The following is a 460,875-nucleotide window of genomic DNA, read 5'->3' as shown; positions in this document are numbered from 1 at the left end:
CAACCACAATGGAGGGGTATCTGTTGAGAGGCCAGACAAACGTGTCGTTCCTGAAGAGGGGCAGCAACCTTTTCTGTAGTTGCAGGGGCAACAGTCTGGATGATTGACTGATCTAGCCTTGTAACAATAACCAAAACGGCCTTGCTGTGCTGGTACTGCGAACGGCTGAAAGCAAGGGGAAACTATGGCCGTAATTTTTCCCGAGGGCATGCAGCTTTACTGTATGATTAAATGATGATGGCGTCCTCTTGGGTAAAATATTCTGGAGGTAAAATAGTCCCCCATTCGGAACTCTGGGTGGAAACTACTGAAGAGGATGTCGTTATCAGGAAAAAGAAAACTGGCGTTCTACGAATCGGAGCGTGGAATGTCAGATCCCTTAATCGTTCAGGTAGGTTACAAAATTTAAAAAGGGAAATGGATAGGTTAAAATTAGATATAGTGGGCATTAGTGAAGTTCGGTGGCAGGAGGAACAAGACTTTTGATCAGGTGACTACAAGGTTATAAACACAAAATCAAATAGGGGTAATGCAGGAGTAGGTTTAATAATGAATAGGTATATAGGAATGCGGGTAAGCTACTACAAACAGCATAGTGAACGCATTATTGTGGCCAAGATAGATACGAAGCCCATACCTACTACAGTAGTACAAGTTTATATGCCAACTACCTTTGCAGATGACGAAGAAACTGAAGAAATTTACGATGAAATAAAAGAAATTATTCAGATAGTGAAGGGTGACGAAAATTTAATAGTCATGGGTGACTGGAATTCGGTAGTAGGAAAAAGGAGGGAAGGAAACGTATTAGGTGAATATGGACTGGGGCAAAGAAATGATAGAGGAATCCGCCTGGTAGAATTTTGCACAGAACACACCTTAATCATAGCTAACACTTGGTTCAAGAATCATAAAAGAAGGCTGAATACATGGAAGAAGCCAGGAGATACTGACAGGTTTCAGATAGGTTATATAATGCTAAGACAGAGATTTAGGAACCAGGTTTTAAATTGTAAGACATTTCCAGGGGCAGATGTGGACTATGACCACAATCTATTGGTTATGGCCTGTAGATTAAAACTAAGGAAACTGCAAAAAAGTGGGAATTTAAGGAGATGGGACCTGGATAACTAAAAGAACCAGATGTTGTACAGAGTTTCAGGGAGAGCATAAGGGAACAATTGACAGGAATGGGGAAAAGAAATACAGTAGAAGAAGAATGGGTAGCTTTGAGGGATGAAGTAGTGAAGGCAGGAGAGGATCAAGTAGGTAAAAAGACGAGGGCTAGTAGAAATCCTTGGGTGAAGGAAAAAATATTGAATTTAATTGATGAAAGGAGAAAATATAAAAATGCAGTAAATGAAGCAGGCAAAAAGGAATACAAACGTCTCAAAAAAGGGATCGACAGGAAGTGCAAAATGGATAAGCAGGGATGGCTAGAGGACAAATGTAAGGACGTAGAGGCTTATCTCAGTAGGGGTAAGGTAGATACTGCCTATAGGAAAATTAAAGAGACCTTTTAGAGAAAAGAGAGCTACTTGTATGAATATCAAGAGCTCAGATGGGAACCCAGTTCTAAGCAAAGAAGGGAAAGCAGAAAGGTGGAAGGAGTATATAGAGGGTCTATACAAGGGCGATGTACTTGAGGACAATATTATGGAATTGGAAGAGGATGTAGATGAAGATGAAATGGGAGATACGATACTGCGTGAAGAGTTTGACAGAGCACTGAAAGACCTGAGTCGAAACAAGGCTCCTGGAGTAGACAACATTCCATTGGAACTACTGACGGCCTTGGGAGAGCAAGTCATGACAAAACTCTACCATCTGGTGAGCAAGATGTATGAAACAGGCGAAATACCCTCAGACTTCAAGAAGAATATAATAATTCCAATCCCAAAGAAATCAGGTATTGACAGATGTGAAAATTACCTAAATATCAGTTTAATAAGTCTCAGCTGCAAAATACTAACGCGAATTCTTTACAGACGAATGGAAAAAGTAGTAGAAGCCGACCTCAGGGAAGATCAGTTTGGATTCTGTAGAAATGTTGGAACACATGAGGCAATACTGACCCTACGACTTATCTTAGAAGCTAGATTAAGGAAGGGCAAACCTACGTTTCTAGCATTTGTACACTTAGAGAAAGCTTTTGACAATGTTGATTGGAATACTCTGTTTCAAATTCTGAAGGACGCAGGGATAAAATACAGGGAGTGAAACGCTATTTACAATTTGTGCAGAAACCAGATAGCAGTCATAAGAGTCGAGGGACATGAAAGGGAAGCAGTGGTTGTAAAGGGAGTGAGACAGGGTTGTAGTCTTTCCCTGATGTTATTCAATCTGTATATTGAGCAAGCAGTGAAGGAAACAAAAGAAAAATTCGGAGTAGGTATTAAAATCCATGGAGAAGAAATCAAAATGTTGAGGTTCGCCGATGACATTGTAATTCTGTCAGAGACAGCAAAGGACTTCGAAGAGCTGTTGAACGGAATGGATAGTGTCTTGAAAGGAGGATATAATATGAACACCAACAAAAGCAAAACGAGGATAATGGAATGTAGTCGAATTAAGTCGGGTGATGCTGAGGGAATTAGATTAGGAAATGAGACACTTAAAGTAGTAAAGGAGTTTTGCTATTTGGGGAGCAAAATAACTGATGGTGGTCGAAGTAGAGAGGATATAAAATGTAGAATGGCAATGGCAAGGAAAGCGTTTCTGAAGAAGAGAAATTTGCTAACATCGAGTATAGATTTAAGTGTCAGGAAGTCATTTCTGAAAGTATTTGTATGGAGTGTAGCCATGTATGGAAGTGAAACATGGACGATAAATAGTTTGGACGGGAAGAGACTAGAAGGTTTCGAAATGTGGTGCTATAGAAGAATGCTGAAGATTAGATGGGTAGATCACATAACTAATGAGGAGGTACTGAATAGGATGGGGGAGAAGAGAAGTTTGTGGCACAACTTGACCAGAAGAAGGGATCGGTTGGTAGGACATGTTCTGAGACATCAAGGGATCACAAATTTAGTATTGGAGGGCAGTGTGGAGGGTAAAAATCGTAGAGGGAGACCAAGAGATGACTACACTAAGCAGATTCTGAAGGATGTAGGTTGCAGTAGGTACTGGGAGATGAAGAAGCTTGCACAAGATAGAGTAGCATGGAGGGCTGCATCCAACCAGGCTCAGGACTGAAGACCACAACAACAACAACAACAATTTTTTTGACAGATGTAGACTTCTTCAACTTCTTAAGAAATGATTCAACTTATATAAAAAGTTTAAAAACTGTAAGCTTTAAAAATACAGACCCAACAAAAGTTTCTTAAACTTTGTTTTTCATTATTAAAAATCTATTAAATATTTGTCTTGTGAATCAGGACCAAGAAAATCTGACTAATGCATGTGCCAAATTTAAATTTGACAACAAACATTTTTGTTGAAAAACCCAGAGTATAACAAGTTAAATGTGATATTTGCAAAAATTGTTTTAAACATTCTATTATTATAGAACATTTGTGAAGTTTAAAACATAATAATGGAATTCTAATAACAAATAGCGTTATAGGGATGAACATCATGATCTTTAAAATTATGAGGATATGGATGTAGATATTTGAGAAGAGACTGAAAAATCACTCTCGCTTTTCTATGACTGAAAAGAAAATTGAAGTTACCATAAAATCATAAAAGATTAGATATATGTAAATACATCATTTTTAAAAGTTTCCCACATGAAAACGAAAAATTTTCCTCTTAATTCAGAAATTATCAGTTAATATTCTATGCTGAACATCATAAATTAAATTCTTTTTTCCATAAAAAACATATAAGCTTAAGTATCATTAAAAGTATTGCATAACATCGTAGTAGTTTTTTGTAATGCTATAACAATTTTCTTCGATTTATATTTATAACATTTATATGATAATCTGTAATAAAACGATATTTACTGTATTAAAATTGCGTTACTTTTTCAAAACTACGAAATGAATTATATGCTTTTGAAAAGTCATTTGGTAGATATAAATTTAAGATTTCTAGAGGAAAATTTCATTTCTCCTATTTTTTTGATAAATAGTTTTTAGTTTAACACTATCTAATAATGATGAATTAACTAACTGATAAATGTTCGTTTTTTTAATCAGAAACTGAAAAGAGACATTTCAGACTGTAATGAATTAAAACAGTTCCTTGTATCTCATTCAATATTATTTTTAGTGCACAAACCAGTGATTTCTATAGATTGTAATTCATGGTAAACTACTGGTATTTTACAATTTTTTATCTTTCTTGTTCTAATTCAAGTTCATATTTTGGTTTACATTTAGATAAAAAAGTCTCATATTTCTAAAGGCAAAGGAACTTAATTATTACATTATTACATTAATTATTATTAATTATTATTATTATATTATAATTATTATATTATTATATTTATATTATTATATTATTATATTATAATTATTATTATATTATAATTATTATTAATTATTATTAATTATTACATTAATTTACAACTATTGTGTATAGTTTCTCCCATAGCTATTTCATCAGCAAGAGATGAAGTCGATCACATAAAAACAAATGAAGAAATAAAGATGTTCTATTATTGATATAATTTGGTTTCCTTTCTTTATAGGAACAAAGCAAATGATTCTCGAAAATTGTTATCAATTAATTTTTTTATTAAGTTTACCAACATATATAGGGTAATCTACACTGTGACTACCTATAATTTCAAAACTTACATGTAAATTGGCATGAGTAACATGACCTCATCCATCACCAATATTTATATTATTTTCTGTGTCCTTTTAAACACATTATTTTTGGACTCTCCATTGCCTGGAAATGAATAAAGTTGATGGTTCTCAATTTTGTTCATATAGAAAGATTAAAATTTTGTAATCTTTTAATTTAAACGAATAAATTATTTAATTTAATTTTTTTAATAAAAATATTAAAAGTAATTAATCTGTGAGTGTCACCTAAAGCAGACTGTAATCTGCGACTATTTCATATCTAAATTAACTGTTACAGTAGCACCATTAAAATCAAACAAGGTACCATTTTAATTACTAATATTTAGTTCCAATTCCTGAATTTGTATATCATGAATTGGAACAAATAAAGGATATATTGCTTCATAAATTACAGGATCATTAAATTTTTGATTATATTTAAGAGAAGTTTCTTGATGAAAATATTTATCTTTTTCTACAAACATCCCAACAGGTAAATTAAATTTTCTATTTGTTACCTGGAACTGAACAAATTTCAGTAAGTTATTGGTGATAGTCTTTTATTAGCTTAAATAATTTGATTGTAGAGCCTTAAACTTACCTAACACTATAACTTATATCTATGTGTAATGTAACTTCGTTGTCAATGATAACTGTGTTTAAAATGTCATCTTCTTATAAATTTTTCTAAACTTTTTAAGCTGTATTGAGCAATAGAAATAATTATAGATCCTCCATCACAATACAGTTTAATGCTTTTTCCATTAACATTTCAGGTTGAAAAAGTTGTATAAAAACCAACTACTGCAACATTTTTGTAACTACCTCCTGTAGAAACTGATAACCGTTTTTTAGAACTGATTATTACCTTTTAATTGAAATAAGTAGCTGATTTTATATCAACGAAAATCATTTAATTGTATGTAAACTGATTGGGAGCCAAAAATTAGAATTCCAGAAAAGAAATAAAAAAATGAACATTGTAAACGTTTCCAAATTCTATTGGATGTGCTATAATTGCACCAAGTGGCTGTGGTAAAACAACATTAATGACTGATAATTACACTTTAGCTCTGGTATGGTCAAATAGGAATAAAAATAATCATTTATTTATACATTGTAAAATTTTAATTCAATCCAAATATCTAGAATTTATAATAATGTCTAAAGGAAAAGAAAATGGGTAATGTAGACAGTTTTCAACATTGTTAGTATTAGTGAAAATAATGATGCAATTATACCACTGGATTAATTTTAAAATTTGCTTTTCTATCTGTCATATAGTATATGTTATTGGATCATATGTTATATGATTTATGTTGCTACATATTGAACTCTTTTCCTAGCCACCCACAGGTTTATTCATGGATAATAAAGGTCATTTTTCTCTCTAGTATTGTAGGTATGGATCTCACTGTTCTTGTGAAATTATGATGAATTTCATTATCAAATATATGTATCGTTATAGTACAGTAAAATTCCTATCTTGTTGAAGATGCAACTGAATGACATTCATGTGTGAACACTACATATTATTCTTACTGCTCGCTTTTGTTCGATCACTACTTTCTCTCTAAGTGGTGAGATACCCCAGAAAATCTTTCCATATGTCTTTATCGAGAGTAAATAAACAGAATATCTCATAAGATTAATTCATTTGTTTCCATGATCAGCAATAATATGAAGAGCATAAGTAGCTGAATTTGCTTGTTTGAGAACCTCAGTAATACGCTTCTGCCAGTTCACGATTTCATCAACATGTGCATCTACGAATTTGGACCATTCTACGCCTTTTTACTTTACTTACTTATATGCAGCATGAATTGCTGATACGACTCTGTTCTTTGTACAGAGCTGAGAATAGTGTGTATTCTCAAAATTTAAGAAAGAGTTCATTTTCTGAGAACCATTTAATAATTCTGCGGAAAAGTCATTTGCAATTTCTCTTGTTGCTTTCTCTCTAATACAGTCTGCAAAAAGTCCATTTCTGCTTGTTGAATGTTAAGTTTAAGGTCATTGACGTTTATGGAAGGAATAGGGGCGAACACAAAATTTAACCCTGTGGGACTCACATTGTGATTTCTATATAGTCACAAATATTTTCTACCTTTCCATCACTATTTGACTAATTCACCATAACTTTTTGCGTTGTTCTTGTCTAGTATTATTCAAAGCAGGTGTACCATAAAACTTGAGCTTTTCTAAGAGAGTAACATGATCTACGTATTCAAGTGCCACAAGTGATGTGGGGTCGGCCATGATGACATAGATGTAGTTCACAGTTTTCATGGTGCTATTGATCAGCATGACAAGTTCCATGAAAGCTTAGGTATATGTTCCCAATGGGAAATTGCTTACATCATCCTGTATCTAAGGCGTTGTACATGCTTTGAGCAGTGGTATGCTTAGATGTTAGCATATCTAGATACGACTATTGGCCTAGTGTAACAATAAACTTAATTCAAATGACTGGGGTGCACATTACCTTGATCCATGGTCTTCACACACAGGAAGTGATGAGTTTTATGGTTAGGAAGTCTTAAATCATTTCATGTTTCTAGATTTCCAGAAGGTTCTTGACATTGTTCCATACAAACAGCCTCTCATCATATTGCGTGATTTTCAAGTATCCTCTCAGTTGGATTCGTGGTTTGCTACCAGGAACGTCATAATTCGCAATAATTCTGTAGGTCGGAAACTGAAACGATCTAACATTATAGCCTGTTTTAAGTGCAGAACTGTGTCCTCAGAAGTGTGTGTGTTTATGTTCTCTCTTACCAATACCCTCCTGGTACTGTCCTAAACACTAGAAAAATTCTTCAGAACTGATAGTGTAGTTGATTTATGTAAAATGCTTCGAACTCCTTTGATCTGGTGATCCACCATGCATAAAAATATCCTTTTCTTGTTCTTCTTAACTGTCTGCTATTACATCACAACACTTTAAAATCCACTACAACACACCGACAAGGGGTGCTAACCTCCTCGACATCTGTGCATCTGGAGAAATCCTGTGCACTTGGATGAGTGCAGACTCGGCAATCTCCATTCGTTCACGAGACGAGGAATGTAGTGATCTACTTCTGGTCAGCTGTAGATTAAATCAGTAACAGCGCTGCTCGGCGGGTTGGTTAAAGACAGTGTGAGGGGGTCTTTCAGTCTCTAATTTTATCCTAAGAATGCGAGAATGTCCTGTGACTCCCATCAACATAGATACTGATCGTAAATAACGCACAATGCTCGTGGTGTTAGAAATATGTAGATCGCTGTCTGGTATACTTTGATGATGTATGTGTTCAAGAACTAACAATCAATGGACGTACTGCACAGCCATCTATCTACAAACGCAATGACACTCGCAAAGTAGAGGAGAGACAGTTAGCGATGATACTGCAATTGTGAAGCATGTTGCCACATCATTGGTTGGTGTTGAAATTACTGTAAAATTGCTAAAATCATTCGCACTATCAACTGTTATGCTTATTATTACAGTACATCGATGGTGTCTTTTCCACCGTATCCGTCCACTGGTATGCTGTTGAATGCTGCATAATGATCGACTGGCATCGCTTTTTTCAGATGGAGAAACAGTCTTGGTGGAGGGCAACACCTTCTGGATGTGGCTAGCACCGAAACAGTGATCACATACATTACTGCAGTATGAGGAATCAATCAAAACGAAACACAGAGTCATCAGCTATACCATCACTGTGACAGTCGAGTTTAAAGATAGAGGTCGTCAATGACCTTCGGACAGCAGTTTGGAAACGCTCCACAGCACGGCAAAACTCATCCAGTTTCCTTATGTTGTAACTGTCTTTAATTTAAAATCATCCAGTATGTGTGTGTGTGTGTGTGTCTAGTGGTAGCAGCAGCAACAACATGATTTACACCGTGCGACGTTAGTTTTCTGTGAGAGGCAACGGATCAGAACATGTAAATGTCAGTTTAGAACCTGACGCAGACCTCGAAGTCGTGGCAGTAAAATCAAAATGTATGGCACTATACAAAGCGTGTTACAGCAGAAAAAAACAATGTTTCAAACAACGACACAGGGAGCCTCTCTTGGGACTGACAGATAATCTGAGGGATACGGTTATCTTTCTATAGTACGGGCATTGACACTTTACTCTGGTCTGTGCAAGCGACTTCTATCACTGGTCGCCAGCTCCAATGGATCAATACCTTTATTTTTAATAGGACTGCCACGTGTGCTCATTGCCAACACACATATGGTATTATTTTTAGATATATGGGAAGAGAGAGATGCGCTAAAAATCTTGTCGAGTTCTTTATCGGTTGAAGTTAGCTGAGATTTTATAGTTTGTAAAATTTCTATGTTGAATGGTATGGAATAACGATAATAGAATATTGGGATGATAGACGTGAGTGGACCCTGAGGGACGCGGATCTGCTTCAGACTGCAGTACCTGTTTGATGTTGAGTCTTCCTAATTTTCCCAACAAGAAATACTTCCGTAACTGTGCATACTGTCTTTATACTATTTTGTGTTGCAGGAGCGGGTTTCCTTTGGCCCTGACCTTACGCATCATACACTGTTGGCGGAGCTCTGACAACATGTCCCCATTTCCATTGAATGGTCAAAACATGGTCCTGTCAACTAACTCAGCTTAGCCTAGCTTAGCCTGTTTCTACATGGACTGCAGAATCAGGTGAATATAGCTCTTTCCAACTTCTGCTGAGTTCCGACTTAAATTGGAATGATCCCATGCGCAAAGCTGCAGGCTGGCAGTGCAGAGTCTAAGGTGCAGTTGCAAGATGCATAGGGACTATCTAAAATTCTACTGTAGCAGATAGGTTCGAAAAAGTTGACTCGTTTCAGGATATGAGTGTGCCAGAAATATGATACACTAGTGGCTGACTTCTCCATATGATTCAACGCAGGTATGTGGTTGGATGGAAAGAGTTGATTCCAAATCAAAGACAGAATTTCTACCGGAAAGTGTAGCATTAGAGATCTGAAAAGCTAGTGTACATTTTCTGAATCAAAAATCGCCATAGCGCAATGGATATATCGCAGGACCTCTGACATGGCATTGAGACAGAATGCGTTACAAATAGTGGAGAAATATCGAGCGCAGCATGAGATAGTCACAAATACCGGCTTCATACGGCGTTCCTTAGTCGAATCACTTTCTAAATTCGGTGATTTTATTACGAGCTTAAACGTGTCGGCGACGTGTAACTGCACTGTTGGTTTGATAATATACACTCTGGCGATCACCGTCTATATTCAGCGTCACGGTATTTGTCTGTAAAAACCACTTCATATAGTTACGAAAAGGGGGCCGCTATACTTTTGACTACTTCCGAGGTCATCGATTTTTGAGAAAAACAAAAGGGCATGCATCCAGGCTTGCCACTTTACAATCAGTCCTAAAACCATATTGCTTTTCTGTTATGAATTTGTTTTTTTGTAAAATGAACAGATAGCTGAGAAAGAGTAACCATTTCAAAAACGTAACTAAAGATAGGAATAAGTGATACTGGGCAGTAGTCTAAAGCCTCTTATGCACTCCCTTCATATGCACTGGCTTAATAATACTTTTTTGTCTACTACTAGGATAAACGTTTCCCTAATACTACAGTTTATGACATAGGTTAGTGCTTTAGCTATTTTTATCCATTTCTTTAACTACAGCATTTGACATCCCATGCAATCCAGTTGTGTGTTTGTTCTTTAATGTGATGATTATCTTGCTTCTTTAATTTTCATTAATCTCATTCGATTTTTCCATCTAATCCAACTGAGTGTTTGTTCTTTAATGTGAGTATTATCTTGCTTATTTAATTAACATTAACCTCCTCCAATTCAAAATTCCACTGTTTGACTGATGTGAGTCAGTATTTCTTGGTGCATGTCTGTAGTGAGTTTTGGATTTCCTGTTGGTAGTATGAAATATTTATTAAATAGGCTGCATACTGCTTGTGTATCTGTTATAACATTACCATCCTGTGTGATGCATAAGAGTTTTCTATCCTTAGTTATAGACGTTTTTCGATACTTATTCATCAGTTTCCCTGAAGCCTACCTTACATTAGTTGACAGTGATTTTACATTGCCTTGGACCTGTTTTCTAAGGTTTGAAAGTTCTGTTTCGAAGTTACTTTCTGCTGTGTTAATAAAGATGCAGTCTTGTTGATCTGTACATCTAGATCATGAATATTCTGGCTAAGTGTAACAAGGGTGGTTGGAAGTCTGTGCCACTATTTCTTCCACCCTGAGTGTGATGGCCCTGTTTGTATTTCTTTAATTGGCTCTGAGCACTATGGGACTTAACATCTATGGTCATCAGTCTTTCTTTAATTGGACAGCAAGAGTCAAAGTATTTCAGTAACATAGTGTTAAACTCATTCAGTTTGTTATCTCACCCTTCTGCATAGTAGATTGTATCCCATCTTTTCTCAGTTAGATTAATTTTAAGGGAGTTGATGTTACTGTTGTTGAAAGCTCGTTTTTTTTCAAAAGTTTTTATTATTCTTTTAGGAGCTGATTTTCTGTATTCTACATTTTGTGCAAGGTGGTCTGAGTAATGAAAGACTATGTTACTATACTTAACAAGATTGTTAATAACTGCATAATCTATCCTGGTGAGCTAGGATCTGGGACCTTGGTGTCCTTGAAACTATTTTTCTAAGATTGTATGAAGTTAATATATATCTATAAGTTTCATGTTAGCTATGCTACACTAGTTTGCGTCAGTGTTAAGGTCTGCAAGTAAAGTAAGGTCACTGGGACCAGACTGCCTAATGATGACACTGAAAATTTTGAGAAAATAGAGTATGTCTGCACAATGTGTTCTAACCAGTTTGAATCACCTAAAACTTATACCGCAAATATTGCTAAAATGAAAAATGCTATTGGTGTGCAGTTTTCACAGAATGAATTGGTAGTCAGGGGTTTGTTCCATTAGCCAGTCAACAGATTGTAATAACAGTTAGGAAGCGTATTTTTTGTGGAAACATACTCTTTTTTAAATGGAACAATGCCTGTTGACTTTAACAAACTAAAATTAGGGTAAATCAGAATGTCAGTGGTATTTGGCGCTGTATTCTAGTGCAAGTTGTTTACGTATTTTGAGAAGTTCCAGCACTGACATTTGTACAATACTTGTGGTGGCACACACTAAAGAACAAGACAAGTCTGTATGCTAGCTATGTGGATTCTGACTATTAACGAGATAGCTGACCATCACAGATTGTGTTCAAAATGAACCGTAGCAGTGGTAATTTACACTTCAAGTCTGGTATGGAATGACTGCTGCACATGTGCTAGCATTTCAGCGGAGATGTCTGTACAGACTACAGTAATACATTGTGGCATATCATAGGGTGTAGTTGGTATGTCCTTGTAGGCAGTATCTTACAGCTTTCCCCACAGAAAAAAGTCTACAGGCGTCAGATCCAGGGAATGAGCCAGCCAAGGTACAGGTCCTCTACATCGAATCCAAAGATTTGGAAACAATTGGTGAAGACATCCGTAGTACTTCGTGATCAATGGGCCAGACAACCATCGTGTTGGTACTACAGGTTCCTCCTAATCTGCAGAGGAACGTCTTCTAGCATCTGTTAAAGATAGTCTGTTAGGAAACTGTGATACTTGTACTCATTCAGTGTTCAGCTTGTGAAGAATGGGCCTATGAACTTATGGTTCATTATATCACACCACATGTTTACACTGCCTGGACACTGACATTCCATCTGATGAAGGCAATGGGGACTGTCGACAGGCCAATAGCGCATGTTTTGGCGATTTACTTGAGAAAGATTGGTAAATGCAGCTACATCACTAAACAAGATACTCGATATATCTGGAGCATCCTGTCTTAGTGCCAATGTACTGAAGTTAACACGATTCTCATAATCGTCTCCACACAGCTCTTGATCGAGAGAGATGTGATAGGGACGGAAACTATGTCGATGGAAAATGTGTGGGACTCATGCCACTTCATCATGTGATTGCACGGGAGCTAACTTGCGAATTAACTGCAATGGCAGCAAGAACATTAATTTCCTCTTCTTCAGTCGTCACATGTTTACTTTTGTTATGTTGTCTCGGTGTTACACTGTCACACTCACGTAACTGGTTGAAGAGATTCCTAAATAATCGCCAAGATGGTTGATGTCTATTGGGTTATCTTGCTGCATACACTGTACAAGAACAAACTGCATTCTTCCTACACTCTCCATATACCACGAGCATGGCTACCTTTCCTGCATTGGAAAATGTCATCGTCCATTCGTGACCTACTGCTTGGACTGTCACACACTAACTGACTAGCAGGTGAAGGAACACACAAGCTGTAAGCAAACATAACAACATCGTGTCTACCAACTATGCAGGTTGTAAGGCACAAACAAGGGTCAGTGTGGAAACTTTTCATAATACGATATCTCGTAAACGACTGGCACTAGAATCCTGCAACAGACATCACTGACATTCTAATTTACCATACTTTGACTTTGTTAATGTCAACAGGCATTGTTACATTTTCAACGGTGTATGTTTGTACAAAAAACACATTTTAAGTGTCATTACAATCTGTTTATTGGCTAACAATACAAGCCCCTGACTATCTATCCATTCCATGAAAACCGCACGTGAATAACACTTCCAATTTCCGCAATATTTATGGTGCAAGTCATATAGTCCTCTGCTATTTTATGTTTTCTACATTGACTCCATGCTCTTTTACTTGGATGCCAATACCATTTATTTCTAATCTTCCCTTTTCACTACACTGCTTCATAAGTGCAAGTCTCTTAAATTGAATATGTTCACTGAGAAAGATTGCCACACCACCACCCTTATGCTGTTTTCTACAATAACTGTTTGCCAGTACATAACCATCTGGCTTGCCCTAGCTAATTTAATTATGTTTTAGGCCATGTTCAGTTAATACTATCTGCTACTTCGCTTTGGAGTTCGTCTTGCTCTCACTGAAACTCGTGATGCAACTCTTTTACTTGTGCATGCAGCAGCAGAAGCATTTGAAAGCTCTTGAAGTGAGTAACACAAGCTACTGCTCACAATCTAATACCGTTAACAACACATTACCGATTTCTGCCAAACGATTTAGGTCCTAACACAGGTATATGTGATGCCATTTCCCTTTGAAATAAATTACAGTTACTTGCCATAAGTTATTGTCAATCACTGAATTGGTGAGTGATTTGCATAGCTGTGTTTCTGTCTGCAGCTAAAAGAATAGATGACCCATGCCCATGGAAATTGACTTTGCTTGTGATGCCTCCATTGGGTTACTGTACAGGTAAGGTATACACACAGTGGCACATGAAAATCTTTGTGAGTCACCAAGCTTGGAGATAAAGTGTGCCTGAAGCACCCATGATTTGGCTGTAATGAAGTACTATGAAATAAGGTATTGTCAGCAACGGCACCCATACAATAGTTTGTAGGGGGGAGGAGGCTAAGCCTAGGTTGTAAAGCGTATTTTTAATATTTAGGGAGACGGATGGTGACTTGTAAGTAACTATAAAAAACGTTTCAGTTCTGACTCTATTAAAAACCTCCAAAGTAATGACTTTTAAATCATTTTATTGAAAGAAAAAAATACCAGACTTCATTATATTTTTAAATTTCCCTGAGAGTTAGGGAGGCCCACAGTCGCCTCTTTTGCTCTGGCATGGTCACACTTGGTGTCGTTCCTATCCTATACCTGCCACTCTAATCACCAGTACGATGTCTGACGAAATTCCAGTCATCTGAAACACTCAACTACTGTATTCCATTCACTGTGGTAATAAGACAATTTCTTCTCAAGACAGTAGCTATCTCCAAGTTGCTTCATAATTGTAAAACACTGAGTACTTTTGCTAGGGTTACCGTATTCTGAAACTCCAAAATAAGGACATCCTCAACAGGACTGACCAATAGGTTTTTAGGACGATTCTATTCTCGATCTCAGTACGACAGTGGAATAAGAAACACATTGCTGATGTCATATCATACACTGGCTGGAAAGATGATTTCGATTTTGATCTGATGACACCATACGCCATCTGGGGGATAGTGGATGTACTGACAATGGTTTCAACATTTTCCACCAACAGATAGCGTAGTGACATAGCTGCCAGATGTCTGTTTGTATCTACCCTTTAATAGGGAATGCTCACAATCAAAAGGCTCAAAGTGGTGCAGATGTGTGAAGCAAGCAGGCAACCATGCCATGGAGATGTACTCATGTTTCTTACAGCCAAATGTAGCTTAGGGAGGATACACTGTATATGTTACATCTATCATTACCACTTGAAAATGTTCAATGATGTACTTTAATATTAGCACTTTACAACAGTTAATATACTGGTAACATATATTAACTGTAAGCTATTATTTTTTTGTTTTCTACTTCAGTTTCACTGTAGTCTAAGCTCAAGTTTGCAATACTAATTGTGTTTTCTTCTCATATTCACGTTATATCACAATATATAGTTCTTGCGAATTCAGTTTACTTTTAACATTTATGATTATATCATCTCAGCTCTAATTTTTTTTTGTTATTTTTTTTACTTTGTTAAATTTGTCTTGTTCCATTTCCCTACAATTCTTTTGTCTACCGTGTGAACGAAATACGAGTAAATAAACAAAATAAAGGAGAATCTCTAGATTGACCTAACACCTGATCCAAACACATTTGGGGCCCAAATTTGTAGCGATCTCCTGTTCACACATTTCGATTTGTCTTCGAAGATGTCGTTTGCGGCCACAGATTTGAACCATTTTGCTCAAACGTCCAACTTTCAGGTTTTCGTACACGTTATATATGAGCGAATCTCCTATCCTCACGCTACGATTTGTCTGCCAAGATGTGCTGTTGCAGACATTTACGAAGACAGATTGTTTTGTGTGCACGTACCTAGTAATTCTTTATCCTTTGATTTTTGTGGACATGTTGGCAGTCCTGAAACAATATTGGCGCCATAAAGTTGATTGTTGTGATAGTTAAGATTGCTAGTGCGTTTAAGGGAATTTTGGGGGAAACAAAGGTAATTGCAATGCAGAGGAAAAATTCCATTTGTTAAATTCCATTAAGTATTAACCTTAGCTCCAGAGTAGTGATGATAAATTTAATACCAATTCAAAAGGATTGGGTGCACATTACTGTAGTTGTAAATGGTATATTTTGTCTTTACTGATATAAATATGGTACAATCTAAGACGTAATGTGGAACAGTAGAAAGCTCGATTACGCAAATTTCGTAGCGTAAATTACGGTTGTGCGAATATGTTGATTGGTGAAGCACATTTGGTTGTGTTGGAGCTTTAGCATTTGCGTACCGAAGTGTAACGATAGAAGCGATGTGTATTTACAGTTTGTTTATTACCATTTACCAAGTTTTCAGTTTTAGTGACATTATGCACAAATATTGTTGTGGTGCAACCGCTGGTAACTATTACTTCTGAAAGATGGAAAATTTATTCCGTATTTTGCCAAGCCATATCGCCGACCATTCATGTCTAGAATCATGTGTACACTATAGTTTTAGATTGCAGGCGTTATGTAGCGATTAATATCAACACTAAGTTACGCTTCAGATTACAGTAACAGTAGCTGGTGCTGTAGCGTCTTGTTGATGGAGCCACCACAGCTCTTGTAGCTAGACTCATGTAAATACTAAAGTTTTAGATTGCAGACGTTATGTAGCAATTAATACCAACAGTAAGTAACGCTTCAGATTTCACTAACAGTAGATGGTGCAGTAGCGTCTTGTTGATGGAGCCACCACAGCTCTTGTAGTCCAGTATGTTTTTTAGTGACATATAATAAAAAAATATTACCATACTAGAGCACGTGTTCCCTACTTTTGGTCACATAACTTATTTGCTATAAGGGACGTAAATGTTAATGACTGAGTGCACTGATTATTTAGCTTCGCATTAATTAAAGAGGTACTGACATCATAGAGGGACATTGCTGAATCGTCCGATTCCACCCATCTGCTTTGCCCCATGACGTCATCAGTGTAGCGGAAATGGCTAATTCCAACGTATACAAAATGTCGACAATGTCAATAAACCCGAATAAAAATAAAAATGACACGATAACGTCTCACTCCAAAATTAAATGAAACTAAATGGACAAAAGCAGAAATTAGTGGTTGATGGTTGGGACAAGGTAAATAATATAAAAAAACACCGCACCATCCCAAAACAAATTACCGAGGGAGGTGGTGCAGTGGTTAGCACACTGGACTCGAATTCGGGAGGACGACGGTTCAATCCTGCGTCTGGCATTGGGCAAATGCAGTGATGGTTCCTTTGACAGGGTATGGCTGACTTTCTTCCCCATCCTTACCTAATCTGATGATAACGATGATCTCACTGTTTGGTCTCTTGCACAAAAATGCCAAACACACAATCAAAAAATAACCTTTATCTGTCATTGAAAAGACATCCACAATCCACTTTACCACACCAACTACCTAAACTCAAAACCACCTTAGCACAATGATAGTCAAAACTCAAATGAACCCGACCACACAAGTGCATTTCATCATGTCCACATCCACCACCACCACCAAACACAGCAACATGACATCTACAAACACAGCCAACTCAAAAACTCTGGGCCATAATTACATCACACACCACAGCATTATGGAATCAAGCAGACGTGTGGAATCGGACAGTTCCATTGATCCATAGAGGAAAGCATTTTAGTTTATTACAGTTAGCATGTGAAAATTTATTACATGTATCATGTGAGTATGAAAAAAAGTATTTGCAGTGATCCAAATTTATCAGCCTGACTTTATGATTTTAATTGAGATTGTTTTTAGTAATAGCATGTTTCTAGGTGAAATTGACATTTGTATACAATATATGCCCATAATATCGATTGTCAATTACCTGGTGTTTGTATTGTAAATTTACCCTTCAGTTTTAATTTTTATGATGAAAAGTGTGTTCAATGTGGCAAAGTGTGTTTGTTTTTAAATATGGCATGGATTTAATTGTTAGCCTACGCTGCAGGTAATTCTGTTACTAAAATCATCATCTGACTTACATTCCTTTGCTGTGCCACCTGACAGCCAAATTACCACTTTTCAGCCTACCCTAGACCTCAGGCTATGCTATGGTTGGTTGGTTAGTTTTGTGTTCCATGGATCACTTTGCACGAAAGATTGTAATGGTGTGGAATGAGTCATTTTACTTTCACGTCCCAAATTAAGTTTTACATATGGTCACACGTTTCTGAGGCTTTTTTTTTTTTAAAGGAAAAAAAAATGTGCTGATGTTGTGAGTTAGTAAGTCCTGCCCACAAGCTTCTACACATTACAGTAATAGAAATTTTTCCACAGAATAGAAGGAGTTGTCAAGGATAAACTTTCTCAGTTTGTTTTCATATTTTACTTTGCTGTCTGCCAGACATTTTATATCACTGGTAAATGATCAAAAATTTTTCTTGCAGAATTGTGCAGCCCTTTTTGTGCTAAAGACTACCTAATGTGGAGTAATGAATGTCATTTTTCCATTTGGTATTCTAATTATGTACATCATTGTTCCTTCTGAACTGTAGTGGATTATTTATGCCAAACTTCATGAGGGAATAAATATACTGTGAAGCAGTAGTTAGAATGCCAAACTCTGTAAACAAATGTCTACAATATTATAGTGGGTGAACACCACGTATTATTCTTACAGCACATTCTTTCGCAGTGAAGCATTTCTTTCTTAAAGATGATTTACCCCTGAACACTAATTCCATATGACATTATTGAATTTAAATATGCAAAATATATCAGTTTACTGATTTATCTCACCTGAAGATTTATGTGATTCTAAGTGTCAGTTGTGGCAGAACTAAGTTGTTTTAGGAATTCCAAAATCTGACGTTCTCATCAGTATGAACAGATAAGAGTTTTTAAGTTTTCACCCTATTTATTATTTGCTCGCCGTATGTTACACTTATTATAGAGGGAGACCAAGAGATGAATACACTAAGCAGATTCAGAAGGATGTAGGTTGCAGTAGGTACTGGGAGATGAAGGAGCTTGCACAGGATAGACTAGCATGGAGAGCTGCATCAAACCAGTCTCACCACTGAAGACCACAACAACAACAACATGATTTCTTCCTCGTTAGAATTATGTCTCCAGACTATATTGGTTGAATTACCAACAGATAACTTTGTGGATTCTTGTGTTTTCATATAACATCAGTTGGTTGGCTATACCATCAGTCCCATGAAACTTCAGTTTATCTAGGAGAATAGTAATTCACACAGTCAGATGCCTTAGATAGGCCGCAGAGAATACTGAACAGTGCTATTTTATTATTTAATGCTTGTACAATCTGATGAGTGAACATGTCAATGGCATTCTCAGCAGAGCAACCCTTCTGATGCCAAAACTGTATTTGCTGAGGGAATTGCATCATCAGCAGAACAAATGATTTTTATTTCTTCATCCCTCATTCTATAACTAGTCTCATCTAATACCTCTTTATCACCTCATCCTTGACTATATTAAAAAAGAGCGAAATCAGAGAGTCACCTGTCTAATACTGCCATAAACTGGAATGCAGCTAGTTCTGGAACCAGAATTCAACTGAATGTAGTTCTTGAAGTAAATGTCATCAATGTTATTATGTAGGAATGAATACCTCGATTGTAGAGCAGGCTTACCACGCCCATTGACTAAATCCTATCGAAAGCAATCACTAAGTCAATAAAACAAAAGTAAGCTGATCTGTTGTGTTCAATGGACTTCTCTACAACCTGTGTAAGAATAAACACTGCATCTGTGCATGCCCTACCAGATCTATAGGCTAACCAACTGCTCCTATGGAAGGGGCATAAGGTTTTCATTTTTTATTACTTATTATTTTTTGTATAAATTTAAGAACGTAGTAGATTGATCCCTCTGCAAATGGATGGGCCTTTCTTATCTCCTCTTTTGTACTTGATAATGGTAATACGAGTTCTCCATTCATTTGGAATTTTGTTGTGAACTATATTATTGTTAACTAACTTGATGAATTGTTAAGTTATTGGATACTTCATTCTATCTTTCCACGGAGACTTCCTATGTTGTAACAGGCTTACCGCTTCTTGTACCTTTGTGTACAAAACAGTACCATCAACATTTACTTTTATGCTGATCTCTTAAGTAGTTCCAATTTCTGGTAGATTTTTACCTTTAGATGACTTTATTAAATGTTCAACCCATGATTTGTCATTTATTTCATTCACTTTCAAAATTTCATTTAATTCATTCATCTGCTGACTTCTCATTTAAAAATTTTGGTATATTGTTTGTTAAATAAATAAACACTCCCAGTGATAACCACAGCTTGTAGACCACAATTTTTGGGATCTTGATTTCATTTGTTGCTGCATGTTCCATATGAAAAATATTAAATGATTTCCTGTTTTCAGCTGATAACGTATCGGAGATCAGTGCAACATGTTTTACAATTACCAGTTACTGTGTTATGCCAAGAAGGGGAAATTCTCTGTCATATGGCTTGCAGGAAATCATAAAAAACTGTCTCAAAAACAGATTATGAGTGTAAATATTGAAGTATCATGGTAAATTACGTTCTTTCTACAGATTTTTTTGTAGATAATTTTGTAGTGTTGTGACATAAATGTATGTTATCATAGAATGAACATAGTTAAACATTTTGTATCATAATGCTGTAATTTGTGGTTCCTTCTGCCTCACCTCTATGCATGGAAATAATATTATATTTTACCTAAGTAAGTAAACACACCACTTTCAGACAACTGATCATAGTATTTTCAGACAACATTTTTGATTCCTTTTTAAACATTTTAAACTACCTTTTGTTAAACAGATAAATCTTCCAGTGATAACTACAGAAGTTACTGTTTTTCCAGCTGCTGTTTTTTGATATTGTATTGTGCTCAGTAAACCTTTGACTTCAATTGAAGACTCTGTCTCAATGTTCATTCTAGTCAGTTACATGTTATACTGATTATTTCCGTGATACAATGTAAAGACTGGGAATGAGTCAGTTTGTGTTCTATTAAACATAATTTACTCTATGCCCAAGAATTTACATTCATGTTCAGAAAAAAACAACACACCTTTAGGACTTTCATATTCACAGGACATGTACATTAGTATGTTCTGCAGAAATAATTAGCATTTTGGTCACCTCAGTTCAGCACGTGTCCTCTTGCTTAGTAGGCACAGGGTCCGCAATGGGCCCTGATGACTTGTTCCATGTATGATGGCATTGACGCCTATAAGGTGCAAATGGCATCCTGTGGTATCCATCCTGCATCCATGCTGCATTCACCTGGTTCCAAAGTTCATCTGTGGTGGTTGTCGGAGACAAGTCTGGTGATCTGGCAGGTCAGGACAAAAGGCTGACGTCCTGTGACACCAAGAAGGCATGTGTTCGTGCAGCAACATGTGGTCATGCATTGCCTTGCTGAAAAATGGCATTTGCATTGTTGTGCAGAAAGAGTATGATCGTGGGTCACAGGATTTGATTCACTTAGGTCACACTGGTCACTGTGTCCTGGATATGCACCAGCTGTGAATTGTGGTTGTACCCAATAGCACCCCACACCATAAGGCCTTGAGTTGGCACTGTATGTCTTGTGTGAATGCAATCACTGTGATGCTGCTCCCCCTGCATAGGGAGAATCAAAATGCAGCCATCATTTTCAAACAAACAGAACCTGGATTCTTCCAAAAATACAATCTGATTTCATTCTTATCCCCAGTGATGTTGTTCCATACACCGTTGGTGTCTAGCATGTTTCTGCACAGTCATCAAAGGTCGGTGGAGAAGTGGATGACGTGCACTTAACTAATGCCGCAATAAACGATGATTGACTGTCACCTCTGATAGTGTACGTGGTGTGTTCCACTGTTGGTCCAGAGCTGAGAAGATCACAGATCCGTCCTGCAATGCCGTTTGGATGAGGTGTCAGTCTACTAGGGGGGTGGTCTGTGTGGGGTGATCTGACCCTTTTAATCGTGTTCTATGGCCTTCTGTGAACCATTCTGCATACACACATTGCACTGCCAAAACTCTTTGTTTCACATTAGCAGCAATTTCTTGGATGGACGCATCACATTCTCTTATGCCAATAACGCGCCCTCTTTTAGACACACTGATTTGATGGTATGGTTTGTGCAAACATCTGCGAGACCTCCTATATATATGCTCAAGTAATACTGATCCATTACCTTTGCTTTGTAGCGACAACAAGTGCAACAGGCACATTTTACTGGTAGGTGGTGTTGCACCGTGATATTGATGTTGACATTGGATCCACAAGCTGACACGATTCAAATGCTAATCATTTCTTCAGAACATACCAAGGTATATGAACTGTGAATATGAACATCCTATCTCTTGTTGTTCAACGTTCTGAAAATTAGTGTATATGATGATGACAAGTGCATCAATTTAATAATGGCAGTAGTGACTTTTGTGACTCACTTTTCTAAGGCAACATTTAGTTGTTACACTTCAGTGAGTACACTGCAACATGAAACAAAAATCTGTAAGTTTATAATAAATTAAAATAACTGTCTTGAGCCACAAGAGAAATAAAGGATTCATACCAGTAATTTACTGTACGTGCAGGTTAAACTGAATATAGGGCCATTGCAATATAATAACAAAGATGTAGTGACTGATATAATGTGGTAGAAACCAATTATATTGTGGTGGAAACCACTGTATAGTTAAGTTATCATCTGTAGTTGTCAAAGCATAACTTCTGTTACCTATTTCACAAATAGATGTTTTTGACGTGTAAAGTAGTAAAATCAGAGAATGAGAGTGAGCTCATGGATGCTCTGGCTTAATTGACCAGCTACTTGCTCTCATTTAAATCGGCTAGCTGTTGGCTAGAGATGCATCGGTTTCCTTGCTGCCAGCACCCTCACCTGCCTGAGATGGAGTGAGACTTATCAGTAATTCTGTATCTTCCATTGACATGTCTGGTGGGGTTATAAGCGCCCCTCCCCCCCCCCCCCCCACTCTTGAATTGACATAAAGGCTCAAAACAGGACATACTTCTATGGCTGAGGATGGTGATGTGGCCATGGATGATTGCTTCAGGAAACCCCTGTGATCAATCTGAGTGACGTTTTTGCCACCAGATGATGGTGGACTTGGAACTAGAGGCTCCAGATAACGCATGGGAGCTGCAGAAGCAGTCTGTGCAAATGCTAGGGCTTCTAGGCCTGGTGTTTCATCCTTTGGATTGATGTCCATGGGATCCCGTGTTGTAGGTGGACTGAAAGGACAAGACACCTGTCATCTGTTGTGAGCTGGTGTAATGGGTGGTGTGGGTGTCCTCTGTACAATGGAGAATCTGACTTGGGCCTCACAACCAAAGCTGACTGGGGTGGTTGTGCAGCATCGTGCATGCAGTAACCAACAGAATCAGCTGTTGTCCTTGTTGTGCTGCAGATACAGTTCAGGGTCAACCTGAAATTGAAATGGTGTTGGTTCCTCTTTGGCTCACTCACACAGTGGGAAGAGAAGATCCAGCAGTGTCTGATGAGGATGCCCATCCAGTAATTCTGCTGGGCTATGACCATGTATGGGTGGCAACATGTAAGAAGCTAAAAAGACATTAAAAGTTGAGTCTGACATAGTTGACCCCAGAGCTTTTGCCATATGTGTTTCAAAAGTGGAAATGAAACATTTTGCTAAGATATTAGAACTACATGAAAAGGAAAGTCATTAAAGGCTTAATGTTGCTGAGAGTGCAGAATCACTGAAATGACATTGATTTCATGAACTAAGGTCTGTTTTCCACAACCGAGGTGTTCCTTCAATGGCTAAAATTTTTGCGACATGCCAACTGCCATTGATGTTGTCCGCTGCAATCTGGCAATGTAAGGAAAATGAAAAAAAAAAAAAAAATGAGTCCACATTGTTCTAAGTAAGAAGCTGTCAAATTCCTTGTGGAGGTGGTCCCATGACTGAGTGGATGCCTGCCATTGAGAATAAGACTGTGTGTGTGTGTGTGTGTGTGTGTGTGTGTGTGACAGAGAGAGAGAGAGAGAGAGAGAGAGAGAGAGAGAGAGAGAGAGAGAGAGAGAGAGGGGGGGAGGAGATGGAGGAGGAGGGGGGAATTGATGTTCTTGGCCCCTCTGTACAGCATCTGTGTGTGACCTTCTTGCGTTAGTAGCAGGATACATTGATGGATTTGAAGTTCGTGATGCGAAATTAAGAAGCAGTGGAGGCCAGGTGGTGCTGTGGGTGACAACTTGGTCATATCGGAGGACTCTCTAAAGAAGTGGGCCATGCCTGGATGCTGCTACAACATCTCTAGAGTGGAGTGGAATGCCTTCTAAGTATTGTTCTATTTGGGTGTCCATCTGCGGACCGACTGTTTCCTGTGTGTCAGAGTCTGGGTCTGAGCCCAAGATGACTGCATTTAAATGTACAGTGGTGTATAGAGTATTGATAGTTGGATAAATACAAGACCTACCAATGCAGGTGATGGATAATGCATTCTGGGAGCTTAGCCTTGGGCCTGAACATCAGTAATAATTGCTTGTGATCCATATTAAAGAGAACCTTTTTCTTTTTTGGGGGGGGATATAAGTTGTGCATGCTGAAAATGGTAGTCGGTGTGCTTTCTCAATTAGAGAGCAATGATCCTGTCCCTGATTTAATGCTTTGGACATAAATGTTGTAAGATTTTTAAGTACCATTGGTAAGCTTATGAGACAGGATGGCCTCCAATGCCATCAGGTTAGGCATTCATAATCAGTCAGAGCTAATAGTAAATGAGGCTGATATGTCATTAACCAGGATACAGTCTGAAATCATGATTCCATGTTTTGAAAAGCCTTCTGTCAAGTGGTTGACCAAGGAAAGGGATTACTCATTTGAAATAATTCAATTGGTAGGTAAGAGAAGCTACTTGGGTTTTGTATTGCCACCAAAAGGAAAACCCATTGGTTAAAAGAGACAGGGGAAAGCACTAGTTGCTCTTCCAATTTGTCTGGTTTGAATTAACTTCATCTTGGAGCGCCAGTGGAGTTTGACACACTTTGAAAAAAGTAGCATGACAGAGGGGTCAACATTATGTGCGCATGAAAGTTCAAAGGCATCCTAACCCCTGTACTCACCCTTTACTTGTATATAGCTCCTCTGCTGAAACTGGCTGAAAAGTTGGTGTTGAAATTAAGCTGTTGTCAAGAATACAGTCGACACCAAGATTACTGTTCAAACACTTTAATTGCACTTTGATTTGCTGAATGAGCTAATGTTTATGGCTAGTTTGGATCTCATCTATTTTAATTTATGCACAGATAAATGGATTGCCACGTACTACATTCGGGTGATGTCATATAATATTGCTCGAGTGCAGTAACATAACACTGAAGTAACTATTAACAAAAGTTCATGTATGACAAATATGTAATTAATGCAGTCACTGTATGAAATTTTTAAAACAATGTTGTGAATGTTGAATGTAGTTTATTCTTCTCATGACGTACAGTTACAAATCAAAGATTTTTGTACTGGAGACACGTTAAATTACTTTAAAAAAATAAAATTATAATAATTAACATATTTCAGCACACTTTTTTGCATTTTTACACATGAACAATTTAACAAGAACATATATAACACTTATGGTCATTTTGCAGCTTGCAATAAAATTTATACAATATATTATCAATTTATTATAGAATACATAATTGTTTCTTTTCTTTTCAAATTGCCAAACTGTCCTGCATGAATTCTTCAATCGAGTAATAACATTTTTCCACTAGTGTATTAAATAACAATCTTTTTAGTGTGTCAAACTCCATATTTAACAGATTTGTGTTATTATTTAATTTATTGTAAATTTTTAATCCCATGTACAATGGTGTTTGAGCATAAAGTTTTAAATTATGAGAGGGAAGTTTGAAACTGTGTCTGTGATGAGCCCTGTAATTGTGGTTTAAATGAAAATTCTCAGGTGAGTTTTGATTTTTATATATGAAAATAAAAATTTCATAGGTGTACAGAGCGGGAATGGTTAGTATTTTTAATTTTTTAGATAATGGGTGAAATTGTATTCTTTTTTTGGACTAAAGACATGTTTCTTAAGATTCTGTTTTGAAGTGTAAGTAATCTCGGGCTGTTCGTAGAGTTTCCCCAGAAAATTATTCCGTATCGAATTATAGTCTCAAAGTAGCTGTGGTAGACTGTCTTCCTGGTGTCCATAAGGGTGGAACCAGATAAGACATTCATCGCATAAGCTAGGCTGTTTAGTTTGTTTGCTAATAAGTCTACATGTGCCTTCCAATTTAAATTTTTGTCAAGATTTAGACCTAGAAATTTTAAATAAGTTGCTTCACTCATTTCCTGATCGCTGTGCACTGTTTTTATGGCAGATGCTGATGATGTTTTAGCACTGAACTGCACTAATTGTGTTTTTGTGACATTGAGTTTTAATCCATTTTGCTGAAACCATAATTCTAGGTTTCCCATTATATTTTCCACAGTATCATGAATAACAGTCAAATCAGTATGAACTCTATGTGCACAGTAAGTAACTATTGGAAACAACACAGTTCTTGGCCTGATCCTATTGTCACAGTAAACATTAGCTATTATTGAAGTTACTTATTTCTATATCTTCTTCATCTGTACTATTAGGAAGTCAATAGGTCATATGTTTACCGATGAATAAAGACGTTGAAATCGGAAAGTACTCATATTTGGTAACTAACAGCAATTTTTATTTCATGATGTCCAGTAGTGGATCACCTATACAGAAATATTTGGACTGATCAAAACTGATTCACCGGTACCAAAGAAAAAGTCAGTGACACTTCCTATAATTCTGACTGTAACAGTTTTCCTAGGCACTACTAGACGAACACTGTCTATAGTATTATTAATCTGAATTGGCGCAGGATGCCACCCGATACCTGTCACCTCTACAATATGCCCTTTACGAAAACATTGGGGGCATTCTGCTTTGTAATAAAGACATTAACAGCATGCATGGAATATAAAATGGTCTGGAAGCTAGATAACAAATGCTAGAGAAATGCTGATACTGGTGCCTCAGAACTACAAGGGGCGGTGAGCTGCCGGTGAAGATATGTTTATCAAATTAGGTTTTGACATGGAAATACATTCCACTGAGTCTTTTCTTGCCAGAGCCATAGTAGAAGTATCAAAACCAGAATAAAACATCAGCTGTGCAGCCTGTGGGATATCAAATGCTCATTCTATGCATAACACTGCTCCTAGAGAATGGTCCAGTTGTCATAAAGCCCATAGGACATGTCTTTATCAGGGGCCAGATGGATTACCACATGTCAGATTAAAGTTTCAGAGTATGGTTGTCAACATGTGCATGTAAAGTTGGACTTTCTTCTTAAACATTGAAGATCGGTAGTCCAGAGTATACTTTTCGGAATCTTATTTGCAATGATTCAAAACTTTAATGGGCTTTTGATAAATGAACTGTGGCAGAAAAATGTTATAAGCATAAGGGAAAAAGTATCTGATGGGCAGCACCAATGGGTCCAACAGTGAAGAAAAACTTTTGCAGTAAGTAATACGACTGAGGATTGGTTGACGACAAAATTGCCTACAGATGTTCCGGACATTTCACATCACTTCTTTGAAAATGCATCACTAACCATTTCTGGAACACTTCCAGGTCCTCAAGTACATCATTGAATGGTTGAAAGGCTGGAATAGCCAGCGATGGCTATGGCTGTTGGACCATAAAAATTATCAAATGCTTTATGAGTTTCTGACGTTAATCAAGTAATTAGCGCCACAGTTCAAAATAATTCACATCCGTGGTACTCGGGTCTAGATACGAAAGTAATGGCCTTGTTGCCAATTTTGTTGCTTGCTTTTTTTAAGGCAATAGTTATTTATTATACTGAGACAAGTACAATACAAAATGGAACAAAATTCTGTAAGTTCTCAATAAAAGGAAATAATTGTCCTGAAACACAAGAAAAATGTAGAATTTACTCAACTAATTTGCAGTACACACAGTAAAACTGAATACAGGCCAGTGTCCCTATAGTAACACAGGTGTAGTGATACAGATGGACAGTGGTGGAAACCACCACAATAGCTAAGGTGGTTAGCTTGGCTGAATAATTATGCCACACTGTAGGTGCTGAACCATAACTTCACTCTAAAAATCTCACACAGACACGTTTGACTTATACAACAGTAAGAGCGGTACACTTCTTTACAAGCCAGAATCCATAAATATAGTAATGGTAGCACCCGGCGAACTTCCAGTTGAATCGGGAAACAGCATTGGCTGATTCACAGAGAATGAGAGCAAGCACGTGGCCACCCGGGCTTAATTTGGCTAGCTAGCTGATCTTGTGATAGTTGACCACAGATACTGCATTTTCCTTTCTCGCAGCAACCTTGTCAATCATAGATGTAATGACACTTATTGATAGTCCTATGCCTTCCATTCAATGCCTGGGACAGCTCTAAGATATGCTTTGTTCTTTAGCATGAAGTTGGAGTTATGATCGAAACGGAAAGTTTCTCTGGAGGGAATTGCAAGGATTTATGAAGTTTGGGTAGCCCACACAACAAATTCAGAACTTTTAGTTGAGTTGGAGTCGCAGTAACCCCTTGTTGCTGCAGGAAAAGACCACTTTTCATGAAATATGTGTTTCAAGGATACATTAAAATGCTGATCCCAACTGTATGGCATTCCAGATACACAGATATGTATTCAAAATAACACCCAATTATACATTCTCAAGAAAATAGTTCAATTCTGTGACAAATGCCCATCTGCACACTTCATGTCATGGAGGGACTTTTAATAGTTCCTTGGCAGTTAAGTTTTCACACAAAATGGCTTTCACTTTTTTCCAAAGTTTAAAGAATACCCGAGTAAGTAGATGTACAGATGGTGAGATTCAAGAGGCAATGATAAAATCATTACAAGAATCTATCATATATTTCTGGAACACTAGAATAAGATAACTGATATTCCGTCACTCAGAGTGTATGAGCTTTAGTGTTAATTATCTATGAAACCAACTACAATGACATCTTGTTGCTTTTGCAGTCTTCAGTCCAAAGACAGTTTCAACCCCCTTCCCCCACTTCCCTCCAGCATTAAGTTGGTGATCCCTTGTCTCAGAATGTGTTCCTATCACTTGATTCCTTCTTCTAGTCAGGTTGTGCCAATAGATTTATTTTCTCCCCAGTTCTATTCAGTATCTCCTCATTAGTTGAGTGAGATACCCGGAACTCATCTGCTACTTTAAGTGTCTCGTTTCCTAATCTTATTCCCTCAGCATCACCTGATTTAATTCAACTGCACTCCATTATGCTTTTTCAGCTTGTGTTGATACTCATTTTATACCCTCCTTTCAAGACACTGTCCATTATATTCAACTGCTCTTCCAACTGCTGTTTGGTTTCTGTACAAGTTGCAAAGCCTTTTGCTCCCTATGTTTTGCCCCTTCTGCCTTCATAACTTAAAGATAGTATTCCAGTAAGTACTGTCAAAAGCTTTCTCTGAGTCTACAAATGCTATAAATGTAGGTTTGCCTTTGCTTAACCTATCTTTTAAGAAAAGTCATAGAGTTAGTACTGCCTTTCAAGCTCGTACATTTCTCTGGAATCCATGCAGATCTTTCTTGAGATGAGCCTTTACCAGTTTTTCCATTCTTTGTAAAGAATTCATGTTAGTATTTTGCAGGTATGACTCATTAAACTGATAGTTAGGTAGTTTTCACACCTGCCAACACTTGCTTTCTTTGGAATTGGAATTATTATATTCTTCTTGAAGCCTGAGGGTATGTCACCCATCCCATACATCTTGCACACCAAATGGAATAGCTTTGTCACACCTGTCTCTCCCAAGGTTATCAGTTGTTCTGACGGAATGTTGTCTACTCCTGGGACCTTGTTTCGACTTACGTTTTTCAGTGCTGTGTCAAATTTTTTTCACAGTAGCATATCTTCCATCTCATCTTCACCTAGTTCCTCTTCCCATCTCTCTAGTATTGCCTGCAAGTACAATTCCCTTGTAGAGATCCTCTATGTACTCCCTACACTTTTCAGCTTTCCCTTCTTTGTATAGGAGTGGTTTACCATCTGAGCTCTTTATATTCATACAGCTACTTGTCGTTTCTCCCAAGGCCACTTCAATTTTCCTGTAGTTAGTATCTATCTTTCCCCTAGCGATATGTGCTGCTAAATCCTTACATTTGTCCTCTAGCCATTCCTGCTTAAGAGGGGATGTAGAAGAAAATGGATGTGTTTGATCATGGCACTGTTGAAAACTTTCACAACACATGCTGTCACACAAGAAACATTTTCACAAAAATTACCTTACTTACAACATTCATACTGTGGTAGGTGATTCTTAGTAAACAGACAAGCAAACATGTGGAACAGTTTTTAATATCAGTTTTAGAGCTCTCACAATTTATTTTAAAAATTTATGCGTATGAAACTTAGCAATTTCAATTTCACAGAAAAGTAAATAATTTTGACAGAAATACACTTAGAAAAAATTTGTACCCCAGGAAGTTGTGTTATATTATGAACAAAGTCTGCAGAAAATTTCACTTTTCTATCTCCAATGATTCAGTGGAAAATGTTCCTTATACACTGAAAAATGAAAGTTTCAGGAAATGCACATAAAAGATTTTATAAGGATTTACACCATAAACTAGTACCTTAATGTTGACCATAACCATACATTTGGTCTTCTTGCTCTTTGTGTACCTGTTTCCTTTTTATCTGATGTTTCTGGCATGCCCTTTTGGCTATATGCTTCACAGACTGTTCAGGAAGTACAACACGCACAGTACCTATCTTCTTCAATAGCTTCTCAGTGATGCAACCTGCAACAAACCCTAGTCCAGTAATGGTACTTATTCTTCCAATGTTACCATCATTAAGCACCAGACATGCATCATATATGGCAATTTTAACAACAGTAGAGGAGCTAAATGTTGTTTTTGGGCATCTCTTCCAAATGAGACTATTCAAGCTCTCATTTGGGTTTTGTGTTCCACCATGGATGAGCTAGAAATTATAATGTTGGCTTTATGTTGTTTAAGACTGCCTCAGGAAGACTGTATTTATGTGAATAGGTTTTGTTTTCTGCTTTCACCTGCTTATATTTGCTCCAGGATATATCACACAATTCATGCACTGGCTTCTCATCAGTTGACAACTTGTGAAAAAATATTGCCCACACAGCGTTCTGCATTGCCTTCAAATCTCCAGTGTTTTGCCTTATTGCTTTGCCATAATATATTTGCAAATTGTGGATCTCTTTGTCAGTCAGGCATTGTGGCCCACCCATTGGCTATCCATCTTTGAGTTTTACACCTTTTTGTTCTTGTTTCAGTTTCAGAAGTCTCTCGCCCATCCTCTTCTGAATGTGCATGACACACACTAGCTTTCCAGTGTTACATTCATTTCCATAAGGCTTGCTTTCTACAACAGATTTGAAAGCACTAGAGTCTTCATCACCAAGATAGTTCACATATCTAACTCCATGCCTCATTTCACTCTGATGAAAGATTAATTTCATTCCTGCTGGCTCCTGCCACCACTAGAACCATCATAATTGTTGCTGCAAATTATGTATTTTGTTTGCCATTCTCTCTCTTCCTCCTCATTGTCTAACATCTTCCTCTGTGCACAAATAGAGCAGTATTTGGACATCACCTGCAAATCCAAAACTTTTCCTGTATCAACATTTATAACTGATGAAACACCATGTAGGGAGGTGTGGCCCCTTCTCATCCATGTGCTATCACACGAAACACATAGATCTGTAGAAGGCAAAGTGTCATTTACTTCTGTCTGAATGTCTTTGTTAAATGAAACTGCCTCGTTCACTTCTGCTCACAAACTGCTGTTGCATTCTGTTACCAAGGTGTTCAGAAGATGATTGTTTAGTGTTGAATACGAGGCTGATGGAGATGGCATATTCATTATTGCACAAAACAAATTGCTATTTTCCCTTCCAACACCAACACATCTCATCCCATAGCAGAATCTTATGTTGGCTTCATACACCCAATTCTTAGCAGTTGATGTTTTGAATTGAATGTCAGTTTGACAGCTGTCACAGACAGGTGCATATTACACACAATACTATGTCTGTCATTGCTATCATATGATCTTAAAGACTTATTGCCACAGTTACCACATGCACATGAATTTCTAATAAAAGAACACATAATTTCTAAATCAGTTGTTTTAAAACTACTATTCACTTAGTCGTTAGTGGACTGAAATTCTACACCAGTTCCAAGTGTCTTCTGTGAACTGCTCATTGTCTTAGTTTAACAATTATCTTCCGCTGAATTATGTTGACTCACATGTATTCACATGTAAATGGCGAAATTTAGCCACTTTCTTAAACACTTTACCACTATATCTTGGCATTTTAAATGGTAAATCATACAAAAAAGCTTGAACACAATCATAATTCTCTCACTAACAGCAGAACTGAAATGTTTATATTTCTGCACCACATACCAGACAATAACAGCTGCCAAAGATACCTAGTGGAAGGCAAAGATAACATAACGTAAACGGGTCCACAGCATTCTATACTCTTCCGAAGCTTTTATGACAGCAGGAAGTAATAAAACATCGTAAAGAAGAGAGAGTGTCGTGTAGAAAAATGGGCACAGTGATGTGCAGAGATTGGAACAAGACTGCTTTTTTATCATTTGTAGTTCAAATTAATCTGTGAAAATTGGAGACAGTATTTCTGACATGCTACAGAACTACCTGACGTCAAAATTGTTTTGATCATTTTTGATCAATTTTGCCTACATCCCCCCTTAACCATTTTGCACTTTCTGTTGGTCTCATTTTTTATATGTTTATACTCCCTTGCGTCTGCTTCATGAATTGCATTTTTGTGTTCTCTCATTTCAATAATTAAATTCAGTATGTCCTGTGATACCCAAAGATTTCTACTAAGCCTTGTCTTTTTATCTATTTTATCCTCTGATGCCTTCACTGTTTCATCGCTCAAAGCTTCCCCTTCATCTTCTACTGCATTCCTTTCCTCTTTTCTTGTCAATCGTTGCCTAATACTCCCTCTGAAACTCTCAACAACCTCTGGTTCTTTCAAGCTATCCAAGTTTCATCTCATTGATTTCCTACCTTTTTCAGTTTTAATCTACTGTTCATAACCAACAAATTGTGCTCAGCATTCACATCTTTCCCTGGAAATGTCTTTCAATTTTAAATCTGGTTTCAAAATGTCTGTCTTACCATTATACAGGATGAGTCACAAACTATTACCACCAAAAATAACTCCAAAGGTATGATAGGAGCTGAAAAGTTTGTGGGGGAAAACTACTTATTTTCTGATAGTGGCTATCAAGGCAAATCCAATTATGTGTAACAGTAAGGTCTTTGAAAGTCAACAAAGGTCAAAAAGGTGGCATGGACGTCCATTTACAGAAGATGTTCGAAGTGATGACCATTTGTATCAGTGCAGTGCTGCAATATTCTTATCATGGACTGAGTGATATTCCTTATCACATCGGCACTTATTGAAGCACATGCTCTGACAATTCTCTCTCGCATACCTTCAGGTGTAGTTGGAACGTCTTTATAAACAACGTCGTTTATGGATCCCCACAAGAAAAAATCCAGAGGTATCAAGTCTGGCAAATGAGCCAGCCACGACACATCTCCTCCACATCCAATCCAATAATTTGGGAATTGTCTCTGCAACTCATTTCTAGCCATCAGCAAAAAATGTGCTGGACACCCATCATGTTGATACCACATTCTGTTCTTTGTTCCTCAAGGTATTTTTTCCAGATCTAAAGTTTCTTGCAGGAGTATGGTGAACTTCCTACCATTAAGATTTCCTTCGATGAAATAGAGGCCTATAATTCTGTCCTCCAGAATCCCACACCATACATTCATGAACCTCAGTTTTTGGTGTGCAACTTGCTGCAGCCAACATGGATTTTCAGTTGCCCAATAATGCTTGTTATGCAGATTAACATTTTTGTGGTTCGTGAATGTAGCCAAACCAAATTAATATATGTGTTGTCCCTCTGAATCTGAAGTTCAGCCCATCAGCAAAAGTCAACACAACTCATACAATCCTTACCATTTAATTCTTTGTGGTGACTGATATGGTAAGGATGATACTTATGGCAATGCAGAAGACAAGCAACACTACTCTGGCTCAAGCCAGATTCCCTTGCGATTTGACGCAAATTGGCACAAGGATCTCGAACCACAGTGGCAAGAGTACCAATTTCAGTTTCCTTGTTGGTAAGTTTCCTTTGCCAGATATGTTTCCGATGCATTAAAGATCCAATTGTGTTCAGTTTATCATGCAAATATTTGAATTTCTGACGTGTAGGGTGAGTACATTGAGGATATCTTTCAGTGTATAAGTCTATAGGTCTCACTGAATTTCGTTGTCATTCTCCATAGATGGGAAGCATATCGGCTTGTTCTTCGAAGGAATACATCACTCACATTTCCTTGATTCAATGATACTAGTCTTACAATTCCTATTAGTGTTGTATTGCAAAACTGTCAAACGTTGTATACATGTCAATGGCACTTTAGATGGATATGCTGTATTCAGCGAATATTTACTATTTACATGATACATGGGAGAGAATTGTCAGAGCATGTGCTTTGATAAGTGCCAAAGTGATAAGGAATACTACTTAATCCATGATAAGAAGATTGCAACACTGCACTGATACCAAAGGTCATCACTTCGAACACCTTCTGTAAATGGATGTTCATGCCACCTATTTGACCTTTGTTGACCTTCAAAGACCTTACTTGTACACATCATTGGATTTGTCTCGATAGCCGCTGTCAGAAAATAATTATTTAACTATAGCATCCCATTAAAAAAAAAAAAAAAATAAAACAAAGTTGACCTTCATATCTCTGATGGGACCCCACCAAGCAACAAAAAACCAACGTCATATTATGGCCCCCATTGTCCCATGCAACATTTGTCCCACGAACTTTTCAGCTACTATCATACTTTCAGAGCTATTATAGGTGCTAATTGTTAGTGACTCACCCTGTATAATCAGTTTGAAACCTTCCAGTGTCTCTTCCACATGTACAGCCCTCTTTGATGAGTCTTAAACCAAGTCTTTGCAATGATTAAATTATGCTCTGTGTAAAATTCTACCAGGCAACTTCTTTCATTCCTTTCTGCCAGTCCATATTAACCTACAGTTTTTTTTCTCTTCCTTTCCCTAACCAAATTACAGCTGTAGTTTCCCCTTGGTTTCAGCTGTTTGCAGTACCAGCACATGATCATTTTGTGTCGATGTTACAAGGCCAGATCAGTCAGTCATCCAGATTGTAGTACCTGCAACTTCTGAAAAGGCCAATGCCCTCTGCAGGAGCAACATGTGTGTCGAGCCTCTCAACAGATACCACTCCATTTTGGTTGAACCTATGGTATAGCTATTTGTATCGCTTAGATACACAAGCCTCCCACCAATGGCAAGGTCCATGAAAAATTTGAAAATATAACATTTCAGAAATATTTTCTCTACTGTGTTTAATGTCTGACTTGACCTTATTATTGTCTGTAGAACACCATATTCAGAAAATTTTGATCATATGTTATGTAGTGGTGCAGTTTCCATGCTAAACTGTAGGTCATCCTATAACAGTCCATATGGCCGAGTAAAGCAAGGGCGTACCACTCTCAGTAACATTTTGCCCAGAAAGCACTTTTGTGTCGAACTAACCATTGTGAGATGTCCAACTTCACTTTTTCGTTTCTTACAGAAATTTCTGTTTTAAGTTGACCTTGTAGCTACTTCATGTTTAAAATCAGTTATTCCAAATTGTGCCTTCTGTTTTTTTTTCAGTGTGGAAATTATACAAACAGTGAAGACATCTAGTAGAAACAAAAATGAACGTTTTTCCTTATATTTGTCATCCGTTCTCATGAATGGCTTGTGCATAATAAAGAACAGACAATGTGAACTGCTGCTTGGTAATTAATTAGTTATCTTTCCTAGTCTCCCTGTAGTTACATGATTCGTAGTTTGTGTTACTGATGTCATAATTACTGACTATTCTTTTACAGACCAAGTGAAGGACTGGTTTATGTTTCAAGTGGCTGCAAAAACATTGCATGAAGAGTAAGTCAATGATTGATGTAAGCTTGTAAAATTAGACTGATAAAAGTGTAAGTGATCACAAATTTTGCTATAATTGAGGCATAACAGAGTTTAATAATTTTATTTTTGGTCTTATCAGTAAGGAAGAGTTTATGTATGTCATCTGGCACTTATTAATGAAAGTAAAATCACATGGATATCAAATAAAATTCATAACAAAAAATATTTGTGGCACGACTGGAGATTTTTTGGCAGGAAAGCATGTTACCTTGGGTGGAGAGTCATCGGCAGATGTAGACATAACTTTAGGCATGCCATGGGGTATTGTGTTGGGACCACTGCTGTTATACACTCATTAAGGATAATACTGATAGATAGTGAAACAATACTCTGGTGGACGGTTTGTGGGTTTAAATCACCTCGGGGTATGACCATGCGGTGCATTTGACCTGCGGTCATTGCACGGTGGCAGCAGTCCACAAACACAGAGGTGTGTTGATGCATGTCAGAGTACGGTGCAGCGAGTAAGTGTACAGGCGTTTTCAGACATGCTAATGGTGACTGTGTGTTGAAAATGGTTCAAAGAACACATATTGATGACGTTATGAACGGTAGAATACTAGGGTGGCTGGAGGCTGGTAAAACACAGCAGGTCATAGCACGGCCCCTCCTTGTGCCACAAAGTGTGATCTCACGATTACGGCAATGATTCCAGTAGACAGGAAACGAGTCCAGACGCTGCAGTACGGGATGTCCACAGTGTACAACACCACAAGAAGACCGATATCTCAACATTAGTGCCCACAGACGGCCATGGAGCACGCAGGTAGCCTTGCTCAGGACGTTACCACAGCAACTGGAACAGTTGTCTCCAGACACACAATCTACAGATGACTGAACAGACATGGTTTATTTGCCTGGAGACCTGCAAGGTGCATTCCATTGACCTCTGGTCACAGGAGATCTTGTAAAGCCTGATGTCAAGAACACAGTACATGACCATTGGAACAGTGGTCCTAGGCTATGTTCATGGACGAGTCCAGGTATAATCTGAAGAGTGATTCTCGCCGCGTTTCAATCTGGAACCAGGAACCAGATACCAACCCCTTAATGTCCTTGAAAGGGACCTGTATGGAGGTTGTGGTTTGATGGTGTGGGGTAGGATTATGATTGGTGCACGTACACCCCTGCATGTCTTTGACAGAGGAACTGTAACAGGTCAGGTGTATCAGGATGTGATTTTGCACCAGTGCTTCCACCTTTGCAGGGGTGCAGTGGGTCCCACCTTCCTCCTGATGGATGATAAAGCATGGCCCCACCGAGCTGCCATCGTGTACCTTGAAACAGAAGATATTAGGCAAATGGAGTGGCCTGCCTGTTCTCCAGACCTAAACCACATCGAGCACATCTGGGATGCTCTCGGTCAACGTATCGCTGCATGTCTTCAAACCCCTATGACACTTCAGGAGCTCCAACGGCACTGGTGCAAGAATGGAAGGCTATACCCCTGCAGCTGCTCGACTACGTGATCCAGAGTATGCCAACCCGTTGTGCAGCCTGTGTACGTGTGCATGGTGATAATATCCCATATTGATGTTGGGGGACATGTGCAGGAAACAGTGGCATTTTGTAGCACACGTGTTTCGGGACGGTGTTCTCAACTTATCACCAATACTGTGGTCTTACAGATCTGTGTCGTGTGTGCTCCCTATGTGCCTATGCTATTAGCGCCAGTTTTGTGTAGTGCCACATTGTGTGGCACCACATTCTGCAATTATCCTTAATTTATGAGTATGAGTGTATATTAATGACTGACAAAGTTAACAGTAACCTCACATTTTTAGCAGATGGTGCCGTTATCTGTAATGAAGTAATGCCTGAAAAAATTTGCACAAATATTCAATCAGATCTTGATAAGATGTCAAAGTTGTGTGAATATGAGAAACTTGCTTTATAGGTACAGAGATGTAAAATTATGCACTTCACAGAATGAAAAAAAAGTTGTATCCTATGGTGACAGTATTGGTGAGTTGCAGTTGGAATCATTCAACTCATACAATTACCAAGGCTTGACAATCTGGAGGAATAGGAAATGGAAAAAGCACATATGCTCAGTCATAGGTGAGCAGGTGGAGACTTCTGTTCATTGGTAGAATATTAGGTAAATGCGATCAGCCAACGAAGTTGATTGTAGACAAGACACTCATATGACCCATTCTGGAATATTGCATGAGTGTGTGAGACCAATACCAAGCATAACTAATGGGATGTTTAATGTATTCAGAGAAGGGCAGTTGAAACAGTCTCAAGTTTGTTTGACAGTTGGCAGAGTGTCACAGAGATGCTCTAAAACTTAATCTGACAGATGCTTGGAAATAGACACCAACTATCCTGCCTATTTACAACATTTGAGGAACTAACCTTAAGTGAGGTATTTTAGTTGGATTGTGTTAAAACCCCACCATATCACTCCCATAGTTACTGCAAAGGCAAGAAAAGACCAATTACGGGACACAGATTTTTGTTTAAGTAATAATTATTCTCACATTCCGTACATGAATGGAATGAGAAGAAGCCCTAATTAGTAGAAAAATGACTAGTACACTCCGTAATGCACTTCAGTGGTTTGCAGACTATAGATGTATATGTAAATATAGAATTGAAAAGTGGATATGGGAATTTGAGATAGACTGGATTTTTTTTTTTTGTTCTGTAAATGATGAATTGCAACATCACTACTAAATCAAAAGCATTGCTGTGCCCTATGCTGACTGCTGGCACTGTTAGAACAGATACCAAATATGCTTAACCCATAGACACATGGAGTAAACCAACAAAAATGATGGAATACAATGCCATCAGTGCTGCCATACAAAGTGTGAGTACAGTTCAAAAATTCAAATGTGTGTGAAATATTATGGGACGTAACTGCTAAGGTCATCAGTCCCAAAGCTCACACACTACTTAACCTAAATTATTCTAAAGGACAAACACACACACTCATGCCTAAGGGAGGACTCGAACCTCCGCCAGGACCAGCCGCACAGTCCATGACTGCAGCGGTGAGTACAGTTTTTGGTCTATCAGGGAACCATTCAAGATCCACCTGTGTGAAAGAAACTCCTACAAATAATATGTGATAGTAAAGATGTACAATGATAAATGGATGAATGCCTGAATGCCTGCTCTGATCATATGTACTATGCAATAGGTTTTTAATACTCCACTTTTTGCAATATGATCTGATTAAATATCCAGCTTTAGACTTAGTGGGATGCTTGTGTGGAAAATACATGTTTAAAATTTGCTTGTTAGTGCTGTATATTGTGAAAGTATATGTTGGTAAGTGATGCAAAGAAAAACAAAACTAGAGGAATAAAAGGTATTAATTTTTCTCTATGAAATTGTCATTTGATGCTCCCACTGCCTTCCATCACCATGGAAGCTACAAGAAAATAAATGTGACAGATCCCAAACTCATATGAAGGATGGAAGATTTGAGTCCACCAATCTATTAAGGTGGGATCATTACAGATGCTTAGCCTGCCATGAGCAGCAGTATTGATTTAGTAATCAAGAAGCTCAATTGGCTGAAGGAAGAAGCCGAGGAAACAGGACTACAGATTTACTTTCACAAAACAAACTACATGTCTTATCCAGTGATGGACCAGAATGATCACATATTATGGTAAGATTACTCAGGTCAATAAATCTAAATACTTAGGTGAGGTGATCCAGTAGATTAGGCTAGAATGAAAATGATCAGTAGTAAGAAACCAAAAGTAAATTTGACCTATTATCTGACAAAACAATTCTGTGGTAAGAAGTTATTCAGTTTTGGAGCCAAGTTTTCAAACCAGAAGGTCCCATACACATTAAATACTTTGACATAATGCTTAGGAACTAATCAGCCATTTGAGAAAAATGAGTATGCAGGATACTGGAAGATTACTATAATAATAATAATAATAAATTTCAAGAATACAAGAAAGAAAATGAATTTTTTGCTATGCAGTGTAATGCCTGGTGTTTTGAAACTTACTTGCAAATGAAAACTGGACTGAGACTTGAACCAAGACTCTTTCCTTTCACAGGAAATTTTCTTACTGACTGAAGTACCCAGGTACAATCTCTGACCTGCTCTCACTGCTCTTCTTCCGCCAGTATCTTTCTCATATCATCCAGGCTTCACGGAAGTTCTCATACGTACCTTGCAGGACTAGCTCTCTTGGAAGGAAAGATATTGTAGAGAAATGGTTTACCACACTCTTGGAGATTATTTCCAGAATGAATTTTTCCGTCTACAGTGGAGTGTGCACTGTTTTGAAACTTCCTGTCTGCACATTTTTTAGTCTCACATTGACAAACTGGGAAAATTACTATTCATTATCAGAAATGATACTAAATTTACTGCAAAATCAGCTAAGGATCTCTGAAAACTACTGAACACAGATAGTTTGTAAGCACAAAAATTATGTTGTATCAGATTTGTTAGAAGATCTTCACATAATAAGGATCACTGAGCATAATGTAGTTATATCAGAAACGATCACCAAGGCATATAATACTACTACAAATAATTATAAAATTTACATGTTCCAAGAAATTCATAGACAGGCACAACGAATTGGAGCTCAAACATTTAATTGTGAGAGGGTTTAATGCAGAGACATATGTTTGGCCATAAGTTTTAAGGGTATAGAGTTGTAATATCAAGCAAGTTAGCACATGAGTAAAGTATACAGGGTGCACATAAAGTCCGGGAACACTTTCAAAGTATTTATTGCACAAGAACTAAACATTGTGCAGATGTCATACATAATTGCATTTTGAAAAGAACCTCTGAAAGTTTTTTTTACAGACATTTGATATGCGAACTATGAGTGACCTGGCAGACATCAATATGGTAATCAGATTTTTACCATATCTGTCCCAGCATAGGTTCGTTGACTGTGGCAGTCGCTTCCCCTATTCTCTCCCAGAGCTCTGGTGCTTCATGTGGTAGAGGCGGTACATACACCAGACCTTCAATGTATCCCCACAGAAAAAAAGTCCCACGGAGTGAGATCTGGTGATCGGGGAGGCCATTTCATGAAACAGCTGTCCCTTCTCTAACACGGCCGAGCCATCGATGTGGCAGCTCCATGTTCAGGTAACCACAAATTTCATGATGAAAATGGGGTGGAGCCCCATCCTGCTGAAAGATGAATGGAGAGTCCGTTTGAATTTGAGGCATCAGCCATTGCTGCAACATGTCCAAGCAGGAATATCCAGTGTCGGTGCTCTTGGTGAAGAAGAATGGACAATACAGTTTTCGATGTGATAAGGAGCAAGAAGCATTTACCTTTGGGGAATCATGCCCAAATTGAATGCATTCATGTGGATGCTTTGTACCCCAGATTCGACAGTTGTGCCCCCCATTAGTGTGGAAAGTGGCTTCGTAGCTAAAAATTAAGCAATTAACAATGCCATCCACATCCTCATTCAATTGTTGCAACTGCAAACAGATTTCAAAATGCTCATCTTTGTTGTCATCATTGAGCTTCTGCACTAGCTCCAATTTGAATGGTTTCATATAAAATTTCTGTTGCAGCACTTTCCACACTGTCATTAGAGCCATTTCGAGTTCATGGGATGCATGACACACTGATTTCTTTGGGCTCCTTATGAATGTCGCTCGTACGCACTCCACATTCACTTCACTCACACTGGGACGTCCGCTGCTCTTTCCCAGGCAAAAGCAACCCGTCGTAAAGAATTTGTTGTGCCAGTGCTAAATGGCCTTCCTTGTTGGTGGCTTCTTACCGTTCTTGGTTCTAAACATCCATTGAAAAGCTGTAGCACACTTGTTTTTGTCGAACTCAAACATACAGAAAGCACACTCCGCACCTGAACTCACCATGTTTGTGACTAGCACTGACGATCATCAAATTACCAAATTACGCTGTTGCGGTATACATGAAAAAAAAAACTTTCAGGGTTTCTCTTCAAAATGACATATGTATGATATCTGTACAATGTTTGGTTCTTGTGCAATAATAACTGAAAGTCTTCCCGGACTTTATGTACACCCTGTATTATTTAGCTTGGTAAAAATTAGTTTTTTGCAAAGGAAGAGGTCAATGTTTGCTATGTTCAATGCAATTTACTAAAGCTTGGTTGTGAAAGCTCTACCAAAGATGATATTTAAGGGGCCTACAAAGACAGTTTTAAAAGGAAAAAAAACCTCAATACAAATTTTATAAGAAAGTAAATCAGTGTTGATCCTTTCATAGATGTTTAGTTTTCTGTAAGTCACTTTTTTTTTGCTTTAAGAAGAGTATATCTCTAAATTTATTTCCTCTTTTAATAATCTGATGTTCAGGAGTAATGGCCCATTTAGTGTTAATTTCTGTTATGGTTCATGTCCATTGAAAACATCTTCTTGAACTTCTTCCTGTGTTCAGTTACTGAGTAGTCACCTTTGCTTCCAGCCTAAATCAAATGTTAAGTTTTAATAGTATTATTGCAGTAATGAGCTCTGAAACGAACTTGGCAAACTCTGTAGAAAACAGTGCAGCTGACTGCAAAGGTTTTTGTGATGAAATTATCCAGTAAATTCTTTTTGGTTTATGAGGATTTTGCAGCTTTTAACAGGATACTGAAGTACATTTGTTTTCCAAGTGTTCAAGCAAATAAAATGTGTGTTGCACCATGCTGAAGACATAGCTGGCCTAAGGGTACCATGAAATAAAAATGTTCCCTGTGTTAGTGGCAATAAGGCAATAATTATGTGAAAACATGCCATTTGTATGGTTTTAGAGCATGATAATGTCTCAATTAATATACTACATTAAGTGGCTGATGATGTTCCCATTCAAGCAATGCCAAAATACTTGTATTCATTTAAGAGGATATAAAATTTAAGACTTGTAATAGCAGGAATAACTTTGCTGAATAAGTGAAATGTCAGAAAATACATTGCTTTCAATAAATTTGATATAGTGTCTAATTTGCACAGTCCACAACCACCAATCACAAATCTCCTACAACTGACCCCAGTCAGATGCTAATTAGTGAAACAGGAAATTACCTTAGTAGGACAAGATTCGTGTGACTTCACTCTGCATTGTTGCCAAATTTATTCAAGATGGCGGCGTGTAGACTTGGCAGCAGCGCATGGCGTCATCCAAGATGACGGCTTTTGTCGAGAAAATAGGCCAATATGGCTACGCCCACTATCCTAACCCCCAGAAAAAAATGTCAGGAATTTTGAATTTTGGCGGGAAAATAGATCAATATTGCTACGTCCACTAACCTAACGCTCCAGAAAAAATTGGCGCCAAATTCAAATTCCAACAAGATAATGCATACAAAACCGTACTTGTCTTTGTTATTATTCATTGTCATTGATTATCATTTATTAACATTCATTATCATTTATTATTATTTATATCATGCACGTGTGTATGCAGTCCAACTGTGTTAGTTCAAACGTCTGCCACCAGAGAGCGCCGCTGTGACGTCATTCAAGATAGGCGGATTTTGGCGGCAAGAAAGCCGATTGGGCTACCTCCACTAACCTAACCCTCCAGAAATAATTTGCGCCAAATTCTAATTCCAACACGATAATGGCTGCAAATACCATACTCATCTTTATTATTATTCATTATTATTTATTATCATTCATCATTTATTATTATTGGTTTATCTCCACTAGAAAATTGCGCCATGTTCAGACTCCAACACTAAAATGTCTCGAGAATTGTACTTATATTTTTTATTATTTATTATCATTTGTTATTATTTATTCAAGATGTCCGATTTTTGTGGCGAGACAGCTATTTGTGTTACATCCATAACAAAAATCTATCACAAGTTCAAATCCCAACACCATAATCGATCACACGTACAAAATAGTCCACATCCTATGAACTTTCGCACTCACTTATCTTTTTTCACTGTTAACCTATCAAAATCGCATCAAATAATAAAGTGCACTCATAGTAACCTAAGTGACATCCTTTGATTTTGCAGGGGGAAAGGGACTGAAGTCTTTATTTCAAGTAGTACGGTCATCACTTGTTCTCCAACACAATCAGTACACATCTTCGAGATTGCAGCAACATCTGGTGGAGTCGCCACGACATCCGCGGTCCAACCGAATTAGTTCAAATCGTCGCCACCCCCTGTCCCCACCAGCCAGCGCGCGGGAGCTGGCCTGTGCTAGCCGCTAGACCAGTGATCGCTCCCACGTCGTAAACATGCAAAGTTCTCAACTCAAATTCCTATTCAAACAAAAGTAAGAACTCTCTCAATATAGCACCCTCCTACCTGCAAGTGAATCTAACTCAAACTTCTCAACTCAAACCCCTGTCTACAGAAAATAAGAACTCACTCAAATTCTATATTGGCCCTCAAATACTTAACCTTCTCTTTATTCACACAAAATTCTCTCTTTACCAAGAAAAAAAATGCTAACAATATTCATCTCCAGACTTTCTAAATCATTTCCCTCAGCTCTTACTAATGCCATTCTTAATACCACAACCTCCAATTACACTTATATAACATACTTTTTAATAATAAATGCTGTCTGTGACATCACAAAGACATGTAGCTGTTAACATGTGATTGTTACACTGGCTCTGAAGCCAGTTTATTTGCTGTGTTTACAGACTGAAGACATGTGACTTCATCATGATCTTTACAGTCTTACTAATTGCTCCATTATTCCATTTTCAAGTATGTCTAGAGTGATGTGATGTCCATATTGAATCATTAGTGGACTGTTTTGTAACCATCACTGCTTTATTAAGATCGTAAATGATGCCAAGATGTTGAAATTAAATGTTAGTTATGATGTGACAGCAGTCTGACAGTTCCAGTCTTACGATGCTCTAGCATCTGTCTGTATGTGTGTGTGTGTGTGTGTGTGTGTGTGTGTGTGTGTGTGAGAGAGAGAGAGAGAGAGAGAGAGAGAGGTGCTCATAGCAAAAGGAAAATGGGGCAGTTGGTATTATTCGAAAGAGCTGAAACATATATTGATAAGTAATGGTGGTGTCCTGGTATTACAAAAAACAAAAAAGAAAATAATTTGTGTCTAAAAATGACAAAAAATAAAAAAAGCAATACTGAAATGAAAAGCCTTTTTCATGTTGCATCTCACCATGTGCTGTTTTGCACACAGACTGATAACTGAGGCACTTATTGGAAGAAGAACCTATCCAAACTAATGAACTAAAACGAGTTATACTTCCATGTGACACAGCTATTTCTGTAATAGAACTGCTGAGAAGGAGAACACTAGTAGTTTACTCACATGGACAATGAATTGCACTGTACTTTTCCAGGAACACAATTGAGGAAATTTTGAAGCTAGCTGTATAAGAGAAAATATTACTTATTTGGAGGAATATAGATACTCAGTTTTCCCTTGCTCCATTTGTGAGTGAAACAGTAAGGGAAATGATTAGTAGTGGTACAACATGCCATTCGCCATGCACCGTACGGTGGCTTACAGTGTAGGTGCAACCACAACGAAGGGGTATCTGTTGAGAGGCCAGACAAACGTGTGGTTCCTGAAGAGGGGCAGCAGCCTTTTCAGTAGTTGCAGGGGTAGCAGTCTGGATGATTGACGGATCTGACCTTGCAACACTGACCAAAACGGCCTTGCTGTGCTGTTACTGCGAACGGCTGAAAGCAAGGGGAAACTACAGCCGTAATTTTTCCCGAGGGCATGCAGCTTTACTGTATGGTTAAATGATGATGGTGTTCTCTTGGGTAAAATATTCCGGAGGTAAAATAGTCCCCCATTCGGATCTTCGGGCGGGGACTACTCAAGAGGACGTCATTATCAGGAGAAAGAAAACTGACATTCTACAGATCGGAGCGTGGAATGTCAGATCACTTAATCTGGCAGGTAGGTTAGAAAATTTAAAAAGGGAAATGGATAGGTTAAAGTTAGATATAGTGGGAATTAGTAAAGTTTGGTGGCAGGAGGAATAAGACTTTTGGTCAGGTGAATACAGGGTTATAAATACTAAATCAAATAGGGGTAATGCAGTAGTAAGTTTAATAATGAATAAAAAAAATAGGAATGCGGGTAAGCTACTACAAATAGCATAGTGAACGCATTATTGTGGCTAAGATAGACACGAAGCCCACGCCTACTACAGTAGTACAAGTTTATATGCCAACTAGCTCTGCAGATGATGAAGAAATTGAAGAAATGTATGATGGAATAAAGGAAATTATTGGGATTGTGGAGGGAGACGAAAATTTAATAGTCATGGGTGACTGGAATTCGTCAGTAGGAAAAGGGAGAGAAGGAAACATAGTGGGTGAATATGGATTGGGGCTAAGAAATGAAAGAGGAAGCTGTCTATCAGAATTTTGCACAGAGCAGAACTTAATCATAGCTAACACTTGGTTCAAGAATCATAAAAGAAGGTTGTATACATGGAAGAATCCTGGAGATACTAGAAGGTATCAGATAGATTCTAGAATGGTAAGACAGACATTTAGGAACCATGTTTTAAATTGTAAGACATTTCCAGGGGCAGATGTGGACTCTGACCACAATCTATTGGTTATGAACTGTAGATTAAAACTGAGGAAACTGCAAAAAGGTGGGAATTTAAGGAGATGGGACCTGGATAAACTGAAAGAACCAGAGGTTGTTCAAAGTTTCAGGGAAAGCATAAAGGAACAATTGTCAAGAATGAGGGAAAGAAATACAGTAGAAGAAGAATGGGTAGCTCTGAGGGTTGAAGTAGAGATGGAAGCAGAGGATCAAGTAGGTAAAAAGACGAGGGCTGCTAGAAATCCTTGGGTAACAGAAGAAATATTGAATTTAATTGATGAAAGGAGAAAATATAAAAACGCAGTAAATGAAGCAGGCAAAAAGGAATATAAGCGTCTCAAAAATGAGATCGACAGGAAGTGCAAAATGGCTAAGCAGGTATGGCTAGAGGGCAAATGTAAGGATGTAGAGGCTTATCTCACTAGGGGTCAGATAGATACTGCCTACAGGAAAATTAAAGAGAGCTTTGGAGAAAAGAGAACCACTCGTATGAATATCAAGAGCTTAGAGGGAAACCCAGTTCTAAGCAAAGAAGGGAAAGCAGAAAGGTGGAAGGAGTATATAGAGGGTCTATACAAGGGCGATGTACTTGAGGACAATATTATGGAATTGGAAGTGGATGTAGATGAAGATGAAATGGGAGATATGATACTGCGCGAAGAGTTTGACAGAGCACTGAAAGACCTGAGTCGAAACAAGGCCCCGGGAGTATACAACATTCCATTGGAACTACTGATGGCCTTGGGAGAACCAGTCCTGACAAAACTCTACCATCTGGTGACCAAGATGCATGAGACAGGCAGAATACCGTCAGACTTCAAGAAGAATATAATAATTCCAATCCCAAAGAAAGAAGGTGTTGACAGATGTGAAAATTACCGAACTATCAGTTTAATAAGTCACAGCTGCAAAATACTAACGCGAATTCTTTACAGACGAATGGAAAAATTGGTAAAAGCTGACCTCGGCAAAGATCAGTTTGGATTCTGCAGAAATGTTGGAACACGCGAGGCAATACTGACCCTACAACTTCTTTTAGAAGCTAGATTAAGAAAAGGCAAACCTACATTTCTAGTTTTTGTAGACTTAGAGAAAGCTTTTGACACTGTTGACTGGAATACTCTCTTTCAAATTCTAAAGGTGGCAGGGAGCGAAAGGCTATTTACAATTTGTACAGAAACCAGATGGCAGTTATAATAGACGAGCGGCATGAAAGGGAAGCAGTGGATGGGAAGCGAGTGAGACAGGGTTGTAGCCTGTCCCCGATGTTATTCAATCTGTATATTGGACAAGCAGTAACGGACACAAAAGAAAAATTCGGAGTAGGTATTAAAGTCCATGGAGAAGAAATAAAAACGTTGAGGTTTGCCGATGACATTGTAATTCTGTCAGAGACAGCAAAGGACTTGGAAGAGCAGTTGAATGGAATGGACAGTGTATTGAAAGGAGGATATAAGATGAACATCAACAAAAGCAAAACAAGGATTATGGAATGTAGTCGAATTAAGTCGGGCGATGCTGAGGGAATTAGATTAGGAAGTGAGACACTTAAAGTAGTAAAGGAGTTTTGCTATTTGGGGAGCAAAATAACTGTTGATGGTCGAAGTAGAGAGGATATAAAATGTAGACTGGCAATGGCAAGGATAGTGTTTCTGAAGAAGTGAAATTTGTTAACATCGAATATAGATTTAAGTGTCAGGAAATCGTTTCTGAAAGTATTTGTATGGAGTGTAGTCATGTATGGAAGTGAAACGTGGACGATAAATAGTTTAGACAAGAAGAGAATAGAAGCATTCAAAATGTGGTGCTACAGAAGAATGCTGTGGATTAGATGGGTAGATCACATAACTAATGAGGAGGTATTGAATAGATTTGGGGAGAAGAGCAGTTTGTGGCACAACTTGACAAGAAGAAAGGACCGGTTGGTAGGACATGTTCTGAGGCATCAAGGAATCACAAATTTAGCATTGGAGGGCAGTGTGAAGGGTAAAAATTGTAGAGGGAGACCAAGAGATGAATACACTAAGCAGATTCAGAAGGATGTAGGTTGCAGTAAGTACTGGGTGATGAAGAAGATTGCACAGGATAGAGTAGCATGGAGAGCTGCATCAAACCAGTCTCAGGACTGAAGACAACAACAACAACAGTGTGATGTATGTAGAAACAGATAAAGAAGAACCAAGTAAAAAATCTGTACAGGGTCACTGAAATGAGGATTACAAGTTTCAAAGATCGTACTTATCTAAATCCAATATTAATAGTAGGTCAGCATACACAGTGCATTGCTTAGGCATCCCAATTGTAATGTTAGATACGTAAGAAAAAAATGATATAGTTTGAAAGAAAAAATCGTAGCCTGTAAAAGGGAAAGGAAAGTGCCATAAGCTATGTGATGCAGTTTTCCATGTTAGATATCCTTCATGCCATGTTAGTTAAATAATCAATTACATCAAATACCAAGACAAAATATGCTATATCCTGTATATTAGATGTTCTGCAGAAGTCTTGAGGCACAAAGTGAAGACATTTCTAAGTCTAACTTGAGGGTATTGATTGTAACCTGGACCTATAGATAGATGTTTAAGACACATATGTAGAGTGGAAAAGCTAACTGGTCTAAGTGTTAGAATTGGTTGGTTGCCACTTTTTTCCTATTGTACTCTGCATTCTGATGTCAGTACAGAACTATATGATTGAAGTAGAAAGTCATATTCATTTTCATCCTATAAGGCACCAAAAGATGGTGCCACCACTATGTGCAGAGGTACTTTGCACTAACAAGATCTAAGTGCCAGAGCATGAACGAATGCCAGCTTTTGTATGAAATCTATCTTGAACTGTAATGTGGTTTTCTGCTCTTTCAGTTTATTATTTTACTAAGATCTGTATGTTTTGTAACATGGATGTCAAAGCTTTTAGTTCATCAGAAAGTGTGAAAAAGAAACAGAAAAGAAAGCTTGTGCAAGAATTCAAAGTTGTTGCGAAATCCTACATTACTTAAGAAACTGTCAATAAGAAAGTGGCAATATGAGATGGCTTCCTAAATGTCAGGAGTCCTGAGTATCTTACACCTCACAAGTTAAAGCCATAACCTTTGTGTGTAGTGTGACAATTGCGCAGTCAGTTGGAGAGCAGAATCATTGTGTGTTACATATTTGTCACTAATGGTTCCTTTGATACCATAAAACACAGGTTTCTTATGGGTGAATTCAGTGGTATAACTTTTGCTCTGATTAAGAAACATCCAAAATGTTCTGAAGTTCCAAATGTGGAAGGCCTTAAAAATATCATTATTTCTGCTAGGCCAGCTCTGCCCCACAAGGTTATAAATATGGCAGGAAAAACTTCATGAATTTGATAGTGCTTCAAGAAAATACATCTTGAGGATTACTATTAACCCTGATTCATGGTTGTGTATCGGAGAAGTGAATCCAGGAGTCTATATGAAGGAAAGCTATAGTGACCTCCTGCAAGGGGAGAAGAAGTTCATTCTGATACAAGAGATCACTGTCCATCATGTGAAATCAACAGAATTTTTGTGCTTCTGTAATATGATGGGGCGATACTGTACAAAGGAAAAGGATATTCACACTATGCTCAAATTTTTGAGCAAAGAGAAAAAGAAATTTTAATGCATTCAAAGTGCCTAACAACTTATTTAAGACCTGAATTTAGATAACATTGGACAATTCAACATGGATGCAGATATTAATTACATTGAAAAATTATAAAAAGTTCCATTGGATCTAGTTATCTAAATGTTGTTGCAGTACCTGACAAATATACAGACATATAAATATATGCAGATGTATTTAATGAGGATAGGACAGGTGGTCTCCTTTGGCTGTGCTGAAGGTTTCAGGTTGGTATTTTCAAAACCTATAAAAAATCAAAATCAGAATGGCCTTCCAATCCTGAGGCCAGTGTCATAACAAATGCACTACCACATTTGGTATATTACCTAGTGTACAATGCTGTATTATTTATACTGGCTTTATTGTATGTGTAATAAAATTAAAGAATTGTGGTCATAAGAAATACTTTTGAGACAGTAAACCCTCAAATGACTGGCATTTGTCTATTTATGAGGAAGAGATTTGGCAGATGTTAATAAAGTATGAGTAATTTGAAAATAGAACTGATGGGTATCAAACAAACATTCATCTAATTTTTGTCATGTTTTGATGTCTACTACAGCCACTCTGTATGTTCCTAATTTAGTATATTATTAATTAAATTATTATACGAATAGCGATGATGTTGTTATGAAAGCCAATGGCTTCTGAGATTGCATAATTTACTGATAATGCTTTTTTCAAATAGTAATGTAAGATAGTTTCTGAAGCTGTTGGTAATATTTGTTCTTTGTGTTACAGCTTGTCTGTTCGTTGGACTATCAGTATGGATAAGCGGCGTAAGTAATTCAAGATTCTTCACAGTTTTGCAAGACACTTTTATTCTCTAGTCATCATTTTCTTAAAAAATTACGTTATCAGAAAGTAGTACTAGAATATTATTTATTTTTTGTTTTGAAATATGGTTATAGCTATAATTTTTAAAAAAGAGAGCTGCATATAACTCCCACATGGAGACTGTGTAGAACAAATGAAGCATTAAAATCACCATCTTAATGTTTCTCTATTTCTTAGTAGTCCAGTCTTGAAACTTTTTGTACTGATGGGGAATGCCCACCATAATAGATCAAATTGAAAAACTGTAATGTTTAAAGTAAGCTGATTTGTTATCAGCTCCATTTCTATCTTTACTTCCTTTATCATCTCTTGCTATCACCCTTGCATACACATATTGTTTCTGTCATTTGTGTTCCTTATCCTTGGCACCAAATGTTGTGAACTGCATTCCGTTTTCCTCACTGTGTACAAATGTTTGTGTTTAAAAAAAGGTTTCAGTTGTATGTGTTGGAAGTGACTGTGTAATATTCATTAGATTTTAACTGAAATGTAGTAAATTGAGAAGAAACAAGTGTTTCTATGGTTTTATTGTGAAATCAGGACAGACTTTTGTTTCATTGTAAAATAAACATTTCCATTTTTTTATGTGTCAAAATATGGTTTCAAAGGGACCAAACGGAAGAAGAGAGAAATTGAGGAAGTAAGTGCTGACTTCGTAGCACAAGCACTTCGTGAACTACAGTCATATCCTTCTCTATCCCCATCACACTATCCTCAGCAAGTGGAACCAGAAATATCACTACAGCCAGAACGAACGCCAATAGTACCAACAGCACAGGTAACTACAGATGTTCCTTTCTATAATGTAATGAAAGCTTTGAAGTGTATGTCACAGAGCTTTAGCTGGCATTTAGTGTGTTTCTAAGCTTTGTGGACTTGTTAACTTACGGGGATGCAGATGATTCCAAACACTGGAACAGCTAATGGGTAAATACTTGCTATTCTCATAGTCATGTATCCTAGAAGTATAACCTTTAATGCCACTGATCATATAAACCAATCTGGTTCTGAACTTTATATAATTATTTGACAAGTATTAGCTTTAGGAAGCACATTCTTCTGAAACATTGGTTTCTGTTAAAGAGCTGAAACATTGGAGACATTGTTTCCTGTTTGTGAATGTAATTAGAGTATGTTTCTTAAAGGAGTTTACAAAGTTTTTCTTCAGTGCAAGCTATTTAACTTTTATAATATGCCTTGTAGTACACCATGCAGGTGCTCTGGCAATCCACTGAATGGATTGTCTAGTTGCTTTATATTTTCTTGTTGTATTTACTATGCAACACCATGAAACACCAAATGTTGTGTTATGAAAGTTGAACCACTGCCAAAACAATTTAAAATACTGAAGAGCCTAAAGTCAGTTGATTATTCTGCAGGGAATTGTGTGTGTGTGTGTGTGTGTGTGTGTATGTGTATGTGTGTGTGTGTGTGTGTGTATTGTGGAAGTTTGCATGTACAGATCTGTCAGTTCAGTGTGTTTCAGTGTATTCTGACCTTTGTGTGTAGGAATGTGTCATTTGATTTCGGTTCAAGATATTAATATTTCTTCCATTGCTCAGCAGGCCTCCATAATCTACATCTTCATATATAATTCACAAACCACTGTGAAGTGCATAACTGAGGGTACTTACAGTTGGACCACTTATTACATCTTGCTCGTGTCTCATTCACGTATCGAGTGAGGGAAGAATGTTGTGTTTTGCATGACAGATGTTTTCGGAATTCATGCTGGCTTCCACGGTGAAGGTTATTCCATTCAAGATATCTCATTATGTTTGAAATCAGAATATGCTATAAGTTGGATGTGAAGAGTATTGGACAGTAATTTTGTGGATCACTTCTGCAACCCTTCTTCTTTCTCCCAATTACTGGGCGCAGTATTATGTTCGAGAGACTATGGTATTTTAGGCTATAGTTAAAATAGAGGCTAATTCAGAAAAATGTAAACATCAGCTCATATCAGCAACAGAGCACCGGTCTATGCCAGCTGCAAAATGCATTGAATTTGCCATTAACAATTTTTTTTAAATGAGTTGTAAAGTCCAATTTCAATGTAAAGTGTGTCAGAATCATAACTTTATTGTTTCATTACACACAAACTTCTGTCATTGATGTAATGTACAGGAGACTTGTCAAGCACCAACAGTGGATTATATAATGTGATAATTTACAATATTTTAAAAACATATAATGTTATTGAGACAGATTTCAGGAGGGAATGTTAAATTGAAAATGTGCAAAAAAGTTCAGAAATTTGTCAAAGTTTTCATAACTTTGTTTCAATGTTTAACCAGCTAGATTATTAGTTTCGTCTGTGAAGAAAAACGTTCATGTGTTCTTTCAAATAACTATGTACTGATTTGCCATTATCACTTGCTTCATTCCCATTAAAGATAGATTCAAGTTGATGTGTCTCAGAAACCATCAAGGAAAGAATATATGTTTATATTTCGTCTATTGATGACACTTCTTAGCTTAAGCTTGCTCAATAAAGAGTTTAGTCATGTGTGTCATCTAAGCTTTTAGCAATATCGGGTGTGTACAGGCACCATGGAATGAGGTAGATCATCTGTTTTCATAAGTAAGACATGTCAAACATACTCCTCATGTCAAATGAGTCAAAAAAGACAGACATACTGTGAACAAAGTGTTCAGCCATATAGGCTTACCATCAGCAGCAGCAGTAGTCCCAGTAGAAGAAATTCAGGTTAGAATTACTACATAAATATGAAAGTGACAAATGAGAAACATGAGGAAAAGGCTGAAAATTGCTTCCGTACAAGCACATCAGTGTGGGTCATTTGTGAGTCAGCTCAGAATTAAGACTAGGCAGGGAATTGTGTAGACTGAGAATTCGGAGGAAAGGGGCATGGGACAAACTGTTAGGCGCAGTTCTTATTGTTGTGGTATATATGCGATATGATACACAGTGCCACATGCAATACAATGCAGAAGCAACTCGCATTGGTGGAGTGCATAGAAATGTAGCTGAAGGAACTTAACTGGCTCTTCTAGGATGACAGTGACACAACACGATACAATTATCTGTGCAACACTAAGTTGTGGTTACTCCATGAAAATGTACCATAAGGTACACACAGAGAGAAATTTCAAGTCATCTGATGTGCCTAAAAATATGTTTTACGTAGATGAAACAATCAATGCCACATCTGTCTCTGTAGTTATATCTCAGTGAAATATTTACTTTTCATGTAAAAAAATTGAAATCATCTATTTTGGGATTCACGCATATTGTCTACTGTGCAGTCTTCCTAATTCAATGATAAGGAAACTGTGGTAGAAAATGATTTTGTGCATCTTATAGTCTGGTATCACAGCTTGATATTGAACTGGTTTTCTTTTTGCTATTGCCCATAGTTATTGCAATACTTTGAAATTAAGTAAAACAGCGGAAATTTTGAAAAGTCTGCAGTAAAAAATGTAGTCAGTGACCAGTTTATGTTTGGTGAATTTAGGTCATTCAATGCTGTGTATCATATGTAGCTACCATATTGAAATAGTTTTTAATTCTGTAAGGAGAGCCATTCCTCTTTCTGGTCTTGAGTAAATATGCGAAGTATTTGGAATTTGTCCACAACGAGGCTAAGAGAGGCATGTCACATGTGAGGCTACTGCCACCTGCTGTGTTTTGTTGCTTGTCGTATCGCTCGTGCAGGAACATGAGCGCCGCATGGACAACCATCACGTCACGTGATCCGTATTGCAACATGTCAACCACATATCATATTGCCTCTATTGACGGATGTTCTGTAATGTTTTGGGGTGTTTTATTTAACAGGAAAGAGTCATTTGGTTAGTATGAGACACATGTTTATTTGGAACAGCTTCATTGAGCTGCTGGGCAACCAAGGTTTGTTACTTGCTTATTATCTTTACATTTACTGTAAGAATTTTGCAAAAGGCAATGCACAATAGAGTAGTTTCCTATTCTTCTGAGCAGTATCTGCTTAATTAGATGTGTCAAAGGACCTGATTTCCCTCATCTTGACATTGTAAATAAATATTAACAGATACATTGATTTGTTTTAAAAAATGAGTTATTTCATGACCTTGCAATGTATTCTATCCTGCATAGAATAGAGGAAGGCAACGATAAAAAACTGTAGACATAGATTATGTTTGGGAACTTACCAAAGACTGTTAATTGTTAAATGAATCATTGCATTATGGAATTGGAGATAAGACATCCCATTTGTTTTATAATTAGGTAGGAAGTGGGTTGGAATAAATAGATCTACACTACTACATAACAGGAAATGAATTTGAACTCAAATTTAGGTGGTTCGAATGACGGGTGTGGGAGGGTAGATTTGAGTTGCCGTGCAGTACACTGAGCATTTTCAAGATACCATACTAATGCTACTTCTTTTTTTTGATACATTATGACCTGCCTTCAACTGAAGGGCATAACTTGAAAGCAGTTTAGCTAGCAGGTGTTAAAAGCATATTTTGTTACAGAATGAGGTCAGTAACTGAATAATCTACCAGTTTGTATTCAAGAAAGAAGGAACACCTGATTTATAGAAGTAAACAAACTCTTACTTTGGAATAAAAACCAGTACATTCATTTTCTCACACACAGTTCTGTACACACCATCAGTTAGCTCTCCTACTATGGTAACATAACTAATGATACTAAAGATACCAGACCTCTGGGACTAAGAAGACTAGCTGCTCTTGTGGAAAGGTCAATGCACAATGGACAAAAAAATTAGTCATTTTCAAGAGACATTAACACTATTTAACACCACCTCTAGTCTTGCTAATAGCCTCAGTTTGATGTGGAAGAGAGTCCACATAAGTTTCTTGAGGTATGCCACATACAGCTGAAACCATTCATTGAAGATTAGATACTATAGAGCTACCATTTTGCAGGAATGTTGATAGCTACATTTCCTCTGATGTTCTAAATCGTCGTACGCATTTTCTATGCAATTTAGATAGAATGATTTAGTGGGCAAGTAAAGGTGTGATTGGGTGTTGAGCACTCGTCAGACCATTAAATTATGGGTGCAGCTATGTGGACATGGCTGCTTTTATCTCAGAATACAGAATTGTCCACAGCAGGCGTTACAAGGACAACACTCTACTATCCTGTAATCCTCCGGGTCTCAGTTTCACTAGCTTTCTGTCCCACACACACCTCCATCCCTGACCCAGGACCCTAACTTGACTCATCTTGCACCCACACTCTCTTCCCTCCAGTCACTCTTCCTCTATTCTCTCCCCTCCCAATCCATTACTCCACGTCATCAGCATTGTGCACTGCATGAACTCACTGGAGCTGCATTCTTATTCTGTGCACTTGATATCTCTCCCTCCCAGTCATCAGCCACCTTCCTCAACCCTCCCTCCCACCCCTATCTTCTTTTTTCCCCCTCTCCCATCAGCCAGATGCAACCCTCACCCTAGTCGAGCTGCAGAATTGCATTTACAACACAGTTTAATCAGCTATGCAATACAGGTGTGTGTGTGTGTGTGTGTGTGTGTGTGTTCACAAGTTCTCAATCCCATGTGCCTTTAGATGACTCAATACCTATACTGTTCAGTAAGCTGTTAGCTTTACCCCTTGAATTATTTACAACCCACTAGGGTGTTCCATTCCATATTAATTAGTTTTTCATATTCATCATATGTTGTGTTGGTAGTTTGTTGTTATTTGTCATTTATATCACCTTTTTTAAATATGCACTGTACAACAAAATGAAAGGATCACTTTTTCAGAACCCCATAATTGTCTCCCATTGCAATGCATAAGTTTGAAATTTGGCTCAAAGATGCCTAGAATTGTTCTCTGTGAAGGTACAAAAGCATGGTGCCAACATTCGCCCCAATTCTGCCCATGCCAGCATGCACATACCACACGACGAGAAGGTTGTCACACCCCCTCTTACCCACATTTTACCACTCCTTTTGTCACCTCAGCAATGGAGGTCAGAACTGTGACACCCAGCAGTGGAAATACACGGTCTTCTTATGGGTGGCCGAGGAAAAATTTCAAACACATGGCCTCTTGGAATCAACAGCAAAAGGCCTCAGGGGGCATTTAGTATGTCAATGAAAACACCTCTTTCCATAGATTGTTGATTCCTACACATTTTGCAGTTGCAAACGACATTTTGCAGTGGAATAAGTGAGAACACAATGTTCTTGACAATGTTTGACTCTGCTGCCACCTGCAGAGAGTTTCAACGCTGCTCTAAGGACATTGTGGGTTACAACCCCACTGAATGTGATGTGACCACGTTGGAGTGAAGTGCAACTTCATTTTTTGCTCCAGTATACTGGGTGGAACCGCTAGAAGCTGTTGAAAACCATTCAATGAAATCTGAATGTGACTGAAACAGAAATACATTCTTATGCTTTTTCATTCCTCATTTTTCACGCCCTACTATGGAGAGATCATGTGGTGGTGTAACATTAACCCTAGGATGCCTAAGGAGGGGGTTCGTTGAACCTACAATTTTTTTATGTCCCCTGCTTTTGCCCAAGTAACTTTCATACTACACATTCCCTTTGAGTTATTGTTTGTTGGCTATTTTATGAAACGTTAGTGTCAATATATTTTATAGAAAATTCCTGCTTTGAAAGAAAAAATAAATAAACTTATTATGGGTCCAACACCCCCCCCCCCCCCCCCTTAGGCTTCTATGCTATAGAAAATTTCCCTTAGTAGGATTTCGTATTTTTCATCTCTACAACAATGCATGTTAGTTTATTGTTGGTTGGTATTCTTGATATTCAAAACAATCGGTTTACTTTCAGAGGAAGTGATTGTTGCTGTCAGTCAGCTGTTATTTATCTTGTAAACTTGCAGTGAGTTAGTGCAGTTCCCAACATGTTGGCCTCCAGTAACTTTGGTGTCATAAACAGCAAAAACGAAACCAAGTAAAAACTTACTGATGTTGTCAACAATGCACCAAGATAAGGGCACTGTTAGAGGAGAGAAGAATAAAACTGAGATAAATGCGTATTGTAATTCCACTAAACGTGTCATTGATACCATTGATCAAATGGCGCGTATGTACACCTGCAAGAGGGGAACAAGGAGAAGGCCTCTATCTGTATTTTACTCTCTCATCGACATTTGTGCTATCAATGCAACCACCATATTCATGCAGCAACATCCAAGATGGAATGAAAAGAAACACAACAACAAACGGAAACTTTATCTTCTGCAAGCTGGGATGGAACTAGTGAAATTGCAGGTAGAAGAAAGAAGTGCCAATGCAAGAGGGTTATCTAACCAAATTGTTCAGTCAATGGAGACTATTCTACAAAAGAAAATCAAAGAAGTGACAACAGAAGCACATCAGCCTCCTGCAGGGAAATGTCGGTGCTATATTTGTGTAAGAAAAGCTAAAACAAAGAAGCAGAAGTACAGCAATCTAAGTAATCAAAAACAGTATTTTGGACAGTGTCATAAACATGTGTGTAACACACATTCAGAAAAAATTGAGAAGTGTTTCTCTTGCTTTGAAGTTGAGAACTCAGAGTAGTCTATTGTATATGAACACATCTGCATTTTGTATCGTAATATGTCACTTTTTTTATTTACTCAATCCAATATTTATAACAATTAACAACATTTATAAACCGATGCCTTAGTTAAAATACATAAACCATTTTAAAAGTTGTAATTTTTCCTCAGTAAACTTATTTAATACCTGTGGGCTCGCCGAACCCCCCCTTAGGCATCCAAGTTAGAAAAAAAGGCTTGGGTGTCCTAGGGTTAAGATGTGTGTGAATAAAATGCAAAGGGTCTCTCAGTGCCAACCACGCACCTTAGTTAAACACCTGTCAGGAACTTGGACACACATTCTGCCTTGCGGCTGCTCTAGCGCCTGAAAAAACACCACCTGAGTGGTGCTGAAGGGGTTGCCTAACCCTCAGGCATTAGAGCAGCCATGAGGCTGAATGTGTGTCAAAGTTTCTGACAGATACATGTGTAATATGCTCAACTAAGGTGCATCAGTGGCATGGAGGGTCTTGCCAAACTGAGGGTGGGGCTTCAAGGGCTCTTTGCCATTTTATTCATGCACGTCATAATGTTGCTCTCCCCTGTGACATGCCATAGGAGGGCACAAAAAAAGGAAGGATGAAAAAGCATATGAACCCTTTGTTGCTTCAGATCACATTCAGATTTCGTTAGATCACATTCAGATTTCGTTGAATGGTTTTTAATGTTCCATAGTGATCCCAAGCTGTACAGCAGAGTAAAAATTGTGGTTGCTCTACACTCCAAAGGAGTCAGATCACATTCAAGGGGGTTGCAGCCCAGTGATGTTCTTAAAATCAGGTTGAAATACCCAGGGGGTGGCAGCAGATCCTAATTTTTTGAGGAATGTCATCCTGTTGCTCATTGCACTGCGAACTGTCGTTTTTGAGTGCAAAATGTGTGGGAATCAATGGCTGAAGTGAAAGGGTGATTTCACTGATGCTCTCTGTGCTACCATCTGAGGCCTTTCCCTGGTGATTCTGAGTGGTGGTGTGTCTTAAATTTTTCCTTGGCCACCCATGAGGAAATTGTATGACATCAACTCTGGTTCTCACAGTTCTAACCTCCATTGCTGAGTCATCAACAAAAGTGATGAAATATGGGTAAGAGGAGGTGTGAAGACCTTCCTGTGATGTGACACATGCATGGTGGCTCTAAGCAAAATTGTGGTGATATTTAGTGTAAATAAGACATCATTAACCCATCTTATAGCTCTCATGAACATCTGAGATGTTCCTTTTTTTTTTTGCATTTGTTAAGGAGACCTTATTGTTTGAAGCGTCACCGAGACCGAGGGTGATGTTGCAGGGTGCCACGCTTTTGCACTATTACAGAGGAAGATTGTAGGCTTCTTTGAGCAAAATTTCAGACTTATAGTTTGGAGTGAGAGACAATGATAGGGTTTCAAACAAGTAATCGTGTACTTTTGATGTGCAGCGTAGGTATTACCAGAGCTTTTCTCAAGTCATCATGAATTTTGCAGTGTTGCCAGCACATATTAAATAAGTGCAACACTCCTATTTCAGTTGTTCTGTTTTTATTCTATGCAAAGCACATGCATTTCAGTTTTCCATGGTCTTAAGTTTATTTTATAGTTTTGTAATTGTTATGTCAGTGACACTTTTCTCTACTGGTTTTGAATCTGTTTCCTCCAAAATGTTGTTATCAAACTATAACATTTCATAATACTAAATCCAGTGGACCGCCAGTATTAAATTTAGGTTTAACTGTTTCCTTTTCTTCTTCTGTGAAATGATTCATTATTTTGTGTCGTCATTTATTGTTTACATACATCATTCTCTATTGTTTACATACATCATTCTCTATTAGACTAAAAATTTGTCCCTTGACTCCTCATGTACAATTTGTATAATATATTTTGAAAAATTCCGTTTTTGCTTATATAGGTTGTTAGAAAAATGCATTCCAAATTTTGAGAGGGGCCAGTTTTTACCAGAACAACACAAAAATTGCCAGTAAACATGGGCTGTGGATTGCATACATTAAGATGTTTGAGCACTTGTTCATCTTTGTTACTGTGAAACATTTTTCTATTGCAAGCTCTTTGTTATTACAAATCACTGACAAAATGCAGTAAACAAATGAGGACATATTCGTCTGTTATTGTCCACAGAGCGAGCTCTTGCGATCTGTGGTACTCCACTGTATAATGAGTAACATTCTAAGTTCATTGCTCCTTTGAGCTTCTTTTTACTTAATATCAATTCTTTTCCTTCTTCACACTTCTACATAGTCCTGTTGCTTACAAGGAGAGGGAGCCATATTTAATGTTTCAGAAATATCAAGATACACGTCCTTGTTCAATCTTGGCCTGTTACCAGTGGATCAGTCCAGTTTATTTTTTGTATTTGTGACTTCTGATAATATGAAGTATTGTGAGAACATTACCAGTGTCCTTTAAAGGGTAAGTCTAATACCTTGAGCCCCCAGTTTTGTCCAAGGCATCTTTTTGGGAACCTGCTTCCTTGACTCTTCAGCACATAGTACTGTTGAGACATTATTCTTTTCTGTTGTTATGATTGTTGGCATATTTTCTCTTAGTGAGTGCTTGTTTTCTCTTAGTGGGTGCTACCATGTGGAACCAGATGGACCCAGTTCTACTGTTTTTTGTATTTTTTTAAATTTTTAAATGATGCTGGTACTCCTCCCCCTCTGCTTTCATCATCTCTTGTATAATGGGGTCCCAGCTTTGGACCAGCAGTGGCTCAGTTTTTCTTTTGAATATCCTGTATTTGACACTGTGTTTGTTGTCTTCACACCAGTTACTAATTGTCTACCTAGAAAGTCCCAAGGTCTTCATAGCTGCTCTGAAGAAGCTGCAAATGTTTCTAGTCATATGACCATTATTTCATTATTTTTATTTAATTAAGAAGGAACATTTTTTCCCCAAATCAAAGATGTGAAGACAGCTTTAGTACTGTCCCATGACTCCTCATGTACAATTCGTGTAATATATTGTGTAAAATTCCATTTTTTCTTATACAGGTTGTTAAAATAAAAGTATTCCATGTTTCGAGAGGGGGTAGTATGTACCAAAACAACACAAAAATTGCCAGTAAACATGGGCTCCAGAATGCATATGTTAGGAGATTTGAGCACTTGTTTATCTCGATTGCTGTGAAACATGTTTTCTACTGCAATCTCTTTGTTATTACGAACAACCTATAGAATGCAGTAAACAAATGAAGACACATTCCTCTGTTATTGTCCATGGATACAGGATGCAATAAACATCTGTTAGTGTTATCTGTGTCTTATATGACTTTATAAGTGAGTACTGTTTGTGTGCTCTCTTTTATATTCTGGAGTGTACAATATGTTTATTTTGCTGATGTACACCCATTTTGCCATATGGATGAAGAATACTATGATAAATCTCCCTGTTTTGATTCTAATTCAACAAGTTATTTTTTTTTTCGGGTAAGAGAAGGCCTTCAGTGCCTACTGAGGTGGCAGTGTTATAGTGGGGAAATTTTATTTTTGCTTTCTTGGCTCTTGCTGTTAAAGCCTGTCTATCAAGTCGATTCAGCTAGATCCATTAACCAACATGTTAAGATTTTGTGACATAATTGGTTGCAGTTTGGTCCCATAGTCCTTATCACAAATTTACATAATTGGTTGCTCCATACCTGGTGTCGAATTTGGTTTGTGTTACCTCTGATGTCTACGTTACTTTTGTCTTTTCAAAAGCTGTTAGATCATCTATGACTATAGGTGCTACAAGGAGTAACTGTAGATGCTATAAGAAATACTAAGAAAGATAGGTAAATGTTTTTGCCTTGCAATACCACCTGTAAATTAATGATAGAATATCTAAGCAGTCAACAACATGGAGGAGTTTACTGTTAAAATTCTGAGAGTATATGTTTCAAGAAGATTTGGACATAATATAACTTCCTCCCACATACGTGTCACAAAATGACGACAATGATGAGAAAATCTGACAAATTAGAGCTCGTACAGAGGCTTATTGACAACCATTCTTCCCACAGGCTGTTTGAAAATGGAACAGGAAAGAGGGCAATGATTGAGGTACCAGAAACGTACTCCACCACACACACCCAAAGGTGGATTGAGGAGTGTGAATGAAGATCTACAAGTAGGATGTCTGTAATCCTGTTAGTTTATCCATGTCTTTCAGAACATCAGTGTGTTTTGTCATCATGGATATTTCATTCACAAATGCTTAGCAGTCTATTAACACTCGGTTGTATTTAGTGCCGGTGCCCAATGATTTTAAACAGAACCCTTGTTTTTTTTAACGTCCTATGCCATTTGCCAATAGTACTTTTTTGCATCGCTATGCCCACCTAGGGAATGTAATTTCACATATTTAAGGGGAGGTTTACTATCTTTTGCTTAAAAATTGATTTTTTTAAAAAATTGCATTTTTGGATCCACAAAAGTGTTTGGAATCCACCCCTGAAACGGGTTGTCTGAATACGGAACGGAAATGTTTGTTATTCACGGTTGAACAGAAAAATGCACCTGCATGAAAATGGACTTGTACTGGAGCTTGGGAGAAAACACACAAAATTCCGCGTGTGTTTGGAAATTAACGCCCAAGCATTTGCATTGTGGTGCGAAGACTGTGGAGATTGCGACTTTCTTGGCAGTGAGCAGCTTCAACGAAGGGTATTCAGTAATTATGAAGACCATGACAATGATGGACGTCACCCTGGGACTCTATTCAACGCAGCTCGCCAAGCATTTGGATGACCACCGGATTCAGGTGGCCGAAAACCGCTTGTTACTGGCCGTGTGAAAAGTTCTGGAGCAGTGCAGGATGGCCCAGATCAAGCAGAACGCCCTCTGTGAGTAAGAGGAAGGATTAGTTTATGGACATGGAATAGCATGTTGAATGTAAGTTGCACAATATTGCATTTATATGTAGTCAAAATTTCAAACGCGTTTTTCTCTAAATGACTTTTTTTTATCGCAAGGTATGATAACTTCAAATTTACTAAAACGATTGTCATGATTCCTTGTTTCCGATGAAGCTAACTAAATTGTCTAGGTGTTTTTCCGCTTTTATTCCGATCCATCAACTATAAATATTTTTACTTGGCCAACGAAGTCAAAAAATCGATGAAAAAAAACAACTTTTTTTAAATGGGTGCCTTTTTGTTTCCTGTGGTCCGAATAACATAAGCGAGGTACAACGCCAAAAGAATTTTATATACTTCGCTAACATCAACTCAATTTTGATTCCAGACAAGCCGGCTGATCTGTGACATACTGCGCGTGGAGGTCTACATCGAAATTTTGTTTCGTTCTGACAGCACTTCCGCCTTTGCTCTTCAACATTTCCAGTTGAAAAAATTCTAGTTTGTAGAGGAAATATCAATAAACATTTTGACCTCAGACAAAAATTCTCAAAGAACATGATTTTTTCGGGCCAAAGATAGTAAACCTCCCCTTAACTGATGACTTTGTTCTCTTCTGTTCCCAAAGCCTCTTCATCTTCTTTTGTTCTTCTGTCCAGATTCTGATGGGTCTCGATTTGTTTGCATATTGATAATTCTTGACGAATACAGATCTATCCAGTACTGTATCACCTATGATACCAAGTTACTGAAGATCTCTTGGGTTTCAAGTAACCAGAGGTTCTTAATTTTCAGTGAGATAACAATACTGAGAATTCCTTTAGTCAGTCTGTCACAATTAATTCTGTGAATGTAACAGAAAAATTTTAATCATTTCTTCCTGCAAATGTGGGGGATTTTTTCAGTATGGTATTATAATTCCTGAGATTTCCTTTTCAGTCAGATTCTACATCTTCAGACTGGACCAAATTCTTCCCTTAGAATTATTCTACCTTGCTTTTTTTTGTGTGTCTTGGTTAGTGATCTGTCTCCAATTAACTAGGGTAGGGGGTGCATGTACTGTTTGTGGTTTGATTATTGTGTTCTAACGTAGTTTTTCCTTGCAGGACACTGATTTTTATTATATCTGTTCCATGTGCTTCTGTAGGCTTCTGTAATGTTAGAGAGTTACACTCTGTCTGCTTGTGATTTAACCCTGATGGTTTGATGATTTGTTCTTGGTATCTGAATTTAAGAGGCTACTTTGCTGAATTGGTTTACATAGGTTGTCCAATATTATTTTGATTATGGACTTTCATTGTTGAACATTAAATTTTTCTTTCAAAATAATTCTGGATCTATTATGCTGTCTTTACTGATCTTATGTCACTGGCACACAGATCCATCTGAATAAAAATTAAATAAACAAATAAAACATATCAGTCTATCTTCTTAGACGCAAATGCTATATGAACCAGGCTAAAACTGTGACAGTTTGGATGGTTCAAATGGATCTGAGCACTATGGGACTTAACATCTGAGGTCATCAGTCCCCTAGAACTTAGAACTACTTAAAGCTAACTAACCTAAGGACATCACACACATCAATGCCCGAGGCAGGATTCAAACCTGCGACCGTCGCGGTCGCGTGGTTCCGGACTGAGCGCCTGAACCGCTATGTGACAGTTTGACTCTAGGAACACTATGAAGAAATCACATATCTTGACTGGCCTATATTACCCAATGAAAATCTTTGGGACAGATGGAGACAAGGCTGACAACATCCATGCAAAATGGCTGACCTAAATAAATTGTTTATGAATGGTGTCTCCTACAAAACTAACTTTTCCTAGGACATTCAGAAAAAAAAGTGTATCAAAGTTTTTAGGAAGGTTACTATGCTATAATAAAAGTGTGGTGGCTCACTGGACTACCACCTAGGCATCAGGCACTGGTTAATGTCTCCGATAGCAGCTGATAGGTGGAGACAGGGTAGATGAGTGACAGCCCATGGTGACTGCGTGGGCGCATTCAGTGGCACCTCCCACACGCACCTTTGTAGGCAACTGCCACACGGTGCTCACTCTCATTCAGCTCTGGCTCTATGTGCAATTCATTTCATCACTGAACTGTTTGTAACTGTTCTTGCCTTTTGGCACACTGAACATTGTACTCATTTGTTCAACCTTTACTAATGGTAAAAAAATACACTTGTTCCAGCAGTGACAGTGTGATTTTATGTTGTGAGTTGCAACATAATTGGCAATTAACGTGGGTATTTTTCATATTTGTTTTGCAACTATGGACCCTGCGCCTCAGGGTACCTTGCTTGGTGTGTTGATGGAAGTCGTACTCCAAAAATTTTTTCAACAGCAGTTAGAGGGACAGAAATGACTGGAAGCCTTGCAGTAAGAGACACAAATGGCAAGAGGCCTTGTTGTCCAAACTACTCTCTTAGTAGTCAGCTGCGAATTCATTACTGTTCTCACCATACTACCAGCCAGCGGATCAGTGGGAGGCATGTGAGAAATACCTCCAACAGCATTTTGCTGTGTTCCAGTCAATGGATCCAGCTGTGGTCAAATCCCTTTTCCTGTGCAAATTGACCCCTCTCACGGAAGCAGCTCACATGACCTTTGATAAATTTGTGTTCCTTGTTATATACCAATTTTTGCCACCAATGCCATGTCATTGCATTCTGTGTAGAGTTTTGTCAGTGTTGTAAACAATCTAACCAACCATATTGTGCCTCGACAGCTGAGCTGCAGAGCTCAGTAGGAAATGCTGTTTTGTGATTCCTGTACGTAAGGAATTGTATGCTGAAATCATGATTTGGAACACAATTATTTGGGGGGCTCCGAATAAGGAAGTGCATCAGAAAGCTCTAAAATTTGAAGACCCTTCTTTGGAGGACATTCTACAGTTAGCCCAATCCTTTGAAGTTTACCGAGGCACGAGCCGTCAATCAGATTTTGGGGAGAAGGTGGTGACCATCGCTTCAAACCTGGAAGAGGAATTTGACCTAGCAAACCATAAAGAGCAAACACGGCTGCCCTCTGGCTCAGTCTCCTCTTAAAAAAGGTAAGCAATTTAGACTCCCCAACTGGCAGTTGTTTCTGTCATGCCATAAATGTTTTTGAAAACATGTCAGAGATGACTAACCTGCTAAGTGGGTGCAGTGCAAGGCATTCTGGAAGGAAGGACATCTCACGTCAGTCTGTCATGCTCGACATAAACAGCATGCACCATGTCAGAACTGACTGAGCATTAATGTGATTTTGTCAGAATGCTCCAACCTAGGCATGTCCCCTCAGAAACTACTCATGACACTCACTCTTTAAGATAAACAAGTTCAGCTACAGGTCGGTATAGGCACCTATGCACCTCTGTTAAACTTCCAGCTGGAAGCACCTCCCCTGCAATCCACAGCTCACTGCTTGGTGGTATATAACAACCAAAACAACACACTTGAAGGACAAATCATGATCGTGCAATCGCACAAACAGGTCATATGCCACCTTGCCTTCCTTGTGGTTCACAACACGGATACAGAGAATCTTTTCAGCCTCGAGGCTTTTTCAGATTTCGGATTTGTCATCAAGGACTCCACCAACCTAGTCTCGGAATGAATGCTGTTTCAAGAATTGGATGACTTCAGAGATTGATGCGTATCCCATTCTGATAATGTATGAACTTTTCTCTGCACTTGAGGGGGTTGGGAGTGGGGGAGGGGCAGAATTATTGTACTAAGATATGCACCAATCCAAAGCAAATCGATGACCACAAATGTCTTTCTTCTGGGCACCAAAAGCATGGACATGGAACTTTATGGAGGATGTGTAAGGGCTTTCCAATGAAACTTCTATAGCGGGTCCACATGTTACCAAAGTTGTTTCAACTACACCGCAAAAGTTTCATTGGGGAGCCCTTACACGTCCTCCATAAAGCACCAATCCCTCCCCATGTGATTTCCAAATTTTTTGTGCCCTTGAAGAAAGTCACTCAGACATTCATGACAGTTGATTTGCTTTGGACAAAGAGGTGCACACCTGGATTCAATCATGGCTCCATAAACAACTGCAAACATTTTCCATGGAGGCACTTACCATCTTGTCTCATAGTGGGATAAAAGTATTAACAATTATGGCAATTTTTTCCATTTTGTTTCGTTTCCATTTGACTGCTCCTTATAAAAAACTAAGTAATGCACAATGTACGTCCTTAATGTACTTTTTATGTTTCTGGTATGATTAAGTGCATATTGGATAATACAGTAGGCCACAGTGTAATTCAGAAGTCGATTTCAGTTAAATTTATTTTTCTTATGCTAAATTTTTAATAATGTATTTTCAGGACATTACATTTTCTTACATACTATACAGATTTTCATTTCATAAACATGTAATATTTTCTGTGTTGTTATTACAAAAAGTTTTTGTTTAGTAGTAGAAAGTCAGTTTCGCATAAGATATCATTCAACTTTCAATTCCATTTTTAACCATCTTTGGTGTAAACAAAGATAGATACTTCACATGGTGTAGCACTTACAAAATTCATGTAATTTCTAGAGTAAAATCGGATTAGAAACTCCATTTCCAACTCCTGGGGAAGAAAGAAACAGTATGGGTTTTGCAAGAAGTCAGATTCATTCTTTAATAATATTTGTAGAAGTTACAGGTATAATTGCTGCAGACATATTAAGTAAATCACACTATGTATTGTTGAAAGAATTCTCTACTCTTCCTTTGAAACTATACTTTCTTAAAGCTTTGTGTGCACTCCTAGCTCTTGATTTCGTGCTTAATTGTTTTGGAGCTATGTATTAGTTCAGCCTGTTTCTACTTCACTAATCTTACAATCTCACTCTCAGCAGACGACAAATCTGTTGCTTTCTATTTCCAACATGTACAAATAGGTGTTTGTCCTTCTTAAGTGAGACATAACATGAGCTTCTCACAAACAGTGTGAATGACATACATTGTCCATAATATTTCCCTATACACAGAATGTAGATGATATTACTTGTACCTACTTTGCGCAAGTGTGCTGAAATGGTAATCATTTCCATATCCAACCATGATGTGAATTTCATGTCAGTTTGATGTGTGTTGCATACCATATTCAGTATGTAGTTATTTTAGTGACCAGCAGTCTATTTATCAGTCCATAACCTTCTGTTACTTGTGTGTTTAAAAACACTGACAAGTTACTGCGCCATCAAAACAATACTAGTAAATCAATAATTTTCCTAGTTAGGAGTCACAGTTACGTATAATTGTCTAACTGATAAATCATCCGGCATTCGACTGGTACATCATTTCCTTTTGTGCACTGCTGCAGTTTCAGCTTAGTAGTGATTTTCAAGTGATTCATTATTATCCTTTCAAAATTAATTACATTGTAAGCTATAAAACACATCAAGAACACAGGACTCTAACTTCAGTGCAACCTGTAGGGTGTATCAGGTCTCCAAAGCCAACATCAGTCCAACTTTCACATCTGGTAAAGTTACACACATATCTCATTGTTGACACAAAACTTTGATAACATGTTTTTCCCACTTACTCATGTGCACTGTTTAGTGAGGCACATGAAAAATAGAGTTTTTATTTTTGTTAAATTCTTATTCTTCTACACTTGTTGCAGACCCAGGAAAAGGCTATATTAATGAGCCTTGTGCATGAAGATGATGATGAAATTATGCAGAAATTAGACAAAATATTTGGCCAGCAAGAAGTTACAGAAGAGGAACAGAGGTAATAGTTTTCAGGATAATCTGAAAATAGAGATTGAATACAATCTCTGCGCATTCTCTGCATTTCTCATGTATATTTTTTTATAAATATCAGATGAGAAAGATTAAGGAGGGAATAAATGATTTTTACAGTCTGGAACTTGTTTGACCAGTAACTTTTTTAAAAAATAGTGGCTAACATAGAAACTTTGTAGTAGCACAAAACCACTGAAACAAATATGATCGCCGGCTAGAGTGGCCGAGCGGTTCTAGACGCTACAGTTTGGAACTGCGCCACCGCTATGGTCGCAGGTTCGAATCCTGCCTCGGGCATGGATGTGTGTTCTAAGTTCTAGGAGACTGATGACCTCAGAAGTTAAGTCCCATAGCGCTCAGAGCCATTTTAACCATTTGAACAAATATGATCGTGGAGGGGCTGTGATTGACACATTGGACAGTCATATTCTGATTTAGTTGACGTAAACTACTTCAAGGCAATGTCCAGATGTTTCCACAATCATTAAATGTTCATTTGAGCTAGTGCTTGATTGATTAGTCACAGAGAGTATGAGTGCATTAATCTCTAAATTTTGTTCCATTTTTCCTTTTAGCTTTGAAAAGATAATAAAAAATAGGCACCAAGAGAGTTCCATAAGTGATCTTCATAAATTTTTTTTCCAAAAATCGTGTATTAATCAAACTCCGCCACTTGTCTTCAGTACATTTCATTTTATTAGTTCCGCTGAACACTTGTGGAATCTATTGTTGAGTACTGCTTGAATACTGTGGAACCCAACAGGTGAGATTAAAGGAAGACATCAACGCCATTTAAAGAGACATGCTGTGAGATTTGTTATCAGTAGTTTCGCTCAACACAAGTGTGCTATGGATATGCTCAATGAGCTCATGGGACTCTGTGGATGGAAGGTGTTCTTTTCGTCAAACACTATTGAGGAAGTTTATCCCTTTCCACACCAGCCCACACAATTCTGTGGGGTTGGTTTTATTTTTGTTTGCTGACATGGCTTCCCAGACATGCTTCCAACTGGCCTGAAGTGGTAGTGGAAGTCTCATGATACACACTTCGCTTGTTATTGTTTCAGGTCAGAGCCAATAGATGGGAGACGGTATGTTCAAACTTTATAGAGTCGAATGCATCATGTATTTGTCAGATTAGTAGCTAATATTTTCTGTTATTTACATTCTTTTAACCTGTAGTTGCAGGTGTGTGTTTGATATTATATATACAGTAAACAGCTAATGATAAAAATCATAATCTAATGTTCTTGTGTAACATGGGTCTCTACTGATCATGTCCTTACAAACTGATTATGCTCATTTTACTTCTCGCTTTCATACAATAATAAGTCCTGATGTACATTAGTTGTTTGTATATACGGGTTTAACAAACAGTCAGATTCATTCTCTGTTGGAGGATTTGAACCTGAGTGGAATGTCATCTGACAAATGAAGAGTTTGCTTCCTCTTCAACAAAAAATTGTTGAGTTTGAAGATGAAAATAATGATAATTTCATCTCTGATGATATGTGTGAGGTACAGAACACCACAAATTGTCTGGAAACAAAATCCAGACCAGTGATCTATGGAGAAACGAATTTTACACGCATAGACACCACAAATAGATTACATTTTTGTGTAGATCACTAGCAGATAAGTGTAATTTGAATTATCCACTCCACATCTCATTTACAACCTGTCTTAGCATCGACAGGAAGTGCAAAATGGCTAAGCAGGCATGTCTAAGAGGACAAATGTAAGAATGTAGAGGCTTATCTCACTAGGGGTAAGATAGATACTGCCTACAGGAAAATTAGAGAGACCTTTGGAGAAAAGAGAACCACTTGTATTAATATCAAGAGCTCAGGTGGAAACCCAGTTCTAAGCAAAGAAGGGAAAGGAGAAATGTGGAAGGAGTATAGAGAGGGTCTATACAAGGGTGATTACTTGAGGGCAATGTTATAGAAATGGAAGAGGATGTAGATGAAGATGAAGTGAGAGATATGATACTGCGTGAAGAGTTTGATAGAGCACTGAAAGACCTGAGTCGAAACAAGGCCCCGGGAGTAGACAATATTCCATTAGAACTACTGACAGCCTTGGGAGAGCCAGTTCTGACAAAACTCTACCATCTGGTGAGCAAAATGTATGAGACAGGCGAAATACCCTCAGACTTCAAGAAGAATTATAATAATTCCAATCCTAAAGAAAGCAGGCGTTGACAGATGTGAAAATTACTGAACTATCAGTTTAATAAGTCATGGCTGCAAAATACTAACGCGAATTCTTTACAGACAAATGGAAAAACTGGTAGAAGCCGACCTTGGGGAAGATCAATTTGGATTCCGTAGAAATATGGGAACACGTGAGGCAATACTGACCCTACGACTTATTTTAGAAGCTAGATTAAGAAAAGGCAAACCTACATTTCTAGCTTTTGTAGACTAAGAGAAAGCTTTTGACAATGTTAACTGGAATACTCTTTTCAAATTCTGAAAGTGGCAGGGGTAAAATACAGGGAGCAAAAGGCTATTTACAATTTGTACAGAAACCAGATGGCAGTTATAAGAGTCAAAGGACATGAAAGGGAAGCAGTGGTTGGGAAGGGAGTGAGACTGGGTTGCAGCCTCTCCCCAATGTTGTTCAATCTGTATATTGAGCAAGCAGTAAAGGAAACAAAAGAAAAATTCGTAGTAGGTATTAAAATCCATGAAGAAGAAATAAAAACTTTAAGGTTTGCCGACGACATTGTAATTCTGTCAGAGACAGCAAAGGACTTTGAAGAGCAGTTGAATGGAATGGACAGTGTTTTGAAAGGAGGATATAAGATGAACATCAACAAAAGCAAAACGAGGATAATGGAATGTAGTCGAGTTAAGTCGGGTGATGCTGATGGAATTAGATTAGGAAATGAGACACTTAAAGTAGTAAAGGAGTTTTGCTATTTGGGGAGCAAAATAACTGATGATTGTCGAAGTAGAGAGGATATAAAATGTAGACTGGCAGGGCAAGGAAAGCGTTTCTGAAGAAGAGAAATTTGTTAATATCGAGTATAGATTTAAGTGTCAGGAAATCGTTTCTGAAAGTATTTGTATGGAGTGTAGCCATGTATGGAAGTGAAACATGGACGATAAATGGTTTAGACAAGAAGAGAATAGAAGCTTTCAAAATGTGGTGCTACAGAAGAATGCTGAAGATTAGATGGGTAGATCACATAACTAATGAGGAGGTACTGAATAGGGTTGGGGAGAAGAGGAGTTTGTGGCACAACTCGGCTAGAAGAAGGGATCGGTTGGTAGGACATGTTCTGAGGCATCAAGGGATCACCAATTTAGTATTGGAGGGTGGCGTGGATGGTAAAAATCGTATAGGCAGACCAAGAGATGAATACACTAAGCAGATATAGAAGGATATAGGCGGCAGTAGGTACTGGGAGATGAAGAAGATTGCACAGAATAGAGTAGCATGGGGATCTGCATCAAACCAGTCTCAGGACTGAAGACCACAACAACAACAACAACAACAACAACATAGCATCATGCTCTTTATTTCAGAAAACCTTTGTCAGTTCAGAGTCCTGCTCAGTATTTCTCTGAATATTTCAGTGAAACATTTTTTGAAGTTGTTGCAAAGGGCACAGACATGTACTGCTTTGCAAAGAAGGTCAACTCATTAGATGCAACAGCTTGAAAAATTGAACTGTTTTTGGAAATTAATTTAATTATGTGTTCCGTAAGATATCCTAGGCTACCCACGCACTGGCAAAAGTTTATTTCTTTTGGTGTAATTAGTGACAGTCTGTCTGGGAACGACTTTCTAGCCCTAAGTTACAACATACATTTTGTAGGACTGTAGCACCACTTCAGGAGGCCCAAATGAATAGACTCTGAAAAATTCAGCCAATAATTGACACAGTATGAGGTGCATTCAAGTTCTAAGACCTCCGATTTTTTTTCTCCGGACTGGAAAGAGATAGAAACATGTGCATTGTTTTAAAATGAGGCCGCGTTCATTGTCAATACATCCCAGAGATGGCAGCACCGTACGGCAGATGGAATTTTACCACCAGGGGCGAGAATGAAAACTGTTTTAAATACTTAAAATGGTGACGTTTTCCTTACTTGAACAACGTGCAATCACTCGTTTTCTGAATTTGCGTGGTGTGAAACCAATTGAAATTCATCGACAGTTTAAGGAGACGTGGTGATGGAGTTATGGATGTGTCAAAAGTGCATTTGTGGGTGAGACAGTTTAATGAAGATAGAACATCGTGTGACAACAAACCGAAACAACCTCGGGCTCGCACAAGCCGGTCTGACGACATGATCGAGAAAGTGGAGAGAATTATTTTGGGGGATCGCCGAATGACTGTTGAACAGATCGCCTCCAGAGTTGGCATTTCTGTGGATTCTGTGCACAAAATCCTGCATGACGACCTGAAAATGTGAAAAGTGTCATCCAGGTGGGTGCCATGAATGCTGACGGAAAACCACATAGCTGGCCGTGTGGCATGTTGCCAAGCAATGTTGACGCGCAACGACAGCATGAATGGGCCTTTCTTTTCGTCGGTTGTGACAACGGATGAGACGTGGATGCCATTTTTCAATCCAGAAACAAAGCGCCGCCACCAAAAAAATTTCGGGTAACTGCCAGTGCTGATAAAATGATGGTGTCCATGTTCTGGGACAGCGAGGGCGTAATCCTTACCCTTTGCATTCCAAAGGGCACTACGGTAACAGGTGCATCCTACAAAAATATTTTGAAGAACAAATTCCTTCCTGCACTGCAACAAAAATGCCCGGGAAGGGCTGCGTGTGTGCTGTTTCACCAAGACAACGCACCCACACATCGAGCTAACATTACACAACAGTTTCTTCGTGATAACAACTTTGAAGTGATTTCTCATGCTCCCTACTCACCTGACCCAGCTCCTAGTGACTTTTGGCTTTTTCCAACAATGAAAGACACTCTCTGTGGCCGCACATTCACCAGCCGTGCTGCTATTGCCTCAGCGATTTTCCAGTGGTCAAAACAGACTCCTAAAGAAGCCTTCGCCGCTGCCATGGAATCATGGCGTCAGTGTTGTGAAAAATGTGTATGTCTGCAGGGCGATTACGTCGATAAGTAACGCCAGTTTCATTGATTTTGGATGAGTAGTTAATTAGAAAAAAAAATCGGATTCCTTAGAACTTGAATGCATGTCGTAAGAAAGAGGCACCACTCTTTGCCCTGCACCATCAATTATTACATTGTAGATGAGCAATTGATACAGTTTACAGGTCGCATTTGAGGTCAACTGCAGAACAATTCTACTGCCACCAATGTACATTTCGCGTGAGGACCATGAAGGCAAGATATCAGAAATTAAGGATCGTGTGGAGTCCTAGCTGGGCAATGGATCCACTTTCTCCAGTGTGGATTTACAAATACGTCCAATCCCCTGTGGGAGTATCAGAGAACCAACATGAAGGGAAATGGACAGGGACTGTAGATAGGTGGCACTTGATGGGAGTGTGGATCGGCCATGAGGCATGCTGAGATAGTCCGTGTAGCTGCGATAATACTGTGTTCCAGATGGTGCAGTGGTTGATGCACCTGCCTAGTATGCAGGAGATCCTGGGTTGAAATCCTGGTCCGGTACATATTTTCACTCATCGCTGCTGATTCTGTGTAACGTCCTGATGCAGCTGACAGATCCCTCCCTTTCCTTTTCTTTCTCCCCCTCTACACCTCCAATTTACATATCGTGTAGAGGCATATAGACTGTCATTTTTCCTTTGATCTACATTTCTGCAATAGTTCTTCTCAAAAAGAGTGCTATCTCCCCTCTACTGATTCATATTTAAGTTCACGAAACACCTCCATAATGTCTGATTGAATCTATTGGTAACAAATCTAGCAGCATACCCCGGAATTGCTTCGATGTCTTCCTTAAATTGACCTAATGGGCATCCCAACCACTCAAGCAGTTCTCAAGAATAGGTCACACCAGCTTTGCAACATTATGCATAGATATTTATTCAACATGACTGTGTTAAAGAGCACAGTACTAATACGGTATACAAATATTATGGGTTTTTTTTTCCCTACTCATCTTCATTAACTTACATTTTTCTACTTTTAGAGCAAGCTGTCATTCATCACACGATCTAGAAATTCTGTCTAAGTCATCTTGTACCCTCCTACAATCACTTGATGGTGCTACCTTCCTGTACACCACAATGTTACCAGCAAATAAGCATAAATTGCTAGTCACCCTGTCCATCAGATCATTTATGTATAGAGGTGATAAGAGAGGTCCTGCAGATGATTCTCTTGTTTCTGATGAATACTCACAGTTGCAGACAGCATCCTGGGTTTTAGTACTCAAAAGGTCTTGCATGTTTGTTGGTATTCGGTTGCCTCTGTCTCCTAATTGATCTATTAATGTGGGTTCATTTTTCTGATATAACCCAGCAGTACAGTTGGACCCTGAGGCATATGGTGATCACGATTATTTATTTAGCTATGGATGTCTGAATATAGCATGGAAATTGCAGAGAGCTCATTTTTTGCTGATACACTGTTGGTTGTGTCACACAGGGTGTCTACGACCCGGGACAACCGGGAGATCCGGGAAAAACCCAGGAATTTTTTCATCCGGGAGAAAACTGGGAAAAACCCGGGAATTGTTTAGAATACTGCAGCAACAAAACATGAACGAGAGAATAAAAAAAAAAAAACGAAAATAAAACTTAAGTTGCAAAGGAAATGCGCCGTATACAACAACAAAACACAGTGCTCATACAAGCGTCTGCCAACAACAGAGTGTGTCAAAGTCTTTAGGAAGACTATGCAATGCTTCATAACAACAAATAGCCACCGATGAGTGTAACGTGACAACTGTTTAAATTAGATTTGTTTGAGCAGTTGCTGGCGGTCTCTTGCGCATGTGCAGTTGAGTCGCGTATGAGTAATACCTTCCGCTTCTGGTTACAGAAGTGTGGCTGGGCGCCACTACCTAGTAGTGCCCTGGTTCAGAAATATAGTAAATCTGGGGCTGATGCACAGAGCAGTTTAAGTTGTGGTGGGGAGGTGCGTCGTCTCCACGTGACCTGTGTTTACGATCAGTGATTTTGATGTTTCATCTTCATTTATTGATCTCACATTAATTGAAAACACAACGGATTTCTGTGGCCAGGAGCTACCAGATAAATTAAAATACGTTTGCACAATTACGGAAGGCAAAAATATGATAAGTTTCAGATTTTATTTCCACCTTTCTGACAGCCAAGCATTAATCACCTTGCAGAACAACTAAGTTATTTTTGTCAGTTTTCTAAAGAAATTTGGCTCTTATTAATCTTTTCTGCTGGCAGTCAATTTATTCGAAACAAAGTGTTAACTTTCACACTATTGGCTGCTTTCAACTGTTCGCTGCATTTCAAGCGCACGTGTTGCATTATGCCATAATAAAGAACCAAACATGAGATAATACAGTACTGTTACTCCAAGAAAATTGACATCCGAATCTGGACATACGAATGTGCACTTTAAGCCGAATTATGCATTTTAGTATGGTTCACGAAATTCCGATGCTCTTGAAGTATCCTCTGATGTCTTGTTTCTTTTATGACGTAATGTAAGATCTTTTAATGTTTTACATGTCCGAACATATGGGCTTCCTTCATCATTGTAGCTGTGCAAGCGCGGTGACACCTGCTATCTGGCGCTCTTGCAACTGCTGAAACGAACCTATTTCTAACAGGTCGCGAGAAAATATTGCGAATGGTGGTTTGAAAAGCGTTACACTCAAAGCAAATTTCCTTTTATGCAAGATGAGCTATGTACGAGAATGTACAATGAATTTCTTAAATCACTAACTGTTCGACTCTCATTAAAAAAATTAACTCTCTGAGGACACCAATTTTGAGCCCAGAAGATCAGACATTACCTTGTTATTATGGTTTATTATGGTTATTAAAAATTTTACTGGCACATTTGTGTGATGTATCTTAAAGTGTAACACGCACAAAGAAGATCAACATTATATGTGGACGCTTAGCTTCTATTCTAGCTTATTAATCTTAGAGACCAATATTATATGTGAATGCTATATATATTAATTTAAACCATTACCTTTTCTTACTTGAATGTTCGCACTATTAAGAGTGATCTTGTTATTGGCTGACTACATCACGTGTCATAAGCTGTCATCGGCTGGCGAGTTCACGTGACACGAGCTATGACTGGCATACAAAAGGGCATCGCAATCTCGATTTCAATGCTCCGCAAAGTGACATGTGGTGTTTGGTGGAATTTAAATTTATACCTTCGTAATATGAAAATATGCAGCGTACATGTTGCTGCACATCAAAGGTTTTTCAAAACATATTTTTCCCCTTTGAGTTTAGTTTTCTAAAGTGCTGGGAAATTCTACATTGGTATATAAAACCACAAACATACACAGGATTGATGACTTTTACAGTGTTGAGGAAGAGTATACTGTCACGTAACACGGAAAAAGTGTATTTTCACCAGGGGAGAAAGTGTATTTTTAACCGGGAAATCCAGGAAAAATCCGGGAATTTTTTTTCCTTGTCCCCATATACACCCTGGTCACATAATTGGCTTATTAACTTAATTCCACCTGAAAAGGCATCAATGGCCCAGTGGTACTAACTGACAGCCACATTATCCTCAGCCCATAGGCATCACTGGATCTGGATGTGGAGGAGCACGTGGGAAGCACACTGCTCTCCCAGCAGTTGCCAGTTTTTGTGACCAGAGTCGCTACTTCTCAATGAAGTAGCTCCTCAGTTGGTCTTGCAAGTGCTGTGTGCACACTGCTTGCCAATAACACTCTGCGGACCCCGACGGTCACCCGTCATAGTGCTAGCCAACACCAACAGCACTTAACTTTGATGATCTGATGGGAACCAGTGTGACCACTGTATAAAGGCCATTGACAATTGGCTTGTTAATCAGTGTTAATTTTTTCATACAGAACACTAGACATCCACTAATATAGGTATAGTAAGTAGCATGTGGCAATGGCAAATATTTATTTAGTTCTTCATGACAAAATAGCTCTGAGTCTGTAAAACATGCAATTAAATTACCTCTATCTCATTATTGAGGGGTTCTCTGGGATGAAGACATAAATGAAATGCATTGAGATACAGTGAATCGGATGTTTTAAATTTTTTTTTTAAATATTAACATCATTTGTAGACAGGACTTTTAGTATGACCTCAGCTAAGTTTTCGGACTTGTGTCCCAGGTTTGGTAAAAACATAAGGAAACTTTCAACAGGTAAACCATTCTCATTCACATATCTTAATATGAAAGCTAATTGATCAATATGTGAAATGTCTGCAGTAGAATCTACTATTATCGAGAAATATTTGGCCTGTTTTATTTCGCTTATGATAATTATTTTTATTCATTCAGAAAAAAAGCTCTATTATTTCATCACAGACTGTTGAAGAAAGATAATTTGTATACCACTGCCCTGGATTTCCATATCGTTGAATGTGCCCTGCGAGAAAAGGATCAGACTTGGCTATAAGTTCAAGAAACATCATAAATTGACCATTATGCAATGAACGGAATTCTTTCAATGTGTTCACTTAGGGGAAGTCCACGACTTGTTAGCTTGTTCACTACTGCAAACACCCTTTTCAACACACTGCGCCAGTACATTTTTTTCTGTCTCAATGCATGACTCAAAATGGTTATATCTTGTTCGAAGTGAATTTTTTCTTACCATTAGTAGGAATTACGGCCTTACCTCCAAACAATTTACATGATGCACATAAAACAGCACCAGTGCTACAGGAGTATACTAGAAAATCATGGAAAGTTGATCAACCACTTAAAAGTTTACAGTAAAATTCATTTTTGTTCAAATATAGGGTTTTGTCGCCTATTGATCTACTTGAATTAGAAAAATCACTGTTACAACTTTGATTAACACGATGTTCTAAGAGAATGTTGATTGTTGATTCACTGACACACTATTCTGCAGGATCATCACTAACGAGGTTTTTTCTTTTTGTAATGTCTGACTCGACACTTAGTTTTTCGTGAAACTCGAAATCAGCAATAATTCTTTTCTTCATTTTTAACTTTTTGTTTCATCTGTATTTACTTCTTTTACAACAGCTGCAGCGCCAGAAATATCATCTGTACTACTTGAACTCGAAGCCAAACCAGTAACATTTTTTGGGAAATATTTATATACTCTGCCAAGCGTTTTTAGATCATTGGCTTCTTGTTGTTGCTTTCCTTCAGTAATTTCCGAAATGCTGCCCCACTTAATTTTGCACGTTTGCTTTTTTCACTGTTATTCATGTTAATGCACTTACAAAATTGTCAACCAACAGTCAAAACAAAAGAAAAAAATTTGTAAAAGGAAAGAAAGAAAGATTGTATCCAGTTCCAATCGTACTACAGTGCACATGAGCACAAAGCTTTTTACTTTAAACATGGCACATGACCTTAAAGATTTTTCCTTTAAACAGACTAACTCGGTTACTCGAAGTAACAGTGCTGTCTAAGAACGAAAATGCAGAACATTTCATTGCCGCCTGTCCCTCTGTTGTCAGTAAATTCCATTTTTTGGCTTCTGTTTCCCACATTGCCGGAATTTTAGCTGCGGCGCAAATATGTTCTGAATATTCTTGACACTGTCTTTCTAATTTAAAAAGCAAATAGTTTTTGCAGTATCTTGCAGTGAGATGTGCTGGATTGTCTCATATCCCACTTATTCTTATAAAATTTTAGTGGTTTCTGTGGGTAGAGAAGACATACTACAAAGTTTAAGTAGTCGTGTTGGCAGTTGATGTGGTGTGTTATCATTTGTGTGAACACTGCTGTTATCAGAATGAGATTTTCACTCTGCAGTGGAGTATGTGCTGATATGAAACTTCCTGGCAGATTAAAACTGTGTGCCGGACCAAGGCTTGAACTCGGGACCTACATGCAAATGCGCCTTTTGCTCCAACACAAAATAAAAATAACCTTTCCTTGAAGAAAAAAAGCTCAGTTAAGAAGTTTAATAAATAAATTTGCAATGCCCCATACTATTTGATTGCACAGAGTGGGGACTTTGATATCGTGCAGGCTGGAGCACAAAAAATGAGACAAACAAAAGTTGGTTTCTTCTTTTTTTGCTAAAAAAAGTAACTAAGTAAATAAATAAAATTTTTAAACTGTTGTGAAGTTTATTTCACACATATTCTGCTTATGTTCTTTTTGTACAAACATGTGTTTAAAAATGTAAAACATTCCCAGTCTCAACATGTTTTGTTAAACGGGTGTCATTAAATTAAAGCTCAGATATTGAAAACCACAGAGCTTTCACATTAATTACAGTAATTGTAGGTTGACTTAAAACTTTGCTGTAATCTCTACAAGAAATTTAACTAAAGATGAGTTTTGCATACTGAGGCCCAAAAATGTTACAGTATTTAAGAAACGGCTGATTAGTTTATCACAGCTTTTCAGGGGTCTCAGTATTTCCATGGGGAAAATATGGTGGGGTTAAGTACAAGCCAAAAACATTCCCAGAATAATAACATTTCAAACATTGTATTGTAGATTGCTGTTCTGACAGCTTACTTCAAAATATTTTGAACAATCATGAAGATGATACCAGACAGAAACCCTGTATAAATTACCATTCAGTCACCAAGTAAACTATGTACATTTCCAAGTTTGTATTGTCAAATTTCATTCTTGAGGCTTATTTAAACTAGCAAGTTGTTTAACAATATTAAAAGTTTTTGTTGTTTGAAAGTGCAATTATTTTAAAATGTAAAAGGTTAAAATGAGTACAGAGCAAAAAATGCCGCCCCCCTTAAGGTGCCGCCCCGAGGCCCATGCTTAGTTGGCCTATATGTAAATCTGTCACTGGTAATGGGAGGCTCAGTATATGGAGTTTTGTCAATAGATACTTACTGGGTTAAATTTTGGCAGCTTACAATCATTATTCAACACCGTAACATGTGGCAAAATGAAGTTGAACCTGTTTGACATAACGGAAAGGGGTAGTTCTGTCTCTATATATCCCTTGTAATGTTGATTCAAGAAAATGAAAGCATTGAAGGATTATGGTGAAAGGAATGGTGTGCATTTTCAGTTTGCACAATCACACTTGAAGAAGGTGGGACAGCAACTGCAGATCATTATGCTGGAGCATGATTTTTAAGACTCCTGATAGAATCTAAAAGAAGCAGCCATACTTGGGGCTTTGTGGAATGTTTTCCACCACAGTGGGTAGTGAGGACATTCGTGTTTCTGGAAAATCCTCAAGTTATATCAATCCATGTACTCCTTATGGGTGTTATCCATGTCACTCTTTCCAGAAGTGGAAGATATCTCTTGTAGCTATTGTTTTCAGCCTTGAAAGCAGCTGCACTTGCATCTGAAGTACGAAGTATTACAGAACAGCCTTCTTCTTCTTCTACTTCTTGCGTTACAGCCTCTGTAGGACTATGGGTAGCCCCTTCGTGGACTGCATTTTTCTCTTCTTTTCCCAGAACCTCTTCATTCTTTCTCTTCTTCTCTCCCACTCTTCTTCCGAGATCTTCAGTTTCCGTTTCTCCTGTCGGCTCCATTGGTGACACTCTAATCTTTTTCTGTATTCTTCTGTCAGTGATCTCCGGTATATTGGTCAGTATATATTTGTTCTTCCAATTTTCTTTCCTTCGACCTTGATCTCCAATTCCAACCAGTACTTCTGAAGTTCAACAACCCACTTGGTTCCTGTCTTTCCCCTTGTCCTCCCTGTTGTTTCCCACACTCTCTTCGTCATTCTGTCCTTACTCGACCTAACTACATGTCCAGCAAACCTTGCCTTTTTGCATCTGATTTCCCCGGATATTGTTCTCGTGTTCCAGTACAATTCTTCCGTAGGTCTTTGCCTCCACCTCTTTTGAGATATAGTATTTTTCTCAGGATTTTTCTCTCTTCTTTCCCTAGTTGTTCTGCCCCATTTCTTCCTAGTGTCATCATTTCAGCAGCATATAATACTGCTTTCCTCACCATTGCCTTGTAGTGGCTTATCTTTGCCTCTGTGGATATATTCTTTTTATTTTATATCTCTCTCGTGATGCAGAAGGCTGACCTCATCTTCTTGTGTAGAAAGCTTGTCTGCAAGATTACAGTTATGGTTTGAACAGATATACAAACATGGGTTGAAGAAAGATAATTTTGAAATAACATGAAGCTGTGTTCATGAAAAAGCAGCAACCCATTATAGTTTCCCAATACTTTCAGTATGATCGTTATGTTATCAGTGCACTCTTATTATAGCTGAGACAGTGTATGAATGAAAATAAAAGTGTTGTCCAAGAAGAAGTGAATGGTGTCTGCCATTTTTATAATAGAGAAGGCAGTGAAAAAATGGAATGTTCTAGGTGATGTTAAAAGTTATAGGCATAAAATGAGGAAATATGTAAACTATTGTACTTGTAGGAGAATTAATAAGATAGGAAGAAATAAGAAGTAATTTTTTATAAACTTTCCTAATGTGACTTCATTACATTTTTTTATCCATTGTGCTAAATGGAACTATTGGGTATTCAGCTGTATTTATTAATGATATATTTTAGACATGTGCCGGACAACTGTCTCTATTTTTAATGTGTATATGTACAGCTTCACAGTTAGGTAATTCTGAAATTTATAACAAATCGTACATCTTAACAGCAGAAACAAAGACAGCTGATTGGAATATGTCACACATATGTTATAATTAATGTCATTAGGCATCACAAATAGACTAATTAGGAAGTATCAAATCTTACTTTCTTGTTTACCTGATAACTGTAATGACTCCAGTTTAGTATCATCTATATTACTATGATTTCAGTATCTTTCTTTTTCTTTTCTGATCAGATTACCAATTGGCGAAGGCTTGCTTGTTCCACGTGAAACAGATAATGCAGCAGACCTGGAAGCCCAGGTAAGGACTGTCTTGAAGTATTTTATTATTTTAGTTGATTGTCACAATGAGCATATGGAGTGTGACATATAATGATTGCAGCAGAGTGTTAGAGAAAAACTTACAAAATTTTGAACTTCCATTTTAACTATGTTCCACTGATTTAACATTCATAAAGTAGAGATACCTTATAAACTTCTTTGACTTTTTTTGTTTTCCGGTTTTTTCACTTTCGTTTCTCCATATCATATATTTATCCACACTTACATCAAGGGAAATTCTGGCAGAATTTCCCTTTTGTTTTAGAAAATTTAGTATTATAATGATATTCCCAGTTGAATTTTTTAACTTTCTCTGAATGTATTACAATCCTCGTCATCTGTTTTGAGTGACCACTAATTTGTGAAATTAAGTCATACGTTTTAGCAGATGTGGCATATGTTTTTCATCATTTTTTAAAGTGTTTCACAAGAAGAGCCTTATCATTTACCAGCAAGTCTATTTTAATTATCCGGGCTGTTATGTTGTGGTCGGTTGATGAATTCTGTGTCGATTCCCAAGGTTTCGTCTCCGACTGTGGGAGACATCTTCAAGGGGGTCCGTAGCTCGATAGAAGGTCCAACACACCCACTGACTCGCTACTGACTGCCGCTAAATTCCGTGTCTGGCGATCCCGCACCTCGGCGTGACGTCACGTGTTTTGAAAACGTCAGTGCAATTGGCCGCTGTCCATCGCCATCAATCGCAGTTGCCATCACCCAGTAGTGGATGGGTGGTACATATCTTCTTTAACACCGGCATCCATATACCGCTTAATATCACGCCCTCCTCCTTTCGGTTGAAATTATTTGGGTGTTTAGCGATTTCAATTGCCTCCCTGTAGAGCCTTTCGTAATATCCGCTTGTGGCCGCTAGTACTTGCATCTCCTCAAAAGGAATACTGTGGTTCCCTGGCTGGAAAGCATGCTCCGAAACAGCTGATCATTCCACTCCAGCTTTTTCCAATGGTTGGCGAGCGTCCTTGGCAGGCTTAAGGTATTCCTCGATCTTCCTGGTGGGCTTGTAAATTACGGTAATATTCCGCTTTGTCAGGATCCTCCCTAGTCTTTTCGTTACATTTTTAACAAACAGCAGGAAAACCTCAGATTTTGCAGTAGCCTGTACGTCAGTATGATTTCTGCGTGGCTACCTCAACGCACATTTTATTTCGGTGGACGAATATCCGTTCTTCATTAGTGCGCTGTGGAGATGTTCCATCCCAGCATCGAGCAACTCAGGTTCCCAAATATTTCTAGCTCTGTCCGATAACGTCTTGTGGGTGGTGGTTCGAATCCCGAATTGAGAGACTACTGCATGATACCATGGGGAAGCGTATGTTGACAACATCTAGTAGACAGAAGAATTTTGATAATTTGCTACCTAATCAGACTGTTTGGCATTTAGACGTTTCCCAGACCATTATCAATTTGTCGTTATCCGTGCTTGTCAAGGGAGGAAATTTTGCTGTTAGTCCATGTTTTGTGTCCACGGAAGAAATTATAGCCAGTGTAGAAGCAGGAATTCCCAGTGTGGATTCTGTAACAGCTGAAGAAATCCGTATAGAAACAGTGAGAATATTAGCCAATGCAAAACTGCCGAAAAGTAATATAACTGTGAGTGAGAGAAGAACTTTAAAACTCATGAATGAGGAAGATAGTATTTTGGTTCTCCCAGCTGACAAAGGAAGTACAACTGTGGTTATGGATGTGGCCGACTATCAGAGTAAAATTACTGATCTACTGGATCCGCAAGCATATAGGAAGCTTAATAAGGACCCCACTAACAACGTTCTCAGAACTGTGTCGCGAATAATAAAAAAGTCCTCCATTGAAGAGAGTGTACAGAAAGGTCTGTGCAATTCGAATGCGCTACCACCGAGGCTTTATGGATTGCCCAAAATTCATAGAGAAAATGTGCCGTTAAGACCCATACTATGTGCCATTGGTTTGCCCACCTACTCGTTAGCCAAGTTTTTGACTATGCTGTTAAAACCACATGTGGGCCGTTAGGACTCTTGTATAACGAATTCGACACATTTCATCAGCAGATTAAATGGCATAGTGGTCCTGCCAGAGGACATATTGGTCAGCTTCGATGTGGTATTGCTGTTTACCATGGTTCCACTTAATGATGTATTGGAACAGCTGGATCGAATTTTTCCTGCCGATATTTCAGAACTGTTACTGTTGTTTGACGACCACATGCTTCAAGTGGAATGAACAGTTTTATGCGTAAACAGATGGCGTGGCTATCGGAAGCCCACTAAGCCCCGTAATTGCAAACTTCTTTATGGAGAAATTCGAAGAACAGGCCTTAGGTACTGTCAGCAAAAAACCAAATGTATGGTTCCGATATGTGGATGACACGTTTGTGCTGTGGAGACATGGTAGGGAGGAACTAAGCCGGTTCCACGAACATCTGAACAGTATAAATTCGAGAATTCAATTTACAATGGAAGAGGAGGTAGATGGCAAATTACATTTCCTCAATGTGCTTGTTTTTAGAAATGAAAATGGTAGTTTGGGTCACTCAGTATACCGCAAACCCATGCACACGGACCGTTATTTGCACCGGGATTCGAACCACCACCCACAACAGAAGCGGGCTGTTATCAAGACGTTAGCAGACAGAGCTAGAAATATTTGTGAACCTGAGTTGTTCGATTCTGAGATGGAACATCTCCACAACGCACTAATGAAGAACAGATATTAGTCCGCCGAAATAAAACGTGCGTTGAGGCAGCCACGCAGAAATCATACTGACGTACAGGCTACTGCAAAATCTAAGGTTTTCCTGCCGTTTGTTAAAAATGTAACGGAAAGAATAGGGAGGATCTTGACAAAGTGGTATATTACCGCAATTTACAAGCCCGCCAGGAAGATAAAGGAATACCTTAAGCCTGCCAAGGATGCTCGCAAACCATTGGAAAAAGCTGGAGTGTATAGAATCCCATGCAGCTGTGGTGATGTTTATGTGGGTACTTCTAAAAGAACTGTTTCTAAACGTTTGGAAGAGCACAAGGGAAACTGTAGAAAAGGAGAAACGGAACGATCAGCTGTTGTGGAGCATGCTTTCCAGCCAGGGAACCACAGTATTCCTTTCGAGGAGACGCAAGTACTAGCGGCCACAAGCGGATATTACAAAAGGCCAATTGCAATGACATTTTCAAAACACGTGACGTCATGCCGAGGCGCGGGAGCGCGCGGATACGGAATTTAGCGGCAGTCAGTAGCGAGCCAGTGGGTGTGTTGGACCTTCCATCGAGCTACGGACCACCTTGAAGATGTCTCCTGCAGTCGGAGACGAAATGTTGTGAATTGACACAGAATTCATCAACCTACCACGGCATAACAGCCCGGATAATTATAATAGACATGACATTTCCCGCCGTGAAAGTCTACATTTTAATATTTACCAGCAAGGTCACGAGTATTGTATCAATGTGTTGGGTAACATTTGTAACTAGTTCATGTTTTATTTATTTGTTTGTCCTAAACTAATGTGCATAAATCATATCTTGTGACATACAGAAAAGTCAAAATTAAAAGCATTGGGAGGAGTAAACAATTACTGTATGGTGGAAGTATTTAGCAATAGACAGGCATGTAAACAAGACCGAGCATGTAGTTATTATGTGGCAGAACGAACTGCAGACCTGGCCAGGGCTGCAGCATCGTCGTGTTTAAGTCTAAGAAACAGGAAGGGGAGTAATAGCATACGTTTCAATAGTCATACAAGATGAGTGCTGTCTCATGCCAATGCTGTACATAACACAAAAATTAAACATTGATTGGCACTTTCGTTTGAAAATATACTAGGGCACAGCAGATTTCTAGCCAAGAAACTTTATATGGATAGCAACAAAGAGTAGGAAAAAATGAGTCTTGCTGCTACATAGTGGGTCACAAGTATTGTGAAGTTAAGTGCTAGTCTTAGCCAGAGGACAGAGGGAATCTGTGTGAAGATGTTGACAAGAGGACCAACATATCATAGTAGGTGGAGCAGGGAACAGCTTTCCTAAAGACAGAAATTATAGCATTAGGATGCAGTTAAACATACAAGTGTCAGTTTTGTGGAGGTTCTGCAGTGCCATGACCAGCCTTTGGTTAACACTGCTGTGAGCCATGTGAACAAAAGAGTTGAGCACAATGCTGCTGACTGAAATGAAATTGCACATGAGTGCAGTGCCTATTGCTACAGTTCGGAGGTGGGTATATGATAAACAAGGCCTTCACATGAATATCAATCTGCTGCAATATTCTTGAAAATATTCTCAGTTCGAATGTAATAGATTTCTTTGAGACAGAAAAGGTTCTGTCCACAATTCAGCACGATTTAGAATGCATTGCTCATGTGAAAGTCAGCTGCCCATTTCTCACGTGATATACTGTGAACTACAGGGGAAGAGCAATAGGCAGATTCCATATTTCTAGATTTCTGGAAAGCATTTAACAGGATGCCCCATTGCAGGCTGTTAACGAAGATGTGAGTGTATGGAGTAGGTTCACAGTTATGTTAGTGGCTCGAAGACTTCTTAAGTTATAGAATCCAGTATGTTGTCCTCGATGTTGAATGTTCATCACAGGCTAGGGAATCATCAGGACTGCCCTAGGGCAGGAATTTGTGGTTATTCGCTGGTGTTGCTGTGGTGTATGGAAAGGTATTGAAGTTCAGTGATGGTAGGAGAATACAAGATGACTTACACAAAATTTCTTGTTGGTGTGATGAATCGCAGCTAGCTCTAAATGGGGGAAAATGTAAGTTAATGAAGATGAGTGGGAAAAAGAAACTCGTAATGTTCGCATGCAGCATTAGTAAGGCACTGCTTGACACAGTCATGTTGTTTAAATATCTAGGCATAATGTTGCAAAGTGGTATGAAATGGAACAAGTATGTGAGGACTGTGGTAGGGAAGGCAAATGGTTGACTTAAGTTATTTTGGAGAATTTTAGAAAAGTGTGGTTCATCTGTAAAGGAGACTGCATATAGGATGCTGCTGTGACCAATCTTGAGTACTGCTTGAATGTTTGGGATCTGCAACAGCTTGGATTAAAGGAAGACATCACAGCAATTCAGAGAGAGGTTGCTGGATTTGCTACTGCTACCTTTGAACAATAAGCAGTTATTACAGAGATGTTTTGGGAATACAAATCAGAATCCCTGGTGAGAAGGCGGCGTTCCTTGCGAGGAACACTACTGAGAAAATCTGCGGACTGGTCTTTGAAGCTGACTGCAGAATGACTGTACTGCCGCTAACATACATTTCTCGTAAGGACCATGAAGGTAAGATAAAAGAAATTAGAGCTCTCGGAGAGAGCTTGTCTTCACCGTATTTGCAAGTCGAACAGGGAAGGAAATGACTAGTAGTGGTAAAGTGTACCCTCTGCTATGCAGCTTTCAGTGGCTTGCTGAGTGTGTATATAGGCTACACTCACACAAAGTGAGATCCCTGTGCTTACTGGTTTCCGAGATGTACTTTTTTATGTCAGAGTCAAGATTCGGGCACATTGATGTGAAATAAGCTAAAATAACAGAATATCCCTACAAAGAATAAACAGAAAAGTAATGTTAGCATATTTAATCAGAATATTAGAGGACTGAGTAACAAAATGGTTCAAAGGCTCTGAGCACTATGGGGCTTAACTTCTAAGGTCATCAGTCCCCTGGAACTTAGAACTACTTAAAGCTAACTAACCTAAGGACATCACACACATCCATGCCTGAGGCAGGATTTAAACCTGCGACTGTAGCGGTCACGCGGTTCCAGACTGTAGCGCCTAGAACCGCTTGGCCACCCGGGCCGGCGACTGAGTAACAAAGTAAAAGAGTTTCTTGTCTGCTTAGAAAATTTGGACAGCTCTGTAAAGATAGACATCCCATGGCTATCCAAGAACCGCATAACCACAGGGTTAGAAAAGTTAAATATGAAGAATTATGCTCTAGCATCTTACTCATGTAGAACTAATATGGAAAAAAGGTGGAGTTATTATGTGCATTGAGACAGAACACAAGTTCCGAAACACTGAGAGAAGTAGATTTAGTAGTGATCAGCATGTACAAGTGTATGCTTGTGGATTAATACTGAAAAATAGTTTACTTCTAATTGTAACTTATTAGATCTCCACTGGGAAATTCTGAACTGTTTATGAGAAATTTGGATTCCTTACTATGCTGTGTGTAAGACAACAGCAAGCAATTAATTGTCTGTTGTGATTTCAGTGTAGATTTTCTAAAGGATTTTGATAGGAAAAGTGACCTGGAAGCCTAATTTGTATCCTACAATTTAATCTCAGTAATTAACTTTCTAACACAGGTGGATAAGGACATTGGGCCCCTACTTCTTCTTCATTTATACTCCGCAAGCCACCCAACGGTGTGTGGCGGAGGGCACTTTGCGTGCCACTGTCATTATCTCCCTTTCCTGTTCCAGTCGCGTATGGTTCGCGGGAAGAACGACTGTCTGAAAGTTGATGATGTTTTCTTTGCTGAATCTCAGACAAGAAAATAACTGTATTACCAGTAACAAATGCTCTCTCTTATTATGATGCACAGTTAGGATTAATAATATGGTGCCTTGCAATATGCCTGAGTGAATATCATGTTAATTAGTGACTCCAAAACAATTGTTTTTTAAAATAGTTTACAAGAGGATGAAATTTGTAATAAGCGGAATGCTGACACAAAATTTAATCTGTTCCATAATGAATTCATATCATTATTTGAAAATAGCTATCCAAATAAGCTAATCTTAAAATAGCAGTAAACAGCCATCTAAAATCATCGTTCACTAGAGGTATTGAAGTATCTTGTGAAAGGAGAAGGGAAATGTATCTTTTGGTAACAAGTAAAGATCCTGCAATAATTGCACACTACAAAAACTATTCAAAATTATTAATAAACTTTATTGCAGAATCAAGGAACATGCTTATTATATCAGAAATTAGTATATGGAATGTAGCGATATGTGAAGACAACTGTTGAAAGAACACGATAACATCACTACCGAATTAAATGGAAGGGCTATAAATGGTGAGTCAGAGGTAGCCAATGTGTTTAATTATCATTTCTTAAATCTAGTAGAAAATACAGTAACAAATAGCTCCAGAGAAAAATCACAGCATTATGTTGTAAAATCAACTATTGTAAAAGACAGTCATACGGATGTATCACCGACATCTCCCTCTGAAATTAAGGAAATAAATATTCTGTCAAAACTAAAAGTTCATATTGAGTTGATGGTGTTTCCAACAGAGAAATATAATAATCCTTGTCTTATCTGAAATACGCAATGCAACACATAGTAAAGCATTTCTCCAGAGAGACTGAAATATTCCATTGCTAAACCCTTCTACAAGAAAGGTGATAGGAGAGGTGCCAATAACTAATGACCTTCAGAATGAGATTTTCACTCTGCAGCGGAATGTGCAGTGATATGAAGCTTCCTAGCAGATTAAAACTGTATGCCGGACCGAGACTCGAACTCGGGAACTTCGCCTTTCGCAGGCAAGCGCTCTACCAGCTGAGCTACCCAAGCACGCCTTATGACCCGTTCTCACAGCTTCAATTCTGCCAGTACCTCATCTCCTATCTTCCAAACTTCACAGAAGCTCTTCTGCGAACCTAGGCAGAACTGAAGTTGTGAGAATGGGTCATGAGTCGTGTTTGGGTAGCTCAGATGGTAGAGCGCTTGCCTGTGAAAGGCAAAGTTCCCGAATTCGAGTTTCTGTCTGGCACTCAGTTTTAATCTGCCAGGAAGTTTCATATCACGCACACTCCACTGCAGAGTGAAAATCTCATTCCGGAAATATCCCCCAGGCTGAGGCCAAGCCACGTCTCTGCACTATCCTTTCTTCCATGAGTACTAGTTCTGAAGCTGTGAGGACGAGTTGTGAGTTGTGCTTGGGTAGCACAGATGGTAGAGTGCTTGCCTGCAAAAGGCAAAGTTCCCAAGCTCTAGTCTCGGTCAGGCACACAGTTTTAATGTGCCAGGAAGTTTCAACTAACGATCTGTTTCACTACTTTCCAAAATTTTTGAGATGTGATGATTTCTATAATAGTATCTCATCTTATTTGGATTTATGAAGATTTTCTCTGCTGAGAATGCCATGTACAGTCATGCTCAAAACTATCCAAACGACCTGAATTGCATTTCGCCTGATTCGCATGCAACCCACATAATGCAGCTGTCTAGCAGGTACTCTAATCGCTCCTTGGTGCAGTCGTTTGGCTATTGAAAATGGTTCCAACAAGTCAAGTAATGCTACGATAGTACAAATATCAGGGAACACCTTGTCACAGGTAAGAATGTCCTTAAGGCTTGTACGCTCACATTTATTACAATAAATGACATACCTGAAATGTTACCACTCTCATTATTATGTCAGATAGGTAATGCACGTAATAAGTTGGTCGTATTCATGATTTCCTCTTCAAAATAACATACCGTACTTATTATTTAACACAAAAAGACATTAATAATTTAAGTTATTCACGAGCAGCTAGTTGAGAATATGTATCAACTTCTAATGACACGACGAACCGTCTCGTTCTGCATATGGATTCAAACCCAGGTCATGCAGACTAAGCAAAGATTTCTTGACTGATGCAAACTAACAGTCATTCCTGATTAGGCATACAGAGTGATATACCTCAATTTCAGACAGTAGCAATTAGTAAATACCAACATTAAATTTCCTACTCCGCACCTGTTGCCCTGTTAACGAACTAAGAGAGATGTTAAATGTTGCTTCTTAACAAGTAACTTCCTTGAAATGCCATGTGGTAAACCTTTGTGTTGGACAGGGATTTGAACACAGAACCTAATAAGATAGATATTGAAGCACAATAAACGGTGACATATTGCATTTTCTTGGCAGTAGCTAGATGTTTTAACTGAAATAACTTGACGAAACATTAATTTTTTCCTTCCCAGGACTCCAACCCAACACCTATCGTTGTTATATTCTAGAGAAAAAGAATGGTAAATATGGGTTTGTTGCACCAGCAGCGACATGTGAGCATGTTTGAACTAGAATTAATATGACGAAGAGTTCAGTGCTGACTGGGAATAGAGCTCCACACATATCGTTGTTGACTACACAAAAAGAGACGTCAGCTACCAAATTTTTCTTCACCAGCAGCTCGGAATAACATCTTGAACTTACAGTGATCTCGCAAATAGTTCTGTGTCTCATTGGAAGTCAAAAATGTCAAACATCGAAATTATTATCCACCAGCAGATAGGTGTTCTCATGGTAGAGCTTGATAATACATAATTAAATCTTTAGTGCCGGGCCAGGATTCGAACCCATTCACACGCAATATGTGGAGATGTTGAGGAATCTGCACTTTTGACAAACAACAATTTGTAGCCGAGCTGTATTGTCACGAAGGGAACAAATTCTGCATTAAGGGTGGTCTGAGTTGCATTCCCAGATCAGAACCAATTTTATCGACATACAGAAGCTCACATAAAAGATTGAATAAGTGTCCTGTGTACTGTAGGTCTCTAGAAGAGCGAAGCATTCCAAAGGATTGGAAAAGGGCACAGGTCATCCCTGTTTTCAAGAAGGGACGTCAAACAGATGTGCAGAACTATAGACCTATATCTCTAACGTCGATCAGTTGTAGAATTTTGGAACACGTATTATGTTCGAGTATAATGTCTTTTCTGGAGACTAGAAATCTACTCTGTAGGAATCAGCATGGGTTTTGAAAAAGACGGTCGTGTGAAACCCAGCTCGCGCTATTCGTCCACGAGACTCAGAGGGCCTTAGACACGGGTTCACAGGTAGATGCCGTGTTTCTTGACTTCCGCAAGGCGTTTGACACAGTTCCCACAGTCGTTTAATGAACAAAGTAAGAGCATACGGACTATCAGATCAATTGTGTGATTGGATTGAGGAGTTCCTAGATAACAGAACGCAGCATGTCATTCTCAATGGAGAGAAGTCTTCCGAAGTAAGAGTGATTTCAGGTGTGCCGCAGGGGAGTGTCATAGGACCGTTGCTATTCACAATATACATAAATGACCTGGAGGATGACATCGGAAGTTCACTGAGGCTTTTTGCAGATGATGCTGTGGTGTATCGAGAGGTTGCAACAATGGAAAATTGTACTGAAATGCAGGAGGATCTGCAGCGAATTGACGCATGGTGCACGGAATGGCAATTGAATCTCAATGTAGACAAGTGTAATGTGATGCAAATACATAGAAAGATAGGTCCCTTATCATTTAGCTACAAAATAGCAGGTCAGCAACTGGAAGCAGTTAATTCCATAAATTATCTGGGAGTACTCATTAGGAGTGATTTAAAATGGAATGATCATATAAAGTTGATCATCAGTAAAGCAGATGTCAGACTGAGATTCATTGGAAGAATCCTAAGGAAATGCAATCCGACAACAAAGGAAGTAGGTTACAGTATGCTTGTTCGCCCAATGCTTGAATACTGCTCAGCAGTGTGGGATCCCCACCAGGTAGGGTTGATAGAAGAGATAGAGAAGATCCAACGGAGAGCAGCGCGCTTCGTTACAGGATCATTTAGTAATTGCGAAAGCGTTACGGAGATGATAGATAAACTCCAGTGGAAGACTCTGCAGGAACGACGATCAGTAGCTCGGTACGGGCTTTTGTTAAAGTTTCGCGAACGTACCTTCACCAAAGAGTCAATCAGTATATTGCTCCCTCCTACATATATCTCGCGAAGAGACCATGAGGATAAAATCAGAGAGATTAGAGCCCACACAGAAGCATACCGACAATCCTTCTTTCCGCGTACAATACGAGACTGGAATAGAAGGGAGAACCGATAGAGGTACTCAGGGTACCCTCCGCCACACACCGTCAGGTGGCTTGCGGAGTATGGATGTAGATGGATGTAGATAGATGTACATAGCGTTTGTTTCGTCACTAAAAATAAATAACCAGTATAAGAAAGCTTACTGGTAATAAGAGTTTCTATATGTGGCTTAACCTAACGTCTACTTGGTAGAGAAGGAATATCATTTTTAAAGTGAATTTCAGACCACAATGCCATTATATCTTCTTCACTTGTCTTAGCCAGAAGAGAATGGAATCTGTTTCTCCCTATAAAAATCACTGACCAAAGTTGGAACCGAACGCAGACCATAGATTTATGAACCTATCATACTACCAACAGACCACCAAATCCTCTGCTCAGGGGCTCATTTTTCTATCCTAACGCTGTTGTGCCACACTGGCTGAGAATTCGGACACACAGGCTCCCTGTATCAATTTGCAGCATGTTCAGTAAATTCATTTACTTGGTTGACCGAATCACCATGAACTAGCTGCCTCTGCTACCCAGTGCATACATTCAACTTTATTCTGTAATCACCAAAATAAAATGACGTAACTGCCACCTACACAGAACTGCCAACAGTGTAGGATGCAGAAATTTAAATAGGAAGTGTTCCTTTCCACTTGAGCTATCTGTTTGTTGAAAACAAAGAAAAGGTATAACTGTTTGTATCTCGTAAGTATTGACCTGGCCATATGCATTATCCCACAGCGCTGTGGAATGCAGAAGTTCTGGAAGAATTGTTGTTGACTTCTGGAGCTGTCATAGCCATGTGTCAGCTAGTAGTGTAATGCCAAGTATCACGCGTGGTAGATAAGATGTCTCGAGTACATTCACTGCTATATTTTTTAAAACGCAATTCTGCTGTCTGCTAAAGTTATCAATCTAATGGAACTTGTAACATAATTCCCTTCACTTCTCAGCCCAAAATAGTCGCATGTGGGAAAAGGGCTAACTTCTGCAACATTTTATTCTTTTCATGTTTAATAGACAACCAGGCAGCAGACGCATCTCGAAACTTTTGTATTATGAATGGGGAGAGCGCATCGTGCCAAAATACGTCGGAAAAGTATTTTCTACATTAGCTGTCATCTGGTAGTGGCATTTTATTCTTCTTCAAACCTTGTTTGACAGCTTTAACTCAGAACAAGTTTTCTACAATCAATAAACCGCATGTGCATTTTCAGACTGTTATAGATAACATCAGAGAATTCGCATACATCGTTAATGATTAATTTCTCTCTCATGATTACTATTGTTTTAACAACACTTAAGGAAACCTTACGAAAATTGCGAGCTGTATTATAAGAAATGTAATAAAACTACCCACGATAACCTTACCACGAAAGTCTGTTTTAATAAAACTGAATATCTGTACACGAGCGTGCCCTTATCTACTACTCACTTAGATTTTGATTGGGTCTGTGTTTCATTGGTATGCTGTGTCATACTGAAGAGGTATGCAAATGTGGCATTTCATAAATAAAGTTATGTATTCCTAGAAACCCAAAATTTGCTTGTCAGCAGTGGAAAGAGGCATTACCTGTTGTGCATCTTTGTAAGTTTTTCACTATTGCACTATGGGCAAGTATTTTCTTATCGATGTTACATCTGACTGTTTGTAGCTCTTTCACAGAAGGGATAAAAACGCTACACTCAGTGAGACTGGAACTGCGAACCATAACAGACACTTTTTCACAGGTCAGCACGTTACCATAGAGCTGACACAGAAGTATGTGTCTTAGCTTCCTTTTACGAGATCAATAGTGGCTAGAACTCGTAAACTGCTATTTAAAAGACAAGATTAGTTGCGATATCCACGTGCAACGACTTTCCTCCTGGGCTGAAAACCATAAATTTACAATCTTTTGTTACACCTCAAGCGGTAATAACTCAGATTATTCAATGGAAATGACGGGTAAAATCAAGTGAATTTTGAAGCTTAATTCTGTGCACACCAGGAAGTAACTCGTCGATCACAGAGTTGCCAAACAAACATTGCCTTGTTGCCAAATCTCAGTTACAATACCAGCAGGAAGAAGACGAACCGATGTGATCTTATAGCGGGCTGGGAAGTGACCAAAACTGGTGTCTCCAAGTCACGGCTGCGACATTAAAAACGTACGTTAATTTTCACTAACAGACCGGTGTGCATATCGGACGTATTTTGGCACGATGCAAACATGAAAAGAATAAAATGTTGCAGAAGTTAGCCCTTTTCTCACATGCGACTATTTTGGGCTGAGAAGTGAAGGGAATTATGTTACAAGTTCCATTAGATTGATAACTTTAGCAGACAGCAGAATTGCGTTTTAAAAAATATAGCAGTGAATGTACTCAAACTCGAGACATCTTATCTACCACGTGTGATACTTGGCATTACACTACTAGCTGACACATGGCTATGACAGCTCCAGAAGTCAACAACAATTCTTCCAGAACTTCTGCATTCCACAGCGCTGTGGGATAATGCATATGGCCAGGTCAATACTTACGAGATACAAACAGTTATACCTTTTCTTTGTTTTCAACAAACAGATAGCTCAAGTGGAAAGGAACACTTCCTATTTAAATTTCTGCATCCTACACTGTTGGCAGTTCTGTGTAGGTGGCAGTTACGTCATTTTATTTTGGTGATTACAAAATAAAGTTGAATGTATGCACTGGGTAGCAGAGGCAGCTAGTTCATGGTGATTCGGTCAACCAAGTAAATGAATTTACTGAACATGCTGCAAATTGATACAGGGAGCCTGTGTGTCTGAATTCTCAGCCAGTGTGGCACAACAGCGTTAGGATAGAAAAATGAGCCCCTGAGCAGAGGATTTGGTAGTCTGTTAGTCATATGATAGGTTCATAAATCTATGGTCTGCGTTCGGTTCCAACTTCGGTCCGTGATTTTTATAGGGAGAAACAGATTCCATTCTATTCTGGCTAAGACAAGTGAAGAAGATATAATGGCATTGTGGTCTGAAATTCACTTTAAAAATGATGTTCCTTTTCTACCAAGTAGACGTTAGGTTAAGCCACATATAGAAACTCTTATTACCAGTAAGCTTTCTTATACTGGTTATTTATTTTTAGTGACGAAACAAACGCTATGTAGGCTAACAGGACACTTATTCCATCTTTTATGTGAGCTTCTGTATGTCGATAAAATTGGTTCTGATCTGGGAATGCAACTCAGACCGCCCTTAATGCAGAATTTGTTCCCTTCGTGACAATACAGCTCGGCTACAAATTGTTGTTTGTTCAAAAGTGCAGATTCCTCAACATCTCCACATATTGCGTGTGAATGGGTTTGAATTCTGGCCGGGCACTAAAGATTTAATTATGTATTATCAAGCTCTATCTGCTGGTGGATAACAATTTCGATGTTTGACATTTTTGACTTCCAATGAGACACAGAACTATTTGCGAGATCACTGTAAGTTCAAGATGTTATTCCGAGCTGCTGGTGGAGAAAAATTTGGTAGCTGACGTTTCTTTGTGTGTAGTCAACAACGATATGTGTGGAGCTCTATTCCCAGTCAGCACTGAACTCTTCGTCATATTATTTCTAGTTCAAACATGCTCACATGTCGCTGCTGGTGCAACAACCCATATTTAACATTCATTTTCTCTAGAATATAACAACGATAGGTGTTGGGTTGGAGTCCTGGGAAGGAAAAAATTAATGTTTCGTCTCGTCATTTCAGTTAAAACATCTAGCTACTGCTGAGAAAATGCGATGTCACAGTTGATTGTGCTTCGATATCTCTCTTATTAGGTTCTGGGATCGAATCCCTGTCCAACACAAAGGTTTACCACACAGCATTTCAAGGAAGTTACTTGTTAAGAAGCAATATTTAACATCTCTCGTAGTTTGTTAACAGGGACAACAGATGCTGGGTAGGAATTCGCGTCCGTTAAAAATGTTTACGTTATGTAATTTAAAGTTGATATTTGCTAACTGTTACTGTCTAAAATCGAGGTATATCACTCTCTCTATGTCTAATTAGGAATGACTGTTAGTTTGTGTCAGTCATGAACTCATTGCTTAGTCTGTATGACCTGGGTTTGAATCCATATGCAGAACGAGCCGGTTCGTCATGTCATTTGAAGTTCATACATATTCTCAACTAGCTGCCCGTGAATAACTTAAATTTTTAATGTCATTTTGTGTTAAATAATAAGTACGGTATGTTATTTTGAAGAGGAAATCATGAATACGACCAACTTACTACGTGCATTACCTATCTGACATAATAATGAGAGTGGTAACATTTCAGGTATGTCATTTATTGTAATAAATGTGAGCGTACAAGCCTTAAGGACAGTCTTACCTGTGATAAGGTGTTCCCTGATATTTGTAGTATCGTAGTATTACTTTACATCTTGAGTTATTGCGATACAGAGCAGTGTTTTCTAGTGGTGACTTGTTGGATGCATTTTCAGTAGTCAAACGACTGTACCAAGGAGCGATTAGAGGACGTGCTAGACAGCTGCATTATGTGGGTTGCATGCGAATCAGGTGAAGTGCAATTCAGGTTGTTCAGATACTTTTGAGCACGACTGTACATGTTCACTCACCAAATTTTAAAAAACATAAATAACAAAATTGCACCAGTTGGTATTTTCTGTTATTATCTAAGGTATTTAACTGTATGAATCACAACATCCTCCTAGAGAAACTGAGGTTTTATGGAATTGATGGTATAGCCAAGCAGTGGATAATGTTATATTTAACCAAAAGAATGCAGAAAACTGTACCTAGTAAATCAACCAATGTCATTGAGGGAGATGCTTATGACAGGGGAGAAATCACATGTGGTTTTCCCCAAGGTTCATCCATTTTAGCTCTTCCATTATTCCTTATATGTGTAAAGACACTGGGTACTGTAATCCGTCCAGGCCCCAGCTCTCAGCTGATACACTTCTATTGAGTGGCAAGTTAATTGTTTATCTTTTCCTGGGTTTTTCTTATAGTGTATTTCTTAAAGTTTGTGCATGTTTTTCTGTTTAACCTCATATTTTTGTAAGTGTCAATTCATTTAGTCTGTAGCGCAGTTTTCATTTCTTCTGAACAGCCAGTTACATAGCTCGTTGACACATCAGCATTCATTGATGACACAACAATAGGGTGGCAAGTTGCAAATCTAGCATTCTGTCTACCTTAACAGTTTACTTCTCCAGTTAGACTTGCTATGATGGGTAGGATGCATGCATGCTGTGTGCGGACGCAGGAGGAAGTGGTTGCAGTTTGTGAACAACTGAAAGCACTTTTGGCTACTGTCAGTCACCTTCAGGCTGCTGCCTTGGGGTGCAGTACAGGCAGAAAATCTGGCACGTTGCACGGTTGTTGGTTGATATGTGCATGGGCTCTGCTACCAGACATCTGGCGGTGGATCTTGTGGTGGATCTGCCTTTGCAGCAGGGTGAGTGGCGAGTGGTAACGCATTCAGGTCACTTGAGGCAGAGGGCAAATGTAGAGACTGGCCATCTGGCCTGTTCACCCTGTGAGTGGACATGTGGCCACTGCTTCATCAGGGTTTGAGCAGGTACATGAGCAGCTCCAATGTTTAGCACATTATGGAGCCCGGTAGACAGATAGCATTCAGGGCTGGAAAGAAAGCCAATGTGCACTTGGTATGTCTGTCGGAGGGCCTCATATAAGATGTGGAGGTAGCCCTGCCTGCAGCTATCGAGTATGCAGGGTACAGTTGTCTGCAAGTTGTGGCTCACGTTGGTATTGATGACATCTGGGTTCTAAGGCCATCCTCAGTTCATACAGGTGACTGACGGAGGTGGTGTAGGCTGCTGTCATTGCATGTGGGGTACAAGCACAGCTCGCAATTTACGGCATTGTTCCTAGAGTTGATTGGGGTCTTTTGGTTTGGAGCTGAGTGATGGGTCTCAACAAAACACTTTGTTGACTCTGTGATGGTCTTGGCTGCAGATTTCAAGACCTGCTTTATCGAGTGGGGATTTGTGGGACTCCCCTTGTTATGTCGGAGGTGCATTACATAAAGCAAGCAGCTGCTTGGGTAGCAGAGTACTTGTGGATTGGACATGAAGGTTTTTTAGGCTCCAGGGTAGTTTGAGGTACTCTGATGAACACTCACCAGTTGCTCCACAGGAAGGGAAGTCAGACTGCATCCAGAGTAAAGACACTTTGACTTGCAAAATTTTATCGGTAAATTGTTGAAGTATTCGTAAAAAAGTTCTTGATGAAACCCAAAGTGGAAATCTCAGAGATATTTAGCGAGTCATGGAATGTGTATTGCAAAGACAGTTTATAGGCTATAGGAGGTGGAGTCTTCATTGCATATGATAAAAATATTTTCTCTATTGAGGTCGAAGTTGAGTATGACAGTAAAGGTATCTGGTCGCGTATAACAGATGTAGTAGAACCAAGTATAATTGCATGTTTCTACTGGCCACCCTACTCTTCTGTGACAGTTCTAGAGACATTCAAAGAAAGTCTATTGTCAGTAGTGCATAAATATCCAAATCATGCAATAACATTAACATACTGATTAAAGATCGGAAAGTCTGTAAATTCAATGTGGGGGTAAGGACAAACAGTCATGTGAATTGAACATGTGTTCTGAAAAACTGTCTTGAACAGCTAGTTTAGCAGCCTACACACAGTGGAGATAGCTTTGACCCGCTTTGACCTTGTAGTTACAAATAGGTCTGACTTTATTGAAACATCTATTTAGAAACAGGGATTAGCGATAATGATGTCATTATAGCAACTGTGTTCATGAAAGTTACGAAAATGCTGAGGAAGCAGAGGCTGTTGCACTCTTGGTCCAAAGGAGAACGCACCCATAACGACAAGCAAAGATAAGTAGAGATTCATGTGTGTGTGAAAAGATGTTCGCGAAGCATGCAACAACTGACACCGTCATACCTTAGCGAAAGATCTGTCAGAGAACCTGAGAAAATTCAGGTCCTATGTAAAATCACTAAGTGAGTCTAAGGCTTCTGTGAGTCTAAGGCTTCTATTGATTCCCTCGTTGCCAGTCTGGTGTTGCACTTGAAGATAACAAAATAAAAGCCAAAGTTTTACATTCTATGTTCAATAAATTGCTCACGCAGACAAATTGTACAAACATACCATCATTTGACCATTGGACTGACTCGCGAATTGAAGACATAGTGATAAGCATCCCTGACATAGAGAAACAACTGAAAGACGTGAAAGCAAATAAGTCTCCAGGTCTGGATGGAATCCCAGTTTGGTTTTACAAAGAGTAGCTTGCATTTATCGCAAATCACTCACCCAGTACCAAGTTCCAAGTGATTGTAAAAAGGCGCAGGTGATTCCTGTATATATGAAGGGTAAAAGAACAAACCCACAAAATTACAGACCAATATCCCTAATGTGGGTTTGGTGCAGAATTCTTGAACATATTCTCAGCTTGAATGTAATAAATTTTCTGCAGACTGAGAAGCTTAAGTCCATAAATCAGCATGGTTTTAGGAAGCACTTGCATGTGTGAAACTCGACTTGCCCTTTTCTCACATGATATACTATGAACTATGAATGAAGGGCAATAGCAGCACTTCAGGACCATCTGACCGCTGTGTCATCCTCAGTTGAGGATGCGGACAGGATAGGTGTGCGGTCAGCACACTGCTCTCCCGGTCATTATGATGGTTTTCTTTGACCCGATCCACTACTATTCGGCCGAATAGCTCCTTAGTTGGCATTATGAGGCTGAGTGCACCCCGAAAAGGGCAATAGGCAGATGCCATATTTCAAGATTTTCAGAAAGCATTTAACACAGTGCCCCACTGCAGCCTGTTAACGGAAGTACGAGTGTGTGGAATAAGTTCATAGGTATGTGAATGGCTCAGACACTTCTTAAGTAATATTTTTCATATGTTTATTTATTAGCCGTCAATGGTGAATGTTCATCGTAGATGAGGATATCATCAGGAGTGACCCAAGGAAACGTGATAGGATTGCTGTTATTCTGTATACATAAATGATTTGGCGGACAGGGTGGGCAGCAATCTGCGGTTGTATGCTGATGATTCTGTGGTCAGCAGTAAGTTGTTGTCATAGAGTGACTGTAGGGGGATAGAAGATGACTTACACAAAATTTCTAGTTGGTATGGTGAATGGCAGCTAGCTCTAAATGTAGAAAAATGTTAGTTAATGCAGATGAGTAGGAAAAAGAAATCCATAATATTTGTATACAGCATACGTAGTGCCCTGCTTCACACAGGTACATAATTTACATATCTATGGATAATGCTGCAAAGTGATTTGAAATGGAACGAGCATGTGAGGATTGTGGTAGGGAAAGTGTGACTTGTTCTTTATTACTGCTCGACTGTTTGGGATTTGTACCAGGTTGGATTGAAGGAAGACATCAAAACAATTCAGAGGCAGGTTGCTAGATTTGTTACTGATATGTTCGAACAATATGTAAGTGTTATGAAGATGGTTTGGGAGCTCAAATGAGAATTCCTGGAGGGAAGGTGATACTCTTTTCAAGGAACTCAGTTGAGAAAATTTAGAGAGCTGGCCCTTGAAGCTGACCGTGAAGATAAGATACGAGAAATTAGGGCCCATATGGAGGCATATAGACAGTCATTTTTCCATTGCTTCATTTGCCAGTGGAACAGGAAAGGAAATGACTTGTAGTGGTACAGAGTACCCTCTGCCATGTGCCGTACTGTAATTTGCAGAGTACCTATGTAAATGTAGACAAACAGCAACAGAAGAAATGGTAAACAATGTTCTTAACAGTGTTGTTGGCTGATTTACTGTGAATGATGGCACTCAAATTTAAAAAGACATGACTTATTCAGTTCTGCACATCTAGTGGTGCGGCACCAATAATAAGTGTAATTCATTGGTTTACTGTGAATGATGCCACATAATTTTAGAAAGACATGACATATTTAGTTCTGCATGTCTAGAGGTACGGCACCAGTGATAAGTGTAACTCATGGTGAGGAAATAATAAATAGGGTGGAAACTCCAAAAATTTTAGGTATCCTTATTGATGGGAATTTAAGCTGGAAAAACACTTTGTGGAACTCCTAAAACAACTTATTTCAGCCACATTTGCGGTTTGAACAATTGCAAATCTTGGCAAGAGCCAAGAATCATTGCAAATCTTTGTAAGACAAACAAGATAGATGGAAAAAGTAAGTAAACTATTCATTATTTCAAAAGTAACCACCACAGTGGTTAATACATTTATTTCACAGTGAAACAAGACAGTGAGCGTCTTCAAGGGAAAATGTTTGCAGTTACCTATGGAACCATGATTGTACGCAGGCGTGCACTTTTTCTTCCAAAGCAAATTGATGACCAGGAATGTCTTTCTTCAGGGGACTGTATGGAGGATGTATAAGAGCTTGCCATTGCAACTAATGCTGCTTAGTTGAAATAATAGGTATACCAGCTCCCAGAAAGTCATGATGCCCTTCTTCTGTGACTGCTAGGACCCTCTGCCCATTGACTTCCTGGAACACTGTGACACAATTAACCTAAAGTGGTATGTGGACACATTGCAAAAATAGAAACGTGCGTTCAAGCCCAGATACCCAGAACTGTTGACAGGTGGCATCAATCTGTTGCTGGATAAAGCCTGCTCACATGTTTCTGGGGTTGTTCAGACTATGTTGCAGAAGCTTCAATGGGAAGCCCTTACACATACTCCTTACAGTCCCAATCTCTCTCCATGCAATTTCCATATTATTAGAACACTGAAAAAAAAAGTGGCTGTCCATTTGATTTGGATGAAGGGGTGCATGAATCGATACAACCACTGCGCTGTAGGCAACTAGAAATATTTGACCATCTTGTCTCAGAGTGGGACAAATTTACTAACAGTTATGTCAATTACTTTTGAAATAATAATCAATTTACTTACTTATTTCCATCTTTCTCTTTTACATTTATTTTACTGACCCTTATATTTTACATATTTTCATTCAATAATGCCATTTGGACTAGTGTTTCAGAGCAACTCATCTTTAAGAAAGAAAGTCTTCATTGCTCAAAAATGTGCTGTAAGGATTGTACCATATATATCCAATTATAAGATGAGGGTTTTACCAAATTTGTCATTCGAAAAATACAGGGTCATCTTACATTTGCAGATTGAACATTCTAACATTGTTTAATAGAGTATTTAGGGGGTCATCATATATTTACCAATGAAGCTTTGGCTACTGAGGTCACATGCAAATATATTTTGAAGGATTCAGAAGGGCAGGCATGGGCAGATGATATGTCATTCTAACAGTCTTAAGATTTTCTGATACACTGAAGCGTGCGATACAATATAGATTTTGCTCGACCAATCATGTGACGTTTGACTTGCGTGTTACTGATACCAAAGATAAGCAAGAAACTTTGGACTAGCCACTACAACAATCTATTGAGCTACTTAAAATTTGACAATTTTGTGAAACACAGGAGGAAATACCATACAATTTTACCACTTTACAAACTCTTGTTGTATTTGAACAGGTTTGCAATAAAAGTTCTCATACATGTATGGATACCATATGCAAACATTAACATTGCTTTTTAAAAGAAGGTAACATTCAAGAGCAAAAATGGTGTCTTGGAAAAAAAAGAAAGAAGAAAAAAAGTAGTACTTGATTCAGAATCCAGAAAAGTATTTTATTTGGTTATGGGAGACTGTAATGGTTTAGTAAGTGGGTTGTAAATTAGAAATTCAGTTGCTATTCATGTATTAGAACATCAGGAAAATTTTTGCCAGCTTTTAATCAGCTTTAGAACATGATGGAGACATTAAGATAAAGCAGGGAAAAAAACTATTCCAGAATGAAATTTGTAACAAATGAAATAAGTAATATTGAACAGATTGTAATTATTATTGCAAGAGTAAATTAATGTGTCAAGGTTATTACTTGCTGTTGTTACATATGAGTTGCACAGTGGAAGATATTGCAATCTGTGTTTCACAGTTACTCAAGCATAGCAGAAGGATTGTAAGGGAACATTGATACCACCTTGGCTGAGACTTAATAATGAGTGAGCAGCTGTTTATGTTGTGTCGCCAACCATGGAAACCTATACCATGTACTTTGGCTTTTTATGAATGTCTACTATGTTTAAACTGCAGTGTGTCAGCTGGTTCTACACAACCAATGAAAGAGTTACAGGCGGGCGATATGTTCAGAAGCAAGAGATATTATAGCATTCTCATGTCAGTATAGAAGTGAAATTTGATAGGTATTTAAAGAGAAAAAAGGAAAACCATGTGTGTTATCAGGTCCCATCATAATCATAGCCTCAGAAATTGCAACATATTTGGAAGAAACAATCAAATATTTGTGACAAAAATTTTACAGCTGTGCTATTAAGAAGATGATTCTTAAACGCAGTCACACCTCAGATGTAAGGTAGAAAAAACCATAAATAAATATAAACTGTTTCTTTTTGTTTACTTTATTTCTCCTTGTATTATCAAAATGGACAATCAATAAATGGCATAAGTTTAGAATAGGTATAATGTTAACTTTTTAGACAGATACTTTGTCAATAAACAGTTTCCAATTATGATTAGTCAGAATATGTTAAAAATAAATTTTCACAAGGACACTTTTTTAAAAAAAGTGGTTGGGCTCATCTTATATTCAGCATTTTCATAAAATTGGGTAAATACGATAAGTGGTGCTCACCAACGATCATTTTGTTGACACCAGTATAAGGAGTTGGGCATTTTGACTACTGCTTTAACTTCACAGAATATGTATTCCCTAATGAAGTTAGTTGTAAATAAGCCACTGCAATTCAAAATGTACAATGATGTACATATTACAATACCAGAAGAAAAAAATGATATTCATTACTCCACATTAAGGTTGCACATAGAACAAAAAAGGGTGCATAATGCTGCAATTAAAATTTTTGATGACTTTCCCAGTGATATAAAATGTCTGACAGACAGCAAAGTAAAATCTGAAAACAAATTGAAAAAGTTTCTTTGTGACAACTCCCTCCATTCTGTAGAAGAATTTATATTATTGTAATACCTAAGAGGTGATGGATGGGCGATACTAACTCATATCTGTTTATTGAAAAATCAATTTTTGATGTGAATGTAGAATAACTTGTTCCACAACATTACTATTGATCATGCAAATGGTCTATGGAACATCAAACTAACTAACTAAATAAATAACTCATTGAACACTATCACTTCAATAACATTAATTCACAGTATAATGTGTAAGAAGCCACATGTTTCATGTTAATATGCCACTGATCACTTTAATTCTGATGTTTCGACTTTTCATACAAATTTACTGTAGTATGCCTTTTTTGAAACTGTGAGCTCTTTCACATATGGTGACATGTTTATTGGGGCACCTTTGAAATGCAAATACCATAGAGATTTAATTTTATTTATTTATTTTCATATCCCTTGATGCGAGTGTATTGCTAGGACGTGTCAGATTATTACTGTAATAACCGTATCTAAATCATCATAAAGCTTACAAACTAAATGATATATAAACAGATACATGAGGTTCAGGTGTTAAAACAATAACATAGATTATAGTAGTAATAGTGATTACACAGACAGATTATCAGGCTTACATTCTAATACATATAAAAAGCATTATGTCATCAATTGATACGCCAGTACTACATAGTCAGTTCTTGTAGGAATGCTTAAAATTAAACACCGTGTACTAATTGTTACACACTGTCAACAAATTCTTGTAAAGAATAGAAAGAACTATTCAAAAGATAAAGTTTCAGCTGTTTTATGAATTTAGTATATACCCAATGACTTATTGAACATGATATAGAAGTTTATTGTATACTTTTATGCTTGAATAATGTACTCCTTTCTGTACCATGCTGAAATTTTTTATATCTTTGTGAAGATCATGTTTACTTCTTGTATCATGATCATGATATTCACTGTCTGTTTTGTAAATTGTACGATTATTGTTCACAAAGCACATCCGTGAAAAAATTACTGAGATGGCATGGTGATTATCATGAGTGGTTTCAATAAGTTTCTACAAGAGCATCTGGGGTTCCCCATAGCCATAATTTCGATGACTCTTTTCTGTGCAATAAAGAATTTTTTTGCTCGTGCCTGGTTACCCTCAAATATGATCCCATATGTCATAAGTGAATGTAAATATCCTAGGTATTCAGCTTTAATTGTTTCCAAATGACGAACAGACAAAACTGAGCGAATGGCAAATGCTACTGAATTCAGTCTTTTACATAGGTCATTGATGTGAACTGGCCAGTTTAGATTGCTGTTCGTGTGTAGACTCAACTCTCAATATTTCTTTGTCACCTCATTTTATTTCAATATTTTACTATTTTTCATTTGCCATTTGAAACAGAATGAATTGAGCCTTCTCAACGTCGAGTGATGGAACATTTGAAGGGAACCAATCTAGAACGTCTTTCAAACAGTGGTCGCAGTGTTGTCTAGGTTGCAATTGAGTGTTTTGTCAGTTATAATAGTTGTGCCATCAGCAAACAGGGTGAAGTATGTGTTTTGTGTCATACGGCATGGCAGACCATTGATCAAGATGCGGAAAAGTAGGGTACCAAGCACCGAGCTCTGTGGCACTCCACATTTTACTGTGCTCCAGTCAGAGCAGGCAGGTAGTTTCCATTACAGAATTGTTCAATACTAACTGCCTTCTGTGGTCTAGATATGACTCAAGCCACATTGTCGCTTTACCATTTAATCCATAGTGCTCAGCCATCATATGTAGAATTTTGTGATCTACACCGTCGAATGCTTTAGACAGACCACAGAAGATTCCAAGTGGTGACATTTTATTGTTTACAAATTCAAGGAGTTGGCTGACAAATGAGAAAATGGCGTCTTCAGTTGAAGTATCCTTTTGAAATCCAAACTGATTTTTATTAAGGATATTGTTTTTATTAAGATTTTCTAAAGAGTTTCCTTGCTAGCGTTGAAGTTCTGTGCAATAAAAGCTGTGAAGTCTTCAGCAAAGTTTGCATTTGTGTGTATTGTTCATAATATCGCAGGAATTGCTACCTAATAATGCACTGAGCTGTGTTTGCACTGGTGTATTTATTGTATACATTTGTTTCTTATTCCTTAGGGTTTGGATTGGAATTCCATTCCACTCAGCGTTGTATCTCTATTGCTGTAATATGCGCACCATTGGTTTACTCAACTTATAACACTTTACGTGTCACCTTTCTCTTTCTCACTGTCAATAACTTTAATCTCATTAACAGCAAGCTGCCATGGCTTTCAAGAAGGCATTTTCCACTGTCACTTTTTATGGACTGTGAGAAAACAACACCCACTGCCTTGAACTGGGAAGATGGGGAAGGGCAAGGAGGATTGAAGGACATGAGATTGAGGTCTGGGGGAAATAGGGGTACCAAGTGAATGATGTAAATGTGGCTCCAGCTGTCCCACCCTGGTGCAGGTAGGAGATGTTGCATGTGGTACACAGCAAAATAAACAGCTTGTGTTAAGGGAGGGGGAACAAAGTGGATCGTGATGCTGTACTAAATGTATTTTCTGAAATTTGAAGCAGTTTGTGACACACTTTATCATCCAGAGAAATATATTGGGCCTGTTGTTAATGAAAAGAACTGAAATTTTCAGATTCAGTGAATCAAGAGGGAGGAATCAGTAACTACAAAGTTACTATAGTATCACTGATAACTATTGTCAAGTGAAAAGCTGAGAAAGGTAGTAACACAGTATTGATTAAGATGTGTGATTTGAAAGTCGTTATAAACAATGAGAGTAGTTAGCAGCAACCATTCAGCTCTGTAAAGGAGAATGTGGAGTATCTCTGGCATTAATTCAGATTTATTATAGGCAATATGCTGGGTTAATTTATGATAGGTAGTCGCTTACAATATTCAGTATCTGACTTTGAGACGTATTAAAAGAAATATTGTGATATTTTTGAAAGATTTACAATGAAGTTGTCATTTCACATGATTTTGGAGACTTCTGACCTGCCAGCTATGAAGCCAAGTTCAGATTTTATGACTGTTCATACCACATTCAATTTATTTGTGTTGTTCAGAATGAATTTTTTTGTGTACCATTTCTTTTACTTCCTTTATAATCTTCATGAATACAGTGTTATATTCTTTAACTTAAGTTCTCAAAGTATACATTTGTACTTCATCGCAGTTCATTGTGACCAGTATGTTTTAGTGCTCAACATTTTTATACCACTTTGTTATTTTTTATGGCAGATGGAAGGGGAAATATGTCATTAAAAACATTTCCAAGAAATCGGTCAGTCATTTTAGAAATTGTACTGCAATGCTTCACTGGCCAATTTACAATAGAATAAGTTCATAGCTCCTTTACTGAACTGTTGTTTAAGGCATAGATTTCTAATTCCTTGTTCATTTCTTCTCGGTATACCCAAAACAGTGATGAATGATCAGAAATCCCTAAATCAAAGCAGAACTTTGTTTAATTGTCAAAAGCATATTCAAAATTATATTCTTAAACCAGCTCAGTAAATTCTTCTTATTCCCTGCATCCATTTATTACAGTTATTTTAAAATGGGCAACTATAACAACTCTCATCTTTTCATCCAGCTATTTAAACTCCATAGCCTGTTAAAGGCTGTGTGCAGTATATTTGACCTTTATGCTTGTTCGTCTATAAATATACTCTGTAGTAGAGTGTATGCTGATTTGGAACTTCCTGGCAGATTAAATCTATGTGCTGGACTAAGACTTGAACTCAGGCCCTTTGCCTTTTGTGTGCAGGTGCTCTACTGACTAAGATACCCAAGCAGTACTCATAACCTGTCCTCACAGCTGTACTTCCACCAATACCTCATATCATACCTTCCAGACTCGACAGAAGTTTTCCTGTGAACCTTGCAGGACTAGCATGCCTGAAAGAAAGTATATTGTGGAGACATGGCTTAGCCACAGCCTGGGCTCTTCATTCACTCTGCAGCAGTGTGTGTGCTGGAAACTTCCTGTGAGGTTCGCAGGAGAACTTCTGTGAAGCTTGTATTGTAGGAAATGGTGTACTGGCAGATGTAAAGCTGTTGAGGATGGGTCTTGAGGCATGCTTGGGCAGCTCAGCCAGTAGAACACATGCCCGCAAAAGGCAAAGGTTCTGAGTTTTGATTCTTTATTTTAATCTGCCAGGGAGTTTCATACTTGTTTATTGGTTTTGCATGCTATGTATTATGTACAGTATTGACTGCCATGACAGATTCTGTCATTGTAATGAAATTCGTAATAATGTATGCGCCCACATTTTTGTGGTTATGTTTCATAATTATATCTGTATTTTCATCAGCACATAGATCTACTGTGGAACGTTGATTTTCCATTCTCCTATTTTACATTTTTCTCGATTCTACACCATAAATTTGTAGGCCTTGTGAAAAACCCATAAGATCAATGCTCAAAGTACCCTGTTTTTACATTTGTTTCTAGTATTTTTTACTCAATTCTATGTTCTTACTCGACGTCTCGCTGAACTTTGTTCTGGTTTCTTCCTACTGACTGAATGAGTAATAAGTGGCACAAAAGACAGATGGTTTCCGCCATGGCTGATGGCAGAGTTAAGGGAATATTTCAAGCTGTTGCGGAGAGGGGAGCCAAGGGAAAGGAAATACTGATGTAATCCATGATCGACATTGCCAACACTACGTGCAACTTTTAGCTTCACTACTCGATGATGGGTCGAGTACAGTTCACAGGAACAGTTTCCAGGAACTGATGTAATCATGATGTGGTAGCACTGTAAAGGCAACCAGGAACAAAGCTATCAATTTGTCAATTGCCGTAGCATCAATTTATGGGTATGTTACTGACAGGAAAATCTCAGTTGTAGCAAGAACTCTTTGGGGAATATGTTTGTAGTTGTGTAATGTGGAAAATGTTTGCGACATGGAAGAATATGAATGTTATTGCTCATTGTTTCACTTGCAGCAATTTAAGCTTTCCTCTTAGGTTCCTGCCTAACCACACACTCGGGAATTGCCACATATTTGGAAATAAACAGCAAAGTATTTGTGACAAGGAGCAATATGAATTTTATTGCTGCTTGTTTCACTTGCATGAATGCAAGCTGTCCTCATAGGTTTGTGCCTAACCCCACTCTTGGAAATCACAACACATTTGAAAATAAACAGGAAAATATTTGTTTCATCATTTGTTGTCGAACGAGACATAAATGTTCAACAACATTGAATATTGTAGAACATGTTGTATTACGATCATAATGAAGGTGATAACTAGGCTAAGTTGAAAAACATATTGGCATTTAGTGAGTTGCGTACGTATAACCTCTAAAGCAGCTACCCAAGATTTTAGCCATTACACTACAGCTTACTCACCTGAATTTTGTATTGTGCATCAGTTATCATAAATTCTCTTGAAGTCTTACATCGTTGATGCTACATTAATTGACATTTAATGATAATTGTGATGTATTTGTGGTATGGTACTTTGAATGCACCGTTGCTGTAAAACAGCAAACTGCACTCTTATGTCACACACTACAAAGGAAATAAAAAGTTGAACTACACACAGGGGGCATTCGCAAGCACTCGCAAAAGTTGGTAGTCGAAAGCCCACTAGTGACCTCACCACAGCAAAAAGTAATAAGTGGCATCAGCAAAAACTAGTGTGAAGTGGCGTCCACACTGCCACTGGAAATATGTTTCTGTTGGAAACATTATTTCCTACAGCGTTTCACCTCTATTTCTGACTTTGTTTCTTGTCTCTGTTTCTGTCCACACTGGCAGCGAACATTTTTCAGTGTATTTACATTATCGGCAACACTGTTCGTTGTATTGTTTTTGTGTTATCTGCCACATCATGTCTAGAGATGAGAAAACTGTAATATGTGCTGCTGCATTATTATTTCTTGAAAGTTCAAGCAAACAAAATGCAAGACATCATCATTGTCACTCATTCTTTTTTTATTTATTTATCGTGGCTTGTGACGTAAAGGTCATAACTACCTCTCAGTGTGGTTCATAGTTTCACAGAATAAAGTTGCATTTATCAAAGAATTTCATAATTGGTTTTAATACTATGATATTATTTTGATGGAGAGTGTGTATCGTAGTTGGTAATGGTTGATAAAATCAGATTAGTTGTTGTATGAAATCGATTTGTTCGTTTGCATACAGTTGTCATCTTTGGTGAGTGAAAACATACTATAGAAAGACTGGTGGGAAAAACTTGTTACATATTGGAACTGATTGTGGAAGACAGCTCTAGTTTCTGTAAATTCACTTGGGTATCATCTAATGATTTTGAATTTCTAGAAAATATATCATCACTGTTCCTTTAAAAAAATATACAAATTTCAGGAAAGCAGTTACAACCCTTAAAAATCTAGTGGTAAAGGCTCTTTCAATACGCTTGGTTGGATATGTTGCATTGGTAACCGGCTGGTGTGACTGTTTACCCCGTAACTTTGGTGGTACTGATCAATCACGTCTTCTACAAAACTGCCTGGCCAACAAATCCTCCAAGCAATTGTATTTTCGTATCCTCTAATATACTCTAAAAGAGTCAAATTTATGCGGTCTCTCAATTTTGTGATACATTTCTTGTACCCCATAACTTTGGTGGTACTGATCAATCACGTCTTCCACAAATCTCCCTGGCCAACAAATCCTCCAAGCATCTGTATTTTCATGGGTTGTCCTGAATAGAATCTTGTTATATATTTTATAAAACTTCAGCAATTTATCATTTATTTTTGCCCCCTGTTTTTGTTTATTGATTTCCATACATTATCTCCATTTTGGTGTCTTCTCATATTCTTATTGACTGACCTAAGTGCAACAGGCATGAAACTCCATCCCACAAACTGACATCCGGCACCTGTACAACACAATATATGCACATTTGCAATGGCTTATCTCATGCTTACATTAACATGTGAACTTGCAGTGTTAATCACTTAAATATTCTACCTAGACAAATGTACTCCAGAAATTATTTTTCGGTTTTGCAATTTTTCTGTCAGTGCATTTAGAATGTTTTATTATAATAATAATTAATTGTTTCATTATAATTGTGTAATAAATTGTTCATTCAGTGAATAGTAGTGCTTTAGGATAAAGTTCAAGAATTTACAATTATTAAATATATTTTAAAAAGGCATACGTCCTAAAATCTGAGAAGTTCATGTGTTTGCATTTAATTGAAGAACTATAATAGCAGCAAACTCTGATAGTTTTGATAACGTCCTCTCTCTCTCTCTCTCTCTCTCTCTCTCTCTCTCTCTCTCACACACACACACACACACACACACACACACACACACACACACTCTCACTCCCTCCCTCCCTCCCTCCCTCCCTCCCTCCCTCCCTCCCTCCCTCTCTCTCTCTCTCTCTCTCTCTCTCTCTCTCTCGCTGTCTTGCTGGTTCTGTTTGTGGATTTACAAACCATGTTGGATTTGTTGTTGATATCAGGTGCAGTCAGTTTGTGTATGGGTGCCTTTATGTGGCTGGAATGTTACTGGTCTGGCTGGAAACTCATCAACCATCCACATGGTCAAACCTACACAGAAACAGTTGAAAAGTATCCTGAGTTAAGAGTTGAGAAAATAGGGACTATTTGAAAATGTAAATATTTCTGATAATATTTTGGGGAGTATTCAAGACGTGTGCGTGCGCCAATCCCCCCCTTGCATCCACAACTGATTGCTTCCCATTGATTAATGAATTGTTGAATATGCATGAAGCATCTCCTTATATGTAGTAACTTTGCATATTATTTGTAATGAATAGTGAATTTGATTAATGATGCTAATAATTAATATTGATGTGCAAATAGAAGTGTTATGCTTAGATTTCTGTTATACAGGGATTGCCAAGAAGGACAACAGATAAGGCACAGAGTATGGAAGTTGTTCGGCACACGGAAACACCACCAGCAGTAGCAATATTTACTGATGTGCAGCAGCTATTAATGACAGAAGATCAGAGGTCTTCTTCCATATCATTAGTTCAGCCACCTGCACCACTTTTGCAAATACCTGAAGCTGAAGAACATTTAGCCATCCAGTCTCTTGAAGAATCAGTTCCAGCACCAGCTGATGGTGCCCTTGCTGTAAGTTGTGATGACTTATACAATTTATGGCTTTGTAGTTTACAGATATGCTGTAACAAACATTTTTGCTACAAAAAAATAATTTCCAGCTGTGTGTAATCAAGACGTCATGGTTACATTTAATAAATGCCATTACTATTGAATTTTGGATATTGAAAAGCACTAGTTTGAGTTAGTGAGTAGAAAGTGGAATTGGGCGCAACATTGTCACTGTTTGTTTATTAACATTTTAGGACTCAGTGGTATGACAAAGTGTGTGAGTCACTGAATTTTGCATTTGGGAGTCTAAAATACCAGGCTGATTGACGCGATTGAAGTTTTCTATAGCTCCCTTAAATTATACCTGTCAAATTTGATATAAAAGCCTTCAGGGTCAATGTTAACAACTGAGCAAAAACTCCATTTGCAATGATCAAAATATTGATGAGTTGTGAATCTGCAGTCTTCCTTCCTCTGGTATTTGGGAAGTGAATACATTGATGGATGCTAATAAAGTGGAACATTGCCAAAAATGAATATTGTTTATACTTAGTTGACCAGATGTCCTGAGGTGCTTTTATTCCATTTGAGGTAACGACACCTCTTTGTAGGTTATTTTGCAGTGTTAAATATTATTTATTATACTGATTTTGCTTTATTTGTTTGACTTTCATTGAAACACTATTCTGTGGTTTACTTTATAATTTAACTTGCATAAGATCATAAGTCTACAAGAAATCATGTATATTTTGAAATTCTCATTTGTTTTGTTCTCCACTGGATGTTGATTTCAGATCAACATTGGAGTAAACAGGGAGCATACTTTCAGTTTTGATATAAAACCTAGATTTGCTCTTTAACATGATCTCTATTCATTATCTCATCCTAATTTTGAAGTGAATCGTTATTGTGTGATCGCACTAATTTTAACTATTGTGTGTGTGAGTTGCGTTTGCATGAGTGTGTGTGTTGTGTGTGTGTATGTGTCTGTCTGTTGCATATTTTTGACAGTCTTGTTGGCCACAAGCTTATTCTGTGACAGTCTTTTTGTTGTGCTATCTTGACTCAGCATCTCCACTGTATGGTGAGTAGCAACACCTAACCTAGTGCTGTTTTCCATTGTTACTATTTTCTAATGCGTTACTATGTTCAATGTCTGTCCTCCTTTCCCAATTTTCCTGTGTTTCTCTTGTTGCCTTACAAACCACACTGCATACTCTACTTATGAGCCACACTGTATCAACCACCTCAGCCACACACAAGAGATGGCTATAAGACCATGCTGATTGTTGGTGTGGCGTCTTCTGTCCCACATTACTCCCTCTGATATCATTAAGCCTATACCTTCAAACTGATCACTCTCCCTGCTTCATTCTTCCATGTTTTTGTGTGTTATTTCCCCACCTTTTTGTTGCCACATGATGTATCTCAAGCTACGACCCCCCCCCCCCCCCCTTCTCCATTCTATCCCAGTTCACACCCATTAATTTCACCTCATCCAGTCACATCTGCTGTCCCCCTTCTTCACACTTATGCAACCTCAGACCTGATACTCACAGTGAAATATATATTTTTTGTATAATTTATACCCTTCATTTGATCTTATTGTAACTTCACACTTCACACCAATTTTAGTGAGTTTTCACCTTCGCTATCAATAACTCTTTTGTTTCTCCCGTTTTTCATTTATTTCATTCTTCATGTGATTTTTCCCATGTATTTGGGTGTATTTTTGAGAATTTTTTTGGATGTAATTCTACATTATTTACACAATTTTTCGCATTTTTTCCAGCACCAAGGATCCTTGCTCCTTCCATCTGCATCAATACAGAAAAGTTTCCTTATCCCTAGCCAGAACCCAGTCCCATATACTGTTCCTGCTTTGTTACTTGGCTCATGCAATCCTCTGAAATAGCCTTACCATAAAATTACCCATCTCCGGCTACCATCCCTCCTTTGACAGTGACCTCCATCTGTTCAGATTCTGCCAATCCTTTGCTCTCACCAATATAGTCCTGTAAAAGCATATCAATCAAGCCTAAACGTCCTTGCAATACCTTCTCTCCATCTGTAAAATTCTCCTGCTATGAATCCCAAATTCCTAGAAGCCATAATACAAATTGAAACTCTTATCCTCCAGGAACTAGAGCAACATATACAATGTCACCTCAAAAACTCTTTACCCTGTTCACTTCTTACTCCCACTTCATAGTACCACTGTTCACCACCTCTACAGCAACCTCCAAACCTCCCCCACATCCCCTCATAGCTAACAAACCCTGTCTCGCAGACCTACTACATTTACCACACCCTCCAAAACTCCCTCCCACCACCACACAAGAATCCAGAACCTAAATAGACACAGAACACTGTCATGAAACTTTCCTCCAAAAATAGTTCAGATGACTGTGAGCACTACGGGACTTAACATCTGAGGTCATCAGTCCCCTATAACTTAGAACTACTTAAACCTAACTAATCTAAGGACATCACACACATCCATGCCCGAGGCAGGATTCGAACCTGTGACCATATCGGTCGTGTGGTTCCAGACTGAAGCGCCTAGAACCGCTTGGCCACACTGGCCGGCCAACTTTCCTCCAGAAGCCTTAGCCCCACAGAAATATCAGTCCTTTCCAAAGGCCTCACCTTTTTCTGCACACCATAATTCAACCATGCAGGACTTTTTAAAGAGCTTCTCTCCTTCTCATGGTCCCTACAGTGGAAACACTTTTTAGCCACCAACCCTACCAATCACACTCAACCAGGGACCATGTTGAACCCTGCCTGACTCAGTTCACCCTCCATCCAACCGTAATCCACGCCCAGTGCCCCCAAATCACCCCCTGTTAACTTTCTATCCCTCAGCTTGTAAACTAACAGAAAGAATTGAAGTCCACCATCTGAAAACTGTTCCCAACCTTATAATCCTACCTGCGGACAAAGGCTCCACCACTGTTGTTTTGAACCGCAAGGATTACCTGGTAGTAGGAGTCCACCAGCTGTCAGATACATCCACATACAAACCTTGCCACAGTGACCCCATTCCAGAAATCCAGCAGGATCAACAGTCTATCTTCAAATTCTTAGGCCCATCCCTGAATGTCTCCCCAGAGTTCAATTCTTTGATCACCCCTACCACTCCCCGCACTCCTACATAAATCTAACCACCCAGGACACCCCATTGTGTCCAGTTACTGTGCCCCCACTGAGAGAATCTCTGCTGTCATATACAGACACCTTCAGCCTATTACCCAGATCCTAACCTCCTGTATAAAGGATACTAACCATTTCCTCCACTGACTCTCCACAGTTCCTGTCCTTCTACCACACGGTGCCCTGCTTGTCACTATTGACGCCACCTCCCTTTTCACTAACATCCCTAATACCCATAGTCTTACTGCTATTGAACACTGCCTTTCTCTACACCCGACAGATTCCAAACCAACAACCTGATTCCTAGTCGCCGTGACCAATCATATCCTCATGTACAACTACGTCTCCTTTGAAAGCATTACCTACAAACAAATCCGGGGTATGGCTGTGGGCACCCGCATGGCACTATCCTATGCCAACTCTTTCATGGGCCATCTAGAGGAATCCTTCCTAAACCCCAGAATCCTAAACCCCTCACCTGGTTCAGATTCATTGATGACATCTTTGCGATATCGATCAAGGGTGAGGACACCCTATCCACATTCCTCCAGAACCTCTAGAGCTTCTCCCCCATTTGCTTCACCTGGTCCTTCTCAACCCAACAAACCACCTTCCTAGATGTTGAGCTCCACCTCAAGGATGGCCACATCAGTACCTCTGTCCATATGAAATGTACTAACCATGAGCAATACCTCCACTTCGACAGCTGCCACCCATTCTATACCAAGAAGTTCCTTCCATGCAGCCAAGCCACCCATGGTTGTCGCATCTGCAGTGATGAGCAGTCCCTCTTGAAATATACCATGGCTCTCACTGAGGCCTTCACAGACCATAATTATCTTCCCATCCTTGTACAAAAACAAATCTCTCGTGCCTTATCTTTCCAGTCTCCCATCATTTCCCAAAGTCTCACCGTCATACACAGAGGAGCAGTCTTCTTGTAACGCAGGACTGGAGCAACTGAATTACATTCTCTGCCAGGGTTTCGACTACCTCTCATCCTGCATGCTATCCTTCCCACGCCTCTCACAGTGGTATTCTGTCATTTGTGAACCTACACAATATACTCGTCCATCCCTATCTAACCCCTGCTCCCAACCCCTTATCTCACGGCTCATATCCCTGTAATAGACTTAGATGCAAGATCTGTCCCGTAAATCCTCCCACCACCACCTACTCCAGTCCAGTCACAAACATCACCTATCCCATCAAAGGCAGCGCTAAATGTGAAACCAGTCATGTGATCTACAGCCTAAGCTGCAACCACTGTGCTGCATTAAATGTGGGCATGACAACCAACAAGTTGTCTGTCCACATGAATGATCACTGACAAACTGTGGTCGAGAAACAAATTGACCACCCTGCTGCTGAGCACATTGCCCAACATGACATCCTTCATTTCAATGACTGCTTCACAGCCTGTGCCATATGGACCACCAGTTTTCTGAATTGTGCAGGTGGGAACTAGCCCTGCAATATAGCCTATGCTCCCATAACCCTCCTGGTGTCATCCTTTGTTGGTCATTGTCCTTACCCACCCAGCCCCTTCCCTGTTCCCATTCCAGCACTACACAGCCTTCATTCCACCATTGCACCCAGTCTTTTTACTTCTCCCCTTTTCTGCTAACCCCCCCCCCCCCCCCCCCCGCCCCCCCCCCCGTGCACACTGACTAACCTCTGGACTGCATCTAGGTGCCCTACTCTCTTTCCACCTAGTCCTGCCTGCTCCCCAGCAGCACTTCACTGTCCCTCACCCCTACTGTGCTATGCCTCTGTCTTCCCACACCAGCCTCCTCCTTTTCCCCACCCAGTTGCCTCTTCAGTCATGCACTGCTGCTGCTTGCAGCGTGGCTTCAGCTGCCAGAGACTGCAGTCATGTGTGTGAATTGCATTTGCGTGAATATGTGTGTGTGTGTGTGTGTGTGTGTGTGTGTGTGTGTGTGTGTGTGTCGTTTATTTTTGACAAAGGCCTCGTTGGCGAAAAGAGTATTCTGTGACAGTCTTTTTGTTGTGCCTGTCGTGACTAAGCATCTCTGCTGTGTAGTAACTTTCCTTTTCATAATATTATTACATTCAATTGCTTAGGAGGATCTAGGAGGATCTTAAAAGAAGAAAGTATCTTTAAATAAAGTATCTGTGACCTGTATGAAACCAAGCAAAAGCTTGACCTATGTGTACAAATAATAAGCACTGGTATATGCAAAAGGGCACCATTAGCTATGATGTACTGAAGCATTGCTGCCACATAGTAAGATTATTTTAACCATCATCAGGAACACACAGATGTATGGTCTATCATGATTGTCTTGCAGCTTCAGTTCTAATTTGAGTTCCTTATAGTTTAGGATATGTGCAATTTCTCATACCTGTGGGATTGTCCATGGTGTTAACCTCATTGAAAATCTGCCACTTCTGTCACAGGGTGTCATTCATCAATGTTCAAAGAAAATAATCCCTTTTGCCTTTATTTATCAGCCTTATAGCCATGTTAAATGTGCTGGAAAAGACAAACACCGATTTGCTTATCACTGTAGGTACATGACACAGACATTAGGTCTCACATGACAGATGATTTGTTTGCTGTCTTGTTAGTGAAAAATAAGTTACCCTGTTTTATTGTCAGTGAATGAGTGAAGAGAAAACACACTGTTCTTTTTGCGTTATTGTGTTAGAAAGTTTCAAAATTATCACCCAAGTGATTAAAGTACTTGTTTAAAGGTTAAAGAAGTTTTACACTCTCTGATGATAGGATGTGGCACCAAGCAGAGTGAGTCACTTCACCATTTTGACTGGTGATAGGATGTGGCACCAAGCAGAGTGAGTCACTTCACCATTTTGACTTGCACCTCAGCGGCAGAGGAAAATTCTCTACTTAGTATATGATTTTTCATTTTCCTTTTGGATAGAACACTGAGGTGCCAAGTCTGGAAATAATTACCAGTGTCTTGTGTGCACCATGTCCCTTAGGATGCTGGCAACAACAGACTGCATTCTTTTGTAACAATCACGTGAGTTGTGTAAACAAACCACAAGTGTCATGAAATGCAGGAACATGTATGCGCAAAGAGACAGTTCCATCATCTTTCCCGTGGTCACAGTTGTATTAACAAATTTTATGTTTTGGTAATTTTATATGTTTAAGTTTCAAATTTTGTCTTTAGGTCATGGATTTAAAGAAGTGCAACCACATCTGATTGTTTGTAATGATTACTAACAACAGCAACACAATGCTCTGATTTCTGCAGCACCTTAACTGTATCCTCCTACACTATTTATTTGATGCTATTGACAGTCTGACATTGGTGGATGGCCACTGTGATTTTTGTATTACACATCTGTTGCCTCTCTTCAGGTCCTTCTCAACATTTCAGTGTTTTTTAAGATACATACTACTTCACCATCTAAAAGTTTGTTGGCATACTTCCAAGAAAGGCATATCATACCAACAACCAGGCTATTCTGTTATTTCAGAAGCATCCAGTAAGTAGTGGAAGGACTTACAGAGTTGTCTTACAACCAGCATTCAGTAACCGTCAGAATTAAAAATTGGTGCATTTGTGACTAATGTATATTTACACAACTAATGTATATTTACACTCATAATATGAATACAACAACAAAGTTATTTGGACTTGGATCCGAAGTACCTGGTTCCAACACACCGATAGTCACTGATGTTGCACATGACAGAGTTCCCACAAAGGTGGTGTCATTGTAGCCATATTGGTGGTGAGTGGTAGTGTTCGAGGACAGTCAAGAAGAGAGGTCTCAGCAAGATAGAAGCTCATAGGTGGTCATGATGGGCCATTGGTGTAGCCAACATTGGCCCAGCATAGACAACTTGGACAAGATACAGCCGACATGTTTCCAAGATTGTTTTGAATGTGCTGCAGAAGTTTCAGAATGTGTTGCAGAAGTTTAAGTGAGAAGCCCTTATACTTCCTGCACACACTCCTGATCTCTCTCAGTCCAGTTTCCATAGGAAGATAGTAGTGGTCATTGATTTGCTTCAGACAAAGAGGTGTACACCTGGGTGAAATCACATTTTCATACCCTAAAGCCACCACTGGTGTTGAGCATTGTTAATGATCAGTTGTGATGAAGAATTATTAACATTGTGTGTTATATGTAAACCACATTTATTGTGGTGATGTGAAAATTATAACAGTTGCAGTGGTAGAGAACAGAAAAAGATAATTTCAATTTCATTTTGTTGCAGTATCAGTGTCAAGGGGCAGTTAAATTTTGTTCAGATACTCTGTAAGTGATGTCCAGCTTTTTTACAGAATGACCGAAATACTAATTTTCTTTCACTGTAGCTGATTAATCTCTAGCTATCTTCAATACGGACATAATACTTGTCAAACTTTTCATCATATAGTTTCTTCCAACCGGATTCAATACTTTTAACATTCAACATTCTTTCACAAAACAGGTCATGCTATAACCATAGCTTAACACAGACTTTCTTGCCACATGGTTACAACATACAACCAAAGACTGACCTATGTTGGAAATGATTTTTTCAAAGAAGTTACAGTCATAGATTCTGAGGCATTAATTTTGTACGTTAGCAAAATAGAGTCTCATGTATTATTGTAAAATATAACTTCTGTTGACATTAATAATTATTATTATCTGATTTTGTTTAAGTTGAACATAAAAATAGCTGAATGACAATTTTTTAATGCTCATATTTTCATATAGGAAGCATGCTGAATATATCCATAATTATCCAGTAGGATAAAGATATAGAAATAATGAATAAATAAAATAAAATTCAGCATCACAGCGAAAACTGAGAATTATGTATCAACAAAAAGTGGTACTGAGCGATTCATTAACAGCAAGACCAGCATTGATAAGAGTCAATTTGGAAGAGAGAAAATTACCCTTGGATTGTTACAGTAGGCAACCTCAAACTTTCTTCCATGAAGGCATTGAGTGTCTTATCTCACAATGTGATAAATGTATTAAAAGCAGTAGTGATTACTTTTGAAATAATAAACATTTTACTTACCTTTTTCCATCTGTCTGATTTTCATTTGTCTGCCCCTTATTTATGAACACAAATAAAATTAAAACTTCACTGAGCAGACTCAAATAGATATGAGGCAATGTTGCAAACAATGTATGCCCAAAAACAAGTTTTCAGTGTGTAGTTAAAAATTCGATGTTTTCACTTATAGGATTACTCTCCTGTGGAAACATACTGAAAATGATTGTTGCTGGATACAGCACACTTTTTGAGTAATATTTAAAAGATGTAACAATGAAGTCAAACAATGGAAAATCAGGAATGGAATAACAATATGAAAAAAGATTTTGAACAGATATATTTTAACAATAATTAACTACATGACAGAATAAATATTTTGTAATGTCAGTGGGAGAATTTTCAGTTCCTATATCAAAAGTCTACAGAAAGTTTATAGAGAGGTCTATTTGCATAGAAATATACAGTGGTGACTGCTGTGTAAGGACACAAGTGCACGTGAGCACTCTTGACTTTCGACACTGTGCAGATTTATTGGTTATTTTTCTTTGAGTCCTGTTGAATGTAACGTAGATGCCGCAGGCTGAAAGATACGGCACTTAAATCTAGCATGCTACTGCTCTTCTAGACTCTGTGAAGCTTGGGCTTTAGGGTTGCGAGCACACCTTCAGTTGTGTACACCTTAAGGAGCTTTCACCCACATGCAACTTGCGTGAAGTAATTGCCTTATGGGCCAAATACATATGGATTTGGTAAACAATGTGCATGGTTGTTGATGTGCACTGCTAGCCCTTGCCACTCAACTAGAAGTTTACGTCAGTGCCACCAGGTGGTAGCACACTGCGGCAGACTTTTATCCCCATTCACTTGGCATGCATCTTGCTACATGATAGCATACTCCTCAGATATGTTAATTCACTCACTGTATAATGTAGTAAAATTAGATCGGACATCAGTATATGTTAAAGTTGTACTGTATGTTGAAGTTGTACTGGCAGTAAACCTATTTTGTGGGTTTCTGAAAGAGTTATAGGATTTCGTTATTGCCCCAAACTGTGCTTAATTATGTACAAAACAACAAAATTCCACAAAAACAATTCTTTCTTTTGTCAGATAAGTTATGCATCTTATTATTATTGCCATTCTTATTGTTATTGGCAGTGGCTGCAAGTGTATAAACTTGTTGATAAGTGTAACTGTTATATAGCAGGTGCTATTAATTTCACACTCTCAGATTTATCTGAATCTAAAAATTTGTGAACATCCAAATTGTATACTCTAAGCTGCCACTGGAAATATGTCTTTTAAATTTCATTTTCTCTGAGAAGTATGTGTGGATATGGCTTTAATCTCCTTCAGATTTAAGCATATAATCATGTGTATTAAAATGTAACAGAAAAGTAAGCCAGAATATTTGTGTTCCTACAAACATCTTAGTGTAATTTTCTTTGATAAATCTTTGAACTGCCGAAGTTAGTGCAAGGGGCACAGCAGCATGTTTATGGCTCAGGAGTTAACATTAGGTGTCCTTATTGTGTGCAGTGATGAAAAGCAAGAGTGTATTTCACATTAACTTACACTGAAGAGCCAAAGAATTGACACCATGAATCCTGCAAAGTTGTCCCTAAATCCAAAGAGTATGAGGGGGTGGAGATATCTTCTGAACAGAATGTTGCATGGCATCCCATATATGGTCAATAATGTTCGTGTCTGGGGAGTTTGGTGGCCAACGGAAGTGTTTAAACTCAGAGAAGTGTTCCTGGAGCTACTGTCTAGCAATTCTGAACTTGTGGGATGTTGCACTGTCCTGCTGGAATTGCCCATATTTGTCGGAATGCACAATGGATATGAATGGATGCAGGTGATCAGACAGGATGCTTACATATGTGTCACCTGTCAGAGTCATATCTTGACATATCAGGGGTTCCATATCACTCCAACTGCACATGCCCCACACCATTACAGAGCCTCGACCAGTTTGAACAGTCTCCTGCTAACATGAAGGGTCCATGCATACATGAGGTTGTCTCCATTTCTGTACACGTCCATCCACTCAATACAATTTGAAATGAGACTCACCTGACTAGGCAACATGTTTCCAACCATCAACAGTCCAATGTCGGTGTTGATGGGCCCAGGTGAGAGGTAAAGCTTTGGGTCGTGCAGTCACCAAGGTACACGACTGAGCCTTTGGCTCGAAAAGCTCCAATAGGTAATGTTTTGTTGAATGGTTTGCATGCTGACACTTGTTCATGGCCCAGCATTGAAATCTGCAGCAGTTTGCAGTAGGGTTACACTTCTGTCACATTAAACAATTCTTTTCAGTCGTCTTTGGTCCCGTTCTTCCATGATCTTTTTCTGGCCGGAGCAATGTTGAAGATTGATATTTTACTTGATTCCTAATATTTATGGTACACACATGAAATGGTCGTATGGGAAAATCCCCGCTTCATTGCTGCGAAGGAGATGCTATGTCCCATCGCTCGTGTACCGACTATAACACCACATTCAAATCACTTAAATCTTGGTAACCTGCCATTGTAGCAGCAGTAACCGATCTAACAACTGCGTCAGACACTTGTTGTCTTATATAGGCATTGCTGACCACAGTGCCATATTCTGCCATTACAAATCTCTGTATTCGATAACACATGCCTATACCAGTTTCTTTGGCTCTTCAGTGTACCTGAATCTAGTTGTGTGTAAATGAAAGAACATAGTGAAATAGGGACCAACTGAAAGAGGCAATGCAGTTGGGACACTGACCTCATATTCTTGAGAATGGAGTTCACTCTGTCTGGCCATCCTTAGGGGTTTTCTGTGATTTTTATATATCATTTCAGGCAAATGATGGGCTGATTCCTTTATTTAGGCCATGGCCGACCTATTCTCACAAACAAATAGTTATGTATTCTGTGTGTATGTATATTTTTAAGCTATTTTTTTATTACAATGAAAAATCAGGTATAATTGTAAGATGATCCCTAGATGAATAAATAAATGAACAAAAATGTCATCTATTGTTGACAAAGATCTTGATGGCTGAAAGCTTATTTTCTCACAGTCTATTTGTTGTACCTATCTGCGTCTCAGCATCTCCACTATATGGTAGAGAAGCAACTATCTTTTTCATAATACTGTTAAGTGCTTGGACACATACATTTCATCATTGATGGTTACTATCATTTGTCTTGGTTTTTATTCACAGACTAAGGTGTAGTTTCCACTTGCTTAGCAATTTGAATTACCATTGTTTTCCTTTTTGCGTGTTGATTGGATATGGAATTGTTATTAGTGTAGATGCTACCAAAATACCTGCACATCATATTAAATTGTGCACAGTCATCTTTGGTAGATTGCCACAATGACTTAGTTGTGTTATTATTTATCAAGAAAAGTTTCATCATCCATTAAGTAGTAAGCATTTAATAGGGTGTATCAGATAATCAGAATAACTTCAACCAGAATTTGAATTAACGTGCTAAATAAGAAGAAAGTTCGCCAGTGGGCAAAAATTATGAATGAACTTCATATGTAACCTATTATGTGGCTACAGTGAATAAATTTTTGTAGTAGACTATCTGATGCTCTATATTCGAATAATGCTAGTGCCTCTAGTACAACTGCTAATGCTAACTTTGGGGTAGGGCCATTTGAAATCGTCAGAAACTGAAAATTGAGCTTTTTGAAACATTTAATTACATTGCTTTAAGTTATTGCTTGACTGAAGAGCAAAGAGCAGCTGCAAGGAAAATACAAGACAGTTGTAGAAGAGTGGATGACCATCAGAGCTTATGATTCATTCCTTACGAGAATGTCACTAATGCTGCCTAAGTTGGTTAATTCAGACACAACATTTCAGTTATGACTTTCAGGCACTTGTGTTATGTACAGAGTATAAACACTGGCAGTCTTGGTCTTCATCGTTATGCTGAGGAAAGGCACTTTTTTCTCTGGTCAGATGATCACCTGCTACATTAGCTATGGCCAGACTATGACTCACCCCTCGCCTCTTACAGTAGTACTGGAGACTACAAAGAGGAGCAAATGACTCGTCAACTCAAAGTTACTAGTCAGTTTATTGGATCTGCTGACCAGGTCTCATTTTTATATACCATCAACCATGTGAAGTCCACTGCTGGGTGAACTCTTGTTCTTGACAACAACTGAGTTGTCAGGAAAAAACATAAACGGAAGGCTAAACTGGGTTGGTCTGCTGTTGATAAAAATAAATAGAGTTTTCTGAACTAAGAAACTTCTAATGGGTTTCAAATGGAAAGTTTACAAATACTGTGTGTCACCAGATTTGGCTTACTGCAGTGAGACAACAAATAAAAAACTGTGGGCTGCTCATTGTGGAATGAGGAGATGCATATAAGGAACTCTCTGTTCTAAGACTTTGGAAAGTAGTTAAGAATGTCAGGTAAAAGAATACAGTGGAAAACATTATCAGGATTTCAATGAAAATTATGTGGACAGGATGTGTAGCCAGACAAATTGATGGTATCTGAACCAAGGAAGTTCTTTGTTTGCTGGAGACCTTTCATTAGTCTTCAACCATACATTGAGGTGACAAGTGATGGGATACCTCCTAATGTAGTGTTGGATCTCGTTTTCTGTGGCATAGTGCATGAACTCGACGTGGCATGTACTCAACAAGTTTTTTAAAGTCCCCTGCAGAAATATTGAGTCATACTGCTTCTGTAGCCACTCATAATTGCGAAAGTATTGCCGTTGTAGGATTTTGTGCATGAACTGACATCTTGATTATGGCCCATAAATGTTCAATGGGATTCATGCCGGGCAATCTGGATGACCAAACCGATTTTCTTGAATTGTCCAGAATGTTCTTCAAACAAGTCATCTGTGGCCCGGTGACATGGAACATTGGTTTTGTGAACATGAAGTCCACGAATGGCTGAAAATGGTCTCCAAGCAGCAGAACATAACCATTTCCAGTCAATGATTGGTTCAGTTGGACCAGAGGACCCAGTACGTTGCATTTAAACATTTAGCCTAACATAACCAGAGGTCCCAGTTCATTCCATGTAAATACAGCCCACACCATTATGGAGCCACCACCACCTTCACAACTGGGTTCCATGGCTTCGTGGGGTCTGCACCACACTTGACTCCTACCATCAGCTCTTACCAACTGAAATCAGAGTCATCTGACCAGGACATGGTTTTCTCGTTGTCTAGGGTCCAACAAAATGATCATGAGCCCAGGAGAGGCTCTGCAGGTGATGTTGTACAGTTAGCAAAGGCACTCATGTTGGTTGCTGCTGCCATTGCCCATTAATGCCAAATTTCGCCACACTATCCTAATAGATATGTTTGTCATACATCCCACTTAACTGTGGTTATTTCTCGCAGTGTTGCTTGTCTGTTAGCATTGACAACTACACAAAAACCACTGCTCTCAGTCATTAAGTGAAGAGGCTGTCAGCCACTGCATTGTCCATGGTGAGGGGTAATGGCTGAGATGTAGTTTTGGCACACTCTTCACACCGTTGAACCCGGAATATTGAATTCCCCAATTTCCAAAATGGGATGTCCCATGCATCTAGCTCCAACTACCATTCCATGTTTAAAGTCTGTCAATTCCTGTTGTGCGACCATATTCACGTCGGAAAACTTTTCACATAAATCAACTGAGTACAAATGACAGCTCCTCCAGTTCACTGCCCTTTTATACCTCATGTGCACAATACTACTGCCATTTGTATATGTGCATATCACTATACAACCTCAGTGTATGCATCCATGTTGGTCCTCCACATTTTCTAATGTCAGCTACCTATCTGACACTAGGTCATCATATTGGTGTTTCCTTCTGTCTTGGAATCTAGTACAGTATTTTCTTGGTCTAACTACCATCAATTTAATTATTTTACCCTTGGTGGCCTGAGAACTTTGGGGCAGATTTTGAAAATATCACTAGGGAAGAAAACTGCAACCAAGCATATGAGGGAAAGTTTTACATTATATAAAACATAGAGGTCTGCTTCATTGACATGTGGCATGTTGAACCTTCATCTAGACTGAGGACAACATCGCAAGCACATGTTTATGTTTCTTATGTTCACATCTGTACCAAACAGCAAGTTGTTGCAGTGATGAAGTACTTCTACAGCTATTGTGTGTTCGACTGCAAAATGCAGTTACGAGGTCTGTTCAAAAAATCTACACTTATCTTTTACTTATTGTGCATGGTCTCCTTCAAAATACTCTCCTCCACAATTGATACTCTGCTTCCAACACCATTTCCACTTCCAGGGGCAGTCTTGGTACGCCTCTTTCTGGAGGGTATGAAGCGCCAAGTGCGAATTTTCTGTTATCTCATCTATGATTGCAAATCTTCATCCTATCAACTTGGTTCTCAACTCCGAAAATAAAAAAAAAATGTCTGCAGTTGCCAGGTCTGGAGAGTATGGAAGATGAGCAGCACAGTGATTTCTGTTTTTGTGCAATAGTCACACACCAACAGGGATGAATGTGTGGGTGTGTTATCATGGAGCAAGACCCATGTTTTGTATTGCCACATTTCAGCCCATTTCCTCCTCACAATTTCTTGCAGGTGTTGAACGCTTCTCGATAGTACTATCAATTAAAAGTTTGTTTCTGTGGCATGAATTCATGATGTACTAATCCTTCAGTCATAGAAAACCATCAGTATGGCTTTGACATTTGTCCTGATATTTTTGGTCTTGAAAAACCTTTCGCGACCCATTGTGAAGATCGAACCTTGGTCTCAACATCATAACCATAGACCCACGTCATATCGCCAGTTCTGATTCTATTCTTATTTGCATGATCCAAAAGCTCTTCACAGATGGCGAGGTGAAGTTTTTTATGGTCTTGACTTATGAACTGTGAGATGAACTTGGCGGCAGCATGATGCATTCAGAGAAGCTGTCAGGATTTCATGACATGATCCAACTGAAATGTTACATTATTTTGCAAGCTCTTGGACAGTCAGTCTTCGATTGGCATGCACAATTTCATTAACATTCCTGACATGAGCATCGTTGGTAGTTGTTGAAGGGTGTTGTGAATGAGGGTCATCTTTAACTTCCGTCCAACCATTTTTAAACCGTTCATCACCGTACACTTTATGCATCATTTTGTGTGTGTCTGTAAAAGTTTTCTTGAGTTTCACACCAAATTTAGTCCAGAAGCATTGCTCATCTAACTATGCCATCTCGAGATTTGCGAACTGTGTGACACAATGTTCTACTCAATACAGCACTGAATAATAACTAACAGACATACAACAATGAAACTTCTGACAGTTATACATTAAGCACAGGCATGTGGAGGGATGCCAACCACATTTCACTCCAACACACCATTGGTGCAAAATTACAGATTTTTTGAACAGTCTGTGTATTTCTATTCTTAGGGCACAGACAATGCAGTGGTGTTTGTGTAGAGTAGTAAGTGCTAACAGACAAACAACATTGCATAAAATAACTGCAGAAATCAATGTGGGACATATGATGAACATATGCGTTAGGACAGTGTGGCGAAATTTGGCATTAATGGACTATTCCAGCAGGAGACTGACGTGAGTGCCTTTGCTAAAAGCACAATGTCACCTGCAGTGCATTTCCTGGGCTCATGCCGATATTGGCTGGACACAAGATTACTGGAAAATAGTGGAATGGTCAGATGAGTCCTGGTGTCAGTTGTTAAGAGCTGATGGGAGAGTTCGAGTGTGGTGCAGACCCCACGAAGCCATGGACCCAGGTTGTCAACAAGGGACTGTGAAAGCTGGTGGTGGGCTGTCCTTGAATCCAGATAATCAAATAATGTATAGATGAAATGGCTATCAGGCACATTTTAAATTTGGTTTTGAATTTCTATGGGTGCTTGTTGAAGCTGTGCTCCATAATACAGAACCACATACTGAACTACTGACCAAGTGGTAAAACCTACATTTAAAATAACACCTCAGCTGAAACTCATTTTTATTGTTAACAACAAATAACATTAAGAAGTAAATGCACTGCGAAGTGTGTGCAGGAATTGCAAACCTTTTCAATAGTTTAGGTTAGACCAACAGTCTTCAGACTTCAAATACAAACTTATAAGATCTCAAGATTTTTGAAAAATAGCTTAATTGTGACTATAAATAGAATACACACTTAACTTGGATGAGTTTCATGAAGTCAAAAAGCAGTTGTTTAATTTCACTAGACAGCTATCCAAATATTAATTTCAGTTTAGATATTTGATAATAATTGTAAGTTGTAACTTACATTTCTGACCATTAAAAGTACAGCTCCACAAAGGCAGCATGCAGCAAACGTGAAATTGGCAGAAAGTGTACTACATGCTCGGATATGGAAATTATTAGCGATTCAGTGCAATGACATGAGGTCTGTAGGAGTAATGCCATTTACATCTGTTTTTAAGGAAAGACTATGCAGTAGGTTTCTTTCTGGAATTTACATTTGAATTTCTTTGTGAGGGAGGAGAAGGTAGTGTTATTCTTCATGTAAGAAAAAGTAATGTCTTTCAGAATGAGTCAGAATTCGACAGTGGCAAGAACTTTGCCTGCAGAGATCACTCTTTGTTGCTCTACAGCATTGCTCTCTGTGCTGGTCAGTGTCCAATGACTGTTGCATGAATTTGGAATCAGTGGGTTAAGAAAGCCATACTCAGTGCCATGCCGGGTATCAGTACCCTTGCAGGACTAGCACCAGCGATGACATGCTTATTGTTTTCTCAGTCATACAGGATCATTATGTACCTTGAATCAGGAAATGGCATTATTTGCAATAACAAATATCCACACAAAGAGTGCAACATGTCTGGAGGACCATGAACTGTCAGCATGGCTACCATTGTTGAAGCTTCACTTTATTTGTCAGCAGAGTCATGCTGACAGGGGTAGGAATAGTATGGCAGTGTCTTTTCAAATGAGTCTTGGTTTTATATAAAGGACGATGATGGAGACCCCGAGGAGGACAAGCATTCATATTAGTAGTAAGGACTCAGCGCCTTCTGCAATGATACGGGGTGCCATTGGCTACACAGCTCAATACCCTTCAGTTCACATAAATGTTGGTTTCGACTGCAGGCATAAGGTGTGTACACACTTCTCATGCTCGCCAGACTTGTGTTCGTCAGACTCATCTAACAGGAGACTTGTCTAACTCACACTTGTGTTGCTTCTGCCTTTGTCCACGGTACCCCAGTTGCTTGCCGGGCTGTGACTCATGGCGATCCGTTTGATACTTGCAGTCATGATCAGTACCAGCTTCCTAATTTAAAAATGGACAAAGTGGTTATAGTAAGTGCCAGCTTCCTTGTGACATTCCTGTTAGTTCAGGAACAAGATAGAAGGAGACCCAACAAAGACCCAAGGAAACACAGGTGGTGGATGACTACAGTTTTCAGAAGCAGAAAACGATGTAGTGGGAGTGATTTAATGGCTGACTTGGATGTTGAAAACAAACATTTCTAGACTTTGCCGTATGTCTGCATCTGATAAATTTGGCAGGACTGAAGAGAGCAAAGGCTGACAGCAAACTTCGGAAAGCTATACCAGTTACTGAGCAGTTGGCACTTATGCTCAGATACCTAGCAATGGACAACTCCTACTGCAGCCTCGTTTTTTATTTAAAGTCTCCAAACAGGTGATATCAAACATTGTTCCTGGCCCTTGGAGTGTATGCAGCTCTTGCTTGCTTCACTTTGCTTTACTTTTTTTGGATTTTGTTTGTGGTATTTGTGGATATTGTTCATAAGTATTTGTGAATGTGATAGTAAAATCATCGGTTCACTCCATTTTAAAAGAAAAACTGGTGTCCATAACACAGGGGGGGGGGGGAATGAAGACCAAACTGGACGAGTGCAGAGAACTGACTGATCTAGGCTTGTCTCCATCTATACCACTAACACAGCTTGCCATGCATCCCTTTGATGTATTGACAACAGGCGGAGCCAGACAAGCCATAGGCACTGGCAGCTTGTTAACCCATCTTGTGGATAGTCCTCGGAGCCTGTAAGGCTCGTGAGTCTCACAAGCACATGAGTCACACGAGTAGTGTGGACACACCTTTACGAATCTGAAATGTTACGGCTGGTGGGTGTATCCTATTTTCGAGGTCTCTGTGTAATTACATTTCAGCAACAGCTCATGCTGTTCTGATCTATCTCAATACAGAGGGTGTTGAACTGTTGTCCACGCCAACACATTCTTCAGATATCTCCCCATTTGAACGTGTCCGGTCATGGGTTTCTGAGATACTGGCATGCCACCACTTGCAAGCCACTATGATTGTAGAACTCAGGTATGAAGTTACAACAGCATGGAATGTCACCCAAACTCAGTTTTGACTCAATGTCCAGCTGGTGTTGCTGTCAGAAGTGGCAGCTCTGTGTATTAAATTTTATACCCTGTACACTCCTAAATAACCTACAAAGTTAATCACATATTCTTCCTGCTTACCTTAAATGTGCAGTAAGAAAAATTTTGTTATTTAGTGTTGTTCCTGGTGTTGCAATTTTAATTGCAGGCAGTGTACTTTGCCTCATATGGTTTGGCAAATGAGTATTGAGTAGGATCAGATTGGAGAAAAATACTGAGGCAGTGTGTCTTGTGTACAATACTAAAGAAATATACATAGAAAGAAACTGAAGGAAATATTCCTTGAGATGAGACGAGAATGTTGATAATTTAGACTTAATGACAACTATCACATTTTAGTATCTTACCAGTAAACCCCTGCTTCTTTAAAGAATTGAACTCCCCTGTGTAAAACAGCTTCAAACATGTGATTACTTTACAAATGATTTAATGTGCTAAATATGTGACGTTAAGCATGTAAGCGAGAAATGTTTAGATATGGTTTGAAATTATACTTGAAGTTTGGTGGATGCCACTAAATGCTCTTATGCTCAAATACTGGATGGATAAAGTCCTTACATTTGCCTGTCATCAGTTATGCTGCGTCAGAAGATTGAGTTGTTTGGGGGAAGAGACCAAACAGTTAGGTCATTGGTCTCATTGGATTAGGGAAGGACTGGGAAGGAAGTCAGCCATGCCCTTTCAAAGGAACCATCCCGGCATTTACCTGGAGCGATCTAGCGAAATCACGGAAAACCTGAGTCAGAATGGCCTGACGCGGGATTGAACCGTCGTCCTCCCGAATGCGAGTCCAGTGTGCTAACCACTGTGCCACCTCACTCGGTCTGCCTCAGAAGAAATTCGGTTTCTAATTGTAATACTTGCCTTACTGTGTTAAACTTTTGGCATAAGATTATACATCTTAATGAGTAAACTACGACATGCATTTTCAATTTTTAAATTCAGCCACTAATTACACAGAGTATTGAAAATCAAATTCTTGTTGCCCCTGGAAACTGTTAGATAGGCAACATACAACTGGTGATAAAAAACATACATCATTAGTAACAAACTTTCATTTTTAAATGGTTAATACATGTTATTGAAACTGGCTACTCATTTCAGTTGTTGTTTGTTGCAGTGCATTGAATGTAATTATGCTCACTTATTGAGTACATCTCTTCGTTCTTTGTCGTTGTAAAGTCTGTGTATTATTTACTCTTACTTTCAACAGTTATAGTGGCAGTACAAATCACTCGAAGATAGTGTTGAAGGAAGAGTGACATACAGGTGTCAATAATAAGTAGCAGGATAATCAGAAAAAAAACTATGAAATTGCCATAAAAATGTGATAGTGGAAATTGATGGCCCTTTGAGAGGAACTGTAAAAAAAAAAAAAGTATGATGCTGGTTTCAGAAAGTCAACATCATTGGCTAAGATGGAATTTTTAAACATCCCATTGCCAAAAACTCTACTACTTTGAAGGACAAGCAATATTTTGATTATAAAACATTCAGTCTTGTGTTTGTGTCAGTTCAGTGGATGGAAAATTAGGGAAGACTGAAGAGTCTTGACTCTGAATTGTCAATTTTTTGTAATGAGGTACTGAGACATAGTATCACATTGTAACATCAACTACATACCTGAAAGCAGGGTCGTCAATGAAATACAACACTTAGCACTGGAAGCACATTTATAACAAACTACCATTGTATAACCAGCACAGAACTGAACCGCCGAATGGAGAGTGCTGCTATTGAATATTCCAGAATAACAAACATTAGAACTTTCTAGAGTCTTTCAGAAATGATAAATATTACATAACAAATAAGTGGTAGTGGTTGAGTTTGAACTGGTGACCTGCAGCATGCCAGCCAGTGACGATAAGGACAAGGTAAGCAGGACAGTTTGTGTCATTGCTCCCTCTACTGGAGAAATGGTGACATGCTGTTTCAGAAGTTCTCATTGGAGTCAACTACATCACCCTGTGTCTGGATCTTGTCAATGGTCACTTATTGAGTACATCTCTTTGTTCTTTGTTGTTGTAAAGTCTGTGTATTATTTACTCTTACTTTCATCAGTTATAATGGCAGTACAAATCATTGGAAGATAGTGTTGAAGGAAGAGTGACATACAGGAATCAATGATAAGTAGCAGTATAATCAGAAAAAATACTATAAACTTGCCATCGAAAATGTGATAGTGGAAATTGATGGCCTTTTGAGAGAACCTGTGTGGCTGCACTAGCGAATCCTCTGTTCAAGTCATCACATCCCCTTCACTATGATGAGTCTCGCAGTTAGGTCCTTCTCTCAAAGTTTAGTGATTGTCGAGTGGGTCATAAGTTTCCTTAAGTGAGAATACCCCATTGTTAATTTGCATCTCAGGACTTTAGAAGGGTTTCATACATGGACTTGAGCGACATCTCTTCACTTTTATCTTATTGATGAGTGGTCATAATCCTTGACTTCCTATGTGACGTCTGGCGAGTGATTAAGGACATCATATGGCCCAGAGAAGTGCTTCAGTACAAAAACTCGAGGCTGTATTTCCTGGCTGGTGCTTGGTGTTACAGCACTCTAGGACTTTCTCCTGGGCATTGAGTCTGTATTTGAGCCAGCTGTCTTGTTTCTTTGGTCTTAGTGATGAGGTGTTTCATGTACTCATCCTGTGTAACATCCAGTTGAAATGGGAATGGGATATCCATTGTCATTTCCCTCTTGTAACCATGGAGCAGAAAGAGCAACATGTAGTCTGTGGTGTCTAGGTGTACAGTGTTACATGCAGCGGTCATGGCAGTATTGTATCTCAATTTGTCTGTTGACTCCAACGTACATCGAGAGCATATCTGCAAATGTCTTATTAAAGCCTTCTGTGAGGGCTTTCGTTTGTGGATGGTAGGCAGTTTTGCTATATCCATGAGTAGCTGGGTATGAGTGAAAGTGTCAGAACCAAGCAGAGAAATAGGTGAAACTGCTAGGTGGAAGGGCTGCCTGTAAAAGAGAACACATTAACAAACTCGAACCACTTGTGTGTTTGAACTGAAATAACTTGCTGCCCATGGATCTCCATTACCATTACTGGTGTCCAAGCCTCGGTGCTCTTGTAGGAACAGGCCCACACAGCTGTGCCGGCTGCATAACACTGGGAGGGACAGGAGTGAGGCTCTTACTGGGGCAGCATCAGAAGATAAAGGAGGATCCAAATTTGCTGCCCGTGGAGTAGCTTGACAGAACTGCAATTGTCTGGTTTGATAAGTGCTCAGAAATGTGGTGAAAATTGACATAGTGGCAGAGGATTCAAAAACTTTTTTCATTTGTTTCTTAAAAATCGGATTGAGATTTTCCACTTCATTATTTAAGGAAGAATCCAATTGAGCATTGCAGAAATATTTTATGCCAGTAGCCTTACGAAAACATTTGAGGTGGATGCCATGAATTGTGTCCCATTGTCAGAGAGCAATGTGCAAGGCAATGCTTCGATCGCTGAAACCAGGGCCAAGGCTATGAGGCTGTAAGGGTGGGGCTGGTCTCGATGGACATCATTTGTACAACATGTGGCTACTTTGAGTAAGCATCCACGGTGAGCAAGCTCTTCGATCCCAAAAATGGGCCAGTAAAATCAAGATGGATGTGACCCAATGGGAGGAGGGGGTAGGCCAGGGGCCAAAAGATTATGGAGATTCTGTCTGGTGCCAGGTGCATGCCATACAGCTACGGGGTTTCCTTGAAATGTTACCATTGATTCCCACTCAGTAAAAATGTTGGTGAGGTAACTCCATCAAGTGCGACATCCTCCAATGTCCCCAGTGCAGCAAGCTCAATACCAATTGTTGCAGTTCTGCCAGGATGACAACCTGGTGCACGCCAGTCTCATTCAAAAGAAAGACATCATCTACAAATGAGAACCTGTGAGAAACATGTTCTCAGGAACTGAGCTCAGTCACCAACCAGTGGGTCAGGTAATATGGCCAACTACGGGTGATACAGTGAAGGATCTGCCGCAAGGTGGAGTCCCAGCATATGGCAACGGCAGCACAAGTAGTGGTAATGGGGAAATGGTCCAATGTATGTTCCCGCGTGTTATTGATGTGAAGCAGAGGACCTTCTGTTGGCTGAAATCAGGGTCTGTACCAGTGGATAGATGTGACAATGTGTCAGCATTGGAATGCTGTGCCGTGGGCTTATACAGGATGGTGTAATTGTATGCATTCAGGAACAATGCCCAGCACTGGAGGCATTGAGCTGTCTCCCCCGGGAGGCTGGAGCAGGATCCAGATAATGCCCCCACTGGCTTCCGATCTGTAATTAGAGTTAACTGCATCCTAAATAGATAGACATGAAATTTTTTGATGGCAAACAGGTCACCAGTGCCTCTTTTTCGATCTGGGAATTGTTTTCCTGTGTAGGGGTTATTGTCTTGGACGCGTATGTCATTTGCTGTTTGGAGCCCGCTGCATTCCTGTGTGCTAAGACTGCCCTGATGGCATAGGCAGATGTGCTGGCTGCCAAAACCAATAGCTGAATGGAAGAGAATGATGTGAGGTAAGAAGTGGATCTGGGAATGGTTTTCCTTTAAATAAAAGCCCAGTCACAGGCAGTGGCCAATTTGTAAGGCATACCCTTTTTACGTCACTCATTGAGGTTTGCACAGTGTGAACCACATGGGATGAGAAATTGGAATAATAGTTGATTTTGCCCAAAAACACTTGCAATTCTGGAAAATTTGTCAGGCAGGGTATGGAATCTATTGTGGCAACATTCCAGTCAGTGGCCCTGATTCCCTCTTTGTTCATTCAGTGCCCCAACTACTCTACTTCTGGCTGAAAAAAGCTGCATTTCTCCAAAAAACAATGCAGGCTGTATCCCAGAGAGTCATAAAAAGGCAGTTGAGGTTTTGCAAATGCTCCTGGTGGGAATGTCTTGTAACAATGGTATCATCCAAGTAATTCATGCAAGCCAGAATATGCAGCATCAGCTGTTTCAGAAATTTTTGGAAATTGTGGGGGTTGAGGCAATGCCAGATGGGAGTCGCTTGTACTTATGTAATCCAAAAGGTGTGTTACTGGACAACAGTGTTCTGGGGTTTCTCGTCTAAGGGTGACATAAGGTAAGCATCATTGAGGTCATTCTTGGGGTAGTATTCACCTCCAGGAAGTTTTGTGAAGAGGTCTCCCAGCCAGGGGTTATAGGATAAGTTTCCATCTGTGATTCGTCATTGATGGTAGTCTTGAAATCTCCACATAGTCGGAGAGCACCATTGGACTTTCTGATGATGGCTAGTGGAGTGGCCCATGTAATGGAAAACCCAATCAACATAAAGGTGTTGAAACCAGAATTGTTGGTAGCCGATGGGAGGTTAATGCAAATTACGTAATGAGCCTCGTAACACATTTATAGGCCACAGTGATCCATAAACTGTCCCCGAAGAGGAACAGAACTATACTCCTAGGCCACTAAATGCCATAAGGGCAAGGACAACTAGGTAAAACCTAGTTGTGCATACATTGACTGCTTTATCAAAGAAATGGGGGTCCTTGTGTCCAACAGGAAAAGGGCATCATGACAAAGAATGTGAAACACGAGAAATAATTTCTCCATGAAGGGGTTGGCTGGAGGGACTACTGACTGCAGACATCTACGTTGTCCAGTTTACTCATGTGGTGGGATGGGTTGCACGGCTTTGACAGACTGAACGGAGATGCCCCTCTTTGCCACAACTTTTGCAGGACCCCCAGCGATTTGGACAGTCTGGTCAGGAGTGGGCATAAAAACTGTGGACATGAAGGGAGCATCACCCATGACCATCATTGAGGGTCAACTGGAGGCTCCTGATGCCATAGAGATGTCAGACAATGACAAATCACAACAGTATTGCAACCTGGGAGTTGTACAATGTCTGTGATGCAGGGATGGAATGTGTGGTGGTGCAATTTCAAACAAAAGAGTGACGCACAAAATGTCCTCCAATGATGGCTTATCCAGTTTCAGTGCTTCTGTGCCGACCTCTGGATTGGTTGCCAGTTGAACCATGAAATCATTAATCAAGGTGTCTGCATACGAAGCCTTGCAGTCTTGATTGGCACAAATGAAATTACATTTGCAGCTGAGATCCAGAAATTGAATGATTGTCCAGTTTGTTTATGGTATTGATGAAACTCGAGTCTGGAAGCAACGCAGGGAATAATAAGTCGTCAACAGAACTTTCCCTAACTACAATCATCTCTACCTTGTTCATGGTTTTGTCATCTACGCTGAAGTGTTTTGTAGAATAAACTAAAATAATATTTAGATTGGCTTATTTGATACAGTTTAAGCAAATATAAGTTAAGTTCGTAACATAATTGACACATATTTCCTAGTATCTCTCAGAAATTCATATGAGTTTTTATTATTAATTAAGTAAGTGCAAGTCTTAGGAGTAGAATTTAAGCAGTGTTCATTATTCCTTTTTTATGTAAATAATGAACTCTTTAAATTTAATAACTTTCAAATTACTGCCTATTAGGCTAAATCAGACATTTTTATAGTCAGGAAACTTGGTACTTTAAGTCAGTATAAATCAGTATCCAAGCAAAAGTATATTAGTGTGGTCAAAATGTTTAGAGCACAGATTATAACAAAATTTTAAGCATCCAGGTCTTCTGTAAAATAAAATTTTTTCAACAGAACTAAATACACCATAGGAACCAACAGAATTTAAAATTAATGTCTGAATAATAAAGATTTAGAGTACATAGCCGGTAAAGTAATTTTGATATTTATTAGGTAATTGTTGTCTAAAAGTGAACTGCAAAAAGGAAAAGAGCTAGCATTTATTTACTTACGGAGTGAACTCAGAGAAAATGGAGATGTTCTGGTTCGTTACATATCAGATTATGTAAGATTTTATACTACAAGCACAGTTTCTACTTTTTCTCAAGTTTAGGATGTTATTTATTAAGCTGTTAATGAAAAACGATGTCTTTAAAATCTGACATAATTGTTGTACCACCTTGTTAAATGTTTGCAGCATAGACCTGAAGATTTAGATGTTACTCGGCCAAGAAAAAGAATGAAGCGTTCCTTGCCAAGAGAAAGAGTGATGCATCACGTTCCAATCATAGACAGACAAACAGAATTGACTTTTACAAGACAGAATCTGGATGTAGATGTGCACAAAGAGTATGAGGTATGTCAATTTATGTATCTGCATTGTCAATCAGATATATTTATCTCAAAAAAATTTGATTCTTGAGTGTGTTTCCTGTCAGCAAAATTAATGACTCTCGTTAGGGAAGGAATTTTAATTTAAATGTTTCAATTTAGTGTCTCCAGAAAACCAACATAGATTCTTTTAGTCACTCGTGGTTTAGTATGAGACATAAATTTTTCTACTCATTTTTATCAAAATAGTAGTCCCTCAATAGTCTGTTTATTCTTCAAAAAAATAGGTGTTAACAAATACATGCAGGTCCTATGGTAAATTAATTGTCAGCTCATGATATGCAGATACTCACAATCTTCTCCAGTTATCATCTGAGTTGTGGCATTATCGTGAAGCAATGTTTCTGCAATTTCTGAACCTGTCATTTCTGGGACTCGATGGAACTTGTTTCTAATGTGATTTGTTTCTAATGTGATGTGCATACTGATGAGTACTTACACACTCTTAGTTGAAACCTTACAATATATGAGAACACAGTTTTATTGGCAAATTTTACTAATGAAATCTTCCCAGGTTATCAGCTGAGTTGAAGTATGTGTTGAAGCAATGTTTCAACAAATTTTCAACCTGTCATTTCAGGGAACTTGTTGAAAGTAATGCTGCCACTCATCCAGAATAATCAATTATAAAATTAGAGGATAATCGATTATCAGTTATATTTTAAAAATGGTATACATATAGAGATTACCTCATATTTGTTAATACCAGTGTGTGTAACATTAACTTGGTTTGGTTAAACACAACATATGTGATGATGAACATCACAAATCACAAGGCCACATCTTTTCAATGTCTTATTGGAAACATCATCATCTATTTCCAACAACTTTTCATTCTTGGGGGAATTGGTGGTTTTTCAATGTTTAAAATGAGAATGTGGGATAAACTTCATGATTTTCCTTACTTCAAATAAGAATATGGGAATACTCTTTATTTCAATAAATTTCCATATGTTACTTCTTCAGTCTGCCACTTCACTCTTTTTAAATAACAGAGCCAATCTCTTTTCCCATATTTCAAAACTATAATATTGCAGATAAATTCACAATTGTGAATAAGGACTAGCATCAGCTGTAGAATGGAATGATGACAATGAAAATTTGTGCCGGACCAGTACTTGAACCCAGATTTCTGCTTATCACTAGTGGTCACCTTACCATTTGGCTATCCATGCACACTCAGAGCCAGACCCAAACTTCCATATGTCATTGACATGTGTCTATGACTTGCACTCATACATTCATTATGTATATTCTCATACTGGTCATGTTGTACTTGAGAGTCGCATGTCCGCTTGATTGCAATATTGAATTTATCTACTGATACCGGGCAAGTGCCTTTCAAGTACAACATCTGACCTGTACAGGAATATACATAATGGATTTATGAGTTCAGATTGTAGATGCATAGTTAACGACATATGGAAGTTTGGATCTGGTCGTGAGTTGTGCATGGATAGCCAAATGGTAAGGCGACCGCTTGCAATAAGTGGGTAATCTGGGTTTGAGCCCTGTCCGGCACAAATTTTCATTATTGTCATTCCATTCTACAGCTATGGATAGTCCTATTTCGCATTTGTGAATTTATTTGATATGTTTTGTATCGGCTGTGGTCGCCGCAGTGCTCATGTCCAAAGGAACTTTGCACCATAATCAGAATAACACAGGCACTGCAATCGTATTTATCTGCCGATACTGGGCAAGCAACTTTAAGGTACAATGTCTGACCTGTATGGGAATATACATAATGGGTGTATGAGTACAGGTCATCGACACATTGTTGATGACATATGGAAGTTGGGTCTGGCCATGAGTCACGTACGAACAGCCAGATGGTAAGGTGACCGCTCGTGATAAGCGGAAATCTGAGTTTGAGTCATGGTCCCGCACAAACTTTCTTTGTTGTCATTCCATTCTACAGCTAATGGTAGTCGTTATTCACAGTTGGGAATTTATTTTAAATATTATGTATGGTTAATTTTGAAATATGAGAGAAGAGATTGGCTCTATTATTTAAAAAGAGTGAAGTGGCAGACTGTAGAAGCAATACATGGAAATTTGATGAAATAAAGAGTATTTCTACATCATTTTTTGAAGTAAGGAAAATCATGAAGTTTATCCCACATTCTCTTTTTAAATATTGGAAAACTACCAATTCCTTCAAAAATGAAAAGTTGTTGGAAACAGCTAATGATGTTTCTAATAATACACTGACAAGATGTGGCCTTGAGATGATCTTCATCATATATGTTGTGCTTAACCAAACCAAGTTAATGTTACAGACACAGGTATCAACAAATATGAGCTAATCTCTATATGTATACCATTTTAAAAATATAACTGATAATAGATTATCCTCTAATTTTATAATTGATCATTTTGGATGAAATGTAACATGTAGTAGCAGAAAAGACAACCATACACTGTATAGAAAGGTAATGAGCCGTGGTTAGCAACATAGGTAAGTTGTTCATGACTGCAGTTCAGCTATCAAACTTTCATTCACTTTAGGGCTCTCGCTCTCTCTCACACACAAACACACACACACAGAACAGTTATTTATTGTGACGGTGAGGTCAGTTGTATAGTCATGAGAATTTTTGTTCGTTCTCACTCTGTGTGTGTTTCACGGATTGTTACCCACTTGTGCAATCATGGGGAATTTTTTCAAAATTTCCACTTGCTTTGCACTCGATTATAATCCGCAGGCGGTTTTTTGGATTACAAAAACCGGAAAAAAAGTGTGACTCAGATTAGAGTAAATACGGTAATCATATACTGAAGTACCGTATTAAAAGGGTAAATGTCATCATTCTACTGCAGTGAATCTAACTTTTCTTCTAAGAAATGAATGAAATGCAAAACTACAGCATAATAATTTACCCATGGATATGAAACATCTTGACAGCCAATAAAAGCATACTTACAAGCAGTTTGAATTTGTGAATATTTTATGGTATGTGTTACCAACAACTGAAGCAAATATGTTTTCAAATTTACAGGATGTTTTCAGCAGCCTCATGGAGCTTCTTCCTCCTATGGAAGAGCCTGTCAAGAATTTTTTACCTCTTAGTCAAGATGAAGTGGTAGGTAACCTATCTGCAAACGTACTTTTATGTAAAGAGCCAAGAGGGACCTCATTGTCCTCATTGTAGAAATTTAAGTAGAGACCTCATATAACTAGGAAAGTAGGATGTTGAAAAATGTAGAAATTTTGTGGCGCATGGGCTACAAGAGTAAATTATAGACATTAATTTCTTGAGAACTAGTGGTAGTACAATCTGTGTTACATCAGCAGCCTTAACATATTGTATATAAATTTTAAGATCATTGAGACTACCAGGTAAAATTGTAAAAGGAATTTTCAGCCTTTGATAAAGCATTGCAAGAAGAAACTTATTGGTGATAAATTTTCTTTAAATGAATATCACACATATTTCACAGTGCTAATCTCATGGAAAAATATTCTTTCCGTAAGTATGTAATATTGTATAAAAATGGTAAGGATTTGTAGGAAAAGATCTTGGTGAAGAAGATCTTGTAATTGGGGCTGCAGGCAACAGTACACATAATTTTGAAGAGTACAATGCTCCATGGGTCTCTCCTGCAGTGCAGAGTGAGTTACAGTTTCAAGACTGACTTTACCTTGTGATTTCTTGAACACCCCCCCCCCCCCTCCCTTTTGTGATAGCCACAGTTGGGACTTGTATTTATTTGTGGTGTGGTGAATAGTCGGGACTTGCATGTATTTGCAGTTTAGCAAATAGTTGGGACTTCCATTTATTTGTGAATTGTTGGAGACAGTGATTTAATTTGAACATTACTGCCCAAGACTTAGAAACTTTGGTGTTGTCTACTCTGTATGGGGGAACAAGTATCAGTCTAAGGACTTCAGTTTTTTAGGGGGCTTGGCACTGTACTTTGCTCATAGTGACAAGGTAGTATCCAATTTATGTTCACAGTTTGCTCAAACAACAGATACTTAGGATATTTATTTTAATAGAGTCAGTTATTTTATTGCAAACAGTTCTTCTTAGCTCAGTGATCTGAACTAGCTTGTCCCATCAACATCTTAACACTTACTTATTATGCGCCTTCAGGAAATTGGATGAAGTATCCTACTTCTTGAACTGACAGCAATGGATATGACCATCACCTAGACAACAGTAAGCTCAGAGCAGTTAGTTTGCTTGAATTCTAGTTCAAACAGAGTCTTTCTCCTTGAATGAACTGGTATCTGCCGTCTTTACTTCGAAATTTTATAAAGCTCTTGTCATGAAAGGTCTCAGAGTAGAACAGCTCAAGAAGTTTGGATGGATCATCCTGCAGTGGCTGTTTAAGTTAATGAATGAGTGTGTAGCTACGCTGTATGTTTCCAGGTTCTGAAGGAGCATGAGTGATTGTATTGCTTAAACCTTGTAAGGAGCCTAAAAGCTTTTGTCCGGTATCATTGTTGTGCCACTGTGTGAAGACCTTCAAACACTTATTCTTAACTGAATTTCCAGTATAATTAAAGGAAATCTATTCCTCAACAAGCTGGTTTTCAATCTGTAAAATGGTGCTGCAGTCATATAAAGAACCCCACTCAGCTCATTGAATGGGGTAAGATAACTCGAGTTGTGTCTGTTGAACTAACAACTACAAATGCCATTATCAATCACAGAAAGATGCTGAAGAAAATTTACCAGCTCACCATTGATTACCAGCTAACACACTTCCCACGCATAATAGAAGATGTTGGGTCTTTCTCCTGAGTAAGAAGATCAGATGGTGCATACAAAACCATGGCCTACCAGAAGGCATTGTGCTCACTCCTGCACTTTTTAATATTTACACCTGTGATCAGTCCATTTTGTAACACTCCTGGCATTTCGTCTATGTTGACAATACAGCAGTGGCACCCCAAGCGAAGATGCTTGAAGACATGGAAGAAAAGTTAAGTTCATCATTGGATACAGTTGGCCTTTAGAGGTCAGCCACCCAAGGCCTGATCCCAGTGAGACTCAGGTGCATGCATTTTACTTATAGAATGGAGAAGACCAGTACAAATTGGACATCACTTTGCAAGGCTGACAACTTCAACATTACCCAAAATCTGATTATTTGGCTGTAATTCTAGACCACTCACTGTACTATAAGAAAAATTGCCATAACATTAGGCAGAAGGTCAGTTCAAGGAATGCGTATCAGCTGCAGAGTACACTTCACATTTATGGAGAGGTTCTGCTCACACCAAGAAGGTTGGTAGTGCAGCTTGTGACTCTGTCTGTTTGAATCTTGTTAGGATGTTGAAAGCCAAGTACGAACGCCAAACTGTCTAGATTGTTTGAATAAACCCCCAACCCGTGTTTGTGAAAAGCCAACAGCGCAGTCGTTGCCGACGTGGAGCAAATAAAGTAGGGTAATGATTCCAATCATCCAGTGCATAATCATCAAGCTGTAGTTCTGTTGATTGAAATCTAGAAAGAGCTTCATCACTAGGACTCAACCAATGGGGAGGGGGGTGGGGGGAAGGAGGACATCAGGGTCTAACTGCATCACCAGATGGAAGAGTAATGAGCTGTTTTTGGAATTAGAGATGTGATGCATTTTTCCTAACAGACATAAATATGCAATAGTGCACCCATACATAAAAATGGGTATAAGACCCACTTAACTACTTCCAATCTTTTCTAAACATGAGAAAGTTGCATAAATTAGAAAACAATTTGTTTTTCATAATAGAGATTGTTAACTTCCTCTCACTTTGACTTTTGCTAAGGTTTCTCTATAGAGAAAGCCATAATAATTTCCTATATGAAGTCCTAAAACAGCAAAGCAAAAAACATTGTCCTGTTGGTATTGTGTCATCAGACAGACTTCATCTAACCAGACATGCTAGAATGAAAAATAGAAACACCTCAGCATCCGTCAAACCTAACATCTCCTTAGCCTGGACATCCACTGGGGCCATATTCATCCGATAACATGTTATCCATATTGTCATACAACTACGACCGACTACTGAAGCTCATCCACTGCAGCCGAGTAAAATCTGACACATGGCTGGCTGCCAGTCAGTTCATGAGGCAACTAAACTTCTTTGTTGGACAATGGATAATGATTGATTGGTACATTCTAGAAAATGCATACCTTGTGATACAAAGAAACAATTGAAGTAAAAGGGATATTGGGTTAGTCTTATACTAAGCAAATGCAATTGACGAGAAGAATTTCATCACTACCATGCAGAACTGAAGAGAAAGACAGGGAAAAATTTTTCAGCTACTACATGATGAAGACGGAGGCATTTCAGTGTATTTTTACAGCTATTCAGCTTGCAATTACAAAATGATAGACTTACAGGGAAATTATACAACTTGAGGAATGTTTTGGTTTAACATAGAGATAACTTGCTTAACAACATTTCCAAACTTTATTACAAAGTAGTTTACAAAAAAATGTAAAACAATGGATAGCTCATTGTAGTACCTACATACATTGTGTACACAATAGATAAAACATTTTATTTAAGAGTCTGTGCTGTTGTCTGAGAAATTTGACAGGTAGGTGGCCACATAGGCATATGGACCACTTAATTGCATCAAGTTAGTGAACAACTGTAGTGTTTTTATCACTGTATCATCAAGTAGACTGTTTTTCTTAAAAAAAAAGTTACTCCCAGTCAGTGTGTATGCATGACATGCACTGCTTGATGATTGAGAAGATATAATATACCATATGACATTGGTAAGCACAGCAGATGGTTCTTCACGTAGAAGAGCTTGTTGCAGTTTATGATGAACTGCAAGCTTTTTGTAGATAGGTGTGTCCTTTAAAATTGTTGCAAGCTCATTAAAAACATGTAATCACTTATTCCTTCAAAGCAGCATTGCTGCAAATGATTTCAACTTTTCCTGCTCTATTGCAAGGAATGAGTCATCATATATATCTGGCTGTGGTTTGAGTTTGTTGCTGACATTTCATGTCGATGGGTTAGGCAGAGCTTCCATGCTTCTTGGCACAAAAATTGATGACAAAACAATACATTGGCTACGAACCATGAGTGAGCTGTTGGAATGATGGAAGATTGCTTGTTGAAGATGCATATGATGTAGTAGATGCATGTTCTCCTTGTGATATATCAGATACAACGTTGCTTTCTACTTCAAAGTCAACAATACATGATATCAGTTTCTTGGAAGGAGAAACAGCACCATGGAGCTTTCTATGTTCAGTAATGTCCTTCAGGAATAGCATAGTTTCAAAGTGTGGCCATGAAGTAATCTCCTCTACAAGTGTCTTGTCTCCACTCCTTGTAGAAATTTGTTGTATTCTCTGCTAAAAACATCCCTTAAGCAATGCCGTTTCTTCTCTGCCACAGCAGCTGAAATAAATGAAAGTGAAAGTTCATAGCTGGGCAAGAAATTTTAAACAATACAAATAATAAGCGTCACCCAGTCACAAATAACATCAACAAGTAATAGTGTGTTACATTATTTAGCCATATCATTATTATAGAGATTGTTGGGTGTTGCATTATATGGTGTCACTGAAACTATGTAATGTTTCCATGGGCATCTGCAGGTGATCTTCAGACAACGATGTTGATAGTAACCTTCATCTTGCGAAGGTCATAAGCAGGTGCTCCATGAAAATATTGTATAATGTTAGTGATACCATTCAACGCAAATTGCTACAATCTCAAAAATATTTACTACACTGGGAAAAAGTCAAACAGCATATGCCATTGTTTGTTGCAGGTATGTGGCAAACAATCCTTCTTTCAGAACACCATTATATTAATTTAGAATGTCAGACTTTATGGTTGGGGAATAGTGAAGAAAACAGACCAAGTAATTTGAGATAATATTGGCATTTTCACATCTCTCTCTCTCTCTCTCTCTCTCTCTCTCTCTCTCTCTCTCTCTCTCTCTCTCCCTCTCCCCAAAGAAGCCAATGTCAAGTCAATAGTAATAGGTTTTTGTGAGAAATGACTGTTTATTCAAGATTTGTCATGTACTCAGTAAATATGATCACACAATATTATGTTTTTCGCAGAGTTATGATTAGTATTTCCACTTACCTTGCATCTTCATTTCATCTGCAACTTTCAGACCAGTTTCCTCCATAAGCTGGGGTGGTGATACCTCTTGAATTCCATATCCCACAGTGCCCTGTTCTCATTCACATTATTAACTTCTCTATGTCTGTAGCTGATAACTAAGTACAAAACATACACAGACACAGGCAGTTTCAAAGATGTTTTAAATTACACTCCTGGAAATGGAAAAAGAACACATTGACATCGGTGTGTCAGACCCACCATACTTGCTCCGGACACTGCGAGAGGGCTGTACAAGCAATGATCACACGCACGGCACAGCGGACACACGAGGAACCGCGGTGTTGGCTGTCGAATGGCGCTAGCTGCGCAGCATTTGTGCACCGCCGCCGTCAGTGTCAGCCAGTTTGCCGTGGCATTCGGAACTCCATCGCAGTCTTTAACACTGGTAGCATGCCGCGACAGCGTGGACGTGAACCGTATGTGCAGTTAACGGACTTTGAGCGAGGGCGTATAGTGGGCATGCGGGAGGCCGGGTGGACATACCGCCGAATTACTCAACACGTGGGGTGTGAGGTCTCCACAGTACATTGATGTTGTCGCCAGTGGTCGGCGGAAGGTGCAGGTGCCCGTCAACCTGGGACCGGACCGCAGAGACGCACGGATGCACGCCAAGACCATAGGATCCTACGCAGTGCCGTAGGGGACCGCATCGCCACTTCCCAGCAAATTAGGGACACTGTTGCTCCTGGGGTATCGCCGAGGACCATTCGCAACCGTCTCCATGAAGCTGGGCTACGGTCCCGCACACCGTTAGGCCGTCTTCCGCTCACACCCCAACATCGTGCAGCCCGCCTCCAGTGGTGTCGCGACAGGCATGAATGGAGGGACGAATGGAGACATGTCGTCTTTAGCGATGAGAGTCGCTTCTGCCTTGGTGCCAATGATGGTCGTATGCGTGTTTGGCGCCGTGCAGGTGAGCGCCACAATCAGGACTGTATACGACCGAGGCACACAGGGCCAACACCCGGCATCATGGTGTGGGGAGCGATCTCCTACACTGGCCGTACACCTCTGGTGATCGTCGAGGGGACACTGAATAGTGCACGGTACATCCAAACCGTCATCGAACCCATCGTTCTACCATTCCTAGACCGGCAAGGGAACTTGCTGTTCCAACAGGACAATGCACGTCCGCATGTATCCTGTGCCACCCAACGTGCCATAGAAGGTGTAAGTCAACTACCCTGGCCAGCAAGATCTCTGGATCTGTCCCCCATTGAGCATGTTTGGGACTGGATGAAGCGTTGTCTCACGCGGTCTGCACGTCCAGCACGAACGCTGGTCCAACTGAGGTGCCAGGTGGAAATGGCATGGCAAGCCGTTCCACAGGACTACATCCAGCATCTCTACGATCGTCTCCATGGGAGAATAGCAGCCTGCATTGCTGCGAAAGGTGGATATACACTGTACTAGTGCCGACATTGTGCATGCTCTGTTGACTGTGTCTATGTGCCTGTGGTTCTGTCAGTGTGATCATGTGATGTATCTGACCCCGGAAATGTGTCAATAAAGTTTCCCCTTCCTGTGACAATGAATTCACGGTGTTCTTATTTCAATTTCCAGGAGTGTATGTGTAAAGTTCGTTGGGATTCACAAGGTTATATTGCTTGATGAGTAGGCTAAGACAGCATTTTAAATTTTTAAATTTGGACAATAACTACACAAAATATTCAAAATCAGAAGTTTGTTTCCCCTGTAAGAATTTAGATAGGCAACCTGAAAATGGATCTGGGTACTGTGCCCCAGGTTTCGGAATACTTGTTTACTAATATAGATGCTGTACGTGCCTTGGGAGAAATGAATAAAATAAAACAAAAATATACCCAGTAATTGAAAGAAAGCACAGTTCACACCCACCTACAAGAAGAGTACTTGAAGTAGTCCACAAAACCAACATCAAATATCATTGACATCTCTTAGCTGCAGTAGTTCTCAGCTCACATGCCTTGAGGTATCGTGAGCCTGCTTACCAACATAGAAGTCATGTAAAAGCCTACTGTTACTTTTCTCATATCACATCCTGAATGCCATGATCAAGGTTATCAGGTAAATGCAGTATTTCTTGACCTCAGAAAAGCACTTGACTTAGTACTACATCAGGTACAATCATTTTCTCAGAAGAAAAAACATGTGACTACACTATAGTTATCCTGTCCCTGAGAGATGGGGGAGATTCTCCCTTGCCTCTGGGTATGGGTGCCCTTGTATGGGGTATCAAAGAAAATTTGTGACTGGATTGAGGATTTCTTGGTAGAGAGGGCATAGCATGTTAGTTGGATGAAAAGTCATGTAGAAGTAACTTCAGGCATGCCACAGGGAAGTTTTTGGGGCCCTTGCTGTTCATGTTGTGTATTAATAGTCTGACAGACAATATTATTAATAACCTCAGACTTTTTGTAGATGGTAAAGTTTTCTGTCGTGAAGTCGAACCTGAGAAATACTGCATGAATATTCAGTCTGATCTTCATAAGATTCCAAAGTGGTGAAAAGTTTGGCAATTTTGCTTTAAATGTTGAGAAATGGAAATTTCTGCACTTCACAAAACACAAAAAAACTAGTACCTCATGACTAAAATAATAAGTTAGAATTGAAATCAGTCATCTCATATGTGAATGTAACAGTTTGTGGGGATATGAAACGGAATAAGTCACATAAGATCAGTTGTAGCAAAGCAGGTGACACACTTCAGTTTATTGATGGGATACTGGGAAAATACAGTCAATCTATGAAGGAGAATTCATACAAAACTCTCATGTTACCCATCCCAAAATATTGTTCAAGTTTGTGGGACTCAGCCAGGCAGAAATAACAAGATATTGAATGTATATGAGGTAAGGCAGCACTAACAGTCACCGGTTTCTTTGAACCAAAGGTGTGCATGATAGAAAAAACGAAAAACCTAATCTTGCAGGTGCTCAATGATAGATGTGAATTATTGTGTGAAAGCTCACTTAATAAGTTCCAAAAACCAATATTAAGTGATGATGCCAGGAATATATGAAAGCATCTCAATGGGACATTGAAGACAAGAGCAAACTAAACACTGCTTGCACAAAGGCATTTATGCAGCCATCTTTCCTGCACTCCATAAGCAAATGGATTAGGAAGAAATCGAAATACATGGCGCACTAGAAGGTTTCCTCTGACTATGCTTTTCGCTGTGGTTTGCAGGTTATGAATGTAAGTTGACGTCTAGAAATAAGTAAAAGCCTGCTCGGAAAGAAAAACAACAAAAAAATTGACAAATACTGTACATCAGCACCATGTGACTACTCACTTCTGTCATAAAAATGACAGTGGCATATAAAAGATTTCACTTGATGGACTATAATGAGAAGAAGTGCATGTCACATAAAATAAATATATACCAATTGCAACCTAATTTTATTATTCCATGGACCAATTTTACAAGAATATTGAACGTGTTTTACTAACACCAGTCTGTTAAAAACAGCACAACCCCAGTTGATTGATTAGTTACTAGTGTATAATACTGTTATGTTTATAATCCCTTGAAAAGAAGGTATTTGCTATGTAAAAAGCTAGTGCTACCCTGTTCATTCATTTATCAACACAATGACTGTACACAACATACACATACTGTGATGTACCTACATGCGTTACAAGCACTCTAGGCGTTACACATCAATCAGCAGAATATTCTGCTGAGATATGTGATTCATTAACTTCACTTTTTGGCACTGGTCACAGTTGCTAATTCTTTGACTTAATTGTATCAATGTCCTTATATACTGTGACCCTTTTCAATTTTTCTCAACATTTTCGTACCGTGGAGTGGCCATATCTCAGACTAATTTAATCATTGATGGGTCTGCCCATTCTCCCAGTGTAAAGAGTCTTCTTTTCTTCTGCGAAACAATACTTTGTCATAGAGAACATAACTGTCCTAACTATATGCTCACACATCTCCTCTTCTTTTCAATTGTAACATTTTTCATATATATAAGCTCTAGAAGTGTCCTTTTAACTCATTTGTCCTTTTGCTTTCTTCCATACAGTCTGTCATTCTTAACAAGTATATGGATCTACATTGCCTTCTCCTTTGGTGTATTTAATCTGTAGGACAAACTGTTGGAGAGAACAGCATCCACTGAACTAATTAACATGGAGAAGTTTGCACTCTTTTAAAAGTCAAACAAAGCTCATCAATACAATACTTCGGTGGTGCCACACACAGGAAGAATGTCATCAATCTCCAAATGATAGATGGCAAATCTTTTTGAAAATGTCATAATTCTGTGTGCACCGGGTGAGGGTACAAGAATTAAAGCCTAGTTTACACAACGACATTGGATTGTGCCACTCGTTGTGTGGAATGAGTTGCACATAAATGGTTTCATATTTGACGGTAGACACGGAAAAACCAGTATATACTTCAGCTTCATTGTTTTGTCGGTTCCTGAGTCGTGTCTGAAATGAAAGTTTTGGCAGCTGCACGTCGCACGGAGTTAAAGCTTGTTGCATGGCATCGTTGCATAAGAAGAGAGAGAGAGAGAGAGAGAGAGAGAGAGAGAGAGAGAGAGAGAGAAAACGTGTTTTGATTTGTGAGTGGATGAAGAAAAGTCGTCAGCTCAGTTGCTCAGCATCCTTGCTGAAATAATTTGTAATGGAAGACCCAAGAAGTTCTTTTAATTACCTTAGAATGTCACCAGAACTGTTAACGTTTCTTCTAAAGAGAGTTAATTATGCGGTAAGTAATAAAGATATTGTAATGCAAAAAGCACTGTCACCAGGACTGAAATTACATATCACATTGCATGCACTCGGCATGCTATAAGATGCGGTTTAAGTTGATGATGATGCTTTTTCATTAACACCAATAATTATTAACTGTAATAATTATTAGCATTAACAGCAGTAAATATTGGAAGCAGGCTGCATTAAGAAGAGAATAACTTGCAAACTACTCTCTTGAAGGTAGATCTGTACAGTGGCAATATTTCAAAATTCAAACATTTATGAATGGGGATCACTGCTGTGATGTTTTAAATAGATGAATATTGAATAAACAGTGTAGCTTCTTGATTTGCGCAGCCTTCCCTCCTGTCAACAATATTCCTTAACAAAAAAGAGTGGGCCAACTCAAATTATGGGTTTTTAGTCTTGTAGACAAGAGCATTTCTTCAGCTAGAATTACATTTGCATGCATTTTTCTTAATTCAGTTGTACATGAGTTCCTAATTTAATAAATTCATTGCAACCAGTCTCAGGAGCTGCAATATGTTGCTTATTTTTGTAACCAGCATCACTGAAATCCCACAAACACCTATGCAAAGCATATATATCCAAAAAGTAAACATTATTCTCTGTTCTGAACTTCATATTTCAGTTTGTCTACACTCTACGAACATATAACTTCAAAACTCATGCAACTAGTGTCGCCAAAGTTGGAACACGCTGAAACTGTTTAGTACCACCAACGAGTTGCGCAAACACACGGCCCGTATGCACATTGGCCGGTAGTGCAGTTGCCTGCAACCTAGTGTCATCATGTAAACTAGACTTAATTTTGTGAGAAGTGCAATCAGACAACAAGTTGGGTTGTATACAGTAGGTGTTATGTCAGTGATACATTCATTATATTTAATGAATCTCTTCAAGAGGCGAATAAAATGTTGATGAGACTTAAATGTGTATGCCACAAGATCAGATTTGTTATGGAACTGGAGAAACATATGGGTGTTGCCTCTTATACTTGAGAATAATGAGTAGAAACCATAGACACAAATTCAGCACATACCGCGTTTCCATGGCTCTGGATATCCTTGAAACTGCATTGTACATTGCTCTGTTAAAATTGAATGTATACCCTTGCCTGGATTTACACTGTTTTTGTTCTTGATTTGTGTTTACATTAAATCTGGGTGCATCAAGTTCCTTTACTTTCATCCTCCCAACGTGTTTCAAAATTTTACCCAATAAATTGCAAACTGAATTCATATTGCATTGTTTTCAAACTCATGTTCTGCTGCTGTTATTCACAAGAAAGTAAAACTTACTAAACTCGTACATAATACACTCCTGGAAATGGAAAAAAGAACACATTGACACCGGTGTGTCAGACCCACCATACTTGCTCCGGACACTGCGAGAGGGCTGTACAAGCAATGATCACACGCACGGCACAGCGGACACACCAGGAACCGCGGTGTTGGCTGTCGAATGGCGCTAGCTGCGCAGCATTTGTGCATCGCCCGCCGTCAGTGTCAGCCAGTTTGCCGTGGCATACGGAGCTCCATCGCAGTCTTTAACACTGGTAGCATGCCGCGACAGTGTGGACGTGAACCGTATGTGCAGTTGATGGACTTTGAGCGAGGGCGTATAGTGGGCATGTGGGAGGCCGGGTGGACGTACCGCCGAATTGCTCAACACGTGGGGCGTGAGGTCTCCACAGTACATTGATGTTGTCACCAGTGGTCGGCGGAAGGTGCAGGTGCCCGTCGACCTGGGACCGGACCGCAGCGACGCACGGATGCACGTCAAGACCGTAGGATCCTACGCAGTGCCATAGGGGACCGCATCGCCACTTCCCAGCAAATTAGGGACACTGTTGCTCCTGGGGTATCGGCGAGGACCATTCGCAACCGTCTCCATGAAGCTGGGCTACGGTCCCACACACCGTTAGGCCGTCTTCCACTCACGCCCCAACAATCGTGCAGCCCGCCTCCATTGGTGTCGCGACAGGCGTGAATAGAGGGACGAATGGAGATGTGTCGTCTTCAGCGATGAGAGTCGCTTCTGCCTTGGTGCCAATGATGGTCGTATGCGTGCTTGGTGCCGTGCAGGTGAGCGCCACAATCAGGACTGCATATGACCGAGGCACACAGGGCCAACACCCGGCATCATGGTGTGGGGAGCGATCTCCTACACTGGCCGTACACCTCTGGTGATCGTCGAGGGGACACTAAATAGTGCACGGTACATCCAAACCGTCATCGAACCCATCGTTCTACCATTCCTAGACCGGCAAGGGAACTTGCTGTTCCAACAGGACAATGCACGTCCGCATGTATCCCGTGCCATCCAACGTGCTCTAGAAGGTGTAAGTCAACTACCCTGGCCAGCAAGATCTCCGGATCTGTCCCCCATTGAGCATGTTTGGGACTGGATGAAGCGTCGTCTCACGTGGTCTGCACGTCCAGCACGAACGCTGGTCCAACTGAGGCGCCAGGATGAAATGGCATGGCAAGCCGTTCCACAGGACTACATCCAGCATCTCTACGATCGTCTCCATGGGAGAATAGCAGCCTGCTTTGCTGCGAAAGGTGCATTGTGCATGCTCTGTTGCCTGTGGCTATGTGCCTGTGGTTCTGTCAGTGTGATAATGTGATGTATCTGACCCCAGGAATGTGTCAATAAAGTTTCCCCTTCCTGGGACAATGAATTCACGGTGTTCTTATTTCAATTTCCAGGAGTGTACATTCATAAAAAGAAAAATGCTAATAATGCACATTACTCACAGTCAGCAAGCAAGGAAACTAAAGTAACAGGACATATTTTGTGCGTGTAGTCATTTGTGAAACTCTCCTTAGGTGGTGAGACAAATGTTAAAGGTTGAATCAAAACAACTGTCTAAAACACTGTCAAAACAACAATACTAAATGTGAAGCATAATAGAGATATATGGAGACAGGGATTCGATAGTAAAGTTTCAGTAACTGTATTCATTTCTCTTTAATGTAAGCAGTGGAATGTGAAAATTGTGTGCAGGTTGGTAGGACACCGTAACACAGAGAGACCAGAGCCTTCGGGATGCCCAGAACAGGTGTAACCTGAGGAAAACACGCCCCCAAATTTCTGCTACATAGAGCTAAATGGGATTTCAAGGTACACGCTTAAGATTAGCTATGATGTGTTCTGAAAACATCATGTGACATCACATATCAACAATTCAAAAAAAAAAAATGTTGACTAGCATCATTTAAATCTCTCTGGGAAATATGCGAAATGCATTCTGATAATTTAAATTCTGTAATACAGTATTGAAAACTTTATTTTAATACATATTTTGGCGTGGCTCTGCCTCAGAGTCTTTAGTTACGAGCCACACCTGGTCCAGATCATGAAGATATCATTATTGAATCTGAAGTAGACAATAGGTTCAGGGTTTTGGGAGGCTATGAAGGCTTCCTCTAGATGGCCCCTAAAGAAATTTAAATGGGAGTGTATCATGCAGGCACCCATGGCCATGCCATGGATTTATTTATATATCTTCCCACAAAGGAGAAGTAGTTATGTGTGAGGATGTAAGTTGTTAGGTGTATAAAGAAACAGGTAGTGAGTTTGGAGTCGGATGGATGTTTGGAGAGGTGTGTTAGATAGCAACAAGGTAGTCCGTGGATGCCTTCTGTTGCGTAGTGTGGGGTGGCAGGTTTAATTATTTAGTGCCAATGGTTGTTTAGTACGCCATCTTTCTCACATGAGCCTGGCAACTAATTTTGTGGTCAGCCAGAAAGCGATAGAGATCATACTGACCTTAGTTTCCAGTGTGCGCAGCCACATTCTGGTCCAGCCCACTGAAAGAAATGTTTCTATTCTCCTTTTACTTAGCGAGTTGAGGACTATCATTTTAAATGAAGTTTGGAGTCGGATGGATGTTTGGAGAGGTGTGTTAGATAGCAACAAGGTAGTCCGTGGATGCCTTCTGTTGCGTAGTGTGGGGTGGCAGGTTTAATTATTTAGTGCCAATGGTTGTTTAGTACGCCGTCTTTCTCACACGAGCCTGGCAACTAATTTTGTGGTCAGCCAGAAAGCGATAGAGAACATACTGACCTTAGTTTCCAGTGTGCGCAGCCACATTCTGGTCCAGCCCACTGAAAGAAATGTTTCTATTCTCCTTTTACTTAGCGAGTTGAGGACTATCATTTTAAATGAAACTATGAAGTTCTAGTTCATACATATATTGAGTAAATTTTTTCATGTACAGCACTTTGAAAGTCACTAGGTTCAATTGACAGTAATTCTTTCTATTATAAACAGCACTATTATCAGTTCAGAGGTGACCTGTACAGTACATTCCTACCAACTTGTCTTTTGCCTTGATTACTAATACTCAAACAAATGTTCAACATAAATGCTCACCACAGAGGTGGAAATAGTATTCACCACTTGCCACGCGGATTTGTAATTTTCATGGACGCCACACTAACAGTTATTCTAATGAAATGTAAGCGATCCAGGACGGTGTACAATCCTTGCGAGTTCACTATCTGTTTTTTACCGCAAATACATGATTTGTCTCAGTCCACCTCTGATGTCATCTGCGGCAGAGCACGATCTGACGTTTAACAGATGTGGATCTTACAGTGGCTGAGTGCGAAGTGAATCATACCACTGCCTCTCATGCTGTATTTATGTAGGTGCCGCAGTGGATGGCTGAGGGAACATCTGCCGTGTACTGCCTGAACAGATGGCAGCAGATTCAGAATGACCGCTTTCTCGGACACATAATCTTTAATAACATAGTCATGAATTAATTCAAAATATTATTAATTTTTACACGTACGAGGGTAAGTCAATTATTATCCATAAAGTAGTTATGAAATTTTATTGTAATCAAATAGGAAACTTACAAGAACATCATTTTTTGTCACAGTCTCCTTGCATTTCAACGCATTTGGTAAATCATTGTAAAAGCTTCCTGATGCCCTCATAAAAGAAGATTCTCGGTTGACCTGTGATCCAGGAATGCACCGCTTCTTTCACTGTTTCATCTGAGGCAAATCGACGGCCTCTTAATGCCATTTTGAGTGGACTAAACAAGTGGTAATCAGAAGGGGAAAAATCGGTACTATATGGAGGATGATCCAGTACTTTGAGTTTGAGTTTCTAGAGTGTTTCAGCAGAGTGGGCAGCAGTATGTGGATGGGCATTGTCGTGCAACAACGCTACACCTTTTGATAGCAATCCTTGGTGTTTGCTTTGAATTGTAGGCTTTAGCCTGCCATTAAGCATCTCAATGTAATGTACACTGTTTACTTTTGTGCCTCTTTCCCCATAATGTTGCATTACTGGATGCTGTGCGTCCAAAAAAACTGTAAGCATCAGTTTTCCTGCTGACGGTTGGGTCTTGAACTTTTTCTTGCATGGTGAATTTGGGTGTTTCCATTCCATACTTTGCCGTTTACTCTCCAGCTCGTAATGATGGATCCATATTTTGTCACCAGTAATGATCCTTTCTAAGAAGTTGTCCCCTTTGTTACCATAGCCACCAAATGTTTCTTGCAGATATCCAAGCGCGTTTGTTTATGCAATTGTGCGAGTTGTTTAGGGACCCATCTTGCACAAACTTTATGGAATCCAAGTCTCTAGTGGGTGATTTCACAGGCAGGACTGTGACTAATCTGCAGACGATGTGCTGCTTTGTCAATAGTTAATCGTCTGTCTAAGAGAATCATTTCACATGAACGCTCAATGGTTTCTTCATTTTTGGTGGTAAACGGTCGTCCGGCTCCTTCATCGTGTGTAACTCTTGTGCAACCATTTCTGAAAATTTCAATCCATTCTTAGACACTCTGTTGTGGCAAAACACTGTTCCCGCACTGTACCAAAAGTCTTCGATGAATTTTGACCCCTGATACGCCTTCCGACTACAAAAAACGGATCACTGAATGTTGCTCTTCTTTGGTGCAAATAGACAGCAGAGCAGCCATGATTAACAGCAGGGCAGCGATAATGAAACTAATCTAGCAGCTTAAAAATTGCAGAGATATAACAAAAAATAAACAAAGCATACATCATCAATGTAAAACCACAGTACCACCAAAATAATCAAAAATATAACTACATTCTGTATAATAATTGACTTACCCTCGTATTTAAGTAAGTTGTTTGAAAGCACAGAAAAAGTTTCAGCTCGCTTGAATAAAAACTTAGCCTTCTTGAATTTTTATAGTGGAACTAACAGTAGATCATTACCTCTGAGCCATACCTTTACTAGAACGTGTATTAACTGTTACCAATACTACAACTCTAAAATTTGGTATAGCTCTATTATTTAGTGGGTTATATCATCTGTTTTAACAAAAATTTCTATCATTAAAATTAAAGGTACTTAATCCACTACAATTGGGTATATTTTAGTTACAAAATTGGTTTACATTTAATTGCTCAGAAACTTTAAGAGGTAGCTTAACATGGTCTCATAGTTTCAATTTTTGGGGAGAACTGAAGCATAAAACAAATTTTTACATTTTTTATTCCAGTTTTTAGCACCTTCCGTTTGTCTTAAAAACATGGATTCTGGTCATAATTTTTGTTCTTTAGCTTTGAAACATGCACCACTTATTTATGTACTCCATAGGCACATTCTGACCAAATTCTGGCTTTCTATCTTTATTATTTAGGGCCACTTATTTTTTTCTTAAAACGGCATTTTTACGGAGACTATCAAGTCTAGGTACATAAAGATTCGATATCTGAAATGTTATTACAATAAAATACATGTTAACAAAGTTTTAAACATAAATTTTGACTTTTAATTTTATACTTAATTGTGGTGCAATACTTGTGTGCTATGCCCAGACACGTTAAGGTGATGTGGTGCTACTGGCAATGAACTGGGGTAAGTCCCTGCACAATCGCTTGCCTCTGTATCACACACAATACAATACTTGTTTTGCTTCATCACCCCCTGTTTATTTTTGTGAAAAAATCTATTTTTGAACAAAATGAAATATATAGAAACAAGAAATGTAACTATTCAGTTTACCTCTTTTAAATAAATTAGTACACATACAAAATAATCATGCTCATATACACACATAGAAAATACAATATAAAAGACATTCACAAAATCATTTAAAAATTAACATAGAAATATTACGTAAATTTTTCAATAGTTACAAAATTATTATTATTATTTCATTTATAGTAATTTTTCAGTGTTTACTTAGAAATACACATGAAATTTTTCACTTTACAGTACTCACATTTTTCACCACAATTGTAGGCACTAAGGTGGTCATACATTCTACACTTTTCACTAAATGATTAGAAATGTGGTAGGAGAATTTACTTTTTCATTCAATTTTATTATAAAAAAGGAAAGGGTATGATTCGCCACAATTTGGGTCGTCTTGCATCCATTTCGACTACAGCTTGTAGTCAACCTTTCATGCCGCCTCCAAGTCCCTGAGAATAGCCTAAGTTTCTGTTCTCAACTTACATCTAAGGAAGGACAAAGCACAATTTTTAATCTATTCCTGGCAATTTTCTAATAATTGAGATGTTCTCAGAAAGACAATTAGCAATAAGTTATATCTGAGAAAACAATTCATTTTACTTTATAATTTAGCCTGAATCACAAACTTTGCATTCATCCTTTTCTTTTTTCATAAATCATAGCTTTTAAGTTTTCCAGTTACCTTTATGTTCTTAAATAGTGACCTCTTTGGCTCTTTGGCAATTTATTTTATTATTTCAGACGTTGCTTTAACTCAGAAGATTGAGTAACCTTTGCATGTTTTACTTTTGTTTGGTCAATTATTGTATGGATTAGTATACTACAGAAGTCATTTGCTTAACAGCACTTACTTACCTTTGTTGTACTCCCTATGAAAAACTTTTTATTCTCAACATGTCGATATTTTATGATCTGCGTTTCCCAACATATTTGTAAGATCCTGTTGTCTATTTTTACCAACTAAACTTACCATATGCCTTAAGCGAGATTAAGTGTTTTCCACTATCTTATTGAGATGTGAGGGAAATTATTCATCAATTCTCCATCATTTAATTATATATATCATCCTACTCACTTCATTTCTCCATTTTATTCACTTTCAAAATACATATACTTTGCCACTTCTTTCTCCCTTCTTCACTTTGTCAGCCAACTGACATTTCTCTATACATTTGGTGTGATCCTCACACCACTTCCACACATTTCCTTTTAATTAATGTTAAAACGCTAGTGCCTATTGGGGCACTATATTCTTACCCTTTCTTCTCTTCGGACTACTTTACTCCCACTAAAATTATTACTTTATGCAGCTTCTAAAGGATTAGATTTGTGCATTCCTCACTTCAGTTACATCTTATAATGCAAAGTGTCTCTCTGTTATTGTAGTTACTAACCATTTTAATGGGTCTTTTTTTACTTACTTATTTTTAGCCATGTTTTTCCTCTTACTGGTACCCAGAATTTTGCCACTTACGTATCATATTCTTTAGTAAGTCATTGTTTTGGTTTAGTCACGTCCACAATCAATTATTCACGAGGAAGACTACTTAAAAGGAAGACTTCATAACCTAATAGAATATATACAACATGAAGACATATGTGATTCTTACTTACTAAGATAGAACAGAAGGGAAAGAAACTTGAAATGCAAATAAAGTTTCATCCAGCTGGGACTGCATGGTATGCCAAACTGTGTATCCAGCAAAGACTGGCAGACTCCCTATAGTAACTAGTTACTGTTATTTTTAAATCTCTTTACTATCTTCCTGAATGGTCCTTTATGCCCTTGCATAAACTTCTTATTTTTAGATCTTTCATTAGTTTTTACTGCTACTAGCTTATTAATGCTAAAACTAGTAGAAAAATAGGAAAAGCTTTTGCGTAGTGCCTTCTTTTCCTTTTTTCGCTTTTTGTATTAGCACCTGGCACTTTATTACCAAATTCAGTATCCTTCTCCTGATATTCTTCATTCCTCATTACTGTAATAGGCAGTTCCCATGCTTTATTATTAGTGCCTCTTTGCTTATATGGAATCTGTTCTGTTGTTACTTTATTTATATTAACTGGTATTAACGCCTCATGCTGTATTGGGCTAGAAAATTTTCCACTAATGCCTATAATTCTTAAACCACTTTCTTTCATATCAGCTAGTTTATTCTCATCAGGAGTAGCATCAAAGATTACTTCGGACAAAGCACTTGCTTCACTGCCACTATCAAGATTACAGCTTCAGATATGTAAATTTCTATAATAGGGCAGATTAAGTTAGTCTGAACAGTTTCCTCACAAACATCCTCAAATAAATCACTTTCAACCTGTTTCCAGCTAAAGTAATTTTGACCAGTTGCAAGTACATTCACACTTAAATTTTGGGGCTCATCAAACTACATGGTTAGCTGCCTTTTCCAACATGTCCACTAATTTTAAATCAAAGCACTTGGATGAATCAATCTACTTCTGTTTGCTGCACATCAGCCAAACTATCCTCTAACTCTGAGCAACTGCATCCCTGTGCAACATTGCTACTTATAATAATGTCATCAGTATTTACCATGTGTGGCAAGACAGTACAGCTACAACTTTACAATATTGACTCTACTTCCGCTGCCGCAACTTTAGCTTTTAGATTGCCATCATTATCGAAGATGTAAGCTTTTACTTCATCTTCGTCCATATTAGAGTTCAACCCGTTAATTACTCTGTCCCTATTATCTATAGTACGAGGGTATTTCGGAAAGTAAAGATACACCGTATGCCAGAGGAACAGAAGAGTTTTGGCGAGCAAGTTGGCAACACTGGTGTTAACTTCGAAACCGTTAGCTTTCTCCTCGCGGTCGTTCGGCAGTTGAACGTTGCTTCTGGTTCGAGTAGGTCATGTTTAAAATGGCTGCGCCAATTCAGAATCCCGCCAAAATGCGAAGTGCGCTCTGGCATACGTTTTCTTCATGCAGAAGGTCAGCGACCAGCGGATATTCACAAAGAAATTGCTTCTGTTTATGGGAACATTATGAATCGACAAAATGTAATGAAATGGTGTCGTCATTTCTCTGAAGGTAAGACCAATGTTCATGACGAACAAAGAACAGGTTGGCCATCTGTGATCTTTGATGCCCTTCTTCGGACAACAGAGGAAGCAATTCGTGCGAATAGATGTCTTACATTGAAAGAATTGCATCAGATCATACCAGACGTGTCAATGACAACTCTTTATGACGTTGTGACTGTCAAGTTAGGGCACAGGAAATTGTGTGCGCGCTGGGTTCAAAAACTGTTAATGGAAGAACACAAAAAGAAAAGGATGGGCTTTGCACTCGACTTCCTCACACGCTATGCAGAAGCAGGTGATGAGTTCCTTGATCACATTGTGACAGGTGACGAGATTTGGGTTTATCACCACACACCTGAATCCAAGCAACAATCAATGCAATGGCGCCATTCGAATTCACCAAAAGCCAAGAAACGCAAAACGTCGATTTCAGCAAAGAAAATCATTGCTTCTGTTTTTTGGGACAGACAAGGAATTCTTCTGTTCGAATTTATGCCTCCTGGAACGACAATTAATGCTGCTGTATATTGCCAGACTTTGAAACGTCTTTGAAGGGCAATTCAAAGCAAACGCCGGGGAATGCTGACAAGTGGAGTCTGCTTGCCTCATAACAATGCTCGGCCTCACGCAGTGCTCGAAACCAAAGCACTACTCATACAGTTCAAATGGGTTGTATTGGACCATCCGCCATACTGTCCGGACCTTGCGCCCACCGACTTCCATGTCTTCTGTTACCTGAAGTCACATCTTGGTTAAAAATCATTCCATGACGATGAAGAGATCAAAGGTGAAGTTGAAATGTGGTTCCGACAACAGACGGCAACCTTCTATGACTGTGGGATACAAAAGCTTGTTCACCGACTTAACAAATGTTTGGATAACGGGGGTGATTATGTCGAAAAATGACAAATAATCCAGTTAATAAGAAGTAACTGACTTTTTGTAAATAAATGTTCTATTTAAGGACTGCGAGCCATTGTATCTTTACTTTTCGAATTGCCCCCGTATATTCATGTTCTTCTTTGACTCATTTATCCAAAGTATCCAATATACTGTCCACTATATTACGAGAGTGGTTTATCACATCACCAGTACTTTCTACTCCTATTTTCTCATACCCGTGTTCTGTTTGCGTGTGTTGGCTGACTGTTGTTTGTGTTTTTGTTACTGGCTGTGTTACATTCACCTTTTGTTAAAGATCACGTGTTTAATGCTCTATGTTTACTTAACTTGTTAAAGCAGAATACCCCATGGGTTTGGACTCAAAAGTGACAGTCTGCTTTTGCAGGACTAAAAAACTGTTTGGTTAATAGTCCGCTTTTGTACCTTCCAGGTTTTACTAAACCCTTTTGCATGTCAGTTGATGCAAGTGGTTATGGGATTGCAATAGAGTTGTTTCATATGGAACCAGAAGGCGGCCAAGAGGTTCATAAAACCATCACTTTTGCGAGTCATTCACTGCAATCTGCTGAGCGAAATTATGGGATTTCAAAATTAGAGGCACTAGCCATCGTGTTTGGTATGCAGAATTTTGAGCATTATTTGTTAGGGCATAAGGTGATAAACTATAGTGATCCTAAGGCACTTATATTTTTAAAAGACATGCAAACTGAGACATCCAAGAGTATTTTATTGAATACTATTGAAAGGGAAACAGGGCAACCAAGAGCACAGGAAGACTTTAGTGCCATACAACTGAATGACAAGTGTACTAACAAACAATCTGAAATTGGAAACATTTTCAATAATCATTTTTTAAATGTTGCGGAGAAAGTAGGATCTACATTTTCATTAGAAGAGGCAAGGCTTCTAATAGAAGAGGCCATACCTGTGCAGTTTGAAACAACTGTATTTCCACGAACCTCTCCCTCTGAAATCAGTAAAATAATAAACTCACTGAAAAGTAAAAGCTCTTACGGAATTGATGGCATTTCCAGCAAGATACTTAAAGCTTGTTCCCCACAGATAAGTAGGATTCTCAGCCACGTATGTAATACCTCTTTGGAGCAGGGTGTTTTCCCCGATAGACTGAAATATGCCATTGTAAAACCATTGCTTAAAAAGGGGGATACGTCGGATGTCAACAACTATCGCTCAATATCTCTTCTGACAGCTCTATCAAAAATTTTTTAGAAAGTAATGTACTCAAGAGTAGCCTCCCATATATGTAAAAATAAGGTACTAACAAAATGCCAGTTTGGTTTTCAGAAAGGGTTTTCAACAGAAAATGCTATTTACACTTTCACTGATCAAATATTAAATGCTCTGAATAACCAGACATTACCCATTGGTATTTTTTGTGATCTCTCAAAGGCCTTTGACTGTGTAAATCATGGAATTCTTTTAGATACGCTTAATCATTATGGTTTGAGGGGGGCAGTGCACAAATGGTTTAATTCATACTTAACTGGAAGAATGCAGAAAGTTGAAATAAGTGGTTCGTGTAATGTTAATACAACAGCTGATTCCTGAAACTGGGGGGCTATCAAGCACGGGGTCCCAGAGGGTTCGGTCTTAGGTCCTTTACTGTTCTTGATATACATTGATGACTTACCATTCCATATTGATGAAGATGCAAAGTTAGTTCTTTTTGCTGATGATACAAGTATAGTAATAACATCCAAAAACCAAGAACTAAGTGATGTAATTGTAAATGATGTTTTTCACAAAATTATTAAGTGGTTCTCAGCAAACGGACTCTCTTTAAATTTTGATAAAACACAGTATATACAGTTCCCTACAGTAAATGGCACAACTCCAGTAATAAATATAGACTTTGAACAGAAGTCTGTAGCTAAGGTAGAATTTTCAAAATTTTTAGGTGTGTCCACTGATGAGAGGTTAAACTGGAAGCAACACATTGATGGTCTGCTGAAACGTCTGAGTTCGGCTACGTATGCTATTAGGGTTATTGCAAATTTCGGTGATAAGAATCTCAGTAAATTAGCTTACTATGCCTGCTTTCATTCACTGCTTTCGTATGGTATCATATTCTGGGGTAATTCATCGTTGAGTAGAAAAGTATTCATTGCTCAAAAACGTGTAATCAGAATAATTGGTGGAGCTCACCCATGGTCATCTTGCAGACATCTATTTAAGGATCTAGGCATCCTCACAGTAACCTCACAGTATATATATTCACTTATGAAATTTGTTGTTAATAATCCAGCCCAGTTCAAAAGTAATAGCAGTGTGCATAGCTATAACACCAGGAGAAAGGATGATCTTCACTATGCAGGGTTAAATCTGACTTTGGCGCAGAAGGGGGTAAATTATGCTGCCACAAAAGTCTTTGGTCACCTACCAAACAGCATCAAAAGCCTGACAGATAGTCAACCAACATTTAAAAATAAATTAAAAGAATTTCTAGATGACAACTCCTTCTACTCATTGGCTGAATTTTTAGATACAAATTAAGGGAGGGAAAAAAACTAACTTAAGCATTAGTGTCATGCAATATTTTGTGTAATGTAATATCTTGTATTAATCTAATCTAATCTAATCTCTAGGTGGACCATGTACCATCTTCATCTGAACCCTGAAATTAATTACATACAGGGAAATAACAATCTGGTAGCAGATGGGCTATCAAGAAGTGCTGAGTTATGTAATGAATCCAAACTTACCTTGGCAGATAGGAATGAAGTAAGCATGTTGGCCATACATGAGCTCATGGAGGAGAGTGCCCTAAAGAAAATATTTAAAAACTTAAGATGGGAGCAGAATGATGACGATCAATTGAAGCTAGTCAAAAGCCATTTAGGAGTCTCTAATTATCCAACGGTAGCACAATATTATTGCTTACATAAAGGAATTTTATTCCATAGAAGAATGTTAGATTCAGCAGAATGGAAGGTGTGTTTTCCATCACAGCATGTGGATCTGCTGATAATTATATCCATCTAAGATATGACCCTCATGGGACTAAGAAATGCATTGCTAAATTAAAAGAGAAAGTGATTTTCAATAACATGCATTGTAGAGTAGCATCCTGTTTTATATGTCAAAAGGTACATGCAACAAATAGAAAATTACAAGGAGATATGCACCATGTAGAACCAAGTGAACCCATGGAGTTATGTGCAGTCGATCTTTTAGGAGCCCACCCAACATGTTTTTGTGGTGATTGACAGTTTTAGCAAATATGTAAAGTTATACCCAAAAAAATGTCTAATGGCAAAATGCTTGTAGACAAACTAGAGGAGGACTATTTTGTAAATATTGGCAAGCCAAAGATTCTCTTATCAGATAATGATCCTCAATTTGTATGTGAAAGATTTAAGGTGTGTCTTGAAAAGACCGGAATTCACCGTATTAGGATCTCGGTGTACTTTGTGCAGGGGAATATGAGCAAGAGAGTTATGCACAGACCGTGTAGAACTTACTCTGCCAGGAAGCATTCAACATGGGCTGAGCATATTAAAAATTTTGAAGAAGTAATCAATAATCTTAAACATTCTGAAACAGATTTTGCTCTGTGTGAGCTAATGTTTAATCAGGAACCCGATAACATCATTTCGAGTATGATTGATTTTCCAGTTTTTAACTCAGAGCTCTTTATATTAAAAGAAAGCACAGGTCAGGGCAAATATACATAAAAGAGCCTGGGGGAGGGGGGGGGGGGGGGAAGAGGCATGATACACAAGCTTCCCCCACTAGTTGTAGAACTGGTGAACTAGATTGGTCAAGACTAATGAAAAATCAAAGAAAATTTATGTATGTCTGTCACAGATCATTCAGAGTAATAAGTAAGCCTTATGCAAGTGCATACCACTTAGAATACCCAAAGAGTAAAAAGGAACAAGGTCTATGAAATATTGTAGATCTGAAGAGATTTGAAAGAAACAGTAACTAGTTGCTGTGGGAGTCTGTCACTCCGTGGTGGATAAACGCTTTGGCGTACCATGCGGTCCCAGCTGGGTTTGTTGGTCAGATTGTTTGGCCACATTTGACATGAAAACAACTAAAAGCCAAGTTTATTGTGTGTGCGTAAGATCTGAGTTTTTATGTACTAGTTCCAAGATGTGGCACTATAATTTTGCTGCTGGGCTATGATGTCCATCACCAAAATAGATCAAGATCATCTTAACTTCGTACTGTATTGTCAGTTAGTGATAATTTCAAATATTATTAAAAATTCTGAAAAAATATTAGACATTTCTGTTTTTAGTCTTGAGTGTGATGGAGTATTTTCCAAAAGAAAATTCTTGCCAGTCATTACAAAAAAATCAGAAAAACTATAAATTTTCAAGAAAATATTTTTTACTGTAATGTGTGGGAAAAGACATAAGCACTAGCATATGCTCACACCTGCCGTACTGCACTGTAAATATGGAATACAGTCAATTTGGAAATACCTCAAGCTTTTGCGGGCAGTTATGAATTTGCACAAAATGTGCATTATTTCTGGCACCTTCACTGTTTGCCAGATCAGCAAAAATATTTCAGTATGTTTGGTATGACAATTTTAGTTTGTTTTCATCTGTCTTTTCCTCATTTACACACATTGACTGGTGTAGAGTCTTGCTCCTTCATTGAGCTCACTGCAAGACACAAGTCAATTACCTTTCTATGGAAGACTGAAACCATATGTGAACACAAGATGTCGCATTGGAACATTGAAGATAGACCTCACACTGATGTGTGTTGCTGCTGCAGTCTGTGTGTGGCAACAAAGCTGTGAAGCACACAAACAACGGCACTTCATGCCTGATGACATTTATGCTTCACCTTCCATAATGCTGTATGAGTGCTTCTGTGTTACACCATTTTATATTTCTTTATTTGTGTATTGAAACCAAGACATCTTATGTTGTATTTCCACAAAGATAATGTGCTGATGAGAACAAAGTTTTAAATAAACAGTTGTTTTTGCATGGAGAGAGTTGACACTTGCAGAACAAAAAAATGTTTTGTATTTGCAAGAATTACGTACTATTTACGTTAAACATCCAATAAACGAAAATAGACATCAAAGTTCTGCTCACATTTTGTGTGAAAAATATCAGTGACTATGAGCATAAAAATTCCTAAACATACAGTGGCTATGTTAATATACAAAAATACACACAGTAAGTATTAATAAATTCATAGATTATGAGACATATACGAGGTGCATTCAAGTTCTAAGGCCTGCGATTTTTTTTCTATGGACTGGAAAGAGATAGAAACATCCGCATTGTTTTAAAATGAGGCCGCGTTCATTGCCAATACGTCCCAGAGATTGCAGCACTGTACGGCAGATGGAATTTTACCGCCAGCGGCGAGAATGAGAACTGTTTTAAATACTTAAAATGGCAACGTTTTCCTTACTTGAACAGCGTGCAATCGTTCGTTTTCTGAATTTGCGCGGTGTGAAACCAATTGAAATTCATCGACAGTTGAAGGAGACATGTGGTGATGGAGTTATGGATGTGTCGAAAGTGCGTTCGTGGGTACAGGCAGAACATCATGTGACAACAAACCAAAACAACCTTGGGCTCGCTCAAGCTGGTCTGATGACATGATCGAGAAAGTGGAGAGAATTGTTTTGGGAGATTGCCGAATGACTGTTCAACAGATCACCTCCAGAGTTGGCATTTTTGTGGGTTTTGTGCACACAATCCTGCATGATGACCTGAAAATGCGAAAAGTGTCATCCAGGTGGGTGCCACAAATGCTGATGGATGACCACATGGCTGCTCGTGTGGCATGTTGATGAGCAACGACAGCATGGATGGGACTTTCTTTTCGTCGGTTGTGGCAATGGATGAGACGTGGATGCCATTTTTCAATCCAGAAGCAAAGCACCAGTCAGCTCAATGGAAGCACACAGATTCACCGCCACCAAAAAAATTTCGGGTAACCGCCAGTGCTGAAAAAATGATGGTGTCCATGTTCTGGGACAGCGAGAATGTAATCCTTACCCATTGTGTTCCAAAGGGCACTACGATGACAGGTGCACCCTACGAAAATGTTTTGAAGAACGAATTCCTTCCTGCACTGCAACAAAAACGTCCGGGAATGGCTGCGCATGTGCTGTTTCACCAAGACAATGCACCCGCACATCGAGCTAACGTTATGCAACAGTTTCTTCGTGATAACAACTTTAAAGTGATTCCTCATGCTCCCTACTCACCTTACCTGGCTCCTAGTGACTTTTGGCTTTTTCCAACAATGAAAGACACTCTCCATGGCCGCACATTCACCAGCCATGCTGCTATTGCCTCAGCGATTTTCCAGTGGTCAAAACAGACTCCTAAAGAAACCTTCGCCGCTGCCATGGAATCATGGCGTCAGCATTGTGAAAAATGTGTACGTCTGTAGGGCGATTACGTCGAGAAGTAACGCCAGTTTCATCGATTTCGGGTGAGTAGTTAATTAGAAAAAAAAAAATCGGAGGCCTTAGAACTTGAATGCACCTTGTAAATACATATACATATTATTTCTTTATTTGGTGTGCGCATCTTATAGTTCATTTCTTTATTGGCCCTTTTATCTATGATTGCATCATGTGCTGCAGATATTTCACATGGCATATGTATTGATTATGCGCAAATAGAGTAGTATGTATGGTAAACTGCAAAAATGAAAAATGTGATATTAGCTTAGCTAGTACCAAATAAAAGAGTGGCATTGTAATTTATATATACATGTATTCACTCACTGTAAATACAACTTGTTTCAGTTTTTCAAGCTTTAGGATCACGTCAGTAACATTTACATGATTGCTCACTTTCTGAATCTGTGGCTTTGCAAATATGCTCAGTGATACACATTGGATATTAAAACTGCAACTGCAATGACGGCATGCAACAAACTTCAAACTTGCGAAAAGTGTACTACAAACTTGGATGTGCAAATAGTTAGCATTTCAGCACAATCACACAAAGTTGGTAGGAGTAAAGCCATCTACAATCTTTATACATGGAAAGATTACATAGAAGATTTCTTGAAACTTTCTGGCAGATGAAAACTGTGTGGCAGACTGGAACTCGAACTCGGGACATTTGACTTTCAGGGGTAAATGCAGTTGTCTGTGAAAGGCAAAGGCCCTGAGTTCGAGTCTTGGTCTGGCACACAATTTTAATCTGCCAGGAAGTTTCATATCAGCGCACACTCAACTGCAGAGTGAAAATCTCATTCAAGAAGATTTCTTATTCAAAAATTCTGTGTGAATGTTGTTTGTGAGATGATTGTGTTATGCCTTGTGTGAGAAGGAGTAATGTCTACCGGCACTGTTGGGTTTTGACAGTGGCAGGTTCATGGCCTATTGAAACTGCAGTTCATTATTCTGAGGCACTACTGCTCTCGTTGGTTGGTATTCTATGATTGACATGCAAATATGGAATTTGTGGATTGAGGAGAGACTTACTCAGTGCCATACAGGATGTTAGTGGCCTCACACAACTAGCACCTGAGAGGAAAGATATATTCTCTACTGAGCCATGTAAGATTGTATCACTATGTCGTGTTCCATGAGTCCGTAAATGGGCTTGTTTGCAGCAAGATAAGTATCCACTTGGACAGCGTGATGTTGCCTGGAGCATCATGTGTCATCAGCATGGCGGCCATTGTTAATGCTTCCCTTGAAATGCCAATACAGATAAGCATGCTGGCAATGAAAAATAACAGCACTGGACACAGAAGTGGCACCACATCATCTTTGAAGATGAATCCTAGTTGTGCCTACAGCATCACAGTGGACGTATCTGTGTGTGGAAGGTTCACATTTGTCATTGTCATATGAGCCAGTTGCAAGCCACTGTGATTGATAAACTCAGTAATGTAGGTGGTGTGAAATGTGGAATAACATATCCCTCGTCATACAAGCTCAGTTCAACTCGATGAAAAGCCAGGTTAGAACTGTTGTTACTACCAGAGGTTGTATAGCTGTGTGCACTAAATTTTACAACTTCGAATGGCACTGGAGTTTCAGATCTTGTAGAAACTGTCATCTATCTAATTATCATCATCAACTATTTACATACACTGCTGAATCAATGCATCCGCTAAACTTCTCCATAACCGATGCGTCATGTAAACTTCAGCATGTGGATTTGTTGGTCAGTATCCATCTATCTGGTAGTTTTGTAACTTTATCTACCCATCTTTCCTTAGGCAACTGTCCCAACTTTCTTGGTCCATCTGCCACCTATTTACTTGACTAATTTTCCCAGGCACATCCATTCAGTTTCGTTAATTGTGATCACTGTCTTCCGCTCCATCTGCTCTGTTATCAGTTCTTAATTTTTCAGTCTCTCCAAGTAATTCCCAACAGATATGTCTCTGTTATGCAGTGGAAATGTAATTTTAAAAGTTCTGTTAGTTTATTAAAAGCACTCCATGCCATTTTGCACTTTCTTTTGCTGCTATAGATCTGAAAACTCATCAACTTACTCTAGGAATTCATTATTAATTTGTGCTTTCAAATTTTTCATGTATCTATGAAAAAGGTATGAATCCTTGGTATAGTGGTAATTTGTACACATTCCATAATTTTGTTAATTACTTGCAAGTGGGCCATTATGCTTTATTCATTCACAAAGCCATCATGTTCCTTTGTTTGATTAAAATCCAATGTTTTCTCTGTGCATTTGGTGATAATTTTAGGGAATATCTTGTACAGTACAGAATTTTAGGGAATATTTTGTACATTACAGAGATGAGGCTAATAGCTGTGTACAGCCTATGTTTTGTTTGTTTCCATTCCTGTGAAGCTTTTTTTTCAGTTCGAAGAACTGCCTTCCTATACATTCATTTGTAAATAATGTTGCTAGTTCCTTCTGTATGACATCTTCTTCAGATCTTTAATTGAAACATGGTGCCTTTTCTTTATTCAAAGTTTGAATGGATTTATTAATGCATTTTTGCCAAAAGTTTGATCTATTTCCAACAGATTTTTTACAGTACAGCACCTTGCTGTTGCCTCTCACCATATATTCCCCATGTAGCCTGAAAAAACTCAATTGCATGCAGCCATTTATAATGACCTCACCATCATTGGAACATTAAGCTGTTTCTTCCATCTTTCATCTGCATTCATATTACAATTATTACTGTGTCAATTACTATTGTGTCTGCCAAGGCAATGTTTAGGTATCATCCTTTTACAGAACATAGTTAGTCAATTATTCCTTAATGCAGTATCAAGGTGAGTTATTTCATTACCAGCAACTAGATTCCTGAGAGTTCTGTATTTCAAAAGAAATCAAATGAAAAGCATGATGTCATTTTTTAGTGTTCTAGCTATACACACTGGTATGATTCAGTTATTTTGTTGCATGTATATTAATCTTGTCCTGTTCTTATTTCACAGTTAAAGTCTTTTCTTCTTCTTGCATAAGAGCAATGATTGATTGCCCATAAATGATTGATTCAGAATTGTATTGACATTTCTTTTATATCTTACTGTGATGCATACTTCTATTTTATTTTCTGACTCACATTAGTTTGTGGTTTCTTTTCCATGCACACGGTACTGACTAGATGCGAGGATCATCAGATACCCTTGAAAGATTTCAGCAGTCTCTAGGTCGGAGGTATGTATGATCTCTAGTAAAAATTAAGATGTGTCATAAAGTTTGCAATTATATGTTGTGAAAGAGTGTAAATATCTCAGCATATTTACTAATATGGTTTAATGAAACTTTAGTTTTCATTGAACTTAAAAATGTTGTTGTTAACTATATTTAACTCTGTTTCTGGTTGTGCTTTTTTGTGGATGCTTGGTTGGAGTATGGTAATAGACATGTGAAAGGAGTTTTGTTGTTCATCTAGATTACATATATTACTAATTCTATGACCTGTTTAAGTTCTATCAAACCACCATCAGATCTTTAGGAAAAATAATTAACCTTATTATGTCAGATACAGAATGCTGCTATTACATCATATCTGAAACCTAATGTACCTGAGTAGACCAGCGGCAAGAGTAACCATTAATTTCCATAAGTACTACACATACTACATCTTAGAAGTATGCAGTACCATGGTGAAACTTGCATTGTTAATAGAAGCATGCTTGACACCTGCAAGTAGGTGGATTGAGTGCTGCAAACTTAATTTGTGTATTACATCTGCCACATCTGTCACACATAAAGTAGAAATACGTACAGATTTAATTAAGACAGCTGAGGCACACAGTCACATGGCCTCTTTCCTTTGCCTTCTGATTTGTTATTCAAATAATTCTGGTCTGTGCTGTGTCTTAGTACAGGCTCTGTACTGTTGTTGGACTTTAGTCCATCAGTTCAGCACACAGGTAGTAGCACATTTAGCTGGCTAGAAAAACTGCTTGCTGGATGTAAAATCTTAACAAGTTGAAAAGACTACAAAAATTATAATTTGTAGGGGCTCACATTGCCACTGACAACTGCGGTTTAATGATCCTTCCCTGTTTTGAAAAGAAGTCACCTTATTGGGGCCTATATGCAGTAGGTAACGAAGGTAACTGCAGATTTGAGTTTTCTTTGCATTAAAATATATAAAAAATTGTGCACATGAAATAATTATTTCACGGTCTTTACGAGAGATGGGTTAATTCGTGTGATGTCCCAAATCTGGTGATTACTGCTATGACAGGTCTGTAGATTGCATTTGTAAGGAGGGGCAATATCTAAAACACTTGCACAACTAATGGTAGAGGAGGCCTTGGGGAAAATAATAGAAATAAATGCAGCATTTCAAAACTGAGGACTAAATGTAACACACAACATTTTATTTTAATTTTGTTAAGTAGTGTCAGTCAAAATTTTAAATAATAAGGGCCAATCAAAACACAATCAAAATGTGAGTGTCAGTGCATCCAGCATGAACAAATAAAAAGTTATATTATTGTTATAAGTGGGATGAATTTTATTATTAGTTATCCAATATTAAACACACAATACTGTTGCATATAAATCAGCAAAAATGCTTGAAGATTGTAAATTAATTGTCTGTATCATGAAAAATCTTGAATCATAGCTCCTGTAGCATAAACATTCAATAAAAAACCCCATTAAAGTGTAAAAAATGAGGTTTAATCTATTTTCTCACAGCACTAGCAGAAAATGGAAAAGTAAAACCCATGTGGTCAGTGCTTAAAACCCATTATAATAAAGCTCAATACTCAAAATGAGATTAGCACAAGGTAGCACAACTATTATGTAAAAGACACCATTATAAGTTTAAACAAACAAACAAACAAACAAAAATGTAAACTAAATGTCCTCATACATATCTGTGAACATAATATCTTCCTTAATTACATTTGCATAAATACAAATGATCAGACCCAATAAATGTGTAAAGTGAGTAGCATGAAGTGCAGTGGTATTCACAGCAAAATTCATAAACATTTGTTTACCATTCATTAAACAAAAAAAATTCAACGGTCACTTTGTCCTGTTACAGAAAACTATCTTCAACATCAGCACAAAATCAAGTTAATCACTCTTAATTCACATGGTAGTCATTGCTACAGTTTCACAAATAGCACAGTTAGTGAACAGAATAAAAATCATTGGCTAAACACTGACAAGAAATTCAAGAAACTAAATTTTCATTCCCTTTCAAGTGAAAAGTCAAAATATAAGATTCTGAGATACACATAAAGCAAGAAAATGTAACAATACGTGCAATAAACTGAAATGCCAACTTAAACTCTTATTGTAAAATAAGCCATATAAAAATATTCATTACTTAAAATCTTGGGAGATATAACAAAATATTGAGAAATAACACTGCGAACATAGTCTCCCTCTCTCTCTCTCTCTCTCTCCCTCTCTCTCTCTCTGTGCCAAACAATGATACCTTCAGTGTGGATATGCACTATGTCCCATCAGAAACTCCAGGTTTAAATCCCAATTCAGCACAAATTTTCACTTGTCACTATTGGATTTATTTCAATGCCTGATTGTGACCTGATTCACGTTTACCGCCACAACGTAGTTTGTAATTTGCCGATAGTCAGTGATAGTCCCAAACATGGCAACTTCAGGTGTGGAGGGAGCTTTCTGTGTGTTGGAGTTTGACAAAACAAGTGTGTTGCAGCTGCTCAACATATGTTTAGAACCAAGTACGGTAAGAAGCTACCAACACTGGGGGATCATTTTGTTATGCTGAATGTTGGGTGGTAGCCCATACCGACGAATATGTGTCATCCTTGAGAGCTTATTGTCCACCCAAAGTCCCAGAAAGAGAACCATGTCTTGATGCAGTTAAGAATCAGACTATTATCTGCCTGAACCAGTAATAATTATGCTTGAGTCAGAAACACTCACTGTTATAAACCTCATTGAGATGCTAAATCACAGGATTGTATAACAAAGTTTTGCTTCCTATTCCTCATATGAGACTGAACTAACCAAATGCCTCATTCCTAAGTCCATAAAATTCAGATTTGTTGAGCAATGTACTGTGATTTAAACAATCAAAAGCCTTTGCTGCATTACAAAAAATATACAATGCCTACAGTTTTTTTATTTGTACTTCCCACTATATGGTGTAAAGTGGGTGAATTTCCTTGTTAGATGGAAAGTCATCCCTAAAACTAAGCTATGGCCCTTTCAATATGAAAGTATTTCGACATGAAATAATTTCAGTATGGCCTCAGAGCAATAGCCAACTGTTTTATTGTACAGGGTGATCCAAAAAAAATACCACAACTTTAGGAATTTAAAACTCTGCAACGACAAAAGGCAGAGCTAAGCACTATCTGTAGGCGAATTAAGGGAGCTATAAAGTTTCATTTAGTTGTACATTTGTTCGCTTGAGGCGCTGTTGACTAGGCATCAGCGTCAGTTGATGCTAAGACGGCGACCGCTCAACAGAAATCTTTTTGTGTTATTGAGTACGGCAGAAGTGAATCGACAACAGTTGTTCAGCGTGCATTTCGAACAAAGTATGGTGTTAAACCTCCTGATAGGTGGTGTATTAAACGTTGGTATAAACAGTTTACAGAGAATGGGTGTTTGTGCAAAGGGAAAAGTTCTGGACGGCCGAGAACGAGTGATGAAATGTAGCACGCATCCAGCAAGCATTTGATTTTTTCTTATGGGGGTATGTTAAGGATATGGTGTTTTGGCCACACCTCCCAGCCACCATTGATAATTTGAAACGAGAAATAACAGCAGCTATCCAAACTGTTACGCCTGATATGCTACAGAGAGTGTGGAACGAGTTGGAGTATCGGGTTGATATTGCTCGAGTGTCTGGAGGGGGGCATATTGAACATCTCTGAACTTGTTTTTGAGTGAAAAAAACATTTTTAAATACTCTTTGTAATGATGTATAACAGAAGGTTATATTATGTTTCTTTCATTAAATACACATTTTTAAAGTTGTGGTATTCTTTTTGAATCACCCTGTATATTGATGTAGGTGTATACTTGACAACATTTTCAGTTTATCCATTCCTATGTACAGATATCATTACTATGTCTATCTGGGAAATAGCTAGCTGAATAAATGTATTACTAAAGTAAATGAGTGTAGCTCTAATGTATGGTACACACACACACACACACACACACACACACACACACACACACACTCTATCATACTTGGAATGTGATTGTAACTGTATGAATCCTGCTTCGGGGATTAATTATTACCTCAGTTTCTTTTCTTTTAGTCTGCAGTAGCTAATCTTACATTCTTCCCTTTTCTGATAGGAATTCCAGTAACTATGTTTGTGTCAGCAATTTCAACTCAGTTTACTCACAATAGTCATGAAATGCTCCCTGAACATTTTGTACATCTCAGTAATCTTAGAACTACTTTCTTCTGAAGGATCAGTCAAATCAAAACTGAACCATTCTGTGACGTCCTTTGCTCTATCCTCACCATAGTCTTTGAGATGGGTTACTAGTACCGGCACTCTACATCACAAAGTGGTGATGTTGTTGAGTGTAGCATAATATGGCACTTCAAGAACTTTCACTTGTATATCCAAGTGCCAAAAAATAAAATATTATATGAAATGTGTATATAATCTACATGAGTAAATAAATTTACAGTTACTAATTCTGATAACTACACTAAAAACTGCAGAGAGCTACCCAGTATTTAGTATGTTGAAACATTTTAAATTCAAGCGTAATATTTAATAACGAAACTATAAACTGTTTTAGTAATACATAGAACAGTCATAGTTACAGTTTTCATTGTTTGCGATGTATGACATAGTTCTACCAAGAAGTGACAGAAAACTTCATCAGCAAATTAATAGTTGTAATGTCAGAAAAGAATTACAGTTTGTCTCTGTTTTTATAGCACACTCCTCTTTAAAATCATGAGTATATGACAGTTGCTGTAGTGTGTTGGGGGAGGTTGTGGGGTGCAGGCGGGTGGGGGCTGGGCGGTGGGGGACCCCCTCCACTAAGAGTGTCTAGTTCTGATTCACAGCCAATAACACTGTTTGAACTATCAGTTATGTGTCTGACATGTATGATTAATTTTTCCATAGTCTTATTTTTGGCTGCCTCCCTGATGACATCTGAAGTGCTATTCAATGTGTTCCAATATGTCTTGAGTTGACTTGTTATGCTACAGACCTTCAGTAGCATTTGTAATGACATAGATATAGAGGTAGCATAGTGATTTCATGCTCAGGTCTTTTCACAATTTTGTCAGTGTCATATTTTGCAATTTGTGGCTTCTTTTGTGCCACTCATCCTCCTTCACTTACTTTTCTGATGTCCAGTTCCCATCTTTTCAACCACTCAAGCAGTCTGGTTTTTCTTTGTTGCTCAAGGCGGTGTCTTGTGAACAGCATTGTCCTTAGTCTTTTGGCTGTTCTGGTGTATTCAGAAAGACTTGACCATTTTCTAGGCATTTTTATTTGTAAACAAAATCAAAATGTGAGTAGGCACCCAAACACAAGGCAAACATTATATATTCATTTTTCCTAGCAAAGGCAAAAGCAGTTTTGTTAATTTTTAATACACAAACTGAGATCAGTAAATCCATATATACTAGCCAAATAAATTCAGTGTTAGTTTGGATTTACAGAGATGATATTGCACCACTTAATACAGTCACTGACATAAACTTCTGAAAATACATCCATCATTGATGAGGGGAGGGAATATTTAGGTAGGAAACAGGTGAACAATACACTACAACAGGGACCAACCAAGTGGGGCAATGCAGTTGCTAAGACACTGATCTCATATTCTCTAGGATGCATTTGCTCTGTCTGGCCATTCTTATATACAATAGAACCTATCGAAAGAAGAGAAAAATTGTCGTTAAGTTTTTAATGTAGAAAGCTAAATCAGTACATCTGTATATCCTAACCATGTAAATTCATTGCTAGTTTGTGTTCATAAAGATAAGATTGTGGCACTTAATTCTGTCACTGACATAAACTTCCAAAATTACATCTGTCACTGAGTTAGAGTCCGCCCCCGGTAGCTGAGTGGTCAGCGCGACAGAATGTCAATCCGCAGGGCCCGGGTTCGATTCCCAGCTGGGTGGGAGATTTTCCCCGCTCAGGATATGGGTGTTGTGTTGTCCTAATCGTCATCATTTCATCCCCAACGACGCGCAAGTTGCCGAAGTGGCGTCAAATCGAAAGACTTGCACCTGGCGAACGGTCTACCCGACGGGAGGCCCTAGTCACACGAAATTTATTTACTGAGTTAGAAAAACTAACAGTGTCATCTATTGGTTCTTTGGTGTATTATGGAACTAACAGCACCATCTATTGGTACTTGGTGTACCACATTGTGACGATGAAACATCCAAAGTATTAACTGGAGCAGACAATTTTAGATAAAACTTTAAATGAGGATGTTTTTCATGTTCTGATTTTGATTAAATAAAGCCTGTGTGTTGCCCCATCTTGTGCACAAGACACCTGTGAAAATCCCATGAAAATTGATCTAGTAGTTTTGCAGATTAGCATCTTCAAACAGACAAACAGACATCATGATTTCAGATAAAACTTTAAACCACGATATCTTTTTTTTGTTATACGATTTTGATTAAATAAAGACTAAGATGCCACAAGCGATGCTCAGGTTACATGTGAAAATCCCATTAAAATTTGTTTAGTAGTTCTTGAGACTAGCATGTTCAGTCAGATGAACAGACAGACATGAGAGCTTTAAATAGAATTTGAAATCATGGTATCTTTTTTTCCAATTTTGATGGAGTATATTGCCCCAAGCTATGTTCAAGTTATCTGAGGAAATCCCTTGGAGATAGCATGTTAAAATGGATAGACACAACTGTTTTACAGTTTCATTATTTGCATAGATTATTATCTTCTTTATTCATCCAGGATCATCTCTCAATGATATCGCAATTGTCAAGGTAATAAAATACAAATAAATAGCTCAAAATACACAAAACACAGAATACATGACATACAGTGTGAGGGTGGGAAAAGTGGTCTATGAGAATAGGACAGGTGGTCAGCCGTGGCCTTGATTAAAGAACCAGAATACCATGGAAAACCAAAATAAGAATGGCCAGACCGAGCAAATGCATCCTTGTGAATATGAGGTCAATGTCTTAACAGCTGCTTTGCCCCACTTGGTTGTCCCCTGTTGTACAATGTTCCTTGATATACTCAAAATTTGCTTCAGGTATCTTCTGATATAAAGAACAGTTCCGTGTTTCACTGCCGAACACACTAAAGACATCAGCTGGAGACTACTGGAGTGGGAAGATCCTGCTGTGTCCTTTGCACCCATTCAGTCTGTTCAGAAAGCAAATTCTTTGCCTGCACACATTCAACTATCCCCCTCAGTCCACCTGGAAAACTGAGTCAGCATCCCCCTTTGATGAGAGGGATGTTGATGTCAGGTGAATGACAAGACATTACTGTCATACATTTTACATCTTGACACATGATTTCATTGTGAAAGCAGTAAACAATGGTCACATATTGAAATGTGACATGGCGTTGTAGTTATTCCTTTTCATTACTACTGACTACTATGTGATATGCGTTACTTTTGAAGACTGTTTTAATTGCCCTTTCAAACAGATATACCTTGGTAATCTTTTTCATTTCCTTTGGCTGTTAATTATACTGTTTTATTCCCTAATAGAAAACGCTGTTTTGAGTTTTTTGTTTCTCCTTGGCAAATGTGTGTCGAAACTGGCTTTTCTTCCATGATTATTTATAGTACTATTAGTGAAATACTTGACAGTATTCTGCCTGATATCACTATTTTTGCACATCTTACAGTCTGATATCTTTACTCATTAAAGTATTGATTTTAATTTTATTATTCATCATAGTTGCTGTGCTGCATCAAATTAAGTATAGCATTGCATGAAATTTTAAAAGAGATTGCAGAGATAAAAACATGTAGCATAAATTTTACGTATGGTTGATTTTAGCTCATGCATTGCAGTGTCTGAAATGTAGATAAGATATCAATATTTTATTCATATTTGAGAGCATAAAGATATATAATTTCATTCTCAAGTTACTGGTTTTTATATCCAGTGGATGGTTGCGTGCGACACACACATGTCTGTTCCTGCGATCGGGAATTACGTTTTCATAATAATCATCATACTTCATAAACAGTTCAAGATATTGAAATGAGGTCTTTTGCAAATGATAGCACACAAAGAGGCTTGTATGTTGTATGATAGATACTTGAAATGTTTGAACTCTCCGAGACATGGAAGTAACTCGTCCGTAGCAATGAGAGGGTCAGCAGAATGGGACACGTAAACATCTCAATAACATGTAAGGAAGACCCAGGGGCCACGTTTATACATGTTCTCAGCACCTGGGGAGCTGCGGAGCATGACGAGTCAACTCGTTCACAGCAATCAAAGAATTAAGAACAGTATTGGACCCAATACAATACCCTGAGGAACTCCTATGTTAATATTTTGTCTTGTCTGACACTTGTTTTACTAAAAATGTATCTTCAGCAGATGTGTGAACTATCTCTACCTTTGCACCTTGATTGACAGGACAGACCTCAACTTCTCGTTCACTGTTCCTCTTATGCCTAGTGCTTCTACATTGCTAAATAGTATTTTGTGATCAGCAGTATCGAAGGTCTTGTACAAGTATAAGAATATGCATGTAATGCAGTCATCCTTGTGAAGAACTTAAAGTACCATTTTTTTCAACTCTGTAATGGCCGGTATTGTATTTCTCCCACTTTGGAAACCTAACTGCGCTTTGTTAAAGAGGTTGCATTTATTCATGTAGCTCATTAGTCTCTCATGATTGATTCATTTATTTTTGGGGGATGAAGACAGTAGTGAAATTGGCCTGTAGTTTTCAATGCTTTCTGCATTATCATTCTGTAGTAAGGGCACAACTCGTGCATGTTTTTGGGACTCTAGAAAAATGCCTGAAATGAAGGACTTACTTATGTCTGTTAATCAGGCTTGTATGCTATTTATGCATCCCTCAGAATGCAGACAGGAACCTCATATATGTTTACTGACTTCTTATTTTTAAATTATTGCATTGTCTTTCTGACTTCAAGATGTGTTGTGAGAGAGAATATCATTGTCTTTGCTGTGTAAGTCATTGTGAGTGCTACATATATGCTGACAATTGTCACATTTCTGTATATCATCCAGAGTTGTCTCTTATTTCTTTCTCTACTGTTATTTTTCTTGTGCCTTCAGCTATGTTATTACAGTTTTGCTCCTTTGTCTTCAAGTGTCTATAGGTGCCTGATGATGTGCTTGATTGTGAATACTCTGTGCATATTATCTGATGTGTATCATGTGACATGATGTCAGTCATTGTATGTAACAACGCCACACACAGTGTGAGAAGTTGTTTGTGATGTATGTAGCAAAGTGTTGATTTCTTTGACAGCATAATAAAACTTGTGCCACACACTTTGCAGTTGCCGAAATGTTTGTTGACAGTGCACTATATATTATATTTAAATTATATGTTTAACTGATTGCATGGCACACACCTATTCTTGGTTAACATTTTCTCATATTTATTTTTATGTGGGACAGGATACAGTAACATGGAGAGCTGCATCAAAACAGTCTTAGGACTGAAGACCACAACAACAACAACATTTTTATGTGCCGAAGGATTTGGAAGCACACATTTTTAGTTTATAGTTTTCCATGTTTATTTCAACTTATGTGTGTCATGTTAACTGGTTCTTCTGCTGCTTCTTGATGGAAAAACTTCATAGTTATAAATGAAAAGTACAGTATTGTGTACAAGCTGTTACCCGTAGCTGCACTTGCGTAGCAGTAGTTTTATTATGATGAGTGATGGTGTATAAGTTATTTGGTAATGTATAAAGATCTGGGTGTATGGTTGTTTAGATATGTACTGTGTATGTTTAAATGTATGTTATGCCAGTATATAGGTATGATGAATGTGTTTGTGTTATTTTGCCACATGTTGAATCTTAGTTAAAAATGTTAAAAGGTACAAAAATGTTTTTTTTCTTATCAATTAGTTATTTTACAATCTGAACACAGTTCCATAAACAAGTTTTTGATTTTGCTTCCTTGTGCAAGAACATAAAGATTTTGTGGTTTTGGCTTCGAGTGAGACTTATCCAAAAATGAAATGCTAAACGCATCCCACATTCTACATTTAAAGGCCTAATGTCTCTCTGTTTGTTGTACAGCATCTAAATGAAGCCATTGCTGTGAGGCTTCAAGTATCTCAGAAGCTATAAGAGATGCATGACACTCAATGTTTAAAATACGATGGGCAAGTGACTGTTCTAATGTGTCTATAGCTCTTTAGGTCACATTTCATTCTGCATCTAAGTTCCAGTTGTACTGAGATTTCTCTGAATGTTGCTGGATTCGAATAACTTCCACAGCTCAAAATCTCTTAGAACTATGCTCTAAATCAGACTTAGTTTGCAAAGAATAATGTAAAATACATAATATTAGTAATACGTTTCTTAAGACTTTCCCAATGTAATAGTTTTAAACGTAGTTCTCAGACTTATCGTCAGATTTTATTATTGTATTTCCACACTATTTGTTGCACAAGCTGTCCAGCTTTGCCAGATGGTGTAACAATTGTTTTTAAAATTTCAGAAACCACACATGAGTAAGCATTGGATTCACACTTTCAGAGCATAATCTATAAACAATCCGCCTCCGCCTTGCTGCCCTCCATGCAAGTGTTATGTGCCAAAATTGGTTCAGTGTTTTAGTCATGAGAACATAGCTACTTTTCCATTTATAACATTAGTATGTATGTTCTACACTACTAGTGTAGAACATACACAATACTGTGTTTTCATTTGTAATTAATGTGTGTCCTTACATTTGGTGGTTTTGTGTTTTAATTTGATAATTTTGGTATTTGGTTTAATGTTTTTCATGTGTAATCATGTGTATTTACAGCTGATTTTGATTTTATTACAGATCTTTGGAAGAAACATCTAGAACAAAGATGAGTGGAGAAGGTAATATTTAATCTAGGTTGTTCTAACTCAAATTACATTGAATATGTATTGTGATACTATGTCCCATAATTTAAGCAAAAAAATGATTGCTCACATATACTGGTTTGTTTATATGATCTTCAGATGTAGAACAGCCTTTTATGACTGATAATACAAAGAAAACTTTAGTTAGTTTAAATTTGGTACAGTACGTTGTCAGTTCGTGTAATGTATAAAATACTCTTTAAATGGTTGCTGATGCATTCTGCTGTTTTACATTGTGATAAAAATGTGATGTGACTTGCGAATGCAATGGCTGACACAAGACCGAGCTTGCAAGTTGACAGTGTGTAACAGGACATTAACACACTTATTCACCTACGTGAACAGTTATCAAGCATTTCGGACCAATGACTCCTATATTAGTGATTAGAGCAAAGAGTAAAACGAGTGTAGAGCATACAGGAGCTATTAAAAGGGTTGACAGCATCTCACCTAGGACAACAGTGAAAAAGAGATGTGGCAGTAGATTAGATTTGACCTACCCTCTGCTTTTGTTCAGAAAATGAGGAATCTGACGTTAGCAGTCTTCAGCGATGTTTGTGCTAGGTTGTTTTCAGCTATGTTTGTGCTCAGTCTAGCTGTTATAATCACACCTGTTTGGCCACTATACCTGTAACAAATTGTATATTGGTCAGATGGGTAGGGCTATAGCAGCCACACTCACTGGGAATGAAAGTAGCTGGAAATATTCAGACCCCCGTACTTGCTGAATGTACCAATGGAAGGTCACAAACAGAAAGTAAACTTAGAAGAATTCATTCATGTTGTCAGCAGAGGGGAAAATGGCTTGTTGGAAGCATTTGAGGTCAGTAAATATTTGACAAAAATAACCTGATGTGGTTCTAAATGATCACTGAGCGCATCCCCACTCTCTTTAGCTTCACATCATCAATCAGTAACCACTATTTTTACTTCAGTTACAATGATCACATTCATCTCCACATCTCTCACACTTTTTCTGTAATGTAAGTGGCATTTATACCTTATTTGTTTCCTTCTTAGTCTTATGCTTTTGTGTGTGTTCTACTGCTTCTCCTATTGGAATCCCCAGGCTTAGTTTCCTTGAACTTCCCCCCCCCCCCCCTTTTTTTTCTCCCAATTCTGTGTAGGACAATTGGAACGTGTCATACTAAGTCTATGTATTGAGTTTCAGTTATTCATACTAACATAATCTAAGCCTATTGCTCTCTTTACTCCGTTACTACACACATCAAAACAAGTTTTGCATCATCCAGGTTCCCAGAATGTCTGAAGATAGACATTGACTGTGGATATTGTATCACAGACATAGTCGCTTTGACTGTTCAGAGATGTCACTAAACCCACCCGAAGATGTAAACAGCCATGCATGAACAGCACCTATTAGACTGAGGGGGTCCGACAGCCGATCAGTTGCAGTCATTCCACCAGGAAGGAGGTACATGGCTCGTGTTGTCCATAGTTCAACCATGCCTATACAGTCAATACCATGGTTTGATTGTGTCCACATTGTTACTTTGTGCCAGGAAAGGCTCTCAACAAGGGAAGTATCCAGGCGTCTCGGAATGAACCAAAGCGGTTTTGTTTGGACAATGAGGAGATACAAAGAGACAAGAACTGTTGATGCCATGCCTCACTCAGGCCGCCCAAGGGCTACTACTGCAATAGGTGACCACTATCTATGGATTATGGCTTGGAGGAACCCTGACAGCAACGCCACCATGTTGAATAATGCTTTTCATGCAGCCACAGGACACTGTGTTATCACTCAAACTGTGCACAATAGGCTGCATGATGCGCAAATTCACTCCCGACATCCATGGGGAGGTCCATCTTTGTAAACACGACACCATGCAGTGCGGTGCAGATGGGCCCAACAACATGCCGAATTTACCGCTCAGGATTGGCATCACGTTCTCGTCACTGATGAGTGTCGCATATGCCTTCAACCAGACAATCGTCAGAGACATGGTTGGAGGCAACCTGGTCAGGGCAAATGCCTTAGGCACACTGTCCAGTGAGTACAGCAAGGTAGAGGTTCCCTGCTGTTTTGGGGTGACATTATGTGGGGACAATGTATGCCGCTGGTGGTCATGGAAGGTGCCGTAATGGCAGTACAATACATGAATGTCATACTCCGACTGATAGTGCAACCATATCGTCAGTGCACTGGCGAGGCATTTGTCTTCATTGATGACAATTCGTGCCCCCATCATGCACATCTTGTGAATGACTTCCTTCAGGATAACAACATTGCTCGACTAGAATGGCCAGCATGTTCTCCAGACATGAACCCTATCGAACATGCCTGGGATAGATTGGAAAGGGCTTATTTATAGACGATGTGACCCACCAACCACTCTGAGGGATCTATGCTGAATTGCTGTTGAGGAATGGGACGATCTGGACCAACAGTGCTTTGATGAATTTGTGGATAGTATGCCATGACGAATACAGGCATGCATCAATGCAGGAAAACATGCTACTGTGTATTAAAGGTACTGGTGCGTACAGCAGTCTCAACCACCACCTTTGAAGGTCTCGTTGTATGGTGGTGTAATGTGCAATGTTTCCATGAGCAATAACAGGGGTGGCTGTGATGTTTATGTTGATCTCTATTCCAATTTTCTGTACAGGTTCCCGAACTCTCGGAACCAAGATGATGCAAAACTTTTTTTGATATGTGTATATCTACACTTGCCTTATTTCCATCCATACAAATTATGTGCTTTAATGCCATGTCTGTTCATTCTATATTATTTTGGTGATATTTATTCTGTAAACTGCAATTTAACCTTCTTGTATACTTACAGTATCATTAAGTCACCATCATCCTACATATTATATAATAACCTGTGCCTTTATACTGTAAAAACAATGATAATAATTCTATGTCAGTGTCTATTTAATACTGTCAATGGCCATTTAATATTTGTACTGAAATCCTCATGATGGGGCAGCTATTTATGTTGAAGTTTTATCTACTCTCAACCTCTATTCCACTGCATCAGATGAAGTCACTAGCTATTATAGCATACTAATACATAACAGGAGTAATGAATACTTGATTTCACATTTCCTAACAGTGTCATGACCAAACATTCTATATGTTGGGTAATATTTTTAATTAAGATCTGGTTCCTTGCACACTAATGTCTCTTCTGAAAACTAGTCAGTTGACACCTGATGATGGCCCAACAATCTCAAAGCAGAATGAGATTTTCACTCTGCAGCAGAGTGTGCGCTGATATGAAACTTCCTGTCAGATTAAAACTGTGTGCCGGACCGAGACTCGAACTTGGGACCTTTGCCTTTCGCGGGTAAGTGCTCTATCATATGAGCTACCCAAGCACGACTCCCACCCCGTCATCACAGCTTTACTTCTGCCTGTATATCGTCTCCTACCTTCCATACTTCACAGAAGCTCTCCTGCGAACCTTGCAGAACTAGCACTCCTGGAAGAAAGGATATTGCGGAGACATGGCTAGGTAAGAGACGAGATACTGGTAGAAGTAAAGCTGGGAGGACAGGGCGCGAGTCGTGCTTGGGTAGGTCAGATGGTACAGCACTTGCCCGCGAAAGGCAAAGGTCCCGAGTTCGAGTCTCGGTCCGGCACACAGTTTTAATTTGCCAGGAAGTTTCTTAATCTCAAAGCAGTTTGTAACTTTTGCAAAAGGTGAGTTAAGAGCTAGCGGAGATTTGCCCAAATTTATTTACAACAAGAGATATAAAGCAGAATGCTCCTCAAAGCTACCTTAGGTCCTTATGCCAAAACAAAATCCAGTCAACACCATATCCACAATAGTAGCACCAGAGCTGAACTGGTAGTGGCACAAGAACTAGACGAGTTGCACACTCACCACGCACTACATAGATCACATCACAACTAACACAGACTGACCTTGGGCCGACTTACATGGCAGATTTTGGTGTGGGCCTCTCAGAGGGCATTCCTGATGACCAGTACTGTCTGGGTAGCATCGTCACAGCTGTAGACAGTAATGTTGTGCCAGCTACTGGCTTTCCATGATGGTGTAAGGTGGAGCCACTGTATCCTCTCCGACCAGCACCCGCTGCAGGAGAGGACACAGGTGTTGCATGACCCAGAAGATCCACTATGCTACTAGGAGAGGCAGCAGATCAAAGTTTATTATGAGTTTTGCTGTGGAAGGCAAGGGCAGGATAAGGCTTGATGGAAATTGGAGAAATTGTCATGGGACCACAGGGTCCACCGAGGGGGGAGTGGGGGGGGGGGGGGTGTTGAGAACCAGGTGGCTGCATACCCAGATGGTGAAGGTGAAGTTGATCATGGTGGCACTGTACATTTCAGTTTTTGGGTGCCGTGATAGACATCATGGATCCTTGGTGGATCGAGATTGTCCTGTAGATCCAGGTTGGATGGCGTCCAAACTTGCAGGCCACCCTGAAGGTATCTAACCTGAAAGAAGAAGCTTCATCGATGACATGCTGGCGGTGGGTGTAACGTGTCCAAATTGGTACAGTGAAGGCAGCCATGAAGCCTCTCTGCTGGGTTGCAGCCTCCAGTTGGAATGGCCTTGTAAGTTGCTAGAAAGTCATGTAAGTGCTGTGCTGGACATCATTTCCTTGTGAGTAGTGACTGTGACACGATCTTCTGCTAGTTCCAGTGCATTGTCCAAGTGGTTGAAACACAAATCTTTCACAGATGATTGCCCGAAAGAACACTTGTGTAGGTTACGTTTGAGTTATTTTTTGTTGTTTGATGAATCACAAATCCAAAACCATGAAAAGAGCTTAAAATTATTGTTCACATTGGGGCCAGCACCCACAGAAAAAATTGCCAATGGGGCTAGCACTTCATGTGTGCTGATGGGGCATACTCTGTATGTGTGTCACAGAAAGGAAAGAAATATTTACAGCTAGGCCATGGCACTGCTGCTGACACAGCCCACTGCTAATTCCTGTGAATTATTATGGGTGGAGGCTACACTCAACAACCGATCTAGGTTAATAATTGGCTCCTTTTACCGACCTCCCGACTCAGCAGCATTAGTGGCAGAACAACTGAGAGAAAACTTGGAATACATTTCACATAAATTTTCTCAGCATGTTATAGTCTTAGGTGGAGATTTCAATTTACCAGATATGGACTGGGACACTCAGATGTTTAGGACGGGTGGTAGGGACAGAGAATTGAGTGACATTATACTGAGTGCACTATCCGAAAATTACCTCGAGCAATTAAACAGAGAACTGACTCGTGGAGATAACATCTTGGACCTACTGATAACAAACAGACCCGAACTTTTCGACTCTGTATGTACAGAACAGGGAATCAGTGATCATAAGGCCGTTGCAGCATCCCTGAATATGGAAGTTAATAGGAATATAAAAAAAGTGAGGAAGGTTTATCTGTTTAGCCAGAGTAATAGAAGGCAGATTTCAGACTACCTAAAGATCAAAACAAAAATTTATGTTCCGACACTGACAATGTTGAGTGTTTATGGAAAAAGTTCAAGGCAATCGTAAAATGCATTTTAGACAGGTACGTGCTGAGTAAAACTGTGAGGGACGGGAAACAACAAAGTTAGGAAACTACTGCGAAAGCAAAGAGAGCTTCACTCCTAGTTTAAACGCAACCAAAACCTCTCAGACAAACAGAAGCTAAACGATGTCAAAGTTAGCGTAAGGAGGGCTATGCGAGAAGCGTTCAGTGAATTTGAAAGTAAAATTCTATGTACCAACTTGACAGAAAATCCTAGGAAGTTCTGGTCTCACGTTAAATCAGTAAGTGGCTTGAAACAGCATATCCAGACACTCCGGGATGATGATGGCATTGAAACAGACGATGACACGTGTAAAGCTGAAATACTAAACACCTTTTTCCAAAGCTGTTTCACAGAGGAAGACCGCACTGCAGTTCCTTCTCTAAATCCTTGCACAAACGAAAAAATGGCTGACATCAAAATAAGTGTCCAAGGAATAGAAAAGCAACTGGAATCACTCAACAGAGGAAAGTCCACTGGACCTGACGGGATACCAATTTGATTCTACACAAAGTACGCGAAAGAACTAGCCCCCATTCTAACAGCTGTGTACCGCAAGTCTCTAGAGGAACGGAAGGTTCCAAATGATTGGAAAAGAGCACAGGTAGTTCCAGTCATCAAGAAGGGATGTCGAGCAGATGCGCAAAACTATAGATCTATATCTCTGATGTCGATCTGTTGTAGAATTTTAGAACATGTTTTTTGCTCGAGTATCATGTCGTTTTTGGAAACCCAGAATCTACTCTGTAGGAATCAACATGGATTCCGGAAACAGCGATCGTGTGAGACCCAACTCGCTTTATTTGTTCATGAGACCCAGAAAATATTAGATACAGGCTCCCAGGTAGATGTTATTTTTCTTGACTTCCGCAAGGCGTTCGATACAATTCTGCACTGTCACCTGATAAACAAAGTAAGAGCCTACGGAATATCAGACCAGCTGTGTGGCTGGATTGAACAGTTTTTAGCAAACAAAATACAGCATGTTGTTATCAATGGAGAGACATCTACAGACGTTAATGTAACCTCTGGCGTGCCACAGGGGAGTGTTATGAGACCATTGCTTTTCACAATATATATAAATGACCTAGTAGATAGCATCGGAAGTTCCATGCGGCTTTTCGCGGATGATGCTGTAGTGTACAGAGAAGTTTCAGCATTAGAAAATTGTAGCGAAATGCAGGAAGATCTGCAGCGGATAGGCACTTGGTGCAGGGAGTGACAACTGACCCTTAACATAGATAAATGTAATGTGTTGCGAATACGTAGAAAGAAGGATCCTTTATTGTATGATTATATGATAGCGGAACAAACACTGGTAGCAGTTACTTCTGTAAAATATCTGGGAGTATGCGTGCAGAACAATTTGAAGTGGAATGATCATATAAAAGTAATTGTTGGTAAGGCGGGTACCAGGTTGAGATTCATTGGGAGAGTCCTTAGAAAATGTAGTCCATCAACAAAGGAGGTGGCTTACAAAACACTCGTTCGACCTATACTTGAGTATTGCTCATTTGTGTGGGATCCGTACCAGATTGGGTTGACGGAGGAGATAGAGAATATCCAAAGAAGAGTGGCGCGTTTCGTCACAGGGTTATTTGGTAACCGTGATAGCGTTATGCAGATGTTTAACAAACTCAAGTGGCAGACTCTGCAAGAGAGGTGCTCTGCATCGCGGTGTAGCTTGCTCGCCAGGTTTCGGGAGGGTGCGTTTCTGGATGAGGTATCGAATATATTGCTTCCCCCTACTTATACTTCCCGAGGAGATCATGGATGTAAAATTAGAGAGATTAGAGTGTGCACGGAGGCTTTCAGACAGTCGTTCTTCCCACGAACCATACACGACTGGAACAGGAAAGGGAGGTAATTACAGTGGCACGTAAAGTGCCCTCTGCCACACACCGTTGGGTGGCTTGGGGAGTATAAATGTAGATGTAGATGTAGATGTAATGGTGTGGTGTAGTTGTTTGTAAGCTCGTTCGTTCTGGTGATGGAGCAGGTAAGGGCTCTGCCAGTGGTGTCATGATGTCCCACATGACTGGTGATGGAGAACTGAATGGTGCGACATCTCCTTTCAGTACATAGAAATCTGGGCTACATGAGCAGTTTCATAGATGTGAGCTATTTGCATTACTCCCCTCAGAGAAGGTTCTGATTCCCCTTACTTCTGATTTGGGGGTAAGACACACTGTCATGTCCCTGGTTAGAGAGTCTGCATAGTTATGTCCGCACAAACATTTGATATTGGAATTCATGCTTAATCCATGCATGTTGGTGGCCCATTCTGCATAACATTGGTTGGGCTCCTTTTCCTAAGCTGGCTGTAAAAACATGTTTCTTTGTTGAAAAATGTTGTCGCAAGAAAGAGAGTATTCTAGACAACTCAACTTCCTGTGGCTTCAGTAGTGACTCTAGTTTCTGTATTAGATGATACAATTTCGGATGTATCTTTGATGTTGGAAATTTGGCAAGCCGTAAAGTACAACTGGAATCATTGGCAGTGAGCTTCCCACTCTGCTCTGTGTTTGTTATATGGCAGGAAAATCATGAACATGGGTGGCACAGGAGAGATGCCTGGTACACCCGCTAATGCTTGCAATGCCTGTAATATTGTTGCTGTTAGCTCATAATAACCCTGTAGGTTTATGTTAGTGGTAATTGTAGTTTGTACATAGTTGGGGGGTGGGGGGGGGGGGGGGAGGAGGTGGGAAGGGGGTGGTAGTGAGAGAGATCAATCTCTCATCTGATACAAAATGTTCACTGTCCTATTTGCAGGCACCTGCTCAGCTAGCCAAGAGTGTTAACACACCACTTGTGGGACATGGGGAGGGGGTGGGGGGAAGCCTGACACAAATCGAATCTGCTTCATGGACTAAACATGAGAATGTTATATTTAGGCTGTTTCCCATATGCCACTAGTGAATACCACGCTGGTGTCCATCTCTCTCCTCAGATACGTGCTACACAAACAATTAGAAAATATTCTCAGCTCTTCCCATAGGATTTATTCCAGATGCAGACAGATGAAACACATTGATTCCACCCTGGATGGAGAAGTGGGAGACTGATGACAGATGTTTAGTCTTGAAACCCATAATCAGCAGCAGCAGATTATTTGCAGTTGACATGGGTCCTGAGCCATTCCCACTTTTGTTAAAGATGAGTTACATGCAGTAGTGGGGACCACTACACAAAGACAACACAAGTTAACTTAAATTTTTCCAAAGGAAAGTCCAATCTGTGGCACATCCAAGTTTTCACTATGAAAAATAGAGTTCACATTACAACTGACTCAGACCAGCCTTGGACTGGTTTATATACCAGATTCTGGCATGGTCCCATCAGGAGGCACTCCTGATGACCAGTGCCCTCTGAGTGGTGGCTGTGCAGAGGCCGGCACTAATGTCAAGTCAGCTATTTGGCTTACACAGTGAGATCAGGTGGTGCCATTACAGAATTAAATAAATATTAGTGGAACAAAGTACAGTTTCTTAGTTTTTAATTCTTAAAGAAGTTCAGTCACAGTGAAAAATCTTCACTTCCATAAAACCTTTAGTAACATAAGCTGGCAAGTTGTATGGGACTTCATTTTCATGTGAATACTTAATTGTGTTTAGAATGAACACTGATGTTTTGAATTGCCTCAGAATGTTGAAGAATCTTCTAAAATATGTGATGTTGTATACTATTCCGTAGGTAATGGCCTTGAATTGGAATATCTGGGGATAAAGCAGCAAAATAAAAATTTTTTTCAGGAAGAGAATGAGCACTGTTAATCAGGTAGTAACAAGATTTATTGTGAAGTTATTTGTGTTCATGAGTGCAAGAGCAACAAAAGTTACCACTAATTTTAAGACGTAATGATGTTTACAGCATTATGAAATGTACAAAAGGAAGAAATATTAAGAATTTAACTTCCTGTCAACAGTATAGTCATTAGAGATGGATGAAATATAAAGGCAATCTCTTGCAGCACTTTGGGAACATCAGAACGGATTTATTTTTCCAAATTGAAACCCTTGGAGTCAAAAACTTACAATTTGAAAACAAGAACTGTCAAAGGAAATTTGGGATTGTTCTGCTCATACCCAGAGTTAAAAATATCTGTAGATACTTTCTTTTGTGCATGTAAGTGGACAGTCATTTTGTGCAGAGAACTTAATGTTACCCACTTGGATAGACTATTTGTCACATAAGACATGAGAGAGTCAGCAGCAAGGAACCAGGCTGTTTTTAAGGGCATAATAAACCTAATGTTTTTGCTTTAAGTGCATGAAAAAATGTGATAAACTGAATAAATTATGAGGGGTGCTCATAAAATCCAACCTGGAAAGGATTCCATATTGACGAGCAGTATTCGAGAATTGGATAAACAAAGTTATTTTTTTAACTATCACCTTAGGGGTTGAATAATGCCCCCTCAGGATTCTTCCAGTGAATCTCTCTGGTGTATAACAGTCCTGCAACAGTGTCATCATTGTACCTTAAATTGATATAGAAACATACTGATACATATCTAATGTTTCTGTCTGTTCTCATAACTGATAACCAACCAATCAATAATAGATCCATATTCCCATTTATACACAATACGTTACATTTGTGTATGTTAAGGATCAGCTGCCAGTCCTTGCATCAATATGTTACATTTGTTTATGTTAAGAGACAGCTGCGAGTCATTGTATCAAACTTTCAACACAGCAGAAGGTACTTCGACATCTGAAATGTAGTGCACTTACTATACCGTATTCACTCAGATCGAAGCTGCACTCGAATCTAAGCCGCACCTGAAAAAGAAAATTGAAATCAAGGAAAAAAACATTTCCTGAATCTAAGTTGCACTTGAAATTTGAGACTCGAAATAAAGGGGAGAGAAAATCTTTAGGCCGCACCTCCAAATGGAAACAAAGTTGGTCCATTGTAATATGAGACACAATTTAGTTCAAATGAATGACAATACAACTACAGTAGTTTGGTTCGAGTCGTAAGCTTAGCAGTTAAGTTTTACCAGGTAGCCAATGCTATGTGTCAGGTGCTCTGTCCGTATTTATACGTTATTTTTCACGTGCTTCATCTGGTTTGAATTGATTGCTTATTTTTCTTTGATCTGATAAGTGCCATTCTCTTTGTTGTAGATGTTTACAATACACTGCGTCTGATAAAAGGTGTTCTGAATGACAGTTTATCGAAAAATTTTCTCCGTTGGAAAATCTTTGAAGACGCCTCTTTAGTAGATTACATTCTGCACAGAAATTAGAGTCATCTTAAATTTAAAAATCTAGTCAATTGCCATGCTTCATTTCTGACTGTATCACTATTGGACAAAAGAATAATACGAATATAAACATGACTTTATGTGTATGTTCTTCCGCATTTGCTGTTGTCTCATTCTAGTTTTGTAGTTTATTAGGCAGGATTTAAATGAGATAGCAGCAAACACGAAAGAATACATGGCAAAATGTTAATATTCGTACTATTCTTATGGTGAAGAGAATACTGCATGTGATTCACAATTCATAAAAGTTCCTATTAGCAACCATCTCTTCTCACAGGTAGGAAAAAATTCAGAACGTGGAGTTGGCCATATTGACAAATATCCCAAACAATCTTGCCAATCTACCAACATTTTTCAGAACTTCCGCTTACTTTGCACTCGATTCTAAGCCACAGGCGGTTTTTTGGATTACAAAAACTGGAAAAACAGTGCGGCTTAGATTCGAGTAAATACAGTATTCAGTCAGAGACATGCGAAGTAGAAAGCAGATTACAGCTGAGCCAAATGCAGGTGAACACAGATGTTATGTCATACAAAACACAATGTAGCCATCACGCGTTGCGAGGTGAGCCAGGTAGATGAAGTGTGGAAATAGTTGACACAGCAGCACCTAAGTGGAAGAAGGTGGAATCCTTTCCACACCATCTATTGTGGAAGTGTTTAGTATATATGCTGTAAGGCATAGCAGAACCCAAGCAAGTGCAGCATATCAATACTTAGCTACTTTTGTACTAAAATATTTGCTGTGTAAGTATTGCAGAAATGCTATCACATGGCTGTGACACTTGAGGCACTGTGTGGAATGTGGTACTGGGTCCTGAGTTTGACCTCACACCAAAGCAGCGTGCCCTGTGACACGGGACACACGGCTGCCACTGATGTGGCCCCCACCAAGCCCTGGGATACAGCACGCCAGCCACAACATTCCTACAGCGGGTCACAGCTGCTACAGCATTGAAGACATCATCCATGCCTCAGCTGCCACTGCCTTAGCCGCTGAGCCCAGAGGATGTCGCTGACAGAAGCAGTGGTGTTACACCATCGCTCAGCGATGCCGCATTCTGTCAGCATTGCAGGACATCAACACATGAGAGGGGGGCAACTGAATGCTTCAGCCAAACTGCTGCTGTTTGAAATGTATCCCCACAAAGAGCCACAGCAAAGGAATTTGAAAGTGCAAAACAAATCTGCTGACACCAGTCCTATTTCCCTGGTGTCAAGACACTGATGTCGGCTTTGTAGACCAATGTCTGAACTTACAGCCTACGATTCAGTGAGTCAAGGAAATTTAATTGTTGTTGAATGTTTAGTCATGGAAAAGAAGATTGACTGCTGTGATTTTTGTAAGGCGAATTTTGTTGCAAGTAAAAGTTGTGAGATTTGTCGCATTTCAAAGGTAATGGGAGTCATGATTGGTTAGTACCTGCTAGATGTACACAGTGTAACTTACAAGGCAATTCAGCACCATGTGCAGAACCAGCACCAGTGGTATGTTTCACATGTAAATGCTATGGGTGTATGGCTAGGCAATGCTGAGAGTCAAAATGGTTAATGATTAGACATAAGAACTAGGTTAATATATTTTATTTTGTTTGTGTTGTGATTATTGGTGCTTCAAAATGAGCATCGGGATTGGCAAGGCTTCTGCAGAGTTAGAGACGTGAGGTGTGTCAGAGCTGGAGGTAGTTCGCGTATTATTGGAAAGGTTAGCACAGTTTGTCAATAATTAATACGAAGTTATGTGGTCTTGTGGAGTCACAATCATCACAGCGAGGTATAGATTTGTCAGCCACAACTTGAGTTGATCCTTTCTCTGGAAAATCAACTTTGGATGTGCAAGCAGTTGTGGAAGATTTTAAAAATTTGGCAGAGATGGAAGGATGGTCTGATGCCAAATTTTTAGGGCAGCAAAACTGAGATTAGCAAAAGAAGAAGTGAGGTATATGGAGACTGTCCAGGGAACTAGACCATTTGAAGAATTTAAGAAGGGGTTAGTCCTGAGGTATATGAAGCAGAAATTGGCAGACATATTAGAGAACAGTTGGGCTTTCTAACGAAGAGGCATGCCGAGTCGATGGAAGGATTTGCATACAGAATAAGGAAGATCAATAGGTGTACTTACGAGTTGGGACATAAGATGGTAATAAATGAGGTGATTTTATGAGAGGCTGAGCAGAGGGCACTTGATGCATTTTTGTGGGGATTATCTTCAGAGATGTCAAGACGAGTACAGACAGGGTGTCTGACTGATTTGCACACAGCTGTCAGACTGGCTATAGAATGTGAAGAAACTGATTTGTGTGCTGGAGTGCAGGTTATGTGAACAGTGTTCTCAACCAGTATAAGGTGTTTAGGAGTAGGCAAACAGGGAATGTGAGGAGCCTCAGAACAGTGGGAGTGGAGGCAGATGTCACTGTACTTTCAGAGGTAGAGGACCAGGGAAGGCCTAGATATTAAATGCCAAAGAGAATCTAAGGTCAACCTATGCTCATACCCAGTAAGATTGATGCTACGAACTCATATGCAGAGGTGCATTGTACAAATCGATCTTTGGCTGCGTATGGTGGAGCGTGATGGGAAAAGGTTTCAGCTGGTTGAAACTGCTGCCAGTGTTGTGATGTTGTGAAGTGAGTCTAATGTAAATGATAAACCGTTTAAACAGTTAAAATCACACTAAAACGCAATTCACACAGTTGTATGCATAAGGGTACCAGGATATCACTTTGGGTTAATGCTGAGTATAGCTTACTGGTAGGAATTTTGTGTGTGATGGAACCATTGTTAGTAAATGAAGTATTGGATCAGACAGATTGCTTAGTAAAGAGAATGTATATGAGCACTGAGGATTTATGGTTAACAAAAGGGTTGTTGATTGCTAATGTGGATATTCTGGAGGAGGAAGACTGGGACACGGTATGTCGGGCATGGACAGTTGCCAAATGTCAGTGAACTGCATTATGAGGAAAGGTAAAGCACCTAAAAGGAAGTAGAAGTAATAAAGAACAAATGGAAGAGTTACTTTTGGAGTTTAGGGATTTGTTTCTTCGAAAAGGCTGTTGCCAGCTACGCATATTATGTAGCACTTGATACCAACAAGAAGTGAATCACCAGTTTATGGCAATCCATGCAGAATTTGAAGGTACTTGCAGTCAATTTTGGAAGAAATTTTTGATCAGCAGCTGAAGAATGGAATTATTGATGAGAGTAATAGCCCATGGGGGGCAGGAATTGTCGTCATACCCAAAAAATCAGTGACTGGAATGTGGAAGTGTAGTATTGTTGTGGTTATCGATATCTGAAAGCTAAGACTATAACAAATGCCTACCCTTTGCCAACATTATGGGAATCATAGACTATTTGAACCAGTGCAAGTATTTTTCAACGATGGACTTAAGGAGTGCCTAATATCAGCAAGAAGTTGCTCTGGAAGATTGAACAAAAACAACATTTAATTCAGATTAAAGAACTCACCTATTACATTTCAGAGATTGTTAAATGGAGCTCTCAGAGGAATGAAACGACGTTAATGCCTGTTGTATCCTGATGATATAATTGTCTATGTGATTGATATGGAATAGCAAATGCAATGCTTAAGGGAAGTGTTCCTGAGATTGAAGGCAGAGTATTTTGTGTTGAATATGGAAAAGTGTAATTTTGTATTGGGAGATGTGGCATAGTAAGTAAGGATGGGATTAAGACATACAAAGCCCCCTCCTGCCCCCCTCCTCCTCCTCCTCCTCCTGCTGCTGCTGGAGATTGAGTAAAGCTATTTGTGAATTTTCTGTGTCTGAGTCAGTGAAGGAACTACAATCTTTCCTTGGAGTTGCAGACTAGTACTGAAGATTCGTAAAGTGATTTGGAGATGTTGCTGAAGAAAGGTTTAAAATTTGTGTACTCAGAGGATTTTGAGAGACTGAAAGAAGTTTTAACATCAAGCCCAATGTTAGTGTTTCCAGATTTCAGTAAGAAATTAATTTTGTCATGTAATGCATGCAACCATGTACTTAGCTGTGTGATGTCTCCAAAAATAGATGGCATATAGCACCCCCCAATAACCTGTGCATCAAGGCAGCTGAATTCAACAGAGAGGAATTACTGCATGATAGGGGAGAAAAGAAAGATCTTGAGCCTTACCTACAGAATCACCTACTTCCAGTGTTATCTCTTCGGGAATTTTTTTGAGTGATAATGGATCATATAGTGATGAAATGGTTGCTGGAACTGAAGGATCGTTTGTCCTCTGTTAGAATATTGCTGCGCAGTGTGGGATCCTTACCAGGTGGGATTGACATAGGACATCAAAAGGGTGCAAAAAAGGTTAGCTCGTTTTGTATTATCACGTAATAGCGGAGAGAGTGTGGCAGATATGATACCCAAGTTGGGATGGAAGTCATTAAAGCAAAGACGTTTTTCGTTGTGGCGAGATCTATTTACGAAATTTCAGTCACCAACTTTCTCTTCTGAATGCGAAAATATTTTGTTGAGCCCAACCTACATAGGTAGGAATGATCATCAAAATAAAATTAGAGAAATCAGAGCTCGAACAGAAAGGTTTAGGTGTTCGTTTTTCCCGCACGTTGTTTGGGAGTGGAATGGTAGAGAGATCGTATGATTGTGGTTCGATGAACCCTCTGCCAAGCACTTAAATGTGAATTGCAGAGTAATCATGTAGATGTAGATGTAGATCCATCTAGTGGGTTGACACGACGGGCAGTAAGACAGAGTGAGTTTGATTTCGGGGTCAGACATAAGCCTGGAAAGAAATATGGGAACACAGATGGCTTAAATAGGAAAGTAGCAGTGTTGCAAATATGTGGCAGTGAGCTGAAGGAGTGGCAGACAGCACAGAACACGGATGATGGGCGTAAGCAATATAGTAAAGAATCACAGTTTTGTATGCAGGATGGGTTGCTGTGCATAGAAACCCAATTTGGGATCACAAGTAGTAGTACCAGCAAAGCTGAGGAATAGAGTGCTACAAGAGACACGTGATCACATGTTGGTGGATCATGAAGGATGTAGGTCTACCAACAGGAGAGTAGCGGAGTGATATTGGTGGAAGGATAGAAAGACGTACATGAATCAGTATAACAGAGTTGCATCAGTGAGCACAGAGAGTGGATTTATGTTGAATGAGAGTACCGTTGCAGACGTTACCTAAAGCAATAGCTTTGTGTGTTTTTATTGGGATTAATGTTTTAGTCCTTTCAAAAAACACCTGCAGGGAATAAATATGTAATCACAATTATAGATCATTTGTCGAGTTATGTGAAAATGGTCCCAATGCAGCAAAAGTAGCATAAGGGTTAGTGAAAAATTGGATACTGATGTTCAGGGTAACTGAAATGATAATAACATGCTAGTGAACCAACTTTATGTTGGATTTATTTAAGGAACTGTGTAAGCTGATATGTGTGAAGAAATTGATGACAAGTCCTCTACATCCTCAATCTAATGGAAGAACAGAAAGGGTGCATAGAACTATAGGAAAGATACTAGGACACAGTGTGGACACACGCCATACCAATTGGGATGTCTATTTAAGGTGCATGGCTTCTGAGTACAACTCAGAACAGCACACAAATACAGGATTGTTGCCATATAATATGGTATATGGTTGTAAAATACCATCATTGTTTAACATATTAAAAACCAAGGAGGGGAAGCAAAGGAGTTTGCAAGGGTGATATGAGAAATTTGGAACAGGGTGCGTAGGGAAAATACATGAGCACTGGAAAAGCAACAGGAAACACTGAGCCATAGAGCAAGACTACCACAATACAAGGCTGGCCAATGGATGATGTTATTGACTTCATACACTCCAAAGAGGAAGACAAAATTATGAAGTATCAAGAGCTATATCAAATTGTGGAAACTACATCACCAGTGAATGTCCAGATTCAGTTGCTGACAGGAATAACAACTGTGCGTGTGGGACATTTGAAACTTTTTCAAGGGGACCAGAGGTTGTCCCACGAACTGGAGGGGTGGACTGGAGAAGGAAACTGCAAAAGGGGGTGCAGAGGGCCACTGAGAGGTTGTAGGCAAAGCAACTATAGGAAGTCCGTATCGGTTTAAGAGATAGGAGGTAAGAATAAATGAATGGTTTTTGTATGTTAGATATAGGTGTAACATAATGTTTAGTATAAGCAAAAGGAGCTGCTGCAGGGCAACAATGGACTTTAGGGAGAGGAAAGGGTAATAGGTATCCCTGGGCTCAGCTGAGATCCACCAGGCGACAAGATGACGTGGGTTGTAACTGAACTACTGGTCATCATCAGGGTGGAAACATTGTGGGACCACTCCCCGGAAGTGGACTGCTATTCGTGAAGCAATAAGATCTGGTGATTATCAGTCATTGCTGGGTGATACAGGAAGATACAAAATGAGGTGAGATGGCTGGAAGAAGCCTTTGATAATTTTCGACAGGGGTTACAATTTTCACACTTGTTTCTTATTGGAAATTTATCAGGCAGCATTATTACATGGGACACCCTGCATAACGAAACATCCTGACAGTATCGGCATTTAAAATGGACAACCTGATCTAAAAATGAAAACTTCATTCAAAATTTCTCTAGTATTCTTTGATGGCTACACATTTCTTTGTTCTGCTGACAGAGATAATAAAAATTAGAAGCAGGATTACCATATATTTCTTTGATGTATAACAAAAAATAATTTTTGAATGTACAGCAGTTGTACAACTACGTATATTATCATAACAAATACCTTATTCTGATTGGATATGTGTATATGTGTATATGTAAATCAGATAATCATATTATTTAATGAATATTATGAAATAGTGTCACTGGCATACACTAGAAAATATTACATGTAAGGCAAGTCACATTACAACGAATTGAAAACTCTTCATGCGTAAAACACTACTGTATACATTGTAAGTTACATATTCTAAGAGACATGTGTCTTTTGTCATACATATACCACTGATGATGGGCAATGCCCAAAAATAAACTACTATCATCAAGCAACTATGTCAAACAATTAATTATTAATATGACATATTTACTATTTCTCATACTTTCCTCTGATTTGACATTTCCTGACTTTTCAGTAAGTTGTTTACATTTAATCTTGTGGTGTGTTCATTATATTCTATGCTAGTTTCTTTACTTCACCCTCCAGCAGCGGTAGTCACTGATCAATTAAACCTCCTCTCACACCCTACAAAAGTCACAGTTGTGACTGCTATTCAGCTAACTACATCTCTTAATGCCTCATTGTTGATTAGATGTTAAACCATAATCTTTCTCATTTTCATGCTCAGCTAACAATGTTCCGCTTAACTGTGGGATTTAGTGAGACCATCAAAGCAGCAAAATTGTAAGAATAAATTTTAAGGAGTTGGTTGTATTCATAACTTTTTCTGTCACAGTGGTGTAATGAAAATCAATATGTGCTTAGGTCAGAAGCAGATGGTCCCTGCATCGGAGCTCTATCATATTAGTGAGGAAGCTGCTGTTCTTCCAGAATCTGCCGTTATGCAGGAAGGCTTGATACCAGAACCTCCAAGGTATATTCTTAGTTTAAGAATTTAATAATGTGCTTTTCTGTTCAGTAAGTAGTATGTGGAGATTTCAGTGCAGATTTCTTAAAACATCCTGACAGGAAAAATGAACTGGACTGATAATTTGAGTGTTTCAGTTTACTTTCAGTAGTTAATTTCTCAGTTTGTGTGCAGAAAGATAGTAGGACCCAGATTAATAAGATTTTTATGAACAGTTCTCAGGCTGAAACAATGTGTACCCAATTGTTAACAGAAATAAACTATATAGTGTCCTACAACTCTGAGGCAGGTAAATACAAAGTGGAGAGTCTTATTAATGAGTACAGGGTACAGTGTTTTAAGTGCAAGTTACAAGAGGTGGTATGAGAGAAGGAATATGAGCTTTCCTAAATAATTATCCAGAAAGTTTATTAAAAAAAGGTAAGCCCTGAATAACGAAAGGAAAGGAATTAAAATCTTCTGGTAGGGGAAGAAGAGGGTAATATAAACGATGCTATGTGCATTTAAAAAAAGTAATATTTTATTAGGAATATCATTACAATATCCAGAAGTATGCACATCATGACATAAATTAATAATGCAGGTTGTAAGATTAAAACAATATGGCATATTGGCAAATGGGGCACAGGACAACCAGTCAGTGTACAAGATATCGTAATTTAACTAAATGACATGTTGTGGCTCATACTTCACAAGTTGTGATTGTTTTTGACAATGACTTTCTAAATGTAGTAACAAAAATAGGATTAATTGATTCAGTTGCAGAAACAAAAAAAAAAAAAATATTAAAATTGTCATTCCACAAAACTTCAAGCAACATGAAGTAGCTCCAATGTCTTTCAGTGATATTAATAAAATTATAAAAACTTTCATAAACAAAAGCTCACATGGTGTTGGTGGAATTTTAAACACAATTCTGAAAATTGGTTCAGATTTAAGTAATGGCCTTGGTGATAGATGTAATGCATTGCTGGAGAAGGAATTTTTTTCCAGACAGATTAAAACATGCAATCATTAAACATCCTTGTAAGAAAGGTGAAAAGAAAGACTTGAATAATTATCATCTAGGTTCATTACTGACATCTGTTTTTCTTTCAAAAAAATATATAAAAATGCATTTTAAGTGTGTTCTCACATTTAAGTAGAAATAGCTTATTTAGCATATCACAGTTTGGATTCCAGAAGGGTTGCCTGATTGTGAATGCTTTACATAATAAAATATTGCCAGGTAGTATTTCTTATGATCTTTCAAGGTAATTTATTATGTAAACAATTTATGATGGCGTCCTCTTGGGTAAAATATTCCGGAGGTAAAGTAGTCCCCCATTCGGATCTCTGAGCGGGGACTACTCAGGAGAAAGAAAACTGGCGTTCTGCGGATTGGAGCATGGAATGTCAGATCCTTTAATCGGGCAGGTAGGTTAGAAAATTTAAAAAGGGAAATGGATAGGTTAAAGTTAGATATAGTGGGAATTAGTGAAGTCCGGTGGCAGGAGGAACAAGACTTTTGGTCAGATGAATACAGGGTTATAAATACAAAGTCAAATAGGGGTAATACAGGAGTAGGTTTAATAATGAATAAAAAAATAGGAGTGCGGGTAAGCTACTACAAACAGCATAGTGAACGCATTATTGTGGCCAAGATAGACACAAAGCCCATGCCTACTACAGTAGTATAAGTTTATATGCCAACTAGCTCTGCAGATGATGAAGAAATTGAAGAAATGTATGATGGAATAAAAGAAATTATTCGGATTGTGAAGGGAGACGAAAATTTAATAGTCATGGGTGACTGGAATTCGTCAGTAGGAAAAGGGAAAGAAGGAAACATAGTGGGTGAATATGGATTGGGGCTAAGAAATGAAAGAGGAAGCTGTCTATCAGAATTTTGCACAGAGCATAACTTAATCATAGCTAACACTTGGTTGAAGAATCATAAAAGAAGGTTGTATACATGGAAGAATTTTGGAGATACTAAAAGGTATCAGATAGATTATATAATGGTAAGACAGAGATTTAGGAATCAGTTTTTAAATTGTAGGACATTTCCAGGGGCAGATGTGGACTCTGACCACAATCTATTGGTTATGACCTGTAGATTAAAACTGCAGAAACTGCAAAAAGGTGGGAATTTAAGTACATGGGATATGGATAAGCTGAAAGAACCAGACGTTGTACAGAGTTTCAAGGAGAGCATAAGGGAACAATTGACAGGAATGGAGGAAAGAAACACAGTAGAAGAAGAATGGGTAGCTTTGAGGGATGAAGTAGTGAAGGCAATTGAGGTTAAAGTAGGTAAAAAGACGAGGGCTACTAGAAATCCTTGGGTAACAGAAGAAATATTGAATTTAATTGATGAAAGGAGAAAATATAAAAATGCAGTAAATGAAGCAGGCGAAAAGGAATACAAACGTCTCAAAAATGAGATCGACAGGAATTACGAAATGGCTAAGCAGGGATGGCTAGAGGACAAATGTAAGGATGTAGAAGCTTATCTCACTAGGGGTAAGATAGATACTGCCTACAGGAAAATTAAAGAGACCTTTGGAGAGAAGAGAACCACTTGTATGAATATCAAGAGCTCAGATGGCAACCCAGTTCTAAGTAAAGAAGGGAAGGCAGAAAGGTGGAAGGAGTATATAGAGGGTTTATACAAGGGCGATTTACTTGACAATATTATGGAAATGGAAGAGGATGTAGATGAAGATGAAATGGGAGATAAGATACTGCGTGAAGAGTTTGACAGAGCACTGAAAGGCCTGAGTTGAAACAAGGCCCCGGGAGTAGACAACATTCCATTAGAACTACTGACAACCTTGGGAGAGCCAGTCATGACAAAACTCTACCAGCTGGTGAGCAAGATGTATGAAACAGGCGAAATACCCTCAGACTTCAAGAAGAATATAATAATTCCAATCCCAAAGAAAGCAGGTGTTGACAGATGTGAAAATTACTGAACTATCAGTTTAATAAGTCACAGCTGCAAAATACTAACGCGAATTCTCTACAGACGAATGGAAAAACTGGTAGATGCGGACCTCGGGGAGGATCAGTTTGGATTCCGTAGAAATGTTGGAACACGTGAGGCAATATTGACCTTACAACTTATTTTAGAAGAAAGATTAAGAAAAGGCAAACATACATTTTTAGCATTTGTAGACTTGGAGAAAGCTTTTGACAATGTTGACTGGAATACTCTCTTTCAAATTCTGAAGGTGGCAGGGGTAAAATACAGGGAGCGAAAGGCTATTTACAATTTGTACAGAAACCAGATGGCTGTCATAAGAGTCGAGGGGCATGAAAGGGAAGCAGTGGTTGGGGAAGGAGTGAGACAGGGTTGTAGCCTCTCCCCGATGTTATTCAATCTGTATATTGAGCAAACAGTAAAGGAAACCAAAGAAAAATTCGGAGTAGGTATTAAAATTCATGGAGAAGAAGTAAAAACTTTGAGGTTCGCCGATGACATTGTAATTCTGTCAGAGACAGCAAAGGACCTGGAAGAGCAGTTGAACGGAATGGAGAGTGTATTGAAAGGAGGATATAAGATGAACATCAACAAAAGCAAAACGAGGATAATGGAATGTAGTCAAATTAAATCGGGTGATGCTGAGGGAATTATATTAGGAAATGAGACACTTAAAGTAGTAAAGGAGTTTTGCTAGTTAGGAAGTAAAATAACTGATGATGGTCGAAGTAGAGAGGATATAAAATGTAGACTGGCAATGGCAAGGAAAGCGTTTCTGAAGAAGAGAAATTTGTTAACATCGAGTATAGATTTATGTATCAGGAAGTCGTTTCTGAAAGTATTTGTATGGAGTGTAGCCACGTATGGAAGTGAAACATGGACGATAACTAGTTTGGACAAGAAGAGAATAGAAGCTTTTGAAATGTGGTGCTACAGAAGAATGCTGACGAGAAGGTGGATAGATAGAGAAGTTTGTGGCACAACTTGACTAGAAGAAGGGATCGGTTGGTAGGACATGTTTTGAGGCATCAAGGGATCACAAATTTGGCATTGGAGGGCAGTGTGGAGGGTAAAACTCGTAGAGGGAGACCAAGAGATGAATACACTAAGCAGATTCAGAAGGATGTAGGTTGCAGTAGGTACTGGAAGATGAAGAAGCTTGCACAGGACAGAGTAGCATGGAGGGCACTTCTTTAGAAAACTTAAGTTTCTTGGAACTGATGGTTTGAATCAAATTAATAAACAGAATACAAAAAGTTGTGCTGAATAATTCCAGCAATGTTGGAAAGGTAGAAAATTTTAGTGACTATGGAGAATTCTCCCATCATTAAAGTTCTTACTTGGCCTTTTCCATTTTGTTCATAGTAATCTGCTCATATAGTTTGTCTATTTCCTCTTATTTTTGCATCTGATGTTGGCGTATAAATTTGAGTAGTCAATGTATATGAATTACCTTGTATTCTCCAGATTCAAATTCTCCTTCCTGTTGGACCTCATTTAGCGCTAAAAGTCTTATATTATATCCCACCATTCCTCTCTTCATCTTTTATAATTTTCCTCTTTATTTGTCATCTTCAAATTATGTGCAGCAATTCTCAATAAAGATGTTTCCCTTTTCCTCCACTTATCTTGATTTAATTCAGTGTATAATTCGCCTGGGTAAGTTCCCATTCAAAGATATGACTGTGGGCCTATTCCAGAATATTTCTTCTCAGGGACACCCATACTTCAGAGTGCAGGCCAGTGGGACAAGGGATACCACATGGCTCCATAATGCCTTCCATATTGTATCCTATTGGCCTTGTCAATCTCATCTGCCTTCAGGAGTGGTTTCCTGTTCTAAGGACAAGAGAGTGCCCTGCCTTCTACCTGTTCATTCACCTTCCAAGGAGGCTGTTGTCACTTGGCAGAAGGGATCTCCTTATCCCTGGAGATAATTGGTCCTTGCATTGCTAGTTGCTTCTGTGACACAAGCGTAGCCCCTTCTCTATCATATGGAAGTGACATCAGGATGTTCCTTTCATCGATCTATGACCAAATTGCATTTCTTATAGTTTCCAGTACTTCCAGATATGTTAAAAGTAGTAGCTTGTAAAAAAATTGAAAAAAAATTAATAGTAGGTGCATGAGTACTCATAAAAAATTAAAATACTAGTAGGACTAAAACCTGATGTGTTCATTAATGTTAACACTTATCGTGTATACATATCCTGTAGACTGATTCGTTCAATATTCAATAAAATACTCATTCAAGTGATCTATGGTAAATGTAACTTATTAAATAAATAAATAGTGATATTGTTCCAACTGAATTTTCTGTTGTGTGTCTAAATTTTACTGGCTCAAAATATACCTTTTACCTGTATTGTACTCTCAGAAGCCCAGACAGATGTGCATGTAGCACACAGCTTCCATGGTTCGGGCAGGTGCACCAGCTCTGGATGGAATCTCCCCCCCCCCCCCCCCCCCTCCCTGCAGATTAATGATGAGGGCTGATGTGCCAGCCAGAGGCCAATCTGGATGTGGTTTTTAGGTGGTTTGCCTCTGACTAGATGAATACTGAACTGGTACTCACATCCTCCTTGTTTTGCAGAATTCACAAACATTTAGAAAATGATCACACACTTTCATATGGCTTACACTGCACACAGGCAGTTATGGTAGACAAATTGTGTCCTGGAACAAGAGGGATTGTGACAGAAAGGCAATCCAGCCACCCTCTAATATTACCAATGCCAAATCCAATAATAACCATGCGGACCTCGTGTAGGTATTGGATAAAGACAAAAGGAAAAGTAGAGGAAGACCTGTATTGCACTCAGATATAGTTAGGAGTTAAACTAGATCATCATCAGTTTACCAAGCTCTTCCACCAATGATATTTGCTTACTTTAGAGGTTGTATTTGAAACACCTTTCAGGATGCTCTTCCAGTTCCCTATGAAATTTCAGGCACTGTGTTCATTGCCTAATGATACCATTGGTATTGCTACTTCTTTACTCATATTTCATTGCATTTGTATCAAGATATATTATTTTGTCTTAGCATTTTTGTAATTTTTCTAGCTGTAGGAAAAACACACGCTCACATGCACACACCTGTCTCCCTACATTGTGGTCAGTTGACTACCAGCTCTTCACTGGCCCACGGTGAGTGTTCTGGGGTAAAATGGAGGGTGTGTGGTGGGGTGAGCCCAGCTAGAGAAAGGAAGAGTATTCTGAAAGCTATCGAACCTCTATACCATTTGTTTGTATGCTTATGGATGATGCAGCACTTCCGCCTTTTGGTGATTTGTCTCCTTTATTCCTAAATAAGACTTTGAAAAGCTATTTTCAGCTCATTTATTGATTGTGTTCTGTTGACCTTGATCAGAAAGGAGAACTTGCATGAGTTTGGAATGGGTCAAGGTATTTATTTATTCATCCATGGATCATCTTGCAATGATACAGGATTTGTCATCATAATACAATGAAAATTAATAGCTGAAATGTACATACACATAGAATATATGTGGGTGGTTTTACGAGGATAGACAGGTGGTCAGCAGTGGCCTTGGTAAAGAAACTGTTGCGGCATTTGCCTGAAGTGATTTGGGAAACCTAAATCACAAGGCCAGACAGAGAAAACTCTATCCTCCTGAATATGTCAGTGTCTTAACAACTATACTGCCTCATTTGATAGATCCCTATTGCAAAATATTCTTTTGATTATACACAATTTGCACAAAATAACCTAAAATTTAACTAATTCTGCACTCTGTATAAACTTGCAGTTGACTAAACATTTTACCTCCTTAAGTTAAGTACTGGTAAGCAACTATCTTATAACTTGTTAAAACAGATTTCTACATGGTGTAAGGGATCTACAATGCTGTTACATGAGAGTTACTGGCTTTTCAGTATTATTTTCCATCTGTATGAGCTATTGCAAATGAGATCAATGAAGTTTGCTACTGCAAAGTTGGTTCAGATAGAGGTGCAAAAAAAAAAAAAAAAAAAAAAAAAGACAGATAAATGCATCAGGAGGAAAAGTAGCTGTGGCCTAGGGGTTCTAGGTGATCCAGTCTGGAACTGCGCGGCCACTACAGTAGCCTCGGGCATGGATGTGTGTGATGTCCTTAGGTTTGTTAGGTGTAAGTAGTTCTAAGTCTAGGGGACTGATGACCTCAGATGTTAGGTCCCATAATGCTTGGAGCCATCTGAAACATTTTTAACGAAGAAAAGTAGAAGGTGGCGCAAGGACTGTGATGTTGGCCTTGGTGTATCTTAGTGACTCTAGGATTACCACACCAAACTAATTATACCACACTCATAGAAGATATCCTCATTTTGAGGTATTCAGTTGTAAAATTCCTAAATTTTTTGTGAATTAAGAAAAAATAGTAACTATACTACTCAAGAGAGAGAGAGAGAGCACACATAAAACGTTTTTCTTCTCAATTGTATTGTATGTTTTGTGCTAATTATACCACTTGTCTGAAATATTTTTACTAAAAAAGCTCATAATCCTGTAATACAGTTACTTTTCCTTTTGTAATGATGCAACAATCATGTCCCTATCATGATGTTGTATTTTTCAATGTCGGTTAAAACTGAGTGAGGTGGCACAGTGATTAGCACACTGGACTCATATTTGGGAGGACGACAGTTCAAACCCATGTCCGGCCATCCTGATTTAAATTTTCCGTGATTTCCCTAAATCGCTTCAGGTAAATGCCGGCAAGGTTCCTGTGAAAGGGCACGGCCGACTTTCTTCTCTAATCCGATGGGACTGATGACTTCGCTGTTTGATCCCATGGGACTGATGACTTTGCTGTTTGATCCCCTCCCCCTAATCAGCCAACCACCCAGTTAAAAGAAACCCATAATTATGAATAAATGCTTCACGGAGTTCTTGCCACACCTGATTTGTATTCAGTCTTAGGCTTCTGTCGAATTCCTCCATTATTATCATCAGATTTCAGTAGGCTGTTAAATACTTTATTCAGCTGGCCAAATTATGTCATGGAGATGTCTTGAATCATGGACTTCATATACTACTAGAGATTATGTCAATGTCTATGACTGCAGAACATTTGTAGCAGTGCTGATTTCGTGAATGATTCAATATATTTCTCTATTGCCTTTCAGCATCAAGTGCCCATTTCCATGGACCACTATGGATGTAGCTGCTGTCCCAATATTTTGATTTCAATGGCTTCTTTGATGATCATGTTTGTTCATGATACTGTGGTCGGCAACAGCAGATTTGTTAAAATCAATGTTTAATGTGGCGTCAGTGCTCTCATTCTAAAATCTTTTAAATTGACTAACTAATGTATTTGTTACCACATTCACAAGATATTTTATAAATTCCAGGTACACAGAGACAAAGGCTGTTTTTTACTGGGTGCAGCACTTCTTTAATTTTTGTGGGTAGTCAGAACAAGGATTGAATGCCATGTCTGCCCAAGAAAGACCCTATTTTATTTGCTGTAGCTCAGAAAAAAAGACGAGTGCTATAGGCTGAAGACACCTTCTGATGATTGTGTTCCTCTGTGTTTTTGTTTGTACAAGATGGCTAACTTAATATCTTGATCACTATAGCTATTCTTCCAGAATACCCTTCTTATATATCTGATCTAAGTGATCGTTGTGACCAACAGTTTCAGTTCTGTGTATCAGCATGTTTAAAACTGCTTCTTTTGGGCTGGATGATGAAAGCTTTGTACCCTAAGGTACAGGTCAGTATCTGCTGGCTTCCTGCAAACAGCCGTAGCCACATATCTGGTTTTCATTCAAGCAGGAGGGAAAAAAAAAAATGCAGGAAGTTGTTGGAATCCTGAGATTGAATACATTATATTTTTACTTAAGTATGACATGGTTGCTGTAGTGGTCTTCACTGGTTTGATGCTGCTCTTGATGCTAATCTATCCTGTGCAAGTCACATCACTGAACAACTAGTGCAACATGCATCCATTTGAACCTGCTTGCTGTATTCAAGCCTTGGTCTCCCTCTACAATTCTTACTCCTCCCTCTCCCTCTTTGTCTCCATAGTTACCTCCATTACCTAAATGACAATTCCTTGATGCTTCAGGATGTGTCCTATCAGCTGATACCTTCTTTTTTAGTCAAGTTGTGCCATAAATTTAATTTTTATTAATTAGCTGCTTGAAATATCCATCTTATCTTCAGCACTCTTCTGTAGCACCTCATTTCAAAAGCTTTTGCTCTTTTCTTGTCTGAACCGTTTATCATCCATGTTTCATTTCTATACGAAGATAAACTCCAGATAAATATCTTCAGAACAGACTTCCTAATGCTTAAATTTAGATTAAACATTATCAGATACCTGCTTTTCAGAAATATGGTTCTTTCTATAACCAGTCTACATTTTATACTTTCTCTACTTCAGCCATCATTATTTATTTTGCTGCCCAAACAACAAAACTCCTCATTTCCTTAGCTAATTCCATCAGCATTGCCTGATGTATTCAGCTACATTCTATTCCCTTGTTTTAATTTTGTTGATGTATATCCTGTAACCTCTTTTCAAACAGTATTTCCATTTAATTGCTCTTCCAAATCATTTGCAGTCTCTAACAGACTAACAGTGCCATCAACAAAACTCATAGTTCCTCTCCCTGAATTTTAATTCCCTTTCCAAATTTCTCTTTAACTTCCTTATTTTCTTGTTTGTTGAAATGACTGGGTAACATTGGAGATAGGCTAAAACCCCATCTCACTCCCTTCTTAACTATGGCTTCCTTTTCATTTCTTCAGATCTTATGACTGTTGTCTACTTTCTGTATAAATAACCAATCCCTTCCTGTATTTTATCCTTGCTACATTCAGAATTTCAAAGACTGTATTCCAGCGAGCATTGGCATAAGCTTTGTGTAAATTTACAAATGCCATAAATGTAGGTTTGCCTTTCTTTAACCAGTCTAGGATAAGTTGCAAGGTCAGTATTATGTCACATGTTCTTTCATTTTGTTAGAACTTCCCACTGTTGGCATTTACTGATTTTCACATTATTCAACAACAGGGTTGCCACAAGTTCTGGAAATCAGGGAATTTCAAACGTGTTAGGGAAATCATGGGAATATCAGGCAAATTTGAAAAAAACATTTAAAAAATCTTGTTTTTGTCTCCGTAGATGAAATGGTTTGTTTACTGAGATGCCATGCATTGTCGCTGGCTGGGTGCAGCTGAGTACGTGCACCGCTTCCCTACTCCCCTTTCTACCACTTTCCTCTGCCAGCAGTCAGTGCTGCCACCACTTCTTGCCACTAGCCTAGCAGCTGCTGACGAGAGGCAGGGAGGTGTGAGGAGAGGTTTGTTTGGATCTGATTCTCAGAGGTTGTTGATGCAGCTCTCAGAGGTTGTTGATGCAGCGGCTGGAGACTGCGGTCATGTGTGCATCAGTTGTGTCTGAGTGATTGTGTGAATGTGTGTGTGTGTGTGTGTGTGTGTGTGTGTGTGTGTGTGTGTGTGTGCTCTCATTTTCTGACAAAGACAATGACCAAAAATTTAGTTGTGATAGTGTGATTGTCTTTTCTACATGACTGTCTGCAGCTCAGTGACCATCTTGACAGTGAGTTGCTATGTAACCTCTGTAGTATTGATTCTTAGAGTATTTGTGCAAGTTATCTGTTGCATGGATCGATCACCGCAGTCTCATTTCATTAACATGGTGTCTGTGACACATGAATAGCTGGTCACAAGAGTGGACTTCCCTGATGGGCCAAAACCACGAGCCATTTCTTTGGGTGTCTTTAATGGCTTGGGCCTGCCAATATGAAGCCCATCGTTTCGCACTAATGTGCAAGACCTGCCTGTTGTATCTACTCTCACCGATCTGCCTATGGTCTGGGTCTGACTCTGTATGTGACATAATTCGGTGGATTTTTGTGTTTTATCCAGCGACCTAGGACTGCAGTTCTCCTTGGCAGGCCAGAGGCCACAGGAAATGGATTTCAGGAATTGTGACTGTCTCACTGCAATTACATTGTACAGTGCAGCATTTTATAGACATTTTATTTATTATGCAATGGCCTTGCCACAGTGGATACATCGGTTCCCGTCAGATCACTGAAGTTAAGCACTGTCTGGCGTGGCCGGCACTTGGATGGGTGACCATCCGGGCTGTCATGCAGTGTTGCCATTTATCGGGGTGCACTCAGCCTCATGATGCCAATTGAGGAGCTAATTGACCAAATACTAGCGGCTCTGGTCAAAGACAACCATCATAACGGCGGGGAGAGTGGTGTGCTGACCACACGCCCCTCATATCCGCATTCTCAGCTGAGGATGACACGGCGGTAGGATGGTCCCGATGGGCCACTTGTGGCCTGAAGATGGAGTGCTTTATTTATTATAGTACATTTTGGCAATCTGAAAATGATTTACATTTTAGAAAGTATGAAACATAAGAAAAAGAATATTGTTGCAGTCACTGGCAGTTTTTACACAATGTACTCATATACTTGTGGCGACTATCGACTCTACAAGTGAGATATCTCCGCCATAGCAGGGTCTCTGACCCATGTCGACTTATTGTGCACCGCCATATTGCTTATTATTCTGTTGGTGTGTTATTTTATGATCGCCGCCTCTCCGCACATCAGGAATAACCACATACTTATTTTTTAAAAAAACCAGTAAACACACTGGGTAAAAACTGACAATAATGAACATAGTAGACCCAACATTTTATTGGTGATCACCTATAGTGTTGGTTTACACAACTCTTCCCTGCCTTTTACACTTCTTTCAAGAGACCTACCTTTTTTGGAGGTTATTTCTGAAATCAGTGAAGCTTTTTAAATCTGTCTTGTGACTCAAGGAAATGCGTATTTTTGTCACCAAACATATTTCGTTTTATTGCAATAAAATAACAACAGTGGTTTTAATTAAACACATATACCATTTTGCTTGCCTTCTCCATCTAAAAACAATAAATTATAAAAGATGTTGATCTTAGTACTTAAGATTTTTGTTCACATGGGGGAGAAATACAGAAGACCTTACATTTTTTTGTCAGCTTATGCCTTTACTTACCTTTGAGATCTCAAAATTTGTCAGGGAAAAATGCTAAAACTTGTCTGAAAATCAGGGAAATATCAGAGAATTTCACTTGGGGAAACTTGTGGCAACCCTGAAAATATAATTTGGGCCAGTTTTTTGCAATGATGACTTATTAAACTGATGGTTTAGTAGTATTCTCAAATATCAGCACTTGCCTTCCATGGAACTGGAATTACTACTGCCTTCCATGGAACTGGAATTACTACAGCCTTTTTGAAATCCGAGGGTATTTCACCTATCTCATAGATCTTGCACACAAAGTGGAATAGTTTTATCATAGCTGACTTACGCAAGGATATAAATAAATCTGAGGAAGTGTTGTGTATTCCAAATGCTTTCTTTGCCTTAGATCATTCAGTGTTCTGTCAAATTGTTCTCACAGTATCATATCTGCCATCTCATCTTCATTTACTTCCTCTTTGTATAATATTGCCTTTCTAAATATTCCTACCATATTTGAGCTTTCCTCACTTTGCATAGTACTGGCTTGCCAAATGATCTCGTGATCTTCATGCAGATGCTACTCTTTTCTCGAAAGGTTTCTTTAGTTTTTCTATAAGCAGCATCTCTTTTTCCCAAAGTTATCTGTGCTTCTACAGCCTTGCCATTGCTGCTTTGCCATTTTGCACTTTCTTTCAATCTCATCTTCCCCTTTTTCATTTGTTGCATTTTTACAGTGTCTTCTTTCATCAGGTAAACTCAATATCTCCTGTGTTGACCAGGGATTTCTACCAGGCCGTGTCTTTTTCCTATATGACCCTCTGCTGCCTTCACTATTTCATTTCTCAAAGCTGTCCATTAATCTTTTATTGTATTCCTTTTCCATGTTTCAGTCCAATGTTGCCTAATGGTGCATCTAAAGCTATCAATAACAAGTGGTTCCTTCAATTTATCTAGGTCCAGTCCCGTTAATATCTACCTTTTTTTTTTTACAATTGTTTTAGTTTTAATCTGCAGGTCATGATTAATAAATTATGCTCAGAGTCTAAATCTGCCCATGGAAATGTCTCACAGTATAAACTCTGGTTTCGAATTTTCTGTCTTACCACTATAATCAGTCAAAAACCTTCCAGATTCTCCAGCCCTCTTACATTATACAACAGTCATACTTGTTTGTTAAACAAGCTGTGATCACTGATTAAATTATGCTCTGTGCAGAATTTTACCAGGCTGCTTCTGCTTTCATTCCTTCCACCCAGTCCAAGTTTCCAGTCACCCATTACAGTTACATTTTAATCTCTATTAACTACCAGACAATTTCTGCTTTCTCATCATACACTGTATCAACTTTTTTATCATTGGCAAAGCTAGTTGGTATATAAACTTGTACTACTGTGGTGGGAGTTGCTTCATGTCTGTATTGGCTACGATAATTCGTTCAATATGCTGTTAACAATAGCTTATTAGGATTCCTATTTTCTTATTCATTGCCCCTATGTAAGTTTATATTTACAATCTTTTACTCACCTGACCAGAAGTCCATTTCTTCATGTCATTGTACCTCATTATTGCCCACTATAACACATATCCATTTCCCTCTTTAAATTCTCTAACTTACTTACAGTCTCTAACATTCCACTTTCTGTTCTTTACAATGTTAGTTTTGGTTTTTTCTTATGACAACATCTTCCTGAATACTTCCCACCAGTAGATTCGAGTGGTGGACTGTTTTACTGCTGTAATTTTTTTTATCCAAGAAGATGGCATCTTCATTTAACCATGTAAAAGAGCTGCATGCTTTCAGGAAAACCTGTAGCTTTCCCATGCTTTTGGCCATTTGCAATACCAGTACAGCAAGGCCATGTTACAAGGCTAGATCAGTCATTCATCAGCAACTACTGAAAAGGCTGCTGCCCCTCTGCAGAAACGTTGGTTGGTGTGGCCTCTGCGCAGATGCCTCTCCTTTGTGGTTGCACCCAGGGTTTTGCTATCAGTATCACTGAGGCGTGGAAGCCACCTCACCTTGGCAAGGTCCATGGTTCATGGGAGACAAGTGAGGCATATACACTGTTAATCTAAAGAACTTTGAGTAAAAGTTAACACAAAATTGTGAGGGAAAATTACTGGAGAATGCAGAAGCACAAATTGTGGCTGCAGTTCACCATTAGGATGTTACTTATTCCTCAACAATTAGTTATTGTGTGATGGAAATGTATAAGATTATTCTTCAACAATTTGTAATTGTGTGATGGAAATGTATAAGAATTATCAACAAACTAAGTACACATGGAACAAAGTTAAGTTAAAATAATATGAACAGATGTGTGAAATGAGACTATGTTGGATGTGTATGGCAAATATGGAATGCTTTTTAGGGACCATATTATAATGTCCCCAACAAACCATATATAAGCTATGTTGTTGCTGCAGTGGAGAAGAGTAAAATGCAAGAGGGAGGTGTGCAATAATTTACAAGATGATTCAAACAGAAATACAAATGGCTTTTGAAAACAATCAGTGTGAGAAGTACATAAGAACATAAATCTGATGTAATTTTAAAGTGGAGATGAGACGGTTATGTCTTGCCATTGGCTAACAATCTGGATTTAAAGTTTTAAACTGTTGCAAAATAATTTATTACTTTTCCAGTTCTAGTGGAGGCATGTTGCCAGATTCTGTAGGACTAACACCAGTGGGAAGTATTATTAAAATGGTTTGTCCAAATACTAGGATTGAACACATAGTCAAAATGTTATATCAAAAGGGGTGATATCTGTGCTGAATGGAACTCTTTGCCAAAATAAGATTGAAAGCAAGACTCTCGACTTTAATACTAACATTGGCAATTTGTTTACAGTGCTCTATGATCTTGGCTATCCAACATTGTCCCGTGCAACAAGCCAGAGTTTAAATCTGCTACTACCAGCATCATATTCTTGAAGTCTGCCTCTACCGCTGACTGCTGTATGACACTTCAGCATTCAGTTTTTGTCTGTAATGTAATTTTTATGCCAGTGCACACTCCACTACTGAACTGAGAGGTTTTATTTTGAAACTGCATCTGATTATGACTGAAACACTTTCCTTTGTAAGCTTTCTTGAAGGTTGGCTGGGCTTACAGAGATCAGGAAGAGATCCTTTGTAGAAATTGGGAAAGTATGGTACAGGCAGTGGCAGGTTTAAATCGGCGGTGCATGCACCTGGAAACAGGTCACCAGTACATGCAGCTGGTCTCACAGACCCTTGCAGTTTCTACCTTTCTGAATTTTCATTTAGATGTATATTATGGAGGGAAGCGTTATTAAATGAAGTAATATCATTAAAAATCAGTTTAGTAAATATATTTAAGTGATAAATTTAATATTTTGGTCAAAAATATTTATACAAATGGAGATACATAAAATTTAGCTGTTATCAAAACAATGCATGTAATAAATTAGATATTTTGTCGATACAGTCTTGGCACACAGTAACAGAATGTTCAAGGCAAGTGTATTTTTTGCAGTTCTTACAAATATATCTTGTGTTTCTGTTTTTGCTTCTGCAGTCCACACACCGTCCTCGTGAAGTCACAGTTGATTCCACTTCAGAAATTTTCACACTGCAAATCTCTCCAATTCTCTCAGTTATCTTACTTGGCAATATTTTTGACATTACTCTTTGCTGAAGATGATCATGCAGAAGCGCAAAAGAAAGCTGTCTCAAAAACTCTCTTCTTCTCAGTTGTTCTTTCTGATTTGAGTTGAAAATAAAAGCAGCATTTATCGCAGCTGTGTTCATGATGCTGTAAAAAACAACCATTGGCCATCCTCTTGTTTTTCTAGCTACATTATATGTTGCACTCATTCCGTCTACAACGTCAACTCCACCCTTAGTAAGATTATAGAAGTGATAATTTCTGTTTTTTTATCATTCCCTGTAGTTTCGTCAAGATTTCCATTGTGGTGCATTGTTGATGGTAGTAATACCACTCTATTTCATTTCAGCACATAATAGACTAAGGTTCAATTTTTCTGAACCCAAACATAGATGACTTTTCTTGTCAGTTTTTAGTGTTAATAAATCCCCTTGGGACTTATCTCTTGTTCTTCCCCAGGGTACCAACGATGGTCATCTTCTTCATAATCAATGTGTTTGCAAGCTCGTAACTTGTAAAATAATTGTTGCAAGTTATGTTGCGGCCTGTATTCAGGATAGGTTGGCAAAGTCTTTGAACAAGTTCAACTGGTCTGTTGTCCTGTCTGTAAGGGCCTTCAGGCTATTGCCCAACATACACCTACATGTTGAATGTGTAAAACATTCTGGCACCCATTGCTGCAAAAATCTTTACTCCATACTTGTTTGGCTTACTTGGCTTATTTTACTGTCCGAATCTGTATCTTCCACGGAATGCTTCCAGTTTTTCATCAACATTCACGTATTCAGAAACTGTATAAGCCTTCTGAAAGTTTTCAACAATTAGACTGAACACCTGTCTTATCTCTGCCATGTGATTTGTTTTCTCCCTTTCCATTTTCGTTTGTTTATCGTTGAATCTGAGGCATCGAAGGAGAAAATGAAATCTGTTTATGCCCATTGTGAGATGAAATATTTCAACTCCTGTGCAATCTGTTCGCCACAAATCTTGTGGACTTAGTCGATGGGCATGCATTACACCAGTGTAGTACAATTGTAAGAATAAGGCCTTTATTTCAGCTTTATTAGTTCATTGTGCATCTCTTTCCCTTGAAAAGTTTCCCTGGATACTTTGAATGTGCCTATTAGTACAGTCAACGAGTATGTGTATAATGTTTTCATCAAAAAACAGTTCCCACCTTTCACACTTGCTAAATGAGTTATGATATTATGACAACGGGTGCGGGAGTTCTTTGGCAGAGCACGTGAGTTCCATACTGTTGCGTCTGTACCAACAAACACATCACTGTCAGCACCACAGTTCAGCACCACAATTACCGTCTTCTGATTCATCACTTGACATTTTTTGTTCGGTGCCGGAATCACTTTTCCACTCTGGGTCCTGGATTTCTGCAAAGTCGATTTCTCCATCTTCAGAATCACCAGCGTCACTTTCAGCCATTACTTCTTCAATCAAGTTCCTAATTCTGTCCTCCTGTGCCTCGTAAGAATAAGCAATGATGCAGTTACAACACTTACAACACACTAAAATAAGGTAAAAAGCACGAAAAAATCTGTTCTACCACTAAACTAAGCAGATACCACAAATATGCGCGCGTGTGAATAACCTTGGTGGAGCTAACAATAAACTGACACCAGTGCACGTGGCTGGCCTGCGACACCCTAGACCTCTTTGTTGTGAGCTAACCAGAAGTGCTATTGTTGAAATACCACACACACCATACCAAATGACTCCTATTACACTCACTTAAAGGTACTGAGAAGATAGCTTCTTGGAAACAACTTTCAGACATTACATTAATGTGAAAATATTCTACTTGGTCTGACAGACCACCTGTGTGTACTGACAGGTTAAGCTTTAATTATGCATATGACACATACCTTGAGGGATAGGATGGTTGAATGCTTTTGAAAAAAGTAGATAATTGAATGACGTGATGGAAGTAGATTTACTTTTGGGAGGAGGTAAATTAAAATTCTAGTAGTACCGCCAGCTTGATTTAGGTTTTCTGTGATAATGGAATGTAGTCGAATTAAGTCTGGTGATTCTGAGGGAATTAGATTAGGAAATGAGAGGGTTAAAGTAGTAAAGGAGTTTTGCTATTTGGGGAGCAAAATAACTGATGATGGTCGAAGTAGAGAGGATATAAAATGTAGACTGGCAATGGCAAGGATAGTGTTTTTCTGAAGAAGATAAATTTTTTAAAATCGAGTATAGCTTTAAGTGTCAGGAAGTCGTTTCTGAAAGTATTTGTATGGAGTGTAGCCATGTATGGAAGTGAAACATGGATGATAAATAGTTTGGACAAGAAGAGAATAGAAGCTTTCGAAATGTGGTGCTACAGAAGAATGCTGAAGATTATATGGGTAGATAACATAACTAATGAGGAGGTATTGAATAGAATTGGGGAGAAGAGCAGTTTGTGGCACAACTTGACAAGAAGAAGGGACCGGTTGGTAGGACATGTTCTGAGGCATCAAGGGATCACAAATTTAGCATTGGAGGGCAGCGTGGAGGGTAAAAATCATAGAGGGAGACCAAGAGATGAATACACTAAGCAGATTCAGAAGGATGTAGGTTGCAGTAAGTCAGAAGGATGTAGGTTGCAATAAGTACTGGGAGATGAAGGAGCTTGCACAGGATAGAGTAGCATGGAGAGCTGCATCAAACCAGTCTCAGGACTGAAGACAACAACAACAACAACAACAACGTTATTTCTGTATATCACTTAAGGTGAAGCCCCAATGGTTCTTCTCCCATCTTTCTCCAATTGAGCTAGTGCTCAGTCTCTAATAACCTTAGTGTAGATAATATATTAAAACTCTCAATTTGCTTTCTAAAGGTAGAGATTCAGTATAAGTTCCACTCTGTTGCTTTTGTCTTGAGTCTCATTTTAGTACATGCCCAACTAGGAGTTCATATAGGCTTAGCTCAAAAAAATTAATTATTTACACACACACACAGTTTTCACATGAAAGAGCCGATATAAAAAAAAAAATCCTAGTGAGAAATGATATATTAAAAAGTAAAGTAAAACACTAATCATAATGAACCAATTAACATATAAAAAAAGATATTAAACAAGCTGTGACAATGTCCTTCTTTCTGTGTTATTCAATGATGCGGAAATTAGCCGGTGTCATGTAGAGTTTGGGAAACTAGGAGAGAAGCAGAGCAGTTTCATGCTATGATTTATGAGACATGCATGGGTGGATCATATGATAGAGCAGTTCCTATTGAAAATTTTCGTCTAAGCCTCAATTCCAGGTCTCCTTCAGATTCAATGTTTCAGTTAAGTTCTCTGTATTATTATATCATCAACCAGTGTGGTATTTTGTTAACACTCATTTCTTTGTGACAGGGAAGAAAAATCACTTCAGGTGCCAATCACCTATGATGAACCAGTCCCAGGTAAAAATTGTTCATAGTTTTCATTGTGTAATATGTATTGGGGTAGTAAGTTGTGCTTGTTTCACTTCTTTGTTATAATTTTGGTTTGTTACATACAATCTGGAAGCATTTCAATTTAAAGTTATGATCTTAATAAATCTATGTTAGTCAAATATTGCAACTAGCATTCTCTCTCTCTCTCTCTCTCTCTCTCTCTCTCTCTAGTGTGTGTGTGTGTGTGTTTAAGTAATGTAATCTTTGCAGCAAATATTGAATTTGAAGGTGCAGCAAAACCAGATGACGCAGATGTAAGACCTACGAGGGATGCACAGGAAGAAAAAGCTGAAGATATGGAAGTGCAGGCTGTTGTTGATGTACCACAATTTACAGAAAGGTACCAAGTATGACAGAAAATGTTTCTTGAAAGTAAGGTTTAATAGCTTTGCAAATTCACCCACCAAGATCACACAGTTTTTAATTGCTAAGCATTAATTATGTATGTAAGATACCTGAAGTTTCATAAGTGCAGTAATGTTTGATATTAAAGTAATATATACTACTTGGAACAAAGTGATAATCCTAAAGAAGTATTTGTATTGGCCTGACACTGCTGAAACATATTTGTTGCTGCCAAAAATGAATTGCTATATGATATTTCAATTTATTAATGTGCTGATCCATTTTCTTGTAACTCATCTAGTGGTGTGCTATGGTACTGCACATGATTAAAATGTGTACCAGAGGTGCAGATATGTCCGGAAAAAATAAATAAATAAATTTTGTTACCTTAATATTTTTGTTGTTGTAGTGGTTTTCAGTGCAGAGACTGGTTTGATTCGGCTCTTCATGCTACTCTATCCTGTGCAATGTTCTTCATCTCCCAGTACGTACTACAACCTACATCTTTCTGAATCTGTTCATCTCTTGGCCTCCCTCTGCGATTTTTACCCTCCACACTGCCCTCCAATACTAAATTGGTGATACCTTGATGCCTCAGAATATGCCCTACAAACCGATCCCTTCTTCTAGTCAAGTTGTGCCACAAATTTCTCTTCTCTCCAATTCTATTCAATACCTCCTCATTAGTTATGTGATCTACCCATGTAATCTTCAGCATTCTTCTGTAGCACCACATTTCGAAAACTTCTATTCTCTTCTTGTCCAAACTATTTATCGTCCATGTTTCACTTCCATACATAGCTACACTCCATTCATATAATTTCAGAAAGGACTTCCTGGCACATAAATCTGTACACGATGTTAACAAATTTCTCTTCTTCAGAAATGCTTTCGTTGCCATTGGCAGTCTACATTTTATATCCTCTCTACTTCGACCATCATCAGTTATTTTGCTCCCCAAATAGCAATACTCATTTAGTACTTTAAGCGTCTCATTTCCTAATCTAATTCCCGCAGCATCACCCGATTTAATTCAATTACATTCCATTATTCTCGTTTTGCTTTTGTTGATGTTCATCTTATATCCTCCTTTCAAGACCATGTTCATTCCGTTCAGCTGCTCTTCTAGGTCCTTTGCTGTCTCTGACAGAACCTCAGCATCTTTATTTCTTCTCCATGGATTTTAACTCCTACTCCAAATTTTTCTTTTGTTTGCTTTACTGTTTGCTCAATATACAGATTGAATAACATCAGGGAGAAGCTACAATCCTGTCTCACTCTCTTCCCAACCACTGCTTCCCTTTCATACCCCTCGACTCTTGTAACTGCCATCTGGTTCCTGTAGAAATTGTAATAGCCTTTCGCTCCCTGCATTTTACCCCTGCCACCTTCAGAATTTGAAAGAGAGTATTCCAGTCAACATTGTCAAAAGTTTTCCCTAAGTCTACAAATGCTAGAAACATAGGTTTGCTTTTCCTTAATCTATTTTCTAAGATAAGTTGTAGGGTCAGTATTGCCTCACGTGTTCCAACATTTCTACGGAATCCAAACTGATCTTCCCCAAGGTCGGCTTCTACCAGTTTTTCCATTCGTCTGTAAAGAATTCTCGTTACTCTTTTGCAGCAGTGGCTTATTAAACTGATAGTTCAGTAATTTTCACATCTGTCCACACCTGCTTTCTTTGGGATTGGAATAATTACATTCTTCTTGAAGTCTGAGGGTGTTTCGCCTGTCTCATACATCTTGCTCGCCAGATGGTAGAGTTTTGTTAGGCCTGTCTCTCCCAAGGCTGTCAGTGGTTCTAATGGAATATTGTCTACTCCTGAGTACTTGTTTCGACTAAGATCTTTCAGTGCTCTGTCAAACTCTTCACGCAGTATCATATCTCCCATTTCATCTTCATCTACATTCTCTTCCATTTCTATAATATTGTGTTGAAGAACATCTCCCTTCTATAGACCCTCTATATACTGCTTCCACCTTTGTGCTTTTCCTTCTTTGCTAAGAACTGGGTTTCCATCTGAGCTCTTGCTATTCATGCAAGTGGTTCTCTTTTCTCCAAAGGTCTCTTTAATTTTCCTGTAGGCAGTGTCTACACCTATTGCATTTGTCCTCTAGACATCCCTGCTTAGCCATTTTGCACTTCCTGTCAGTCTCATTTTTGAGATGTTTGTATCCCTTTTCGTCTGCTTCATTTACTGCATTTCTATATTTTCTCCTTTCATTAATCAAATTCAATATCTCTTCTGTTACCCAAGGATTTCTATTAGCCCTCGTCTTTTTACCTACTTGATCCTCTGGTACCTTCACTATTTCATGTCTCAAAGCTATCCATTCTTCTTCTACTGTAATTCTTTCCCCCATTCTTGTGAATCATTCCCTAAGGCTCTCCCTGAAGCTCTCTATAACCTCTGGTTTAGTCAGTTTATCCAGGTCCCATCTCCTCAAATTCCCACCTTTTTGCAGTTTCTTCAGTTTTAATCTACAGTTCATAACCAATAGATTGTGGTCAGAGTCCACATCTGCCCCTGGAAAAGTCCTGAATCTCTGTCTTACCATTATATAATCTATCTGAAATCTGTCAGTATCTCCAGGCTTCTTCCATGTATACAACTTTCTTTTATGATTTTTGATCCAAGTGTTAGCTATGATTAAGGTATGCTCTGTGCAAAATTCTACCAGGCGGCTTCCTCTTTCATTCCCCCCCCCCTCCCCCCCCCCCCAATCCATATTCACCTACCACATTTCCTTCTCTCCCTTTTCCTACTATCAAATTCCAGTCACCCATAACTATTAAATTTTCGTCTCCATTCACTATCTGAATAATTTATTTTATCTCATCATACATTTCATCAATCTCGTCGTTATCTGCGGAGCTAGTTGGCATATATACTTGTATTACTATGGTAGGAGTGAGCTTTGTATCTGTCTTAATATTATGAGGTGATAATTAAAGCTTTATGAGAATCCCTTCTACTGTTCTAGCCAAAACACAAGGAAAAACTTGGTCATAAAAGGGACACAGTTTATTGGGTCATGGATTGACATCAGCAAGAACACAATGAAAGTAGTTCACACATCTTAAACGCATTTAATAAGTTGGGGCCCAAAGGCTCATGCATGCTGTTATAAAGACACTATCCACGTCAGGTTGATGTGATGCACACACACATGGCAGATGTGGTGACGACAGTTGGGGACCAGGCTACCCCCTGAGGCTGCCTCAGGTAGTTGTTGACATACCCTTGGAATATTGGTGGGCACTACACTTGCCGTAGTGGCCCGACTTACATCTGTTGTGGGTGGTAGGTATAGTAACCTGTGGGTTACTACACTCCTCCTTTCTTGCGGGGAGAAAAACGCAGCACCATTGTCCGTGATGTTATGACTGACAAGATGCCTGTGGTGATGAAGGGAGCAGGAGCCCAAGGCACAAGAGGGTCCTGTGCCAACTGGACTGGGCCCACACAGATTAAAGTGAGTGGAATAAGGGCACCCTCACCACTCGCAGACTCCAAGGTGACCAGAGGTCAGAACCTGTGACAGTGGCTCTGGTAATGGAGACCTGGCTTCCCTCTCTGCTGACAGTGGCACCTGCTCGGCCCAGTGGGAGGTGCTAGCAACAGTTGTAGGAAGTAAACCCGGGGGGGGGGGGGGGGGGGGGGGGATGACAACAACGACTACTAGGTCTGCTAAACCTGTGGAGTGGCCAGGGCCAATGAAGAGTAAGGCATTTGGTCCACAGCCTGAGGAGGGGGTCCTGTGCCCATTCTGGGATGCAATTGGTTCCCTGGCATGCTATGTGTTGATCTTTGTTGCAAATCATAAAGACACAGGGACCATGCTGGCTGAGTACAATTGCAGGGATCCAATGAGGACACTGTCCAAACATCCTGGCCCAGACTGGGGTGCTCGGTGTGAATGTTGACAAAACCAGTGACAATAGTGGAAGCTGCCCAGCAGCAAGAAGTTGGGCAGTGTCTGTGGCTGATGGCTGTACAGAAGCTAGGTGGGACTCTTGGCTCCAGTTGGGATTGTTCTGTAGGAGATTTATTTAGTGTGAGAGCCTCCTTAGCTGGGAAATCTTCTATGTACTTGCACACCTGTGTTTGAAACATTCTTGCAAGCCACTACACCTCACTGGTCAACTGCAGATGCAAGGGAGGCACTGTGACATAACAAATGCCATTGTGTGTACGAAAGTCCATTGTTCAAAACCAGGGTGCAAGGTAAGCCTTCTGTGGAGAATATCTTTGACACGGACTTGACAGTTACATCTGCTGTCACAGATGGACAATAAATGACATAAGGAAAATGAAAGAAAGCATTAATTGCCAATAATCAGCAAGTGTCCAAAAAAGGACCAGCGAAATCAGTGTGGACTCTTTCCCAAGGCTGTGTAGGGTCCGACCATGGCAAATAAAGAGTGTAGCATGCCACGACAAGGTGTTACGCCTCCCAATCGATGCACAGCCAAAACAAATGGCGGAACATCAACAGTTTAATGCAAGAGATCCCCCAGTGACTGATGTAATAAGCAGAGGACCTCCTGCTACAGAGCCACTGGAACCACAACACAGGGTGTAATACCTTCTGTTGACTGTGAATATCCCTGTCCAAGAGGGAGAGGCAGTGGTGCAGTGCATAAAAGTTCAAAGCAGTTCTGATGGCTTGCAGAACAGACAGTTGGGCCAACCATGTTGCATTGTGTGCATGGCCTGCTGGAGCACCAGATTCGCTGCCACAGCAGAGGCAATACAGGATCTGGCGATAGTGAAGCCATCCACCTCGCCTCTCTATTCAGTTGAAAACAAAGTAGTTTCTCCTTATCAAACGAGAGGTCAGGACCTATGGATAGCTGGTACAGAGTATCTGCATTAGCATATTGTGACATGGGTTGTACTGGGACAAGAACAGAGCCCAACACTGAGGATGATGATTGGCTTTGTCTAGTAAGGATGCAATAGGCTAAACAAGAAAACCAAGGGCTTATGGTCAGTAATTAAATTTTGCGCTATACAAAAACACATGAAATTTTTTTTGAGACATGGACAGTAGCAAGAGTTTCTTTTTACAATTGAGAATAATGTTGCTGAGCCAAGTTGAATGCTTTTGATGCAAAAGCAATAGACCATGTGGAGCCATCTGAATGGGGACAGACTGTTTTGATGCCTTGGCCAGTTGAATCTGAATGTAGGATTTGACTAAGTCAATTTTCAAAAAGAATTGGCCTTCAGCCAATTTTATGAGCAACTCTGCCAGGTGAGACAGAGGTAAGTGACTATGACTGCCTGTGCGTTAGGAAAGGTGTGTCTGTGGCCAGGACCAGACGCTTGCTGGTTTGAAATATTGCAAAATAGAATGCAGAGTGAAGACAATCCTTAAGCTGCACAAAAGCAAGGTCACAGGCTGCTGACCAAACAACAGGAGCACTTTTCCAAAGCAACGGGTGGAAGGGATGGGTGATAGTAGCTGCTCTGGGAATAAACTTGTGATAGTGTGTCACTGTGGCAAAGAATGCCTGAATTTCTCATAGATCAGGTGGCTGGGGCAAAGCCATAATGATGATGATATGTTGTTCCAAGCAGTGCATGCCTTGTCAGGAAATTTCATGACCCAAATAATCAATGTAAGGCTAGAAAAAATGATACTTAGTGAGATTACGTTCTAGGCCTGCAGCTTTGAGAATAGTAAACAAAGAAAGGAAGTTATGGGGTGATTATCCTCTGTAGCACCTGTCATGGCAGTATCATCAATATATTTAATCCACTGAGAGAGATCCATTGCCGGCCACGGTGGTCTCGCGGTTCTAGGCACGCAGTCCGGAACTGTGTGACTGCTACGGTCGCAGGTTCGAATCCTGCCTCGGGCATGGATGTGTTTGTTGTCCTTAGGTTACTTAGGTTTAAGTAGTTCTAAGTTCTAGGGGACTGATGACCACAGCAGTTGAGTCCCATATTGCTCAGAGCCATTTTTTGAACCAAGAGATCCATCGTAACCTGTTCTAAAACACACTGAAAGATTGCAGGCACTCCAGCAACCCAAAACATTAGCCATTGATACTGATAGAGGCATATAGGAGCAACTGTTTTGATGTCTTGGCCAGTTGAATCTGAATGTAGGATTTGGCTAAGTCAATTTTTGAAAAGAATTGGCCTTCAGCCAATTTTATGAGCAACTCTTCCAGGTGAGGCAGGGAATAAGTGACTATGACTGCCTGTGCGTTAATAGTTGCCACAGTGCCAAATCTAACTGGATGGCTTCATTGTGTAGCTAAGATAAATTCAGTCTAACCACTCTAATTGATGTTAAGCCATAACTATATGAAGATATTATCCATTCTTTCGGTCATGTCCGAAAGAACAGATGCCATCTTTGACTTGGTAAGATTGTCTGCCGCGAGTAATGAGTGTAATGGGCAGGGGCACTACGAATGCAGTGTGTGGACATTAAGTGGGTCTTACAGGGAGCGTGCAAGGGGTAAGTCCCTGCAGTCGCACTATCTTCCATGCCCTTGGTGGCTCAGGTGGATAGAGTGTCTGCCATGTAAGCAGGAGATCCCGGGTTCAAGTCCCGGTCGGGGCACACATTTACAGCTGTCTCCGTTGATGTATGTCAACGCCTGTCGGTAGTGTAAGGTCTTGATTTAATTATCGTTTTATCCTGAGCAAAAGTTCTACCGTCATAGTATTCTTTTATCCATGTCAGGTCATGTTGATATAGTGCTGCACGTGCACAGTGGATTTAGTGATCGGTCAGTGATCAAGCCGGCCCTTGTGGCCATCTCAGGTAGTTGTGGGTGCATTGTTTGAATGTCAGTGTCCACTATGGTTGCCATAGTGCCCCAACTTATGTCTGCTGTGGGCAGTATGTGTAGAAACCAGTGGGTTACTACATGTAAAACATAAGAAATAAGCATAGTTATTTCAAGCAGAGAACCAAATTTAAAGTGAAAGGCTCCACTCCATATATTAATGGCTTAGTGTGCTACAACAAAATACCAGAATCCCTAAGATCATATTGTTTGGGCTCTTTTAGAACAGAGTTAAAATCAACACTTATAAATAAATGTCTGTATATACTGAAAGAATTCTAAGAATGTTATAGTCCCAGCTATGAAACCAAATTGTTCTTGACAGCAGAAACTGCAAGCTATTATAAGATTTAAGTTCTTGTAAAAAACAGTAACAGTAGCATATGAAATAACTGTTTTAGATAGCAGAAACCGCAAGTTAGAGGATGGTATTAACCTTTGTCACTGAGCATTAACACAATTACCTTATCATGCAGGCTGTAATTGGTCAAAACATCTGTATTGATATAAACAGTAGTAAGTATTGAACTTTGTACGTTAATACAATGTTTGAAAAAGTCATAATTTAATGACCTCATAAAGAATAAGTGTAATAAATGAACATTGCATTTGGAAGATCTTTACTTGCCTCAAGACATGAAATTCAATTTTTTTAATTTAAAAAAGAACAGTGGCTTTCATAGTAGATTTAATCTGGTTTTGATTTTAATTTGCATGGTTATTTTGTTTTTTGTGTCTGGGTTGTGTTATGTCTGCACATCATTTGCTAACATTAACCACCTTATCATTTGTTACCCATAGATCTTTGTTTATGAAAGGTTATTCCATTCTTTTCTTCACATCAGCTAGTGTTGCATGTTTCATTGTTCTTCACACTAGCATATGATATTTCCTCCTTCAGATAGTATTTACGATTTTTCTAGATTCAACTTGCACTTCAAGACTCCAGTAGTCAGTTCAGAGTAAAGGAAAAGACAGGTGGCAACCAGGCAGTAGTTCTTTAATGAGTCTCTGGGTTGTTGATTTTCAGCTCCCTTTTTTTCTGGTTTTCTTCCATATATGTTGTTCTTGTTAAGAAAGTGAGACACTTCTGGATCCTAGATATAGGTAATCAGCAACATATGGAAGATTGGTCTGTAATTTTCTTTCTGTATGTCTCTGTGGCAACTTCTGTCCTCATATTTTGTATGATGTAGCAGTACCTGTGTTGTTCAGAAGTACAATTTGATTTTTCTTAGGAAATACATACATATCGGAAGGGACAGGCACTGTGGCAATTACAGCCATTTATGAAATACGTAAAATGTATTCACAGTTGTGATAAGGACAACTGTATAATGGAATGATGACAATGAAAATTGTTAAACCCAGATTTCCTGCTTGTCATGAGCAGTCACCTTACCATTAAGCTATCCGAACATGCTTCATGGCCAGACTTGACTTTCGATACATCATCAGCCATATGTCTGCAACCTGCACTGGTATATCCATTATGTATATTCATGTACAGGGCAGACATTGTAACTGAAAGTCATTTGCCCACTGTCAGTGGATAAATTTGATATTGCAGTGCCTGTGTTGCTCAGAAGTACAATACAATGTTCCTTTGGACATGCATGCATGTCAGAAGGAATAAGCATTGGGGCAACTACAACCACTTTGAAATACATGAAACATATTTGATGTTGTGAAGTACAAAGCATGCATGCATATTTGAAGGATCATTGCATTGTACTTTTTAACAACACAAGCACAGCAATATTATATTTATCTACTGACACTGGGCAAGCAACTTTCAATTAAACTGTCTCCCCAGTATGGGAATATATATTATGGATGCATAGTGCAGACTGTAGACACATGGTTGATGACATATGGAAGTTTGAGTCTGACCATGAGGCACGCTTGAATAGCCTAATGTTAACACAACTGTTAAGCAGAAAATCCAGGTTCGAGTGTGATGGTAAAGCAGCTGCTCATGATAAGTGGGAAATCTGGGTTCAATTCCTGGACCTGAACAAATTACATTATACAGCTGATAACTATCCGTATTACCAACTAAGAATAAATTTCATCTATTATATGTTGTGGTGTGTTGGAAGTGAAAGAATGCAGGTGATGCACTGATGTTGGTTGGAGGCTTCCAATAATGAAACATACCATTTGATTGAGGTGAGGACGTTGTTTGTAGCAAATGGTGCCTTTTGTCTTATAGCATTTCCATTACCTCAGTGATGTGTTCAAAGTTACTCAAAGATATTTAGGAAGAAAAATAGAGAACTTTCTTTCCTGGATTCCACGGTTCTCTGCTGGACCATCTCTGCTTCCTGCCGCGGCCAATCACGCACCTGCGGAATCGCTCAATGTGCCTGGAGTGGCCGGTGGTGGTGGTGCGGTGGGGGGGGGGGGGGGGTTTCATGCACAGGGTTTTTGTCCCGTCGTCCGTCTCTGTCAGCTCCATCTGTGGCCCTTGGTGAAACGGAACGTTCTTCTACGATTTTCCTGATTGCAGGTTCCCAGGCTGTGCTGAGATGGTAGCTACTGTCGCAGTTGATTAGGTTGTCGTGTAACCATATTTCTATGGACTCTTTGATTACTGAGACCCAAAATCCATTTGTACTGCATACTTCCTTTGTGTACTTCTCGTCAATACTATGTTCCACCACAGCAGATTTGTTGGTCTGACACAAGCGTACATGCCTGATGTGTTCATTGTGAGATGCATCTCACAGCACCACAATGAACACATCAGGCATGTATGCTTGGGTCAGACCAACAAATCTGCTGTGGCAGAACATAGTATTGATGAGAAGCTATCCTTGATTTCGAGGACACAAAGAAAATATGCAGTACAAACGGATTTTGCGACTCAGTAATCTAAGAGTCCATTGAAATACAGTACATGACAACCTAATCAACCACAACAGTGGCTACCATCTCAGCACAGCCTGGGAGCCTGCAACCAGAGTCTGGGAGCCTGCAACCAGGAAAATCAGAGAAGAACATTCCGCTCCATCGAGGGCCATGGACAGAGCAGACAGAGATGAACGCCAGGACACGAACCTCGCACACGCGTCCCCCTACCACTGGCCGCTCCAGGTGCATTGGGCGATTCTGCGGGCACGTGATTGACTGGCAGCGGGAAGCAGAGAGCGGTCCAGCAGAGATATCAGTCCGCGACCGATGATATCCCGACACTTTGCCTGAAGATGATGGAGACACATTCCATTGAAACGTTGCTTTGAGACAACAACACTACTCGGCTGACAACCCGTGAAGACTTCATGTATGAAATTCACTGAGAAAGCCTGAACTCACATGGAAAAAAACGTATTTCATCACTGAAACATTTTTTTTATTTTTCAGTGTAGTCTCCTTGTAGATTAATTCCCTTGGCCCAACAATGTTCCAGTGTCTTAATTCCATCTCGAAAATAAGTTTCCTCCAGGCTGTGCAATTTAGTTGTCAACTCCAGCTATCAGTTCTTCGTTTGAAGTGAATTTTCATCCACCAAGAAAAATTTTCAGTTTCAGGAAGAGATGAAAGTCTGAAGGAACCATATCAGGTGAATAAGGTGAGTGTTGCAACAATTCATAACTTAGTTCCTGTAATTTTGCCATGGTGACGGCACGTGTGCGGGCGTTTTTGATCCAGCGTCAAGAGTCGTGGCACCCATCTTGCAGAGTATTTTTCATTTCTAATTCTTCAGTTAAAATGTGATATAGCCAGTCAGATCACACCAGGCAAGTGTGAGCAATTTCATGCACTTTCACTGATCCTCCATGACCATTTTGTGCACTTTTGCAATGTTTTCTGGAGTATTGACATATCTTGTCCAACCACTGCACAGATCATCATCTAAACTCTCCCAACCAAATTTAAATTCATTTGTACACTTGGCAACAGTTGAATATGAAGGAGCAGAGTCCCCCGATGTACTCTGGAAATTGGCATGAATGTCCTGTGCTTTCATATCTTTCTTTACAAAGTACTTAATCACTGCTCAAATCTTGATTTTTTCCATCTTTGGAAAATCACTACGTGGGACGCGCTAGCGCTGACCTCTTGTGGTAATTTCGAGAACTTTTCAAACCACCCTCGTACCATTATCACCCATCTCAGTGCAGTGGTGTACTGTGGACTCTCTTTCATAAAGCATGGCCTATAATGAATCCTGAAAGCTTGTCAGCAGAGCCATCCCCAACTCTGGGTTTGTTCAGAATGGGTGTACCAAGGTGCAGAGCTTCCATACATTTTGATCAGTCTGCATTAGACATCATGAGCTGCCAGAAGATACTAAGAACTTAACTAGGATGGTTTTCCCATCTTATGTTGGTGGTGTGAGATTCAAATTTGGCTGGCTATTTAAAAACAATAAAATTAAATGTGTCTTCTGGTGTGAATGTAGATGCTCCTGCCAACCTTTCCATGCTGCACAGTGTGAGCTCTGTGGCTTGTTTCTTTTTAATTGGGCTCTGAAGTCAACATCCCCTGTGATGACATTTAATCCCTTCCTAGTTCCTGGTGGCTGTACTTTTCTAGTAAGCATCTAATGCTAGATTGAGAACATTTAAAAGAGTTGTTATAGTGAAGGCATCAAAGTGTATAACTATTCCTCTTCATTGGTTTATGCTGTGTGGCTACAGTGAATATAGCAGTTATAATATTCCAAAGTGTGAAATCACTACATGAAGATGCATATAAAAATCAGAAACAGGATCTTAAAATGCTGTACACTAGGTTTAAATTGCTCAGCTTAAATGTGAGGTACACAAGATATTCTGTAGGTTCCATCACTAAGAAGACCACCTCAGGACATGGACTGTACAGTCATATACTTTTAGGGAAGCTTGAAGTTCTTACGAACTGTCTGTATGCCAGGGGTGTCCAACTTGTGGGCAGCATGCAGCGCGAAGCAAGTGTCAGTGCAGCTCCACCAGAAGTGGGCATCATACGATTGGTGAGAAAGTGCAGTGTGATATTTGTTGGTGAGCCTTCACCAGGGTGTATATAATCATACGGTCCTCTGATATAGGTGCTCTTTTGTTTTCATATGTGCAGATATTGATTAACAGGTATTGTGTCAATTACTGGTAAAAGCTGGTGTTTTTGAAAATTTGCCGTTTTCTTTCCTGTTGAGAGTTAAAGTCTAATTATTGGATGAGTAGAGTAGCTGCTGTAACAGTTAATAGCAGTTTTCTATCTGTTAATAACAGTTTTCTAATTCCACATTCCAGAATCTCAAATAATTTCTTTTAGAGACACACTAATAATGTGTTATTTAACGTGCATGTGACTTCTAGTAGTAGCTGAACACTCACTAAATATTTATTATATTAGTGTATATTCTGTCACAACTTTAAATATTACTTTTTGTCAAAAGGAGATGTCTACTGCTAGTTGTGAAGAGCATGAGACCAAATGTCAACATGTGTGCATGTTGGCTAATATCTTTGAGGAACTTTCTGTTTTGCCATATTTATCTATCTTCAGATTCTATATTGCCATTTGATATATTATGATAGAAAACTTTCCTGTCTGGTAGTTACCAGTAATAAAAAATAATATGGGTGAAAATGTGATGATTAATATAAACTTTTGACTTGAGAATAAGCAAAGTCCTCTGTGAAAGATATGAAAATTTGGCGAAGCAGACAGAGAAGCTGTTAGACATTACCTGGATGTGGACTTTCTCAGCTCTTTTTAGTGCAGTGTTTAGGTCTGTTAGCATTTGATTGTGCAACTTGGACTTAGTACGCTATCATTCTTGGGAAGTAACTGCATTTTCCTCTTGCAAATACCCATTATTTAGGTTATGCCCTAATAGTACCAGCCAGTACTCCATGTGTTATTTATGATCTAAAATCATTTCTTAGCTTCTGTAACTACTCGAACAACAATAGTCTTCAACTTAGCAGCTGTAGCAACCACAGAGAAGCAAATTTTATATATCTTCTGCCTATAACTTCTCTTTGATGCTTTTCTGGCAAAGTGCCATGAATTACAGTATATAACATAACCGTTTGGTGTGCTATATTAAACGATGATGCTGACTTTCTCCTCTCCAAGGAGATAATGATATATTTGCATTCTCTAGTAGTTTTTAGGAAGTGAACAATGAGAGGTTTTAAAATTGCTTCTAATTCCTTTGCATTTGGGTCAGTTTCTGCTGGTGAGAGGACATGTCCTAAAAATACTATATTCTTCCTTATAAATTCATATTTTTACAGACTGTGAGTGACACTAGCTGATTTAAATGTAGTCAGACCTTTATCCATGTATCTGTGTGCTCTTCCCAAAAAGTAGATGCAATCAATACATCATACATGATATACTATTACACCCTGCAATAGTATCTCATCCAAAGTTCAAAAGAATGTTGCTGATGAAACGTTTAGACCAAATGGCACCCGTTTGAAGTTGTGACAACATCCGTTGTGCAAGAATGCAGTGAACTTTCAGCTTCTCTCCTCCAGCTCCCAGTTGACTATAACTACTTGTCATTTACAAATTGCTGTGATAACATGTACCAATAAATATCTGCAAAATCTCTTCTATACAACTCAACTAGATACTCACATCCTTTCATCAGTCCAGATATACATGAAAATACCTTTGCATATGTAAAACTTCTGTCAGTTCCTCCCTATAAGAGGTGGGCAAATTACCCAAAATCATTGATCTATTCCTGAATTGCCAGCCGCTGTGGCTGAGTGGCTTTAGGCGCTTCAGTCCGGAACCGGGTGGCCACTACATTTGCAGGTTCGAATTCTGCCTCGGGCATGGATGTGTGTGATATCCTTAGGTTTGTTAGGTGTAAATAGTTCTAAGTCTAAGGGACTGATGACCTCAGATGTTAAGTCCCATAGTCATTAGAGCCATTTAAACCATTTATTCCTGAATTTCTGACTTGACATTTTTAATTTCTTCTTCTCTTACTGTTGACACATTACATTACATAACAAATTTTTTTTGGTGTTTATTGCTTAATTTGGTGACATTGATTATGAATGTGTAAGCAATTTTTCTTAAGTGTCAGTATTTTGGATGTGAAGTGGTGATGAGCTAGAAGGTACTGTGGATGATCAGTGGCACTGGCAAGGTTGTGAGTTTATAGCCCATCAAGGCACATGTCCAGGCACAGGAGCAGCTGACAGATGATGATTTCAGTGAAGATGTGATATGGTGCTGTCTGATGGGTAGAGTCAGTGGCAGGCATTGTGGTTTGAAGTGTAGACTCTAGGGTGGTTGGCAGTCAGCCTGGAGTATAACTCATTGTTGAGGTGCTGAGCAGTGACCTAAGTAATCATCAGTGGAGGAGTACAGGTGTGGTGTATGTAGATACGAGACCGTGCAAATGCAAATAGGTACCTGCAACTGCAGCGGTGTTTATTGTGAGTTGCATTCCATTTATAAATGTGGTATGCACCCCCACACACTGTGACAGCCACAGGAGGCTTGGTGGTGAACACCCCAGTGAATCTTCTGTTGACAGACAACCTCCTGAAGTAAAGAAGGGGCGGGGCAACACTTGGAATGTGGTGGACAAATATGCAGGGGCAATGCAGGTTGCCATTGCTTTTCATAGAAGGATCCCTTTGGTTGTCATCTGCGGCACCCTTAAAGCACAGTGTTACATTGGCGATATTCTGTGCCCTGTTTTGTTGTCCTTCGTAGCAAGTCATTCTGGACTTGCATTTGTGCAATATAATGCCCACCTGCACATGGTGACAGTTTGTACTGATAGTCTTCGTGCTTGTTAAATCTAAACCCTACCTTGGCTGGCAAGGACGCAGGGTCTCTCCCCAATTGAGAACGTTCCTAGTATTATGGGCAGGGCCCTCTCAACTGTTTGGGATCTCGATGCTCTAACATGCTGATTGGACAGAATTTGGGACAATATTCCTCAGGAGGACATCCAACAACTTAAAGCAATCAATGGTATGCTGAATAACTGTTTACATAAGGATCAAATGGCTCAAATGGCTGTGAGCACTATCGGACTTAACTGCTGTGGTCATCAGTCCCCTAGAACTTTATATCCACACCATCATTAATTTATACACATTAAAAATTATTCATCGTTCCACTCATACCTGGTATCTTTTGTCGCTAGTAAATTTTGGGGTCATGCAAAAGGAAATGAACCTGAGGCTGTAGAGTGAAAACCACTGAAGGGATTATAATGCTATTGTGTATGGAAGAAGGTGCAGTCCCCATAAGGGCTATTACGCCTCAAACTTGCCACTGGAGGGATACTCTGTATCCAACTTGGCCCTTCTCCAATTGTTCTGAATAACTTCTGGAGTTATCTATGCTGGCAGTAAATAATTGATTGACCAGAAATTGGACAGTAGTGAATTTAAGGGATAAGAAAACATTAGGACAGCTGGAGTTGTCTCATGCACTTCATGATTAGCAATGTTGAACGCTAAGTTGAACCAAGGCAAGAACCCATTCCACTTGGTCTGGCTGATGGCATGGGAGATAATCAGTGTGGCTTTTAAGATACGGTTAACCCTCCCAGCAAAGTATGGCTGTGGGTAATATGGTGTGGTAGTGGTATCAGTTATGCTGTGTTAAAAATAAAATTTGCAAAACTCCCTTAACCCAAACTCCTGAGCATTGTCACAAACTAGTACCTTGGAGGTCCAACAGAGAAACAATTATTGTCAAATACTGGATGCTGTTGCCTGCAATTAACCATCGCTGGGCATTAACCAAATAAAACATGAAAAGGCTTTCAAAGCTAAAAAAATATAGTCATGGCCCCACTGTGTGTGAGAAAATGGTCCATTATAATCAATGCACAGCCAGTCCATACGATGTTTGGCAAGGTGGACTAAAGAAACCCCCCTATAACTGTTAGGATTGGATTTGGTGATATTGCAATTACAAGACTGGCACTTGCCCACCAACCTCTGGACATCCTTATGTAATGATGGCCTTGGAATAGCCTCTTTGATCTTATGGACGGTTTTGTAGACTCCCAGGTGTCCTTGTACTACAGACACATGGTATTACTTGAACATCACTGGAACCAAGTGGCAGATAAGACAGATTTTTAACCTTCCTTCCTGCCATATACAGTAACAAAGGAATCCCTTCTCTAACTTGTAGTGCAGCCCTACAACTCCTGCTGTCACATTCTGCTTAACCAGCCCTAAATCAGAGTCTTGCTCTTGTTCTCCTAAATTGCCAAACAGGAAGGGTATCTCAGGTAACACTGCAAATAAACCACATACGTCCCCTAAATCTTTAGAGGTAATGGGCTCTTCCCTCTCCTTGTCAAACATCTGACTAAGGGCATCGGCGACTACATTTTCTGACCGAAGAGTGGAAAGCCGAGATTCGCAGTGACTAATGGGTTATCTTACCTGGACCTGCAAAGACCGAACTAGGAGCCTGATTATTCATTTCGAATGTAAACTCCTTGTGTTACAAATAGAATTTAAATTTGTCTAAGGCAAAAAGTACAGCAAGAGCCAACTCATAGATTGAATACCTAGCCTTAGCTGGAGACAGGACCTTGGTGCGTATGTGACTGGGCAACTAGGCAATTATCGCCATCCTGCTCCTGCGCTGTTGGTGCACGGCTGCAGCACCCTAGTTTGAAGGATCAGTCTGAATAATAAATAATCACTCAAAGTCAAGAACCACCATGACAGGGCTGTTACCAAATGCTTACTTCAAGGCATTGGAAGCAGCCAGTTCAAGGGAACAGCAAATTCCACACATGTGGGAACAAATTTCCTATAGTTGCTCATACCAACAAAATGGGCTATGCCCTTCTCGGTCTTGGGTGGTCGGAAACTATGGATGATGCAGGTGTGTGAGTAATCAATCTTAATGCCAACAGCAGAAACTAGGTGAACTAAGAAAGAAATTTCACTGCAAGCCAAATAGAATTTAAAGGGCTTGACAGTGAGTCTAGCCTCACGTAACCTCGTCAGGAGTTGCTGCTGGTGTTCAAAGTGTTCAGAGAATGACTTACTATAGATGACCACATTAGCAAGATAGTTATAGAATCTAGGAGCTTGGAAAAATGGAAAAAACAGTGGCTGTGGGGGATAACCCAAATGTAATTCTGTTAAATTCATACAAATTCCAGTCAGTCAAAAAAGCTGTCACCGTCTTCGCACGTTCTGCAAGCAGGATCTAATAATATGCCTGATTTAAATCAAGCGGAGTAAAATACTGTGCTCCCACAAATCAGGTAAAACATGGTCTAAATGGGGCAGGGGGACTGACTGCAAAGTGACCTCGTGCTTTAAAGCATCACAGTCCTCAACTGCCCTATAGTCTGACGGATAGTCCTCAGCTGCCCTATAACCTGACACATTCCCCTTAGTGACCAGGAAGATGGGAGAGATGTATGGCAAAGTGGATGGCCGACTCAATCCATTGTCCAATGTATTCTTCACAAGTTGATATAGGATTCACATCTTGAGAGGAGATAATCTGTAAGGTGGCTGCGGTATGGGGATCTGATCAGAAAGATTAATGTGGTACTTTATCTTATTGGTCACTCTTAAAATGCCTGTTAAAACATCAGGAAGTTCTTGCAAAATACAAAGTCAAGCGTGAAACCTCAGCGGTTGATGAATGGGTGATGTAAACCCTCCATACTTGGCACCCGGTAAGTTTCAGCACTCACACAACATAAATTTTTGCAGCAGGTGGAATTTAAAATGAAATTGCCTGTCATGTAATCCAAGAGTAAACCTTTATTCTGAACAAAATCACAGCCTAGCAGAAGATTAGTGTTCAGGCCTGTGACTACAATGAGATTCAGAGGCCAAGAGAAATCACCAGTTTTACAATAAACACTTAATAAACCAACTGAGCATAATGGCTGACCATTGAATGTCCTGCAAGCCTGAGTAATGGATCACAAGTCAAAATATTTACACATAGATCAGTGCCTTAATTACCAATCATAATTTAATCAGGAAACTACTGCCTCCAAAGCACAGGTTGGTTCATTCTTAAGAGAGGCTCACAGGAAGATAAGCTTATTGCAACCTCTGGGTAAGACATTAGAAGAGTAACACCCTACCCTATTACAGCCTCAGTTGCTTATTGGCTTCTTCTGCTCAGTGTGACACTGATGAGCAAAATGTTCCAGCAAGCCACAATACAAACTCTGCTTTCCCAAGCAAACATTCCTTGGTAGAGCATCTTCACTAGTCACTCCTTCAGTTAATTCATCAATATATATATAGAGGGAAACATTCCACATGGGAAAAATATATCTAAAATCAAAGATGATGTGACTTACCAAACAAAAGCGCTAGCAGGTCGATAGACACAAAAACAAACACAAACATACATACAAAGTTCTAGCTTTCGCAACCAACGGTTGCTTCTTCAGGAAAGAGGGAAGGAGAGGGAAAGACGAAGGGATGTGGGTTTTGAGGGAGAGGGTAAGGAGTCATTCCAATCCCGGGAGCGGAAAGACTTACCTTAGGGGGTAAAAAGGGCAGGTATATACTCGCGCGCGCGCACACACACACACACACACACACACACACACACACACACACACACACATATCCATCCATACATACACAGACACAAGCAGACTCTTTGCCTTTAAATATGTCTGCTTGTGTGTGTGTGTGTGTGTGTGTGTGTGTGTGTGTGTGTGTGTGTGTGTGCGTGCACGCGAGTATATACCTATCCTTTTTTCCCCCTAAGGTAAGTCTTTCCGCTCCCGGGATTGGAATGACTCCTTACCCTCTCCCTTAAAACCCACATCCTTTCATCTTTCCTTTTCCTTCCCTCTTTCCTGACAAAACAGCCGCCAGTTGCGAAAGCTCGAAATTTTGTGTGTGTGTGTTTGTGTGTTATTTTATTGTGCCTGTCTACCGGCACTTTCCCACTTGGTAAGTCTTGAAACCTTTGTTTTTAATATATTTTTCCCATGGGGAAGTTTCTTTTGATTAGTCAGCATACCCTTGATCCAAGCTAACAACCTTTCTCTTAAAATTCTCTCACACAACGTGCATAAGGAGCTATGTTCAGTCAAAACAACACTTGTCATCTCAGTTATGGGTCCCCAACACAACGGATACAAGAACTAAAAAATTATTTATACCCAAGTAACCTTAAACATGGCCACCTATTTTACCAAGATTATTGAGAACCACAAAAAACTTATCCTACTGTTGATGGAAATGTTTTCAGCACCCTGGAACAATGTTAAAAGAGGAGTCAGTAATTTAGAAAAATGATCCACTACACCACCACCAACAGCCTCACGCCCCACACTATGAGAGTAACCCGTATTTTCCAATAATAATGAAAATTTTTTCTCAAGCTTCCCTAGGTTTCCACTCCACTCTAACATACTCAGTCTGATTTGTAATTGCAAGACATTACCCTCAAAATCGTGAACAGTTAATTACTACTGCGGATCACTAATAACAAGGCTCAAATGATTAATGCAGTGAAATCAGTGCGTAGTTCAAACTTAAACATGACTCGTGCTTGATTTGATTCTTCAAGTCATGTAGACAGAGTGAACAGTTTACACAAGCCTTATTGTCCTGTTCACAATTGGAGACACAGTTCTTTATACTGAAATAGACTTGCGAATACAAGTTTACTTTTACTTTCTTTACATTTGGTGGTTTTGTGTTGTCATTTCCTGTCAAGAAAGAGGATTCTGGTCAAGAAATTATAGACTTTGTAAGTCATTAAGGCAGCACAAAACTTTTTAAGCAGTTTATTTGAGTTGTGTAAATATCTTCCATTATGCCATTTACTCTGAAGCCAGATGGCGTATCCATTTGTTATGTACGAATTTTGTCATGCCAGATGTTTTATTCAGTAATGAGGTGCCTGTTCAAAAACAAGAATTTTCCTTTCTTAAATATTTTAGGAGTAAAGGAGACCATTCACAAATAATAAAGGTTTGAGACATCAACAAGCACACAAAAAATAATGTAAAAAACGTGAGCTTTTAGAAAAAGCCTATAATGAGCAAGAGAACACACACACACACCTACATTGTGCCTGTACAATGTAGGTGTGTGTGTGTGTGTGTGTGTGTGTGTGAGTTACCATAATTTTCCTATTCTTTCATGTATCTATGCCTGTGTGTAAATCATAATTTGTACATGAGACTTCCTCACATAAAGTGTGTGTTTTGATCTTGCTTCAAAATTGAGGAACATAGTATACAATGATTTGTGTTTATTTCTCTCAGACAGGAAGAAGTGTCTGATCTTTTGGAGAGATTATGTTTAATTGTAGGGTTGTCTGATGAAGCATACTCATTTGATGACTTATGTCCACTGTCCACTGCTAAATCAACAGCAGCTTCTGTTTTCTTGCACCTGTTAGGTAAGTAGATAGCATTACAGTTAATTATGTAGATAAACATAATTTAATAAGAAAACACAAGAAATAAAATGTGTTACAATGTTAGCGCCATAACACATACAAATATTCAGAATGAGGATTGATTTTGTTGTATACAACATTGCATTAAAAACCACACTAACATTTATCTGAATCTAGATTAGTAAATTAACTAAAATGTAACATCAGCTGGTAACAGCAGAGCACAATCCATTTTTCCCCAGTTCAGTGTTTCATGGATCATTTGAACACTTTCTATGCAAAAAATGTGGAATGAATCAGTTTACAGGCTACATATATTTACACAATTTTTTTGATGTGTATGGTACATGTTAGCCATTACAGATACACATATATACAAAAATTTTGTGTGTGTGTGAGTACATGCTAGCCATTACAGAAGCACAATGACATAAAATTAATGAAAAGAAACATGTTAGTCTTTGACACAACAAATGTTACTATGCTTAAAGGTAAAGTAGTGGTTTTCATTTAAAAATTCAATTATAGAATAGAAGGAGTTGTTCAGAAGAAGCTATTTCAGATGATTTTCAGATTGAAATATTCACTCTGTAGCGGAGTGTGCACTGATATGAAATATTATAGCAGATTAAAACTGTGTGTAGCTCTGGGACTTGAAACTAAGACCTTTGCCTTTTTCTAAGCAAGTGCTCTACCAACTTTTTTTTTAATCTCATTTTTGTTTGGTATTGTTCATTCTGTTTGTTTGGGGCAGTTGTCCCATCACGCTCGTTCAATTTCATCAATGAGCTATTAACTCAGTTTTTTTTTTTTATTACAGAGGGTAGCAGGCTACCTTGATGGTATTTTAAAATGAAATGAGCATATGGTGTCATTGGCCAGGAATCCCCATCCAGGGAAGTTCAGCTGCCAAGTGAAAGTCTTATTTCAGTCGACACCACACTGGGCGACTTGCCACACTCCTTAAACAAAATCTGATGGATAAACAGAAACTTAAAGCCAAATAGTATGAGATATGAGAGGTGGAAAACCGGTGAGGCTATATTATAACAAGTCATCCATTTTGGAAGCTGCCATCTTGGATGCAACTCACAATTTTGAAACGTAAAATAGAGGGTGCCATTTTATTTGAACATAACTTTATTCATTCATGAGTTATGACTGACATTTCTTTCTTCAACTGACTTGAAAACTGATGAATGCATTGAAATATTCTTGTATCAGGAGAAAGGAGCACCCATGTTATTGTAGAGGATTTTACTCAACGCAATTCAGACAGACCACCCATTACCCACAGTGCAGTGGTGAAACTTTCTACAGAATTTTGTGAAACAGGTCTGTCAGAGGCAAACTGTTAGCTGGCAATCGAAAATGACAGCAGATTATGCAAAATTGACTTCTGTACTGGCATATCTTGAGGAAACTGGGGTCAGCTTAATTAGAATTCTTGCCATGCATGAATTTCGCCCTTACAAACTGAAAATGTTACCACTCACTGAGAATTATTTAGACATTTGGGCTCAGCTTGCAGAGTGGGTGATATGCAAGCTAGAAAGAAGGAAGGAAGGAAGATTAGGAATTAACATCCTATCTGCAATGAGGTCATTACACGCAGAGCACAAACTTAGAATGTTTCAAGGACGGCAAAGGAAATAGGCCGTGTCCTTTTGAAGGAACCATCCTGGCATTTGATTGGAGTGTTTAAGGGAAATCATGGAAAACCGAAATCAGGATTTTCAGATGCAGATTTGAACTGTCATCCTTCTAGTTGTGAATTCAGTGTGCTAACCACCTTGCTTGGTGCAAACTGGAGGAAACTTTTGTTTCCTCGTTGACTTATTGTTTATAGATGAAGCTAATATCTCTGTGAATAGAGAGGTAAGTAAACAGAGTCACAGATGCTGATCAGATATCAACCCTCACTTGATGGATTCATTGAAGGTAGTTGGCCCCACAACAGTGATGATTTGGTGTGGAATATGATCTTGAATTGTTGGGCTCTTCCTCATCCAGTGTACACTAAAAGCTGCAGTTGTTAGACAACTGCTGACTGAAAACATAACATTTCCAACTAACTTTCAGCTAGGTATCTAGGCATACTTGGATGTATAGTTTCTCTGGAGATGGATAGGTCATAGGGGTCTTGTGAAGTGACTGCCATGTCCCCTGTATTTTAAGTCCATAATATTTCTGTATGTTGGGACACATGATGGTAATTGTGTATGCGGTGACAATTTAAGAACCTTATGCACCCCAAAAAGTGGATTGTTGATGCTTGCATTTGCATTCTCATACATCCATTGTATAAAATTCATGAGAAATGGATGAAGCAAATAACAACAGCCTTACAACATTCTGGACAATGTGGTGAACACATCCTGTAGCCTTTATGTGTTGTCACCAGCATTTGCCTTGTTCTGTACAAACTGCAACATCACTTGAGAAGGAATAAAATTATTCTCAAATGAAAGACATCATTATTTCCCCTGTGTAATCTCTTTCTATTTGAAAATCGAGTTGCATCCAGGATGGTGGTTTCCAAAAATGGTTACGAGGTTGGTAACGTGTCGTCATAGATTTTTTCCCTCTTCCATCTCATACTTCCTTGCATTAAATTTCCATTTATCCACCTGCTTTTGTTTTCGAAGATTGGTTCCACACATACGGACCATCCTAGAGTTGTAACTATAACACTACCGGCTACTGTTAAATTAATAATATACCATTAATTTTATTCCTGAGAAAAGGTATTTCTTTGACCATGATCGTGCATAATGGAAAGATATTCGACTAATTTTATTTCCCTAAAGATTCCTATTGAAGGGAATTAGTAGCAAGACAAAGAGGAATCGAACCAAGGTTTTGTTAGTACTCAGGTAAACTGTAATTACAAAAGGAAATGGTTGCCAGCCTAATTAGGCAAAGTTGTACCCAGTAATAGTATGTTTCATAAATAAAATTAGCTATTGGGGTTGATTTTGCTGGATTCTGAACGTCTGTTTTGCTGTTAAGATATAAGACAGTAGCAAAATTTAGCAGTTAATGTACCAATGATTTGACTTGAAATACATAGGAGGAGAATTAAAGTGTTTAGGCTACAACCGGCTCTTAATAACACTTACTGTCTGTACATTACATTGGGAAGCTAATGATAATTATAGGTAAATCGTTACCAACAATGGAGAAATACTGACTTGGACAAGATATTCTTTTGTCGGTTTCATTATAGAATATTATTGCTATTGAAATAGCTATAAAGTAAGTGTATCTTTTTTACTGATTATTATTTGCATTATCAAGGAATATTAACTTCCTTATCTGTTTAGCTGAGATGGAAGATGTGATACCTTACTCTAATATAGCTTGAATATTTGTAGCCAGTTGTTTATTCTTGATTGCAAAATTTATTGACAACACAATATGGGAAACACTATCAACTACATAATACATAAAATTGTAAACACTATTGTTTCAGTAAGAAAAATCTGTGAGCTGAATACGTAAAGTCTTATCTACTTTGATAAAAAATTTAACTCTCCATTTATGAAAACTGTGTGATGTGATTCGAAACTTATGCTCACTAAATGATTATGGACTTTACAACTCCACAAAGTTTATTAACTTTTGTTAGAGAATATTATTACTTTTGATTTCAGCAAGTTAGTATACTCAGATTTATCATAACTCTTGGGGTAGGACTCTGTCTAGGCAAACGACTAAGGATAACATAGTGTGGCTCAGCACAAAATTTACAGAACACAAAATTGGTATTGAAAACAAAACCACATAACTGGTTCATGCAGTTATACAGTAATCAACCGATAATTTGAGATGAAGGTGGTTGCAGTGTCAATCTCCTGCAAGATTAAAAAAAAATGTGGCAAAATTATCCATGGCTCTTCCTGTGTAACAAGCTCCGAAAATTCTCTTCCTAATGCTGGATTCACTCTTTGCCTGCTAGCCACCAACTAACTCATGCCACACAGGAGTCTTGCAGTTCAACCGCCAGATCCACCTTTTCTATTGCCACCTAGCCAGTTCCATTGTGGAGGGACTTACCTCCAAGTTTTACATGATTACAAACCTCATCAGATGACACAAATGGTTTAATTATCCATATTTGAGTAGTGGGAACAATATCAAACCATTCATGATTTTAAGGCACAATATCTTATATAGCTACAGGTGAATGATAGTGTATCATTTTGCTTCCAGATTGTTGCTACTGCCATTACTGGTTGGCTGAATAAACTCACATACTAGAAGGGGAGAGTACTCCGTTACCAATAGGACCATAATTATCAAATCAGAAAGTTGTTCAACCCAATATTCTGGTTGATATCTGACAATGTAAACAGATGTTCTGCTATTTCTGCTAATCACCATATAAATGGGCATGCCGTATGTTCTCTGTGTTTTTTGTTCAAAGCATATTCAGTAAATAACTGCTAAGTGCCGTGCGGGTTCAGTTCAAATTCTACTAAGAACTTGTCAAGAATTCCACCAAGATAAAATTAAACTGGTAATTTGTATCACAATTATTGAAGGTTGTATTGGCTCATACACAAACTGCTCAAACAAAGATTTACTCCACCTGCATATATATGAATGTGTGAGGGCGTATACCCGGTAGCATAGAGGATTGAAATAACAAGCCTTAAGGAAATAAGGTGACTGCAAATTGATGTGTAGATGTTATGTCACTGGTGGTGTGTCGTGTGCTGGTTGGTTCATTATGGAATTCATTACATCTTGTGTTTATCTGAATGTTTGACATAATTATGTCTAAATGTGTGAAAAGTGGTGTGATGGAAATCTAAAATGTATTGCAGCATATGTGATGGTCATACAGTGGCACATGTGATAATGGTGGTGTTTCTCTGTTGCAAAACTAGAAAGAAAATGCCAAAGAAATTAAAATGAAATACATGTCTGTTGAGTGGGAAGTGTACAACAGAGGCAGCCGTGACATGCTGAACTTCACACAGACGGAGTGTGTGGGCTGTGTGCGGGCGAAGACCTGGCCTGTCTCAGCTTTGCTATGTCCTTTTGTGGAAGTACCCACAACAGCATGGCACTTCATTGAGTATTGCAGTGTGGCATTTTTTGTTTGTTACAACTCTCTTCAGCTCTGTTTACCTTCTGCTATTTGTTCACGGTATGAAGGACCGTCATAGGTCCAGTGGCAGTTTGCACAAACAGAGACAGTCTAGTGAGCTATCATCACAACCTTTAAAACTGAATGGGACTGACAGAAGAGAGTGGTGAGAATGCCCAGTGTATCTTATGCAGTCACATAAGCAATGGACACTACAAATTTGCTATGAGACAACATTACAGTACCATGCAGAAAGAATTTAAAGATTTAGGTGGCAATGAAAGAACAAAAATTTACGATGATTGACAGACAGGATTCCTTGTTCTGTACATCAAGAAGCACTTTGTGCTAAATTTGCAGGCATGCAGCATGTGAAAAAATTGGCAGCATGAATAGCAAAATTTCTGAAGTTGCGCATATTATTCCTTTATCAGTTGCAACAGTTGTTGATGGCATTGAATGGACAGCATGAAAATTTATATATTACTGCAAAGTATGTAGGTTAAGTCAGGGGACATGCTGGACTTATTTCTGGACTTAAAACCCACTATTGTCCAATTTGTGAAGGAAAAAGGAGTGCAGGAACAAAAAGTAGAATGTCTGGAATGGATTGCAGGCCTTGCATTTTAAGTGGACACTTCTTTCTGATTTGATGGGGCTGCAGTTAAAAAGAAAATTGTGTTATAGGAGGGACACATTCGGACAAACCCAGCCCAGTTCCATAAGTCCACTGCCACTGAAGAAAATGTGAGGTTTGAAGAATTCACTGCGGCTTGAAAGAATGGCAAGGATAGTTTCCTAAATATTTTGAGGACACTGCCAAATTTCCATTTGTTCTTGAGCTGTTTTCAAGACTGTTTGCTGTTTCAGTTGAAAGTGTCCCTGTGAATGTACAGGTATAACTGATTGACCTGTTTTAATGACAAATCCTTTTACGTTAAAATCGTCCAGGATGTCTATGTTGATTTCTTCAGGTAAAGTTTTCATGTCTCCATAATGAGGTTGCAAAACTGCTACAATGTTCTGATCAACATATTTGTGTGGAAGACCTTTTGTCGATTAGGAAACTAAATAAGTCACGATTACGTGGTAACCTGAATACAACATTCTGTGAAATTGGCTGCATCTGTCCATGTGCCAATGGTTTATACCAGATAAAAATTATATTATGTCTTCAGTGTGCCAAAAATAACTTAATAATACTGAAAATTTGTTTCAGTTGTGATATATGTTGTTGTTACGAAACGTGAAAGGTGAGGCCAAGTTGTATGCAGTGTGACCAAACTGCCATGTAAATGTGGCACTCACAATTTGTATAACCTAAAATATTTGCATTAAAAGCTGAATAACTTAATAGTGAAATGGTGCTGATGTGATGTTCATATTTATTATTGTTGTTATTGTTATGAGATCATTGGTTCAAAGACATGTTATGAATATGCATCTTAATGTAACTTTTTGAATTACAAACATACTTAATGCTGTAACTTGAACAAGATGTAATATTTAACTTTGAAACAATCTGTGGCCACAGGACTGTGTGTGTATATTTGCCATTGCCACTGAGCACTAACATATCAGTTGATACAGTACAGGACAATAGTCTCTTCTCTCATTCTACAAGGGACTGTAAACTTTGCTACACAGTTCTGTCTAATGTAACTCTTGCACTGCTGGCACTGTTATAAGACAATGCTGTCATCTTTGGCAGTAGCGGCATAGGGAAACTCTTTAGGATTTGCCTATGCTGGCCTCTCTCATCACACCCACAGTACAATGAGGTGTATGACAAGCGTGTGGCGCACAAATTATTCTCGGGACTGAGACCTGGCTGAACCCTGAGATAGGAAGTTCTGAAATATTTAGTGAGGGTTGGAACGTGTATCGGAAAGACAGATTAGACACTGTAGGAGGTGGTGTCTTCATTGCAGTTGACAAAAATATTGTGTCTACTGAGGTTGAAGTAGAGTGTGATTGTGAAGTTATCTGGACACATTTAACAGGGCTAGGAGAAATAAAGTTAATAGTTGGGTGTTATTACCAGCCACCAGATTCCACTGTGACAGTTATAGAATCATTCAAAGGGAGTCTACACTGTACTGCAGAAGTACCCGGATCATGCTATATTAGTCGGAGGCGACTACAAACGTACCTAGTATTGACTGGGATGTCTATGGATTCATTACAGGTTGTACAGACAAGCCATCGTGTGAATTACTTTTGAACACATTATCCGAAAACTGTCTTGAGCAGCTAAATCGACAGCCAACGTGTAATGGAAATATTTTAGATCTGGTAGCCACGAACTGACCAGACCTCATCGACGGTGTCAGTGTTGAGACAGGGATTAGTGATCATGATGTTGTCGTTACAACTATGGTAATGAAAGTTAAAAAGTCTGTCAAGAAGGCTAGGAGAGTATTCTTACTAGAAAGAGCAGATAAGCAGTTGTTAGCATCCCACTTAGTAAATGAATCAACTTCATTTACTTCCAGTATGATGGACGTGGAAGAGTTATGGGCAAATTTTAAACACATTGTCAATCATACATTGGAGAAGTATGTGCCAAAAACGTGGGTTACGGACAGAAAAGACCCACCGTGGTTTAACAGCGCAATTCGGAGAATGCTCAGGAAGCAAAGATAGTTGCACTCGCGGTACAAGAAAGATCGGGAGAATGAGGACAGGCAAAAGTTAGTAGAGATTCGTGCTGTTGTAAAAAGAGCAATGCGCGAAGTATACAGCCACTACCATCATCATACCTTAGCAAAAGATGTTGCTGAAAACCCAAGGAAATTCTTGTCTTCCGTAAAATCGGTAAGCAGGTCGAAGGCTTCCATCCAGTCACTCACTGATCAGTTTGGCCTGGCAACGGAAGACAGCAAAATGAAAGCTGAATTTTTAAATTTAGCATTTGAGAAATCTTTCACGCAGGACGATCGTACAAACATACTGCAGTTTGAGTCTCGTACAGGTTCCCGTATGGAGGACATAGTGATAGACATCCATGGGGTTGTGAAGCAGCTGAATGGGTTGAAAATTAATAAATCGCCTGGTCCTGATGGGATTCCAATTTGGTTTTACAGAGAGTACTCTACTGCATTGGCTCCTTACTTAGCTTGCATTTATCGCAAATCTCTTGCCCAATGTAAAGTCCCGAGTGATTGGAAAAAAGCGCAGGTGACGCCTGTATATAAGAAGAGTCAAAGAACAGATCCTCAAAATTACAGACCAATATCCTTAACATCGGTTTGTTGCAGGATTCTCGAGCATATTCCCAGTTCGAATATAATGAATTTCCTTGAGACAGAGAAGTTGCTGTCCATGCATCAGCACGGCTTTAGAAAGCATCACTCCTGCGAAACGCAACTTGCCCTTTTTTCACATGATATCTTGCGAACCATGGATGAAGGGTATCAGACAGATGCCATATTCCTTGACTTCCGGAAAGGGTTTGACTCGGCACCCCACTGCAGACTCCTAACTAAGGTACGAGCACATGGGATTGGTACCCAAATATGTGAGTGGCTCGAAGACTTCTTAAGTAATAGAACCCAGTACGTTGTCCTCGATGGTGAGTGTTCATCAGAGGTGAGGGTATCATCTGGAGTGCCCCAGGGAAGTGTGGTAGGTCCGCTGTTGTCTTCTATCTACATAAATGATTTTTTGGATAGGGTGGATAGCAATGTGCGGCTGTTTGCTGATGATGCTGTGGTGTACGGGAAGGTGTCGTCGTTGAGTGACTGTAGGAGGATACAAGATGACTTGGACAGGATTTGTGATTGGTGTAAAGAATGGCAGCTAACTCTAAATATAGATAAATGAAAATTAATGCAAATGAATAGGAAAAAGAATCCTGTAATGTTTGAATACTCCCTTAGTAGTGTAGCACTTGACAAAGTCACGTCGATTAAATATTTGGGCTTAACACTGCAGAGCGATATGAAGTGGGACAAGCATGTAATGGCAGTTGTGGGGAAGGCGGATAGACGTCTTCGGTTCATTGGTAGAATTTTGGGAAGATGTGGTTCATCTGTAAAGGAGTCTGCTTATGAAACACTAATACGACCTATTCTTGAGTACTGGTCGAGCGTTTGGGATCCCTATCAGGTCGGATTGAGGGAGTACATAGAAGCAATTCAGAGGCAGGCTGCTAGATTTGTTACTGGTAGGTTTGATCATCACGCGAGTGTTACGGAAATGCTTCAGGAACTCAGGTGGGAGTCTCTGGAGGAAAGGAGTCGTTCTTTTCATCAATTGCTACTGAGGAAATTTAGGCAACCAGCATTTGAGGCTGACAGCAGTACAATTTTACTGCCGCCAACTTATATTTCGCGGAAAGACCACAAAGATAAGATAAGAGAGATTAGGGCTCATACAGAGGCATATAGGCAGTCATTTTTCCCTCGTTCTGTTTGGGAGTAGAACAGGGAGAGAAGATGCTAGTAGTGGTATGAGGTACCCTCCGCCCCATGCACCGTATGGTGGATTGCGGAGTATGTATGTAGATGTAGATGAATGAGGTTTTGTATGTGGAGAAATATAAAACATGCAGCACACACAAACGTAAGGGCTGTGATATTTTTTAGTGGAAACTAACATCAGTGTGTGAAGCAGGCTTACTTTCTATATTTGTGTAAGATGATGAAACTTTAAATGATAAAAAAGATGAAAAAAGGATTGTGTCCAATAAAGTGAAAAGTGTTTGGTTACATTAACCAGAAATCTTAAGGAAAATTTAGCAAAGCTATGTTTCTGACCAGTGTTGTGAAGTTTTGCAAATGTGATTTCGTTTTCATGTGAGAGGATTGTTGAGGCCTTTACAAATAAGTTAAAATATTCCTTCAGACAGGACTTGAAGCATTGGCCTATGGATGATTGTTTGTTAACTATTGTAGTCCATCAACTGAACTGCCAAAGTGAACACACAGTGTAGTATATAACAACAGTTAATTCTTCGAATTTTCACTGTGAGTTTAATTTTATTGGATGGTGCTGTCCTTCCTTGCAACAGTGGGAAAGCATATCTTGGAAGTAAATTAATGTCAACTTCAGAGTGCAGGACATTCTTAAATTAGGGAATTTGTGCATTGGCATGGTGGAATTTCATTGGTACAGCGGAATGACTTATTGTGCATCTTCTCATTCTTTGGAACACTCAAAAACAATTTTTCAGGAGTTTTTGTAGATATGTTTGTACAGTGCGGTACAACACACCATTTATAACCCATTTGCTGAAACGTAACTTCCAAAACAAGATATCACTGTGAATGAGCTTTATGACAGTAGGAGTAGCGAGCTAGCCAGTGACATCACAAGCATCACACAACTCAAAAGGAGCATTTTAGTGGGCTTTCAGATTATTTGGATTTCATGTCCATTTTTTTTTAAATCCTGAAACTCAAAAGGAAAAAATAATGTATTAGGACAAAATGAGATAATTAATCATTTAAAATCATTTCCAGAAAACAGTCTTATACCCTATTGCTGAAACAAGTACCTACTACTGTGAACTTAAAATTCTACATATCTATGGTCATAAGAGAGGCCTGCCTAGTTTGAAGGCTCAACCCAGTGCATTTCACTGTTCCCTTCACATCTGCCTGAAGTTATTCTCATCATGTTTTTAACAATTTGCTAGTTTCATTGCTCAAGTCATATTTGGTTGTTTTTAAGTTTTATGTTGATAATGAACATATACCTATTAGTTGTAGAATATTTCGGTTTATTTTACAATGTCTGATTCTTCAGACATGAATGCATGGCTGAAGGAACACATTGTAAAATGAACTATGTGAAACATGTGTAGATGGGCAAAACGATGATAACAACATTGATCTTGACTCCTTGTAGTCTCATTCTCCCTGTTACTAGAATCCAAGTAATGTTGCGAGCATCAGTGAAGTATACAGTGTGGCATACAGAGATTTCGATTAGTCTGGGAAGTTTGCATGGATAACCAAATTGGTTTAGGCAACTGCCCATGATAAATGGAAACTCTGGGTTCGAGTCCTGGTACGGCACAAATTTTCATGTTACAGAAATAGGTAGCAGGTCTATACCTAATGCAGCTGATGTCAAAGAATTCACAATGACTGAATAAATTTTGTAATACATTCATTGACATCACACATGTCACTTTGTTCCATTATTTAAAAAGCTTTTACATCAAACCTATTGAAATTAACCAGTCAAAAAACAAATAACTCTGCATCCTAACAACTTTCAAAAGTAAGTATTATTGTAACTTCAAATTTCTGTTTAGAAACAAAACTTCAACTGAATACGGTTTCCTGAGTGACCAGTGTGAATTATCCTTGTGTTTCCATTTGTTTAGTGTAAACTCCAGGAAGTGGATGAGTTACATAACCCAGGGTACCTTGTGATATGTGCTTGTACATGAGAGTCAAAGTCAGTTTGTGTTACATTTTTAATAAAATCATGTTTACTTCAATGGTAGACGGTGGCATTTTTGTAAGCAAGTCTTGAGGAGAGGAAGTAGATTATCAAATAAAAAATACAGAATGCTATTTAAAAAGGATGTTCTGTTGTTAATATCTTTGTAATGAACAAAGGTACAAAAAAGTCACTCATACTGGTCAATGTTCTCATTGTAGTTAAACCAAATTTACTTGATACATGTTACAGTTTGATTCTGCACAGAAACTTATTTGGGGTGGTCAACATACATGGGGCACCATGTATAGTGTGAGTACTGCTGCTTGACATCTATATTTGAACATGGAATTCAAACTGCCTTCAATACAACAACACATTTTTTACACTGTCCATATTTTCTATTGGCGTGAAAAGTTGCTGTTTCACTAAATTTTGAAGGGAGTTGTACCCTTTCGGAATGTCTATACCGCAGAGACTTGCCATTTCTAGTTTACATAACAATCTCTTTGCCATATCATCATTAATAAAGTTTATCATTGCCATCCTATTGCTGAAGCAAGAACCTACTGCTGTGAACACAAAATTCCACATATCTATGGTCATAAGAGAAGGCTGCCTAGTTTGAAGGTTCAACCCAGTGCATTTCACTGCTCCCTTCACCTCTGCCTGAAGTAATTCTCATCATGTTTTCAACAATTTGTGTTTCATAATTAACATTTCCTTTTCCCATCTTCAAACTGTTTTAAATTGTAACAGAGGTAACTGTTTTATGCACCGACATCATACATCTCAAAACATTTTCACAGCAAATCATACCAAAAGTGACACATTTTGGAAAGATAATTAATTCTGCACATCAGTTAAACTGCATATTTTTGTGAGATATAAATATAAAAACAAAAACTGCCAAATACCATACTCAGCTTCAAAAAGACACAAATCAGTATGGCATCTGCTTGGTTTGCATCTGTCAATCAGTCACAGCACAGGCACCTGACATCACACAAAAATGTTTCTGGAAGTAGAACAGGATATTGGGAATGTTTATTGCAATATTTACTTGTAATTATTTTTAGTATTTTATGAAATTAAGTCTTTGGTAAGTGTGTGACCTGTAGCATAGTCAGAGTGACTGAAAGAAGCAAAACAGCAAGATGCCATGTTGATTTGTGTGTTCGATAAAGTTAAAGTGCTGACTTTGGTGGTTTTTGTGTTTACTGTTGTGTACTAAGGAACTTGGCAGTTTAATTAATGTACCACACAAAAGATCTCTCCAAAATGTGACATTTTTTGCATGATGTGGTGTACAAAAGGATCAGGAAGTATGACTTCGGCAGATAAAGCTGTTACTGGCTGACACTGCATCTAGCCATCAGTTTTTAAACAGGAAATGAATCATTATTTCGGCAGATAAAGCTGTTACTGGCTGACACTGCATCTAGCCATCAGTTTTTAAACAGGTAATGAATCATTATTTCCGGAAAGCTTTTGACACCGTTCCTCACAAGCAACTTCTAATCAAGCTGCGGAGCTATGGGGTGTCGTCTCAGTTGTGCGACTGGATTCGTGGTTTCCTGTCAGGAAGGTCGCAGTTCGTAGTAATAGACGGCAAATCATCAAGTAAAACTGAAGTGATATCAGGTGTTCCCCAGGGAATCGTCCTGGGACCTCTACTGTTCCTGATCTATATAAATGACCTGGGTGACAATCTGAGCAGTTCTCTTAGACTGTTCGCAGATGATGCTGTAATTTACCGTCTAGTAAGGTCATCCGAAGACCAGTGTCAGTTGCAAAGCGATTTAGAAAAGATTGCTGTATGGTGTGTCAGGTGGCAGTTGACGCTAAATAACGAAAAGTGTGAGATGATCCACATGAGTTCCAAAAGAAATCCGTTGGAATTCGATTACTCGATAAATAGTACAATTCTCAAGGCTGTCAATTCAACTAAGTACCTGGGTGTTAAAATTACGAACAACTTCAGTTGGAAGGACCACATAGATAATATTGTCGGGAAGGCAAGTCAAAGGTTGCGTTTCATTGCCAGGACACTTAGAAGATGCAACAAGTCCACTAAAGAGACAGCTTACACTACACTCGTTCGTCCTCTGTTAGAATATTGCTGCGCGGTGTGGGATCCTTACCAGGTGGGATTGACATAGGACATCAAAAGGGTGCAAAAAAGGGCAGCTCGTTTTGTATTATCACGTTATAGGGGAGAGAGTGTGGCAGATATGATACACGAGTTGGGATGGAAGTCATTACAGCATAGACGTTTTTCGTCGCGGCGAGACCTTTTTACGAAATTTCAGTCACCAACTTTCTCTTCCGAATGCGAAAATATTTTGTTGAGCAACCTACATAGGTAGGAATGATCATCAAAATAAAATAAGAGAAATCAGAGCTCGAACAGAAAGGTTTAGGTGTTCGTTTTTCCCGCTCGCTGTTCGGGAGTGGAATAGTAGAGAGATAGTATGATTGTGGTTCGATGAACCCTCTGCCAAGCACTTAAATGTGAATTGCAGAGTAGTCATGTAGATGTAGATGTAGATTGTTTTAAGATTATTCATGCAAGTGCCAACCAGTGGGCTGTAGATTAAGAGATTTTGTCCAAACAATAACATGCAAAATTTTGTCTTCTCAGAATATTTCTTGACATAGAATTTAGAGTATTAGCAAGTAACATAACAGAAACCTTCATCTAACACAATCTTTCCTCTAACAATAAAATATAAAAATTTTTGCTCAGGTATATAATTTTTAATATTTTCGGCATGAAACAAAATTAAAACACTACTCGTACTTTAATTAATAGGTTGGTGAATAAAATCCATTCTCCTCTCCTTCCCTTCAGCAAAGTGGTCAGTTACAAGCTCATTAAAATCATGCACATTCGAAAGTAACAATATAAGGCAAAACTCCTGTAAAGATGACACATTGCATTGCAGATAGGCACAACGAAAAGACTGTTACACATTTAGCTTTCAGTCAGAGCCTTCTTCAGGAAAGGCCACACACACAGTCATTCATACAAGCAAGCACACCTCACATACACGTCGACTCCAAGCTGCCAGAAATGGCAGTCATGTGTACATGAGGTGTGTTTTCTTGTGTGAATGAATGTGTGTGTGTGTGTGTGTGTGTTTTCCATTTTCTAAAGAAGGTTATAGCCAAAAGCTAAATGTGCAACAATCTTTTTGTTGTACTTGTCTGCAACTCCACATGCCGTCTTTATGGTGACTAGCAATCTATCTTTTTTCTTATATTGTAGATCTTCCAACCTGGAGTTTTCATTGTTTGACACTCTAAAGTGAAAATGTTTTTCAAACATTGTGTGTATGATGCAGCAATCAGTAGTATACTTGAGGTGACAAGCAGTCTAGGTTGCAGGGATGTATTTATTATTTATTTATCAATGATACACTTTGCCTGATTAAGACATGTTCAGATTGGCTGAATATTAGTTGGTGTTAGGTACATGTGATACCAAGCGTATAGAATATCGATGCAAATAATTGCCTCATCAATTATTTGGAAACATTGTGCAATGTCCTTGTTGAGGCATGCGACGTACTCCATTGATTGCAAAACATGATCAGGCCTGATCCTATTTTTCATTCTTTCCATGAACTCATAATACTTAAAACAAATTATAGTCATAAATAATAACAAAAATTTGTCTAAAATGTAACAAATTTTATGTCAAAACTACATACTGTTCCAGTGGCTTCATTTTGAAACCACTTTTAAAAGGAGTAGTACAAATTCATATTTATGTTACAGTAACTTGAGATATAATTTCTTTTACTGCCAATAATTTTCCTCAATATGGCCACTATAATGAAAAAGGTACAGGCTACAGTCTCCTACAACCACACAATCTCCACACCAGCTGTTGCTTTGGACTATGTGAGTGACTGCTTCAATCCACTACAGTCGTAAAGTACCTCAGTGTACCACCAGATGTCTGTCTTGCAACAGCATCAGTGGTTTCATGCTAAAGGCACTGTTACTTTAAAAAAGAATTAATAAAATTATGGTTTCAAGCAAAATCACTGGTATTCAAAGGGTTAAGGCCAGTTCACACTGGCCGTCACACGTGGGGGTATTCTTACTGTCCGTCATGTCATGTCACTTAACCCAATACCAAAGTGTGAGAGTTGGGTTATGAGTTACCATCAGTGATACAAAAAGTTGGAGTATAGTATCATAATTGAGGAACCAATAATAAAGTTTATTAATAGTCAAAGAAAACTTCATAACTTATGTTCTTGATCAGTTTGGTATGTTAAACAATATTTCAAAACATCAACATTTATTTGCTATCAAAAATACATATGTACAAACATATCAAACAATATTTGTAACAGAATATCAACAGAGTTATGGAAAAGATAGATTGCTGCTCACTGTAAGGATGACCTGTTGCGTCACAGGCAGGCACAATGAAAGGACTGCTACATTTTAAATGAAAAGACTGTTACACATTAACAGCTTTTGCCTTTTTTTTCCTCACACCCCACTGCACAATGCCGAGCCTGGCAGTCTCTAGTTCTTGCACGTCCCACCAGACAGTGCTCTTCTCTCTCCCCCCCCCCCCCCTCCCATACCCTGCCTTCCTGCCCCTTCACCTTGTGATGTTCCCCTGCTTTAACTTCTCGTTGATGGTCCTCAGTGTCGACGTACTGCATTACGATACCGGCTGAAAAATGGAGGCTGGAAGTTCAACTTTAACTACTTTAAATGATGTAACTGACAGGTGCATTGTTGTTGACCCAACCAGCACGGGTTTCTCATCTGAAAATTAACCATGGACTCAATGACGCAGGACCAAAAATCAGACCTTCATACGTCATCACAATAATAGGCACTGAAACTACACATTATTCAATGTTTAAGTTGCAGAAATTACAATTAAAACATAGCTCATTAAATTAATTGAATACATTGGAAAATTCTGTCTTTTTAACAGTTTCTTCTACTACAAGGGTTAAGCTGTATTATGTGTTTGAATGATGAAATTAACATATATAGGTATGCAAACGATACTTTTGATGAAACTGGTAATTACTTTGGAATTAATTAAGAGCTGGCTGTGCTAACATGTTTTCGAATAGAGCCAGATAAATACTTGAAGAATCCTAGTGATTATTTTTCCAAATGTTTATCATTATCATAGAATATAAATGTGTTTACAAGTCAACAATAAAATTTACAATATGAAACAATTACTGATTTCACCCTATAATGAAAGACATTAACCAGGAATAGTCAAACTAAGTTAGAAAATCAATTACATACTAAAACTAAGCACAAAATTAGATCTGGTGTTATAGTCTTTAAAACTGAGGGACAACCTTTCTGTTTTATGAAAATGCAGATTATTCTCATGTATATTAATGGTAATTAGTTAAAATGAAAACATGAATTTAAGGAGGCAGATGGCAAAACAAGAGGGAAGTGAAAATATCCCAGCTTGCTTCATCACAACTTCTCCATTCCAAATTGTTATTCATGTGACAGTCGCATTCCGGTTCGAGCTGCCAGTGATAGCAGTGGCGTGTGCAGGAAGTGTACTTGCTTGTGTCAATGTGTGTGTGTTTTCTTTGCTGAAGAAGGCATGGCCGAAAGCTATTGATGTGTAACAGTCTTCTTGCTGTGCCTGTCTGCAACTCAACGGGTCATTTATATGGATAGTAACAATGTATCCTTTCCCTAAATTTGTTGATGTTCCAAGCTGGAGTTACCATTATAAGGGAACAAATAGAACGTGTTTACCTTAACCTTTTTTCCATACTTAACTAATAATGTATAAACAAATGCCTCCATTGCCTGCCTTTAAAATGTTGTGACAGTTTACTGAGAGTTTGACAGTTGACCCATTCTAAAAATCTTGATCATTTGCTTATATGGGCTGGTAGTTGACCCATTCTAAACCAATTTATCATTCACTTACAGGGGCTCAGTGGTATATGAAAATTTAACACATCAGTTTGTGATTCACGATTCATTCATACTGCAACCTTGCCCCAGAGTCGTCAAGAAATAGCCACGGCCAACATTAAATAACCACCAGTTATCTATATCAGAAAACTGGTGCATACAGATTCATAAGATTTTTATATGGAAATGGAGAAATTTTGTAGAAGCTACCGATTTTATGTTATGTCAGTAAAAACTGCTGATTTTGAGTTATCTGTCATGTTTATGCATAATTTTCCTGTCCCTAGTTGTAGGTGTGTATTTAAAGTTACTAATGTAAAGGAATTTGGAACTTATATGTGAAGATGTTTATTAAGCATTCCGACTGTTTTCACTGGACGGTATACAACACAAGCCCATGTTCAGTAGTGCTACATGAAGCTGTTGGAATCACTGAGTGTATCTGTTCAGTAATTTGAAACCATTGAGCTAGATGCAATGAACACGTGGTCAGATTCAGCTAGTAGTTTCCAGTTGCACATTTTTTGTAGCCATTTGTATTGTATTTTCTGTGAGAACTACACTGAGGTGACACAAGTCAAGGGATACTTGACCTCATACACATGTAAGACCTCTTTTGACTAGTGTAGTGCAGCAACTCGGCATGGAATGTACTCAACAAGTCCTTGGAAGTCCCCTGTAGAAATACTGAGCCATGCTTCCTGAAATGGCCAGTTGAGGACCAACACCCACCCATCTGTGTGCTACACACATTGGACTTACGCCGGGAGCTATGGTCTAAGATGTGATTTTGTACGACAGCAGGAGCACTCACACTGTTATCCCATGCACTCTGACTGCAAAATTGTATGTCGGCCTGGTGATTGGGCCTGTTGTGCTACCATTCATGAACAGCATTCCAGAGGATTTTTTCCAACATGACAACGCTCACCCACATAGTGCTGTTGTAACCCAACATGCTCTACAGACTGTTGACATGTTGTCTTGGCCTGCTCGATCACCAGATCTGTCTCCTATTGAGCACACATTTGACATCATCAGGTGACGACACCAGCATCATACACAGACAGCATTAACCACCCCTGTAGTGACTGACCAAGTGCAACAGGCATGGAAATCCATCCCACAGACTGACATCGGGCACTGTACAACAGAATGCATTTGCATGTATGCATTCAACATTCTGGTGGTTGATTTATTGATTGATTTATTGGTTTATTAATTCATCCTATAAATCTTTCCAGATTGTGGGATACAAAACACACACACACACACACACACACACACACACACACACACACACACACACACAGTAATTATTTCAGCATATACCTGAATTTTTAGCTTTATCCACAAAGGTTCTTTCAGTAGCTGCACTGCAAGTCTTTTGTATCTTAAACGATCTAGAAATTCTTGAAATTCTGCTACTGAATAGAAGCAATGATCCAATAAGAATGCCCTTAGGGTTTTACGAAAGAGCAAGAATAATGATGTCTCTTACTTTATATGGAAGACTATTGTAAATGTGTATAGCACTAGAATGAGATTTTCACTCTGCAGCGGAGTGTGTGCTGATATGAAACTTCCTGGCAGATTAAAACTGTGTGCCCGACCGAGACTCGAACTCGGGACCTTTGCCTTTCGCGGGCAAGTGCTCTACCAACTGAGCTACCGAAGCACGACTCACGTCCGGTACTCACAGCTTTACTTCTGCCAGTATCCATCTCCTACCTTCCAAACTTTACAGAAGCTCTTCTGCGAAACTTGCAGAACTAGCACTCCTGAAAGAAAGGATATTGCGGAGACATGGCTTAGCCACAGCCTGGGGGATGTTTCCAGAATGAGATTTTCCACTCTGCAGCGGAGTGTGCGCTGATATGAAACTTCCTGGCAGATTAAAACTGTGTGCCCGACCGAGACTCGAACTCGGGACCTTTGCCTTTCGCGGGCAAGTGCTCTACCAACTGAGCTACCGAAGCACGACTCACGTCCGGTACTCACAGCTTTACTTCTGCCAGTATCCGTCTCCTACCTTCCAAACTTTACAGAAGCTCTTCTGCGAAACTTGCAGAACTAGCACTCCTGAAAGAAAGGATATTGCGGAGACATGGCGGAGAAAGGCAAAGGTCCCGAGTTCGAGTCTCGGTCGGGTGTATAGCACTGTTTACTGTGAAGGTTTTATCAGCTGATGTCCTTATTGACTAGACATGAAACTTATCCTTTTGTCTTGTATCATGTTTATGAATATGAAAATTTCCATTTACGTCTTTTAAGTTCTTTCTAATATATTTACAGATTTCTATTATATACATACAGGGAAGAGGGAGAATTGATAACTTTTGAAAGAGGGGTTTGCAAGAATCTGTTTGTCAAGAATATGGCATTGCTCTTACAGTTCTTTTTTGAGTTAAGAAGATGGTTGAACTAAGTGGTGTATTACCCCAGAATATAATTCTGTACAGTAGGATGTTGTGGAACTGGGCAAAGTAGGCACTTCGGACAGTGCTATGACTTGCTTTGACAGAGAGTAAATGCAAACTGTAACATATTTTATTTAATGTTCCATTAATTTTGTTTATATGTGGGTGCCATTTGAATTTATTTTGAAGCCATAAGCCCAAAAACTTTATTTCCAGAGAAGATGAAATTTTGTTGGAGTTCATTGTCACACTGGTGCAGCATGGATCACCTTTTAAACAGAAATTTAGGAATGTTGTTTTTTCTTGGTGTTTATCATAAGATTATTCCCCTCAAACCATCTATTTAGCTGTTACAGCAGTTATTAATAAACAAGAATTTAACATTTGCTATGGCTTATCTCGCACTGACATTAACTTATGATTTTGCAGTGTTTGATCAAACATGTTTCCTAGAAAAATGTATTTTAAAAATTTCATTGGCCTACATTAATTATTTTTTGGTGTTGTAATTTTTTCTCCTGTCAGTGTATTTTAACCTCTGGTATTGATTTATTAATGTGAAAATTGGCAAGATAATTCTTGGTTCAGAGCCCATGTTAAATAGGAAGCCTTACGTAACTGACAAAAGAAGTCAGTTTCATGGTTGGAAGAAGGCAAAGATGTACCACCTCCAATAGGACTATGTCTAGTTAAGCACTATACTGTTAAAATCAGCCTATGGGTTGAAGACGCCTTGAGATAGTCTTCATCTGAGTCATGTGTTAAAATGTTTCTTCCAACCTGAGTATAGATGTAATGAGACTGATATGACAGCCAAAAGATGAATGAGCTTTTGAAACATTTTTAGTCAAGTGACATTTTTAAATCATTTATCTTGTCAATTCAAAATCACCATAGTGAGAAACAGCACATCCATGCAGCTTCATTGGGTATTTGACTGAGATATCTAGGATAGTATTTCTAGTCATTTGTATGGATTATCATGCAGTTGTACACTATAGATAGGAAAAAGAGACTTTTACTCATTCTTTTTTTTGTGCACCTTCATATTTTGTGATTCTTTCATGAAGTACACATGGCCTTTAGTATTCTCTTGTCATGTGGGACTTAAGTCTATCAATAGTGTCAATCAGTTCTCCATCTGAGCCTTGAAACATTGTGGTAGTCATTTCTGATTTAAGAATTTAGTTGGTGTATAATATTGGTTACTATAGTGTACTTTGAGCAGAATTCGATCACCCATATAAAGAATTATTATCATTACAATGAGAGCCATATTAATGAAATTGCTATCAGAGAAAATTCGTGCCCAACTATTTTTGTTTTTGTGTGTACACTACATAGCTATCAGCAACTATAAGTATTACTTAGCACCCATTTGAGAAACATCACCTACAGATTTGGAGTATATGTGAAGCACTATTTGACTTTTGATCTATGTTACAATGTAAGCTGTTTACTATTTATTTACTGTTGTAGTTGTGTGATATCGATGAAATTATTGTAGCAGCGAATAATAAGGAAGTTTATTAATATATCTTTCTGTTTTAGACCTGGACAATCGACAAAGCATCGCTTTAGAGCAAGATAACAGCACAGACTTTGCACCTATTTACATTACACCCACTGGTGTATTATAATGCCACTGAACTGGATGAACATGTCATTTGCACGCTCCATCTCATAAAGGTTTACTTTGTATACAATATGTATTAGAATTGAATTTGCTTTTAGTCACAGTGAAGATTATAGAATCATATGATTTATGGGCTCAGGTCACGGTGATAGTGAGAAGTTGCATACTTTACTGTAGTAAGAATATGTGAAATTCTACTTACTGTAATAATTAAAAAAATATGTTGCCAAATTGCGTGTTTTTGTAAGTTTGACTCACTTCTATTCTGGTGTAGTTTATGAGAACATAATGTGTCCATAAAAATATAACTCTTAAAAATATGCATGATTACAAAGATTCTATCACTCTTTTAAAAAGTACACAATTGATTTTACAGCCAAAAAAAGATAGAAAAATGGTCTGCGTACTGGGCAGTAGTGGGTAAGTATACATAAAATGTCCAAGGGAGACATGAACATGAAGACTGAGGAGGAAATTAACAGTTACTGATTAGTTGTTAATATTCATTTTACTGTTCGTATTTAGTGTATTCTTTCCTCCATCTACACAGATATTGCTTTCTCTCTCTCTCTCTCTCTCTCTCTCTCTCTCTCTCTCTCTCTCTCTCTCTCTCTCTCTTCACATCTTGTGCTTAATTGGTGCATTAAATTCAGTTTTTAACATTGTGTGAAAGTACTGAAAACTGGGAGGAAGGAGTGAACACTTGTGTTGGTACGCTGGTGGACATGGGGCCCTGTGGACTGGTTGAGGTTGAGATCATAGGAAGCAGTCACAACATCTTCAGAATTTGAGGCAAGAGGTTGCTTTACTCAAGTTAGATGATAATCGCTGGTTGTTGTGGAGGAGAGGATAATGTGGTATATGATTTGCACCACTGACGCAGTTGAACCTCTCGCATACTACACAGCGTTTATGAGTAGTGTGATGATAATTTTTGTACACACCTGTCACCAGTCCTGCGGTTTTTTATTCCCTAAATGGGATTAGAGAGGTGGCTTTATAACTGCTGATGACATTGATAATGTGACAGAGGGTCCTGGTCTCAGGTGCGAAGAAAGGGTTAATAAAATCAATGGGATTCACTTAGGAGTAAAACAAGGTATGTTGTAGGAAGGTGTCATCTGGGTTTTGCAGGATAATTCAGTGGCTTCCAATTTGCGTACAGAAGGGGCCTTGTTAAGCATTCCAGTTAGTATGGTAATAGTCTGTTATGAATATGAGGGGGAAGTTGTGGGGTGGATATTGTCTGTTGGCTGTGGTGTTTAATTGGGCAGGGATCACTTCCAATTGGATTGAGGACATTTGTAGCAACGTGTCCGTGGTAGCTAGATAAGGTGAGGATGAAGTCACAAGATGGAGCTGTTACTGGGTCATATTTATGTTGGGGCAAAAGAACCAGGTCACCTTGTAAGGTCTTAGTAAACCATCACCAATGCAAAATTTGGCAGGAAGGCATGGGTGTTCATATTGGTGGCAATAGCATACATAGAGAAGGTCTGGTCAAAGTAGGTGAGGGAGTCACAGGCAGTCTTGCCAACAGTTCAGGTGAGCTCCCCACCAGTTTCATGTACAAAAATCACTAACAAAAATGCCCCTACTCTCATAATCGCTAAAATTTCCACATTTTTTTAAAAATTATTATGAAAGAAAACAATATGTATATTAATAATCAGTTTCCTTTATTATTAGGTACCAAAATATTCACAATCATTAAATGAACGTACAATAAATAAATCATCAAGTCAAGGTCAGGAAATACAAAAAGTTCTATAATAACAGCTAATTATTTATATGAATTCTTCTTCAGATGAATCATTTTTGTCTGCATCATCATCATTGTCGGTTTCAGATTGATACGATTCTTTGCTACCGATTTGATTTACGTTTATTGGAATTTCATATTCGTTGCAGCATTTTTCTTCCAACCTCAAACCACAGCGTATATTAATATAGCAGTTAAAAGATTTAACATCATTCTATTCGTCTGCTTGTTTTTTATTACGTTCATACGATCGACAAAATCACGAATATTTTCAATAAAAATATTAACTTTACTTGCAGGTAACATTACTTTGCTGTCAAGCATATCGATCAGGTTGGCCAACTCATCCAAGAGTTTGGTGTGATACATATCTTTCGACTCGAACATTGTGTCGACTCTGCATATTTCAGTTGTTGTTGGGTACACACATCAAAAAAAGTTTTTCATCACCCCAGTTCCCAGAACTCCTGAAAATAGACGTTGACTGTGGATATTGTATCCCAGACACAGTCCCTCTGACTTTTCAGAGATGTCACTAAACCGGCCATGCATGAGCAGCACCTATTGGACCAAGGGGGTCCGACACCGTTCAGTTCCAGTCATTCCACGAGGAAGGAGATACAAGGCTCGTGTTGTCTGTAGTTCAACCATGCCTAGACCGTCAATACTGCGGTTTTATTGCAACCGCATTGTCACTTTGTACTAGGAAGGGCTCTCAACAAGAGAAGTGTCCAGGCGTCTCGGAGCGAACTAAAGCGATGTTGTTCGGACATGGAGGAGACACATAGAGACAGGAACGGTCGCTCAGGCCGCTCAAGGGTTGCTACTGCAGTAGATGACCGCTACCTACAGAATATGGCTCGGAGGAACACCGACACCAACGTCGCCATGTTGAATAATACTTTTCGTGAAGCCACAAGACGTCGTGTTACGACTCAAACTGTGCACAATAGGCTGCATGATATGCAACTTCATTCCCGACACCCATGGCAATGTCCATCTTTGCAACCACAACACCATGCAGCGCGGTACAGATGGGCCCAACAACATGCTGAATGGAACACTCAGGATTGGCATCACATTCTCTTCACTGATGAGTGTCGCATATACCTTCAACCAGACAATTGCCGGAGACGTGTTTTGAGGCAACCCGGTCAGGCTGAACGCCTTACACACTGTCGAGTTGAGTGCAGCAAGGTGAACGTTCCCTGCAGTTTTGGGATGGCATTATGTTGGGCAGACGTACGCCGCTGGTGGTCATGGAAGGCGCTAACGGCTGTACCGTACGTGAATGACATCCTCCAACTGATAGTGAAACCATATTGGCAGTATATTGGCGAGGCATTCGTCTTCATGGACGACAAATCGCGCCCCCATCGTGTACATCTTGTGAATGACTTTCTTCTAGAGTAGCCAGCATATTCTTCAGACACGAACCCTATCGAACATGTCTGGGATAGATTGAAAAGGGCAGTTTCTCGACGACGTGACCCACCAACCACTCTGAAGGATCTAAGCCGAATCGTCTTTGAGGAGTGGTACCATCTGGACGAACAATGGCTTATTGAACTTGTGGATAGTATGCCACGCTGAGTACAGGCATGCATCAATGCAAGAGAACGTGCTAATGGATGTTAGAGGTACCGGTGTGTACAGAAATCTGGCCACCACCTCTGAAGGTCTCGCTGTATGGTGATACAACATGCAATGTGTGGTTTTCATGAGCAATAAAAGGGGCGAAAAACATGTTTATGTTGATCTCCATTCTAATTTTCTGTACCATTGCGGGCTACGGCAGGGACAGAGCCTCTCCGTCGTTTCTGGGTCCCCAGCTGAATACAGTACAAAGCCTAGAGACTGATGACTTCAGCAGTTTGTTCCCATTGTCCTTACCAAAAATTTCCAATTTTTCCAAGATCCCTAATTTTAAATAAGTAATAGAATTTCTAAATAACCTTCGCCCAAATACAGAAAATTGGGACACCATAAGCCAATTACCACACACAACAGTGCGATCGTTCCGTGGAACATATAGGAGATGCATCAGATTTAAATTGAAACAAATCGTCCATATTATGCCTGTCAGTCCCCTTTTAGTGTTTTGGTTCTCGCCGTTAACAAATGCTCCATTATAATTACTGTCTATGCAATATACAGCACCTTTCGTCTTCCAAATTTTGAAACGCAATTTCCTTGTACTTCTATTTCTCTAAATGTTAGATCACAGTTCGGCAATTGTCGCTTTTTACATTCTGCATACATTGTCTGATCAAAGGTATTGCGTATCTACTATTGGACGTCAATGTTAGGTGCATCTACCAGTTGAATCACACGCTGTATTTAAAATAAGGACTGGCAAGGCTGGAACACGTTATGCATCTTCGTTTCGAAGTTTTGCAGCATTATATTCTCGTAAAATCCGACAGATTCAACAAAATATCGTCATCATCCGTTGCAAAAATGTTTAAATTGCGAGAAAACGTGAGCCGAAGACTGCTAAACAATTAGAAGGATAAGGAGGAGGAGTAGAAGTGGCTAAGAGATCACCTCCACTACACCCATCATCCTCCTTTCCTAGAGTACTGCTGTACTGTACTGACTCTCCGTACATTGTTACTTTGACAAATGTTCCATTAAAACTACAGCCTTCGTGATATACAGAATGTGACAACACTCCTTTGCTAATGTAAAGAACTTCATGTGCAAAACAAAAGTCGCACATCCACTAAGAAAGGATGAAAATGGTTGGCATGTGACCTATTGTTTCCTATTAAACAATTTGGAATACCACTTCCTCCTCTTTTCCACAGCTTCTATCTACATCTACACTACTGGCCATTAAAACTGCGACACCACGAAGATGACGTGCTACAGGCGCGAAATTTACCAAGAGGAAGAAGATGCTGTGATATGCAAATCATTAGCTGTTCAGAGCATTCACACAAGGTTTGCGCCGCTGGCGACACCTACAACGTGCTGACATGAGGAAAGTTTTCAACTGATTTCTCATACACAAACAGTAGGAGACCGGCGTTGCCCGGTGAAATGTTGTTGTGATGCTTCGTGTTACGAGGAGAAATGCGTACCATCACGTTTCCAACTTTGATAAAGGTCGTATTTTAGCGTATCGCGATTGCGGTTTATCGTATCGCGACATTGCTGCTCGCGTAGGTCGAGATCAAATGTTTGTTAGCAGAATATGGAATCGGTGGGTTCAGGAGGGTAATACGGAACACCGTGCAGGATCCCAATGGCCTCGTATCACTAGTAGTCCACATGACAGGGTCTGTTTACAGCATCATGATGGTCGCATCCGTGATTGGCGACATCGCGGTAAACGTACATTAGCGGCGTGTATTCGTCATCGCCATACTGGCGTATCACCCAGTGTGATGGTATGGGGTGCCATTGGTTACACGTCTCGGGCACTTCTTGTTCGCATTGACAGCACTTTGAACAGTGGACGTGCTACCACCCGTGGCTCTACCCTTCATTCGATCCATGCGAAACCCTACCTTTCAGCAGGATAATGCACGACCGCATGTTGCAGGTCCTCTACGGGCCTTTCTGGATACAGAAAATGTTCGACTGATGCCCTGGCCAGCACATTCTCCAGATCTCTCACCAATTGAAAACGTCTGGTCAATGGTGGCCGAGCAACTGGCTCGTCACAATACGCCAGTCATTACTGTTGATGAACTGTGGTATCGTGTTGAATCTGCATGGGCAGCTGTACCTGTACACACCATCCAAGGTCTGTTTGACTCAATGCCCAGGCGTATCAAGGCCGTCTGGACGCCTCAGTACGAGCTCTAATTTCGCTTATCTTTGAATGGTGATCATTGCGCGATATGAAAGTTGGTGGAGTAATGTTTGCTCTACATCCTCGGTGAAGATCGGATTTTGCAATTTAGTGAGCAGCCCCTTCCGTTTAGCACGTCGTCTGTCTGCAAGTGTGTCCCACGTCATACTTTCTATAAGATTTGTAACGCTGTCGCGATAGCTAAATTTACCAGTCACCAATCTTGCAGCTCTTCTTTGGACCTTCTCAATCTCTTGACTCAGACCCAACTGGTAAGGGTCCCATACAGACGAACAATACTCGAAGACTGGACGTACTAAAGTATTGTAAGCAATTATTTTTGTTGAAGGACTCCATCGCTTCAGGATTCTACCAATAAACCGCAATCTAGGGTTCGCCTCTCCAGTTACTTGTGTAATCTGATCGTTCCATTTGAGATCATTTCGAATAGTCACATCCGGATACTTGACAGATGTTACCGCTTCCAAAGACTGGGCATTTATATTGTACCCGTATGTTAATGGGGATTTTCGCATTGTTATACGCAGTAGGTTACAGTAACTAATATTGAGAGATAACTGCCAGTCATTACAACACTTATTTATTTTCTGCAAATCCTCATTTGTGGACAGATGACCCTCCCATGTCACTGTCGCCAGCATAGAATAAGTGAGGGAACTCATGTTCGCCACTTGCCTGTGAGTGATGTAAACTTCATTCTCTCTGTTATCTATTTTACTTGAGTATGGGCCCGGGTTCGATTCCCGGCTGGGTCGGAGATTTTCTCCGTTCAGGGACTGGATGTTGTTTTGTCCTAATCATCATTTCATCCCCAACGACGCGCAAGTCGCCGAAGAGGCGTCAAATTGAAAGACTTGCACCTGGCAAACGGTGTATCTGACGGGAGGCCTTCGTCACACGACATTTACATTTTTGCTGTGTGTGCCCTATTCTCTGAATTTGGGAACCAGCCCAGCACTTGCCCAGAAGAGCGTGGGAAACCGCCTAAAAACCACACTCGGACTGGCTAGTGTACCAGACCACAATCGTTAATCCGTCGTTTGGATTTGATCTGGATGTACATCACCTCGACGACTCGTGAGCTACGGCGCTGCGCGTTACGCTACACAAGCAAATCAGCAGGATGGAATGCCACTACTTTCCTAATTACCCCGTGCAAAATAACGAAGAACATGTGTTATAACTCTGCATACTTGTGAGATGTTTCTCGAAATACTAGAGTCAGACATCCAGAACATGAACATCAATTAGGGATATTTTCACCTGAAGCTAAATATCTCAAAGTCACTAACAATATAACATCAGCCAGTAGTGCCTCACGATAGTTGATGTCTGACTTTCTTATCATTGGCATGATCTTGTCCCGCAAGTACCTATAACCTTCTCAGTTCATACGTGTAAAAATGTTTAACGAAGCTTCGCCGCCACTCATCAGCTTCCAAGAAAATCAATCAGAGATTCTTGACCTCCAACAAATAACTCTCCACCATCTTGGTTTTCTTCTTTTCTTTTCTTTCTGTTACTCAAGGTTGTGACCAAGAAGGTAACTGCTGCAACCATTTGCAAAGGCTACAGTATTCCGATGTTACTTCAATAGAGTTTGTGTATTCGGTGTTAAGCCAGGGACCTAGAAACGACGGAGAGGCTTCTTCCCTCCGTATCCCTCAGTGGTTCACAACCCCGCAACAGGCGACAGCTGCAGTTACCAGCTGTGAGGTTTCAAAATAGCTTCGGTGATGGAACCTTCAGACGAGTCCAGAAACGATTTATACGAATATACTAGGAAGAAACGCCGCCCTGAACTGTGGAAGAGAAACGTGATTAAACAAAAGAAGGTCGTGAGTTTGGAGCCTAACAAATGGAAAGGAAAAATTGTCCGTAAAAGGGGAACAGGTACAAATTGTAGGTAAATTGCCATACAATGTCCATTGTTTTTATGCTTTGTACACAATATAAAAGTAAAAGCAAGCTGTGTAGAAACGTTATACTAACATGTGATTGTAAATTGGGCTGTTACTCAATACAAAATAATTGAGTACACAGTTCAGTTAAAACGTATCTCTTCTTCACCCAATAGCACTGTAATTGTGAAATAATCATCTATTCTGGTTAGGACGCTGATAGTTCCTCATTTTCATATTGTGCCGAGAGCATAAATGGACGTCATTTCTCTGAAACCTGGGACACTACAGGATGTTTCACTCATGACTGACTTTATCACTTTGCAGTTTTGTGAATATTTTGATAATATTCTAAAGAAATGTGCCGTTAATAAAGCGACTGGTGGAGAGGACGACAACGATCTGGAACTGAAGTTTGGGACAGTGATCAAGAATGACAAGCTCATGAACGTGGGTGTCTGTCAGAATAAACAGGGTTGTTTAATAAGCTAACAATGTGGAATTAACTGTCTTATGCAAAAAGGCCAAAGCACTAAAAAGCATATTGATTTCCATTATAGTGCCTATTTTGATATGTATTCTTAATTGTGAATGGCACAAACAACAGAAATGTTTATGGACCTGTTGAAGTGTTTAGGAAATATATTTTGCTTGGAAATTTACTATTTTTTAGGTATATCGTATTTTTGATAAAATCAATGTTGATTAAATCAAAAAGGCTATATGTCATTATTCTCTATTGGCATTTTCTATTACTTGCTTTTATTCCATGATTAAAAATTTTGCTATGCACGTAAGAGTAACTGTAAGTTTTGGGCATAATGCTACTGAAGATTGTATAGTTTTTTCAAAAGATTTCATACCTGCTGTCCAGTGACATGTCCCCTTTTTTGATCTCAACGCCTCGGTCACGGAAAGGAAAGTTCATTTTGAGTCAAGAAATGGACTGAGACGAGAGTAATAGGACCAGAAAGAGGGACGATTTAAAGAAGCAGTTAGACTGAAACAATTTTCTGAAGGTCATCGTAAGAGTAATGAAGAAACTGCCAGAGACTCATCATGACATCGTTGCATCGTTGTTTTACTAGTAATTGCAATTTTAATAAGAGCTTTTACGTACGCAGATTTTTCAGGCATGAGGGAGCTGAACAAGGCAGAAAACCGGGAGAAGAATATAACGTATCAATAGAGAGCAAACGCAGAAGACCATCATAATCGAAGAAATAAATATTTCTGTGTTATATTGTTGATTGCGTTTACATAAACATATTGACTGTCTTTTTTGTGTTCATAAACATTTTATTTTATCTCTTCTTACTTTTATGTTGTAATTTCATGTAGTGACACGTTTCGTTACCTTGGAGATTTGCTCCTCAATTTGGTCCTACGGAGCTGCTCTTTATTATTTAAAAAGGTCTGGGCGAAACTAACATCAGACTTTATTGCTGGACAGAGTAGAAGTGTGTTTAAACACCAATTGCACCGAACATTTACAACGATGGGCATCTACAGCTGACTAACCATGACAACGTTAACTCCACAACATCGGCAACTACTACTGAAATGGGCAGAGCGTTGCATGACCGGATGAATCCAGATACCTTCCTCATCATGCCGATAGGAGGGCGCGAATCGGTCATCTTCCAGGGGAACACCTCCTTGACGCCCGTAAGTCGGGACTGAGACAAGCTACCGGTTGCTCCATTATGCAGTGACTTTTTCAACTAGTGTAATGCGCCATGTCACAATGCAGGAGTGTGATGAAGGAATACAGTGGTGAGTTCCAACAATTGATGTGCTGACGCTCCCTCCAACCAAGTATCCAGATCTGAACCCGACCGAATACCTCTTGTGTCGGAGCTCATCGACCGCCTCCCTCCCCCCCCCCCCCCCCCCCCCCCCCGTCCCCGAATTTACTTAAGACCTATAAAGGTAAGGAAATTAAACAATGTCGTAATATATACGCTACTGGCCATTAAAATTGCTACACCAAGAAGATGACATGCTACAGACGCGAAATTTAGCCGACAGGAAGAACATGCTGTGATATGCAAATGATTAGCTTAGCAGAGCGTTCACACAAGGTTGACGCCGGTGGCGACACTACAACGTACTGACATGAGGGAAGTTCCCAACAGATTTCTCATACACAAACAGCAGTTGACCGGCGTTGCTTCGTGAAACGTTGTTGTGATGCCTCGTGTAAGGAGGAGAAATGCGTACCATCACGTTTCTGACTTTTATAAAGATCGGATTGTAGCCTATCGCGATTGCGGTTTATCGTCGCGACATTGCTGCTCGCGTTGGTAGAGATCCAATGACTGTTAGTAGAATATGGAATCGGTGGGTTCAGGAGGGTAATACGGAACGCCGTGCTGGATCCCAACGGCCTCGTATCACTAGCAGTCGAGATGATAGGCATCTTATGCACATGGCTGCAGCCACGTCTCGATCCCTGAGTCAACAGGTGGGGACGTTTGCAAGACAGCAACCATCTGCACGAACAGTTCGACGACGTTTGCAGCAGCGTGGACTATCAGCTCGGAGACCATGGCTGCGATTACTCCTGACGCTGCGTCACAGACAGGAGCGCTTGCGACGGTGTACTCAACGACGAACCTGGGTGCACGAATGGCAAAACGTTAATTTTTTCGGATGAATTAAGGTTCTGTTTACAGCATCATGATGGTCACATCCGTGTTTGGTGACAGCGCGGTGAACGCACATTGGAAGCGTGTATTCGTCATCGCCATACTGGCGTATCATCCGACGTGATAGTATGGGGTGCCATTGGTTACACGTCTCGGTCACCTCTTGTTCGCATTGACGGCACTTTGAACAGTTGACCTTACATTTCAGATGTGTCACGACCCGTGGCTCTACCCTTCATTCGATCCCTGCAAAACCCTACATTTCAGCAGGATAATGCACGACAGGATGTTGCAGGTCCTGTACGGGCCTTTCTGGATACAGAAAATGTTCGACTGATGCCCTGGCCAGCACATTCTCCAGATCTCTCACCAATTGAAAACGTCTGGTCAATTGTGGCCGAGCAACTGGCTCGTCACAATACTCCAGTCACTACTCGTGATGAACTGTGGTATCGTGTTGAAGCTGCATGGGCAGCTGTACCTGTACACGCCATCCAAGCTCTGATTGACTCAATGCCCAGGCGTATCAAGACCGTTATTACGGCTAGAGGTGGTTGTTCTGGGTACTGATTTCTCAGGATCTAAGCACCCAAATTGCGTGAAAGTGTAATCACATGTCAGTTCTAGTATAATATATTTGTCCAATGAATACCCGTTTATCATCTGCATTTCTTCTTGGTGTAGCAATTTTAATGGCCAGTAGTGTATGTTCAAAGTTCCATTAGATTGATAACTTCAGCAGACAGCACCATTGCGTTTAAAAAACGTAGCAGTGAAAGTACGTGCACGACGTTTTCAACAAACAGATAACGCAGTAGAGTAGCTCAAGTAGAAAGGAACCCTTCCTATTTAATTTTCTGCGTCCTATACTGTTGGCAGTTCTGTGTAGGTGCCAGTTACGTGATTTTATTTCGGTGATTACAAAATAGAGTCTAATGTATGCACTGGGTAGCCGAGGCAGCTAGTTCATGGCGATTCGGTCAACCCAGTAAATCAATGTACTGAACATGCTGCAAACCAGTACAGGGAGCCTGTGTGTTAGAATTATCATCCAGTGTGGCGCAACGGCCTTACGATAGAAAAAATGAGTCACAGAAACAGGATTTGGTGGTCTGTTGGACTGATGATAGGTTCGTATACTTGTGCTCTGGGATAGATTCCAAATTCTGCTGATGATTTTTGATAGGAAGAGATAGATTCTATTCTCGCCTGGCAACGCCAAGCGAAGATGGTATAATGGCATTGTGGTCTGAAATTCAGATTAAACATGATATTCGTTCCCTACCAAGTAGACGTTAGGTTGAACCACAATAAAGTCAGCAGTGGCGACATGTACAAAATCTATCACCAGTAACCTTTCTTATATTAGTTAATTATTTCTAGTGACGAAACAAATGCTATGTAGGGCCACACGACACTTATTCCAACTTTTATTTGAGCTTCTGTATGTCAATAAAATTGGTTCTGAACTGGGAATGCAACTCAGACCGCTCATAACGCGGAATTTGACTCCTTCCTGACAATACAGCTCGACTACAATTTGTTGTTTGTTCAAACCTGCAGATTCCTCAACATCTCCACATACTACGCTTGAATGGGTTCCAATTCTGGCCCGGCACTAAAGTTTTCATTATGTATTATCAAGCCCTGGCATGAGAACACCTATCTGCTAGTGGATAATAATTTTGATTTTTAATGTGTTTTCATTCGTTGTCAACACTTAATGATATCTGACGTTTTTGACTCCCAGTGAGACACAGAACTATTTACGAGGTCACTGGAAGTTCAAGGATGTCATTCCGAGCTTATAGTGGAGACAAATTCGGTAGCTGACGTCTCTTTTTGTGTAGTCAACAACGATATGTGTAGGGTTCGATTACTAGTCAGCACTGAATTCTTCGTCATATTATTTCTAGATCAAACATGCTCACATCTCGCTGCTGGTGTGACAAACCCATATTTAACGTTCGTTTTCTCGAGAATATACCAGCTATAGGCGCCGGGTTGGAGTCCTGGGAAGGTAAAAATTAATGTTTCGTCTCGTAATTTTAGTTAAAACATCTAGCTACTGCCGAGAATATGCGATATGTCACAGTTGGTTCAAATGGCTCTGAGCACTATGGGACTTAACATCTGTGGTCATCAGTCCCCTAGAACTTAGAACTACTTAAACCTAACTAACCTAAGGACATCACACACATCAATGCCCGAAGCAGGATTCGAACCTGCGACCGTAGTAGTCGCGCGGTTCCGGACTGAGCGCCTAGAACCGCTAGACCACCGCGGACGGCTGTCACAGTTGATTGTACTTCGATAACAGTCTGATTAGGTTCTGGGTTCGAATCACTATCCAACACAAAGCTTTACCTCACGGCATTTCAAGTACGTTACTTGTCAACAAGCGCAATATTTAACATATCTCGTAGTTCGTTAACAGGGGCAATAGATTCTGAGTAGGAATTCGAGTCCGTTAAAAATGTTTACGTTATGTAATTTAAAGTTGATATTTGCTAACTGATACTGTCTAAATTCGAGGTATATCATTCTCTGTATGCTTAATCAGCAATGAGTGTTAGTTTCTGTCAGTCACGAAATCTTTGCTTAGTCTGCATGACCTGGGTTTGAATCCATATTCAGAACGAGACGGTTCGTCATTTGAAGTTCATACATATTCTCAACTAGCTGCTAGTGAATAACTTAAACTTTTAATGTCATTTTGTATTAAATAATAAGTACGGTATGTTACTTTGAAGAGGAAGTCATGAATACCACGAACCTACTACGCGCATTATCTATCTGACGTAATAATGAGAGTGGTAACATTTCAGGTATGTCATTTATTGTAATAAATGTGAGCTTACAAGCCTTAAGGGCAGTCTTATCTGTGATAAGGTGTACCCTGATATTTGTAGTATCGTGGTATTACTTTACATCTTGAGTTATTGCGATACAGAGCAGTGTTTTCTAGTGGTGACTTGTTGGAACCATTTTCAATACTCAAACGACTGTACTGGGGAGCGATTAGAGGACCTGCTAGACAGCTGCGTTATGCGGGTTGCATGCGAATCAGGCGAAATGCAATTCAGTCGTTCGGATACTTTTGAGCATTACTGTACATATCGCTGTCCCTTGTCTTACGTCACCTTAGTGTACGTATAAGGCATGTCACGTTACGAAGGTTTAAAAACTCACAAATGCATAAAACACTACTACACACAGTCTAAGTAACGTATTGTGAGAAATATCTTTTCTATAATGTAGATACCGCTGATGATGGGCAGCACCCGAAAGTAGTCCGGTAAAATAAACTACTACCAACAAACAGCTCCTGTAAAACAATTAGTTATTAATATAGCATATTTACAAAGTTATGAGCGTTTGACTCGTTGTGAATGTGTTGAAACTCTATTAAACAATCTGGGCATCATTAATTGTAACGGAACTCAAAATGTATTGCTACATAGCTGTAACAAGGTTCCTATCGCTATGTACATGGTCAATTATGATAAATGCCGTCTTTCATTAGATATAGCAACGTAATGTCGTAATTGAACATGTTTCGACAACGTTATGTTCACACAGAAACTCAAAGAATTTGAAGTCGATTTAATATTCCCCTTTCAGAACGCCACGGTTTTACAGCTTCATTCATACAGTAAAGTCAATGATGTGACTGTGAGAAACATTTTAAATTCTCTGAAGTATTGCATATGGTGTCTGGTGATTGAAAAAGAGTGGCAAGACCTCAGTTGTTTATTACACACGAACTGCAAAGGCAGTAACACATTAACCACGTCCCTGGAAAGAGGAAGATTCAAAGCTTCGACACACTTGCATTGTTGTTTGTTTGTAGCAACTTTGCGACTACACCGCCAGAGAAATTATTTTATTTGTTGAAATTTGCGTGAAGTCCGAGTGCAGCGTGGATTCCGCCGTCGATTTAGAAAGAAGCCGCCTCTGCACAAGCAGATTTATGACTGGCATACAAAATTCGAGAAAGATGGTTGCATATGCCGAGGTAAGGGCACTAGCCGGCCACTCACGTCTGATGAAAACATCGAGCAGGTCAGAGATACGTTCACACGGAGCTCTCGGAAGTCCACAACATAGGCAGGCCAGGAGCTTCATCTTCCTAAAATAAACGGCGGGATGCGTTCTGAGACGACGCCTACGTATAAATACTAATGAGTTGCTGTCACTGTGGTATCTGTGTCCCAGAAGGTACGAATTTTGCATTTGACTTCTCCAGGATATGGAAGAGGGCACATTTTCTTAACGACTCATCTTTTCGGGCGAATCGGCGTTTTATCTGTCGGGTAAAGTAAACAGCCATACTACAAAAATTTGGACGTCACAAAATTCTGGCGTCGTTCTAGAACGAGGAAGTGGCTCACCGAAACTGAATGTATTTTGTGCCATTCCTCTTGGCAAAGTTTATGGATCTTCCGTTCATGCGGAGAAAACTGTGGCAGGAATATCATCTTGGACATGCTGTAAAATTATTTGTTTCCTCACCTTCACCAATATTTCAATGATTCCAGTTATTCCATCACGAAGGAGGTACACGGCTCGTGTTGTCTGTAGTTCAACCATGCCTAGACGGTCAGTACCGAGGTTCGATCGCGTCCGCATTGTTACTTTGTACCAGAAAGGGTTCTCAACGAGGCGTCTCCGAGTGAACCAAAGCGATGTTGTTCGAACATGGAGGAGATACAGAGAGACAGGAACTGGCGATGACATGCCTCGCTTAGGCCGCTCGGGGGCTACTACTGCAGTGGATGACCGCTACCTACGGAGGAACCCTGACAGCAACACCACCATGTTGAATAATGCTTTTCGTGCAGCCACAGTACGTCGTGTTACGACTCAAACTGTGCGCAATAGGCTGCATGTAGCGCAACTTCAATCCCGACGTCCATGGTGAGGTCCATCTTTGCAACCACGGTACCATGCAGCCTGTACAGATGGGCCCAGAAACATGCCGAATGGACCGCTCATGATTGTCATCACGTTCTCTTCACCGATGAGTGTCGCATATGCTTCAACCAGACAATCGTCGGAGGCGGTTTTGAAGGCAACCCGGTCAGGCTGAACGCTTTAGACACACTGTCCAGTGAGTGCAGCAAGGTGGAGATTCCGTGCTGTTCTTGGGTGGTATCATGAGAGCACGACGTACGCCGCTGGTGGTCATGGAAGGCGCCGCAACGGCTTTACGATACGTGAATGCCATCCCACGACCGATGGTGCAACCATATCGGCCGCATATTGGCGAGGCATTCGTCTTCATGGACGACAATTCGCGCCCCCATCGTGCACATCCTGTGAATGACTTACTTCAGGATAACGATATCGCTCGACTAGAGTGGCCAGCATGTTCTCCAGACATGAACACTATCGAACATGTCTGGGATGAATTGAAAAGTGCTGTTTATGGACGACGTGACCCACCAACCACTCTGTGGGACCTACGCCGAATGGCTGTTGAGGAGTGGAACAATCAGGACCAACAGAACCTTGATGAACTTGTGGATAGTATGCCGCGACGAATACAGAAATGCGTCAGTGCAAGAGGACGTGCTACTGGCTGTAAGAGGTACAGGTGTGTTCAGCAATCTGGAACACCACGTCTGAAGGTCTCGCTGTATGGTAGTACAATATGCAATGTGTGGTTTTCATGAGCAATATAAAGGACGGAAATGAGGTTTATGTTGATCTCTATTCCAATTTTCTGTACAGGTTCCGGAACTCTCGGAACCGTGGTGATGCAAAACTTTTTTTGATGTGTGTATATACAGAGTTATTGGAGGTGACAGTGGCCGCCCACACAAATTTTATTTAGCTGGCGTGGCGTCAGTTTCTTTAAATTTTATCTTATGAACTAAATCAGTGTTGGCCTTCACAGTAAATGATTTTGACAACTGATACACAGTTTCAAGTATTTTTCCGTAGCCCAAGAGAGAGCTCAATAGTCACTTTCTTTTGTACCGTCCACTATCGCTAATGCTCGCTAGCTAATTTCTCCTCACGATCAAAATACACCCATTAGCTTCTGCATACACAAACCGTGGCACTTTTCCGTGCGCCCAGACCTTTTTAAAGAATAAAGAGCAGCTCCGTAGCACCAAATTGATTAGCAAATCTCCAAGGTAATGAAACCTGTCAGTACATGAAATTACAACATAAAAGTAAGAACAGAAAAATAAAATGTTTATGAACACAAAAAAAGACATTCAATATGTTTATGTAAATGCAATCAACAATATAACACAGAAATATTTATTTCTTCGATTATGATGGTCTCTATTGATACGTTATATTCTTCTACCGGTCTTCTGCCTTGTTCAGCTCCCTCATGATTGAAAAATCTGCGTACGTAAAAGCTCTTATTAAAATTGCAAATACTAGTAAAACAACGATGCAACGATGTCATGATGAGTCTCTGGCAGTTTCTTCATTACTCTTACGATGACCTTTAAGGAATTGTTTCAGTGTAACTGCTTCTTTAAATCGTCTCTCTTTCTGGTCCTATTACTCTCGTCTCAGTCCATTTCTTGACCCAAAATGAACTTTCCTTTCCGTGACCGAGGCGTTGAGATAAAAAAGGGGACATGTCACTGGACAGCAGGTTTGAAATATTTTGAAAAAACTATACAATCTTCAGTAGCATTATGCCCAAAACTTACAGTTAATCTTACGCGCATAGCAAAATATTCAATCATGGAATAAAAGCAAGTAATAGAAAATGCTAATAGAGAATAATGACATATAGCCTTTTTTTATTTAATCGACATTGATTTTATCAAAAATACGATATACCTAAAAATAGTAAATTTCCAAGCAAAATATACACTCCTGGAAATTGAAATAAGAACACCGTGAATTCATTGTCCCAGGAAGGGGAAACTTTATTGACACATTCCTGGGGTCAGATACATCACATGATCACACTGGCAGAACCACAGGCACATAAACACAGGCAACAGAGCATGCACAATGTCGGCACTAGTACAGTGTATATCCACCTTTCGCAGCAATGCAGGCTGCTATTCTCCCATCGAGACGATCGTAGAGATGCTGGATGTAGACCTGTGGAACGGCTTGCCATGCCATTTCCACCTGGCGCCTCTGTTGGACCAGCGTTCGTGCTGGACGTGCAGACCGCGTGAGACGACGCTTCATCCAGTCCCAAACATGCTCAATGGGGGACAGATCCGGAGATCTTGCTGGCCAGGGTAGTTGACTTACACCTTCTAGAGCACGTTGGGTGGCACGGGATACATGCGGACGTGCTTGTCCTGTTGGAACAGTAAGTTCCCTTGCCGGTCTAGGAATGGTAGAATGATGGGTTCGATGACGGTTTGGATGTACCGTGCACTATTCAGTGTCCCGTCGACGATCACCAGAGGTGTACGGCCAGTGTAGGAGATCGCTCCCCACACCATGATGCCGGGTGTTGCCCCTGTGTGCCTCGGTCGTATGCAGTCCTGATTGTGGCGCTCACCTGCACGGCGCCAAACACGCATACGACCATCATTGGCACCAAGGCAGAAGCGACTCTCATCGCTGAAGACGACACGTCTCCATTCGTCCCTCCATTCACGCTTGTCGCGACACCACTGGAGGCGGGCTGCACGATGTTGGGGCGTGAGCGGAAGACGGCCTAACGGTGTGCGGGACCGTAGCCCAGCTTCATGGAGACGGTTGCGAATGGTCCTCGCCGATACCCCCGGAACAACAGTGTCCCTAATTTGCTGGGAAGTGGCGGTGCGGTCCCCTACGGCACTGCGTAGGATCCTACGGTCTTGGCGTGCATCCGTGCGTCGCTGCGGTCCGGTCGCAGGTCGACGGGCACGTGCACCTTCCGCCGACCACTGGCGACAACATCGATGTACTGTTCAGACCTCACGCCCCACGTGTTGAGCAATTCGGCTGTACGTCCACCCGGCCTCCCGCATGCCCACTATACGCCCTCGCTCAAAGTCCGTCAACGGCACGTACGGTTCACGTCCACGCTGTCACAGCATGCTACCAGTGTTAAAGACTGCGATGGAGCTCCGTATGCCACGGCAAACTGGCTGACACTGACGGCGGCGGTGCACAAATGCTGCGCAGCTAGCGCCATTCGACGGCCAACACCGCGGTTCCTGGTGTGTCCGCTGTGCCGTGCGTGTGATCATTTCTTGTACAGCCCTCTCGCAGTGTCTGGAGCAAGTATGGTGGGTCTGACACACCGGTGTCAATGTGTTCTTTTTTCCATTTCCAGGAGTGTATTTCCTAATCACTTCAACATGTCCATAAACATTCCTGTTGTTTGTGCCATTCATAATAAAGAATACGTATCAAAATAGGCAATATAATGGAAATCAATATGCTTTTTAGTGCTTTGGCTTGTAGCATGAGACAGTTAATTCCACATTGTTAGCTTATTAAACAACCCTGTTTATTCTGACCGACACCCACGTTCATGAACTCGTCATTCTTGATCACTGTCCCAAACCTCAGTTTCAGATCGTTGTCTTCCTCTCCACCAGTCACTTTATTAACGGCACATTTCTTTAGAATATTATCAAAATATTCACAAAACTGCAAAGTGATAAAGTCAGTCATGAGTGAAACATCCTGTAGTGTCCCAGGTTTCAGAGAAATGACGTCCATTTATGCTCTCGGCACAATATGAAAATGAGGAACTATCAGCGTCCTAACCAGAATAGATGATTATTTCACAATTACAGTGCTATTGGGTGAAGAAGAGATACGTTTTAACTGAACTGTGTACTCAATTATTTTGTATTGAGTAACAGCCCAATTTACAATCACATGTTAGTATAATGTTTCTACACAGCTTGCTTTTACTTTTATATTGTGTACAAAGCATACAAACAATGGACATTGTATGGCAAATTTACCTACAATTTGTACCTGTTCCCCTTTTACGGACAATTTTTCCTTTCCATTTGTTAGGCTCCAAACTCACGACCTTCTTTTGTTTAATCACATTTCTCTTCCACAGTTCAGGGCGGCGTTTCTTCCTAGTATATTCGTATAAATCGTTTCTGGACTCGTCTGAAGGTTCCATCACCGAAGCTATTTTGAAACCTCACAGCTGGTAACTGCAGCTGTCGCCTGTTGCGGGGTTGTGAACCACTGAGGGATACGGAGGGAAGAAGCCTCTCCGTCGTTTCTAGGTCCCTGGCTTAACACCGAATACACAAACTCTATTGAAGTAACATCGGAATACTGTAGCCTTTGCAAATGGTTGCAGCAGTTACCTTCTTGGTCACAACCTTGAGTAACAGAAAGAAAAGAAAAGAAGAAAACCAAGATGGTGGAGAGTTATTTGTTGGAGGTCAAGAATCTCTGATTGATTTTCTTGGAAGCTGATGAGTGGCGGCGAAGCTTCGTTAAACATTTTTACACGTATGAACTGAGAAGGTTATAGGTACTTGCGGGACAAGATCATGCCAATGATAAGAAAGTCAGACATCAACTATCGTGAGGCACTACTGGCTGATGTTATATTGTTAGTGACTTTGAGATATTTAGCTTCAGGTGAAAATATCCCTAATTGATGTTCATGTTCTGGATGTCTGACTCTAGTATTTCGAGAAACATCTCACAAGTATGCAGAGTTATAACACATGTTCTTCGTTATTTTGCACGGGGTAATTAGGAAAGTAGTGGCATTCCATCCTGCTGATTTGCTTGTGTAGCGTAACGCGCAGCGCCGTAGCTCACGAGTCGTCGAGGTGATGTACATCCAGATCAAATCCAAACGACGGATTAACGATTGTGGTCTGGTACACTAGCCAGTCCGAGTGTGGTTTTTAGGCGGTTTCCCACGCTCTTCTGGGCAAGTGCTGGGCTGGTTCCCAAATTCAGAGAATAGGGCACACACAGCAAAAATGTAAATGTCGTGTGACGAAGGCCTCCCGTCAGATACACCGTTTGCCAGGTGCAAGTCTTTCAATTTGACGCCTCTTCGGCGACTTGCGCGTCGTTGGGGATGAAATGATGATTAGGACAAAACAACATCCAGTCCCTGAACGGAGAAAATCTCCGACCCAGCCGGGAATCGAACCCGGGCCCATACTCAAGTAAAATAGATAACAGAGAGAATGAAGTTTACATCACTCACAGGCAAGTGGCGAACATGAGTTCCCTCACTTATTCTATGCTGGCGACAGTGACATGGGAGGGTCATCTGTCCACAAATGAGGATTTGCAGAAAATAAATAAGTGTTGTAATGACTGGCAGTTATCTCTCAATATTAGTTACTGTAACCTACTGCGTATAACAATGCGAAAATCCCCATTAACATACGGGTACAATATAAATGCCCAGTCTTTGGAAGCGGTAACATCTGTCAAGTATCCGGATGTGACTATTCGAAATGATCTCAAATGGAACGATCAGATTACACAAGTAACTGGAGAGGCGAACTCTAGGTTGCGGTTTATTGGTAGAATCCTGAAGCGATGGAGTCCTTCAACAAAAATAATTGCTTACAATACTTTAGTACGTCCAGTCTTCGAGTATTGTTCGTCTGTATGGGACCCTTACCAGTTGGGTCTGAGTCAAGAGATTGAGAAGGTCCAAAGAAGAGCTGCAAGATTGGTGACTGGTAAATTTAGCTATCGCGACAGCGTTACAAATCTTATAGAAAGTATGACGTGGGACACACTTGCAGACAGACGACGTGCTAAACGGAAGGGGCTGCTCACTAAATTGCAAAATCCGATCTTCACCGAGGATGTAGAGCAAACATTACTCCACCAACTTTCATATCGCGCAATGATCACCATTCAAAGATAAGCGAAATTAGAGCTCGTACTGAGGCGTCCAGACGGCCTTGATACGCCTGGGCATTGAGTCAAACAGACCTTGGATGGTGTGTACAGGTACAGCTGCCCATGCAGATTCAACACGATACCACAGTTCATCAACAGTAATGACTGGCGTATTGTGACGAGCCAGTTGCTCGGCCACCATTGACCAGACGTTTTCAATTGGTGAGAGATCTGGAGAATGTGCTGGCCAGGGCATCAGTCGAACATTTTCTGTATCCAGAAAGGCCCGTAGAGGACCTGCAACATGCGGTCGTGCATTATCCTGCTGAAAGGTAGGGTTTCGCATGGATCGAATGAAGGGTAGAGCCACGGGTGGTAGCACGTCCACTGTTCAAAGTGCTGTCAATGCGAACAAGAAGTGCCCGAGACGTGTAACCAATGGCACCCCATACCATCACACTGGGTGATACGCCAGTATGGCGATGACGAATACACGCCGCTAATGTACGTTTACCGCGATGTCGCCAATCACGGATGCGACCATCATGATGCTGTAAACAGACCCTGTCATGTGGGCTACTAGTAATACGAGGCCATTGGGATCCTTCACGGTGTTTCGTATTACCATCCTGAACCCACCGATTCCATATTCTGCTAACAAACATTTGATCTCGACCTACGCGAGCAGCAATGTCGCGATACGATAAACCGCAATCGCGATACGCTACAATACGACCTTTATCAAAGTTGGAAACGTGATGGTACGCATTTCTCCTCGTAACACGAGGCATCATTTCACCAGGCAACGCCGGTTTCCTACTGTTTGTGTATGAGAAATCAGTCGGAAACTTTCCTCATGTCAGCACGTTGTAGGTGTCACCAGCGGCGCCAACCTTGTGTGAATGCTCTGAACAGCTAATCATTTGCATAACACAGCATCTTCTTCCTGTTGGTAAATTTCGCGCCTGTAGCACGTCATCTTCGTGGTGTAGCAGTTTTAATGTCCAGTAGTGTAGATGTAGATAGAAGCTGTGGAAAAGAGGAAGAAGTGGTATTCCAAATTGTCTAATAGTAAATAATAGGTCACATGCCAACCATTTTCATCCTTTCTTAGTGGATGTGCGACTTTACATTAGCAAAGGAGTGTTGTCACAATCTGTATTTCACGAAGGCTGTAGTTTTAATGGAACATTTGTTAAAGTAACAATGTACGGAGAGTCAGTACAGTACAGCAGTACTCTAGGAAAGGAGGATGATGGGTGTAGTGGAGGTGATCTCTTAGCCACTTCTACTCCTCCTCCTTATCCTTCTAATTGTTTAGCAGTCTTCGGCTCACGTTTTCTCGCAATTTAAACATTTTTGCAACGGATGATGACGATATTTTGTTGAATCTGTCGGATTTTACGAGAATATAATGCTACAAAACTTCGAAACGAACTGCTTAAGATGCATAACGTGTTCCAGCCTTGCCAGTCCTTATTTTAAATACAGCGTGTGATTCAACTGGTAGATGCACCTAACATTGACGCCCAATAGTAGATACGCAATACCTTTGATCAGACAATGTATGCAGAATGTAAAAAGCGACAATTGCCGAACTGTGATCTAACATTTAGAGAAATAGAAGTACAAGGAAATTGCGTTTCAAAATTTGGAAGACGAAAGGTGCTGTATATTGCATAGACAGTAATTATAATGGAGCATTTGTTAACGGCGAGAACCAAAACACTAAAAGGGGACTGACAGGCATAATATGGACGATTTGTTTCAATTTAAATCTGATGCATCTCCTATATGTTCCACGGAACGATCGCACTGTTGTGTGTGGTAATTGGCTTATGGTGTCCCAATTTTCTGTATTTGGGCGAAGGTTATTTAGAAATTCTATTACTTATTTAAAATTAGGGATCTTGAAAAAATTGGAAATTTTTGGTAAGGTGTATGGGAACAAACTGCTGAAGTCATCAGTCCCTAGGCTTTGTACTGTATTCAACTGGGGACCTAGAAACGACGTAGAGGCTTCGTCCCTGCCGTAGCCCGCAGTGGTACAGAACCGCACAGCAGGCTACAGCAATCCACCCACCCCACTGACGCCTCACCCCGAACCCAGGGTTATTGTGCGGTTCGGCCCCCAGTGGACGCCCCGAGAACGTCTCACACCAGACATGTGTAACCCCAAAGTTTACGTGCTAGAGTAATTATGGTGTACGCGTACGTGGAGACAGTGTTTGCGCAGCAATCGCCGACATAGTGTAACTGAGGCGGAATAATGGGAACCAGCCCGCATTCGCCTAGGCAAATGCCGATGGAAAACCGCCTTAAAAACCATCCACAGGCTGTCCGGCACAGCGGACCTCGACACCAATCCGGCGGGCGGATTTGTGTCGGGGACCGGCACGCCTTCCCGCCCGCAAAGCAGTGCGTTAGACCGCACAGCTAACCGGGCGGGCTCCCTAGGCTTACGCACTACTTAATCTAACTTTCGGTAAGGACAAACACACTCGCCCATGCCCGAGAGAGGACTCGAACCACCGACGGGAGGAGCCGCGCGAACCGTGACAAGACGCCTGAGACCGCACGGCTAAACGAGCGCCGATAAGAATCGCGAATATTAAGCGTGTTGAGAAAAGATAAATTACACTTTACGGTGACTGAAGCCATAACACCCCTCGTTGCGTGCAGTGCACTACCACAGTGCGATCATTACTCGTTCAATCTTGATAATGCGGATGGAGGCATCTCAAAACGGTTCAAATGGCTCTGAGCACTATGGGACTTAAGTTCTAAGGTCATCAGTCCCCTAGAACTTAGAACTAATTAAACCTAACTAACTTAAGGGCATCAAACACATCCATGCCTGAGGCAGGATTCGAACCTGCGACCGTAGCGGTCGCGCGGCTCCAGACTGTACCGCCTAGAACCGGTCGGCCATATCGGCTGGCGCATCTCAGAATCAATGGCTGTAAGAGTGTACAGATCTATGGACTAGTTGTTCCCCACAGCTGACTCGGCTGATATTTGTTTGTGTTATCAAGTGTCCACTGGCAGTGGGCTATGACGGCTGCGCACTTGCGCTGCCAGCCTTGTAGAGTAGTAGTGCTTCTTGTGGAAAGATTATAGTCTGGGCGGCAGCAGCCAGTCATGGTGTGGCACTGAGCACTTAGAATGCACATTGGGGACCATGGAAGATACTCTCGCTGCATTTTTACTTGTGTATAATAAAGATGTCTTAGTGTTCCTGTCCTATGCAAGTAGTGGTGGCTGCACAAGTGTGCGTTATTAGCGGAATTTAGCGATTTATTGTTAGTAGAAACATTACTTCTTGGATATTTTTGATTTATCGCCGTTATTTACAAGTCTACTATAATATTATAGTCCGATTCCTCTCAGGTGCACAGATAAAAAAAATAGTTCAAATGGCTCTGAGCACAATGGGGCTTAACAGCTGAGGTCACCAGTCCCCTAGAACTTACAACAACTTAAACCTAACCAACCTAAGGACATCACACACATCTATGGCCGGGGCAGGATTCGAACCTGCGACCATAGAGGTCGCGCGGTCCCGAATGAAGCGCCTAAAACTGCTCGGCCACTCAGGCGGCAGGTGCACAGAGAGTGACGTCATAGTTTGAAGGCCATTGTTTTTAACACACTAATAATACAGGGACAATTCCTTACAGTAAAACATGTGCTTGACATGTAGCACTAGGGCATTTGTTTTTAACACTTTTGGGAATGGCCACTTAGTATAATATCCGGCTTAGAAAACTGGCCATTTACACTGTTATTGCAAATGTTACTGGCACATATTTAATTGATGTAACTTCAAGAGCATTACATTATAAAAAACATCAAGCTTCAAGATTTAATTTTCAAGTTTACTATAGTTCTTTGATAGATTACAAATCGTCATGTTGTGCGACCGTCGCATTTTCTCGCAGAAGATGCGGGTAGCCGATCTGAAACGGTCCCTTAGACGTGAGATTTTAGGAATTTCATGCAGCAGAGCCCTCAGATAGGCCCTCGGTAGGTGCAGAGCCAACCGTACTGCGCTGTTATGTAGGACCTCTCAAGAGAGTTGCACATTCCAGTATAGGGGTGAGCAGCACTTTATCCAGTGCGATACCAAACTGCGCCAAACTGCTGAGCCGACCGTCGATTTTATTCCTGACGTCTCGGATGTGTTGGCTGCAAGTTAGACGGTGATCTAGCATTACACCAAGATACAGCACCGAGTCACTCCGTGGGCCAGGATTGTCTGCGGTGCAGGGAAGACCGTTAGTTGAGTCTGGCTGCTGTCAGGCTTTACATTAGTATTGTGTGCTTATTGGATAACGTTCATGACGTCATAAGGAAGACATTTGAGTATGTAACAAAATCCATCCGGGCCATACCTCCGTAACTTGTCTTTTGGTACATGTGAATTCTCTTGTAATTTGGCCAAGGCTTTGTAAATAGTTATAAAAGCTACCAAAACCCAATAGAGTGCAGCGTGGAGCTTTTGCTATGCGTAACAGAAATACGTTAAGAAACAAAATTCGAGTGTGATAAATCTCGGCGTGACGACAGAACGATCCGTAGTACAGCTACAGATTTGAATCGAGGGCAACAGCCAAGAGATGATGAATCTAATGAATATGACTACGAATTGTTAGTCGTATAACAGGTGGTTTTGTAGCACGTACTCTGTTCGAGGTCATCAGCTTAATCAGAAAACTGATGAGAATATATCGGAGCTCAGTCATTACGGAAACTGCGTAATTATGACCATGATATAGTTGTTTAGTCGCTTGTACTTTAGAATCTGATAAGTGATTGAAAGGTAGTTAATAAATGGGCATATAATCAAAAATTAGCTCTTTTCTACTATGATTCTATTATACACTGTGTCACCATATTTTTGAACATATTTTCCATAATTAAGAATATAAATGAAACTAACTGACGACTTCGATACCGCTTTGCCACTCACAGCGAACTATCCCTTTCAGCCTAAACTAGGCCTTGGGGCACGCTATATGTCGGTGTGCCACCACAGTTAAGATATCACGTTCACATCGCAGGCTTCGCCAAAACTCAACCAAATTGTACTCGTAGCAATTTCATCCTTCAGTTTTTCATGAGTCAGACATCACAAAATCGAATAAACTCACTGCTGAGAAAGCTCACTCAGCAGTGAGCAGCTCATACAGCGGCGTCAGAAACAGTGTGAAAAGTTTTTAAGGTTGTTGCAGGGTAGGTTATGCTGAGAGATAATTGTTAAGAAAGCGTAGATGATGGCGCACTAGATCACTTAGCCGTTAGCTCGGATTCGATCCTTACTACCATTCCATGTCCAATTTTGGCATCGCTCTCTGGTTGGGTTTTAGGAAACAAAATGAAGAACGTGTCTGGCAGCACCGTCTCTACCAGGCTTCTTGGATTTTCGAGTGCAGCGACCTGATGGGATAACTTCAATGATAATTAAATCAGAAATGGCGCAATATATCGAATTTTTACTTAACAACTGTTTCTCAGCATAACATAACCTGCAACACCCTTACAAGCTTTCCAGACTGTTTCTGACCACACTGTATATAAATAGCATAGAATATTGCAGACATTCTTGTATTGCATTAATAAGAGAGTTCCAGAACTGTTACAAACATGAAGATGACAAAAATGATACGAGGGCGTGCTGAAAAGTAATGCCTCTGAATTTTTTAATCTATGTTCAATATTGGTTGAAACATTACATGTCATGCAAATTACTCACGCGACTTTCCCGTTTGGCTGACGCAAGTTGCAACCCTCTGCCGCTAGATGGCTCCATATTGTAGCGTGTAGCATGGCGGTGTGTGATTTAACTACGCTCATGCTCATAAATTAAGGATATGCTGATACGTGGTGAAACAAGGCTCTGGTGGGCGGTTTGCGGGTTTAAATCACCTCGGGGTATGACCATGTGGTGGATTTGACCTGCGGTCGTCGCACGGTGGCGCTGGCAGCAGTCCCCTTACGCAGAGGTGTGTTGGAGCATGTCAGAGGAAGGCGCAGCAAGTAAGTGTGCAGACGTCTTCAGACGTGCTAGTGGTGACTATGTGTTGAAAATGGCTCAAAGAACACGTGTTGATGACGTTATGAGGGGTAGAATACTAAGGCGACTGGAGGCTGGTCAATCACAGCAGGTCGTAGCACGGGCCCTCCGTGTGCCACAAAGTGTGATCTGACGATTATGGCAACGATTCCACGAAACAGGAAACGTGTCCAGACTTTCCAGTACGGGACGTCCACAGTGTACAACACCACAAGAAGACCAATATCTCACCCCAGCGCCCGCAGACGGCCATAGAGTACTGCACATAGCCTTGCTCGGGTCCTTACCGCAGCCACTGGAACAGTTGTCTCCAGACACATAGTCTGCAGACGACAGAACAGTGTAATATTTCTGGCTTAGTCATCCATCATATTAGGCTCCAAAAAGTTGTTTCCCGAGCACTGGGGATGCAAGAAGTATATAGATGACGAAATATGGTGTGAGGTACCTGTGACAGATGTTAGATTTGGTACCATTCCCGTTAGAAAGACCGCCTGCATAATGCTACCGCTCTGTGATTGGCTGCTGTGTTCGAAGCAAGGCTTCCGAAACGTTAAAGTATAGTTATTATTATTAGTTAAACTACTCATTGGAATGACTTCACTTTTTAATATAAATATCTCTCAAAAGCTGACTATCAATCGGTCATTTTAGAATCATCAAAAACCATTTAAATCAAAAACAAAAGGCTGACGAAATTGCAGACGAACCACTTCGGAAGCGTTGCCCCCCCCCCCCCCCCCCCCCCTCCCTTTCTGGTATGGCGCGCGAAGTGTTTCGGACTGTTCGTCACTCTGGATTAGGCAGTCGAGAAGAACAGACATGTTGTCTGTCGTAGGATGTGTTTGCCAGTATTCAGTATTAAAAGATTCACTCCAGTAATCATGAGGCACAGACACGTGCCACAGAAAGAGTAAAGATACATTTTCGTAAACATTGTGTTTGATTATGTACTTTGCTGTATCAGAAGGTGTTGTATTAAGATCAAATAGTCTTCTCGTGTGGCTATATTAAAATACGCGAGTGGCATCACAAAGAAGTGATACATTATTTCAGAACAGAACCTCGCTAAAAGTCAGTTTCAGCCTCAAGATGCAGATCCTACGAACTGCGTGCAGTTTTCTGCGCTGGGGACATCAACTTGAATACAGCAGGTTAGTGAACTATAACAGAACCTTCGTATTCCACACAGTACAGTGGAAACAACTAGGCGCCTCACGTCTTCTTCTTCTTCTTCCGTATCCGGATGCACCAATTATATCTTCCCTTCCCAGTAATTAGCAACGTAGATTTCTTTGTCATTGACTTTCAAAATATCGTCTTTAGTGCATGTTATAGACATATATGGGCAAATCAATAGGTGGTCCAAGTCCTGTATTGCTCCGCATCCACACCTATCGCTATCACTGTAACCCCATTTAAATAGGTTTGATTTGCACCCAGTTACTCCAGTGCGCGGCTGGTTTAATGACCTCCAAGTTGTAAAAGGTAGTTGAAATCCTGCAGATCCCTCCTTAAGTAGTTACATTGTGGAGTGTGGCACCATTTTGTCCCAAAGAGATAGCCGCCTTGCAAAGGGCTTGGTGGTGAGCTTTTCAGTAGTTTCGATGAAACTCCTGCGGGATTTCAGCAGGACACGTTGTTTTCGGTGATTATACATCGGGTGTCGGGGATCATTTTTTTGTTTTAATCTTTCGATCTCGGCGGCTCCTTGTCTGCGGAAAGTGGGTGGTGCTATGCCTATGATGAGATAAATGATGTCTGTGGGAGTTGGTTTGAGGCATCCTGTGGCAATACGTACAGTTTTGATTAGGGCGACGTCAGCTTGCTTAGTGTGAGCAGAGTTCCTCCAAATTGGCGGCGCGTATTCCGCTGCTGAGACACTCAGCGCCAGACCTGTGGTGCGCAAAACGTGTGGTGGAGCTCCCCGCGGTGAACCTGTTAGCTTCCGCAATAACTTGTTAATGACACATACCTTTTTTTTAGTGTTGTGGCAATGGTGCTTAAAAGTAAACCTTCTGTCCAATGTTACTCCCAGGAATTTTGGGCTGTTTGTATGCTTCAGCTCTACCCCTTGCCACATGACTAGGAGTTTCCGTTTGGTTTGTTTGTTCCTAAGATGGAAGGCGGATACTTGAGATTTACTAGAGTTTGGTTTGAGATTATTGCCTTCGTAATAGGCAGCAAGTTCTGTTAAGGCTCCTGTGAGATTCTCCTCCTCTTGTTCAAAGGTTTTATCCTGTGGGACCACTGCTGCATCATCGGCATAAACGAACATTCGTGTCTGGTGGCTGATGGGAAGGTCATTCGTATAGATGTTAAATAATATTGGAGCCAAGACACTACCCTGTGCAAGTCCACTTTTCTGTGTCCTCCATCGGCTGTTTTTAGATTATAACGTTATATACTAGCGTCTGTTCTGTAGCACGAATTGCACGAACATAGAAAGGGTGTAGTCCTTAGTGACATTATACACTTTCTGGGTAAGCAACTTATGGTTATCTGTGTCATATACGGCACTGAGATCCAGGAATGCGACCCCAGTTACTTCTCCTCTCTGATAGTCGTCTTCGGAGTTCTGTGTGAGATTAAGGATTTGGCCACAGCATGATCCCATGTACTGCATGCACAGAATAAATGCGCTCAGTGACACGTCATCTGCAGTAATGCAGAGGAGGTAAAGGAGGATGATCGTTATTAACACCAACAATCAATTCATTCTTCCTTTCTTGCCGTAACAGTCATGTTTTTTCCGCTCGGAGACATGCAGGGTGCATTCCACTGAACCCTGGTCACAGGAGAGCCCGTAGTGCCTGGCGTCAAGAACACAGTACATGGTCATTGGAACAGTTGTCCCAGGTTATGTTCACGGACCAGTCCAGGTATAGTCTGAACAGTGATTCTCGCCGGGTTTTCAGCTGGAGTGAACCAGGAACCAGATACCAACCCCTTAATGTCCTTGAAAGGGACCAATATGGAGGTCGTGGTTTGATGGTGTGGGGTGGGATTGTGATTGGTGCACGTACACCCCTGCATATCTTTGACGGGGAAATTGTAACAGGTCAGGTGTATCGGGACGTCATTTTGCACCAGTATGTCCGTCTTTTCAGGGGTGCAGTGGGCCCCACCTTCCTCCTGATGGATGATAACGCACGGCCCCACCGAGTTGCTATCGTGGAGAAATACCTTGAAACAGAAGATATCAGGCGAATGGAGTGGCCCGCCTGTTCTCCAGACCTAAATCCCATCGAGCACGTCTGGGATGCTCTCGGTCGACGTATCGCTGCACGTCTTCAAACCCCTACGACAGTTCAGGAGCTCGGACAGGTTCTTGTGCAAGAATGGGAGGCCATACCCCAGCAGCTGCTCGACCACCTGATCCAGAACATGCCAACCCGTTGTGCGGCCTGTGTACGTGTGCATGGTGATCATATCCCATATTGAAGTCTGGGTACATGCGCAGGAAACAGTGGCGTTTTGTAGCACATGTGTTTCGGGACGGTTTTCTCAAATTATCACCAACACCGTGGACTTACAGATCTGTGTCGTGTGTGGTCCCTATGCCCCTATTCTATAAGCTTCAGTTTTGTGTGGCACCACATTCTGCAATTATCTTTAATTTATGAGCATGAGTGTATGTTGGTGCGTGAGAAACAGCGTGCTCTAATCGACTAAACGAATGCTGTGTAGACACTTATTCCAGCTTTTATTTGAGCTTTTGTATGTCGATAAAATTAGTTCTGAACTGGGAATGCAACTCAGACCACCCTTAACGCGGAATTTGTCTCCTTCCTGACATTACAGCTCGATTACAATTTCTTGTTTGTTCAAAACTGTAGAATCCTCAACATCTGCACATACTGCGCTTGAATGGGTTCGAATCCTGGCCCGGCCCTAAAGATTTCATTATGTATTATCAAGCCCTAGGATGAGAACAATTATCTGCTGGTGGATAATAATTTTGATGTTTAATGTATTTTCATTCATTGTCAACACTTAATGATATCTGACGTTTTTGACTCCCAGTGAGACACAGAACTATTTACGAGGTCACTGTTAGTTCAAGGATTTTATTCCGAGCTGCTGGTGGAGAACGATTCGGTAGCTGACGTCTCTTGGTGTTTAGTCAACAACGATATGTGTGGAGTTCGATTACCAGTCTGTACTGAATTCCTCGTCATATTATTTCTAGTTCAAACATACTCACATTTCGCTGCTGGTGTAACAAACCCATATTTAACGTTCGTTTTCTCTAGAATATAACAGCTATAGGTGCCGGGTTGGAGTCCTGGGAAGGAAAAAGTTAATGTTTCGTCTTATCATTTTACTTAAAGTATCTGGCTACTGGCGAGAAAATCCGATATGTCTCAGTTGATTGTGCTTCGATAGCAATCCTATTAGGTTCTGGGTTCGAATCTCTATCCAACACAAAGCTTTACCTCACGACATTTCAAATAAGTTACTTGTGAAGAAGCAATATTTAACATCTCTCGTAGTTCGTTAACAGGAGCAATAGATGCTGGGTAGGAATTCGCGTCCGTTAAAAATGTTTACGTTATGTAATTTAAAGTTGATGTTTGCTAACTGATACTGTCTAAAATCGAGGTATATCACTCTCTGTATGCCTAGTCAGCAATGAGTGTTAGTTTCTGTCAGTCATGAAATCTTTGCTTAGTCTGCATGTCCTGGGTTTGAATCCATATGCAGAACGAGACGGTTCGTCATTTGAAGTTCGTACATATTGTCAACTAGCTGCTCGTGAATAACTTAAATTTTTAATGTCATTTTGTGGTAAATAATAAGTACGGTATGTTACTTTGAAGAGGAAATCATGAATTCGACGAAAATAAGGACAGTCTTATTTGTGATAAGGTGTTCCCTGATATCTGTAGTATCGTGGTATTACTTTACATCTTGAGTTGTGGCCATACAAGGCAGTGTTTTCTAGTGGTGACTTGGTGAAACCATTTTCAATAGTCAAACGTCTGTACTGAGGAGCGATTAGAGGACCTGCTAGACAGCTGCGTTATGCGGGTTGCATACGAATCAGGCGAAATGCAATTCAGGTCGTTCGGATACTTTTTAGCATTACTGTATATATTGCTGTCCCTTGTCTTACGTCACCTTAGTGTACGTATAAGGCATGTCACGTTACGAAGGTTTAAAAACTCACAAATGCATAAAACACTACTACATACAGACTAAGTAATGTATTGTGAGAAATATCTTTTCTATAATGTAGATACCGCTGATGATGGGGAGCACCCAAAAGTAGTCCGGTAAAATAAACTACTACCAACAAACAGCTTCTGTAAAACAATTAGTTATTATTATGGCATATTTCTCCCCATGATCCATGAACCTTGCCGTTGGCTTGCGTGCCTCAGCGATACAGATGACCATACCGTAGGTGCAACCACAACGGAGGGGTAGCTGTTGAGAGGCCAGACAAACGTGTGGTCCCTGAAGAGGGGCAGCAGCCCTTTCAGTAGTTGCAGGGGCAACAGTCTGGATGACTGACTGATCTGGCCTTGAAACACTAACCAAAACAGCCTTTCTGTGCTGGTACTGCGAACGACTGAAAGCAAGGGGAAACTACAGCCGTAATTTTTCCAGAGGGCATGCAGCTTTACTATATGGTGAAAATGATGATGGCGTCCACTTGGGTAAAATATTCCGGAGGTAAAATAGTCCCCCGTTCGGATCTCCGGGCATGGACTACTCCAAAGGACGTCGTTATCAGGAGAAAGAAAACTGGCGTTCTATGGATCAGAATGTCAGATCCCTTAATGGGGCAGGTAGGTTAGAAAATTGAAAAGGGGAAATGGATAGGTTAAAGTTAGATATAGTGGGAATTAGTGAAGTCCGGTGGCAGGAGGAACAAGACTTTTGGTCAGGTGAATACAGGGTTATAAATACAACATCTAATAGAGGTAATGCAGGAGTAGGTTTAATAATCAATAAAAATAGGAATGCGGGTAAGCTACTGCAGACAGCATAGTGAACGCATTATTGTGGCCAAGATAGACACGAAGCCCACGACTACTACAGTAGTACAAGTTTATATGCCAACTAGCTCTGCAGATGATGAAGGTGTTGATGAAATGTATGATGAGATAAAAGAAATTACTCAGACAGTGAAGGGAGACGAAAATTTAATAGTCATTGGGGACTGGAATTCGAGAGTAGGAAAAGGGAGAGATGGAAACATAGTAGGTTAAGTGGATTGCGGGTAAGAAATGAAAGAGGAAGCCGCCTGGTGGCATTTTGCACAGTGCATAACTTACTCATAGCTAACACTTGGTTCAAGAGTCATAAAAGAAGGTTGTATACATGGAAAAATCTTTGAGATACTAGAAGGTATCAGATAGATTATATAATGGTAAGACAGAGATTTAGGAACCGGATTTTAAATTGTAAGTCATTTCCAGGGGCAGATGTGGAATCTGACCACTATCTATTGGTTATGAACTGTAGATTAAAACTGAAGAAACTGCGAAAAGGTGGGAATATAAGGAGATGGGACCTGGATAAACAGACTAAACCAGAGGTTGCACAGAGTTTCAGGGAGAGCATAAAGGGACAATTGACAAGAATGGGGGAAAGAAATGCAGTAGAACAAAAATGGGTGGCTCTGAGGTATGAAGTAGCGAAGGCAGCAGAGGATCAAGTACGTAAAAAGACGAGGGCTAGTAGAAATCCTTGGGTAACAGAAGAAATATTGAATTTAATTGATGAAAGAAGAAAATATAAAAATGCAGTAAATGAGGCAAGCAAAAAGGAATACAAACGTCTCAAAAATGAGATCGACAGGAAGTGCAAAATGGCTAAGCAGGGATGGTTAGAGGACAAATGTAAGGATGTAGAGGCTTATCTCACTAGGGGTAAGACAGATACTCCCTACAGGAAAATTAAAGAGACCTTTGGAGAAAAGAGAGCTACTTGTATGAATATCAAGAGCTCAGATGAAAACCCAGTTCTAAGCAAAGAAGGGAAAGCAGAAGGTGGAAGGAGTATATAGGGGGTCTATGCAAGGGCGATGTTCTTTAGGACAATGTTATAGAAATGGAAGATAATGTAGATGAAGATGGAATAGGAGATACGATACTGTGTGAAGCGTTTGACAGAGCACTGAAAGGCCTGAGTCGAAACAAGGTCCCGGGAGTAGACAAACTGGAACTACTGACGGACTTGGGAGAGCCAGTCCTGACAAAATTCTATCATCTGGTGAGCAAGATGTATGAAACAGGCAAAATACCCTCAGACTTCAAGAAGAATATCCCAAAGAAAGCAGGTGTTGACAGATGTGAAAATTACCGAACTATCAGTATAATAATTCACAGCTGCAAAATAGTAACGCAAATTCTTTACAGACGAATGGAAAAACTAGTAGAAGCCGACCTCGGGGAAGATCAATTAGGATTCCGTAGAAATGTTGGCACACGTGAGGCAATACTGACCCTACGACTTATCTTAGAAAATAGATTGAGGAAAGGCAAACCTACGTTTCTAGCATTTCTAGACTTAAAAAAAGCTTTTGAAAATGTTGATTCGAATACTCCCTTTCAAATTCTAAGGGTGGCAGGGGTAAAATACAGGGATCGAAAGGCTCTTTACAATTTGTACAGAAACCAAATGGCAGTTATAAGAGCCGAGGGGCATGAAAGGGAAGCAGTGGTTGGGAAGGGAGAGAGACAGGATTGTAGCCTCTCCCCGATGTTATTCAATCTGTATATTGAGGAAGCAGTAAAGGAAACAAAAGAAAAATTCGGAATAGGTAATAAAATCCATGGACAAGAAATAAAAACTTTAGGTTCGTCGATGACATTGCAATTCTGTAGCCGGCCTGTGTGACAGTGCGGTTCTAGGCGCTATAGTCTGTAACCGCGTGACGGTCGCAGGTTCGAATCCTGCCTCGGCAATGGATGTGTGTGATATTGTTAGGTTACTTAGTTCTAAGTTCTAGGGGACTGATGACCTTGGAAGTTAAGTCCCATAGTGCTCAGAGCCATTTGAACCATTTTTGTAATTCTGTCAGAGACAGCAAAGGACTTGGGAGTGCAGTTGAACGGAATGGACAGTGCCTTGAAAGGAGGATATAAGATGAACATCAACAAAAGCAAAACGAGGATAATGGAATGTACGAGGTGCATTCAAGTTCTATGGCCTCCGAGTTTTTATCTAATTAACTGCTCACCCTGCAGACGTACACATTTTTCACAACGCTGACGCCATGATTCAATGGCAGCGGCGAAGACTTCTTTACGAGTCTGTTTGCCCACTGGAAAATCGCCAAGGCTGGTGAATGTGCGGCCACGGAGAGTGTCTTTTATTGTTGGAAAAAGCGAAAAGTCAGGAGAGTAGGGAACATGAGGAATCACTTCAAAGTTTTTATCACGAAGAAACTGTTGCGTAACGTTAGCTCGATGTGCGGGTGCGTTGTCTTGGTGAAACACACACGTGCAGCCCTTCCCGGACGTTTTTGTTGCAGTGCTGAAAGGAATTTGTTCTTAAAAACATTTTCGTAGGATGCACCTGTTACCGTAGCGCCCTTTCGAACGCAATGGGTAAGGATTACGCCCTCGCTGTCCCAGAACATGGACACCATCATTTTTTCAGCACTGCGGTTACCCGAAATTTTTTGGTGGCGGTGAATCTGTGTGCTTCCACTGAGCTGATTGGCGCTTTGTTTCTGGATTGAAAAATGGCATCCACGAATCATCTATTGTCACAACCGACGACAAGAAAGTCCCATTCATACTGTTGTTGCGCGTCAACATTGCTTGGCAACATGCCACACGGGCAGCCATGTGGTGGTCCGCCAGCATTCGTGGCACCCACCTGGATGACACTTTTCGCACTTTCAGGGCGTCATGCAAATTTGTGTACACAGAACCCACAGAAATGCCAACTCTGGAGGCGATCTGTTCAAAAGTCATTCGGCGATCCCCCAAAACAATTCTCTCCATTTTCTCGAGCATGTCGTCAGACCGGCTTGTGCGAGCCCGACGTTGTTTCGGTTTGTTGTCACACGATGTTCTGCCTTCATTAAACTGTCGCACCTACGAACGCACTTTCGACACATCCATAACTCCATCACCACATGTCTCCTTCAATTTTCGATGAATTTCAATTGGTTTCACACCACGCAAATCCAGAAGACGAATGATTGCACGCTGTTCAAGTAAGGAAAAGTCACCATTTTAAGTATTTAAAACAGTTCTTATTCTCTCCGCTGGCGGTAAAATTCCATCTGCCGTACGGTGCTGCCATCTCTGGGACGTATTGACAAGACCGCGGCCTCATTTTAAAACAATCTGCATGTTTCTATCTCTTTCCATTCCGGATTTAAAAAATCGGAGGCCTTAGAACTTGAATGCACCTCGTAGTCGAATTAAGTCGGATGAAGCTGAGGGAATTAGATTAGGAAATGAGACACTGAAAGAAGTAAAGGAGTTTTGCTATTTGGTGAGCAAAATAACTGATGATGGTCGAAGTAGAGAGGATATAAAATGTAGACTGCCAATGGCAAGGAAAGCATTTCTGAAGAGAAGAAATTTGTTAACATCATGTATAGATTCATGTGTCAGGAAGTCGTTTCTGAAATTATTTGTATGGAGTGTAGCCATGTATGGAAGTGAAACATGGACGATAAATAGTTTGGACAAGGAGAGAATAGAAGCTTTCGAAATGTGGTGCTACAGAAGAATGCTGAACATTACGTGGGTAGATCACATAACTAATGAGAAGGTATTGAATAGAATTGGAGAGAAGAGAAATTTGTGGCACAACTTGACTAGAAGAAGGGATCGGTTTGTAGGGCATATTCTGAGGCATCAAGGGATCACCAATTTAGTATTGGATGGCAGCGTGGAGGGCAAAAATCGCAGAGGGAGACCAAGAGATGAATACACTAAGCAGATTCAAAAGGATGTAGGTTGCAGTAAGTACTGCGAGATGAAGGAGCTTGCACAGGATAGAGTAGCATGGAGAGCTGCATCAAGCCAGTCTCTGGACTGAAGACCACAACAATGGCATATTTACAAAGTTATAAGCGTTTGACTAGTTGTGAATGTGTTGAAACTCTACTAAACAATCTGGGCATCATTAATTGTAACTGAACTAAAAATGTATTGTCACATAACTGTAACTAGGTTCCTGTCGCTATGTACATAGTCAATTATGATAAATGCCGTCTTTCATTAGATATTTCAACATAATGTTGTAATTGAACATGTTTCGACAACGTTACGTTCACAGAGAAACTCAAAAAAAGTTGGAGTTGATTTAATATTCCTCTTTCAGAACGCCACGGATTTACAGCTTTATTGATACAGTAAAGTCAATGATGTGACTGCGAGAAACATTTTAACATTCTCTGAAAAATAGAATGTGGTGTCTGGTGATTCAAAAAGAAAGACCAGATCTCAGTTGTTTATTACAGACGAACTACAAAAGCAGTAACACCTTACGCACGTCCCTGGCTAGAGGCAGATTCAAAGTTTAGACACATCTGTGTTGTTGTTTGTTTGTAGCAACTTGACGACTACACCGCCAGAGAAATTATTTTATTTGTGAAGTTCGAGTGCAGCGTGGATTCCACCGTCGATTTAGAAGCTCTGCAGAAGTAGATTTATGACTGGCATACAAAATTCGTGGAAGATGGTTGCATATGCCGAGGGCAGGGCACTGGTAGCCCGGCCGGGGTGGCCGAGCGGTTCTAGGCGCTACAGTCTGGAACCGTGCGACCGCTACGGTCGCAGTTTCGAATCCTACATCGGGCATGGATGTGTGTGTTGTCCTTAAGTTAGTTAGGTTTAATTAGTTCTAAGTTCTAGGGGACTGATGACCTTAGAAGTTAAGCCCCATAGTGCTCAGAGCCATTTTTTTGGCACTGGCCGGCCACTCACGTCTGATGAAAACATCGAGCACTTCAGAGATACGTTCACACGGAGCCCTCGGAAGTCCACAACATAGGCAGGCCAGGGGCTTCAGCTTCCCCAAACAACGGCGTGGTGCGTTCTCAAACGACGCCTACATGTAAAGCCTAAGGAGTTGCTATTACTTTGGCATCTGTGTCCCAGCAGCAGTAACAGAAGGTACTAATTTTGCATTTGACTTCTCCAGGATATGGAAGAGGACACATTTTCTTAACGACGCATTTTTTCGGGCGAATCAGCGTTTTATCTATCGGGTAAAGTAAACAGCCATAATATAAAAATTTGGAGGTCACAATATTCTGGCGTCGTGGAAGTGGCTCACCGAAACTGAATGTGTTTTGTGCCATTCCTGTTTGCTAACATTATGGACCTTTCGTTCTTGCAGAGAAAACTGAGACAGGAATATCAGCTAGGACGTGCTGTAAAATTATTTGTTTCCTCACCTTCACCAATATTTGAATGATTCCAGTTATTCCATCACGAAGGAGGTACACGGCTCATGTTGTCTGTAGTTCAACCATGCCTAGACGGTCAATACCGCGGTTCGATCGCGTCCGCATTGTTACTTCGTGCCAGAACGGGCTCTCAACGAGTGAAATATCCAGGCGTCTCTGAGTGAACCAAAGCGATGTTGTTCGGACATGGAGGAGATACAGAGAGACAGGAACTGGCGATGACATGCCTCGCTTAGGCCGCTCAAGGGCTACTGCTGCGGTGGATGACCGCTACTTACGGATTATGGTTCGGAGGAATCCTAACAGCAACGCCACCATGTTGAATAATGCTTTTCGTGCAGCCACAGGACGTCGTGTTACGACTCAAACTGTGCGCAATAGGCTGCATGTACCGCAACTTCAGTCCCGACGTCCATGGCGAGGTCCATCTTTGCAACCACGATACCATGCAGCGCAGTACAGCCCAGCAACATGCCGAATAGACCGCTCAGGACTGGCACCCCATTCTCTTCAGCGATGAGTGTAGCGTATGCCTTCAACCAGACAATCGTCGCAGACGTGTTTGGAGGCAACCAGGTTACCGTCCAGTGAGTGCAGCAAGGTGGACATTCCCTAGTGTTCTGGAGTGGTATCATGAAAGCCCGACGTACGCTGCTGGTAGTCATGGAAGGCGCCGTAACGGCTGTACGCTACCTGAATGCCATCCTCCGGCATATCGGCAGCATATTGGCGAGGCATTCGTGTTCATGGACGACAATTCGAGCCCCCATCGTGCACATCTTGTGAATGACTTCCTTCAGGATAACGATATCGCTCGACTAGACTGGCCAGCATGTTCTCCAGATATGAACCCTATCGAACATTCCTGGGAAGAAATGAAGAGGGCTGTTTATGGACGACGTGACCCGCCAACCACTCTGAGGAACCTACCCCGAATGGCTGTTGAGGAGTGGGACAATCTGGACCAACAGAACCTTGATGAACTTGTGGATAGTATGCCGCAACGAATACAAGAATGCATCATTGCAAGAGGACATGAGACTGGGTATTAGAGGTACCGGTGTGTAGAGCGATCTGGAACACCACGTCTGAAGGTTTCGCTGTATGGTAGTACAATATGCAATGTGTGGTTTTTATGAGCAATATAAAGGACGGAAATGAGGTTTATGTTGATCTCTATTCCAATTTTCAGTACAGATTCCGGAACTCTCGGAACCGAGGTCATGCAAAACTTTATTTGATGTGTATATATACAAAGTTATTGGAGGTGACAGTGGCGCCCACACAAATTTTATTTAGCTGGCGTTGTGCCAGTTTCTTTAAAGTTTATCTTATGAACTAAATCAGTGTTGACCTTCTCAGTAAATGATTTTGACAACTGATACACAGTTTCAAGTATTTTTCCGTAGCACAACAGAGAGCTCAACAGTCAGTTTCTTTTGTACCGTTTCCTATCGCTTTTGCTCACTGGCTAATTCCTCCTCACGATCAAAACACACCCATTATCTTCTGCATACGAAGAGCGTGTCACTTTTCCGTGCGCCCAGACCTTTCTAAAGAATAAAGGTCAGCTCCGTAGGACCAAATTGAGGAGCAAATCTCCAAGGTAATGGAACGTGTCAGTACAAGAATTTACAACATAAAAGTAATAACAGATAAAATAAAATGTTTATGAACCCAAAAAAAAGACAGTCAATATGTTTATGTAAGAGCTATCAACAATATAACACAGAAATCTTTATTTCTTCGATTCTGATGGCCTTCTGCGTTTGCTCTATATTGATAAGTTATGTTCTTCTCCCGGTGTTCTGCCTTGTTCAGCTCCTTCATGAATGAATAATCTGCGTACGTAAAAGATCTGATTAAAATTGCAATTACTAATAAACAACGATGCAACGATGTCATGATGAGTCTCTGGAAGTTTCTTCATTGCTCTTAGGATGACCTTCAGAGAATTGTTTCAGTCTAACTGCTTCTTTAAATCGTCCCTCTTTCTGGTTCTAATACTCTCGTCCCTGTCTATTTCTTGACTCAAAATGAACTTCCCTTTCCGTGACTGAGGCGTTGAGATAAAAAAGTTGGACATGTCACTCAACAGCATTTTGAAATATTTTGAAAAAAACTATACAATCTTCAGTAGCATTATTCCCAAACCTTACGGTTACTCTTACGCGCTTACCAAAATTTTTAATCATGGAATGAAAGCAAGTCATAGAAAATGCTAATAGAGAATACTGACATACAGCCTTTTTGATTTAATCAACATTGATTTTATGAAAAATACGGTATACCTAAAAAATAATAATTTTTCAAGCAACATATAATTCCTTATCACTTCAATATGTCCATAATCATGTTGTTTGTGCCATTCACAACTAGAAATACATATCAAAGTAGGCAAAATAATGGACAATCAATATGCTTTTGAGACCTTTGGCTTGTAGCATGAGAGATTTAATTCCACGTTTTTAGCTTATTATACAACCCTGTTTATTCTGACAGACACCCACGTTCATGAACTTGTCATTCTAGATCACTGTCCCAAACCTCAGTTCCAGATCGTTGTCTTCCTCTCCACCAGTCACTTTATTAACGGCACACTTTTTTACAATATTATCAATATACTCACGAAACTGTAAAGGGATAACGTCAGTCACGAGTGAAACATCCTGTAGTGTCCCAGGTTTCAGAGAAATGACGTCCATTTATGCTCTCGGCGCATTATGAAAATGAGGAACTATCAGCATCCTAACCAGAATAGATACTTATTTCACAATTACAGTGCTATTGGGTGAACAAGAGATACATTTTAACTGAAACGTGTACTCAATTATTTTGTATTGAGTAACAACCCAATTTACAGTCACATGTTAGTATAATGTTTCTACACAGCTTGCTTTTACTTTTATATTACGTACAAAGTATACAAACAATGAACATTGTATGACAATTTATCTGCAATCTGCACCTGTTCCCCTTTTAGGGACAATTTTTCCTTTCCACTTGCTAGGCTGCAAACCCACGACCATTTTTTGTTTAATCACATATCTCTTCCACAGTTCAGGGCGGCGTCTCTTTCTCCTAAATTCATGCAAATCGTTTCTGGACTCGTCTGAATGTTCCATCACCGAAGCCATTTTGAAATCTCACAACTGTTAACTGCAGCTGTGGCCTGTTGCGGGGTTGTAAACCACTGAGGGATACGGCGGGACGAAGCCTCTCCGTCGTTTCTAGGTCACTGGCGTAACACACAATACACAAACTCTATTGAAATAACATCGGAATACTGCAGCCTTTGCAAACGGTTGCAGCAGTTACCTTCTTGGTCACAACCTTGAGTAATAGAAATAAAAGAAAAGAAGAAAACGAAGATGGTTTAGTTATTTGTTGGAGGTCAAGAATCTCGGAATGATTTTCTTGGAAACTGATGAATGGCGGCGAAACTTTGTTAAACATTTTACACATACGAGCTGAGAAGGTTTTATGTAATTGGTGGAGAAGAGCATGCCAATGATAATAAAGTCAGACATCAACTATCGTGAGGCAGTACTGGCTGATGTCCGATTGTTAGTGACTTTGAGATATTTAGCTGCAGGTGAAAATATTCCTAATTGATGTTCAAGTTCTGGATGTCTGACTCCAGTATTTCGAGAATCATCTCACAAGTATGCAGAGTTACAACACACGTTCTTCGTTATTTTGCACGGATAATTAGGAAAGTAGTGGTATTTCAACCTGCTGATTTGCTTGTGTAGCGTAACGTGCAGCGCCCTAGCTCACGAGTCGTCGAGGTGATTCACAATCAGATCAAATCCAAACGAGGGATTGACGATTGTGGTCTGGTACACTAGCCAGTCCGAGTGTGGTTTTTAGAAGGTTTCCCACGCTCGTCTGGGCAAATGCTGGGCTGATCCCAGAGAACAGGACACACACAATAAAAATGTAAATGTCGTGTGACCTGGGCCTCCCGTCAGATACACCATTTGCCGGGTGCTAGTCTTTGGATTTGACGCCACTTCGGCGATTTGCGCGTCGATGGGGATGAAATGTTGATGATTAGGAAAACAGAACACCCAGTCCCTGAACGGAGAAAATCTCCGACCCAACCGGGAATCAAAGCCGGGCACATACACACTTAAAATAGACAGACAAGTGGCGAACATGATTTCCCTCACTTAGGCTATGCTGGCGACAGTGACATGGGAGGGTAATCTGTCCACAAAGTTAGATAATAAAACAAAATTTGCCAAATCCTGTAAAAGAGGATCCTATGCTAGATGGGATCTACATAAACGATCTGTTTGATGGTATTGACAAGCGGGATGTGACTGTTTGCCGATGATGCTGTAATCGACAGGAAAGTAGTATCACACCAAAGTTGTGAAAAAACCAATGAGGATGCGAAGAAAATAAATGAGTGGAGTAAAGACTGGTAGATATCTCTCAATATTAGTAAGTTAAACTACTGCGTATAACAAAGCGAATATCCCCATTCACATACGAGTACAATATCAGTGCCCCGTCTTTGGAAGCGGTGACATCTGTCAAGTATCCGGGTGTGACCATTCGAAATGATCTCAAATGGAACGATCAGATTACACAAGTAACGGGCAAGGCGAACTCTTGATTGCGGTTATTGGCAGAATCCTGAAGCGATGGATTCCTTCAACAAAGATAATTGCTTACAATACTTTAGTTCGTCCAGTCTTAGAGTATTGTTCGTCTGTATGGGACCCTTACCAGTTGGGTCTGAGTCAAGAGATTGAGAAGGTCCAAAGAAGAGCTGCAAGATTGGTGACTGGTACATTTAGCTATCTCGACAGCGTTACAAATCTTATAGAAAGTATGAAGTCTGACACACTTGCAGATAGACGACGCTCTAAACGGAAGAGGCGGCTCACTAAATTCCAAAATCCGATCTTCGCCGAGGATGTAGAGCATACATTATTACCACCAACTTTCATATCGCGCAATGATCACCATCCAAAGATAAGGAAAATTAGAGCTCGTACTGAGCCGTTCAGACAGACGTTTTTCCCCCGCGCGATCCTCAAGTGGAACAGAAGGGGGAAATATGACTTTGGCGCGAATAGTGCCCTCCGCCACACACCGCTTGGTGGCTAGCGGAGTGTATATGTAGATATAGATGTACACTATTGGCCATTAAGATTGCTGCACCAAGAAGAAATGCAGATGATAAACGCGTATTCATTGGACAAATATATTATATTAGAACTGACATGTGATTACATTTTCACGCAGTATGGGTGCATAGATCATGAGAAATCAGTACCGAGAACAAACACCTCTGGCCATAATAACGGCCTTCATACACCACGAAATTTAGTCAAACAGAGCTTGGATGGCGTGTACAGGTACAGCTGCCCATGCAGCTCCAACACGATACCACAATTCATCAACAGTAATGACTGACGTATTGGGACGAGCTAGTTGCTCGGCCACTATTGACCAGATCTTTACAATTGGTGAGAGATCTGGAGAATGAGGTGGCCACGGCAGCAGTCGAACATTTCTGTATCCAGATAGGCCCGTACAGCACCTGCAATATGCGGTCGTGCATTATCCTTCTGAAATGTAGGGTTTCGCAGGGATCGAATGAAGGATAGAGCCAAGGGTAGTAACACATCTGATATGTTACGTCCAATGTTCAAAGTGCCGTCAATGCGAACAATAAGTGACCGAGACATGTAACCAATGGCACCCCATACCATCACGCTGGGTGATACGCCAGTATGGCAATGACGAATACAAGCTTCCAAAGTGCGTTCACCGCGTTGTCGCCAAACACCGTTGCGACCAGCATGATGCTGTACACAGAACCTGGATTCATCCGAAAAAATGTCGTTTTGCCATTCGTGCATCCAGGTTCGTCGTTGAGTACACCATCGTTGGCACCCCTGTATGTGATGCAGCGTCAAGGGTAACCGCAGGCATGGTCTCCGAGCTGATAGTCTATGCTGCTGCAAACGTCGTCGAACTGTTGGTGCAGATAGTTGTTGTCTTGCAAACGTCCCCATCTGTTGACTCAAGGATCGAGACGTGTCTGCGCGATCCGCTACAGCCATGCGGATAAGATACCTGTCATCTCGACTACTAGTGATACGAGGCCATTGGGATCCAGCACAGTGTTCCGTATTACCCTCCTGAACCCACCGATTCCATATTCTGCTAATAATCATTTGATTCCGACCAACGGGAGCAGCAATGTCACGATACGATAAACCGCAATCGCTATAGGCTACAATCAGACCTTTATCAAAGTCGGAAACGTGATGGTACTCATTTCTCTTCCTTACACGAGGCATCACAACAACGTTTCACCAGGCAACGCGGTCAAGTGCTGTTTGTGTATGAGAAAGAGGTTGGAAAGTTTCTTCATGTAAGCACGTTGTAGGTGTCGCCACCGGCGCCAACCATGTGTGAATGCTCTGAAAAGCTAATCATTTGCATATCACAGCATCTTCTTCCTGTCGGTTAAATTTCGTACCTGTAGCACGTCATCTTCGTGGTGTAGCACTTTTAATTGCCAGTAGTGTAGATGTAGATAGCAGATGAAGTTCTTTACATTAGCAAAGGAGTGTTGTCACATGCTGTATATCACGAAGGCTGTAGTTTTAATGGAACATTTGTTAAAGTAACAATGTACGGAGAGTCAGTACAGTACAGCAGTACTCTAGGAATGGAGGATGATGGGTGTAGTGCAGCTGATCTCTTAGCCACTTCTACTCCTCCTCCTTATCCTTCTAATTGTTTAGCAGTCTTCGGCTCACGTTTTCTCGCAATTTAAACATTTTTGGAGGGGCTGATGAAGATATTTTGTTGAATCTGCCAGATTTTACGATAATATATCGCTACAAAACTTCGAAACGAACTGCTTAATATGCATTACGTGTTCCAGCCTTGCCAGTCCTTATTTTAAATACAGCGAGTGAGTCATCTGGTAGATGCAGCTCACATTAACGTCCAATAGTAGATGTGTAATACTTTTGATCAGACAATGTATGCAGAATGTAAAAAGCGACGATTCCGAACTGTGATTTAAACGTTTCAAAAATAGAAGTTCGTTTCAAAATTTGGAAGATGAGTGGTGCTGTATATCCCAAAGACAGTATTTGTAATAGTCCGCTCCCGGGAGCTGAGTGGTCAGCACGACAGACTGTCAGTCCTAAGGGACCGGGTTCGATTCCCGGCTAGGTCGGAGATGCTTGAGCATTTGTTAACAGCGAGAATCAAAACAGTAAAAGGGAACTGACAGGCATAATGGGGACGATTTGCTTCAATTTAAATCTGATGCTTCTCCTATATGTCACACGCGATCTTCGTACTGTTGTGCGTGGTAATTGGGTTATGGTATTCCACTTTTCTCTATTTGTGCCGCGGTGATGAAAAAATTCAGTTACTTATTTAAAATTAGGAATCTTGGAAAAATTGGAAATTTGTGGCAAGGGCTAAGGTACCAAAGTGCTGAAGTCATCAGTCCCTAGGCTTTGTATTGTATTCACTGGGGACCTAGAAACGACGGAGAGGCTTCGTCCCTGCCGTAGCGTGCAGTGGTACACAACCCCACAACAGGCTACAGCAGTCCACTCACCCCACCCCACCGAATCCAGGGTCATTGTGCGGTTCGGCCCCCCAGTGGAGAAAGTGTTTGCGCAGCAGTCGCCGACGTAGTGTAACTGAGGCGGAATAAAGGGAACCAGCCCGCATTCGCCTAAGCAGAGGCAGGGGAAAACCGCCTTAAAAACCATCCACAGACTGGCCGGCACAACGGACATCGCCACTAATCCGGCGGGCGGATTCGTGCCGCGGACCCGCATGCCTTTCTGCCCCCAAAGCAGTGCGTTAGACCTAACAGCTAACCGGGCGGGCTCCCTAGGCTTACGCACTACTTAATCTAACTTTCGCTAAGGACAAGCATACAAGCTCATGCCCGAAGGAGGATTCAAACCACCGACGGGAGGAGCCACGCGAACCGTGCAAGACGCCTAAGACCGCACGGCTACCCAGCGCGGCTAGGGATCTTGAGTATTAAGTATGTTGAGAAAAGGTAAATTACACTTTACGGTGATTGAATCCAGAACACCCCTGGCTGCGTGCAGGGCACTACCACAGTGCGATCATTACTCGTTTAATCTTGATAATGCGGATGGAGGCATTTCAGAATCATTGGCTGTAAGGCTGGACAGATCTATGGACTAGTTGTTCCCTACAGTTGGCTCGGCTGATATTTGTTTGTGTTATCATGTGTCCACTGGCAGCGGCCTAAGACGGCTGCGCACTTGCGCTGCCAGTCTTGTACAAGTAGGAGTGCGCAGCCAGCCATGGTGTGGCACTGAGCACTTAGAATGCAACATCGGGGGCCATGGAAGATACTGTCACTGCGTTTTTACTTGTTTATAATAAAGATTTCGTAGTGTTTCTGTCCAATGCTAGTAGTGATGGCTGCACATGTGTGAGATATTAGCGTAATTTAGCGATGTACAGCAAAACGAGGATAATGGAATGTAGTCGAATTAAGTCGGGTGAAGCTGAGGGAATTAGATTAATAAATGAAACACTGAAAGTAGTAAAGGAGTTTTGCTATTTGGGGAGCAAAATAACTGATGATGGTCGAAGTAGAGAGGATATAAAATGGAGACTCGCAATGGCAAGGAAAGCGTTTCTCAAGAAGAGAAATTTGTTAACATCGAGTATAGATATAAGTGTCAGGAAGTCGTTTATGAAAGTATTTGTTTGGAGTGTATCCATGTATTCAAGTGAAACATGAACGATAAATAGTTTGGTCAAGAAGAGAATAGAAGCTTTCGAAATGTGGTGCTACAGAAGAATGCTGGATGTTAGATGGGTAGATTACATAACTAATGAGGAGGTACTGAATAGGATTGGGGAGAAGAGAAGTTTGTGGCACTACTTGACTAGAAGAAGGGATCGGTTGGTAGGACATGTTCTGACGCATCAAGGGATCACCGACTTAGTATTGGAGGGCAGTGTGGAGGGTAAAAATCGTAGAGGGAGACCAAGAGATGAATACACTTAGCAGATTCAGAAGGATGTAGGTTGCAGTAGGTACTGGGAGATGAAGAAGCTTGCACAGGATAGAGCAGAGTGGAGAGCTGCATCAAACCAGTCTCAGGACTGAAGAACACAACACCACCACCAACAACAACAACAATCTGTAGACACATTCCTTCTTGGATATTTTTGATTTCTCGCCGTTATTTACAAGTCTGACATAATATTATAGTCCGACTCCTCTCAGGCGCACTGAGAGTGACGTCATAGTTTGAATGCCATTGTTTTTAACACACTAATAATACAGGGACAAGTTCAAGGCAGGATTGGAACCTGTGACCGGAGCGGTTGCTCGGTTCCAGACTGTAGCGCCTAGAACCGCACGGCCACTCCGGCCGGCAGGGACAAGTTCCTTACAGTAAAAGGTCTGCCTGACATGTGGCACTAGGGCATTTGTTTTTAACACTTTTGTTAGTAGCCACTTAGAAGAATATCAGGCTTAGAAAACTAGCCAGTGAGGCCGTTATTGAAAATGTTACTGGCACATATTTAATTGATGCATCTTCAATAGCATTAGATTCTAAAAAGAACTTCAAGCTTCAAGATTTATTTTTCATGTTTACTTTAGTTCTTTGATAGATTACAAATTGTCGTTTTGTGCGACCGTCGCATTTTCTCGTAGCCGCTGTGGAACGGTCCCTTAGGAGTGAGATTTTAGCTATTTCATGCAGCAGAGCCCGCAGAAAGGTCCTCGGTAGGTGGAGAGCCGACCGTAGTGCGCAGTTATACAGGACCTCCCATGAGTGTCGGAAGTTCCATTCGGCTTTTCGCGGATGATGATGTGGTATACAGAGAAGTTGCAGCATTAGAAAATTGCAGCGAAATGCAGGAAGATCTGCAGCGGATAGGCACTTGGTGCAGGGAGTGGCTACTGACCCTTAACATAGACAAATGTAATGTATTGTGAATACATAGAAAGAAGGATCCTTTACTGTATGATTATATGATAGCGGAACAAACACTGGTAGCAGTTACTTCTGTAAAATATCTGGGAATATGCGTACGGAACGATTTGAAGTGGGATGATCATATAAAACTAATTGGTGGTAAGGCGGATGCCACGTTGAGATTCATTGGGAGAGTCCATCAACAAAGAAGGTGGCTTACAAAACACTCGTTCGACATATACATGAGAACTGCTCATCAGTGTGGGATCGGTACCAGGTCGGGTTGACAGAGGAGATAGAGAAGATCCAAAGAAGAGCGGCGCGTTTCGTCACTGGGTTATTTGGTAAGCGTGACAGCGTTACGAAGATGTTTAGCAAACTCAAGTGGCAGACTCTGCAAGAGAGGCGCTCTGCATCGCGGTGTAGCTTGCTGTCCAGGTTGCGAGAGGGTGCGTTTCTGGATGTGGTATTGAACATATTGCTTCCCCCTACTTATATCTCCCGAGGAGATCACGAGTGTAAAATTAGAGAGATTCGAGGGCGCACAGAGGCTTTCCGGCAGTCGTTCTTCCCGCGAACTATACGCGACTGGAACAGGAAAGAGAGGTAATGTCGGTGGCACGTAAAGTGCCCTTCGCCACACACCGTTGGGTGGCTTGTGGAGTATAAATATAGATGTAGATGTAGATGAGAGCTGCACATTCCCGTATAGGGCGGAGCAGCACTCTATCCAATGCGATACCAAACTGCGCCATTAGGGTGGAAGATAGATTCAGCAATGGGTACAACTACTGAGCCGACCGTTGAATTTATTCCTGACGTCTTGGATGTGTTGGCTGCAAGTTAGATGGTGATCTAGCATTACCCCAAGATACAGCACCTGTCACTCTGTGGGACAGGATTGCCTGCGATGTTGATAGGTGGCAGCGGTGCAGTGAAGACCGTTAGTTAAGTCTGGCTGCTGTCAGGCTGTGCATCAGTATTGTTTGCTCATTTGGTAGCGCTCATGACGTCATAAGGAAGACATTTGAGTATGTAACAAAATCCATCGAGTGCCATACCTCCGTAAATTGTCTTTAGGCACAAGTGAATTCACTTGGCAGTTGGCCAAAGATTTGTAAATAGTTATAAAAGCTATCAATACCCAATAGAGTGCAGCGTGGAGCTTTGGCTATGCGTAACAGAAATACGTTAAGAAACAAAATTCGAGTGTGATAAATCTCGGCGTGACGACAGAATGATCCGTAGTACAGCTATAGATTTGAACCGAAGGCAACAGTCAAGAGATGATGAATCTAATGAATATGACTACGAGTTATTAGTCGTATGACAGGCGGTTTTGTAGCACGTACTCTGGTCGAGGTAATGAGCTTAATCAGAAAACTGATGAGTATACATCGGAGCTCAGACTCATTACGGAATCTGCGTAATTATCACCTTGATATAGTTGTTTAGGCGCTTGTCTTTTAGAATCTGATAAGTGATTGAAAGGTAGTCAATAAATGGTCATATAATCAAGTAAATTAGCTCTTTTCTACTATGATTCTATTATACACTGTTTGACCATATTTTCCATAATTAGGAAAATAAATGAAACTAACTGAAGACTTCGATACCATTTTGACACTCACATCGAACTATCCCTTTCAGCCTAAACCAGTCATTGGGGCACGCTGTTTGTCAGTGTGCCGCTACAGTTAGGATATCACGTTCACATCGCAGGTTTCGCCAAAACTCAACCAAATTGTGCTCGCAGAAATTTCATCCTTTTTCATGAGACAGACATCACAAAATCGAATAAACTCACTGCTGAGAAACCTCACTCAGCAGTGAGCAACTCATACAGCGGCGTCAGAAACAGTGTGAAAAGTTTTTAAGGTTGTTGCAGGGTAGGTTATGCTGAGAGATAATTGTTTAGAAAAAAATTCGATACGTTCTGCAGTTTCTTATTTAATTAGCATTGAAATTAGCCAATCAGGTCGTTGGGCATGCAAAAATAAACAGCCTGCTAAATAGAATTAATGTCAGTTTCTCACAGCGTAGATGATGGCGCACGAGATCGCTTAGCCGTTAGCTCGGATTCGATCCTTACTAGCGTTCCGTGTCCAATTTTGGCATCGCTCTCTTGTTGGGTTTTGTAAATCAAACGATGAACATGTCTGCAGCACCGTCTCTGGCAGGCTTCTTGGATTTCTGAGTGCAGCGACCTGATGAGCTAACTTCAATGATAATTAAATCGGAAATGGCGCAATATATCGAATTTTTATTTAACAGCTGTTTCTCAGCATAACATAACCTGCAACACCCTTACAAGCTCTCCAGACTGTTTCTGACCACACTGTGTATAAATAACATAGAATATTGCAGACATGCTTGTTTCCATTAATAAGAAAGCTCCAGAACTGTTACAAACATAAAGATGACAAAATCGATACGAGGGCGTGCTGAAAAGTAATGCCTCTGAATTTTTTATTCTATTTTCAATATCGGTTGAAGCATTACATGCCATGCATATTACTCACTCGACTTTCCCGTTTCGCTGACGCTAGGCGGCTCCATATTGCAGCGTGTAACATGGCGATGTGTGACTTAACTACACTCATGCTCATAAATTAAGGATATGCTGATACATGGTGAAACAACGCTCTCGTGGGCGTTTTGCGGGTTTAAATCACCTTGGGGTATGGCCATGAGGTGCATCTGACCTGCGGTCGTCGCACGGTGCCGCTGGCAGCAGTCCACATACGCAGAGGTGTGTTGGTGCATGTCAGAGTACAATGCAGCGAGTAAGTGTGCAGACGTTTTCAGACGTGGTAATGGTGACTGGGTGTTGAAAATGGCTCAAAGAACACATATTGATGACGTTATGAGGGGTAGAATACTAGAGCGACTGGACGCTGGTCAAAAACAGCAGGTCGTAGCACGGACCCTCCGTGTGCCCCAAAGTGTGATCTCACGATTATGGCAACGATTCCTGCAGACAGGAAACGAGTCCAGACGCTACAGTACGGGACGTCCACACTGTACAACATCACAAGAAGACCGATATCTCACCTTCAGTGCCCGCAGACGGTCACAGAGTACTGTAGGTAGCCTTGCTCGGGACCTTACTGCAGCCATTGGAACAGTTGTCTCCAGACACACAGTCTTCAGACGACTAAACAGACATGGTTTATTCACCCGGAGACCTGCAAGGTGCATTCCACTGATCCCTGGTCACAGGAGAGCCCGTAAAGCCTGGTGTCAAGAACACAGTGCATGGTCATTGGAACAGTGGTCCCAGGTTATGTTCACGGACGAGTACAGGTATAGTCTGAACAGTGATTCTCGCCGGTTTTTCAGCTGGAGTGAACCAGGAACATGATACCAACCCCTTAATGTGCTTGAACGGGACCTGTGTGGAGGTCGTGGTTTGATGGTGAGGGGGGGGGGGGGATTATGATTGGTGCACGTACACCCCTGCATGTCTTTGACAGAGGAACTGTAACAGGTCAGGTGTATTGGGAAGTTATTTTGCACCAGTATATCCGTATTTTCAGGGATGCAGTGAGTCACACCTTCCTCCAGATGGATGATAACGCACGGCCCCACCGATCTGCCATCGTGGAGGAGTACCTTGAAACAGAAGATATCAGGCGAATGGAGTGGCCTGCCAGTTCTACAGACCTAAACCCCATCGAGCACGCCTGGGATGCTCTCGGTGGACGTATCGCTGCACATCTTCAAACCCCTTCGACACTTCAGGAGCTCTGACAGGCACTGGTTCAAGAATGATAGGCTATACCCAAGCACCTGCTCGACCACCAGATCCAGAGTATGCCAGCCCGTTGTGCGGCCTGTGTACGTGTGCATGGTGATCATATCCCATATTGATGTCGGGGTACATGCGCAGGAAACAGTGGAGTTTTGTAGCACATGTGTTTCGGGCCGGTTTTCTCAACTTATCACCAATACCGTGGACTTACAGATATGTATCGTGTGTGTTCCCTATGGCTCCATGGTATTAACGCCAGTTTTGTGTAGTTCCACGTTGTGTAGCACCACATTCTGCAATTATCTTTAATTTATGAAGATGTGTGTATGTTGGTGCGTGAGAAACTGCGTGCTGTAATCGAGTTTCGATTTCGACGAGTTCGTCCACACATGGAGGACCCTCTCCTTGAGCATGACAATGGCGGACCGCACCCGAGCGCAGCTACATCTACAATTCTACGCCTTGACACTGTCATCGATCACCCTCCATACAGTCCCAATATGGCACCTTTTCATCTGTTCCCAAAATTTAAAGAACACCTCGGGGAATTAACTTTGATAGTTATGCAGCGATGCAATCAGAGTTGAAGTTTTTGCTCCGTCAACAAAGTCAAACATTCTACAGTGATAATATGGACAAACTGGTCTCTCGTTGGGAGAAATGGGTTCTTTGCACAAGTGACTATGTTGAGAAATAAGTATGTAGTCACGAAGAATAAAGATTTAGAATGTTAATGAAGTTTGTTTTCTGTTTCTTCTTTCGTTTCACCCTCTTTGGGGTAATTTGGCTCAATCATTTTTTTGTATATTTTTCTTTTCTGGGTGCCTAGTATTTCTTCATTCTTGCTGATCTTTTCCTCTCTTCTTCCGAGAGGATGCGTTTGGGTTTTTGTGCAGATTTGTTTTAGAACCTAATATTTTCATCTTTAATACCGTAATTAATTTAGCTGTTCGATCGATTAGTGATTTATCTGAAATCTTTCGTTCTACTAGGCCTTTTTCAGTTTCTTTAAGCCAGTTGTGTTTTGTTTTGCTTTTAAGGAAAAAGCCAAAGATTTGTTTTGCTAATCTGTTAGACTTCATTCAGAGAAGATGCCCATTAAAATTTGTCCTCCTTTTGCGCTTCGTAACTGAAAGTTTTTCTTGTAGAGAGTGTCATTTTTCATGTATGCTTCTTATTATCTTGGAGTTTTGATTCTATGATTTCCCTTAAAGTTTTTCTTTCCTTTATGTCAAGTTTCTGCATTTGACCTTTGAAGTTCATGTTTGATGTTTCTATTGCATACAGTGCAACTCATACCGCGGCTGGGATCAATATGTCTCATTCTCAACCGCTCCCTTATGTCAGGGAGGAAGTCGTGCAGCCTACATCCCTTATCACTTACATCCCACTCACCTCGCCATGTATCCAAACGCCAACTTTTAAGGTGAAGTATCGTCTCTATCGGGACACCGGTTATTGCGTGTACCTTATCTAGCCTCCCCACCTTTAACCAGTAACTCGCAGCTCTGTATTTGATCGTGATATCTATGGGGCATGTCCCGAGCACCACACACAGTGCATCCGCTGAGGTGGTATCGAAGGCTCCAGATAGCCTAAGTAGGATACTTCTCTGCCTTCGTCTGACTGATGCTTTGTTCGTGCCCACGTACTAGCTGCGGAGCTGAGTGATGATTCGAAGAGCGCACAGTGGTATGTCCGTATGATCGGTAGAGGTAGTCTGTACTGTTTTGAATTTAGCCTCACCAGTTTGTGTAGTATTTTTTCTGCTTTCTCTGTTGTTAGCCTTATGTGTTCGTGGAAATTCAATTTTTCATCTATGTGTACCTAAAGATAGAGCGTAACATGTGCTCGTTTGATGTTTGTGTCCCCAATTTTAACCGAAGGTTTCCTTTGGAGTGATTCTTTCAGTAACGTGTATGTTGTTTTGTTTTCGGCTATCCTGAGTTTGTTGATGTGACACCACTGAGTAATTGCATCTACATCTACATCTACATCCGTACTCCGCAAGCCACCTGACGGTGTGTGGCGGAGTAGTTGTAGTATTCCACGCCGGCCGCGTTGATCTCGCAGTTCTAGGCGCGCAGTCCGGAACCGTGCGACTGCTACGGTCGCAGATTCGAATCCTGCCTCGGGCATGGATGTGTGTGATGTCCTTAGGTTAGTTAGGTTTAAGTAGTTCTAAGTTCTAGGGGACTGATGACCACAGCAGTTGAGTCCCATAGTGCTCAGAGCCATTTTTTTGTAGTATTCCACTGGCTTTATCTTCTAACTGGGCTCTGTTGTTTGCAGTGACTACAACTAATAGGTCATCTGCGTAGGCGACCATTCCGTCTGACCTGTCATCTCCATCCAGAAGTTGTAGGAGGGGTTAGATTGTTATATCCCAGAAGATAGGGCCGCAGATCGACCCTTGAGGACAGCCTTTGGTAATTCTTTTAATCACTTTCCGGCTGTCCATCTGCCATTCGACTACTTGTTCTTTACAGTAGTCTAGAAAACTGTTTTAAAGTGACTGTGGTACCTCCAGATGTCATAGCCTCTGAAACAGTGCGGGCCACCAGAGATTATCAAATGATCCGGCAATGTCAATCATTATTGCCATGACGTATTTCCGTTTTGTGGTGTTAACTATGTACAGGGCCTGGTTGATGCTCCATCTATTGATCTTCCAGTAGTTGGATCCGAAGGATCCCTGTCCGCTTATTTCTTAATAATGACTGCTTTGGAGGTTTTCCATACTGTAAGTACCCTGCCCAGCCGTTAGGCATCGTTCAATAGCGTTGTTAGGAACGGGGTGATCTCCGATGCTAGCTTTTTTCAGTGTTTCCGAGAGGATACCATCTGGTCCAGGTGCTTTCTTGTTTTTGAGCTCAGAGCTTGCTAGCGCAATCTCTTCTTGTGCAAAAGGACAGGTGGCAGTTGCAGTGTTATATGGTGTGTGTAGGTTTTCTCTTGGTGTTGCATGACACCGTGTGTTTGTATCGATACCTTCGTCGGGAGCAGTTTATACAGCAGAAACTCCGCTGCTTTCCTCCATCCCCTCGTCATCGTGCCGTCATCTGCCTTAGCGTTCTCAGAACTAGTGGGGTTTTTATATTCTCTGTCAGCGCTTTGTATGGTTCCCCGCATGTATTTTGCTCTGTTTTTGTTGTTACAAATAGCTCCCATTGTTGCCTACGCATGTTTGTAAGATGTATGACCTGTTTTAAATATCAGGTAAGAGGTCTATTATTTGGCAATAAATAAATAAATAAATAAGTAAGTAAAAATTACCTCTCATCGAGGAGAACGCAGTGCCCGACAGCCTTCACTTAACGACCGAGAGCAGTGGCGATTGCGTGGTGTTGTCAGTGCTAACAGACAAGCAAGACGGCGTGAAATAACGGCTGAAATCAATGTGGAACGTACGACGAACGTATCCGGTACGACAGCGCTGCGAAATTTGTGTTAATGGGCTACGGCAGCAGCGTCTCTCCTGCGCTCGTGACCATTTCGGTTGGACCATAGACGACTGGAGAACGGTGGCATGGTTAGATGAGTCCCGATTTCAGTTGGTAAGAGCTGATAGTAGGGTTAGAGAGTGGTACAGACCTCACGAAGCCTTGGGCCCAAGTTTTCAACAAGGCACTGTGCAAGCTGGTGGTGGCTCCACAACGGTGTGGGCTGTGTTTACATGGACTGGATTGTGCCCCCTGGTCCAACTGGACCGATCATTGACTGAAAATGATCGTGTTCGGCTGTCTGGGGACCATTTGCGCCATCCATTGACGTCATGTTCCCAAACAATGGTGTAATGTTTATGGATGAAAGTGCACCATGTCATCTGGCTACAACTGCTGGCGACAGAACATTCAGGACAATTTGAGCGAATGATATGGCCGCCAAGATCTCCCGCCATGAATCGCATCGAACACTTACGGGACGTAATCGATAGGTCAGTTCGTGCACAAATTCCTGCACCGGCAACACTTTCGCTATTATGGACAGCTGTCGAGACAGTGTGGCTCAGCGTTTCTGCAGGGGACTTCCAGCGACCTGTTGAGTCCATCCCACGTTGAGCAGCCGCACTACGCCGGGCTAAACGAGATCGGACACGATAATAGGAGGTTGAAAATACAGTGAAATCGTGACTATTAGCTGCTTACAGGCGCTGATAAATATCTATGGGAAAAGCCGAAAATGAGTGTCCCCACCGGGACGCGAAGCCGGGACCTCCTGCTTACATGGCAGATGCTCTATCCGACTGAGCTATCGCGGACACAGATGATTGTGCGACTGCATCGCTGGCATGCTCCTCGTGAGACATTTTCAACTGACCCCGTTGATATATACCAACGCCTGTGTGCAGCTAGTGGTCTGGATTTCATTGTAATTTCATTCTTCGAGAGCTGCAAGATGACCAGAGGTATCTGTTCTTTCGGAAATGTCTGAAAGAACAGATACCATCTTCAAATATATATGGCTTACCGGCCAATGATCTTCTTCAGTGCAGATGCACTCACATTACTCAAACTCTTACGGGATTCGGTAGATTGACTGCCGCGAGTAATGAGTATAGTGGGCAGGGGCACTACAAATGTAGTGTGTGGACAGTAAGTTGGAAATGTTGGCCTCACGGGGAGATTACCAGACATAAATCCCTCCGTCGCACTGTTTTCTGTGTCCTTGATGGCTCAGACGACGGCAAGGTAGCTCAGTGTGTTCGGTCAGAGGGCGGCGTGCTCTATGTAAAAAAATAACTGAGCCAAAGAATCAACGATCAACTTGAACGGAAGTCTTTTGTCGTCCGCCCATCTTCGAAATTAGATTAAGGAAAGGCAAACCTACGTTTCTAGCATTTGCAGACTTAGAGAAAGCTTTTGACAATGTTGACTGGAATACTCTCTTTCAAATTCTAAAGGTGGCAGGGGTAAAATACAGGGAACGAAAAGCTATTTACAATAGGAACAGAAACCAGATGGCAGTTATAAGAGTTGAGTGACATGAAAGGGAAGCAGTGGTTGGGAAGGGAGTGAGAGAGGGTTGTAGCCTCTCCCTGATGTTATTCAATCTGTATATTGAGCAAGCAGTAAAGGAAACAAAAGAAAAATTCGAAGTAGGTATTAAAATCCGTGGAGATTCGCCGATGACATTGTAATTCTCTGAAAGACAGCAAAGGAACTGGAATAGTAGTTGAATGGAATGGAAGTGTCTTGAAAGTAGGATATAAGATGAACATCCACAAAAGCAAAACGGGGATAATGGAATGTAGTCGAATTAAGTCGGGTGATGCTGCCGGAATTAGATTAGGAAATGAGACACTTAAAGTAGTAAAGGAGTTTTGCTATTTGAATGTGTTTTGTGCCATTCCTGTTTGCAAAGTTTATGGACCTTTCGTTCTTGCGGAGAAAACTGTGACAGGAATATCATCTTGGACATGCTGTAAAATTATTTTTTCCTCGCCTTCCCGGATATTTCAATGATTCCAGTCATTCCATCACGAAGGAGGTACACGGCTCGTGTTGTCTGTAGTTCAACCATACCTAGACGGTCAATCCAGCGATTCGATCGCGTCCGCATTGATACTTTGTGCCAGAAAGGGCTCTCAACGAGGGAAATATCCAGGCGTCTCTGAGTGAATCAAAGCGATGTTGTTCGGACATGGAGCAGATACAGAGAGAACAGGAACTGGCGATGATATGCCTCGCTTAGGCCGCCCAAGGCAACTGCTGCGGTGGATGACCGCTACCTACGGGTTATGATTCGGAGGAACCCTGACAGCAACGCCACCACGTTGAATAAAGCTTTTCGTGCAGCCACAGATCGTCGCGTTACGACTCAAACTGTGCGCAATAGGCTGCATGTACCGCAACTTCACTCACGACGTCCATGGCGAGGTCCATCTTTGCAACCACGATACCGTGCAGCGCGATACAGATGGGCCCAACAACATGCCGAATGTACCGGTCAGGATTGTCATCACGTTCTCTTCACCGATGAGTGTGCATATGCCTTCAACCAAACAATCGTCGGAGACGTGTCTGGAGGCAACCCGGTCAGGCTGAAAGCCTTGGGCAGACTGTCCAGTTGAGTGCAGAAATGTTGAGGTTCCTGTTGTTTTGGGATGCCATTATGTGGGGCTGACGTACACCGCTGGTGGTCATGGAAGGCGCCGTAACGGCTGTACGATACGTGAATGCCATCCTCCGACCGATAGTGCAACCATATCGGTAGTATATTGGCGAGGCATTCGTGTTCATGGACGGCAATTCGAGCCCCCATTGTGCACATCTTGTGAATGACATCCTTCAGGATAACGTCATCGCTCGACTAGAGAGGCCAACGTGTTCTCCAGACATGAACCCTATCGAACATTCCTGGGATGAATTGAAAAGGGCTTTTTATAGAAGACCTGGCCCACCAACCACTATGAGGGATCTACGGCGAATGGCTGTTGAGGAGTGGAACATTCAGGACCAACAGTGCCTTGATGAACTTGTGGATAGTATACCGCAACGTATACAGGAATGCATCAATGCAAGAGGACGTACTACTGGGTATTAGAGATACCGGTGTGTTCAGCAATCTGGAACACCACGTCTGAAGTACAACATGCAATGTGTGGTTTTCATGAGCAATATAAAGGACGGAAATGAGGTTTATGTTGATCTCTATTCCAATTTTCTGTACAGGTTCCGAAACTCTCGGAACCGAGGTGATGCAAAACGTTTTTTGATATGTGTATATACAGAGTTATTGGAGGTGACAGTGACCGCCCACACAAATTTTAATTAGCTGGTGTGGCGTCAATTTATTTAAAGTTTATCTTATGAATTAAATCAGTGTTGGTCCTCACATTAAATGATTTTGACAATTGATACACCGTTTCAAGTATTTTTCCGTAGCACAAGAGAAAGCTCAACAGTAACTTTCTTTTGTACCGTTCGCTATCGCTTTTGCTCACTGGCTAATGCCTCTTCACGATCAAAACACAGCCATTATCTTCTGCATACACAGACCGTGCCACTTTTCCGTGCGCCCAGACCTTTTTAAAGAATAAAGGTCAGCTCCGCGGGACCTAATTGAGGAGCAAATCTCCAAGGTCATGAAACGTGTCATTGCATGAAATTACAACATAAAAGTAATAACCGATAAAATAAAATGTTAAAGAACCCAAAAAATTGTCAATATGTTTATGTAAACGCAATCAACAATATAACCCAGACATCTTTGTTTCTGATGGTCTTCTGTATTTGCTCTCTATTGATAAGTTATGTTCATCTCCTGGTCTTCTGCATTGTTCAGATCCCTCATGCTTGAAAAATCTGCGTACGTAAAAGCTCTTATTAATATTGCAATTACTGGTAAAACAACGATGCAACGATGTTATGATTAGTCTCTGGTCTCTGGATTGTTTTTTATTACTCTTACGGTGATCTTCAGAGAATTGTTTCAGTCTAACTGCTTCTTTAAATCGTCCCTCTTTCTGCTTCTAATACTCTCGTCCCTGTCCATTTCTTGACTCAAAATTAACTTCCCTTTCCGTGACTGAGGCGTTGAGATCAAAACGTGGGACATGTCACTCAACAGCATGTTTGAAATATTTTGAAAAAACTATACAATCTTCAGTAGCATTATTCCCAAACCTTACGGTTACTCTTAAATTTTTAATCATGGAATAAAAGCAAGTAATAGAAAATGCTAATAGAGAATACTGACATACAGCCTTTTTGATTTAATCAATATTGATTATTAAAAAAATACGGTATACCTAAAAAATAGTAAATTTCCAAGCAAAATATATTTCTTAATCACTTGAACATGTCCATACACATTTTTGTTGTTTGTGCCATTCACAGTTAAGAATACATATCAAAATAGGCAATATAATGGAAGTCAATATGCTTTTTAGTGCTTTGGCTTGCAGCATGAGAGAGTTAATTTTTAGCTTATTAAACAACCCTGTTTATTCTGACAGACAGCCACGTTCATGAACCTGTCATTCTTGATCACTGCCCCAAACTTCAGTTTCAGATCATTGTCTTCCTCTTCACCAGTCACTTTATTAACGGCACATTTCTTTAGAATATTATCAAAATACCACGAATCTGCAAAGGGATAACGTCACGCATGAGTGAAACATCCCGTAGTGTCCCAGCTTTCAGAGAAATGACGTCCATTTATGCTCTCGGCGCATTTTGAAAATGAGGAACTATCAGCGTCCTAACGACAATAGATGATTATTTCACATCAGTGCTATTGGGAGAAGAAGAGATACGTTTTAACTGAAAGGTGTACTCAATTATTTTGTATTGAGTAACAGCCCAGATTACAATCACATGTTAGTATGTTTTTACACAGCTTGCTTTTACTTTTATACTATGTACAAAGCATACAAACAATGAACACTCTATGACAATTTGCCTGCAATCTGCACCTTTTCCCCTTTTTACGGACAATTTTTCCTTTCTATTTATTATTCTCCAAACCAACGACCTTCTTTTGTTTAATCACATTTCTCTTTCACAGTTCAGGGTGGCGTTTCTTTCTCCTAAATTCATGTAAATCGTTTCTGGACTCGTCTGAAGGTTGTATCATCGAATCAATTTTGAAATCTCACAGCCGTGCTGTTCTAGACGCTACAGTCTGGAACCGAGCGACGGCTACGGTCGCAGGTTCGAATCCTGTCTCAGGCATGGATGTATGTCAAGTCCTTAAGTTAGTTAGGTGTAATTAGTTCAATGTCCTAGGCGACTGATGACCTCAGACGTAAAGTCGCATAGTGCTCAGAGCCATTTGAACCATTTTGAACAGAAAGAAAAGGAAAGAAGGAAACCAAGATGGTGGAGAGTTATTTGTTGGATGTCAAGAATGTCGGAATGATTTTCTTGGAAGCTAATGAGTGGCGGCAAAACTTCGTTAAACATATTTACACGTATGAGCTGAGAAGGTTTTAAGTACTTGCTGGACAAGATCATGTCAATGATAAGAAAATCAGGCATGAACTATCGCGAGGCAGTACTGGCTGATGTTCGATTGTGACTTTGAGATATTTAGCTGCTGGTGAAAATATCCTTAATTGATGTTCATGTTCTGGATATCTGATGCTAGTATTTCCAGAATTATCTCACAAGTATGGAGAGCTATAACACATGTTCTTCGTTATTTTGCACGGGTAATTAGGAAAGTAGTGGTATTTCAACCTGCTGATTTGCTTGTGTAGCGTAACGTGCAGCGCCCTAGCTCACGAACCCTCGAGGTGATTCATATCCAGATCAAATCCAAATGACGGATTAACGATTGTGGTCTGGTACACTAGCCAGTCCGAGTGTGGTTTTTAGGCGGTTTACCACGCTCGTTTAGGCAAGTGCTGGGCTGGTTCCCAAGTTCAGAGAATAGGACACATACACAGTACAATTGTAAATGACATGTGACGAGGTCGCCGGCCGCGGTGGTCTCGCGGTTCTAGGCGCGCAGTCCGGAACCGTGCGACTGCTACGGTCGCAGGTTCGACTCCTGCCTCGGGCATGGATGTGTGTGATGTCCTTAGGTTAGTTAGGTTTAAGTAGTTCTAAGTTCTAGGGGACTGATGACCACAGCGGCTGAGTCCCATAGTGCTCAGAGCCATTTGAACCATTTTTTGTGACGAGGGCCTCAAGTAAGGTACACCGTTCGCCGTGTGCAAGTCTTTTTGACGCCACTTCGGCGACTTGCGCGTCGATGATGATTAGGACAACTTAACACCCAGTCCCTGAGCTGAGAAAATATCCGACTCAGCTTGGAATCGAACCCAGGCAAATACACAGTTAAAATAGATGACACACATGAAGTTCATATCACTCAGAGAGAAGTGGCGCAGATGACTTCCATCACCTAGGACATGCTGGCGACAGTGACATAGGAGGGTCATCTGTCCACAAACTTAAATAATAAAACAAAATTTGCCAAATCCTGAAAAAGCGGACCCTGTGCTAGATGGGATAATACGATTTACGAAAACGGTCTGGTTGATGGTATTGACAGCGGCATTAGACTGTTTGCCGATGATGTTGTAAGCTGCAGGAAAGTCATATGACACGAAAGTTGAGAACAAATCAATGAGGATTTGCAGAAAATAAATGCGTGGTGTAATGACTGGCAGTTGTCTCTCAATATTAGTTAGTGTAACCTACTGCGTATAACAAAGCGAAAATCCCCATTAACATACGAGTACAATTTAAATGCTCAGCTTTAGGAAGCGGTAACATCTGTCAAGTATCCGGGTGTGACTATTCGAAATGATTTCAAATGGAACGATCAGATTACACAAGTAAGTGGAGATTAGATGAGTAGATCACATAACTAATGGGGAGCTACTGAATAGGATTGGGGAGGAGTTTGTGGCAGAACTTGATTAGAAGAAGGGATCAGTTGGTAGGACATGTTCTGAGGCATCAAGGGATTTAGTATTGGAGGACAGCGTGGAGGCTAAACATCGTAGAAGGAGCCCAAGAGATGAATACGGTAAGCAGATTCAGAAGGATGTAGGCTGCAGTACGTACTGGGAGATGAAGAAGCTTGCACAAGACAGCATTCTTCTGTAGCACCACATTTCGAAAGCTTGTATTCTCTTCTTGTTCAAACTACACTCCTGGAAATTGAAATAAGAACACCGTGAATTCATTGCCCCAGGAAGGGGAAACTTTATTGACACATTCCTGGGGTCAGATACATCACATGATCACACTGACAGAACCACAGGCACATAGACACAGGCAACAGAGCATGCACAATGTCGGCACTAGTACAGTGTATATCCACCTTTCGCAGCAATGCAGGCTGTTATTCTCCCATGGAGACGATCGTAGAGATGCTGGATGTATACCTGTGGAACGGCTTGCCATGCCATTTCCACCTGGCGCCTCAGTTGGACCAGCGTTCGTGCTGGACGTGCAGACCGCGTGAGACGACGCTTCATCCAGTCTCAAACATGCTCAATGGGGGACAGATCCGGAGATCTTGCTGGCCAGGGTAGTTGACTTAGACCTTCTAGAGCACGTTGGGTGGCACGGGATACATGCGGACGTGCATTGTCCTGTTGGAACAGCAAGTTCCCTTGTCGGTCTAGGAATGGTAGAACGATGGGTTCGATGACGGTTTGGATGTACCGTGCACTATTCAGTGTCCCCTCGACGATCACCAGAGGTGTACGGCCAGTGTAGGAGATCGCTCCCCACACCATGATGCCGGGTGTTGGCCCTGTGTGCCTCGGTCGTATGCAGTCCTGATTGTGGCGCTCACCTGCACGGCGCCAAACACGCATACGACCATCATTGGCACCAAGGCAGAAGCGACTCTCATCGCTGAAAACGACACGTCTCCATTCGTCCCTCCATTCACGCCTGTCGCGACACCACTGGAGGCGGGCTGCACGATGTTGGGGCGTGAGCGGAAGACGGCCTAATGGTGTGCGGGACCGTAGCCCAGCTTCATGGAGAGGGTTGCGAATGGTCCTCGCCGATACCCCAGGAGCAACAGTGTCCCTAATTTGCTGGGAAGTGGCGGTGCGGTCCCCTACGGCACTGCGTAGGATCCTACGGTCTTGGCATGCATCCGTGCGTCGCTGCGGTCCGGTCCCAGGTCGACGGGCACGTGCACCTTCCGCCGACCACTGGCGACAACATCGATGTACTGTGGAGACCTCACGCCCCACGTGTTGAGCAATTCGGCGGTACGTCCACCTGGCCTCCCGCATGCCCACTATACGCCCTCGCTCAAAGTCCGTCAACTGCACATACGGTTCACGTCCACGCTGTCGCGGCATGCTACCAGTGGTAAAGACTGCGATGGAGCTCCGTATGCCACAGCAAACTGGCTGACACTGACGGCGGCGGTGCACAAATGCTGCGCAGCTAGCGCCATTCGACGGCCAACACCGTGGTTCCAGGTGTGTCCGCTGTGCCGTGCGTGTGATCATTGCTTGTACAGCCCTCTCGCAGTGTCCGGAGCAAGTATGGTGGGTCTGACACACTGGTGTCAATGTGTTCTTTTTTCCATTTCCAGGAGTGTATTTATCATTCATGTTTCACTTCCATACATGGCTACACACCATACAAATACTTTCAGAAATGACTTCCTGACACTTAAATCTATACTCGATGTTAACAAATTTCTCTTCTTCAGAAACGCATTCCTTGCCATTGCCAGTCTACATTTTATATCCTCTCTACTTCGACCATCATCAGTTATTTTACTTCCTAACTAGCAAAACTCCTTTACTACTTTAAGTGTCTCATTTCCTAATCTAATTCCCTCAGCATCACCCGACTTAATTCTAGTACGTTCCATTATCCTCGTTTTGCTTTTGTTGATGTTCGTCTTATATCCCCCTTTCAAGACACTGTCCATTCTTTTCAACTGCTCTTCCAAGTCCTTTGCTGTCTCTGCCAGAATTACAATGTCATCGGCGGTCCTCAAAGTTTTTATTTCTTCTCCATGGATTTTAGAACCTACTCCGAATTTTTCTTTTGTTTCATTTGCTGCTTGCTCAATATACAGATTGAATAACATCGGAGAAAGGCTACAAACATGTCTTACTCCCTTCTCAACCACTGCTTCCCTTTCATGTCCCTCGACTCTTATAACTGCCATCTGGTTTCTGTACAAATTGTAAATAGCCTTTCACTCCCTGTATTTTACCCCTGCCACCTTTAGAATTTGAAAGAGGGTATTCCAGTCAACATTGTCAAAAGCGTTCTCTAAGTCCACAAATGCTAGAAACGTAGGTTTGCCTTTCCTTAATCTTTCTTCTAAGACAGGTGGTAAGGTCAGTATTGCCTCACGTGTTCCAGTATTTCTACGGAATCCTAACTGAACTTCCCCGAGGTCGGCTTCTACTAATTTTTCCATTCGTCTGTAAAGTATTCGTGCTAGTATTTAGCAGCTACGGCTTATTAAACTGATTGTTCGGTAATTTTCACATCTGTCAACACTTCCTTTCTTTGGGTTTGGAATTATTAGACTCTTCTTGAAGTCTGAGGGTATTTCGCCTGTTTCATACATCTTGCTCACCAGATGGTAGAGTCTTGTCAGGACTGGCTCTCCCAAGGCTATCAGTAGTTTTAATGGAATGTTGTCTACTCTGGGTGCCTTGTTTCGACTCAGGTCTTCCAGTGCTCTGTCAAACTCTTCACGCAGTATCGTATCTCCCATATCGCCTTCATCTACATCGTCTTCCATTTCCATAATATTGTCCTCAAGTACATCGCCCTTGTATAGGCTCTCTATATACTCCTTCCACCTTTCTGGTTTCCCTTCTTTGCGTAGAACTGGGTTTCCGTCTGAGCTCTTGATGTTCATACAAGTGGTTCTCTTATCTCCAAAGGTCTCTTTAATTTTCCTGAAGGCAGTATCTATCTTACCCCTAGTGAGATAAACCTCTACATCCTTACATTTGTCCTCTAGCGATCCCTGCTTAGCCATTTTGCCTCATCCTGCCGATCTCATTTTTGAAACGTTTGTATTCCTTTTTGCCTGCTTCATTTACTGCAATTTTTATATTTTCTCCTTTCATCAATTAAATTCAATATTTCTTCTGTTACCCAAGGATTTCTACTAGCCCTCGTCTTTTTACCTATTTTTGATCCTCTGCTGCCTTCACTACCTCATCCCTCAAAGCTAATCATTCTTCTTCTACTGTATTTCTTTCCCCCATTCCTGTCAATTGTTCCCTTATGCTCTCCCTGTGCAACCGCTGGTTCTTTCAGTTTGTCCAGGTCCCATCTCTTTAAATTCCCACCTTTTCGCAGTTTCTGCAGTTTTAATCTACAGGTAATAACCAATAGATAGTGGTCAGAGTCCACATCTGCCCCTGGAAATGTCTTACAATTTAAAACCTGGTTCCTAAATTTCTGTCTTACCATTATACAATCTATTTGATACCTTTTAGTATCTCCAGGGTTTTTCCATGTAAACAACCTTCTTTCATGGTTCTTAAACCAAGTGTTAGCTACGATTAAGTTGTGGTCTGTGCAAAATTCTACCAGGTGGCTTCCTCTTTAATTTCTTAGCCCCAATCCATATTCACCTAGTACGTTTCCTTCTCTCCCTTTTCCTACACTCGAATTCCAGTCACTCATGAATATTAGTTTTCGTCTCCCTTCACTATCTGAATAATTTCTTTTATTTCATCATACATTTCTTCAATTACTTTGTCATCTGCAGAGCTAGTTGGCATATAAACTTGTACTACTCTAGTAGGTGAGGGCTTCATATCTATCTTGGCGACGATAATGCGTTCACTATGCTGTTTGTAGTAGCTTACCCGCATTCCTATTTTCCTATTCATTATTAAAGCTACTCCTGCATTACCCCTATTTGATTTTGTGTTTATAACCCTATATTCATCTGTCCAAAAGTCTTGTTCCTCCTGCCACCTGACTTCACTAATTCCCACTATATCTAACTTTAACCTATCCATTTCCCCTTTTCAATTTTCTAACCTACCTGCCCCATTAAGGGATCTGACATTCTGATCCATAGAACGCCAGTTTTCTTTGTCCTGATAACGACGTCCTTTGGAGTAGTCCATGCCCGGAGATCCGAACGGGGGACTATTTTACCTCCGGAATATTTTACCCAAGAGGACGCCATCATCATTTAATCATACAGTAAAGCCGCATGCCCTCGGGAAATATTACGGACGTAGTCTCCCCTTGCTTTCAGCCGTTCCCAGTACCAACACAGCAAGGACGTTTTGGTTATTGTTACAACTACTGAAAAGGCTGCTGCCCCTCTTCAGGAACCACACGTTTGTGTGGCCTCTCAACAGATACCCCTCCGTTGTGGTTTTACCTACGGTACGGCTATCTGTATCGCTGAGGCACGCAAGCCTCCCCACCATTGGCAAGGTCCATGGTTCATGGGGAGGGGGGGGGGGGGGCATGTCAGAGTACGGTGGAGCAAGTAAGTGTGCAGACGTTTTCAGACGTGCTAATGGTGACTATGTGTTGAAAATGGCTCAGAGATGTATTGATGACTTTATGAGGGGTAGAATACCAGGGCGACTGGCGGCTGGTCAAACACAGTAGGTCGTAGCACGGGCCCTCCGTGTGCCACAAAGTGTGATCTCACGATTATGGCAGCGATTCCAGCAAACAGGAAACGTGTCCAGACGTTACAGTACGGGACGTCCATAGTGTACAACACCACAAGAAGACCGATATCTCTCTATCCGTGCCCGCAGACGGCCACAGAGTACTACTGGTAGTCTTGCTCGGGATCTTACCGCAGCCACTGGAACAGTTGTTCAGATGGCTCTGAGCACTATGGGACTCAACTGCTGTGGTCATCAGTCCCCTAGAACTTAGAACTACTTAAACCTAACTAACCTAAGGACATCACACACATCCATGCCCGAGGCAGGATTCGAACCTGCGACCGTAGCAGTCGCACAGTTCCGTACTGGGCGTCTAGAACCGCGAGACCACCGCGGCCGGCTGGAACAGTTGTCTCCAAACACATAGTCTACAGATGGCGGAACAGTGTAATATTTCTGGCCTAGTCAGCCATCATATTAGTCTCTAAGAAGTTGTTCCCAGAGCAGTGGAGATGCAAGAAGTATATAGATGACGAAATGTAGAGTGAGGTACCTGTGACAGATGTTAGATTTGGTACCATTCCCGTTAGAAAGACCGCCTGCATAATGCTGCTGCGCTGTGATTGGCTGCTGTGTTCGCAGCAAGGCCGCCAAAACGCTAAAGTATAGTTATTATTATTATTTGTTAAACTAATCATTGGAATGACTTCACTTTTTTAATGTAAATATTTCTTAACAACTGACTATCAATCAGTCATTTTAGAACCATCAAAAACAATTTAAATCAAAAACTAAAGACTGACGAAATTGCAGACGAAGCACTTCGGAAGCGTTGCACCCCCACTCTCACTGTGTCACTGGTATGGCGCGCGAAGTGTTTCGGGCTGTTCGTTACTCTGGATTAGGCAGTCGAGAAGAACAGACATGTTGTCTGTCGTAGGATGTGTTTGCCAGTATTCAGTATTAAAAGATTCACGCCGCTCATGAGGCACAGACACATGCCAAAAAATGAGTAAAGATACATTTTCGTAAACATTGTGTTTGATTATGTACTTTGCTGTATCAGAAGGTATTGAATTAAGATCACGTAGTCTTCTCGTGTGGCTATACATTATTTCAGAACAGAAAATCGCTAAAAGTCAGTTTCAGCCTCAAGATACAGAACCTACGACCTGCGTGCTGTTTTCTGCACTGGGGACATCAACTTGAAGACAGCAGGTTAGTGAACTATAACAGAACCTTCGTATTCCACACAGTGCACTGGAAACAACTAGGCGCCTCACGTCTTCTTCTTCTTCTTCCGTATCCGGATGCACCAGTTATATCTTCCCTTCCCAGTAATTAGCAACGTAGGTTGCTTTGTCATTGACTTTCAAAATATCGTCTTTAGTGCATGTTATAGACATATATGGGCAAATCAATAGGTGGTCCAAGTCCTGTATTGCTCCGCATTCACACCTATCGCTATCACTGTAGCCCCATTTAAACAGGTTTGATTTGCACCCAGTTACTCCAGTACGCAGCCGGTTTAATGACCTCCAAGTTGTAAAAGGTAGTGGAAATCCTGCAGATCCCTCCTTAAGTAGTTACATTGTGGAGTGTGGCACCATTTTGTCCCAAAGAGATAGCCGCCTTGCGACGGGCTTGGTGGCGAGCTCTTCAGTAGTTTCAATGAAACTCCTGTGGGGTTTCAGCAGGACACGTTGTTTTCGTTGCATATGCATCGGGTGTCGGAGGTCATTCTTTTGTTTTGATCTTTCGATATCGGCGGCTACTTGTCTGGGGATTGTGGGTGGTGCTATGCCTATGATGGGATAAATTTTGTATTTGAGATTTGGTTTGAGGCATCCTGTGGCAATACGCACAGTTTCGATTACGGCGACGTCAACTTGCTTAGTGTGAGCAGAGTTCCTCCAAATTGGCGGCGCGTATTCCGCTGCTGAGACACTCAGCGCCAGACCCGTGGTGCGCAAAACGTGTGGTGGAGCTCCCCACGATGAACCTGTTAGCTTCCGCAATATGTTGTTCCTCACACAAACCTTTTTTTTTAGTGTTGTGACAGCGCTGCTCAAAAGTAAGCGCTGTGTCCAATGTTACTCCCAGGTATTTTGGGCTGTTTGTATGCTTCAGCTCTACCCCTTGCCACTTGACTCGGAGTTTCCGTTTGGTTTGTTTGTTCCTAAGATGGAAGTCGGATACTTGATATTTACTAGCGTTTGGTTTTGAAACGTCCCCTTACGAAAATTATTACACGACTGTGCTTAAACTGACACACAATAGTTTTTAGCGCAACGCAATCTGACTTTCAATAATCCCTACAAGAGAATGGCCCTGACTAACATTAACCTATATGTTTCACAAATCACTTACCTCACAAAAATCTTCGTTAGTCGAACTACTGCAATACAGCGAGCGCCACTACTGCCAGCTAACTAAAAGATTCAAACTATGGAAGTCACTAACTACTGATAGGCACAGTTAGCAAATGAAAGATTTTAATAGAGAACAAACAATGTATTTACCTTTATAGTCATTATATATATATATATATATCTCAGTTCATGACACCAATTCTTACAAATTTCAAAACTCCGCCATCTCTCTACCCACGTCCACCACTGCTGGCGGCTCACCTCCAACTGTTCAACGCTACGCGCTGTTAGCATCCAGCTGCCGCTGCCCAACACTACAATGGCAGACAACAATGCAAACCAGCCACAGACTGCACACGGCACAGCCAGTTATTTTTCATACAGAGCGCTACGTGGCGGCGGCGTTACCAATAAAAAACCTAAACAGCCCACTTACATAGCCCCCATGCTCCCCACAAAAAATTTTACAAATTGTTTTGGGTAGTGGCCAATACAGATTTGAAAATTTTTTTGATAATTATGATTACAATAACAAAGAAATCAAATGCACACACTTATTGATACAATGTTGGTCAAAAGCTAAAATTTTCTCACAGATCATATAGACAGTCCTGATCATTCATCAAAGTAAAATTGCAGTGTTTTTCTCAAAGTCTGAGTAGTAAAAGAAAATGCACGCGGAAGTAGTGGGTTTCCATGCAGACTTGAAGAAGTAGTGTTGTCCTTCCAACGGAAAGACAGTGCTGACTCTTGACATGCAGACAGATAATGGGCCACAACAGAGCAAACCCACAGCAGAGTCAGTGGAAGTTTTAAAGAATATTGGTAGGTAGGTCGTCACAGAGTAGACCCATTGTAGTCCTGGTAGAGATTACGGTATTTGTGGGCCACCAGAGGTGCAAACCCACTGCAGTCCTTGTAGAAATAATGGTATTGGTGGGTCATCAAAGGTGTAGACCCACTGTAGTCCTTGTAGAGATGGCCGGCAGCCATCAGTTTGACTGTGCAGGCGCACAATCACCATTGAAGAGTCTTGCGGATAATATAGCAAGTCCATAACCACCACTTGTGCACTCACAAAAATTGTTTTTGAAATGTCCTTAGAACCAGCAATGTTGTTATCCAGTCCCTTACTGAATTATTAACACACGTGCAAACACTATCAGTCCCTACTTCTCACATATTGTCCATATACTATGACCAACAGAAACGTGTGCAGTGAAATGTAATTTACAAGTTACTTAATTTGATGAACTGGTGTCAATTACAATTTTATAACATAAGAATACAATAACAAAGGTACAAAATACATCTTTAAAGAACATAACAATACAGATAACATTTGCAGTAGTACAGGATTTACAAAAGAATCGAAATAGCAAATACATCACTGTTACAAAAATTACGACATAAGTACATACATAAAAGATCAGAATAACTTTTGAAACATCAACTTCACACATGAGCATTAAAATAAAAGAGAATAAATAATGTCTAAACATCAGAAAAATTCTACAATGTAAATATTATTAGCTAAACACATAAAGACAGGAAGAACACAAATATACAAGAGTACACAAACACATAGTGGGATAACACAAGGAAAGGGCAGGGTTTGTTTTACTGCAGTATTTTGCAAACAAAACTTTCTTTACTTCTCGGAGATCTCCCTTAGTTCTTCATTATTTCCAAAAAGTCCTATCTATACCTGCTTTCTGTACTTTTCTCATATAACCTCTCAGTGCATTTCTTCAAATCCATCGCAACTCATTCTCTTATATAGGCTACCCCCTCTGAAGCTAACTTAAATCTACTGAGCTCAGATGCTTAACTAAGGGACGAGGCAATGCAGCAGCACAAAATAATTAATACAAACAGCAATGAAAAAAAATGGAAATTGGCAAAAGAAGGCAGCAATATTACAACTAATATAAGGCAATGGGCAGCAAACAAGAAAAATAAATCAGTAATAAAATTGGCTTAACCTAGTAATACAAAGTGACATTCGTAGCACTATGAATGGCAAACAGCCGCAGCAAATGCTATAACTTATACCTAAACATAACAAAGCTCAAGCAGAAAAAATGTTACACTAAAGACAACAATGCAGATAAGGACAATGTCTATTCGCATCTTAATGTCTATGCAATTAAAGTGGTGCACCACAAAAACTAATGCTACAACAAATTACCAAGTACTTGAAAATAAAATTATATATACAGTTACTGTTATTAGTCGCTTCTTATTGCTCTTTCCATTCCAAGAGCTCCTTTTTCGAAGAATGTGGATCATGAAATAATTATTTAATAGATCTGCTGACAGAAAGTGTTCACATTAGCAAATGCATTTAATTTTATTTTATAAAACCAATGCTGCAACACAGCTGGAAACCAGATATCAAATGAAATAAGCAACTATGAAAGGCAAAGCATCAAAATATCATTCAATAGTCATGTGACATTTCATAAGTTAGTACAAATTCTCTCAACTCTCGTAGAAAGACGCTTGTCATTATCAGGTGTGGAGAAGTAAATAAGTATCTTTTCCAAGTAATGAGCGTGTCGTTTTTGCGATGCTTTCTACAAAGGAATGTCAATAGCGAGGATAATGGCCTCCCCTTTTTTTTCTTGTGCCTCTGAAAGGCACACACTAATGTCTTGTTTCCTGGTGGCTGTCGCCCAGCTGGGCGCCCACGACGCATTACGTGCAGGTGGTCATTTAACTTTCTTACCGAAATATTTACGACACCAGTTTCCGCTACAGTGGCAGTCTCATATAAAAAAATTCACAGGTCAAGAATTTGCGTTACAAATCTGTAGAAATAAAATCATTTAAAAATAATAGTGTTCAAAAATTTTCGACAGCATAGTGATACATTCACGCATATACACACATTTTATAACTCTTAAAGTACGATTCTCGGTTTCCAACATCCTTTTTCACAAACCAGAGTCCCTGACCACTACTCATTATTCCGTACCTTATTACACATATGTATATTCGTCGACACTTCTTCAATATGTCATCATAACAGATACGTAGCATAACCAAATAACGCATATAGCATCAGCTTAAACATACTTCAGCAGCATAATTCACATCGTCGTCGTAATAATAACATCATAACACCTCAGTCAACTCTCTAAATCGTCGTAGCTTCCTCCAATAATTTCAAAATCTAAAAAAATTCTCTGTTCATGTCAAAAGTGTCATCTACCTCATACGTACTTTAAAAATCATGATCCCATACCAAATACAACATTCAGAGCTCTCATGGTATCACAATGGTTCCGAAAAAATATGAACATTTCACAAAGTACAGACAAAATACAATTTCATTAGTTTGAAGTTATCCAACGGTGTAATTATGTAAACATTTGTCACTGATGTAGTAAAATAAATGTTTGTCTCTCTCAGTTAAATGATCAGATAGCTGTGTAATTTATGTGTTAGAGAAATATGGTAACGATGTGTAAAGTTATATAAGCAAATACCATATTAGCTAGGGCTCCTTGTGCTTGCCAAACACATGGTACACAAAGTAAGCGTGTACCCCCCCGAGGATTAATGTAATTATATCCTCAGATGTTACAGGTTACAGAAATGGAATGAAATGTATCACGGAAAACCTTTGTATCATTGTACCTCAAATATCTTTAAAAATAAATGTTTTAAGTACAAAATTAGTCACTCAAATACGCGTACTGTAGCGCTAAACTGTGCGTCTTGTTGTAAGATAATCTCTGTGGAAGTGTCGTAGTTATCGTCCTCCGAAAGCTAAGTTCTGCAGAAGTCAATGTACTTACTTCATGATAAACAAAAGTGAAATGTTTTGCGTATAGATATCGTAGTTACTACGCTTATTGCCGTGATGAAGTAAGTACTGTACTATAACGTATTGTTGTGCTACAGAAAAGGCTGTCTCATTGTAGCTATACCACAAAGTTACTACTAAAACATCTTTTCCTTTCCAGAAGAATTCAGAAAAACTGTGCAGATATAAAACAGATACACCGCAAAAGCACAATGTAAATTGTGTCACACATTAGTAGCGTCGTGATATAATCGTGTAGCTATCAAAGAAACCAAATGCTAAGTCATCTTTAATCTCACAGAAAGTACTTCAAATAAAGAATGTCTTTTCAACTAAACCAAAAAATTGCATAAAAATCTCATTAACAGTATATGTTCTAAGTAAGTAAGCCTTATAGTCGTTACGTAATCGTGCAACTAGCAAGCAAGATTGTACAAGTAACAACACTGTGTCGTCTGTTCACTATAACAATGCATTCGTAATTTCTGTTTAAAAACGTTCCCTAGGTTCTAGATTGGATAGTTAACTTCAAAACATTGTTGCATGTTAACAGTTTCTCAGTGTGACAAAACATACTACAAATGTGAAGTGAAATGTTTTATGGCAAAGACAAACTTAAAAAGCAGATTATCTCTTAATAAACGGTTTTACATGTAGAATGTGGTGTAAACCTTTACTCTTCCTAGTACACAGACTGTCAACTGAAAATCGATTATCATGTGGTTACGTCGGTAAGGAACACTGGAATTTTGCTCAAGGTTAGCTTACGTTATTTTTCTCTGAGCCCGCCGGCGCACGCGGCTGCCTGCGGTGGGAGTCATTGTCTGTTTCTTTGTTGGCGCGCGTCGTTATTGTGATTTGGAGACCTAACTTCTACAAATTCACCTTGTCGAGAGGGCCCTGCTCTGTTTGAATCCCGCCAGTTCTGCTGCAATTCAGGTCTGTCGTTACGATCATATCGTCTGTCGTCATGTCGGTAGATTCCATAGTTTCTTTCTTGTCGGTCACGTGGTGGAGAATTTCTCCCTGAATCGTAACTGCGCGCTGGACCGTTGCGTCTTAAGTTATTCTGTCTCCCTTGATAATAATTATTTTGGTTTCCATATTGTCTGTTTCTCTGATTGTCTCTGTGATAGTCATTACTACGGAAATGCGATCTTTCTTTGTAACTATTATTACTCCGCCAGTGGTTGTCATATGGGTGGTGTCTGTTTTGGTCACGATTTGCGTTGTAAGAATAGACTTGTCGTGTCCAGTTATTGTTTCTGTCGTCACGGAATTGTGACGGATGTGAACTGTAGTGATTGTTTTCCTGTTTTCGCATCCCGCGACTGTCTGTGTCAATTTCTAATTCTTTTAAGAGTCCCTGAAAAGCTTCAATGTCGTCTTTGCAACGCCCTGCCAAAATAATATTCCTTAAATGTTCAGGCAATTTCATTATGCAAATGCGGATGAGTTCTGAAGGGCTATATGGGTTTGAAAGATATTGGTTCTTATGCAACATGTCTTCAAAATATTTGACAAGACTGGAAAATTCAGATTGTTCAAAGTGTTTCATCATCATTATGCTATGTTTTACTCGGTCTTGTGTAGCTTGAGATCAATATGCTGAGAGGAAAGCATGATAAAATTTTCCTTCACTGTGACAATCGTGAATGACCGATCGCATTCTTACAGCTGGTTCATTCTCCAAGTAGCCACACATAAATTCTAATCTGTGTTCTAATGACCAGTTGGAAGGAAAACAATGAGAGAATTGATGAAGCCACGCTTGTGGATGAATGTCGTTGCCAGAATTCTTAAATGTTTTGAATTTACGTGTAGTAATGAACAGCTTATAGTCAAAATCATCATGTCGGCGAGTCGCATGTCGGTCATTGTTACGTCGTTTCGGCGGTTCCATCTCAAAATTCGGTGTACCTTGCCAATTTCTTTCATAATTTCCGAAGTGCCCTGTGTTATTATTTTGTGGCTGTTCCGTATTTCTATGTCCCTCTTCCCGTATTGGAGCGCTAGTGTCCTCTGAAATAAGTAATTGTTGTATTACCTGTGTCAGCTGATCTTGTACTTCCCGGATTTCTCTTTGGTGTTGCGTACTAATTTGATTCAGACTTTGCTTGAATTTCCTAATTTGTTCGCACTCTTCTGTGTCATTAAAGACTACCGGTTTTGTGTCATTCAGATTATCATCTACCTTCGTAGATAAATTAGTGAACTGATCCGAAAGTTCGGCTACTTTCTCCGATAGTGAACACATTTCCTCAGTGTGTTTTTCTGAACCAAGTTTCAGAGTGTCCATTTGTGTTGAAATCGAATCTACTGTGTCCTTTACGTTTTCCTGAGTTCTTGCAAGTTGTGTAACCGAATCGGTGGATGCAACTGAGTCCATTTTAGCTTGCAAGGTGTCGTGATTTTCACGAACAACAGTTTGCAATTCTTTTATGGCTGCTTCGTGATTCTGTAATGCGTTTTCATGCCGCGAAAAAATAGGTTGAAAATGCTCACAAATTTGTGTTTTTACGTCATTACAGATTTTTTGACATTTCGATTCAATGTTATGTAACTCAGTAGTTAAATCTTCACGTGTTTGTTCAAGTGTGGTGTCTAACTTCCGAAGATTTTGTTCCATTGTGTCTAACTTTTGAAGCTTTTGCTGTGTTTCCCTCTGATTTTGTTCCATTGTGTCTAACTTTTGAAGATTATGTTCCATTGTGTCGAACTGTTGCTGTGTTTGTCTCTGATTTTGTTCCATTGTGTCTAACTTTTGAAGCTTTTGCTGTGTTTGTCTCTGATTTTGTTCCATTGTGTCTAACGTTTGAAGCTTTTGTCCCATTTGTTGCATTAATTGTAATAACAGTGCACTGGTGTCTGAAACATGTTCCTTAGTGCTATTCGGCAATGTATTTGAACCGGCAATATTCGCAGTTTGAAAAACAGAAACTGTATCTTGACTTATTTGAGAAACCGGTGAGGACGCAAAACCTGAATCTACAGTATTTGCAAGAATGTGTCCCATCATTTCGGACTCCTGAGGCGAGCTGTTGCCAACCGATCCATCGATAATGCTTCCCTGTTCACTAATTGTTTCACTGTCTACACCATTGTTTGCAGCCCGCTCCATTTCCCTATGTACAATTACCAAATTACTACTTTGAACATTAGTTAATTCATTACATGGTGGCGCTAACACACTCCTTTCGTCTTCACTGTCATTTCTCAGTTTACTTTGGAGCCTAGTATTACGTTTTCAACACGCCATTATAGTCACAATATTTCACACGACAACACAGAAAAGCACAATTTGAAGAGCAAAATAAGAAAACACATTAACATAGCACTGAAAATAATAACTAGTTAATTGCAAGCGCAGCTGCGAAATACTTCGTGCAAAAACTACATGCATGCCAAAACTGTTTTACTGTACAAAAATGAAAGACTGCAACTACAAAGGAAATTCTCTCTATGATTACGGCGCTAGCAATAAACAAAAGCTACACTAATTACACAAACTACAAGAAAAAAATCAGAAGATTCCAGTGAGGTATCCTCGGCTAAGGGTCGACATATGAAACGTCCCCTTAGGAAAATTATTACACGACTGTGCTTAAACTGACACACAATAGTTTTTAGCGCAACGCAATCTGACTTTCAATAATCCCTACAAGAGAATGGCCCTGACTAACATTAACCTATATGTTTCACAAATCACTTACTTCACAAAAATCTTCGTTACTCGAACTACTGCAATACAGCGAGCGCCACTACTGCCAGCTAACTAAAAGATTCAAACTACGGAAGTCACTAACTACTGATAGGCACAGTTAGCAAATGAAAGATTTTAATAGAGAACAAACAATGTATTTACCTTTATAGTCATAATATATATATATCAGTTCATGACACCAATTCTTACAAATTTCAAAACTCCGCCATCTCTCTACCCACGTCCACCACTGCTGGCGGCTCACCTCCAACTGCTCAACGCTACGCGCTGTTGGCATCCAGCTGCCGCTGCCCAACACTACAATGGCAGACAACAATGCAAACCAGCCACAGACTGCACACGGCACAGCCAGTGATTTTTCATACAGAGCGCTACGTGGCGACGGCGTTACCAATAAAAAAACCTAAACAGCCTACTTACAGTTTGAGATTATTGCCTTCGTAATAGGCAGCAAGTTCTGTTAAGGCTCCTATGACATTCTCCTCCTCTTGTTCAAAGGTTTTATCATGTGGGACCACTGCTGCATCATCGGCATAAATGAACATTCGTCTCTGGTGGCTGATGGGAAGGTCATTCGTATAGATGTTAAATAATATTGGAGCCAAGACACTACCCTGTGCAAGTCCATTTTTCTGTGTCCCCCATCGGTTGTTTTTAGATTGTAACGTTACATAGTAGCGTCTGTTCTGTAGCATGAATTGCACGAACATGAAAGGGTGTAGTCCTTAGTGACATTATACACTTTCTGGGTAAGCAACTTATGGTTAACTGTGTCATATGCGGCACTGAGATCTAGGAATGCGACCCCAGTTTCTTCTCCTCTCTGATAGCCGTCTTCGGTGTACTGTGTGAGATTAAGGATTTGGCCACAGCATGATCACATGTACTGCATGCACAGAACAAATGTGCTCAGTGACACGTCATCTGCAGTAATGCAGAGGAGGTAAAGAAGGATGATCGTTATTAACACCAACAATCTATTCATTCTTCCTTCCATGCCGTAACAGTCATGGTTTATTCGCCCGGAGTCCTTCAAGGTGCATTCCACTGACCCCTGGTCACAGGATAGCCCGTAAAGCCTGGTGTCATGGTCATTGGAACAGTGGTCCCAGGTTATGTTCACGGACGAGTCCCTGTATACTCTGAACAGTGATTCTCGGCGGGTTTTCATCTGGAGTGAACCAGGAACCAGATACCAACCTCTTAATGTCCTTGAAAGGGACCTATATGGAGGTCGTGGTTTGATGGTGTGGGGTGGGATTATGATTGGTGCACATACACCTCTACATATCTTTGACGGAGGAATTGTAACAGGTCAGGTGTATCGGGACGTCATTTTGTAGCAGTATGTCCGTCTTTTCAGGGGTGCAGTGGGTCCCACCTTCCTCCTGATGGATGATAACGCACGGTCCCACCGAGGTGCTATCCTGGAGGAGTACCTTGAAACAGAAGATATCAGGCGAATGGAGTGGCCCGCCTGTTCTCCAGACCTAAACCCCATCGAGCACGTCTGGGATGCTCTCGGTCGACGTATCGCTGCACGTCTTCAAACCCGTACGACACTACAGGAGCTCAGACAGGTGCTGGTGCAAGAATGGGAGGCCATACCCCAGCAGCTGCTCGACCACCTGATCCACGACATGCCAACCCGTTGTGCGCCGACCTGTGTACGTGTGCATGGTGGTCATATCCCATATTGAAGTCTGGGTACATGCGCAGGAAACAGTGGCGTTTTGTAGCACATGTGTTTCGGGACGGTTTTCTTAACATATCACCAATACCGTGGACTTACAGATCTGTGTCGTGTGTGGTCCCTATGCCCCTATGCTATAAGCGCCAGTATTGTGTAGCGCCACGTTGTGTGGCACCACATTCTCTTATTATCATTAATTTGTGATCATGAGTGTATGTTGGTGCGTGGGAAACAGCGTGCTATAATCGACGAAACCAATGTTATGTAGACACTTATTCCAGCTTTTATATGAGCTTCTTTATGACGATTAAGTTGGTTCCTAACTGGGAATGCAACTCAGACCGCACTTAACGCGGAATTTGACTCCTTCCTGACAATACAGCTCGACTACAATTCGTTTCCAGAATGAGATTTTCACTCTGCAGCGGAGTGTGCGCTGATATGAAACTTCCTGGCAGATTAAAACTGTGTGCTCGACCGAGACTCGAACTCGGGAACTTTGCATTTCGCGGGCAAGTGCTCTACCATCTGAGCTACCGAAGCACGACTCACGGCCGGTACTCACAGCTCTACTTCTGCCAGTACCTCGTCTCCTACCTTCCAAACTTTACAGAAGCTCCAGAACAACAATTCGTTGTTTGTTCAAAACTGCAGATTTCTCAACATCTCCACATACTACGCTTGAATGGGTTCGAATCCTGGCCTGGCACTAAAGTTTTCATTATGTATTATCACGCCCTAGCATGAGAACATCTACCTCCTGGTGTATAATAATTTTGATTTGTAATATATTTTCATTCATTGTCATCACTTAACGATATCTGATGTTTTTGACTCCCAGTGAGACACAGAACTATTTACGAGGTCACTGTAAGTTCAAGGATGTTATTGCGAGTTGCTGGTGGAGAAAAATTCGGTAGCTGACGTCTCTTTGTGTGTAGTCAACAACGATATGTGTGGATTTCGATCACCAATCAATACTGAATTCTTCGCCATTTTAGTTCTAGTTCAAACATGCTCACATCTCGCTGCTGGTGTAGCAAACCCATATTTAACGTTCTTTTTCTCTAGAATATAACAGCTATAGGTGTGGGGTTGGAGTCGAGGGAAGGTAAAAATTTATGTTTTGTCTTTTCATTTTAGTTAAAACTCTAGCTACTGCCTAGAAAATCCAGTATGTCACAGTTGATTGTGCTTCGATAGCAATCCTATTAGGTTCTGGGTTCGAATCTCTATCCAACACAAAGGATTACCTCACGGCATTTCAAGTAAGTTACTTGTGAAGAAGCAATATTTAACATCTCTCGCAGTTCGCTGGGTAGGAATTCGCGTCCGTTAAAAAAGTTTATGTTATTTAATTTAAAATTGATGTTTGCTAACTGATACTGTCTAAAATCGAGGTATATCACTCTCTGTATGCCTAGTCACGAATGAGTGTTAGTTTCTGTCAGTCACGAAACCTTTGCTTATTGCGATACAGAGCAGTGTTTTCTAGTGGTGACTTGTTGGAACCATTTTCAATAGTCAAACAACTGTACTGAGGAGCGATTAGATGACCTGCTAGACAGCTGCGTTATGCGGGTTGCATGCGAATCAGGCGAAATGCAATTCAGGTCATTCGGATACTTTTGAGCATTACTGTACATATCGCTGTCCCTTGTCTTACGTCACCTTAGTGTACGTATAAGGGATGTCACGTCACGAGGAATTAAAAACTCACAACTGCATAAAACACCACTACATAGAGAAAATGTAACGTATTGTGAGAAATATCTTTTCTATAATGTAGATGCCACTGATGATGGACAGTCCCCGAAAGTAGTCCGGTAAAATAAACTACTACCAACAAACAGCTCCTGTAAAACGATTAGTTAATATGGCATATTTCTCCCCATGAACCATGGACCTTGCCGTTGACGGGGAGGCTTGCGTGCCTCAGCGATACAGATGGCCATACCGTAGGTGCAACCACAACGGAAGGGGTAGCTGTTGAAAGGCCAGACAAACGTGTGGTTCCTGAAGAGGGGCAGCAACCTTTTCAGTAGTTGCAGGGGCAACAGCCTGGATGATTGACTGATCTGGCCTTGAAACACTAACCAAAACAGCCTTGCTGTGCTGGTACTGCGAAAGACTGAAAGCAAGGGGAAACTACAGCCGTAATTTTTACCGAGGGCATGCAGCTTTACTGTATGGTTAAATGATGATGGCGTCCTCTTGGGTGAAATATTCCGAAGGTAAAATAGTCCCCCGTTTGGATCTCCGGGCATGGACTACTCAAATGAACGTCGTTATCAGGAGAAAGAAAACTGGCATTCTATGGATCAGAATGTCAGATCCCTTAATGGCGTTCTACGGATCGGAATGTCAGATCCATTATTGGGGCAGGTAGGTTAGAAAATTTAAAAAGGGAAATGGATAGGTTAAAGTTAGATATAGTGAGAATTAGTGAAGTTCGGTGGCAGTAGGAACACGACTTCTGGTTAGGTGAGGAGGAGCAAGACTTTTGGTCAGGTGAATACAGGGTTATAAATACAAAATCCGATAGGTGTAATGCAGGAGTAGGTTTAATAACGAAAAAAAGGGCAAACTACTACAAACAGCATAGTGAACACATTATTGTGGCCAAGATAGACACTAAGCCCATGCTACTACAGTAGTACAAGTTTATATGCCAACTAGCTCTGCAGATGATGAAGCTATTGATGATGTGTATGATGAGATAAAAGAAATTATTCAGACAGTGAAGGGGGACTGGAATTCGAGAGTAGGTAAAGGGAGGGAAGGAAACATAGTAGGTGAATATGGATTGGGGGTAACAAATGAAAGAGGAAGCCGTATGGTGTAATTTTGCACAGAGCATAACTTAATCATTGCTAACACTTGGTTCAAGAATCATAAAAGAAGGTTGTATGCATGGAAGGATCCTTGAAATACTAGAAGGTAGCAGATAGATTATATAATGGTTAGACAGAGATTTAGGAACCAGATTTTAAATTGTAAGACATTTCCAGGGGCAGATGTGGACTCTGATCACAATCTATTGGTTATGAACTGTAGATTAAAACTTAAGAAACTGCGAAAAGGGGGGAATTTAAAGAGATGGGACCTGGATAAACTGAATAAACCAGAGGTTGTACAGAGTTTCAGGCAGAGAATAAAGGAACAATTGACAAGAATGGGGGAAAGAAATACAGTAGAACAAGAATATGTTGCTGTGAGGGATAAAGTAGTGAAGGAAGCAGAGGATCAAGTAGGTAAAAAAACGAGGGCTAGAAGAAATCCTTGGGTAACAGAAAAATATTGAATTTAACTTATGAAAGGAGAAAATGTAAAAACACAGTAAATGAAGCAGACAGAAAGGAATACAAACGTTTCAAAAATGAGAGCGACAGGAAGTGTAAAATGGCTAAGCAGGGATGGCTAAATGACAAATGTAAGGATGTAGAGGCTTATCTCACTAGGGGTAAGATAGATCATGCCTACAGGAAGATTAAAGAGACCTTTTGAGAAAAGAGAGCCTATTGTATGAATATCAAGAGCTCAGATGAAATCCCAGTTCTATGCAAAGAAGGGAAAGCAGAAAGGTGGAAGGAGTATATAAAGGGTCTATACAAGGGCGATGTTCTTGAGAACAATATTATAGAAATGGAAGAGGATGTATATGAAGATGAAATAGGAGATACAACACTGCTTGAAGCGTTTGACAGAGAACTGAAAGGCCTGAGTCGAAACAAGGCCTCGGGAGTAGACAAACTGGAACTACTGACGGCCCTGGGAGAGCCAGTCCTGACAAAACTCTACCATCTGGTGAGCAAGATGTATGAAACAGGCGAAATACCCTCAGACTTCGAGAAGAATATAATAATTCCAATCCCAAAAAAAAGCCGGTGTTGAGAGATGTGAAAATTACCGAACTATCAGTTTAATAGTTCACAGCTGCAAAAAGTAACGCGAATTCTTTACAGACGAATGGGGAAACTAGCAGAAGCCGACCTCGGGGAAGATCAGTTTGGATTCCGTAGAAATGTTGGATCACGTGAGGCAATACTGACCCTACTACGTATCTTAGAAAATAGATTAAGGAAAGGCAAACCTACGTTTCTAGCATTTGTGAACTTAGAGAACGCTTTTGACAATTTTCACTGGAATACTCTCTTTCAAATTCTAAGGGTGGCAGGGGTAAAATACAGGGAGTGAAAGGCTGTTTACAATTTGTACAGAAACCAGATGGTAGTTATAAGAGTCGAGGGACATGAAAGGGAAGCAGTGGTTGGGAAGGGAGTGAGACAGGGTTGTAGCCTCTCCCCGATGTTGTTCAATCTGTGTATTGAGCAAGGAGTAAAGGAAACAAAAGAAAAATTCGGAGTAGGTATTAAAATCCATGGACAAGAAATAAGAACTTTGAGGTTCGTCGATGACATTGTAAGTGTGTAGCCGGCGGTTGTGGCCGTGCTGTTCTAGGCTACTACAGTCTGGAACCGTGTGACTGCTACGGTCGCAGGTTCGAATTCTGCCTCGGGCATGGATGTGTGTGATGTCCTCAGCTTAGTTACGTTTAAGGGGACTGATGACCTTAGAAGTTAATTCCCATAGTGCTCAGAGCTATTTGAACCATTTTTTATAATCCTGTGAGAGACAGCAAAAGACTTGGAAGAGCAGTTGAGCGGAATGGACAGTGTCTTGAAAGGACGATATAAGATGAACATCAACAAAATCAAAACGGGGATAATGGAATGTAGTCGAATTAAGTCGGATGATAATGAGGGAATTAGAATAGGTAACGAGACATTTAAAGTAGTAAAGGAGGTTTGCTATTTGGGGAGCAAAATAACTGTAGATGGTCGATGTAGAGAGGATATAAAATGTAGACTGGCAATGGCAAGGAAAGCGTTTCTGAAGAAGAGAAATTTGATAACATCGATTATGGATTTAATTGTCAGGAAGTCGTTTCTGAAAGTATTTGTATGAAGTGTAGCCATGTATGGAAATGAAACATGGACGATAAATAATTTGGACAAGAAGAGAATAGAAGCTTTCGAAATGTGGTGCTGCAAAAGAATGCTGAAGATTAGATGGGTAGATCACAGAACTAATGAGGAGGTCTTGAATGGAATTGGGGAGAAGAGGAGTTTGTGGCAAAACTTGATTTGAAGAAGGGATCGGTAGGTAGGAAATGTTTTGAGGCATCAAGGCTCACCAATTTACTATTGGAGGGCAGCGTGGGGGGTAAAAATTGTAGAGGGAGACCAAGAGTTGAATACACTAAGCAGATTCAGAAGGATGTAGGCTGCATTAAGTACAGGGAGATGAAGAAGCTTGCACAGGATAGAGTAGCTTGGAGAGCTACATCAAACCAGTCTCAGGACTGAAGACCACAACAATGGCATATTTACAAAGTTATAAGCATTTGACTAGTTATGAATGTGTCGAAACTCTAGTAAACAATCTGGGCATCATTAATTGTAACTGAACTGAAAATATTTCAACGTAATGTCGTAATTGAACATGTTTCGACAACGTTACGTTCACAGAGTAACTCAAAGAAGTTGGAGTTGATTTAATATTCCTGTCTCAGAACGCCACGGTTTTACAGCCTCTGCACAAGTAGATTTATGACTGGCGTACAAAATTCGTGGAAGATGGTTGCATATGCCGAGGGAAGGGCACTGGCCGGCCGGCTTGGGTGGCCGAGCGGTTCTAGGCGCTACAGTCTGTAACTGCCGACCGCCACGGTCGCAGGTTCTAATCGTGCCTCGGGCATGGATGTGTGTGATTTCCTTATGTTAGTTAGGTTTAATTAGCACTAAGTTCTAGAGGACTGATGGCCTTAGAAGTTAAGTCCCATAGTGCTCAGAGCCATTTTTTTTGGCACTGGCCGGTCACTCACGTCTGATGAAAACATCGAGCATATCAGAGATACGTTCACACGGAGCCCTCGGAAGTCCACAACATAGGCAGGCCAGCGTTTTCAGCTTCCCCAAACAACGGCGTGAAGCGTTCGGAAACGACGCCTACATGTAAAGCCTAACGAGTTGCTATTACTGTGGTATCTGTGTCCCAGCAGCCGTAACAGAAGGTACGAATTTTGTATTTCACTTCTCCAGGATACGCAAGAGGACACATTTCCTTAACGACTCATCTTTTCGGGGAATCGGCGTTTTGTCTATCGAGTAAAGTAAACAGCCATAATATAAAAATTTGGAGGTCACAAAATTCTGGCATCGTTCTAGAACGTGGAAGTGGCTCACCGAAACTCAATGTGTTTTGTGCCATTCCTGTTTGCAAAGTTTATGGACCTTTCGTTCTTGCGCAGAAAACTGTGACACAATTTCAATGATTCCAGTCATTCCATCACGAAGGAGATACACGGCTCGTGTTGACTGTAGTTCAACAATGCCTAGACGGTCAATACCGCGGTTCCATCGCGACAGCATTGTTACTTTGTGCCAGAAAGGGCTCTCAACGAAGGTAGTATCCAGGCGTCTCCGATTGACCCAAAGCGATTTTGTACGGACATGGAGGAGATACAGAGAGACAGGAACTGGCGATGACATGCCTCGCTTAGGCCGCTCGAGTTCTACTCTTGCAGTGGATGACCGCTGCCTACGGATTATAGTTCGGAGGAACCCTGACAGCAACGCCACCATGTAGAATAATGCTTTTCGTGCAGCCACAGGACGTCGTGTTACGACTCTAACTGTGCGCAATAGGCTGCATGTACCGCAACTTCACTCCCGACGTCCATGGCGAGGTCCATCTTTGCTAACACGATACCATGCAGCGCTGTACAGATGGGCACAGCAACGCGCCGAATGGATCGCTCAGGTTTGAATCACGTTCTCTTCACCGGTGAGTGTCGCATATGCCTTCAACCAAACAATCGTCGGAGACGTGTTTGGAGACAACCCGGTCAGGCTGAACGCTTTAGACACACTGTCCAGTGAGTGCAGCAAGGTGGAGATTCCGTGCTGTTCTTGGGTGGTATCATGAGAGCACGAGGTACGCCGCTGGTGGTCATGGAAGGCGCCGCAACGGCTTTACGATACGCGAATGCCATCCTCCAACCAATGGTGCAACAATATCGGCAGCATATTGGCGAGGCATTCGTGTTCATGGACGACAATTCGAGCGCCATCTTGCACATCTTGTGAATGACTTCCTTCAGGATAACGACATCGATCGACTAGAGTAGCCAGCATGTTCTCCAGACATGAACCCTATCAAACATTCCTGGGATGAATTGAAAAGCCGGCCGATGTGGCCGAGCGGTTGTAGGCGCTTCAGTGTGAAATCACGCGACCGCTACGGTCGCAGGTTCGAATCCTGCCTCGGGCATGGATGTGTGTGATGTCCTCAGGTTAGTTAGGTTTAAGTAGTTCTGAGTTCTACGGGACTGATGACCTCAGATATTAAGTCCCATAGTGCTCAGAGCCATGTGAACCATGTGAATTGAAAAGGGCTGTTTATTGACGACGTGACCCACCAACTACTCTGAGGTACCTACGCCGAATGGCTGTTGAGGGTAGGAGCAATCAGGACCTAAAGTGCTTTGATGAACTTGTGGATAGTATGTCGCGACGAATACAGGAATGCATCAACGCAAGAGGACGTGCTACTGTGTGTTAGAGGTACCGGTGTGTATAGCAATCTGGGACACCACGTCTGAAGGTCTCGCTGTATGGTAGTACAACATGCAATGTGTGGTGTTCATGAGCAATATAAAGGACGGAAATGATGTTTATGGTGATCTCTATTCCAATTTTCTGTACAGGTTCCGGAACTCTCGGATCCGAGGTGATAAAACTTTTTTTGATGTGTGTATACACAGAGTTATTGGAGGTGACAGTGGCCGCCCACACAAATTTTATTTAGCTGGCGCGGCGTCAGTTTATTTAAAGTTTATCTTATGAACTAAATCAGTGTTGGCCTTCACAGTAAATGATTTTGACAACTAATACACCGTTTCAAGTATTTTTCCGCAGCACAAGAGAGGGCTTAACAGTCACTTTCTTTTGTACCGTTCGCTATCGCTTTTGCTCACTGGCTAACACAGCCATTAACTTCTGCATACACAGAGCGTGTCACTTCTCCGTGCGCCCAGACCTTTTTAAAGAATAAAGGTCAGCTCCGTAGGACCAAATTGAGGAGCAAATCACCAAGGTCTTGGAAAGTGTCAGTACAAGAAATTACAACATAAAATTAATAACAGATAAAATAAAATGTTTATAAACACAAAAAACAGTCAATTTGTTTATGTAAACGCAATCAACAATATAACACAGAAATCTTAATTTTTTCGATTTCGATGCTCTTCTGCGTTTCCTCTATATTGATAAGTTATGTTCTTCTCCCGGTCTTCTGCCTTGTTCAGCTCCCTCATGCTTGAATAATTTGCGTACGTAAAAGCTCTTACTAAAATTGCAATTACTAGTAAAACAACGATGCAACGATGTCGTGATGAGTCTCTGGTCTGAGGAAGTTTCTTCATTACTCTTACGGTGATCTCCAGAGAATTGTTTCAGTCTTGCTGCTTCTTTAAATCGTCCCTCTTTCTAGTTCCAATACTCTCGTCCCAGTCCATTTCTTGACTCAAAATGAACTTACCTTTCCGTGACTGAGGCGTTGAAATCAAAAAGGGAGACATGTCACTCAACGGCAGGTTTGAAATATTTTGAAAAAAACTATACAATCTTCAGTTGCATTATTTCCAAACCTTACGGTTACTCTCACGTGCCTACAAAAATTTTTAATCATGGAATAAAAGCAAGTAATAGAAAATGCTAATAGAATATACTGACAAGCAGACTTTTTGATTTAATCAACACTGATTTTATCAAAAATACGGTATACCTAAAAAATAGTAAATTTTCAAGCAAAATATATTTCATAATCACATGTCCATTCACATTTATGTTGTTTGTGCCATTCACAATTAAGAATACATTTCAAAATAGGCAAATATAATGGAAATCAGTATGCTTTTTAGTTATTTGGCTTGAAGCGTGAGACAGTTAATTCCACATATTTAGCTTATTAAACAACCCTGTTTATTCTGACAGACACCCACGTTCATGAACTTGTCATTCTTGATCACTCTCCCAAACCTCAGTTCCAGATCGTTGTCTTCCTCTCCACCAGTCACTTTCTAAACGGCACATTTCTTTAGAATATTATCAAAATATTCACAAAACTGCAAAGTGATAAAGTCAGTCATGAGTGAAACATCCTGTAGTGTCCCAGGTTTCAGAGAAATGACGTCCATTTATGCTCTCGGCACAATATGAAAATGAGGAACTATCAGCGTCCTAACCAGAATAGATGATTATTTCACAATTACAGTGCTATTGGGTGAAGAAGAGATACGTTTTAACTGAACTGTGTACTCAATTATTTTGTATTGAGTAACAGTCCAATTTACATCCACATGTTAGTATAATGTTTCTACACAGCTTGTTTTCTTTTATATTGTGTACAAAGCATAAAAACAATGGACATTGTATGGCAATTTACCTACAATTTGCACATGTTCTCCTTTTAGGGACAATTTTTCCTTTCCATTTGTTAGGCTCCAAACCCACGACCTTCTTTTGTTTAATCATTTTTCTCTTCCACAGTTCAGGGCGGCGTTTCTTTCTCCTATATTCGTGTAAATCGTTTCTGGACTCGTCTGAATGTTCCATCACCGAAGCCATTCTGAAATCTCACAGCTGTTAACTGCAGCTATGGCCTGTTGTGGTGTTGTGAACCAGTAAAGGATATGTCGGGACGAACCCTCTCCATCGTTTCTAGGTCCCTGGCTTGACACACAATACACAAACTCTATTGAAGTAACATCGGAATACTGCAGCCTTTGCAAATGGTTGCAGCAGTTACCTTCTTGGTCACAACGTTGAGTAACAGAAAGAAAAGAAAAGAAGAAAACCAAGATGGTGGAGAGTTATTTGTTGGAGGTCAAGAACCTCGGAATGATTTTCTTGGAAGCTGATGAGTGGCGGTGAAGCCAGTAGTGGTATTTCAACGTGCTGATTTGCTTGTGTAGCGTAACGCGCAGCGCCGTAGCTCACGAGTCGTCGAGGTGATGTACATCCAGATCAAATCCAAACGACGGATTAACGATTGTGGTCTGGTACACTAGCCAGTCCGAGTGTGCTTTTTGGGCGGTTTCCCACCCTCTTCTGGGCAAGTGCTGGGCTGGTTCCCAAATTCAGAGAATAGGACACACACAGTAAAAATTTAAATATCGTGTGACGAGGGCCTCCCGTCAGATACACCGTTCGCCAGGTGTTAGTCTTTCGATTTGACCCCTCTTCGGCGACTTGCGCGTCGATGGGGATGAAATGATGATGATTAGGACAACAGAACAGCCAGTCCCTGAACTTAGAAAATCTCCGACACAGCCGGGAATCGTACCCGGGCACATACACAGTTAAAATAGGTAAAACACAGAATGAAGTTCACATCACTCACAGACAAGTGGCGAACATGATTTCCCTCACTTAGGCTATGCTGGCCACAGTGACATGGGAGGGTAATCTGTCCACAAAGTTAGATAATAAAACAAAATTTGCTAAATCATGGAAAAGCGGACCTTGTGCTATATGGGATAATACGCTCTACATGAACGATCTGGTTGATGGTATTGACAGCAGCATTAGACTGTTTTCCGATGATGCTGTAATCTACAGGAAAGTAGTATTACATGAAAGTTGTGAACAAATCAATGATGTTTTGCAGAAAATAAATGCGTGGTGTAGTGACTGGCAGTTATCTCTCAATATTAGTAAGTTAACCTACTGCGTATTAGAAAGTGAATATCCCCATTAACATACGAGTAGAATATCAGTGCCCCATCTTTGGATGCGGTGACATCTGTCAAGTATCCGGGTGTGACCATTCGAAATGATCTCAAATGGAACAATCAGATTACACAAGTAACGGGCAAGGCGAACTCTAGATTGCGGTTTACTGTAGAATCCTGAAGCTTACAATACTTTAGTTCGTCCAGTCTTAGAGTACTGTTCGTCTGTATGGAACCCTTACCAGTTGGGTCTGAGTCAAGAGATTGAGAAGGTCCAAAGAAAGGCTGCAAGATTCATGACTGGTGCATTTAGCTGTCGCGAGAGCGTTGCAAATCTTATAGAAAGTATGAAGTGGGACACACTTGTAGATATACGACGCGCTAAACGAATGGAGCTGCTCACTAAATTCCAAAATCGTTCTTCGCCGAGGATGTAGAGCATACATTATTACCACCAACTTTCATATCGCGCAATGACCACCATTCAAAGATAAGGGAAATTAGAGCTCGTACTGAGGCGTTCAGGCAGTCGTTTTTCCCTCGCACGGTGCGCGAGTGGAACAGAGGGGGGAAATATGAGTTTGGCGCGAATAGTGCCCTCCGCCACACACTACTTGGTGGCTTGAGGAGTATATGGGTAGATGTAGATAAAATCTACGGAAAAGAGGAAGATGCGGTATTCCATATTGTTAAATAGTAAATAATAGGTCACATGCAAACCATTTTCATCCTTTCTTAGAGGATGTGCGACTTAGAAGTGTTGTCACATGCTGTATATCACGAAGGCTGTAGTTTTAATGGAACATTTGTTAAAGTAACATTGTACGGAGAGTCAGTACAGTACAGCAGGACTCTAGGAAAGAAGGATGATGGGTGTAGTGCAGCTGATCTCTTAGCCACTTCTACTCCTCCTCCTTATCCTTCTAATTGTTTAGCAGTCTTCGGGTCACGTTTTCTCGCAATTTAAACATTTTTGCAAGGGAAAATGACGATATTTTGTTGAATCTGCCGGATTTCACGAGAATATAATGTTACAAACTTCGAAATGTGTTCCAGCCTTGCCTGTCCTTATTTTAAATGTGTGTGTGATTCAACTGGTAGATGCACCTCACATTAACGTCCAATAGTATTTGTGCGGGGGTTATTTAGAAATTCAATTACTTATTTAAAATCAGAGATCTTGAAAAAAATTGGAAATTTGTGGTAAGGACTATGGGACCAAACTGCTGATGTCATCAGTCCCTAGACTTTGTATTGTATTTAACTGGCGACCTAGAAACGACGGAGGGGCTTCGTCCCTGACATAGCCCGCACTGTCCACGAGACTCAGAGGGCCATAGACACGGGTTCACAGGTAGATGCCGTGTTTCTTGACTTCCGTAAAGCGTACGATACAGTTCCCACAGACGTTTAATGAACAAAGTAAGAGCATATGGACTATCATAACAAATGTGTGATTGGATTGAAGAGTTCCTAGATAAAAGAAAGTTGCATGTCATTCTCAATGGAGAGAAGTCTTCCGAAGTAAGAGTGATTTCAGGTGTGACACAGGGGAGCAACAATATACATGAATGACCTTGTGGATAACATCGGAAGTTCACTGAGGCTTTTTGCGGATTATGTTGTAGTATATCGAGAGCGGGTAACAGTGGAAAATTGTACTGAAATGCAGGAGGATCTGAAACGAACTGACGCATGGTGCAGGGAATGGCAATTGAATTTCAATGTAGACAAGAGTTATGTGCTGCGAATCCATAGAAAGAAAGATCCCTTATCATTTAGGTACAATATAGCAGGTCAGCAACTGGAAGCAGTTACATAGATAAATTATCTGGGAGGATTCATTAGGAGTGATTTGAAATGGAATGATCATATAAAGTTGATCGTCGGTAAAGCAGATGCCAGATTGAGATTCATTGGAAGAATCTTAAGGAAGTACAATCCGGAAACAAAGGAAGTAGGTTACAGTACACTTGTTCGTCCACTGCTTGAATATTGCTCAGCAGTGTGAGATCAGTACCAGATAGGGTTGATAGAAGAGATAGAGAAGGTCCAACGGAGAGCAGCGCGCTTCATTACAGGATCATTATTAATCGCGAAAGCGTTACGGAGATGATAGATAAACTCCAGTAGAAGACTTTGGAGGAGAGACGCTCAGTAGCTCGGTACGGGCTTTTGTTAAAGTTTAGAGAACATACCTTCACGGAGGAGTCAAGCAGTATATTGCTCCCTCCTACGTTTATATCGCGAAGAGACCATGAGGATAAAATCAAGGAGATTAGAACCCACAAAGAGGCATACCGACAATCTTTCTTCCCACGAATAATACGAGACTGTAATAGAAGGGAGAACCGATAGAGGTACTCAGAGTACCCTCCGCCACACACCGTCAGGTGGCTTGCGGAGTATTGATGTAGATGTAGATGTGGATGGTACACAACCCCACAACAGGCAACAGCAGTCCACTCACCCCACAGCCGCCCCACACCGAACCCAGGGTTACTGTTTGGCCCCGAGTGGACCCACCGGGAACGACTCACAGTGTGTAACCCCAAAGTTTGCGTGGTAGAGTAATTACGGTGTACGCGTACGTGGAGAAAGTGTTTGCGCAGCAATCGCAGACATAGTGTACCTGACGCGGAATTAGGGGAAACAGTCGACATTCCCCTAGGCAGAGGCAGAAGAAAACCGCCTTAAAAACCATCCACAGGCTGGCCGGCACAGCGGACCTCGACACCAATCGAGCGGGCGGATTTGTGTCGGGGACCGGCACGCCTTCCCGCCCGCAAAGCAGTGCGGTGGACCGCACAGCTAACCGTGAGGGCTCCCTAGGCTTACGCGCTACTTAATCCAACTTACGCGAAGGACTAACACACAGGACTCGAACCACCGACGGGAGGCGCCGCGTGAACCGTGACAAGACGCCTTAGGCCGTACGGCTACCCAGCGCGGCTAGGGATCTTGAATATTAAGCGTGTTGAGAAAAGATAAATTACACTTTACGGTGATTGAAGCCAGAACACCCCTGGCTGCGTGCAGGGCGCTACCACAGTGCGATCATTACTCGTTTAATCTTGATAATGCGGATGGAGGCATCTCAGAATCATTGGCTGTAAGAGTGGACAGATCTATGGACTAGTTGCTCCCTACAGTTGGCTCGGCTGATATTTGTTTGTGTTATCATGTGTCCACTGGCAGTGGCCTATGACGGATGCGCACTTGCGCTGCCAGTCTTGTACGAGTAGGAGTGCGCAGCCAGCCATGGTGTGGCACTGAGCACTTAGAATGCAACATCGGGGGCCATGGAAGATACTGTCAATGCGTTTTTACTTGTTTATAATAAAGACTTCTTAGTGTTTCTGTCCAATGCTAGTAGTGATGGCTGCACAAGTGTGAGATATTAGCGTAATTTAGCGATGTACAGCAAAACGAGGATAATGGAATGTAGTCGAATTAAGTCGGGTGAAGCTGAGGGAATTAGATTAGGAAATGAGACACTGAAAGTACTAAAAGAATTTTGCTATTTGGGGAGAAAAATAGCTGATGATGGTCGAAGCAGAGAGGATATAAAATGTAGATTGGCAGTGGCAAGGAAAGCGTTTCTGAAGAAGAGAAATTTGTTAACGTCGAGTATAGATTTAAGTGTCAGGAAGTCGTTTCTGAAAGTATTTGTATTGAGTGTAGCCATGTATGGAAGTGAAACATGCACGATAAATAGTTTGGGCCAGAAGAGAATAGAAGCTTTCGAAATGTGGGGCTACAGAAGAATGCTTAGATTTGATGGGTACATCACATAACTAAAAAATGGTTCAAATGGCTGTGAGCACTATGGGACTCAACTGCTGTGGTCATCAGTCCCCTAGAACTTAGAACTACTTAAACCTAACTAACCTAAGGACATTACACACAGCTATGCCCGAGGCAGGATTCGAACCTGCGACCGTAGCTGTCTCACGGAACCGGACTGCGCGCCTAGAATCACATAACTAATGAGAAAGTACTGAATAGGATTGGGGAGAAGAGTAATTTGTGGCACAACTTGATTAGAAGAAGGGATCGGTTGGGAGGACATGTTCTAAGGCATCAAGGGATTACCAATTTCGTACTGGAGGGCACCGTGGAGGGTAAAAATCGTAGAGGGAGACGAAGAGATGAATACACTAACCACATTCAGAAGGATGTAGGCCGCAGTACGTACTGGGAGATGAAGAAGCTTGCACAGGATAGAGCAGCGTGGAGAGCTGCATCAAACCAGCATGTTGACGTTACCTGAAAAGGCGCTTTTAGTGAAGCTGTATTATCAGACGCGTGAAAGATCTCTTGCGCGCGTCGTTTGGTGATGGTCATGTTCTCAGCCGCCACTTTCGTCATGCTTGGCCTCCCAGACCTCAGTCCGTGCGATTATTGGCTTTGGGATTACATGAAGTCGGAAGTGTATCGAGATCGACCGACATCTCTAGGGATGCTGAAAGACAATATCCAACGCCAATGCCTCACCATAACTCCGGACATGCTTTACAGTGCTGTTCACAACATTATTCTTCGACTACAGCTATTGTTGAGGAATGATGGTGGATATATTGAGCAGTTTCTGGAAAGAACATCATCTTTGCTTTGTCTTACTTTGTTATGCTAATTATTGGTATTCTGATCAGATGAAGCGCCATCTGTCGGACATTTTTTGAACTTTTGTATTTTTATGGTTCTAATAAAACCCCATGTCATTCCAAGCACGTGTGTCAATATGAACCTCTCTATCGACATTATCCCGTGATTTATTCAGTTTTCAAATTTATACTGACTTTTTGATCACCCAGTATATTCTTGCTAAAATAGCCTTTCTTCACGAAAGTTGACCGTATATGTCCAATCTCATCTTTTTTAAATAAACAGGTTCACAAATTTTTTTCCTGTCTACCAAGGTTTCCATTACACTTCTTTTTTGTCTAGGGCGGTGGTTTGAATCTTCATGCAGATAACGGTCAGTATGTATGGCCTTTCTATACACCTTTCTCTATACAGGACGTTACGCAACGTTGGGCCATAAGGTGTACAGTCATTCAAATTCGACACCGTACCATACACCACAGCATCATCAGCAAACAATCGCAGGCTGCTGCCCACCCTGTCCGCGAAATCATTAACGTTTATAGAGAACAACAGCGGTCCTATCACATTTCCCTGGGGCACTCCTGACTATGCCCTTGTCTCTGATGAACACTGGCCGTCGAAGACAACATATTGGGTTCTATGACTTAAAAAGTCTTCGAGCCACTGACATATCTGAGAACTTAATCCATGTGCCTGTACCTTCATTAACAGCCGGCAATGGGGACGATGTCAAATGCTTCCCGGAAATCTAGAAAACAATACCTACCTGTTGCCCTTCATTCACAGTTCTCAGTATATTGTGTGAGAAAAGTGTAAGCGGAGTTTAGCACGAGCGATGCTTTCTAAAACCATGCAGATTCGTGGACATAAGCTCCTCAGTCTGAAGAATCTCTACATTCCAACTGAGAATATGTTCAAGGATTCTGCGGCAAACAGAAGTTAGGGATGTTGGTCTGTAATTTTTGGGGTCCGTTCTTTTATCCTTCTTACATACTGGAGTCACCTGCGCTTTTTTCCAGCCGCTTGGGACTTAACGCTGGGCGAGAGATTCACGATAAATGCAAGCTAGGTAAGGGGCCAATGCCGTACAGTACTCTTTTTAATATCGAACGGAATCCGGACCTGATGATTTATTTGCTTTCAGACCATTCAGTTGTTTCTGTACGCCAGGTATGCTTATTACTATGTCGTCCACGCGGGAATCTGCCCGATGGTCAAATGACGGAATATTTGTACGATTCTCATGTGTGTAAGATTTCTTGAACGTGAAATTTAAAACTTCGGCTTTCGTTCACTGTATCATCAGCGTATAGTGCGAGCTTTATACGGTCATTCTTAGGTACGTGAGTTGTTTAGAGAGTGCACGGGATCGGTCCAAGGATCGAGCTCTCTGGTACGCCAGCACAGATACGACGAACTGTAGACTGTCCAGCTCACACATGTAAGGTCATGCCCTCGATATAGGAATGGATATGGCAGTCATATGACGGCGGCAAACCATTCTAAAGTAATTTGAACGAGAGGGCCCCATGCTATACACTGCCGAATGCTCTGGAAACGTTGAAGAACAATGCTCCTAAATACTCGCCGTACTAAAGAGCGTCGAAGGCTTCCATGAAAGCTACATTTCCTCTGTGTACCTTTTATACTGCAATCGTGGAGGTGCAACACCATTTTCTCCTTATCCGACGTGACTCATTTCCTTACATGGGTATGAAACCACTAACTTCCACGTGGGACAGCTACCGGTTTCATGGTCAAAATAGATAAAATGTTAAGTTCTAAATATTGTAATTGCTTCGAAATTAGTAATAGTATTCTGAAGAGTCAGACGCTGTTGAATTCGTGTCTTTTGTAACTACGATATTGGCAGCAGATGTTACTATACTTCCATCTGAAAAACTGAAATTTACACCAGTATGTTTGCAATTAATGTCGCTATGAGAAGAGGATCTAAATCGTAAAGTGAGGAATTTTTTATTATTCATCTCGCTGAAAACAAAAGTACTATGTTTTAAACGGTTCCAGAAATATTTACGGTGAGACCATAAGTGGATCATTCTGTAATTTAAATATATTTTAAATCAGACATAATGAGTACTTGCTCTTATATTTTTGTAAATTCCGCATATACTTATTAATGTCATCTGAAATGCTTATTTCATGACTGTGAAATCGTATCCATAGAAATGATGTTCCACAATTTAACTCACAGTATTTGTAATTTAAAGTCTCTGTTACATGTACATGACATGAAAAATGAGGTCAGCCTATTCTCTAATTTCCGCTTGTCTTAAATACTCATTCGTGAAATCACTTTATAAAAAGGAAGAAACAAATAATACTGACTTCTGCTGTCTAATTTATTTACTGCCAGTTTTTCTAAAAGCTTTTAGGAATGCATTGTGTAAGAGAAAAGTGGCATATCTCAGATCATGACGCAAGATAGTAATACTGAAAGGAAACAACGTGCAACTACATTTTCAAGTAGCAAATAAAAGATTTAGATATGTGCGTCCCATTGCGCTGCACACATTTAAAGCCCATCTCGAAGTGTAAACTTGGAAAAAAGTTTACAGCATAGACAACATGAAAGGTAACTATAATACAGTTCTACAAACATTTATCTCTTTATTTGATAGCTCTTACCCATTAAAAAAACTACAGATAAGCAATACTGCTAAGCAACTATCTGGATAAATAATGGCTTAAGAATATCACGTAGGAGGAAACGGGGTAATACGAAGCACAGTCGGAGCCTCATAACAGTATTTCACTACAGACAATACTGCAAAGCCTTGAAGAGTGTCATCAGGCAAGCTAAATCAGTGCATTACACAAAGAGAAACGAAAGCTCCCACAGCAAAATTAAAGAAACTCTATGGTTAACTGTGAAAGCGGTAGTAGGGAGAATAAAGTACTCAACATATTGCATTTGTCATGTATGAGGATAAAACTATTATTGTTCTACCACAGTTGTGAATAATATTTAGTAATCACTTCCTGTCAGTTGTTGACATGTTAAATCAAAATTTTACAGGGAAACATGCAGAACTCTTAAAGCTCATGTTCAGGGTGCAGCCAACTGCAGGTGGTTGCTCATGTCGGCACTAATGATGTGTGTCGCTATGGATCGGAAGATATTCTCTCTGGTTTCCGGCGGCTGTTTGAGTTGGTGAAGAGTGCCAGCCTTGCAAGCGAGATGAAGGCAGAGCTCAACATCTGCAGCATCGTCGACAGGACCAATTGCTAACCTTTGGTACAGAGCCGAGTGGAGGGTCTGAATCAGACGCTCAGACGGTTGTGCGACCGTGTAGGCCGCAGATTCCTCGATTTGCGCCATAGGGTGGTGGGGTTTCGGGTTCCGCTAAATAGGTCAGGTGTCCACTACACACAGGAGGCGGCTACTACACGGGTAGCAGGGGCTGTGTGCCGTGGACTGGGCGGTTTTTTAGGTTAGACAGTCTCCGGAAAGATCAAAAAGGTCTCCAGTCTCAAAGGGTACAGGGCAAAAAAAGACGAGAATCGACCAAGCAACAGACAGCGTGTAACGTGTGCTCGTTTGATGTTTGTGTCCCGAATTTTAACCGAAGGATTCCTTTGGAGTGATGCTTTCAGTAAAGTGTATGTTGTTTTGTTTTCGGCTATCCTGAGTTTGTTGTTGTGACACCACTGAGTAATTGTTTGTAGTAGTCCACTGGCTTTCTCTTCTAACTGGGTTCTGTTGTTTGCAGTGACTACAACTAATAGGTCATCTGCGTAGGCGACAATTCCGTCTGACCTGTCATCCCCATCCAGAAGTCGTAGGATGGGTTCGATTGTGTATGTCCCAGAAGATGGGGCAGCAGATCGACCCTTGAGGACAGCCTTTGGTAATTCTTTTAATTACTTTCCGGCTGTCCACCTGCCATTCGACTACTCGGTCTTTACAGTAGCTTAGAAAACTGCTATACAGTGACTGCGGTACCTCCAGATGCCATAGCGTCTGAAACAGTGCGGGCCACCAGAGATTATCAAATGCTCCGGCAATATCTATCATTATTGCCATGGCGTATTTCTGTTTTGTGGTGTTAACTACGTGCAGGGCCTGGTTGATGGCATCATCTATTGATCTTCCAGTTCTGAAGCCGAATTGGTGTTGGCTCATACCTCTGAGAGCTCTGTGTGTTTGCAGGCGCTTACACAGTAGCTTCTCCTGAATCTTTGCTAGGGTGTTTATTAGGCATATCGGCCTGTAAGTCTTTGGATCTGAAGGATCCCTGTCCGCTGATTTCTTAATAATGACTGCTTTGGAGGTTTTCCATACTGTAGGAGCCCTGTCCAGCCGTAAGGCATCGTTCAGTAACGTTGTTATGAAAGGGGTGATCTGCTGTGCTAGTTTTTTTTTCAGTGTTTCCGAGTGGATACCATCTGGTCCAGGGGCTTTCTTGTTTTTGAGCTCTGAGATTACTAGCGCAACCTCTTCTTGCGCAAAAGGACAGGTGGCAGTTGCAGTGTTGTATGGTGTGTGTAGATTTTCCTTTAGTGTTGCATGATACTGTGTGTCTATATCGATAACGTCGTCAGTGAGCAGTTTATACAGCAGAAACTCCGCTGTATTCCTCCATCCCCTCGTCACCGTGCCGTCACCCTGCCTTAGCGTTCCCAGAACTAGTGGGGTTTTTATCTTCTCTGTCAGTATTTTGTATGATTCCCCCCCACGTACTTTGCTCTGTTTGAATTGCTAGAAATAGCTCCCATTGTTGTCTACGCGTGGTTTATAGGGTCTGTGAATATAAGTCTTGTGCATGCCTATATGCTTATTCGTCTGTCCCTATATGCTATCGTCCTTTGATATAAAGACGGGAAACAAAATTGTAAGATGTACGATCTGTTTTAAACATCAAGTAATATGTCTATAATTTGGCAATAAATAAATAAATAAAAATTACCTCTCATCGCGGACAACGCAGTGCCCGACAGTCTTCACTTAACGACCAAGAGCAGTGGCGTTTGCTTGGTGTTGTCAGTGCTAACAGACAAGCAAGATTGCGTGAATAACGGCTGAAATAAATGAGGAACGTACGACGAACGTATCCGGTACGACAGCGCTGCGAAATTTGTGTTAATGGGCTATGGCAGCAGCGTCTCTCCTGCGCCCGTGACCATTTCGGTTGGACCCTAGATGACTGGAGAACGGTGGCATGGTTAGATGAGTCCCGTTTTCAGTTGGTAAGAGCTGACAGTAGGGTTCGAGAGTGGTGCAGACCTCACGAAGCCTTGGGCCCAAGTTTTCAACAAGGCACTGTGCAAGCTGGTGGTGGCTCCATAATGGTGTGGGCTGTGTTTACATGTACTGGATTGTGCCCCCTGGTCCAACTGGACCGATCATTGACTGAAAATGATTGTGTTCGGCTGTCTGGGGACCATTTGCGCCATTCATGGACATCGTGTTCCCAAACAATGGTGTAATTTTTATGGATGACTATGCACTATGTCATCTGGCTACAACTGTCTGCGATTGGTTTCAAGAACATTCAGGGCAATTTGAGCGAATGATACGGCCGACAAGATCTCCTGACATGAATACCATCGAACATTTATGGGACGTAATCGATAGGTCAGTTCGTGTACAAAATCTTGCCCCGGCAACATTTTCGCTATTATGGACGGCTGTTGAAACAGCATGGCTCAGTATTTCTGCAGGGGACTTCCAGCGACCTGTTGAGTCCATCCCACGTTGAGCTGCCGCGCTACGCCGGGGTAAACGAGATCGGACACGATAATAGGAGGTTGAAAATACAGTGAAATCCAGACTATTAGCTACTTACAGGCGTTGATAAATATCTACGGGAAAAGCTGAAAATGAGTGTCCCCACCGGAACGCGAAGCCGGGATCTCCTGCTTACATGGCAGATGCTCTATCCGACTGAGCTATCGCGGACGCACATGGTAGTGCGACTGTAGGCACCTATCTCTGGCATGCTCGTCGTGAGACCCACATTTCCACATGTGTAATTGCCCCCGTTGATATATACCAACGCCTGTAAACAGCTAATGATCTGGATTTCATTGTAATGTCATTTTTCGAGAGCTGCAAGATCACCAATGTTGTCTGTTCTTTCTAACATGTCTGAAAGAACAGATACCATCCTCATATAGATAAGGCTTACCGGCTAATGATTTTCTTCAGTGTGGATGCACTCACATTGCTCAAACTCTTACGGGAATCGGTAGATTGACTGCCGCGAGTAATGAGTATAGTGAGCAGGGGCACTACAAATGTAGTGTGTGGACAGTAATTTGGAAATGTTGGCCTCACGGGGAGATTACCAGACATAAATCCCTGCGTCGCACTGTTTTCTGTGTCCTTGATGGCTCAGACGACGGCAAGGTAGCTCAGTGTGTTCGGTCAGAGGGCGGCGTGCTCTATGTAAAAAAATAACTGAGCCAAAGAATCAACGATCAACTTGAACGGAAGTCTTTTGTCGTCTGCCCAACTATATCGAAGAAAATGAAAAAGAAAGAAAAGTCGGATAGTGTGTCTGCCAATCCTGGGTTCGAGTCCCAGTCGGAGCACACATTTTCAACTATTTCCGTTGATATTTATTAACGCCTGTAAGCAGATGATGGTCTGCATTTCATTGCAATTTCATTCTTCAAGAGTTGTAAGATCACCAATGATATCCATCTTAATATGTTAGGAGGTATCCCATGACGTTTGTCACCTCCGTGGAAAGCTGCACGGCTGCATTGTTCCAGAAATAACAGAAACTGGACAACAGCTGGCTGAAGGCACGTAGTGTGGTCCGACGAGTCGTCGTTTTGCCGCTTTCCAAATGACATAAGATGTTTAACACACATTGTGTCGCTAGCAGTTCAGGTTGGAGGTGATTCGGTGATCTTTTCTATGTGTTCTGCGTACCACGACTTGGGTTCACTAATTCAGATTACTTTAAACACGACCAAAGAAGTTTATTTCGTAATTATACTGATAAACTAAAACCTTATGACCACTGCCGTCCGCGACGTAGGATGCCGCCTCTAGCGTTGCAGGCACGGGACGCGCTAACAGAAGTATGTAAGCGGAACAGACACGGATAGAGATTCACCTTATTGAGGATATGGGTTGCAAATGGGGATATCCACTGACATAAGCGACCTATAATAATTACAATCCCTAAGAAAGCTGGTGTTGACGGATGTGAAAATTACCGAACTATCAGTTTAACAAGCCATGGCTGCAAAATACTAACACGAATTCATTACAGACGAATGCAAACAAATGGTAGGGACCGACCTTGGGGATGATCAATTTGGATTCCTTAGAAATGTTGGAACACGTGAGGCTATACTGACCCTACGACTCATCTTCAAAATTAGATTAAGGAAAGGCAAACCTACGTTTCTAGAATTTGTACACTTAGAAAAAGCTTTTGACGATGTTGACTGGAATACTCTCTTTCAATTTCTAAACGTGGCAGGGGTAAAATACAGGGAACGAAAACCTATTTACAATATGTACAGAAACGAGATGGCAGCTATAAGAGTCCAGGGGCATGAAAGGAAAGCAGTGGATCAGAAAGGAGTGAGACAGGGTTGTAGCCTCTCCCTGACAATATTCAATCTGTATATTGAGTAAGCAGTAAAGGAAACAAAAGAAACATTCGGAGTAGGTATTAAAATCCATGGAGGTTCGCCGATGACATTGTAATTCTCTGAGAGACAGCAAAGGACCTGGGAGAGCAGTTGAACGGAATGGACAGTGTCTTGAAAGGAGGATATGAGATGAACATCAACAAAGGCAAAACGGGGATAATGAAATGTAGTCGAATTAAGTCAGATGATACTGAGGGAATTAGAATAGGTAATAAAACATTTAAAATAGTAAAGGAGTTTCGCTATTTGGGGAGCAATATAACTGAAGATGGTCGAAGTAGAGAGGATATAAAATGTAGACTGGGAATGGAAAGGAAAGCGTTTTTGAAGAAGAGAAATTTGTTAACATCGAGAATTGATTTAAGTGTCAGGCTGTCATTTCTGAGAAATATTTGTATGGAGTGTATCCATGTATGGAAGTGAAATATGGACGATAAATGGTTTGGACAAGAAGAGAATAGAAGCTTTCGAAATGTGATGCTACAGAAGAATGCTGAAGATTAGATGGGTAGCTGACATAACTAATGAGGAGGTATTGAATAGGATTGGGGAGAAGAGGAGTTTGTGGCACAACTTGATTAGAAGAAGGAACCGGTTGGTAGGACATGTTCTGAGGCATCAAGTGATCACAAATTTAGCATTGGTGGGCAGCGTGGAGAGTAAATATCGTAGAGGGACACCAAGAGATGAATACACTAAGCAGATTCAAAAGGATATAGGTTGCAGTAAGTACTGCGAGATGAAGAAGCTTGCACAGGATAAAGTAGCATGGAGAGCTGCATCAAACGAATCTCAGGACTGAAGACCACAACAATGGCATATTTACAAAGTTATAAGCGCTTGACTAGTTGTGTATCTGTTGAATCTCTATTAAACAATCCGGGCATCATTAATTGTAACTGAACTGAAAATGTATTGTCACATAGCTGCAACAAGGTTCCTATCGGCATGTACATAGTCAATTATGATAAATGCCGTCTTTCATTAGATATTTCAACGTAATGTGTAATTGAACATGTTTCGACAACGTTATGTTCGCAGAGAAACTCAAAGAAGTTGGAGTTGATTTAATATTCCTCTTTCAGAACGCCGCGGTTTTACGGCTTTATTGATACAGTAAAGTCAATGATGTGACTGCGAGAAACATTTTAACATTCTCTGAAGAATAGATTGTGGTGTCTGGTGATTCAAAAAGAAAGACCAGATCTCAGTTGTTTATTACGGACGAACTACAAAGGTAGTAACACATTACACACGTCCCTGCATAGAGGAAGCTTCAAAGTTTAGACACACCTGCGTTGTTGTTGGTTTGTAGCAACTCTGCGACTACACCGCAAAAGAAATTATTTTATTTGTTGAAATTTACGTGAAGTTCGAGTGCAGCGTGGATTCCATCGTCGATTTAGAAAGAAGCCGCCTCTACACAAGTATATTTATGACTGGCACATAAAATTCGTGAAAGATCGTTGCATATGCAAGGGAAGGGCACTGGCTGGCCACTCACGTCTGATAAAATCATCGAGCAGATCAGAGATACGTTCACACGGAGCCCTCGGATGTCCACAACATAGGCAGGCAAGGAGCTGCAGATTCCCCAAACAACGGCGTGGTGCGTTCTGAAACGACGCCTACATATAAAGCCTAACGAGTTGCTATCACTGTGGTATCCGTGTCCCATCGGCCGTAACAGAAGGTATGAATTTTGCATTTGACTTTTCCAGGATATGGCAGAGGACACATTTTCTTAACGACTTATCTTTTCGGGGGAGTCGGCGTTTTATCTATCGGGTAAAGTAAACAGCCCTAATATAAAAATTTCGAGATCACGAATTCTGATGTCGTTCTAGAACGTGGAAGAGACTCACCGAACTGAATGTGTTTTGTGCCATTCCTGTTTGCAAACTTTATGGATCTTTCGTTCTTGCGGAGAAAACTGTGACGGGAATATCATCTTGGACATGGTGTAAAATTATTTTTTTCCTCACCTTCACGGATATTTCAATGATTCCAGTCATACCATCACGAAGGAGGTACACGGCTCGTGTTGTCTGTAGTTCAACCATTCCTAGACGGTCAATACCGCGGTTCCATGGCGTCCGCATTGTTACTTTGTGCCAGAAAGCGCTCTCCACGAGGGAAATATCCAGGCGTCTCCGAGTGAACCAAAGCGATGTTGTTCGGTTATGGAGGAGATACAAAGAGACAGCAACTGGCGATGACATGCCTCGCTTAGGCCACACAAGGGCAACTGCTCCGGTGGATGACAGCTACCTACGGATTATGGTTCGTAGGAACCCTGACAGCAACTCCACCATGTTGCCATGTTGAATGATGCTTTTCGTGCAGCCACAGGACGTCGTGTTACGACTCAAACTGTGCGCAATAGGCTGCATGCAGCGCAACTTCACTCCTGACGTCCATGGCGAGGTATACCTTTGCAACCACGACACCACGCAGCGCTATACAGATAGGTCCAGCAACATGCCGAATGGACCGCTCAGGATTGTCATCACGTTCTCTTCAGCGATGAGTGTCAAATGGTTCAAATGACTCTGAGCACTATGGGACTTAACATCTGTGGTCATCAGTCGCCATGAACTTAGAACTACTTAAACCTAACTAACCTAAGGACATCACACACATCCATGCCCGAGGCTGGATTCGAACCTGCGACCGTAGCAGTCGCGCGGTTCCGGACTGAGCGCCTAGAACGGCTAGACCACCGCGGCCGGCCGATGAGTGTCGCATATGCCTTCAACCTAACAGTCGTCGGAGACGTGTTTGGAGGCAGCCTGGTCAGGCTGAAAGCCTTAGACACACTGTCCAGTTGAGCGCAACAAGGTGGTGGCTCCCTGCTGTTTTGGGATGGCATTATGTGGGGCTGACGTACATCGCTGGTGGTCATGGAAGGCGCCGTTACAGCTGTACGATACGTGAATGCCATCCTCCGGCCGATAGTGCAACCATATCGGCAGTATATTGGCGAGGCATTCATGTTCATGGACGGCAATTCGAGCCCTCATCGTGCACATCTTGTGAATGACTTCCTTTAGGATAAGGACATCGCTCGACTAGAGTGGCCAACATGTTCTCCATACATGAACCCAATCAAACATTCTTGAGATGAATTGAAGAGGGCTTTTTATGGAAGACCTGGCCCACCAACCACTATGAGGGATCTACGCCGAATGGAACAATCAGGACCAACAGTGCCTTGATGAACTTGTGGATAGTATGCCGCAACGAATACAGGAATGCATCAATGCAAGAGGACGTGCTACTGGGTATTAGAGGTACCGGTGTGTACAGCAATCTGGAACACCACGTCTGAAGTACAACATGCAATGTGTGGTTTTCATGAGCAATATAAATGACGGAAATGAGGTTTATGTTGATCTCTATTCCAATTTTCTGTACAGGTTCCGGAACTCTCGGAACCGAGGTGAAGCAAAACTTTCTTTGATGTGTGTATATACAGAGTTATTGCAGGTGACAAAGACGGCCCACACAAATTTTATTTAGCTGGCGTGGCGTCAGTTTATTTAAAGTTTATCTTATGAAGTACATCAGTGTTGGCCTTCATAGTAAATGAATTTGACAACTGATACACCGTTCCAAGTATTTTTCCGTAGCACAAGAGAGAGCTCAACAGTCACTTTCTTTTGTACCGTTGGCTATCGCTTTTGCTCACTGGTTAATTCCTCCTCACGATCAAAACACACCCATTATCTTCTGCATACGCAGACCGTGCCACTTTTCCCTGCGCCCAGACCTTTTTAACGAATAAAGAGCAGCTCCGTAGGACGAAATTGAGGTCCAAATCTCCAAGGTCATGAAACATGTCAGTGCATGAAATTACAACATAAAAGTAATAATCGATAAAATAAAATGTTAATGACCCCAAAAATAGTCAATATGTTTATGAAACGCAGTCAGCGATGTAACCCAGAAATATTTGTTTCTGATGGTCTTCTGTGTTTGCTCTCTATTGATAAGTTATGTTCTTCTCCTGGTCTTCTGCATTGTTCAGATCCCTCATGCTTGAAAAATCTGCGTATGTAAAAGCTCTTACTAAAATTGCAATTACTAGTAAAACAACGATGCAACGATGTCATGATGAGTCTCTGGTCTGAGGAAGTTTCTTCATTACTCTTACGGTGATCTTCAGAGAACTGTTTCAGTCTTACTGCTTCTTTAAATCGTCCGTCTTTCTAGTTCCAATACTCTCGTCCCAGTCCATTTCTTGACTCAAAATGAACTTTCCTTTCTGTGAGTGAGGCGTTGAAATCAAAAAGGGAGACATGTCACTCAACGGCAGGTTTGAAATATTTTGAAAAAACTATACAATCTTCAGTTGCATTATTTCCAAACCTTATGGTTACTCTCACGGGCATACCAAAATTTTTAATCATGGAATAAAAGCAAGTAATAGAAAATGCTAATAGAATATACTGACAAGCAGACTGATTTTATCAAAAATACGATATACCTAAAAAATAGTAAATTTTCAAGCAAAATATATTTCATAACCACATGTCCATACACATTTATGTTGTTTGTGCCATTCACAATTAAGAATACATTTCAAAATAGACAAATATAATGGAAATCAATATGCTTTTTAGTTATTTGGCTTGTAGCATGAGAGGGTTAATTCCACATTTTTTGCTGATTAAACAATCCTGTTTATTCTGACAGACACCCACGTTCATGAACTTGTCATTCTTGATCACTGTCCCAAACTTCAGTTTCAGATCATTGTCTTCCTCTCCACCAGTCACTTTCTAAATGGCACATTTCTTTAGAATATTATCAAAATACTCACAAAACTGCAAAGTGATAAAGTCAGTCATGAGTGAAACATCCTGTAGTGACCCAGGTTTCAGAGAAATGACGTCCATTTATGCTCTCGGCACAATATGAAAATGAGGAACTATCAGCGTCCTAACCAGAATAGATGATTATTTCACAATTACAGTGCTATTGGGTGAAGAAGAGATACGTTTTAACTGAACGGTGTACTCAATTATTTTGTATTGAGTAACAGCCCGGATTACAATCACATGTTAGTATAACGTTTCTACACAGCTTGCTTTTACTTTTATATTATTGTAAGTAGGCTGTTTAAGTATTTTTATTGGTAACGCTAACACCACTTAGCGCTCTGTATGAAAAATCACTGGCTGTGCCGTGTGCAGTCTGTGGCTGGTTTGCATTGTTGTCTGCCATTGTAGTGTTGGGCAGCGGCAGCTGGATGCTAACAGCGGGTATCGTTGCGCAGTTGGAGGTGAGCCGCCAGCAGTGGTGGACGTGGGGAGAGAGATGGCGTAGTTTTGAAATTTGTAAGAATTGGTGTCACGAACTGATATATATATTATGACTACTAAGGTAAATACATTGTTTGTTCTCTATTAAAATCTTTCATTTGCTAACTGTGCCTCAGTAGTTAGTGCCTTCCGTAGTTTGAATCTTTTATTTAGCTGGCAGTAGTGGAGCTCGCGGTATTGCAGCAGCTTGAGTAACGAAGATTTTTGTGAGGTAAGTGATTTGTGAAACGTATAGGTTAATGTTAGTCAGGGCCATTCTTTTGTAGGGATTATTGAAAGTCAGATTGCGTTGCGCTAAAAATATTGTGTGTCAGATTAAGCACAGTCGTGTATAAATTTTTCTAAGGGGACGTTTCATATGTCGACCCTTAGCCGAGGATACCTCACTGGAATCTTCAGATTTTTTCCTTGTAGTTTGTGTAATTAGTGTAGCTTTTGTTTATTGCTAGCGCGTAATCATAGAGAGAATTTCCTTTGTAGTTGCAGTCTTTCATTGTTGTACAGTAAAAAAGTTGTGGCATGCATTTAGTTTTGCACAAAGTATTTCGCAGCTGCGCTTGCAATTAATAGATATTATTTTCAGTGATATGTTAATGTGTTCTCTTATTTTTGCTTTTCAAATTGTGCTTTTTTGTGTTGTCGTGTGAAATATTGTGACAATAATGGCGTGTGAAAAACGTAATACTAGGCTCCAAAGTAAACTGAGAAATGACAGTGAAGACGAAAGCAGTGTGTTAGTGCCACCATGTTATGAATTAACTAATGTTCAAAGTAGTAATTTGGTAATTGTGCATAGGGAAATGGAGCGTGTTGCAAATAATGGTGTAGGCAGTGAAACAATTAGTGAACAGGAAAGCGTTATCGATCGATCGGTCGGCAACAGTTCGCCTCAGGATTCCGAAATGACAGGACACAATATTGCAAATACTGTACATTCAGGTTTTGCGTCCTCACCGTTTTCTCAAATAAGTCAAGACACATTTTCTGTTTTTCAAACTGCGAATATTGCCGGTGCAAATGCATTGCCGAATAGGACTAAGGAACATGTTTCAGACACCAGTGCATTGTTATTACAATTAATGCAACAAATGGGACAAAAGCTTCAAAAGTTAGACACAATGGAACAAAATCTTCAAAAGTTAGACACAATGGAACAAAATCTTCAAAATTTAGACACAGTGGAACAAAATCAGATACAAACACAGCAAAAGTTGGACACAATGGAACAAAATCAGAGACAAACACAGCAAAAGCTTCAAAAGTTAGACACAGTGGAACATATGCTTGAACAAACACGTGAAGATTTAACTACTGAATTACATAAAATCGAATCGAAATGTCAAAAGGCTGTAATGACGTAAAAACACAAATTTGTGAGCATTTCCAACCTATTTTTTCGCAGCATGAAAATGCATTACAGAATCACGAAGCAGCCATAAAAGAACTGCAAACAATTGTTCATGAAAATCATGAGACCTTGCACAAGGTAAAATTGACTCAGTTGCATCCACCGATTCGGTTACGCAACTTGCAAGAACTCAGGAAAACTTAAAGGTCACAGTGGATTCGATTTCAACACCAATGGACACTCTGAAACTTGGTTCAGAAAAACACACTGAGGAAATGTGTTCACTATCGGAGAAAGTAGCCGAACTTTCAGATGAGTTCACTAACTTATCTACGAAGGTAGATGATGACCTGAATGACACAAAACCTGTAGCCTTCACTGACACTGAAGAGTATGAACAAATTAGGAAATACAAACAGAATCAAAATCAAATCAACACACAGTACAAAAGAGAAATGCGGGAAGTACAAGATCAGTTGGCTCAAGTAATACCAGAATTACATATTTCAGAGGACACTCGCGCCCGAGTATGGGAAGAGGGACATAGCAATACAGAACAACCACAAAATAATAACACAGGGCATTTCGGAAATCATGAAAGTAATTGGCAAAGTACACCGAATTTTGAGATGGAACCGCCGAAACGACGTAACAATGACCGATATGCGACCCGCCGACACGATGATTTTGACTATAAGCTGTTCATTACTACCCGTAAATTCAAAACATTTAAGAATTCTGGCAACGACATTCATCCACAAGCGTGGCTCCATCAATTCTCTCATTGTTTTCCTCCCAACTGGTCACTAGAGCACAGATTAGAATTTATGTGTGCCTATTTAGAGAATGAATCAGCTGTAAGAATGCGATCGGTCATTCACGATTGCCACAGTGAAGGAGAATTTTACCATGCCTTCCTCTCAGCATATTGGTCCCAAGCCACACAAGACCGAGTAAAACATAGCATCATAATGATGAAACATTTCGAACAATCTGAATTTTCCAGTCTTGTCAAATATTTTGAAGACATGTTACATAAGAATCAGTATCTTTCAAACCCATACAGCCCCTCAGAACTCATCTGCATTTGCTTAATCAAATTACCTGAACATTTACGACAGATTATTTTAGCAGGACGATGCAAAGACGACATTGAAGCTTTTCAGGGACTGTTACAGGAACTGGAAATTGACACTGACAATCGAACGCGGAAACAGGAACACAACAATTACAGGTCACACCTGTCACAATTCCGCGATGACAGAAATAATACACGACAAGGCTATTCGTACAACGTAAATCGTGACCAAAACGGACACCAGCCGTATGACAACCGTTGGCAGAGTAGTAATTATTACAGGGAAAGATCACCTCTCCGCGGTAATGACTATCACAGAGACAATCAGAGAAACAGACAATATGGAAACCAAAATAATTATTATCAAGGGAGACGGAATAACTTAAGACGCAATGGTCCAGCGCGCAGTTACGATTCAGGGAGAAATTCTCCACCACGTGACCGACAAGAAAGAAACTATGGAATCTACCGACATGACGACAGACGATATGATCGTAACGACAGACCTGAATTGCAGCAGAACTGGCGGGATTCAAACAGAGCAGGGCCCTCTCGGCAAGGTGAATTTGTAGAAGTTAGGTCTCCAAATCACATTAACGACGCGCGCCAACAAAGAAACAGACAATGACTCGCACCGCAGGCAGCCGCGTGCGCCGGCTGGCTCAGAGAAAAATAACATAAGCTAACCTTGAGCGAAATTCCAGTGTTCCTTAGCGACATAACCACATGATAATTGCTTTTCAGTTGAAAGTCTGCGTACTAGGAAGAGTAAAGGTTTACACCACATTTTACATGTAAAACCGTTTATTGAAAGATAATCTACTTTTTAACTTTGTCTTTGCCATAAAACATTTCACTTCACATTTCTAGTATGCTTTGTCACACTTAGAAACTGTTAACATGCAACAATGTTTGAAGTTAAATATCCGGTCAAGAACCAAGAGAACTTATTTAAACAGAAATTACGAATGCATTGTTATAGTAAACAGATGTCACAGTGTTATTGTGCGTGTACATTGTTGCTTGTTAGTTGCACGATTACGTAACGACTATAAGGCTCACATACTTAGAACATTTACCAGTATTGCTAAGGAGATTTTAATGCAACATTTTGGTTTTCTTGAAAATACATTCTGGATTTAAAGTACTTTCTGTGAGGTACCAGATGATACAGTGGTTTATGTGACAGCTACACGATTTTATCACGACGCTACTAATGAGTGACAATTTACAATGTTGCTTTTGCAGTTTATCTGTTTTATATCTGCACAATTTTTCTGAATTTTTCTGGAAAGTAAAACATGTTTTAGTAGTAACTATGTGGTATAGCTACAATGAGACAGCCTTTTCTGTAGCACAACAATACGTTATAGTACAGTACTTACTTCATCACGGCAATAAGCGTAATAACTAAGATATCTATACGCAAAGCATTTCAATTTCGTTTATCATGAGGTAAGTACATTGACTTCTGCAGAACGTAGCTTTCGAAGGACAGAAACTACGACACTTTCACAGAGATTGTCTTACAGCAAGACGCACATTTAGCGCTACAGGACACGCATTAAACTATTTATTTTTCAACATATTTGAATTACAAAGAAACTTTTCCGTGATACATTTCATTCCATTGCTGTAATCTGTAACACCTGAGGATATAATTACATTAATCCTCAGTGGGGTACACGCCTACTTTGTGTACCATGTGTGTGGCAAGCACAAGGAGCCCTAGCTAATATAGTATTTGCTTATACAACTTTACACATCGGTACCATATTTCTCTAACACATAAATTACACAGCTATCTGGTTATTTAACTGAGAGAGACAAAGATTTATTTTACTACATCAGTGACAGATGTTTATAATTGCACCGTTGGATAACTTCACACTTATGAAATTGTATTTTGTTTTTACTTTGTGAACAGTTCATATTTTTTCGGAACCATTGTGATATTATGAGAGCTTTGAATGATGTAATTGGTATGGGATCATGATTTTTAAAGTACGTTTGAGGTAGATGACGCTTTTGACATGACCAGAGAATTTTTTTTAGGTTTTGAAATTATTGGAGGAAACTACGACGATTTTGAGATTTGACTGAGGTGTTATGATATTATTACGATGACTATGTGTATTAAGCTGTTGTGGTATGTTTATTATCAATAAGCTGATGCTATATGAGTTATTTGGTTATGCTATGTATCTGTTATGATGAAATATTGAAGAAATATCGACGAATATGTATATGTGTAATAAGGTAAGGAATAATGAGTAGTGGTTAGGGACTCTGGTTTGTGAAAAAGGATGTTGGAAACCAAGAATCGTACTTTAAGAGTTATGAAATGAGTGTATATGCGTGAATGTATCACTATGCTGGCGAAAATTTTTTGGACACTGTTATATTTAAATGATTTTATTTCTACAGATTTGTAACGCAAATTCTTGACCTGTGAATTTTTTTATATGAGACTGCCACTGTAGCGGAAACTGGTGTCGTAAATATTTCGATAAGACAGTTAAGTGACCACGTGCATGTAATGCGTCGTGGGCACCCAGCTGCGCGACAACCACCTGAAAAAAGAAAGCTATTAGTGTGTGCTTGTCAGAGGCACAGGTGGAGAAAAAAAAAAGAGGCCATTATCCTCGCTATTGAGATTCATTTGTAGAAGGCATCGAAAATACTACACGCCCAAACTTGAAAACATATTATTACACTGTGGAGCTCTTAATTTATGATATTTACTAAAATGCCTAATGAAACGACGACAAAACATTTCATGGCTATTGTCCTGCTAATTGAGAGAAATGCCATGTGGCTTGCTTTATGCATTTATTTACTCATTTTGTTTAATATCTAGTTTCTAACTGCACTGAAGCATTGGTTAAAATAAATTTTATGGATGTAATAATATAAATATTTTATGCCTACAGATCCAGTAAATAATAACTTTATGATGTACTTAAAAAGAAACGAAGTAGCACAAAAAGACATTTCCCTTCACAGAAATTGCATACAGAATTGTCTTTTCAAGTACATGGTAATATTTTTTTACAATAAATTTTTGTGGTGCACCACTTTAATTGCATAGACATTAAGATGTGAATAGACATTGTCCTTATCTGCATTGTTGTCTTTAGTGTAACATTTTTTCTGATTGAGCTTTGTCATGTTTAGGTATAAGTTATAGCATTTGCTGCAGCTGTTTGCCATTCATAGTGCTACTGAATATCACTTTGTATTACTAGGTTAAGCCAATTTTATTACTGATTTATTTTTCTTGTTTGCTGTGCATTGCCTTATATTAGTTGTAATATTGCTGCCTTTTTTAGCCAATTTCCATTTTTTAACATTGCTGTTTGTGTAAATTGTTTTGTGCTGCTGCATTGCCTCGTCCCTTAGTTAAGCATCTGAGCTCAGTAGATTTAAGTTAGCTTAAGAGGGGGTAGCCTATATAAGAGAATGATTTGCGATATATTGGAAGAAATGCATTGAGAAGTTATATGAAAAAAGTACAGAAATCAGGTATAGATAGGACTTTTTGGAAATAATGAAGAACAAAGGGAGATCTCCAAGAAGTAAAGAAAGTTTTGTTTGCAAAATACTTCAGTAAAACAAACCCTGTCCTTTCCTTGTGTTATCCCACTATGTGTTTGTGTACCCTTGTGTATTTATGTTCTTCCTGTCTTTATATGTTTATCTGATAAGATTTATGTTGCAGAATTTTTCTAATACTAAGCTACATTCACTATGATGAGGAATACTGTTATCCTCAAATATAATTTGCATTAATAACATGTTATTTACTTTGTAAAGATGTTTACACATTATTTATTCTGTTTTGTTCTAATGCTCATTCGTGAAGTTGATGTTTCGAAATTTATTCTGATTTTTTATGTATGTGCTCCTGTCACAATTCCTGTAACACTGATGTATATGTTATTTCGATTCTTTTGTAAAGCCTGTATTACTGCAAATGTTATCTGAACTATTATGTTCTTCAATTATATATTTTGTACCTTTGTTATTGTATTCTCATGTTATAAAATTGTAATTGACACCAGTTCATCAAATTAAGTAACTTGTAAATTACATTTCACTTCACACGTTTCTGTTGGTCATAGTATATGGACAATATGTGAGAAGTAGGGACTGATAGTGTTTGCACTTGCGTTACTAATTCAGTAAGGGACTGGATAACAGCGTTGCTGGTTCTAAGTACATTTAAAAACAATTTTGTGAGTGCACAAGTGGTGGTTATGGACTTGCTATATTATCTGCAAGACTCTTCAATGGTGACTGTGCGCCTGCACAGTCAAACAGATGGCTGCTGGCCGTCTCTACAAGGACTACAGTGGGTCTGCACCTTTGATGACCCAACAATACCATTATTTCTACAAGGACTGCAGTGGGTCTACACCTTTGATGACCCACCAATACCATTACTTCTACAAGGTCTACAGTGGGTCTGCATCTCTGATGACCCACAATTACCGTAATCTCTACCAGGACTACAAGGGGTCTACTCTGTGAAGACCTACCTACCAATACTCTTTAAAACTTCGACTGACTCTGCTGTGGGTTTGCTCTGTTGTGGCCCATTACCTGTCTGCATGTCAAGAGTCAGCACTGTCTTTCCATTGGAATGACAACACTACTTCTTCAAGACTGCATGGCAATCCACTACTTCTGTGTGCATTTTCTTTTCCTACTCAGACTTTGAGAAAAACACTGCAATTTTACTTTGATGAATGATCATGATTGTCTTTATGGACTGTGAGAAAATTTTAGCTTTTGACCAACATTGTATCCATAAGTGTGTGCATTTCATTTCTTTGTTATTGTGATTATGAAAAAAATTTTCAAATCTGTGTTGGCCACTGCCCAAAACAACTTGTAAATTTTTTTGTGGGGAGCATGGGGGCTATGTAAGTAGGCTGTTTAAGTATTTTTATTGGTAACGCCAACACCACTTAGCGCTCTGTATGAAAAATCACTGGCTGTGCCATGTGCAGTCTGTGGCTGGTTTGCATTGTTGTCTGCCATTGTAGTGTTGGTCAGCGGCAGCTGGATGCTAACAGCGGGTAGCGTTGCGCAGTTGGAGGTGAGCTGCCAGCAGTGGTGGACGTGGGGAGAGAGATGGCGGAGTTTTGAAATTTGTAAGAATTGGTGTCACGAACTCATATATATATATATTATGACTACTAAGGTAAATACATTGTTTGTTCTCTATTAAAATCTTTCATTTGCTAACTGTGCCTCAGTAGTTAGTGCCTTCCGTAGTTTGAATCTTTTATTTAGCTGGCAGTAGTGGAGCTCGCGGTATTGCAGCAGCTTGAGTAATGAAGATTTTTGTGAGGTAAGTGATTTGTGAAACGTATAGGTTAATGTTAGTCAGGGCCATTCTTTTGTAGGGATTATTGAAAGTCAGATTGCGTTGCGCTAAAAATATTGTGTGTCAGATTAAGCACAGTTATGTATAATTTTACAAAGGGGACGTTTCATTATGTACAAAGAATACAAACAATGAACACTGTATGACAATTTACCTGCAATCTGCACCTGCTCCCCTTTTAGATACAATTTCTCTTTTCCATTTGTTATTCTCCAAACCCAAGACGTTGTTTTGTTTAATCACATATCACTTACACAGTTCAGGGCGGCGTTTCTTTCTCCTAAATTCTTGTATATCGTTTCTGGACTCGTCTGTAGGTTCTATCACCGAAGCCATTATGAAATCTCACAGCTGTTAACTGCAGCTATGGCCTGTTGTGGGGTTGTGAACCACTAAAGGATATGTCGGGACGAACCCTCTCCGTCGTTTCTAGGTCCCTGGCACACACAATACACAAACTCTATTGAAGTAACATTGGAATACTGCAGCCTTCGCAAACGGTTGAAGCAGTTACCTTCTTGGTCACAACCCTGAGTAACAGAAAGAAAAGAAAAGAAGAAAACCAAGATGGTGGAGAGTTATTTGTTGGAGGTCAAGAATCTCGGAATGATTTTCTTGGAAGCTGATGAGTGGCGGTGAAGCTTCGTTAAACATTTTTATACATATGAGCTGAGAAGGTTATAGGCCCTTGCTGGACAAGATCGTGCCAATGATAAGAAAGTCAGACATCAACTATCGTGAGGCAGTACTGGCTGGTGTCAGATTGTTAGTGACTTTGAGACATTTAGCTGCAGGTGAAAATATCCTTAATTGATGTTCATGTTCTGGATGTCTGATGCTGATATTTCCAGCATTATCTCACAAGTAATCAGAGCTATAACACATGTTGTTCGTTATTTTGTACGGGTAATTAGGAAAGTAGTGGTATTTCAACCTGCTGATTTGCTTGTGTAGCGTAACGTGTAGCGCCCTAGCTCACGAACCCTCGAGGTGATTCACATCCAGATCAAATCCAAACGATTGTGGTCTGGTACACTAGCCAGTCCGAGTGTGGTTTTTAGGCGGCTTCCCACGCTCGTTTAGGCAAGTGCTGGGCTGGTCCCCAAATTGAGAGAATAGGACACATACACAGTACAATTGTAAATGTCATATGACGAGGTCGCCGGCCGCGATGGTCTCGCGGTTCTAGGCTCACAGTCCGGAACCGTGCGACTGCTACGGTCGCAGGTTCGAATCCTGCCTCGGGCATGGATCTGTGTGATGACCTTAGGTTAGTTAGGTTTAAGTAGTTCTAAGTTCTAGGGGACTGATGACGACAGCTGTTGAGTCCCATAGTGCTCAGAGCCATTTGAACCATTTTTTGTGACGAAGGCCTCAAGTAAGGTACACCGTTCGCTGTTTCGGCGACTTGCGCGTCTATGATGATTAGGACAACACAACACCCAGTCCCTGAGCTGAGGAAATATCCGACTCAGCTTGGAATCGAACCCAGGCAAATTTACAGTTAAAATAGATGACACACATGAAGTTCATATCACTCAGAGAGAAGTGGCGCACATGACTTCCCTCACCTAGCACATGCTGGCGACAGTGACATAGGAGGGTCATCTGTCCACAAACTTAAATAATAAAACAAAATTTGCCAAATCCTGAAAAAGCGGACCCTGTGCTATATGGATAATACGATTTACGTAAACGGTCTGGTTGATGGTATTGACAGCGGCATTAGACTGTTTGCTGATGATGTTGTGAGCTCTAGGAAAGTCATATGACACGAAAGTTGAGAACATATCAATGAGGATTTGCAGAAAATAAATGCGTGGTGTAATGACTGGCAGTTGTCTCTCAATATTAGTTAGTGTAACCTACTGCGTATAACAAAGCGAAAATCCCCATTAACATACGAGTACAATTTAAATGCTCAGCCTTAGGAAGCGGTAACATCTGTCAAGTATCCGGGTGTGACTATTCGAAATGATTTCAAATGGAACGATCAGATTACACACGTAACGGGCAAGGCGAACTATAGACTGTGGTTTCTTGGTAGAATCCGGAAGCCATGCAGTCCTTCAACAAAGATAATTGCTTACAATACTTTAGTTCGTCCAGTCTTAGAGTACTGTTCGTCAGTATGGAACCCTTACCAGTTGGGTCTGAGTCAAGAGATTGAGAAGGTCCAAAGAAGAGCTGCAAGATTCGTGACTGGTACATTTAGCTGTCGCGAGAGCGCTACAAATATTATAAAAAGTATGAAGTGAGACACACTTGCAGATAGACGACGCGCTAAACGGAAGGGGCTGCTCACTAAATTCCAAAATCCGTTCTTCGCCGAGGATGTAGAGCATACATTATTACCACCAACTTTCATATCGCGCAATGACCACCATTCAAAGATAAGGGAAATTAGAGCTCGTACTGAGGCGTTCAGGCAGTCGTTTTTCCCTTGCACGATCCGCGAGTGGAACAGAGGGGGGAAATATGAGTTTGGCGCGAATAGTGTCCTCCGCCACACACTACTTGGTGGCTTGTGGAGTATATGGGTAGATGTAGATAAAATCTATGGTAAAGAGGAAGATGCGGTATTCCATATCGTTAAATAGTTAATAATAGGTCACATGCAAACCATTTTCATCCTTTCTTAGAGGATGTGTGACTTAGGAGTGTTGTCACATGCTGTATATCACGAAGGCTGTAGTTTTAATGGAACATTTGTTAAAGTAACAATATACGGAGAGTCACTACAGTACAGCAGTACTCTAGGAAAGGAGGATGATGGGTGTAATGCAGGTGATCTCTTAGCCACTTCCTGGTCCGCCTCCTTATCCTTCTAATTGTTTAGCAGTCTTCGGGTCACGTTTTCTCGCAATTTAAACATTTTTGCAAGGGATGATGACGACATTTGGATGAATCTGTCGGATTTCACGAGAATATAATGCTACAAAACTTCGAAACGAACTTCATAATATACATTATTTTAAATACAGGATGTGATTCAACTGTAGGTGCACCTCACATTAACGTCTAATAGTAGATGTGCAAAAATTTTGATCAGACAATGTATGCAGAATGTAAAAAGCGACGATTTCCGAACTGTTGTTTTACAATTACAGAAATAGAAGTGCAAGCAAAGTGCATTTCAAACTTTGGAAGACGAAAGGTGCTCTATATCGCAAAGACAGAAGTTATAATAGAGCATTTGCTAAAGACGAGAATCAAAACACTAAAAGAAGACTGACAGGCATAATGTGGACGATTTGTTTCAATTTAAATCTGATGCGTCTCCTGTATGTTCCATGCGACCTTCTCACTGTTGTGTGTGGTAATTGGGTTATGGTGTCCCATTTTTGTGTACTTGTGGAGAGGTTATTTAGAAATTCACTTACTTATTTAAAATTAGGGATCTTGGAAAAATTGGAAATTTGTGGTAACGACTATGGGACCAAACTGCTAATGTCATCAGTTCCTAGGTTTTGTATTGTATTCAACTGGGGACCTAGAAACGAAGGAGAGGCTTCGTCCCTGCCATAGCCCGCAGAGTCCACCAGACTCAGAGGGCCATAGACAAGCGTTGCCAGGTAGATGCCGTGTTTCTTGACTTCCCCACAGTCGTTTAATGAACAAAGTAAGAGCATATGGACTATAGACCAACTGTGTGATTGGATTGAAGAGAAAATGAAGTGATCGTATGACATTGTTGCCCGGGAAGCCCCATATGGTAAGTTCGGCCGCCGTATGGCAAGTCCTTCTTAGTTGACGCCAATTCGGCGAATTTCGAGTCAATGATGATGAAGAACATACAACACCCTGTCATCACGAGGTAGAGAAAATCCCTGACCCCGCCGGGAATCGAACTCGGGACCCCGTGCAAAAGAAGCTAGAACGCTACCGGAAATCCACGAGCTGCGGACTGGATCGACGAGTTCCTAGATAACAGAACGCTGCTTGTCATTCTCAATGGAGGGAAGATTTCCGAAGTAAGAGTGTTTTCAGATGTGCCGCAGGGGAGTGTCGTAGGACCGTTGCTATTCACAATATACATAAATGACCTTGTGGATGACATCGGAAGTTCACTGAGGCTTTTTGCGGATAATGCTGTGGAATATCGAGAGGTTGTAACAATGGAAAATTGTACTGAAATGCAGGAGGATCTGCAACGAACTGCCGCATGGTGCAGGGAATGGCAACTGAATTTCAATGTAGACAAGTGTTATGTGCTGCGAATCCATAGCAAGAAAGATCCCTTATCATTTAGATACAATATAGCAGGTCAGCAACTGGAAGCAGTTAATTCCATAAATTATCTGGAAGTAGGCATTAGGAGTGATTTAAAATGGAATGATCATATAAAGTTGATCGTCGGTAAAGCAGATGCCAGATTGAGATTCATTGGAAGAATCTTAAGGAAGTACAATTCGGAAACAAAGGAAGTAGGTTACAGTACACTTGTTCGTCCACTGCTTGAATATTGCTCAGCAGTGTGGGATCAGTACCAGATAGGGTTGATACAAGTGATAGAGAAGATCCAACGGAGAGCAGCGCGCTTCGTTACAGGATCATTATTAATCGCGAAAGCGTTACGGAAATGATAGATAAACTCCAGTGGAAGACTGTGCAGGAGAGACGCTCAGTAGCTCGTTACGGACTTTTGTTAAAGTTTTGAGAACATACCTTCACGGAGGAGTCAAGCAGTATATTGCTCCCTCCTACGTATATCTCGCGAAGAGACTATGAGGATAAAATCAGAGAGGTTAGAACCCACACAGAGGCATACCGACAATCTTTCTTTCCTCGAACAATACGAGAATGGAATAGAAGGGAGAACCGATAGAGGTACTCAGAGTACCCTCCGCTACACACCGTCAGGTGACTTACGGAGTATGGATGTAGATGTGGATGTAGATGTAGATGGTACACAACCTTACAACAGGGTGCAGCAGTCCACTCATCCCACCAACGCCTGATACCGAACCCTGGGTTATTGTATGGTTTTGCCGGCCGCGGTGGTCTCACGGTTCTAGGCGCTCAGTTCGGACCCGCGCGACTGCTTCGGTCGCAGGTTCGAATCCTGCCTCGGGCATGGATCCTTAGGTTAGTTAAGTTTAAGTAGTTCTAGTGGACTGATGAATATAGATGTTAAGTCCCATAGTGCTCAGAGCCATTGTATGGTTTGGCCCCCAGTGGAACCACCGGGGACGTCTCACACCAGACGTGTGTAACCCTAAAGTTTGCGTGGTCGAGTAATTATCGTGTACGTGTACGTAGAGAAAGTGTTCGAGCAGCAATCGCCGACATAGTGTATCTGAGGCGGAATAAAGGGAACCAGCCCGCATTCGCCTAGGAAGAGGCCGATGGAAAACCGCCTTAAGAACCATCCACAGACTGGCCGGCACACAGGACCTCGACGCCAATCCGGCGGGCGGATTCGTGCCGGGGACCCGCATGCCCTCCGCCAGCAAAGGAGTGCGTTAGACCGCACACCTAACCCGGGCGTGGGAAGCGAGCTCACTACCGCACGATCACTAGATGTAGGCCAAGGCTTTGTAAATAGTTATAAAAGCTACCAATACCCAATAGAGTGCAGCGTGGAGCTTTGGCTATGCGTAACAGAAATACGTTAAGAAACAAAATTCGAGTGTGATAAATCTCGGCGAGGCGACAGAATGATCCGTAGTACAGCTATAGATTTGATCGAAGGCAACAGACAAGAGATGATAAATCTAATGAATATGACTACGAATTATTAGTCGTATCACAGGCGGTTTTGTAGCACGTACTTTGGCCGAGGTAATCAGCTTAATCAGAAAACTGATGAGTATACATCGGAGCTCAGAGTCATTACGGAAACTGCGTAATTATGACCATGATATAGTTGTTTAGTCGCTTGTACGTTAGAATCTGATAAGTGATTGACAGGTAGTCAATAAATGGGCATATAATCAAAAATTAGCTCTTTTCTACTATGATTCTATTATACACTGTGTTACCATATTTTTGAACATATTTTCCATAATTAAGAATATAAATGAAACTAACTGACGACTTCGATACCGCTTTGCCACTCACATCGAACTATCCCTTTCAGCATAAACCAGTCCTTGGGGCACGGTATATGTCGGTGTGCCGCCGCAGTTAAGATATCACGTTCACATCGCAGGCTTCGCCAAAACTCAACCGAATTGTACTCGTAGCAATTTTTCTTACACTTTTTCATGAGACAGATATCACAAAATCGAATAAACTCACTGCTGAGAAAGCTCACTCAGCAGTGAGCAACTCATACAGCGGCGTCAGAAACAGTGTGAAAAGTTTTTAAAGTTGTTGCTGGATAGGTTATGCTGTGAGATAATTGTTAAGAAAAAATTCAATACGTTCTGCAGTTTCTGATTTAATTAGCATTGAAATTAGCCAATCAGGTCGTTGGGCATGCAAATACAAACAGCCTGTTAAATACAGTTAATGTCAGTTTCTCACAGAGTAGATGATGGCGCAAGAGATCGCTTAGCAGTTAGCTCGGATACGATGCTTACTATCGTTCCATGTAAAATTTTTGCATCGCCGCCCCCCCCCCCCCCCAATCTCAATGGTATGGTGCGCGAAGTGCTTCGGGCTGTTCGTCACTCTGGATTAGTCAGTCGAGAATAACAGACATGTTGTCTGTCGTAGGATGTGTTTGTCAGTATTCAGTATCAATAGATTCACCCCGGCAGTCATGGGGCACAGACACGTGCCACAAAAAGTCTAAAGATACATTTTCGTAAACATTGTGTTTCATTATGAACTTTGCTGTATCAGAAGGTGTTGTATTAAGATCATGTAGTCCTCTCGTGTGGCTATATTAAAATACGCGAGTGGCATCGCAAAGAAGTGATACATTATTTCAGAACAGAACCTCGCTAAAAATCAGTTTCAGCCTCAAGATACAGATCCTACGACCTGCGTGCAGTTTTCTGCCCTGGGAACATCAACTTGAAGACAGCAGGTTAGTGAACTATAACAGAACCTTCATATTGCACACAGTGCACTGGAAACAACTAGGCGCCTGACGTCTTCTTCTTCTTCCGTATCCGGATGCACCAGTTATATCTTCCCTTCCCAGTAATTAGCAGCGTAGGTTGCTTTGTCATTGATATTCAAAATATCTTCTTTTGTGCATGTTATAGACATATCTGGGCAAATCAACAGGTGGTCCAAGTCCTGTATTGCTCCGCATTCACACCTATCGCTATCACTGTAGCCCCATTTAAATAGGTTTGATTTGCACCCAGTTACTCCAGTACGCAGCCGGTTTAATGACCTCCAAGTTGTAAAAGGTAGTTGAAATCCTGCAGATCCCTCCTCAAGTAGATCCATTGTGGAGTGTGGCACCATTCCGTCCCAAAGAGATAGGCGCCTTGCGACGGGCTTGGTGGCGAGCTTTTCAGTAGTTTCGATTAAACTGCTGCGGGATTTCAGCCGGACACGTTGTTTTCGGTGCATATGCATCGGGTGTCGGGGTCATTTTTTTGTTTTGATCATTCAATCTCGGTCGCTACTTGTCTGCGGATAGTGGGTGGTGCTATGCCTATGATGGGATAAATTTTTTCTTTGAGAGTTGGTTTGAGGCATGCTGTGGCAATACGTATAGTTTCGATTACGGCGACGTCAACTTGCTTAGTGTGAGCAGAGTTCCTCCAACCTGGCGGCGCGTATTCCGCTGCTGAGATACTCAGCGCCAGACCTGTGGTGCGCAAAACGTATGGTTGAGCTCCCCACGATGAACCTGTTAGCTTCCGCAGTATGTTGTCCCTGGCACAGACCTTCTTTTCAGTGTTGTAACAGTGCTGCTTAAAAGTAAGCGCTCTGTCCAATGTTACTCCCAGGAATTTTGGGCTGTTTGTATGCTTCAGCTCTACCCCTTGCCACATGACTCGGATTTTCCGCTTGGTTTGTTTGTTCCTAAGATGGAAGGCGGATACTTGAGATTTACTACGGTTTGGTTTGAGATTATTGCCTTTGTAATAGGCAGCAAGTTCTGTTAAGGCTCCTGTGAGATTCTCCTCCACTTGTTCAAAGGTTTTATCCTGTGTGGCCACTGCTGCATCATTGGCATAAATGAACATTCGTGTCTGGTGGCTGATGGGACGGTCATTCCTATAGATGTTAAATAATATTGGAGCCAAGACACTACCCTGTGCAAGTCCATTTTTCTATGTCCTCCATCGGCTGTTTTTAGATTGTAACGTTACATAGTAGCGTCTGTTCTGTAGCATGAATTGCACGAACATAGAAAGGGTGTAGTCCTTAGTGACATTATACACTTTCTGAGTAAGCAACTTATGGTTAACTGTGTCATATGCGGCACTGTGATCCAGGAATGCGACCCCAGTTTCTTCTCCTCTCTGATAGCCGTCTTCGGTGTACTGTGTGAGATTAAGGATTTGGCCACAGCATGATCACATGTACAACATGCACAGAACAAATGTACTCAGTGACACGTCATCTGCAGTAATGCAGAGGAGGTAAAGGAGGATGATCGTTATTAACACCAACAATCAATTCATTCTTCATTGCTTGCCGTAACAGTCATGGTTTATTCGCCCGGAGACCTGCAGGGTGTATTCCACTGAACCCTGGTCACAGGAGAGCCCGTGAAGCCTGGTGTCAAGAACACAGTACATGGTCATTGGAAGAGTTGTCCCAGGTTATGTTCACGGACGAGTCCAGGTATAGTCTGAATAGTGATTCTCGCCTGGTTTTCAGCTGGAGTGAACCAGGAACCAGATACCAACCCCTTAATGTCCTTGAAAGGGACCTATATGGAGGTCGTTTGATGATGTGGGGAGGGATTATGATTGGTGCACGTACACCCCTGCATATCTTTGACGGAGGAATTGTAACAGGTCAGGTGTATCGGGACGTCATTTTGCACCAGAAGATATCAGGCGAATGGAGCGGCCCGCCTGTTCTCCAGACCTAAACCCCATGGAGCACGTCTGGGATGCTCTCGGTCAACGTATCGCTGCACGTCTTAAAACCCCTACGACACTACAGGAGCTCGGACAGGTGCCGGTGCAAGAATGGGAGGCCATACCCCAGCAGCTGCTCGACCACCTGATCCAGAACATGCCAACCCATTGTGTGGCGGCCTGTGTACGTGTGCATGGTGGTCATATCCCATATTGAAGTCTGGGTACATGCGCAGGAAACAGTGGCGTTTTGTAGCACATGTGTTTCGGGACGGTTTTCTTAACATATCACCAATACCGTGGACTTACAGATCTGTGTCGTGTGTGGTCCCTATGCCCCTATGATATAAGCGCCAGTTTTGTGTAGTGCCACGTTGTGTGGCACCACATTCTGCAATTATCTTTAATTAATGAGCATGAGTGTATGTTGGTGCGTGAGAAACAGCGTGCTGTAATCGACGAAACGAATGCTATGTAGACACTTGTTCGAGCTTTTATTTGAGCTTTTGTATGTCGATAAAATTGGTTCTGAAATGGGAATGCAACTCAGACCACCCTAAACGCGGAATTTGACTCCTTCCTGACAATACAGCTCGACCACAATTTGTTGTTTGTTCAAAACTGCAGATTCCTCAACATCTCCACATACTGCGCTTGAATGGGTTTGAATCCTGGCCCGGCCCTAAAGATTTCATTATGTATTATCAAGCCCTAGGATGAGAACATTTATCTGCTGGTGGATAATAATTTTGATGTTTAATGTATTTTCATTCATTGTCAACACTTAACGATATCTGACGTTTTTGACTCCCAGTGAGACACAGAACTATTTACGAGGTCACTGTAAGTTCAAGGATGTTATTCAGAGCTGCTGGTGGAGAAAGATTCGGTAGCTGACGTCTCTTTGTGTGTAGTCAACAACGATATGTGTGGAGTTCGATTACCAGTCAGTACTGAATTCCTCGTCACATTATTTCTAGTTCAAATATGCTCACATCTCGCTGCTAGTGTAACAAACGCATATTTAACGTTCGTTTTCTCTAGAATATAACAGCTATAGGTGCCGATTTGGAGTCCTGGGAAGGAATAGAATTAATGTTTCGTTTCATCATTTTAGTTAAAGTATCTAGCTATTGCCGAGAAAATCTTATATGTCACAGTTGATTGTGCTTCGATAGCAATCCTATTAGGTTCTGGGTTCGAATCCGTATCCAACACAAAGCTTTACCTCACGGCTTTTCAAGTAAGATACTTTTGGAGAAGCAAAATTTAACATCTCGCGTAGTTCGTTAACAGGGGCAATAGATGCTGGGGAGGATTTCGCGTCCGTTAAAAATGTTTACGTCATTTAATTTGAAATTGATGTTTGCTAACTGATACTATCTAAAATCGAGGTATATCACTCTCTGTATGCCTAGTCAGCTATGAGTATTACTTTCTGTCAGTCACGAAATCTTTGCTTAGTCTGCATGACCTGGATATGAATCCATATGCAGAACAAGACGGTTCGTCATTTGCAGTTCATACATATTCTCAACTAGCTGCTCGTGAGTAACTTAAATTTTTAATCTCATTTTGTGTTAAATGAGAACTACGGTATGTTACTTTGAAGAGGAAATCATGAATTCGACGAACTTAAGGACAGTCTTATCTGTGATAAGGTGTTCCCTGATATTTGTAGTATCGTGGTATTACTTTACATCTTGAGTTATTGCCATACAAAGCAGTGTTTTCTAGTGGTGAGTTGTTGAAACCATTTTCAATAGTCAAACGACTGTACTGAGGAGCGATTAGAGGACCTGCTAGACAGCTGCGTTATGCGGGTTGCATACGAATCAGGCGAAATGCAATTCAGGTCGTTCGGATACCTTTTAGCATGACTGTACATATCGCTGTCCCTTGTCTTACGTCAGCTTAGTGTACGTATAAGGCATTCGTTACGAGTGTTTAAAAACTCACAAATGCATAAAACACTACTGTATACAGACTAAGTAATGTGTTGTGAGAAATATCTTTTCTATAATGTAGATACCGCTAACGATGGGCAGCACCCGAAAATAGTCCGGTAAAATAGACTACTACCAACAAACAGCTTCTGTAAAACAATTAGTTATTAATCTGGCATATTTCTCCCCATGATCCATGGACCTTGCCGTTGGCGGGGAGGCTTGCGTGCCTCAGCGATACAGATGACCATACAGTAGGTGCAACCACAACGGAGGGGTATCTGTTGAGAGGCCAGACAAACGTGTGGTTCCTGAAGAGGGGCAGCAGCCCTTTCAGTAGTTGCAGCACAACAGTCTGGATGATTGACTGATCTGACCTTGAAACACTAACCAAACCGGCCTTGCTGTGCCGCTACTGCGAACGGCTGAAAGCTAGGGTAAACTACAACCGTAATTTTTCCAGAGGGCATGCAGCTTTACTGTATGTTTAAATGATGATGGCGTCCTCTTGGGTAAAATATTCCGGAGGTAAAATAGTCCCCCATTTGGATCTCCGGGCATGGACTACTTAAAAGGACGTCGTTATCAGGAGAAAGAAAAACTGGCGTTCTACGGATCGGAATGTCAGATCCCTTAATGGGGCAGGTAGGTTAGAAAATTTAAAAAGGGAAATGAATAGGTTAAAGTTAGATATAGTGGGAATTAGTGAAGTTCGGTGGCAGGAGGAACAAGGCTTTTGGTCAGGTGAATACAGGGTTATAAATACAAAATCAAATAGGGATAATGCAGGAGTAGGTTTAATAAAAAAAATAGGAGTGCGGGTTAGCTACTACCAACAGCATAGTGAACGCATTATTGTGGCCAAGATAGACAAGAACCCCATGCTTACTACAGTAGTACAAGTTTATATGCCAACTAGCTCTGCAGATGATGAAAATGTTGATGAAAGGTATGATGAGATAAAAGAAATTATTCAGGCAGTGAAGGGACACGAAAATTTAATAGTCATCGGGGACTGGAATTCGAGAGTAGGAAAAGGGAGAGTAGGAAACATAGTAGGTGAATATAGATTGGGGGTAAGAAATGAAAGAGGAAGCCGCCTGGTGGAATTTTGCACAGAGCATAACTTAATCATAGCTAACACTTGGTTCAAGAATCATAAATCTATTGGTTATGAACTGTAGGTTAAAACTGAAGGAACTGCGAAAAGGTGGGAATTTAAGGAGATAGGACCTGGATAAACAGACTAAACCAGAGGTTGTACAGATTTTCAGGGAGAGCACAAAGGGACAATTGACAAGAATGGGGGAGAGAAATGCAGTAGAACAAAAATGGGTGGCTCTGAGGAATGAAGTAGTGAAGGCAGCAGAGGATCAAGTAGGTAAAAAGATGAGGGCTAGTAGAAATCCTTGGGTAACAGAAGAAATATTGAATTTAACTGATGAAAGGAGAAAATATAAAAACGCAGTAAATGAAGCAGGCATAAAGGAATACAAACGTTTAAAAAATGAGATCGACAGGAAGTGCATAATGGCTAAGCAGGGATGGCTAGAGGACAAATGTAAGGATGTGGAGGCTTATCTGACTAGGGGTAAGATAGATAATACCTACAGGAAAATTAAAGACACCTTTGGAGAAAAGAGAGCCAGTTGTATGAATATCAAGAGCTCAGATGAAATCCCAGTTCTAAGCAAAGAAGGGAAAGCAGAAAGGTAGCAGGGGTATATAGTAACGCGATGTCTTTACAGACGAATGGGGAAACTAGCAGAAGCCGACCTCGGGGAAGATCAATTCGGATTCCGTAGAAATGTTGGAACACCTGAGGCAATACTGACCGTACGACTTATCTTAGAAAATAGATTGAGGAAAGGCAAGCCTACGTTTCTAGCATTTACAGACTTAGAGAAAGCTTTTGACAATGTTGACTGGAATACTCTCTTTCAAATTCTAAGTGTGGCAGGGGTAAAATACAGGGAGCGAAAGGCTCTTTACAATTTGTACAGAAACCAGATGGCAGTTATAAGAGCCGAGGGGGCATGAAAGGGAAGCAGTGGTGGGGAAGGGAGTGAGACAGTGTTGTAGTCACTCCCCGATGTTATTCAATCTTTATATTGAGCAAGCAGTAAAGAAAACAAAACAAAAAAATTTCGGAATAGGTAATAAAATCCATGGACAAGAAATAAAAACTTTAGGTTCGTCGATGACATTGTAATTCTCTAGCCGGCCATTGTGGCCGTGCGGTTCTAGGCGCTATAGTCTGTAACCGCGTGACGGTCGCAGATTCCAATCCTGCCTCGGCAGTGGATGTGTGTGTGATGTCCTTAGGTTAGTTAGTTGTAAGTTCTAGGGGACTGATGACCTTGGAAGTTAAGTCCCATAGTCCTCAGAGCCATTTGAACCATTTTTTATAATTCTGTCAATGACATCAAAGGACTTGGGAGAGCAGTTAAACGCAATGGACAGTGTCTTGAAAGGAGGATATAAGATGAACATCAACAAAAGCAAAACGAGGATAATGGAATGTAGTCGAATTAAGTCGGATGATGCTCAGGGAATTAGATTAGGAAATGAAACACTTAAAGTAGTAAAGGAGTTTTTCTATTTGGGGAGCAAAATAACTGATGATGGTCGACGTAGAGAGGATATAAAATATAGACTGGCATTGGCAAGGAAAGCGTTTCTGAAGAAGAGAAATTTGTTAAAATCGAGTATAGGTTTAAGTGTCAGGAAGTCGTTTCTGAAATTATTTGTATGGATTGTACTCATGTATGGAAGTGAAACATGGACGATAAATAGTTTGGACAAGGAGAGAATAGAAGCTTTTGAAATGTAGTGCTACAGAAGAACGCTGAAGATTACATGGGTAGATCGCATAACTAATGAGGAAGTATGGAATAGGATTGGGGAGAAGAGGAGTTTGTGTCACAACATGACTAGAAGAAGGGATCGGTTGGTAGGACATGTTCTGAGGCATAAAGGGATCACCAATTTAGTATTGGAGAGAAGCGTAGAGGGTAAAAAACGTAGAGGGAGACCAAGAGATGAATACACAAAGCAGATTCATAAGGATGTAGGTTGCAGTAGGTACTGGGAGATGAAGAAGCTTGCACAGGACAGAGTAGCATGGAGAGCTGCATCAAACCAGTCTCAGGACTGAAGACCACAACAACAGCAACATCGTGCACATCTTGTGAATGACTTCATTCAGGATAACGACATCGCTCGACTAGAGTGGCCAGCATGTTCTCCAGATATGAACCCTATCGAACATTTCTGGGATGAATTGAAAAGGGCTTTTTATGGAAGACCTGGCCCAACAACCAGTATGGGGGATTTACGCCGAATGGCTGTTGAGGAGTGGAAAGATTCCGAAACTCTCGGAACCGAGGTATGCAAAACTTTGTTTGATGTATGTATATAGAGAGTTATTGGAGGTGGCAGTGGCCGCCCACGCAAATTTTATTTAGCTGGCGCGACGTTAGTTTATTTAAAACTTATCTTATGAACTAAATCAGTGTTGTCCCTCACAGTAAATGATTTTAACAACTGATGCACCGTTTCAAGTATTTCTCCGTAGCACAAGAGAGAGCTCAACAGTCACTTTGTAAATGTGTTGAAACTCTATAAAACAATCTGGACATCATTAATTGTAACTGAACTGAAAATGTATTGTCACATAACTGTAACAAGGTTCCTGGCGCTATGTACATAGTCAATTATGATAAATGCCGTCTTTCATTAGATATTTCAACGTAGTGTTGTAATTGAACATGTTTCGACACCGTTATGTTCACAGAGAAACTCAAAACAGTTGGAGTTGATTTAATATTCCTCTTTCAGAACGTCGCAGTTTTACAGCTTTATTGATACAGTAAAGCCAGTGATGTGACTGCGAGAAACATTTTAACAGTCTCTGAAGAACCGAATGTTGTACCTGGTGATTCAGAAAGAAAGACCAGACCTCAGTTGTTTATTACAGACGAACTACAAAGGCAGTAACACCTTACGCACGTCCCTGGCTAGAGGAAGATTCAAAGTTTAGACACACATGCGTTGTTGTTTGTTTGTTGCAACTTGGCGACTACACCACCACAGAAATTATTTTATTTGTTAAAATTGGCGTGAAGTTAGAGTGCAGCGTGGATTCCGCTGTCGATTTAGAAAGAAGCCACCCCTGCACAAGTAGATTTATGACTGGCATTAAAAATTCGTGGAAGATGGTTGCATATGCAGAGGGCAGATCATTGGTAGCCCGGCCGGGGTGGGCGAGCGGTTCTAGGCGCTACAGTCTGAAACCGTGCGACCGCTACGGTCGCAGGTTCGAGTCCTGCCTCGGGCATGGAGGTGTGTGATGTCCTTAAGTTAGTTAGGTTTAATTATTTCTAAGTTGTAGGGGACTGATGACCTTAGAAGTTAAGTCCCATGGAGCTCGGAGCAAGTTTTGGTACTGGCCGGCCACTCACGTCTGATGAAAACATCGAGCATATCAGAGATACGTTCACACGGAGCCCTCGGAAGTCCACAACATAGGCAGGCCAGCGGTTTCAGCTTCCCCAAACAACGGCGTGGTGCGTTCTCAAACGACGCCTACATGTAAAGCCTAACGAGTTGCTATTACTGTGGTATCTGTGTCCCAGCGGCAGCAACAGAAGGTACGAATTTTGCATTTGACTTCTACAGAATATGGAAGAGGACACATTTACTTAACGACACATTTTTTGGGGCGAATCAGCGTTTTATCTATCGGGTAAAGTAAACAGCCATAATATAAAAATTTCGAGGTCACAAAATTCTGGCGTCGTTCCAGAATGTGGGAGTGGCTCACCGAAACTGAACGTGTTTTATGCCATTCCTGTTTGCAAACTTTATGGACCTTTAGTTCTTGCAGAGAAAACTGTGACAGGAATAGCATCTAGGACGTCCTGTAAAATTATTTGTTTCCTTACCTTCACCAATATTTCAATGATTCCAGTTATTCCATCACGAAGGAGGTACACGGCTCATGCTGTCTGTAGTTCAACCATGCCTCGACGGTCAATACCGCGGTTCGATCGCGTCCGCATTGTTACTTTGTGCCAGAAAGGGCTCTCAACGAAGGAAATATCCAGGCGTCTCTGAGTGAACCAAAGCGATGTTGTTCGGACATGGAGGAGATACAGACAGACAGGAACTGGGGATGACATGCCTCGCTTAGGCCGCTCAAGGGCTACTGCTGCGGTGGACGACAGCTACCTACGGATTATGTTTCGGAGGAACCGTGACACCAACGCCACCATGTTGAATAATGCTTTTCGTGCAGCCACAGGACGTCGTGTTACGACTCCAACTGTGCGCCATAGGCTGCATGTAGCACAACTTCACTCCCTACGTCCATGGCGAGGTCCATCTTTGCAACCACGATACTATGCAGCCCTGTACAGATGGGCTGAGCAACATGCCGAATAGACCGCTCAGGACTGGCACCACGTTCTCTCCACCGACGAGTGTCGCATATGCCTTCAACCAGACAATCGTCGGAGACGTGTTTGGAAGCAACCGTGTCAGACTGAACGCTTTAGAAACACCGTCCAGTGAGTGCAGCAGGATGGACATTCCCTAGTATTTTGGAGTGGTATCATGAAAGCCCGACACTCGCTGCTGGTGGTCATGGAAGGCGCCGTAACGGCTGTACGATACGTGAATGCCATCGTCCGACCGATAGTGCTACCATATCGGTAGTATAATGGCGAGGCATCCGTGTTCATGGACGGCAATTCGAGCCCCCAACGTGCACATCATCAACAAAAGCAAAACGAGGATAACGGAATGTAGTCGAATTAAGTCGGGTGATGCTGAGGGAAGTAGATTAGGAAATGAGACACTTAAAGTAGTTTCCTATTTGGGGAGCAAAATAACTGATGATGGTCGAAGTAGGGAGGATATAAAATGTAGACTGGCAATGGCAAAGAAGGCGTTTCTGAAGAAGAGAAATTTGTTAACATCGAGTATAGATTTAAGTGTCAGGAAGTCTTTTCTGAAAATATTTGTATGGAGTGTAGCCATGTATGGAAGTGAAACATGGACGATGAATAGTTTGGACAAGAAGAGAATAGAAGATTTCAAAATGTGGTGCTACAGAAGAATGCTGAAGAATAGGTGGGTAGATCGCATAACTAGAGGAAGTATTGAATAGGATTGAGGAGAAGAGAAGTTTGTGGCACAACTTGACCAGAAGAAGGGATCGGTTGGTAGGACATGTTCTGAGGCATCAAGGGATCACCAATTTAGTATTGGAGGGCAGCGTCTAGGGCAAAAAACGTAGAGGGAGACCAAGAGATGAATACACAAAGCAGATTCATAAGGATGTAGGTTGCAGTAGGTACTGGGAGATGAAGAAGCTTGCACAGGACAGAGTAGCATGGAGAGCTGCATCAAACCAGTCTCAGGACTGAAGACCACAACAACAGCAACATCGTGCACATCTTGTGAATGACTTTCTTCAGGATAACGACATCGCTCGACTAGAGTGGCCAGCATGTTCTCTAGATATGAACCTTATCGAACATTCCTGGGATGAATTGAAAAGGGCTTTTTATGGAAGACCTGGCCCCACAACCACTATGGGGGATTTACGCCGAATGGCTGTTGAGGAGTGGAAAAATTCCGAAACTCTCGGAACCGAGGTGATGCAAAACTTTGTTTGATGTATGTATATAGAGAGTTATTGGAGGTGACAGTGGCCGCCCACGCAAATTTTATTTAGCTGGCGCGGCGTTAGTTTATTTAAAACTTATCTTATGAACTAAATCAGTGTTGTCCCTCACAGTAAATGATTTTAACAACTGATGCACCGTTTCAAGTATTTCTCCGTAGCACAAGAGAGAGCTCAACAGTCACTTTCTTTTGTACCGTCCGCTATCGCTTTTGCTCACTGGCTAATTCCTCCTCACGATCAAAACACAGCCATTATCTTCTGCATACGCAGAGCGTGTCACTTTTCTGTGCGCCCACACCTTTTTAAAGAATAAAGAGCAGCTCCGTAGGACCAAATTGAGGAGCAAATCACCAAGGTAATGGAACGTGTCAGTACAAGAAATTACAACATAAAAGTAATAACAGATAAAATAAAATTTTTATGAACCCAAAAAAGACAGTCAATATGTTTATGTAAGAGCTATCAACAATATAACACAGAAATCTTTATTTCTTCGATTCTGATGGTCTTCTGCGTTTGCTCTATATTGATAAGTTATGTTCTTCTCCATGTCTTCTGCCTTGTTCAGCTCCCTCATGCATGAATAATCTGCGTACGTAAAAGATCTTATTAAAGTTGCAATTACTAATAAACAACGATGCAACTATGTCATGATGAGTCTCTGGTCTCTGGAAGTTTCTTCATTACTCTTACGATGACCTTTAGAGAATTGTTTCAGTCTAACTGCTTCTTTAAATCGTCCCTCTTTCTGGTTCTAATACTCTCGTCCCTGTCTATTTCTTGACTCAAAATGAACTTCCCTTTTCGTGACTGAGGCGTTGAGATCAAAAAGTGGGACATGTCACTCAACAACATGTTTGAAATATTTTGAAAACACTTTACAGTCTTCAGTAACATTATGCCCAAAACTTACGGTTACTCTTACGCGCATACGAACATTTTTAATCATGAACTTGTCATTCTTGATCACTGTCCCAAACTTCAGTACCAGATCATTGTCTTCCTCTCCACCAGTCACTTAATTAACGGCACATTCATCAAAATACTCACGAAACTGTAAAGGAATAACGTCAGTCATGAGTGAAACACCCTGAAGTGTCCCAGGTTTCACAGAAATGACGTCCATTTATGCTCTCGGCGCATTATGAAAATGAGGAACTATCAGCGTCCTAATAGAATAGATACTTATTTCACAATTACAATGCTATTGGCTGAAGGAGAGGTACATTTTAACTGAAATGTGTACTCAATTATTTTGTATTGAGTAACAGCCCAATTTACAATCACATGTTAGTATATTGTTTCTACACAGCTTGCTTTTATTTTTATATTTTGTACAAAGCATACGAACAATGAACATTGTATGACAATTTATCTGCAATCTGCACCTGTTCCCCTTTTACGGACCATTTTTCCTTTCCACTTGTTATGCTCCAAACCCACCACCTTTTTTTGTTTAATCACATATCTCTTCCACAGTTCAGGGCGGCGTCTCTTTCTCCTAAATTCATGTAAATCGTTTCTGGACTCGTCTGAAAGTTCTATCGCCGAAGCCATTTTGAAATCTCACAGCCTTGCGGTTCTAGACGCTACGGTCGCAGGTTCGAATCCTGCCTCGGACATGGATGTGTGCGATGTCCTTAGGTTAGTTAGGTCTAATTAGTTCTAAGTTTCAAGTGACTGATGACCTAAGAAGTTAAATTTCATAGTGCTCAGAGCCATTTGACCCATTTTGAACAGAAAGAAAAGAAAAGAAGAAAACCAAGATGGTGGAGAGTTATTTGTTGGATCTCAAGATTGTCCGAATGATTTTCTTGGAAGCTAACGAGTGGCGGCGAAGCTTCGTTAAACATTTTTACACGTATGAGCTGAGAAGGTTATAGGTACTTGCGGGACAAGATCATGCCAATGATAAGAAAGTCAGACATCAACTATCGTGAGGCAGTACTGGCTGATGTTAGGTTGTTAGTGACTTTGAGATATTTAGCTGCAAGTGAAAATATCCCTAATTGGTGTTCATATTCTGGATGTCTGACTAGCATTTCGAGAATCATCTCACAAGTATTCAGAGTTATAACACATGTTCTTCGTTATTTTGAACGGGTAATTAGGAAAGTAGTGGTATTTCAACCTGCTGATTTGCTTGTGTAGCGTAACGTGCAGCGCCCTAGCTCACGAACCCTCGAGGTGATTCACATCCAGATCAAATCCAAATGACGGATTAACGATTGTGGTCTGCTACATTAGCCAGTCTGAGTATGGTTTTTAGGCGGTTTACCACGCTCGTTTAGGCAAGTGCTGAGCTGGTCCCCAAATTCAGAGAATAGGACACACACAGTAAAAATGTAAATGTCGTGTGACGAGGGCCTCCCATCAGGTACACCGTTCGCCGTGTGCAAGTCTGTCGATTTGACGCCACTTCGGCGACTTGCGCGTCGATGATGATTAGGACAACACAACACCCAGTCCCTGAGCTGAGAAAATACCCGACTCAGCTTGGAATCGAACCCAGGCACATACACTGTTAAAATAGATGCCACACATGAAGTTCATATCACTCAGAGAGAAGTGGCGCACATGACTTACTTCACTTATGATATGCTGGCGAAAGTGACATAGGAGGGCCATCTGTCCAGAAACTTTAATAATAAAACAAAATTTGCCAAATCCTGGAAAAACGGACCCTGTGCTAGATGGGATAATACGATTTACGTAAACGGTCTGGTTGATGGTACTGACAGCGGCATTAGACTGTTTGCCGATGATGTTGTAAGCTACAGGAATGTAGTATCACACGAAAGTTGTGAACAAATCAATGAGGATTTGCAGAATATAAATGCGTGGTGTAATGACTGGCAGTTGTCTCTCAATATTAGTTAGTGTAACCTACTGCGTATAACAAAACGAAAATCCCCATTAACACACGAGTACAATTTAAATGCTCAGCCTTAGGAAGCGGTAACATCTGTCAAGTATCCGGGTGTGACTATTCGAAATGATTTCAAATGGAACGATCAGATTACACACGTAACGGGCAGGGCGAACTCTAGATTGCGGTTTATTAGTAGAATCCTGTAGCGATGCAGTCCTTCAACAAAGATAATTGCTTACAATACTTTAGTTCGTCCAGTCTTAGAGTATTGTTCGTCTGTATGGGACCCTTACCAGTTGGGTCTGAGTCAAGAAATTGAGAAGGTCCAAAGAAGAGCTGTAAGATTCGTGACTGGTACATTTAGCTATCGCGAGAGCGTTACAAATCTTATAGAAAGTATGAAGTGAGACACTTCCAGGTAGACGACGCGCTAAACGGAAGGGGGCTGCTCATTAAATTCCAAAATCGTTCTTCGCCGAGGATGTAGATCATACATTATTACCACCAACTTTCATATCGCGCAATGACCACCATTCAAAGATAAGGGAAATTAGAGCTCGTACTGAGGCGTTCAGGCAGTCGTTTTTCCCTCGCACGATGCGCGAGTGGAACAGAGGGGGGAAATATGAGTTTGGCGCGAATAGTACCCTCCGCCACACACTACTTGGTGGATTGTGGAGTGTATGGGTAGATGTAGATAAAATCTACGGAAAAGAGGAAGATGCGGTATTCCATATTGTTAAATAGTAAATAATAGGTCACATGCAAACCATTTTCATCCTTTCTTAGAGGATGTGCGACTTAGGAGTGTTGTCACATGCTGTATATCACGAAGGCTGTAGTTTTAATGGAACGTTTGTTAAAGTAACAATATACAGAGAGTCAGTACAGTACAGCAGTACTCTAGGAAAGGAGGATGATGGGTGTAGTGCAGGTGATCTCTTAGCCACTTCTGCGCCGCCTCCTTATCCTGCTCCTTCTAATTGTTTACCAGTCTTCGGGTCACGTTTTCTCTCAATTTAAACATTTTTGCAAGGGATGATGACGATATTTTGTTGAATCTGTCGGATTTCACTAGAATATAATGCTACAAAACTTTGAAACGAACTTCATAATATGCATTACGTGTTCCATCCTTGCCAGTCCTTATTTTAAATGCAGCATGTGATTCAACTGGTAGATGCACCTCACATTAAAGTCCAATAGTAGATGTGCAATACTTTTGATCAGACAATGTCCGCAGAATGTAAAAAGCGACAATTGCCGAACTGTGATCTAACAATTACAGAAAAAGAAGTGCGAGCAAATTGCGTTTCAAAAATTTGGAAGACGAAAGGTGCCGTATATTGCAAAGACAGTAGTTATAATGGAGCATTTGTTAACAGCGAGAACCAAAACACTAAAACGGGACTGACAGACATAATATGGACGATTTGTTTCAATTTAAATCTGATGCATCTCCTATATGTTCCACGCAACCTTCGCACTATTGTGTTGGGTTATTGGGTTATGGTGTTCCATTTTTCTGTATTTGTGCGAAGGTTATTTAGAAATTCACTTACTTATTTAAAATTAGGGATCTTGGAAAAATTGGAAATTTTTGGTAAGGATCCTCAGGTTAGTTAGGTTTAAGTAGTTGTAAGTTCTAGGGGACTGATGACCATAGATGTTAAGTCCCATACTGCTCAGAGGCATTGTATGGTTTGGCCCCCAGTGGACGCACCGGGAACGTCTCACACCAGACGTGTGTAGCTCCAAAGTTTGCGTGGTAGAGTAATGATGGTGTACGCGTACGTGAAGAAGCAGCAATTGCCGACATAGTGTAACTGAGGCGGGATAAGCAACCCGCATTCGCCTAGGCAAAGGCAGATGGAAAACCGCCTTAAAAACCATCCACAGACTGGCCGGCATACCGGACCTCGCCACTAATCCGGCGGGCGGATTCGTGCCGCGGACCCTCACACCTTCGCGCCCGCAAAGGAGTGCGTTAAACCGCACAGCTTACGCACTACTTAATCTAACTTTCGCTAAGGACAAACACACTCGCCCATGCCCGAGGGAGGACTCGAACCACCGACGGGAGGAGCCGCGCGAACCGTGACAAGACGCCTAAGACCGCACGGCTACAGAGCGCCGCTAGGGATCTTGAATATTAAGTGTGTTGAGAAAAGATAAATTAACTTTGCGGTGATTGCAGCCAGAACACCCCTGGCTGCGTGCAGTGCACTACCACAGTGCGATCATTACTCGTTTAATCTTGATAATGCGGATGGAGGCATCTCAGAATCATTGGCTGTAAGACTGGACAGATCTATGGACTAGTTGCTCCCTACAGTTGGCTCGGCTGATATTTGTTTGTGTTATCATGTGTCCACTGGCAGTGGCCTATGACGGCTGCGCACTGCCCTCCCATCTTGTACGAGTAGTAGTGCTTCTTGTGGAAAGATTATAGTCTGGGCGGCAGTAGCGAGTCATGGTGTGGCACTGAGCACTTAGAATGCACATCGGGGACCATGGAAGATACTCTCGCTGCATTTTTACTTGTTTATAATAGAGATTTCTTGGTGTTCCTGTCCTATGCTAGTAGTGATGGCTGCACAGGTGTGTGATATTACCGTAATTTAGCGCCGTATTATCTGCAGAAACATTCCTTCTTGGATGTTTTTGATTTCTCGCCGTTATTTACAAGTCTACTATAATATTATAGTCCGACTCTTCTCAGGTGCACTAAGTGTGACGTCATAGTTTGAAGGCCATTGTTTTTAGCACACTAATAATACAGGGACAAGTTCTTTGCAGTAAAACGTCGCCCTGACATGTAGCACTAGCGCATTTATTTTTATCAATTTTTATGAGTGGCCACTTAGAAGTATATCAGGCGTAGAAAACCAGCCATTTATGTCGTTATTGAGAATGTTACTGGCACATATTTAATTGATGTAACTTCAAGAGCATTACAATCTAAAAAAACTTGTAGCTTCAAGATTTATTTTTCATGTTTACTCTGTTTCTTTGATAGATTTCAAATTGTCGTGTTGTGTGACCGTCGCATTTTCTCGAAGAAGATGCGGGTAGCCGATCTGAGACGGTCCCTTAGACGTGAGAGTTTAGCTATTTGATACAGCAGAGCCTGCAGAAAGGTCCTCGGTTGCTGCAGAGCCAACCGTAGTGCGCAGATATGTAGGACCTCCCATGAGAGTTGCACGCTCCAGTATAGGGATGAGCAGCACTCTATCCATTGCGATACCAAACTGCGGCATTAGGGTGGAAAATAGACTCAGCAATGGCTATGTTGTGGTTGGCAGGAGAGCCAACACCGTGTTCTAGAGGAGGCCGAAAGGCGCGCGTTTTAGCTCATGCAGGCTGGCGTGAGCTCTGGAACAGGACAAGGAAATTAGAATTTAGAAAAACGGACGTAGTTGGTGGAATACTTAACTTTAATCCATTAATGATGAACGTCGCTCTTGACGGTACATGATTTACAATATCAATAGTAACTGATAATGGTGCCTTGCTAGGTCGTAGCAAATAACGTAGCTGAAGGCTATGCTAACTATCGTCTCGGCAAATAAGAGCGTATTTAGTCAGTGAACCATCGCCAGCAAAGTCGGCTGTACAACTGGGGCGAGTGCTAGGAAGTCTCTCTAGACCTGCCGTGTGGCGGCGCTCGGTCTGAAATCACTGATAGTGGCGCCACGCGGGACCGACGTATACTAACGGACCGCGGCCGATTTAAAGGCTACCACCTAGCAAGTGTGGGGTCTGGCGGTGACACCACAGGGTACAACTACTGACCTCACCGGTTTATTCCTGACGTATCGGATGTAATGGCTGCAAGTTAGACGGTGATCTAGCATTACACCAAGATACAGCACATTCCAGTATATTGAGGAGCAGCACTCTATCCAATGCGATACCAAACTGCGCCATTAGGGTGGAAGATAGATTCAGCAATGGGTTCAACTGCTGAGCCGACCGTTGATTTTCTTCCTGACGCCTCGTATGTGTTGGCTGCGAGTTAGACGGTGATCTAGCATTACAGCAACATAGAGCACCGTGTCACTCCGTGGGACAGCATAGCCTGCGGTGCAGGGAAGACCGTTAGTTGTGTCTGGCTGCCGTCAGGCGGTACATCAGAATTGTGTGCTTATTGGATAACGTTAATGACGTCATAAGGAAGACATTTGAGTCTGTAACAAAATCCATCCGGGCCATACCTCCGTAACTTGTCTTTTGGTACAAGTGAAGTCACTTGTCAGTTGGCCAAGGCTTTGTAAATAGTTATAAAAGCTACCAATACCCAATAGAGTGCAGCGTGGAGCTTTGGCTATGCGTAACAGAAATACGTTAAGAAACAAAATTCGAGTGTGATAAATTTCGGCGTGACGACACAATGATCCGTAGTACAGCTATAGATTTGATTGAAGGCAACAGGCAAGAGATGATAAATCTAATGAATATGACTGCGAGTTATTAGTCGTATGACAGGTGGTTTTGTAGCACGTACTCTGGTCGAGGTAATGAGCTTAATCAGAAAACTGATGAGTATACATCGGAGCTCAGACTCATTACGGAATCTGCGTAATTATCACCTTGATATAGTTGTTTAGGCGGTTGTACTTTAGAATCTGATAAGTGATTGAAGGGTAGTCAATAAATGGCTATATAATCAAGTAAATTAGCTCTTTGTTACTATGGTAATTAAGAATGTAAATGAAACTAACTGAAGACTTCGATACCGCTTTACCACTCACATCGAACTATCCCTTTCAGATAAAACTAGGCCTTGGGGCACGCTATATGTCGGCGTGCCACCACAGTTAAAATATCACGTTCACATCGAAGGATTCGCCAAAACTCATCTACATCTACATCTACATCCATACTCCGCAAGCCACCTGACGGTGTGTGGCGGAGGGTACCCTGAGTACCTCTATCGGTTCTCCCTTCTATTCCAGTCTCGTATTGTACGTGGAAAGAAGGATTGTCGGTATGCTTCTGTGTGGGCTCTAATCTCTCCGATTTTATCCTCATGGTCTCTTCGCGAGATATACGTAGGAGGGAGCAATATACTGCTTGACTCTTCGGTGAAGGTATGTTCTCGAAACTTTAACAAAAGCCCGTACCGAGCTACTGAGCGTCTCTCCTGCAGAGTCTTCCACTGGAGTTTATCTATCATCTCCGTAACGCTTTCGCAATTACTAAATGATCCTGTAACGAAGCGCGCTGCTCTCCGTTGGATCTTCTCTATCTCTTCTATCAACCCTACCTGGTGCGGATCCCACACTGCTGAGCAGTATTCAAGCATTGGGCGTACAAGCGTACTGTAACCTACTTCCTTTGTTGTCGGATTGCATTTCCTTAAGATTCTTCCAATGAATCTCAGTCTGGCATCTGCTTTACCGACGATCAACTTTATATGATCATTCCATTTTAAATCACTCCTAATGAGTACTCCCAGATAATTTATGGAATTAACTACTTCCAGTTGCTGACCTGCTATTTTGTTGCTAAATGATAAGGGACCTATCTTTCTATGTATTCGCATCACATTACACTTGTCTACATTGAGATTCATTTGCCATTCCCTGCACCATGCATCAATTCGCTGCAGATCCTCCTGCATTTCAGTACAATTTTCCATTGTTGCAACCTCTCGATACACCACAGCATCATCTGCAAAAAGCCTCAGTGAACTTCCGATGTCATCCACCAGGTCATTTATGTATATTGTGAATAGCAACGGTCCTATGACACTCCCCTGCGGCACACCTGAAATCACTCTTACTTCGGAAGACTTCTCTCCATTGAGAATGACATGCTGAGTTCTGTTATCTAGGAACTCCTCAATCCAATCACAAAATTGATCTGATAGTCCGTATGCTCTTACTTTGTTCATTAAACGACTGTGGGGAACTGTGTCAAACGCCTTGCGGAAGTCAAGAAACACGGCATCTACCTGTGAACCCGTGTCTAAGGCCCTCTGAGTCTCGTGGACCAATAGCGAGAGCTGGGTTTCACACGACCGTCTTTTTCGAAACCCATGCTGATTCCTACAGAGTAGATTTCTAGTCTCCAGAAAAGACATTATACTCGAACATAATACGTGTTCCAAAATTCTACAACTGATCGACGTTAGAGATATAGGTCTATAGTTCTGCACATCTGTTTGACGTCCCTTCTTGAAAACGGGGATGACCTGTGCCCTTTTCCAATCCTTTGGAACGCTTCGCTCTTCTAGAGACCTACGGTACACCGCTGCAAGAAGGGGGGCAAGTTCCTTCGCGTACTCTGTGTAAAATCGAACTGGTATTCCATCAGGACCAGCGGCCTTTCCTCTTTTGAGCGATTTTAATTGTTTCTCTATCCCTCTGTCGTCTATTTCGATATCTACCATTTTGTCAACTGTGCGACAATCTAGAGAAGGAACTACAGTGCAGTCTTCCTCTGTGAAACAGCTTTGGAAGAAGACATTTAGTAATTCGGCCTTTAGTCTGTCATCCTCTGTTTCAGTACCATTTTGGTCACAGAGTGTCTGGACATTTTGTTTTGATCCACCTACCGCTTTGACATAGGACCACAATTTCTTAGGATTTTCTGCCAAGTCAGTACATAGAACTTTACTTTCGAATTCATTGAAAGCCTCTCGCATAGTCCTCCTCACACTGCATTTCGCTTCGCGTAATTTTTGTTTGTCTGCAAGGCTTTGGCTATGTTTATGTTTGCTGTGAAGTTCCCTTTGCTTCCGCAGTAGTTTTCTAACTCGGTTGTTGTACCACGGTGGCTCTTTCCCATCTCTTACGATCCTGCTTGGCACATACTCATCTAACGCATATTGTACCATGGTTTTGAACTTTGTCCACTGATCCTCAACACTGTCTGTACTTGAGACAAAACTTTTGTGTTGAGCCACCAAGTACTCTGAAATCTGCTTTTTGTCACTTTTGCTAAACAGAAAAATCTTCCTACCTTTTTTAATATTTCTATTTACGGCTGAAATCATCGATGCAGTAACCGCTTTATGATCACTGATTCCCTGTTCTGCATTAACTGATTCAAATAGTTCGGGTCTGTTTGTCACCAGAAGGTCTAATATGTTATCGCCACGAGTCGGTTTTCTGTTTAACTGCTCAAGGTAGTTTTCAGATAAAGCACTTAAAAATATTTCACTAGATTCTTTGTCCCTGCCACCCGTTATGAACGTCTGAGTCTCCCAGTCTATATCCGGCAAATTAAAATCTCCACCCAGAACTATAACATGGTGGGGAAATCTACTCGAAATATTTTCCAAATTATTCTTCAGGTGCTGAGCCACAACAGCTGCTGAGCCCGGGGGCCTATAGAGACATCCAATTACCATGTCTGAGCCTGCTTTAACCGTGACCTTCACCCAAATCATTTCACAATTCGAATCTCCGTCAATTTCCTTCGATACTATTGCACTTCTAATCGCTATAAACACGCCTCCCCCTTCACTGTCCAGCCTATCTCTGCGGTATACATTCCAATCCGAGTTTAGCATTTCATTACTGTTTACGTCTGGTTTCAGCCAACTTTCTGTTCCTAGTACTATATGGGCGTTGTGACCGTTTATTAATGAGAGCAGTTCTGGGACCTTTCTATAGACGCTCCTGCAGTTTACTATAAGCACATTAATATTGTTATTCCTTGTTGCATTTTGCCTACTGCCTTGCCGCGTCTCAGGAGGCGTCTTGTCGGGCCTAGGGAGGGAATTCTCTAACCTAAAAAAACCCCATGTGCACTCCACACGTACTCCGCTACCCTCGTAGCCGCTTCCGGCGTGTAGTGCACGCCTGACCTATTCAGGGGGACCCTACATTTCTCCACCCGATAGCGGAGGTCGAGAAATTTGCACCCCAGCTCTCCGCAGAATCGTCTGAGCCTCTGGTTTAAGCCTTCCACTCGGCTCCAAACCAGAGGACCGCGATCGGTTCTGGGAACGATACTACAAATAGTTAGCTCTGATTCCACCCCGCGAGCGAGGCTTTCCGCCTTCACCAACTCCGCCAGCCGCCTGTACGAACTGAGGATGACCTCTGAACCCAGACGGCAGGAGTCATTGGTGCCGACATGAGCAACAATTTGCAGTCGGGTGCACCCAGTGCTCTCTATCGCCGCCGGTAGGGCCTCCTCCACATCTCGGATGAGACCCCCCGATAAGCAGACAGAGTGAACACTGGCCTTCTTCCCCGACCTTTCCGCTATTTCCCTAAGGGGCTCCATCACCCGCCTAACGTTGGAGCTCCCAATAACTAATAAACCCCTCCCCCCATGTGCCTGCTCGGACCTTGCTGAAGGAGCAGCCACATGTCCACTCACAGGCAGAGCGGGCGATGCCACACGACCAGCCTCCACATTAACCCTCCGCCTCGTGCGCCGCGAACGCCGCTGAACCCGCCACTCCCCTTGGGGAGAGGGTGGCCCAACCGCGCGCGGTACCCGCGAAGATGTCTCGACAGCAGGGACAGTGGGTGAAGCATGTAACACCTGGGGTGTACCTTGCGACGCACCAGACTCCCCACTGCCGCTACACTCCGAGGCAGCAGCCTGAAGACGGCTGACCGCGGCCATCAACACGCTCAGCTGTTTGCGAAGAGTGGCCAGCTCCTCCTGCGTCCGTACACAGCAGCCACACATCCTATCCATCCTAAGAAGTCAATTTACTATAGAGTGTTAATAAACTTTTAAATAGACTGCTAATTCACTAAAGGCGGTTGATTATTGACTAAAGTGTGATTGCTAACCACTCCTTGTAGAAAACAAGGAAAATAGCACTACCTGTCTCTGTCAAAACAAACACTAGCACTACTAGCACTATGGCTGACTAAAGGGACTCTCTGACTGTATTCAAAACAAACACGAGATCTATAGAACACTTAATAGCACTCGACTATTAAAGCTTCCTAAAAGCAAAAACACGCTGAAGAAGAAGTGACAAGTAAGAAAAATACAGTTAATACTTAAATTAAGGTAGCTCGCTGCACAGCAGACGTGAAGCAGACGGCGGTTAGGGCGACACTGACACTACTGGCACTATGGCTGACTCAACCAAATTGTACTCGTAGCAATTTCATCCTTCACTTTTTTATGAGACAGACATCACAAAATCGAATAAACTCACTGCTGAGAAAGCTCACTCAGCAGTGAGCAACTCATACAGCGGCGTCAGAAACAGTGTGAAAAGTTTTTAAAGTTGTTGCAGGATAGGTTATGCTGTGAGATAATTGTTAAGAAAAAATTCAATACGTTCTGCAGTTTCTGATTTAATTAGCATTGAAATTAGCCAATCAGGTCGTTGTGCATGCAAATACAAACAGCCTGTTAAATACAGTTAATGTCAGTTTCTCACAGAGTAGATGATGGCGCAAGAGATTGCTTAGCAGTTAGCTCTGATTCGATGCTTACTATCGTTCCATGTAAAATTTTTGCATCGCTCTCTTGTTGGGTTTTAGGAAACCACGGGAAGAACATGTAAGGCAGCACTGTCTCTGGCAGGCTTCTTGGATTATCGAGTGCAAAGACCTGATGGGCTAACTTCAATGCTAATTAAATCGTAAATGGAGAAATACACTCCTGAAATGGAAAAAAGAACACATTGACACCGGTGTGTCAGACCCACCATACTTGCTCCGGACACTGCGAGAGGGCTGTACAAGCAATGATCACACGCACGGCACAGCGGACACACCAGGAACCGCGGTGTTGGCCGTCGAATGGCGCTAGCTGCGCAGCATTTGTGCACCGCCGCCGTCAGTGTCAGCCAGTTTGCCGTGGCATACGGAGCTCCATCGCAGTCTTCAACACTGGTAGCATGCCGCGACAGCGTGGACGTGAACCGTATGTGCAGTAGACGGACTTTGAGCGAGGGCGTATAGTGGGCTTGCGGGAGGCCGGGTGGACGTACCGCCGAATTGCTCAACACGTGGGGCGTGAGGTCTCCACAGTACATCAATGTTGTCGCCAGTGGTCGGCGGAAGGTGCACGTGCCCGTCGACCTGGGACCGGACCGCAGCGACGCACGGATGCACGCCAAGACCGTAGGATCCTACGCAGTGCCGTAGGGGACCACACCGCCACTTCCCAGCAAATTAGGGACACTGTTGCTCCTGGGGTATCGGCGAGGACCATTCGCAACCGTCTCCATGAAGCTGAGCTACGGTCCCGCACACCGTTAGGCCGTCTTCCGCTCACGCCCCAACATCGTGCAGCCCGCCTCCAGTGGTGTCGCGACAGGCGTGAATGGAGGGACGAATGGAGACGTGTCGTCTTCAGCGATGAGAGTCGCTTCTGCCTTGGTGCCAATGATGGTCGTATGCGTGTTTGGCGCCGTGCAGGTGAGCGCCACAATCAGGACTGCATACGACCGAGGCACACAGGGCCAACACCCGGCATCATGGTGTGGGGAGCGATCTCCTACACTGGCCGTACACCTCTGGTGATTGTCGAGGGGACACTGAATAGTGCACAGTACATCCAAACCGTCATCGAACCCATCGTTCTACCATTCCTAGACCGGCAAGGGAACTTGCTGTTCCAACAGGACAATGCACGTCCGCACGTATCCCGTGCCACCCAACGTGCTCTAGAAGGTGTACTTCAACTACCCTGGCCAGCAAAATCTCCGGATCTGTCCCCCATTGAGCATGTTTGGGACTGGATGAAGCGTCGTCTCAAGCGGTCTGCACGTCCAGCACGAACGCTGGTGCAACTGAGGCGCCAGGTGGAAATGGCATGGCAAGCCGTTCCACAGGACTACATCCAGCATCTCTACGATCGTCTCCATGGGAGAATAGCAGCCTGCATTGCTGCGAAAGGTGGATATACACTGTACTAGTTCCGACATTGTGCATGCTCTGTTGCCTGTGTCTATGTGCCTGTGGTACTGTCAGTGTGATCATGTGATGTATCTGACCCCAGGAATGTGTCAATAAAGTTTCCCCTTCCTGGGACAATGAATTCACGGTGTTCTTATTTCAATTTCCAGGGGTGTATATCGAATTTTACTTAACAATTGTTTCTCAGCATAACACAACCTGCAACACCCTTACAAGCTTTCCAGACTGTTTCTGACCACATTGTATATAAATAACATAGAATATTGCATACATGCTTGTATTGCATTAATAAGAAAGTTCCAGAACTGTTACAAACATGAAGATGACAAACATGAATCGAAGGCGTGCTGAAAAGTAATGCCTCTGAATTTTTTATTCTGTTTTCAATATCGGTAGAAGCATTACATGTCATGCATATTACTCACTCGACTTTCCCGTTTCGCTGACGCAAGTTGCAACCCTCTGCCGCTAGATGGCTCCATATTGTTGCGTGTAACATGGCGGTGTGTGACTTAACTACACTCATGTTCATAAATGAAGGATAATGCTGATACATGGTGAAACAACGCTCTGGTGGGCGTTTTGCGGGTATAAATCACCTCGGGGTATAACCATGTGGTACATTTGACCTGGGGTCGTCGCACGGTGGCGCTGGCAGCAGTCCACTTACGCAGAGGTGTGTTGGTGCATGTCAGACTACGGTGCAGAAAGTAAGTGTGCAGAAGTTTTCAGACGTGGTAATGGTGACTATGTGTTGAAAATGGCTCTAAGAACACGTATTGACGACGTTATGAGGGGTAGAATACTAGGGCGACTGGAGGCTGGTCAAACACAGCAGGTCGTAGCACGGGCCCTCCGTGTGCCACAAAGTGTGATCTCACTATTATGGCAACGACTCCAGCAAATAGGAAACGTGTCCAGACGTTACAGTACTGGAAGTTCACAGTGTACAACACCACAAGAAGAGCGATATCTCATCAGTGCCTGCAGACGGCCACAGAGTACTGCAGGTAGCCTTGCTCGGGACCTTATCGCAGTCACTGGAACAGTTGTCTCCAGACTTGTTCCCAGAGCAGTGGAGATGCAAGAAGTATATAGATGACGAAATGTCTTGTGAAGTACCTGTGACAGATGATAGACTTGGTAGCATTCCCGTGAGAAAGACCGTGTGCACAATGCTACTGCTCTGTGATTGGCTGCTGTGTTCGGAGCAAGGGCGATGAAACGTTAAAGTGTAGTTATTATTATTAGTTAAACTACTCATTGGAATGACTTCACTTTTTAAAATAAATATCACTCAACAGCTGACCATCAATCGGTCATTTTAGAATCATCTAAAGCAATTTAAATCAAAAACAAAAGACTGTTCGTCACTCTGCATTAGGCAGTCGCGGAGAACAGACATGTTGTCTGTCGTAGGATGTGTTTCCAATTTTTATTTAAGTTCCTGTTCGTTCACTCTGGATTAGGCAGTCGAGAAGAACAGACATGTTGTCTGTCGTAGGATGTGTTTGCCAGTATTCAGTATTAAAAGATTCACTCCAGTAGTCATGAGGCAAAGACACGCGCCACAAAAAGTGTAAAGATACATTTTCGAAAACATTGTGTTTGATTATATACTTTGCTGTGTCAGAAGATGTTCTATTAAGATCATGTAGTGGCTATATTAAAATAAGAAGGCATACATTATTTCAGAACAGAACCTCGCTGAAAGTCAGTTTCAGCGTCAAGATACAGAACCTACGACCTGCGTGCAGTTTATTGCGCTGGGGACATCAACTTGAAGACAGCAGGTTAGTGAACTATAACAGAACCTTCGTATTCCTCACAGTGCAGTGGAAACAACTAGGCGCCTCACGTCTTCTTCTTCTTCTTCCGTATCCGGATGCACCAGTTATATCTTCCCTTCCCAGTAATTAGCAGCGTAGGTTGCTTTGTCATTGACTTTCAAAATATCGTCTTAAGTGCATGTTATAGACATATATGGGCAAATGAACAGGTGGTCCAAGTCCTGTATTGCTCCGCATTCATACCTATCGCTATCACTGCAGCCCCTTTTAAATAGGTTTAAAGGTAGTTGATATCTTGCGTATCATTCCTCAAGTAGTTCCATTGTGGAGTGCGGCACCATTTCGTCCCAAAGAGAAATCCGCCTTGCGACGGGCTTGGTGGCGAGCTCTTCAAGGGTTTCAATGAAACTCCTGCGGGATTTCAGCCGGACACGTTGTTTTCGGTGCATATGCATCGGGTGTCGGGGATCATTCTTTTGTTTTGATCTTTCGATCTCGGCGGCTACTTGTCTGCGGATAGTGGGTGGGGCTATGCCTATGATGGGATAAATTTTGTCTCTGGGAGTTGGTTTGAGGCATCCTGTGGCAATACGTACAGTTTCGATTACGGCGACGTCAACTTGCTTAGTGTGAGCAGAGTTCCTCCAAACTGGGGGCACGTATTCCGCTGCTGAGATCCTCAGCGCCAGACCAGTGGTGTGCAAAACGCGTGGTTGAGCTCCCCACGATGAACCTATTAGCTTCCACAGTATGTTTTTCCTGGCACAGACCTTTTTTTTAGTGTTGTGACAGTGCTGCTTAAAAGTAAGCGCCCTGTACAATGTTACTCCCAGGTATTTTGAGCTGTTTGTATGCTTCAGGTCTATCCCTTGCCACATGACTTGGAGTTTCCGTTTGGTTTGTTTATTCCTAAGATGGAAGGCGGATACTTGAGATTTACTAGGGTTTGGTTGGAGATTATTGCCTTCGTAATAGGCAGCAAGTTCTGTTAAGGCTCCTGTGAGATCCTCCTCCACTTGTTCAAAGGCTTTATCCTGTGTGGCCACTGCTGCATCTTCGGTATAAATGAACATTCGTGTCTGTTTGCTGATGGGAAGGTCATTCGTGTAGATGTTAAATAATAATGGATCCAAGACACTACCCTGTGCAAGTCCATTTTTCTGTGTCCTCCATCGGCTGTTTTTAGATTATAACGTTACATAGTAGCGTCTGTTCTGTAGCATGAATTGCATAAACATAGAAAGTGTGTAGTCCTTAGTGACATTATACACTTTCTGGGTAAGCAACTTATGGTTAACTGTGTCATATGCGGCACTGAGATCCAGGAATGCGACCCCAGCTACTTCTCCTCTCTGATAGCTTTCTTCGGTGTACTGTGTGAGATTAAGGGTTTGGCCACAGCGTTATCACATGTACTGCATGCACAGAACAAATGTGCTCAGTCACACGTCATCTGCAGTAATGCAGAGGAGGTAAAGGAGGATGATCGTTATTAGCACCAACAATCAATTCATTCTTCATTTCTTGTCGTAACAGTCATTATTTATTCGCCCGGAGACCTGCAGGGTGCATTCCACTGAACCCTGGTCACAGGAGAGCCCGTAATGCCATGCGTCAAGAACACAGTACATGGTCATTGTAGCAGTGGTCCCAGGTTATATTCACGGACGGGTCCAGGTATAGTCTGAACAGTGATTCTCGCCGGGTTTTCATCTGGAGTGAACCAGGAACCAGATATCAACCCCTTAGTGTCCTCGAAAGGGAGCTATATGGAGGTCGTGGTTTGATGGTGTGGGGTGGGATTATGATTTGTGCACGTACACCCCTGCATAACTTTGACGGAGGAACTGTAACACGTAAGGTGTATCGGGATGTCATTTTGCACCAGTACGTCCGTCTTTTCAGGGGTGCAGTGGGTCCCACCTTCCTCCTGATGGATCATAAGGTCGGCCCCACCGAGTTGCCATCGTGGAGGAATACCTTGAAACAGAAGATATCAAGCGAATGGAGTAGTCGGCCTGTTCTCCATGCCTAAACCCCATCGAGCACGTCTGGGATGCTCTCGGTCGACGTACCACTGCACGTCTTCAAACCCCTACGACACTTCAGGAGCTCGGACAGGTGCCGGTGCAAGAATGGGAGGCCATACCCCAGCAGCTGCTCGACCACCTGATCCAGAACATGCCAAGCCGTTGTGCAGCCTGTGTACGTGTGCATGGGGATCATAACCAATATTGAAGTCCGGGTACATGCGCAGGAAACAGTGGCGTTTTGTAGCATATGTCTTTCGGGACAGTTCTCTTAGCTTGTCACCAATACCGTTGACTTAACAGATCTTTGTCGTGTGTGGTCCCTATGCCCCTATGATATAAGCGCCACTTGTGTGTACTGCCACGTTGTGTGGCACCAAATTCTGCAATTATCTTTAATTTATGAGCATGAGTGTATGTTGGTGCGTGAGAAACAGCGTGCTGTAATCGACGAAACCAGTGCTATGTAGACACTTATTCCAGCTTTTATTTGAGCTTCTGTATGTCGATAAAATTGGTTCTGGACTGGGAATGCAACTCAGACCTCCCTTAACGCGGAATTTGACTCCTTCCTGACAATACAGCTCGATTACAATTTGTTGTTTGTTCAAAACTGTAGAATCCTCAACATCTGCACATACTGCGCTTGAATGGGTTCGAATCCTGGCCCGGCACTAAAGTTTTCATTACGTATTATAAAGCTCTAGCATGAGAACATCTATCTGCTGGTGGATAATAATTTTGATTTTTAATGTATTTTCATTCATTGTCAACACTTACCGATATATGACGTTTTGACTCTCAGTGAGCCGGCCGCGGTGGTCTCGCGGTTCTAGGCGCGCAGTCCGGAACCATGCGACTGCTACGGTCGCAGGTTCGAATACTGTCTCGGGCATGGATGTGTGTGATGTCCTTAGGTTAGTTAGGTTTAAGTAGTTCTAAGTTCTAGGGGACTGATGACCACAGCAGTTGAGTCCCATAGTGCTCAGAGCCATTTGAACCATTTTGACTCCCAGTGAAAAACAGAACTAGTTACGAGGTCACTATAAGTTCAAGGATGTTATTCCGAGCTGCTAGTGGAGAAAGATGCGGTAACTGACGTCTCTTTGTGTGTAGTCAACAACGATATGTGTGGAGTTCGATTACCAGTCAGTACTGAACTCCTCGTCATATTATTTCTAGTTGAAACATGCTCACATCTCGCTGTTGGTGTAACAAACCCATATTTAACGTTCTTTTCTCTAGAATATAACAGCTATAGGTGCTGGTTGGAGGCCTGGGAAGGAAAAAATTAATGTTTCATCTCATCATTTTAGTTAGAACATCTAGCTACTGCCGAGAAAATCCGATATGTCACAGTTGATTGTGCTTCGACAACAATCCTATTAGGTTCTGGGTTCGAATCCCTATCCAACACGAAGCTTTACCTCACGGCATTTCAAGTAAGTTACTTGTGAAGAAGCAACGTTTAACATCTCTCGTAGTTCGTTAACGAGGGCAATAGATGATGGGTAGGAATTCGCGTCCGTTAAAAATGTTTACGTTATGTAATTTAAAATTGATGTTTGCAAACTGTCTAAAATCGAGGTTTATCACTCTCTGTATGCCTAGTCACCAATGAGTGTTAGTTTTTGTCAGTCACGAAATCTTCGCTTAGTCTGCATGATCTGAGTTTGAATCCATATGCAGAACGAGACGGTTCGTCATTTGAAGTTCATTCATATTCTCAACTAGCTGCTCGTGAATAACTTAAATTTTTAATGTCATTTTGTGTTAAATAATAAGTACAGTATGTTACTTTGAAGAGGAAATCATGAATACGACGAACTTACTACGAGCATTACCTATCTGACGCAATAATGAGAGTGGTAACATTTCAGGTATGTCATTTATTGTAAAAAATGTGAGCTTACAAGCGTTAAGGACAGTCTTATCTGTGATAAGGTGTTCCCTCACATTTTTAGTATTGTGGTATTACTTTACATCTTGAGTTATTGCCATACAGAGCGGTGTTTTCTAGTGGTGAGTTGTTGGAACCATTTTCAATAGTCAAACGACTGTACTGAGGAGCGATTAGAGGACCTGCTAGACAGCTGCGTTATGCGGGTTGCATGCGAATCAGGCGAAATGCAATTCAGGTCGTTCGGATACTTTTTAGTATGACTGTACATATCGCTGTCCCTTGTCTTACGTCACCTCAGTGTACGTATAAGGCATGTCACGTTACAAGGAATTAAAAACTCACAACTGCATCAAACACTACTACAAACAGTCTAAGTAACGTATTGTGAGAAATGTCTTTTCTATAATGTAGATACCGGTGATGATGGGCAGCACCCGAAAGTAGTCCGGTAAAATAAACTACTACCAAAAGACAGATTATGTGAAACAATTAGTTATTAATATGGCATATTTGCCCCCATGAACCATGGAACTTGCTGTTGGCGGGGAGACTTGCGTGCCTCAGCGATACAGGTGGCCATACCATTGGTGTAACTACAACGGTGGGGTATCTGTTGAGAGGCCAGACAAACGTGTGGTTCCTGAAGGGGGGCAGCAGCCTTTTCAGTAGTTGCAGAGGTAAATGCCTGGATGATTAACTGATCGGGCCTTGAAACACTAACCAGAACAGCCTAGCTGTGCTGGTACTGCGAACGACTGAAAGCAAGGGGAGAGGGCAAGCAGCTTTGCTGTATGGTTAAATGATGATGGCGTCCTCTTGGGTAAAATATTCCTGGGGTAAAGTAGTCCCCCATTCGGATCTCCGGGCATGGACTACTCAAAAGGACGTCGTTATCTGGAGAAAGAAAACTGGCGTTCTACGGATCGGAATGTCAGATCCCTTAATGGGGCAGGTAGGTTAGAAAATTTAAAAAGGGAAATGGATAGGTAAAAGTTAGATATAGTGGGAATTAGTGAAGTTCGGTGGCAGGAGGAACAAGACTTTTGGTCAGGTGAATACACGGTTATAAATACAAAATCAAATAGGTGTAATGCAAGAGTAGGTTTAATAATGAATAAAAACATAGGAGAGCGGGTAAGCTACTACAAGCAGCATAGTGAACACATTATTGTGGCCAAGATAGACACTAAGCCCATGCCTACTACAGTAGTACAAGTTTATATGCCAACTAGCTCTGCAGATGATGAAGATGTTGGCGAAATGTATGATGAGATAAAAGAAATTATTCAGACAGTGAAGGAAGACTAGAATTTAATAGTCATCGGGGACTGGAATTCGAGAGTAGGAATAGGGGCAGAAGGAAACATAATAGGTGAATATCGATTGCGCGTAAGAAATGAAAGAGGATGCCGTCTGGTGGAATTTTGCACGGAGTATAACTTATCATACCTAACATTTGGTTCAAGAATCATAAAAGAAGGTTGTATACATTGAAGAATCCTGGAGATACTAGAAGGTATCAGATAGATTATATAATGGTAAGACAGAGATTTAGGAACCAAATTTTAAATTGTAAGACATTTCCAGGGGCAGATGTGGACTCTGACCACAATCTATTGGTTATGAACTGTTGGTTAAAACTGAAGAAACTGCGAAAAGGTGAGAATTTAATTAAATGGGACCTGGATAAACAGACTAAACCAGAGGTTGTACAGATTTTCAAGGAGAGCATAAAGGGACAATTGACAAGAATGGGGGAGAGAGGGATGAAGTAGTGAAGGCAGCAGAGGATCAAGTACGTAAAAATACGAGGGCTAGTAGAAATCCTTGAGTAACAGAAGAAATATTGAATTTATCTGATGAAAGGAGAAAATATAAAAACGCAGTAAATGAAGCAGGCAGAAGGGAATACAAACGTTTCAAAAATAAGATCGACAGGAAGTTAAAAATGGCTAAGCAGGGATGGCTAGAGGACAAATTTAAGGATGTAGAGGCTTATCTGACTAGGGGTAAGATAGATAATGCCTAGAGGAAAATTAAAGAGACCTTTGGAGAAAAGAGAGCCACATGTATGAATATCAAGAGCTCAGATCAAAACCTAGTTCTAAGCAAAGAAGGGAAAGCAGGAAGGTGGAAGGAGAATACAGAGGGTCTATACAAGGGCGATGTTCTTGAGGACAATATTATAGAAATGGAAGAGAATGTAGATGAAGATGAAATAGGAGATAGGATACTGCGTGAAGAGTTTGACAGAGCACTGAAAAGCCTAAGTCGAAACAAGGCCCTGATAGTAGTCAACATTCCATTTGAACTATTGACGGCCTTGGGAGAGCCAGTCCGGACAAAACACTACCATCTGGTGAGCAAGAAGTATGAGACAGCGAAATACCCTCTGACTTCAAGAAGAATATACACTCCTGGAAATGGAAAAAAGAACACGTTGACACCGGTGTGTCAGACCCACCATACTTGCTCCGGACACTGCGAGAGGGCTGTACAAGCAATGATCACACGCACGGCACAGCGGACACACCAGGAACCGCGGTGTTGGCCGTCGAATGGCGCTAGCTGCGCAGCATTTGTGCACCGCCGCCGTCAGTGTCAGCCAGTTTGCCGTGGCATACGGAGCTCCATCGCAGTCTTTAACACTGGTAGCATGCCGCGACAGCGTAGACGGGAACCGTATGTGCAGTTGACGGACTTTGAGCGAGGGCGTATAGTGGACATGCGGGAGGCCGGGTGGACGTACCGCCGAATTGCTCAACACGTGGGGCGTGAGGTCTACACAGTACATCGATGTTGTCGCCAGTGGTCGGCGAAATGTGCACGTGCCCGTCGACCTGGGACCGGACCGCAGCGACGCACGGATGCACGCCAAGACCGAAGGATCCTACGCAGTGCCGTAGGGGACCGCACCGCCACTTCCCAGCAAATTAGGGACACTGTTGCTCCTGGGGTATCGGCGAGGACCATTCGCAACCGTCTCCATGAAGCTGAGCTACGGTCCCGCACACCGTTAGGCCGTCTTCCGCTCACGCCCCAACATCGTGCAGCCCGCCTCCAGTGGTGTCGCGACAGGCGTGAATGGAGGGACGAATGGAGACGTGTCGTCTTCAGCGATGAGACTCGCTTCTGCCTTGGTGCCAATGATGGTCGTATGCGTGTTTGGCGCCGTGCAGGTGAGCGCCACAATCAGGACTGCATACGGCATCATGGTGTGGGGAGCGATCTCCTACACTGGCCGTACACCTCTGGTGATCGTCGAGGGGACACTGTACAGTGCACGGTACATCCAAACCGTCATCGAACCCATCGTTCTACCATTCCTAGACCGGCAAGGGAACTTGCTGTTCCAACAGGACAATGCACGTCCGCATGTAACCCTGGTCAGCAAGATCTCCGGATCTGTCCCCCATTGAGCATGTTTGGGACTGGATGAAGCGTCGTCTCACGCGATCTGCACGTCCAGCACGAACGCTGGTCCAACTGAGGCGCCAGGTGGAAATGGCATGGCAAGCCGTTCCACAGGACTACATCCAGCATCTCTACGATCGTCTCCATGGGAGAATAGCAGCCTGCATTGCTGCAAAAGGTGTATATACACTGTTCTAGTGCCGAAATTGTGCATGCTCTGTTGCCTGTGTCTATGTGCCTGTGGTTCTGTCAGTGTGATCATGTGATGTATCTGACCCCAGGAATGTGTCAATAAAGTTTCCCCTTCCTGGGACAATGAATTCACGGTGTTCTTATTTCAATATCCAGGAGTGTAGTAATTCCAATCCCAAAGAAAGCAGGTGTTGACAGATGTGAAAATTAACGGACTATCAGTTAAATAAATCACAGCTGCAAAATAGTAACGCGAATTATTTACTACAGACGAATGGAAAAACTAGCATAAGCCGACCTCGGGGAAGATCAGTTTGGATTCCGTAGAAATGTTGGAACACGTGAGGCAATACTGACCCTACGACTTATCTTAGAAAGTAGACTAAGGAAAGGCAAACCTACGTTTCTAGCATTTGTAGACTTAGAGAAAGCTTTTGACAATATTGACTGAAATACTCTCTTTCAAATTCTAAAGGTGGCAAGGATAAAATACAGGGAACGAAAAGCTATTTACAATATGTACAGAAACCAGATGGCAGTTATAAGAGTCGAGGAACATGAAAGGGAAGCAGAGGTTGGGAAGGGAGTGAGACAGGGTTGTAGCCTCTCCCTGATGTTATTCAATCTGTATATAAAGGAAACAAAAGAAAAATTCGGAGTAGGTATTAAAATCCATGGACAAGAAATAAGAACTTTGAGGTTCACCGATGACATTGTAATTCTGTAGCCGCTAGGTGTGGCCGTGCGGTTCTAGGCGCTACAGTCTGGAACCGCGTGGCCACTACAGTCGCAGGTTCGAATCCTGCCTCGGGCATGGCTGTGTGTGATGTCCTTAGGTTAGTTAGGTTTAAGTAGTTCTAAATTCTAGGGGACTGATGACCTTAGAAGTTAAGTCGCATAGTGCTCAGAGCCATTTGAACCATTTTTTGTAATTCTGTCAGAGACAGCAAAGGACTTGGAAGAGCAGTTGGATGGAATGGACAGTGTCTTGAAAGGAGGATATAAGATGAACATCAACAAAAGAAAAAGGAGGATAATGAAATGTAGTCGAATTAAGTCGGATGATGCTGAGGGAATTAGATTAGGAAATGAGACACTCAAAGTAGTAAAGGAGTTTTGCTGTTTGGGGAGCAAAATAACTGATGATGGTCGAAGTAGAGAGGATATAAAATGTAGACTGGCAATGACAAGGAAAGCGTTTCTGAAGAAGAGAAATTTGTTAACATCGAGTATAGGTTTATGTGTCAGGAAGCCGTTTCTGAAATTATTTGTATGAAGTGTAGCCATGTATGGAAGTGAAACATGGACGATAAATACTTTGGACAAGAAGAGAATAGAAGCTTTCGAAATGTGATGCTACAGAAGAATGCTGAATATTAGCTGGGTAGATCACGTAATTAATGAGGAGGTATTGAATAGAATTGTGGAGACGATGAATTTGTGGCACAACTTGACAAGAAGAAGGGACCGGTTGGTAGGAAATGTTCTGAGGCATCAAGGGATCACCAATTTTGTATTGGAGGGCATCGTGGAGGGTAAAAATCGTACAGGGACACCAAGAGATGAATACACTAAGCAGATTCAAAAGGATGTAGGTTGCAGTAAGTACTGCGTGATGAAGAAGCTTGCACAGGATAGAGTAGCATGCAGAGCTGCATCAAACCAGTCTCTGGACTGAAGTCCACAACAATGGCTTATTTACAAATTTATAAGCGTTTGACTAGTTGTGACCGTGTTGAAACTATATTAAACAATCTGGGCATCATTAATAGTAACTGAACTGAAAATGTATCGTCACATAGCTGTAACGATGGTCCTATCGCTATGTACATAGTCAATTATGATAAATGCCGTCTTTCATTAGGTATTTCTACGTAATGTTGTAATTGAACATGTTTCGACAACATTACGTTCACAGAGAAACTCAAAGAAGTTGGAGTTGATTTAATATTCCTCTTTCAGAACGCCACGGTTTTACAGCGTTATTGATACAGTAAAGTCAATGATGTGACTGCGAGAAACATTTTAACATTCGCTGAAGAATAGAATGTGATTCAAAAAGAAAGACCAGATCTCAGTTGTTTATTACAGACGAACTACAAAGGCAGTAACACGTTACGCACGTCCCTGAATAAAGGAAGTTTCAAAGTTTAGACCCACCACGCGCTGTTGTTTGTTTGTAGCAACTTGGCAGCTACGCCGCCAGAGAAATGATTTTATTCGTCGAAACTTGTGTGAAGTTCGAGTGCAGCGTGGATTCCGCCGTCGATTTAGAAAAGCCGCCTCTGCAGAGGTAGATTTATGATTGGCATACAAAATTCGTGGAAGATGGTTGCATATGGCGAGGGAAGGGCACTGGCCGGCCGGCCGGGGTGGCCGAGCGGTTCTAAGCGTTACAGTCTGGAACCGTGCGACCGCTACGGTCACAGGTTCGAATCTTGCCTCGAGCATGGATGTATGTGATGTCATTAAGTTAGTTAGGTTTAATTAGTTCTAAGTTCTAGGGGACTGGTGACCTCAGTAGTTAAGTCCCATAGTGCTCAGAGCCATTTTTTCGGCACTGGCCGGCCACTCACGTCTGATGAAAACATCAGCATATCAGAGATACATTCACACGGATCCCTCGGCTTCTGCTTCCCCAAACTACGGCGTGATGCTTTCCGAAACAACGCCTACATGTAAAGCCTAACGAGTTGCTATTACTGTGGTATCTGTGTCCCAGCGGCCGCAACAGAAAGTACGAATTTTGCGTTTGACTTCTCCAGGATATGGAAGAGGACACATTTTCTTAACGACTCATCTTTTGGGGCGAATCGGCGTTTTTTCTATCGGGTAAAGTAAACAGCCATAATTAAAAAATTTGAGATCACAAAATTCTGGTGTCGTTCCAGAACATGGAAGTAGCTCACCGAAACTGAATGTGTTTTGTGCCATTCCTGTTTCCAAAGTTTATGGACCTTTCGTTCTTGCGGAGAAAACTCCGACAGGAATATCATCTTGGACATGGTGTAAAATTATTTGTTTCCTCACCTTCACCAATATTTCAATGATTCCAGTCATTCCATCACGAAAGAGCTACATGGCTCGTGTTGTCTGTAGTTCAACCATGCCTAGACTCCACTTGTTCAAAGTTTTTATCCTGTGTGGCCACTGCTGCATCATCGGCATAAATGAACATTCGTGTCTGGTGGCTGACGGGAAAGTCATTCTTATAGATGTTAAATAATATTGGAACCAAGACACTACTCTGTGCAAGTCCATTTTTCTGTGTCCTCCATCAGCTGTTTTTAGGTTGTAACGTTTCATAGTTGCATCTGTTCTGTAGCATGAATTGCAGGAACATAGAAGGGGTGTAGTCCTTAGTGACATTATACACTTTCTTTGTAAGCAACTTACGGTTAACTGTGTCATATGCAACACTGAGATCCAGGAATGCGATCCCAGTAACTTCTCTTCTCTGATAGCCGTCTTCGGTGTATTGTGTGAGATTAAGGATTTGGCCACAGCGTGATCACATGTACTGCATGCACAGAACAAATGTGCTCAGTGACACGTTATCTGCAGTAATGCAGAGGATGTAAAGGAGGATGATCTCTATTAACACCAACAATCAATTCATTCGTCCTTTCTTGCCGTAATAGTCATGGTTTATTCGCCCGGAGACCTGCAGGGTGCATTCCACTGAACCCTGGTCACAGGAGAGCCCGTAAAACCTGGTGTCAAGAACACAGTACGCGGTCATTGGAACAGTGGTCCAAAGTTATGTTCACAGACGAGAGTCCAGGTATAGTCTGAACAGTGATTCTCGCCGTGTTTTCATCTGGAGTGAACCAGGAACTAGATACCAACCCCTTAATGTCCTTGAAAGGGACCTATATGGAGGTCGTGGTTTGATGGTGTGGGGTGGAATTATGATTGGTGCAAGTACACTCCTGCATATCTTTGACGGAGGAACTGTAACAGGTCAGGTGTATCGGGATGTCATTTTGCACCAGTATGTCCGTCTCTTCAGGGGTGCAGTGGGTCCCACCTTCCTCCTGATGGATGATAACACACGGCCCCATCGAGTTGCTAGCGTGGAGGAGTACCTTGAAACAGAAGATATCAGGCGAATGGAGTGGCCCACCTGCTCTCCAGACCTAAACCCCATCGAGCACGTCGGGGATGCTCTCGGTCGATGTATCTCTGCACGACAAAGCTTTACTTCATGGCATTTCAAGTAAGTTACTTGTGAAGAAGCAATATTTAACATCTCTCGTAGTTCATTAACAGGGGCAATAGATGCTGGGTAGGAATTCGTGTGCGTTAAAAATGTTAACGTTATGTAATTTAAAATTGATGTTTGCCAACTGATAATGTCTAAAATCGAGGTATATCACTCTCTGTATGCCTAGTCAGGAATGAGTGTTAGTTTCTGTCAGTCACAAAATGTTTGCTTAGTCTGCATGACCTGGGTTTGAATCCATATGCAGAACGAGACGGTTTGTCATTCGAAGTTCATACATATTCTCAACTAGCTGCCCGTGAATAACTTAAATTTTTAATGTCATTTTGTGTTAAATAATAAATTGCCAAATTCAATAATAACCATGCTGACCTCATGTAGGTATAGGATAAAGACAAAATGGAAAGTAGAGGAAGACCTATATTTCACTCAGATATAGTTGGGAGTTAAACTAGATCATCATCAGATTACCAAGCTCTTCCTCCAGTGATATTTGCTTACTTTAGTGGTTGTATTTAAAACACCTTTCGGGATGCTCTTCCAGTTCCCTATGTAATTTCAGGCAGTTTGTTCATTGGTATTGCTACTTTTTTACTCATATTTCATTGTATTTGTATCAAGATATATTATTTTGTCTTAGCATTTTTGTAATTTTTTGAGGTTCTTGATTATAACATTATCTTGATTACACTATGTGTTCTTCAGTTGTTGAGTTTTATTATTAAATGTGACAGTCTTACTTAAATTGTCTTTGCTGTGTGACTGCATTATGGATTAAAATATTCAAACGTCTCCATCACTATTATATTTGCCTTTATCAGCGTTGTACATATAGATCATTCACATTATGAAGGATTTCACTCAAAATGACTCAGTCTAAGAAAGACCCCGACTAACACAAAATAAACATGAGACACTTTGATTCACTTCTGTCAGGTTTGGTTGCAATACTTTGAACACTGTCCAGAAGCTCTGTACTTAGCTGCAAACTGCCATAATCCTGGGTTGATAACAAAGTTTTTGGAGATTTCAGTAGCCCATAAGTACTTTATTTAGTTAGCCAAATTACACCATGGAGACTCCACAAATTCATGGGGCTTCCATATGCTAACCTGTTCATTGATCATATGAATAGAATGCACCAAAATATTGAAACCACAACTGAGATGGATAGAGATGGAAAATTACCATTTTTAGACGTGCTGTTTGAAGGAAAATCGGTTGGACTGCTAGAGCACTGTGTTTAGTGGAAGCCAACACATATTGACCTATATCTCAGTGCACAAAGCTTTTTCATCATGCAACCCACAAGAAAGCAATTTTAAATGTTCTAATACATAGAGCTAAAACTGCATGTGATAGGGAACATAGAGATCAGATGTCCAAGAAATGTATTCTTGTACTTGAGATACTTGTGTGTGTGTATGTCTGTGTGTGTGTGTGTGTGGTGTGTGTGTGTGTGTGTGTGTGTGTGTAAAATAGCTTAAAATTTATCATTATTCTCAGCTAAGACTTGGAAAAATAATCTGTGGAAATTTCTGTTTGAAAATTATGAATTATTTAGAAATAAAGGAGATGACTCACCAAAAGACAGAAGCACTGCATCATCAATAAGCACACCAAAAAAAAGTATGGAGCTTGGCTAGCTTTCAGAATGTGCTTCTGTTTTCTAGCTGTAGGAAAAACACACACTCACATGCACACACCTGTCTCCCTACATTGTGGTCAGTTGACTGCCAGCTCTTCACTGGCCCATGGTGAATGTTCTGGGGTAAAATCAAGGGTGTGTGGAAGGGTGAGCCCAGCTAGAGAAAGGAAGTGTATTCTGAAAGCTAGCCAGGCTCCATACCATTTGTTTGTATGGTTATCGATGATGCAGCACTTCTGCCTTTTGGTGAATTGTCTCCTTTATTCCTAAATAATACTTTGAAAAGCTATTTTCATCTCATTCATCGATCGTGTTCTGCTGACCTTGATGAGAAAGTAGAACTTGCATGATTTTGGAATGGGTCAAGGTATTTATTTATTCATCCATGGATTATCTTACAATGATACAGGATATGTGATCATAATACACTCCTTGAAATGGAAAAAAGAACACATTGACACCGGTGTGTCAGACCCACCATACTTGCTCCGGACACTGCGAGAGGTCTGTACAAGCAATGATCACACTCACGGCACAGCGGACACACCAGGAACCGCGGTGTTGGCTGTCGAATGGCGCTAGCTGTGCAGCATTTGTGCACCCCCGCCGTCAGTGTCAGCCAGTTTGCCATGGCATACGGAGCTCCATCGCAGTCTTTAACACTGGGAGCATGCCGCAACAGCGTGGACGTGAACTGTATGTGCAGTTGACGGACTTTGAGCGAGGGCGTATAGTGGGCATGCGGGAGGCCAGGTGGATGTACCGCCGAATTGCTCAACATGTGGGGCGTGAGGTCTCCATAGTACATCGATGTTGTCGCCAGTGGTCGGCGGAAGGTGCACGTGCCCGTCGACCTGGGACCAGACCGCAGCGACGCATGGATGCACGCCAAGACCGTAGGATCCTACGCAGTGCCGTAGGGACCGCACCACCACTTCCCAGCAAATTAGGGACACTGTTGCTCCTGGGGTATCTGCGAGGACCATTCGCAACCGTCTCCATGAAGCTGGGCTACGGTCCCGCACACCGTTAGGCCGTCATCCGCTCACGCCCCAACATCGTGCAGCCCGCCTCTAGTGTTGTCGCGACAGGCGTGAATGGAGGGACGAATGGAGACGTGTCGTCTTCAGCAATGAGAGTCGCTTCTGCCTTGGTGCCAATGATGGTCGTATGCGTGTTTGGCGCCGTGCAGGTGAGCGCCACAATCAGGACTGCATACGACCGAGGCACACAGGGCCAACACCCGGCATCATGGTGTGGGGAGCGATCTCCTACACTGGCCGTACACCTCTGGTGATTGTCGACGGGACACTGAATAGTGCACGGTACATCCAAACCATCATCGAACCCATCGTTCTACCATTCCTAGACCGGCAAGGGAACTTGCTGTTCCAACAGGACAATGCACGTCCGCATGTATCCCGTGCCACCCAACGTGCCTTAGAAGGTGTAAGTCAACTACCCTGGCCAGCAAGATCTCCGGATCTGTCCCCCATTGAGCATGTTTGGGACTGGATGAAGCGTCGTCTCACGCGGTCTGCATGTCCAGCACGAACGCTGGTCCAACTGAGGCGCCAGGTGGAAATGGCATGGCAAGCCGTTCCACAGGACTACATCCAGCATCTCTGCGATCGTCTCCATGGGAGAATAGCAGCCTGCATTGCTGCGAAAGGTGGATATACACTGTACTAGTTCCGACATTGTGCATGCTCTGTTGCCTGTGTCTATGTGCCTGTGGTTCTGTCAGTGTGATCATGTGATGTATCTGACCCCAGGAATGTGTCAATAAAGTTTCCCCTTCCTGGGACAATGAATTCACGGTGTTCTTATTTCAATTTCCAGGAGTGTACAATGAAAATTAATAGCTGAAATGTACATACACATAGAATATATGTGGGTGGTTTTACAAGGATAGACAGGTGGTCAGCAGTGGCCTTGGTAAAGAAACTGTTGCGGCATTTGCCTGAAGTGATTTGGGAAACCTAAATCACAAGGCCAGACAGAGAAAACTCAATCCTCCTGAATATGTCAGTGTCTTAACAACTATACTGCCTCATTCGATAGATCCCTATTGCAAAATATTCTTTCGATTATACACAATTTGCACAAAATTACCTAAAATGTAACTAATTCTGCACTCTGTATCAACTTGCAGTTGATTAAACATTTTATATCCCTAAGTTAAGTACTGGTAAGCAACTATCTTATAATTTGTTAAAACAGATTGCTATATGGTGTAAGGGGTCTGCAATGGCAATGCTGATACGTGAAAGTTACTGGCTTTTCAGTATTATTTTCCATCTGTGTGAGCTATGGCAAATGAGATCAATGAAAGTTCGCTACTACGAAGTTGGTTCAGATGGAGGTGAAAAAGAAGACAGATAAATGCGTCAGGAAGAAAAGTAGCCGGCCGCTGTGGCTGAGGAGTTCGAGGTGCTTCAGTCTGGAACCGCACGGCTGCTACAGTCGCGGGTTCGAATTCTGCATCAGGCATGGATGTGTGTGATGTCCTTAGGTTTGTTAGGTGGAAGTAGTTCTAAGTCTAGGGGACTGATGACCTCAGATGTTAAGTCCCATAGTGCTTGCAGCCATCTGAACCATTTTGAAGAAAAAAAAATAGCAGGTGGTGCGAGGACTGTGATGTTGGCCTCGGTGTCTCTTAGTGTGTCTAGGTTTACCATTCCAAAATAATTATACCACACTCATAGAAGATATTCTCATTTTGAGGTATTCAGTTGTAAATATTCCTATAATTTTTTGTGAATTAAGAAAAAATAATAACTGTACTACTCAAGAGAGAGAGAGAGAGAGAGAGAGAGAGAGCACACATAAAACTTTTTTCTTCTCAATTGTATTTTTTGTACTAATTTTACCACTTGTTGGAAATATTTTTACTAAAATAAGCTCATACTCCAGTGATACAGCTACTTTTCCTTTTGTAATGATGCAACAATCATGTTCCTACCATGATGTATTTTTCAGTGTCGGTAAAAACTGAGTGATGTAGCACAGTGACTAGCACACTGGACTCATATTTGGGAGGATGACAGTTCAAACCATGACCAGCCATTCTGATTTAGGTTTTCCGTGATTTCCCTAAGTCGCTTCAGGTAAATGACGGGAAGCTTCCTATGAAAGGGCATGGCCGACTTTCTTCTCTAATTCGATGGGACTGATGACTTCGCTGTTTGATCCCCTCCCCCAAATCAACCAACCACCCAGTTAAAAGAAACCGAGAATTATGAATAAATGCTTCACGGAGTTCTTGCCGCACCTGATTTGTATTCCTCCATTATCATCATCAAATTTCAGTATGCTGTTAAATACTTTATTCAGCTGGCCAAATTGTGCCATTATGCCATTTAGATGTCATGACTTCATATACTACTAGAGGTTATGTCAATGTCTATGACTGCAGAACATTTGTAGCAATGCCGATTTCATGAATGATTCAATGCCTTTCAGCATCAAGTGCCCATTTCCATGGACCACTATGGATGTAGCTGCTGTCCCAATATTTTAATTTCAGTGGCTTCTTTGATGATCATGTTTGTTCATGAGACTGTGTTCGACAACAGCAGATTTGTTTAAATCAATGTTTAATGTGGTGTCAGTGCTCTCATTCTAAAATCTTTCGAATTGGCTAACCAATCTAATTGTTACCACATTCACAAGATATTTTATAAATTCCAGGTACACAGAGACAAAGGCTCTTTTTTACTGGGTGCAACACCTCTTTAATTTTTGTGGGTAGTCAGAAAAAGGATTGAATGCCATGTCTGCCCAAGAAAGACCCTGTTTTATTTGTTGTAGTTCAGAAAAAAGGACGAGTGCTATAGGCTGAAGACACCTTCTGATGGTTCAGTTCCTCTGTGTTTTCATTTGTACAAGATGGCTAACTTAACATCTTGATCACTATAGCTATTCTTCCATAATACACTTCTTATATACCTGACCTCAGTAATCTTTGTGACAAACAGTTTCAGCTCTGTGTATCAGCATGTTTAAAACTGCTTCTTTTGGGCAGGATGATGAAAGCTTTGTGCAATAAGGTACAGGTCAGTATCTGCTGGCTTCCTGCAAACAGTATTTGGTTTTCCTTCAAGCTGGAGGAAAAAAATGCAGGAAGTTGTTGGAATCCTGAGACTGAATACATCATATTTTTACTTAAGTATGACATGGTTGCTGTAGTGGCCTTCAGTCCAAAGACTGGTTTGATGCAGCTCTCGATGCTAATCTATCCTGTGCAAGCCACAACACTGAATAACTAGTGCAACATGCATCCATTTGAACCTGCTTGCTGTATTAAAGCCTTGGTCTCCCTCAGCAATTCTTACTTCTCCCTCTCCCTCTCCCTATCCCTCTCCCTCCCCCTCTTCCACTCCCCAGGTCCCTCCATTACCGAAATGACAATTCCTTGATGCTTCAGGATGTGTCATTTCAGCTGATCCCTTCTTTTTTTAGTCAAGTTGTGCCATAAATTTAATTTTTATTAATTATCTGCTTGAAATACCCATATAATCTTCAGCAGTCTTCTGTAGCACCTCATTCAAAAGCTTCTGCTCCTTTCTTGTCTGAACTATTTCATTTCTATACAAATATAATTTCCAGATAAATGTCTTCAGAATGGACTTCCTAATGCTTAAATTTAGATGAAACGTTATCAGATTTCTGTTTTTTTAGAAATACTTTTCTTGCTATAACCAATCTACATTTTATACCTTCTCTAATTCAGCCATCATTAGTTATTTTGTGCCCAAATAGCAAATCTCCTCATTTCCTTAGCTAATTCCATCAGCATTGCCTGATTGTATTCAGCTACTTTCTATTACTTTGTTTTAATTTTGTTGATGTATATCCTACAACCTCTTTTCAAACAGTATCTTTCCATTTAATTGCTCTTCCAAATCATTTGCAGTCTCTAACAGACTAATAGTGCCGTCAACAAAGCTCAGAGTTCTTCTCCCTGAATTTTAAATTCCCTTTCCAAATTTCTCTTCAACTTCCTTATTTTCTTGCTTGTTGAAATGACTGGTTAACATTGGAGATAGGCTACAACCCCATCCACTCCCTTCTTAACTATGGCTCCCCTTTCATTTTTTCAGATCTTATAACTGTTGTCTACTTTCTGTACAAATAACCAATCACTTCCTTTATTTTATCCTTGCTACATTCAGAATTTCAAAGACTGTATTCAAGCGAGCATTGTCATAAGCTTTGTGTAAATTTACAAATGCTATAAATGTAGGTTTGCCTTTCTTTAATCTGTCTAGAATAAGCTGAAAGGTCAGTATTACATCACATGTTCCTTCATTTTGTTAGAACCCAAACTGATTCTTCCCACTGTTGGCTTTTATTGATTTTCACATTATTCAATAACAGGGTTGCCACAAGTTCTGGAAATCAGGGAATTTCAAATGTGTTAGGGAAATCATGGGAATATCAGGCAAATTTGAAAAAAAAAAAAACACTAAAAAAATCTTGTTTTTGTCTTTGTAGATGAAATGGTTTTTTTACTGAGATGCCATGCATTGTCGCTGGCTGGGTGCAGCTGAGTACGTGCACCACTTCCCTACTCCCCTTTCTACCACTTTCCTCCGCCAGCAGTCAGTGCTGCCACCACTTCTTGCCACTAGCCTAGCAGCTGCTGACGAGAGGCAGGGAGGTGTGAGGAGAGGTTTGTTTGGATCTGATTCTCAGAGGTCGTTGATGCAGTGGCTGGAGATGGAGGTCATGTGTGCATCAGTTGTATCTGAGTGATTGTGTGAATGTGTGTGTGTGCTCTCATTTTCTGACAAAGACACTGGCCAAAAATGTAGTTGTGATCGTGTGATTGTCTTTTCTACGTGACTGTCTGCAGCTCACTGACCGTTTTTACAGTGAGTTGCTATGTATCCTCTTTAGTATTGATTCTCAGAGTATTTGTGCAAGTTATCTGTTGCATGGATCGATCACCACAGTCTCATTTTATCAACATGGTGTCTGTGACACATGAATAACTGGTCACAAGAGTGGACTTCCCTGATGGGCCAAAACCGCAAACCATTTCTGTGGGTGTCTCTAATGGCTTGGGCCTGCCAATATGAAGCCCACCATTTCCCATTAATATGCAAGACCAGCCTGTTGTATCTACACTCACCGATCTGCCCATGGTCTGGACCAGACTCTGTATGTGACATAATTTGGTGGATTTTTGTGCTTTATCCAACGACCCAGGACTGCAGTTCCCCTTGGCAGGCCAGGGGCCACAGGCAATGGATTTCAGGAATTGTGACTGTCTCACTGCAATTACATTGTACAGTGCAGCATTTTATAGACATTTTATTTATTCTAGTACATTTTGGCAATCTGAAAATGGTTTTCATATTAGAAAGTTTTAGACCCAACATTTTATTTGTGATCACCTATAGTGTTGGTTTACACAACTCTTCCCTGCCTTTTTCACTTCTTTCGAGAGACTGAACTTTTTCTGAGGTTATTTCAGAAATCAGTGAAGCTTTTTAAATCTATCTTGTGACTCAAAGGAAATGCGTATTTTTGTCACCAAATGTATTTTGTTTTATTGCAATAAAATAACAACAGTGGTTTTAATGAAACACATATACCATTTTGCTTGCCATCTCCATCTAAAAACAATTTATTACAAAAGATGTTGATGTTAGTACTTAAGATTTTTGCTCACGTGGAGGAGAAATACTGTTGTGGTTGGCAGGAGAGCCAACAACGTAATACTGAAGGAGGCTGAAATGCATGCGTTTTAGCTCACGCAGGCTGGCGTGAGGTCTGGAACATGACAAGGGAATTAGAATTGAGAAAAACGGACATAGCTGGTGGAATACTTAACTTTAATCCATTAATGAAGAACATCGCTCTTTATGGTACATGATTCACAATATCAATAGTACGGATACTGGCGCCTTGGTAGGTCGTAGCAAATAACGTAGCTGAAGGCCATGCTAACTATCGTCTCGGCAAATGAGAGTGTATTTTGTCAGTGAACCATCGCTAGCAAAGTCTGCTGTAAAACTGGGGCGAGTGCTAGGAAGTCCCTCTAGACCTGTCGTGTGGCGGCACTCGGTCTGCAATCACTGATAGTGGCGACATGCAGGTCCAACGTATACTACCGGACCGCGGCTGATTTAAAGGCTACCACCTAGCAGGTGTGGTGTCTAGTGGTGACACCACAAATACAGAAGACCTGACATTTTTTTGTCAGCTTATGCCTTTACTCCCCCCCCATGAACCATGGACCTTGCCGTTGGTGGGGAGGCTTGCGTGCCTCAGCGATACAGATGGCCGTACCGTAGGTGCAACCACAACGGAGGGGTATCTGTTGAGAGGCCAGACAAACGTGTGGTTCCTGAAGAGGGGCAGTAGCCTTTTCAGTAGTTGCAGGGGCAACAGTCTGGATGATTGACTGATCTGGCCTTGCAACATTAACCAAAACGGCCTTGCTGTGCTGGTACTGCGAACGGCTGAAAGCAAGGGGAAACTACAGCCGTAATTTTTCCCGAGGACATGCAGCTTTACTGTATGATTAAATGATGATGGCATCCTCTTGGGTAAAATATTCCGGAGGTAAAATAGTCCCCCATTCGGATCTCCGGGCGGGGACTACTCAGGAGGATGTCGTTATCAGGAGAAAGAAAACTGGCGTTCTACGGATTGGAGCGTGGAATGTCAGATCCCTTAATCGGGCAGCTGGTTAGAAAATTTAAAAAGGGAAATGGATAGGTTAAAGTTAGATATAGTAGGAATTAGTGAAGTTAAAGAAATTATTCAGATAGTGAAGGGAGACGAAAATTTAATAGTAATGGGTAACTGCAATTCGAGTGTAGGAAAAGGGAGAGAAGGAAACATAGTAGGTGAATAAGGATTGGGGCTAAGAAATGAAAGAGGAAGCCCCCTAGTAGAATTTTGCACAGAGCACAACTTAATCATAGCTAACACTTGGTTTAAGAATCATGAAAGAAGGTTGTATACGTGGAAGAACCCTGGAGATACTAAAAGGTATCAGATAGATTATATAATGGTAAGACAGAGATTTAGGAACCAGGTTTTAAGTTGTAAGACATTTCCAGGGGCAGATGTGGACTCTGACCACAATCTATTGGTTATGACCTGTAGATTAAAACTGAAGAAACTGCAAAAATGTGGGAAATTAAGGAGATGGGACCTGGATAAACTGAAAGAACCAGAGGTTGTACAGAGTTTCAGGGAGTGCATAAGGGAACAATTGACAGGAATAGGGGAAAGAAATACAGTAGAAGAAGAATGGGTAGCTCTGAGGGATGTAGTAGTGAAGGCAGCAGAGGATAAAGTAGGTACAAAGACGAGGGCTGCTAGAAATCCTTGGGTAACAGAAGAAATATTGAATTTAATTGATGAAAGGAGAAAATATAAAAATGCAGTAAATGAAGCAGGCAAAAAGGAATACAAACGTCTCAAAAATGAGATCAACAGGAAGTGCAAAATGGCTAAACAGGGATGGCTAGAGGACAAATGTAAGGATGTAGAAGCTTATCTCACTAGGGGTAAGATAGATACTGCCTACAGGAAAATTAAAGAGACCTTTGGAGAGAAGAGAACCAAGTGTATGAATATCAAGAGCTCAGATGGCAGCCCAGTTCTAAGCAAAGAAGGGAAGGCAGAAAGGTGGAAGGAGTATATAGAAGGTTTATACAAGGGCGATGTACTTGAGGACAATATTATGGAAATGGAAGAGGATGTAGACGAAGACGAAATGGGAGATACGATACTGCGTGAAGAGTTTGACAGAGCACTGAAAGACCTGAGTCCAAACAAGGCCCCCGGAGTAGACAACATTCCATTAGAACTACTGACGGCCTTGGGACAACCAGTCCTGAGAAAACTCTACCAGCTGGTGAGCAAGATGTATGAGACAGGCGAAATACCCTCAGACTTCAAGAAGAATATAATAATTCCAATCCCAAAGAAAGCAGGTGCTGACAGATGTGAAAATTACCGAACTATCAGTTTAATAAGCCACGGCTGCAAAATACTAACGCGAATTCTTTACAGACGAATGGAAAAACTGGTAGATGCAGACCTCGGGGAGGATCAGTTTGGATTCCATCGAAATGTTGGCACATGTGAGGCAATACTGACCTTACGACTTATCTTAGAAGAAAGATGAAGAAAAGGCAAACCTACGTTTCTAGCATTTGTAGACTTAGAGAAAGCTTTTGACAATGTTGACTGGAATACTCTTTTTCAAATTCTAAAGGGGGCAGGGGTAAAATACAGGGAGCGAAAGGCTATTTATAATTTGTACAGAAACCAGATGGCAGTCATAAGAGTCGAGGGGCATGAAAGGGAAGCAGTGGTTGGGAAAGGAGTGAGACAGGGTTGTAGCCTCTCCCCGATGTTATTCAATCTGTATATTGAGCAAGCAGTAAAGGAAACAAAAGAAAAATTTGGAGTAGGTATTAAAATTCATGGACCAAAGTAAAAACTTTGAGGTTCGCCGATGACATTGTAATTCTGTCAGAGACGGCAAAGGACTTGGAAGAGCAGTTGAACGGAATGGACAGTGTCTTGAAAGGGGGATATAAGATGAACATTAACAAAATCAAAACGAGGATAATGGAATGTAGTCAAATTAAATCGAGTGATGCTGAGGGAATTAGATTAGGAAATGAGACACTTAAAGTAGTAAAGGAGTTTTGCTATTTAGGAAGTAAAATAACTGATGATGGTCGAAGTAGAGAGGATATAAAATGTAGACTGGCAATGGCAAGGAAAGCGTTTCTGAAGAAGAGAAATTTGTTAACATCGAATATAGATTTCTGTATCAGGAAGTCGTTTCTGAAAGTATTTGTTTGGAGTGTAGCCATGTATGGAAGTGAAACATGGACGATAACTAGTTTGGACAAGAAGAGAATAGAAGCTTTCGAAATGTGGTGCTACAGAAGAATACTGAGGATAAGGTGGATAGATCACATAACTAATGAGGAGGTATTGAATAGGATTGGGGAGAAGAGAAGTTTGTGGCACAACTTGACTAGAAGAAGGGATCGGTTGGTAGGACATGTTTTGAGGCATCAAGGGATCACAAATTTAGCATTGGAGGGCAGCGTGGAGGGTAAAAATCGTAGAGGGAGACCGAGAGATGAGTACACTAAGCAGATTCAGAAGGATGTAGGTTGCAGTAGGTACTGGGAGATGAAGCAGCTTGCACAGGATAGAGTAGCATGGAGAGCTGCATCAAACCAGTCTCAGGATTGAAGGCAACAACAACAACAACATGCCTTTACTTACCCTTGAGATCTCAAAATTTGTCAGGGAAAAATGCTAAAACTTGTCTGAAAATCAGGGAAATATCAGATAATTTCACTTGGGGAAACTTGTGGCAACCCTGAATATATAATTTGGGCCAGTTTTTTGCAATGATGACTTATTAAACTGATGATTTGGGACTATTCTCAAATATCTGCACTTGCCCTCCATGGAACTGGAATTATTACAGTCTTTTTGAAATCTGAGGATATTTCACCTGTCTCATAGGTCTTGCACACAAAGTGGAATAGTTTTATGATAGCTGACTTACTCAAGGATATCAATAATCCTGAGGAGATGTGTATTCCAGATGCTTTCTTTGCCTTAGATCATTCAGTGTTCTGTCAAATTGTTCTCACAGTATCATATCAGCCATCTCATCCTCATTTACTTCCTCTTTGTATTATATTGTCTTTCTATATACTCCTTCCACCTTTCAGCTTTCCCCACTTTGCATAATACTGGCTTGCCAAATGATCTCGTGATTGTCATGCAGATGCTACTCTTTTCTCGAAAGGCCTCTTAGTTTTCCTATAAGCAGCATCTCTTTTTCCCACAGTTATGTGTGCTTCTGCAATCTTGCCATTCATGCTTTGCCTTTTTGCACTTTCTTTCAATCTCATTTTCACCTTTTTCATTTGTTGCATTTTTACAGTGACTTCTTTCATCAGGTGAACTCAATATTTCGTGTGTTGACCAGGGATTTCCACCAGACCATGTCTTTGTACCCATATGACCCTCTGCTACCTTCACTATTTCATCTCTCAAAGCTATCCATTAATCTCTTATTGTATTCCTCTTCCATGTTTCAGTCCAATGTTGCCTAATGGTGCATCTAAAGCTATCAACAACAAGCGGTTCCTTCACTTTATCTAGGTCCAATCTCGTTAATTTCCACCTTTTTTACAATTGTTTTAGTTTTAATCTGCAGCTCATGATTAATAAATTATGCCCAGAGTGTAAATCTGCCCCTGGAAATGTCTCACAGTATAAACTCTGGTTTTGAATTCTCTGTGTTACCACTATAATCACTCAAAAACCTTCCAGATTCTCCAGCACTCTTACTTTATGCAACACTCATATTTTTTGTTAAACAAGTTGTGAGCACTGATTAAATTATGCTCTGTGCAGAATTTTACCAGGCAGCTTCTGCTTTCATTCCTTCCACCCAGTCCAGGTTCTCCCACTGTTTTTCCTTCTCCTCCTTTTCCTTCTGTTGATTTCCAGTCCCCCATTGCAATTACATTTTAATCTCTTTTAACTACCAGACAATTTCTATCTTCTCATCATACATTGTATCGACTTTTTTTATCATTGGCAAAGCTAGTTGGCATATAAACTTGTACTACTGTGGTGGGAGTTAGCTTCATGTCTGTTTTGGCTACGATAATTTGTTCACTATGCTGTTCACAATAGCTTATCAGTATTTCTATTTTCTTATTCATTGCCCCTATGTAAGTTTGTATTTACAATCTTTTACTCACCTGACCAGAAGTCCATTTCTTCATGCCATCGTACCTCATTATTGCCCACTATAACTAATTTCAACGTATCCATTTCCCCTCTTTAAATTTTCTAACCTACTTATCCAATTACAGTCTCTAACATTCCACTTTCTATCCTTCAGAATGTTAGTTTTGGTTTTTCTTATGACAACATTTTCCTGAATACTTCCCACCAGTAGATTCAAGTGGTGAACTATATTACTGCTGTAATGTTTTTATCCAAGAAGATGGCATCTTCCTTTGGCTATGTAAAAGAACTGCATGCTTTCAGGAAAAGCTGTAGCTTTCCCATGCTTTTGGCCATTTGCAATATCAGTACAGCAAGGCCATGTTACAAGGCTAGATCAGTCATTCATCAGCAACTACTAAAAAGGCTGCTGCCCCTCTGTAGGAAACGTTGGTTGGTGTGGCCTCTGCACAGATGCCTCTCCTTTGTGGTTGCACCTAGGGTTTGGCTATCTGTATCATTGAGGCATGGAAGCCACCTCACCTTGGCAAGGTCCATGGTTCATGGGAGACAAGTGAGGGACATACACTGTTAACCTAAAGAACTTTGAGTAAAAGTTTACACAACATTGTGAGGGAAAATTACTGGAGAATGCAGAAGCATAAATTGTGGCTGCAGTTCACCATTAAGGTGTTACTTACTCTTCAACAATTAGTAATTGTGTGGTGGAAATGTATTAGATTATTCTTCAGCAATTAGTAATTGTGTGATGGAAATGCATAAGAATTATCAACAAACTAGGTACACATGGGACAAAGTTAAGGTAAAATAATATGAACAGATGTGTGAAATGAGGCTATGTTGGATGTGTATGGCAAATATGGAATGCTTTTTAGGGACCATATTATAATGTCACCAACAAACAATATATAAACTATGTTGTTGCTGCAGTGCAGCAGACTAAAATGCAAGAGGGAGGTGGCAATAATTTACAAGATGATTCAAACAGAAGTACAAATGGCCTTTGGAAACAAACAGTGTGAGAAGTACATAAGAACATAAATCTGATGTAATTTTAAAGGGGAGTGAGACGGTTATGTCATGTCATTGGCTAACACTCTGGCTTTAAAATTTTAAACTGTTGCAAAATAATTTATTACTTTTGCAGTTCTAGTGGAGGCATGTTGCTAGATTCGGTAGGACTAACCACAGTGGGAAGTATTATTAAAATGGTTTGTCTGAATACTAGGATTGAACACATAGTCAAAATGTTCTGTCAACAGGGCTGATATCTATGCTGAATGTAGCTCTTTGCCAAAATAGGACTGAAAGCAAGACTCTGGACTTTAATACTAACATTGGCAATTTGTTTACAGTGGTCTATTATCTTGGCTATCCAACATTTTCCTGTGGAACAAGCCAGAGTTTAAGTCTGCTACTACCAGCATCATATTCTTGAAGTCTGCCTCTACCTCTGACTGCTGTATCACACTTCAGCATTCAGTTTTTGTCTGAAATGTAATTATTATGCCAGTGCACACTCCACTATTGAACTGAGAGATTTTATTTTGAAACTGCATCTGATTATGACTGAAACACTTTCCTTTGTAAGCTTTCTTGAAGGTTGGCTGGGCTAACAGAGATCAGGAAGAGATCCTTTGTAGAAATTGGGAAAGTATGGTACAGGCAGTGACAGGTTTAAATCAGCAGTGCATGCACCTGGAAATAGGTCAGCAGTAAATGCAGCTGGTCTCACAGACCCTTGCAGTTTCTATCTTTCTGAATTTTCATTTAGATGTATATTATGGAGGGAGGCATTATTAAATGAAGTAATATCATTAAATATCAGTTTAATAAATATATTTAAGTGATAAATTTAATAGAAAGAAACTTCCACATGGGAAAAATATATTAAAAACAAAGATTCCAAGACTTACCAAGCGGGAAAGCGCCGGTAGACAGGCACAATAAAATAACACACAAACACACACACACAAAATTACGAGCTTTTGCAACGGGCGGTTGCTTTGTCAGGAAAGAGGGAAGGAAAAGGAAAGATGAAAGGATGTGAGAGGGGAGTCATTCCAATCCCTGGAGTGGAAAGACTTACGTTTGGGGTAAAAAAGGATAGGTATATACTCGCACACACACACACCACACACACACACACACACACACACACACACACACACACACACACACACACACACACACACACACACACATCCATACATACATATACAGACACAAGCCAAATGATAAATTTAATATTTTGGTCAAAAATATTTACACATATGGAGATACAAAAATATTGGTTGTTGTCAAAATAATGCATGTATTCAATCAGATATTTTGTCGATACAGTCTTGGTACACAGTAACAGAATGTTCACGGCAAATGTATTTCTTGCAGTTCTTACAAATATATCTTGTTTTTCTGTTTTTGCTTCTGCAGTCCACACACTGTCCTCATGAAGTCGCAGTTGATTCCATTTAAGAAATTTTCATACTGCAAAGCTCTCCTCTCAGTTATCTTCCTTGGCAATATTTTTGACATTACTGTTTGCTGAAGATGACCATGCAGAAGTGCAAAAGAAAGCTGCCTCAAAAACTCTCCTCTTCACAGTTGTTCTGTCTGATTTGAGTTGAAAATAATAGCAGCATTTATCGCAGCTGTGTTCATGATGCTGTAAAAAAACAACCATTGGCCATCTTCTTGTCTTTCTAGCTACTTTATATGTTGCACTCATTCTGTCTACAAAGTCAACTCCACCCTTAGTTAGGTTATATAAAGTGATAATTTCTGTTTTTTTAATCATTTTTGTCAATATTTTCATTGTGGTGCATCATTGACAGTAGTAATACCACTCTATTTCATTTTGGCACATAAGAGACTAAGGTTCAATTTTTCTGAAACCCAAACATGGATGACTTTTCTTGTCGGTTTTTACTGTTAATAAATCCCCTTGGGACTTATCTCTGGTTCTTCCTCAGGGTAACAACGATGGTCATCTTCTTCATAATCAATGTGTTTCCAAGCTCATAACTTGTAAAATAATTCTCGCAAGTTATGTTGCTGCCTGTATTCAGGATAGGTTGACAAAGTCTCTGAACAACTTCAACTGGTCTGTTGTCGTGTCTGCAAGGGCCTTCAGGCTGTTGCCCAACATACATCTCCATGTTGAATGTGTAAAACATTCTGGCATCCAATGTTGCAAAAATCTTTACTCCATACTTGTTTGACTTATTTGGCATGTACAGTCGGAATCTGCATCTTCCACAGAGTGCTTCTGGTTTTTCGTCAACTGTCACGTATTCAGAAACTGTATAAGCCTTCTGAAAGTTTTCAACAAGTAGACTGAACATCTGTCTTATTGCTGCCATGTGATCTGTTTTCTCCCTTTCCATTCTCGTTTGTTTATCGTTGAATCTGAGGCATCGAAGGAGAAAACGAAATCTGTTGATGCCCATTGTGAGATGAAATATTTCAACTCCTGTGCCATCTGTTTGCCACAAATCTTGTAGACTTAGTCGATGGGCATGCATTACACGAGCATAATACAATAATCCCAATGAGGCCTTTATTTCAGCTTTATTAGTTTGTTGTGCATCTCTTTCCCTTGAAAAGTTTCCCTGGATACTTTGAATGTACCTATTAGTGCAGTCAATGCGTATGTGTATAATGTTTTCATCAGAAAACAGTTCCCAGCACTGTAGAGGATTTGTAGCACTTTTCGCAGTGCCTTTCACACTTGGTAAATGAGTTAAGATGTTATCACAATGTGTGGGGGAGTTCTTTGGTGGAGCATGTGAGATCCATACTGTTGCGTCTTTACCGACAAACACATCACTGTCAGCATCGCAATCACTGTCTTCTGATTCATGACTCGACATTTTTTGTTTGGTGCTGGAATCACTTTTCCACTCTGGGTCCTGGATTTCTTCAAAGTCAATTTCTCCATCTTCAGAATCACCAGCATCACTTTCAACCATTACTTCTTCAATCAAGTTCCTGTTTCTCTTCTCCTGTGCCTCGTAAGACTAAGCCATGATGCAGTTACAACACGTACAACACACTAAAACAAGGTACAAAGCACGAAAAAATCAGTTCTACCACTAAAGTAAGCAGATGCCACAAATATGCGCGCTTGTGAATAACCTTGGCGGAGCTAGCAGTAAACTGATGCCAGTGCACGCGGCTGGCCTGTGAGACCCTAGACGTCTTTATTGTGAGCTAACCGGAAGTGCTATTGTTAAAATATCAGATACATCACACCAAACAACTCCTATTACATTCACTTAAAGGTACTGGGAAGATAGCTTCTTGGAAATGAAACAAAATGATCGCATGGCATTGTTGGCTGGGCGGCCCCATGCGGGGAAGTTCGGCCGCCGTTTTGCAAGTCCTTTTTTTTTTTTTTTTTTAGTTGTGCCACTTTGGTGACTTGCTAGTCAATGTTGATGAAATGACGATGAAAGACACACACAACACCCAGTCATCACGAGGCAGAGAAAATCCCTGACCCTGCCAGCAATCAAACCCGGGACTCCTTGAGCAGGAAGCAAGAACACTACCGCAAGACCACGAGCTACGGACAGCTTCTTGGAAACAAGTTTCAGACATTACATTAATGTGAAAATAATCTCCTTCGTCTGACTGATCACCTGCGTGTACTGAAGGGTTAAGCTTTAATTATGCATATGATACATGCCTGGAGGGATAGAATGGTTGAATACTTTTGGAAAAGGTAGATAATTGAGTGATGTGAAGGAAGTAGATTTACTTTTGAGAGGAGGAAAGTTAAAATTGCAGTACTACAGCCAGCTTGATTTAGGTTTTCTGTGATTTCTGTAAATCACTTAAGATGAAGCCACAATGGTTCTTCTCCCATCTTTCTCCAATTGAGCTAGTGCTCAGTCTCTAATAACTTCAGTGACTCTCAGAGTCAGTATAAGTTCCATGCTGTTGCTGTTGTCTTGAGTCTCATTTTAGTACATGCCCAACTGCTGAGTTCATATAGGCTTAGCTCGAAAAAATTTAATTATTTACACACACACACACACACACACACACACACACACACACACACACACACACACACACACACACTTTTTACATGAAAGAGCCGATTTAAAAAAAAAAAAAAGCCTAGTGAGAAATGATATATTAAAAAGTAAAGTAAAACACTAATCATAATGAACCAATTAACATATAAAAAAGATATTAAACAAGCTATGACCATGTCCTTCTTTCCATGTTATTCACTGATGCAGAAATTAGCAGGTGTCATCTAGGGTTTTGGAAACTAGGAGAGAAGCAGATCAGTTTTATGCTATGATTTATGAGACATGCATGGGTGGATCATATGATAGAGCAGTTCCTATTGAAAATTTGAGTGTAAGCTTCTTTCCAGGCCACCTTCAGCTTCAATGTTTCATTTAAGTTCCCTGTATTATTATATCATCAACCAGTGTCATATTTTGTTAACAGTCATTTTTTTTGTGACAGGGAAGAAAAATCACTTCAGGTGCCAATCACCTATGATGAACCAGTCCCAGGTAAAAATTGTTCATAGTTTTCATTGTGTAATAGGTACTGGGGTAGTAAGTTGTGCTTGTACACTTCTTTGTTATAATCTTGGTTTGTTACATAAAATCTGGAAGCATTTCAATTTGAAGTTATGTTCTTAAATACCTATGTTAGTCAAATATTGCAACTGGCATTCTCTCTCTCTCTCTCTCTCTCTCTCTCTCTCTCTCTCTCTCTCTCTGTGTGTGTGTGTGTGTGTGTATGTGTGTGTGTGTGTGTGTGTGTGTGTGTGTGTGTGTGTGTGTGTGTTCCAGTAATGTAATCTTTGCAGCAAATATTTATTTTGAAGGTGCAGAAAAACCAGATGACGCAGATGTAAGACCTACGGGGGATGCACAGGAAGAAAAAGCTGAGGGTATGGAAATGCAGGCTGTTGTTGATGTACCACATTTTACAGAAAGGTACCAAGTATGACAGAAAATGTTTCTTGAAAGTAAAGATTAATAGCTTTCCAAATTCTCCCACCAGGATCTCACAGTTTTTAATTGCTAAGCACTCATTATGTACATAAGATACCTGAAGTTTTTAAGTGCAGTAGTGTTTGATATTAAAATAATATATACCACTTGAAATAAAGTGATAAGCCTAAATAAGTATTTGTATTGACCTGACACTGCTGTAACATATTCGTTGCTGCCAAAAATGAATTCTACGTGATACTTCAATTTATTTATGTGCTGATCCATTTTCTTGGTGTGCTATGGTACTGCACACAATTGCAATGTATACCAGAGGTGCAGATATGTCCGGCAAAAATAAATAAATAAATAAATAAATAAATTTGGTAACCCAGGCCTGTTCAACCTGTGGAGTGGCTGGGGCCAATGAAGAATGAGGCATTTGGCCCACAGCCCGAGGAGGAGTCCTGTGGCCTTTCTGGGATGCAACTGGTTCCCTGGCATGCTATGTGTTGATCTTTGGTGCAAATAATAAAGACACAGTGACCATGCTGGCTGAGTACAATTGCAGCGATCCAATGAGGACACTGTCCAAACGTCCTGTCCCAGACTGGGGTGCTGGGTGTGAATGTTGACAAAACCTGTGCCTGTAGTGGAAGCTGCCCAGCAGCAAGAGGATGGACAGTGTCTGTGGCTGATGGCTATACAGAAGCTTGGTGGGACTCTTGGCTCCAGTTGGGATTGTTCTGTAGGAGATTTATTTAGTATGAGAGCCTCCTTAGCTGGGAAATCTTCTATGTACTTGCACACCTGTGTTTGAAACATTCTTACAGGCCACTACATCTCACTGTTCAACTGCAGATGCAAGGGAGGCACTGTGACATGACAAATGCCACTGTGTGTACAAAAGTCCATTGTTCAAAACCAGGGTGCAAGGTAAGCCTTCTGTGGAGAATATCTTTGACACGGACTTGACAGTTACATCTGCTGTCATAGACGGACAATACATTATATAAGGAAAATGAGAGAAAGCATTAATTGCCAATAATCAGCAAGTGTCCAAAAAAGGACCAGCAAAATCAGTGTGTACTCTTTCCCAAGGGTGTGTAGGGGCCGACCATGGTGAATAAAGAGTGTAGCATGCTGCGACAAGGTGTTCTGCCTTCCAATTGATGCCCAGCCAAAACACATGGCGGAACACCAACAGTTTAATGCAAGAGATCCCCAGTGACTGATGTTATAAGCAGAGTAGCTTCTGCTACAGAGCCACTGGAACCACAACACAGGGTGTAATTCCTTCTGTTGACAGTGGAATATCCCTGTCCAAGAGGGAGAGGCAGTGACACAGTGCATAAAAATTCAAAGCAGTTCTGATGGCTGGCACAACAGACAGTTGTGCCAGCCATGTTGCATCGTGTGCATGGCCTGCTGGAGCACCAGGTCTGCTGCCACAGCAGAGGCAATACAGGATCTGGCGATAGGGAAGCCATCCACCTCGCCTCTCTATTCAGTTGAAAGCAAAGCAGTTTCTCCTTATCGAACGAGAGGTCAGGACCCATGGATAGCTGGTACAGAGTATCTGCATTAGCATGTTGTGGCATGGGTTGTACTGGGACAAGAACAGAGTCCAACACTGATGATGATGATTGGCTTTGGCTAGTAAGGATTCAATAGGCTAAACAAGAAAACCAAGGGCTTATGGTCAGTAATTAAATTTTGTGCCATACGAGAACACATGAAATTTTTTTGAGACATGGACAAAAGCAAGAGGTTCTTTTTACAATTGAGAATAATGTGGCTGAGCCAAGTTGAATGCTTTTGATGCAAAAGCAGTAGACTATGTGGAGCCATCTGAATGGCAACAGACCAGGACCACCCCACCTTCTACACACGTGTGTCTGTGGCCAGGACCAGATGCTTGCTGGGTTGAAATATTGCAAAATAGGATGCAGAGTGAAGACAATCCTTAAGCTGCACAAAAGCATGGTCACAGGTTGCTGACAAAACAACAGGAACACTTTTCCAAAGCAACAGGTGGAAGGGATGGGTGATAGTAGCTGGTCTGGGAATGTGATTGTGTGTCACTGTGGCAAAGAATGCCTGAAGTTCTTGCAGACCAGGTGGATGGGGCAAAGCTATAATGTTGACGATATTTTGTTCCAAGCAGTGCATGCCTTGCCAGGAAATTTCGTGACCCAAATAAACAATGTAAGGCTAGAAAAAATGAGACTGAGATTACGTTCTAGGCCTGCAGCCTTCAGAATAATAAACAAAGAAAGGAGGTTATGTGGGTTATTCTCCTCTGTAGCACCTGTCATGACAGTATCATCAAGATATTTAATGCAATTAGAGAGATCCATCATAACCTGTTCTGAAACACATTGAAAGATTGCAGGCGCTCCAGCAACCCAAAACATTAGCCATTGATACTGATAGAGGCAGATAGAAACAACTGTTTTGATGCCTTGGCCAGTTGAATCTGAATGTAGGATTTGGCAAAGTAAGTTTTCAAAAAGAATTGGCCTTCAGCCAATTTTATGAGCAACTCTTCCAGGTGAGGCAGGGGATAAGTGACTATGACTGCATGTGCATTAATAGTGACCTTCAAGTCGCCACAGTGCCAAATATGACTGGACAGCTTCATTGTGTCGCTAAGAAAAATTCAGTCTAACCACTCTCAATGATGTTAAGCCTTAACTATATGAAGATATTATCTGTTTTTTTCGGACATGTGAAGTAGATTTAATCTGGACATGTCCAAAAGAACGGATACCATCTGTGACTTGGTAAGATTGTTTGCCGCGAATAATGAGTGTAATGGGCAGGGGCACTACGAATGCAGTGTGTGGATATTAAGTTGGGAATGTGGGTCTTACGGAGAGCATGCAAGGGATAAGTCCCTGCAGTTGCACTATCCTCTGTGCCCTTGGTGGCTCAGATGGAGAGTGTCTGCCATGTAAGCAGGAGATCCCGGGTTTGACCCCCCATCGGGGCACACATTTTCAGCTGTCCCCGTCAATGTATATCAACGCCTATCGGCAGTGTAGGGTCTTGATTTGATTATCATTTCATCCTGACCAAAAGCTCTACCCTCATTGTATTCTTTTATCCATGTCAGGTCTTGTTGATATAGTGCTGCACGTGCACAGTGGACTTAGTGATCTGTCAGTGATCAAGCTGGCCCTTGGGGCCATCTCAGGTAGTTGTGGGTGCATTGTTTGAATGTCAGTGTCCACTATGGTTGCCATAGTGCCCCAACTTATGTCCGCTGTGGGCTGTATGTGTAGAAACCAGTGGGTTACTACATGTAAAACATAAGAAATAAGCATAGTTATTTCAAGCAGAGGACCAAACTTAAAGTGATAGACCCCAGTCCATGTATTAATGGCTCAGTGTGCTACAACAAAATACCAGAATCCCTAAGATCATATACTTTGGGCTCTTTTAGAGCAGAATTAAAATCATTACTTATAAATAAATGTCTGTATATACTGATAGAATTCTAAGAATGTTATAGTCCCAGCTAATAATAAGATGTAAGTTCTTATAAAAAACAGTAACAGTAGCATATGAAGTAACTGGTTTTAGATAGCAGAAACCGTAAGTTAGAGGATGGTATTAACCTTTGTCACTGAGCATTAACACAATTACCTTATCATGCAGGCTGTAATTGGTCAAAATAGCTGTATTTATATAAACAGTAGTAAGTATTGAACTTTGTACATTAATACAATGTTTAAAAAAGTCATAATTTAATGACCTCATAAGGAATAAGTATAAATAAATGAACATTGCATTTGGAAGATCTTTACTTGCCTCAAGACATGAAATTCAATTTTTTTTTAATTTAAGAGAGAACAGTAGCTTTCATAGTAGATTTAATCTGGTTTTGATTTTAATTTGTATGGTCATTTTCTTTTTCTGTGTCTCGGTTGTGTTATGTTTGCACATCATTTGTTGACATTAACTGCCTTATCATTTGTTACCCATAGATCTTTTTTTATGAAAGGTTAATCCATTTTTTTCTTCACATCAGCTAGTGTTGCATGTTTCATTGTTCTTCACACAGCATATGCTATTTCCTGCTTCAGATAGCATTTACCATTTTTCTAGATTCAACTTGCACTCCAGGACTCCAGTACTCAATTCAGAGTAAAGGAAAAGACAGGTGTCAACCAGGTAGTAGTTCTTTAATGAGACTCTGGGTTGTTGATTTTCAGCTCTCTTTTTTCTGGCTTTCTTCCATAGATGTTGTTCATGTTAACAAAGTGAGACATGCCTGGAGCCTAGATATAGCGGATCAGCAGCATATGGAAGATGTGTTGGTCTGTCATTTTCTTTCTGTATGTGTCTGTGGTAACTTCTGTCCTTATATTTTGTATGATATAGCAGTACCTGTGTTGGTCAGAAGTACAATGCGATTTTCCTTAGGAAATGCATACATATCAGAAGGAACAGGCACTGTGGCAATTACAGCCGTTTATAAAATACATGAAATGTATTTGCAGTTTTGATAAGGATAACTGTATGATGGAATGACGACAATGAACATTTGTGCCAGACCAGGCCTTGAACCCACTCTACCATTTGGCTATCCAAACATGCTTCATGGCCAGACTGACTTTCGATACAATGTCAGCCATATGTCTGCAACCTGCACTGGTATATCCATTATGTATATTCCTGTACAGGGCATACATTTTAACTGAAAGTCATTTACCCACTGTCAGTGGATAAATTTGATATTGCAGTGCCTGTGTTGTTCAGAAGTACAATACAATATTCCTTTGGACATGCGTGCATGTCAGAAGGAATAGGCATTGTGGCGACCACAGCCACTATGAAATACATGACACATATCTGAAGTTGTGAAGTACAAAGCATGCATGCATGTTTGAAGGATCATTGCATTGTACTTTTGAACAACACAAGCACAGCAATATTGCATTTATCTACCGATGCTGGGCAAGCAACTTTCAATTAAACTGTCTCCCCAGAATGGGAACATATATTATGGATGCATAGTGCAGACTGTAGACACATGGTTGATGACATATGGAAGTTTGAGTCATGCCATGAGGCATGCTTGAATAGCCTAATGTTAACACAACTGTTTCCAATAAGCAGAAAATCCAGGTTCGAGTGTGATGGTAAAGCAGCTGCTCATGATAAGTGGGAAATCTGGGTTCAAGTCCTGGACCTGAACAAATTACACTATACAGCTGATAATCATCCATATTACCAACTAAGAATACATTTCATGTATTATATGTTGTGGTGTATTGGAAGTGAAAGGATACAGGTGGTGGACTGATGTTGGTTGGAGGCTTCCAATAATGAAATTTGATTGAGGTGAGGAAGTTGTTTTTAGCATAAGGTGCTTTCTGTCTTACAGTTATTCCACAGTTAAAAAAAAAAAAAATTACCGCTCCTTAGGTCACAGTATGTATTATATACAAGGGTGGTTTGAAAAGTTCTTGGGACAGAATAGAAAAAAAGTATATATATGAAGTCTTTATGGGTTGTCAGCTGAGTAGCATCATTGTCTTGTAGCAACGTTTTGATGTAATGTGTCTCCATCATCTTCAGGCAAAGCATCGGGATATCATCAGTCGCGGGCTGATATTGCTGCTAGACCGCTCTCCACTTCCTGCTACCGGCCAATCACGTACCCGCGGAATTGCCCGATGTGCCTGGAGAAGCTGGGGCTGGGGGAGGGAGGCGGGGTGACGCGTGTGCAGTGTTCATGTCTCGGCATCCATCTCTGTCTGCTCCATCTGTGGCCCTTGGTGGAACGGAATGTCTTTTCCGATTTTCCAGATTGCAGGTTCCTAGGCTGTGGTGAGATGGTAGCTACTGTTGCAGTTGATTAGGTTGTCATGTAACCATATTTCTATGGACTCTTTGATTATTGAGACCAAAAATCCGTTTGTACTGCTTATTTTCTTTGTGTACTTCTCGTCAGTACTATGCTCCGCCACAGCAGATTTGTTGGTCTGACCCAAGCGTACATGCCTGATGTGTTCATTGTGACGCTGTGAGATGCAATGAACACATCAGGCATGTATGCTTGGGTCAGACCAACAAATCTGTTGTGGCAGAACATAGTATTGACGAGAAGCTACCTTTGATTTGGAGGACACAAAGAAAATATGCAGTACAAACGGATTTTGGGACTCAGTAGTCAAAGAGTCCATTGAAATACGGTTACATGACAACCTAATCAACCCTGACAGTGGCTACCATCTCAGCGCAGCCTGCTAGCCTGCAATCAGGAAAATCAGATAAGAACTTTCCATTCCTCCAAGGGCCACAGACAGAGCAGACAGAGACGGATGCCAGGACATGAACCCCGCACACGCCTGCCCTCCCACCACCGGCCGCTCCAGGTGCATCGGGTGATTCCACGGGCACGTGATTGGCTGGCAGCGGAAAGCAGAGAGTGATCCAGCAGAGATATCAGTTCATGACCGACGATATCCCGACACTTCGCCTGAAGATGATTCCATCGAAACGTTGCTTCAAGAGGACGATGCTACTCGGCTGACAACCCGTGAAGACTTCCTGTATGAAATTCGCTGAGAAAGCCTGAACTCACATAGAAAAAAAGTACTTTCATCACTCAAACTTTTCTTATTTTGTCAATGTAGTCTCCTTGTAGATTAATACCCTTGGTCCAACAATGTTCCAGTGTCTTGATCCCATCTCAAAAATTCCTCCAGGCCTACAATTTAGTTGGCAACTCCAGCTATCAATTCTTCATTTTGAATGTAAACTCCTTGTGTTCCAAATAGAATTAAAATTTGTCTAGGGCGAAAAGTACAGTAAGAGCCAACTCGTAGATTAATACCTAGCCTCAGCTGGAGACAGGACCTCGGTGCATATGCGACTGGGCAATTATCACCATCCTGCTCCTGCAGCAGTTGGTCCATGGTTGCAGCAACCTAGTTTGAAAGATCAGTCTGAACAATGAATAGTCACTAAAAGTCAAGAACCACCAAGACAGGGGTGTTACCAAATGCTTACTTCAAGGCATTGGAAGCAGCTGGTTCAAGCGAACAGCAAATTTCCTAAGTTGCTCATACCAACAAAATGGGCTATTCCCTTCTCTGTCTTGGGTGTTCTGAAACTATGGATGATGCAGGTGTGTGAGTGATCAATCTTAATGCCAACAGCAGAAACTAGGTGAACTAAGAAAGAAATTTAGTGGGCTTGACAGTGAGTCTAGCCTCACGTAACCTCGTCAAGAGTTGCTGCGGGTGTTCAAAGTGTTCAGAGAATGACCTATTATAGATGACCACATTATCAAGATAGTTATAGAATCTAGGAGCTTGGAGAAAGCAGTGGCTGTTTGGGATAACCCAGATGACATTCTGTTAAATTCATACAAATTCCAGTCAGTCAAAAAAGCGGTCACTGTATTCGCAAGGTCTGCAAGCAGGATCTGGTAATAAGTGGGATTGCAAGCAAGCAGAGTAAAATACTCTGCCCCCACAAATAAGGCAAAATGATGGACTAAATTGGACGGGGGCTGACTGCAAAATGACCTCGTGGTGTAAAGCATGATAGTCCTCAGCTGCCGTATAGCCTGACGGATAGTCCTCAGCTGCCCTATAGCCTGACACATTCCCCTTAGTGACCAGGAAGATGGGAGAGATGTATGGCAAACTGGACAGCCAAATCACTCCATTGTCCAACATATTCTCCACAAGTTGACAGAGGATCCACATCTTGAGAGGAGATAATATGTAAGGTGACAGCAGATTAGTGTTCAGACGTTTGACTACAATGAGATTGAGAGGCCAAGAAAAATCACCAGTTTTACAATAAACACTTAATAAACCAACTGAGCATAATGGCTGACCATTGAATGTCCTGCAAGCCTGAGTAATGGATCACAAGTCAGAAAACTTACACATAGACCAGTGCCTTAATTACCAGTCATAATTTAATTAGGAAACTACTGCCTTCAAATATAGCAAGGCACAAGCCGGTTCATTGTTAAGAGAGGCTCAAAGAGAGGGAAGCTTATTACAAGCTCTGGGTAAGACGTGAGAAAAGTAATACCCTACCCCATTACAGCCTCAGTTGCTTACTGGCTTCTTCTGCTCAGTGTGACACTGATGAGCAAAATGTTCCGGCAAGCCGCAGCAATACAAACTCCGCTTTCCCAAGCTAACATTCCTGGGTGGATCACCCCTTCAGTTAATTCATCAGACACCTCCATCTGACTGCACCTAGACACTCCAAATCACCATGCGTAATTGGCCTCTCAGGGTACAAAACCCACAAGCGGTTCTTCAATTTCGTGCCATACAAGATGTTGGCAATGACTTCCAATTACAAAAGCTGAATGTTGATGGCTTTGGCTGTAATGCATATTTCATGTACATATTCAATCAGTCTGTGCTCCTATAAGCTAACAAACTTTCTCTTAAAATTTTCTCACACAACTTGCATAAGGAGCTATGTTCAGTCAAAACAACACTTGTCATCTCAGTTAAGGATCCCCAACACAATGGATACAAGAACTGACATATTATACCTAAGTAACCTTAAAAGTTGCCACCTGTTTTACCAAGATTATTGAGAACCACAAAAAAACTTATCATACTGTTGATGGAAATGTTTTCAGCACCCTGGAACAATGTTAAAAAGGATTCAGTAATTTAGAAAAATGATCCACCACACCACCACCAACAGTCTCACGCCCAATGCTATGAGAGTAATCCGTATTTTTAAATAATAATGAAAATTTTTCTCGAGCTTCCCTAGCTTTCCACCCCACTCTAACATACTCAGTCTTGATTTGTAATTGCAAAACATTACCCTCAAAATCGTGAACAGTTAATTACTACTGGGGATCACTAATAACAAGGCTCAAATGATTAATGCAGTGGATTCAGTGTGTAGTTTGAAATTACACTGTGTATACCTACATGCACTAGGGATTGCCGCCTTCTAAAAAAGAGATGTTCTGTTCAACACTCAAGGGACAAATGGTACAATTATTCAGAGCTGCAGTCACCTCATCAACAGCAGCCACAGTAACCTGCTGTAAAATGACAATGTCAACATGATCCATGCTTGATTTGATTCTTCAAGTCATGTAGACAGAGTGAACAGTGTACACAAGCCTTATTGTCCTGTTCACAATTGGAGACACAGTTCTTTATACTGAAATGGACTTGCGAATACAAGTTTACTTTTACTTTCTTTACATTTGGTGGTTTTGTGTTGTCATTTCCTGCCAAGAAAGAGGATTCTGTTCAAGAAATTATAGACTTTGTAAGCCATTAAGGGAGCACAAAACTTTTTAAGCAGTTGTGTAAATATCTTCCATTATGCCATTTATTCTGAAGCCAGATGGCATATCCATTTGTTATGTATGAATTTTTAATGCCAGATGTTTTATTCAGTAATGAGGTGTCTGTTCAAAAATAAGAATTTTCCTTTCCTAAATATTTTAGGAGTAAAGGAGACCATTCACAAATAATACAGGATTGAGGCATCAACAAAGACACAAAAAATAATGTAAAAAACGTGAACTGATGGAAAAATCCTATAATGAGCAAGAGAACACACACACACACACACACACACACACACACACACACACACACACACACATACACACCTATATTGTGCCTATACAACGTAGGGGTGTGTGTGTGTGTGTGTGTGTGTGTGTGTGTGTGTGTGTGTGTGTTTGTGTGTGTGTGTGTGTGTGACAGAGAGAAAGAGAGAGAGACAGTGCACATGTTCTCTGGCTTGCTCAAGGATTCATGTGAAAGTATCAATTTTTCATTCATTTTTGTCTACCTATCAAGGACGCTATGCTAGTATTATTCACTGAGTGATCTATTTTGCATCAGTGACTGATCTCCTATGCACCTAAATTATTTACATTCTACCAGAACTTCCCTTACCATAATTTTCCTATCCTGTCATGTGTCTATGCCTGTATGTAAATCATAATTTGTACATGAGACTTCCCCACTTAAAGTCTGTGTTTTGATCTTGCTTCAAAATTGAGGAACATAGTATACAATGATTTGTCTTTATTTCTCTCAGACAGGAAGAAGTGTCTGATCTTTTGGACAGATTATGTTTAATTGTAGGGTTGTCTGATGTAGCATACTCATTTGATGACTTATGTTCACTGTCCACTGCTAAATAAACAGTAGCTTCTGTTTTCTTCCATCTGTTCAGTAAGTAGATATCATTACAGTTAATTATGTAGATAAACATAATTTAATAAGAAAACACAAGAAATAAAATTTGTTACAATGTTAGCGCCATAACACATCCAAATATTCAGAATGTGAATTGATTTTGTTGAATACAACATTGCATTAAAAACCATACTAGCATTTATCTGAATTGAGGGTAGTAAATTAACTAACATCCACTGGTAACAGCAGAGCACAATCACTTTTTCCCCAGTTCAGTGTTTCATGGATCATTTGCACACTTTCTATGCAAAAAATGTGGAATGAATCAGTTTACAGGCTACATATGTTTACACAATTTTTTTGATGTGTATGGTACATGTTAGCCATTACAGATACATATATATACAAAAAAAATTTGTGTGTGTGAGTTCATGCTAGCCATTACAGAAGCACAATGACATAAAATTAATGAAAAGAAACATTTTAGTTTTTGACACAACAAATGTTACTATGCTTAAAGGTAAAGTAGTAGCTTCAATTAAAAATTCAATTGTAGAATAGAAGGTGTTGTTCAGAAGAAGCTATTTCAGATGATTTTTCAGAGTGAAATATTCACCGCATTGTGGAGTGTGCACTGGTATGAAACGTTATAGCAGATTAAAACTGTATGTAGCACTGGGACTTTTTTTTTAAATTAAATTTTTATTCGGTATTGTTCTTTCTGTTTGTTCAGGGTGGACGTCTCATCACACTTGTTTAAGATCATCAATGACCCATTAACTCAGCTTTTTTAATACTTTGGCTACTGTGCCGGTATTTTAAAATGAAATGAGCATATGGCGTCGTTGGCCGGGAGGCCCCATCCAGGAAAGTTCGGCTGCCATGTGCAAGTCTTATTTCAGTCAACGCCACATTGGGCGACTTACCACACTCCGTAAACAAAATCAGATGGATGAACAGAAACTTAAAGCCAAATAGTATGAGATGTGAGAAGTGGAAAACCAGTGAGGCTATATTATAAAAAGTCATCCATTTTGGAAGCTGCCATCTTGGATGCAACTCTCAATTTTGAAACATAAAATAGAGAGTGTCATTACACATATCAGACAGATGGAGAATTACAAGACAAAAACAATGGTGCATTTCATTTGAACATAACTTTATTCATTCATGAGTTATGACTGACATTTCTTTCTTCAGGTGACTTGAAAACTGATTGTGTTAATACAAGATGAATGCATTGAAATATTCTCGTGTGAGTAGAAAGGAGCACCCATGTTACTGTAGAGGATTTTATTCAATTCATTTCAGATAGACCACCCATTATCCACAGTGTGGAGGTGAAACTTTCTACAGAATTTTGTGAAACTGGTCTGTCAGATGAAGCAAAATTGACTTGTGTACTGGCATTGTTCAGTAGTAGTCCAGAATGCAGAAATTCCCACATCTTGAGGACACTGGGGTCAGCTGTACATCATTAATTAGAATTCTGGCCATGCATGAATTTCACCCTTACAAACTAAAAATGTTAACACTCACTGAGAATGACTTAGACATTCGGGCTCAACTTGCAGAGTGGGTGACATGCAAGCTAGAAAGAAGGAAGGAACATTAGGAATTAAGATCCTATCTGCAATGAGGTCATTACACGCAGAGTACAAGCATAGATTGTTTCAAGGATGGCAAAGAAAACAGGCCATGTCCTTTTGAAGGAACCATCCTGGTATCTGATTGGAGTGATTAAGGGAAATTATGGAAAACCTATATCAGGATTGTCAGATGCAGATTTGAACTGTCATCCTCCCAATTGTGAATTCAGTGTGCTAACCACCTTGCTTGGTGCAAACTGGAAGGAAACTTTTGCTTCCTCGCTGACTTATTGTTTACAGGTGAAGCTAATATCTCTGTGAATAGAGAGGTCAGAGTCACAGATACTGACCAGATATCAACACTCACTTGATGGATTCATTGAAGGTAGTTGGCCCCACAAAAGTGATGGTTTGGTGTGGAGTATGATCTTGAATTGTTGGGCTCTTCCTCATCCAGTGTACACTAAAAGCTGCAGTACTTAGACAAAGAAGTTTTGCCATGACTGCTGACTGAAAACAGAACATTTCCAACTAACTTTCAGCTAGCTATCTAGGCATACTTGGATGTATAGTTCCTCTAGAGATGGATAAGTCATAGGGGTCCTGTGAAGTGACTTGCCATGTGCCCTGTATTTCAAGTCCATTATATTTCTGTATGTTGGGACATGTGAGGGTAATTGCATACACGGTGACGATTTAAGAATCTTATGCACCTCAAAAAGTGGATTGTTGATGCTTGCATTTGCATTCCCATACATCCCTTGTTTAAACTCCATGAGAAATGGATGAAGCAAATAACAACAACCTTACAACATGCTGGAAAACATGATGAACACATCCTGTAGCCTTTATGTGTTGTCACCAGCATTTGCCTTATTCTGTACAAAATGCAACATCATTTGATAATGAATAAAATTATTCTCAAATGAAAGACATCATGTTTCCCCTTGTGCAACCTCTTTCCATTTGAAAATTGTGTTGCATCCAGGATGGTGGTTTCAAAAAATGGATACAAAGTTGGTAACATGTCATCATAGATTTTTTCCTTCTTCCATCTCATACTTCCTTGCTTTAAATTTCCATTTATCCACCTGGTTTTGTTTTAGAAGGTTGGTTCCACACCTACGGACTATTGTAGAGTTGTAACTATAACACTACTGGCTGCTATTAAATTAATAGTATACTAATAATGTTATTCCTGTGAAAAGATATTTCTTTGACTATGATCTTGCATAATGGAAAGATATTGGACTAATTTTATTTCCCTAAAGATTTCTATTGAAGGGAAGCAGTAGCAAGATAAACAGGAATCAAACCAAGGTTTTGTTAGTACTCAGGTAAACTGTAATTACATAAAAGGAAATGGTTGCCAGCCTAATTAGGCAAAGTTGTACCCAGTACTAGTATGGTTCATAAATAAAATTAGCTATTGGGGTTGACTTTACTTGATTCTGAACGTCTGTTTTGCTGTTAAGATATAAGACAGTAGCAAAATTTAGCAGTTAATGTACCAGTGATTTGACTTGAAATACATAGGTGGAGTATTAAAGTGTTTAGGCCACAACCGGCTCTTAATAACACTTAAGGTCTGTAAATTACATTAGGAAGCTATTGATAATTACAGGTAAATGGTTACCAACAATGGAGAACTACTGACTTGGACAAGATGTTCTTTTGTCGGTTTCATTATAGGAAATAACTGCTATTGAAATAGCTATAAAGTGAGTGTATCATTTTTACTGATAATTATTTGCATTCTCAAGGAATATTAACTTCCTTATCTGTTTAGCTGAGATGGAAGATGTGATACCTGACTCTGATAGAGCTTAAATATTTGTAGCCAGTTGTTTATTCTAGATTGCACAATTTATTGACAACACAATATGGGAAACACTATTAACTACATAACACATAAAATTGTAAACACTATTGTTTCAGTAAGAAGAATCTGTGAGCTGAATACTTAGTCTTCTCTTAGTAATCATACTTTGATAAAAAATTAACTCTCCATTTATGAAAACTGTGTGGTGTGTTTTGAAACTTATGGACACTAAATAATTATGTACTTTACAACTCCACAAAGTTTATTAACTTTTGTTAGAAAATGTTATTACTTTTGAGTTCAGTAAGTTAGGATACTCAGATTTATCATAGCTCTTGGGATAGGACTGTGTCTAGGTAAACAACTAAGGATAAAATACGGAAGCTCAGCACAAAATTTACAGAACATAAAATAGTTATTGAAAACAAAACCACATAACTGGTTCATGCAGTTATACAGTACTCAACTGATAATTTGAGATGAAGGTGGTTGCGGTGTCAATCTCCTGTGATATTCAAAAAAAATGTGGCAAAATTATGCATGACTCTTCCTGTGGAACAAGCTCTGAAAATTATCTTCTTAATGTTGGATTTTGCGTGCTAGCCACCAATTAACTCATGTCACATAGGGGTCTTGCAGTTCAACCGCCAGATCCACCTTTTCTATTGCCACCTAGCCGGTTCCATTGTGGAGGGACGTACTGCCAAGTTTTACATGATTAAAAACCTACTTTCCCTGTGCATGAGCCAGTATTACAATTTACAATTAAAGTCTTAACTTTTTATTTCTTCTACGGGACATTAATTTTGAAATTACATCCACACATTAAATACAATTACATAAAGTATCATAAATGAAGAATAAAACATTTACATCAATGATACATCAAAGAGCATAGTTATACAGAAGTCACATTAAGTAAAAACAGACTAAGAAGTTAGATAAGAGCATTATAGGTAATATCACTAATAGTGTTACAACATCCGAGAGCAGTATGATGAGGTAGGCTCATCAGATGACACAAATGGTTTAATTATACATATTTGAGTAGTGGGAACAATAGCAAACCCTTTGTGATTTTAAGGCACAATATTTGATATAGCTACAGGTGAATGATAGCATATCATTTGGCTTCCAGATTGTTGCTACTGCCATTACTGGTTGGCTGAATAAACTCACATACTGGAAGGTGAAAGTACTCCGTTACCAATAGGACTATAATTATCAAAGCGGAAAGTTGTTCAACCCAATATTCTGATTGCTATCTGATAATGTAAACAGATGTTCTGCTGTTTCTGCTAATCACCATATAAATGGGCATGATGTATGTTCTCTGTGTCTCCAGGGGTGATTTTTCCCCCCCCCCCCCTCCCCTCCCCACAAAAAGCATATTCAATAAATAATTGCTAAGTGCAGTGCTGGTTCAGTTCAAATTCTACTAAGAACTTGTCAAGAATTCCACCAAGATAAAATTAAACTGGTAATTTGTATCAGAATTATTGAAGGTTGTATTGGCTCTTACACAAACTACTCAAACAAAGATTTATGCCACCTGCATATCTATGAATGTGTGTGGACTCATATCTGGTAGGATAGAGGAATGAAATAACAAGCCTTAAGGAAATAATTTTAGCTTCACTGTGAAATGAAAACAAAAACAGTTACCTAAATAAAGGCAGTTTTTTGGAAAGTACGCACTGGACAACTCCAAATCTGCTATTGGCTACCATTCAATACCATGTTGCTTCACCCTGTGTGTTGTAATACCCTTCGACCCTCCTGGGTATGCTGTCAGCAAGGTAGGTGAAATATTGCCACACTGTACTATGCATGCAGATGTGTCCACTGTGTGTTCCATTTTGTAGTGCTCATCCTTTTATCCTTCTCAAACTTGACTGCGAATTGATGTGTAGATGTTATGTGACTGGTGGTGTCGTGTGCTGGTTGGTTCATTATGGAATTCATTTCACCTCATATTTACCCAAATGTTTGATATAATTATGTCTAGATGTGTGAGAAGTGGTGTGATGGAAATCTAAAATGTATTGCAGCATATGTGATGGCCATGCAGTGACACACATGATAATGGTGATGTTTCTCTGTTCCAAATTAGAAAGAAAATACTAAAGAATTTAAAATGAAATACATGCCTGGTGAGAGGGAAGTGTACATCAGAAGTGGCTGTGGCATGGTGAACTTCACACAAACGGAGTGTGTGGGCTGTGTGTGGGCGAAGGCCTGGCCCGTCTCAGCTTTGCTATGTCCTTTTTGGAAGTACCCACAACAGCATGGCACTTCATTGAGTATCGCAGTGTGGCATTTTTTGTTTGTTACAGCTCTCTTCAGCTCTGTTTACCTTCTGCTATTTGTTCAGGGTATGTAGGACTATCATAGGTCCAGTGGCAGTGTGCACAAAAAGAGACAGTCTAGTGATCTATTATCACAACTTTTAAAACTTAATTGGAATGACAGAAGAGAGGGATGAGAATTCTCAGTGTATCTTATGCAGTCACATAAGCAATGGGCACTACAAATTTTCTATCAGACAACATTACAGTGCCATGCAGAAAGAATTTAAAGATTTAGGTGGCAATGAAAGAACAAAAATTTACGATGATTGACAGACAGGATTCCTTGTTCTGCACATCAAGAATCACTTTGTGCTAAATTTGCAGGCATGCAGCATGTGAAAAAATTGGAAGCATGAATAGCAAAATTTCTGAAGTCACACGTATTATTCCTTGATCAGTTGCAACAGTTGTTGATGGAATTGAATCGACAATATGAAAATTTATATATTTCTGCAAAGTATGTAGGTTAAGTCAGGGGACATGCTGACATGCTGGAACAATTACTTGACTTAAAACTTGCTATTGTTGAATTTTTGAAGGGAAAAGGAGTGCAGGAACGAAAAGTAGAATGTCTGGAATGGATTGCAGGCCTTGCATTTTAAGTGGACACTTCTTTCTGATTTGATGGGGATGCAGTGTTGTTATAGGAGGGACACAAAGTTCACTGCCATTGAAGGGAATGTGAGGTCTGAAGAATTCACTGTGGCCTTGAAATAATTGCAAGGATAGTTTCCTAAATATTTTGAGGACACTGCCAAATTTCCATTTGATCTTGAGCTGTTTTCAAGACAGTTTGCTGTTTCAGTTGAAAGTGTCCCTGTGAATGTACAGGTATAACTGATGGACCTGTTTTAATGACAAATCCTTTTACATTAGAACTGTCCAGGGTGTCTATGTTGATTTCCTCAGATGAAGTTTTAATGTCTCCATAATGAGGTTGCAAAACTGCTACAATGTTCTGATCATCATATTTGTGTGGAACACCTTTTTTCGATTAGGAAACAAAATAAGTCACAATTACGTGGTAACCTGAATGCAACGTTCTGTGAAACTGGCTGCATCTGTCCATATACCAACAGTTTGTATGACTGTCTGTGTATATTTGCCATTGCCACTGAGCACTAACATATCACTCGATACAGTACTGAATAATAGTCCTTTCTCTCAGTGTACAAGGGACTGTAAATTTTGCTACACAGTTCTGTCTAATATAACTCTCGCACTGCTGGCACTGTAGTAAGGCAATGCTGTCATCTTTGCAGCAGCGGCATAGGGAAACTCTTTAAGGTGTGCATATGGTGGCCTCTCTCATCACACCCAGAGTACAATGAGATGTATGACAATGAGGTTTTGTATATGGAGAAATATAAAACATGCACCTGACACCGACATAAGGGCTGTGATATTTTTGAGTGGAAACTAACATCAGTGTGTGAAGCAGACTTACTTTCTTTATTTGTGTAAGATGATGAAACTTTAAATGATAAGGACCCCATGTGGACACTACAAAGATGAAAAAAAGGATTGTGTCCAATAGAGTGAAAAGTGTTTGGTCACATTAACTAGAAATCTTCTTGAAGGTGACGTGTGTGAGCAGAGGTTGTGAATGCAAGTGTATGTAAACAGCAAGGAAAGCTTAACAATGCTATGTTTCTGACCAGTGTTGTGAAGTTTTGCAAATGTGATTTCGTTTTCATGTGAGAGGATTGTTGAGGCCTTTACAAATAAGTTAAAATATTCCTTCAGAAAGGATTTGAAGCATTGACCTATGGATGATTGATTGTTAGCTATTGTAGTCCACCAACTGAGCTGCCAAAGTAAACACACAGTGTTGTATATAACAACAGGCAATTCTTCAAATTTTCACTGTGAGTTTAATTTCATTTGATGGTGCTGTCCTTCCTTGCAACAGTGGGAAATCATATCTAGGAAGTAAATTAATATCAACTTCAGAAGGCAGGACATTCTTAAGTTAGGGAATTTTGCATTGGCATGGTGACATTTCATTGGTACAGCACAATGACTTATTGTGCATCTTCTCAATCTTTGGAACACTCAAAATCAGTTTTTCAGGAGTTTTTGTAGATATGTTTGTACAGTGTGTTACATCACACCATTTATAACCCATTTGTTGAAATGTAACTTGCAAAACAAGATATCACTGTAAATGAGCTTTATGACAGTAGGAGCAGCGAGCTAGCCAGTGACATCACAGGCATCACACAACTCAATAGGAGCATTTTAGTGGGCTTTCAGATTATTTGAATTTCATGTCCATTTTTTTAAAAATCCTGAAATTCAAAAGGAAAAAATAATTTAATTAGAACAAAATGAGATAATTAATCATTTAAAATGATTTCCAGAAAACACTCTTATACCCTATTGATGAAGCAAGTACCTACTACTGTGAACTTAAAATTCTACATATCTATGGTCATAAGAGAAGCCTGCCCAGTTTGAAGGCTCAACCTAGTGCATTTCAC

At 40.4% G+C, this 460,875-nt stretch overlaps 1 protein-coding gene and 1 non-coding gene across 3 annotated transcripts; both read left to right on the top strand.

Annotated features, from left to right (window-relative positions):
* The first annotated feature begins 15,473 nt into the window (after positions 1–15,473).
* Positions 15,474–263,447, top strand: LOC126298637 (uncharacterized). Of its 2 annotated transcripts, none has more exons than XM_049990048.1 (18): positions 15,474–15,773; positions 20,168–20,320; positions 35,622–35,749; positions 35,843–35,897; positions 50,817–50,854; positions 51,521–51,690; positions 68,907–69,016; positions 82,897–82,963; positions 113,640–113,885; positions 139,389–139,547; positions 142,585–142,668; positions 172,907–172,959; positions 183,764–183,804; positions 202,057–202,165; positions 221,132–221,181; positions 221,443–221,554; positions 241,587–241,723; positions 263,132–263,447. In XM_049990048.1, exons 2-18 carry the CDS (start codon positions 20,196–20,198, stop codon positions 263,218–263,220), a joined length of 1,773 nt encoding a protein of 590 aa, XP_049846005.1. In that variant the 5' UTR covers positions 15,474–15,773; positions 20,168–20,195; the 3' UTR covers positions 263,221–263,447. The 2 variants fall into 2 exon arrangements, with proteins under 2 accessions (XP_049846005.1, XP_049846004.1); XM_049990047.1 differs by having other exon boundaries at positions 15,690–15,773; positions 221,425–221,554; positions 263,132–263,434.
* On the top strand, positions 228,070–228,144 carry Trnat-ugu (transfer RNA threonine (anticodon UGU)). The gene has a single exon. It is a non-coding gene; the product is annotated as a tRNA-Thr (tRNA).
* Positions 263,448–460,875: the final 197,428 nt, after the last annotated feature.

Source organism: Schistocerca gregaria, chromosome X (assembly GCF_023897955.1).
Source record: "Schistocerca gregaria isolate iqSchGreg1 chromosome X, iqSchGreg1.2, whole genome shotgun sequence".
Lineage (NCBI taxonomy): Eukaryota > Metazoa > Arthropoda > Insecta > Orthoptera > Acrididae > Schistocerca > Schistocerca gregaria.
This window is presented reverse-complemented; position numbering and strand designations above follow the sequence as displayed.

Excerpts from the sequence above, each read along its gene's own strand:
- LOC126298637 (XM_049990047.1), top strand. The coding sequence starts at position 20,196 with ATGTTTTACAATTACCAGTTACTGTGTTATGCCAAGAAGGGGAAATTC. Across the intron at positions 20,321-35,621 it reads GTAAATATTGAAGTATCATG|TGTGGAAATTATACAAACAG; the intron begins GTAAATTACGTT and ends TTTTTTTTTCAG. Across the intron at positions 69,017-82,896 it reads GTTACAGAAGAGGAACAGAG|ATTACCAATTGGCGAAGGCT; the intron begins GTAATAGTTTTC and ends TTTTCTGATCAG.